The sequence below is a fragment of the Trachypithecus francoisi genome, unplaced genomic scaffold, assembly GCF_009764315.1.
Source record: "Trachypithecus francoisi isolate TF-2019V2 unplaced genomic scaffold, Tfra_2.0 Lachesis_group1, whole genome shotgun sequence".
NCBI classification, from domain to species: Eukaryota; Metazoa; Chordata; class Mammalia; order Primates; family Cercopithecidae; genus Trachypithecus; species Trachypithecus francoisi.
In genome coordinates, this window is record NW_022681454.1 from 36982388 (window position 1) to 37559103 (window position 576716).

A 576716-nucleotide genomic window follows, 5' to 3' on the forward strand; every position below is an offset into this window, starting at 1 on the left:
AAAGACTGGCTTACAACGGATCCTAGGTTTCTTTTGTCCCTTGCTGCGTCTCTGTAAGTAATAAATCTGCTTCATATAACTTGTCACATGTGAGTGTATTCTGTCTCACCAGACTAAGGCAATCGGTAAAACTGTAGCCAGGATGCAGTGGGTGGATGTGTTCAAACTCCTATTCCTGGTAGTTGGCATAGTGATGATCTTTGCTATCCTTTACACAGTGGGAGTCTTCCCTTGGGACTGGTTATTAGTATACCTGCTTCACACAATGCAACAAAAATAAAAGCGAGTTCTTTCCAAACTGCTCAGTATGTGCAACATTTTATAAGCTGCTTCTTTTGTGTTGGTTTGAGTTTTTCAAAATATTATAAAGGTATTAAACATAAAGATATAAAACATAAAGAAATAAACCTAAAATGTATTCCCTTCTCAAATACATTGATTCTTGCATCTTAAAATGAGTTCTAGGTTTTCAAACTGAAAAGCCAGACTCCTTGTTAACATTCTCCGTCTTAAGGCAACTTTTTACATTTTGTTAACTCACTGAATTTATTTTATGTTTTAATCTTCAGTGCAATTCAATGTTACATTCCAATTTGATTTCAATGAAATATTCTAGAATTATTAACCTCTTGCAAAGTTTCTATTTTTAGGTATCTATTATAAACAGGGTGACTATTTTTCACTAAAACTGTTACACACAGCAAGTAAATTTTAGATTACAAAAAGTACAAAATCCTCTAAATAATTCCTCCTTAAAAGATGGTATCAGACTGAGGGCTACCATTAGAAGATGTGTTTCCAAAGAAGCCACCATTATCTCGCTGATTTTTATGGTATCATACTCCCTTGATATTCAGCCAGTAATGTATTGCTTTGTCCTGGGTGGTGTTGGTTTTGCTTTACATAATAACATTTGGTTTCATCTTTCCTTAATCCAGCACCAACCACTTTTACATCCTCACATCTCCTTATGCTGTTGTTAATGTACGTATGTGTGTTAACGGGTACAAGTCATCTCTTTCATATTTCAAGTTACTGTTGAAGGCAAGGTTATCATCTATGTGTCCAAATAGGTAACAAGATCCAAAACCTGGAGACAGGCCCACATTCAGGCTGTTGTAAGGCAGATCCTTCATCTCAAGTTGTCCAATGCCCATCTCCCAATTGTTAGACATTATAACTCTGCCTCTTCCGCTCATGCTGCCTTTGCACAGATTAATTTGCCCCTTTCCTTTTGAGGCTATAGGTCAATCTATTTTCAGTTTCATACAATTGCATAAATAGGCTCTGTTAAAGTGCTTTAATCAGTTAGTGAATTGCTTTTTTTTCTCAGATATGTCTTCTCCACTGCCCCAATTCCACTAACCACTCAATATATTCTTAAATATATCCCGCACAAACGCAAAATATGGAACTATTCAATAGTTTTTATTGTGATTCAAGTGACTCTCCACTCCAGAGCCGATAAATGAAATATAGTGTCCATCTGGGACGCGGTGGTAGTTTGTCTCCCATTAGGTAAAACCTCCATTGCAACTGTTATCACAGAAGTTTTTAAGAAAAGGAGAACATACAATTCTTTCCAGCCTCCCTCTGTAACCTCTCTGGGAGCCCTGAGCTGTGATTGTGACTGGTAAGATTTGCTTACCAATTAGCAAAGCAAACCACACTCTGACATGTGTAAACGATCCTTTAAACTGGGCAGAATGCCCAGAAATAAAGCTTCTCTGACTAGTTATAACTAATGTTATCACCGTTACCTCTTCCCTTCAATTATTTAGGCTTCCCCTACACATGGACTGGACTCCTGCTGACAGGAATGTGGAACTCACTCATTAATCATTTTCTTGTCTCTGGCAGCAGAGGAAGGGAGGGATGCTCACTACCAAAAATAGAATGCCTTCTCTCTCTGATAAATAGGAGAAAACTCTGTAATAAACATGTTATCTTCTCATGGGCAATTTCTCTTGAAATTGTCTTGAGAAAAAGCATATAATATCAGTGCTGTTTATCTATACATCATAGGTATACAATAGTGAAGATGTAACTAGATACTGAACTAAAGTACTTATAAAAAATACAATCCAAACACAAATTCTCAGTTATGCTAATAACCTCAGGGTCATGGAGTTCTAAATTATCTAAACAATAAATGTCTGGCGTACATTTTATGTGAAGACTAAAGTTTGTGTTTTTATCACTTATATACATGAAAAAGGCTGAAAGGCACATAAACCCATTCATGTGTGTGTATATACAGGCACACAGGAAAAAAATTTATCTCCCTGTATGTGTTTGCAAAACGTATCATGTTAGATCACAGCTTTGTGGGGTTTCTAGGAGACTGCCATTTTACACAAATCCAACGGAATGCTAATGCCATAAAGTCTAACTTTGAAAAGAAAAACTGGAATCACTGTTAAAGGCTATCTAGTCCCAAGTCTTCATTACATAAACGAGGAAGCTGAAGCTCAGAAAATTATTATCATAGAGGCCAGAGGTTCTTTCTGACCCACGTTCCCAGTGCGAGTTATTTCAATTTCTTATTCCTTTGTGCCAATTCGTCCATATTTCTATTTTGGCTTAATGTGAGGTCACAGCAAAGATATGTAGCACTCTCTGATCATCCTTCCAAATCCTGATTTACTGTACTTAGGTTTAATGAAAGAGTGTTACTCTCATCTTTCAGTTGTGGAAGCAAAATTAGAAGTTAAGTCAGTTATTCAGATCACCAAGCTAGTTAGAGGCAGAGGAGGTATCGGTGCCCAGGCTGCCTGACCTCTTACATCCCAAAGCGGGCAGTATTATTGGTACTAAGTGCCTCATATTTAGCTCCATAGATTTTCTTTCATTCAGAAAAAAAAAAAAAAAAGTTTTGTTTTTTGTTTTTTTTTTCTTTTTGGTGTATCTGTAAAACTGACTAGATTTGTTTTCACACAGGTATACAATAAATGCTAAAAGGGAACAGGAGAGTCATAGGTCTGGACACACCACGTGGAATACTCTCTCAGACACTCTGCCAGCTATCTCTTTGGATGTCTCTGAGAGCCCTGCTGGGATCTATGCTTAATAGAAGAATAGTACTAGAACCACTTCAATTAACTTTTCATTTCACTGATCACCGTCTCTCATCTCTACAAAATAACACAATCAAAGCAAACAACACTGATGGTTTTCAATATATTGGCCTGTGGATGAAATGCATCAGCTTCTCAATTTAGTTGATATATGCGAAGGGAGAATGGCTTGGGGGTGGTCACTGTCACACTGTGAAGTCAAGGGGGAGGGACTAGACAATCACTTCCTACTTAAAAGGCACCATCTGTTTTGTAAGTTGTTCCCTTTCTTCCTTCTTTCCTCCATCCTTCCTTTCATAGTAGAGCTTTCATGACTTTTCTTTTCCTATACATAGTACTAACTTTCACAAAGCAGAAAAACCCAAATCTATTTTTAATGTAAATTAGCCTATCGTATTGCCTAAATGAATAACTTATCACTGATGAAATGAACTACAGGTTGACAAACATGGGTATACAGAATACGTAGACCTGGGATTGAGTCCTAGTTCTGCCCAAAATAAGAATAAGTTGGGTCACCTTAGGTAAGGCACTTAACCTCTCTGAGCCTATTTCTTCACCTGTGCTGTGAAATTGATGTAATCAACCAGAGTAATTATAAGATATGGGAAAAAAAGACTACATATAAAAGTTCTTAGTACATTGGAAATTTCCATATAAATGTTATTATTTTTAACATTATCTGATTTTGATGAGTTTCAGTCTTGTTTCAGATGACAAGATAAAGTTGATGATCATACCTCTATCTTGTAACTCTTAAGATTTGTATATTCAAATTTGTATATATATACAAAGAATTGTATATTCAAATCCAATATAACTCAGGATAAGAAATTCTGATGAAAGTAGCTTGAGAAATGATTTTAGTATTTGACACCTGAACCAATGTTAATAACATAAATCCCTGCAGTAGGTAGCTCAGTCCACACCTCTGCTGATCAGTTCCACACTGAGCTGCTGTTAGTTTGGAAAGATCTGCTTGCAGAATAGAAGTGAAGATTAGTGGGGAAATGGGTCCAAGAATAAATTGTGTTTGTGAAGTTTGTCTGCCATCAAACTCTATCTAAATTTCAAGTAAAATTTATAGCACTCTAGGTTATACCATGTCATCAGCACTCCAAGCCACATTGAGTATTCTTATCTTTGCATGTCTTATCTGATTGGCCATAGAGCAGATAGTGAAATTATGTTCTACTTCCTGCTGTCCTATCTTTCTGAGCTAAAAGGGTCCAGATAAGTAAGCTAAGACATTTGTCAAAAACATTAGAGTATATTCACTGTGTAGAGGTAAACTGAAGAACTTCTCCTGAATTCATCTTCAAGGAGCTCGTCATCTTTTTCTTTTATTTTATAATATCAACGTTTAGTTTAGATTTCGGGGGTACATGTGCAGGTTTGTTACATAAGTATATTGCATGATTCTCAGGTTGCATGCAAATGATCTTTTGATCAAGAATATCTTGTAATAGCAACATATCAACAAAAGTAAATGGTAGCACACAGTTCTAAGGGAATTATAGATATAAAGCCAAACTTCGCTAAAAGGCAGATTACAGATTCAGATGTAATGGCAGTGTTTGAAAAGGTGGGGTAAGAAAGGTAGTGAAGGTGAAAATAGAGTTTATGAAAAGGAGAAAAATACCTAGAATATTGTTCATGTTAAATGGAGCACCAAAAATGTTTTTTATGTAACTTTCAATGACTCCTCCTTGTCCTCACAACAAAGTCCAACCCCTATGCAAAGCATGATTCATGGAATACCTAGTCTGTGGGAGGCCTTAGCGAACACATGGCTGCTGTAATTGGTCCCATCTACCTTTCCTACATTTTGCCTATATCTAATACAAACCTCATACATCTAAAGTTCACCACAAGCCACTGATGTTTCTACTTCCTTACCTTTGCTCATCCAAGAATGGCCATCTCCTTCCTTTGAAGTTCTTCTTACCCTTCAAGGCTTTTCTCAAAGGCATTGCCTTTGCAAAGCCTTTACTAATCCATGAAGCAAGCCTCCAAAGCATTTTGACAGCCTCTCTAGAATCAATTAATTAATAATCAATTAATAGATAAGTGAATTCATTGGGAAGAATATCATAAGTGGAGAAAAAGTACACTTTGGAGATATATGGAGGATCCCACATTAAGGTGTTCACACGCATACAAAGCATCTTCCCTCTCCTTGCCCTTTCCTCCTAGATGATGGTATCACATGTTTGATCCTAGTGACAGCTGAGTCACCAAAGCCAGTGCCCACAGCACTGCGGACAATTGAGGTAGAGGAACTAGAAAAGTGAAGACAAAATGATGAGACTTCAGTCTTGTTCACAATCTAGTTATAAAGCCAGACATATAACTAAATATTTGTCACCAATAAATAGACATCAATTTCTGAAAGACTTTAAGCAGGTCATTTTTACTGCAGTATATACTGCTTCTTAGAAATAGCACCAGAAAAAAATATTTTAATTTAAAAAAGACATAGCACCAGAGAGGAAGATTTTGGCCAATGGTGGTCAGTGAAATGCATTTCTTTTCTCTTTTTGTGGCCTGAGGGAATCTGTGTCCTGAGCCCTTAGCTCATCATCAGGAATGAACTTAGACTCCAAGGAAAAAACAACCCCCTAAAAAGAGAGAACCACATTTGAGATTCAGATTCAAGGTACATTTTCAGTTTTAACTTGAGAGACATGCATTTTGGAAAAATGAATAATTAAAATTAATATTGCAAGATGTATTCTTAAATCCTGTTGAAAGTCTTTCTCAATTTTCTTCTCTCTTACTTTCTTATAATTTATAAGTGTGCAGCTACTCTGAACCCTGGGAACTGGGAGCATGTGTCATATTTTAAATTCTTATTATTTGCTAGATGTCCTCATAAGAGTTAGTTGGGAGGATTTTTTTTTCACTCATTTTTGTGATTCCCAATTGTAGTGGGACAAGTGCCTACAAATATTGCTGATGAGTCAGAAACTTCACATTCTCTGGTAACATCATTTAGAAGCCAAGTACTGAGTGAACACAACCATTTGCAAAATAATTTCTGTGAAATAAATTCTTTCTGTGAAAGAAATTATTTTGCAAATGGTTGTGTTCACTCAGTACTTGGCTTCTGAGTTCACTCAGTGCTTCGCAAACAATGGCTCTTGGGTTTCGCTTTGCCCTATCCACTTGAAGAAAAATCACTTTTAGTAACAGGCAGGGTATGTCAGCCCAGTTGTAGCCCACTGACAAATTTCACTTTGTCTTTTCCTCTAAGAAGTACATTAGGCATGTTAATAAGCTCTCAGATTCTAGTTTATAATGAAAAGGAGAAAATTTTGTAGAACCTGCAGGCAAGCCTGGGCAAGGGAGAGTCTTCTGAAACCATAGCCTTTAAACTTAATTAGGATTCTCTCACCTCTGACTTCAACCCTGCAATTGCATTCCATCAGAAAATGGAGGTATCAGTCATGGTTCTGAAGGAGTCAACAAAAAGAACCAATTGGTTTAAGCAGAAAACAAATGTACTGAGGACACTAGATAGCTTTTATCATCTCTGGAAGGATGGAGAACCAGGCTTGGAGGTTTTGCGGCCAAATACAACGTCCGCTCTACCTGGAGACATGTCTCCAACAGAAGCCCCACACTGTGTCTGGCATCAGCAATACCGAGCCCTGGACACATCTGCAAAGTCACCTCCTTCACTGCTTCTGGAGGCCACATATCTCTACAGCTGTCCTTGCCATAATGGGTTCCTCTCTGCACTTGCTTCTTCCCATCATTCCCTTCCAAATCTATGAGTTACTTGCAAGCATCTCTGGTTGAAAGTACCTAGATCACGTGCTTATGCTACAATTGCAAAAAGGTTGTAAAAATTAGTTTCTAATATCATTTATTGGGATATACAGACATTTAAAACAGAGAATTCCCAAAGTAGGCACGTTCAAAGGTCCCAGACTGCTGAAAAAAATGGCAAATGTCTACTCCCTTGGTTTCTCAGCAGGGCTGGAGTGCTGGAATACTGGCTGATTCAGAATATTGGCTGACAATCTAGGTCAGGGAGAATAACAGGGTCAGAAGGAAATAGTGCATTTCTCTTTAACTTCTCTACTCTTACTGACCCTCTGCCACTTGTTCTTGATTTATTGGCTGAGTGTCTTTGAGCAAATTACTCAACATCTCTAGTCTAAGCCATCAATCTGCCTGGAGTCTCTCTGATTCCACTATTGCCTGCCAACAGTTCATTGCCACACACCCGCCAGACCCTGCTTTTTATAACATAAAGTTGATAACGTAGTTTCTGGGCCTAAATCTCTCTGATGACTGCCTAAACACCCTACCAGAGCCTGCAGGAAATTGCAAGAATTGGTCTCTACCTGGATTCCCTTTAAGGCATCCAAGACCATCCTTTCCCTCATTAGTCGATTCTTAGTCCTACAGACCCCGCAACATGGGCAAGCTTGTCCCAAATTCAGGCCTCCTGCACTTGCTCTTTTCTCTGCCTGAAATATTCTTCTCTCAAATCACAGCATGAGTGAATCCTTTTCATCATTCAGGTCTCAGCTCAACAGTCACTTCCTCAGAGAGACCTTTCTGACCACCCTCTCTAAATTGGACACTCTGCCCCACAAAAAAAGAGAAAAACTCCTTATACCATCCCTCTTGTTAAAATTATAGTTCTTATTAATATCTAAATTATCTTAATGATCTATTTATTGAAGCTGTTTATTTTTTGTCTGCTCCACTAAACAAGTGAGCTTCATGTTCATCTCTGTGTCTCCAGGGCCTAGAATTGTGCCTAGACAATTAACAAGTCTTTTATATCATGTGCCAAACTCTTGAACTTCTGGCTCAATTCCTTCCACCCTCTGCCTAATTCCAGGCTTCCCCTTGCCCCACTTCCTCACGACCTAATTGAGTTCCCTGTCATGTGTTTGAGCAGATGGGACCTCCCACTTCCCCCGAAACAGATGACATCCTCCATGGCTAGTGTAGGCAGAGTATCAGTAGCCTGGGAGTTGAGCACATGATCGGAGTCTGCAGGGCTGTGGAGTTTGAAAGGAATAGAGAGGGAGAATGAATAAGAAAGAATAAGAAAGGGATATCAGGTAGGCCAGCAGTCATGTGAGCAAAGGTGTGACAAAGGTGGCCATTGGTTGATAACAAAAGCTGGTGGACTTGCCGTCTGTCTAGGGCCTAACCTCAGCTGTCATTTCTTTCTGGATGAGTACAGCAGAGAAAAGCAGACAGGGCCAGGCATGTGTCTCATCAAAGATCTATTTCTTAGAGACACAAAGGCAGCAGGATTAACTAAAACATCCATATGCTTGTTAATACTTCCTGTTAATACAGAGTCCCAAGAGCCAGGCTAATCCAAATGGAAGAGGGGCACATTTGGGCTTCAATTATCCCAGGGAAGTCTGAGTTATCTTTGCTTTCTCAGCTACAGATTTGAAAGAGGATGGCATCATTTTCACCTCAAGTAAAATCCTATTTTAATTGAGTTTCCTCTTGACATTTAGCTAAACTGACTCTACTTCAAGTATACCTTCCAGTGAGCATGTCCTCAAACAGAAAACAGACATCCCCTGAGAATCCCTAATCATAGACCTTGACCTGAATGTTATGATAAGTTTGGTGTTGGTTTTCAGTCCTATCTACTTTCCATTTAATTATGGGAAATATCTAGATAATCACTTGCATTTCACTCTGCTAATGGACATAGAGTTTTGGTATCTGTATTAGCTATAATCCTCTGCAGTTGTGTTAACAGTCATGGTGGATCCTCTGCTGCCCACTCATAGGGAAACTACTCCACTTGTCTTGTTTAGTTTGTGATGTAATGAAGAGCAAAATATCTCTTAATGCACCTAACCCCATACAGAGGTCCAAATCTCCTACCATCTAATCAGAGGACTTACCAGATAATAAATGGGTACACAGGCAGGTGCCCAACCTATCAGTCCTTCCACTCTGCAATCCCTGCTCTGTCACTGAAAGTTTTCCCTTTTGTCCTTCTAATCCATTCTTCCTCTCTCATGAGATTGTTAGACGTTTCTGCCTTTTATCTTCCCTCCCCCAGGGGCAGCATTATCTAATCACTCCACCGTAGGGAAAGGAGAAATGGAATTTCAGGCATGCTTCTTATCTGTAAAATAGGTACAAGACCTCTTTGAATTATTGTTTCTACTTGGTGTGACTGATGGAGGGAAAAATCCCCTTCTGGATCAAGTAAGAGAGAAGAGGGGGAGATAAATACCCAGAAATAACAAAATGATTGCTTGGAGATATAACATTGACATGGTTACAAATAACAGAAACTATATGAGGTACTTAGACAAATATGGGAGACTTCATTACAGAGGAAAAGAGTTTCCCATGGAACGAAAAGGCTGGAACATTTGACCTAGGGGTTTGAGCTCTCTGGATTCTTTTCTGCCTCTTTTCTGCTGCAGCTCTTCTGTGTCTGCTGCATCTCTTTTCCTGTCTCACACTCTTCTTTCCCGCCTTCTAGTTCCTTCTTTCCTTCTGCTGCTTACTATAGCTCTTAACCCCACTCTGACTCTTTGTCTAGACCAGCTTCCTCTACTTCTGTGGTCCACTTGTCAGAAACGACCACTGGTGCTTCCTGGATTTACCTATCACAGGTCCAGTGACCCAAATTCCCCGGGGAAAGGACTTGGAAAAGTCCACTCGAACTATCAATGGGAGAGGTGCTGGATTAATGTTACATGAATACGGCAACTGAAGCCAGTCCTGCAACCATGAGAATGGAAGTCATGGGGTGGGTGAGCAGGGAATGAAAGGTGAACAACATATATACTCACTCTGCTGATAAAGACATACCCATACAGGGAAGAAAAGAGGTTTAATTGGACTTATAGTTCCACTAGGGAGGCCTCAGAATCATGGCAGAAGGTGAAAGGCACTTCTTTCATGGCAGCAGCAAGAGGAAATGAGGAAGAAGCAAAAGCAGAAACCCCTGATAAGCCCATCAGACCTTGTGAGACTTATTCACTATCACGAGAATAGAATGTGAAAGACTGGCCCCCATGATTCAATTACCTCCCCCTGGGTCCCTCCCACAACACGTGGGAATTCTGGGAGATACAATTCAAGTTGAGATTTGGGTGGGGACACAGCCAAACCATATCATACACATAGCTGATATCTATTGTATAATTTACTTACAATTCATGGCAAATTATCTCCCTAATTGGTGAGCATCATACAAGTTGCCTACTGGGTTTCATCTCACTTGAGATCAGAAAAGAGCACTAGATCTATAGAAATAGTTGCAAACCTATCTATCCATAAAATAGAGACCTTACAGAAATCTATATCAGCTATACTTAACTAATTATAGGATCCTGCTCTTATCATTTCAGTTTGAGACATTTCTTGGTACTTTGTGTGCTTGCCCACAGATTAAGTGTTTTATTCTACATTTTGAACAGATGGGGAGCTCACTTCACTTACTATAATTTTCATGTCACTGAGCCAGATGGGAGTAAGAGAATTAAAAAATAAGGATGTATGAAGTAAATATCAATGTTGCTCCTGATTTTTTAAGGACTAAAATTTTAATGTCATTTTTTTCCTCCCTCTGTTTTCCCTCAGTATCCTGCTTCAATATTCTTTATCCTGTGATGACATGTGCACTTCACAGTACAAAGAAGGTAAAAGATGCTCAAGGAATTCTTGCTGAAATAAACTGTATATCCAAACGGTACAAAGCGTCACAGGGCTGATTTTGTCATTTCCCCTCTGACAGAACAAGTAAATAGGGAACAGATCAATGTCTAAGCATACATCAATATGTATCGGAAGTCCTATATGGATATTTCTGGAATATTATTCATTGTTGTCTTTGCAACTCTAGGCTGTATGCTATTTTCTTTTTTCAGAATTAGCAGTAGGTGTGGTTCCCTTAGGGAAGTACTAAAAATATTCTGCTCCACATATGGCTTTCTTGGTGTTACTGCAGGTACATGTGTCATTGCTAGATGCAACAGCCTATCTGCTATTCTGAATGTATTTTGAGATCATTTGCCATAGTGTGGGCAATTCATTGGGGAAGCATTTATTAAGCACCTCCTCTGTGACAAGTAGTGTATAATTTCAGTAAATAAAAAGCTACCATAAATGATTATGGTAAGGAAATGATCTTGCTTTTCACCCCGGAAGACATTCTATATTTTTCCAAATACTGTAACTATTAAAATAGGAAATACAAATTCTAATGTATGATTTGTTTGCTATTCCTGTTTCAAAATCATTTCTATTTTCTATTCCCCTATTCTTTCCATAATCATAAAAGTAGTTTTCAAAAATGAAATCCGCTCCCATATCTCTTAGTTATTTTTTTCTCATTTTAAAATAGCTTAACTAAGATTTACATGTACTAGTGGTAAGTGTTGTGTGTGTATTTTTTCTTTCCTGACTTTTTAATTGAAATTCTTACTGTTCCCTTCTGGTGGGAGAAGAAAAGAAATACTTTTAACTGAGTTTTTTTTAAAAAACTGAAGAATAAAAAAATAAGTAATATTTTTATGAGAATTGGTTAACCATTCTCTCCATGTTTACAGTTGTCTGCAAACCAGGTAGTGGAGATGTGGCCATCATCCAGTTAATTTGATCATTGTAACAACCAGAACTGATAATGGACACATAAAAAGGCTTCTTGAGAGAAAATATATTTTCTGGAAGAACTGAAATTAGTGAAGAGAGATGTCTAACAGGAAGATGAAGGAAACAGAGATTCTGATTTCTGCCAGCAGTAAACTTTTGCTTGAAATCCCCTATACAATGAGTTAGCCATGACTTTAAAGCACTCTCAATCCTCCTGTTAGTTTAACAACCTCTGCATAATTTAAGAATGACTCAAGTGTATGTATAACTCTACCACCTGATAGATTGTTGGAAAGAAGGGGATCTTCTTTGAAACATTCTGTGAAATCACTGAATTCAGCAGAAATAGGATTTACCTCCAGACTGGCTATTAAATCTTTGATATATGCAGTAACTTCCTGATCACAGAGTCCTGTTTTGCTCTCTAATGGATTCTGCCCACAATACTAATAGCATGTTTTATCACAGATCTTTAAGGTGTTATACAGCTACACTTCACAATCTTGATTTGCAAACGAAGGTTCAGAAGGGTGAAGTGATTCCGGATCCTATTCTTTTCCGTCCTCATTAAGTGTGCAGGGCTCTGCCCAAGTCATATCTGGGAAGAAAACAAACCGTGACACAGATAACACCATCCATCTGGGTCACTGCAGCAGTTCTTAGTGATCCATCTGTACTGACACGAGAGATATGGATTGGGAACACCGATTACTCAGTCACTGCTGCTCCAGCTCACCTTGGTCTCCTCTTTTCTGAACTCCTGCAATACTCACCCTTGATTCACACATTGGGCTCTCAATCATTCACTACTGGGCACTGTTGTTTGACTATTTCTCTCATTCATTTGCTTCATTTGCTCACAAGTACGAAACATTTACTGTGGGGAGAGCACTCTTGTAGACTGACATGTATGCTTTTTAAATTTTTTATTTTAAGTCTTAACTCTTTTAAATACCTCCATCTTTTCAAAATGACAAAAAAGGAAAATGAAAAAGAATGAAAGGAAATCTGGTTTTATATTGCAGTGGGGAAACATGGAGGCACTGTTCTCAGGAATTAAAATCTAGAAAAGAAGATAGGACATTGTAGTGTTCATTAGGACTCTCTGCAAATAATTCAGTTCTTTCCTTTCCCCAGGTATATGGTGGAATTGAAATTGTCTGCTCTCTCTGAAGTATGTCACCGTGTGACTTAATTTGGCCAACGAAAATTGACTCGAAGTGATGTGTCTGGCTTCTATGTCAAAGTTGCAAGGGTCAATAGGCAATTTGCCACAATCCTTTTGTTTTATCTTACACAGAATTACATGATAAAGTAGACTTTCCATCAGCCATGGTCTTAAAGTGTCCACTATAAGCAAAACCTTTCTCCCAACCTTCATTGAATACATATCATGAGTGCAAAATAAATTTTTGCTTTATTAAATCACTGTGATTTTTATGAACACAAATTCTCAATTAAAAAATACACTTTTCCTGTCTAAAGTGTACAGCTTGGTGGTTTCGGCATGTTACAAACTTGTATAGCCATCAGCAAAATCTAATTTTAAAATATTTTCATCAGAGCAACATCATTTAGGAGGTTCCATCCACAAGAAATCTTGTATCCATCAGCGGCCATTCCTCATTTCTCTCTCATCCTTCCAGCCATGGGCAATCACTAATTTACTTTCCATCTCTATAAATTTATCTACTGTGGACATTTCACAAAAATTATCTTATTCAATATGTGGTATTTGTGACTGTCTTCTATCACTAAATATAATGTTTTTGAGGTCACCTCTGTTGTAGTATCTGTCAGTAATATATCATACTTCATTGCTAAATACTATTACATTGCAGTATATGTGATTTTAGAAATCCATTCATCATTTGATGGATATTTGCATTATTTTCTCTTTTTGGCATTGGTTAATAATGCTGTTGCAAACATTTGTGAACACCTTTTGTGTGAATGTTTTTCATTTTTCTTGGAATTTCTCTAGGAGTAGAATTCCTGGATCACATGGTAGCTGTGTTTAACAATTTGAGGAACCACCAAACTGTTTTCCAAAGTGACTGTACCATTTTACATTCCCAATGTATAAATGTCACAATGTATGAAATTTCCAATTTCTTCACATTCTCATCAACAATTTTTATCAATTGCTATTGTGTGATTTTTTATTCTAGTCATTCAAGCAGGATGCAGTGGCACCTTACTGTGGTTTTAATTTGCATTTCCCTAATGAGTAATGATGTTGAGTATCCCTTCATGTACTTATTGACAATTTGTAAATCTTTTTTGGAGCAATGTCTATTAAAATTCTTTGATCATTTTATAATTGGATTATTTGTCTTTTGTCTTCTTACTATTGAATTGAAATAGCTCATTACATATTCTAGATACAAGTCCCTTGTCAGGACTTGGGTTTTTCATTCCTTAGGTTGTCTTTTCACTTTATTGATGACAACTTGGCAAGACAAAGGTTTCTAATTTTGGTAAACTCCAATGTTTCACTCTTGTTCTCCAATGTTTCATCACTTGTGCTTGGGATGTATAACTAAGAAATCATTGCCTAACTCAATGTCACAAAGATTTACTCTTATGACTTCTTGTAATAGTTTTATAGTATTTGCTCTTACATTTAGATCTCTGACTTCTTTCCAGTACATGTTTATGTATGGTATGAGGTAGGAGTCCAAATTCATTCTTTTGCATGTTGATATCAGTTGTCCCAGAACCATGGGTTGATAAGATTATTCTTTCTTCCATGGAATTATCTTGGCACCTTTGCCAAAAATCAATCGACCATAAACATAAGACTTACTTCTGGACTTCCAATTTTATTTTTTCAGTCCGATTCTCCCAATGTCTCTTCCTATGCCCATACTACACTGTATTAATTATTGAAGATTTGTAATACATTTTGAAATCTGGTTGTGGAAGTTCCCCCAGCATTGTCATTCTGTTTTCAGGATTGATTTGGCCATTCTAGATTTTTGCATTTTCATAAGAATTATATTGTTTTCAGAAATTATACTGAATTATAATTTCTACCCAAAAAAAAAAAAAAAGCCCAGCCAGAAATTCAGTGGGGGTCTCATTAAATCTGTAAATCAATTTGGCGAATATTGCCATTGTAACAACATATTGAGTCTTCCAACCCATGAACACAGACTACCTTTTCATTTATTTAAAGCTTTAATTTTTTTCCTAAAATGTTTTGTAGATTAAGGTGTACAAGTCTTTCACTTCTTTTGCCAAGATTATTCCTAAGTATTTTGATTTTTTGGATGGTATTGTAAATAAAATTTTATTTTTTGTATTCATTGTTAGTACGTAGAAATGTGATTAATTTTTGTATATTGAGCATGTATCCTGCAACCTTGCTAAACTCATTTACCAGCTCTAGTGGTTTTTCAGTGGAGTCCTTTGAATTTTCTACATAAAAGATCATGTTGACAATTTGGGAGGCCAAGGCAGGCATATCCACTGAAGGTCAGGAGTTTGAGACCAGCCTGACCAACATAGTGACACCCCGTCTCTACTAAAAAAAAAAATACAAAAATTAGCCATACGTGGTGGCACATGCCTGTAATCCCAGCTGCTCAGGAGGCTGAAGCTGAAGAATCACTTGAATCTGGGAGGTGGAGGTTGCAGTGGGCTGAGATCCACCATTGCACTCCAGCCTGTGCAACAGAGCAAGACTTCGTCTCAAAAAAAAAAAAAAAAGATTATGTTGTCTGAAAATAAAGATAGTTTTACTTTTTCTTTTCCAATCTAATGCTTTTTCTTTCTTTTTCATTTCCTGATTGCTCTGGCTAAAACCTAAAGTATAGGCTGGGCGCGGTGGCTCACACCTGTAATCCTAGTACTTTGGGATTAAGCAACTGTTAAGCTAAATCTAAGGCCAAGGCAGGTGGATCACCTGAGGTCAGGGGTTTGAGACCAGCCTGACCAACATGGAGGAACCCCGTCTCTACTAAAAATACAAAATTAGCCAGGTATGGTGGCGCATGCTTGTAATCCCAGCTATTTGGGAGGCTGAGGCAGGAGAATCGCTTGAACTCGGGAGGTGGAGGTTGCGGTGAGCTGAGATGGCGCCATTGAACTCCAGCCTGAGCAGCAAGAGTGAAACTCTATCTTAAAACAAAACAAAACAAACAAACAACAAAAAACAAAAAACCTAAAGTATAATGCTGTAGAGATTTTGAGGTTATATGTTATTGCAGCATAATCTTGCTTACATATCAATAATGCAAATACTTGAAACAAAATAGAGATGGATTCCATTTCATTGGGAAAATCAGGGAAGGCTTTTGGAAAAGGGACTTGGATAGAGAGGATAAGCCTTGAAGAATGGAAGATAACTCTTTCAGTATGAATATGAAGTTCTATACCCTGACTTAGAGTAAACTCTTAAACAAAGACTGGAAGAGAAGACAGGAAATATAAGTTAGGAACAGAATATTTGCAACAGCTGTACTGGGGAAATTGAAAATGGAGACAGAGAGAGGAGGTTCTTGCAAAATCCTAGAGAGGAATAGCAGGCATGAGAGCTAAAAAGTAGTTAGTGCTGCCTATTCCCAGATCCTTCCAGTGTTCACATTTAAAGCCTCAGCGGTACCTACAACTTAACCTGCCCAGACTTCTCCAACCTTTCACTCCAAGCCAGATAATATGGACAAGCTGTTACGCATAAATTTAATGATGAGCCCTGCTCCTGGCTCCATTTGCACCTTGGAACCCAATATGAAGAACAATATTGTTTTTCCACGATCAAATTGCAAGATTGCCTTCAGGGGTCTGTGACGTTCTTTTCTTCTTTGCCAGAGTCCTAGGGACTCAATATGCTTCTCCTGCCTTGTTCATGTGGCTGTAACTTATTTCTTACCTAGATTTTCACATCAATTATACCAACTATGGAGTAGAACTCAATGACTGCAGCTTCTACTGATAATCCTGCAATCCTTGCACACAACCACACAAAAACAAGACACAGGGTCCCAAAATTCCTCAGAAGAAGTTTCTTTGGATTGACTGATCTGTTTGATTTTGTTTGTTATTAGACTTTAAGGATATAAACAAGATAACACACACTACATGAAGTTCTAAAAATCCAACATTGTTTTGTTGCCATCGTCCCCTTTTGAATGAGTAAGTGTGAATCTAGTTCCTTCTAACAGTAATAACACTTGCTAGGTACTAGGCACTGTGCTAGGCACTTTACTAACATGCTTATCATTCACCACAGTGAACTAGGCATCCTGGTGTCCATTTCACAGAGGAGGAAAATGAGGCTTAGGGAAAGAGATTTACTAGGCTGAGGCCATAATTATTAAGTATTCGGGCCAGTATAGAAACAACATTTATTGATTTTCTCCAAAACCCCCAACCTGCCATGAGTGAATAGAGCTCACCAAATCCCTTTTATTCCCCAGTCCTTATAATGTATGTCACAGTGATCTTATACTTACATGCAGCCCTTTTTTCTAGAGTGTCAACTAATGACATTTCTAGTGTATATTTATCTTATTGGTATTACTCGTGTCTAAGAAGCCTCCAAATTGATTGATGGTTGTTTTAGTAGAGTCTTGCCCCACATAAGCACTATCTTTTTGGAGTCCCATACTAGACTGGACCTCCTGGGAAATGGTTTTTTGCTGGGAACATAGAAGTGTTCAACTAATCTTTGATGAATAAATGAACAAATAAATAAAACTGAAGAATATATGAATAGACAAGTTTTCTAATAGGCCATTCTTGCAACTGTCATTTGCACTGTTCCAAGGCAATGTATCCTGTAGTAGAATTTAAAGCATACACTCAGTCATGGAAATAGAATCCCAGCCGCATTGCTTCCAAAGTCTGTGAGTATGGACACATTACTTAACCACTCTATACCTCAGGTTGTTCATATGTACAGTGAGTAACAATTTACTCTGGCATATGGAAGATCATATGAGATCATCAATGTGACGCAAATTGAACATTCACTGAATATTACTTTATGTCTCTTTAAGACAAATGTTGCAACCCAAGTTTTCTTCTAGTTTCCTTGTCTTGAACTAGCTCTCCTTTGCCTGGGTAATTGTATTGGTATCCTATCTAGCATCTAGAGATGGAGTATACCCTAAAGGTTGAAACCCAGATTCTGGAAACAAAGTGTCTGCATTGAAGTCCAGGTCACACCACATCGTAACTGTATGACCTCAGAAAAGTATATTTATGGCACCTGGCCTCAGCCTCCTCCTCATCTGTAATATAGGGATAATTATAGCAGCTTCCTTCATGGGATGAAAGTTTACAATTAAATGACTTAATGTCTCTAAAACACATAGAACCATATTTAGCCTCATGAAAGGCATTCAATGAATGTTTACTTTATTGTTACTACTGCTAGTACTACTACTACTACCAGTACTACCACAACACTACTTTAGGCACTTAAGCAAAATAGTTCTACAATGTTCTCCTTGGAGGTAGGACTCTACTTGAATCTCTGCCTACTGTTGGTTTCCACCTACTTAGTGGGTGTTTACTACTGGATAGCACAAGTGCCATTTGTCCATCTGTCTCAACTATCCAGGTTGTTTGCTGCAGAAAATTGCCCCTAAGTACTTGCAATATACTGAAGTTTACCTTTCTCAACTTCAGGGTCTATTTACCCCTGATCTTTCCCATTTTGAGATTTATAGAGTAGCATCATTTCAATATTAAGTCATCTCTAGATCACTGAATGTGGTGTGTGTGTGTGCACGCGCGCGTGTGCGTGTATGTGTGAATACATATCACTTCTGCTGTCATATGCTTCCTGACTCTTTGCTATGAGCAATGATTTCTCATTTCCAGCAGTGTGTGTGTTAATAGCAGCCCTTCGTCTTCTGGTTTGGTGTCTCTAATCTGCTGTGGTTCTGCCAACTGCGAAAACCCAGTTTGTTTGAATTGTGTGTACAGTAAGTGTAAAGAGAGTCTGACAGAGAGCCTCTGGGAATCTCCCATGAGTCAAGACAGTGAGAGTCATCATGTGAACATTGTAACATAGAGTCTGGCTGCTTAGAAGGTTCTTTTTAGCTAACTTTCTTGCTCTTGGTTGTACAGGAGAGGTAAGCTTTGCCAGGCATCTGAGTCTTGGAGAGGTCGGGCATTATTATTCTAATTTTATTACTAGGAATACAAAAGACATTCAACAAATCTTTTGTTCATGGCATTGAAATGTTCTGAGTCATATATTAATAAGACCAGAGGAAGTATATCATACATTTTCTGGGGAAAGGTGTGTGAGAATTTTGACAATCTAACCTCTAAAACCCCTTCCAGTGTTTAAAAATCCTGCACAGTCTGAATCTTGGTCCAGGACAGATACTCACTCTCCTAGGCTCTCTGGCCCCAGAAGCCAGAGTAAAGAACTGTGTGGGATAATAGGGATGGCAACATCTAGGGCTCAGTGGCAATAATGCCAGTGGTGGTACTGGTGGTAATGGGTACAGTGCAGTATTCAGGATTTGACAGCAGCAACAGCAAGGCTGCCCTACATTATCTGTCTCTGTGATGCTTATTTTGACTGTGGATCCAATCTGTTGACCTCTTCTAGTCCCCTCTCATTTTCCAAGCCTGGTTCTCTAGCTCTCAACATTACCATTACTATCTAATAATTTTCCAGTAAATTGCTTATATGCTTGAGTTAATCAGCACCAGTTCTGTTGTTTTCAGCTAAGAACCTTGTGTAGGACACATGGGTGATTCCTTATTTTTCTATCTAAATCGTATATATAAAAAGCACTTGATTTCAAAGGATGGTTGAGCCATACATTGGATTATGTTCAGTAAACTTTATTATCACATCTTTATTAACACAATTATTCAGAGGAGATGGTGTATTAGTCTGTCCTTACACTGCTAATAAAGGCATACTTGAGATTGGGTAATTTATAAAGAAGAAAAGGTTTAATGGACTCACAGTTCTATGTAGTTGGGAAGACCTCACAATCACAGTGGAAGGCAAAGGAGGAGCAAAGTCACGTCTTACATGGCAGCACACAAAAGGATGTGTGCAGGGGAACTCCCCTTTATAAAGCCATCAGATTTCATGAGACTTATTCATTATCATAAGAACAGCACAGGAAACACCCTCCTGCATGACTCAATTACCTTCCACCAGGTCGCTCTCACCACATGTGGGAATTAAGGGAGCTTCAATTCAAGATGAGATTTGGGTAGGGGACACAGCCAAACCATATCAGGTGGCAAAATTCTATTTTGACTCACTCCTTCCTGCTTAGTTTACACTCCTGAGTATCTTACAACGAGCAAGTAGTGTTTAAATCATTTTCCAAAAATCACTTATTTAAATAAAATGAAAGAATTACAAAATTCTTTCCAGAGAAAGATTAGTTTGGAGGAACAAACCCAATGATGTCGTTGCTAATATGAAGTACAAGTAATTATTTTTTGATCACAGAGAAAAACAAAAGGTAAAATTTGAGTAAAGTTTTTACGCTAGTATTTGCGTTGGGGTATGCTAACCTTCTGGAAGAGTGGAAAGAGCCACAGGCAAACATCAACCCAAAGCCAACACAAGTATGTTTACTAAATTACTTTGCTGTTCACTAGTTCCTGAAAAAGATTTCAAAAAAGAATCAGTCTCTCCATGTGGCTCATGAGTATTACCTATCAAAGAAAGTTATGCGGGGGTATGTGTGTGTGCATGCCTGTGCTCACACAAGAGAAAAAGAGAGATGCAAGGGAAAGAGATGTTCTTGTTGCTTAGAAAGAACCAGAGATGAGATCTGGAAAAACAGTAAAATGATGTCCATTTTTCCCAAGGACATTTCCTATTCCTGGTTCCAATTTGTCTTGAGACTCAATTCTTTGCTGGTCAAGTGTTCTGCATAAACTCTTGTATTCTGAAAAGAAACTTGCTGGTTTTGGTTATTTGCCACGAAAAAATTCTGACTAATGCAGGAATAGATCAAGATCTATAGATCAAATAGGTTAACATCTCTTAAAATGTTATACACAATTATATTTTATAATAAAAATATATGATAAAATTTGTAAATAAAAAGATACATTAATATACATTTTTATAATATAAAAGCTACACTACATTTATTTGGAGAGGAATAATGCCAGTCTCCTAAATTTTAAATTTGTCCTAAATCTTTCAAATGATAGCGGAATGATCTTCCCATACTTATCAAGAAGTGACAGGAGTTAGGAATTTAAAACCTGCTTTTGAATCATTTGATTTGTAAAATGCTTCTCAAGGCTTCAACACAATATAATTGGCTGCCTATCCTCTTCTTTCAACTGAATATAAATGACCTGTCAATTTCTGCATATGGCTTTCTAAATTTAGGTGATAAGATAATTCACATTTACAAGAGGTAACCCAAGAAGATGCATAGTGCAACTGTATAACTAATTCAGGCTAAAGGATTGTGATGGAGACCATTATTTTGTGAAGAAATAAATCCTATTAAATAATAAACATAAAGCATAACTATAAGAATGGTGAGAAAAGGAAGATGGCAAAGTCATAGTAGTTTTTCAGAAAGTAGAATCCAAAGAAACATATTTAGAGAGACTGTTACAGAATCATCATCTATATTCAATTTTTGCAGAAAATATGCAAATTGTAAAAATATGCAAATAAAACACTTTGTACTATTAAAGTATTTTGAAAAGAAAAGCAAATTCAAAATACATTCAAGCTTCATACTATTCTAGCTAAGTACAAGCATTTAAAAAATAAGAAAACAATGATTGACCTGGACAATATATTTAAGATATTTGGGCCATGTCAATACAGAGTACTGTAAAGGGAAGATTTCCTTTTTATTCATGTGGACTTAGTGTTATATGATTAAAAGACTCCATCTAGTATAAGGGTGAGATAAATCTGGTTCACATTCTAGCTTTGCCAACTTATAAGCTCTCTGAATGTGGACAAGTCATTTAGTCTCAGCCTCTTGTACTTATCTACAAAATTGAGTGTTAGCAGAATTAAAAGATGTGGAAGTTAGCTTCTGCTCAATAAAAATATGTCAATGTACATAGGCAAGGTAGCTAACATTGCCATCCAAGTAGTGTTTTATACCCTATATTATTTGGTTTGCCTACCCACCAGTATAAATTTCATAGAGAGGTACAAATGATGTTTAATCAATTCGGCTAAATGGATCTTATTATACGTTGGCAGCCACGTGGTATATTATAAATGATCTACGGCTTTGTGTTCAGAGATCTAGTTTTGACATTGGCTCTGCTATCCAGCAACTGAGTGAACCTAAATATGCCACTAAAATCACTTGAGCTTCATATTAAAAACTGGAGAGGGGAGGGAAAATAGGTTTTGCAGAACCTATTTCAGAAGGTTAGAATAAAAATAAATGAGCTAACATGTATGAAGGCGCTTTGTAAAAAGCAGCTCTCCAAATAAGTGTCAGACGATGAAACACGCAAGAAGAGGGTTTTGGAAGGTACTGTATTTGAGATTGTCATGAAGGAGAAAAAAAAACCTTAGCAATTACAAAATGAAAATATTTAATTTAGAAATACAAAATAATCTACAAACTTTTACTTCAAACTTCGTTAACTTTCTTCTACTTTGTGTGGCATGCATAGTGCTCTGATAGCAATGTGTTTAGAAGGTTGTAAGAGGAAGGCTGCTCAAAAAATACATTACGCAGATTTGGAAGGGGGTGGAGGTAAAGTTAGAATTTCTGAGTCATTAAAACATCAGATAGCACTTTCTGAAAGGTGTAACTTTATTTAAAACCGTGCTGCTGTGAATTCTACCATGCTGCAGACACCTCTGAATCAACAATCTCTGTTGGCAAATTGTTATGCTGACAAATTCTCACACAGACTGAAAATTTCCATTTTGTAAACAAATAAGTGGGTTACTAATGATCTAGCTTACCACCTGGAACTTTGAAAAGTGGGGCGCTGGTTTGAGTGACCCTGAATAATCTATTTCTCACATTAACAGAGCAGACTCAATTATTTATCACCCAAATCAGAGAGCCACTGTATGAATGTAATATTAAATCTGATAGTCTTCTTCAAGCTAGGGAAGCACAAGCAGCACATCACTGACTTCATTGGCTGGAGTCCCTAACATAGTAAGAGGGGCATGATGTGCTAATGTGGTCTTCTTCATACCACTAGGGGCTCTGTTTCACTTCTATCCATAACAGAACAAATTTAGTTCACAGAAGAATGATCCACAGGTTTCCTGACCAGGATATTTGATGTACACACATGGGAATGCACCTGCAGGTAAATACAGGTTGGGTGATGGGCACTCTTTCTCCTGGGTCACAGTCAGTTACAGGGGCTCTAGTTTTGTGCCTTCTGATCACTACCCCCAGCATCTACAAGGAATGAACTGGACATGTGACATAGCCATGCAGCTGGGTGAAAAATCATCAGCCATCACAGTGAAGGGAAGTAGGTGAGATACATGTGCATATCACAGACTTTGGAGCAAGCAAAGTGCACATATGTTACAAAAGGTAAAATGTGCACATAACAAAAGATATACAGGAACAGTAGTGTCCAAGAAGGGATGTCAGACGTAGAGATAGTAGGTGCTGGGCCCAGACCCTGGATGTAGTGCAATTAACTGAGATGCCTATTAAAAGCTTAACACCGGGTCTAGAATATGGGAAATCCTCAAATCTCACTATTATTAGGAATTAATTTTCTTTCCACTCATTTAATAAAATTACAATTTGGGCATCACCTACATATTAAAGGGGGTTTCATTTCATGATCACAAGGCTCTAGCTTAGTGAGTAGAATGAACCTAGTGGTAATTTTACCTTTGGGCAGCCTTGTTTTATAAAGGGCTAGGACCCATTGTTTTATAAGGACAAGGCACTTCTCTAGCTTACCAGTTGGTGGTAGGGTGAGAGGATGGAGAGGGGAATGCTTGTTTTTGATCTCAATTTTGGTCCTAGGCTCATTTCTCATGTACTTTCACCTTCCCAGTTCTTGATGCTTTAAATTCTCCAGCCCATGTCTGGGATGGTACAGATTTACCTGTGGTCTCATGAAGAAAGAGCAGGACCCAAAAGAAACAAGGAATCTGGAAGTTTTGTCATCAGATCAACAACCTAGAAGTTAGAAGAGTTTAGTCCTGTGTGATCATGCAAACAATGATCTTCTTTCCTATCTAGAAAGCAGAAATGATATCCAGCCTTCCATACCTGTGAACACAGGCCTAAGCACCCATTGTCCAGGTTAACAAAGATGTCCTCAAGGGCCAGACCTGAGCAAAATTAGAAAATAGAGGTGGTATGTTACAACAAGCACTGGAACAGAAGCCGTGATACCTGGATCCTGGCTCTGCCATTAACTAGTTATGTGACCTTGAATAAGTCATTTCACTTGTTTTGAGTCTTGGTTTTGAGTCATTTGACTTGGTTTGAGTCATTTCATTTTTTAAGCCTTGGTTTTCTTATATGTAAAATGTTTTACACATAAGAAACGTTATTCCCAGCACTTTGGGAGGCCGAGGCGGGCGGATCACGAGGTCAGGAGATCGAGACTCATCCTGGCTAACACTGTGAAACCCCGTCTCTACTAAAAAATACAAAAAACTAGCTGGGCGAGGTGGCGGGCGCCTGTAGTCCCAGCTACTCGGAGGCTGAGGCAGGAGAATGGCGTGAACCCGGGAGGCGGAGCTTGCAGTGAGCTGAGATCCGGCCACTGCACTCCAGCCTGAGCGACAGAGCGAGACTCCATCTCAAAAAAAAAAAAAAAAAAAAAAAAGAAACGTTATTACATTTTACACATAAGAAAACCAAGGCTCAAAAAAGTGAAATGACTTGTTCAAGGTCACATAATTCATTAATGGTAGAGCCAGGATCCAGGTATCACAGCTTCTGTCATGGTTCAAAAACTCCCAATATTTACGGACAAGAAGAAAACGTTTAGAAAATATTTTAATCAGATATAAAAAAACAAAGTTGTCTTGAAAATGAGGGTCAGCCTTCCACAATTATGTCCTCTCCCTCTCATTTGTTTCTCTGTCTCTGTTATTCTTTTTGATTCCTCAGTTTATAATAAAGTGTTACCACCATAGATGACACCTCCTTTATTGGTATTTGTGTGCTAGGAAATCAAACCTATCTGGTGTTAGGATGTCAGATGCTTGCAAGCCAAAGAATGTGGAGGAAGACTGTTTTTGCATGTGCATGTGCATGCATGCGTGTGTGTGTGTGTGTGTGTGTTGAGGGAGATGAGTAACTGGTATCTTCCTTAGGTAGAATACTCCAAAGACAGTAGCCTCTCTAGCTGAGGCAAGGTTGGTTGTGCAGAGAGCCTTTTACAGCGTGGCCCACAGACAATATGAAATTCTCTCTCCTCTGCAGCCTTGGTCTGCAGTGACACTGGCAGATGCTAAACTTCGGCCTGTCTAGAACAGTTAATTAGGTTATAGAGGCTGCCAAAAATCCCAAAGTCATCCAAAGAAAATGCAACACTTTGTAATCTGAAGCAAAGGTCAGAAGACACAAACACTAATCCTATTTCTAAGAAGAGAGAAACAAAGAAGTAAGGGAAAAAAGAAAGGCAGGAAGTCAGGTCCCTGATAATCTAGCAACTTCTAATTAATCTTTTATAAACAATACTGAGATCAGGCATAAAGTGATCCTAGCTCTTTTCTCCAGTAATAGATACTGTACTTTCATACACGATGATACGCAATAAACACCATGTATTTGTGACCTTTCCACAGCTCTCAGTCCATACCTCTTGAGACAACAGAGGATCCTTCAGGGACCCCCTTCCTGCTGGAGAACATTTCCACTCGAGAATGAGTCCGGAGTGAAGAAACTGATTCAATTAAATAGCTGAGTATGTTCAAGCCTTCTTTATGGGTTGCATCAAATTATCACAAAGTAAGAACTGCTGCTGTCTGCCCCCTGGTTCTCAGCAGTGGAGAGGCAGCCTTACAAACCTAGAGACCCAGTTCTTCCAAAGAGGTTACCCCAGAACGTGTGTGTTGGGGCTGGAGTGGGGTAAAAAAATGAACAGCAGTGCATGGGACTTCACTGCCACCAGCAGGCCCCAGAGGAAGTGCAGGCCCAGAGGAGGCCAGGCTGCTTAGATTAGGAGCATCCAGGCAAGAAGAGAATAAATGCGTCTGAACTGCCTCACCCTGTGCCCGCCCACCCCTTCTTCCCCAATCTCAAAGATTTGGAAAAACTGTTATTCTTCCGTAAAAGACAGGTGTCCCTGCCCAAAAGCCCAGAATAAGTGATTTAGAGACTAAACTGCAATTAAGGCTACAAACACTCCCTTCTCCCAGCGCCCTTAGTCCCCAATACATTTACACTTTATTTTGCGAGGTCTTCGTTCCTGTCCTGGCTTATGCAGTATTTCCATGGGTGCAGTGGAGTGGAAGGGACACGGCGATTTTACATCTGGGTCCCTCTGCGTCTCATGTCACCTAGGACATGGACTGGACCCCTGCGGCCTTGAGCCCGGAACCCGAGGACGGCCGCGCGTCCGCTGTGACCGCCCTGGATCAGCTTCAGGTGGAGCTGACCCACGCGTTGCACCGACTTGGAAAAGCGGCTGAAGTGCACACAAGAAGCTGCTGCCCACAGCCAGCTCTGATTTCTCGCACCCCGGTCCCAATCCACCGCCACCTGCACTTTGCGTAACGTTGCGCAGGGGGGCGCTCCGGAGAACCCACACCCTCCCGCCCGGCCCAGGTGCGCACCAGCCAGCGCGGGGCTCCAGCAACCTGGCGGCCGACGGGCCCGGGAGCCGCCAGGCGAGCATAACAGCCGGTGAGTGCGCCCTGATGGGAGCAGAAAGGCCCCCTAGGAGCCTTAGAGGCCTCAGAGGAGCTACCCGCGGAGATCCGCTCCCGGAAAGGCTCCGGGACCACGCGGCGAGGAGCACGTGAACTGCGCAGCTTGGCTATAAAAACCCCGCTCAGACGCGCGTGGGGAGCAAGCGGAGCGGCAGGACGCTGCCACCTGCGCCAGGAGAGATAGGGATGAAGCGACCCTCCCTCCAGGACGCCAGAGACAATCTGGAGACTTGATGCTTCAAACTCTCCTGGCCTGGCTTGGGGTTGTGTGCGTCTAACTTTGAGACTGGATTCCCTGCACTTGGGCAGAGACGCGCAGCCGCCCGCGCGTGTGGATTCCCGAAAATTCTTAGGGCTCGTGTGACCTTTAGGAGAGTTGGAGGGGGCGTAATAGAAATCTCAGGCTAATTGATTTCTTGTCCTCCACCACGGAGGCAGCCAGGAGCCCTCGGCTGCCCACAGAGGAGCCTGGGAGACCCTTGCGCACTCCCGAGGCCCCCGCGCCCAAGCCCCGGCCGTCCTCTAAGCCGCAGGTTATTTCTGTGCCCGAGAGAGGCGGACTCGGATAAAGTCGGGACGCCTTCTCGTACATAAAGTTTCATCTGCTCTCCTCGCTCGCACGGTCCCTGCCGCCTGGCGGCCCCCTCCTCCCACGGTGGGCGCGGGCGGGGAGATGGCCGCCGGCGCTTCCCGGCGCAAACGGGAGCTGCGCGCGTAGCCGCCGCCACGCTGACCTCCCGCTCCAGCTGGCTGCTGCTCTGAGCCCTGGCAGCGGGCAAAGGCGGAGGCCCAGAGGGGCAAGAGACCTCTGCGACAGGGGCCCGAGGGTCCGTATGGCAGCTCGTCGCCGGCGGGTGCTGTGCGCCACTGAGCTCGCCAGTGGCGCTTCGGGCTCGGAGCGACTCTGAGCCGCGCCGCCTGCAGAGATCGACCCGGCAGTTCCGCGGAGCCGCGGGCAGGAACCCGAGGAGCAGGAGGTGGCGGCGGCGGCAGTGGCTGTTCCTCCCAGAGGGCAATGTGGCCGGCAGGCGCGGGCACCAAGCTGCCCTGTCCCCGAGACTCTGCGCTCCGGCGGGCAGCTTTCTCTGGTAACCTCACAGCCCTGCCCTCTCACCTCGTGCCCGCCGGCCGCAGTGTCCGAGTCTTCATCAGCGCCAACCCTGAAGGTACGTCCCTCGCTCGGGTTTGCCGGTCAGTCCTTCTGTCCGTCCGCGCTGCGGGAGCGGGAGAGTGTGTGTCCGCCCTACAGCCCGGTGCGCCCTGCACTCCCTTTCTCCAGCTAAAGCCGTGGCCGCTCTGAGCGCGTGGGAATTTAATTTGAATCACTTTTCTTCTCCCCTCGCTGGTCGGTTTTGCCTGCTCACTTCTATTAGGACACCCATTCTCCACCCAGGGTTATTCCCCCGGGTCAATCCGAGAAACATGCAAGGCATTAGCCGGCCCTCCTGGAAGCACTATTCTGCCGCCGCCACCACCACCTCCTTTCCCCCGCCCTTTTTTAAGCGGTTTCTTCTCCGAGATGACCGCAAACGCAAACAGTAGCTCTCCTCCCCGAGGCCGGTTCCTGAGTGCGGGGCTCTCTCGTTGGCCAGTTTTTCCAGCTGAGGCTAGGTGAGTTCCTTGAGCCTCTCTTCCTGCAGGTGCGATGGTGCCCTTTGCAGAGGCCAATCAGACTTTTGTGAACCGGAGGTCGAGGGGGACACGCTCTGTGGGTCCCGGAACAGGCTTCGCGGTGGAGCGCGCAGGATGAGCTCATCTTCTCCGATGGGTCACAGGGCTTGGTCTCCTGTATCTAGAACCTAGCCTACTCAGTGATGTTCCTGCTTAAGGCACCTGGTCGGCACTCCCTGAAAACTTGTTGATTTCTTGTTGCATTCACAACCACAGAGGTTGAACGCTGGGCGGTCAAATCCTGGCTCATCGCTACCTTCCAGTCCCTAGTCCTCAACGTTAGATTTCATCTCCAGTAAGTGGGGGGTTGGGGAAGGAAGGATGTATTTGACTGGGGCTGTATAAAACTGCAGGAATTGCTCTTTTCTAGGAAAAAAAAAATGTTTGGCTATGAGTCTATAGGAGACTGACAGAGGTGAGAGGTTTGACAATTATCATTTTCTGCACTCTAACGAGCCTTTGGGTCGAGAAGAGTCAAGGAGAAACGTCCACATTCAAACGATCGTTGGATATAATTCTCATTTGAAAACCCAGGGTTCTGGTTTCTTGAAAAAGCTTTCGGAGAAGACCCACAATAGTAACTTCTTAGAAAATTACCGTTTCGGAAAAAATAGCACTAGCAGAAGTCTGAGGTAAAGCTTACATTATGAGAAGGAGTTGGGGAGAGAATCAAAAAGATAACATGCACTAATTCGTATTAGAAAAACGATATACTTTGGGGGGACGGCACGACTGTCCTTTTATCAGTTTACAGCTCACTTTCAAAGAACTTAAGGAGGCTTTTAGGATGATACAGTACACTCAAAAAAATCATTCTATCTCAAAGATGTCTTCTAGTATTTGTACCTAAATCTGGATTTAAAGGAAAAAAGAAATGGAGATATTCAGCCTATTTAAGGAAATTTGCAACTTAAGTGTTCAGGATTACTTCTTAAAATATTGCTAGAACATTTTTAAGTGAGAGAATTTTGGTAGAAAATGTTTAAATGTTAAACATTTTTAGTTCTGAGCTTTAAAATAAAGTCATATGAAATGTGTTTCAGTCTGCTGCTGACGTGAAGCTAGCTAAATCACTCTTTTCCTTTAAACATGCTGCTTCTAAAATACAATAAAAATTCTGTTAATATGTGTAATTTTTTCTTGCTGTCTAGATTAGCAATTTCTAAGATAAAAACGATAGTGAATGTATACTATCAGCTTAATATTGAGTTAGTACTCAAAGTTAATGTCATTTTTTAAGCCTGTCCATATGATTCTTCAAATTCCCTAGTTTCTTGAAATAAAAGCTTTAGCATAGATTAACCCTAGGAAAGCGAACAGGAGGGAGGAGCCAGTCATGCCCCTTGGCTAAGGTTTGAGCTGGACAGCTTCCACAAGGATCTTAACAAACAAAACAAACATGAAGCTTACCTGGGAAGTTTCAATAGGGGCAGGATATCAGATTTTATCCAAATTGGAGAGCTGATGGCATATTAAATAAAAAGGACAGATGGGCATTTTTAATGATCTGAATGTGAAGCCTTAAAATCTTGGTAAATGCTCTGTCAGAGGCAGCACTTGACCGTGTGATCTTTATGGATGCAATTTAGAAAGCAAATGCTTGTGTTTTGGTACCATACAATATTAGATTCTTGGCCAATACTGAAGAGCCTCTCTACTGTCAAATTAAGACAGAAAACATTATCTCATGCTTTCCTTTACAAGCGGAAATCCAATTTATGTTCTAAATAAAAACTGCTTTGTGTTGAACTCATAGCAATACTCAGAACCCAGCAAGGATTTTGCTTGGAGTATTGTTTTAATAGGTAATGCTGTACAAGGCTTGCATGGAATTTCCCCATCAGTAACGAAGATAATAGAATAGAATAGATAATAGAATGAATAGAATTTTTTTTTTTTTTGAGACGAAGTCTCACTCTTGTCACCCAGGCTGGCGTGCAGTGGCGCAATCTCGGCTCACTGCAACCTCTGCCTCTCGGGTTCAAGCTATTCTCCTGCCTCAGCCTCCTGAGTAGCTGGGATTACAGGTGCCCACCATCACGACCGGCTAATTTTTGTACTTTTAGTAGCAACAGGGTTTCGTCATATTGGCCACGCTGGTCTCGAACTCCTGACCTCAGGTGATCCACCTGCCTCAGCCTCCCAAAGTGCTGGAATTATACAGGCATGAACCACTGCATCCGGCCATAGAATTTCTTTAGAATGAAAAAATTACTTTCCCATGTATTAGTTCATTATATTAATTTTGATTTCTATCCTCAAACAACCCTCTGGGTAGTGGACCAGGGGTGTTCCATCTGTTCTACAGATGAGATTACTGAGGCTGTATCAAATTATACCACTTGCCTGAATTAATATAGCAGAGCAAAACAGAGTAGAGCCTAGAGGACCCTGAAAACACTTCTCTTGATATTATTTTATCCAGCCTAGGCTCTTGACAGATCTCTGTGAAATATCTCACACCACGTGGACAAGACAATCCAGATGGGGGGATAAGCATTGTCCAGCATCTTCTGACTGTCAGAATTAAAGAGTATGAACAGCTGGCAGGGAACATGGCTATGCTGACCCACTTTGCTCCCACAAAGAGGTAGCCCTAGGCATTCAAGGAAATTTCAGAATGTGCTGGATTCCAATTGACACATTATTGTCCAGAAGTGTATCTGCCTCTGACTAGTCCCCACCATGTGGAAGATGCTGGAGAAGGACCCATGTGGGGGAGGTGATAGCATTATCCCAGATTTTCTTAAATGGATGGGCCTTGGACTTCATCTAGTTCCACCTCCCACCCAACATAGAAATTCCATCTGTGACATCTTCATCAATCCTTGGAAGTTTTCTAGTCATTTAGCTACTGTACTTCTGCCAGAACAGCACTTATAGCTCCTTGGAAAGATGATTTTAAAACCCACATAAAATCCTTTACTGTGATTAGCCTAAATAGCCCATGCATATGGAGATGAGAGGAACCTGCCAGATTCTCTCCCTGTTATTAGAGTGTAAAGGTCCTCCTCTTCTCTGTCTTCATTCTTTATCAATTTACAGGAAGGTACAGTCTTAACGCAGAAGGAAAACCAAAATATCACTTTTATTACTGATGAAAATGATGCAGGTCCACAATCCATTATCTGTGATCATCTGGGCCAGATGTGATTTTGGAATCTCTTTTTTCAGATTTTGAGGAAAAATACTTATATACTGTCTAATATGTGGGGCCTGGGGTAACAACCCATGTCGGATATGAATAGGTGTATAAGGAAACATGAGTTCAGTCTAAGCCAGTGTTATACAGAACTTTCTGTGATGCTGGAAATGTCTATCTGATGTGGTAGCACTAGCCACATAGGGCTATTGAGCATTTGAAATGTGGTTAGTATGACTAAGAATATGAATTTTTAATTTTATATAATTTTAATGGATGTAAATTTAAGTAGACTCATGTGGCTGTTGTATCAGATAGCAAAGCTCCAAGTGGAGTGATGTAGATTGTAAGTAGTTTCATGTCAGTCAAGGTCAGGTTTGGCCATCAAGGACTCAGGTCACTTCAGGGTTTGCTACCAGGTGGATTGGCGGAAATCTTTTATTTTCAAAGCTTTGAAGATTTTTGGAATTGCAGGTAAAAGATATGGACTTTTATTGGAGAATATGGTTTTAACTCTGGGCAAGGTACTTTCCCAATATTGAACCCAAGAATTAGACAGGCTTCACCCCCAGTCACTGTTAGCAGTGGGCAGAGCACAGACCACTCTCCCTGGCTCGTGGACAGAGTAGATCCCTTTAAACCTTAACACATGGAGAAGTAGAGGAGAATGACAATTTTACGAGAGAGGAAGCAGAGGCTGGGCTATCGTGGTCAGATTTTCTTTCCAACTGCAGCCATCAGATTAAGATACTTCTCCTCCCCTAAGGAGTAATTGACAGCATCCTACACTAGTGCATTACCCTCTGCATGCAAAAAGATATCTGAAGTGGAGAAAAAGATATTCGAACACTTAATGCATTTTTCTGTCCACTCAGATTTCTATGCTGGTCATTATTGAGAGTCGTGAACTCTTGTCCACAGTGTTGATCAGGTGTTCATACCATTACCACTTGGTTTTCTTTTGTCTGCATGGCTTTGCATCTTCCCAGACTCTTCATGCATTTGGAGTCTCCATAGGAAAGTTTGTTCTCCATTGCAGTGGAAGTGACAGCAAGAAACATGTTTTCCCTTTATGTGTGTACATGGGTTCATTTGCTACAACTAGTGATCAGTTGTTTGAACTTGCTTCCCCACCCAAAAGGCAGAAATATCTGCATTGAGAAATTCACATGAAACCTATCAGTATTCTTCACCATTATTCTTCTTACTTTTCCTACTATCCCGATTATTTCTGTGGCTCCCTTTTTATTGTCATTATGAGTAGTGGAAAAAAAATACTGCAAAAAGCGTATATGTGTGTATATGTACACACACACACACACACATATGCACAGCCATTTTGATACAAGACCATCTTTAAAAACTAAGTTGTCAAGGGGAATATACTGAGTTGCTATATTATGATAAATGCACATAGGACACTTATAGTAAATGAGTTCTAAAATGTTAGTGGTTGTATCTTCTAAGTCCTGAAGCAGACATTATTCAAGCGGAGAAATTATTGGATACAGATATATATAGCTAGACTTGGGAGCCAGGTTTCTTGCATTTAAATCCTCAATCCACTATATAATGCTATGATTTCTTGAGCAAGTTGCTTAACTTCCTTGTTTTCAATTTCCCAATTTGTAGAAGTCAATGACATCCCCTGTCTCACAGAGTTATTGAGTAGATTACAGAAGCTAATAGATGTAAAGCACTTAGGACAGTGCTGGGCATGTAGTAAATATTAAATAAATGTTTGCTATTTTATTATGATCTTTATTACAGTCTACCATGATACAGACACTGTGCAAGTATGTTTAAGCAAATATAAATATGTCCTGCCCTCAAGGAATGCAGTCTATGGAGGCATATAAATTAGAACTCAGTACAGTTATGCATTGCTTAATGACAGGGATATCTTCTGGGAAATGTGTCATTAGTCAATTTTGTCATTGTATGAGCATCGTAGAGTGTACTCACACAAACCTAGATGATACTGTTTACTATACATGTAGGCCATATGGTAAAGCCTTCTGCTTCTAGCCTACAAACCTGTATAGCATGTTATTGTACTGAATACTGAATAGGCAATTGTAACAGAAGGGTATTTGTGTATCTAGACATACCTAAACATAGTAAAGGTACTGTTGCCTGGATACAGTGACTCAAGCCTATAATCCCAGCACTTTGGGAGGCCAAGATGGGCGGATCACTTGAGGTCAGGAATTCGAGACCAGCCTGGCCAGCATGGTGAAACCCCGTCTCTACTAAAAATATAAAAATTAGCTGAGTGTGGTGGTGGGTGCCTGTAATCCCAGTTACTTGGGAGGCTGAGGCAGGAGAAATGCTTGAGCCTGGGGGGCAGAGGCAGCAGTGAGCTGAGATCACACCACTGCACTCCAGCCTAGGTGACAGAGACTCCATCTCAATAAATAAACATAATAAAGGTACTGTAAAAATACGGTATTATAATCTTATGGGACCACTGTTACATACGTGGTTTATTCTTAACTGGAATGTCATTATGTGGCACATGGCTGTAGTAAAATACAAACTACCCCAGATCTTTCATGGAATTAGGTGCTTCCAAAAATCATTATAGGGGTTGGAGGAGCAAAAGTCAGGGGCACCACTGGGTATTTACTTCATATTGTCAAAGCCGCCACCCAGAGGGTAGGAAACTGTAGAAGCCATTGCCGGTATCACAGCTGACCCTGAGTACTGAGTAGCTGCTCAGCCTCTGCAGAAACACATTTGTTGAAACCTGCATGTTAGCCACTATGACTGCTGGTGAAGGAACTTTGTCCTCCAGATCTTATGCAGGTGCATCCCTTTGGTAGAACCAGAATTGCGTTTGGACCCTGGCAACAAGCAAGTCTAGAAACTTCAGGTTTTTAGCCCCTGCAGTACTAAGGAGATAGATAATGGAAGGAAGAGATAATGAATAATCAACACCAAGAGATAGTATCTAGCCAGGGGGGAGCAGACACATTCACTCACTCAAGCAGTACATATTCATGAAGCAACTACTCTATATGGAGTGCTGTTATGGTGCTTAGCATACAGAAAAGTGAACAAAACAGACTAGGTCTCTGCTCTTATGGTATTTCCATAAATAATGTATATGTGACGAGCACTGTGCTAATGATATAAACACAGCATTAAAGGAGCACCAAGGAGGGTTATGTAAACCAACTCGGGGTGTGTAGGGGGTCAGAATGAGGGGTTAGTATGGCTCCCCAGATAATGAATAGAGCCAGGGCATGGAAACTATTCTGCATGATAATCAAATATGAGGCAGAGTAATGATGAGATCTCCACAGGGAATAGAAAGAAATAGTCTTTACCATTCAGCAGAAAGCTTTTATCATTTTGAATAGAAGTGAAACTGATGTCTTGAGGTGATATTGTTTGCCCTTGAAGGTGGCTCATTTAAAATGACATTTGGAAGAAAGGATGACTTGGACTATAAAGATAAACTATACATATGATTTTGCAGTTTAAAAAATCAGCTTATAGATCTTTTAAAATTATTCTGTAAGCAGTGTATATCAGAGCAATCATACCATTTGCTATTCGAAACAGTGTGTGAAGGTTTCTATTTTATTTCTCTTTCAGTTATCTATTGCTATGTATCTACCCACTCAAAACCTGAGTGGCTTAAAACAATAATGATTTCTTTCTCACAATTCTGTGGTTGGTATTTTGGGCAAGGCTTGGCCGGGTGGTTCTTCTGTTCCACGGGGTATTGAATTGAGTCAGTCATTCAGCTGCTTTCAGCTAAGCCTAGACTTGGCCGGGCTGGAAGGTCCCAGTAGGCTTCATTTACATATCTGGTAACCCAGTTCTCCTCCATGAGGGTCTTCTCTCCGTCTCCAGCTTTTCTCTCATCTTTCAGGAGTCCAGCCCAAGAGTCGTTATAGGGGATTGGCTTCCTCAGAGAAAGGAAGTGGAAGCTGTTCATCCTCTTAAGGCCTGGGCTTGGAAGTCCCAGAATGTTTATTTTGCTGCGTTCTGTCATCAGTGCAAGTTATCAGGCTAGTCTAGATTCAAGGTGGGGAGAATTAGACCTCATTTATTAATGTGAGAAGAGGTATGTGCATATGGGGAAGGGAGGAATAAATAGTAGCTGACTTTAAAAATTACCACAACCACCCCTTATGTTTTGCAGTTTCTTTGACCTCCCTTTGTTATAATTAGATTATGTGAGACAAAAAGAGCATAATCCAGTGTCATTGCAAGTATGATAGTAAGTCCTCAACAAGTGTTAATAATTATTGTCATTATTACTATGTGTTATTGAAGACTGAGAATAACTCAGTAAATAGCACCCTTCTTCCCCTCTCAAGTTCTGAACTAACTGAAAATCAGTTTCTGATAAAAAGACTAAAGAGTTTGCAGATAGAAGATCAAAATATCACCATTTTTCCTGATAAAGAGAATGCCTTCATGCATCCTAATACTAAATAGCAGAATTAGATATTCTTCTGGCCACTCATTGGAGATGGTGGGCCTCCAGAGACCTTCCATCCTGTGGCCTGCTCCAGAAAACAAGGAGCCTGGACAAGAGAGTGAAGCCATGCTCCCCGGAACAGGTCAGGTCCCAAGGGGTAGGAGTGAGCAGGTGGGCAGAAATTGCCTGGTTTCTTCTTCCCTTGCTTTCCAGTCTGGGAAGGTTAAATGAGGTAAAGAGAGTCCAGGGGGTCCTCATTACATCACAGCCCATTATCTCATATAAAGAAGACAGTGAGGTACAAGCTACTAAAGATAATAGCAGGAATGATATACATGTATCTGTACACATATTTCAGATACTCAGTACCAGAATACATTTGTAAGGTAAGTTCTTAGCATGGCCTTGGGAAAAGTCACATATTTCTCTATAAATAAGTTATTTAAAGCCACTAAGTTTTGAAGTAGATTGATATGCAGCAATAGATAATTGGCAAATTAAAAAAGTAAAAACACACAAGCACCTTTTAAAATGGCAAATGATGATTCTACAGAGTAACAGGAAGTAATTAGGTTTGATAAAGTAAGCCTAAGGTTCTTCTTTTTTGAATCCATCCTTAGCAAACTAATACAGCAACAGAAAACCAAATACCGCATGTTCTCACTTATAAGTAGGAGCTAAATGATTGGAACACGTGGACACATAGAGGGGAACAACACACACTGGGGCCTTTCGGAGGGTGGAGGCGGGAGGAGGAAGAAGATCAGGAAAAGTAACTAGTGGGTAGTAGGCTTAATAGCTGGGTAATGAAATAATCTGTACAACAAACCCCCCATGACACATGTTTACCTGTAGAACAAGCCTGCACTTGTATCTTGAACTTAAAAGTTTAAAAAAGTCAGGCTGGGCATATCAACATTTGTTGAAATACTAAAAGTTCCATTTTGTTGAGAAATCCCTGGCAATATGTATTTCACTGATACAGTAGGAAAATGTCAAAAAGCGACCCACTTTGAACTCTAAGCATTGATGAATTCCTATCCAAAACAGCTGCAGAAGATCTGTAATGCCAGCATTCAGGCATTAAAGATAATCTGTTTATAAACATAAAGCAACTAATAAACTGGATAGCTTAAAGTTCAACTCAATTTTTTTTAAGTGTTGCTCATAATGGTCATGTTATTTAAATAAATGTGAAACTTGTAGCAGTGGCTCACATCGCTTCTTCAAGGCTTTAGCTTCCATTTCTATTTTTGTTGAAACCAAACAGGATTCATTCAGCACATTGAAGTGTGTTGGCTAATGTATAATTAGAAAAGAGAGTTATATGATAGAAAGTTAATAAAGAAGATGAAAAACTGCAGCTTGGATGCAATTCAAAGAGAATAATACCCCCCTTCTAATGAAATACTTCCTTGAAATCTCGTTTTCAAGCCAAAATATTTCAAAGACTGTGAAATGGCACGCTCAAAACAAAGAGCAGAGCACAGATGTCAGGTGTCTTATTCCTAGAGTATTACAGAATTTCACTCAGATGAAACCGCAAAATTGAAAGCGTATCCTTCATAATATTTAATCTGATCTATTACATACAGTGTCATTCAAAGAGTTTCTTGCTGCAGAATGTCTCCTTCAGGTTTTATTCTTAGCATCAACTGCAGTATTTATTAGATACCCATTGTGCACTAGCAAACACCTAATTGGTTGGTGTGGAGTGTTAGAAAGGGAGTAAAAATAACAGTATGTGCTGCTGTCTTTATTCTTCAGACTCACACATCTAAGAGGCAGGACAAACAACTATAAAAACTACAGACACTGCAGTTGTGAAAGGGATGTTTACATACAAAGGCTGATTGGAATAATTGGAATCAGGTTGTATCTGATATCCCAGTGTGGCATGAGCTGTTCACATTTAGCCAAAAGGGAAAGACTGAGAAGGATCAGACCTAAAAATCACCCATCTACTGTAGAGGGGTGGCCAGTGGGGAACTGGTCCCGCCATGTATAAGAAGAGTGAGTCCAGATCCAAGGGAGAGCATGGTTTTTGAAAGGGAAAGCATTTGATGTCAAGGAGTCTAATAGAATCTGAAGGGTTACCCAGTGAGTGAGCAAAGCCTGGCCTGAAATGTATTTAATTTATCTGAGTGTCAGAAGAGTAAGGTTTATTTAGATAAAAATTGAAGGAGTTTTGGCAGGTACAAAGTCTGAATGTCTTGGGCACAAAGTTCCTTTTCTGAAGTGGGGACTTGTGAAGGAGAATAAGGTAGCAGAAAGTGTCTGGCAAAAACAATAGGATCCCAGCCCCTAATCATAAGGGAGGACTGAGGTCCTGGGACAATGTACAAATCTGCTGTTGGGATTAGAACCCAAGGCCAGAACTGCAGCATGAGTAATCTGACCCTGAGTCCCAGAGGGTTGGGACAGAAATAATACTAAACATTTCCTGGTTAAGGTTACTATTGAACCCAGGGATTGGGACCAGCCCCCACTACAGGTGGCACGAGCTGTGATTCCAGGTATGTCAGAGGATGGATGCAGAAGCCAGGAAGGGTTATTCAGTTAGAACAAGGGATTTTGAACAATATTTGAAAGATGAGAAATACTTAATTGTCATAGTTGGAAAAGAAATGTTCCCGACAGAATAGGACATATCCTGGAAGTCGGGTAAGTCTAATTTCTGAATCAGTAGCAGTGCTTGGAATACTTTAGAGAGAAAGCTGTGGGACCATATTCAGGCTCAGTGGAAAAGAGCAGTGATTAGTAATGTCTGCTTTGGAATGAGGACTGGTCTGTATCCTTATGTGTGCAGTGTCTGTGTGACTGTGGACACTGGGGGTAGAGGAATGGAGCAGTGTAAACAACCAAGAGAAGGCTTTTGTTTTGTTTTATTTGGGCAAAGCAGAGAAGACAAGTCAGAGGAAAATAAGAAAATTTTGCCCAAGAAATAACTGGTGAGAAATTCCCAGATGACAGAACTGGTAAAATCACAGCTTTCTAAAGGGAGAAGAATGTGTTGAAACTGTTAAATAGACTGAAAAATCTACTTACATGAGGTGGAACCTGCATATGAGTTTGTTGCTAAGCAAAGAAGAGTAGCTTCAGAAAAGATTTCACTCAGTTAATGATATTCTAGAAGACTCTAATTAAAATGGAATTCAGAAACTACTGGTCGCCGTGTGATAAGGAAAGTTAACCAAAGTTATCAAGTGCTTTAAAAAAAAAAGAGAATCTGCTATGAACACTGAAAAGAAGACTTGAAGATAACAAATTCCTTTACGAGCCCATTTGTTTTAAAATTCAGAAGTCTAAATCTGTTTACAGAAGCAATTTCAGTAACAATAAGAATATGTAGGAAAAAGAAAGATCCAAAGATCTTTCTCTCCCCTAAGAAGCTACCATTTGGAGGTTTTACCCAAAAAAGGATAAGAGTATTCACAAATTGGGAGATTTCACAATTTAGTGAAATCGCTGCCATACTGGAAATTTAGAGTTTTGCAATGTGGCCCTTGAAATTTGGGACTCTCTTATTAAGAGATGGGGTCTGTGACTTCTTCCCTTGAATCTGGGTTGTGATTTGGCCAACAGAGTATAGGAGAGGTGTCACTGTACCAGATTTGGGGCCCAGGCATTCAGAGATTGGCCACTTCCACTTTCTGTCTTTTGAAACACTGATTTTTAGACCCTCACTGACCCATGGAAGGACCCCTGTGGAAAGGAGGCCACAGCCAGTACCACCTGGCCAACAAGGAGAATGAGCCATCTGGGAGGCAGATCTTCACCCCGGCTGAGCTTCCCCCACTGACTGTGGCCGTGTGGTGTGGAGACCAGCCTTCCCACCTAAACCTGCCCAAGGTGCAGGTGCAAGGGTAAAAAGGAATGACTGTTGTTTTAAGCCACTGATTTGGGTTTGTTATGTAGCAATAAATAAATTAATAAAAGAAAACAAACACTATAATGTGTCCTAAGAATGAATAATTTGAAAGTTAGATTCAGGTTTGAATCCCAAGATTTTCCCAGACTTGGATAAGATATTTAGTCTTCTTAGACTCATTTCTCAACTGAAAAATTGGAGCAATAACACCCACCTCACAAGGCAGTGGTGAGAAAGAAATGAAATACTACACTGATGCATCTAAAACAATGCCTGAAAGATACTAAGGACTTAAAAATGATAGGTCAGAATTTGTTAAAAGCTCTAGAATATAGAGTTATCACAGTTTTCTGGAAATGAGAATTCCTTGAATAACTTCCTTCTTAAAAAATCTATAGCACAAAATGGGTCATTATTCTCAAATCATGCCACCTATATGATCATATATGCTTTTAGCTAGAAGGGACTACATAAAAACACCAGATTTTTAAAAAGATGACTTAATTACATAAACATGAATTCAGCCCAAACTATAACATATTAAGTTAATAAGTTACATCTCTAAATAATAGAGCAGAAACTAGCTGATTTTTCAAAAAGCTACCTACCAGAAAGGACAACTCTCTGAAACCACAAGTCGCCAGCAGAGTTCAATAAAATGACATTCAAAGAATAAAAGGTTTGCACTTCCACCATTTAAAGTTAGATGTGCAAAATTCTTATACTAAAAAATTATAATTTCTTTCAAAGAATTCCTTTAATGTTGCTTTAAACTGACATAAAGGTTCATATATCATTTTTCTGGTCCTTTTAATCTTTTAGACTGTAATGCATAGTTTTCTTAAGTTCAGATTTGCATAGTTTTGCTCATAGTTCCAAAGAGCCTGTGGTACCCACATTTATGTGGGAAAGACCACACTGGATAAAAATGAGCAGTCACTATTCTCTAGCCAGGATTTTGGTACAAATCTCATGCATGATTGAAAGACGATTTAATTCCAAGTAGTTACTATTGTTGAATGACCCAACCAACTTTCACCGTAAGTTGATCATTCTTATTGTGTTCTTGTAATGGTTATTGGAAGTTCACATTATAGCAACTAAAGAGCATTTGTGCTCTTAGAGGTGCAGATGTTTGGAGATGGAGGTGGTTGCTAGAGATGGGTCTTTTGAGTGAGTCAATGAATGGGGCTGGGCATAGGTGGATGATGACTTGAATCTAGAAAGTGTTAATCATTTATTTGTTAATTCAAGCTTGCAGATCTCAGAGTAAAATGGAATGAGGGAGAAGGCCCAGGCATCCAGGAGTTTTGAAACAGAAATGGGTTTTGTGATTAAGGTTGGAATTTGAAAAGGGCTAGAAACTGAGACAGTCCAGCCTCTCCAGGACAGTGAGACAGTCTGAGCGTCAGCAGGTGGAGGGAGGCAAGGAGCCTGCTTTCCTCAATGCAGCCAGTGTGCTTATCTGAAGAAGAGAAAATATAGGGCTCAGCTAAATGCTTTGGTTCTTTTGCTGAGATTTTTAAAATATTAGAAACTCATTCTTTGTCCCTTATGCTTATTGTATAATTGTTTTGTTTTCCCTCACCTTTTTTCTTTTGGAAAATTAGTCTTAACTGTGTCAAGGGAAAACATGAATTTCACTTTTCCTGATATCACAAGTAGGATCAAGGCAGACCCATGCTGTAGAGGCTGCTCCAGTGGGTGGGTAAGCACAAGGGGTGTACTCTTAACGCTCCATGGACCTCAAAATGTGTATGTAAATTTCTTCTCTGCCAGCACCTGCACCTGTAAGGTGGATAGCAGTACAGAGTTCAAGGACATGAGTTTCATTTGATACCAGAGCATGTTAGAATCAGCACCAGAATCTAGATTATGCACCGCCTAGTGTTTATGAGCTGTGTAACCTGGAGCAGGTTCTAGAACCCCGAGTCTCGGTTTTCCCATCTGTTGAAAAGAAATGCAACTCTGTTTTGTATCTTATGCAGTTCTGCAGATTAAATTCTGCTGTAGTAAACATACAGTGAACCCTATATAAAAGCAAAGCATTGCTCTTTGCTTAAAACTTTTCCAAACATGTAAGACTTAAACTGCCTTCTAAGCCAATATTGTGGTATGGTATAATTAGCATTTACCATACAAAATAGGTGCTCAGTAAATACTTGCTGAGGTTTTTTTTCCCCAACTGTTCTTTATTCAAACTGGAAGGTATGAGTAGGGTAAAATAGGCATAAAAGACATCTTCCTCAGGCCTACAAATGAAGAAAGTCCAGAAAGCGTCCCAACCCATGTCTCGGAGGAAGGAGTGCTGTACTGAGAGGCCAAGAAGCATCTGAACAGACAGACCATGCTGGATTTCCCCACTTAGGTTCCCATTAGGTCGTACGCTTTTTGTCCAACCATATTTGTACACGGTTTTTCAGTCTTCATAGAATCTCAGCATAAAAATGGACAGTTGTCACTGTGTCTTTGAGTCTCTTCTTTTTTTTTTTTTTTTTTTGAGACGGAGTCTTGCTCTGTCGCCCAGGCTGGAGTGCAGTGCTGCGATCTCGGCTCACTGAAAGCTCCGCCTCCCGGGTTCATGCCCTTCTCCTGCCTCAGCCTCCCGAGTAGCTGGGACTACAGGTGCCCACCACCATGCCCAGCTAATTTTTTTTTCTTTTTTTTTTTTTGTATTTTTAGTGGAGACGGGATTTCACTGTGTTAGCCAGGATAGTCTTGATCTCCTGACCTCGTGATCCATCCACCTCGGCCTCCCAAAGTGCTGGGATTACAAGGGTGAGCCACCACGCCCAGCCAGTACTTGTTGAGTTTTTAAATACCTAAGAGACAGTGAAGAGGAGGTCATGGCATAAAGTGTCTTCCTCCTGACCTGAGTCTTGGAAATTCCTGCAGGGCCGGGTACAGCAGGGCCCACTCTAGGTCACAGATCTTGTCCCTCTTATGTCCCTGTCCCTGTTGCTACCAGTAGATGTAACCATCTGTCAATATACCAACCACTTTATGCCTGAGGCTACCCTATTACTTTACCCCAGCTTGACAGGGCCTCACCTAGAGGACAGCAGGATCCCCACAGGGATGGTTATAGAGATGCAGCCCTACAGTTCCCACCCCTGGAGGCCAGAGCTCCCAAACAGCTGCAATCCATGGGTGTCGCTCCCCAAGTTCTACCATAGTGCTAGGAGAAAAGGCAGAGAGTGGGAAGAGATGGATGTCTTCCTGCCCTCCAGGGAAGGAGCCACTGAGGGAAGAAGAGAGATGAGATTTCCATGAAACTAGAGAACAGCAGTGAAGTTTTAAATTCCCATGCCTGCCTTGCAGGAACAGTGAGAAATCAAATAGTGCTTGTACTATGGTTTGGCTACATTATGACTTTGGGGACAAGTTAGGAACCTTGCCACCCTCTATAACATTATTTTTATGGGCAGTTTCATTTTGTGTTCCATTTGAATCATGTACCATCAGGCTTGTGTCACAGCCATTTAGAAGGGAGTAATTGGAGCATTTTCACTAGAGAGCGTTCTTGTTTTCGAATAATGTCATGGGTGCATGAGGTGTGACATGCTTGTCCTTGAGACAACATGAGGGGAAGAGGGCATGAAATGGACTGAAACATCTTGGCTTCTGCTTCTGGTTTATACAGTAGCTCTGTGACCATGGGCATTTTCTCTGGGACTCTCATTTTTCTCCTCTGCAGAATTAGGTGGTTGACAGACAGGTTCTCCGGGACCTCTTTGAAAGCTGCAGTATTACGTTATTACATTTCTCTCAAACTCCCCAGCAGTGTTATTTGGGCAGTTTATTTTATGGAAGGAAAATGTGGGATCTTGCTCTTTCTTCCTAACTTTGTGAGTGCATCTACTCCATTGCCTGAAAAATAGTAGTAATACCACCTGTCCTTCCTGTAACAGTTTATCATGATAATGGAGGGGAAAGCAGTTTTGAAACTGCAATGTATTAATACATGTAAACTATTTACTATTTGAATGTGGATAGTATAACAAGGAGTACAACCAAGTTTGTGAGGAATATCTCCAGGATTTAGAAACACCTTCCCAACTGTTCCTTATTCAAACCAGAAGGTATGAGTAGGGTAAAATAGGTATAAAAGACATCTTCCTTAGGCCTACAAATGAGACTATTAGATTGATTTTTTTTAATCATTGAGTTTGGGATAAGGCAGACAGAATGTGAACCCTTGGATAGAAGGGATCTGATCTTCATCCTGAATTGTGTAATAGAATCCATTATGTATGCACATATAACACATGATACAGGGACTTCTGAATAGTAGAGGTTGAAAATTCAAACTGTAGAGTTGGAAGCAGTGGGTTTGAGACCTTGCTGTGTGCCATTTTCTGACTCAGTGACCTTAAACAAGTTACTTAATTTATCCAATCATCAATTTCCTTATTTCTAAAATTGGAAATATCTTAGGATTCATCTGAGGGTAAAGTTTGTAGAGTGTTTAACACATGCTTGGCACAATGAGTTTTCATTAAACATTAACTAGAGCTAATCACCATTATAATTAGTAGCTCCATTTTCTCCTTATCTAGGAGACGCTGAGGACTCAGCTAGTGAAGAAGGACACGTCAGGCATGGCTCAACCAGCTGGCATGCATTAAACAAAGGTTTATCTGCCGGTGGTATCTTTGTTGCCCACTCAATAGAAGAGGGAAGAACGTGTAACATGATGACACAGTTAGGAAACATTTATATTCTGTTTGTTTATGTTAAACCAGAATGTTTATTTCCAACTGTCTGTCAAGGTTGACATCTGAGGAGGCCGTGTTTATAATAAACATTTTAAAAAGTGCTTTTGAAGAATTGCTATCACAAGTAAGTTGTAAGCCACAAAAGTAGGCATGCCTTCTTACTTCACAGACACCTATTTTCCATGAAATTCGCAAGAATCATACAAGCGTTTACTGAGGGACTTCTGCATGCAAGACACTGTTCTAAACCCTGAAGATACAGAATTTAACTATGTTAAGTAACTATGTTTAAATAATTACACTATCAAATAAACATACACATAGCCCCTACTTTCATGGAGCTCACATTCTGATGGGGGGACCATAAAGTAAATATACAAAATCAATTAAAATATTTGTAAAGTTTGTGGAAGGTGGTGATAACTACTGTGAAGAAAAACAAAGCAAGGTAAAGAGAAAGTGTAATGGGCAGTTTCTCTCTCCCAGTTAATGGGTGGTCATAAAAGGTCTACCTGATGAGATATTGTTTGAACAGAAATAGTAACAGTAAAGGGGAGAACCAACCAGATATATGGAGGACAAACATTTCCACCCAACGAAGCATCAAGTGCAAAGGCCCTGTGGCAGAGCATGACTGGGGTGTTCAAGGAAGAGCAAGGTCATTGTACTGGAAAGTAGATAGAGACAAGGGTAATTTTCAAAAAAAAAATTTAATGCCCCTGTGTGGCAGACACCAGCCAACCAACCAACCAGAATAGATGCCATCTACAAATATCCAGGAAACTGTACCTGTGTGTGCCTATGGAGCATCAGCTATGGTAAGAAATAAGATCAGGGGACTCGTAGAAGCTGGATCATGTGGAGCCAGCATGTTATCTCATTGTAATTCATAGAAGCCAACTTTACCCACAAAGCATAAGGATTTTCACTATTCATTTAAAGAACACATTCTGTCATTGAGTCAATTCATTTTAAAAAATGATTCTAAGAGAAAATTCCATAGTGACTGTGTCAATGTACATTCCCACCAACAGTATACAGCTTCTGTTTTCTCCATACCTTCACCAACACTACCTTTTGTCTTTTTGATAATAACCATCCTAAGAGTGGTGAGGTGATATCGCCTTGTAATTTTGATTTGCATTTCCCTGATGATTAGCCAATATTCTTGGGAAAAAAAGTAAGATGGCATTCACTGGGATGTACGTTTTCTAATAGCTGTCTTATATTTGATCTGGGTTTCCCCACCCACTCCAGAAATTCAGCAATTCATTCAGTGTTCTGGGAGGATAGTGAAATGTGGAACCTAAGCCGATCTTCTCAACTACCCAGGTACCTTGGAAATAAAATGGAAATGGATGAGAGACGTTGTATTGGATCTATAGAGGAGCACGTGGCAAAGTGGTCCAACCCTTGAGAATAAGATTCATAATAAGAGGGAAAGGTTTTCTGTTCATATGTGGCCGGGAAGACAGAAAATTCTCTCTAAGGTTGCAGAGGGTAGAGTCCAAATTGGTCTCTGGATGCTAGAACATGATGGCACAGGGTGCTTCTTGATATAGCCCCAGGTGGATTCACTGCGACATCCTCCAACCAAAGCTCCTAGAAAACCTACTAAAAATTATTTGAGAGGGGAAATGAAGGCAACAACCATTTGGGAGCCCATCATAAAGTTCATGGAGCCAGGACCACGAGTCCTACTGTATCTGTCTCAAGGTAGCTATAGCCTCAGCAGAGTCCTAGGTGAATGTCACCTGTGGCATTTTGCAGCTTAGCAGCAGCTATGATGTTACCCCACCAGGGACAACAGGAGCTGCATGGTCCAGCTTTCACAGCTGCTGAGATCCCAGGGCATTTTATGTTGTTAGAACCTGTAGTTGCAGCAGGAAAGTGTAATGGCCCGCAAGGAAGACACATACGCTACATTTTCATAGCAGGTACCCTAGATGATCAAGAATCATACTGACTATTTTTTATTCATTCCAGAAACATTAATGCATGACCAGAACTGTCCATCCCTTTCCCTTGCTCAGTCTGGCTTGGCAACTGAGGGAACATGGGTTATACAAGCTTTCAGTATGTCAACAGTAGCAAGCAGTGTTTGGGTTTTGACTCTGGATTAGAAAGTGCTAGGTGGGGTATCAGGGCTCTGCCACTTTGTAGCAGGGTGACTTCCTCCTTAACCTCTTTAAGCCTTGGTTTCCTCATCTTTGAAATGGGGCTTATAATAGTGTTAGACTTTTAAGGTTTTATGAGAGCTAGTGATATAATGTATTGAAGGCATTGAGCACTGTGCCTGGCACATACCAGACAGATTAATGCTAATTGTTGTTATGATGATTTAGAGTAGGAGTAGAATTATTTAGTAAAGTGAGCATGTGCCAGAAAGAGAAGAGGGAGGGGAGAAGAAGAATATTCAGTACTTATAAATTTTAAGAGAAATTATTTAAATACAAGAGTTACTAATAGACTAGAACTGACCCTGAGTTATTTTTTAAAAAAAGAAATGAAATGATACTTTAGGAATAGAATTTTAGGTGGTCATTGGAAGCAGTTGACTATTGCCTTTATTTCAGATCATTTATTCAATGCCTGTGAACAATGAGATTAAATAATACTTTCTGGGCATCTCTTAAATAAGATGGTAATTAAAGAGAGCACTAGGATAGTATCTGATGCCTGATAAGACAGAGATTTCTGAGAGGGACAACAAGGTAGTTAGTAGCTGCTGCTTTCATTTCAGATTGGACTGACCAACCCATTCAATCCAAGGAGATTGCTGGACCCAGAATCCTTCAGTCTGTCTATCCAATCCCAATTTGAACAGATAACTGTCCGTTTAATTTAGTGCCTGGCTGATTTCAGATGTAATGGGTGGTTTTCTTTTTAATCAGTCCTTTCTGACATAATAGGAAGAAGAATTTGAGTAGGTTAAATGGCTGGAATAAAACTCATATATCCCTAACATTTCAGAAGAGCTTACTTTCCGTTTGGTGGATGTGTGATTTTGGTAATTTCTCTCCTGTAAGTAAAATGATGTTTCTCTACCTCCCTCCTGAAGTTGTTTTGCTCATCTTTTTGATTTTTTCCTAACCAGCTGACCTTTTTCCTAAATAGGTCATTTTGTTGTGCAGCCAGTAAACTGGGTGTTCTGGAGATTTTTTGCCCAAGGAGGTTGAATATATTTATATCTGGTTGTGTCCGTATGTCAAACAGATATTTCAATCTGTATTTGAAAGCTGTTAAGGCAATAGCACTATAAAATTCCCTGCTTCATAAAATCAAAGAAAAACAAATGCTTTTAACATATAACCAGACATTTTCAAAAGTTCAAAAGTAAAATGTAAAAATGAGTCTTTATTCTGTAAGAAAATCAGAAGCAAAACAGAATCTAGCCCTTTTTTATTAATGCAGTTACAGTTAAATTTAATTTCCCATTTTAGTTGTATAAAAAACTGATTATATAAAGGATATGTGTTTTTTAAATATTTTCACAACATAATACCACTGTCTAATAAAAATGACATGTACAAGTTAAAAAGTAAAAGGTAGAGTCTGCTTCTGGCATAACTTTTCTTCCATAACATTTACACTATTAGCATATGCTACAGGGTGCTTACTGCAGAATCTATAGTGTAGAATGAGCCAGGAAACTAATATCCCAGCCATGTAGTGTGCAAATTGACATAAACTGAAACAATAGTAAAATCAGATCAAAAATGTATCTAAAGCTCAACTCCAGCCTATATTGTGACTTGACTGTAAAAAGCTCCCCGAAAAGTGAGGGAGGTGAAAGAAAATAAAGGAACACTTTGTGATATGAATGACAATACTGAATCATTCTTTAAGAAAAAAATAAGGAACTCAAGATCCAGATATAAAATGATATACTTCTAATATTTACTGCAGTAAATTAGAAGATTTAATGGATCTAACTGCATAGTCTCTGTGTAAAGACACACAGAAGTATGAGACATGGGATTGACATTCAGGAGCTTACAATATAGTTACTAACATTGACATCTGAAAAGTTAAAAAGCAAATTAATGAACAAAACCATTTGTATTCGTTTTCTATTGCTTCGATAACAAGTTAGCACAAAGTTATTGTCTTGAGTCTTGGAGGTCAGAAGTTCAAATTCAGTTTCACTGGTCTAAAGTCAAGGTATTGACAAGTCTGCATTCTCTCTGGAGGTACTAGAAGAGAACCTGTCTCCTTGCCTTTTGCATCTTCTAGTCTCTACATGCATTTCTTGGCTAATGGCCCCTTCCTCTATCTTCAGCGCCAGTAGCGTGACATCCCTCCCATCTGTCTCTCTCTCTCTGTGACCTCTGCTTCCAATGCCACATTTCCTTCTCTGATTCTGCTTTCGTGGTTTTATTTCCTCCTCTCATGCTGATCCTTATGCCTCTCTCTTGTAAGGACCCTTGTGATGATATTGGATCCTCCCAGATAATCCAAAATAGTCTCCCTATCTCAAGATCCTTAGCTTAATCCCATCTGCAAAGTCAGTCCCCTTTGCCATATAAGGTAACATTCCAGAGATGGGCTGTGCACATCTGTCAGGGGGTCATTATTTAGCTTACCACAACATTGAAACCGTAAACAAAAAAGAAAAATATTTGCAGGCTAAATTTCAAGATTCTTTAAGAACACTCCAGTCTTCCTCTTTAGCGTCATTCCCTACCAGATGTCTAAATTTCATTCTTTCTGGCTACGTCCTGCCCTTTCCCTACCCTCTGTCTTCGTTGGTGAGTTCTTTTGTAACCTCTTCACTTCTTAGATTCTTACCCCTCCTTCAAGGCCAATCTCAAATGCTATGTTCTCCATTTAATATTTCTGATTTTCCCAAATTAGTCTAGACATTTTGGTTGCAGGTGACAGAAGCCCAACAAAAATACATTTAAGCAAGATCTGGAGCCACTGTTAACTCAAGTAATTGAATTGTTTAAACACAGAGCAGGGGCGGATCTGGCCTTAGAAACAGCTGTGATCAGGAACTTGAACATGATCTGGACTATTTTTACTTCTCTCAGCATGCATACCCAAGTTCTGTCAGATCAACTCTTCTAACTTTGACTGTAGTTGATGTAGCTACAGGTTACTTCAAGCTTACAGTTTTACAACTTTTAGCCAGAAAGAAAGAGACTGTCTCCTTCAGCTAGAGTTTGAAAAAAATTCTGAGAGAAGGACCCTGATTGGCTCGGCTGAGGTCACATGTCCAACACTTAGACCAATCGCTGTGGTGAGATGGTCATATATTGAAGCTAGAGATAGGAAATGTGGAAAATAATCTTTTAACAGGAAGGAATTATTTACTGCCACTACCAACTTAGTGTGACTTCTCAAACCCCATTATATTTTGTTGATGTTTTTCCTAATTTATATCGTTAATTATAGCACTTTTATTTTGTCCTGTTTTTCTTGCTGACATACTGAGTTCTTAAAGCAAGTGATTATATCTTTCTCATTTTCACACCACCCCCTCCCACTCAGCACCTTATTCTATGCAATACTCATAGTAAATGTACAGTAAAAACGTTGAATTGGGGTGAAAATAATACTTTAACACAAGAGATATCTCAAGGCAGCTCAAAGTTAATTAAAATAGGTGCTGAAAATTAAGAGAAATTAAGTGCACTATGGAGTTTAATGACTTGAGGAAATCTTACAGCTTAAACGGGGACTTGAAAGATGAGTCGAATTTAGGTAGGAAAAGGACATATAGCAAAGAGAATAGTGTATTACAAAACTCATGTGGTCATGAAGGGAAAAAGGAAAAACAGAAAACTGTAGTCTAAGTACAAATGATCTTTTGGTGCTGGCACCTGTTCTATGACTGTACTGCCAGAAATAAATAATGTTCATGCTAATTAAAAATTATTGCAGAATAGCAGTTTTTCCATATCTTGCAATGATTCGTTGTCATTTATTCATTTAATTATTTATTAGTGGTTTACTATGATTATTTATGCATATTAAGGCCTGTGACTCATAATAAGGTGCTACTGCTTCAAAAAGGGAGATAAAACAATGAGGGAAGAGAGTGCTGAGGAGGAATTAGAGGAAAACAGGGCCAGCCCTGATCATAGCAACCCCATCAGAGCCCACAGCTTTTAAGAATTTCTAAGAACCCTAGCACATACCGTGAAGGGATGCCTACATCTTAAATGTGCCTCTTTAGCAAATGTAACATCTTTGATAACAGAGCTATGGCCTTTGAATTGAGAAACTCACCCACGGATGCATCTAGTCATAAGCTATGTAGATCTACCGAAAGTTATGGCCTGTAAATTTGAAATAATAGAAATCCTTTGGTGTTTTTTGAAGTACCTCTTGGTCTTAATGTGTTCTTCAAGACAAAATAAAATGTGAGCACTTACTATATGCCAGGAATTAATTACAACATAATTAAACAATAATCGATACAATTACAACAATTAATAATAAGTGGGCTCTGCCTCCAAGGACTTCATGTCTGATGAGGGGGACAAACACAGAAATAGAACATTTGAGAGGTATATGATTAGAACGGTGAAAGCCATTTGACCCCAGTGTTATGGAACCACGGTGTTCTACCTCCAGTACTGATTCCTCATACATTATCCACTTTTCTCATGCTGGTACTATTACCTGCTCCTGTGGCTTGTCTTGCTTCCTATAGGAATCTTCTGTACAAAGAAAATAGATTTGTATTTGGAAGACAATTTTCATACATTCCTTCTCAACATCAAACTACTCTCACCACCTGTGGGATAAAGTCTGCACTCAGGGACCTGATTTGCCAGAAACCTACCTACAAATTTAGGGTCATTCTACTAGCCCATTGATTTCTTCCTTGTATCCTGTTTTTATACATTCCCCCAAATGAAGCCCGTGTATCTTCTCTGTCCTGGAGAGTTATTCTCTTTGTGCACTACTCATCAAAACCTGTGAACTTTTAAGGTTTTAGTTTAAAATCTACCTCCTCCTGGAAGCCATTCTGAATGAACTTCTAGGGAAATTACTGCTTAACTATTAACCTTTAATCATAGATCTTTTACGTTATTCCTTCTCTGTGTCTAATGTCTATACCTTGTTTCCGAAATTCATTTTAATTAATAAAGAAAGAACCAGGACTCTATTGTATTCGTCTACGGATTCTGAGCACCATGGAGAGAGCCTTGCCAGGAAGCATCCAGTGAATATGCAGTATCACAGTACTACTTTGAATGTTGATAAGACAATTATAAATGTAAATTGAAATATAGTACTTTTATGTAGAAAGATCATTCATTGGCATTCGTGATGTCTTTTGTAATTGCTAAGAGCCTTGAAAAAGCTATTTTGTGATAATTAGAGAAAAAAAAGCAGGCTGTTGGCATGAGGAAATCAGTGTTTTAAGAAAATTATTCTGGCAGTTGTATGTATAATAAGTTGATGGGATGGGACTGGAGGCAGGTGGACAAGCTATGAGGCAGGTGTGTTAAATCAAGCATAAGAGGCAAGTGAGTATCTGGGCCAGGATTCTCCCAAACACCCTGCACAGCCCAGTGGCATCTGAAATTATTTAAATATTGCTAAAGGTTATTTGACAAATGGAAATAAATTCCCAGGCTTTATTTCCAGTAATTGATCAAAGTCCATCTTTAGCCAAGTAAGGTCAGTTAGAGGGAACTTCAGATTTCCCACAGCAGTGATTTTTAAGTCTAGTCCTTGAGGAATCCCTTTGTCATTATGAGATTTATTTTTATTGCTATTGCTTATCTCACTGGTTTTGTAGGACTTAAATATGATAGCCTGTTTTATTTACATTAAAGAACACATAATTATGCTATGATCACAAATAAGTGTTTTTAAAATAAAAATGGAACATACGGAAAATGACACCGGTCACCATTGATTCGGGACATCCAGATGTTTGTCTCCTCTCATGCTGCTAAATGGTTAGTTGTACTTTTAATTAGGGAGCAATGAAAAACTGATGTCTAAAATATTAAAGTAAAAAAAATGGAAGCTTAGTTCATAGTCTTACAATCTTTTTATGAGATAAGATTTATATACAATAAAATGCATCTTAAGTGTACAACTTGAGTTTTGACAATGTATTCATTTATGTAACCACACCCTAATAAAGCCAGAGATCCATCCATATGCTCTTCACCTGTCATTCTCCATCCTATAAAAGCACCACTCCTGATTTCTCTCATCACTGATAGTTGTTTGGTTTAGAACTTCGTTGAAATGGAATCATAGGTACCTTTTACATTGGGTCCTGCCACTTAGCATAAGGTTTTGAAGATTTATTATAGTGTGTATCAGTAGTTCATTCTTATCCATAATTTGTTTGTTTTTATTGGTGAGTACTGTGCTGTTCTGTTTTATAAACACACCACACATTGTTACTACATTATCTTTTTTATGGACATTTAGGTTGTTTCCAGTATTTGCTCTCATGAATTACGCTGCTATGAAGAGATTTTTAGAGAATCTCTATATTTTTTCACTTGTTAATTAAATACCTAGGAGTGGAATTTCTAGCTCCAAGGGTAGCTACATGTTTAATTTTATAAACGGTCAGTTTCTGAAACCAGTTGTGCCATTTTACACTCCCATCAGCAATATATGTGGGATTCAGATATTTTATATTTGTTGATGTTGTTGGTCTTCTAGTGAGTATGAAGTGATATCTCATCGAGGCTTTAATTTGCTTCTCTCTGAAGAGTATTGAAATTGGGCATCTTTTTGTGCTTATTTGCTGTTTATGTATCTTTTTTTGAGGTGTAGGTTCAAATCTTTGACTCATTTTTTAAAAATAACCATTCTATATTATAAAATAATAGGGGTTATTTTATACAACTTGAATAAAGTTAACCATGCTCATATCAGGAATAATTATTGGCACAATTCAAGATCACCAAATCAAATAGTATATCCAGACACAGAGGTATTTAAAAATTAATTTTTTAATGAATAACTATATCCTATTTAAACTTCAAATAGTAATAATGTGTTTACAAAGTAGTGAGGCTATTCTCTATTCACAAAAGGCATTTATACTGTATCCCCAAAGGATAACAGTTCAGATTGGTTAGCTTCCCTTTCCAGAGTCAAGTCAGTCTCTTCTCATATCCCAAGATGGCCTACTACAAGCAGCTAGGGTGCATGGCTCTCACGGAGAGGAATGAGAGGAGCAAGCAAATACAGTACCTTAACTGAAACATCCAGGTACTCACACTGGGAATAATCATGACTCATTTTTAATTGGGTCATTTGTCTTTTTTATTGATTGGTAGGATTGTTTATATATTCTGGGTATGAGTCATTTGTCATATATACTAATATTTTCTCACAGTCTGATACATATCCCTTTTATTTCCTAAATGATATCTTTTTTGAGAAGCTGTTTTTAATTTTGGTGACTAATTTATCATTTTTTCAAAATGTAGTGGTTTTTGGTGCAAAGAAATCTTTTCCTATTTCAAAGTAGCAATTATTTTCTTACTTTTTTTTTCTAGAAACTATATAACTTAAGCTGTTAGGCTTAAGTCTTCAATCCAGTTTGAGTGGATTTTTGCATGCGGTATAAGACAAAAGGTTGAGATTCATTTGCTATACATTTATCTGGTTGGCCTTGTGCCATTTGTTAAAAAGACTTTCTTTTCCCCCATCGAATTGTTTTGACAGCTTTGTTGAAAATCAGTTCACTGTATATGTGTGAAATCTATTTCTAGACTCAATCCTGTTCCATTGGTCACTTGGTCTATCCTTACTCCATTACCACACGGCCTTGATTACTGTACCTTTATAGTAAGTCTTGAGATTAGATAGTGTAAGTCCATCAACTCTGTTTTTTCCCACCAGATTCTTTTGGCTATCCAAGATCTTCTAATTGTCTGTGTAAATATTAAAATCTGTCAATTCCTATGAAACAGCCTGCTGGGAGTTTGATTGGGATTCCATTAAATCTGAAGTTGAATTTAGGAATAATTGATATCCAAATAATATTGAGCCTTCTAATACATGAATGTGGATATCTGAACAGTGTATTGTAGATTTCAGGAAAGAAGTCTTGCACATCTTTTGTTAAATTATTTGCTAAGTATTTTAAATTCTGTATGCTATTTTAAGTGGAATTATCTTGTATCAGTTTTTACTTCTAGTATATAAAAATAGGGTTGATGTTTATATTGGCCTTACACGCCTTGTGATTTTCCTAAATTCGCTTGTGAATTCAAATAGTTCTTTTGTAAGTTTTGTAGTATTTCTAGAAACAAAACCATATCATCTAGAATGAGTTTCACTTTTGCCTTTTAGGTCTTTACACATTTTATTTCTGTTTCTTGCTGTATTACATTCACTTATTTTACTCCAAAATAAGTTGTTAAATAAAAGTGGTGGTCAGATATTTTTTCTTGTTTCCAGTCTCTGGGTGAGTTGATCATGCTATTCAGTCCACCCAATAGATTCAAGTCACTGACATGTCAGTTCCTTTTATCTTGAAGGACTCTCTATAGTGTTTGTTATAAGGCAAATCTACTAGTAGCAAATTCTCCAGTTCAGTATTTTACTCTAAGGAATCATGTTAGCTGTAGGTTTTTTGTGGTGCCCATTTATCAGATTGAGAATGTTCCCATATATTCCTAGTTTTTTGAGGACTTTTATTATGAATTGATTTGAATTCTGTTCCTGGTCTTTTCTGTGTGATTGGAGATGATTATATGTTTTTTATTCCTTGATTCTGATACTGCAGTGAATTACACTGTTGATTTTCAAATGTTAAAGCAACCTTTTCTTCTTCAGATAACCTAACTTTGTCATGATGTATTAATATTACCTTTTTATATATTGCTGTGTTTAATTTTCTAATATTTTAAGGATCTTTGTGTTTGTTTTCTCATGAAGGATATGTTCTGTAGTTTTCTTATAATATGTTTGTCTGCATTTGGTATCAGAGTATTGCCAGCCTCATAAAATAGTTGAGAAGTGTTCCTACCACCTCTATTTAAAAAAATAGTTCGTGTAAGATGAATATTATTTCTTCATTAATAGTTGACAAAATATACCACTGAAGCCACCTGGGCTGCAGTTGTCTTTGAGAATTTATAATTCAGTTTCTTTGATATAGTACAATTCAGATTTTCTGTTTTATCTTGTAACAGCTCTGTTATATTCATATTTTTAGGGAAATTGTCTATTTTATTGAAATTGTTGACATTGTTAGCATAAAGTTGTGCATATTCATTTTTAATTTTATTGGTATATATAGGCTACCTAGTGGCATGCCCTCTCTTACTGATACAGGTAAAGATAATTTTTCTCTTCTTTTGTCTTAATCAGTTTTCAAATGATATAAATATTATTTATTAATCTTATTTTAAAACAACCATTTTTTGTTATATTTTCTCTATTATTTGCCTTTTATTTCATTGCTTTCTGTTCTTGTTTCCTGCGTTCTACTTGTGCTGGATTTAATTTGTCCTTCTTTTTCTGTTTCTTACAACAAGAACTTAGATTACTGAGTGTAAACCACCTTTCTAATATAAGCATTTATGGCAGAGCATACGTTATCTCCTGGAGAATGCTCCATGTAAGCTTGAAGAGAAGGCATATTCTCTATACATTAGGTGATGTGCTCTCTAAATGTCAGTTAGGTTGAGTTGGTTGATCATGTTATTCAGTTCACCCAATAAGTTCAAGTTACTGTCATGTCAGTTCATTTTATCCTGAGGGCCTCTCTGTAGTGTTTGTTTTAAGGCTGGTCTACTAGCAGCAAATTCTCTCAGCATTTATCTGTAGAATTTTACTGTCATTGTTTTGTGGGATCCTTTTGCTGGATATAGATATTTTTGGTTTAACATAATTTTTTATTGCCCTCCACATTTTCATTATGTCATTCCACAGCCTTCTAGCCCTCATTGCTTCTGAAAAGAAGTCAGGCATTAATTGTACCAATCCTCTGCAGTGTGGGATGTCTTGCTTTTCTTTGTGTTTAGAGTTTTCTGTCTTTGGCTTTCCACAGTTTTACTATGGCATGTCCAGGTGTGGATCTCTTTGTATTTGTGTCTCATTGAGCTTCTTCAATACAGAAAATAATTTGTCATCAAATTTGGAAAGTTTTAGCTGTTATTTCTTCAAAATATTTTCTATCCCTGCCTTTTTTTCTCTTCTTTTTTCTCCCACATATTTCACTATATTCGATGTCCCACAGGTCCTTGATGCTTGGGTTCATTTGTCTTTATTCTTGGCTCTTCAGACTGAATATTTTCTTTAGTTTCACTGATTTTTTTTTCTTCTGTCATCTTAAGTATGCTATTGTGATTTGGGGGGAATTTTTATTTCAGTTACTGTAATTTTCAACTCTAAATTTAAAAAAATTCAGCTGCGTCTTGATTTCTATTTATTGTTGACATACTTTGCCATCTTAAAAAATTGTTTCCTTTTTTTTAGATTAATAATGCTTCTTTCAAGTCTTTAGTATCAGGGATATTAGAGACAGTTTCTACTGACTACTTTTTTCCCTGAGTATATGTCACACTTTGCTGTTTCTTTGCTTATCTCACAACTTTTTTTGTGAAAATTGGTCATTCTAGTTAACATATTGTAATAGCTCTGTAATTTGATATTTTTCCCTGAAGATTATTGTTTTTTTCTACTTTTTTGTTTATTGTTTAGTAACTTGCCTAAGCTACTTCTATGAAATCTGTCTCCCCTACAGTGTGATTCCACTGATATCTTTGCTCAGTTTGTATATTGACAGAGATGTAAGTATTTTCTTTAATTTTTAGATCTGTTTTCCTAGGGGGTCATCTCATATGTCTGTGTAGTTTGGTGGTGAGAGGTCATATTCAACCACCCTGTGAGTAAGTCTTCTGTCAATGACTGTGTGTATGGGGTGGGTAATGCATTTAAAGCTCAGACTGTTTGAAATTTTGCTCCAACCTTTGTCTGTGCCCTTTAAGGTCTTTATATCCATTTATATAACCTTAGGTTTAGTTAGGAGTGTGTGAATAGCTTGAGTTGGTATTCTGGTGCTCTCTGCATGTGCTCTCAGCCATAATTATGGTTTCTCCAACCATGACTAGAACCTTGGCTGAGAAGAACAATTGGTACTTCCTACTTGTCCACTGTTGAGTTTATCACGTCCATGAAACATGCCACTGGGAATGGACATCATCCACCACTCCAAGTCAGGTGAGCCCCTTTATTTGCACAGATAAAGTGCCAGCATCGTGGCTTACCCTAACCTGGTGGAACCTTCATGTCAGCCATACTGGACAACAGCAATTGTGAGATACCATTAATTGTAAGTTTTCTTCACATTTCCTTCAAATGTGAGAAGATATGTAGCTAGAAATTGATGAAAAGTGGTGCATCAGGAAAGCAGTACTTGAATCAATCTTGAAATACATTGCTGTATTTGTGAGGGTTTTGATCAATCCGCCAGCCCCAGAACCTTCATAGAAACCAGCACCATTTTCTTGGGCCATTTATCAGTGTGATAAACTGGACTAGGCCATAGCCAAAGAGAAATAGGCCATTTCCCAAAACACATACACCTAAAAGGTAAATATTTAACCCAATTTCTGACTTTCCTACCAAAGATTCAACATGTTTTAATCTTCACCCTTTTAACCTCCTTCCTTAAAAGAGAAGGGTACACAGTTTTGCCAAGTGCAGCATACTCAACCCCCTACAGAAGACAGTGCAAAACTGACTTAGTATTATATAAGCATTCACCTCCATTATACTTGATTCTTTAGTATAACATCAAGAATAATGTCCACAAAAGGAAGATAGAATGCAAAGAAAGAATAAAATAAGGTAGAGAAATACACAAGATTGATTAAAAAGCACATACTTTTAAATGGAGAAGACAATTTGCTGTGAAGTTTTTTGGTTTTAGGTCTATCTGTGGCAAGTTCCTTTGTTTATTCACCTTGCTTTATAGATTTCTAGCTCCACATTTCAATTGTTTGCTTTTCTTTTAAATATTAGTCCATTTGGAAGCCAAAATAAACAGATAATGAAGGAGTAGAGCCTTCAATGGAAAATCTTCCTCACCAAATGGAAGGGTTGGTTTTGGAACAACAAAAAAGTATTACGTAACAGTAAGACTAGATCTGTAGGAAAGAAAAAAGTTACCATAGTAATTTACTGTTCATTGCCATAATTCCATAGTGAAATCTCCAGAAACTATATGTAGAGACAGAAGTTCATTGTAAGTGAATATCAGTTGATTTTTCCAAATGTGTTCTGAAGTTACTATAACATCTAGAATGAATTGCAAGAAATATGCAATGAAAAGTATTCAAAAGTAGAAGCATCTCCATTATATCTGCATTATCTTGAAAATATTTTACCTTATGTGTCTTGTTAGTTACATGTTTTTAAGTTTATTCTTCCCTGGCAAAAATCAGTTATGGTATTGCAGAGCAAAATTCCTTTTGAAAAAGATACCACTTTACATACAGATTATATTATCACCTATAGCTAAGCCGAAACATGAACTCTAGAATATAATCAAATGAACTGCCTCTGAAAGGTATAAAACTAAGCCAAAAATAAAAACAAGAAGTAGGAAATTATCCCTAAGTTATGGTAGAGATCTTTTCTCGTAAGAGAATTCCCTAGAGGAGAAGAAGAATGAATAGAGAAGCCTTCCTTTATCATTTAATAATTCACAGAGAGATTGACAAGAGTGAAGGTAAAGTCTTTGTGTCTCAACCTGGCATAAAAGAGAACAAGTGATTGCTAAATGGCTGCAGAGCCAGAGAAAACATGACACTTGTTGTTAGAGTTTTCCCTTTATATATCCAGAGTACAGCAAGTCCTCCCCTAATGTCATCAATAGATTCACAGAAACTGAAGCTTTAAGTGAAAGAACACATAATGAGACTGTTTTACCGTAGGCTAATTGATATAAATAAGAGTTAAGTTCCTATGACATATTTCTGGCTCCAAAAACATCACCAAACTTCTAAATAAAAACCAAAACACTTCTAATATTAAACATTGAAATAAATGTGAGCTATACATGTATTTAATAAGGATTAATAAGATCATTATTTACTCACTTACTCCAGTTCAGGATCTTGGGTGGCCACAACCTATCCTGGCAGCTCAGGGTACAAGGTGGGAACCAGCCCTGCCCTGGAGGTCATCCCATGACCGGGTGACACACACACACTCATTCAGACTGGAACCACATGGACATGCCAGTTCACCTAATGGACACAGCTTTGGGACACAGGATGTCCAGGAGAAAACCCACACAGACATAGGTAGAATGTGCAGACTCCTGCTAGGAATCAATATTTTTTTTTCTCATCAGTGTTATAAGGAAGCAACATTGATTGAAACAACATTATTTAAAGACCTCTGTACTATGTCAGTCAAGGTTCCTGTGGGAAGCAGATGGTACACTCAAGCTAGGTTAATTCTAGAGAGTTTACGAAATAGGACTGTCAGCAAAGCCCTGAGAAGAATAGAAAGAAATTTCAAGGGATAGTACAGCACCCCGGGGCTAACAATAATAGAGTTATTACCACCCCAGGTCCAAAGGACCCAGAAGAAAGTGCATTTACGGAATCAGAGAAAGCCTTCTAAGGGGACATAGCATAGCAAATATGAGCTGTCCCTACAGGTTAAAACCCTGGGGAATAAAGACCATAACCTCCCTCTCCTTTCTCCCTGTGGCCTGGTGTTGTGGCTCACGGTGTCCATACATCACAGGAAGCTGGAGGAGTAGGAAACCCATTGGTATCCTTTGTACAAATCACCCTCCTGGCTGTGGGAGAGGGTAGGTGGAGTGGGTGGGGAGTGGGTCTGGAGGGACAAAAGGAAGAAGGCTAACCCTTGTTGCAAGTTTGGAATGCTGCTTCTGTGGGACAGTCCAAGGGAGGGACATGGTTAAAAGCAACCACAAAAAAGTGAAATATGATCACAAAAGAGGAAAACATATATGTCAATTGCAGGACTCCAATTCAGATTTTCCTAGGAAGGGTCTCCTCCCCTCTCTGATAAACTACCCAGTGGGTGTCCTCGTGTAACAGTTTGTGGTCCCCTCTCTTTTGAACCACGCAAAGTGTTTCTGGGGCCATATGGGGAATTTAGTAGAATTTTACATTTTTTTGAAAACCTGCTAAGTACCAGATATTTTGTCAAAAATAGGTAATATAAAGGTAAGATAAAGACTCAATTCCAGTCCTCATAGCCCTCATAGGATGAAAGGAAAGAGATCCTTAAGCCATGTCTCTATGAACCTATTAAGGAAAACTAGAGAAGACAGACAAGGGAGAGGAGCAGGGGGACTGGGACCCATCTCTCCGCTTTGGTACTATATATGTGTTAAATCATTCTTTCTCTTACTAACCCTATGAGATTCATCCTGTTTGCATCCCCATTTCATGTATGAGAAAAGAAAGGCCAGTAAATTTTAAGTAGCACGCTCAAGGTCACACCATAAGTAAGTCATGGAGATGGTATTTGAGCTAGGTAGTGTGGAGCTTAACGTTATTAAGATAATGATGAGATCAATATAAAGAAATTTCATTTTCTTATATATTTTTATCTAACATTTCAATAATCATGGTTATTATCAAATTATTTTAAACAAATATGTGGACATAACAGTTATAAATAATTTAAACTGTATTCAATACACAAACACAGTAACACTCTAGTATCTAAACTGAGAAAGTATGGCCAAACATAGCTTCATAAAGCCTTCATGGTATTTATGATTCCCTAGGAAGACATAGAAAGATCCATCTCTTCCATACATATACAATCTTCAGGATTTCTCTTCATTATAGTGAGTATAATTTTGCTTATATCAGCCAGTATTTTAGAGCAATTATGCATAGACCTGTAGTGTTCAGTAATATAACTCAATAGCCTCTCAACTTTAAATCACTAGCATATTTCTTGTAAAAAGCAACAGCTCTTTCTATGGAAGGCTATTAAAAATGAAAAGCTCTACAAAAATTAAATACCCCAAGACCTTAAGAATAGGGTGTGCGTTCCACTATTTATATTGAAAAAGAAACTGCTTATAAATTGGTAGCATTATAGCTATATTTTATTCTTAAGGAAGGAAAAAAATGCAGAATAACAATGGTTTTTTTTCCCCTGAGCCTGCTTTACTTCCCAGCCTTGAAGTAATTTAAGTGCTTAGAAAAGCATGTTGAGACTATTAGTCTGCTCTGATACTATTTTTGCACAGTAAATAGAGTTTGTAGGTATAAAAATAGTAAACTGCCTCCCTGTTAAATAAACAGTAATTCAGCAAATCAGATCCATTGACCTTCCAGTCAGTCTGAATCCTTGCACAATTTGAGTTGTAAAAATAGTCAACCACAGTTCCATCACTCATATTCAGTATTTATTTGATGGATATTTAGCTCCAGCTATTATGCTAGGCATGCTCCGAGAACCTATAGAGATAGGTTCTCTTTAGGTTTGGGGGCGTTAGCCTCTCTTTGCTGAGTTCTGCTTATACACATTTACTGAAGATTATGAGTAAAGCTACACCATGAGAATCCTTGGAGAAGTTATTTAACCTCTCAATGCTCCCATTTCCACAATCATCAAAGTTATATTATAGTATTTTATTTTAGCGTTGTTGTGTGAAACAAATCAACTGATAGATGGAAATAATGTAATTATAACAGATACTGTTTGTAACACCCAGGAACTTACATGATTACTATGTAACTTACAGATTATTGGGAAAGTACAATTATTGTCTTACTGGGGACACTGAAGCTTAAAGTTTAGTACTGTCCTCAAGGTTATAGAGTTGGTGTGTTGCCGTACCAGGGACTCACACCCTGTCCCGTCTGACATGAGGCTCTGAGCCACTAGCTGTGGCACATTGCTGTCACCATACCATCATTTCTACTGAACTCTCCTAAATCCAGTATTCGGTAACCAGAGAAAAGCCTTTTCCCAGTAATAATGTGTAAAAGAATTCATACTGGTAATATTTTAATATATAGCAATCTGTTTTATCCAACTATGGAGGAATATAAGAATCAATATATTATGGCTTTAGGAAAAAATTACCCTGAGGACCATCCAACTTTTTTGACAGACACAATAATTTCTGAAAGATAGCACTTATGTTCTCTTTAATGTTGTTTTAATTTTTTAAATTCAGTATGTCTATATATGTTACCTAAGGCTTCTTAATGACACTGGGAAATTTTAGTTCTGTCTTATGATAATTATAGAGGTCAATGTTTCCATAAATTATAAACGTACACTTGTATTATTACAACAGTTTATTAAAATTGTGAACCTCCTGAACTTAGGAGTTTTACATCTTTCTAAAAGCCTTGTACCATTAGTATCAGTGATTTAACTCTTAACAGAATAAGAACCCACAGTGCATAAGTCTTGTATTTCTGAGAAAATGGGACTTACCTTTTATTAAAGAGGATCACATAGAAATATATATGTAGTGGTGGGAGCTCAAATAATTTGACCAAGATTTTTCTTGACTTGATATCTCAGTAGTATCTGAGAGAAAACCAGTGTCTCTGGGAGTATATTTAGGGCCATTCTGTGTGCTGTAGTAGTACATGCTCTTGAGTGAGGTCAGGAAATCTGGATTCTGAGGAATGCTTCCTAAGCTCTTGGGGCTTCAGTTTTCTCATCACTTAAGGAGGTGGCCCTTGGTCTGTTTACTGTATACATTCTATGCAGTTGAAATGCTAAAAGCATTTTACATAAATTCCTTTTTAAAAATATTTGACACTATCCTCTGGAAGGTCATTAGTACTGAATTGTTATAAATCAGTATAGCCCATTTATCTCAGTCAGTTTGGACTGTTAAAACAAAATACCATATATTCGGTGGCTCATAAGCAACACAAATGTATTTCTCACAGTTGCAGAGACTGGGAAATCCAATATCAAGGTGCCAGCAGATTCGGGTTCTGGTGAGAGCTCGCTTTCTAGTTCGTAGGTGACACATGGTAGGTGCATCCTCACATGGTAGGAGGAGCCACAGAACTCTCTCTTTTATAAGGTCACTAATCCCATTCAGTATAACTCTACTTTCATGACTTAATTACTTCCCAAAAGCCTCTCCCTCTATCACCTTGAGGTGAGAGTAATTGAATATATGAATGACAGGATTTGAACATACGAATTTTGCAAGGGCACAAACATTCAGACCATAGAGCTATCCCCAGAGTTCAGAATATTCTATTCGATGAGCCTCAGGACCCCACAGCCCATCTTGAGGGACCCTCATTCCTTGGCTCCACCAGTGCCTGTTGGAGTCTCCCACAGGGCCCTGGACCTCCAGTATCTCCTTCAGCCTGGAGTAACCCCATGTATCTAATGGCTCTTCTACGGCCCATTTGCAGGAGACTTCCTTTTCAGCATGAATCACTTAAAATTAGGGAGTGAAAAGAAGACATTGTTCAATTTGGAAGAGTGGAACAGATGAGGTGCATGTAGTTCTCTCTGTCCAAACACAGTGAGTATCTGCTTCTTGGGATGCTGTGATAGCCCTTGTAGTTGACTTTCCTCCAGAACCAGCCTTCACATTTGTGCCTCTTCAGCTGTGCACTCTCCTTGTGTCCCTTCAGTGGCTAGAGTCCTCTGGTGAGGGGTATCAAAGAAGGCTGATGGCAGAAATGATGGGATGCCTCTGTAGGGTACTTGGCCTCCCTGCCTTTGGGGATGCCACCCAGAGTATTTGTTTTACCCATGAATTGCTTCTTCCAACCATACTTCACAATTAGATATTTACTTCCATGTCTAAGGATAGGTAGGGATGATGTTTTTTAATCTTGAAACTGTAAATGACCGTCAGTAGCATACAATGTTGACATTCCTTTCTGCACCCAGCCCCTTTCACTTCCTACATCCTCATTTTATGTGTGAGGAACTGAAGCCTACATCAAGTCACAGTAATTATTGGCAGAACTCAAATTTAGTTCATATGACTCTTGTGAACTTTCCAACACACTATGTAACTTTTATGGGAATAGTTCTTTTCTTTCATTTTTTTCCTAAATTATCTCTAACATGTGTTCCCTGTCACTCAGTAGCATTTGGTTATTTTTACATAGCTTTGGAATTGTTAGAGAAAACACTAGGGCTGCCAAAATATATTTGTAAATAATCATTCTAAAAATTTCTCCTGCGTTTTAAAGTTGACTGATCTCTAAGGCCTTCTAATAATACACAATATGATAATATATTTATAGTAATATAGAAAAAGACAATAGGGCAGTCCTGGTTGATAATTTTTATAAGTTCCTAGGAATCAACTGAAAAATGATTGGGTATTGTTCTCACAAATTTTATTTTATCAACTGCTGTCCAAATGAAGGATGCTGTTCCTTAACATTTAATTAATTTCTTTGAAAAAGCATATGCACTTTTTGGTTTCATTTGAGCTGGGTAATACTTTCTAAATTATGTTTGGTTAATATATTTTTACTTTATTTAGGGTGCTAATATATGTCTATATATTTTATCTTTCCATTGAACATTTTGTGCAAAAGTGTACAGTAACTTGATTTTTTTAATCAAAAATGTGTATGTAGAAAATTCTGTCGTGTTCATTATATAGGGAGCATCACTATTCCATTCAAACGATTGAAATTTTTAAAAGTTACTTCAGTGTCACTTATACTGAAAAGAATTTCACTCTGATTTTTGAAGACTCGGATATGTGTGAAAATTTTAAAGCAACTTGGTGTTAGAATCATGACATCAACTGACCTTAGGGCATACGTGTGCACCTGAGGCATTTAAAGGTCTTGCCAATGCAGTTCCAAGGAGGACCATTTTCTGTGTTTAGTTGACTGAACAAGTAGGATCTAACATCTCAGAGTATCACTTAAAGAGGCATAATGTTTATTTTCAGATACACTTTTATTGCTATCTTTTTTTTTTTTTTTTTTTTGAGGGGGAGTCTCGCTCTGTCGCCTGGACTGGAGTGCAGTGGCCAGATCTCAGCTCACTGCAAGCTCTGCCTCCCGGGTTGACGCCATTCTCCTGCCTCAGCCTCCCGAATAGCTGGGACTACAGGCGCCCGCCACCTCGCCCGGCTAGTTTTTGTATTTTTAGTAGAGACGGGGTTTCACCGTGTTAGCCAGGATGGTCTCGATCTCCTGATCTCGTGATCCACCCGTCTCGGCCTCCCAAAGTGCTGGGATTACAGGCTTGAGCCACCACGCCCGGCCTATTGCTATCTTTAAAAATAACTTCTAATATGATTGCTTAAGTTAATCATTTTTTATGTGGTGGTGTTTTATCTAGGATCAGCTTTAGAGACTCATCCTTACTTTCTTATCACTTCTGTTAACAGTAACAGTAATGACGCTGAAATTCCCAAAATATCCTAGAGTTGAAATATCATCCAATTTACACTTGTGTTTATTGGGTCAAGTTTTCCTTAATGCCTGCGTTGGCTTGGGGAAGTATGTGAACTCTTTCTTGCCATGCTACATTCCAGGGAAAAGGACCCTTGGAACCCTGAATGGGAAAGTATCTTCACAAGACATTCACTTATATTTTAATCAAATGGAGGTCCAATTTGCATTGAAATATGCATGTGCAAAGATGATTGCATGGGAAAGAGAAAGCAAAAAGTTAAAAATCAGTGTTGGAGTTGGTAGAAAGAACTCAAGCCCTGTAGTGTGTAGCCTGGATTAAGCCATGAACTGACCAGTAGCCAACTTATGTGCACTTGAGCAAGTTACCTAGCAACTGTGAGTTTCCTCATGTGTAAAATAGAGATCATGATACCTTCTTCACAGAGTTTTCATGGGATTTGGTGAACCAGTGTATGGGAAGGTACCTGGAACAGTTCCTAAGGAGGGTCTTAATAAATGTTGAATATGAATTTTTACTGCTTATATTCTCACAAATCTTAACTTAGTTTAATCACACTGAAAAAAAAAAAATCATGGCGCGTGGGGCCAAGATGGCCGACTGGAAACAGTGGCAATCAGAGACTCCCATCTAAAAAAATCGTAACTAGTGTGTGAATCCTTCACTGGCAACCAAGGTATCCAGGTTCTCTCATCAGAACTGACGAAGTAACTGATGTGATCCATGTAGAGGAAGGAAGGAGCAGTGTGGTGCTGTGGCCCACCTGAGAGCCACATGGGTCAGGGGAGCCCCAACCCCCCGCCAAGGGAAGCAGTGAGTAAGTATGCTATCCAGCTGGGGAAACCGTGCTTTTTTCATGGAACTGTACAACGCACGGATCGGAAGATCCCACTCTCAAACCCACGCTACCGGGGCCTAAGGTCCCAACCCTGGAGCCACTCAGATTCTCAACAGCCTCTCAGCTGGAATCTGCCTAAGTCTGCAGAGCTTCCAGGGAAGGGGTAACCGGCACCACAGCTGTGGCTGCCTGCTGCCTAAGCCATTTGAGCTTTTTGGGATGGGGGCAGTGGCTAGCACTGGGACACATAACTGCCTAACATACTAAGCAACCCGGGTTGGGAAAGAGTGGCATCCATCTCTATAGCTCCAGGCTGCACTTCTCTCCTATTGGAGCTGGGGAGGCTGGATGGCTTGGTCCCCAAGAAGTGTTCCTCACAGCCCAACACGGCTGTGGCATACTGTGGCCAGTGCACCCCCTCAGATCTGATCCTGACACATCCTTCCACACTGGGTAGGGCTTCCCTGGTGGAACTCCAGCAACTCTAGCCAGAGGCTCAGGGACAGAGCCCGAATCTCCCTGGACATGAGCCCCTAGCGGGAGGGGTGGCCGCAGTGTCTGCAGACCAGCAGACTTAGCCTTTCCTCCTGGTGGTTCTGAGGAATCTGGGCAGCCCATACAAATGGGTTTCCCCCCAGTGAAGCACACCCCTTCCACCAAGGGACAGTGAAGTGCTTCGTTAATGGGTCCTGTTCCCCATGCCACCCAACTGGGTGAGACCCTCCAACAGGGGTTGTCAGACACCCTATACAGGAGCTATGCTATTGGCATCAGGTTTGTGCCCCTCGAGGTCAGAGATGCCAGAAGGAGCAGGCGCACATCTTGAGTGACATCTCCAGGCGCTGGAGTGAACCAGAAGAACAGGACCTGAAGTGAACCCCCAGCAAACTGCAGCAGCCCTACAGAAGAGGGACCTGACCATTGAAAGAAAAACAGAAAGCAGCAACAGCACCATCAACAACAACAAAAATCCCCACAAAAACCCCATCCAAGGGTCAGCAGCCTCAAAGATCGCAACTAGACAAACTCACAAAGATGAGAATCAATGAAAAAAATGCTGAAAACCCAGAAGGCCAGAGGGCCTCTTCACCTCCAAATGCTTGCAACACCTCTCCAGCAGGAACACAGAACTGGACAGAATTCAGTGGACGAACTGACAGAAGTAGGCTTCAGAAGATGGGTAAGAAAAAGCTCCACTGAGCCAAAGGAGCATGTTCTAATCCAATGCAAAGAAACTAAGAACCTTGATAAAAGGTTAGAGGAGCTGCTAACTAGAATAACCAGTTTAGAGAGGTGCATAAATGACCTGATGGAGCGGAAATACACAGCACGGGAACTTCGTGAAGCATATGTAAGTATCAGTAGCTGAATCGACCAAGGTTATCAGAGTTTGAAGACCACCTTGCTGAAATAAGGCATGCAAACAAGATTAGAGAAAAAAGATTGAAAAGGAAGAAACAAAACCTCCAAGAAATATGGGACATCATAAAAAGACTGAACCTATGATTCATTGGAGTACCTGAAAGAGACAAGGAGGGTGGAAATAAGCTGGAAAATACACTTGGGGATATTATCCAGGAGAGCTTCCCCAACCTAGCAAGACAGGTCAACATGTAAATTCAGGAAATACAGAGAACACCACTAAGATACTCTATGAGAAGATCAACCCCAGGACACATAATCAGATTCCCCAAGGTTGAAATGAGGGAAAAAATGTTAGGGGCAGCCAGAGAGAAAGGCCAGGTCACCTTTACAAAGGGAAGCCCAACAAACTAACAGCAGACCTCTCATCGGAAGCTCTACAAGCCAGAAAAGATTGGGGACCGATATTCAACATTCATAGAGAAAAGAATTTTCAACCCAGAATTTCATATCCAGTCAAACTAAGTTTCATAAGCGAAGGAGAAATAAAATCCTTTCCAGACAAGCAAATGCTGAGGAATTTCATTACCACCATCCCTGCCTTGCCAGAGTTCCTGAAAGAAGCACTAAATGTGGAAAGAAAAAATCAGTACCAGCCACTGCAAAAACACACCAAAATATAAAGACCAATGATACTATGAAGAAACTGCATCAACTAGTATGCAAAATAACCAGGTAGCATCATGATGAAAGGATCGAATTCACACAAACAATACTAACCTTAAATGTAAATGCACTGAATGCCCCAATTAAAAGACACAGACTGCTAATTGGATAAGAGTCATGACCCCTCAATGTGCTACATTCAGGAGACCCATCTCATGTGCAGAGACACACATAGGCTCAAAATAAAGGGAGCAAAATTACCAAGCAAATGGAAAAGAACAACAAAAAATCAGGGCTTGTAATCCTAGTCTCTGACAAAACAGACTTTAAACCAACAAAGACAAGGGCATTACATAATGGTAAAGGAAACAATTCAACGTGAAGAGCTAACTATTCTAAATATATGTGCACCCAATACAGGGGCATCCAGATCCACGAAACAAGTTCTTAGAGTCCTACAAAGATTCTTAGACTCCCAGAAAATAATAATGGAAGACTTTAACTTCCCACTCTCAATGTTAGATCAATGAGACAGAAAATTAACAAGGATATTCAGGACTTGAACTCAGCTCTGGATCGAGTGGACCTAATAGACATTTACAGAGTGCTCTACCCCATTCAAAAGAATATACATTCTTCTCAGTGCCACATGGCACTTATTCTAAAATTGACCACATAATTGGAAGTAAAATACTCCTCAGCAAATACAAAAGAACTGAAATCACAGCAAACTGTCTCTCAGACCACAGTGCAAATTAGAACTCAGGATTAGGAAACTCACTCAAAACCACACAATTACATAGAAATTGAAAAACCTGCTCCTGAATGACTCCTGAGTAAATAATGAAATTAAGGCAAAAATCAAGAAGTTCTTTGAAACCAATGAGAACAAGGAGATAATATACTAGAATCTCTGGGACACAGCTAAAGCAATGTTAAGAGGGAAATTTATAGCAGTAAATGCCCACATTTGAAAGCTAGAAAGATCTCAAATTGACACCCTAACATCGCAATTAAAAGAGCTAGAGAGGCAAGAGCAAACTAATCCAAAACCTAGCAGAAGATGAGAAATAACTAAGATCAGAGCAGAATTGAAGGAGATAGAAACACAAAAAAAAACCTCCAAAAAAAATTAATGAGTCCAGGAGCTGGTTTTTGAAAAAATTAAAATAGACCACTAGCTAGACCAATAAAGAAGAAAAGAGAGAAAAATCAAATAGACACAATAAAAAATGATAAAGGCGGTATTACCACTGACCCCACAAAAATACTCTGACTATCATCAGAGAATGCTATAAACACCTCTACGCAAACAAACTAGAAAATCTAGAAGAAATGAAAAAATTCCTGGACACATACACCCTCCCAAGACTAAACCAGGAAGAAGTTGAATCCCCGAATAGGCCAATAACAAGTTCCAAAATTGGAGCAGTAATTAATAGCCTGCCAACCAAAAAAAGCCCAGGACTAGATGGATTCACAGCCGAATTCTACCAGAGGTACAAAAAGGAGTTAATACCATTTCTTCTGAAACTATTCCAAACAATTGAAGAGGAGGGACTCCTTCCTAACTCGTTATATGAAGCCAACATCATTCTGATACCAAAACTGGGCAGAGAAACAGTAAAAAAAAAAAAAAAAAAAACACTTCAGGCCCGTATCCCTGATGAATTTCGATGTGAAAATCCTCAATAAAATACGGGCAAACCAAACCTAGCAGCACATCAAAATAATTATCCACCATGATCAAGTCGACCTCATCCCTGGGATCCAAGGCTGGTTCAGCATACACAAATCAAAAAATGTAATCCATCACATAAACAGAACCAAAGATAAAAACCATGATTATCTCAATAGATGCAGAAAAGGCCTTTGATAAAATTCAGCACCTCTTCATGTTAAAAACTCTCAATAAACCTGGTATTGATAAAATGTATCTCAAAATAATAAGAGCTGTTTATGACAAACCCACAGTCAATATGATATGGAATGGGCAAAAGCTGGAAGCATTCCCTTTGAAAACAGGTACAAGACAAGGATGCCCTATCTCACCACTCCTATTCAATACAGTATTGGAAGTTCTGGCCATGGCAATCAGGCAAGAGAAAGAATGCATATTCAGATAGGAGGAGAGGAAGTCAAATTGTCTCTGTTTGTAGATACCATGATTTTATATCTGAGCCCCAAAACTCCTTAAGTTGATAAACAACTTCAGCAAAGTCTCAGGATAAAAAAAGTGCAAAGATCACAGTTATTCTTTTACACCAACAATAGACAAGCAAAGAGCCAAATCATGAATGAACTCCCATTCACAATTGCTTTGAAGAGAATAAAATACCTAGGAATACAGCTAACAAGGATGTGAAGGACCTCTTCAAGGACAACTACAAACCACTGCTCAAAGAAATGAGAGGACACAAACAAATGGAAAAACCTTCCATCCTCATGGATAGGAAGAATGAATATCGTGAAAATGGCCATACTGCCAAAGGTACCTTATAGATTCAGTGCTATTCCCATCAAACTACCATTGACATTCTTCACAGAATTAGAAAAAAACTACTTTAATATTCATATGGAATCAAAGAAGACCCCGTATAGCCAAGACAATCCTAAGCAAAAAGAACAAAGCTGGAGGCATCATGCTACCTGACTTCAAACTATACTACAAGGCTACAGTAACCAAAACAAATATGGTACTTGTACAAAACAGACATATAGACCAAAGGAACAGAATAGAGACATCAGATATAACACCACGTATCTACAACCATCTGATCTTCGACAGACATGACAACAACAAGCAATGGGGAAAAGGTCTCCAACTCAATAAATGGTGCTGGGAAATCTGGCTAGCCATATGCAGAAAATAGAAACTGGACCCCTTCCTTACACCTTATACAAAAATTAACTCCAAATATATTAAAGACTTAAATGTAAAATCCAAAACTGTTAGATCCCTAGAAGAAAACCTAGCCAATACCATTCAGGACATAGGCATGGGCAAAGACTTCATGACTAAAACACTGAAAACAATTGCAACAAAAGCTAAAATTTACAAATGGGATCTAATTAAACTAAAGAGTTTCTGCACAGCAAAACAAACTGTCATCAGAGTGAATGGGCAACTTAGAGAATGAGAGAAAATTTTTGCAATCTTCCCATCTGACAAAGGTCTAATATCTAGAATTTAAAAGGAACTTAATTTATAAGAAAAAAATCAAAAAGTGGGCAAAGGATATGAATAGACACTTCTCAAAAGAAAACATTTATGTAGCCAGTAAACATGAAAAAAAGCTCAACATCACTGATTAATAGAGAAATGCAAATCATAACCACAGTGAGAAACTGTTTCCTGTCAGAATGGCGATTATTAAAAAGTCAAGAAACAGTAGATGCTGGCGAGGCTGTAGACAAATAGGAACACTTTTACACTTTTGGTGAGAATGTAAATTAGTTCAAGCATTGTGGGAGACAGTGTGGCAATTTCTGGTTCTAGATCCAGAAATACCATTTGACCCAGCAATCCCATTACTGGGTATATACTCAAAGGAATATTAATCATTCTTCTATGAAGACACATGCACACATATGTTTATTGCAGCGCTATTTACAATAGCAGAGTCATGGAACCAACCCAAAGGCCCATCAGGGATAGACTGGATAAAGACAATGTGGCACATATACACCATGGAATATTACACAGCCATAAAAAGGAATGAGATCATGTCCTTTGCAGGGACATGGATGAAACTGGAAGCCATCATCCTCAGAAAACTAGCACAGGAACAGAAAAGGAAACACCACGTGTTCTCACTGATAAGTGAGAGTTGAGCATCGAGAACACACGGACACAGGGCAGGAAACAACACACCCCAGGGCCTTTTGGGGGTCGAAGGGAGGGAACTTAGAGGATGGGTCAATAGGTTGCAGCAAACCACCACGGCACACATATACCCATGTAACAACCCTCCACGTTCTTCACGTGTATCCCAGAACTTAAAAGTAAAACTTCAAATCAGTACAAAGAAGATAGAGTATTTTCTAGTGTGAAATATTTTATGCGGATCCTTTATGTCAACAAAGATAAAGCCAGGGCAAGGAAAATTAATTTCACACTTTAGCCTTCTGCAAATGCCTCTTGTTCCAAGATTACTTTAGCCAGTATCACTTAACCCCAAGGTGAAAATGAATACAGCAAGAGGGAGAAACAGTTGTTAAATTTATTACAATAGCCAAGCTGTCAAATTGAGCATGTTATTCATAGTGTTTCTAGTTGTCAGCCTAATTTAGGTATTAATATCTCAGGACATCATGTGCAGAAATTTAATCAGCAAACTATTATTTCCATAGAGGTGTAGTGGTTACAGTCTGGGAGAGAATTCAGGCTTCAGAATCTCTTCCGCCTCCTCTGTCAGGGTCCATATGCACAGTGGCAGAATTTGTAGAAAAGTAGAAATTGTTGTTGTGAATTACCCATTTGCATATATTACACAATGCTAAACAATAGATCTGAGTTTGGGGGTAGTTCATTGTTTTTTGTTTTTTGTGTGTTTTTTTTTAAACCAGATCAACTGAACCCAAATCCTTTTAGGAACATAATGGAATGGACATGATTATACTGAATGAATCAGTTGTTATTTAAATAAAATTGAGCTGTAGGGAAACAACAGTTATAAATTGCCTATAACTGACCAGAACTATAAAATATACTAGTAATTGACTTTTAAAATATTTTTAATATACATTTAAAATATTTTATTTACATTTTTAAATTATGTTTATTTTAATTGCACATATGATTTACATCTAGTATTTTAGTTTTATCTTAGTTTCTCTTTAATCCCTAAGATTGTCAGTGACTTCTCATAATGAATCTCTTAACCTCTAATTCAAGCTAGTGCCTAAATATTGTTGGATTTTTTAACAAATACTACCAACATGGTTGTAGTATTCAAATTTTACTACCCCAAATGATAACCTAGTTTGGGATGATATAAATTGGAAATTTTCATATAATTTCTGACTTTTTATAGCTGAAACACTCCCTTGGGACAAGTCAGTACTTAGCTTTTGGATACTAATATGCCCGCAACCACATGAGGCCAACCAACCATTTTTTGGCAACATTTTATGATGAAAACTTTCAAAATTATAGGAATGTTGAAATAATTGTGCAGTAAACACTTATATACCCACCCCAAGATTCTACAATTAACATTTTACATACTTGCCGTATCATGTGTTTATCTCTACATTCATCTTTTATTTTTATTATATATATTTCACAGTAAATGGCAATTATCAGTGCATTCCACTCTTAACACTTTAGCATGCATATTATTAAATATATTTCAGGGCCGGCGCGGTGGCTCAAGCCTGTAATCCAGCACTTTGGGAGGCCGAGACGGGCGGATCACCAGGTCAGGAGATCGAGACCATCCTGGCTAACACGGTGAAACCCCGTCTCTACTAAAAATACAAAAAACTAGCCGGGCGACGTGGCGGGCGCCTGTATCCCAGCTACTCGGGAGGCTGAGGCAGGAGAATGGCGTGAACCCGGGAGGCGGAGCTTGCAGTGAGCTGAGATCCGGCCACTGCACTCCAGCCTGGGCGGCAGAGCGAGACTCCGTCTCAAAAAAAAAAAAAAAAAAAAAAAAAAATATATATATATATATTTCAATATTGTTTACGGTTCTCTTCATTTGTCTTTTGAGGTAAAATTTACACAGTGAAATGTACAAATCCTAAGTGTACTATGAGATTATTTTTGTCAAATGCCTATATCAATATAACCCAAACCTTTAGCTAAATATAGAACATTTTTCTCATCCCCCAAATTTCATTCATATCCCTTCTTGGTGAGTCCCTCTCCTCACCCCTAGAGGCAACCACTGTTATGATTTTCTTCCAACAGATTAGTTTCAGGCAACCAGTTATCAGCAAAGGCTTTTTTTTTTTTTTTCCAGAGTTGTTTGTTAGATTTGACTCTATGCCTAGGTACCCTGCCAGAAGGTCGAATGAACAATCTATTTTTCATTTTCACATCCGTATAACTTTCTGAGGCTATTTGGCTTCTCTTCTGAGGGCTTACTTGCCCTATTGCCTAACAATCCAGCCATCTTCTAAGCCCTTTCTCATAGTTGCAAGTAAGCAAAAGGCAAAGGAGGGCCTCAAGGGTCTTCGCACAGCACTGTCCTTAAAGAAATTAGATATGCACACCATTTCAGAGATAAATTTAGCCAACATTTATTAAAGGGCTTACTCTGTACCAGATTCTAGGATAAACGTAGACAATACCAAGATAGATAAAACATGCAGAAGTATCAGTAATGGAGACTGACACATAAACCAATAACTATTAACCATTAATTATGTTTTTAAAAATGTATTGGGCCACTGCTGTGTGGACAGCCCTGTGCCATGCAGTGGGGATATGGCCCTGAACAAGATAGACAGGGTTCTTGCCGTCAAGAGCTTCAGTCTAGAAGTGAGAGCAATCCTTACTGATTGTAAGTGTGCTGATATCACAGAAATGCAGAGTGTTATGGGAGTGTATTGGGGCAGATATAATTTAGTCCTTCTGGGAAGTTATAGGCAGTCAGGAAAAGTTTCCAAGAGAAACTGCCTTGAAGCAAATTACAAAGGACAAGTAAGAGCATGCATTGGTAAAATGCACATTCAGTAGTTAGGCCACAGACGTGTGTAAACCACCTGAGAAGAAAGGTGGCATGTTGGAAAAATGGAAATGGAATGTAGAGAACAAAGAGGCATACAACAAAAGGTGAAAGCTGAAGAAGGGGATGGGCTCAGTCAGATAGGTTCCTATGACAATTCTCATGAGAGGCTAAGAGCATTTGGCAGGGTGAGCCATCATCATTTTTGCTCTTCACTCCACAGATGAATTACTGACTTTTTAAATTAGTTTCTGAGTTTGACCAGAAGTTGGCTGTATGGTTGTTTCAGCAGGAAGCAGTTCTGAGAGGTGTAGAGTTAAGGAGTCCTAGAATTAAGGAATGATATGGCAAGGTTTTGGTTTAATGGGGCTTCTTAAAGTATGCAGCTCTATGTAGTCTTAAACCCCTGAGAGCAAACCTAAAAGGAATCATAGGGATCCTTTGACCAAAGGTCTGAAGTCAACCTTTTCCTTCGGAAATCTAAAATCAGCCCAGGACATTTGGTGATAACCACACTCACTAACAGGTCATCCCTGAGTAGTTAGTTCAACAGTTTAAAAATAAATGTAACCAACTTCCTACCTTTGTATCTCTTTGATTTTCTTGCATTATTTAATAGTTTGTAATTAAAAATGACTAGCCATAACAAAAATAATAGCCTAATCTAAGGATTGCTGTGGGACTTAACCTCTTTGTTCATCCCAGATAAAAATTTAAAAGGAAAAAATTCTACAGTGACTCAGCTGCTGCATTGAACTGCATGCTATTGCTGATATAATCTCCATTACCTTTTTGTAAATTTAATTTTAATTACATCAGTCTGGTAGGCTCCATACAGATATTTACTTTTAGTATAATGGATTTTTAAGAGAAAATATTCCATGAAAGCATTGAGCATTGAATATTTTATTTGAAAGCAAATGCTAAAAGTATTTTTATAACGTTCAATATTGATACTTTGGGAAAGAGTAAAGTGAAAACGTATTTTAATGGATTAAAAGGAAACCTTTACAGCCTTTACTGTCAGTAGTGTTTAGAAGTTCACACTAATAATGATAATATTAATATATTATTTATAAATGCATTAGAGAGGATAGCTTTCCTAAAATTTCTGTTTTGTTTTTGCTATTTCTGTGTAAAACTGTATCAGTGTTCTTCATATGATATATAACTAAGATAACTCACCCTTTCAATGATAAGACCAGTTATATACATCCATAAATGTATGGTAATCAAAATATTTAAACCTATCCCAAAATATTAAAATTAAGGCACCATCCATTATATACCCTTCATATGGGCCATGCCTTCAATTCTTCTCTGCAATTTGTCATTTTTTGAACATATAAGAAATATTGTCTGAATGTAAGCTGACTCAGATATGGAAGCTCCTGAAGGGAAGATCACTTTGAGTGGGTTAATTATCTGAACAGGGTCACACATCATTACATTTTTTTAGAAAGTTAATAAAACTAGACTTAACAATCCTCACATGTTTTCAAAGGCCTTGCCTCAGTGCATTTCTCCTCTTGGCCCCACTTGTGAGGTGCCTTCCCTGAGGCAATCCATTGTCAGGGCAAACTCCTAGGCGCTCAAAGATCCATGCAGGAAGCTGGGACCAATGAGTTTGCTATGATCTGAATGCAACTTCCCAAAATCTGTATGTTGAAAATGTGATAGTATTAAGAGGTGAGGCTTTGGGGGGTTGATTAAGTCATGAGAACAGAGGCTTCATGAATGGGATTAGTGACCTTATAAAAAAAGGCTGAAGGTGCTCTAGCCCCTAGGTCCCCTTCACATGAGGATGCAGCAGGAGGCACCATCTATGAAGCAGAGAGTGACCTCATCAGATACCACATCTGCAGTGCCTTCATCTTGGACTTCCCGTTTCCAGAACTGTGAGAAATAAGTTTCTATTATTTATAAATTTCCCCACCATAAGATATTGTGTTATAGCAGCCTCAGTGGACTAAGAATTTTACCCAGCTCACCTCCTGCCCCAGGATCTCATTCAAACAGGTATGAAGATATTGTGGAATCCTGACATATGTGGAGATCAAAATTGCATTTTCTAAAGCATTGGTCCCCCCTGGTTTCATGGACAACAACTTTTCCATGGACCGGGGAGTGGCAGGGGGTTGGATTTGGAATGAAACTATTCCACCTCAGATCATCAGGCATTAGGTTCTCATAATGAGTGTGCATCCCAGATCCCGCACATGCCCAGTTCACCATAGGGGTCGCACTTCTGTGAGAATCTAATGCCACCACTGATTTGACAGGAGTTGGAGGTCAGGCCATAATGCTCTCTTGCCCACTGCTCACTCCTGCTGTGCAGCCTGGTTTCTAACAGGCCACGGACCAGTACCAGTTCGTGGCCTAGGGGTTGGGGGCCTCTGCTCTAAAATGCCTATACCTATTAAACTGATTACATCTATTTTTTGAAAATGTCATCCACTGGACAATGTCCAGTCAATTGTAAATGGGCAGGTACTGGGACTAATGTCACCACTTTCTTTTTCAACAAAATGGTTTGTTTGAATAAGCCAATATTTGTTTTTTTCACCCTCAATTTCCACATGGAATCAATTAGTCAAAATCAGTCTCAACCTCTTCATCTTTCTCTTTCTCCATTAAAAAAGACTTAACTTTTAGCACCACGTGCTCTCCTGATTTATAGGTATTTGTGTCATTGTCTATTTGCCAATTAGATGTTAACCTGCTTAGCTGCAGGGGTGGGCAGATTACTCATATCCTCCATATCTCCTAGGATAGTACTTTGCACATGGCAAGTTGCAAAACATATTTGCTAGTAATTTAATTCATTAGTGGTATACAGCAAATCAAAACCATGCTTGTTCCCAAAAGCAGTTATTATGGAAATTATTTTATACCTATTTTGTGTCTTCACAATCTATTGATAAATATCAACTATAACATATGAATGTTTACCACTTTGATATTTTATATGTTGCCAAAATGGTTTAATTAACTTTTTCCCTAGCCACATACAGTATATTAATTTTCTCTTGTAATTAGTTCATACATTTTGGTTTTTATGAAACCAGATGGTGGATGGCATTTGTATTTGGAGGACTGTTGACAGTGTAATGAAAGGAAGTTATACGAAGAAGGAATATATGCATTTACTAACAACGTTAAGGATTTAAAGTGTTTTCTTAATAATGTGGAGTAAGCCTTCAGCTATTGTTATTCCTACCAGCTATTGCAAACTATGTAGTACTGGGTAGTACTTAACAAATGTTAAGCCCAGGACACACTGCATTAAAAAAAAAGAAAAAAGAAAAAAGGCTTGCACTTTAAAATTCAGAGGACACCTATCACCGAACATTCTTCTCTATTCTAAACTAGTAAAAAGCATAATTAAAGCGTTATAGGTAAGGCTCACTATAGGCTATAGTAAGAAGATGGAAGAGAGGTGTTCCACAAATCAAGGAAGTCCCCACCCCCCCCACTGCTTTATGGAGAGGAAGACTTTCTTTGTTGTCAGGGGAGGGAATATAACGGGAGGGAACCACAGAGTTGATGCAATAAGACAAATGTGAGAGCTTCCAGTCTTGCTGTAACAGTCTCTAATATTCCCAAGCCTTCCCTACGCCATTGAAAGAGTACATACACATGGTTCAAGAATTAGAGTTATTGTCTGGACATTTTTATCTTTAGTGTGCCACTAATTGGCAGTTGATTGTAGGTTATTTCAGAGAAATCCTTAGTACCAAAGGCCACAGGTTAGTGTGGAATTCTCAGGAATGTCTGATTTTCTATGCCCCATACCCTCAAGCCCCACCCATGTTCTCACTTTCTGCCCCGTAGGACTACATGCTGATTTGCCAGAGGCCATAGGAGCAGTTCAGAAGGATACATTGCAGACCCCAAATGTCCATCTCACCTCCTGCTTGTTAGTAAGATAGCAGCAGCAACGTAAGGGAAAAGGTGGAAAACATTAACAAAAAAGATGTAGCTTCTGCCTTCTCTATGTTATAGATATTCCAGTGAAATGGGCTGTGGTTTTGTCTGTAACAAAAATTTGTTGGAAAAAAAAACGTTAATTCGATAGGTTTGACCGTTTTTAAGGATAAGGTCAGACTTGCTTCATGATTGATGAAATACACAGAAATCATTTATTAAGACATCAAAGAGTAAGCAAAAATTAGTCATAGAACATTAGAGTGTAAACCAAATGTATCTGAGACGAGTCTCAATCAATTAGGAGTTTATTTTGCCAAGGTAAAGGGCTCATCTGGAAGAAACAAACACAGAACCACAGAAACAGTCTGTGGTCTGCGCCCTTCTCCAAAAATGACTTCAATGTTTGAGGACTTAAATATTTAAAGTGGAATAGTGGCCTAGAGGGAAAGGAGGGAGGGTATGGTCACATTACTGAATCCACATGTTGCAAGAGAAGAGGAGCAGGCAGGGGAATCATTGATTATGTATTCATCTGGTGCTGAGCATAAAATAAGGTGAACATAGAGCAGCTACTTGTGGAGATAATTGACCTTTTCTCTATAGCTCTCTGCTTAAGAACTCAAGGTAAGCAGCTTCTTGCATGACTCAGCTTTCAGCTTAATTTTTTTTTTTTTTTTTTTGTCAGAGTGTGTTGGTGTCCCAAGTTTTTATTTTTATTTTTTCACAAGAATCAGAAAAGTTTTTAAAGATTATCCAATCAAAGTATTCCTTAGATGTTTCAATCTCAGTAAATCGTCCTGTACTTGGTGTTTGAACACCTCCGATAACTGTGAATCCATCTCTTTAAAGGAGCTCTTCTATGTGGAAATATCTTACAGAGTTAACTTTTCTTCATTTTTAGTTGAAGTCATCTCATTGACACCTGTGTATGTGTGTCTTGATGATCTTTGCCAAAACCAAAGCAGGTTTCACTCTGACCCATTCCTGATTCATTAGCCTTGATTCTGTCTGTCTTCCCTATAAGTATTTAATCATCATTTTTCTTATAGGTTAGGCACAAAGTCTGGCTCTTCCTTTGTTCTCGTGGAATCATCCATCTACTAGGTTACCAGTGATTCCCATAACTTCATCTCCTACCCTGACTTGGCCTTCATCAACTCCTGGGTTTCCAAATGTGTCTAAGGCATTTCTGTGACAAGCTTCCCAACCTATAATATCTTAAATAGCATTTTCCCTTTCAGGACAACTCCCTTATCCAACGACCATGATTCATTACTGTACTACCATTTTTCTAGTCTTCACGCTGAAAGTATATTTCCTTAATGTTTTATTTGGATTTACCGTCAATCCCCATTATTCACAGATTCAACATTTGTACATTTGTCCACTTACTAAAATTTATTTGTAACCAAAATCAGTACTCATGGTGCCTTCAGGGTTGTTCACGGACATCCACTGAGCAATGTAAAATTTGAGTCCCCTGAGATGCACACATTCCCAACTGAGTAGAACAAGGCAATGCTTTGCTTCTTGTTTCAGCTCTCATACTACAAACAGGTGCCCTTTCCTAAGTCTATTTCATGCCACATTGTTCATCCTTTTCTGTTTTTTAAAATAGATGTCACCATTTCACATGGCCCCCAAGTTTGGTGCTGAAGTGCTAGTATTCCTAAGGCTATAGGGTGCCTTAGGGAGAAAGTACACATGCTAGATAAGCTCCATTCAGGCATGAGTTATAGTGCTGTTGGCCAAAGTTAATGAATCAACAATATGTATTAAATAAGGTGCCTTTAAACAGAAACACATGTAAAACAAGGTTATGTTATTGAATGCTTGACAAAAATATTGTGATCATGTACATTGATAGCAGCACAGTTCACAGTTATGAAGATTTGGAACCAATCCAAGTGCCCATCAGCTGATGAGTGGATAAAGAAAGCGTACCATATATCCACCATGGAATATCACTCAACCATAAAAAGGAACAAAATAAAATATTTTGCAGCAACTTGGATGGAGCTGGAGGCCACTATTCTAAGTGAAGTAACACAGGAGTGGAAACCCAAAAATCTTATGTTCCCACTTACAGGTGGGAACTAAGCCATGTGTACATAGATATGCAGAGTGATATAATGGACCTTACAGACTCAAGAGCCAGAGTGGATGGGGACCTAGGGATAAAAAAGCCTACATTATTAGGTACAATGTGTACTACTTGGGTGACTTGTGCACCAAAAGTCTCAGAATTCACCACTATATAATTCACCCATGTAACAAAAAACCACTTGTACTCTAAAAGCCATTAAAATAAAAAATAAAGAAACTGTTGTGATCAAAGGCTCACAGGAGCCTAGCCCTGTATTTCTCCCAGGAGTAATGGTTCAGTATTCACAATACAGTGTTCACAGCAACTTCATAGAACTTAAGTTCTGCAAATAATGAAAATCCATTATAATTTGGGATTCACAGAAAAGTTTCCAGAACAGTAAGAAGAATTCCTCTACACTCTTAACCCAGGTTCCCATTTTACCACATTTGCTTTATGCCCCACTCCTCTGTGTGCGTGTGTACCACACACAGTATATATGAATACAGTTATCCCTCTATATCCATGGGGGATTGGTTCCAGGATGCCTCACAGACACCAAAATTTGCACATGCTCAAGTCCCCCTTATATGAGATGGCATAATATTTGAATATAACCTACATATCTCCTTCCATATAATTTAAATCATCTCTAGGTTACTCATACTACCTAATATAATGTAAATGCTATATAAATAGTTATACTGTATTCTTTGTATTATTTTTATTGTTGTATTTTTTCCCAAATATTTTCTATCTGTGATTGGTTGAATCTGTAAATAAGGAACCTGCAGATATGGAAGACTGACTATATGTAATTCTAACATACCTTCGTATCCTTTGCAGCTAAATGCTTCAATGTGTCTTTTCTAAAAATAAGTATATGTTCTTACATACGTAAAATACAAATATCAAAATCAGGAAATGAACATGAATTCAATATTACCATCTATAGATCGTATTTGCAACTACCAGTTATCTCAACAATTCTGGATCATGTATTGCATTCAGCTGTCATGTTCCTCTAACCATTGTAAATTTAATACAGTTCCTCAGTCTGTCTTTTTCTTTCTTGACATTGATGTTTTCAAGGACTATACATCAGTTATTTGTAGAATGTCTTCAGTGTGCTCTGATGTTTGTTTATGATTAGATTTTGATTATGCTGTTTTTGGCAGGAAGATTGCAAGAGTGGTGCTGTGTTCTGAGTACATCATATCAGGAGGAACATGTTGTTGGTTTGTTCCATTTCTAGTAATGCTAACTGAACGCTTACCTAAGAGGGTTTTTTCCAAGATTCTCTACCACAAAATCATTGATGTTCCAGCCAGAGACCCCCAGGAACATCCCCAGGTTGAACAAAGATGGTCTCTTGGCCACTGCAACATGCCACAGGGAACTGGTGGGCATCTCAGTAAGAGATGCTCAGAAAAGAAGTGCTTATTATTGCGTTTAGGCTTATGTGTGATTATTTGGGGGAAGTTTCAAGGAAGTGTGGTTTCATTCTAGATTGGGTGCTATCAGAAAACAGCGACGATTTCATGATTGGTTATATTAATAATTTTTATCTAAGAGGGTCAGAGGAATGGAGCAAAGCTGAGCCCATATCTGGTAAAGAAGCAGCAATCATTCGTGCCATGAGAGGGCACATGTTTGGTCCTTGTTTGTGGTTGGGGCAGTATTCTAAGTCTTTGCCATGTCTGTTTGCTTATGGAGTGGTCTTGCTTTTATTTTATTTCATCAGTATCACAAAATGACTTTCTCTAATATTTGTTCTGTATGCAATTATTTATATTCAGCTAAACGCTATCACCTAACTGCAAGAGCCAGGCCAGCTTCCATTTGATAGCAGTCAGAGACTTCTTTTTGCTTATTAATTGCTGTTTTTTCCTTTGTAATTAATGTAAGCATCTCTACTGAAGTTGGTAGATAGGTAGATATATGGGTAGGGTAGAGAGTTGAGTGGATGAGCAGGTGGATAGGAAAAGAGAGAGCCCTTCATTAGCTAAGTGAAAAATGCAAAAGAAATTTTGGAAACAGAATCATTATTTGACAACCATAATAATTTATTCAGACAAGGATCATCAATGAAAGTTTGGGGAGCAACAGCCTATTTATATAGCTTCAAACTATTTCCTCACAAAATACCTGTTGGTTGCAAGGGAAACAGTTATTTTATAAATTAGAAAACGTTAATCACCCTGTTATGATGATGATGAGAGTGGTAGTACAGCCAAACTTTACTGGAAAGTTATGGGTGAAGTACTGTGTATGAATTTAATCTAGGCGATATAGATTGTATGGCCATTCTCTGAGGTTTGTAATGGCTTGTGAACTAGTTGCGGGGCATACACTTTATATTTAACCAAGACAGTCTTCAGACTCAATTCCTATTACCAGCCATGTTATGGAGTTTCTTTCCTGTGTATCTAATTTATCACTCAATTTCTCTTTAAATCTCTCATTTGCATTCTTCCTTTTCCTACTGCAGTAAAGTTCTGCTCACCACATATATGGATTACTGCAGCTATTTCAAAGCAATCCCCCCATTCCAGTTTCTTCTTTGTCAGATCTGCAATACAAAACGTTTCCCTCTATGCCTTTCTGTAACATCCCTTGTAGCATGGCATCACCCTGCCCTGCCTTGGCATATTCAGACTCCTCATTTTCAAGGCCATCAGTAATTTGATCCCTTTACTTTTTTCCAAGGAAGTTCTGCTCACTGTCGCCAACCCCCTTCTGTAATAAACTCCATGTCTTTTTCTGCATTGAGAAAGCTCTTCTACTATATTCTATATCTGAATTCTACTCATTTTCAAGTAATAACTTCCCTGAAATCTTTCCCAACTTGGGTCTCAAAATCAGTCTTGTATCTAGAATGTGCTCCATCCTGTCTAATATTGAATAGTTTTCTGTTTTCTACAGGTATCTCAGTTTTGACCCTGTCGAAAATGCAAGTTCCCTTGCAATGGGAACCGAGCAATCTTTCCTTTGATTCTCTAACACTTAGCAGAGTGTTGGGTGCAGGGTGGAGCCTCTGTAAGTGGAGGACTTGCTGATTGGTGAATTACTCTAATGTGGGCAGGTGAACCAGGTACAAGTAATCCCCTCTCAGTGAAAGGACAGCTGCATTTCGGACACTTGATGAAAGATGTTTCTCCTGTAAACTGAAATGTATGATGAATTGCTTTTGTTCTGTATGTTCTTCTGTATATATGCTTTCTTTTCCATTTGATTATAAGAAACAATTGCTGTTAAACCCCCAAATTTTCAGCACACAGAGAAACCTCAAAAGACTTGAGACACTGATAGCCTAATTATAATTTAACTCCCATACACTATACTGTAACAAACTGTGCTACTTCCTCAAATACATTGTGTCCCTTTCAAGCCTTCTTCCTTTGTTCATGCTGCTATGTCTTCTAGAAGGTATCTCCTCCTTTGTACCTGGGAAAGTTTTATTTATATATCAAGTCCCAGCTTAATTGTAGTCTTCTCTGAGAAACTCTTCCTGATCATCAGACAAAATTAATTGTTCGTCTCTGTGCCTCAGTAGTGCTTTGCTTATACTCAGTTTCAGACCTTGCTATGCATTATTGGAAACAATGCTGTCTTGCCCCATTATATCATGAGACTAAGGGCAGGGCTGTGCCTTGCGTAACTTTTGTTTTGGAAGCAACACTATAGTAATCAATTAATTTTAACATGGCAAGCCCTTGTTGAGAACTGTGTAAGTGAACTCATGCTAGTGGCGTGTAAATTCCAACTATATATTATTCGAATGAGTATATCTGAAAGGCCTTATATAGATCATACTAGGTTTTCTTTAAATAGACTTTAACATGAAAAGAAAAGAATTACAGACGAATTATGCTAATTTTAAGAGGCTATTTTATTCCCAAAATTAAAAAACCTGAAAACTCTGAAATCACCAATTTTGTAGTAACTTTATTTACTTATAAATTATTTTGTATAAAATATTACCTATTTCAGAAAGAGAAATGTCTCGTTTTGTCATAATAAAGCACAAAAAGTATATAACTTTCTTCAATAGCATGCATGGTTGTAACATTAATATCTAGTTTAATGACTACCCTAGAAATTTTAATAAGCACACCCAACAAAGAATAAAAATACTCAAAATATTATTTTCTGAAAAACATAAGAAATTTAGGAGGTTTTAATTCTCATCACTCCTGATTTACATGCTTAATTTAGAATTTTGTTTCTGTCTTTTTTAACTCCATAAATTAGACATATTTAAGACATAAATTATTATTTTATGCAACTAATACTTAAGCTTAGCTATATATTTACCAGTTTGTTTGCACACTGCCAGTTTTTGCATTTCACACTTTACATTTGAGACAATTTTTCTTCTGCCTTCTAAAGGAAGAGTGCAGTAAACTCACTTTTTGTTTTTCTAAAAAGGTCCTCTTTTGATCTTTTTTTGACACATAATTTTGTTGGTTATTCTAGACAGCAGATTTTTCTCTCAGCATTATGAAGATAATCTATAGTCTTTCTGGCTTCCAATGCTGTTGCAAAGTCAGCTGAAAATATAATTGTCATGTTGTAGGTAATCTGTATATTTTCTCTGGCTGTTTTTAAGATCTGTTGTTTTTAGTAATCTTCATTTTCACTATGAAATGGAATTTTGATATTTAAATGCAGTGCTTTATATTCATTGTGCCTGGAATTTGTTGACTTTCCTGAATCTGAGGACTGGAATCTTTCAACAAACCTGGGAAATACTTAGCCATTATTTCTTCAAATACTGCCTCTACCTTATCTCTCTTGTCCATTTGTTTCTGGAATTCAAAAGATGTGTATTAGATTGTCTCCATATATTATGCCTGTCTCCTATACTCATATTTTTCATTTCTTTCTCTTGGTGTGATAAATTCTGTATAATTTATTCAAATCTGGCTTGCTCTTCACCTATTTTATCAGTGATTTAAGCATTCCATTGAATTTTAATTTTAATGTTTTTTATTTCTAGAGGTTTTATTTGTTTCTTTTTCAAATCTGCATTATTGGCTTTTGTGATTTCTAATTTGTGTTCTTTTATTCAATGCTTATTTTTATTCCTTTAACATATTAAGTACTTATTTTGTTTTTTTTTTTTTTTTTTTTTTTTTTTTTTTTGAGACGGAGTCTTGCTCTGTCGCCCGGTCTGGAGTGCAGTGGCCGATCTCAGCTCACTGCAAGCTCCGCCTCCCGGGTTTACGCCATTCTCCTGCCTCAGCCTCCCGAGTAGCTGGGACCACAGGCGCCCGCCACCTCGCCCGGCTAGTTTTTTGTATTTTTAGTAGAGACGGGGTTTCACCATGTTAGCCAGGATGGTCTCGATCTCCTGACCTCGTGATCCGCCCGTCTCGGCCTCCCAAAGTGCTGGGATTACAGGCTTGAGCCACCGCGCCCGGCCTATTTTGTATTTAAGATAATTTTGTATTTCAGATAATTTTGTATGTGATTCAGCTTGTTCTTTTGTTTGAGCTGGATCTCACATATGTTGTCTTGATTTTTATGTGTGCGCATATGGTTTAAGAGGAACTTTGTTTGCTGGAATAGATTAAGGCATTGTTAGAAAGTACATTGTTAGAAAGTGTAATGACTGAAGGTAATTAGCATATCGCAACACAATTCTTTGTGTTGGGAATATTCAAAATCCTCTCCTACTTGCTTGAAAATATACAATAGGCCGGGTGCGGTGGCTCATGCCTGTAATCCCAGCACTTTGGGAGGCCAAGACGGGCGGATCACGAGGTCAGGAGATCGAGACCATCCTGGCTAACACGGTGAAACCCCGTCTCTACTAAAAAAATACAAAAAAATTAGCCGGGCGCAGTGGCGGGCGCCTGTAGTCCCAGCTATATGGGAGGCTGAGGCAGGAGAATGGCTTGAACCTGGGAGGCGGAGCTTGCAGTGAGTGGAGATGGTACCACTGCACTCCAGCCTGGGCGACAGAGCAAGACTCTGTCTCAAAAAAAAAAAAAAAGAAAATATACAATAAATTATTGTTAACTATAGTCTCCCTAAAGTGCTATAAAACACTCAAAATTATTCTATCTAGCTGTAATTCCATGTTTGTTAACCAACCTCTCTTTATCCCCTCTTACTATCCACTCTTCCTAGAATCTAGTATCCACAATTCTACTCTCTATTTTTATGAGCTCAACTTTTGTGGCTCCCACATGTGAGTGTGAACATGCATTGTTTATCCTTCTGTGCCTCACCTATCTCACTTATTATAATGTCCTCCAGGTTTGCTCATGTTGCCATGAATGACAGAATTTTATTCATTTTGATGGCCGAATAGTATTCTATTGAGTATATATACCATAATTTCTTTATCCATTCATCCGTTGATGGACTCTTGAGTTGATTCCTTATTTTGGGTGTTGGGAATAATGTTTCAGTGAACATGAAAGTGAAGATATCTCTTTGACATTCTGATTTCCTTTTCTTTGGATAAATCCCGATAGTGGGATTGCTGGATTATATGTTCTATTTTTAGTTTTTTTGAGAAACCTCCACACTCTTTTCCATAATGATTATACTAATTTACATTCCCATAAACAATGTACAAGAGTTCCTTTTTCTCTGCATTCTCACCAGCATTTTTTTATTTTTTGTTTCTTTTGATAATAGCCATTTTAACTAGGGTAAGATGAAGGTCTCACTGTAGTTTTGATTTGTATTTCCCTGATGATTAGTGATGTTAAGCATTTTTTATATACCTGTTGACCATTTATGTATCTTCTTTTGAGAAATGTCTATTCAGCTCATTTGCCCATTGTTTAATTGGATTATTTGTTGTTTTGGCTGTTGAGTTCCTTGTATATTCTGAATATTGATCTCTTGTTGGATGAATAGTTTACAAATATTTCACCAATTCTTCAGGTAGCCTCTTTACTCTGTTGATTTATTCTTGTGCTGTGAAGACACTTTATAGTTTAATATTAATCCATTTGTCATTTTTGCTTTGTTACCTGTGCTTTAGAAGTCATATCCACAAAATCTTTGCTTCGATCATTGTCCTTAAGTATTTCCCCTTTGTTTTCTTCTAGTAGTTTTATAGATTCAGGTCTTACATTTTAATCTATCTTGAGTTGATTTTCATATGTAGTGACAGATGTGGGTCTAATTTTTGGTCTTCTGCATGTGGACATCCATTTTTCACAGTACCATTTATTTGAAGGAGGCTGTTCTTTCCCCATTGTATGTTCTGATCACCTTTGTTGAGAAACAGTTGTCTGTAAATACGTGGATTTATTTTTGGGAGCTGAAATTCTGTTACATTGGTCTCCCTGTTTTTATACCAGTACCATGCTGTTTTTGTTACAACAGTTTTGTGGTATATAATTTGAATTCAGGTAGTGTGATGCATCCAGCTTTCCTCTTTTTGCTCAGGGTTGCTTTGGCTATTTGAGATTTTTGTGATGGTTCCATATAAATTTTAGGATCATTTCTTTTATTTCTATGAAGAATGTCATTGGTATTTTGATAGAGATTGCATTGAATCTGTAGATTACTTTAGGTAGTATAGTGATTTTGACAGTCTTCTTCCAATTCAAGAACATGTGATTTTGTTTTCATTTTTGTAAGTCCTCTTCAATTTCCTTCATCATTGTTTTCTAGCTTTCATTGTAGAGATATTGCACATTTTTGGATAAATTCCTAGGTGTTTTATTATTTTTCTTACAACTATAAATGAGACTGATTTCTTGATTTATTTTTCAGCTAGTTTGCTTTGGTGCATAGAAACCCTACTGATTTTTATATGTTGATTTTTTATCCTACAATGTTACCAAATTGGCTTGTCAATTGTAAGAGTTGTTTCATAGAGATTTTTTTTTTGTCCTTTAGTTTTTCTGTATATAACACTATGTATCTGCAAAAAGGGACAGTTTCATTTCCTACTGTCCAATGTGCATGCCTTTTATTTTTTCTCTTGTCTAATGCCTGTGACTAGGACTTTTAGTTCTGTGTTGAATAAGAGTTCTGAAAGTAGGCATCTGTATTAGTCCATTCTTGCATTGCTGGAAAGAACTACCTGAGACTGGGTAATTTATAAAGGAAAAAGTTTTAAGTGGTTCACAGTTCTTCAGGCTGTACAGGAGGCATGGAAGGGAGGCCTCAGGAAACTTACAGCCATGGTGGAAGGTAAAGGGAAAGCAGGCACTTCATACATGGCTGGAAAAGGAAGAAGAGAGAGAGAGAGAGAGAAGTGCTACCTACACACTTTCAAACAACCAAATCTCACGCGAACTCTACCATCAGAATAGCAAGGGGGAAGTTTGCCCCCATTATTCAATCACCTTCCACCAGGCCCCTCCTCCAACACTAGCAATTACAATTTGATGTGAGATTTGGGTGGAGACACAAAGCCAAACCACATCATTCTACCCCTGGTCCTTCCCAAATCTCATGTCCTTCTCACATTGCAAAATACGATCATACTTTCTCCATAGGCCCCCAAGTCTTTACTCATTTCAGCATTAACTCAAATGTCCAAGTACAAACTCTGAGACAAGGCAAGTCCCTTCCACCTATGAGCCTGTAAAATCAAAAACAAGTTAGTCACTTCCAGGATACAGTGGGGGTACAGGCATTGGGTAAATGCTCCCATTCCAACAGGGAGAAATTGGCCAAAACAAAGGGGCTACAGGCCTCTTGCAAGTCTGAAACCCAGTAGGGCAGTCATTAAATCTTAAAGCCCCAAAATAATCCTCTTTGACCCCAGGCCACACTGATGCAAGGGGTGGGCTCCCACGGCCTTGGGCAGCTCCACTGCTGTGGCTCTGCAGGGCTCAGCTCCCATGACTGCTCTCAAGGGCTAGTGTTGACTGTGGCTTTTCCAGGTGCACAGTACAAGCTGTTGGTGGGTCTGGAGGATGGTGGCTGTCTTCTCACAGCTCCACTAGGCTGTGCCCCAGTATGGACACTGTGCGGGAGCTTGAACACCACACTTCCCCTCCTCACTGCTCTAGTAGAGGTTCTTCATGAGGGCCCCACTCCTGCAGCAAACTTCTTCCTGGACATCCAGGAATTTCCATACATCCTCAGAAATCTAGGTGGAGGTTCACAAACCCCAGTTCTTGACTTCTGGGCACTTGCAGGCTCAACACTACACGGAAGTTGCCAATGCTTGGGACTTGCACCCTCTGAAGCCACAGCCCGAGCTCTATGTTGGCCCCTTTTAACCATGGCTGCAGTGGCTGGGACAGAGGGAACCAAGTCCCTAAGCTGCACACAGCATGGGGAACCTGTTTCCAGGCCACGAAACTATTTTTCCCTTCTAGGTCTCCAGGCCTGTGATGGGAAGGGCTGCTGCAAAGGTCCCTGAAATTCCCTGGAGGCATTTTTGCCATTGTCTTGCTATTAACATTCAGCTCCTCTTTACTTATGCAGATTTATGCAACCTTGAATTCCTCCCCAGAAAATAGGTCTTTTTTTTCTACTACATGATCAGGCTGCAAATTTTTTAAACTTTTATTCTCTGTTTCCTCTTTAAATATAACTTTCAGTTTCAGAAAATCTCTTTTTGTTGAAGTACATTCTTTCTGTACCTAATTTATTGAGAGTTTTTATCATAAAGGATGTTGAATTTTAGCAAATGCTTTTTTAGCATGTGGTTTTAGCCTTTCATCTGTTGATGTAACATATCACACGTATTGATAGGCATGTGTTGAAACATCCTTGCATCCTTGGGATAAATCCTAGTTGACTGTGGCATAGAATCTTTTTGATGTGCTGTTTGATTTCGTTTGCTAGTATTTTGTTGGGGATTTTTGAATCTATGTTCATCAGGGGTATTGGTCTATAGTTTTCTTTTTTGGCTGTCTTTGTGCTGTTTTGATATCAGAATAATGCTACCCTTATAGAATTAATAGAATAATTAATAATTAATAGAATTAATGTGGAGGAATTTTTTTCTCTTCAATTTTTTGGAAAAGTTTGAGAAGAATTGGTGTTAGTCCTTTAAAGATTCAGTAGAATTCAGCAGTGAAGCCATTTGGTTCCAGGATTTTCTTTGTTGAAAGACTTCTTATTCCTGATTCAACCTCATCATTTGTTAGTCAGTTCAGGTGTTCTGTTTATTCTTGGTTCAATTTTGGTAAATTATATGTGTCTGTAAATTTATTCATTTTTTGTAGATTTTCCATTTTGTCTGTGTAGAATTATTCATTATTCATAATAGTCTGTAAAGATCCTTTTTATTTCTGTGGTATCAGTTGTAGTTCCTTTTTTGTTTCTGATTTTGAGTCTTATCTTTTTTTTCTTAATACAGCTAATGGTTTCTCAGTATTGTTTACCTTTTCCAAAACCCAACTTTTTCTTTTGCTGATCTTTAGTACTTTGTCTTTGTTTCATTTAGTTCTGATCTCTATTATTTCCTTTATTCTAATTTGGGGTTTGGTTTATTCTTGCTTTTCTAATAGCTTGAGGTACAACATGAGGTTGTTTATTTGAAATATTTCTACTTTTTTGATGTAGGCATTTATTGCTATGAACTTCTCTTAATACTGCCTTTGGTCTATCCCATAGGTTTGGATATTTTTCATTTGCTTGAAGAAACTTTTATTTTTTTCCTAATTTCTTTACCAATTCAGGAGCATGTTAATTTCCATGTATTTGTACAATTTCCAAAGTTTCTCTTGTTGATTTCTAGTTACATATTGTTGTAGTATGAAAAGATACTTGATATGATTTTAGTTTTTTGTTTGTTTGTTTGTTTGTTTGTTTTTTGAGACAGAGTCTCCCTCTGTCGCCCAGGCTGGAGTGCAGTGGCTTGATCTTGGCTCACTGCAAGCTCTACCTCCCGGGTTCATGCCATTCTCCTGCCTCAGCCTCCTGAGTAGCTGGGACTACAGGCTCCCACCACCATGCCTGGCTAATTTTTTCTGTTTTTAGTGGAGACGGGTTTCACTGCATTAGCCAGGATGGTCTTGATCTCCTGACCTCGTGATCCACCCACCTCAGCCTCCCAAAGGGCTGGGATTATAGGTGTGAGCCACCACGCCTGGCCGATTTTAGTTTTTTAAAATTTGTTAAGACTTGTTTTGCAGTCTACCATATGGTCTATCCTAAAGAATGTTCTGGGCCGGTTGCAGTGGGTGATGCCTGTAATCCCAGCACTTTTGGAGGCCAAAGCAGGCAGATCACAAGGTCAGGAGAGTGAGACCATCCTAGCTAACACGGGGAAACCCCATCTCTACTAAAAAATACAAAAAAACTAGCCTGGCACGGTGGTGGGTGCCTGTAGTCCCAGCTACTCGGGAGGCTGAGGCAGGAGAATGGCATGAAACTGGGAGGTGGAGCTTGCAGTGAGCCAAGGTTGCGCCACTGTACTATAGCCCGGGCAACAGAGCAAGACTCTGTTTCAAAAAAAAAAAAAAAATAGCCAGGCGTAGTGGCACATGCCTGTATTCCCAGCTACTCGGAAGGCTGAGGCAGGAGAATCACTTGAACCCGGGAGGTGGAGGTTACAGTGAGCCGAGATCACGCCGCTGCACTCCAGCCTAGGTGACAGAGTGACACTCCATTAAAAAAAAAAAAAGAATGTTCTATGTACTGATGAGAAGAATATGTAATATGTATTCTGTAGCTTTAGGATGAAATGTTCCGTAAATGTGTGTTAGGTCCATTTGGTCTAGGGTATAGTTTAACTCCAATGTTGGCTGCAGTTTGATGATTTTCTTTAATTATTTCTTATTTATGTATCTGCTCTACCAGTGAGATTTCTTCTCTCACATGTTTTTGTGATGGTAGTTATCATTCTTTTGCTTCCAGATACAGGACTCTCATGTATTTCTTGTAGTGTAGGTCTAGTGGTAAATTCCCACAGCTTTGCGTGTCTGGGAAAGACATTGTTCCTCCTTAATTTCTGAAGGATAACTTTGTTGGGTAATGTATCTTGGCTGGCAGGTTTTTTCTTCTTTCAGCACTTTAAATATATCATCCCATTCTCTCCATGCCTGAAAGGTTTCTGCTGAGAAATATGCTATTATTCTGAAGGGGATTTCATTATATGTGACTTGATGCTTTTCTCTTGAAGTTTTTACAATTCCCATTTTCTCTTTGACTTTTGACTACAATATTTCTCAGAGAGAATCTTTGAGGTCGAATCTATCTGGGAACTTTTTAGTTTCCTGCATCTGAATATCTGTATTTCCTCCCAAAACTTGGAAGTTTTTAGCAATTATTTTATTAAATGGGTTTTCTATTCATTTCCCCATCTCTTCCTCTTCTGGAAATTCCATAATGCGAATACTTGTTTACTTAATTATATCCTGTAGGTCTCGTAGGCTTTCTTTATTCATTTTCTTTTTGTCTGACTGGATTTTGTCCAAAGACCTGTCCAAGTTCAGAAATTTTTCCTTCTTATGATCTAGTCTGTTGTTGAAGCTCTTGATTTTTTTAAAAAATGTATTCATTGATTATTTTTTAGTTTCCAGTTTGTTTGGTCGTTTTTTGTGATATCTATGTGTTGAATTTCTCATTCAGATTATGAATTATTTTTCTGATTTTGATGAATCATCTGTCTGTATTCTCTTATATCTTTCTGAGTTCCCTAAGGTCATTATTTTAAATTCCTTTTAAGGTATTGCATCAATTTCCTTTGCCTTGGGATGTATTACTAATAAATTATTTTGATCCTTTTGAGGTGTTAATTTTCCTTGCTTTTTCATGTTTTTTATATCCCTATGTTAATATCTGCACATCTGGCAGAACAGTCACATCTTCTAATTTCATGGCATAGCTTTCATGGGGAAAGACTTTTTCCTGCAGATGTGTTAATTGAATAGAGTGCTTTGACTTTGGTTCTGGGTGGGCACAGTAATGTAGTGTCCATGTGTTTCTTCGCTGTAATCAGTGTCAGTGGTACCTATGAGTGCTTTAGTGGCCTAGGTTGTGAGTGTTTGTGGAGGCAGCTTGGCTGGGGCCTGGAGCTACCAGACAGGCTGGTTTGGGAGCACTTGGAGGGGTATGCTGGTCAGGGCGGCAGTCATTAGTGGCAGCAGCAGGCCCCAGGTAAACCAGACTTTGGGTCCCTGGGGAGCACGCACAGGCACATAGCAATTTCCCAGCTGGAGAATGTGGTTGCTGACAGTGGCAGTCCCTGGGCAGCAGGGTAGTTCGTGGGCCCCTGGGGAGGGGACATGCAGGTCGCCAGTGGCAGCAATTCTCAGGTGAGCCAGTCCTCAGGCCCCTGTTTGAGGGTACAGGTACTCAGTAGCCCTGACACTACAGTGGGCAAAGTCAAAGGCAATGAAAGGCCCCAGCAAGCTGGTCCGCAGGCTTCTAAGGGGAATGCAAGCACACTGTGGCTTCCCCCACTAGACAGGTAGTTTCACTGATGGTATTGGGCCGTAAATGTGCCAGTCCTTAGGCCCCTGATGGGGGCACATGGCAACTCCACTTCTATAGTGGGAAGGGCCATCAGTGGCAGCAGATACCAGATAAGATAGTCCTCAGGCCCTCATATGGGGAATTGCATGAGAGCACAGGAGCTCTGCTGCAGAAGTGTGCAGAGTTGTCAGCATTGGCAGGCCCTTGGTGGGCCAGTCCTGGGGCCCCCATCCTGGGGCAGCCAGTCCTTGAGTCCCTGATAGAGAAGGCCCTGCAGGCAGTGCAGCAGCTCCACCACTATAGGAGTCAGCGTTGCCGGTGACAGTGGCAGCAGGCCCCAGGCAGGCCAGTGCTAGGGCCTTTGGGGAGTACACATGGGCATGTGGCAGTTCTGCTGGTCATTAGACCGTCAGCTGTCAAGTTCTGGGGAGCACATGCTTTGGCTCCCTCTGTCTTGAAGATGGCCTCCCTGATGTACTATATCACCTGTTCCCTGGGTTACAGGCCACTGCATTGCCTCAGGTGCTGAGTTCACAGCTACACCATGGGGTCCAACTGGAATCACAGCCCTGTAGCCTTCTGGATTAAATAATGATAAGGGCTCAGAAATGCAGAGATGCAAGTCCTTTGGGGCTCCTGGACAGGGTACATTTTAGCAGTGGCTCTGTTCTCAAAATGGCAGGATAATGCAGTAGCCTGGGTTCCAGAGAATGGCTGGGAGGAGATGGGAACTCAGCATGAGTTCCCTCCCTACACTAGTCTCAAAGCCTGTGAATACTGTAGGGGTCCCTTGCAGCTAGAATTGCAGGGGTCTGTGGTGGGAATGTGGACTACTAGGGATCTCCTGCCTTTTCTCATGGTGGAGAGTGCCTCTTGGCTTTAAGCCAATCCAAGGGCTCTTCACTTCCTTCTCTACGCTCTCTTCCCAAGTTCCAGTGCCTCAGAGATGCCTCTGTCACTTCTTTACTGTCTTCTATTGTTGTCCCATGTATTCTGTTGTTCTTCCTAGGTGTGCAGTTCACCATGTAGTTATCTACTTATTGGTTTAGCCTTTTTGTGTGGAGGAAGCAGGCCCTTCTACTCAGCTATCTTAATAACATCTTTCAAGTTTTCTAGCTGGCAAAGATTTATTTCTAGTTCACTGCCACACTGAAGATACACCTCTTTGGAGTGATGGCCTTTCGCATGTTTTTCCTGTTAGAAACCTGTTATTATCCCATCCCATGATCATAGTGAGTAGGGCCCTGTACTTTGTCTCCAATCTACCATGTACCCACAAATGACAAAATGATACTTAAAAGTCACTAAGATTTAATACAATATAGTCTAAAGCTGTCTTCAGATCTCTTATTTTCCAAGATTTCTGCTTTCACTGTGCCTTTGGCCTATCTATGTGTTATTTAGTTTTCTTCTAGCTATGTAACACATTTACAAAGATAGATTTTTAAATATTTTATGCAAAATTTCCATTGTTTTTAGTGTGGTGTTTGTGCAAATCTATTTTCCTCAATAATACCAGAAACAGAAATCCACCATTATCTTTTATAACTTACCCCTCTTACCCTAAAATGTGTTCAGGTGTAGAAATAACACAGTGAATTTTTACTGGAAACTTCTAAGGTTTGGATAAATTAACAGGAAAAAAAATTTGTTTTCTTTATTGCACTGACCAGAACCTCTAGTAAAATATTGAATAGAAGTTTTGAGGAGGTGTTCTTAGTTGTAGGTGGAAAACATTGCCTAACATCTTGAAGCATGGTGCTAGCTGTAGGGATTTTTGAAGATGCTATTTATCAAGTTGAGGAAGTTCCTTTCTATTCTTTGTTGATGAGTTTTTGTTTGTTTGTTTGTTGTTTGTTTGTTTCTGAGATGGAGCCTCACTCTGTCGTCCAGGCTAAAGTATAGTGATGCGATCTCAACACACTGCAACCTCTGCCTCCTGGGTTCAAAGTAATTCTGTTGCCTCAGCCTCCTGAGTAGCTGGGATTACAGGCACCTGCCACCATGCCCAGATAATTTTTGTATTTTCAGTAGAGATGGGGTTTCACCATGTTGGCCAGGCTGGTCTCAATCTCCTGACCTCGTGATCCACCCACTTTGGGCTCCCAAAGTACTGAGATTACAGGCGTGAGCCACCGCTCCTGGCTATTGCTGAGTTTTTATCCTGAATATGTATTTGATTTTGTCAAATGCTTTTTCTGCATATATTGAGCAGTCATATGGTTATGTTCTTTATTCTATTAATATGGTATATTCTATTAATTGATTTACAGACATTAAAGTAACATTGCATTAAAAGCATTAAAACAAGCATTAAAAGAAACTAGTTTTGTTAATGCCTAGACTACCAAGTATATATATAATTTTTTTTATTATTTGAGACGGAGTCTCGCTCTGTTGCCCAGGCTGGAGTGCAGTGGCGTGATCTCCACTCGCTGCAAGCTGCGCCTCCGGGGTTCACGCCATTCTCCTGCCTCAGCCTCCCATGTAGCTGGGACTACAGGCGCCTGCCACCATGCTCGGCTAATTTTTTTTTGTATTTTTAGTAGAGACGGGGTTTCACTATGTTAGCCAGGATGGTCTCGATCTCCTGACCTCGTGATCCGCCCATCTCGGCCACCCAAAGTGCTGGGATTACAGGCGTGAACCACCACGCCCGGCCCCAAGTATATTTTTAAAATAATTTCAACTTTCATTTTAGATTCAGGGGACACATGTTCAAGTTTGTTACCTGGGTGTATTTCATGATGCTGAGGTTTGTGGTACTATTTATCCCATCCCCCTAGTACTGATCATAGTACCCAATAGTTTTGCAACTCCCTACCTCCCCCACAGAAGTCCCCAGTTTCTATTGTTGCCATCTTGATATCTATAAGTAACCAGTGTTTAGCACTCACTTATAAGTGAGGTTATGTGCTATTTGGTTTTCTGTTCCTGTGTTAATTCACTTAGAATAATGGCATCTAGCTGTATCCATGTTGCTGCAAAGGACATGATTTCATTATATTTTATAACTGCGTATATTCCATGGTGTATATGTACCACATTTTCTTTATTCAGTCCACCATTGATGAACACCTAGGCTGATTCTATGTCTTTGCTATTGTGAATAGTGCAGTGATGAAAATGCAAGTGCATCTGTATTTTTGGTAGAATGATTTATGTTCTTTTGGATATGTACCTAGTCATGGGATTGCTGGGTCAAATGGTAGCTCTGTTTTACATTTTTTGAGAAATCTCCAAACTGCCTTCCACAGTGAATAAACTAATTCACATTCTCACCAACAGTATGTAAGCATTCTCTTTTCACTGCAACCTTACCAGCATCTGTTGTTTTTTGACTTTTAAATAATAGCCACCCTGACTGGTATGAGATGGCATCTCTTTGTGGTTTTGATTTGCATTTCTTTGTTGACTAGTGATGTGTGGAACAGTTTTTCTTGTTTGACCATTTGTATGTCTTCTTTTGAGAAGTACCTCTTCATGTCTTTTGCCCGTTTTTTACTAGGCTTATTTGTTTATTGCTTGTTGATGTTTAAGCTTCTTAGAGATTCTGGATATTACACATTTGTCAGATGCATAGTTTGTGAATATTTTCTCCCATTCTACAGGTTGTCTCTTTATACTATGGGTAGTTTCTTTTGTTGTGCAGAAGCTCTTTTATTTAATTAGGTCCCAGTTGTCAATTTTTGTTTTTGTTGCAGTTGCTTTTGAGGACTTAAATAAATTCTTTCTCAATGCAAATGTCCAGAATGGTTTTTCTTAGGTTTTCTTTTGTGGTTCTTATAGGTTACGATCTTACATTTAAATATTTAATCTATCATGAGTGAATTTTATATATAGTGAAAGATAGGGGTACAGTTTCATTCTTCTGCATATGGCTAGATAGCTATGCCAGTACCATTTACTGAATAGGGGGTCCTTTCCCACATTGCTTATTTTTGTCAGCTTTGTTGAAGATCACATAGCTGTAGTTGTACAGCTTTATTTCTGCTTTCTAGGTTCTGTTCCGTTGGTCTATGTGTCTGTTTTTGTACCAGTACCATGCTGTTTGGGTTACTGTAGCCTTATAGTATAGTTTGAAGTCGGGTAATGTGATTCCTCCAACTTTGTTGTTTTTGTTTAGGATTGTTTTGGCCGTTCAGGCCCTTTTCTGGTTCTGTAAGAATTTGAGAATAGTTTTTTATAGTTCTGTGACAAGTGACATTGGTAGTTTGATAGGAATAGCATTAAATCTGTAGATTTCTCTGGACAGCATGGGCATTTTAATGATATTGATTCTTGCAATCCATGAGCATGGGGTGTTTTTTCATTTGTTTGTGTCATCTGTGATTTCTTTCAGCAGTGTTCTATAGTTCTCCTTGTAGAGCTCTTTCATCTGATAGGACCTTCTGAGCATGGAAAGCAGTTTGTGTAAGGGCAAAGCTCAGGAGCAAGTAATGGCTGAAAACTCAGACTTTAGAGGGTACATGGTGATCAGCAGTAGAAGATAGAACTTAGCTAGAAGATATATTTACACTTGCTAAGCATTCTAGTCTTTATCTTCTGGACCACCAGATGCCAGCAAGGTCTTTAATAATCAAATTAGTTTTTGTTTTCATTTTGTCTTGGCATTTATTACTGGCAGCTCTGTGAGAGAGGGACAGATAACAGGTCAAGCAAATAGACTTTTTGCTTCTTGGGTTGAGAGAAGGTTAGTGTAAAAATAAAGAGTGGCCAAATTAAAAAAGTGTTTATGACATAAAATTGACAAGATTTGCTCACATTGATATAAGGAAGAGTGTGGGTGGCGAGATGGATACAAAGGAATTATCTGAGGGCCATAGAGAGTAGACAGCCTCTTGAGGAGCTGCCAAACAAGAAATTAACCTAAACACAACCCCAGAAGTCGCACAGGCTGTCCCTGTGAATCATTAACTAAGAGGCTAGGAAAAGAGAAAGAATCCAGGGAAGAGCAAATGTACAGAGACCTTGGAAACCACGCTAACAAGACAATTTTAGCAGAGGATCTATAGTGGATTCTAAGCAGATTTTCTGAGCTGCAAAGAACATGGGAAAAATGAGTTTAGGCTGGACGAGCTGACTCACACCTGTAATCCCAGCACTTTGGGAGGCCAAGGTGGGTGGATCACATGAGGTCAGGAGTTCAAGACCAGCCTGGCCAACATGGTGAAACCCCGTCTCTACTAATAATACAAAAATTAGCCAGGCATGGTGGCACATGCCTGTAATCCCAGCTACTAGGGAGGCTGAGGCATGAGAATTGCTTAAACCTGGGAGGTGGAGGTTGCAGTGAGCCAAGATCGTGCCACTGCACTTTCAGCCTAGGAAACAGTGAAATTGTGTCTCAAAAAAGAAAGAAAAAAATGACTAAACTCCATGCCTTTAGTTTGTTGAAGATAGAGCTGTATAAATAAAATAAAAATTAAAATAAATTATTTTGTAAAATAAAAAAATTTTGTAAAAATAAAAAAATTGGAATTAATCTAAACCCTTATTGAAGTGAACTCAAGATATTATAAGGATAATGGTATTGATTATTAATTCTCCCCCAGCTAATGTACTTCTTGTAGGTGACTCAGACACTGTACAGAGACCTTCATTAACTCTGAAATCACAAAGGAATCATTCAGAAAGCAGCTCCTTTAAATACCTAATAGTTAGTGCTGCCAAAGTGTTAATGCACCTTTTCAAAGCATTAAGGAACTGGGCAGATACAAATAGATGCAATGACTATGTATAAAACATAAATTAAGACATACCTCATATTTGATTTACAGTGTTTAAAAAGGGCCCTTTTTAAGTGTGAGATTCTGTGAGCTAATATTTCCTGTCCACGACATTCTAATTTTTTTAATTGTGAACCATCCGGATTTGCTGTTGGTGTGAATCAAGTTTTTTATTTAATTAAGCCAGCTTGTCTGTTCACTCATCATAATTAATCTATTCCTGTCTTAGTTACTTTTTCATTTTCAGAGCCAATTATATATTTATACAAATACGGAAAAATCTAAGTCAATTTTTAATATAAATAAGAGCACAGAATGCCCATTGGAGATGTGTATATGCTTCCTTCACATATTTAGAAAGGCTCAAAATAACGGAGTTCATATTCTGCCACAAACACAGAAACCAGAGAAAAACATTTCAGTTCATTCATTTACCTCGTGACACCAATTATCTAAATACCACCGTTTCCCAAGATTTCAGAATCTTGCTTTTATTAAACCCATCAAATGATGAATTATAATGTAGGAGACCTTTCTGTTTCTGGAGGCAATTGCAGGGAAACCATGCCTACAGTTCATTTTTGTCACTGGTGCATGTGTGGCTTTTTTCATTCACTCATTTATTAATTGAGCAAGACTGCAATCATTAGAGATGTAGCCGTGAGTGAGACAAAAGAAGGTTTCAACTCCCTTTGAGCTTAAATTTTAGTGAGGGAAGCACACAATAAACAAATAAACAATGATGAGTAATCCGCAAAGAATTAAGGAAGTAGAAGGTGATTCAGTGACTTCTATAGATGGAGTGCTGAGAGAAGGCCTGTCTGAGGAGGTGGCATTAAAGCTGCCAGTTGAATGACAAGAGGTGCCATGAGATGATCACAGGACTAAGCATTCCAGGATGACACCATAGCTAAAGCGAAGGTCTGCGAGTGGGAATATAATCTAAGAATCAAGTGAAAGCCAGTGCTGCTGGAGGGACATAAACAGGAAAAGTGGTAAGAGATGAGCCTGGGGAGAGAGAGAACGTTCATCATAAGGAGTGTACCTTTCATTCAAAGGTCTGTAAAGAGCTGGTGGGGCTTTTAAACAAAGTAGTGATGTGATCTGATTGACATTTTGGAAAAATCAGTCTGGTTGCCCCATGGAAAATGAACCAAACGGGGCAAGTGTGAAAACAGGGAGATGGAATCTGGATGAAAGGCGAGTATGGCTTGCATCTGGTAGCAGAAGGGACAGAAGTAGATTAACTCAGGATTTGTTTAGTGGTAGAGTGAGAGAACTTATTGATGTGTTGGCTCTTGGAGGATGTATTATAGAAAGAAAAGAATCCATCAAGGATAATACAATTGTTTTTTATTTCATAAGCTTTAGGACTTTAACATCACTTAGTCATTTCATGCATTTATTCCATCGGTCATTGCAAAGATTGATTCTTTTCACAGTTGTATATTTCCTTGATTAGAGCAAACTATGGTGTGTGACTTTCTGGGTTCAAATCTGGGTGTTCCAATTTAGTGGCCACATGCTCTTGAGCGAGTTTTCTAACCCCTCTGCCCTTTAGTTTCCTTGCTTAAAAAACATGGTAATAATGTCACCTGTTTCATAGGGTTGTGGTCAGCAGTGACTAAGGAAATGCAAATAGAAGTGTACTTAGCACACTACTGGACCGCAGGAAGCACTCACTAAATGTTAGAAATTAGGTGCTATAGCAAAAGAATCTATTAACAGAGTAAACAGACAACCTACAGAATGGAAGAAAATATTTACAAACTATGCATCCAACAAGGATCGAATATCCAGAATCTGTAACAAACTTAAATAAAGCAAAAACCAAATAACCCCATTACAAATAGACAAAGACGTGAGCAGACACTTCTTAAAAGAAGACATACGAGTGGCCAAAAAGCATGAAAACATGCTCATCATCACTAATCATCAGAGAAATGCGAACCAAAACCACAGTGAGATACAATCTGACACCAGTCAGAATGGCTATTACTAAAAAGTTCAAAAACAACAGGCGCTGGCAAGGCCGCAGAGAGTAGAGAATGCTTATACACCATTGGCGGAATTATAAATTAACTCAGCCACTGTGGAAAAATTCAGAGATTTCTCAAAGAATTTAAAATAGAGCTACCATTTGACCCAGCAATCCCATTACTAGATGTATACCCAAAGAGAAATAGATCATTATACCAAAAAGACACATGCACTTGTGTGCTCATTGCCGCACTGTTCACAATAGCAAAGACATGGAATCAATCTAGGTGCCCATCAGTGGTGAATTAAATAAAGAAAATGTGGCACATATACACCATGGAATACTACACACCAAAAAAAAAAGAGAACGCAATGTCCTTTGCAGCAACATGGATGCAGCTAGAGGCTATACTCCTAAACTAATTAATGCAGGAACAGAAAACCAAATACTGCATGTTCTCACTTGAAAATGGGAGCTAAACGTTGAACACACATAGGCATAAACATGAGAACAATAGACACTGTGGACAGCTAGTGGCGGGAGGAAGGGAGGGGGGTGTGAGTTGAAAAGCCATCAGGTACTATCCTCACTGCCTGGATGCAGCATACCCAGGTAACAGACCTGCACATGTACCTCCTGTGTCTAAAATAAGAGTTGAAATTTCAAAAAAAAATTAGGTACTAAATTTCTCTTATCCTCCTTGCAATTGTGCAGTCAAGTTTCAGCACCTCAAAATGAGTTAACATGTTTTTAAGAAACAATAAATTTCTGTTTCTTATATCATTACATAATTATTTTATGTATAATTTAGATACTCTTTTTCAGAATTTCTTAACCCTTTCGAATATATTTTTACCTTCTATATCTGGCAGTATTTGTCTCTTTTTAAAGTGGCTTTTTTGTTATTTCGGTTTTGAAAATCTGCTGAGGGCTTTTAGATTTATTGAATATTATCAGCTTTATTGTGAAGTTAGCATTTTCAGCTCTTAAATGGAGCAAGGGAGGATGGGCATTCTCATCTCAAGATTATACAAATTATGTGAAAGCTTAATATAACTGCGTCCGTCAGTGCCATAACACCGCATGGGCCCCACTTTAATGTACAGCTCCTCCGATGGGTGTCCTGCTTTTTCTCTTTGGACTTAGAACCATATTGAATCTAAGGCTGGAAAACACCCTATTTGTTTAGATCACAGGACAATCCAGAAGACCTTGTATTTCTCTGAATCTTTGATTTCTATGTAAACACTGGTTCCTGTCACTCTGCCAGGCTGCAGCTGCATTTCAGACTTTCATGATTGGTTATTTGCTTCTCAAAATAGGCTTGAGAACAGTAGGAAAATAGAGTAGGTCAACACGGCATATGGTTAAATTTTCATGGACAGATGTGTTTGAGAATAATAGGGAAATTCTTTTAAACTGTAATCTTTGTTATAAATGTGATATGCGGATGTTTCATAGTTATGACTGGGATAGAGGTACTTTTAGCAAATGGTACTTTTCATAAGATTACACATTAACCTAATTTTTGAAAACTATTTTCATGTTTCACTGAAGGTAGCTGGGCAAGGAATAGCCTCTTTGCTCTTAGAACCTTACAGTGCCATCATTGATGCAGAATTGTTCAGCACAGATGACTTTGGAATTCCTTTCTGTGCAAAACATTCGACATTAAATGCATACATGTTTTGTGATTCTTTGAGTTTCAGGTTCTGTGTTTCTTCTTGTATTTTCTTAATGATAGGAGATAATAAAAATTTTTTTTATTTCAGAAGGTTTACGTAGTATGACATATGTAAAATAGTTTCTATCTACGATATAATGGTAAGTCCCTAAGCCCAGGGTGGGAGACGTTATTTTATTAAACCACTGGCCAATTGAATCTACAGTGGGTGGGATCTGCTATGATAGGTTTTCGTGCTTGTTTCCATACTGTGCTAAATTTTGTAAAATGTCATAATATATCTGAATACTCTAGGTAGCAATGGTATCATCTGGGATGTTTTCAGAAATCAATAAGTAAATTTATCAAAGTGTGTATGTGTGTGTGTGTTTTAAAACTTTTGTTTTGTGGAGCTAAAACCCTGATAACCCTACTGTGTTTCCTTCTGCCCCTTCCAAAGACATTGTGGTTGTAACTATTTAAGAGCTCAACGTGAAGGTCTATGTGGGCATAAAGAATCAACTGTGAATTTTCAGCCCTGCCAGGATACATAGAACCAACCGGTGGTCCATCCCGTGGGCTGCTCGTGCATGCCTGATGGATGGATCTCTGTGGAATTAGGGGACAGGTCTATACCAAGAGACAAATACCCTGTTATTTCACAACCCAGCACCTCAACTTGATTATACTACTGTTAGCATTTATTTTTAGGTTTTCATTTTTTTGCCAGAAATATGTGTGGACATACTCACTTCCTGTGTGTTTGTCTTTTTACTACAGATACGGGAGCAGAAAGACAGGCACTAAGAGAAAATGTATATCCTAAACTGAGAGAATTCTGCAGAGAAAACTATGGATTGGAATTTCAGGTAATTCTAGTGTTAATTTCATCCACAATTATGTCCAGTTAAATAACTAGTGTTTGTTTCTTGGCACAACTTGAGTGTTGTAAAAGACAAGTTTTAGGCCCTGAAAAAAATTATTTCTTTGAGCATGGGTAAAAAGAAACACTGACAAATGGAAAGTATTTAGTCATTTTTGATGGTTCTTTTATGCTGTGCTTCTTGGATCCTTCCTGTTATGGGCTCATCTTTTTCTTTGAACCATATTTGTTTGCTTTTTTGACAGTCTCCACTATTATCAAAGAGATGAGGTTGCTGAGCACCTGAGTTTAAGCTATGGTTTCTAGAAATATTTTGCACTTAAAAATGGGGACCAACTTTTTTCAAACTTATTTCCTTTCATCAGCCTGGACTGGCCTTGCCTTCTATCTTGCCTTTAACTTTTTGTTCACATTGTAGAATATCCTTTTTCCTAATCATTTCAGAGCTATACCATTTACTCCCCCCAAAAAATTATATCAGCCTTTCAAGAGACAGTAATGGCACACGTCATTGCTAACGTTCACGAACATCCTGACATTTTAATACACCTCTGATTTTGCCATCTGAAGGTAAAGTGCTTGACAACATTGAATGTACCTTGGGCATCCAAATGTTGAAAAAAATGGCTCCTGCAACAGATAACATTATTTAGTCAGAATTTTTCAGCCTAATTTATGATGGAAATCCTAACTCTCCAGTGCTATCTAAACTACACATTTACATTGTCAAATGATGAATATGTAATAGAGGTTTGTGGTGCAGAAGTGCAAAATGCACCATCGTTAGTGGAAGAACATTTCACTCTTTGTTTCCTCCCAGATAAATGTTTTATCTTGGTATACTCCTGATGTCTTCTAATATGATGCATAAAGTAACAGTCTCGAAATGGCTTCAATCTCAATGCATAATATCAGTCACCACCAGGCCATGATGACATGCACATTGAATTGTCACTCATAAGTCACCATTTACTTGATAAATTGTGAACCTAAATTAAATTCCTTGTCATGAATTCAGCACTACCTTCTCTGAAGAATCTGGTTTTACTGATAACAGGGTCCCAATTGTTATATAACTTCCAATCTGTCAAGAATCCCAAAGACTTAGACACTCCTTGGGGACTCAGTTGCCATAGAGGAATAAGTGTGTCCAAGCATATAATCCCATCTTTAACTTTGTTTTTGCATCATTTTTGTCAACAGAGGAAGTCAGCAAGCTGTAGAACAGCTTCTATAAACCATGGTATTGACTAGGATTAGCTGAGGGAGAAAGAGGAAAAAAAGTATACTTTCTGAACTAGAGGTAGGCACAGAAGATAGATACAGGCAAAGGAAAACTGTACTAGGCGAGGCCCATAGAATAAATTGACAGGATTACTCTAGGCAGGTGCACTGAATCAGCTGAGGAGATGTTGGACTGCAGAGTAGACCGCAGTGGGCAGGGGAGATGTAGAATTGAGCCCCAGCTCTCTACAGGTACTGGGAGTGACTGAACCTGCCCATCCTTCAGTTCAGTGTCTAAAATAGGAATGGCAACAGCTTACATATCTGAGGTTGTGTTTAGAAGAAAATACAATATGCAAGGTTACATTTGCTTCCAAGCTCTAGGCTTAGCAGGAGTTCATATACATAATAGCTGAGACTTCTGAGACTACACCTTTTAAGTATAGTCTTTTATAGTAGGTTAATTATATCACTCCCTGAGGATATACTTTTTAGAGAGACAGTTCTCTTCTCTCAACTGCAACAAAAAATATGATGCCAGAAGCTTCATGAACAGTCAGTTTACCCCCACAGTATCCCCGATTCCATCTTTGATTGTGCACTGAACCCAGAACCTATGGTTTTCTAGAGTTACTCAAACATACCAATCTACTTCATGCTTGCTTGCCTTTGCTCATGCCATTCTCTTCAACTACAATGCTTTTCAGTCTGGTTCTTCCCCTGCTTCACCTCCTGGATTCTACTCATTCTTAAGACTCTTCCTATCTGAGCTCATGTTGTGCCCCCTTTCTCACTGACCCACAGCCCTGTGGGCCTCTTTTGGATCCCTGAACACCTTAAGCCCATTCATACTTGAGAGTTTTACTCTGGCTGTTTTGTCTTGTGGGAATACTCACTCCCTTTATCTTCACACAGCTGCTTTCTTATTGTCCCTCGGGTCTCCACTGAAATGTCACTCCTAGAGATGCTTTTCTTTTTTTGTTATTATTATACTTTAAGTTCTAGAATACATGTGCAGAACATGCAGGTTTGTTACATAGGTATACATGTACCATGGTGATTTGCTGCACCCATCAACCCGTCATCTACATTAGGTATTTCTCCTAATGCTACCCCTCCCCTAGTCCCCCACCCCCCATCAGGCCCCAGTATGTGATATTCCCCTCCCTGTGTCCATGTGTTCTCATTGTTCAACTCCCACTTATGAGTGAGAGCATGCAGTGTTTGGTTTTCTGTCCTTGCAATAGTTTGCTTAGAATGATGGTTTCCAGCTTCATCCATGCCGCTGCAAAGGACATGAACTCATCCTTTTTTATGTCTGCATAGTATTCTGTGGTGTTTATGTGCCACATTTTCTTTATCCAGTCTATCATTGATGGGCATTTGGGTTGGTTCCAAGTCTTTGCTATTGTGAATAGTGCTGCAATAAACATACATGTGCGTGTGTCTTTATGGCTGAAAATTCCAAAAACCAGAATGCCTCTTTTCCTCTAGAGATGCTCTTCTGGTGACCCAGTCTAAAGTAACCACCTCTCTTTTGCATCATACTGTTTTAGTTCTTTGCATAGCATGTGCCATATTAGATACTTTTTCTTGTTTGTTTGTGCATTAGCCTGCTTATTGTCTTTCTCCCACTAGATTATAAGTTCCATAAAAACAGAGGCTTTTCTGTTTTTATGGAATTTCAAAACAGCTGCATTCCTGGTCCTATAGTCCCTGGCACATTGGAAAGTGCTATGAGAATTTGTTGAATGAATGCTTATGTGAAAAAAAATGAATGAATGAAGACCCAGCCCAGATATAAGTTGTGAAAGAAAGCCTTCTCTGATCCCTCCCACACCTCCCAAGATAGGCCATGTACCCTCCTCTTTGCTTCTCTGAAATTCAATGCATAACTCCCGATAATCCGTCCAATTCATTCAAGAAGTATTTGTTGAGTGCTGACCATATGGCAACCAACATTCTAAGCGCTGGGAATAAAGGAGCAAACTAACCAGACTCTCTTCTGAGGAACTTCTAACATTGTTGGGAGAAGCAGACAATGTAGACTCCAGGAGTAATAAATGCATTTTATTGAATAAATGATTCTACTTTAAAAATCACAGAAAGTAGGGTTAGAGAATGCCAGGTAGTCAGAGAAAGACTCGGTCATAAGGCAATATTTGAGCAGAAATCTGCAGAAAGTTATGGAGCAAGTCATGCAGATGTCTGGAGTTGTGGGGAGGAATCCAGGCATAGGGAACAAGGGAAAGGGTCTGAGGTGGAAGTGTGCTTAGAATATTCTAAGAACAATCACACTACTGTATTCCAGTCTGGACAACAGAGTGAGACCCTGTCTAAAAGAAAAAAAAAAAAAAGGAACAGTAAAGAAGCCAAGTGTGAGTGAAGGAAATAATTACAGATGGCATCAAAGTAAGATTATATGAGACTTCATGGGCCAAGATTAAGAACTTAGAATTTTTATTGAGTTGAAAGGGAAAGAGTGAGGTGATATGACTTACCATGAAGAGGTTTGCTCAGGTTCTATGAATAGAATACAATACAAAGGAATGGTCAAAGCAGGAAAATAGTGCAAACAGGAAGAACCAAAGTAAGCAGTGTAGATAATGAAACATCATCTGGTTAAGTAAACTTTTCATCACCTGCCTGTAAGTGCCAAAAGTTCTTAGGCCTGGAATTGTCTTATTCAACTTATCCCAATGGCCAAATGGCTGCAGATAGTAATCCATTTAGTTAAATCTTTATTCAATTAAATTAATAGAATATGAATAGGATAGAAATTAATAGAATGTCAATTAAATTAATATGCATTATAAGCAAGTCCATATACCTTTTATCTATGTGCCTGTTTGGCAGGCTATTTTGTAGTGTTTTCCTTTTTTTTTTTTTTTTCATTTAAACGAAGATACTTCATGAAAATACACTAGACTCCAGTTATGTAAACTTCAATTAATTCTATATGTGATAATATACGTATATAGGTTGATTACTCAGAGATGGAAACAGTTCAGTGGAAAGAACATCAAGCCCACTTAGCAAAGAACACCCAGGGCATCAGGAAAAGACATGGCATTTAAATAATATGTTATTTGATTTGCAGGTATTTATTAAGGGCCTCCAGCTACAGAGAAGAGGATAGAAAATAAGAACAAGGAGGATTAATTGGAAAAAAGTAAAGACAGACTGGGGAGAAAGCAGGTGGTTGCAAAAGCCAATAAATAAGGAGCTTGTGATTATACTCAGAGATACCATCCACTCCTTCTTTCAGAACTCTTGTCCATCCCCACTGCCGAGGTCCTGGTCTAACCCTCACTGCTTCAAAAATGGGATGAACAAAAAGCATCCTAATTGGTTTATTTTCCTACTTACCCCTAGTAGATTGCAGGTCCTTGAGGAAGAGACTGGTTCTTATTTGTTTTTAAGTCCCCAGGCCTGGAACAGAGTTTGGCGTTTAGTGGGGTTTTAGTAAAAGTGTGTTCAGCAGAACTGCCTTACACCGTCACCCTACTTGAGTTTTTCTGTACAATACCACCAGAGTCATCCTATGTAAATGTCATATTGTGTCAATGAAGGGACGTGGAGCAAGCTGACCAAATAGAAGCTTCCACTGATTGTCCTCATGAAGGAACACCAAACTAAACAGTTATTCATACAAAATAGCATAAGAACCAAAAATCAGATAAGTGATCCCATACCTGGTTTTAACTTCATATCACTGGAAGAGGAACTGAAGAGGGGGGGAAAGACAGTCTTGAATTTCCAGTGCCATCCCTCCCCCAACCCCCAGTAGCAGCTGCTTGGTGCAGAGAAAGAATCTGTGTGCTTGGTGGAGGGAGAGTACAGTGATGGTGGGAGTTTGCATTGGAATTTACTGCCCCTGTCACAGCAGAAAGCACCACTGGGCAGAAATCAGTCAGTGCCCACTGAGGCCCATTGAGACCAGTCCTGGTCAGAGGGGAATCACCCCTTCCAGTGATCAGAAACTGAGTTTCGGCAAGCTGTGCCACTGTGGGCTAAAGTGTTCTGGGATCCCCAATGAACTTGAAAGGCAGTCTAGGCCACAAGGACTCCAACTCCTAGGCAAGCCCTGGTGCTGGGCTGGGCTTGGAACCGGTGCGCTTGGGGTGCATGCAAACTAGCAAGACACCAGCTGGGATGGCCAAGGGACTGCTTGCCCTACCCCTCCCCCAACCCCAGGCAGTGCAGCTCACGGCTCTGGGAGAGACACTCCTTCCTTCCACTTGAGAAATGGAAAGGAAAGAGTAGAGAACTTTGACAGCTTGGACACCAGCTCAGCCACAGTGGGATAAGGCACTAGGCAGAGTCCTGGGTCCCCCATTTCAGGCCCTAACTCCCAGATGACATTTTTATACATACCCTAGGCCAGAAGGTAACCTGCTGCCTTAAAAAATAAAAGGACCCAGTCCTGGCAGGACTCATCACTTGCTGACTAAAGAGCCATGATCTCCCCAGATGAGTACAGTAAGGCACCAAGGACCAATCCTGGGCTCTGAGTAATCAGCAGTAATACCCAAGCATTACTCGCCATGGGGCTTCGGTGACATTCATAGAAGTGCTGGTCACAGGCATGACCCAGCACATTCCCAGCTGTGGTGGCTATAGGGAGAGATTCCGGCTTTAGAAAAGGAGAAGGAAGAATAAAGGGAAATTTATGTGGCAGTTTAGGTACCAGCTTGGCCACAGTGGAGTAGGGTAAAGCACCAAGCGGGCTCTTGGGGTTCCCAGTTCCAGGCCTTGGCTCTCAGATGGTATTTCTGGACCTGCCCTGGGATAGCGGGGAGCCCATTGCCCTGAAGGGAGAGTCCCAGACCTGGCAGCATTCACTACAAGCTGACTGAGGAGCCCTTGGACCTCAAGTGAATCTTGGCAGTAGCCAGGCAGTACTTGCTGTGAGCTTGGGGTAGTGGTGGCTATGGGAAAAGATTCCTCTGCTCATGGAAAAGGGAGGGAAGAGTGGGAAGGACTTTGTCATATGGCTTAGGGACCAGCTCAGCCACAGTAGAATAGAGGATCAGGTAGATTTCTAAGGTTTCCAACTCTAGGCCCTGGCTCATGTAGGGCATCTCTGAACCTCCCAGGGCTGAGGACAACTTGCTGCCCTAAAGGGAAGGACACAAGCCTAGCTGTCATCACCACCTGCTGACTGTAGAGCCCTAGATCCTTGGGTGAACGTAGGCAATAGCTAGGCAGTGGTTACCAAGGGCCTTGATGGGACTCACGGCTGTGATGGCTTCACATCTAACCTAGCATAGTACCAGTGGTGGTGGTCACAAGGATGCTTGTGTCACCCCTCCCCCAGCTCCAGGAAGCTCAGCTCAGAGAGAGGGACTCTGTTTGAGAGAAAGTAAGGGAAGATAATAAGAGTCTCTGCCTGGTAATCCAGAGAATTCTTCTAGATCTTATCCAAGACCACCAAGGCAGAAGAGCCATATGTTACTGGGCTTGGAGTGCTCCCTAATACAGATACAGCTACAGTGACCAAAAACCTAGATCACAAACCCAAGTCCCTTTGAATACCTGAAAAAACCTTCCCAAGAACGACAGGTACTAACAAGCTCAGACTGTGAAGACTGCAATAAATTCCTAACTCTTAAATACCCAGACACCAACAAATATCAAGACCATCCAGGAAAACATGATCTCCCCAAATGAGTTCAGTAAGGCACCAAGGACCAATCCTGGAGAGACAGGGATGTTGTGAACTTTCAGACAGAGAATTAAAAATAGCCATTTTGGGGAAACTCAAAGAAGTTCAAGATAACACAGAAAAAGAATATGAAATCCTATCAGATAAACTTAACAAGTAATTTGATATAATTAAAAAGAATCAAGCAGAAATTCTGGAGTTGAAAAGTGCAATTGACATACTGAATAATGTTATCAGTCTCTTACCAGCAGAATTGATCAAGCAGAAGAAAGAATTAGTGAACTTGAAGACAGGCTACTTGAAAATACACAGAAGAGAAAATAATAAAGAATGAAGCATGCCTATGAGATCTAGAAAATAGCCTCAAAAGGGCAACTTTAAGAATTATTGGCCTCAAAGGGGGAGTGGGGTAGAAAGTGTATTCAAAGGGATAATAACAGAACTTCCCAAACCTATAGAAAGACCAGTATTCAAGTACAAGGTTATAGAACACCAAACAGATTTAACCCATATAGGGCTACCTCAAGACATTCAACAAATGCCATATTGTCAGTTTCTTTGCTTAAAAGTTTTTAATGGCTTCCTGCCGCCTATAAGATCTCTCTTTAATGTAACTCCAGCTTCATTTTCCACTCTTCCCCACATAAATAATCCATGCCAGTCCATCCTCAGCCTGTGCTTGGAGCACATCTTCGTGATTGCTCTTTCCTAACTCTCACATTCTAGTCACTATATCTATTTCAATGCTTGCTTCCTATCAGACATACTCTTTCTTCACCTCTAGCCACCCCACACCCTGTCCTTCACAATCGAGCTGAAGGCCTAGATTTCCCAAGACATCTTTTCTGATTTCTGAATAATCTCCCCCTCTACGCTCTGAACTCATAAATCTGTCCCATGTGGGCCGCTGGTACAGTGAGCCAAGATTGAATCCACTTAGGGCAGGGACCTCTAAAGGGGATGTTTAGCTGATCTGAATACTTAGAACACTTCCATTTCAAAAGAAATTTCCATCTGAGTCCAGCCCCTGAGCTTTATGTCACTCTTTAAGAATACCTTCTGATAGCCACCTTCATTAGTGGGCATCTGGTATTTTACATTCGTCTTAGTCACGAAGTTCATAAACATTTTTCTTTACCTCTGACATCCATTAAATCCCAAAGATCTGCCAATTCTACCTCCCTAAATACTTCTCCAATCTGTTCCTTTTGTTCAGATCTGTATTATTGTTACCTTGACTGTTGCCATGGGTACCCTGACTGTTCCCATTTCCTTCATCTCTGCCTTCTCCTCCTTAATACCAAACTCTTAATTTACTTTACCCATCTGGTCCATCCTCCACAATGTTGCTACAGTGGTATTTTTAAACACCAATCTGACCCTTGTCCACAAGATACAGTCTATGCTTCTTGGCACAATGTGCAAGTTCTTTTTTACCCCTGCCTACTCTCGAGGTCTTATCTGTGACTCCTTCCCACAGGCAGCCTGTTCTAGCCTTTGCGAACTACATTTGGTTCACCAGATGTGTTTCCTTTTCCCCCCTGAATTTTCTCATCCACTGTGCCCTCTGACTGGGGGGTGGGGGGCAGGGGCTTAAATTGCCTCCCAGGCAAATGAAAATTTCTCCTCATTCATTAAAATATAGTGAAGTCCTTCTATGAGATTCCAGAGTACTTTTTTCTAATCTTTACCAGCTTGTCATATTTGTTTTAATGAATTAATTTTAAATGTCCTTCCCCCATGAACTGGGTGCTCTTAGAAGTTAGCAATCACATTATTTATGTCTTCCTATTACTAGAATCTGTTATAGCAGAGGTCCCCAACTCCTGGACTGTGGCCTGCTAGAAACTGAGCCACAGGGCATGAGGTGAGCAGTGAACCAGCATTAGCGCCTAAGCTCCACCTCTTGTCAGATCAGCGGTAGCATTAGATTCTCATAGGAACACGAACCCTGCTGTGAACTGTGCATGCGAGGGATCTAGGTTGTGGACTCCTTATGAGAACCAAACACCTGATGATCTGAGGTGAAACAGTCTCATCCCCAAACCATGCCCCTACCTCACCCCTCTGTCTATGGAAAAATTGTCTTCCACAAAACTGGTCCCTGGTGCCAAAAAGTTTTGGGGGCTGCTTTGTTATAGTACATGGCTCATACTAGATCTATAATGAATGGTGGTTGATTGATTTCAATGTATTGATTAAATGACTAAGACCCAGAAGCTGAGAGTCTATGCCAGCACTATGTCAAAGAAGCATAAGGTGAGTCACAGATGCGAGCCACATGGGTAATGTTAGATTTTCTACTAGCCATGTTCTAAAAAGTAAAATGAAACAGAAAATTTTTTTTGGCCAAATTTTATTTTTTTCCTGCTTATGCTCAAGTCATTTTTTAGCTCTAAGAAGAATATAGTCATCTTAAATGAGCATATTTTGTGAAGGTCATTTCCAAAAATTTCATATTTTCATTATTCTTTATGGTTTTTCTTAGATATTCTTTGTTATTCTTTCTCTGACATGGTTTTTAAAATTTTAATATTTTAAATTTAATATTTTAAGATGATATCTAAAACATCATTTTAACACACGGTCAATATGAAAATTATTAATGAGGCATTTTACATTCTTGTTTTTAACCTGAGTTTTAAAATTCAGTATGTTTTACACTCAGAGCACATTGCAATTTGGACTGGCCACATTTCAGGTGCTTGACCAGCTGCATGTGGCCAGTGACTCCCAGGCTGGACAGCAGAGCTCTAGATGGTAGTGGGGTATGTCTGGGTGGGATCATCCTGATGGGATAATGGTGACAGAAGTCCAGCCGAGAGCCTCTAGCTGGAGGACTTAACTCGAGGAGCCACAGTGTGAATAGAAGTTCATTTGTATGTGTAAAAAAATATTAAAAATCCAGAAAATGATGAAGAAAATTAATTTGGCCAAGCGCGGTAGCTCACGCCTGTAATCCTAACACTCTGGGAGGTGGAGGTGGGTGGATCACGAGGTCAGGAGTTCGAGACCAGCCTGGCCAACATGGTGAAACCCCATCTCTACTAAAAATTCAAAAATTAGCTGGGTGTGGTGGCGGGCACCTGTAATCCCAGCTAGTAGGGAGACTGAGGCAGGAGAATCGCTTGAAACCGGAAAGGCGGAGGTTGCAGTGAGCCAAGATCGCACCACTGCACTCCAGCCTGGACAAAAGAGCGAAACTCCATCTCAAAAAATGAAAATAAAATTTCCACCTGTCAAATGAGTAACTTTTTATTTTATCTCACCATTTCGGGGCATTGTGTTAATAGGGGGTATATAACCTGAAATAAATACTTAATGCCACCAAAACTGCTGTAGAACCAGGACTAAGTGACTATTATACATGAGGCAACAGACTAAAACCTATGGTCAGTGATGCATTTGCCTGCTGTATTAATCTTGAAACTTGATTTGAAATCAAGAGAGGCACATGATGGAAACTCTAACCCCTTTTATTTCCAAATTTTAAATTAACAGTCCTTGTCTTTAGAGAGTGTCATATGTTACCTTTTGTAAAATGTAGCTTTAGAAACAAATTGTCCAAACACGCCTTTGCAATTAAGCGTGACAACGTGGTCTCAGAGTGGGAACTCCCCTCTGTGCTGGTCCCAGCCCTTTTCCTTCACTCTGAGAGGCAAGCGTCGGCTTCCTTGGTGTGTAAGGAAGTGTGAGAAACTTGCAGCTCACCCTAGCAGGAAGATTTTGCCCGCACCTACTTTCTGCCTCAGGATAACAATGGGATGCCACCTGAAGGCACCAAAGGGGTGGATGCTTATCCTGGGCAGAGGTGTCTCCTGCAGCCCCTTTGGTCTGGGGTTTGTCACCTCTTCATTGCTGAGGTTCCATCCCTCCACGTCTCCTTGGGCAGCACAGGTCCATGCCAGTCCACCTGGTTTTCTTCCTCCCTAAACCGCCAATGAGAGTATAACCTTCTCCTTAAGCTGCCTCCTGTACATGAGTAATCTTAGCATCAACATCTCCAACTCTCTCCTCTTCATAGTTGTGTGAGGATAATTCTCCAACTTTTTTTTTGTTTTTGAATGTTAATATGTTTAAAGCAGAACTCATCCTCCTTTTCCCTTTCTGAATTCTCAAGTGCTACTACTTCCTTGTCTTCAAGACTTTCAACTCTTGGCTTAGTCCATTCTTTCATCCTTTAAAACTAGATCCAAGCTGCCACTGTTCCGGTTGACTCATCTGCCACAGTGTTTCTTCGAAGCTTGCCTTTTCTTTCCATTTTGAAAATCTCTGTCTTTGCACAAGCTTTCGTTTCTTAATAGCTGAATGCCTATGGAAATCTTTTTCTGATCTTTATCTGCCTGTGGTGTTTATGTGCTCTGGTCCAAACTATACACAACTGTTCAAACAATATTCCTTGAACGGTACTTACCAGATTTCATTGATTGTAAGATGCACAGATTTTTCCATTTTTTACATGTCAGAGTCAGGATTTTTACCTTACAAATAAATTGTGTGTGATCATGTAATTGGCAGTGCCCCAAACCCAGCCATGACTGCCAATAGGCATCACTGGGGGCTGGCCCAGCCAGCCCAAGAGCTCCATTTTTCCCCTTAGGATATGAGGTTGCTCATATGTCTTCTTAGGGAAAAGAAGCAAAGCAATGAGGAAACCAAGCTTTTTTGAGAGGATCGGCATCTTGATCCAAGAGCAAATGAGCACAAAACAAAGTTCCTTGAAAACTAAAGTTCCTTGAAAACAACAGTTTGAACTCTGGTTTAAATGGAATAGAACTAAAAGTTTACTTTATCCTGCTAACCAGAGGATGAAGAATTGGGCACGAATCGCCAACTAGTTTTAGGCAAATAAAGAAACTAGAAATCTTTAACTTAACCAACACATCAAAGTTGTATGTTAAGTTAAATTTTGTGGGTCTTATATTAGCTTGGCCTTACTAATAATTTCTGAATTGGACAATCACTTACTGTCACACTGCAAGTCTGTTGTCAGTTGTAACACCTTTCTTCCAACATTTCTTCTCTCACTGCAGCTCAACTATTCTGTTGAGCCCAATCTCCTTCTCTGGACATGTGTTTTTGTTTTATTCGCCTCTGTCTCTCAACTGTCTTCCTGCCTGAGAATCTCAAAATGCATCTTGCTCCACGAGTTACCAAAATATGTAACTGGCTTTTATAGTTGACAGGATTTGTTGTGCTACCCTTGGTCTTTTCTCCACATTGTCAAGTAACTAATCATCCCTTTTCCATTTTCTACTAATCAAATGGATGCTGCTTTTGGCAGTGAAATTGTGAAATGCATGTCTCTTTGTTGAATCACACATCATTGCACAGGGCCAGTGCTCCAACCTGTTTAGGTCTCTTCACATTTCAGTCACGTCCATCAAAGCCTGGACCAACCTTACCAAGTTGACATTCCCAGAAGTATTATAAGCATGTTACATCATCCTTCTCCCATCCATGTGAGTGAGGCAGCTTATAAAGATGGGGAAGGGAGACAAAGAGGCAAAAGGAAAGGAAAGTATTATGTTGTAGTTGACTTTCATTGCTCCAATTTAATTGTAAATGTCAACTCACCATTTCTGCTGCCTGGAATTCTCATGCCAGACTTCTCAAGGCAGTATTATTGTTCTTCCTTTGTACTAATAGGCAATCTTCTACCTAATGCTTCTCCTAAGTATACAGCAGTGGCATTGTGGGAGGCTCTAGAATGTACTGGAGCAGCTAAACTTTGCTGAGCATTTATTTCCGCTAAATGGTGGCTGTCTGATTACACCAACACTGAAAATTACCCAAGAGGATTAATCTGGTAATAAACAGAATGAGAGAGTGTTGCCCATTGGCAGGGGACTACGTGTCCCCATTGAGTACAGTCACCGTGAGGCCTTTCTCAAATTCCGAGCACGTGGCAGTTACTTCTTTTTCTTTCTTGGTATAAATGTAGGGGTACAAGTACGGTTTTAATGCATGGATATATTGAGTAGTGGTAAAGTCTGAGCTTTTAGCATAGCCATCGCCCTAATAGTATATATTGTACCCATTAAGTAATTTCTCATTTCTCACCCCCTCTCACCCTCCCACCATCCCACCATTCTGTCTGCGGTGTCTGTTTTCCACAGTCTATATCCACGTGTACCTATTATTTAGCTCCCACTGGTAAGTTAGAAAAAGTGGTATTTGAATTTCTGCTTTTGAGGCCGGGCGCGGTGGCTCAAGCCTGTAATCCCAGCACTTTGGGAGGCCGAGACGGGCGGATCATGAGGTCAGGAGATCGAGACCATCCTGGCTAACACGGTGAAACCCCGTCTCTACTAAAAAATACAAAAAACTAGCCGGGCGACGTGGCGGGCGCCTATAGTCCCAGCTACTCGGGAGGCTGAGGCAGGAGAATGTCGTGAACCCGGAAGGCGGAGCTTGCAGTGAGCTGAGATCCGGCCACTGCACTCCAGCCCGGGCGACAGAGCGAGACTCCGTCTCAAAAAAAAAAAAAAAAAATGAATTTCTGCTTTTGTTTTTGGTTTTCTTTTTTCACTGAAGATAATGGCCTATTTCTTTCCATCCTCATATTTTATTATAGGAGAGAGGGAAACCTTTTGATAAGTCTTCATAAAATAAAAAGAGCACTCATTTAAGAGGTCCCCTTTGTCAATAATTAGATATAGTCCCTTGAAAAAGTAACATACCTCAGTGTTCTTATCTGTAAGTATTTATTCTACCGGATCTTTAAGTTTTCTTTTATGTCTCCACATTTATAATGCTGTGACATTACCAATTCTACATGGGCAGACCATGTCACATTTCTGTCTTTTCAGAACTGTTCTGTGCATCAACAGGCCCACCTAACCTCTCTGAAGGACAGTTCCCACGTACCTGTCCTTCAAGTCCAGATACATGTGTTACCTCCTCATTGACATCTACCCCAGAGCCCCAGGGGCAGATTAAGGTACTTTTTCCCCTGAGCTTCATTTATTATTCAGACATTTATTGAGCCTCTGCTCGGTACCAGGCAGAGTTGTGAGTGCAATGATACCATAATATTGAAAACAGAGTGCCTGCCCTCATGGAGTTTATAGTCTCACAGAGCATACAGTTGTAAACAACAGTGACCAGGGTGGTACTTGAAGCCCAGGAAATACAGGGTGCACTGGGCATGTGTAAAGGTTGGGGAGAAGCTCAGCCCATCTGGAGGTATCAAGAAGGCCTATGGAGGAATTGATGTCTAAGCTGAATCCTCAAGGTTGGGCGGTGGGAGATGGCTAGGTTAAAAGAATATTCTAGGCAGAGAGAACATACTTTCACAGGCAAATTTGGGAGAAAATTCCAACAGTATATAGAAATTACTACTTGCCAGGCACTTACTCTAAGTGCTGTGTATACATTAACTTGCTCAATCCTTGCCATGAGTCTAGGAAATCAATCTTACCTTCTTCATTTTATTAGGTAAGGAAACTTAGAAATACAGAAGTAAATTGCTTCTGACCCTGAAGCAAATAAGTGGCAGGATCAGAATTTGAACCAAGGTAGTTTGGCCTGAGTGTCCAATCCTACTCACTATACCATACAGCCTCTTTCGTTCTCACGTTTTTGGAAATTGATACAGACAGTCCTCAACCAAACAATGGTTTGACTTATGATTTTTTTGACTTTGCAGTCATTCAAACTGAGACACATTCAGTAGAAACTGCACTTCAAGTACAACCATTCTGTTTTTCACTTTCAACACAGTATTCTTTGAATTACATGAGATACTCAACACTTTATTATCAAATAGGCTTTCTGTTAAATGCTTTTTCCCAGCTGTAGTCTAACATAAGTGTTCTGAGCACCTTTAAGGTAGACTAGGCTAAGCTATGATGTTCAGTAGGTTAAGTGTATTACATGAATTTTCAACTTATACTTTCAACTGACAATAGGTTTATCAGGATTAACCCCACTGTAAGTAGAGAAGAATCTATGTCTATATTTGCATAGAGATATAAATATATGTGCATGTGTAAATATATAAGCTATATACTTATACATGTTGTACATGCACACGTGGGTGAGAGTATATATGTATAGCCAGAGCATGAACAATAAAGGAAATATGACATGAAATGAGGTTGAAGTGTTAGGTGGGGACCTGATCACAGAGGAGCTCATAGACCAGGTCATGGATTCTAGACACTATCTTTGGGATGATAGGAAGCTTAAGCAGGGAAGGTGTAAAATAGCATTAAGAACCCAGGTTCAAATTCCACCTCTACTCCTTGTTTCCTGTGTGACTTTGGACAAGTTACTTAACTTCTCTGTTCCTCAGATTTTCATCTGTAAAACAGAATAATATAATAGTTTTACCTATTTCATAAGTTTAAGAAGTAAATAAGTGGCTCTATGTAGCTTCTGACTATGTAACAGGAAATCTTAGCGATGGTAATCAGATTTGGATTTTTAAAAGGATCCATCTGCCTGCAGTGTGGCTCATGGGTGAGAGGGAGCAAGAATTTAAGCAGGGAGATACTTTAGGGAGCTGAAGTCGTAATACAGGTACATGTATACTCAGAGAACACTCAGATATAGTGATTGCCAAAATCCCAGTGACAGGAATAGAACTAACTCTGGGTTTTTTTTTTTTTTTTTTGAGACGGAGTCTCGCTCTGCCGCCCAGGCTGGAGTGCAGTGGCCGGATCTCAGCTCACTGCAAGCTCCGCCTCCTGGGTTTACGCCATTCTCCTGCCTCAGCCTCCCGAGTAGCTGGGACTACAGGCGCCCACCACCTCGCCCGGCTAGTTTTTTGTATTTTTTAGTAGAGACAGGGTTTCACCGTGTTAGCCAGGATGGTCTCGATCTCCTGACCTCGTGATCCACCCGTCTCAGCCTCCCAAAGTGCTGGGATTACAGGCTTGAGCCACCGCGCCCGGCCAACTCTGGGTTTTTCACTCAGGCACTGATATGGTTTGGATGTTTATCCCCTCCAAATCTCATGTTGAAATGTGATCCTCAGTGTTGGGGATGGGGCCTGGTGGGAGGTGTTTGGGTTGCAGAGGCAAATCCTTCATGAATGGCATTGGTGCCCTCCCCATGGTAATGAGTGAGTTTTCACTCTATTAGTTACCAGGAGATCTGGTTATTTAAAGAGGCTGGTACCTCCTCCCTTCTCTCTCTTGCTCCCTCTCTCATTATGTGACTCATTTGCTTCCTCTTGCCTTCCACCATGAGTGAAAGCTTCCCGATGCCCCACCAGAAGCAAAGCAGATGCTGACACCATGCTTATACAGCCTTGTAGAATCATGAGCCAAATAAGCCTCTTTTCTTTATAAACTTCCCAGTCTCAGATATTCCTTTATAGTAACACAGAACAGACTGATAAAGGCATACGGTTTGTGATCAGGTGTCCTGCCACTGAAGGAAGCTGGTCCCCACTGGCAGCCTGGTTCAAGTTCCTTTATGCAGTGAATTTTTCCAACTTATCACAGACACACAACTTCCATCTTGCCACTTCTTCTCTGCCTCTCAAAGCTCCTGGTCCCTTCTCTCTTTCTCCATGTTCGTTAAGCCTTGATAGTTAGAGGTCCTGCCTTGGTTCATGGTCAACGGTTCAGTTCTTCCTTACTATCATGTTATATTAGGAATGTCCAGAGGCTAAATCTCTCAAGACACAGGGGTGTCAGGTCTACACAGTTAGTTGTCTACAGAAGGCTTTGGATGAAGCGTCATCCAACCTCATATTGTTGGTCTCTTTCTTTCTGGTGATCATCTATGACACCAGAGGCCAGTCAGCCCTTTTTGGGCTTGACTGAGGACCTGTTTTTCCCAGAATTGCCTGTTTTAATCATGCCCTCCTGTATATCCATCGTATGTCTCATAATCAAGGGAATAATTGCAAGTGACCTGAACTCAGTAATCACAATAGTTCTAGTGAAATGTAACCATTGAAGATGAGGACCTGGGATTTTCCTTGAGATATTTGCATCTGGAGCAAGTCATTCTACCCAGAGAATGGCTTATACCACATGTGTAAACCATAACTTACCATTGATAAATAGTATCTGACAATGCTAATCTGAGTTTTAAGACTTCTCTGCTTACTACCTTCTGTGAGATAAGCATTCTAGAAATGGGGCATAAATACTAAAACAAAGTATAATGAGTGCTATCTTCACCAATGTATTGACCTTAGAAAGCTATGTCCTTAGTACAACGATCTTCTTGCTGTTCAAAGCTTTCTGAATCTGATCTGTACTCTTGAATATTTTTAGTGGTAACAAATGTTGATCCTTTTATTAATAAGAAAAGATTTTTTTTTTTAAGGAGCTACAGGTCTTTTAAAAGCTATGTGTTATATATGTAAAGGCCAATAAGGCTGGAGAAATACCATTTTTAATCAAAACAAAATTAAAGTACAAAGCGACAAGATTTTTTTGTGGACAAAATGAGATGATTCCTGAAGAGGAAGTCCCCTGAGCAGTGGCAGACTCATTGGAATAAGTATGTAGCCTTCCATTGTAATATCTTTGAAGAATAGCCTTCTTTTCAGTACTGAATTTGTCTTCAAAAATCAGTCATATTATCTCTATAGTTATATTTCCATTTTGCATTGAGATATTAGTCTACGGTGTGGGAAAATTGAGAAAGAAAGTATTTTGGAAGGCATTTAAGTTATTATGTAAGCCTATCTGAATAAATGATAGTGCAAGGCCATTATGAATTCAAATTTGACTCACTGCTTTTAGAAAAAAAAAATTAGGATTATTTGTTTTTTACAGATTGCTTTATTGTTAGGTAATCTTGATATTTAAATGACAGTGTTTGATTTCAAGGGGTAAGATTTGTTAGGGCTTTATTTGCTGGCTTTTTGATTTTAGACCAATTTAGCACATTATAAAAAGCATGATAAATTAGCTTCCCTAAGAAGTTTTTAAAACAAGTGAGATGGTTTTAAGTAAAAAAGGTAATTTCAAACTACTTTCCTAAGGTTTTATGCTTAAATGATGAAATAAATAAAGACACATAAAATGTGCTGTCAACAAGTTAGTATTCCAATAAATAGTAAATTAGATTCTAGACTCTGCAGTGCCTGGACATTAAGCTAAAAGCTAAACTGAATGTTTTAAAGTATGTAATAAATCTTGTCTTGTTGAGCACTTTTATGTTCCAAGTGTTTGTTGCCAGTTATTGATCATGCAGATGGATGGCGTAGCTGTCTGCCCAAAACAGTGTTTTGTATTGCGGGAGTTGGTTGTTTCATTTATTTATTTCCTCAGTGTCTTCCCGGTTGCTTGATTTTTATCTTTTTCATCATTTTCTTCCCATAAACACATATGGGAAAGAACAATTTAAGGGAGAAAAGCTAGAGGCCAGAGAATATTTTTTAACAAAGTTAGAAGTAAGAAGACATGGAGCTATGAAGGCCTGGATGAGGGCAGTACTGGTGGCCAAACTATAAGGAAATAACAGATGCAAAACTATTACAAAAGACTTCCATCAGTGGCAAATAAATGATGCGATACTTTGGCTTTTGAAATAAAGGAAAATAAATAATGAAAGCGCTGTTATGACACTTTTACCCTCATCATTTGGTTCACATGTAGTTAGTTCTTTGTATTTGCAATGCAAATAGATGTGTATGGTATTACTTTTAAAATAGCTTTATTGAGATATAATTCACATGTAAAATTCACTCAGTTGAAGTGTATGATTCAGTGGCTTTTAGTACATTCACAACTGTGTAATAGTTAGAAAAATCTATTTTAGAACATTTTCATAACCCCAAGAAGAAACTCTGTGCCCTTTATGACTCCTCAAACACCCCATTCTCCTCACTAGCCCTAAGCCACTGCTAATCTGCCTTTTGTCTCTATGGATTTGCCTATTCTGTACATTTCATATAAATGGAATCATATAATATGTGGTCTTTTGTGACTGGATTCTTTTACTTAATGCTTTCAAGGTTCATCCATGTGGTAACATGCAATGTATTTCATTGCATTACTTAATTATTCCTCAGTAGTATTCCATTGTATGGATTATGTCATATTTATTTATCTGTTGATCACTTGATGGACATTTGTGTTATTTCTATATTTGGGCTGTTATGAATAATGCTGCTATGAACATTTGTGTACAAGTTTTTATGTAGACATATGTTTTCATTTCTCTTGAGTATATGCCTAGTAGTAGAATTATCAGGTCATGTGGTCACTCTCTGTTTAACCATTCGTGAAACTGCCAGACTGTTTCCAAAATGGCTGAGCCATTTTGTATTCCCATCAGCAATGTATGAGGGTTCCAATGTCTCCACATTCTTGCCAACACTTGTTATTATCAGTCTTTTTTATTATAGCCACTTTGTGAAGTGTTATTGTAGTTTTGATTTGTACTTCCTGATAACTAATAATATTAAGCATCTTTTTATGTTGGAAATTTGTATATATTCTGTGGAGAAATGTCTACTCAGATCGTTTGCCCATTTTTAAGCGAGTTATTTGTCCTTTTATTACTGAGTTGTAGGAGTTCTTTATATATTCTAGACAAAAAATCCATACAAATATGATCTGCAAATGTTTTCTTTCATTTTGTGTTTACTATTTTCACCTTCTTGAAAGTGTCATTTAAATAATAATTTTTTTAAAATTTTGAGTAAGTTCGGTTTATTTTTTATTTGGTTGCTTGTAATCCAGGCTGACAAAGATTTACTCCTGGCCGGGTGCAGTGGCTCCTTCCTGTAATCCCAGCACTTTGGGAGGCCGAGGCAGGTGGATCACCTGAGGTTAGGAGTTTGAGACCAGCATGGCCAACATGGCAAAATCCCATCTCTACTAAAAATACAAAAATTAGCCAGGCATGGTGGTGGGCACCTGTAATCCTAGCTACTTGGGAGGCTGAGGCAGGGAGGCTCACTTGAACCTAGGAGCTGAAATCATGCCACTGCACTCCAGCCTGGGCGACAGAGGGAGACTGTCTCAAAAAAACAAAAACAAAAACAAAACAAAACAAAAAAACCTACTACTCCTGTGTTTTTCACTTAGGAATTTTATGGTTTTGACTCTTAAATTGATGCCTATGATCTCTGTTAACTAATTTTACATGGTATGAAGTAGGGGCTAAGCTTCATTCTTTTGCACGTGAATATCCAGTTGACCCAACGCCAAAGATTATGCATGTGACATTGAATTGTTTCAGTACCCTTGTTGAAAATCAGTTGACCTTATGTGTGAAGATTTATTTCTAGATTCTCTATTTTATTCCATTGATTACTATGTCTCTCCTTATGCCAGCACTATACTGTCTTAATTATTGTAGTTTTGTAGTAAGTTTGAAATCTAGAAGTGTAAGTTTTTCAACTTTATTCTTCTTTTGTGAGATTGTTTTGGTGATTGGATGGAATCTGCAGGTTAATTTGGGGAGTATTGCCATCCTAACAACATTAAGTCTCCCGATCTATGAACATGGATCTTTCATTTATTTATATCTTCTTTAATTTCTTTCAACTTTTTTTGTAGTTTTCAAAGAATAAATCTTGCATTTCTTTTGTTAAATTTATTCCTAAGTTTTCTTAGTGATCTTATAAATGGAATTGTTTCTTTCTGGTGCTCTTTTAAATTGAATTATTTCTTTCTGATGCTCTTTTAAATTGAATTTTATTTAATTTCATCATAGATTTTTTTCGTTGCTAGTGTATAGAAATAGATTTTTGTATATTGATCTTGCATCCTACAACCTTACCCAATTCATTGATTAGTCCATTTATAGTTTACAGCTATAAATTTTCCTCTCAGTACCATTTTAGCTGCATCCCATAAGTTTTAGTATGTTGTACCTTTATTTTCATTCATCTCAAAGGATCCTTTTTATTTCCCTTGTGACTTCTTTCTCATTGACTATTTGGGAGTATATTAGTTTCCACAAATTTGTAAATTTCCTAAATTTTTTGTATGATTGCTTTATAATTTTATTCTACCATATTCAGAGAACATGCTTTGTATAATATAAATTTATGTAGATTTATTGAGGCTTGTTTTATGAACTAATATGTATTCCATCCTGGAGGATGTTCTGTGTGTGCTTGAGAAAAATAAATTCTGCTGTTTCTGGGTAGATTATTTCCTAGACATATGTTCTAGTTTGTTTATACTAATGTCAAGTCTTCTAATTTTATTTCTTTTTACTAGTTGTTCCTCCCTTTATTGAATGTAGGATATTTAAGTCTCCACACATCTACAACCATCTGATCTGTTTACAATTTATACCAATTAAATTATACAATTTATACCACTTTAATATATTAAAATTATACAATTTATACCAATTTAACTTAATAATGCTGTACATCTACAACCATCTGATCTGTTTACAATTTATACCATTTAATTCTAGTGAACTGTAGAAAGATTAGTCCTATATTGCTGTATTTCCTTTTCCTCCCTTTTGTGCTATAATTGTTATCCCTGTTATAGCTAGGTATGTTACAAATTCAGTGGCATACTGTTATAATTGTTACTTTATATAATTGTATGACATTTAAAGAAGATCAGAGAAGAGCAAGTATATATTTATAGCTATTCTTATATTAACCTTCATATTTACCATTTTTTATTTGCTCTAAATAAGACCTTCTTCAACTGCATCCAAACAGTGTCAGCCAAAAGAATCGAGAAAAGATTATGCGTATAGTTCCTGGGTTGTGCATGGTACAACTAAAGGGTCCCATACACATTCTAGTGGATTTGTATATTTATTTTGATGAGTTATTGGCAGATGGTCTTATAATGATTTAATGATTTCAGTATAACAATTATGATTTCAGTATAATGATTTCAGTATGTTATAACAATTTTCTGATAGCTAGAAGTAAAGTGACTAGAGGAAGAAGTGCTTTTTAAAATCATACAAAATGGAGTATGATCCTTAGTGGCAGTCCCATAAGGATCTGAAACTAAGAAGCTGTGTGGTGCTGTGGTCTTAACCCAGTCCGAAGAGAACCAAAAGTAAGAGTAAGTTGGATTCCAGTTGGCTAACTCTAAACAAGCCTAGGTCTTTAATATTCAACTGTTAACAAGTTCGTTAACATTCGACATTTAACAAGTTCGTTAACATACTAATGACCTCAGCCATTTAGTTTTCCCACATAAATCACCTCCTCCACGGACAAGCCATACAAACATCACAGAGAAGAACCTGCCCTGATTATTGCTCTCCTTCTGCCCAGAGGCATGGATCAAAAAACTGGCAGAGAAGACATGAGGTCCTACCACCCTTGGGGACTGACCTTGACATGGTGACCACACCCATGGGTAAAGCCAGGTGAATTCCAGGCCATGACCAACCAGTCAAGCCATCCCTTCTTACACTTGCCAGCTTTTCTTTTTCTTTTTTCTGTTTTCTATTTTTTGTTGTTGTTGAATTTGAAGATACTTGCCTGTGGTTAATTCTATATATATATATACTTTAAGTTCTCACATACATGTGCGGAACATGCAGGTTTGTTACATCGGTATACATGTGCCATGGTGGTTTGCTGCACCCATCAACCCGTCATCTACATTAGGTATTTCTCCCAATGCTACCCCTCCCCTAGTACCTCATCCCCCAACAGGCCCCTGTGTGTGACGTTCCCCTCCCTGTGTGCATGTGTTCTCATTGTTCAGCTCCCACTTATGAGTGAGAACATGCCATGTTTGGTTTTCTGTTCCTGTGTAAGTTTGCTGAGAATGATGGTTTCCAGCTTCATCCATGTCCCTGCAAAGGACATGAACTCATCCTTTTTTATGGCTGCATAGTATTCCATGGTGTATATGTGTCACATTTTCTTTATCCAGTCTATCATTGATGGGCATTTGGGTTGGTTCCAGTGTTTGCTATTGTGAATACTACTGCAATAAACATATATGTGCATGTGTTTTTACAGTAGAATGATTTCTAATCTTTGGGTATATACCCAGTAATGGGATTGCTGGGTCAAACAGTATTTCTGGTTCTAGATCCTTGAGGAATCGCCACACTGTCTTCCACAATGATTGAGCTAATTTACACTCCCACCAACAGCATAAAAGCATTCCAATTTCTCCACATCCTCTCCAGCATCTGTTGTTTCCTGACTTTTTAAAGATCACCATTCTAACTGGCATGAGATGGTATCTCACTGTGGTTTTGATTTGCATTTCGCTAGTGACCAGTGATGATGAGCATTTTTTTTCATGTTTGTTGGCTGCTTAAATGTCTTCTTTTGAAAAGTGTCTGTTCATATCTTTTGCCCGCTTTTTGATTGGGTTGTTTGTTTTTTTCTTGTAAATTTGTTTAAGTTCCTAATAGATGCTGGATATTAGCCCTTTGTCAGATGGATAGACTGCAAAAAGTTTCTCCTATTCTGTAGGTTGCCTGTTCACTCTGATGATAGTTTCTTTTGCTGTACAGAAGCTCTTCAGTTTAATTAGATCCCATTTATCAATTTTGGCTTTTGTTGCCATTGCTTTTGGTGATTTAGTCATGAAGTCTTTGCCTATGCCTATGACCTGAATGGTATTGGCTAGGTTTTATTCTAGAGTTCTTATGGTTTTAGGTCTTACATTTAAGTCTTTAATACATCTTAAGTTAATTTTTGTATAAGGTATAAGGAAGGGATCCAGTTTCAGTTTTCTGCATATGGCTAGCCAGTTTTCCCAACACCATTTATTAAATAGGGAATCCTTTCCCCATTACTTGTTTTTGTCATGTTTGTCAAAGATCAGATGGTTGTAGATGTGTGGCGTTATTTCTGAGGCCTGTTTTCTGTTCCATTGGTCTGTATATCTGTTTTGGTACCAATACCATGCTGTTTTGGTTACTGTAGCCTTGTAGTATAGTTTGAAGTGAGGTAGCACAATGCTTCCAGCTTTGTTCTTTTTGCTTAGGATTATCTTGGCTATATGGGCTCTTTTTTGGTTGCATATGAAATTTAAAGTAGTTTTTTTCTAATTCTGTGAAGAAAGTAAATGATAGCTTGAAGGGGATAGCATTGAATCTATAAATTACTTTGGACAGTATGCCTTTTTTATGATATTGATTCTTCCTGTCCATAAGCATGGGATGTTTTCCATTTGTTTGTGTTCTCTCTTATTTCCTTGAGCAGTGATTTGTAGTTCTCCTTGAAGAGGTCCTTCACATCCCTTGTAAGTTGTATTTTTAGGTATTTTATTCTCTTAGTAGCAATTGTGAATGGGAGTTCACTCATGATTTAGCTCTCTGTTTGTCTGTTACTGGTGTATAGGAATGCTTGTGAGTTTTGCATATTGATTTTGTATCCTGAGGCTTTGCTGAAGTTGCTTATCAGCTTGAGGAGTTTTGGGGCTGAGACAATGAAGTTTTCTAAATATACAATCATGTCTTCTGCAAACAGAGACAATTGGACCTCCTCTCTTCCTATTTGAATACCCTTTATTTCTTTCTCTTGCCTGATTACCCTGTCCAGAACTTCCAATGCTATGTTGAATAGGAGTGATGAGAGTGAGCGTCCTTGTATTGTGCCAGTTTTCGAAGGGAATGTTTCCAGTTTTTGCCCATTCAGTATGATATTGGCTGTGAGTTTGTCATAAATAGCACTTATTATTTTGAGACACATTCAATCAATGCCTAGTTTATTGTGTGTTTTTAGCATAAAGGGGTATTGAATTTTATCAAAGGCCTTTTCTGCATGTATTGAGATAATCATATGGGTTTCAACACTGGTTCTGTTTATGTGATGGATTACATTGACTTGCATATGTTGAACCAGCCTTGCATCCCAGGGATGAAGCCAACTTGATCATGGTGGACAAGCTTTTTGATGTGCTGCTGGATTCGGTTTGCCAGTATTTTATTGATGATTTTTGCATTGATGTTTATCAGGGATATTGGCATGAATTTTTCTTTTTTTTTTGTTGTGACTCTGCCAGATTTTGGTATCAGGATGATGCTGGCCTTATAAAATAAGTTAAGGAGGAGTCCCTCTTTTTCTGTTGTTTGGAATAGTTTCAGAAGGAATAGTACCGGGTCCCCTTTGTACCTCCAGTAGAATCCAGCTGTGAATCCATCTGTTCCTGGACTTCTTTTTTTCTTTGACTCGTAGGCTATTAATTACTGCCTCAATTTCAGAACTGTTATTGGTCTATTGAGGGATTCGACTTCTTCCTGGTTTACACTTGGGAGGCTGTATGTGTCCAGGAATTTATCCATTTCTTCTAGATTTTATAGTTTATTTGCATAGAGGTGTTTATAGTATTCTCTGATGGTAGTTTGTATTTCTGTGGGATCAGTGGTGATATCCCTTTTATCATTTTTTATTGTGTCTGTTTGATTCTTCTCTCTTTTCTTTTTTATTAATCTGGCTAGCAGTCTATCAATTTTGTTAATCTTTTCCAAAAAACAACTCCTGGATTCATTGATTTTTTTAAGAGATTTTCGTGTCTCTATCTCCTTCAGTTCTGCTCTGATCTTAGTTATTTCTTGTCTTCTGCTAGCTTTAGAATTTGTTTGCTCTTCCTTCTCTAGTTCTTTTACCTGTGATGTTAGGGTGTCAATTTTATATCTTTCCTGCTTTCTCCTGTGTACATTTTAATGCTATAAATTTCCCTCTAAACACTGCTTTAGCTGTGTCCCAGAGATTCTGGTACATTGTGTCTTCGTTCTCATTGGTTTCACAGAACATCTTTATTTCTGCCTTCATTTCATTATTTACATAGTAGTCATTCAGGAGTAGTTTGTTCAGTTTCTTTTTTTTTTTTTTTTTTTTTTGAGGCGGAGTCTCGCTCTGTCGCCGGACTGGAGTGCAGTGGCCGGATCTCAGCTCACTGCAAGCTCCGCCTCCCGGGTTCACGCCATTCTCCTGCCTCAGCCTCCCGAGTAGCTGGGACTACAGGCGCCTGCCACTTCGCCCGGCTAGTTTTTGTATTTTTAGTAGAGATGGGGTTTCACCGTGTTAGCCAGGATGAGTCTCGATCTCCTGACCTCGTGATCCGCCCGTCTCGGCCTCCCAAAGTGCTGGGGTTTGTTCAGTTTCTATGTAGTTGTGTGGTTTTGAGTGAGTTTCATAATCTTGAGTTCTAATTTGATTGCACTGTGGTCTGAGAGACTGTTATGATTTCCGTTGTTTTGCATTTTCTGAGGAGTGTTTCGCTTCCAATTATGTGGTCAATTTTAGAATAAGTGCGATGAGGTGCTGAGAAGAATGTATATTCTGTCGATTTGGGGTGAAGAGTTTTGCAAATGTCTATTAAGTCCCCTGGTCCAGAGCTGAGTTCAAGTCCTGAATATCCTTGTTAATTTTCTGTGTTGTTCATCTGTCTAATATTGACAGAGGGATGTTAAAGACTCCTGCTATTATTATGTGGGAGTCTAAGTCTCTTTGTAGGCCTCTAAGAACTTGCTTTATGAATCTGGGTGCTCCTGTATTGGGTGCATATATATTTAGGATAGTTAGCTCTTGTTGCATTGATCCATTTGCCATTATGTAATGCCCTTGTCTATTTTGATTTTTGTTGGTTTAAAGTCTGTTTTATCAGAGACTAGGACTGCTTTTATTTTTTGCTTTCCATTTGCTTGGTAAATATTCCTCCATTCCTTTATTTTGAGCCTATGTGTGTCTTTGCACATGAGATGGGTCTCCTGAATATAGCACACTGATGGGTCTTGACACTTTATCCAATTTGCTAACCTGTGTCTTTTAATTGGGGCATTTAGCCCATTTATCTTTAAGACTAATATCGTTATATGTGAATTTCTTCCTGTCGTTATGATGCCAGCTGGTTATTTTGCCCATTAGTTGATAGATACAGTTTCGTCATGGTGTCGATTGTCTTTACAATTTGGTATGTTTTTGCAGTGGTACTGGTTTTTCCTTTCCATATTTAATGCTTCCTTCAGGGGCTCTTGTAAGGCAGGCCAGGTAGAGACAAAATCTCTCAGCATTTGCTTGTCCATAAAGGATTTTATTTCTCCTTTGCTTATAAAGCTTAGTTTGGCTGGATATGAAATTCTGGGTTGGAAATTCTTTTCTTTAAGAATGTTGAATATTGGCCCCCCACTCTCTTCTGGTTTGTAGGGTTTCTACAGAGACATCTGCTATTATTCTGATGGGCTTCCCTTTCCTGCCCTTTCTCTCTAGCTGCCCCTAACATTTTTTCCTTTGTTTCAACTTTGGTGAATCTTATGATTATGTGTCTTTGGGTTTCTCTTCTCGAGGAGTTTCTGTGTGGTGTTCTCTGTATTTCCTGAATTTGAATATTGGCCTGTCTTACCAGTTGGGGAAGTTCTCCTGGATAATATCCTAAAGAGTGTTTTCCAACTTGGTTCCACCCTCCCCGTCACTTTTCAGATACACCAATCAAACTTAGGTTTGGTCTTTTCACATAGTCCCATATTTCTTGGAGGCTTTGTTAATTTCTTTTCATTCTTTTTTTCTCTAATCTTGTCTTCGTGCTTTATTTCATTAAGTTGATCTTAATCTCTGATATCCTTTCTTCCGCTTAATTGATTCAGCTATTGATACTTGTGTATGCTTCACGAAGTTCTCATGCTGTGTTTTTCAGTTCTGTCAGGTTATTTATGTTCTTCTCTAAACTGGTTATTCTAGTTAGCAGTTCCTGTAACTTTTTATCAAGGTTCTTAGCTTTTTTGCATTAGGTTGGAATATGCTTCTTTAGCTCCGTGGAGTTTGTTATTACTCATCTTCTGAAGCCCAGTTCTGTCAATTCATCAAACTCATTCTCCGTCCAGTTTTGTTCCCTTGCTGGCAAGGAGTTGTGATCCTTTGGAGGAGAAGAGGCATTCCGGTTGTTGGAATTATCAGGTTTTTGCACTGGTTTTTTCCTCATCTTCATGGATTTATCTACCTTTGATCTTTGATGCTGGCAACCTTAGGATGGGGTGTGTGGACATCCTTTTTGTTGATGTTGTTGCTATTCCTTTCTGTTTGTTAGTTTTCCTTCCAACACTCAGGCCCCTCTGCTGCAGGTCTCCTGGAGTTTGCTGGAGGTCCACTCCAAACGCTTTTTGCCTGGGTGTCACCAGCAGAGGCTGCAGAACAGCAAAGATTGCTGCCTGTTCCTTCCTCTGGAAGCTTCTTTGCAGAGGAGCACCAACCAGGTGACAGCCGGAGCTCTCCTGTATGAGATGTCTGTCGACCCCTGCTGGGAGATTTCTCCCAGTCAGGAGGCATGGGGGTCAGGAACCAACCTGAGGAGGCAGCCTGTCCCTTAGCAGAGCTTGAGCTCTGTGGTGCTGGGAGATCCGCTGCTCTCTTCAGAGCTGATAGGCAGGAACATTTAAGTCTGCTGAAGCTGTGCCCACTGCCGCCCCTTCCCCCAGGCACTCTGTCCCAGGGAGTTGGGAGTTTTATCTATAAGTCCCTGACTGGGGCTGCTGCCTTTCTTTCAGAGATACCCTGCCTAGAGAGGAGGACCCTAGAGAGGCAGTCTACTTACCAGCTTTTCTTAACCCATTGTTCAATCAAGGCTATTATTGTCCTTCTCAGGACAGGAGACCAGATTAGCATGTGAAGGGGATTCTGCTTCCACTGAGGGAGACACTTTCTCAGCATTTGCAGCAGCTCTGGGATATCCTTCCCAAGGATGGTGAGGTGGAAAAGTTCATCTTTTGTATTCTAAAACATTAGAAACAAATCCTAGTGTGGCAGGATATTAATTTACCAAAAGGTACTCTGTGGCATAGAAAACACCTACAAAGATTAACAACAGATAAGCCATAAATATTTTCTTTATTTTTTCGTTTTCTGGAAACATGACCCTTTGCAAATTGTGGGCTGTCCAGTATTTAACAAATTAGACTATTTTATAGCCCTGTTTATTCTTTTATTACTAGATAATTTCTGTGCCCTTCTGAAGCTCAGTAATTTACAGCTCTGTCCAGTGGAACTTACTGTGATGTGAAATACTCTGTATCTCCTCTGTCCAACATGAGAACCAGTATGGGGCTACTGAGCACTTGAGGAACTGAATTTTTTAATTTTTACCCATTTATTTTTACTTTTTAAGGAGCCCCAGCTAGAGGCTGTCAAATTGGATAATGAAGTTACCTTCTTTGATGTCCCCTTTCTTCGTACTGTGTGATTAAACTTTGTAAGATAGATTAAAGCATAGAGCCCCCAAAATCAAAATGCTGATATTTTCCTATATGATGGAACCATGGAATGGGCCATGAGAATATTTTTTAAAGAGCTGCCGTTTATCTATCAGCCTTCTTAAACACTCAGATGCACTTAGACAAAGACCTGGAACAATCCAGATCTGTGGGAGCCCGTAGCCAAGAAATGGGAAGCACACAAAGTCCCCAAGATCTGCTGGGGCCACAAGGGAGGACCCATACTCTGAGCTTCCATCTCACCAAATGCCATGCAAGCAGGAGGAAAAGAGTAGGGAGGGTCTTGTTTCCGCTTGTGGGAAGCAAGGAAAGGAAAAGAAATTTTCAAAGCTACAACTGGGAACATTTACTTTATGCAGATAGCAGTTGAGTGAAGGTAATAAAACCCAGGATGCTCTCCATAGCACTTTTCAAAGAGCAAACTTGTAAAAGTTTGTTATAGACTGCCAGAATCTTCCTTAGTAGTCTTTGAAGTAGGGAGACAGAGGATCCTATTATCCTCGCTTTTCTGTAAGGCATACCTTTCATTTTCGCCAGTACATGTTTTTCAGATATATGTTGATGAAAGCCGAACTACTTACAGATAAAACAGACATAAGCAAAATATCTCTCCTCATATGATAAAGTGTGATAATGACAGGGCTTTTTTTTTAAAGAAATGTAGGTGTTTGACTTACAGTCAGTGTATAGTAATATTTGTTATGGTTTTCCTTTCTCATATTAATACTTATGGTAACATTATATACGTATGGTGATTTAATTGTCTCAAGTACTATGGTAACCTCATCCCAGCTGCTTCAAACCTTAAAATTCTGTTTCCATTTCAAGACAACAAAGGCCCATGCTCCAAAACCTTCAACAGTTAGCATTTCATTTCCTCTGGGCCCATGTCAGCAGTGTAATCAGAAACAAAATAAGAAATTATAAGGTTCATTCCCAACTCATCATGGAATGAAAAATCTCTTTAAATGGATCTTAAAAATCACCTCTGCTCTGTAAGAGAAAACATGCTGCAAAGGGAGATGTTAAAAGTCACATTAGCTTGACATTGTAAATAAGAACAAAGCCCACAGGTAAATTAATGTTCTTCATCCATTTGTCCCCAGGTCATAGATCTGTACTGGGGAGTGGAAGAAAATGACTGGGACAGCCCAGAGCTCCAGAAGACCCGCATGAAGCTGCTGGAGGATTGCTTGAAAACTTCTGCAGGTCCATGTTTTGTTGTGGGTATAAAAAAACTAATGCTTTATATTAACTTTTAGATGAATGTGAGAATTATTGCTGATTTGTGATTCATAAGGGGCTTTTTAAATGAAGGGAGAAAAGACTTTTTTATGTCTGTTTAAACATTTTAAGCTGTCTCCTGGCTCTCAATGTGTGAGAACAAAAAGCTTCAACTTTTCTTAAGAAGTGCTGCAAATTAACGGTGAATAATTTGAAATGGTAATCAAAGGGATGACTTGGGTTTGACGATTTCTACAACACCTTGTGATCACCAATAAGGATTACTCTTTCGACCTACAATCTTTATCCTAGGTTTTCTTATCTTATTCTATAATCTATTCCATCATAGTGCTTCTATTTGTTAACACTAGAATTTCTGGCAGTTTTTAACAAAATGACTGAAACGTTGTTAAAGTGAATCAAATATACTGTGTCTCATCTACCAGTAGCAAATGGTGCCCTGTGAAAAAGTTTCTTTCTACAATAATTTTCGGCTACGTCTTCATTATAAGCTAAAGATCAACAGAGAGATTTCAAGTGGAACATTATTATTAATTCATCATTATTTTCTAAAGAATACTCACTCCTCTGTGTAAGCACAGTGGTAGTAAGATAAATAGGCCATACTATGGCAGGTGATTGTGCAAAATCACTGCCTTAATTTAGCTTAAGAAAGACTTAACCTTGAATCCAAGCAGATCCTACCAATCAATAAGGGAAGTTGCCCTTTTGAACATAGGTTGCTCTAAGACTGACAGATGAGTGTTAAAATTACTAGGGAGTGCTATGAAAAAAATACCACATCGTACTGTTAAAAACTAGGTTCGATATATCAGCAAAAGTGTTCTCAATATTTATTTGCATATCCATCTATGTTTGGCTCTACATAAGATCAGAAAGACCTACAGAGATGGTATCACAAATCTGACCAGCTGATGGTAAATTTCTTACCCAGGCTAGTAAAGTGTATAAAGGCTGTATCAGATAATGTTTGTAGTATTCCATATATAGGTAAGTCGTTTACTCAGTAACTACTTGAGTGCTACTGTGTGCCAAGGGCTGCTCTTAAGTGCTGGGGGTATGGTAGGTTGACTCATACAAAATTGTTATTTTGTGGGCCAGTTCCTTATGATTCAACCTTAGAACTGAACTAAGAAGATAAAATTTTTTGCTTTCCTGGAGCTTACATTCTAATGTGGGTGGAAGGGGGAGAGGGCAGGCAAAAACCAAGTAAGTAAGATAAACAGTAAGTCAGATGGTGATAAGTGCTACGGAGAAAAATAGAGAAATGAAAGAAAAGAGAGAATACCAGCAAGGGGAGAGACTTGCTACTTAAGATAAAGCAGTCAGAGAAGGCCTCACTGATAAGGTGACTCTGAAGGGGAGATGGAAAGAGGGGCAGGAAAAAACCAGATGTGGATATTCCAAGTCAGGTATTCCAGGAAGAGGGGTTGGCATGTTCAGGGAACAGCAAGCAGGCCTCTGTGCCTGGAACAAGTCTGAATAGGGAGGAGGGCATGGGATGTGGGGGACATATCATGGGGCCTTGTCATCTTTTATTTTTAAGAGTAAGAAAACTATTGTTATGGCTCAGCATAATTGGGAACCATCGATTTTGGAAAGGTAATTTCAGTAAGACAATTCTATAATCTTCAGGTTGACTTAAGGTTTTACCTTGAGTGACAGGAAAAACTGCAGAAGTGTTCTGAGCAGAGGAATGAGGTGATTTGACTTGTATTTTAAGCATGGCCTTGGCGGCTGGGTGAGGAAGAGGGGACAGAGCAGCCAGACCTTTAGACAGCTACTACAATAAGCCAAATGAGAAAAATACATGGTTTAGGGGATTTGGGGAATGAACACCTGAAAACAGTGTCCTGTGTCCTGAAAAGAATGCAAAAAAGGCCTGAAAGTTGGGTTAAGTATCTGAAGAACAAGCAGTGGAAGAGATATTTTTTCCCTGGGTCATCGGAGGATGGAACGAGGAAGCAGATTTCAGCTTTGGATGAAGAAGTTAAAGGATATAGCTTTCTCTCAGGTTTTTGGATCCAGTTTCCCTGGGTTCTGACCTGACATTTCATATCTGTGCAGCACTGCAGGAGTTGCTTCACTATTCTAAGCCTTAGATTTTTGTCTGTAAAATGGAAATGATAATAGTAGTTATCTTCCTCATTGGGTCATTCTGAGAATCAAATGAAATTACAGGCACTTTTATAGTATTTCACACATAGTAACCCGTTAAAAAGTGTTGATTGTTTCTTATTGTATCGTTATTATCTATCATAGCTGTCTAAAGATGAAATCACCTGGCTCAAACTGTAGTGACGCATCACGAAACAAGTGTTTACCAAAGTGAAGAACACAAACCACTCTGACAGGGGTGCTATAGAACAGACTCAAATATTGGAAGACAGGTTAGGCCAGATTCCGTTATGCTTAGAAAGCCAGATTTGGGAAGCATAACCCGCTATGGGAGTGTCCTGGGAAATCTCAATTACTGTGATCTCCACAGCTTTACCATAATCCAGGCTCGGAAATTCAGGAATGAGAGAGATGTTCTCCCCCTTTCATAACCCTGTCGAGTGCCATCCGTAAGCTAACTAAAATTAGACATGACTCTGAATTCCAGTAATTTGCTGGTAGGAAAATAAATAAAGACTGCAAGTTTATGCAGGTTGTGAGAGCAAAGGTTAGCTGATAGAACGGTAGCAACATCTTGATTGAGCATACACAAATCATTTATCCCTCCTTCTGCTGCCCTGTTACATGTTTAACCTCAGAGAAACCATGACAAAACCCCACAGATAGAGCTAGGATTATTCACCCCAGTGATCCTGAATCACACAAGGCTTATATCTCACTGCTTATAGAAACAAAATAAAAGTACACCTTTTATGGCCTTTCCTGTTGTAACTATGGTAACAACTGGCGTGTGTGTGTTACTTTTTAGCTCGAGTTTCCTCACCCAGTGCTCCCTTGTGGATATTTCTGGAAGTCATGATGACCCCTGTGGGATGCAGAGCTTAGCATAATACTTCCCCTAATGCTGAAGTCTTTGGCAAGGAAATTCACCACTGCCGAATGGAAGAAAAAAAAAATGTTTTTGTATCTTCAAAGGCTTCACAGACTTTAGCCTTTATGTTAGATCCAAATAAATTAAGGACAGGATGAAGCTTTCCTTTTAAACACTCAGGGAATTGAGGTCCAAAGGGAACTTGGTCTTCAGTATTGTTCGTGCTTGGCCTTTTTCGACTTCATCCCCTAAAAGTTGTCATTTAGACAATGACCCGAGGTTCCACTGACATGCAAGCTGTGCGGTAATTCTGGACAGCTGTTTTACACACGTTTTTGACCACAAAGAGATGAGGGTGCTAGAGTGAGGGGGCCTGGAATATGTCTGGTCCTGCTCTCAAAGGACTAGCTTGGGAGACATGTTGTAAAGCATACGTCATCTTACCAAGAAGAACAACATTTGAATACATGTGTAGAGAGAGGCAAGTACAGTGGGAAGAGCCCAGAATTTTGATTTTATAATCAAATAAGAGCCCTGGTTCTCAGGGGACAAGTCACTAACTTAATTGTGCTTTAATGATCACATCTGTAAATATGGGAAAATAATAATAAACTAAAAGCAAATTTTGAATCAATTTCAAAAGGTTGTTGTGGGGACCAAATGTGATGATATATGTATGAATTCTTTGTAAACCCATAAAAGGCTAACAGCCAGTAATTTTAGACCAAATAACTTAAACTGTGACTTACATTATTTTCCAGTGAGAATAAAAAGTTTTCATGTATATTAGGCATTTATGTGCTATTATAATTTTTCCCTCTGAAAACGCCAATAATAATGAAAAAAGTATTAAGGCTTTATTCAGACAGTCAAATGTTAAAAGATTTTAATTCATTCTTATGTGTATATTAATAAAATGTAACATTTGTAAAATACATATGGTACATATTTATTTTATTTTTCTAGATATGAATTTGATCACATTTACTGACTAAAAGCTTTACCTATCCCCAAGGAGGGATTCTGACCAGGGCTGCCCCTAGCAGGGAGACAACTCACAGCTGAGTAACAAAATCATCTTCATCACCTTTTAGATGTAAAAAATTGCTTCAGCCTTTGCAAAATGTGGAAAGTTCAACAGAATCTCCCACACCTACTTGTCGCATTCCCTACTCCATAGAAAATCCTTTTGTAGCAGGAGAGGAGTATGGCCTTTTGGAGACAACAGAGGTCATGTGATGCTAATTCTCTCATTATCTCATCGCCATCCTTCTCCATGGTGCCTATTTATAGGGAAGAGGGGGTTTTCTTCTTGTCATTGCTCCAAATGTGGAGTACCCAAAACAATTGCTTATAGAGTTTGAGCATTGATCCTGGACCCTGAATACAGGCCTGCCTCTTGTCAGAAGTTGACAGAAGTAGGTGACTTCAATCAGAAACAACAAAGGTGACATTACAACCGATCCCACAGAAATACAGAAGATCCTCAGGGACTATTATAAACACACCTATGCACACAAACTAGCAAATCTAGAGGAAATGGACAAATTCCTGGAAACACAATCTCCCAATATTGAACTAGGAATTGAAACCCTAAGCAAACCAATATTGAGGTCCAAAACTGAATCAGTAATAAATCTGCCAACCAAAAAAAGAAAGCCCAGAACCAGATACATTCACAGACAAATTCTACCAGATACACAAAGCAGAGCTGATACCTATTATAGTGAAACTATTCCAAAAACTTAAGGAGAAGGATCTGCTGCCCAGCTCATTCTTAAAAACCAGCATCACCTTGATACCTGGCAAAAGACAAAACCTGGCAAAGACACAATGAAAAAAGAAAACTACAGGCAAATATTCCTGATGAACATAGATGCAAAACTCCTCAACAGAATACTAGTAAACCAGATCCAACAGCACATCAAAAAGTTAAGTCACCATGATCAAGTAGGTTTAATTTCTGGGATGCAAGGTTGGTTCAACATACGCAAACCAATAAATGTGAGAAACCCACATAAACAGAGTTAAAAACAAAAACCATATGATCATCTCCATAGACATGGAAAAAACTTTCAATAAACATTCCTTCATGATAACCCTCAGTAAAAACAAGACATTGAAGGAAAATACCTCAAAATAATAAGAGCCATCTATGACAAACCCACAGCCAACATCATGCTGAATGGGCAAGAACTGGAAGTATTTCCCTTAAGTACTGGAACAATATAAGAATACCCACTCTCACCACTCCTATTCAACACAGTACTGGAAGTGCTAGCTAGAGCAATCAGGCAAGAGAAGAAAATAAAAGGCATCAGAATAGGAAAAGAAGAAGTGAAACTGTCTCTCTTCATGTATGATGTGATTCTATACCTAGGAAATCATAAAGACTCTTCCAAAGGGCTCCCAGAACTGATAAACAATTTCAGTAAAGTTTCAGGATACAAAATCTATGCACAAAAATGAGTAACATTTCTATACACCCATAACGTTCAAGCTGAAAGCCAAATAAATCAAGAATGCAATTCTATTTACTATAACCACAAAAAAAATCAAAATACCTAGGAACACATCTAACCAAGGAAGTGAAAGATCTCTACAAGGAGAACTACAAAACACTACCAAAAGAATTCACAGATGACACAAACAAATGGAAAAACATTCCATACTCTGGATTGGAAGAATCAATTCATTAAAATGTTCATTCTGCCCAAAGCAATCTATATATTTAATGCTATTTCTATCAAACTACCAGTGTCATTTTTCACAGAACTAGAAAAAACTATCCTAAAATTCATATGGAACCAAAAAAGAGTGTGCATAGCCAAAGCAATGATAACCAAAAAGAACAAAGCTGGAGGCATCACATTATCCAACTTCAAACTATGCTGTAAGGCTACAGTAACCCAAACAGCATGGTGCTGGTACAAAAACAGACACATAGATGAATAGAACAAAGTGGAGAACCCAGAAATAAAGCTGCACACCTACAGCCATCTGATCTTTGACAAAGTTGACAAAAATAAACAATGGGGAAAGATTTTCTTTTCAATAAATCATACTGAGATAGCTGTCTAGCCATATGGAGAAGAATGAAATTGGACCCCTATCCTTCACCATATACAAAAATTAACTCAAGATAGATTAAAGGTTTAAATGTAAGACCTCAAACTGTAATAATCCCAGAAGAAAACCTAGGAAATATCATTCTGGACGTCGGCCTTGGGAAATAATTTATTACTGAGTCCTCAAAAACAGCTGCAACACAAACAAAAATTGACAAGTGGTACCTAATAAAACTAAAGAGCTGCTGCGCAGCAAAAGAAACTATTAACAGAGTAACCAGACAATGTACAGGATGGGAGAAAATGTTCAAAAACTATGCATCTGACCAATGTCTAATATCTGGAATCTATAAGGAACTTAAATAATGGAATGACCAAAAAGAAAAGCCCATTAAGAAATAGGCAAAAGATATGAACAGACACTTCTCAAAAGAAGACATACAAGTGGCCCACAAACGTATGAAAAAAATGCTTATCAACACTAATCATCAGAGGAATGCAAATCAAAACCACAATGAGATACCATCTCACACTAGTCAGGATGACTATTATTTAAAACTCAAAAAACAACAGATTCTGGTGAGACTGTAGGGAAAAGGGAATGATTATACATTGTTGGTGGAAATGTAAATTAGTACAGCCACTGTGTGAAAAGTGGTTTGGAGATTTCTGGAAGAACTTAGAACTACCATTCAACCCAGCAATTTCATGATTGGGTATATATCAAAACAAAAAATAATAAGTCTTTCTACCAAAAAGACACATGCACTCACAGGTTCATCACAGCACAATAGCAAAGAATCAATCTAGGTGTCCATGTCTAGTGAATTGGATAAAGAAAATGTGGCACATAAACTCCATGGAATACTACACGGCCATAGGAAAGAATGAAATTATGTTCTTTGTAGCAACATGGATGAAGCTGTAGGCCATTTCCTAAGTGAATCAACTCAGGAACAGAAAACCAATTACCACATGTTCTCACTTATAAGTGGGAACCAAAAGTTGGGTACTCATGGACATAAAGATGGCAACAGTAGAAACTGGGGACCACTCAGCCACACACACATGCTGCCATCAGTGGCACAGGAAATGAGGGAAGGGGCAAGGGTTGAAAAACTACTGGATACTATGCTGAGCACCTGGGTGATGGGATCAGTCATATCCCAAACCTCAGCATCATTCAGTACAGTCAGGTAACCTGCACATGTATGCCCTGAATCTAAAATAAAAGTTGAAATTATATATAAAAAAAGCAAATGGCTGGGCGCAGTGGCTCACAGCACCAAAGTGCTGTAATCCCAGCACTTTGGAATGCTTAGGCAGGTGGATCATGAGGTCAGGAGTTCAAGACCAACCTGGCCAACATGGTGAAATCCCATTTATAGTAGAATACTAAAAATACAAAAAAATTAGCTGGGCATGGTGGCGCGTGCCTGTAATCCCAGCTACTCGTGAGGCTGAGGCAGGAGAATTGCTTGAACCAGGACCCAGGAGGCAGAGGTTGCAGTGAGCCGAGATCACACCACTGCATTCCAGGCTGGGCTACAGAGCGAGACTCTGTCTCAAACACAAACAAACAAAAGTAGACAACTTACACTGTGCTGTCTTGAGCAACTAGAGTTTGAAAACCTTAGTTACACTATTGGAGAATCCATCCCCATCCCACCACGTGTGTGGCATCCCTGGAGGATGCTCATAGCATCTGACTACAGTTCCTCAATCCACAGTGTGGATGAGGTGGAAATTTGCTGTAGGAGAAGCATTGGCAGGTGACCCTAGGAGACCCAAGCCTGATACCATGCATGCAATGAGAGGAGCACCAATTACCACTGATGGAGGCAGGTAAGAGGTTCTTCCTTGACTTCACGTTTAGAGGGGTGTTCCCATGTCTTAGAATCAGGACAAAAGGAATCTTGCCTGCAGTATGCTTTGTCAACTCCCTGAGCTCTCAGTGAGCCGACACTCATATAGCATCCTCATCAGGGCTATAAGATTACACACATATAAACAAACACAATCTATCAGCACTGGGTAAAGAAGCAGCAGAGACCAAAAGAATGTGCATATCACCATTGTTGCTTGAGTGTAAGCATATGTCAAAGCAGACTTCTACCTGCACTTACACACACACACACACACACGGCCATCAGTGGCACAGCTAGCAGGGAACAGAGAACGGGTCATGCTCATACCCACCACAGGCAGCTCCTGGCAGTGGACCCTAAGCCCAGCATGCACAAAGTGAGAAGAAAGAAGCCCAGAGAGCTACATTTTGAACTGGGCCATATTTTAAACCAAAAATATGACAACTTAAGGGACTGAACTGTGAAATCTGTTGTTATTCAGCAAGTTTGTTTTTTCACTAGGCAGAAGAGTAAAGACAAGACAAAGTTTGTAGCTGTAACTGAAAAAGACTAACATTCTATTTTTGCATATCATTGAGTGACACTCAAACTTATAGCATATAGGTCAGTTCCTTCTCACCTTCTCACCACTCTCCTTCAGGTTAAATTATGTCTCCTTACGGTTTAGTTTCTTTAAATAATTTTCAGTAGAAGAAAACTATAGGATAAGATTTCATAAATCATTTGAAATAATTACAGTATTTTTTAAACCACTTGGCTTTGGAAAGTATTTCACATTTATCCATATTCCAGTATGTTTGTTTTATCATTTTAGGTATACAAAACAAAATACACACATGAAAACTTAAAATAAGTACTTAATTTTCATTTGTATTTTAAAGTGTGGGGGGCGGGGGTTGTATCAATTAGTTCTAACCTTTATAAGTACAGTTCTACCAACCAAAATATATTTTAAAATGGGAAAATAGTCATCGATTTGAACTGGAAATTCATCTAAATTAAACAATCTAGCTTAAAAAGATCTTTCTTACAAATTTTATTTAAATAAAAATCTAAAGCCTCAGATTTTCCAGGTATTTTCCTCATATAGTCCAGAGAAACAAAGGTTTCTATACTTATAAAAATGTTTGTCCAGTTGAAATCAACCAGTTATCATAGCTCTGAAATAGGTTTCAATAATTAGTGACGTGATATCACCAAAAGAGTTTTAGAATGGACAAACATGGAAGATTAGCTTTCTTCTCAACAATATTTAATTGTCTGGTGAAAACCAAGAGGGCCGTTGAATTAATTATTGCTAATATATTAAGTATTTCCACAGTAAACTTTTACTAACATATAAGCTATTTCCGTAGCTTAAGCTTAGTTGGTATAAGAAAGCATATTTTTATATGATAAAAAGAATCACAGAGAAAATGTGAATGGGAGAGTACTCAGTCTCTTTATAATTTAATTGGTAAAGAAAAATGTTCACTTTTATAGCTATAGTCCAAAGGACTTCTAAAGTAGGCCAGCAACAACTTTTTAAAAAGGTAAAATGTAAACATCGTATTTTTAAAAAGATAGTAGGGCTGTGGAGACAAACGGGATTAGGCATAGTCAATTTCCAGAAGGAAATGAGTCATTTCTTGGTAAGCTGGCTTTACAGATAGAGGAACCCCAAAATCACTGGGAGTTTTCTCCATGAGATATTTGCAGAGAATTGAGCAACATGGGAGGCTAGGAAGCTGGGATGGAAAGGCAGAATAAAGTCTCCAATAATATCTTTGGGTACTGGAGACGAAGTCCACTAGAATGTAGCACAAATATTTAACTGGTGTTGCCTTTGAGGCATTTTAATTCAAAGCAAACTCAATCTAAAATTGCAACCTAGCCCCAGCCCCATTCAGTTACTAATGGGAATGTGATAAGCCTCTCATTGCCCTATCAGTCTAACATAGGAAAGGAAACCCTAAACAACCATTATTTTAAAAATGAAGTTCAGAATACAGTGAAAATTACAAGACATGCAAAGATTCAAGAAAATATGACTAATTTTGAAAGGAAGACTGAAGAATTGATGAAACAAGTAGAAAGATGACCCAACTATTTTATTCACTGTAAATAATTTAAACCTTCCTATTAAACACAGGTTCAACTGTATGCAGTTTGCAGGAGTTCCCTTTAAAGGAAAGGGCGTAAATCGGTTAAGAGCAAAATCATAAAAGTATATATATATACACACACATATATACTTTTATGTATATATATATGTGTGTATATATATGTGTGTGTGTGTGTGTGTGTTTGTGTGTGCGCCATGGAAAGACTAACCAAAAGAAAATTACATCAACATCATATAGTAGGTTTTAAGTTAAGAAGATAAAGTAGGATGTTTCATAACGATAAAAGGTTCAATTCAACAGAAAAATGTAATATTTCTTTTTTTAGTATTTTTTTAAATTTTTTGTTATACTTTAAGTTCTAGGGTACATGTGCACAATGTGCAGGTTTGTTACATATGTATACATGTGCCATGTTGGTGTGCTGCACCCATTAACTCGTCATTTACATTAGGTATATCTCCTAATGCTATCCCTCCCCTCTCCCCCCACCCCATGACAGGCCCCGGTGTGTGATGTTCCCCTTCCTGTGTCTAAGTGATCTCATTGTTCAGTTCCCACCTATGAGTGAGAACATGTGGTGTTTGGTGTTCTGTTCTTGCGATAGTTTGCTGAGAATGATGGTTTCCAGCTGCATCCATGTCCCTACAAAGGACATGAACTCATCTTTTTTTGGCTGCATAGTATTCCACGGTGTATATGTGCCACATTTTCTTAATCCGTTTTGTCATTGATGGACATTTGGGTTGCTTCCAAGTCTATGCTATTGTGAATAGCGCCGCAATAAACATATGTGTGCATGTGTCTTTATAGCAGCATGATTTATAATCCTTTGGGTATATACCCAGTAATGGGATGGCTGGGATCAAATGGTATTTCTAGTTCTAGATCCTTGAGGAATCGTCACGCTGTCTTCCACAATGGTTGAACTAGTTTACAGTCCCACCAACAGTGTAAAAGTGTTCCTATTTCTCCACATCCTCTCCAGCATCTGCTGTTTCCTGACTTTTTAATGATCGCCAAAATGTAATATTTCTATATTTGTATGCACCTAATAACATGGCTTCAAAATATAAAAATCTTGACTAAAAGGAGAAATAGACAAATCTGCAGTCATAATTGGAGATATTTACAAACATCTTTCAGTATCTAAGAGAAGCAGAAAACAAATCCGTAAGTATGTAGATTTGAATAACATAATTTATAACATGACCTAATTAACATTTATAGAATGCCACATTCAATAACTGCAGAATATACCTTATTTCAGTTCACAGAACATTTGCTAAAGTGCAAAGGATGATCTGTCCATAGGATGGGTAACAACACAAGTCTCAACACACTGCAAAGGGTTGAAATCATGCTACAGTTGTGCTCTGACCTTGGTGGAATTAAAAATTAAAAAATAACTGAAAGATGACTAAACATGTCCAAATACGTGAGAGTTAACACCATTCTAAATAAACTGTGGGTCAAAGTAGAAAAATCACAAGGGAAATCTAAAAATATTTTAACTGCACTAATATGAAAACTATATCAAAACTTGTGGATTCAGCTTATTATACAAATTTCAAAGTATGGATTTCTATTTTTTTAATGCTTAGAAAAAATAGAAATCCATACTTTGAAATTCACATAATTAGAAAAGATGAGAATTTGAAAATTAATGATTTAAGTGTCCATCTGTCAAGAGGATAGGGAAAAAAAGGAGAATTAAACCCAAGGCAATTGGAAGAAAAGGGCAATATTCATCAGAGTATAACAGCTTTTAAAACGCTTCTACAAATTCTCAGTGCTATTTGTTCCTCTAAGGATAAACAGGTGACAGAATTTCAGAGCTGGAAAGAGCCTTAAGATAATCTAGTAACTAAATAGTTAAAAATCCTGATTATACACAGGTAAAATTGAAACCCAAAGAAGTGAAGGGAATTTTTATTTTCTGAATGTCGAAAATACATTAGATACTGTGTTGAGCCCTTTTCCTCTTTTTCTCATACCAACCCATGGGGCCGTTATTTCTCCATTTCTATCAGTGAGAATGCTGAGACTTCGGTGATTTCTGCAATCTGCCTGATGTCTAACTCATAAGGGATAAGAGCCAGGATTTCATTCTAAGTCTCTTTAATTCCAAAGCCAACATTCTTCCTACCAGCGGACCCTAAATGGTTTAATTGGAAGCTATAATGAAGTCTAGAACCCAAGTCCTTTTCTCCCTGTCTGTTCTTTATCTACAAAGAGGGATTGAACTATAATGTCCTGTTCGAGTTTTCATGGTGGCATTTTCTCACATACAGTTGAATGACTCAGATAACATAATCACTAGCCTAGTGTGTGATATACTTCTCTCTGGTAGGGAAGGAAGCTTTGTCGCCGCAGGCTTTACTAGGATTGCTTCAGCCAAAACTTGGACTTTTTCATCTAATTTCCCTGGACTGAGAAACTCTAAGCTGCCAAAATCTGTGCTTGAAAATGCCATAAATGCAAACTGTAAAAACAACAAAGATTTCTTAATTTTTCTCCCTTTGCACTTACCTAGCATCTAATTACAATTCAAGGTCCAGATCTGCTATATCCAACCAACCTAAAGTCTCAATATGCTTCTAGAAATGCATATTTCACATTGTTGTCCAATAAAACACAACAAGCAAGTTTCTATAGTGCCTATCATATATAAGACTGTGCTAAGTTCTCTGAGCTAATGGTAAGTCATATATTACCCTTGACCTCTTAAGCGCCCACTTAAACAGAAAGAAGTGTGTGTGGTTAAATATGATATTGTTTGATAAGTGAGATAATATAATATTAGTTAGCTACTATGGAAGCCAAATGGAGAAACTGATTTGTTCTGATTCTTTGTGTCACAAAAGACCTCCTGAAGAAATGATATTTTCAGTAAGGCTGGAAGGGCTAAGAGCTTTCCATCTCTAAATCTAGGACAGGAGAGGTGAGTGTACCTTGACTGTCCAGAGTCCAGCAGTTCCTGGATGAAGGTAGAATATAGGGTTAGTGGCAGGGCATTGTGGAACATGAGGCAAGAAATGTAATTTGAGGTCAGACCTTCTAAGTTAAATTTCAGCTTAAGCTTGTTAGCAGTGAGGAGGACATCCTGTTGAGATCTGTAACTAAAGGCAGTGAGTTCAAGAGGCTAGAGGCAAGAAACCTAACTAGCAACCCAGCTAATGTCATGATCCAAGTGAAAGATACCCCGATGGGCTAAGAGGATGAAATAGAAAGGTGGGCATAGATTAGAGATACTTCAGAGACAGAATTGGTAAGAAGTTGTTGACTGTTTAAGTGAGGGCTGAGGGAGAAGGCTGAGAAGGCTGAGTCTAAGGTGATTATGCCGATGCCCAGATTATTAGCTCTTCCTTCCATCACACCATTATAGATACTTAAATATACACACTGAAAACACATGTTATGAAGAAACCTATGCTCCAAAATTTATGAAAGGTAATTATTTGGTGAAATAAAATCTATATTAACCAGAAAGCATGAATAATATTTTCTGTTTCTCACAATCTGTGTGGGTTTTTTTTTTTAAATGAATTTAAGGTGTATAAGTGCAGTTTTGTTACATGGATATATTGCCTAATGGTGAAGTCTGGGATTTTAATGTAACCATCACCTGAATAGTGTATGCTGTACTCATTAAATAATTTCTCATCCCTCACCCTTCTCCCACCTCTCCCTTCCTCTATGTCCATGGATACACATTATTTAGCTCTCACTTATAAGTGAGAACACGTGGTATTTGGCTTACATGAGGGTTTTGTATATTTCTTTTCCATCTTAGGTGGTATAGGAGGAGAGTAAAATTGGTAACCGAGAGTGAATAAAGAACAAGTTGAATCATAAAATTAGTGTGGACCATCAAAATTCGATGAACATTTCCTGTATTGGTTTTCACTCTCCTCCTTTAAACAATCAAGGGAGGAGTAATTTTCTAAATGTGTGGTGTAATAGGTCAAATGCAAAGAAAATGCAGAAGGTGGGGGGTCAAAGTAGGTATTCTCTTTCCAGCTTGCAAATACACACAGAAAATACTGAAAGTGGAGGTCAAAGATTCTCTTTGCTGCTTGGAAATATGCAGAGAATGTGCTGAACGTGGGCAGTCAAAGCAGGTCTTCTCCTCCCAGTTTGGAGATATGCACAGATATGGGATGGCCTTGGGGGACTTCTCCATTTTATGGCCCTTTCTGTGTTCTCAGCTGTACATGGCAGCCCCCAAAGCACCAAGAGGTTCCTCACTTCTTTCTGTTCTGTTCTTTAGCATCTGTGCTGGATGTGCAGATGGAATTGTAGGATTATTATTGCTCCTCACTCCTTTCCAGTTTTGTCACAGTTGTGAAACTACCTGCACAACCATTCTGCAGATCTGAACCGAATAATTTGAGGCAACTTAAATATATTATTTTTATCTTGTTTACACATGATATCTCTGATTATGGAAGAAATAATAGTTTTAACTGTTTAATTTTGACTAGAGAATAGGGAATTTCTGCTTATTTCCGCTTAGTTCAGCATTTACACTTGCCTATTGTTGTACAAAAATAGGTATTTATAGCAATGAGTATTTAAGGATTTCCCAACCTATATTTAAGATTAGTATTTCTGGACTAGAATATTTATACGCCACCAGCAGTATTATATATAACTTAAAATGTATCCCTTTACACAAATGAATTGACTGCTGTACATTTCCTTAAGAGTAAAATTATTTTCTTGCCCCAAAATGGCAGCATGTTTGTGGATTTTTACTGAGCCTTGGAATAAGCAGCTGAGTAAGCATTTGGAAGAGGGTTTGAATGATGTTCCTGTGAAAATGGATATTAATTGGTCTCCGGCTTGAATCAGTTATAAATATGGAGGTAACCCTGATTAACCAACAGCAGGGAAGCAATTGTGTCTTAATTGCCTATAGCAGTCTCAGTGAAGTACTGGACTCAACTTTCTCCAAAATGTGTCAGATGAGAAATGCTTTTAAAGAATCTAGATTAGTTGTCGTATCTATCTCTGTAATTCATTTCTTCAAGACAGGAGGAATGATGAGGCTAAAGGTCGATTATAAAATATTAGTGCTAGCCTTAATTTTGCCTCATTTGCTTGCTGATCTGAAAAGAAAAAGCCTACAGACTAAATTTAGTTGGTGTTTGCTTTTTAGCCTGTCTTTCATGTGGGAACTTAAACAGTATAAGCACATCTAGGGGCTTGGTACCCCCACACAGACCACCACAGCTGCTTATATATACCCACACATTAAACCAATCTGGAGTAAACCAGAAGGTTAAACTTACAGAAGGCAAATTATTTGCCAAAGAAGTTCAATTTTTTTTCTTTTTCTTTTTCTTTTTCTTTTTCTTTTTTTTTTTTTTGAGATGGAGTCTCAGTGTGTCACCCAGGCTGGAGTACAGTGGCACAATCTTGGCTCACTGCAACCTCCACCTCCTGGGTTCAAGCAATTCCCCTGCCTCTGCCTCCCAAGTAGCTGGGACTACAGATGTGCACCACCACGCCCAGCTAATTTTGTATTTTTAGTAGAGACAGAGTTCACCATGTTGGCCAGGCTGGTCTCGAACTCCTGACCTCAGATGATCTGCCCTCCTTGGCCTCCCAAAGTGCTGGGATTACAGGCGTGAGCCACCACATCCAGTCAGAAGTTCAATATGTTAAGCAATAAGTACATCTTTCTTATTAATAATAACCAGTTTTCTAATTTGCTTTCCTAGATGGCTAAAACTATTAGTTTCTTTAGTAAAGTTCAGAAAACAAAGCTGTGCCTGCTAATTTTTAGCAATGATATGAAAATGACTTTGCTCTTATTTGGATTAAATATATTGAAGTTTCTCAGGAAATTGAGGCAAGAGGCTTCCTTGTTCTTCCTTCATCGTGTGTAATCAATAATTATTGCTAACACAATTGGCTTTTATTTACCTGAGGGAACCAAGTGTTTCACCCAATTCTCTTTTTTGATATCATAGACCAATGGACTGAACTTAATGTCTTCTACTTTTTTATTCCCCTGGAGAAGATGTTAAAATATGTATTCAGGCTCTATGTAATTTTGCCCTGCAATGCAGAACGCTTTTCCCTCAAAGTTTTCTAATGCAAAGTAATGAACTTTACAATGGCAAACTTTTTGTATTTTAACAATTTTTTTCTAGAGTGAAGCAGAGCTGTATTCATGGTATGAACACTCCTAAAGTGTGAAAAAAGGAATGCAAATAAATTTTAGGAGATCAGGAAGTCATTTCCATTTCTTGAAATATGGTGTATTTAAATAAGGCAATTAGTATCATTTTTATGTAGTATATTGAAAACATGCTATGATGGAGTCTTTAAAACATTGTTAGGTAAAATCAAGTTTTTCCTGAATAATTATAGTACATTTAAGTACCTTTATATTTGCACCTCATTTTACTTGTTTCTACCTCAACACTATATTCAAACTAAACACACTTATTTCTTGAATGGCTGACTTCTTGTACTTGGTGAGTTAAGGATCTATATAAATATATAAAACATAAATGGAATACTTAAACTGTATTCTGAGTACTTTATGTGGATTCATTCATTTATTCTTCCTAGTAATTTATGAGAAAGTTACTATTGTTATAACCATAGTACAAATGAGGTAATAACTGAAAAAAAAAAAAAGATTTCTGATTCTTGCCAGGACACACGGCTAGTACAGTAAGGAGCAAAGTAAGGCACGAACCCAGGTAGTCTGGGGCTAGAATTTACATATTAACTACCCTATACGGTTGCTTTCCAATTTGTCTTCACTCAGCTTTTGTTTTCCCTAAATGCAGATATGTTCATTTCAAACTACAAAGTTATCTGGACCAACAGGTCTCAAATTCCATTTGGAATACTGGCCGCTACTAGTAACTCAGTGTTTTAATATGATTTGTTTTCATATATATCAAGGTCAAAGGATAGCATTCCTGACTTCCACCCTTCCCCCAGTTCCAATCCCTGTTTGTCATTCTTTCCTTTTGGCTCCCAGATCTACTGCCACCTATCTTAAGTCACACCTACATGCCAGTGTGCTGTGCAACATAGAAAGCTCTGTTCATTTGTAGGAATTATTAGTTCATCTTTCTTAGTCTCCTATAAAAGCTCTTATCTCTCTGATCCTTGGGGAGAACGTGAATTAAAGGATACAGACTTATATTGTGAATGCCCTCTGACTGTCCTATGCAATATTGCTTCTCCCAGCTTCATATTGAACTGTGAAGATACCACGTAAAGATAATTCACAATGCTAAAATCAAGACTAAATCTAGGAGGAAATTCAGCTATTTTTAAGATATATGGAGTTAAAATAAGATTCACAAACTGTGGACAATAATAGCAAACATTTACTTTGCATTATGCATGTGCCAGGTGCTATTCTGCCTTTTGCATATAGTAATTCATGTAACCTCACAAGGGCACTCATGACGTGGGAACTAATATTAGTCCCATTTTGCAGATAAGAAAACAGACACTCAGCTAGGATTTGAAGCCAGGCAGACTGACCATGAGGTTAATGTCATAACTACTCTCTCTGTAAATATTTTCCTTGTCACTTGATAAGAGATGCTTCATTCTAACCTCTTTACTATTACCCACCCTTTGCCTAAATATCCAGGCCAGTGTCAAGAAGTACACCAGGCAGGCAACTGTTCGTTGCTGTATATGTACAGCTTTCTAAAAGGGTTGTCAAAGCTCAATCAGTACAAATTCAAGGGCTGTGGATTACCATAAACAAGGAGTGTAATAGAGGTTTAGTAGCTTATTGTAACTTGGCTTGGGTATTACTGATAACCCATTACTGGTTTGTAATACCTTAATAGCACTGCATTATGGGAATTCTAAATATTCATATACCTCATCACTGAAGATGTTTAGAAAATTAGCAACAGTGATGGGTAGAAGACCCAATTCAATCTACTAAATATCTATTAGATGCTGGTTTCTGAATTAGGTGAAAGGACACCAATTTGTTCTCCAGCAACAGATGGAAAAGAGCTGACCAACACCTAAATGGTCAGAGATCAGGACAAAAGGGCAAGCCAGACGTCCTGTGTATTACAAACATCAAGTTTGGATTTTGAAAACTTTTAGAAAATGTTTTACAAATGAAGAAAGATGAACTAAGAAGGTAATGTATCTGAAAATGGTTTGCTATCAGAAACAACAGACTTTAGAAAACATTTTGGTATCTCAGTAGCATGCAGAGGACTTGAGACTGAAAGCCATGTGGAGAGAATAGACCAAAATACAAAGACAGCTAGATGGTAGGGATGGGTGGTGATATAGTTTGGACACTTGTCCCCTCCAAATGATGTTGAAATGTGATCCCCAGTATTGGAGATGGGGCCAGTGGGAGGTGTTTGGGTAAGGGGCTCAGATCCCTCATGAATGACTTGGTGCTTTCCCCATAGTAGTCAGTGAATTCTTGCCCTATTCATGCGAGAGCTGGTTTAAAGAGCCTGGCACGTCTTCCGTCTCTCTTGCTCCCTCTCTCCCCATGTAACAACACACCTGCTCCCCTTTTGTCTTCCACCATGAGTAAAAGTTTCCTGAGGTCCTGACCAGAAGCGAAATGCTGATGCCATGCTTGTTGTACAGCCTGCAGAACAAGGAGCCAGAAAAAGCCCTCTTTACAAATTCCCCAGCCTCGGGTATTCATTTATAGCAATGCAAAACAGACTAATACAGGTGGATTGCAGGGAAGACAAAGAATAGAACTAACATGATAAAAATCAGGTCAGTGATACAGAGAATACACAAATACACATGAGATGGTTTCTTGGTATGCAGAAAGATATGGAAAAAGGAATGAGATGACAGAGAATGGAAATCTAATCCTAGAATTGCAGGTATTTTCAGAGAAGACAGGAAAACATCAAGTTCAAAAGCAAAAATAGTTGGAAGAAAAGTCTGAACAAATGATTTTTACTAGCAAAAACAAAGTTTTCATGAATCTAATGAAATGGAAATATATACAAGCAAATTAGGGATAAAGTTATTTAGCCACAGATATAGAAGTAAGAACAGCAACAATGCTAATATTTAGCACTGACTGCATGCATCTAAGTTACATATATAATATTTTATAAACATTACAAGTAAGAAAACTTTTTAAATTATGGGAAAATACTCTGTAAAACTCTGTGCTGAGAGAGTTTCTGAACTGAATAATATGAATGCATTTCTGAGATATGCTAATTACCAAAGTAGCTTCAAGAAAATCTGGATAAACTGGTAACAAAGTTGTAACAAAATTCATCAAACAAAATTTATCACAGCATAACTTCTGAAAATGAACTTCCTTTTGCTTCCAAAACATAGGCAAGGTGGTTCTACCTGTGTAATCCATTGTGAAGATAGGCAAAGGTGTAAAAGTTATCTTACTCATTTTTTAAACTAGCATAACCCTGACTCCCAAACCTGATATAACCAACTTTGTAATCTTTATAGTCATGCCAAGTGTAATATTAATGTTTACTGGAAGGAATTTGGATGTGCAAGTGATTATAAAGAATATATAACAATCACCTATAATCCCATCATTCATCAATTATCACCATTAATATTTTAACTAATATTTTAAATATGCCAGGCCCTGTACTAAGTGCTTATCTGTATGTTTTTATTTAATTTCATTAAGAATCTTCTGCCATAGACATTATTGTTGTAACTTCTTTTTTCCTGATGAAGAGACTGACACATAGAAAGATTAACTTGCCCAAGGTTGCCAAGCAAGCAGTCACAGGTGAGGTATAAACTTACGGGGTCTTACTCTAGAATTCACTTTTAAACCATTGCATTATACTGTAGCTTTAGAGAACTTGTTTCCAGTATTTTCTCATAAAGTATTTTCCAATGATAATATGCTTTGAAATCATGATTTTAATAAGTGTATGATGTTCTAGCAAATGAATGAACTGTTATGTATTTAAACATTCCCTTTTCTTAGATATGAAGGTCATTGTCAAGTGTTTATTATAAATATTAATGAATTTAACATTTTCATATAAATCAGACTGCCTAATATTTTCTGTGAAGGTAAACTCTGAGATGCAGAATTACTAGGTCAAAGTTATGAATACTTGTGAACCATCCTGATTCTGTACTTGTTTTCTGGAAGGATTTTGCAATATGTGTTTCTACCCAGAGAAAATGAGAATGTCCATCTCACAGCAACATTATCAGTTCTGAATAGTGTCACTACTTAAAACATTTGTAAATTACATTACATAGGTGAAAGAAGGGATATCATATTTATTTCACATTTTTTGGCTACCAATAACACTTTAAAATATTTTTTATATATGTATCAGCCATTGGAATTTTCTATTAATTCCTGCCTCAGAGAAAGCAACAGAGCTAATGGTTAAGAATACAGTCTCTCTTTTTTTGTCAGAGGCTCTAGAGCAAGATTAATGCTTCCAGCTTGTAGGAGGTGGAACATGGTTATATTAGACATTGTTCTCAAAAGCTGACATGGAAAGTTTCAGCCATTCCTAGAAATCTTGGTTAATCCTGATTCTACAAACCTTAATCTCATCGAACCTTCATTTCCTCATCTTTATTGATAATACTACTTGATATTAATACTTCATGTTTATTGTCAGTATTAATATATGCAAAGTGTTTAGTGCACAAATAGCCTAAAACATGGTGACTTTTAAAAATATTAGTCTATGCTTTCATGTCGGTCACAAGGATCTCTGTTTATGCTTATATTAGAGTTTTGCATGAGCTCATCATTCTCCCGCAATACATTGTGAATTCTCAGGAGGAATTTTTATCTTTTTCCTTTGTCCCAAGTACCTAGCATAAAGCCTCATGTATTAGGAATACACGTCTACTGTATTGGGATGAGTATAAAATTACTCAAATTCAAAGAACATTTTGTGATATGAGATGTCATGATTCCATCTAACCTCTGAAACATTTTATCATTTTCCTATTGCAGAATTCTTAGAAATACTCAAATTTGGGTTCTCAAAGGCAGCTTTTAGAGTATTAACTGTTTGCTGACGGCTTTCTTTAGGACAGACTCAGTTATAGGCCAGTGCCATACAGGCCAAACTCAATGACAGATGCAAGAGTAATAACCACCCCAATCGCTACGTGATTTGATGAGCAAAGATGTAGCAACCTCTCAGCATTGCCTCAGCAAATGAAGTGCTCACTCGCTTCTCTTTCCGATGAAAGAGAAGATCATGTTTTTTGAAAATATAACTCAATGTTTAGCTTAGTAAAACAAAAAAAAAAACTGAAATTCACTCATAAGGTTTTATAAAGACCCGCAAATGTCCACATAATTTTTTTCTTATTGTTTTCACTGTCAGACCAAAGTTGTTATAAAAGTTCAGGAGACTGGGCATGGTGGCTCACGCCTCTAATCCCAGCACTTTGGGAGGCCGAGGTGGGTGGATCACCTGAGGTTGGGAGTTTGAGACCAGCCTGACCCACATGGAGAAATCCTGTCTCTACTAAAAATACAAAAAAAATTAGGCAGGCGTGGTGGCGCATGCCTGTAATCCCAGCTACTCAGGAGACTGAGTCAGGAGAATCACTTGAACCCAGGAGGCAGAGGTTGCGGTGAGCCAAGATCACGCCATTGCACTCCAGCCTGGGCAACAAGAGCAAAACTCCATCTCAAAAAAAAAAAGTTCAGGAGGAAAGACATCTTCAAAATAAAATAATTTAAAATAAGTTTACATAACTTAAAAGTATATGTTTAAATAATTTAAACGTATTATAAGTTTAATAAGTTTAAATAACTTAAAATAACTTTAAAACATTTTTTAAATGTTTCACCACAAAAAGTATGTGAAGTGATGGATTTTTTAAATTAGCCTCGTTTAATCATTCTACATTGTAATATAGCAAAACAACATGTTGTATGCTGTAATTGTATACAATTGTTATTAATTAAAAATTAATCATTAAACATTTTAGGTTAGAATTTCTTATAATTAAGAAATAGATTTCTAATCCTAATTTTGATTATGATTAAGAAAATACTCTGTGGTTCTGTATGCCCTTCACCCGTATTCCACCCTTGCCAACTTAAGTTCCTGTGTGTGCTCCACATGCCTGCCACAAGCACTTCAAAAAATATTAACAGTGACTTTGATTTGGAAAACTTTAAGTGTTCTATTTTGCTCCCCTATATTGATGTCTGAATTGAAATAAAAGAAATATGACAGTCATCTTTATGGACAAGTTTAAGTTCAATTTTGTTATCTAAACTTTCTCAAAGAGAACATGAAAAACAGTCCCCCAAAAATCGTCATATTAGAGACTTTTGGTTAAGAAAGTGAACATTGTGACAGGGCATCAGTTGTCCATTTTGGATGATGGACCACAATTTCAAGAAAGGAAGGAACTCCGTTTTCCCATGTAACAATGACACATGCCAGCCAAATTCTAACCTGATTTTGCCAGGATGTTAGGACAATTCCTCAGCTTGTTATACAATCACCATTCTGCTGGTTCTTGTATTTTGCCTTGTTTCCCTGAATTTTTTTTTTTTTTTTAATTTGAGTGACCTTTGAGTCAGAAGGACTTGTAATTTGGTGACTCTTGTGAAAGTGTTTCTTTCAATACACTCCCCCATGTGTCCTCTCTAAATGTAATTTTGTAAAGCATAAAAATAAAAAAATAGGCTTTTTCTTTAATGCTGGGCTCAACAACTGGTTTCTTTAAAAATGGAGAAGTTTAAAGAATTGGGCTTTTTGCTGAAATTCACAAGGACTTATTTGTTGTTTGAAAGCTGCTTTGGGAACAAACATTTGTTTTGATAGTTTTACAATTAGAAACTATAAAACTAATGGAATTGCTCGAATTCATTTGTGTTGAGGTTATAAAGCTTCTTCCAATTTCAGTTCACATTTTATTACAACTTTCAAGCTAATTGTATAAAGGAAATCTGAAACTTGCCAAATCCTTGATAGTCTGGACTCCTCATTTACCCTACTCAACTCCCCCCAAAATCTTTCATTCTAGCGGTCTGGTAATTCAGTGGAAAACCACATGACAGGGTTCATAAATTTATCCAGTGTTACACCTAAGGATAACACTTTCTGGTCTGTTTTGCAGGCTTTTCACAGGAAGAATTGTGATGGTCAGAGCTAATATAGTTGGTCAAATGTAAAACTAAGAATAAATATATCAAACACATCCAACATCATTCTGTTGGAAGGACTTAAGCCATTTAGTTCGTCCAACAGAATGATGAGGATGGTACTGTTGTCTGCACTTTGCAGAACAAACAGAGACACAGAGAGGCTGAATAACTTTCCCAGAGTCACACAGTAACTGGGGAGCTGGAATTCAAACCCCAATAGTCTAGTTTCAGGGTACATTCCCTTTTGTGTCATGCTTTTGTATTTCAAAAAGCACATGACATATGTTTTATTATTTAATCCTCTAAATACCTCCAGGAGGTATTCAGATTTTATAATGCTTTTTGTTGGTGTGAGTTCACTGAGACACAGAATTGTGGAGGAGAACTGACCCAGACCGTACATGAGTAGATAATGATGTAGTCCCAACCCGAGGCCTCCTGACTGCAAGCCTGTGGCCCTCAGGGAGGTTTTGTTTTTGTTTTGCCAAGGAACACTTTGATTAAATAAACATTTCCTCAAACTCTATTACCAATGTAGGCACAACTGTTCTTAGTGAGGGACGGATGGGCGCTTGGACTTCTCTCCTATCTATACCTATTTCCTTTCCACCCCCAGAGGCCCTCAATGGCTCCATGGAATACAACTGGAAGCCTACTGCTTTACCCCATGTTATCTTTCAGATACGTTAATATATTGATATATATATATATATATTTCACATATATATTAGCACTGAAAGAGCAGAAATTACTGGAAACAACAGAAAAGGAAAAGCAAGAAGGAGTTGAACTTGGCTCCACCACTTGTTCTACGTTCATCTCTAAAATGAGAATAAGAATTAATGCATTTCATTGATTGCTTCTAGTGAGTCAAGCACTAAGCATTTTCTCAATCTTTACAGCAACCCTGTGAGTTGCAGGTATTGTTATCCTGATTTACAGATGAAAAATAAACCTTCAGATGAACTTCTTCAGGGCTACTAGGCTACTAGGCTAGAAAATTGTGGTTGGAATTCAAAACCACATCTGTTTGATGATAAAGTCTGGACTCTTAACCTACCTAGGATTGGGGAAATTGTATGAGATACAGCTCCTAATGTGTGCTGCAGTAGACAGTCAATAAATGGCAGATGTTATTTTGGGGGAGACTGTACTATTGAAGAGTATGGACTCTGAAATCAGACCATCAGTATTTACATATCTGTTCTATCAGTCATATAATGTGTGACCTTGAACAAATGTTTTTGTCCCTCTAGGCTTTAATTCTTTCATTTATAAACTTTGAATAATATTAAAACTTACTATACAATTTTTATGAAGATCAAATAGGATATTGTGTTTAGGTTGCTTAGCACAGGGTCTTACCCATAGTATGCCTTAAATAAATGCTAGCTATGCTTATTATTAGGAACTATATGCTAAGGAATCACAAACCAAAAAAAAAAGTGGATTTTGTGAAGAGTCTACATTATCTCATTTTGTTTTACCAAAACTTTTGTGAAGTAAGTACTACATTATTTTCATATTACAAATGCTATTTTGAGAGTTTTTAAAATTTCTTAAGTATTCACAGCTAGCAAGTGACGAAGCTAGAATGTGAGCAGGCGGGTGGAATTTGCAGGCTTCATCCACATTCTGTATTGATTCTGACAAACAATTTTTCTTTTTATTATTATACTTTAAGTTCTAGGGTATATGTGCATAACGTGCAGGTTTGTTACATATGTATACTTCTGCCATGTTGGTGTGCTGCACCCATCAACTCGTCAGCACCCATCAACTTGTCATTTGCATCAGGTATAACTCCCAATGCAATCCTCCCCCTCCCCTTTCCCCCTCCCCATGATAGGCCCCGGTGTGTGATGTTCCCCTTCCCGAGTCCAAGTGATCTCATTGGTCAGTTCCCACCTATGAGTGAGAACATGCGGTGTTTGGTTTTCTGTTCTTGTGATAGTTTGCTAAGAATGATGGTTTCCAGCTGCATCCATGTCCCTACAAAGGACACAAACTCATCCTTTTTTATGGCTGCATAGTATTCCATGGTGTGTATGTGCCACATTTTCTTAATCCAGTCTGTCACAGATGGACATTTGGGTTGATTCCAAGTCTTTGCTATTGTGAATAGTGCCGCAATAAACATACGTGTGCATGTGTCTTTATTAGCAGCATGATTTATGATCCTTTGGGTATATACCCAGTAATGGGATGGCTGGGTCATATGGTACATCTAGTTCTAGATCCTTGAGGAATCGCCATACTGTTTTCCATAATGGTTGAACTAGTTTACAATCCCACTAACAGTGTAAAAGTGTTCCTATTTCTCCACATCCTCTCCAGCACCTGTTGTTTCCTGACTTTTTAATGATTGCCATTCTAACTGGTGTGAGATGGTATCTCATTGTGGTTTTGATTTGCATTTCTCTGATGGCAAGTGATGATGAGCATTTTTTCATGTGTCTGTTGGCTGCGTGAATGTCTTCTTTTGAGAAATGTCTGTTCATATCCTTTGCCCACTTTTTGATGGGGTTGTTTGTTTTTTTCTTGTAAATTTGTTTGAGTTCTTTGTAGATCCTGGATATTAGCCCTTTGTCAGATGAGTAGATTGCAAAAATTTTCTCCCATTCTGTAGGTTGCCTGTTCACTCTGATGGTAGTTTCTTTTGCTGTGCAGAAGCTCTTTAGTTTAATTAGATCCCATTTGTCAATTTTTGCTTTTGCTGCCGTTGCTTTTGGTGTTTTAGACATGAAGTCCTTGCCCATGCCTATGTCCTGCATGGTACTACCCAGGTTTTCTTCTAGGGTTTTTATGGTATTAGGTCTAACATTTAAGTCTCTAATCCATCTTGAATTAATTTTCGTATAAGGAGTAAGGAAAGGATCCAATTTCAGCTTTCTACTTATGACTAGCCAATTTTCCCAGCACCATTTATTAAATAGGGAATCCTTTCCCCATTTCTTGTTTCTCTCAGGTTTGTTAAAGATCAGATGGCTGTAGATGTGTGGTATTATTTCTGAGGACTCTGTTCTGTTCCATTGGTCTATATCTCTGTTTTGGTACCAGTACCATGCTGTTTTGGTTACTGTCGCCTTGTAGTATAGTTTGAAGTCAGGTAGCGTGATGCCTCCAGCTTTGTTCTTTTGACTTAGGATTGTCTTGGCAATGCGGGCTCTTTTTTGGTTCCATATGAACTTTAAAGCAGTTTTTTCCAATTCTGTGAAGAAAGTCATTGGTAGCTTGATGGGGATGGCATTGAATCTATAAATAACCTTGGGCAGTATGGCCATTTTCACGATATTGATTCTTCCTATCCATGAGCATGGTATGTTCTTCCATTTGTTTGTGTCCTCTTTTATTTCACTGAGCAGTGGTTTGTAGTTCTCCTTGAAGAGGTCCTTTACATCCCTTGTAAGTTGGATTCCTAGGTATTTTATTCTCTTTGAAGCAATTTTGAATGGAAGTTCATTCCTGATTTGGCTCTCTGTTTGTCTGTTACTGGTGTATAAGAATGCTTGTGATTTTTGCACATTAATTTTGTATCCTGAGACTTTGCTGAAGTTGCTTATCAGCTTAAGGAGATTTTGGGCTGAGACAATGGGGTTTTCTAAATATACAATCATGTCATCTGCAAACAGGGACAATTTGACTTCTTCTTTTCCTGACTGAATACCCTTGATTTCTTTCTCTTGCCTGATTGCCCTAGCCAGAACTTCCAACACTATGTTGAATAGGAGTGGTGAGAGAGGGCATCCCTGTCTTGTGCCAGATTTCAAAGGGAATTTTTCCAGTTTTTGCCCATTCAGTATAATATTGGCTGTGGGTTTGTCATAAATAGCTCTTATTATTTTGAGGTACGTTCCATCAATACCGAATTTATTGAGTGTTTTTAGCATGAAGGGCTGTTGAATTTTGTCAAAGGCCTTTTCTGCATCTATTGAGATAATCATGTGGTTCTTGTCTTTGGTTCTGTTTATATGCTGGATTACGTTTATTGATTTGCAAATGTTGAACCAGCCTTGCATCCCAGGATGAAGCCCACTTGATCATGGTGGATAAGCTTTTTGATGTGCTGCTGGATCCAGTTTGCCAGTATTTTATTGAGGATTTTTGCATCGATGTTCATCAGGGATATTGGTCTAAAATTCTCTTTTTTTGTTGTGTCTCTGCCAGTCTTTGGTATCAGGATGATGTTGGCCTCATAAAATGAGTTAGGGAGGATTCCCTCTTTTTCTATTGATTGGAATAGTTTCAGAAGGAATGGTACCAGCTCCTCCTTGTACCTCTGGTAGAATTCAGCTGTGAATCCATCTGGTCCTGGACTTTTTTTGGTGGGTAGGCTATTAATTATTGCCTCAATTTCAGAGCCTGCTATTGGTCTATTCAGGGATTCAACTTCTTCCTGGTTTAGTCTTGGAAGAGTGTAAGTTATCCATTTCTTCTAGATTTTCTAGAAGGAAATTATCCATTTCTTCTAGATTTTCTAGTTGATTTGCGTAGAGGTGTTTATAGTATTCTCTGATGGTAGTTTGTATTTCTGTGGGGTCGGTGGTTATATCCCCTTTATCATTTTTTATTGCATCTATTTGATTCTTCTCTCTTTTCTTCTTTATTAGTCATGCTAGTGGTCTGTCAATTTTGTTGATCTTTTCAAAAAACCAACTCCTGGATACATTGATTTTTTGGAGGGTTTTTTGTGTCTTTATCTCCTTCAGTTCTGCTCTGATCTTAGTTATTTCTTGCCTTCTGCTAGCCTTTGAATGTATTTGCTCTTGCTTCTCTAGTTCTTTTAATTGTGATGTTAGAGTGTCAGTTTTAGATCTTTCCAGCTTTTTCTTGTGGGCATTTAGTGCTATAAATTTCCCTCTACACACTGCTTTAAATGTGTCCCAGAGATTCTGGTATGTTGTATCTTTGTTCTCATTGGTTTCAAAGAACATCTTTTTTTCTGCCTTCATTTCGTTATGTACCCAGTAGTCATTCAGGAGCAGGTTGTTCAGTTTCCATGTAGTTGAGCGGTTTTGATTGAGTTTCTTAGTCCTGAGTTCTAGTTTGATTGCACTGTGGTCTGAGAGACAGTTTGTTATAATTTCTGTTCTTGTACATTTGCTGAGGAGTGCTTTACTTCCAATTATGTGGTCAATTTTGGAATAAGTGTGATGTGGTGCTGAGAAGAATGTATATTCTGTTGATTTGGGGTGGAGAGTTCTATAGATGTCTATTAGGTCTGCTTGCTGCAGAGATGAGTTCAATTCCTGGATATCCTTGTTAACTTTCTGTCTCATTGATGTGTCTAATGTTGACAGTGGAGTGTTGAAGTCTCCCATTATTATTGTATGGGAGTCTAAGTCTCTTTGTAAGTCTCTAAGGACTTGCTTTATGAATCTGGGTGCTCCTGTATTGGGTGCATATATATTTAGGAGAGTTAGCTCTTCCTGTTGAATTGATCCCTTTACCATGATGTAATGGCCTTCTTTGTCTCTTTTGATCTTTGATGGTTTAAAGTCTGTTTTATCAGAGACTAGGATTGCAACCCCTGCTTTTTTTTGTTCTCCATTTGCTTGGTAGATCTTTCTCCATCCCTTTATTTTGAGCCTATGTATGTCTCTGCATGTGAGATGGGTCTCCTGAATACAGCAGACTGATGGAGTCTTGATCCAGTTTTCCAGTCTGTGTCTTTTAATTGGAGCATTTAGTCCATTTACATTTAAGGTTAATATTGTTATGTGTGAACTTGATCCTGCCATTATGATATTAACTGGTTATTTTGCTCATTAGTTGATGCAGTTTCTTCCTAGCCTCGATGGTCTTTACATTTTGGCATGTTTTTGCAATGGCTGGTACCGGTCGTTCCTTTCCATGTTTAGTGCTTCCTTCAGGGTCTCTTGTAAGGCAGGCCTGGTGGTGACAAAATCTCTAAGCATTTGCTTATCTGTAAAAGATTTTATTTCTCCTTCACTTATGAAACTTAGTTTGGCTGGATATGAAATTCTGTGTTTAAAATTCTTTTCTTTAAGAATGTTGAATATTGGCCCCTACTCTCATCCAGCTTGTAGAGTTTCTGCTGAGAGATCTGCTGTTAGTCTGATGGGCTTCCCTTTGTGGGTAACCTGACCTTTCTCTCTGGCTGCCCTTAAGATTTTTTCCTTCATTTCAACTTCGGTGAATCTGGCAATTATGTGTCTTGGAGTTGCTCTTCTGGAGGAGTATCTTTGTGGCGTTCTCTGTATTTCCTGAATTTGAATGTTGGCCTGCCCTACTAGGTTGGGGAACTTCTCCTGGATGCTATCCTGAAGAGTGTTTTCCAACTTGGTTCCATTTTCTCCCTCACTTTCAGGCACCCCAATCAGACGTAGATTTGGTCTTTTTACATAATCCCATACTTCTTGCAGGCTTTGTTCATTTCTTTTTCTTCTTTTTTCTTTTGGTTTCTCTTCTCGCTTCATTTCATTCATTTGATCCTCAATCGCTGCTACTCTTTCTTCCAGTTGATCGAGTCAGTTACTGAAGCATGTGCATTTGTCACGTATTTCTCGTGTCATGGTTTTCATCTCTGTCATTTCGTTTATGACCTTCTCTGCATTAATTATTCTAGCCATCAATTCTTCCACTCTTTTTTCAAGATTTTTAGTTTCTTTGCGCTGGGTACGTAATTCCTCCTTTAGCTCTGAGAAGTTTGATGGACTGAAGCCTTCTTCTCTCATCTCGTCAAAGTCATTCTCCGTCCAGCTTTGATCTGTTGCTGGTGATGGGCTGCGCTCCTTTGCAGGGGGAGATGCGCTCTTATTTTTTGAATTTCCAGCTTTTCTGCCCTGCTTTTTCCCCATCTTTGTGGTTTTATCTGCCTCTGTTCTTTGATGATGGTGACGTACTGATGGGGTTTTGGTGTAGGTGTCCTTCCTCTTTGATAGTTTTCCTTCTAACAGTCAGGACCCTCAGCTGTAGGTCTGTTGGAGATTGCTTGAGGTCCACTCCAGACTCTGTTTGCCTGGGTATCAGCAGCAGAGGCTCAGTTGAAAATGCAGAAATCACCGGTCTTCTGTGTCACTCACGCTGGGAGTTGGAGACTGGAGCTGTTCCTATTCGGCCATCTTGCCCCTCTGATTCTGACAAACTATTTAAGATAAACGTTCCCCCCAGTCTTGATGAAGTCCAAGATTTAGGGACTTAGCCAATCAGGAAATGCTCTTTCTCCTGTTTAAATTCAGAACCAGTTGAAAGGTGGTTCCAGGAATCAGGTAGATGGAGATTAAAATCTCACCTTTTTTATGATAAAGCTATTGAAGGAAATGACTTAGATCCCAATGTCAAGCAAAAGTATTTAATCTTTCAGGAGACAGAATGAACCACCCACTGGTGATCCTAACACTTCAACCCTCCTGCCAAGCCCTAGCCCCACCCCAAGAAGCCTGAAGTGTGCCCTGTGGAGGATTTGAGCTCAACTGCCAACACAGCTAGCCTGGATTTGAGCAGACAGAGCCCAGAGTGAGGTAGAGAGAGCTGAGTCCCTCATATCCCACTTCCTCTCCCCACATCACCATCAGTAACGCCTGCTCTCCTGGGTGGAGTGAGTGAAGGTGGATAAAAACCATGGGTGTTAATCTAATGGAGCTCCTCCAAATAGAAACAGCTGGAGTGGGATATCGAATCCCATTTAACATCCCCAGATTTTTTGTGTTCTCTCAGTGTCACTGGGATCAGCCACTGAGACTCTGGGTTATCCCTCTGTATGGCTGCCACCTGGAGTGCAAGATTAACATCTGTCAGGCAGGACTGCCTCCAACTCCATGAGGCCACTCCCTCAGAGCCCACTACTGCTGCTTTGGGCATCCTCCCTTGGCTGTGTTTATTTTATCTGCTGAAAGCTCCAAACATGACAGAAATACACAATTATGAAACTAATACCAAAGCTACTCTGTATCTAAAGTCAATCTGTTTTCTATTTCCCATCCCCATTTACCTGTAACCACATTTCCAACTTCAGAGGTTCTGTAACAAACTGAAATGACAGCCCATCTGTTGCAGAAGTGAAATGATAATACTATAAACAGTTCTATATTTGAATATAAATCTCATTACAAAGGGAGAAATTAAAGTTTAAAAATTAATGTTCCGAAGAATTAAACTACGAAGTAGTTAAGTCACATTTCAAAATAATTGATGTTGAAGAGAAAATTCTCTTGCTTTTGTGGGATAACATTTTTTTGAATTTCAAAATTGATCTCAATATTTTATCTGTTCAGTCTAATTCAGAGGCATTTGTAACACTGTGGGCAAGCTTGGACTGTCCTCCTGGATGCGTGTCACTGCTCCAGCATCTCACAAATAAAATTTTAAGTTTCTCAAGAGATAAGAAAACACAGCAAGCACCCATGAAATGTAGAAAACAAGTTAGCCCCAGGCTCTAAAGAAGTTAGTCCAGGCATCCGTGTGTTTCCCAAATCCACACTTTGTGTTGCCAAAAACCATAGCAGAGATTTCAACGGTAGCAAGTGAAAGACAGTGATCAGGAAAGTCCCGGTTTCCACCTTGCCAGGATGCCAGTTGGTCTGCGTCTGCACTCCCGTGAACCTAGATTATTTAGGTTCACTACACCTGCACTCCAGTGAACCTAGATTTATTTAAGAGAATGCTGCCATCAAGAGATTGATTGAACACTATTTACCTTCATATGGCACTCTGTTTACCATATTAAGGAGGACGTTTTTCCCTAGGTGTACTGTCTTCCATCAGAAGACATGACATTGACACATTCCTGCCTTGCAAATTTCAACATTTGGAATGGTGGCAACCTCAGGATCAAGTTCTATTTGAGAGTTTCCTCAGTGGTAATGTTCCATACTTCTCTCTCCCGTTTTCCCCTGTGAGCCCAGGTTTCTAGCACCCCAGTACTGCAGTGAGGAATGATTTTCACTGAATCCACAAATTTGTTCCAGCTGGAGAATTGCTTGAAATTTTATTTTTATTTTTTATTTATTTATTTTTTGAGGCAGGCTCTGGCTCTGTCGCCCAGGCTGGAGTGCAGTGGTGTGATCTCGGCTCACTGCACCCTCCACCCACCTGCATTAAACAATTCTTGTGCCTCAGCCTCCCAAGTAGCTGGGATTACAGGCCCATGCCACCAGGCCTGGCTAATCTTTGGATTTTTTTTTTAGTGGAGATGGGGTTTCACCATGTTGCCAAGGCTGGTCTCAAACTCTGAAGCTCAGGCAGTCAGCCCATCTCGGCCTCCCAAAGTGCTGGGGTTACAGACATGAGCCACCGCACCCGGCAGCCTGAAGAAAACTCCTGAGCTGAAAGTGCTGCTGTTGTCTCGAGAACCTGCTGACAACCATTTCTTCTGCTGTGTTCTCCTTAAAACACTATCTTCCCTCAGACTTTGATTGTTTGAAGCCTAAGGTGCATTTTACTGTGTAATCTTTCTCTGCAATAGCAGTCTTTTAGGAAGACCCAGGAATTTCTGACAATTTAACCTTAACTTGGTTTCTTCCCTTATCTAATACATATGGGACTAGCCCTGTTTACTGAATTTGAGGGCCTTCTCCCTCTCCTGCTTTGATTTACTGCCAAAATGACTTGATTTTCTAAGATATCTCTTTAGATTTCATCATGTGGACTCTCCTGTGGTGAAAAATGTGAAATTATGTTCTTGATATGCCAGAGACGCCTACTTTTCAAATAAATTGTGCCTTTCTCTAGATTGGAGAATACCACCTGGGTAATATTCTCCTATCACGTAAGCATAGAACCTAAACCTGAACTGCTCTATTATTAGCCTGTCTGTTCACATAGAATATGTCTCATCTTGTCTCTGTCTTCCCTTTGAGTTCTGATCTCGTAAGTTTCTCAAGCAAGTCCCTCAGGGCATAGAAAACACCTGCATGCCCCCTACGCTGGCTCTATCACCTGAAAACTCACCTAGGAATTCTTTGAGTATTTTATGCTGCTTTCCACAGCCTTTCCATATCACACCTGCCCACATAGGTAACTACTTTGTACACTGACCCAGTCATCAGGATGTGAGTCCCCCATGGCTCTTACTGTGGACTCTGAACGTTTTTAGTAAGTTTGCAAAAGTTTTCTGGGTTTTTGCACCCTCTAGAGGAGTAATTCCAAGTTGTCTTCTGAAATCCTGCCTTCTGTCTTTTGGGTTTCCCTGGGCCCTGGTCACCCTTTCTGATTTAGTAACAGATTAAAGATCTCTCCACTTTTCTTATTCACCCCTTTTTTATTTTGTTATTTAATTTATTTATAATTAAATAAAAACCTGCAGGACGTGCAGGTTTGTTACATAGGTAAACATGTCTCATGGTAGTTTGCTGCATCTACAAACCCATCACCTAGGTATTAAGCCTCACATGCATTAGCTGTTTATCCTGATGCTCTCCCTCCCCCTTTATAGGAGCAGACAGACTTAGGCACATCTTCTGGCTTTTAAAGAGTTTATATCTATCTCACCTGTCTTCTATCTCACCTGTCTTTCCCTCAGGGAAAATCTTTCTTTTCTTTAGCTTTTAATCAGTTTGCCTTCTTTATTTTGTTTCCAACCTTCCACTGCTCCTGATACCATTGTCAAACTGAAGCACATTCTTCAAAGCATTTGTATTCTTCCTTCATTTCCTGGTTCCTAGGGATAAGCCCTTGGGTTTGTAATAATTTTATTGAGTTGTTCTCTACCTCAACCCAAGAAGATGGCATATTCTGTTTATTTTGAATATACAATACTACTTTTCCTAGGTGACTTTCAGAGACTTTGGCATGCTGCATAATGACAAAAAAGCCATATTCCCTCTTTTGTCCCGGAAGGTAGTTCATGGATTCTGAGACAGCCAAAATAATGCTGCCTCCTTGGGCCTGGCGCTAGTCATTTAATGCTAGAACTATCGGTGTTCGCAGTGCACACAGAGCTCAGCTATGTCTTCTCTTGGCAAGTTCTGGCCAACAGGCAGAGCTGAGAAACAGGAGCACAAGGTCATTCAGCCTCCAGATACATCTAAAAGAGTTTTACTCCAAAGAACTTTCCATATTTTGGCCTCCATTCTGACTGCTTTCCAAGGCTGGCAACTACAGCCCTACCTACATAAAAATATCTTCTTGCCTGTTTAAAAATAGCCATTCACCTGTGGATAAAGCCACCCTAAGTCAGGGTTGGAATCCTACAGGGCCCACACTTACCAAAGCCTGAAGTCTTCTGCTCGGCCACACCAGTTAAAAGCCAATGGTAATTAGCACATGTTGCTGATTACCTGATTTGATCATTACACAATGTATATATGTATCAATACATCATATTGTACCCCATAACCACGTACAATTATTATGTCAATTTAAAATAAAACTTAAAAAGCCAGTGGCAGAACCCAGCTGCATGGAATGATGTAGACACCTGCCAGCTACCAAGATTAAAACACATGACCGATCCCAGCTGACCCCAGAGCCCCAACTGCCTTGACTGCAGGAGAAGCCTCTCTACTCTTGGTTTTTCAAGTTTCCAACTGAATAACAGATATTGGGAATTTAGGGGATCAGTAAATATGACATCTTTCTTTCCCCTGCTTAAATTCTGAACCAGCTGAGAAGCATAGGAGTCAGACAGGTGACAATTTAAAAACTCATCTTTTCTGTGAATCTAGCTGTTGGAAATCATCAAGTAAGTGGGTTGGCTAAAATTTCACAACCCTGACATACCCTTCTATAGCTGGACTCCCACAAAGGGTCCTGATCCTGTGAAACTTGCTGCTCAAGAGGAACAGAGCAGTGTTCTCTCTGCCCACAGGTAGATACTAAAAAGAGATGCCTATTTACATCTCCCAGAGCCTCCTGAGAATCGTTCCCCAACTGTGTGGGGACTGATTGAAGAGGGGTGAAAAACCGGAAAGTGTTACTACAGTGAGGGTCCCCTCACACAGAAACATCAGGAGCACAACAAAAGTTCCACCTTAACACCAGGCTGAGGTGCATGTCCACCAGGAAAGCATAAGCTACCTCATGAGAACAAGGATGGGAAACACAGAAACTGGTTGGACAAGATGTTATTAATGATATATACATCCCTATTAGTGTGATAGAAATTAACTGGGAGGGAGGATGGATTTGGGGTGTTATCAATAATAATAATGTCTACCAAGTGCTCACCACATGCCAGGAATTCTAAATACATCCATTAGCTCACATGTACCTGACCACAGAGTTTGAGCTCTTAGCTGTGTTACCATTCTTTGTTGTCTAAGAGTTCTATAAAGAAATACTTAATTTGGAGATTAAAGTTTTCTACATCTCTGAAAATGTGTCCTTTCCTCAGCACATCACACTACCAAGGCGGTTGCCACAGAGCTGTTATCATGTGAGGGCTCAAGAGGCTTTATTTCTTCCCTTGATTTTGGGCATTTAGGGATTTTGTGAGATTTATCTGTGTTACTTGTTCATCATACTGAGTTTTGTTATTTCTCTATAAAGGAAGATTTCCAGGGATTTCTACAGCTAAACTCTGCTAATGTTGTCTAGAGGAATAAAAACGCAATCCTAAGTGTGTATTGAAAAAAACAATACACACACACACACACACACACACAAACACACATAAATTCCAAACAAAATTAAATTGACATGAAACCATCATGAATTTATAGGTCTTTTCCTAGCTTGAAAATTGAACATAGAAGTGTAGCGTGGTTTCTCAACTTTCTGGCATCCTTTTTCTACCCAAGCCCTAAATGTTGGAGTGTCCCAGGGTAGGTTCTGGGTGCTTACTGTACTCTGCAAATACAGGCTCTTCAGAAGTTCTCCTGTATCCTAACTCAGCATTCAGGATCAACTGCACGCCCTGAATATGCAGTCCCAGCTCTGACCTCTGCTCTGAGCTCTGGGCTCCCTATATCTGCTTGGATGTCTCACAAGCATCTCAAAGTCTGTAGGTCCAGAGCAGAATTTTTTATATTTATTTGTAAACCCTCTTTTTTCCTACTTATGTAGTTTGCATATTTGTCCCCTCCAAATCTCATGGTGAAATGTGATCACCAATATTGGACCTAGTGGGAGGTGTTCATGGGGTGGGTCTCTCATGAATGAGTTGGTGCCCTTCCCGCAGTAATGGATTAGCACAATCTGGATCTGGTTGTGAAAGAGATTGGAACCTGCCTCCTCTCTCTCTGTCCCTCTCTTGCCATGTGGCACATCTGTTCCCTCTTCAGCTTTTGCTAGAATGGAAAGCTTCCTGAGACCTCACCAGAAGCAGATGCTGGTGCCATTCTTCTTGTACAGCCTGCAGAATTATGAGCCAAGTAAACCTCTTTATAAATTACTCAGCTTCAGGTATTCCTTGATAGCAATGCAAAATGGAGCAACAAACCTACCCACCCTATCTTTATCAGTTTGGTAAATGAATTACCGTTAACCACATTATTCAAACAATAAACCAGGACATTATCCTAGGTCATCATCATCCAGTGGAAATTAATATGAGCCACATATGTCATCCTGAAATGTGACTACTAGAAAATGTTTTCTAAGCTTCCTTGTTCATTCCTCAAATCAACTCCATCAGCATATCATGTTGTCACCCTCTCTTAAATATATATATGAGCCATCTGTTTGTATCCTCCATATCTTTACCATCTATCACCTTCTACTGTAGCCTCCTCTACACATCCCTCATAGCTCCTCTCACCCCCACAGCCTGTTCTCCACCCAGCAGCCAGAGTAACCACTCTGAAATATTTATTTATTTTTATTTTTATTTTTTGAGATGGAGTCTCACTCTGTAACCCAGGCTGAAGTGCAATGGCACAATCTCGGCTCACTGTAACCTCTGTCTCCCAGGTTCAGGTGATTCTCCTGCCTCAGCCTCCTGAGTAGCTGGGATGACAGGCACCCACCATCATGCCTGGCTAATTTTTGTATTTTTGTATAGATGGGGTTTCACCATGTTGGCCAGGCTGGTCTTGAGCTCCTGACCTCGGGTGATCCACCCACCTCAGCCTTGAAGTATTTATTCTTATAACAACTATTTATTAAATGATTATGGGCCGGGTTCAAATCCTACCTCTGGTACTTATGAGCTGAATGACCTTGGGCAACTTGCTGAACCAATCTGTGCTTTAGTTTCCTCATCTGTATAATGGAAGCAATAATAGCATCTGATTGATATTATTAATAATCATACCATATGGGCTTGTGATGAGGATTCACTTAATAGATGTAAAGTGCTTGCTACATAGTAAGTAGTCAGCATAGTGTTTGTTTGTTTGTTTGTTTGTTTTTGAGACAGAGTCTCTATTGTCCAGACTGGAGTGGAACGGTGTGATCTCAACTCCCTGCAACCTTCCCTTCCCAGGTTCAAGCTATCCTCCTGCCTCAGCCTCCTGAGTAGCTAGGACTACAGGCATAAGCCACCACGCCTGGCTAATTTTTGTATTTTTAGTAGAGATGGGGTTTCACCATGTTGGCCAGGCTGGTCTCAAACTCCTGACCTCAGGTGATCTGCCCACCTCAGCATCCCAAAGTGCTGGGATTACAGGTATGAGCCAACACACCAAGTTGACAGCTATAGTTTTTAAGTTGCTTTGCTGGTTTGAATTTGGATACTGACTTCTTTAAGTGATTTTGACTTCTATTGTGGAAAATAAATATTTATGTTATACATATAACATAAAACTTGTCATTTTAATCATGGTACAAGTCAGTGGCATTAATTACATTCACAGTGTTGCATAACCATCACCACAAAAACAGTTGTTTCAAAAACATTTCCATTACCCCAGACAGTATGTACATGTTAAGCAATAACTTCTCCAAGTGCCCCCTCCTCCAGTCCCTGATATGGGTTACTGACTTTTTAACCCCTGTAATGGTGTCTACGTCTAGTTGCAGAAACACAGAGAGTTGATAAATAAAAAGGAATTTATAATGTCTGCTAATACTAAAAGGTGGTGAAAAAAATAAAGCCACGAGAAGGGATGGAGGATGGGGCTGCAATGACAGATGATCATCAAGAAACACCCCTCTGTTATTGATGGACATTTGGGTTGCTTCCAAGCCTTTGCTATTGTGAATAGTGCCGCAGTAAACATACGTGTGCATGTGTCTTTCTAGCAGCATGATTTATAATCCTTTGGGTGTATACCCAGTAATGGGATGGCACATATACACCATGGAATACTGTGCAGCCATAAAAAAGAATGAGTTCATGTCCTTTGTAGGGACATGTATGAAGCTGGAAACCATCGTTCTCAGTAAACTATCGCAAGAACAGAAAACCAAACACTGCGTGTTCTCACTCATAGGTGGGAATTGAACAGAGAACACTTGGACACAGGAAGGGGAACATCACACACCGGGGCCTGTCGTGGAGTGGAGGGAGCAGGGTGGGATAGCATTAGGAGATATACCTAATGTAAATGAGGAGTTAACGGGTGCAGCACACCAACATGGCACATGTATACATATGTAACAGACCTGCACGTTGTGCACATGTACCCTAGAACTTAAAGTATAAAAAAAAAAAAAGAAAGAAAAACACCCCTCTGAGGAGAAGACATTTGCCCAAAGGGAGGAATGAAGCAAAGGAGTTAGCGGTGCAAAAGCCCCGCCGTGTGCTCTTCATGCTGGGAACCCTTTGAATAAAACCAAAGTTCATTCCTTGGCCCCAGGGGCCTCTCATCAGAGAGGCGTCAGGCTACTCTGTTTCTCCTCACAGTGCTGGTAATTTTCCTTTTCTTTGAATGTACACACTTTGAAGCCTGGATTCATGGGAAAGAAAAAATAATCCAGTGTGCTCCTCTTTTGTACAGGTTTAATGTGTATTCATATTACAAACTTTCAGTCTTTTACAGTTTATCAGAGCGAGAAGCAAGAGCCCAACAGGTTTGGAGTTAAATTCTGCCTCTGCCTCTTTGTCACTTTTCGAATCCATCCTTCCCCTCTGCTGGCTCCACAGTGACAGTGACTGCAGTTGACTGAGAGTTTTTCATGTTAGTCTTTCTGGCTTTCGGTTTCCTCAGCTGGAAAAGGAGTCTAATGCCTACCTCACAGGTGGTAATGTAGTGGTGAATGTGTCAGAGTGAATACCCACATAGACGGGATCTCACCCTTCATCAGCATCAGCCGCTGTGAATATAACTTTCATTTTTCTAACAGCTATGCTCCTTTATTATAAATAACCTTGGATGTAAAATTAATATTAAACCGTATCTTTTTTTTTTTTTTTTGGACACAACGGAGTCTTGCCCTGTCACCCAGGCTGGAGTGCAGTGGCACAATCTCGGCTCACTGCAACCTCCACCTCCCGGGTTCAAGAGATTCTCCTGCCTCAGCCTCCAGAGTAGCTGGGATTACAGTCCCCACCACCATGCCTGGCTAGTTTTTGTATTTTTAGTAGAGATGAGGTTTCACCATGTTGGCCATGGTTGGCCAGGCTGGTCTCAAACTCCTGACCTCAGGTGATCTGCCTGCCCCCGGCCTCCCAAAGTGCTGGGATTTCAGGCGCCTGAGCCACCGCACCCTGCCAAATCATATGCGTTTTGTTTTAATTTTGCTCTGTAGAGTTCAGTCTGAAGGTGCACTTTCCATTCTTTAAATGCGAGAGTTCCATCTAGTGGCCAAATTGGCTAGGGCAGTGTTTTTTTGATCTGTATGGGTCATGAAATTTAAATATGTGTACATATATATGAATAAAATGCAGTAGAAAATATCAAAGTGCATATAAACTGTTTTATAAAATTTTACAGCTACATTTCATGAAATGATTTTACTGAAATATTAAACTACATTGATGTGCGTTTGCTTGGGCATAATCTGAAATGTTCTTTTTGACAGTGAGTTATTTTTAAAATATTCAGAAAGTCACTGGTCTAAGAAATTTGGTTTCTAGTAAATCAGGGGTGAATACTGGAATTATCTGGGGAGCTATGAAAATACCATTGCTTTGTCCCCCCTCCAGAGGTTCTGATTTATTTGGTCTCTAGTGTCACCTGGGCATCATGATGTTTAAAACATACTCAGGCCATTATCTGTGCAGCTGAAGTTGAGACTTACTGCCTTAAATCCATCAAAAATGAGAGCCAGGAAACACCTTTGAGATGATGATCGACTCTCTTAGTTTTGTGCATGAGAGAACTGAGATCCAGAGAGCTTAAATGACTTACCAAAAGTCATGCTGTTAATTAGCAGAGAAGCTTCGTGAAGAACCTTGACAGATATTTTGGAGCCTGGAAGACATTCAGTAAATATTTTATTTCATTTTTGGAAGACTTTTAGAAAGGAAAAGGGAGACAAAATGGAGAATATCTAATGTCTGTCTAGTTTGTTCACCAAATCGTTATCATTTGCTTTTTATATTTCAAAAAAGTTGCAGAGTTTATCTGTTAAATGTTCATTTAGAGTTCATTAAAATTAGATTCTGTGTCTCAACATAATCTACCTCACTGATTGTTTTGTTTTTCACCAACATCCAGTTTGGGAGCATTTACCACCTGTATCTCAGAGTACAGTTCAATTATTTTACTTTTCCATTTATTTTCCACTCAGAAAATGTGTTTGTGGGTTGGTGATTCCTTGTCTCTTGCCAATAATTAGGAAAGCACTTGTGACTGTCCATCAAAAATTCCACACCTTGTAAAGTATGATGATTAATTAAATGACATAGTGCTCATTCTCAACTCTGTTATCTGCTGAGAGAGAAGACACATATAGATTTTTAGGATAGAAAGGACATAAGAAACAGATCAGGCAGAATATAATCATATGTGTTACACGTAGACGTGCCTGCAGGCAGCTGGCTGGTCAGATAATGCTCATGTATGAACGGGAGGAAGCAGTGGGTGTATTTTGGTCGGCAGAAGCTTCCAAAAGATGCTTTTTGAGTGAGGAGAAAGCGGGGGGATTTAAAGATAAGTAAAGGCTTGAAGATATAAGGTTAATGGCCGAGGGGGGTGGATCACAAGGTCAGGAGATCGAGACCATCCTGGCTAACACGGTGAAACCCCATCTCTACTAAAAATACAAAAAAATTAGCAGGATGTGGTGGTGGGCACCTGTAGTCCCAGCTACTCGGGAGGCTGAGGCAGGAGCATGAACCCAGGAGGCGGAGCTTGCAGTGAGCCGAGGTCACGCCACTGCACTCCAGCCTGGGTGACTGAGCAAGACTCCGTGTCAGAAAATAAAAATAAAAATAAAAAATAATTGCCTTGTTTAAATTAGAGTAAAAACCTTTTATCATGGAAAATGAGAATCTTTGAGAAGATATGCTGGTATGTGGGGAAAGAGAGAGAAATATTTGGTCAAGACGTATGCATGGGTGAAATGGGTATGTGGGTTTCTCTTACTAGGAGTTTTTAATGATACAATGTCAGAGTCCCAAAAGACCTTCCACGTAAAGCCATCTTCATCGTCATCCAGATGAGGAAGCTGAGACATGGAGACCTCGCCGGGTGACCCCATCGGCCCCTACAAGTCCTGCGCCCTCCTACTCCAGTGTCTTCCCCCAGCTATAAAAGGCTGTTACCAAATTTAAGAGATAATGAAAATCACTATATTCTGCAAACATTTTCATCAGCTTAAGTATGTTCGTTTAATAAATTAAAACAGACTGGGCACAGTGGCTCATGCCTGTCATCCCAGCACTTTGGGAGGCTGAGGGTCAACTACTTGAGATCAGGAGTTCGAGACCAGCCTGGCCAACATGGTAAAACCCTGTCTCTACTAAAAACACAAAAAATCAGCTGGGTGTGGTGGTGCACCTGTAATCCCAGATACTTGGGAGGCCGAGGTGGGAGAATTGCTTGAACCTGGGAGGCAGAGGTTGCAGTGAGCCAAGATCACACCACTGCACTCCAGCCTGGGCAACAGAATGAGACCCTGTCTCAAAAAACAATTAATTAATTAAAACATGAATAAAGGTAAAAGCAAATTCTTAAATCCATACACCTAAGAGTATATTACAGAGGCTTGAGCCTAATAAGCGCCCATCAAAACTGAAGACTAGAACATAGATGATAAAACATGATCACTAAATAGCTTAAAGTAGACCATTTAGATCCGGGTTTCCCAGCCTCAGCTATACCGACACCTCAGGCTGGATAATTCTCTGTGGCGGGGGCTGCTGTGCACATTGTTCGATATTTAACAGCATCTCATGGTGTCTAACCACTAGATACCAATAGCAACCCCTCTACCACCACCCCAAACTGTGACAGCCCAAAATGTCTCCTGGGGAGCAAATTTCTCCTCCAACCTCTATTGAGAATCACTGGTGTAGATGATGTAAGGATATTTTGGAGTACAGTTAGCGAAACTAGGATCAAATGAGTGCAAGTGGGCAGGGAGTCACCAGCCGTGGACCTCACTGAACTGTGTTACTCATTTTGCTAGCTTGAGCTTAGCCTTTGCTAATTGCTCCTACAGATCTCTGCACACCACAGGGCACTCAATAAATGCCTCTGAGTGAAGACTGACTCAGCAGTTGGCAATTTATTCAATTTAACGTTGTCTCCACCAGTCCCAGTTTTCTGACCCTTCTAGAGTCATCTTAAAACTAGAGGAGCTGATCTCTCTTTTGGAGAATTTCCAAGGACCATGGCAGTCTCTTATTCACCCTGGATGTCTGTGAATGTTGTGGACGCTTCAGAAATTCTCGTGACCCAAATCTCAGTCTGACATAAAATCATTTCCAGCCACACTCAAGTGAACAGTGCCTGGGAGCAGGCTGTCATTTGGTTCCCCTCTCTGAATGCATTGGCTCTGACCCATGGCGCCTCAGGAAGTGAAAGGCAGCAGGCAGTGAGGCCAAGCCATGAATGTTGGGCCCTTTTCTTAGAAAACAAAGGGTTCACTTTAGGCTAGCAGGAAACGTCCGGGGGTTGTGGGGGAAACTCTGACCTTAATCAGAATCAAGTAAAAGATGGGATTCAGAGAAAACTGTCTTTCATGCTATGAATAATCATTATTTTATGAGGCCTTTTATATATTTTCTCTGTCAGAAATTTTACAACAAATGATTGACCCTTAAGATTTTGGAAGGGATTCTCAAGAAGTTTTAGTAGTTTTAATTTTCTTAATCAAGACCTTTTGTTATTTCCTACGCTATGTGTTGCTATGGGAAGAAATGTCAAAACATGTGATAAGGAATGGAGAAAATCCATAATTACTCAATATAAGTACAACTGGAAAGTTTCCAAAGAAGATGGTCCAGACATACTAAGAAATGCAAAATGGATGCAACTACGTTCCACAGACTCCTTAATGGGCTGTTACGTCTCATAGTAGGGACCACTGTTTTAATCTTTCTTTCCAAATACATTGAAAAGCTGAATTCTCCGCAGCAGCAAGCACTCTGTTGGCTTGAATTTGGGGTTACTGGCTTCCTAACTTCCCTTCCGCTATATATATTCTTCACAGCTCCTGATGTAACACGGACTTCTGTGGATTTCCTGTTAACTTAACATCCCTCTCACCTCTCAGAACTTTCTGCTTCTTAAGGCTCAGCTCCATTGGGCCACTTGAATTGGTCTAATTCCTTTACTCCTTAGGCTGGGAGTACAAGGCTATCCTTGGAAAGGTAATTCTTGACTTTGGCATACAATTGTGAAAAGAATGGTTCTCCAATGGCAAAGATGGACCTGCAAACATGAGTGTTAATTCTTTCAGACATCCTCTAAGAAAGATAGAAAATTAAATGGGGAAGAGAAACCTGCAGTGGGAATGTGGAAATCTTCGTGGCTGTCATCTGCCTAATATTTTCCATCCCTTAAGATAACCACACTAAGCACTTAAGCAGACGTATAATCTCACCTCATTGTTATCTGTCTAGCATCTGTTTTCATCGTAAGATTCTTCTTTGCCATATTTTCTTTATATTTTCATCTGTGTAAACTAGAAGTCTCCATAGAGTGAGACCAAGATTTTGCAAGGGAGATAATGAAATTAGTTCATGCCAGGACGGCTCAGAGCAGATGTTAGACATAAATAACAGTTATTAATTAATACAAACTGAAAAATCAACTCTATTGCTTTGTATAGTATCTAGCACAATAAATGACAGTGATCCCCAGAAACAGGCATTTAAGTACTTACAGATAAGACTCACAAATTACAATAATAAAGGGAGAGGAGTAGATTGCCCCCTGACATTAATTAAAAGAAGGGCTATGTATAAGCCATAGTACTAGTGTTATATGTGTTCTGCAGCATCATTAATTTATTTTTTATTTAGCTTACCTGAAAGCTAGTCTAACCCTAGAGGAACAGGAAAGTTACTAACTACTGTTTGTAGTAGAGATGTATCCATGTATATAGGAAATTTCTGTTTCTCCCTGATCGTCTCATTTACTCAGAATATTATACAAATTGGCCTATTTGCCTCTATAGGGAACCTTTATGATTATTCTTTTCTTTCTTTCTTTCTTTCTTTCTTTTTTTTTTTTTTTTTGAGACAGAGCCTCCCTCCACTGCCCAGGCTGGAGTGTGCAGTGGCGCAATCTTGGCTCACTGCAACCTCCACCTCCTGGGTTCAAGTGATTCTCCTGCCTCAGCCTCCCAGTAGCTGGGATTACAGGTGCACACCACCATGCCCAGCTAATTTTTTTCTAGTAGAGATGGGGTTTCACCATGTTGGCCAGACTGGTCTCAAACTCCTGACCTCAAGTGATCCACCTGCCCCCCAATCCTGGGCTTACAAGTGTGAGCCAGTGTGCCTGGCCCCTTTATGTTAATTCTTAACTGAGACCTCACCCTCCTCCTAGCCCTCAGTTGACAGGCAGATAGTGCCCTGACATGTGGAGGGCCACACAGCCTTCCAAAGTGTATGATAAATCAGAACAACGGTGACACATGCTAGACTCAGATGGAGCTAAGTCCTCGTAAATTTATACAACCAGTGTACTGAAGGCGCTGAGCTCAACTGAGGACATATAGGAGAAAGAACAGAGAACTTGGGGTTTATTTTGTTTTGTTTTTTGCATCACTGCCTATAAATGTGCTTTGCTGGATTCCTTCCCACTGGGGAAGGAATTTATCTCAGACAGATGCTATCAAGACCCACTTTCAAGTACTAAGTCCAACCAAGTCCAAATCAAAGTGTCTGTACCACATCCCACATCCAGTTTAAAGAGTCCGCCTCTCCCAGAGGTTGCAGTGAGCCGAGATCGCATCATTGCACTCTAGCCTGGGCAACAAAAGCAAAACTCCATCTCAAAAAAAAAAAAAAAACAGAGAGTCTGCCTCTCCTTGGTTCAATTTCTTAGATCCATAATGGAGAGGGGGCCTGGTCAGTTCTCAGATCAGCCCTCTTTGTTCTTCTTCCTTCATCCCACTCCCAGCCTTCTGGACCTCAAAGTACTATTTCTCGGTTTTGCAGGTCAATCAAAGGGAAGGGGAAATAGAAGACAAGGAGCAAAAACTAAGGGAAATATGGCCAACCCTGCGTGCCATCTTGCACGCCATCATGACTGGTGCACAAATACGGGGAGCTCTCTCATGGAGTTCATTTGTGAGGAGGCTTTTAGTGGAACTCTCCATCCTGACACAAATAATATTATCTGCTTGTCTTCTTGGGACTTCCATCCCAGTTCCACTCCTACCCCAGCAATCCACCTTATTTCTTCTTACTGGTGGAGTCCTCGCGCTGGCATGTAGCCCTGTTGGATGAAGTCCCTTTAAGATAGTTGGAGCCTGGCTCCGTCATGCCTACTAATTCACCCACAGGAAACTCACACTCCTTACCCCAGGGCCGTGCCCATCTCTGGCAGCACAGCCTGCCTTATCCTGACTTCATGGGCAGCTCTCAATAGTTTGTTGCCGTCACTATTCTTTAAAGCCACATCTCAGGTTCTCTAAAGAAATCTCTAAGTGTGTTCCACCTGCTGTGTTCACTGGAGAGGATTCTGTAAACTTCTTCAGCTCAACAGGTCTCAGTCAGGGAGTCAAATGTGACCTGCCCAGTCTCTACAGATGGAACTTCCCTCCCTTGATGAGAGAAGTGGAACTCAATCTGAGTAAAGTAAAAAGCAAAGCAAGACTGGGCAGGGTGGTTCACCCTTGTAATCCCGGCACTTTGGGAGGGCGAGGCAGGTGGATCACCTGAGGTCAGGAGTTTGAGACCTGCCTGGCCAACATGGTGAAACCCCATCTCTACTAAAAATACAAAAATTAGCTGGGCATGGTGGTGGATGCCTGTAATCCCAGCTACTCGGGAGGCTGAAGCGGGAGAATTGCTTGAACCCAGGAGGAGGAGGTTGCAGTGAGCCGAGATCATGCCATAGCACTCCAGCCTGGGTGACAAGAGTGAAACTCCGCCTCAAAAAAAAAAAAAAAAAAAAAAAGCAAAGCGACTCCTCCAGTTTCCTGGAATGAATCCCTTTCCAGTCTCCAGTCTTCATTGAGGAAGCCTGGAAGCTGGTGATAGGGATGAGCGTCTCAGGAATAGGGTGGCCACTTTTTAGTCAGCCCAGCAGATGTGTCTAGGAGCTTCTCGTTACAGTGTTGCAATAGCCTTTTGCCCTTCCTTCGGGTTTTAATGAAAATCCTGAGGTTTAGGGAAAACCCTTGTGAGGGTTTTATGTGTCAAATTCACCGGGCCAGAGTACCCAGGTATTTGGTCAAATACCAGTCCGTATTTTTCTGTGAAGGTACTTTTTTAGGTGAGATTGACATTTTAATCAGTAGACTCTGAGTAAAGCAGATTACCCTCCATCATGTGGATGGGTCTCATTCAGTCAGTTGAAGCGGGCTTGAGAGAAAAAGACTGAGGTCCCTCAGGAAGAAGGAATTCCACCTGCATATTACCTTCAGGCTTGAGCTGCAACCCCATAATCTCATCTTGGTCTCTAGCCGCCAGCCTGCCTGGCAGAGTCAGACTTGCCAGCCCCCAAAAAGGAGCTCGTTCTGGAGTGAAGGTGACTTCAGAGCCCTTATTACCAATTCCCCAACGTTCTCAGGTTCATTGTAAGTACAGAGCCTTTTCATTAGTCGTTGTTGAAGGAAATTGCTTGAACAAGGAAATTTCTCGCCAGCACCCCTTGCCAAATGTTTGTCCCTAGCAACTTGTTACCCTGGGAACAGCCTCTCTCTCTCTCTCTTTCTCTTTCTCTCTCTGTCTCTCTCTCTCCCTCCCTCCTCTACTGCATCTTTCTGTTATTCTGTCTGTCCACTGCCTTTGGGTTCTGCATGGGCCATGCTATGGCTATAGAAGGGTGTCATTGTGAGCACTCATTTGGTGGAAGCCTATCTTCCCAATCAACTCTAAATTGAAAACAGATCCCTCATTGTCCAGAAATATGCATTGGCATTGAAGCAGCACCATTTAACTCCCCAACCAAGTGAGTTGCACAGTTTCATCACCACTGCTTTTAATTAAAATAGATAACATTTAACAAATACTTACCATGGGCAGGCATTGTTCAAAGCACTCTATTCAAAACATCAGTTAATCCTCACTGGATTCTTTGGAGGCTGGTACTTCCGTTAAGGCCATTTTACCAAGGCCCAAGGCCTAGAGGGGTTAAATAACTTGTCCAGAGTCATAAAGAAAATGTGGCACATAAACATGGTGGAATACTATGCAGCCATAAAAAAGAATGAGTTCGTGTCCTTTGCAGGGACATGGATGCAGCTGGAAACCATCATCCTCAGCAAACTATTGCAAGAACAGAAAACCAAATATCGCATGTTCTCACTCATAGGTGGGAATTGAACAATGAGATCACTTGGACACAGGAAGGGGAACATCACACACCGAGTCCTATTGTGGGGAGGGGGGAGGGGGGAGGGATAGCATTAGGGAGATATACCTACTGTAAATGATGAGTTAATGGGTGCAGCACACCAACATGGCACATGTATACATATGTAACAAACCTGCACGTTGTGCACATGTACCCTAGAACTTAAAGTATAATAAAAAAAAAAATGAGTTCGTGTCCTTTGCAGGGACATGGATGAAGCTGGAAACCATCATCCTCAGCAAACTAACACAGGAACAGAAAACCAAACACCGCATGTTCTCAGTCGTAAGTGGGAGCTGAACAATGAGAACACATGGACACAGGGAGGGGAACATCATACACTGGGGCCTGCCGGGGGGGGGGGGGGGGGGAGAAAGCGGGGAGAGCATTAAGACAAATACCTAATGCATGCAGAGCTTAAAACCTACATGCCAGGTTGATAGGTGCAGCAAGCCATGTCACCTGTATACCTATGTAACCTGCACATTCAGCACGTGTATCCCAGAACTGAAAGTAACATTTTTTTACAAATAGATAACTTATCCAGGATCACCAACCGATATGGCAGGGACAGGTTTCAAATTCCAGAAGTCTGCATTCAAAGCCTATGGTCTTTGCCACAACCTTTGGCCCCTAAAAAGGACATCCTGCCTTAGGGTCAGCCCTATCTTTATAAAAACACTCTTACATGCTTTGCAAATATTTGTGACTAAACAGGGTCATATTTTTTTAATTCATTATATGTAATCATATCTATACCAAAAAGAATTTGACAGAAACTTATATTAAAAAAAAAAGTAAGTTTTTGGTTTTGCCTTTGCTTTTTTTTTTTTCCACATTAAAAGAGACAAAAATGAATGCTGACTAAGAAGTAAGGAGCTAGGGAGAAGCAACTATATCAGAAATGCCTTCAAGGGAAAATGCCAGGTGTGAACAGAAGACGTAACGTGCGATTTCCTGGCTGCCATGATAAAAAGTGGAACATAGTAAATTTCACATTTTTCATCATATGATAAAAAGGAAGCATGACAGTTTGTCAAGAAAGGTACACATTTTATAATACTGAATTGTGAAAGGAACATATTTAATACTTTTTAAATGGTGGCTTGTGTCTTTAATTGTGCATTTAGAGACATTGCAGATGAAGTCCACATATGAAAGTCAATGCTTATGGCTTTGTAATGTTCCCACCCAACTCCCTCAAGAAAAATCTAGCCGGGCGCGGTGGCTCAAGCCTGTAATCCCAGCACTTTGGGAGGCCGAGACGGGCGGATCACGAGGTCAGGAGATCGAGACCATCCTGGCTAACCCGGTGAAACCCCGTCTCTACTAAAAAATACAAAAAACTAGCCAGGCGAGGTGGCGGGCGCCTGTAGTCCCAGCTACTCGGGAGGCTGAGGCAGGAGAATGGCGTGAACCCGGGAGGTGGAGCTTGCAGTGAGCTGAGATCCGGCCACTGCACTCCAGCCTGGGCGACAAAGCGAGACCCCGTCTCAAAAAAAAAAGAGAAAAATCTAGATAAGGAGTTTGTCACACCAGCAAGACCAATCACATTTTCATTTCATGGGTGACTGAGGCAGAGGACCTCACTTATTAAGCCTTTCTGGCCATCTTCTGGCTCCAAAAATATAGTAGGAACAGGCCTGGATTCAACTTAACCCCAGTTTATATTATTTTTAATTTCAAACATCTTGGTTAAGATAAGTATTTTTAAAAGAATTTTTGACTTCTTTCAAATGCACTTATTTTAGTAGCTACATATCTTAAAGTTACTACTTTTGAATTAAAATAATGAAGGATTTCTCTTTGAGATCACTCAGTTGAAAAATCCCTTGTTTCACCTGGTGGCCCAATATTTCCCTTATTCCTGGCTTTAAAAAAGCTCTGTTTCCCACTTAAGACCTCTTTCTCCAATTCTTCCTATTGTTGATGTGAAGTGACCGCTGACTCAATCTTTTGGGGTAGAAAACATGGTTTTCCTTTTTATCCTCTTTCTCCAGAACAAACTTAATTTCTGTAAGTCTTTCTTTAAGGCCTAAACTCTATGCTTTTACTTGGGATTGTAACTTTATGCTGCTTCTTCAGATATAGTCCCATACCAGTGGCATCTATATCACCTAGGAGTTGCTTAGAAATGCAGATTTCCTGGCCCCATCCCAGAACTAAAGAATCAAAAATTCTAGGGAGAGGCCCGGTGTTTTAACAAGCTCACCAGGTGATTCTGATGCATGCTCAGGTTTGAGTATCACTAGACCGGGTTTTCCTTTCTGAAACTTTTGGACACTTCTTTTCTGTCTCCCATATTTTCTAAATCAGTAAGTAGCAGGTAACTGGATTAAGATTATAGACTGTATCCCCAACCATCTCAAAACTGGAAGCTTCAGCAACTTTGGAAATCAACAGACTCTAAACAGATACACATGAGTAAACTGCCTCTTTTAAAATCTCTTACCATTAGTTTGCCTTCCCATCCGTTCTAATATTCCTAGTATTAGTCTCCAAGTGTGTTGCTATCTGTCCTGTATATCTTAAGTAATGAAGAAGCTCAGAGCTAACAGATCAATTTCTCCAGCAGTTCTTCCAGTGGGAAAATAAAGAGAAATTCCCTTTGTGAGTTGTGTTTGAGGGCATCAGGCTCATTCAGCATGGATTTTTCCATTTGCCTGTGGCTGTTAACCAGCCTGCAGTGAAGAAGACTTGCCCATCTGTAGTCAGAAAACTGGAGTGGTGACATATGTTTCCTCCCTTGAATGACACAGAGTTCCCCCTCATCATCAATTCACTTAGAAGGACCATTTTCAATATAAAAATGTACCTGATTCTTGCCCATGTTCAGAAAGCCAGCTAAGAATTCTCAAACATTTCATTTCATTTCAACTTTGTAACTAATTTCCCTATGTTCCTGTTCTTGATGAGTAACTGACAAATAGGCATTTTATGGAAGCTGTGATGGGGAATTTTGCTTTTATTTTGACTATTAATGCATTACAAACAAAATGGAAAGTGTGTGTGTTTCATGTCAATCAATTTGCATTTCTTGAAATGAGAATTGGAAAAGCCAGATGGTCTTTCCTTAAAGAACAATAGCTATATTGTTTTGTTGTGGTTCTTACAGTTATGCTTAAACGTCAACTGAAACAGACTTTACTTGATATCTTAATCAATTTGTGTTACAATAAAGGAATACCTTTCAACACAAGACATGGGAGGGCCAAAGAAACCATATCCAAACCACAGCACTTGGAAAGCAGGATCATTGAGGATTCTTCAGTGACCTGTGCTATTTATTGAAGTTGTATAGTCATTTTGTACAAGACATTTTGTACAAACAGAACAAGTGATCCTAACACTTATTTTTAAAAACAGATATCGGTAATGTAAGTATCGGTAAACTACTTGTTAAATTAAGGGCCATGTCTCCTAGAACAGCTTATAATGTCAATTTTGTATAGCTGTTTTTCACTTATCCAGTCCCTAAACTTATCTGTGCTCTCTTTCCTCCTTGGCCAGAGATCTTATTTCCCTCTTATTGAGAAACAGAGGACAGCCTCCATGAGCCCCCTGGGTGTGCCTACCCATCTCCACCTGAGAAGATCTCCTACCTCCATGTGGCCCAGTTTGCCAACTGGCTTAACAAGAAAAACTGCTCTCCAGAGATACCACCTTGATCTTCACTGCCCCAGGATCTTCCCTGCCAGTTAACTCTTTCTCTTGTACTTTTGATTCCTCCCTGTCCCTATTTGGTTTACAGACTCACACATTGTCTTCCACCTATGACTCTATTCCATTGCTTTGGGTACTTCCCAGGTTCAGAACCTCATCTTCTCTTACCTGGGCTGCTCATTGATCCCTCCAGCTGCAGCTGCTTTCTTCCCAGAATTTTATGCCAGAATTATTTTATTAAAAGACATGTGTGATTATGTTAGTCCCCTACCCAAAAACTCAGTGATCTCCAAAAAGAATTAGAAAAAAAAATTAATATAAGCCTGAAGGTCTTCTACCGTCCACCTTGAGGCGTTCTATTTTATTTTCTGGAACAAGTATCTTCTGCACACCTTTCTGGTTCTTTGAACATCCATGCCTTTCTTCAGACCTCTGAACTTCTGCCCTTGCTATTTTCCCATCTGCAGTGTGTTTTCTCCTCCTGTTGAAATTGTCCTCAATGAAAAACCTTCCTCTGTGTTCCAGTGCAGATCAATGATACCCACTTCTGTGTACCTGCTATGGTTTGAGTGGACCCTCCAAAATTCATGCTGAAATTTAATTGCCATCGTGATGATATTAAGAGCTGGGACTTTTAAGAGGTGATTAATTCATTAATCATAAATTGATTAGCACCGTTACCTTGGGAGTGGATTTGTTATTTCAGGAGTGGATTCCCAATAAAAAGGACAAGTTCAGCCTCAGTTTCTCTCTCTGTTCTCTGTGCTAACTTGCCCTTATGCCATGTTATGACACAGCAAGAAGGGTCACACCAGGTACTGAGGAGATGCTGCTGTCATGTCCTTGGACTTCTCAGCCTCCAGAACTGTGAGAAATAAATTTATTTTCTTTATAAATTGCTCAGTCTCAGATATTCTTTTATAACAGCACAAAACCCACTAGAATAGTACCTATTTTACACTTTCATTATAGCACTGCCTTCCGTTGTGGTTAGTTCTATGTGTCTGAGATCAGGAACAGTGTCTTTTTCCTTTTCTTTTTATCTTCCCCAGCAACAAACATGGTGATTTATGAAAATTAGATGTTGAAGCACTGAATTACATTGTGTGGTGTTAACCAAATGGATAATCACAGAGGTATTATAGGGAAGAAGACAATGTTGATTCATTTTCATCAGACATTGTTTTCTGTAACATTTTTTAAATGCAATGTACTTCCCCCATATCTAGAATTTTTATCTATTGGTGAATTGAATTCTTATTTTGAATTTCTCATATGAAGAAGGCGTTTATGTGTGTAAAGTAGAAAGATCAGGCTGGGATTAGAAATGCTAATAAGTTCTAACCCTGGCTGTTCACAAACTTAGCGGCATGGGTTCTGTGATGTCATTTAACCCTTTGGGAAGACTCAATTTCCTCATCTCTGAAATGAGGAAACTACATTCTCCGTAAAGTCTCTACCAAGTCTAAGATTTTGTTATTTTGACTATCACTATTGTCTTTTGTCAGCTTTTGTTATATAAAATCTAGTTTTTATGTTTGATGCACCATTTTTCATAGCATAGACAACCATACTTTGAATGCTTCAAGGATTTATTGATAACTAAGAGATCCCAACCCTAGTAATTAAGTCCCTGAGAGAGACTTAGAGGGCTCACTTCTTCCAAATCTTTTTGTGGAGTCACCAAGAACAAAGTCTACTAGAAGAAAAAGTATGGAGAAAATTTCTAAGCCCACCGCATGCCACTCTCACGAGCTGCCCTCTCTTCATCTAACAAATATTTATTGTGCCCTTATTATGTACCAGGTACTGTTCTAGGCATGAGAATACAGTGATGAGTGAGACAGACAAGGACTCTTCATTCTGGTAGTTTATAGTAGAAAAGGAAAGAAACATGATAAATAAGAAAACAAATTTTAAAAAGGTCATTTTTACCTAGCGATATGGGTCAAGGGAACAATAAGAGAGAGTGTTGTAATAGGTTTTTGAATACCTAATTTAGCTCAGGTGAACATGAGGGTTCAGAATAATTAAAGCAGCCAAATATGCAAAGATCTAGGGGCCCCAGGGAAACTACCCAACTATAAGAGCATTGGTGCTCCTAGTACAGAGGAAACAAACTCCTAGGAGTCAGATCCAGTTCCCCCAGTGGAGATGATTTCTGAGGAGTGGGTTCCAGACAAAAAAAAAAAATGAGTTTTGCCTGCATTTTTCTTTCTCCCATGCTCACTTGCATGAAGCATCATTAGACCTGATTTAAAACTCAAATCCTCTCTAGGACAAAGCTATAATTCATAGATCATCTTTGATAGCCGAGAGCAGCGACTCTACTTATTTCTGCAAAACATACACTGCAAAAATGGGGTTCACATTTGTGAAACATTTCTGTGGGCAGACTTAGCTGTTTTTATAGTCTATGGCATAAAAGAGATAGGCTTCAAGTCATGTGCAGTTTGTGGGATTTGAAGCACTTTTAGATTCAGTTCAGGAATGTACATTAAAATGAAAGCTCATAAGAATGATACTCATAGTAGCCCTAATTAAATTTTCACTGACAAACTTTAGTACTTCCTTTTCAAAACAATTGGTATCTTGTAGCTCATCAAGATCATAAGAATGAGAGACCTATAGAATTAGGTCCACATTCCTCAGCCAGTCCCTACTTGAGCCACTCTTCCCTTAAATACCATTACACACCAGTACATGCTGGTTCTTAACATGACCTTCATCCCAGTTATGCTATAGAGAATAATGGACAGGATTTTGAACTTCAAAGTTATGCAAACCTGTGCTTACATCTCCATTTTGCCATATACTTGCTGTGTGACCAATTAGACTTTCTCAACACTGGGAATAACGAATGGTATCTAACTTATAATGTCATAGGAAGTACTCAGTAAGTGATATGATTATTGATTTTTAAAAAAATGAAAGCTCTGTTGTTATTATTGCTGGGCTTCTAATTGTCTCTGAAAAGCACCCCTCCCTGTTAATAATTATGAGCATTTGCCTAGCTGCATATCCCATCTAGAAGGTCCTTTCCTACCCTCATCCCAGTATACCCAGTGAAATCCTTTTTATCCAGTGGAGACCAGTTCAAATTTTGCTTTCTTCTCCATCCATAGTCAACCTTCTGATTAGTTCCATCTTCTCTGAAGTCTGTGAGCCCTTACAGACATTAACCATGCTCTTTGTTCCTTCACCACTGCTTGCCTGTCCCATATCCCTCTTTCTGATCCAGCCTATAACCTCAGGAAGGGCAGTGTATTAGTCAGTTTTCTCACAGCTATAAATAAATACCTGAGACTGGATAATTTATGAAGAAAAGAGGTTAATTGGCTCATGGTTCCACAGGCTCTACAGGAAGCATGGCAACATCCACTCAGCTTCTAGAGAGGCCTCAGGGAACTTACAATCATGGCAGAAGGTGAAGGAGGAGCAAGACATCTTACAAGGTGGAACAGTAGCAATAGAGAGAGGGGAAGATGCTACACACTTTTAAACAACCAGATCTTGTGAGAACTCGCTATCATGACAACAGCACCAAAGGGGATAGTATAAAACCATTCATTAGAGAGTGCCTTTCTGATCCAATCACCTCCCACCAGGCCCCATCTCCAATACTGGGGATTACAACTGAACATGAGATTTGTGCAGGGACACAGATCCGAACCATATCAGGCAATAATCTTGTCTTCCAATTATCGTACCTTCCTCTTCACTGAAATGATGAATCAATGAACAAAGAAATGAATATCCTCAGTGTAAAGATTTTCCTGTAGTTCAAATCAATGTCACCCACCTCTGGGAACCCATTTTATACCTTTATGACAGCATTATCTTGACTTTGTAGGTAATCATGTGTGAGATCAGGGGCACTTGCCTGCAGGGAGACAAATTATAAGAATGCAGCAATCTTCTGGAGAGCGACTCTAGAACCATGTAAGGGAAGAGGTTTTCTTGGGAGGATTATACATTTTTAAAATGTGGGTTGCAGTCTAATAGTAGATCAATAAATCATTCTATCTAGTAGGTTGCCATCAGCAATTTTTTAGTGGAATAGAATAGAATAGAAAAGAAAACATCAGGGTGAATTGCATGTAATAAAGTTAACAATTATTTAGTGAAACAGATTACTGAATCCACTCCCAGAATTTCTGATTCTATAGGTCTGGAGTGACAACTGAGACTTTCCATTTTTAACATGTCTTAATATAAAATGTGTTCCTTGCTGTAGCTCTCAGTCAAAAAATGTTTAAGATAAACATTGCTCTACTTCATAAAGAGTCAGGTCTAAGGGACACATTTTTATAATTTCACCCAGAGTGCTCTGACATATGTTATCTTGGAACATTTTAACATCCTTACCAGGTAGGTAGGAATATGTGATATTACAGTCATTGTAGAGAAAGGGGGACTAAGGGATTTAGATGTGCTTAACAGATCTTTGTTGATCACGCAGTTTGGCTTAGCATAGCCACACAGGTAGACAGCAATTGATTTAGAACCAGAACCCAGAATTGAAACTGTTAAATTGTAATTTCTTCACTAATTAAATAAGTGGTTTCTAAACTGTTCAGGGTTTATCATAAGGGTTATGAAAAAATTCTCTAAAGATTTTTTAAAGTTCATAAACAAGAAGTCACGTTGTCATGCCACTTTTAACTCTGAACATGGAGGTTGTCATAGTCCTAAAATAAGCAACAGCAGCTGCAAAAAAAAAAGATAGAAAATGATTAATACATGCAGAGTAAATGATATTAGAAAATCATTGTCTTGCAATCCCAAAGGAAAGAATGGATCTAGACAGTCAGTGAAACAGACCAACACATCCCAAGCATTGGCCTGTCGCAGCATTTCTAACAGTGAGTCACACAGATCTTATGTGCTTCATAATTGATACAGTGGGAAGGACAGCACCATCTGTGAAGAATTCTTGCCTTAAAAAAAGGATCTAGAACCAGAAATGCCATTTGACCCAGTAAACCCATTACTGGGTATACACCCAAAGGATTATAAATCATTCTACTATAAAGCCACATGCACGTGTATGTTTATTGCAGCATTATTTACAAAAGCAAAGACTTGGAACCAACCCAAATGCCATGAATGACAGAATGGATAAAGAGAATGTGGCACATATACACTATGGAATACTATGCAGCCATAAAAAAAATGAGGGCGGTGGCTCATGCCTATAATCCAAGCACTTTGGGAGGCCAAGGTCGGTGGATCACCTGAGGTCGGGAGTTTGAGACCAGCCTGACCAACGTGGAGAAACTCTGTCTGTACTAAAAATACAAAATTAGCCAGGCGTGGTGGCGCATATTTATAATCCCAGCTACTTGGGAGGCTGAGGCAGGAGAATCGCTAGAACCCAGACGGCAGGGGTTGCAGTGAGGCAAGATCACACCACTGCACTCCAGCCTGGGCAACAAGAGTAAAACTCCATCTCAAAGAAAAAAAGAAAAAATGAGTTCATGTCCTTTGCAGGGACATGGATGAAGTTGGAAACCATCATTCTCAGCAAATTAACACAGGAACAGAAAACCAAACACCGCATGTTCTCACTCATAAGTTGGAGTTGAACAATGAGAACACATGGACACAAGGAGGGGAACATTACACACTGGGGCCTGTCAGCAGGGTTGGGGGCTAGGGGAAGGAGAGCATTAGAACAAATACCTAATGCATGCAGGACTTAAAACCTAGATAATGGGTTGATAAGTGCAGCAAACCACCATGGCACATGTATACCTATGTAACCTGCACATTCTGCACATGTATCCCAGAGCTTAAAAAAAAAATGAACCTGAATATAATTAAGGCTCTAAATCTAACTACCAGATTACAGGGAAGCTAATTGAAGAAGGCAAATGACAACAGGAGGAGTGGCACCCAGCTAAATCTACACTGTGAGGTATTCAACAGCGTTAGTACCCAAGGAGGAGATCTTGGAGGGCTTGTTAAATGGAAATGTCTTAGGCCCTACTCCCAAATTTGTGATTCTATGGGACAATATTTGCATTTCTGGAAAGTTCCCAGGAGACACTGATGTCACTGATGCAGGGGCCACACTTTGAAAACCACTGGTGGACAGGATAAACAATCTGCTTATCCAACCAATCAGTGATGTGAGAGGGAGTGGGGATACTATAGAATAAAATGCCTTCTAACAGCCTACAAACTTAAGACAATATATGGACTTCATCTGGATCTTAATTCAAGGCAGCTGCAAAAAGAAATTTTGAAGCAACTGGGAAAATCTGAATGTGGACCAAGTGTGGAGATAATTAAGAAATTATCCTTGATAGGGCAAGATGGTGGAATACGAACAGCTCCAGTCTGCAGCTCCCAGTGAGATCAACACAGAAGGCATGTGATTTCTGCCATTTCCAACTGAGGTACCTGGTTCATCTCATTGGGACTGGTTGGGCAGTGGGTGCAGCCCACAGAGGGTAAGCAGAAGCAGATTGAGGTGTCGCCTCACCTGGGAAGTGCAAGGGGTCAGGGAATTTTCTCCCCTACCCAAGGGAAGCTGTGAGGAACTGAGCCTGAGGAACTCCAGCACAGATACTGCACTTGTCCCATGGTCTTCACAACCTGCAAATCAGGAGATTCCCTCTGGTGTCTACTGCACCAGGGCCCTGGGTTTGAAGCACAAAACTGGGTGGCCATCTGGGTAGACACTTAACTAGCTGCAGGAGTTCTTTTTATCCACACCCCAGTGGTGCCTGGATTGCCAGCAAGACAGAACCGTTAACCTCCCTGGAAAGGGGTGCTGAAGCCAGGGAGCCAAGTGGTCTGGCTCAGCGGGTCCCACCCCCACGGAGCCAAGCAAACTAAGATCCACTGGCTTGAAATTCGCTACCAGCACAGCAGCAGTCAGAGACTGACTTGGGACACTCAAACTTGGTTGGGGGAGGGGCGTCCACCATTGCCGAGGCTTGAGTAGGCGGTTTTACGCTCACAGTGTTAACAAAGCTGCTGGGAAGTTCAAACTGGGTGGAGCCCACTGCAGCTCAGCAAGGCTGCTGTGGCCAGACTGCCAGATTTTTCTTCTCTGGGCAGGGCATCTCTGAAAAAAAGGCAGAAGCCCCAGTGAGGGACTTATAGATAAAACCCCCATCTCCCTGGGACAGAGCACCTGGGGAAAGGCCCAGCTGTGGGCACAGCTTCAACAGACTTAAACATCCCTACCTGATGTCTCTGAAGAGAGCAGCAGACCTCCCAGCACAGCGTTGGAGCTCTGCTAAGGTTCAGACTGCCTCCTCAAGTGGGTCTCTGACCCCTGTGTATCCTGATTGGGAGACATCTCCCAGTAGAGGCTGACAGACACCTCATACAGGAGAGCTCTGGCTGGCATCTGGCAGGTGCCCCTCTGGGACAAAGCTTCCAGAGGAAAGAACAGGCAGCAATCTTTGCTGTTCTGCAGCCTCCGCTGATGATACCCAGGCAAACAGGGTCTGGAGTGGACCTCCAGCAAACACCAGTAGACCGGCAGCAGAGGGGCCTGACTGTCAGAAGGAAAACTAACAAACAGGAATAGCACATCCACTCAAAGACCCCATCCAAAGGTCACCAACGTCAAAGACCCAAGGTAGATAAATCCACAAAGATGGGGAGAAATGAGAGCAGAAAGGCTGAAAATTCCAAAAAACAGAATGCCTCTTCTCCTCCAATGGATCACAACTCCTTACCAGCAAGGGAACAGAACTGGATAGAGAATGAGTTTGACAAGTTGATAGAAGTAGACTTCAGAAGGTGAGTAATAACAAACTCCACCAAGCTAAAGGAGCATGTTCTAACCCATCACAAGGAAGCTAAAAACCTTGAAAAAAAGGTTAGAAGAATGGCTAACTAGAATAACCAGTTTAGAGAAGAACACAAATGACCTGATGGAGCAGAAAAACACAGCACGAGAACTTCATGAGGCATACACAAGTATCAATAGCCAAATCGATCAAGCAGAAGAAAGGATATCAGAGATTAAAAATCAACTTAATGAAATAAAGCATGAAGACAAGATTGTGGAAAAAAGAATAAAAAGGAATGAACAAAGCCTTCAAGAAATATGGAACTATGTGGAAAGACCAGGTCTACGTTTGATTGGTGTGCCTGAAAGTGACCAGGAGAATGGAACCAAGTTGGAAAACACTCTTCGGGATATTATCCAGGAAAACTTCCCCAACCTAGCAAGGCAGGGCAACATTCAAATTCAGGAAATACAGAGAACACCACAAAGATACTCCTCAAGAAGAGCACCCCAAGACACATAATCCTTAGATTCACCAAGGTTGAAATGAAGGAAAAAATGTTAAGGGCAGCCAGAGAGAAAGGCCAGGCTACCCACAAAGGGAAGCCCATCAGACCAACAGCAGATCTCTCTGCAGAAATCCTACAAGCCAGAAGAGAGTGGGGGCCAATATTCAACATTCTTAAAGAAAAGAATTTTCAACCCAGAATTTCATATCCAGCCAAACTAAGCTTCATAAGAAAAGGAGAAATAAAATCCGTTACAGACAAGCAAATGCTGAGAGATTTTGTCACCACCAGGCCTGCCTTACAAGAGCTCCTGAAGGAAGCACTAAACATGGAAAGGAACAGCTGGTACCAGCCACTGCAAAAACATACCAAATTGTAAAGAACATTGACACTATGAAGAAACTGCATCAACTAATGGGCAAAACAACCAGCTAGCATCATAATGACAGGATCAAATTCACACATAACAATATTACCCTTAAATGTAAATGGGCTAAATATCCCAAATAGAAGACACAGACTGGCAAACTGGATAAAGAGTCAAGATCCATCAGTGTGCTGTATTCAGGAGACCCATCTCACATGCAAAAACACACAGGCTCAAAATAAAGGGATGGAGGAATATTTACCTAGCAAATGGAAAGCAAAAAAAAAGCAGGAGTTGCAATCCTAATCTCTGATAAAACAGACTTTAAGCCAACAAAAATCAAAAGAGACAAGGCCATTACATAATGGTAAAGGGATTAATGCAGCAAGAAGAGCTAACTATCCTAAATATATATGCACCCAACACAGGAGCACCAGATTCATAAAGCAAGTTCTTAGAGACCTACAAAGAGACTTAGAGCCCCCACACAATGATAGTGGGAGATTTTGACACCCCACTGCCAATATTAGATCAACAAGGCAGAAAATTAAAAAGGATATTCAGGACGTGAACTCAGTTCTGGACCAAGCGGAACTAATAGACATCTACAGAACTCTCCACCCCAAATCAACAGAATATGCATTCTTCTCAGCACCTTATCACACTTATTCTAAAATTGACCACATAATTGGAAGTAAAACACTCCTCAGCAAATGCAAAAGAATGGAAATCAGAACAAACAGTCTCTCAGACCACAGTGTAATCAAATTAGAACTCAGGATTACAGAACTCACTCAGAACCACACAACTACATAGAAACTGAACAAACTGCTCCTGAATGACAACTGGGCAAATAATGAAATCAAGGCAGAAATAAAGGTGTTCTTTGAAATCGATGAGAATGAACACACAATATACCAGAATCTCTGGGACACATATTTAAAGCAGTGTGTACAGGAAAATTTGCAGCACTAAATGCCCACAAGAGAAAGCAGAAAATACCTAAAACTGACACCCTAACATCAAAATTAAAAGAACTAGAGAAGCAACAGCAAACAAATTCAAAAGCTAGCAGAGGACAACAAATAACTAAGATCAGAGCAGAACTGAAGGAGATAGAGGCACAAGAAAACCTTCAAAAAATTAACGAATCCAGGAGCTGGTTTTTTGAAAAGATCAACAAAATAGATGGCTAGCCAGACTAATGAAGCAGGAAAGAGAAAAGAATCAAATAGATGCAATAAAAAAATGATATAGGGGATATCACCACAGATCCCACAGAAATACAAACTACTATCAGAGAATACTATAAACACCTCTATGCAAATAAACTAGAAAATCTAGAAGAAATTGATAAATTTCTGAACACATATACCCTCCCAAGTCTAAACCAGGAAGAAGTCAAATCCATGAATAAACCAATAAAAAGTTCTGGAATCGAGGCAGTAATTAATAGCCTACCAATCAAAAAAAGTCCAGGACCAGACAGATTTACAGCTAAATTCTACCAGAGGTGCAAAGAGGAGCTGGTAACATTCCTTCTGAAACTATTCCAAACAAAAGAAAAAGAGGGAATCCTCCTTAACTCATTTTATGAGGCCAGCATCATCCTGATACCAAAACCTGGCAGAGACACAACAAAGAAAGAAAATTTAGGGCCAGTATCTCTGATGAACATCGATGCAAAAATCCTCAATAAAATACTGGCAAACCAAATCCAGCAGCACATCAAAAAGCTTATCCACCACAATCAAGTCGGCTTCATACCTGGGATGCAAGGCTGGTTCAACATATGCAACTCAATAAACATAATCCATCATATAAACAGAACAAATGACAAAAACCACATGATTATCTCAGTTGATTCAAAAAAGGCGTTCAACAAAATTCAACACCCATTCATGCTAAAAACTCTCAATAAACTAGTATTGATGGAATATATCTCAAAATAGTAAGAGCTATTTATGACAAACCCACAGCCAATATCATACCGAATGGGAAGCATTCCCTTTGAAAATGGGCACAAAACAAGTATGCCCTCTCTCACCACTCCTATTCAACATAGTATTGGAAGTTCTGGCCAGGGCAATCAGGCAACAGAAAGAAATAAAGGGTATTCAAATAGGAACAGAGGAAGTCAAATTGTCTCTGTTTGCAGATGACATGATTGTATATTTAGAAAACCCCATTGTCTCAGCCCAAAATCTCCTTAAGCCAATAAGCAACTTCAGCAAAGTCTCAGGATATAAAATTGATGTGCAAAAATCACAAACATTCCTATACACCAATAACAAACAGCCAAATCATGAGTGAACTCCCATTCACAATTGCTACAAAGATAGTAAAATACCTACAAATACAACTTACAAAGGATGTGAAGGACCTCTTTCAGGAGAACTATAAACCACTGCTCAAGGAAATAAGAGAGGATACAAACAAATGGAAAAACATTCCATGCTCATAGGTAGGAAGAATCAGTATCATGAAAATGGCCATACTGCCCAAAGTAATTTATAGATACAGTGCTATCCCCATCAAGCTACCACTGGCTTTCTTCACAGCATTGAAAAAACTACTTTAAACTTCATGTGGAACCAAAATAGAGGCCATATAGCCAAGACAATCCTGGGGAAGAAGAACAAAGCTGGAGGCATCATGCTACCTGACTTCAAAATATACTACAAGGCTACAGTAACCAAAACAGCATGGTACTGGTACCAAAACAGATATATAGACCAGTAGAACAGAACAGAGGCCTCAGAAATAACACCACACGTCTACAACAATCTGATCTTTGACAAACCTGACACAAACAAGCAATGGGGAAAAGATCTCCCTATTTAATGAATAGTGTTGGGAAAACTGGCTAGCCATATGCAGAAAACTGAAACTGGACCTCTTCCTTACACCTTATAAAAAAATGGATCAAAGACTTAAATGTAAGACCTAGGACCATAAAAATCCTAGAAGAAAACCTGGGCAATACCATTCAGGACACAGGCATGGGCAGATACTTCATGTCTAAAACACCAAAAGCAATGGCAACAAAAGCCAAAATTGACAAATGGGATCTAATGAAATTAAAGAGCTTCTGTACAGCAAAAGAAACTGTTATCAGAGTGAACAGGCAGCCTACAGAATGGGAGAAAATTTTTGCAATCTATCCATCTGACAAAGAGCTAATATCCAGAATCTACAAAGAACTTAAACAAATGTACAAGAAAGAAGCAAACAACCCCATCAAAAAGTAGGCAAAGGATGTGAACAGACACTTCTCAAAAGAAGACATTTATGCAGCCAACAGACATATGAAAAAATGCTTATCATCACTGGTCATTAGAGAAATGCAAATCAAAACCACAATGAGATACTGTCTCACACCAGTTAGAACTGTGATCATTAAAAGTCAGAAAACAACAGGTGCTGGAGAGGATGTGGAGAAATAGGAATGCTTTTATACTGTTTGTGAGAGTGTAAATTAGTTCAATTATTGTGGAAGACAGTGTGGCGATTCCTCAAGGACCTAGAACTAGAAATACCATTTGACCCAGCAATCCCATTACTGGTTATATATCCAAAGGATTATAAATCATTCTACTATAAAGACACATGCATACATATGTTTATTGTGGTAGTATTCACAATAGCAAAGACTTGGAACCAACCCAAATACCCATCAATGATTAACTGGATAAAGAAAATGTGCACATATACACCATGGAATACTATGCAGTCATAAAAAAGGATGAGTTCATGTCCTTTGCAGAGACATGGATGAAGCTGGAAACCATCATTCTCAGCAAACTATCACAAGAACAGAAAACCAAACACTGCATGTTCTCACTCATAAGTGGGAATTGAACAATGAGAACATATGGACTCAAAGAAGGGAACATCACACACCGTGGCCTGTCAGGGGGTGGGTTGCTAGGGGAGGGATAGCATTAGGAGAAATACCTATGTAGGTGACGGGTGGATGGGTGTGGCAAACCACCATGGCACGTGTATACCTATGTAACAAAACTGCACGTTCTGCACATGTACCCTAGAACTTAAAGTATAATAAAAAAAAAGAAAAAAAGAAATTATCCTTAATTCTGCTGAATGTAATAGTGTCGTTAGGATTACATTAAAACTTTTATTTTAAAAATTCATGATGAAGGAATTTTTGTGATCAAATGATAGGATTCTGAAAGAGGATTATCAAAGTGTTGATAGTTGGTAAAACTAGGTAATAGGTATCCGGGGGCTTGTTATGCTATTATCTGTACTTTTGAGCATGTGTAAAAGTTTTCACAATAAGCTCTTTTTAAAAATCACAACCGCCTACACTAGACTTCTTCACATCATAGAGAAGTACACCCTCTTCATCTAGAGATCAGCTTTAATTGGCCTCAGCCAGCCCTGAAAAAAAAAAAAAGAAAGAAAACCCAACACCCAGAAACAAAGATAAATTACCTTTTTGTTCCAGAAGTCGCTGTAACAAGACTCTGCTAAAGCCATGAATCTTACCTTGTTGAATATCATTCAGACTTACTTAACGTACACTTCTATAAAAGCTGGCTTGCCTAGTTTCTCATTCCACGTTTGATCTAGTAAAGGAAGACTGCTGGAAGTGGGTACAGTGGCAGCAGGAAAAATTGCGTCTTATAGCCTGACTTTTGGAGAACCAAAAAAGTATAAAAGAATTGGATCAACACATTATACAGGGATGGATTATTGATTAATTCATCAATAATAACAGTGTTAGCCTTTATAGAGCATTTATGTGTCAGTTACCGTTCCGATTTCTTTACTTATATTAATGTCGTTAATCCACGGGGAAATCCACTGAAATTGACATTGTTGGATTCTATATTTCACAGATAACAGAGCACCATGGAGCACAGAGGGCTGAAGTAACTTGACTGAGGTCACAGAGCAGAGAGCTTCTGCTCTGACCCACTGTTGGTGCCTCCATATTAATAAAAGTTAAACTACATTCAATGTCCTTTATTTAAGACATATATTGGGATAAAATGAAAGTATAAAAGACAATTTAGGTATTTGTTTTCAACTGAAATTTGTTTTAAAGAGTTTAAAGGGATAAAGGGGCTATTTGGAAATCTCCCTGAAGAAAGCATGTATGGGAGAAATAGCATAAACTTAGAAGTTTGAGGAAACCTGGGATCAGATTCCTCTGCAAGTTACTTGACCTCTCTCACTCTCAGATCTCTTTGCTTTAAAGTGGAGGTAGTGCATCACAATGTGGTTCTAACGATCAAATGAGTGAGTCTAGAATTCGCTCATATTCCCCCTTCTCATGTGGAGAAGCTGGTGATGCCAGGTAGATAAATCATTACTTTAAAATAGGCAAAACAGTCTGGGCGCGGTGGCTCACGCCTGTAAATCCCAGCACTTTGAGAGGTGAAGGCGGGCGGATCAAGAGGTCAGGAAATGGAGACCATCCTGGCTAACACGGTGAAACCCCGTCTCTACTAAAAATAAAAAAAAAAAGCCGGGAATGGTGGCAGGCACCTGTAGTCCCAGCCACTGGGGAGGCTGGGGCAGGAGAATGGTGTGAACCTGGGAGGCAGAACTTGCAGTGAGCCGAGATCGCGCCACTGCACTCCAGTGACAGAGCGAGACTCCGTCTCAAAAAGCAAACAAACAAAAAAAAAAGGGCAAAAGATACTCAATATTCAGAATTTATAAATGTGAAAGTCCAATTAAGGATTAGGCATATACTGAACAGAAGACTTCATAAACCCAAGCCTTCATAATTGATACCCGTTAATGACGCTGGTGTCACCATTTAAACAACACTTACTGAGCCAGCTTTCCCTCCATCAACTTCCCAGGCCCATGGTGCACAGGCCAACCTTCCTCCCAGGCCTGTCTGCTGTGTCCTCAGTTAAAAAGAAGAAACTTCCCTTGAAACACCGGATCAGCACGATGTTATGAGCAACTCAGCTTTTCTGTAAGGCTTTCCAAGCATGGCTGAAAGGCCTCAGCAGGATCTGTACACACACAGGCAGCCTTGAAGAACCCTTAGACACACTGACTAGGGCTGGCCCCCAACAAGGCAGCAGAAGAAGTGAGAACCTGTTGTGGGCCAGGCACTGTGCAGTGTATCCAGGCCGGCCTAGGGACCGAGCCAGCTGGACAGCAGCTGCCAGAACTAGGATCCACAGGTGCCGAAACAGGACTGGAGTCCAGGCTTTTAAGTATGGAGTGAGAAATCAGGTCTGAGCATGGAACTTATATATATTTTTAAAATAAAAATATTTATATGCCTTTATATATGTACATAAAATACATAAATATAAATTGATGTCATTTCCACTCATGTAATGCCCTTAATATTTGCTGGCTTTAAGAATGGCCATAATCAAAAAACCAAAAAATAATAGATGTTGGTGTGGATGTGGTCAAAAGGGAACACTTTTACACTGCTGGTGGGAATGTAAACTAGTACAACCACTATGGAAAACAGTGTGGAGATTCCCTAAGGAACTAAAAGTAGATCCACCATTTGACCCAGCAATCCCACTCTTGGGTATCTACCCGAGGAAAAGAAGACATTATTCAAAGAAGATACTCGCACACACATGTTTATAGCAGCACAATTTGCAATTGCAAAAATATGGAATGAGGCCAAATGCCCATCAATCAACAAGTGGATAAAAATGTGAGATATATATATAGAATACTACTCAGCCATAAAAAGGAAGGAAATAATGGAATTTGCAGCCACCTGGGTGGAGTTGGAGACCAGTATCATAAGTGGTCTCCATAAGTGAAGTAACTCAGAAATGGAAAACCAAACATCATATGTTCTCATAAGTGGGAGCTAAGCTATGAGGATGCAAAGGCATAAGAATGATACAATGGGCTTGAGGAACTCGGGGGAAAGGGTGGGAGGGGGATGAAGGATAAAAGTCCACACATTGGGTACAGTGTACACTGCTCAGGTGATGAAGTGCAGAAATTTCAGAAATCACCACTAAAGAACTTATTCAATACCAATACTAGAATTTAGCCAAACCACCTCTTCCCCAAAAACCTATTGAAATAAAAAATAAATAAAATTTAGAATATATTTCTCTTAAATTTTTTTAAAAGGAAAAAAAAATTGCTGGCTTAATGATGGGATCATTAGTATGGTAATATTTATAAAAGCAAAAAAGACATTGGGAGAATCTAAATATTCATCAGTAAAAAAAAATTGATGGCAAAAATATGGAACATTCTTGGGATGAAATATCACAGTTATACAAAAGAATAGATTGGATTTAAACTTATCAACATAGAACCACTGCAAAAAAATGAATTTTAAAGGTACAGAATATGTCTCTCATAAAGTATGTAAATTTTAAAATAAAAACATATAGCATATATTTGTTTATATGGAATTTGCTAGTAGACTAATGGAGTATATAACAAATGTATAAAAATAGTTGCATCTTGGGAAGGAGGAGAGGAATCAGCCTGGATTTGTGGTCAAAAGGGAATTCAACTTTACGTTATATTTCCTTTATTTTAAAAAGATCTATTGGAAATAAGGGAGTCTGGAGGCCTGAAGGCAAAAGGAACTGTAAATAAATACAGTACTCTTGTTGATTAAATCATTTCCCACAAAGAGGAGACTAACAATTCTCATATGACTATACATGTATCCTGGAATTGAACAATCAAGTAATTGGCAGATGGCAGGATTCAGATTTCTCACTGGTGGGGTTGAATGTACAGATCAGCAACAGGAGGAGGCTAGAATGAGCCATGGTAATGAGTCAAAGTTTGAGATGTTTGCTTATGAGAACTCATGATTAACTTAATATAGATTAAGATTAATAATTTAATAACAGCAGAGATAGAAATATTTATGGATATATGTATATACACAGGTTAGTATACACAAATATAATTCTTTGCTCTGTCAATAGAGAAGACCTAAAAGAAATGACAGCAAAGTAGCAACAACATCTAGCACCCAGATCTTTATTTCTAATAACATTCTCTAATAAAAAGAATAAGGGTTCCTTAGAGAAATGGATTATTCTGGGACTGGAGTATCTTGTAGTACCAAGAAGTAAGGAGTTGTTTAAAAAAAGGATGGAAGGGTGGTAAGTCAAATGGCCCAGGAACCCAACGAAAGAGCTCCCAATGGCCAAAGCTGGAAAACCTTGAGCAAGAAAATAAAGTAGTATTGGATTATAACCCAAAATATAAATAAATATCAATAAGTCCATACTAATATAAACTATTGAATAAATTAATACATAAGGAAGAAGAAACAAGTCTTCTATGCAGAATAATTTCAAATTATGTAGATTATGTAATGATATAGATAATCTCCCCTAAAAGAGGGGAGCATAACTCTCACTCCTTAAATGTGGGCTACACATAATGATTTCCTTCTAATGAGTACAGTATGAAAATGAAGGGAGAGGAATAACTTGAAACTGGAGAAACCCAACACTGTGTTAGCCAGGTGCTCAAGGTCAGTGTCAACACTCATAAACTATGTTGATGGTAAATACCCTTGATATCATGAAAATGGCACTTAAATTCTGTGATCTTTCTCCCAAAAATCCATAATTCCAGTTTAATAATGAGAAAAGTATCAGGTAAATTCCAGTAGCGATGTATCCTACATAATATGTGACCACACTGTTCTTTATGGTCAAGGTCATCAAAAGCAACTACAGCCTGAGAAAATGTCACAGCCAAAGGGAACCTCAGGATAAATCAAAAGTAGTGTAATATGGTACCCTAGAGGGAATCCTGAAGCAGGAAAAAGATAGTAAGTATAAATTAAGGAATTCTGAATAAACTATGGGCTTTAGTTCATCAAAATGTACCAATACCGGTTCATTGATTGTAACAAATATACCATACTAATGTAAGATGCTAAAAATAGGGAAAACTAGAGTGTACTCTCCACTTAATTTTGACTGTACTATCCACTCAATTTTTCTTTAAGTCTAAAACTGTTCCCAAAAAATAGTCTATATATATATATATATACACTTTAACTTCTGGAGTACATGTGCAGAACATGCTGCAGGTTTGTTACATAGGTATATACATGCCATGGTGGTTTGCTACACCTATCAACCAGTCATCTACATTACATACTTCTTCTAATGCTATCCCTCCCCTAGTCCCCCACCCCCTGACAGGCCCAAGTGTGTGATGTTCCCTTCCCTGTGTCCATGTGTTCTCACTGTTCAACTCCCACTTATGAGTGAGAACATGCGGTGTTTGGTTTTCTGTTCCTGTGTTAGTTTGCTGAGAATGATGGTTTCCAGCTTCATCCATGTCCCTGCAAAGGACATGAACTCATCCTTTTTTTACGGCTGCATAGTATTCCATGGTGTATATGTGCCACATTTTCTTTATCCAGTCTATCATTGATGGGCGTTTGGGTTGGTTCCAGGTCTTTGCTATTTTGAACAGTGCCGCAATAAACATACTTGTGCATGTGTCTTTATAGTAGAATGATTTATGACCCTTTGGGTTATAAATCCCTGTAATGGGATTGCTGGGTCAAATATTTCTGGTTCTAGATCCTTGAGGAATTGTCACACTGTCTTCCACAATGATTGAGCTAATTTACATTCCCACCAACAGTGTAAAAGTGTTCCCATTTCTCCACATTCTCTCCAGCATCTGTTGTTTTCTGACTTTTTAATGATCACAATTCTAACTGGTGTGAGACAGTAACTCATTGTGGTTTTGATTTGCATTTCTCTAATGACCAGTGATGATGAGCTATTTATCATGTTTATTGGCTGCATAAGTAGAAAGCTGGAGGCATCATGCTACCTGACTTCAAACTATACTACAAGGCTACAGTAACCAAAACAGCATGGTACTGGTACCAAAACAGATATATAGACCAACAGAACAGAACAGAGGCCAGAAATAACACCACACATCTACAACCATCTGATCTGTGACAAATCTGACAAAAAGAAGCAGTGGATAAAGTATTCCCTATTTAATAAATGGTGTTGGGAAAACTGACTAGCCATATGCAGAAACTGAAACTGGACCTGTTCCTTACATCTTATACAAAATTTAACTCAAGATGGATTAAAGACTTAAACATAAGACCCGGGACCTTAAAAATCCTGGAAGAAAACCCAGGCAATACCATTCAGGACATAGGCATGGGCAAAGACTTAACATCTAAAACACCAAGAGCAATGGCAACAAAAGTCAAAATTGACAAATAGGATCTAATTAAACTAAAGTGCTTCTACACAGCACTCTGTTCATCAGAGTGAACAACCTACAGAATGGGAGGAAAGTTTTGCAATCTATCCATCTGACAAAGGGCTAATATCCAGAATCTACAAAGAACTTGAACAAATGTACAAGAAAAAAACAACCCCATCAAAAAGTGGGCAAAGGATATAAACAGACACTTCTCAATAGTCTACTAATTTTTTAAAAACCACTTGAAAATATGACAAAATGTTGAGCTGTCAGACTGGGTTGTTTATTCTTTGTTTCTCTGTTTTTTAGTTTCTCAGAATTAGAAAAATGAAAACTTAAAGCAGACTCATGTGCCACGCATTCCGGGAATTCATCATCTTGGGAAATTTTACTGTCAGTTTTCTTGTTTATATTAACACTGGTAAATCAAACATCTCTTACAGAATAAGGACAAAACATAAGCTAAAAATTGTTGAACTTCTTTGCACACAAATATTTCTGCAAATAGGATGAATTTCTAAAAGTGAAATTTTATATCTACTGCCAAACTATGTCTTCAAAATGTTATATTCATTTTTATTGGCTCTCTGTCTGAGAGTGCGTGTTTCCTAGTTGCCTAGAAACCATAGGTGTGCTCATTGTTTTCCTCTATCAGTTGAATAAGCAAAAAGATCTTATCACATTTGCGCTTTCATTTGCAGTTCTATGGTTGTTAATAGGGTGAGCATTATTATTTTTCATAGTTACATTTATCTTTTTGCATATATGAATTACCTATTCGTGTCCTTTGTCCATTGTTCCATTGCTCTATAACAGCTCCGTATAAATGTTTTGAGTATTATTCTCTTCTCTGATGACTTCAGTGACACTTTTCCATTCTTCCTCCCTCTGCTTCTGTGGCCACGCTAAAGGTTGGTGATCCTCAGCTCCACCCTCTTTCCACTCTGTAATTGCCCCCTCAAACTATCTAATCCATACAGGTATCTGATTGCTCTCCTAGAACAAAGGCACAGGCTGGGCACAATGGCTCACACCTATAATCTCAGCACTTTGGGAGGCTGAGATGGGTGGATCACGAGGTCAAGAGATCAAGACCATCCTGGCCAACATGGTGAAACCCTGTCTCTACTAAAAATACAAAAATTAGCTGATGTGGTGGCACGCACCTGTAGTCCCAGCAACTCGGGCAGCTGAGGCAGGAGAATCACTTGAACCCAGAAGGTGGAGGTTGCAGTGAGCTGAGATCGTGCCACTGCCAGTCCAGCCTGGTGACAGAACTAGACTCTGTCTCAGAAACAAAAAAAACAAAAAAACAAAAAAAAAAAGAAAGAAAAAAGACACAAAAGGAGCAGGAACCATGACTGTCTTAGCATGACCAACTGTCCTGGCTTATTTGGGACTGGGGTGGAGGCCATTCCTGGGACTTTGAGTGTTCAAACTAGGACAGTCCTGAGCACACAGAAAGAGCTGATCACCCTAAAAGGTTAAGTATTCAATAAGTATTGGCTGAATGAATCCTTGATAACTGCCAGGACTACTATTTCAGCCAGCTTAATCTTTTGGCCCACAGATCCACATCTCTCATTCTTCATGGACAGCACCACTTGAATAACACAGACATGTCCCTTTTATTTTTTTTTTTTTTTCTTCTTTGGAGACAGAGTCTCTCTCTGGCACCCAGGCTGGAGTACACTAGTGGGATCTCATCTCATTGCAACCTCCGCCTCCCAGGCTCAAGGAATTCCCCTGCCTCAGCCTCCCGAGTAGCTGGGATTATAGGTGCATACCACCATGCCCGGCTAATTTGACATCGCATTTTTAATATGTCCCAAACTCTGTCTCCACTACCCCTCTGAAAACTCGGCTCCATTTGTATTCATTTTCCCAATGAATTCTTTCTCTAGCATTTTAGAATTCCAGTAATCCTTACACATTTCACAGTTCTCAATTTTCTAAGGCAACTGCCAGGGTTAGGATTGTAACCTGTACTTTGGAAGTAATGTAAGTTAACAGCAAACTCCAGAATGGCTCCATTCCATGTGGCTCTGTTAGGCAGCTCTTTCACCTTTATGACTGTTCCCTTTGTTCTAATATTTCTAAAGAATAATGGTTGTGTTCAGTGTTTTCCAAGTAATGAAACTTCCTTGCAGGCAAAAGCATCTTGCAATAAGTAAAAAGTAGCAGAATTATTATTAATATAAGGAGTTCAGCAGTGAGTTTATGTGTGTAAATTTAATAACTATAATTAAACCACAAATGTAGGTTTCAAGAAAGGTGAAACTGTAATGTGATTTTGAGAAAGCTGAGAATTGTTAGCTCTCAAAGAAACATGATTGAAGCATCAGTTTAGTTATTCTGCTATATGTTAGATGAAATTGGTAAATTACCTAATCTATGACTTGATTGCCTCATTTTATGATCAGTGCCAAACACAGCAGACCTTATGTTGACAATATCACATTCATTTTGTTCATCTGTATGCTTGTATTAGTCAGTTCAGGTGGCAAGGACAAAATACTGTAGACTGCGTAGATTAAACAACAAAAATATTTTTTTCACAGTCTAACTGGAAGTTTAAGATAAGGGTGCCAGCATGGTCAGGTTCCAGTGAGGGCTGTCTGTTTCAGACTAGAATAGGGGCCATCTTCTCTGTGTCCTCACTTGGCAGAGAGAGCTCTGGTGTCTCTCTTCCAGTAAAGGCACCAGTTCTGTTAGTTTAGGGCTCTATTCTTATGACCTTATTTAACCTTTATCACCTCCTTAAAAGCCCCATGTTCAACACAGTGACATGGGTAGTTAGGGCTTCAACATACGAATTTTGAGGAGACACAAGTTAGTCCGTAGCAATGCTGGCCTTCCTTTATAGAGAAACCGAATTTAAGTAACTCAATTCCTGCAAAGATAGCTACGAACACACTGATTATAATACAAACAGCTTCATTTTTGTAAACTTCTGTTTTACATGTGGATTGCCGCCTGCCCTTAAAATACTGCCTGTATTCTCTATAAAGGTGACTCTGTACATCTGTTGCTGGGGTTCCAACTAGTTAGTGCAGTTAACCCAGCATAATTATTTTAAAGCTCTTTTTCTCCACCCCTGGAACATTGATAAGTTTGTACTTATCTGACCACACATTTTCTTACCTTCATGCTACCTGTAAGCAACTACTTGTGCATTTTTTCCTCCCTTCTGGCCTCTGTCTTTCCAATCAAGAATACTTCATTCTTCTATCTATCCAGCTGTACCTCTCAGCATTTGTTTCTGTTCTGTGTATATATGTATCAGTATGCCATATATACGTGTTTCTCTATAAACTGTATTTCAATAATGATACTTTATGTATTGCCAAGTGCTTTACATTTAGAGTGCTTTCACCCTCACCTGTTTGACTCTCATGATGCACCAGAAGAGGTATGTGGCCAGATAAATATACAAAGGAACAGTTTTATCTCTGTTAAATATGAAAGCTGAAACTCAGAGAGACAAAACAATCTGCTTACGTCACTCCTAATGCCTTGCCTTCTACTAACCTCAAAATATTCTTTCTTTATCTGCAGATTAGATTAAGTATTTGTACCCATGAATGTATCCCTTTGTTGATATATCCTATTTCAGAGACTCATATTTGTAATATGTGAAACACAGGCTCACTGTATACACATTGTGGGAAATTGATTTTTTTTTTTGCCCATAGAGAAATGCCAGTAAATATCAAATTATTATCGACCATCAGAACCATCATGGATATCTGGATAATTGAATGTTTTGGAATGAAAAATGCTTAATGTGCTAGATATATCTGCTAACATTCATTCTTGGCAACCCTGCATACAAGCGTGTATCTGTAATAACTGAGAAATGAACAGTTTTCCAAAAATATTACCCTCATGTCTGTTGGTGCCAAAAATATGACCTTTTTTATCTAGATTACCTTTAATATGGACATTATTTTAACAGGGAATGTTTTAGTCACTTGTCATTATTATTTTGCAATTTATTATCATTTTCCCATCTCCGCCTGTGTTAGAGTTCTCCAGAGAAACAAAGCCAATCGAATATATGTAGATGATTTATTATAAGGCATTGGCTCATGCAACTGTGGAGCCTGACAAGCCTCACGACCTGCCATCTGCAGACTGGAGACCTAGGGAAGCTGGTGGTATAAATTCCAGTCCAACTGCAAAGGCCAAAGAAACAGCAGTGCCAATGGAATAAGTCCCAGTCCAAGAGTCGAAGATCAATATCTCAGCTCAACAGTCAGGCAGAGAGAACAAATTCTCCTTTACTCTGTCTTTTGGTTCTCTTCAGGCCCTCAATGGATTGGATGATACATACACAGTTGGGGAGGGCCATCTAATTCAATTCAAGTGCTAATCTCATCCAGAAACAACATCACATACCCAACTAGAAATCATGTTAAGTGAAATATCTGGGCATCCTGTGGTCCAGTCCTGTCGACACACAGAATTAACCATCACATCTCCATTTCTCCATTTCCTCTTTCTACTTGTGACATGAGAAACTTAAAGTTTGAGTAATTGAGTTGTAATTTACTTCTAAATAAAGTATCCTATGTTTGTGTTACACATTTAAATAGATGTATAGGTGCTTCTTGACTTCTAAATCATTGAGAAAATAATGTTAAATTGTGAATAAGGTGTTATTGACTCTTTGGCGGGGTTCAGGTGGTCTCACTCTACAGTAGAGTTCTTAACACTGACCATGAGCTCCAGGGAAGACATCACAACCACCATTGTCCTCTCACCCAAAAGAATAAATCAGGTAGAAAGAATACCAACACCCAGGGCTATAACACTGAACGTGCCATAGCCCTTGTGCACAGTGCCCCCTGGAGTTGTACAGTGCACAGCCTGCACATTCATACATGGTAGCCCTGCCAGGGGTACTGGCTACAAGAGGTATCACAGTCAAATGAGCTACTCTAAGATACTCTCAAAAGGGGAAGTAGTACAATAACTTGATGAAGTAGAAAGAATGGGGATATTGACTTTAAAGCCCCATATTCAAATGCTGGTACTACCATGTCTTCTGGGAAACATGACCTTGGGCAAGCCTGCTGAGGTCTGGGAGCCTTGGTGTCTCTCCCTACTTCACAGATTCTTGAGTGTCAAATGAGATCATATATGAAGGAAAATTGTGCATAAAATCATAAAATTTTATTGTAATAAATAGAAGCTTATAGAAAGAGAGAAACAGGCCCACCTGCCTTGCTCCAGTGACTGGGTTGTGGGAACAGGGCATTTAAAGAGTGTGTGCTTCAGCTTGTTACAGCACCAGTTTGTGGAGGAGGATGAGTGAAGATCTCTTTTCCTTTACAACTCTCCCATGAGCAATGGCTCATAAGCAGCAGTCCAGGGAGCAGCTGCCTCATGCCCAGCAAAGCATGGCATCCATAACCCCAAATACTCTATCCTCACCTGTCTTTCCTGACATCCCACCACAGAGTAAAGTCAAGGACACACTGAGCTCATCAACACCTTCAAGAATACTTATTCCTGTATTCTGTTTGGTACAATACAAACTGCATGCCGTAGACTCAGACCCCAAAGATTCTCAGTTGCAAGCCCAGGCAGAGCTAACTGCACATGATGAGCAGAGTGGAGAGAAATCAATATTTGCCCAATGGAAAAGAAAAAAAATCAATTGAGAGGAGGGAAAATGTTATCTCTAAGCCTTTGAAAGCAGTGACTTAGATGTAGCTATATCAGCATGTAAAGAAGGAAAATGAGATTTTAAGAAGTAGAGAGTCTTTTTACATTTAAGTTCCTAGTTCTAAAGAGTTCAATAGTTCAGAAAGTATTTTTAATTGTGGTGAAATTCACACAACATAAAATTAACCATTTTAAAGTGAACAATTCAGTGACATTTACTACATTTACAGTGTTGTACAAACACCACCTCTATCCAGTTCCAAAACATCAGGAAGTGTTTGTTAAGTCTGAGAAATTTTTCTTAGATTTTTTCAGCCTTTTGGACTTAACTCCCCAGATTGTATTTGAGTGTTGTACTGTTGCTTTCTGCCTAGCTGATATTATGTGTCTTCAGTGTTTAAGAATAGGCCAATTTAAATGTGTTTCCACATTTGGTAAGGTGGATGGGAGAGAGGTGACTATAGATTTCTACAGACAGACAAAATCCCATATGTTTATTTCCACATATGTATTGACAGAATGTTTAAACTATTCAATAAAAAATAGAAAATTATTTCAGTCATATGCATTTCTTCTGTCTAGGGTCATAGGCAGATGGATCAATATTGTAACTCATAAAAATGGACTTCAATGCAAAATTGAATGTAGTCTCTCATCTCTGCACCAAGTTTTTCCCTACAAACTGGCAAAGTTGGTTTAACTAAGCAAAAAGCAAGCTTTTTGAGAATTGGGGTCAGAAGGATGTGGAAAATCTGTTTCTCTTTCAGTGACTGGAATGAATACTCTATTGCCAGTGAACAGAGAAGGATGCCTTCTTGTTCAGAGCTGCTGTGGCTGCCCTAAAGTCATTCATGGATACTCCCCATGGCTGCAGAGCTAAGGAATAGTCTAATTGGGAAACAAAACAGTGGAATCCATCTTTCTGCCTAGAGTTTAACTGCTAGCCTCTTGAACTTGGTCTTCCATCTCCACCTCTGCTCTGATCCATTGACCATATGAGCTGGACTTTGCAACTGAGTTGGACTTCCCCCTTCTGTAAATTGACTCTGGTCCTGGTTAAATATTTGTGTGTTGCCTTATTTGTAAATATTTGTGTGTTATTTTAGAACTGTAACTACACACACACACACACAAACCAAAATATCTTACTGAAAAATGTGGAAGCAAAATTCACTTTCGCTGTTTGTCAAATAGCAAGATAAGACTGAGGTAGAATCCTGTCTTAGACTCCTAAAAATTAACTGATTCATGATTTATGAGCATTCCACCTAAAGGAAGAATCAATAGAGAGAAGGAAAAGAGTAAGGGAGAACAATCCAATAAGTAACTTGAAGCCTGTAGCACATTATTACTTTTCTGAAGTTCTATATTACCACTTTATATATAGTAGGCGCTCAATATATATTTGTTATTTGAATGGGATTAGGATATTTTTTCTTTAGTAATCTTTAAGGAACATTTTGCCTTACTATATTTATTACATAATTACAGTATTTGGTACCAGGTGCTCAACTGAAAGAAATGATTATTTTTAAATAGCCCTTGATTTTTGAAATGATCCACTGTGGTCCAGGCTCTGCCCCTTCAGTACTTGCTAACCATTCCTCATGAGACCACATTTGCACTGCCCATAGCAATGGCTCTCAAATTCTGAATTCCTTTGGAACCTCATTTTAAAATGCAGTTTCCTTGGACTCTTCACTCACAATGGTCTTTCCATCTGAAAATGGACCTAGCAACCTACATTTTAGCAAGTACCCTGGGTGATCCAGATGTAGATGATCTGTGGAGCATATTTTAGAAACCAATCCATAGATTTGACTGAACCCTAGTCTCTAGGACCAGCCTTGTTTAGAGCAGAAAGAAGTTGAAGAACCAATAGTACATTGCTGTGCAATCATGATGGTGCTTTCCAGGGACAAGATCTTGTTTCTGTACTCTCTATTTTGTCCTCTTCCCTGCTTCATGCCCAAAACCCAGCTGGTCTTGCCTTGGATTGTAGTAACTAGTCCATGATATTCCAAGACTGAATTGGCTACTAGATGGAGTGTTGTCAATTACTAAATCCCGTATTTAATGTGCTGTCTGTCTACCTGGTCCTCCACCAATGACCAAACTCCATCTGTATACTTTTTTGAATTCTACCAATGTCTACTGCTTAGACATTCTCTTATTCCCTATTTCGCCCATGTGGGTCTGTTTGATGGCACATCCCAGCATTAAAACCTCATTCTTAGTGGCATACAGCCCCAACTAAGAGTACTGACTGTCCAGAATTAGGCAAGATAATGGGATAATCACCAGGTTGGTTACCCTAAAAAAGATAATGTTCCTCTGTATATGTGGTAAAATGAAAGGCCATACCTATTTGTTTAGCATAAGAGATTTTGGAAGAGGGAACCATTAGAGAAGTTTGGGAAACAACTTGAGATACATCATTTTTGTTATATAAACCTGTTATCAAGATTGGCCCAATGTAGATTAAATAGAAGTGCTCTTAATTGGCCTTCAGGCAAATACAGTGGTTTGGGATTAGCACACCCTCTGTAGAACCCTCATATATCATGCTGAAATAATGGATACCAATAATGTGGCATCCCTCCATTCTAGCCCCTTCCAAAGCGACTTTTGCAGCCAAAAAGAACTGCTAGATTAGATCTACTTCCTTTTTGGTCATTGAGATTAGTACTGAGGAGGCTTGAGCTTGAGGCAGTGAATTCAGGTGCTCATAGTCACCTTAGTAAACCAGTTATATGAGATGGCTTATGTGCTAAGGAGAGAGAGAGGGCATGGTCCAACCAGAGATATGTTTATACAGTACCTGCTTAAGGAATATGGCTGAAATGAGTATTGCTCACAAAACTGGTACCTTCCCAAATTGTTACTCCACCTATTGAGAGCTGAACTATTTTACTTGACTACAGAGAGAAGCTTCAGAGAAGAGCAGAACAAACTTTAATGATTTCTTTCTCTGTCTTGGTTCATTCATTTAGTCAACAACTGTGTGTTTTAATCCTTTCTATAGCTAGGAATAAACAGCTCTGGCCTCTCCCTCAGAGAGCTTACTAGTGTGTTGTAGAGTTTGGGTCATGCATTTATGTTGCCACAGATCTACCAAGGACTTCTCTTACTCTTTCAGCTGCCTGTATCTGATGAAAAGGACACCGTGAATACTGGATAGGCAGGAGAAGTAGTCAGAAGTGCCCCCTAGGGAAACCAAACCTGAAATTCACCTTCCAGTGGATAAACACAGCTTGATGTTTATGCTAAAATGCTAATCAACAAGAGGAAAGAACAAAAGTGCCCCCAGATTGAACAGAAAGTGTCTCATGGATACAATAAAGCAGACAAATTGCTTTGGTTGCTGTAGGCTTATGTAAGAGGTCCTTTGTGTTCCCTCCTTCTTTCTACTAGGTAAGATGAAGATTAATTGAAATGCCAAGTGCTATCTAAGCTAATAGTTTTATTAGCTTAAACCGGAAGTTCAGCCACCTGGAGGACTTGCTAAAACATAGATTGCTCAGCTCTGTAACCAGAGTTTATTTTTAGTAGCTCTGGGATGGGGCTTGAGAATTCACATGTTCCCAGGTGTTGTGGATGCTGCTGGTTCCAGGTCCACACTGTGAGAACCACTGGCTTAAGCAGACAGTTTCAGCAACCTTGAAAGTATTGTTCCACAAAGCAAATCGGCAGTACTACTAATTTCTTTTAAAGATGGAGTCTCGCTATGTTGCCCAGGCTGGAGTGCAACGGCACGATCTCTGCTCACTGCAACTTCCGCCTTCCAGGTTGAAGCGATTCTCCTGCCTCAGCCTCCCTAGTAGCTGGGATTACTAGCATGCACCTGGCTAGTTTTTGTATTTTTAGTAGAGACAGGGTTTAACCATTTTGGCCAGGCTGATCTCAAACTCCTGACCTAAGGTGATCCTCCCACCTTGGCCTCCCAAAGTGCTGGAATCACAAGTGTGAGCCACCATGTGCGGCCTACACCACTAAATTTAAAATGTTTAAATACCTGCTGTTTTTCTCACTACAAAATAATATATATGTATACCAAAAAAAAGGTTTTTAATAAAAAATAATAAACTTATTTAATGACCTATGTAAATTTGAAACCATGCAAAGATAGCCATTAATAACCTTGTTTTACCTTTTTATAAAATGTTTCTTATGTATGTTTGTGTATGCATATATACGTGATATTCTCTCTAACATGTACATAATATTCTCTCTCTTCTCTCTATATATAAATATCAAAATCACTGGAATCATCTTTTATTTTTTTGAGACAGAGTCTCATTCTGTTTACCAGGCTGGAGTGCAGTGGTGCATTCATGGCTCACTGCAACCTTCTTCTCCCGGGTTCAAGCGATTCTTGTGCCTCAGCCTCCCAAGTAGCTGAGATTACAGTCACATGCCACCACGCCTGGCTAATTTTTGTATTTTTCAGTAGAGATAGGGTTTCATCATGTTGGACAGGCTGGTCTTGAGCTCCCGGCTTCAAGTGACCCACCTGCCCCAGCCTCCGAAAGTACTGGGATTACAGGCGAGAGCCATCGCACTCAGCCTGGAATCTTCTTGTGTATACCATTCTATAACTTACACTTTTCATTTAATATGTATTTGTAAACATCTTTCTAAGTCAATATACTTGTATGATACAATTTAATACATCTTTTGAATGAACATTTAGGTTATTAGGCAATTATTTCAAAGAAACCAATTCAGCATAAGTATTTTTGGAAGTATTTGCATCCTTAATTATTTCCTAAAGACAAATTCTCAGAAGAAAAAAATGCAAAGTAAAAAGTTATATAGATTTTTAGGGCTCTAAATACATATTGCCTGATTAGGCTTCTAATGCTAGATCATTTTACAGGCCCATCAGCACTCTATGGTTATTTTCTCTCACCTTGACATAAGGCTGAGTACATATTTGTCCATCGTTTTTCTGCGAGAGGTTTCTTTTGCCAATTTAATAGAGAGAAAATGCTCTCTTGTTTACATTTTGATTTTTTTTTTTTAGTTACCAGTGGGGTTACTAATACTATCACATTCAGTGATATCATACTTCTTTTTATTGTAGGGGTGTGAATCTGAAGCTTAGGATTATGCTATCAATTCTTGACAGAGCAGTTATTTGGTTTGAGGCTTTACGTGTTTGACATTTTTAAGGTCTAGCACATCATTTTTCTTTGATATGAACAAACAAATCTCAGAGTAGATCAGCTTTTGTTGTATTACGTAAACTTTGAGAAAGTAAATTGGCTGCAAAAATTCTTTATTTTGAATTGATCTGATGTGATATGGAGTCTCATTTCTCAGCCTATGAATAATTTGTTGTAATATAATTGATCTAATTTTACTTAGGAAATCAACTATCCACTGTGACCAAAAGAGAAAACTGATGGAGCAATGTATCTTGTTATCTATTGATTAATATTTATTCAGTGACCATGTGATGTGAATACTAAAATGAACTTTCTTGGTGATACAATAAATTGAAGTTTCTTGTTGATACACTAAATTGAACTTTCTTGTTGATACACAGGGACTATTAGGTGAAAAATATGGGAATATCCGAATCCCTGGAGAAGTTGAAGCCTCAGAGTTTGAAATGATTTTGGATGCCGCCATAGAGGCAAAGCTGGAGACCAAGTTGCTGGAGGAGTGGTACTGTCGAGATGAGAACTCGGTGCCAGCAGCCTATTACCTCAGACCCAAGGCAGAAATGCTGAAAAGCAATAGAAATGCAGTAAGCTGCCTTTCCCTCCAGCCTATGGATCTGTCCATTACTACATTTATTACCGTTTACGTCATCCAGGGGTGGTTCTGCACAGAAAAGACAGAGTAGATAGAAAGTTACTCTGCCCTAGACCCCAAGTTTTCCTTTTCTTTTCTTTTCTTTTTTTTTTTTTTTTGAGACGGAGTCTCGCTCTGTCGCCCAGGCTGGAGTGCAGTGGCCGGATCTCAGCTCACTGCAAGCTCCGCCTCCCGGGTTTACGCCATTCTCCTGCCTCAGCCTACCGGGTAGCTGGGACTACAGGTGCCCGCCACCTCGCCTGGCTAGTTTTTTGTATTTTTTTAGTAGAGACGGGGTTTCATCATGTTAGCCAGGATGGTCTCGATCTCCTGACCTCGTGATCCGCCCGTCTCGGCCTCCCAATGTGCTGGGATTACAGGCTTGAGCCACCGCGCCCGGCCCAAGTTTTCCTTTTAAAACTAAATCCACATTGATCCTTAGGGAAACACAAATGAAAGCCACAATGCCAAGTCACTTTACATCTGTCAGGATGGCCATCAAAAAGTCAAAAGATAGTAGGCGTTAGAGAGGATGTGAAGAAAAAGGAACCCTGGTACACTGTTGGTGGGACTGTACATTGGGGCAGCCTCTATGGGAAACAGTATAGCAGTTCCTCAAAAAATTAAAAATAGGACTACCCACTTCTGGGTATATATCCAAAGGCAATAAAATCACTGTCTTGAAGATATATCCGTACTCCCAGGTTCATTGCAGAATTGTTCACAATAGCCAAGATATGGAAACAGTCTTAAGTGTCTGTCAGCAAATGAAAAGATAAAGACAATGTAGAAGGAAATTAAGGAACATTTATATACACACATACTGTGATATTATTCAGTCTTTTTAAAAGAAAGCAATCCTACCATTTACAGCAACATGGATGAACCTGGAGGACATTATGCTAAGTGAATTAAGCCAGGCCCAGAAAGACAAATACCGTATGATCTCACTTATATGTGGAATCTAAAAATGTTGAGTTCATGGTAATGGAGAGTAGAAGTGTGTTTACAAAGGTCTGGGATTTAGAGGAAATGGAGAGATGTTGGTCAAAGGGCACAAACTTTCATGGTGACTATAGTTAATTATAAACCTGAAATTGGCTGACAGAGTAGATCTCAAGTGTTCTTACCACCCACCAAAACAAAGGTAATTATGTGAGGTGGTGGATTTGTTAGTTAACTTGATTGTGGTAACCATTTCACAGTATATACATGTATCGAAACATCACATTGTGCACCTTTAAAAATTGAATGAAAAAAATCTAAATCCAAAACTAAGAAACTATAAATTGTCACTCACCTTTCCATTTAGCATCTCTGACTTTCCTTCTAGTCTAATTTTCCTTCTTCCTGAAGTATATCCTTTATAAGTTCCATCAAAGAAGGTTTACTAATGATACTGATTTTTACTTATTAATATTGGTATTATTAAATAATTAATAATTTAATGAAATAAGTGATCACTAATTCTTAATAGTAATTGGTTAAATTTCCATTAATGAAGCTCCCTTTGTTTACTTATCTGAAAAGTTATTGTTTTGCCCACTTTTCTATAATGTGTCCATTTATTCTGATTGGTATATGTCATGCTTCCTGTATCTGCGAATTCATATAGTCTCTTAATTCTAGAAAATTCTCAGTCATCATCTCATCAAACAATGCCTCTCCTCTATTACCTCTGCTCTTTCTTTGTGCTACTTAATTATGTTTGCCTTCGGCCATCTCAGTCTGTCCTCTACAGCTTCTAATTCTCTTTCACATAATCAATGAAAAAGGATCGTTTCACATGATCAGTTAGGTTTACCCCAATATTCCCACCCAGAGAAACAATATTCTTACAGATAATTACTTTGAATAATACATGTGAGGGTGAAGAAGAAAAAAATTAAGAAAATTGATCATGTGAAACTGATCATAATCATATCATCATAATCATGATCAGTTTCACATAATCAATTTTCTTATCTCTGTGCTGCTTTCCAGAAGATAACTTCAGATTATTTTTCCAGTTCACCAATTTTTTCTTCAGCTGTGTTCACTCTGTCTGTACATTGAGTTTTCAAGTCCCAGTTACAGTTTTTATGTTGTGAAAGGTTCGTGTGTGCATTTGTTTTCTGTGGGAGGAAGGCCTTTGTAAAATCTACCTAGCTATTATTTATAGTCTCTTTTTAAATTTTAACTTAATATTTTTTCTTTAACATTTTAAACAGTCCATTTATATTCATGCATCTTATGGAGAGTGATGAAGTGATTCATGCTTGAGCATGATGGAAACATTGTTTTCTACTTTCCAACTTGGCTCCCAAGTTTATGATATGTCCCTTAAAAGCAAATGAAAGAGGAAGAGAGGAAGGGTGAACCTGTTCACTGAGTAGAATATTTAGGGAGATTGCAAAGAAGGCATAGATATCCAACCCTCTGCCAAAGAGAATGTCCTTGATTCAGTCAGCACCCACGCAGTTCCAAGAGGACAGCTGTGGGTTACCCACAGTTCTCCACTTCAGGATCTGTGTATTTGTCATTCTGGTATCCAACATAACACATTTTCTCTGTACAATAGGAAATCAGATCAGAATCCTTGATTTTTCTTCTTTGCCCTCACATGTATTATTCAAAGTAATTATACGTAACAATATTGTTTCTCTGGGTGGGAATATTGGGGTAAACCCAAACCATTTCCCAGTTAAAGATGCCATGAGTAAATATACATAGTAAAGAACCTGATACTCCAAGAAACCAGTTTATACCATGATCTAGGGGATTTTCTCATGTTACTATTTAATTTGCTTTAATTGTTTCTTCATTTATTTTTATGATCCACTAGGGAAATTGAGATTATTCCTAAAACTCCACATGATATTTCTGCACAAATTATTATTGAATAAATGAATATATTAATAAGATTATCATCAAGACTATGTAAATGTTACTTTATTGGTAGGCATTCCTCCCATTTTATCTCCTAGTGGACCATCAAAACAAATGAAGCTAAAACAAATAAAGACAATTAGATATAACATAAGAGCACCTCCCCTTTAACTTTCTCTCCAGAGATTATTTTCTTATGGCATTTGTATCAAAACTCAAATGGGAAAAGCATGGTATATAAGAAAGTCCAACAAACACACCCTATTTGGGCGACACCCTTGTGTAATTTGGTCAAGTTCGCATGAAACATGGAAATAATTTCTAACTTTCAGGGTTATCAAGGGGATTAAATTAGACACTGTCTGTAAAGCACCTATCATAGTATTGGCACATAGTGGGCCTTCAAATAATATAAATTTTCTTGTTCTTAAATATTATTTTTCTTTGACGATTATAAGACTAATTTCTCCCTTTTACCTCTCAATAGATGCAGCCTCCTGCCAATGCTGAAAATGAGAAGACATGGCAAGAGGTATCAGATGAGATCAAGAAGATATTTAAGGCTGCTGTAAAGCTGTTACACGAAAAGGGTAAAATGAAACACAGCCAGGCTAGGAGGTACCTGTTCTCAGGTAATTTTCCCACACCTTCCGTAAAATAAGAAATAGATCATTAATAGGTACATCTACTGCTTCCCTTTAATGCCCTGCAAATTTAATCTCATTTACTACCTGATGAAATTTAATTTTTCTAAATGTTCCTATGTTCTAGAGAAGCAAATGTTCTTTTGTTTTAATTCATAGAAAAGTCTTCCCTTAACTCGAAGGCTTCTCTAGAAAATGTGATTTTAAAAGAAGACAAAGGTGGCTCCGGATATAACTGACCACATTCTGCCATGATTTCTCCATTGAGCTGTTCATTCATCATTCACCCGCTTATCCAGCAAATATTAATGAACCTGTTGGGTTCCTATGTGCCAAGCACTGGGGAGACAACGCTGAGTAAAAAGACAGGGTCTCAGGCCTCCTGCAACTTACTGTTTTAGAGGGAGGAAAATGTTCATAAGTGATAGCCAAGTAATCAAATAAATGAACGAGATCATATCAAAAGTGATTGATAAGTATTGTGAATAAAATAAAGCACAGTCATAGGATAATAGTGACTGATAAAGGATGTGGGGGTCCAGATTTAGATAAGGTGGGCAAAAAGGAGTTGACTTTGGACCTGAATTACAGAAGAAAATCAGAGCTGACAGTGCCCTATGTATCTAAGGTAGAGAATGCCCAGCAGAGGGAGCAACAGGTTCAAGACCTCTGAGACAGGAATGTGCTTAGCTAATTCCAGGAACAGGAAAAAGAAAAGGTAGCTTTGCTGCTTGTTTGTTTGTTTGTTTGAACTTTTACAAGGAGGGAGAGATGAGGATAGAACTTGAGTACAGGCCATAATGGGACCCTTATGTTTTATTCTGGGTGAGATGGAGCCATTGGACGGTGTGACACAAGGGATTTGGTAGACTCAAATTTAACATTAAAATAAAAACCTACCCAGTTATTCAGGTATATTTCAGTCTATACCGTACCATGCATTCTGTGTACAGAGGCTCACCTGTTGGCCTTTCTCAGACATGGAAAGGAAGCTTTATCATTAGAAGTTGCTCAGGAAACTACAGAACTGAAGGAATATGTCAGGCATAGTTTCTAGGGAACAAATACAAGTAGGTAAAAGTAGTCAGATTTGTAAGCATTTATTTTGAAAGTTGATAGTGAAAATTTATAAAGGGAAAAATTATAATAGCTGCTTCTTCAGATTGGTGTTGGAATGGTGCAGCAAAGCTTTCGTGAAAACCTAAAAGGCACTCAGTAATCATTCTCACTGAATACATGTGTGTGAAGCTCAGAGACGATACAAATCGTTTTGACAAATTTAAAAATTAGGGCTTATTTAAAGTCTTCCTGAAAATACCACAATCGTCAGGAATAAGTACTATATTTAAATATATAGATTAGTGTTTATCCTTGTTCCTTTGGAAACTTTAGATCCATCTTTGAGGCTCGGGCTCTTCACCTTAATCAAAGACAGAACACCCCTGTTCCTTTAAGAGCTGTCTTAGTAAAAAGTACCTAGAGTGAAGCTTTCCTATTATTTATGTAAAAGACACCAGTTTGGGGGAGTTATCCTCTTATTTACAATCACACAGCTCCAATGTTTCCTTATTTCACTGGCAAACACTTGTCCAGATTGCTGGCATCTTCCCTTATCTACTTTATAGCAAGTTCTTACTCTTCCTTAAAAAGGATAGTAGACATATGTTTATAAGCTCCTTTAACTGGCTTCCTTAACCAGCGTGCTCAATTAAAACCCTTTGTAAAATGTACCGATGCTCATGACACAGCTTACTAGACACTGGCAGCTACGAAAATATCTTTTTCGGCCGGGCGCGGTGGCTCAAGCTTGTAATCCCAGCATTTTGGGAGGCCGAGACGGGCGGATCACGAGGTCAGGAGATCGAGACCATCCTGGCTAACCCGGTTAGCTTCACTAGCTTTCCCCATAGTGAAGAACTCTGTCCACATGGATAGCCATGTGAAGATGAGAAATTTCACATGAGCTACTGCAAGTGGGCTGTTTCCTGCTTGGGGTTATATCTCCTGAATATATACATGCTCATGACAATGTTGTTTATTTTACGTTCAAACTCCTTTTAAGATCATGTCTGCACAATCAAAATTGCTGACGTGCCAACTCTTTCAAATGGATCTAGTATACATTATATTTTTAGAAACCTTGAAATAATACTGGATAGAACCTGTTAAAGGTGTATTATGTATGTTAGAATGTAATTTTTCACGCTTCTTGTTTCACCTTTTTAAACAACAGGAGAGGAAGAGAAATAAATTAAGACTATAAAATGGTGCCCTTCTGAGAACATCCAAACTCAGTGGCCTTGGGAATCGTAAAGAAATCAGTTTCTCATGGATAATAGTTACCAGGACTGGAAACCTATTTCTACCATTACCTTCAGTGGGTACTATCACTGGTTAAATTTCAGGACATTAAGGAACATGCAAAAACAGAAAATAAATATAACATTCTAATAATGCCCTAAAATTCTCAAATTGATAATATTTATAGATAGGCATCAGAAATTATGAATAAAAGTCCCCTAAAATCATAAGCATGCACTTTGCCTCTAAAAATAACTCTGTAGAGTCACCTTTGTATCATAGCTCTCATTTATTTAGGTATATTTAAGTCTATATCATACCAGGCATTCTGTGTACAGCATGTTTCCCCCCTGAGCCAAGCTTAGATGGGCTCTGCCAAATTGGTTTATCTGTATTTCTTTTTTTTGCTCCATTTATGATCCACACTTCTGCTTGATACGCTCTTTCCATAAATGTGATAACAACGTCAGGTTAGAGTTGAGTTGTTTCCTGGGAGTCAAACGTGGCAGAGCATATCTCTGATTATAATGCATTATATATAGATACTACAGTTTAACCACTTCCTTTCTCTTCATGATGCTCTCAGAATGTAGCAAGCTGCTAATCCAACCTGCTAGCATTTTACACAGATGACTAGAAAAGAGATGGATCCAAGGTTGCTAGTAGCTCATGATGTCCAGATTGCTGGCATCTTCCCTTATCTACTTTATAGCAAGTTCTTACTCTTCCTTAAAAAGGATAGTAGACATATGTTTATAAGCTCCTTTAACTGGCTTCCTTAACCAGCGTGCTCAATTAAAACCCTTTGTAAAATGTACCGATGCTCATGACACAGCTTACTAGACACTGGCAGCTACGAAAATATCTTTTTCGGCCGGGCGCGGTGGCTCAAGCTTGTAATCCCAGCATTTTGGGAGGCTGAGACGGGCGGATCACGAGGTCAGGAGATCGAGACCATCCTGGCTAACCCGGTGAAACCCCGTCTCTACTAAAAAATACAAAAAACTAGCCGGGCGAGATGGCGGGCGCCTGTAGTCCCAACTTGGGAGGCTGAGGCAGGAAAATGGCGTAAACCCGGGAGGCGGAGCTTGCAGTGAGCTGAGATGGTGCCACTGCACTCCAGCCTGGGCGACAGAGCGAGACTCCGTCTCAAAAAAAAAAAGAAAGAAGGAAAGAAAATATCTTTTTCATTTGAGTTGAAAATTTCCATTGACAGGCTGTCATTACTGAAAAAATATTATCACAAGAGTCCCACTGAAAGGCATCATTTTAAAATAAAATTCTCACCCTTCTTAATAGTTACATTATAGAATATATGTATATATATTCTAGATTTTGCTTGACATTGGAGTTATGGCCAGCATAACTTTTTTTCAATTAATGGCCAGACCAGCCCTGTGTATTCAGAGACTCCCTGACAGAAATTTCACAATCTGAGCTCAAAGCACTTGCAGATTCTGTGTCTGAAGAGGGCCAACTTCCCACTCCATGTGGCTTTCTTCTTGCTGTGTCCTCATAGGGCGGGAGAGGCAAGGGAACTCTCTGAGATCTCTTTTATATATGAACATGACTCATTCATAAAGGCTCTGCCCTCATGAACGAATCACCCAAACACCCCACCTCCTAATGCTATCACACTGGGGATTAGGTTTCAACATATACATTTCTGGGAGACATAAACATTCAGTTTATAGCACTCCATAATGGATTATTTTTCTCAATGTTCTGTTTTCTCTCAGCATTGTATCCTAAGCAGCTGTCATCACGCCTGTAATATAAAAAGTGTTCAATGAAGAGCAATTAGATGAAGGAAAGGGATGGGGAAGGAGGAAGAAAGGAAGAGCAGCCAATTTTAAGACTGCTTGCTTTGTAGTTCATTTCCATTAGTTTATTTTATACATTTTTTACACATTTAACTACTGATCCAGTTTAAATTTTTCTTATGAGGACACAAATTATTATAATGTATATTTACTTATGTGCAAGTATATGTATTATAAGCCATAATATGTTATATTTTAGAAGAAATGAAGTTATATACTAAGTCACTTTTTCTGTATTTGTTCCGATGGATATTATAACAGTGACATAGATCATCCAGATTAATCGGTCATCAGAATATGATTATATTTTGCCTTAAAATGTGCTTTTGGGCTGGGCGCAGTGGCTTATGCCTGTAATCCTAGCACTTTGGGAGGCCGAGGCGGGTGGATCACGAGGTCAGGAGATCAAGACCATCCTGGCTAACACAGTGAAACCCCATCTCTACTAAAAATACAAAAAATTAGCCAGGCTTGGTGGCAGGCTCCTGTAGTCCCAGCTACTCAGGAGGCTGAGGCAGGATAATGGTGTGAACCCACGAGGCAGAGTTTGCAGTGAGCCGAGATCGCACCACTGCACTCCAGCCTGGGCGACAGAATGAGACTCTGTCTCAAAAAAAAAAAAAAAATGTGCATTTGTATTGATATTTGGTCATATCTGACTAGGACTCAATACACCTCAAACAAAATGGTGAGGTCACTTTGTTAAGGAAAGGCTGACAAGGAACGGTTAACTAGCTACATCCTTCAGCCTCCTCCTCTTTCTTTCCTGGCCCAAATGGGTCCCTGCTGTTCCCTCTTAGAACCTCTGAAGTCTGAGAGGGAAACTGAGCAGCAATTAGAAATAGTGAATATTAGAAATATCCACTATAAATTTGATATGCTTTCTTTATTATGCTTATGTCCAACCTCTTCCAAAACTTGGGGAGAAAATTAGATAATTTTATGTAAAACCTGTTCTCCTGGGTTGCTGGCTGGTTAGGAAAAGACAAATAAGAAATCAGGAAATTATTCTAAAGATTACTTTGCTATAAACCATAAGCAAAATAATTTACCACTAATGACTAAGCATTGACTATTGAGAATGTGGGTGTATTGCTCCTTTGTTCTAAGCAATAAACTCCTTGTTATATTTTCTTTCAGCTATAGAGGATGAGTTTGACTTTGCTCTGGGAAAACAAACTCCAGCATTTCTAAAGAAGTGTGTTTGCTACATTAGGAAAATTGCTAACATTGAGCGCTTTGTGAAAATCCCAGAGATGGGAAAATATATGGATATAACTGGAACAGAACCGAGGATTATTCGGGACCCAGAAGCCCAAGAGAAGCTGATAAAACTCAGGGATGAATTTATTCCTACTATTGTTGCGTCATCTAATCTGAGAGTGTACACATCTGTTACTCATTGTGACATGAAACTAGGCTACTCCCAAGAAATAGAAAATCATTACATCGAAGGACTTGGTAAACAATTTTATGAGGACATGATTGATATAATTCAGGCAACGGTACAACAGAATTTTGACACTGAAACTGATACACTCTATGACGAAATCCTTCAACATTCATCATTATGTAAAACATACGCCTCCTTCTATGAGTACAAATGTGAATCTCTAAACATAGTGCATAACTACATTCTTCCAAGCAAAACTGGACACATCAACCCTCTTATTATATATGGTGGGCCATGCACTGGGAAGACCCTTCTGCTAGCTGAAGTAGCAAAGAAGGTAAAAGCCTATTCTTTCCCATGTATATTTGTAAAAACTTGTACTTTTGGAAAATGGTAAATTAATCAAATTCATTTCTACTTTCTGCATTTCCTACGTGAATTAGAGTTGATCTTTTAGGAGTGAATACTTCAGTGCTTCTTCTTTGCTGGTGTAACAGTTATATTGAGAGAGCAAAACTCATGGAATACAACTGGAAAGCAAGTTTATTTTTTTCTTTCACTGTTCAGACTCATGTTGTGGGCTAGTTCCCGCCCATCACCCCATTTGGATGAAAACCCAGGCCAAGCTCAATAACTGTTCTCATCCCTTTCAGACAAAGACAAGCCCTCTGGCCACTCCTGTCTGGTAAATCAGTCTCAGTTCAGTAATGAGTATGTCCAGTCTAAGGTAAAAATGAAAACATCAGTCTACACTTTTCTTCCCCATCTGGGGCCTCTCATAAACAAGGCACCTGCAATGGGAAATGGGGATCTTCTTTCTTTTTCCATGTGGCACTTCTTTCTCTTCTTTCCTAATCCCAATGACATTTATGATTCCTATAAAGTTACAATTTAGGGTATATAGGAAAGGTAAGGTGGCCAGAAAGTTCTTACATAACCAGTACTGTTCTGAACTGGGCTGTGAACTCTCTGTTCTTAGCACACGTTTAAAGCTGCCTCCCATCTCTTTGGAGGCCTTTTCATGGCTTCCTGGAGGTCCTTCCCCTCCCGTACCTCTGCCCTGTCTTCCCTGAGCATCTCTTACCTACAGTTGCCTAGACACAAGGGAATGCATCTTTTTTCTAGCTGGTTACTTCCTCAGCTCCTAGACATCCAGCAATGTGCTTCCAGTACCTTTCTGCTAAGATCCTCTCTACAGCCCAGCACACTCCTTAGATAGGACCTGGGAAAAACAAAACAAACAGAAACGCTTGTCCGCTCATTGCAGCCTGCTGTCCACATGTAGCACATGGGAAACATTCAGGTATTGTGTTGCTCTGAGGAACTCTAGACCTCCGGGCCAGTCCCAGCCCTGCAGCTCTGTCTCACTTCTCCATCACAGCAGCTAGGCAGCCTCAGCCACTCAGCCTTCATGGTTTCCAGATGTCACTAGGTACCAGATGCCTGTATCCCCAAGCTATAGGGGGCATTCCATAGGTGGTCCACTAAAGTCCCTTCCTCTTGGCTAGAAGTCAAGGACAGGCATCTCTCTGACCTCCTTGAGGGAGGGGGAGGTGAGAGAAATAACCCACAGCACTCTGATCCCCACCATTGTTCCCTGCCTCTCCAGGCTTCTTTTTCAGGCTAGCAGTTGGTAATCTATTAACAGTAGCAAAACTGGTTTTCAGAACCTCCCTTTCAAGTCCTGCATGATGGTCTGGAACCTCACTCTGGAATGTGGTATCTGCTGAGTTGGCTCTTCAGACTAAACAGGATGAAACTAGTTCCATTATTTTTAACCTCCTCTTCCCTTAGTGTCAAAGTGTGATGGTTTATTTTATTATGGTGTTAATTCTGAAGCTCTGCGTTGTTCTTCCTATGGTGATGCTCTTAAGAACAGAACTTTCTTTAAGTTCATGAATATTCTCATAACCTGTCATGTGCTACATAATCTCAAATTGGTCCTCTTGAGGACAAGAACAGAGACAGTTGCATTGCACTGTATGTGAGGATTAGGTTCCAAAGTAAGCCCATAGGTGAAACCAGGTATATTCCACTTACCTTTGAAAAGTCCATAGGAAGTCTAATTTGCTTTTTCTTAATATATCAAGCCCAGCTGGGTTTTCTGCTTGTGTTAGAAGATATAGCTTTTTCTTTAATTAAGCACTAGATGAAGTAGCAGGTTTGTATTTAGGGTCCACATTGCATCACACAAATTGTGTATGCATATGTTTGTGTGCCTTTGAATACGAATTTGTATCTTCAAACTTTAGAATTATTCCAAATAAGCAAGATAGTAACATCACGAGGGGCACAAGAGAACTGAAACCAAATGAGTAAACATTCACATATGCCATTTGGTACTCACCCTAGGGCCCTTTTCTCTGTGGAGGAAAGGAGCAGACAGGCGGTTGGAGGAAACAAATATTGTTCAATTTGACTAAGTTAAAGGTTCATGTGATGCGTCTCCACATGCTCTAGCACAAGAGGTCAAGACTTACGTGGGACGTGCTGATTCCCTGCACAGATAAGCAGTCCCAGCGAGGCAGAGTGTGGTAACTGTCCAGAGTTGGTCAGTTTAAGGAATGGCTTTCTGAGCTCTTGCTCTTCTGGATATTTTGTCCAATAGCCTGAGTCTGTCTATCCAGGAGTCGGATCCTCCAAGAAACTGTGCCGCTTTTTACGTCCCCTGCCTGCGCTTCATTTACCTTTCTCCTGGGGAATGTCTGACTCACCGTCAACAACAACCTGTACTGTCCTGTGACCTCATGTCCCTTTGAGGATGCAGATAAATATCTCATTTTTATCTCATGTGTCACCCAGCATTTCCATGAGCATGAACTCGTGATGGTAGGGCTGCTGTCTACAGACATCACATGTTCAGCAACATGTGACTGGGAGGAGGATGCCTATAGCTATCATAAGCAATTAATGTAGAAACAAACAGGTGCTTTCAGATTTACCACCAAAGGATAGTTGTTGAATGACAAGATTATCTTCCTTGAAATCAGCTTCAAAGGTTGAGGCTCAACAACAGCAACAGAGGGTTTATTTTCCTTAATAGCACCTTATAAAACTGTCCTCCATAAATCTTTCTAATCTTACTCATGGCTTAACCTGAACTATCTTTCTTGAGGAACCAAAGTTCACAAACTTCCCTCCTAATGTGTAAAATCACTCTGCCTTATCTAAGGCATATCGTTTGTAAATTCCAAGGATAACTGAAAGACTTTATTTTCCTAAAAATACTCATTGGAGTATTTTATGCCTTGGGGGCATATTTCTTCTTATCCTGACCTTTCAAAACAGAAAGACTGAACTTAGTGGGTTCCTCACATATTTTATCCTTTAATGCCACAGAGTTTTTAAGAAATGAAAGAATGAAAAGTCAGGTATGACTTCTACTCCGGTTTTGTCTCTTGGTGACCATTTAACTCTGAGAAGTCATTTATCCAGCTTGGGCCTCAGTTTCCTCTCCTATTGAATGACACTGTAAGCTCATCCACCCTTCAGAGAGACAATGTGAGGACTGATGGCTGCATGTATATAAAATCAACTATCTGTTACAAAGCACAACATTTAACAAATCTCTTTTAACCACTGTTATGTGGATTTTATAACAGATAAATAATCATCAAAATTATGATCCTATAACACCATAAAATTATCTCTAAATTATAAAAGATTATATTCAGAGTAATTTCAGCACTGAATATTTTTATTGCTTTCTAATTAATTGGAAATTTGGTTAGCCATATGTGACATTATATGCTCTCAATTAATGCATATATTTAACTTAATATACAAAATCATTACTTAATCCATTCATTAAACACTTACAAAGGACCTACTGTGTGCCAACAGCTACACCAGGAAATGGGTATTCATTCAGTGATACAAAGCTGACCATACTAGATATTTATATTTATAATTCATGAAACACCTCTTATCTTTTGGAATACAAGCTGAATGTTACCTAATGAGTGAAAAATACTATTATCACTACTTTAGTACCCTCAGTAAGGGTAATCCTGAGGGTCTCATCTGTAGATTTTGGTACACAAGCTTCGTGGCAGTTCTTTGGCCTTCTTAAAAGGTTTTTCCAGTTTCGGGTCCTAGGCTATTTTCTGCACGGTAGGGGTGACCAGAAGTCTGAGCTCTGGAGAGAGGCAATGTTATCACATATGACCATGTGAATACATATTACCATTCTAAACTCCACTTTTGTGTTTCAGGCTTATGGCTGGCTACATGAGGACACAGGACCAGAATCTGACCCAGTAGTCATCGTGAGATTTCTAGGAATGACAGACATGAGTTCTGACCTTAGGACTCTCCTTCTAAGTGTTTGTGAACAATTGGCAGTTAACTACCGGTGTCTGGTTCAAAGCTACCCTAAGAAGATCCATGACCTCTGTGACTTATTTATAAATCTTTTGAATGAGTCTTCATTGCAGAGACCTCTAGTCATAATATTCGATGCACTAGAGCAGCTCTCAGAGAATGATGACGCCAGAAAGCTTTGGTGGCTCCCAGCTCACCTGCCCCGCTTTGTCCGGATAGTCCTTTCCACACTGCCCAACAAACACGGGATCCTGCAGAAACTAAGGTGCCTTATCCATGAAGAAGACAACTACATCGAGCTGATTCCCCGAGACAGGAAGATGTGCAGCCAGGTTCTCAAACACCAGCTGCTGCGCGTCAAAAGGAAGGTCACATCAGGCCAGCAGATTTACGTGAACAATGCATTCTCCAAGTGCACACTGCCAATGTTTGTGAACCTGACCTTCAGGGAGGTGAGACACTGGAGATCTCACAAAGATGTCGATGAATCCTCCCTCTCTGTCACCGTTCATGAAAGTATAGAGCAGTTATTCTGGTCCTTGGAGAAGAAGTGTGGTCAGAAACTGGTCTCTAGGGCTCTTGGCTACATCACCATGGCCAAAATGGGTCTGAGTGAAATGGAATTGGAGGATGTGTTAGCCCTAGACAACAGTGTAATGAGTGAGCTCAATGAAAACACCAGACCCAGCAATCCCCTGAGAGTACCTTATTTGTACATTGCAAGGCTCAAGGAGGGTCTCAGTGGATACCTAATAGAAAGACATGTGAAAAATGTCACACTCCTAGTCTGGGCCAACAGACACCTGCATCTTATAGCCCAGAAGCTATATCTGCAGGATGACAATGACCTGCGTGAAATGCACACCATCCTAGCAGATTATTTTCTGGGGGTTTGGTCAGGGGGCAGGAGGAAGGCCTTCTGCCTTGAGGATCCCTACTTGAATGGCTGCCTTGACTTGGAGAGCAGAAGCTTGCTGGAGGAAGAAAAGCATTTCATGGAACAGGCTTCCTTTGACAGGCAGGCTCCAGACCAACCCTGGGTTTTCCAATGTAATCCCCTGGAACCTGACATCTTTTTCGTCAATCATCGGAAAATGTCTGAGCTTTTGTACCACTTGACAAGGTGTGGAAAAACCGATGACCTGCTTTATGGCATCATCATGAACTTCAGCTGGCTTTATACCATGATCAAAATTGGCCAGTTTGACAAAGTGCTTTCAGACATTGAGCTGGCTTACAACTACTCGCAAGAGAAGGAGCTGAAGTTCCTGGCCAGCACCCTCCGCAGCATCAAAAACAAGGTCATTGCATTTCCCGGCTCCCTTTCAGCAGAGCTTCAGCAAAGACTGCTGCCTGTTGTCAGCTCCCTGCCCAAACTTAGACATCTTCTTTTAGAGTGTGACAAAGACGGGCCCAAATATTGCTCCATTGTACCACTGCATTCATCCATGGATGTGACATACAGCCCAGAGCGTCTTCCCTTAGCATCCAGTCACCTGCATGTCACAGAGATCCTGCCTACCTGTAACCCCAGCACTGTCCTCACAGCTTTAGAAAATGGTTCCATCAGCACCTGGGATGTAGAGACTCGACAGCTACTCAGGCAGATCACCACAGCCCAGTCTGTCATCCTGGGCATGAAACTCACCAGTGATGAAAAGTACCTTGTGGTGGCTACAACAAATAACACCTTGTTGATTTATGACAATGTCAATTCTTGTCTCCTGTCTGAAGTAGAAATCAAGGGGACTAAGCATGGAAGCAGCGCCACCTACATCAATGGATTTACACTGTCTGCCAACCACGCCCTTGCATGGCTCGAAGCCAGCAAAGACGTCACTGTCATTGATCTGCTGTATGGATGGCCACTTTACCAGTTCCACTGCTGGTATGAAGTGACGTGTGTCCAGTGCTCCCTGGATGGTCTGTATGCTTTCTGTGGCCAATACCTGAACACAACCACCATCTTTCATTTAGGGAGTGGAGAAAAGTTATGTACAGTGTCATCAGAATTTTCAGGTGGATTTGTGAAGTTTCTTCTTATATTGGACACAGCTCAGGAAATGGTCACGGTAGACAGTGAAGGAAGTCTTTCTGTTTGGAATACCGAGGACATTTCCAGCCCCCAGCTGACTGATGACTTTGATTGCCGAAGAGAAGACAGCGAGGTGGTCAGCATTGAGCTTTCAGAAGACCAAAGTGCAGTTCTGATCTGTAAAGCCCTCAGCATTGAGCTCTTAGATACTGGTCTGTGGAAGGTGGCTGAAAAGTTCAGAGCCAAGCACAACGAACGCTTTATATCTGCCGTGCTGTCTAAAAATGGAGATTGCATCATCGCCACCATGGAAAATACCTCAGCTGTGTTTTTTTGGAGGCGGGACACGGGACAGTGTATGGCAAGTTTGCGGGAAATCTCAGGTTCCATTGTTAAGTTAGTGAAATCCAGTCACCACAATATGCTACTGTCTTTATCAACCAGTGGTGTTCTTTCCATCTGGGATATAGATATAATCACAGCTATGTCCAACATAGATAAGACTGGAAAACCCATCCGAAGTCTATTGTTGCCTGCTAGAGGGGAAATCATTTACTCCCTGGATGGATCCGATTGTGTTCATAAGTGGAACTTCAGCAGTGGCTTCATCGAAGCAGTGTTCAAGCATGAAGGAATAGTTGAACACTGTGTTTTAACATCCACTGGAGATGTAATGGTGACATCAGATGACAAAAGTAGCCAGTACGTCTGGCACACCAGCAGTGGTGAAAACCTTTTTCGAATTAACGGGCAGAGAATATCTCAGCTGCTGATTACACACAATGACCAATTTGTGGTCTCGCTCTGCGAGGAAAATGCCTCCAGGGTTTGGAGGCTTGCCACAGGCCACAGGGTCTGCAACATTCTGACCACTTTGCAGAATGCCTTTATTACCTCTGCAAATACCTTCGTGGTGGGAATGACTAAAAGCAAAGTGTTGGCAGTCAGTCTTTGGACTGGAAGTATCACCAAGAAATTTTGCTGTGAAGATGGGACCACCATCGTGAATTTTAAATTAATCCCTGACTGTCCTGATATCGTCGTGTTTATCACATCGGCCGAGACTGTGAACATCTGGAGTCTGACAGATGAAGTGATCTGTCGGCGCGTGCAACTTCCAAACAACTTCTTGAAAAATCTGGAGGATTTTGAAATTTCTCCCAATGGAAAGCTAGGCATTATATCCAGGGGAGATGAAAACATCAACGTGCTAGATTTACACAGTGGTAAATTGCGGGTGGTTCACGCCTCTGGGATCATCTGGCGGCAGAGGTTGTCTCGGGATGGTCGCTACCTGGTATACATTTGTTTCCGAAATGGGGAGGAGGAGGATGAAAATAGTGCGATATTCAGTTTAATTGTAATGAGACTGGCAGATGGCAAAAATATCGGTGCTTGTTCCCTTTACAAAACACCAACTTTCCTTGCACTCTCTCAGAGGCACCTGAACATCATTGTGGGCTTTGATGATGGGAGTATAGGGATATACACGGTAGTAGACCGTGTAGATGCTGCACTGAAAATCAAAATTGCCACTTCAAATAGCAGACAAATTTTCAACAATGCAACACACACCTCCAGGCCAAAGTGTAACAGTTATTGTTTTAAAATATCTGTGGATTGCTTATGGAGAGAGTCCACTGAGGTCTTTGCAAGAGACAGCCCCATCACAGTTAGCGACTCTACTGAGTCCAATGAAGCAACACCCTCCAAGAAACACAACTCTTGTTATGAGCGGGTGTGCTCGGCCCTAGAAGCCAGGGGCCACAGCTATGCCCCTGATAACTGACAGAATGTTTTCCAGCTAAGCAGAAATATGTGATCCACGTACAGAAGAAAAAAAAAATGTGCCCCAAATGATAAACGATTCATTTCTTAAAAGACAGGAGCAATGCTGGAATTCCAGTGTTTTATGAAGATGTTCATGAAATGGACAAATAGGAGGTTGGTCTTGGGTGCAGTCCTTTTGTCAACGTGTATCCAGGAATGTCAGAATTTGTAGTAGTAGTATTTAAATGGTGACTTCATCTGAAAGGCAGAGGCTAAAAGTTTTTAAATTAGCTGTGTGGTGAGGCAGCATAATTCATCCCATTGGTTAAGATGAGAGAGGCTAGAGTTATATACAGATCATTTGGATGGGAAATAATTCTACAAAAATCAGCTGAAATCATGAAGACAAAGAGATGCTTGACTTCAAATGATTGTGTGATACGTAAACATAGCCTTAATCTCTCTTTACATTTTACAGTCCTGACAACTGTGTACACCTAGTCTGCAATGAATGGTCTAAAGGTGCAAAATAATGTAACAAAAATACCTAAGTGTATTCCCAGTTTCCCAAGAGATATGACCTGAAATGCGAGACTGTGGACTGGACTGGGACAAGAGCTGACTACCACTATCATAGGGCTACTGAACATGGAGAGTCAGTCTTTATTAAAATACAGTTGCAACAATTGCATGCAAGGGTTTCTGTATAACAGAATATATGATTTTTAAACTATTTACTGGGTTGCAAAAGAACACGTTTAATAAGAAACAACAATCTTTTCACATCTTTTTGAAATGCATATTTGTGCTGGTGTAAAGAAGAATTACAGGAAGGGCATTACAAATCTGGTCAAAACACCTGTCCATTTACATCATTGTACTAACAGAAGTCTGTACTATTTGGTCAGTTGTATGGAAGCATAAATATTCCCTAAATTCCTGCAGTGAATAGGAAGCAAGCTTTCTCAACATGCCATCTCTGAGATACTGATGACGTTTGCCTTACTCACATTCCTTCTCTTTCCTGTGTAAAATGCAGATAGATGACCAAATACTCTGGGACAAACTGAATATGCCTGTCTTTGTGCTAAAATATTCCATAAATCTTAAGGGTGTCCAAAGGTTCTTTATTGTCCTTGTTTGTAATCACTTTCTCACGCCATCTGTATGCTTCTTTATCTGTTACTCTTTCTGATTGAGGACTCTTCTGAGCCTTTTATAGTCTTATCCATTTCAAAGCAGAAGCTGTGGAATGGTATTAAATATTTTTTAAAACTACTTCACCTGTTTAAAAGAAAACATTACATCTCAAAAGGTGAAGATGATTGTTCTTTCTTCCATATCCTCCTCACAGCATGTCCTTGGATAACTTTTCAAAAGGTATCCACGCTTTTGGTTTAGTTTTCTTAGAAAGTGGAGAAGTAACAATTTACTAGAATAATGAACTAGGAACTGATTTGCTGTAGGTCCAGCTCTGCCATAAATTCATTGTATATTCCTAGACAGGCCTTTAACCTCATCAGTGTGTTGTTTTTGTGGAGTGCAAAATAAAGGTAGTGATAGTTTCTGCTGTAGCCCTCATAGGGACATTGGGAAGCAGTATAAGAAAAACTTCAGCAACAGCATGATTATTGATGCTAATGGGGAAAATAAATTCATGTAACCCATAGAGAATCCAAGTCAACTGTATTTCCCTTTGGAAAGCATTTTAACATGTAAGCTTTCAAAGATGTAATTCAGATAAAAATACCCAGCTCCATAGTGAAAGACTTTTTTCAGTATGTTACTTCTGGTTTAGCTACTAGCCAGGGAGGTGGTAGCCCAGAGAAGGCAATCCACATACAGATCACCTGGAGTTGATTATATGCGTCTACGCTTTTGAGCTCTTTAGGCAACACATTCTCATTCCTGTCATTATCAGTTGAACCTCCATGCCACACATTTCCAAGAATTAAATGCCTAGATGGATTAAATGTAGTATGTGAATGTTCTACGTAAAAGCCAATAGAGTATACAAGTGACTTGAATGATTTTTCCTAACTTGTTTGCAACTGATAGCTCATATTGAATGTTTTTATGTAAACTTTGTATCGTTGGGAAGAATTACCCAATCAGAGATTTATATTTTCATAAATGTTACATTTAGTTAAATTTTGTTACAGAGTTGTTACACTAGAAAATTATTTCAGTCTTCAAACAATATACAGTCTTGTGTATGTATTATTTGTATGAATAAAAGATAAACTACTTAGATTGGCGTGCTGTTTTTCTCCCCCATTTTTGGCAGATGTGATTAGAGACCTCCAGTAATTATAACTGTTCATGCTTACTGAGCGCTTACGTTGCACCAGGCACTGTACTTGGAGCTTTGCATGTACTAAGCCATTTAATCTTCACAACAGCCCTGTGAAGCAGGTCCTGTTAGTATTCCAAATTTATAGGTAAGGAAACCTAGAAACAGGGGTCCAGGGAGAATAGCTGAACAAGACTTCAGTACAGTCTCAGTGTCTTTTCCCTTAACTTTCTCAAGGTACATCAAAATAGAGCATTTAGTATTTAGTAGGCACTTAGAGACCAATAATGACCTACAAGATGTTTTCTAACTTGCAGATAGGAGACTGGGCTAGCTCTGAAGATCACTGAAGGTTGCTGCAAACTCTCAGGTTTTTCAGGTATACAGAAATAGTTGATGAATTCATTAATAGAAGGATGGGGAGGAAGGAGAAGAAGGATGATGGCTGAGGAGTCATCTCTCTCATAAATTCCCTTTGGGTGAACAAGCAGGACGAAGGGAAGCCTTCCCACATGCCCTTTCTTCCATCTCTTGCCTCTTGGATCTGAGAATCCACACACGCACCAAAAAATATTTTTTACAAACAGAAACAGAGCAGTATTGGTGAGCTTAAGTGATAATACATAGGAAATATCTGAAATCTTGTATCTAGTTGTCATGAAATAATTGTTCTCAGAGAAACTTTAAGATGTTAAGAAAATAAGAAAGTATTCTGGTTTATTGCCTACACGTGGCTGAGACTAACGAGTTCAAAATTTACCACCATTGAAAATGATTCCATTACTTACAAAGGGTAATATCCTTTAGGTTGAAAAGGTTAAGCCCCTCTCCTTTTAGTTCTCAAAGAAAATGTAGAGAAGTTAATAAATATTTGCAAAAAAACACTTCAAATAAATAGAGTTTGTTTAAATATCTTCTTTCCTAGGGTCAAGAACATAACAGGCAACAATGTATGCTTGCTCTGCCCAAGGCATTATGCTATATCCTGGAATGATTTGAAAAGTCATGCATGACTCCTGCCATCCAGAACCCTACAGTCTAGAAGAGACAGCTAAACCAGATGAGACTGATTTCAAAGCTAGTAAGAGTGAGAGCCAGGTGCTGAGGATACACTACAGAGGAGCAATTAACGTTACCTGAGAATCAAAAAGGTTGACCCAGAGGAGATAGGGCCGGGCGCGGTGGCTCAAGCCTGTAATCCCAGCACTTTGGGAGGCCGAGACGGGCGGATCACGAGGTCAGGAGATCGAGACCATCCTGGCTAATACGGTGAAACCCTGTCTCTACTTAAAAATACAAAAAACTAGCCGGGCGACGAGGCGGGCGCCTGTAGTCCCAGCTACTCCGGAGGCTGAGGCAGGAGAATGGCGTAAACCCGGGAGGCGGAGCTTGCAGTGAGCTGAGATCCGGCCACTGCACTCCAGCCTGGGTGGCAGAGCAAGACTCCGTCTCAAAAAAAAAAAAAAAAAAAAAAAAATAATTAGGACTTGTCAATGTCAGAGAGACATTTCAGGTAAAGGAAGCTGCATGAGCAAAAATGGGAGTTGAAGCATATTTCAGGTGACTTCAAATGCTGTCAGGATTTTAGACTTTATTCAGTAGTCAACAGTGTTACTGAAAGCCAGGGACCCAGCCTAGGTCCAGTTGCTCGCTACCCAGAAAGCCAATCACTAAGGCAATGAGTATTATCAGGGAAGAAGGCTTTATTATGGGTGATATCAGCCAGAGAGACAGGAGACAAGACTCAAATCTGAATCTCCCCTGGCTAAAGCTGGGGTTTATATGGGGGGAGAAAACAGGCAGGGCAAGGAAGAGGAGCTGCTCAATAGGCAGCAGGTGTCTAGCATCTCACTGTAACCTCCTATAGGAAAATAGGAATTAGGGAGAATTAAGGAAGAGGAATTGGTTAACAGGCAGCAGGTTTAAATTGCTCAAGCTACAGTGCTATGGGGATTTGGCTTGTTGGAAAATTGTGCTGGTTTCAACAGGGAGCTGGGAAAAAAAGTTGGGGGAAGGGAAGTTACTTTGTCAGATGGCTTTGAGATGGAAGAGACGAGAAGCTGGGAGACCAGTAAAGACCATGGCAATGATCTCAGTTAGAAAGTGTTAGAACCTGATCTTAGAACCTGCTTAGAGTAGGGGCAATTCAAGATTTATTTCAGGGCTTAATGGATAGAGGTGTTTGATGAAGGAGAGGGGAAACTCAAATAATTTCAGTTCCAATTGAAATTGAGTAGATAGAATTACAAACGTAAAGTGCACAGGAGATGAAAGTGGGGGAAAATCATAAAATAAACTTGGACCTAGAGAGTTTAAGAGTAAGACACCATCTAGCCCATTAGAAATCTGCTATGTATCCCATGGAGAAATCTCCACTCAGTTCTTTCTTCCTCAGAAGCCCATACTACAATGCTTAATATGGTGTGGGGAGTTTTTTGGGTTATAACATAAACTGATACCGTAATTTTTTAAATGTTGTTTCTTTTTTAGAACTCTTTCACAAATTTGGAACCATGTTGATAAATCCACTCAAATAAACTAGCTTTCCTATCTTTCATGACTCATTGGCTGGGAACAATTTACATGTCAATGAAAACATGGGCACACCTAAAAAATGAAGTGAATCATGGTGTTTTCACCCTGGTGCGCATTAAGAAACCATAGGTTTTTCTTCCATATGTTTTACAAGGGCCCCCTCAGATTTCAATCTGGCATTCCAAGAGATCTGCAAGAAGTACAGATTACCCATTGTACGGACACATGGCGGGTTCAGTTTCAGTGTATCAACATGACAAATTACAGAATACTGGTAATTTAGGGAATACCAATAAAAGCAGCACCTCTAGTTTTATAGAGTGCCAGCCCTTACTGTTTCATAGATGAGGGGAACTTTGCCAGCTACTTGTGCATATTCAGAGCAACAGTTCGCAAACTAGAGTAGGTATCACTTGCTAAAACACAGATTTCTTCACCCTCTCTCCCCAGCTATTTCTGAATCAATACGTCTGGCGTGGGGCCCAGGAATCTGCATTTTTACTACATTCTCTCAGATTATGTCGATGCTATTAGTCTAGGAACTGCACTTTAAAACCCAAGACAGGCTGGGTGCGGTGGCTTAGTTTGCAATCCCAGCACTTTCGGAGGCCGAGGCGGGCGGATTGCTTGAGCTCAGGAGTTCAAGACCAGCCTGGGCAAGCTAAGGAGAGCCCACCCCCACCCTCCTCTTCACACACACACAAAAATAATAATAATAATAATACAAAAATTAGCCGAGCATGGTAGCATGCGCCTGTTGTCCCAGGCACTCCAGAGGCTGAGGTGGGAGGATCCCTTTATCCCTGGAAAAGGAGGTTGCAGTAAGCCGAGATCCCGCCACACTCCAGCCTGCACAACAGCCAGACCCTGTCTCAAATAATAATAATAATAATAATAATAATAATAATAATAAATAAACAAATAAATAAAATGAAACCCAATACAAATACCAAAGCCTTTTTGGACAGATAATCTACCTGATAAATGTATCAATATCCTGCAGACAATTAAGTGTCGACTGTAAGTTGGACGTGAGTGCCGTTCATTGTTATAAAGGATGTAAATCACATATAACTTCCTGCAAAAATCTACCACTTTACAGCGTGCAATCCCAGCACTGCAAAATTAGGATTCAAAAAATTGAGTCTTCAAATTTTCAAAAGCCTGGCAAATATCATGTGAATGGGGCTAGAATCATTAAAGCAGATACATTGAAACCCCAAGGACATCACGTCCATCCTTAGATAATACTCTGTCCAGATGCCTCTGCAATACCCTGTTTTATTCTCTTGCTGGATGAGTTGAAAAGAAGAGAAAAGAGGGTAAGCTAGGTGGCGCAGTTGCTTAACACATTTTTTTTGGCAAGCCCAGCGTTTGCTTTGGGGCACAGGTGAAAAGAATGTCCAGTCCTTAAGCAGAGTCAGTTCTCCACCCACCTTAGGTATACGGAGTGTTACCAGCCACGAACGTGGAGCTCAGTGGATTGGATGCAGTGTTGTGGCCAAGGTCATGAGACCTCAGGAAAAGAAAGGGATGGTGGGGGAGTGGGTGAGGAGGGGACGAGGAACCAGGAGTTCATTGAACTCTCACTGTGGCCTTTAGCGTGCAGGCGAGGGTGTGCAACTTCCCTGGTTTTTATCGTGGTGGTGGCGCCCCCGCTATTTCTAGGTTCGTGTAGCTCATACAGGGCTGGCCATGGAGCTCACAGCAGGTCTAGGCGGCGAATGCCAGAAATGAGGAGGAAACCGAAAAATGCAAGTTCGCGGGGTTTGGGAGTACACATGTATTTGCCAGGGGGTGCATTTCTTTATCCCCGTACTCCAGTCCCTTGGTTATAGGAAACTCCCCTTCTCTCCAGCGCAACACTGGAGTAGGCATCACGGAGTTTCCAGGGATGGCAAGCGGTTGGCACGGTCGTTTGTGCTCAGAGAACAACAAGCGCGTGGATTTTCTGCTTCAGTGTGCCCGGGACAGCAGCCCCGGCCCCGGGGATGTCGGACGTCGGACTCCAGGGGTTCGAGCCCTAGCCCCGCCGCATCCTCGGGGCGTGCAGGTAAAGGGTTACGCGTGTCGGGTAGGCTCACCCGCAGCCCGGGCCACGTGACGCGCGGGCCCAATGACAGCGCCGGGGCGGCCGCTGCGAGCTCGGCGGGCTCCAAGGGCAGCGCGGAGCCGCTAGCGTTTCCCGGCGCGGCCGCCCGAGGCCGGCGAAGCCATGGGCGCCGCCACCCCGCCGCAGCCGCCGCAGCCGCCACCGCCGCCACCGCCGCCACCGCCGTCCGGTCCCAGGTAGGGACAATCCCCCGCCCCGCGCGCGCGAGGAGGGCTTGAGTCCTGTGGAACTTGGCTTTGGGGCGCGCTTTCCCCCACTTCACTCCGAGGCGCCTACTTTTAATTTTAATTTCTTGATTTGCTTTTGCCCTGGAAAAGAAAAAAATTAGAGACGCAATTCGAAGTTTGACGACTTCGGGAAAAGTAACGTAATTCAACAAAGGGGCTCTAAAAGGGGCAAAACTGGGGTGAGGGAAGGCGGACTTTTACAGATTCCCAAAGCTAAAGACCAAGGTGTTTGTAAAGCTTGGCGACTAATTGGTTGTGTGAAACATTTTTGCTTTTAAATCCCTAATTAATGAACTTTCAATGGTGCATGCGAACTTGAAAACACTGCCAGAGATTTTTCCCTTAGATCTGTGCCCTCCTCCCCCATTTAAAGTATGTTTTTTAATAAAAAGGAAATGGAATGTGACCTCTGCTGTTTCTTTGAAATGTCCTTGGGTCCCCGGTATTTGCCCCCCAGGGGTGCTGGCGGCCTGGACGGTGGGCAGGGGTCAGGGAAGAGGTCATGGTGCCAGGAGGCCTCACGTAGTGAAAAGAGGGTGCCAGGTGCAAACAGTTAAATAGTCACAAACTGTTTGCTAAATATTTAATAATTAGGCAAGCATCTCCCAGGTTGGTTACTTAGGTTGCATTGACCTTGGCAGCCCTGATGAGGCGAGATTTTCACAAAGTACTGGTCAAGAATTTTTCCAGTGATAAAAGGCAAGAATCAATGCTTTTTACCCCAGCATGGCAATTGACCTTAAAAACAAAATTAAAACCCCCTCTGATGACTTAGTACATTTTAAGTTACTTTCCATGGCGGCATAGATACCTGCCATGATAGATATTTGTTCTGTGAATTGAGAGGAAGTCTGTGTTCCAGAAGTGGTACAGATCATTGAAGAATAGGGCGTTTATTTTCTTCCTGCCACTACTTATGGGAAAGAATTACTGATGGTCCTTCTTGCCCTGGTTTGTGGATGTCCTTGGTGGTTGCAATCAAGCAAGCTCTTATGAGGAATAATATCTGGAGAAAAGACGAGAAGCATTTGAGAGCTGAATGAGAAAGAAATGGATAAGGTTACTGCTTTTAAACATAATAGAGTCTGTATTTGCTGCCCAACCCTCCCCCTTCCCCATTTAATCCTTCAGTTAATACTATTTTAGGAAGGATAAGACAGATGTTAAAGATCGTACCACCTTACTGGTCCCAGCTGTGAAACACTGTCAGGAGGCAGATAATTGAAACAAGGTACATAATTGAAACAATTTGAAGCTCAAAGGTAAAGTTAGGTTCCGGAATTATTTGTATTTCCCTAAAGTGTGAAGAGTCAGCTAACAGCAAGCTGCCTGGGTCACTGAGCAGAAATGGAACAGATGCTGAGACAGGAAGGGAAGGTGTGGCTGACTTCTCTTCTTGGCCCATTCTGTGTCTATCTGATCCTGCTCCATGCATTTATTCAGCACATATAATCCTGGTCCTGAATGGCTCCAGAGATTTAGATATATAATGATACCTAAAGAGAAATAGGGCCAATCTTTGCTGTGCTTCAAAGAGCGTTTTGGATATCTGGGATTGAAGACAAAAACTTGCATACCAACTCAACATGTTCCATTATCCTAAACGTGGAATGATTCCCTTGACTTCCCACCCAAACCCTCTCTGAGCCTGGAAATACAACCTGGCTAAGCTCCGGCCAGCATCCAGTTGCAGCCCAAGGGCAGAGCCCAGGTAGGGCCGGCCCCTTTCCTCCTAGAACAGCCCGCTCTTGGTGCCCAGAAGCCCATTCACTGTGCTTCTTGGAATGGACGCCAGTTTCCAAATAATTGAATACCAGCCTCCCATTAGCTGGGTTTCCTCTCCCTGGACTGTGTTTCACATTCCCCTAGTTACACAATTTTTCTGATAACCCTGAATCTTGGGATCTTTTAGAGTCTTGATTAAAGAGTAACTAGTACCTATGTCCTGCTTTTCTTTCTTGGTCATTAGACAGATTTTCTTTCTGGTTGTTCTTTTTAGTCATTAGATTACATGCTTACAGAGAGACTTTGTAGGTGTGTAGAAAAGAGTTGGGAAAAGTTAAAGGAGTCATCCTAGGGGAAGCAGACTTGGAGTCTTCACCTATGTGCAGGTCAGATGGGTCACTCATTTGTAGCCTTTCTCGAGTGCCTGCTCTTAACCACTGAGCCATCCTGTGTCTCTAGTTGTAGCCTTTGTTACTCTGACTGCTATTTAAGAGAATATACTGAGAATGAAATCATTCATCTACTTGTACCCTTTTCACCCAAGAATATCATAGTCCCACAGAGGTTAGTTAAAATCTTCAGGACTGTAGATTATCAAATAATCCTTTCCTAAAACATATGTAAAACACCAAGCCAATGAATATGTGTCCTGAAGCAAAAAATTAAAACTCTGACTCGGTGTTGTTGGGCATTGTAGAAAAGATGTTCCTGAGCTGCAGTGAATATTAACAAATGACAAAAGGAATATTGTATCTCAAACTTTATCACAAGTGGTGAACTCTGTTCTGTTCAGTGTACAAGTGGTTCTCCAAACTTTAATAAAACCCTGACCTGACCTTGGAGACATCATGTGTGTAGACCCAGAGACACCAGATAGTTGATGAGTTTTGGGGACACAGTCCTTGTCTTCAGAGATCCTAATATCTTGGGAGAAACCATTGAAGGATCTTAAGCAGAGCGTATCTTTATTTTAGAGAGTTCATGCAGGCTGCAATGAGAATGAAACAGTAAAGATAACAAACAAGACCAAAGGCAGCTGCAGTAAAAATTTACATTAGAGGAGAGAGAGAAGTGAATTGATTCAAAAGATAGTTAAAGAAGCACTGGTATTTAAGGTTTTAACTGTAAGAACCCACTAGGTAACTTGAATCTCTGACGTCAATTTACATGTCATTTCAAAATACATTTTCTCCAGGTAGGTAAATGTAAGCCACGTTTCATTGCAATGTTCTTCATGTGGATTCTAGTTCCTCTAGAGCTCCTCATGGTTTTTAATCACAGAAAAAAAGTTTCTGATAAATAGCCAATTGTATTTCACATTTTCAACAACCTAGTGTTTCTTTCTCCAGACTTCAATATCTACATCTGAAGGCAAAGCTAAAGTAAACTGTTGCCCTCATATTATATACACATTCTCTGATTTAGCTTAACTCCTTCTGGGAGTAAAAACACCCTGACATTTGATTGTTTAACTTTAGTGGAAATGGACAGTAGAACAGCCTTTCTTTTTTATTGTTTTCAGTTGACCACAACATGGCCAGCTATATGTCACAGAGAGGACTGTATTATATTTGTAAGAGTATTAGTAACATGTGAGAGGCCTCTGAGTGAACAAAAGTCACCTTGGTTATTGACTCAGTGCCACATGCATAGCTTGTTAATACAATGTGTATTTGGATATATTTTAAATTTATTAATTCACTTGATCACTAGTTGTAGAGTAGATGTCTACACTCAGGAGTTTTGAAATTTGATTTTGGTGTTAATTCTTTTCCCTCATTTGATAACTGAGTATCATACATATCTTGGTTCCTAACATGCAACAAATACAGAGATTTGATTCTATATAGCTGTAAAATAGTATCGCTTTTATTTGGTCTGATTGTCAACAACCTTAGTCCTCCAGAATATGTATTGTAATCTAGAAATGCATAAAAGAAGTCCCCTGCACCTTCAAATTCTTATTAAGAGCGATGTACTTAAGATTCCCACTAGAACTTATTTGGCATTATTTCATTTCTGATTCCTAATGAGCTTGGCTACCTGGGTTCGTGGTCCACAGCAAGGAGATATACTTTGTAGTTTTAATGTACAGCTCTTATGGTAAGTGTGAAATGTGGTTACAGCAAATGCTAGGCAGCAAAGACAATACAGTGAAGGAGGTCTGTGATTAAACCCTACGTCTACAAGCAAAATGTTAAATCGTGTTCAAAACTATCTGTTAGAAAGGAATAAGTACTGCATTTTGGTAAAAGGGACCCTTGATCCTTTTTAGAGCTGGGAAATAACCTTAAAAGTTACTTGGTCTAACCACCTTAATTTACAGATGAGGAAACTGAGTCTCAAAGAGGTTAAATGATTTGTCCAAAGTCATACAGCTGCCCATTGGGAAAGCTGCTAGGACCAGAATCTCAGAGTCCCAATTCCTAGTTTAGTCATCTTCCTACTTCTGACTAAAAAGCACAAATGTTAGTATTATAAAAACTCATTCTATATTAAGTATAATATTGTCCAAAACATAGCCACTGTTTATTGAGAAATTACTTATATATTCAGTATCAGTGATCTATTGCTGTGTAACAAATCACCCCAAACATAATGGCTTAAAATAACCACCATTTATTGAGCTTGTACTTCTGTAGATAAGCAGTTTGGGTGGGCTTGGGTGAGCAAATTACTGTCTTTTCCAGGTTCCTTCATGCATCTGTGGTCACCAAGGCAGCTCTGCCGCTGAGTATTGGCGGACCATCAGCCATGTCACATGGGGAGCAGCTGAGCCTCACATCTTTCATGATTTAGCAGGCTAGCCTGGGTTCATCACATGTTGGCTCAACTTGGTTGCAAGAGAGAATGGAAACAAGGCCCCTTGAGGCCTAGGTTCAAGCTGACACAGCTCACTTCTACTCCAGTCTATTTCAAAAGCAACTCAAGAAGCCAGTTCAAGGGCTGGCTTCAAGGGCTGGAAAAAGACCCCACTTTTTAATGGGAGGAACTGCAGAGTTACATTCGAAAATGGCATGGATTCAGGGAGGGATGGAGAATCATGGCCTTTTTTCACAATTTATAATGTACACCTTGTACCTTATGTAACTTGTCTAGCTTAATTCTCACAATAGCACTAAAGGTTAGGCAGAATTCCTATTTTACAGGTGAAGAAACTGAGAACCAGACATGTTAGTCTGGATTAGGCAGGACAGATGGTGAGTGATGAATCCAACACTAGGACTTGGGTGTGTCTGACTCCAAAGCCTGTGCTCAGAACCACGACGGAGCCCTGCCTCCCTGCATTATGGTACGGTGACGGGTGGTGGTATTACTAAGTATCATACAGCTCAAGAGTTTTGCATGAAAAAAAAATCAAACTTTAGTAAAACTTTTTATTGATTTATATGCTAAGAGAAATAATAAATAATATCAAACATGCTTATGCCCTCAAAGAACATATGGTCTCATTTATATGTAGTTGCATGTGCACACATGTTATTTAAGCAATAAAATTCCAAGTAAAGAGAAATAAGACTGGATAATCAGAGAAGCTTAATAGAGGATAAGTGATGAGTTCAGGGGAGCCAAGAGAAAGCCCTATTTGGAATAGTATCTGTTAATATCAAAAGATCCTCAAATCATTTATATAAAATAAGTAATATTCCCTTTATACAAGGGAAGTTATTTGCCCTAAGTCATACAGCTAAAACCTAATCAAGATGACATTTAAACCCATGTCCATGTATCTCAAAAAACTATTTCCCTTCCATTTTTTTTCCACTAAGCCAGTAAGCTTTGGTCCTCGAAGTGAGGTCCATGGACCAGCAGCATCGTAACCACCTGGGAGCTTGTTGGAAATGCAGAGTCCTGACTTCACCTCCAGTCTACTGAATCAGAACTGCATTTTAACAGAATCTCCCAGATGATTGCATAACCACAGTGAAGGCTGAGTCCTGCCCTAAAGGGAGCTCGGAGAAATGAGTTGTATTAAGATAGGTGAAGGAGGGTGGAAGCCTTTTCTTTCTTTTTTTGCTTGTTTATTTTTTTTACTTTAATTTCAAGTTCCAGGATACATATGTAGAACATGCAGGTTTGTTACATAGGTAAATATGTGCCATGGTGGTTTGCTGCACCTGTCCACTCATCACCTAGATATTCAGCCCTGCATGCATTAGCTATTTATCCTGATGCTCTCCCTCCCCCTACCCTCCCTACAGGCCCTGGTGTGTGATGTTCCCTTCCCTGTGTCCATGTGTTCTCATTGTTCAACTCCCACTTATGAGTGAGAACATGTGGTGTTAGGTTTTCTGCTCCTGTGTTAGTTTGCTGAGGATGATGGCTTCCAGCATTATCCATGTCCCTGCAGAAGACATGATCATGCTCCTTTTTTTTGGCTGTATTATATTCTATGGCATATATGTACCACATTTTCTTTATCTAGTCTGTCATTGATGGGCACTTGGGTTGATTCTGTATCTTTGCTATTGTGAATAGTGCTGCAATAAATATACACGTGCATGTATCTTTATAATAGAATGATTTCTATTTCTTTGGGTATATACCCAATAATGAGATTGCTGGGTTGAATGGCATTTCTGGTTCTAGATCCTTGAGGGATTGCCACACTGTCTTCCACAATGGTTGAACTAATTTACATTCCCACCACCAGTGTAAAAGCATTCCTGTTTCTCCACAGCCTCGCCAGCATCTATTGTTTCTTAACGTTTTAATAATCACCATTCTCACTGGTGTGAGATGGTATCTCATTGTGGTTTTGATTTGCATTTCTCTAATGATCAGTGATGATGAGCTTTTTTTAAACATGTTTGTGGGCCGCATAAATCTCCTCTTTTGAGAAGTGTCTGTTCATGTCCTTTGCCTACTTTTTGATGGGATTGTTTGGTTTTTTCTTGTAAATCTGTTTAAGTTCCTTATAAATTCTGGAAATTAGACCTTTGTCAGGTGGGTAGATTGCAAACATTTTGCTCTATTCTATAGGTTGCCTATTTGATCTGATGATAGTTTCTTTTGCTGTGCAGAAGCTCTTTAGTTTAATTAGATCCCATTTGTCAATTTTGGTTTTTGTTGCAATTATTTTTGGCAATTTCATCATAAAATCTTTGTCCATGCCTATGTCCTGAATGGTATTGCCTAGATTCTCTTCTGGGGTTTTTATGGTTTTGGGTTTTACATTTAAGTCTTTAATCCATCTTGAGTTAATTTTTGTGTATGGTTTAAGGAAGGGGTCCAGTTTCAGTTTTCTGCATATGGCTAGCCAGTTTTCCCAGCACCACATATTAAATAGGGAATTCTTTCCCCATTGCTTGTTTTTGTCAGGTTTGTCGAAGATTAGATGGTTGTAGATATGTGGTCTTATTTCTGAGGTCTCTGTATCTGTTTTGGTACCAGTACCATGCTGTTTTGGTTACTATAGTCTTGTCGTATATTTGAAGTCAGGTAGAGTGAATGCCTCCACCTTTGTTCTTTTTGCTTAGGATTGTCTTGGCTATATGGACTCTTTTTTGGTTCCATATTAATTTTAAATTAGTTTTTTTCTAATTTTGTGAATAATGTCAATGGTAGTTTGATGGGAATAGCACTGAATCTATAAATTACTTTGGGCAGTATGACTATTTTCAAGATATTGATCCTTCCTATCCACAAGGATGGAATGTTTTTCCGTTTGTTTGTGTCCTGTCTTATTTACTTAAGCAGTGGTTTGTAGTTCTCCTTGAAGAGGTCCTTCACATGAGGGTGGAGGAGCTTTCTAGACAGGGAGAACAGTGACAGCTTGGACCCTGAGGCTGGAATCAATGCCACAGGTATGAGAGCAAGTGGAGGGATTGCTGGACTAGAGTAGGGGTGGGTTTTTGGCAGTAGAAGGAAGTCATGTGAGACTGATGGAATCGCTGTGGAGCCTGATGAAGTCTGCTTGTTAGAAAGGTTAATCGGGCAGTACTGAGGCTGGCCTGGCAGCAGTGACCCTGGTGGTTCTTAGGCTTTGCTGTCATTTAGCTGTGTTGTGAAGAGAGCTCAGACCAAGGTAAAGACGGAGGAAACAGAGGAGAAGGACACAATCTGGGAGGCATTTCAAAGCACCTCCCATGGGACTCAATGCCAGATTTTCTAAGGGAATAAAGAGAAAATGTGAAGATGATTCTGGACTGTCAAGTTCTGAACTGTGCTTCCCAACCTTCAGGCTGGGGTGTTATCTTTGCAATTCTTTGCTACTGTAAAAGAAGGATACTTTTTAGTGATTGTGGTTTTGTTGTTTGTTTAAAGGCAGCTTCCCCCATTCCTTTTAATTATAGCAGTTTTTCAACTTTTGCTAAGAGGTAATTCAAACATTAAAATTCCAAATCTCTATGCCCATGTAAATAGTGGGGAATTTTTTTTTTTTTTGGCAGGCAATTATTTGTTCTTTATGTAGTTCTGTTTATTAGGCCTTCCCAACTACTCTGTGATATCTATGTAGGTAGGATTATGATGATCATTTCACAGTCAAGGACACAGACTTGGAGATGTGATTCAGCCAAAACTTGAACTCAGGTCTGCTGGCTCCAAGCACAATTCTCTATCTGTCCAACTAAAGCACTTTGAGGTTTTCTACTTGGTCTTTGGAGGAGATTATCAAACTGATCAGTCTTTAGTTTACTTTGGTTTGACTTTTTTCATATACACTGTGCCAAATTCAGAAAGATGCTTCAAAGTTTATAGTGGTGGTTTTGAAGTAACTATTTCATGGGAAATTGAAAATGCTTCATTAAAAACTGATTTCCTCCCCTGCCTGATTTTCTTATTTCATTGAATCCATATGTTGATCCCAATGGCAACAAACCACACTTCAAATTTCAAACGATGTGAGCAATTTTGCAGTCCTTTCCTTTGTTTGTTTAAAAGATGAAAACATTTTGATTTTTTTTCAATTCAGTTTTTAAGTCTATTTCTTAAGCAACAAAGCTGAGGCTTTAAAAGTGTCTGTAGATGAGGTCAGGAGATCGAGACCATCCTGGCTAACCCAACACGGTTAAACCCCGTCTCTACTAAAAAAATACAAAAAATCAGCCGGGGGTGGTGGTGGGCGCCTGTAGTCCCAGCTACTCCGGAGGCTGAGGCAGGAGAATGGCATGAACCCGGGAGGTGGGGCTTGCAGTGAGCCGAGATCGCACCACGCACTCCAGCCTGGGCGACAGAGCGAGACTCCCTCTCAAAAAAAAAAATGTTCGTAGATGACAGAATCATGACCTGGAAGGGGTCTTCAGTGGTCCAGACCCCTCATTTTATGGATAATAAAACTGAGGCCTAAAGAGAGAAAGGGACCTCTTCAAGGATACCCCATAAGTTGGAGGTTGTTGTAGGGCTGGGACCCATGTCTCTAACCCTCCTGTCCTGTGCTTTTTCACTCAACTACTTCAAAGCTGTTCCTATCCCTGTGGCAGCATCTTCCAGTCACTGGTGAGCAGTGTGGGGAAGCTGAAAGAGTTCACATTTTAAAGCCGCCATTACTTGAGTTTGAATCCTGGTTTGCTGGCTAACTGGCATGTGACAAATGCATTTAATGCTATAGTCATTTCCAAAGAGAATCATAAAACAGGGTTAACTGGCTAGACCATCAAGATGGGATTTACAGTTTATCTGCATTCTCTTTTAAACTTGACAAGACAAGTTTTATGATGCTCACCAGGATTTGGTTTTGGCGAAGGAAGCCAAGTGTTCTAGGGGTGGACATAGTAAAAACAGCAGAGGTCCACTGCAACCCAGGCAGAGGCCCCACCCAGCCTGATCCACCTGCTGTAAAATGAGTTCAGGCACTACTGTTGATGCCATGTTTTCTCTGTTCGAAGATAAAACACAAGTATTTCCTGGTGCTGCAGCACAGGGCTAAGTTGTGGCGCTGGGGAGGTGAGCCTGAAAACAAAGGCAGATAGAGAAGTCACAACTCACTGGTGAGGGAGCTAGAGAGTTGTTTTATTAATATCCTCTGCCTTTGAATCTGCCTAGATTCAAAGATTTAATGGGGCAAAAGGAGTGTTACTTTTATGTAACCAAAAAATAAGTAAATAAAATAAAATAGCTTTAGAGAATAAAATTACTGAAACTGCAACCCTTGACAGGCAATTGTCTTTTAAGAGTTAACTAGACAAACAAGCAAAACAAGCTAACAAACAAAAACTGGAGCACATCGCAGGTCCCCTAATGGCAGGTATGACTAGGCGAGGCACAAGTACACCCATGCCCATAAGTCAGAAATTATCAGATTCATCCTCCCAAACACAGATGACAGCATCATATGCACATTTGTTTGCGTTAAATCAGTACTCATCTCTGCAGCTGCTTACCCTCTATTCAGTTTGTGTGAGCCCCTTGGAAAGAAACTGGGTGTGGGGGTTGTATTTTCTTCCATCACTAAGCCATTTGGTCCACTGTACTTCTTGAGTAAGTCTCAAAAGAGGAGAAGCTGTGGCCCACTTGGAGTCAGGCTGTCCCAGAAGAGACTGTAATGAGAGCTGGACTCCCATCAGGTTTGAATCTTGGCTCTGCCATTTGTTGTGGGACCTCAGGAATTTTACTTAATCTTCCTGGATTTCAGTTTCCTCATCTGTAAAATTGGGACGCTAATTACTTCCTCTAATTTGCATCTACCTAGCACAGTCCGCCCTTAGTAAATGTTTAAATAATCTGAGTCTCAGCCTCTGTGGCTTCCCATTTTCTCAAATGTAAAATACATCTGGACTAGAGCAGGATAGGAGGTACAGGATGGAAAGAAAGAATGAGGCAGGGCCTCAAACTACACACACCTTCTCCCAGCTCCCCTCGTCTTGACCTTAGATAAAAGCCACACGAAATAGCAGGAAACTTTCAAGCTTAAACTCTTGGGATTTCCCCTGAATTTCTAACTAGAGATGTAAATTTCCTCACTATGAAATTGTCTACTTATATATCTGTCCGGGACAGTTTTAAATGTTTCTGAATATAATTATACCCCAAGCATGTAAAGAACTTTAGGGTAAAACGTATAATCGATTCCATGTTTGTATAGTGTGAGGCAGAGAGGATGCCAAGGACTGAATTTGAGGAAAGGAAGCAACAATGGAGTTCACAGAGAAAGCAGAACTTGTTTAAATGCTGAAATGATCATGGTATAAGTAGGGAGACTAAAGAAAACTGTAAAATATGAAGAAATTAAAGCTCAAGAACGTGACCTTTTCTTATTCTCAGTTCCATGAAGAGTTTTCAAAATAACAAAGGTGGCATTCCTGGCATTTAAAAGGGAGGGCTTTGGCCTCACTTTTCATATTTAGTATATGCTCCATTCTTCATTTTGTGAATTGGAGTTTTGAAAAAATATTATTGTAAAATGTTCTTATACTGGAGTGTCCATTCCAATTAGTGAACCTAGTGCCACAAAAAGCTTTTTTTTTTTTTCTATCAATGTGTAGAATAAAACCTAAATGCCCTATTATTGAACAAGTATCTGTGGAGGCCAAGCACTGTGCCAGGTGGTGAGGATACAAAGGTGAACAAAATGAACCTGGACACAATCTCAGTGGGAGACAGGTATCGATGCAATAACCATGCTAGTGTGGACGGCTTCCCTGAGGAAGGGATGAGCAGCTGGGATCCACAGGCTAAGTAGACTCTCACCTGGCAAAGGGAGCCCCAGAGAGGGGAGGGCGAAGGGCATGCTGAAATGCCCCAGGGGGATGGTGTTCTGAGAAATGTCTTGAGCACAAGGAGTACCAAGAGAGGTAGACAGTAGCCCCATCCTGCAGGCCTTGCAGGCCACATGCTAAAAACCAACTTCAGCTAACCTGGTCCTTCATATCTACCAGGTTCCTCTCAGTGGATGTTAAAACCTCCAGAATTTGGAGGTGGGTGAGGATAAAGGAACCATCCTCATAGCCTCAACATGTGGTCTCAGGTTCGATTCACCCTCACAATCCAAGTTTGATTAGTAAGCAGGAATAAAGACAATCGTACATCCTGTCCTGTAAGCTTGGTGAAGCCCCTTCTATTCTTTTGGTTTCTCCAACTGTATCTTCATGGAAAGTTTATGAAAGACAAATGTGACACTCTTCTGGCAGGAGAGTTGAGGTCACCTAAGAGCTTAATTTAAGCAGCAAGAATCCTTTGAACCAGCCACTGAATGAGCCATTTCTCAGAAACAAGCACTAGGAACATTAGGAAGGGTAAAAGATACTGGATTGCTATAATCTACATTGTTGATGCAAGAGTGGAAATGCCTCTCATAACACTATTACTAGCCAGTCTACACTCATATAAAACTGATTTCACCAAGGAAAAATAACTTCTAACATCCATTTTGCAAATGCATAAAGTCCTTTGTGTTGAGTGGAAATAATGAAACTAGTGTACCTGTACAAGCCATCTCTGCCTTCTGATAACATTTTTACTAACCATTTCTGAATATATCTTACTGTTGGGGCAACTCATTTAACCTACAACCTAAAGCACAGATTAAAAACACACTCACAAATTCCAAACTGTCTTTGCTGACATATCATAAAGCAAGTTGCAGACAATACAACCTTATAGTTGATGGTCTTTATCTTAAGAACAGTGAGAAGCTATTGAAGGTTTTAAACTGAGGAGTAATAACATTTGCATCCCTGGGTGCACTGTGGGAAGTAAGAAGGCAAGACTTGGGGAGAAGGGATCAATTAAGGGACTATCGCAGAAGAAGATGTTGACTCTCCTCTTGAATAAAGTAGAAGCAATTATAGAGTGAGAAGTGGAAGGGTTCCTAGGATAGTCGATGAGATCACCAGTACCTGGTAATGGATAGGAAATGGGAAGTGAGGGAAGAGGTATCAAGATTGAATATTAGGACTTGGGTATGCAAGTTTTCTTGCAGTACTATTTGTGATGAAAAAAAATCCATATATTATCAATATATACAATATGTAGGCTGAGCACAGTGGCTCATGCCTGTAATCCCAGCACTTTGGGAGGCCAAGGTGGGCAGATCACCTGAGTTCAGAAGTTCAAGACCAGCCTGGTCAACATGATGAAACCTCATCTCTACTAAAAATACAAAAATTAGCTGGGCATGGTCGTGGGCACCTGTAATCCCAGCTACTCGGGAGGCTGAGGCAGGAGAATTGCTTGAGCCCAGGAGGCGGAGGTTGCAGTGAGCCAAGATCATGCCATTGCACTTCAGCCTGGGTGACACAGTGAGACTCCGTCTCAAAAAAAGAAGTACAATATGTAGATACAGTGCAGTACTCTGCACTGATTTAAAAATGAGATATATGTGTGATGACATGACAGAAGATTCAGGATATAGTCTTAAGTTTTTAAAAATTTGTTGAAGAAAAATGCACTTAGTGTTTCATTTTAATAAAATAGTAATGATTATAATTAGCTCTTAACAGAAAATAGCTAGAAGAATAAATTTTAAACAAATAACAGTGAAGATTATGGGGCATTTACAAACTATATTTGACATTTCTGTACTCTGGATTTTTTGCAGCTCTCATGTTTACTTTTGTAGTCGGAGAAAGCAGACTTTGCAGAAGAGCAAACTGCCCGTCTTCTAACATGGAATCTTCTGATCCTCTGTTCTAAAATGATTGCTCCCTCTTCCGAATATCTTCTAGGCTGTTAGAGCCAAAAATGACTTTAGAGATCATTTAGTTCTACGTCCTTATTTCACACATGAGGAAACTGAGGTCTAGAAAGACTAATGGTGTGGCCAAAGTCACATAACCCTAAGTTAAGAGCAAGACCAAGACTAGAACCCAGGGATATACTGACTTGTAGTCTAGAATTCTTTCTCCTGCAAGCAAAGTCTCCTCTAGCATTCACTGTATCTGTGAATAATTTGACTTTACTTGGAATGCTTCATAAATAAATTTGTCTTTCTCCTCCAGTAAATTTGTGCTTGAAACTCAGAGAGTCAGTGTCCAGTATCACATTCATGCATTGTGAAGCATGCATTACAACAACTGACAGGCTTCAGTTATATTTCAGATCCGAGGCAACACTAAAATTCGAGGAAAAGAAAGATTCCCATCTGTGGTTTGTACTTACACAGCACTCTCAGGAGCTCGCTCATGTTCTCTCTCTGTCTTTCATACATACAGTAGGAATAAGTTAGTTGCCTAATTGGTTATGCGGGGGAAATGGACTTTGGATTGAGGACGCATCAGTAGGTACCTTCCCACTTGCAACAAAATACCAATATCCTGAACTTCCGGAAGGAAATGGCATCGCTATTAAAGGCATACTTTAATCTGTTGATAATGTCAGTAGTTTCCCACAACTGTATTGAACACTTTCTCATCCTACAATTCTCATAGGCCCTTTTCACAGAGTGTGTCTCAGGGACTATTTAATATCTCACAGAGACACAACGAACCCTGGCCTGACTATGGGCCCGGAGCAGTGTTTCACATTGTCAACCCCTCGTGTTGCGGGATTCAACCAGATGGAGACTTATGAATCAGTGTTCAGTGATGCAAACCTCCTCCTTTGACTGAAATGAGAAATCATGGCTACTTTGTTCCTTGCCTTGTAGCTCACCAGGGGCAATTAGGGAGTTGCCCCAGCCTGCAAAGAGCTGTGTTTGCAGCTGCAAAGTAGGCTCTCTCACCTCTGGCACCTCCTCCTTTTCTTCTCCTCCCCTGAAGCTAATCATGACACTTTTGTCTCTACTGAGCTCCACTTGGCATCTGGTGTTCATCATCTAAATGAGCTGCTATCTCTAGGAAACTATTCTGTTCTCTGCTTCCCGTTTTGCAAATTTGATGTGTCTGTTTCCAGTGTTTTATTAATTTATTTCAACTGACCATTTTCCATATCGTAAACATTTCCATTCTTTACATTACCATCTGCTTGATGTTTTAGACTCTGTATACCCCCACACACACATGTTTGTGTAAGATTCAGTTCTAAAGTCTTTCAAACCAGTTTTCTTTTCCTATAGTTAATTCTGTGTGGGTTCACAATGCCTTAATTATTTAAGTATCCATGTAATGTATTTATACTTTTTATCTTAAAATTCGGAGAAAACAGTTAAGCCTCATAACTGTGATATTCCTTTAAATTGTATTAAACTAGGATTTTGATATACAGTCATGTGCCTCATAACAACATTTGGGTTATACACCTCTTATACAATGTTGGTCCCTTAAGATTATAATATCATATTTTTACTGTACATTTACTATGTTTAGATATGTTTACAATTGCCTACAGTATTCAGTAGTATAGTCACATGCTGTACATATTTGTAGCCTGGAAGCAACAGGCTGTACCATCTAGCCTAGCTGTGTAGTAGGCTCTACCATCTAGGTTTGTATAAGTACACTCTGATGTTTGCACAACAAAATCACCTAGCGACACATTTCTTGGAACATATTCCCATTATTAAGCGATGAATGACTAAATGATATAGGGAGAAATCTAAAGCACTAATTATTTTCTCCTCAGTCAGCTATAAGTCTGCCTTTCAGTAAGCTTACCTTGTTCTTTTCACAAATGCAGAAATTTATTTCTCAATAAGCTTCTTGAATACCAACTTCACATAGAGATTGTGTAGTAGTAATCAAGGAGAGAAAGCACAGAAGAGCAGCCAGTAGACCCTCATTGCAAGTAGAACAGGAAGGAATGTGACTGAACCACACCCCAGTGGATCTTAGAATCAGAAAATTACAAGATGACACATAGAAAATTCGAAGATGACAAGATTGTTGTGCCCTGGAGGGTTATTAAAAGAGCTGGTATTATCTCTATATAACCCACACCTGGACTGTATATGTGCACCCTCAGAAGTACCTAGAAAATTTTTTGTTTCTCACTTCATTCAGCTATGCCCAGACCAAGCAATAATCTATCAGACTTCCAGTATTCTTGGTATGACATATAGTTACTGAATTTTCTAATAAAATGCAAAATATGTTGGATGGACAACCGGATGAGCTATTTGAGTCAGTCTGCCCTGAAACTCAGATTGACGTTCTCCATAACTTGACCCTTCTATATCTGCACCTAGACCCATTATCTGCTTTGCCACAAGAACGTTGATCATATTCTCTTCCAAATGGATAAGGCAAAGCATTTTTATGCCAATACTATGACACTTTGGGAGATATAGATTGTATGCATAAACACTGGGACATTTTGATAATGGAGATAAACACTGGGACATTTTGATATTCACTGATTCAGTGATAAATTATTATTGACTCAACATATATGTCTTGAACATCTCCCAAATTAAAACTGCCATGAAGGAGTTAGAACGTAGCGTCTATAGATATTATTAAGAGCTAAAACCAGGGAACTTGTTTTTGTTTCTTAATATCCACAAACAACAAATTAGTACTTTCTAGCCATTTGTTTTTTGATTCATAAAGTTTTGAGAGTAAAGAAATGTGAGAAGGAAAATCAATTACCTCACAATCAACTGAGACTGTTTTCCTGCTGGAAATTCCCAGTTGGGACTGCTTAAGAAATGTGTGTTTCTGATAAAGGTACAGGTGGAGCCAAAGGATAAAAGGGTGCTGTGTCTTTAAATTTAAAGATATTTTATAATTGTCCTTGAAGCTTCTATTTTCATTTGTTTGCTTTGGGTGGGACATGGAAAAATATTTGCCTACTGTATGGTACTAATCTTCATGCATGTGTTTGCAAATTACCTTCCTTGTGAAAAGGGTATAGGCATTTCATTGATGATGCCTTTTCTTATTAAATATTGCAAATGCATAAATTTTCTGCACCAAAAATTGGTGAGTTCATTTTATATCTGAAAGTCAGCTTTAAGAGATGTCTCAGAAGCTTTAAAAGTGTGAAACCTTAGGAATTAAACATTGGGTTCTCTAGTTACAAATTATCACAGGAGCTACCTTAGTTATATGTTTAGTATTTTCATTGTAAACCAGTTATTTTCAAAGTTTTGGTGAACCCTAATATTTATTATAAATTACATTGTTTGAATAATCTTACTTTGCCTAAGAAGTTTTTTTTAAGATGTAGAAAATATCTTTAAATTGAGTGGCTGTGTGTGGTTTTCTTCCATAAATTAAAATTTCAATCGTTCAGAAATTATTATTCACTCAACAAATATGTATTGAACATCTCCCATATACTAGAAAGAAAGTATGTCAGCCTTCCTGAAAGCCCACAGCATATTTTTCACAAATAGAGAACTTTAATTTGCAAATAAAATTATTGAATTCTCTACTCCCACACCATGTACCTGATGTTTCTAAAAGAAAAACATTAACTAAATTTCACAGAGTTTATTCGAGCAAAGAACCATTCATGAATTGGGTAGCACTCAGAACCAAAAGAGATTCCAAGTTCTGCTCTGCAGTGAGCAGTGAGCTTACCTTGGCTAAAGTTGGAAGTAAAATACAGAAATAACTAGATTGGTTACAGCTAGGTATTTGCCATAGTTGAATGTGGTCTGATCAGTTGGCTGCATGTGATTGGCTGAAACCCACCTATTTGTTACAAAAAATATTCCAAGTTTTTGTCTGTTTACATACTAAATTAAGTTACAGTTTGTTATATAGGAATTCAAAGCACAGAGACAGCCTCAGCCTTTTGACCCCCTGCTTATTTTACTTTAACAGTATGTAAATGTATTCTATAATGAATATAATTTAATATATAAATGTAATTTTATTGAGCACTAACTACAAGCTAGGCATTATACTCTGGGATGATCAGGATACAGAAGTGAACAGAATCCCTATAATATCTACTGGGAAAGAGGAACATGAAATAATCCTTAAATAAAAATAGAATTTAAATTGTGGAACAACAAAGGAAAGATCAAAGAGGTATATAATATCCTTAAATGGGATCCTATTTAAATGATTTAAATAGAAGAGGGGAGGGGAGGGAGAAGGTAAGGAAGGCTTTTCAGAGAAAGTGAAGTGCTAAAAGTAGAAGAATGAAGAAAAGTTGGCCAGGGGAAAGGGTGGAGAAAAATGGCTCTATATATGTAATTTTTAAAAATAAAGGGAGACTTCATTCTGGGGACTAGAAACCTGGTTTCTAGCTTAAGAGATGCTAGCAACTGCCCTTGAGCCTATCTTAACCTCTGGCCTCATTTTCTTTGAGAAATCTGAGTTGGATAGAAGGATCTAGGATTTCTTCTCTTCTTTGATCTGTAATTAATATGAATGGCAACCTTATGGGGAAGCTCTCCAGTGGCTCCCTCTGGGCTGGTTCCTGGAGCTGTCATCATCTTAGTCCACATGCTGTCGGTTCCTGGAAATGGGGAAGCTGCATACCGCCTGCGCCCCTGCCAGACATTGGCTAGGATTTGCGACATTCATGCAGCTAGGCTTGAGCGACTGCAGCCTCCTGCCCCACCCATATCCACAAATTGATCTACGTGTGCATCAATCCTTTCCTCATTCTCTCCATTCTCAGAGGATAAGGTGTTCCTTTTCCTGTTCAAGGCCAACTTTTTCGTGTGGATTTAACTTTTATCTTCCATCCTCTGGGATATTGCTTCACCAATTAATTCTGTCTTTGTCCTGAATCTATCAACTCTAACCAAATAAAAGTGGGGGTAAGGGGTGTTGAAAAAATTTATTTCTTACAAGATAAATATGTCTTCCTTTGAGTCTGTTGGCCACTGCCCCATCTCTCTGTTTCCCTTATTTAAATATAAAATAATATAAAATAAAATGTCCTAAAGAGTTCTTGAGTAATTGCTGCCTTTAACTGCAATTCCCAATTCCTTACTTCCAGTTCACTCAACATATTGCTATTTGGTTTTAGTCCACGTCGTGACATGAAATCATCAGTGATCAATTCTAATGGTCATATTTCACCATTTTAATTTATAAACCTCCTTGCTACATTTCAAACTTGATCTTGAGGATGTCTTCCTTTTTGAAATTCTGCCTTTCCTTGGATGCTATTATGCAATTAAATTTCTTACTCCTGATTCTTCTCCTATTTCTATGACCAGTCCTATTGACCAGTTATCAAGTTTGACCCTGAGGTTTTCATGATGCAGAATCCAGTTGCATGTTCTGGACTGTCTATGAGTTATGTCTGCAAGGAAGAATGTACAAATAATTCTGAGTAGGATTAAACAGTAATCAGATTCATTGATTCAGGTCAACTGGCAAGGTAATCTGTGGAAGGTTACAGAATCAAAGATGACTTGAGAATTAGATAACAAGTAATATAAATCTTGGGGACTTAGATGAGAAGACTGAACCTTTTGTAAGATATAGAGTCTTCATTAAAGCAAATATACATAGGGAAAATTAGATCCTAAATCCCAGGCTAACTTGCTAGTGAAAATGCACTAAGAAGGTAACCCCAAATTTTGGGGAAAAAGCAAAATTATTTCCTTATAATACAGTGTTCTAACTGTGGGAAAACTTAAAATTTAAGTGTAAATATGATGGACTAAATAAAATCCAAAATATTTATACTTTTATATAAGTTTGGGGGAAAGTATTTAATATTTTATTCATTATGTTTTAGATAATGTGTTAATATGATTAGCCTTGTGATATCTAATATAAAATATGTCATTTATGATTGAATTAGATTTTGTATTTTTAAGTTAAAAATATTAAGATAATTTTGCTGTATTTAATGCTATATTGAAATGTTTAATGTCTGTGACGTTAACCAAGTTAAAATATCAGTCTTAAGAAGACTGACAGAGTTTAGACAATTTTAAATAGAATATAAGATTTATAATTGATCTCAATTCAAGAAAAACACATTTTTAGATTTGTTATTTTAATCGTTTAAAAACCGAAGTGCCTGCAAATAATGTTTTTGAAGGTTGTAGGGGACACCCAGAAATCTTCTTTGCTATCTCCCACTCCCAAGCAGTAGTGTGTCCCTGGTCTCCTTTCTCCCCACACAGTTCTTCCCCGCCTTCTAGGCTCCCTGACCAACCTCTGGCAGTGTCAGAACATATGCACCACTCATAGCTCACACACACATAATGTCTAAATGCCTTTCTCCAGCCCTGCCCTCCCACACAGCTACAGATCCATTAAAAACTACTTCCTGTAGGGCAGATCTGCTTGCATATCCCCAGACCCCATCCAACTCAACTCACCTGAAATGCAGTCTATCAGTGCTCCACCTTCAAGCCCACTGATGTGCTCTCCTTTTTGCTGTTATCCCAGCTGATGACATCATCAAGTGCTCTTTCCTCTCTAGGGCAAAGATTGGCTTGGACATTGCTATGGTTTGAATGTGTCCCCCAAAGTTCGTGTGTTTGAAATTTAATCCTCAATGCAACAGTTTTGAGAGGTGGGATCCTAAAGAGGTGATTAGGTGACAAGTGTCCTGCCATCATGAATGGATTAATGCCATTACCTTGGGAGTGGGTTCCTGATAAAAGGAAGGGTTCTGGCCCCCTTCCCTTCTTTCTTTCTCATGGGTTCTCTCTTGCCTTTCTACCTTCTGCCATGGGATGTTGCAGCAAGAAGGCCCTCATATAAAATAAAAGTCCTGCTGACCTTAAACTTTCCAACCTCCAGAACTGTAATAAATAAATTTCTGTTATTTATAAATTACTCAGTCTCAGGTATTCTGTTATAGCAGCACAAAGCAGACTAAGACACCTGTCAAGGTTGCCTCTCTTTGACCCCCCAGTGCCTACTACCTGGCAAAAGTAGGTACTCAAAAACTCAGCTGATAAATATGAAGCCCAAATAAAATAGGGAATGTCATGGATACCTGCTTTAGGATGAGTGGAAAGGGAAGACTCCATTATCATTTTGGTATTAGCTCATGGTTTCTTTGTCAAAAGGGTAGGAATAGCTAACATTCATTGAGCACCTACTAAGCACCAGGTACTTTAGGTGATTTGTGCACATTAGCTGAAAGGGTTGGGCTCAGAGAGGTTAAGCAAGTCATTCAGGATGACAAAGCTAGTAAGTGACAGAGATGGTACTTAGTGAAGGTCTATGTAACTCCAGAACCTCTTCAGTGTTCCCACCTCTCCTCAGAGTAGCTATTCTCACATTAAATTAGATTTCCTCTGACTGACATTTTTATGCAGTGGTATTACTGATATAACTATGAAGATCAAGTGGCATGTATGCAAAAACTCAGAATTTAGCATGTTTATTAAAAATTAGTCGATTTTTTTTCATTTGATTATAAAAGACTTCACATTTTCAGTCACAATACCAAGGCTTAATCATTTCAAAGATGAATACTGTCAGTTATGGAAGGTACATCAGCAGAATCAGCTCTGCTAACTTTCTTGCTTGACTTACTGATGATTTAGGAAAAGACTTCCTGAGTTTTCCAGATACTGTTAGACCAAGAAGGATGCATTTTAATCAAACTGAACACAAAAGGTTGGGTTTGGAGGAAATGCAACCACACGAGTGCCTTTTAAGAAATAAAATTGAGAAATCATCCTTCTAACACTTCCTCCTTCCCTTCCCTTTACACAGTTCATAGAAACAATGCTCCTTTTTCTTGTGGAGCACTTCAACCCCAGCACAAAATTAATAAGAGTGGTAAAACTGGAACTGCAATTTTATTTCTTACCCCACCCCATCACCATGGAGAATAAACCCTTTAAATACAGGCTGCCAGGTACAAGCTAAAGATTGAGATAATGATCCTTTGCTTCAAAATAAACATTTTTAAAAAATAAGTATTCTAGTCTATATATCTCGTTTATGAATTAACTCTGTCACACTTAAAACTACCCTGTTTCTTTTAAGATTTGTAATGTTACAGGAACTTTTGCCTAGTTTCTCTTCGGGAAATTATAAAATTATACCACTTTTAGCAACATTTATGAATTATTTAGAATATCAGTTCTCTTGAGCTATTTTGTTTAAGTCACATATACAAATTTGAAAATTGGAAATATCCTAGATAAACATGTAAGAATTATATATGGAGTATTACAGAATAGATTTCTAGAAAGGGGTTCTAGCAAGCAGTAGCTTTTGATTAATGAGTTTAACTAGGGCATAAGGAATTTGAATTCCCAGAACTGCTTTTTACTGTGGCCAAAATTCAAAATAATTTTTATTTTTGTGAAATAATTTTTCTTCAACTACAAGGAAGAAAAGAAAGGAAAAAAACTAAAATATGTATTTTATTTTAAAATACATTATTTAAAATAATTATTTTACAATATATTAATTTAAAATATATTATTTAAAATAATTATTTTATTTTAAAATACATTATTTTAATAACAGAAACTAAAATAATGTATCTGGCTCTATTGTGATTTTGCTAAAATCACAAAAACTAAAATAATTTATCTGGCTCCATCAGGAGAATATGATCCATCATTCAAGAGAAACTGGTCTCGTTCTTGCAAGTGTAAGGACCAAAAGGTAAATATATTTAGCACATGGTTTGGTTCTACTTATCATCACTAATGTTCTCATTTTTCCAAATGGAAGGATAAAAACAATAATTTACCCAAAGCAGTAAAGCAGATGTGGGACTGTTTAATCTCAGCTCTTCTTTTAAATTGCTCTATAGTCACAGAAATCACTTCTCTGTTCTTTAGTCTTTAACAGATAACATCTTGCTATTGCCGTAATCCAAAGCCATATCCCTTCAGCATCTTTATAATCATTACTAGATGCTTTAAATCCATATATTTCAAATACCTTCATTCTCCCATCTTACCTGCTCATGTTTAGGCAGGCACCTAGTAGCCATTGAAACAGGATAACACTGCGGCTAAAAGCACAGTGTTATCTGTGGGTTAAAACCCCTGGGTTCAAATCCCAGCCCTAGAACTTCTTAACCTCTGTGAGCCTCCATTTCTTTGTCTGTAAAACGGGAGTAATCATTGTACTGACACATAGATGGGATCGTTGTTGGTTTAGAAGCTAGGAATCAAATCAGTACATATATGTGAAGAAAGTTTGTATGTTAACCTCTATGACTTAGACCATCCTGGCTAATACAGTGAAACCCCGTCTCTACTACAAAAAAAATACAAAAAATCTAGCCGGGCGAGGTGGCGGGCGCCTGTAGCCCCAGCTACTCGAGAGGCTGAGGCAGGAGAATGGCGTGAACCCGGGAGGCGGAGCTTGCAGTGAGCCGAGATCGCGCCACTGCACTCCAGCCTGGGCGACAGAGCGAGACTCCGTCTCAAAAAAAAAAAAAGTTTTTAATAAAACATGTTAAAAATAATGAATTTTTGAAAATTACCTTGCCTACAGCAGGTACCACAGCAGGAGTACCACTTCATGTTGGCCACCCACTGGGTTGGCTGTAATCAGACAGATGGACAATAACAAGTGTTGGCAAGGAAGTGGAGAAACTGCAACCCTCATACACTGTTGGTGGGAATGTAATATGGTGCATCCATGTTGGGAAACAGTCTTGCAATTCCTTAAAATTTAAACACAGAATTGCAGTATTCATCAGTTCTCCTAGGTATATATCCAAGAAAAAAAAAGTATGTTTGTGTCACAGAAAGACTCATACACAAACGTTTACAGCAGCATTATTCATAACATCACAAAAGTAGAAACAACCTAAAGTTCACTGACTGATGTGTAGATAATAATACGTGATACATCCATAGAGTAGACTATCGTTCAGCCGTAAAAAGGAACAGAGTACTGATAACATGCTACAACATGAATGAACCTTGGAAACATCATTTTAAGGAAAAGCAACCAGACACAAAAGGCTACATATTGTATGATTCCATTTATATGCAAGGTCAAGATTAGACAAATACAGAGACAGAAAGTAGATTGGCGATTGCCTACGGCTGGGGAGAACAAGGGAATTGGGAAAGATGGCTAAAGTTGATGGTTATGGGATATCTTTTGGCAGTGATAAAAATGTGCTAAAATTTTTGTGGTAATGGTGGCACAACTCTGAATATGCAAAAAATATTGAAATACTTAAACAGGTAAATTATAAGGCATATGAATTATATCTCAATATAGCTGTTAAAAATAATAATAAAGTGGTAGACTTCTAAGGAATTTCAGTAACTTCTAAACTTAAAAGTTTTTAGACAAGAGATCAATAGACATCTGTTAATTACCCCATCACAGATATGCCAACCAATCCCTAGGCTTTGACTTCCCAGTAGCTTTTGTCTGGGAATTTACCTTGCCTACAGTAGCAATCTTCCTGTGGGTAAAAACAAGAAACTTCAACCCTGGTCTTTAATAGTTAGGTTTTTTCCTAATTCTCAAATATGTACAGATTGGGAAAAACCCAGAAAAATATGAGTTCAAAGCATAAATCAAAAACATAAATAATCCTGTGATCTGAGAGCAGTATCCCTCCCTGGCTCCTTTCCAGGTTGGAAAATCTGATTTTGGAACTCAGGTTTGAGAGAACCGAGTTCTTACACCAAGTACATATAGAAACTGCATCTTTACAAAATCGTCTCTAAAATGATCACTTGGACCTGAAGAGCTCATCTTTCCAAAGGTGATTTCCAGTCTTATATGGGTTGGAGAATGCCCAAATGTAGTAATTTTTTAATTTTTATTTTAAAAACACCCCCACACTTACTTTGTGCTGCCATTAGTGATCTCCCCCACCCTGCCCCACAATTTACCCAATGTTTTTCTTCCTATATTATTACCTTTGGACCAGGTTGTGGTCTTCTTTATTATTTATCTAGTTCCAATTTCCCTAGCCTAGACAAAGCCCTCTGAAAAGAATGGCTGATAAGAGAAATGCTGCCCAGATCTCCAGGCCTGGAGCCAGTTCACTGGGAATCATACTCTCCCAAGGCTCTTAATGTAGGTTTGACTTGATGTGACAAGTGAATATAGTAGCCTATTCTTTGTTAGAAAAAAAACTGGATTAATTATTTGGCTGAAGTCCGCCAAACAGAGGTTGGCCCTTAAAGGAACAAATACTTCCCGTTGTTTTAGATCGTACTTCAAGCAAGGAACTAAAATAATGTAAATATAACTCAGATAAAGAGACTCTTTACGCTTCTGTTTGTTCACAGGGAAAATGCTTATTTACAATTTGCCTCTCAAAATTATTTTCCTGAGTTGGTCTTTTGGTCAAGGAAATTAATTGATAACAAGACGTGCTGTTGTCTATAGGGAATGCATTTCTACAAAGACGAGTAACTAGAAGCAGTCTCATCCCATGAACTCTGTGGCCACATTCTGCCTCCCCCTCTCTCAATATTTGTCACTTTTTTTTATCACTGGTTATTTTTTCATGTGAAGGTGTCTTCTTTTCTCAAATGGCTATACATTTTTAAGTATGTCCCATAAACCTCTTGCCATTCCCCACAGTACCTTATTTAAAGTCAAGTCTTAAATATATCTTGGTTAATTACCTGCCAATAGGCATAGGTAGCCTTTCTTCCTTCAGAATTGGCATTAGTAGTCTAATTACTTAGTCTTATGGCTTTCTGAAGGTAAAATCAGAATTACACTGTCTACAGTGAAGCAGAAAAGGTCAGCATTTTCAGAGCAAAACATTAAACAGGCTGACTCATGGGATATGCCTGTTCATGGTACTAGTCTTTCAAGTCTTTTCTGGGTTTGAAAATTTTCAAAATCAAAAGTTTTTTAAGAAATTAAACATCTAATTTCATCTCCAGAACTTAGATGCAATACTAATATCTCTTCTATATTCAGCTTCTCAGATGGGTGCTTTATTTCAAAGGATGCCTATTTATAGCAAATAACTACATGTTCCTAAGGACCCCAAACCTTTCTTCTTTACTCTTGCTCATTTTATTTTTTTGTAAACATTTTTCACACTGTGTTTCAGATATGCCCTCCCCAAACTTTCATAGATTAATGAGTATTCTACAGACTTGGAGTTTTTAGTCTAGAAGAGTTAGATTTAGGAGTTAACTAAATAATCACACAAACGCAAATTTTCAGTAGTAACAAGTATAGTATGAATCAGTAGTAGAAAGATTTGATCCAATAAGGAAAGTAAAGGAAGATTTATCTGAGGGAGGCAGCGGTCACTAACCAGACAGGAGGCACAGTATGTGCAAAGGCTCGGTGGCAGGCAGCAGCAACACAGTGTGAAGTTGATTACATGAAGACCTGTGAATTTGGAGCCCAAAGACGAAAATAGTTCAAGATGAGCTTGAAGGAATGGGTAGGATTTTTTTCTTCTCATCCTGGAGGCAAAGGGAATCTACTGAAATATCTTTAAAAACAAGAAGCTGGTATAGTCAGACCGGTACTTCAACAGGATTTCTTCATTTTTGCTGTGGAGAACTCATTGGAAAGCATCCAATGGGCAGACCAGTCAGAAAGGTTTTGCAGTAGACTAAGCAAGAGACATAGGGAATTTGGTCATTTTGGTAGAAAGAAGTGAATTCATGAAGTATTTATAAAATAAAAGTGTTAGGCAATGTTATATTTCAAGTTGCAGTGGGGATTCAGATAGAACTGAACGAATTCAAGGAATATTTAAAAGAGAAAGTCATCAGAAATTGGCAGTGAATTAGAAATGGAAAGTAAGAGGAAAGGGAGGTTGTAAGAGTTAAAGAGGAAAGAAACACGAAACTCAGCTGGCAAAGACAGGTTTTCTTTAGTTAAAACCTGAGAGGAGGACAGTTGCTGTGGCTTCCACCTGTAATCCCAGCACTTTGGGAGGCCGAGGCGGATGGATCACTTGAGATCAGGAGTTCGAGACCAGCCTGACCAACATAGTGAAACTTTGTCTCTACTAAAAATGCAAATATTAGCCGGGTTTGCTGGCACGTGCCTGTAATCCCAGCTACTTGGGAGACTGAGGCAGGAGAATTGCTTGAACCCAGGAGGCGGAGATTGCAGTCGTCTGAGATCGCGCCACTGCACTCCAGCCTGAGCGGAGAAGCGAGACTCCACTAAAAAAAAAAAAAAATACTGAAAGGGGCTCCTGGCCGACGTGGTCAGGAGCGCTTTCTCTTACAGACTAAGAATATATATTGGTTTTAGGGTGAGAGGACTTGTCACAAGTTTGGAATGTTTATGTTTGTGGAGAAGTTCATGGCGGGGTTGGAATCTCTGGGCGGAGGGTTATTTTGGGCAAACATCTTTCCGGCCCAGAGGTGAGTTATCTTGGGCTAACATCTTCCCGCCCCAAGGGGGCTTTATCTCGGGGCTAGAATGTCTCTGGGGAAAGGAGGAGTTTGGAATGTTTCTGGTTGGAAATGTTATTTGTGGTTTACCTTCATGCTGACCTTAGCCATTAGCCTGATACCTTTTGGATTTAGGCAGTTTTTTATTAAGGTGAACTTTAGAATAAGAGGCTTATCCAAGATGCTGATGCTCCTGCTCTGTCAGAGGTGTCAAGGATGACACCGATCATATAAATCATGCTAATAATATGCACATCAGCATATTAAAGGCTCCGAGGAGTCCTACAGCAAAGTAACCTGGCTAGCTATCTAATCCAGTATTTCCCCAAATTATTTGAACCTAGATTACCCTTTTCTCTTTCTGGCAACAATTACTAACTTCCTCAAAACGTACATGAGACAACTGAATTAGCCTAAGATGGGCTTTTTTATTTAAAACAATTTCAAATTTTTTCACATTTTTGTTTGAAACCCTGTGTTAGTCTGCCAGGGCTGGGCGGATCGTGAGGTCAAGAGATCAAGATCATCCTGGCCAACATTGTGAAACCCTGTCTGTAAAGAAAAAAAAAAACACTTAGCTGGGCACGATGGCGCACACCTGTAGTCCCAGCTATTCGGTAGGCTGAGGCAGGAGAATCTCTTGAACCCGGGAGGTCTCCACCCAGGTTGCAGTGACCTAAGATCGGGCCACTGTGCTCCAGCCTGGGCAACAGAGAGAGACCTGTCTCCAAGAAAAAAAAAAGTCCAAGATCAAGGTATCAGCAGGTTTGGATTCTCCTGAGGCCTCTCTCCTTGGCTTGCAGATGGCCACCCTTTTGCCGACTCTTCACATCGTTATCCCTCATACTGTGTGTTGTCTGCATGTTCTAATCTCTTTTTATAAAGATATCAGTTTGGTTTAAGACCTACGTAATGGCCTTGTTTTACTTTCATTTCCTCTTTGAAGTCTCTATCCTCAAATACAGTTACTTTCTGAGGAACTGCAGATTAGGACTGTGATATGGTTTAGCTGTGTCCCTACCCAAATGTCGTCTTGAATTGTTCCCATAATCCCCACGTGTCATGGGGACCCGGTGGCAGGTAATTTAATCATGGGGGTAGTTTCCCTTATTCTGTTCTCATGATAGTGAGTACGTTCTCATGAGATCTGATGGTTTTATAAGGGGTTTCCCCCTTTGCTTGGTTCTCATTCTCCTTCCTTCTGCCAAGTGAAGAAGGAAATGTTTACTTTCCTTTCTGCCATGATTGTAAGTTTCCTGAGACTTCCCCAGTCAAACTGAACTGTGAGTACATTAAACCTCTTTCTCTTTATAAATTACCCATCTTTAGTATGTCTTTATTAGCAATGTTAGAGCAGACTAATACAGCAAATTGATACGGGGTAGTGAGGTACTGCTGTAAAGATACTAAAAAATGTGGAAGCAACTTTGGAATTGGGTAGCAGGCAGAGGTTGAAACAGTTTGGAGGGCTCAGGAGAAGACAGAAAAATGTGGGAAAGTTGGGAACTTCCTAGAGACTTGTTGGCTAAATGCTGTTAGACTTTGGCTAAAATGCTGTTAATGATATGGATAATAAAGTCCAGGCTTAGGTGGTGTACCACAGAGATGAGGAACTTGTTAGGAACTGGAGTAAAGGTCACTCTTGCTATGCAAAGAGACTGGTTGCATTTTGCCCCTGCCCTGGAGACCTGTGGAACTTTGAACTTGAAAGAGATAATTTAGAGTATCTGGCAGAAGAAAATTCTAAGCAGCAAAGCATTCAAGAGAAAGCAGAGCATAAAAGTTTGGAAAATTTGCAGCCTGGTGATGCAATAGAAAAGAAAACCCCATTTTCTGGGGAGAAATTCAAGCCAGCTGCAGAAATTTGCATAAATAATAAGGAGCCAAATGTTAATCACCAATACAATGAGGAAAATGTCTGCAGGCCATGTCAGAGACCTTAATGGCAGCCCCTCCCATCATAGGCCTGGAGGTGTAGGAGGGAAAATTGTTTTTATGGGCTAGGCCTGGGCCCAGGTTCCCCTGCTCTGTGCAGCCTCAGGACATGGTGCCCTGTATCTCAGCTGCTTAGTTCCAGCCATGGCTAAAAGGGGCCAACATATAGCTCGGACTGTTGCTTCAGCTGGAATGAGTTAAGACTTTCAGGAACTGTTGGAAAGGCCTGATTGTGTTTTGAAATATGAGAACGTGAGATTTGGGAGGGGCCAGGGGAAGAATGATACGGTTTTGCTGTGTCCCCACCCAAATCTCATCTTGAATTGTAGTTCCCATAATCCCCACATGTCAAGGGAGGGGCCCCGTGGGAGGTAATTGAATCATGGGGGCAGTTTGCACCATGCTATTGTTGTGATAGTGAGTACCTTCTCATGAGATCTGTTGGTTTTTATAAGGGGCTTCCCCATTCACTTGGCTCTCATTCTTCTTCCTGCCACCATGTGAAGAAGGACATGTTTGCTTCCCCTTCTTCCATGATTGTAAGTTTCCTGAGGCCTTCCCAGAAATGCTGAACTGTGAGTCAATTAAACCTCTTTTTTTTATAAATTACCCAGTCTCGGGTCTGTCTTTATTAGCAGCGTGACAATGGACTAATAAAGGCTGCAACGTATGAATTTTGTGGGGACAATTCAGCCCATCACCACCCTAGAGGCATAAACCTCTTTTCTACAGCCAGTGCCATCTTTATTCCTCCACACCCTACACCATAGGCAAGGTCTGGTGGTCCAGTGTCATGAAGAGTCATCCTATGTCTCCATCCTCAGCACTCTTCATGGTGAGTCCCAATACATGCTATGGCAAGATTTCTATTACTTAGATTCACTATTAGTAAACCTGTAACATACCAACAAGGATAAGGAAGAAGGAGCCAACAGTATTCCTGATCACCCCTATACCCAGATATCAAAGATGGAGGTGTTAGTGGAAGAGAGATAGTGCTTCTGGATTTTTTTTCCTAATATGAGACCAGCATTTCACCTTGAAGGAGAAGAGCACCTACGTCCAGGTGAACACCACTCTGCTCTGCTTCCCTGTGCCAGCAGATCAGAAGTCCAGCATCCACAGAGCCAGGTCTCATCTATGTGGGCTGGAGGTGAGCAGTTTGTGAGATGCATAGGAACTAAAGTTCAAATTCTTACACCACTCTCCACTCAGAATGTTAGTCATTTGACTTTTCTCTGTTTCTTTTCCTTGGAGGATGGCTGAGAGAATTATGTGGAGGGATCATTCTGCCTTTAAAAACAAAAACGAAACACTCTGCTCATGTAAAAGTAAAATCATCACTCATCCCATTATCAGCTGACTAGTAAAGCAATGGTATGGTCTGAATGTCTGTGTCTCCCCGAAATTCATATTTTGAAATCCTAGCCCACAAGATGATGATAGTGGTAGTGTATTAGTTCATTTACATGCTGCTGATAAAGATATACTTGAGACTGGGTAAGTTATAAAGAAAAAGAGGTTTCATGGACTCACCGTTTCACGTGGCTGTGGTTCCACAATCATGACAGAAGGTGAAAGGCACATCTCACGTGGCAGCAAAGAGAGAGAATGGGAACCAAGCAAAAAGGGAGACCCTTTATAAAACCATCAGATCTCATGAGAATTACTCACCACCACGAGAACAGTATGGGGGAAACCGTCCCCATGATTCAGTTACCTCCCACCAGCTTCCTTCCACAACATGTGGGAATTATGGGAGCTACAATTCAAGATGAGATTTGTGTGAGGACACAGCCAAACCATATCAAGGAGATAGGGCCTTTGTGGGGAGGATGTCGTGATATGCCAGCTCCCTTTTGCCTTCCCTTATGATTGTCAGCTTCCTGAGGCCCTCCCCAGAAGCAGATGCTGGAACCATGTTTCTAACAGCCTGCAGAACCATGAGCTAATCACATTTCTTTTATTTATAAATTACCCAGACTCCAGTATTTCTTTATAGCAATGCAAAAATGGCCTCATAAAAGAGACCCCAGGGAGCTAGCTAGCCCCTTCCACCATGTGAGGACACAATGAGAAGGCACCATCTGTAAACCAGAGAGTAAGAGCTCACCAGACATCAAATCTGCTGATACTTTCATCTTGGACTTCCCAGCCTCCATAACTGTGAGGAATAAATTTGTCTTGTTCATCAGCCACCCAGTTTATGGTATTTTGTTAAAGTACCCTGAACAGATTAAGAAAAATGGTTAGAGAGTCAAAACAGTATGGATGTATTGTATCCACAACTCATCAATTCCATCTAAGAAGTGAATATTTTATTATGTTGCATGCTATTTTATATTCTGTATTCTCCACCAGCCCCAAAGTCACTGGAACTTTGACTTCAGGTTTCCTATGTTTCTAGTTTCAGCTAGTCTTTTAAATGTCATCACATGATCTTTATTGGAATTAAGTCCCAAATGAGTAACAAACCAATGAAAACTTCCTGCTTATTTTCTGATTCGGTATTGTTTATGTTAAGGAAGGTGCTTGCATGTGTCCCCTAAAGTTCATGAGTTAGACACTTAATCCCCAGAGCCACAGTGTTGAGAGGTGGGACTTTTAGGAAGTGATTAGGTCATGAAAGCTCTGCCCTCATGAATGGATTAATGCGATTATTTTGGGAGTGGGTTCATTATCCTGGGATTTCTGATAAAAGGATGAGTTTGGCTCCCTTCCCTTCTCTGTCACGGGTGCTCTCCTGCCCTTCCATCTTACTCCATGGGATGACACAGCAAGAAAGCCCTCATCAGATGGGGGCCCCTTGACCTTGACTTCCCAGCCTCCAGAACTGTAAGAAATACATCTCTGGTCTTTATAAATTACCCCGTCTCAGGTATTCTGTTGTAGCAGCACAAACAAACACAGAAAGAGCCAGAATTTTTTTGTTTTCCTCTTAAATCCTGTTAAGCCTCAGAATCTGCCTACAGATTTTTGGAACCTGAATGTCACCAACTGAGTCATTTTATGAAATGTATCCACTGTCTTATTCCAACATAATTGTCAAAAGACGCTTAGTTTGCATGTCAGTCAGCTACTTCCCAAGAGGAGATTGTTTGACCTAGCTTTTCTAAAAGCCCATCATCCTGTCCTAATAGCAGGACAGGGATCCATGAAAATAGAAGCAACTGAGCAGATTTCCCTGAACTTGTTAGACATGGGTTATTACAGCTAGTCTAGCTCTGGCAGGTTCCCCCTGTACAAAGCCAATAGGCACTGTTTCATGAATCAGGTTTGAATTGCCTCTATTCATAACACAGAATAAGTTAATTCAAGACGGATATGTCTTTGTTCAAGGTAGACTTATTGCCTTATTTTTTCCTAGTAGATGTTTACAGAACTCATATATTCTTTCTGGTGCCGCCACATCTACACCATTGCTCCTGAAATCTCAGTTCAAATCCAACTTCTGCCACTTTAGCACCTTGTCATTTGATCCATCTAAGGTGAAATTCAAAGCCTCTAACTCCTCCTCTTAGGTGAAGATTTTTTTTCCCGATCTCTTCTCACATGTGAGACTTTTTGGGTATCAGGAGCCATGGGGACTAGGCAGCCTGGTAATTCCATTGTTTACTTCCTAGTTTCACACAAAACCAAGTCAATCCTGGGCCTGCCACCAAGCAGCCTTTAGGGAAATATATTTCAAAATGTTTCACTGAAACCACTTATTTATTGACATTCAGAGACATTTAATCATTCTGCCGAGCAAGAAATACTTAGACCAAACAAGAAACAGCCTAATCTTTCAAACACGGAGCCTTTGTCAAAGGTTTTTAAGAAAAGAAAGGCACAAAAGAACCGGCATTGCCAAACTCAGGCAGCCATTGTCACCCCTTTGCCAAGTGATAGTATCATATGGCATCAGACATGAGCTTAAGAGAGAAAAAAGGAGGAAGGAATAAGGTTTCTTTCCATATATAAATCAGATTGAAGTTACTATTCCTTTTTGGGACTTTTAGTGTTTATCCTCTTTCTAGATAAATTTTCCTTCTTCTTGCTTAAGCTCACCATCCCCAAAACATACACATGCACACACAGGCACATTGTCCCATACCTTTATAGTATATTTGAATGATACATTCTGCTAAAAATACTGTGAAAGACAGGCCAGGCGCGGTGGCTCAAGCCTGTAATCCCAGCACTTTGGGAGGCTGAGACGGGCAGATCACGAGGTCAGGAGATCGAGACCATCCTGGCTAACATGGTGAAACCCCGTCTCTACTAAAAAATACAAAAAACTAGTCGGACGAGGTGGCGGGCGCCTGTAGTCCCAGCTACTCGGGAGGCTGAGGCAGGAGAATGGCGTAAACCCGGGAGGCGGAGCTTGCAGTGAGCCGAGATCTGGACACTGCACTCCAGCCTGGGTGGCAAAGCGAGACTGCATCTCAAAAAAAAAAAAAAAAAAAAAAAAATACTGTGAAAGACATTATCTTCCTCTTGGATACCTGTTTGTTCTAGTTTCTGGCTGCCTGGAAGTTCTGAAAACGTGACTCAGCCTAGAGCTTTTTGTTAAACCATAAGGAAAGCTACTAATTTCTCTACACAGAGATAGCATGTATAAAGTAATCACCACTGTGATCCAGAAAAGGTGATGTCTACAGTGGGAGTGATTGATGGTGGTTATTACTGGGGTGGAGATAGTATAAATGACATCTTAAGATCCATTTATTAAAACGGGCCAAGAACCACATGAAATGCTTTGCTTGTTTTGAAGTAGCTTTCTTTGCCTAAAGGTTAAAGAAATACTTCAAAAAGGCAAAAAGAGGTTGACCCCCACATACTCTCCTTTTTTCTGTATGAACATTTTCAAGCTACAGAAAAATTGAAAGAATTGTACATGAACTACACTCACCACCTGGAATCTACAATTAACATTTTTCATATTTGCTTGATCACCTATGTAACCATCTAACCATCCCTCTATCCAGTAATCCATCTTTTCATTTAACTGCATTTCAGAGCAAGTTGCAGACATCAGTTCATTTCACCCCAGCACCTCAATATGCATTGCATTAACTAAAAGGTTTTTTTATGTTTATCTTCTTTTTTTTTTTCCAAAGCATTTTACTTTTTATTAAAATCAAGTATATTAATGAAGAAATAAAGCTTTAAAAATGCTAAAATATTTTGGGAGAAAGTTACACATAGGAAAAAAGTGCACAGCCTGTCTTAGAAAGGGTGTACATGGCCAGTCTGGAACTTGTAATTTGTATTTTTCTTTTGTTTGAAAGTTTTTATTTTAAACATTTTAATGGACTGATGATTCACATGCCATTAAAATTTACACTTTTCACAATACATGTTTAAATAGGCTACCATTTTTTTGCTCCCTTTCCTTCCCCAAAGCCACCTCTGGTGCTGGACTGTGTTGTGGAAAGGAAAGACCAGAGAGACTGGAATAAGTCCCCAACATGGTAGAGCAGCACAGCACCCACCTGCACAGAGGTATACCAGAATGAGGTGTGCAAGGTCCCGCAGGTGGTCCTAAGTCAAAAACAGGGAGTTAGTGACAGAACCCACAACACTGACAGCCAGAACAGCACTATGTGCATTTATGCCAAGTCAGTTTCCTCCTTTCTCTCTTAAACATTTCAACCTACCAATCCAAATGTCAATGTAAGATAAATATAATAACCTGCAAAAATACTTAAAATCAGATCAAATTAGAGTATGCTTATTGAGGATCTAGTATATTCAGAAGGGTCTGATTCATATTGTATACATATAGATATTTATTTTTTTTTTTATTATACTTTAAGTTCTAGGGTACATGTGCATGACGTTTATATCATGTATAACTCCCCAATGCAATCCCTCCCTCCTCCCCCCTCCCCATGATAGGCCCCAGTGTGTGATGTTCCCCTTCCCGAGTCCAAGTGATCTCATTGTTCAGTTCCCACCTATGAGTGAGAACATGCGGTGTTTGGTTTTCTCTTCTTGTGATAGTTTGCTAAGAATGATGGTTTCCAGCTGTATCCATGTCCCTACAAAGGACGCAAACTCATCCTTTTTGATGGCTGCATAGTATTCCATGGTGTATATGTGCCACATTTTCTTAATCCAGTCTGTCACAGATGGACATTTGGGTTGATTCCAAGTCTTTGCTATTGTGAATAGTGCCACAATAAACATACGTGTGCATGTGTCTTTGTAGTAGAGTAATTTATAATCCTTTGGGTATATACCCAGTAGTGGGATGGCTGGGTCATATGGTACATCTAGTTCTAGATCCTTGAGGAATCGCCATACTGTTTTCCATAATGGTTGAACTAGTTTACAATCCCACCAACAGTGTAAAAGTGTTCCTATTTCTCCACATCCTCTCCAACACCTGTTGTTTCCTGACTTCTTAATGATTGCCATTCTAACTGGTGTGAGATGGTATCTCATTGTGGTTTTGATTTGCATTTCTCTGATGGCCAGTGATGATGAGCATTTTTTCATGTGTCTGTTGGCGGTATGGATGTCTTCTTTTGAGAAATGTCTGTTCATATCCTTTCCCCACTTTTTGATGGGGTTGTTTGTTTTTTTCTTGTATATTTGTTTGAGTTCTTTGTAGATTCTGGATATTAGCCCTTTGTCAGATGAGTAGGTTGCAAAAATTTTCTCCCATTCTGTAGGTTGCCTGTTCACTCTGATGGTAGTTTCTTTAGCTGTGCAAAAGCTCTTTAGTTTAATTAGATCCCATGTGTCAATTTTTGCTTTTGCTGCCGTTGCTTTTGGTGTTTTAGACATGAAGTCCTTGCACATGCCTATGTCCTGAATGGTACTACCTAGATTTTCTTCTAGGGTTTTTATGGTATTAGGTCTAACATTTAAGTCTCTAATCCATCTTGAATTAATTTTCGTATAAGGGGTAAGGAAAGGATCCAGTTTCAGCTTTCTACTTATGGCTAGCCAATTTTCCCAGCACCATTGATTAAATAGGGAATCCTTTCCCCATTTCTTGTTTCTCTCAGGTTTGTCAAAGATCAGATGGCTGTAGATGTGTGGTATTATTTCTGAGGACTCTGTTCTGTTCCATTGGTCTATATCTCTGTTGTGGTACCAGTACCATGCTGTTTTGGTTACTGTCGCCTTGTAGTATAGTTTGAAGTCAGGTAGCGTGACGCCTCCAGCTTTGTCCTTTTGACTTAGGATGGTCTTGGCAATGCGGGCTCTTTTTTGGTTCCATATGAACTTTAAAGCCGTTTTTTCCAATTCTATGAAGAAAGTCATTGGTAGCTTGATGGGGATGGCATTGAATCTATAAATCACCTTGGGCAGTATGGCCATTTTCACGATATTGGTTCTTCCTATCCATGAGCATGGTATGTTCTTCCATTTGTTTGTGTCCTCTTTGATTTCACTGAGCAGTGGTTTGTAGTTCTCCTTGAAGAGGTCCTTTACATCCCTTGTAAGCTGGATTCCTAGGTATTTTATTCTCTTTGAAGCAATTGTGAATGGAAGTTGATTCCTGATTTGGCTCTCTGCTTGTCTGTTACTGGTGTATAAGAATGCTTGTGATTTTTGCACATTAATTTTGTATCCTGAGACTTTGCTGAAGTTGCTTATCAGCTTAAGGAGATTTTGGGCTGAGACAATGGGGTTTTCTAAATATACAATCATGTCATCTGCAAACAGGGACAATTTGACTTCTTCTTTTCCTAACTGGTTACCCTTGATTTCTTTCTCTTGCCTGATTGCCCTAGCCAGAACTTCCAACACTATGTTGAATAGGAGTGGTGAGAGAGGGCATCCCTGTCTTGTGCCAGTTTTCAAAGGGAATTTTTCCAGTTTTTGCCCATTCAGTATGATATTAGCTGTGGGTTTGTCATAAATAGCTCTTATTATTTTGAGGTACATTCCATCAATACCGAATTTATTGAGCGTTTTTAGCATAAAGGGCTGTTGAATTTTGTCAAAAGCCTTTTCTGCATCTATTGAGATAATCATGTGGTTCTTGTCCTTGGTTCTGTTTATATGCTGGATGACGTTTATTGATTTGCGAATGTTGAACCAGCCTTGCATCCCAGGGATGAAGCCTACTTGATCATGGTGGATAAGCTTTTTGATGTGCTGCTGAATCCGGTTTGCCAGTATTTTATTGAGGATTTTTGCATCGATGTTCATCAGGGATATTGGTCTAAAATTCTCTTTTTTTGTTGTGTCTCTGCCAGGCTTTGGTATCAGGATGATGTTGGCCTCATAAAATGAGTTAGGGAGGATTCCCTCTTTTTCTATTGATTGAAATAGTTTCAGAAGGAATGGTACCAGCTCTACCGCTGGTAGAATTCAGCTGTGAATCCATCTGGTCCTGGACTTTTTTTGGTGGGTAGGCTATTAATTGTTGCCTCAATTTCAGAGCCTGCTATTGGTCTATTCAGGGATTCAACTTCTTCCTGGTTTAGTCTTGGGAGAGTGTAAGTGTCCAGGAAATTATCCATTTCTTCTAGATTTTCTAGTTGATTTGCGTAGAGGCATTTATGGTATTCTCTGATGGTTGTTTGTATTTCTGTGGGGTCGGTGGTGATATCCCCTTTATCATTTTTTATTGCGTCTATTTGATTCCTCTCTCTTTTCTTCTTTATTAGTCTAGCTAGCGGTCTGTCAGTTGTGTTGATCTTTTCAAAAAACCAACTCCTGGATTCATTGATTTTTTGGAGGGTTTTTTGTGTCTCTATCTCCTTCAGTTCTGCTCTGATCTTAGTTATTTCTTGCCTTCTGCTAGCTTTTGAATGTGTTTGCTCTTGCCTCTCTAGTTCTTTTAATTGTGATGTTAGAGTGTCAATTTTAGATCTCTCCTGCTTTCTCTTGTGGGCATTTAGTGCTATAAATTTCCCTCTACACACTGCTTTAAATGTGTCCAGAGATTCTGGTATGTTGTATCTTTGTTCTCATTGGTTTCAAAGAACATCTTTATTCTGCTTTCATTTCATTATGTACCCAGTAGTCATTCAGGAGCAGGTTGTTCAGTTTCCATGTAGTTGAGCGGTTTTGATTGAGTTTCTTTGTCCTGAGTTCTAGTTTGATTGCACTGTGGTCTGAGAGACAGTTTGTAATAATTTCTGTTCTTGTACATTTGCTGAGGAGTGCTTTACTTCCAATTATGTGGTCAATTTTGGAATAAGTGTGATGTGGTGCTGAGAAGAATGTATATTCTGTTGATTTGGGGTGGAGAGTTCTATAGATGTCTATTAGGTCCGCTTGGTGCAGAGATGAGTTCAATTCCTGGATATCCTTGTTAACTTTCTGTCTCGTTGATCTGTCTAATGTTGACAGTGGAGTGTTGAAGTCTCCCATTATTATTGTATGGGAGTCTAAGTCTCTTTGTAGGTCTCTAAGGACTTGCTTTATGAATCTGGGTGCTCCTGTATTGGGTGCATAGATATTTAGGAGAGTTAGCTCTTCCTGTTGAATTGATCCCTTTACCATGATGTAATGGCCTTCTTTGTCTCTTTTGATCTTTGATGGTTTAAAGTCTGTTTTATCAGAGACTAGGATTGCAACCCCTGCTTTTTTTTGTTCTCCATTTGCTTGGTAGATCTTCCTCCATCCCTTTATTTTGAGCCTATGTATGTCTCTGCATGTGAGATGGGTCTCCTGAATACAGCAGAGTGATGGGTCTTGACTCTTTATCCAGTTTGCCAGTCTGTGTCTTTTAATTGGAGCATTTAGTCCATTGACATTTAAGGTTAATATTGTTATGTGTGAACTTGATCCTGTCATTATGATATTAACTGGTTATTTTGCTCGTTAGTTGATGCAGTTTCTTCCTAGCCTCGATGGTCTTTACATTTTGGCATGTTTTTGCAATGGCTGGTACCGGTTGCTCCTTTCCATGTTTAGGGCTTCCTTCAGGGTCTCTTGTAAGGCAGGCCTGGTGGTGACAAAATCTCTAAGCATTTGCTTATCTGTAAAGGATTTTATTTCTCCTTCACTGATGAAGCTTAGTTTGGCTGGATATGAAATTCTGGGTTTAAAATTCTTTTCTTTAAGAACGTTGAATATTGGCCCCCACTCTCTTCTGGCTTGTAGAGTTTCTGCCGAGAGATCTGCTGTTATTCTGATGGGCTTCCCTTTGTGGGTAACCCGACCTTTCTCTCTGGCTGCCCTTAAGATTTTTTCCTTCATTTCAACTTTGGTGAATCTGGCAATTATGTGTCTTGGAGTTGCTCTTCTGGAGGAGTAACTTTGTGGCGTTCTCTGTATTTCCTGAATTTGAATGTTGGCCTGCCCTACTAGGTTGGGGAAGTTCTCCTGGATGCTATCCTGAAGAGTGTTTTCCAACTTGGTTCCATTTCCCCCTCACTTTCAGGCACCCCAATCAGACGTAGATTTGGTCTTTTTACATAATCCCACTTCTTGCAGGCTTTGTTCATTTCTTTTTCTTCTTTTTTCTTTTGGTTTCTCTTCTCGCTTCATTTCATTCATTTGATCCTCAATTGCTGATACTCTTTCTTCCAGTTGATCGAGTCGGTTACTGAAGCTTGTGCATTTGTCACGTATTTCTCGTGTCATGGTTTTCATCTCTGTCATTTCGTTTATGATCTTCTCTGCATTAATTAGTCTAGCTGTCAATTCTTCCACTTTTTTTTCAAGATTTTTAGTTTCTTTGCGCTGGGTACGTAATTCCTTCTTTAGCTCTGAGAGGTTTGATGGACTGAAGCCTTCTTCTCTCATCTCGTCAAAGTCATTCTCTGACCAGCTTTGATCCGTTGCTGGCGATGGGCTGCGCTCCTTTGCAGGGGGAGATGCGCTCTTATTTTTTGAATTTCCAGCTTTTCTGCCCTGCTTCTTCCCCATCTTTGTGGTTTTATCTGTCTCTGGTCTTTGATGATGGTGACGTACTGATGGGGTTTTGGTATAGGTGTCCTTCCTGTTTGATAGTTTTCCGTCTGACAGTCAGAAGGACTGTCTGTTGGTCTGTTGGAGATTGCTTGAGGTCCACTCCAGACCCTGTTTGCCTGGGTATCAGCAGCAGAGGTTGCCGAAGATAGAATATTGCTGAACAGCGAGTGTACCTGTCTGATTCTTTCTTTGGAAATTTCCTCTCAGGGGTGACTCCACTCTGTGAGGTGTGGGGTGTCAGACTGCCCCTAGTGGGGGATGTCTCCCATCTAGGCTACTCAGGGGTCAGGGACCCACCTGAGCAGGCAGTCTGTCCGTTCTCAGATCTCAACCTCCGCGTTAGGAGATCCACGGCTCTCCCCAAAGCTGTCAGACAGAGTCGTTCGCGTCTGCACCGGCCCGGCTCTTTCCCCTGTTGGACTGCAGCTGTGCGCTGTCCGCAGATGTAGAGTCTACAGAGACAGGCAGGCTTCCTTGAGCTGCTGTGAGCTCCACCCAGTTGGAGCTTCCCAGCGGCTTTGTTTACCTACTTAAGCCTCAGCAATGGCGGGCGTCCCTCCCCCAGCCTCGCTGCTGCCTTGCGGATAGATCGCTGCAGAGGGCTGTGTTAGCAGTGAGGGAGGCTCCGTGGGCATGGGACCCTCCCGGCCAGGTGTGGGATATATTCTCCTGGTGTGCCTGTTTCCTTAAAGCGCAGTATTGGGGTGGGAGTTACCCGATTTTCCAGGTGTTGTGTGTCTCAGTTCCCCTGGCTAGGAAAAGGGATTCCCTTCCCCCTTGCGCTTCCAGGTGAGGCGATGCCTCGCCCTGCTTCAGCTCACCTGGTCAGGCTGCAGCAGCTGACCAGCACCGATTGTCCGGCACTCCCTAGAGAGATGACCCCAGTACCTCAGTTGAAAATGCAGAAATCACCGGTCTTCTGTGTCGCTCGCGCTGGGAGTTGGAGACTGGAGCTGTTCCTATTCGGCCATCTTGCTCCGCCCCCTCCATGTTTATCTTCTTTTCCTTCTTCACCCTACCCTGATATAATTTACATACAGTGAAATATACAAACTGTATTATTTGGTGAGTTTTAACTGTATCACCCAAATTTCCATCAAGATATATAGAGAATATTATCATTACCCAGGAAAACCCTCTTGCTGTTTCCAATAATCAATCCTTGTCCCCAGCCCCATGGAGTCAATCACTGTTCTAATATTTTAAAATCACCATAAATTAACTTAGCCTCTTCAAAACTTCATATTCATGAATCACACATTTGTATCATGCATTTGTGTGGTTACATATATACATATGTTCTCCTTTGTGTAAGGCTTCTTTTACTCAGCCTGTTTTTGTGTTTCATTGATGTTGCGTGTTTTTCTTTTTTATTGCTCAGTAGTATAATATTTTATTGCTCATTCATTTTTATTGCTTAGTAGTATTTCATTGTGTGACTATACCACAGTGTTTTTTACTATTGTTGGACATTTGGATTATTTCTAGTTTGCGGCTATTATGGATAAAGCTAATATCAAGACACCTGTACCAGCCTTCATGTGCACTTTTGTATAAATATCTAGGAGTGGAAAATTGCTAAGTCATAGGGTTGCTCCATAGCCTTCACATCCAGGCCTGTTGGACTTAAATTTTCTTAGAAGAGTAATTTCCAAATCCATTCAAGTCCAGAATATTTTTTTCACATAACGATAGCAAAACAGGACAATAATAGTTAATTTTTAGGTCCTAAATGTATTTATTTTCCATATGCTTAAAGGCAGTGTACTTCCTAAAAGGCTAGTTTTCAAACCAGTGTATTAAGACACATTGGCATATGGATTAGTGGCAGAATCAAGATTTGAAACATTGTAGGCAACTTGAGCTTGTCACATGATAGCTGGTGTCCCCACAGTCATGCCATGTGATAAATCCGTGTAGACAACAACAACAACAACAAACCCAAACAGCCGGCATTCTGCCTCTTGACATCCACAAAGCACTTGGATATTGGAACACTGCTAACAAAAACCTGTGGGTCTACACAGGCTTGCCAACAGAAGCAGCAGAAGTAGCCAGAGTACAACCTGTGCCTTACTTCCTTCCACCTTTCTCTTCTTGCATTCCACTGTCTGAATCTAAGTCAGTGTGGGAACTCTCCTGCCAGAGCACCTGGGAAATCTGGATGAAGACACTAGCATCAGCTACCTTATTCCTCACCTATCTCTTCTCCCAGGCTCACAAATCCTGTTCCATCACCTCTGGCCTGCTATGATAGACCTTCTTCAAGTGATTATCTCGCCCCTTTCCTCGATCTTTAACCTCTCCCTTGTCTTCCATCTCTTATCAACATAACCAAACAGCTTGACTCTTCCAGTGTAAACCTCCCTTAGTCCTACAGTTGACCTTGAACAACACAGGTTCAAACTGCATGGGTCCACTTATAGTGGATTTTTTCAACCAAACCCATTTAAAAAACACAATATTCTTGGGATGTGAAACCCACGTATATACCAAAGGCCAGCTTTTCCTAAGCGTGGTTCCTCAGGCCACCTGTGATCATTGAATATGCATGGATTTTGGTATATGCAGAGGTCCTGGAAGATTGCCGGGGCTTAGGGGAAGAAGGGAATGGGGATTGCTGTTCAATGGGTATAAAGTTTCAATTATGCAAGATGAATAAGTTCTAGAAATCTGCGGTATAACATAATGTCTGTAGTTAACAGTATAGAAATCTGCTGTATAACATGATGTCTGTGGTTAACAGTACTGTGTTGTGCACTTAAAATTTAAGAATGTAGATCTCCTGTTAAGTGTTCTTACTATAATGAAATAAAAGTCATGTATAAAAAATTCTACAATTTTTCATACACTAAATTCTTATGTATACTATGATCTCATTTTGGGGGAAGGAGAGAAATATTTGCTCTATATCATTGTTGTCTCTGTTTTTTTACCTTAGCTTTTGGGGAGATTTTAGACATAAATAGCTCACCATCCTAAAATAGCACATTCCTAGGATGATAGTCTTCTTAATTAATTTTTCAAATGTAAATTATACATACAATAGTATTATATAACATTCCATTTCATATAGTTGTTTAATTATAAAAGTTTTAGCATAAACACAAAAATTAGAAAAATAAGGCTACATTTTTGGGTGAGAGAGTTATGAGTGACTCTGAGGTATGCTTCTGCAACTTATGTAAGGAGCACACCAATATATTTGTCTGTCTTTAATGCAAAAAATATTTATTAAGCACCTTCTCTGTGTGCCAGTTGTTGAAGACTTGGGATGACAAAAAATAAATAAGTTTCCCAAAATCAATGATTAGAGTCCTTGACTTGACACTAGCAGGGTTTTTCCAGCACAGATAAATCTAGCAAGCAAAGGAAAGCTTTAGTGTCGATCCAAAATGTTAGTGCAAATGAATGTAACCTGAGATTATCCCAAATGGGATTGCTGTAGCCAATGCATAATATGTTCTTTGACCTTCTGAGACTGACTGAACCAAATTTGTTGTGGGAAATTGCCTTCTCTTAGATTTCTTATTCTTAACACGAGATTATGTAACTTAAAAAGGAAAGAAAAGAAAGAGGATAGAAAAACAGTGTGTCATGAATCAATCTCAGATTCTTGTGAATCAAATTATATTCTTTGAATCTATTTTTAGAGAAGGTAATCAAAACTCAATTTTCAGCTCTGTAATCTCAGTTTTCCTTGCTATCATGTATGTTAATACATAATTCTCATAACAACCATATGGAGTAGGTATTAATATCCCCCAATTTATGGGTAAGGAACCATAGGAATAGAGATTGACTTACACAAAGCCACAAAGTTAGTAACAGGAGGTTTGAACCCAGCAATCTTCATTTTTCTCTTAAATGTAGAGCCCACTTCCCCTACTTTCATATTGGTATTGTTAAAAGACTAGACTCATGTTCTTCCTCTTCATGTACTAGAAACGTGTAGAAGTGACTTGGCCCATGCTACCAAGATGAGCGTTGACTTTAATGCAAACCTCTACCCATGTTTGTAGTAGTTTCCTTTCTTTGTCCCCTGCCAAGTTCTCAAGCAGAGCTTAACTCATGGAGATTGGTAAATATTAACTTTTAGGTCAGTATCACCATACGTCACAGACCAGAGTCTAAACAGAAGGGTACTTTGGTCTCTCCTGGCTTCTCCTCACCTGGATAGAGGAAGACAGAAATGGCAGCCTCCGTTGTTTCTCTAAAAATCAGGAGACGGCTTTGCCACCTTCATTTGATGGGATCAGATTGGGTTTTTGCGTGTGTGTGTATAATACATATCAAATTTTAATGATCAAAATAATCAGGGGATTCTACTCCCAGTTACCAGATTTCTGTGTGTTTGTGTTCAAAAGTACAGACACATTTACAAAGAAATACAAGAAACAAATGTGGAGTTCAAGGGACATTAGAAATTATCTAGTACAATTCTATTTATCAAAAGGGGAAGGGAGTATCTAATCACATAGATTCTATTTCGATAAAGTCTTTACTTTTTAGCTCTATTTATACTATTACACTTTAAATCATTTTTTTTAATTTTATCAAAGTTATATACTAGAATGTAAAGAGCCTACAGATTTCATAAGGTTTCTTAAGAAAAAGAGCAGTCCTCAGCCAGCCAGCCCACTTCCAATCCACCTTCCTCAAAGAAACCACTTTCCACTCTGCCTGGTATTTACTTCCTGACACCTTAATGTCAAGTGTTTCTCCTAATTTTTTTACTTGGGGCATTGTACATTGACTTTCCCCTATGGAATATGTTGACTTAGCTCTTTATTCTCTCTGTCCACACCGCAGGCAGTTAATTCCCATCCTCATGTTATAATAATATCTCGATTTTGATTGGAAAAATAATTCGATTTACATTATTCACATTATTATGACTGTATATGATATTCAGAAATAGAGCATATGCTCAACTATATTTTTGTGGGAATACAATATCCCTGGAGTTAATTTTTTTTTACTTGTTTGTATGGTTTTATCTGTTTTTCCTGTGCATTTTTTAATGTACTTACTTTTCATTAGTAACAAAGTATTTGCCAGTTGTTAATATTCTTTCAAGATGTTCAGTGAGTCCAACAGTTTCCTATCAGATATCTTATCAATTCTTGTCAGGTATTTTATCCTATGTTGTAAAATTTCACAGTAATATCCTTTGGTGTGCATTTATTTTCATCTAGTGGGCACTCAGTGGTCCTTTGAATCTAGAAAATCTACCCTCCAGTTTGAGGGAATTTTCTTGAATTATTTTGTTGATGTTTTCTTCTGTGGATTTTTGTTTTGTTTTGTTTCACTTTCTAGATCTTCTAGAATTCTTGGATTATCTGCCTTTATCTGTCCTCTTATCTATTTATTTGTTTTTTCACTCTAATTTCTTCCATTTTAATTTACATTCCTTTGATGAAGGTTTTTATATAATGCTATCCTGTTTCTCCTTTCTAAGAGGTCCTTTTTTATTCTCTGAATGGCCTTTTTGTAGAAGCATTATTTTCTTGCTTCATTAAGTAAATATGGACACAGGTCTATATTTTTATCTTTGTGAATTTTTTTCTTTTCTTTTTTTTTCTTTTCTTTAGGTGGATTCTTGCTCTGTCTACCAGGCTGGAATTCAGTGGTGAGATCTTGGCTCACTACAACCTCCACCTCCTGGGTTTAAGCAATTCTTCTACCTCAGCCTCCCAAGTAGCTAGGATTTATAGACGTGTGCCACTACTGAATTTTTTAACAATAATCTTTAAATTGTTCTTTTTCCTCCATAGTTTCTGGTCCCTCCAGATTGTTTTTGGCTTTCCCCAGCTACCTGATAGTCATTGGCATTCTGTTCATATGTAAGAGCAGGGGACTAAAACTGAAATTCTGAACATCTGCTGAGACAGGAGCATGGGATCTGGTCAGAGGAGGTGCTCAGCCTCATTGATAGTGATTCTCACTGGAATGATCTGGCTGAGCCAGTTGTTAGGGAGCTTCCAATGTCAGTGTCTTCAGGTACTTCTGCATGGTTGGTTGGATCCTGTAACAAAGCTCTTCCAAACACTTGCCTGGAATGTATGGACCTTGCTGCCAGGAGTTGAAGAATGAAGGTGAAAAGGAGACTTGGGTAATCTCCCTATGCTATGGGCATGTTTACTTAATCCTCCTATCTTATATAGTATCCCATCTTGGATATGCCTGGTACATCTCCCAATTCAGAGACCCTCTGGTTTGGCCCCCACCAAAGGATAAACTTCCAGACTTCTGCTGAGGTAGAGCAGGTGTACTCCCCAAGGTGACTGGCAGTAAGGGAAGACTAACCATGTCAGTTGCTTCTTAAACACAATTCAGCCACTCCTCATTTTGGCCTCAGCCTCCTCCTCTGCCTGAGGTACCCGCTGCTGCCACCGATCCTAGTGCCTTTTGAGGACCCTCTGCTGTAAATTTGTGCCACTGCCAGCCCTGGTTCAGCTTTCTCAGGTCCACTGTGACCACTCATCAACCTACTTCCTAGCTTCCAGAATGCTGTTACTATCATCTCTCCTAGTTGTTGACATGTGTGTGCATATGTGTGTATGTACATGTGTATAGATATATATGTATATATGTATTTATGTGTGTGTATATATATGTATATATACATCTATTACATCTGTAATTATTCTACTTTTAATAAGATTCGGGAAGAAGCCAAACTTGCTGAGTGTGTTCAATCCACTGTCTTTACCTGGTGTTCCACCAAGTCACGTTTAAATAAAGACAGTATTTACTAGCATATCTACACAGAGGTCCAATGACATGTAATTATCTGTTCTCATTCATGGTGAATTACAGTATTTAATAATATTTTTAAAATTATCTTTAAAAAGCTAATTCATTTGTGAACACAAATATTTCTTAATTGCCACTTCATAGAGTATTAGTTTTATGATCATATTAGGCTTACTCCACAAACATTTATTGGTATCTGCTTTATCCATGGAATCACAGCAGGTGATAGAGGATTTGTAACCCTCTCCCCTTTCCCTGCCACTCTACTAAGAAGCAGATATCATGGCATGAATGATTAAATAGAAGACTATATTTTGTTTATAAAATGGCTTAGAAACCATTACAGATGAAAGAAACTATCCTTGAAACTACCAATAATATCAGGAAAGTGAATACTAGGTCTTATTTATTCTTTCGAACGATTGTTTCATAGCCTTTAACCATTCTCACCCCCACTTCCCCATCCTCCATGGCCCCACTACCCTTCCCAGCCTCTGGTAACCGTCCTTCTACTCTCTGTGTCCATGAGGTGTTTAGATTTTTAGCTCCCACAAATAGGTGAGAACATGTGAAGTCTGTCTTTCTGTGCTTGGCTTGTTTCACTTAACATAATGATCTCCAGTTCCATCCCTGTTGTTGCAAATGACAGGATCTCATTCTTTTATGGCTGAATAGTATTCCATTATGTTTATGTACCACATTTTCTTTATCCATTCATCTGCTGATGGAAACTTAGGTCGCTTCCAAATCATAGCTATTGTGAACAGTGCTGCAATAAACATGGGAATTTAGATATCTCTTTGATATCCTAATTTCCTTTCTTTGGGGGTATGTAACTAGCAGTGGGATTGCTGGATTCCATGGTAGCTGTATTTTTAGGTTTGTTTGTTTAACTTTTATTTTAAGTACATGTAGAGGTTTGTTATATGCAGGTAAAGTGGTGTCATGGGGGTTTGCTGTACAAATTATTTTGTCGCCCAGGTATTAAGCCTGGTACCCATTAGTTATTTTTCCTGATCCTCCCTTCTACCCTGCACCCTCCAGTAGGCCTCCATGTCTGTTGTTGCTCTCTATGTATCCATGCATTCTCATCATTTAGCTCCCACTTAAAAGTGATAACATGCAATATTTGGTTCTCTATTCCTGTGTTAGTTTGCCAAGGGTGATGCCCTCCAGCTCCATGTTCCTACAAAGGACATGATATTGTTCTTTTTTACACTTGCATAATATTCCATAGTGTATATGTACCACATTTTCTTTATCCAGTCTGCCATTGATGGGCATTTAGGTTGATTCCATGTCTTTGCTATTATGAACCATGCTGCAGTGAACATATGTGTGCCTATGTCTTTATGATAGAACAATTTATATTCCTTTGGGTATGTACCCAGTAACGGGACTGCTGGGTCGAATGGTAGTTCTGTTTTTAGGTCTTTGAGGAATTGCCACACTGTTTTCCACAATGGCTGAACTAATTTACACTCCTATCAACAGTGTGTAAGTGTTCCCTTTTCTCTGCAACCTCACCAGCACCTGTCATTTTTTTGACTTTTTCATAATAGCCATTCTGACTGGTGCAAGATGGTATCTCACTATGGTTTGGATTTGCATTTCTCTAATGATCAGTAATATTGGGCTTTTTTTCATATGTTTGTTGGGTGAACATATGTCTTCTTTGAAAAGTGTCTTGTTTGGCAACCTACAGAAAGGGAGAAAATTTTTACAATCTATCAGTCTGACAAAAGGCTAATATCCAGAATCTACAGGGAGCTTAAATTTACAAGAAAAAAACAACCCCATCAAAAAGTGGGTGAAGGATATGAACAGACACTTCTCAAAAGAAGACATTTATGCGGCCAACAAACATATGAAAAAAAGCTCATCATCACCAGTCATTAGAGAAAAGCAAACCAAAATCACAATGAGATACCATCTCACACCAGTTAGAATGGCGATCATTCTTAAAAAGTCAGGAAACAACAAATGCTGGAGAGGGTGTGGAGAAATAGGAACGCTTTTACACTGTTGGTGGGAGTGTAAATTAGTTCAACCATTGTAGAAGACAGTGTGGAGATTCCTCAAGGATCTAGAACCAGAAATACCATTTGACCCAGCAATCCCATTACTAGGTACATACCCAAAGGATTATAAATCATTCTATAAAGACACATGCACACATATGTTTATTGCAGCACTGACTTGGAACCAATCCAAAGATCCATCAGTGATAGACTGGATAAAAAAATATAGCACAGATACACCATGGAATACTATGCAGCCCTGAAAAAAGATGAGTTCATGTCCTTTGCAGGGACATGGATGAAGCTGGAAACCATCATTCTCAGCAAACTAACACAGGAACAGAAAACCAAACACAACTCATAAGTGGGAGTTGAACAGTGAGAACACATGGACACAGGGAGGGGAACATCACACAGCGGGGCCTGTCTGGGGGTGGGGGGCAAGGAGAGGGATAGCATTAGAAGAAATACCTAATGTAGATGATGGGTTGATGGGTGCAGCAAACCACCATGGCAAGTGTATACCTATGTAACAAACCTGCACATTCTGCACCTGTATCCCAGAACTTAAAGTATAATTTTTTAAAAAAAGAAAAAGTGTTCATGTCCTTTGCCAGGTTTTTGATGGGGTTATTTTTCTTTTTTTCTTGTAGATTTAAGTTCCTTATAGATGCTGAATGTTAGACGTTTGTCAGATGGCATAGTTGGCAGAAAAAATTTTTTTACCTGGTGTTCTATAGACAATCCATAACCTATAGGCAACCATTCCATAGGTTGTCTGCTTACTCTGCTAATAGTTTCTTTAGCTGTGCAGAAGTTCTTTTGTTTAATTAGATTTCATTTGTCAACCTTTGCTTTTGTTGTGATTACTTTTGGCATCTTTGTTATAAAATCTTTGCGTGTTCCAAGTCCAAAATGGTATTGCCTAGGTTGTCTTCTGGGTTTTATAGTTTTGAGTTTTACATTTAAGTCTTCAATCCAGTTTGAGTTGATTTTTGTATGTGGCATAAGGAATTTTCAGCATATGGCTAGCCAGTTTTCCCATCACCATTTATTGACTAGGGGATCCTTTCCCCATTGCATGTTTTTGTTAGCTTTATCAAAGATCATATGGTTGTAGGTGGATGACCTTATTTCTGGGCTGTGTACTGTGTTCCATTGGTCTGTGTGTCTGCTTTTGTGCCAGTACCATGCTGTTTTGGTTATTGTAGCCCTGTAGTAGAGTTTGACGTTGGGTAGCGTGATTCCTCCAGCTTTGTTCTTTTTGCATAGGATTGCCTTGGCCATTTGGGCTCTTTTTGGGTTCCACATGAATTTTAAAATAGTATTTTCTAGTTCTGTGAAGAATGTTTTTGGTAGTTTGACAGGAATAGCATTGAATCTATGAATTGCTTTGGACGGTATGGCCATTTTTCTTCCTGTCCATGAGCATGGAATGGTTTTCAATTTGTTTGTGTCATCTCTGATTTCTCTGAGCAGTTTTTTATAGTTCTCATTGTTGAGATATTTCACCTCCTTGATCATCTGTATTCCTGGGTATTTTATTCTTTTTGTGGCAATTGTGAATGGGAGTTCATTTCTGATTTGGCTCTCGGCTTGATGGTTGTTGGTGTATAGGAATGCTAGTGATTTTTGTTGTTTGTTTTTTGTTGTTGTTGTTATTGTTGTTGTTTTTGAGACAGAGTCTTGCTTTGTCGCCCAGGCTGGAGTGCAGCAGTGCGATCTCGGCTCACTGCAAGCTCTGTCTCCCAGGTTCACACCATTCTCCTGCCTCAGCCTCCCAAGTAGCTGGTACTACAGGCACCCACCACCACACTTGGCTAATTTTTTTTGTATTCTTTAGTAGAGACGTGGTGATTTTTGTTTTTTATTTTTTTATTTTTTATTTTTCCATAAGTTATTGGGGTACAAGTGGTATTTTGTTACATGAGTAAATTCTTTAGTGGTGATTTGTGAGATCCTGGTGCACTCATTACCTGAGCAGTATACTCTGCACCATAAATGTTATCTTTTATCCCTCACCCCCTCCCACTCTTCCCCCCAAGTCGCCAGAGTCCATTGTATCATTCTTATGCCTTTATGTCCTCATAGCTTAGCTCCCACATATCACTGAGGACATACGATGTTTAGTTTTTCATTCTTGAGTTACTTCACTTAGAATAATAGTCTCCAATCTCATCCAGGTCATCACAAATGCTGTTAATTTATTCCTTTTTATGACTGAGTAGTATTCCATCATATATATATATATATATATATATATATATATATATATATACCACAGTTTCTTTATCCACTAGTTGATTGATGGGCATTTGGGTTGGTTCTACGATTTTGCAATTGTGAACTGTGCTGCTATAAACATGTGAAAGTATCTTTTTCGAATAATGACTTCTTTTCCTCTGGGTAGATACCCAGTAGTGGGATTGCTGGATCAAATGATAGTTCTACTTTTAGTTCTTTAAGGAATCTCCACACTGTTTTCCATAGCGGCTGTACTAGTTTACATTCCCACCAGCAGTGTAGAAGTGTTCCCTGGTCGTTGCATCCACGCCAACATCTACTGTTTTTGATTTTTTTATTATAGCCATTCTTGCAGGAGTAAGGTGGTATCACATCGTGGTTTTGATTTGCATTTCCCTGATCATTAGTGATGTTGAGCATTTTTTCATATGTTTGTTGGCCATTTGTGTATCTTCTTTTGAGAATTGTCTGTTCATGTCCTTAGCCCATTTTTTGATGGGATTGTTTGTTTTTTCTTACTGATTTGTTTGAGTTCACTGTAGATTCTGGATATTAGTCATTTTCAGATGTATAGATTGGGAAGATTTTCTCCCACTCTGTGGGTTGTCTGTTTACTCTGCTGACTGTTCCTTTTGCCATGCAAAAGTTCTTTAGTGTAATTAGGTCACAGCTGTTTATCTTTGTTGTTATTGCATTTGCTTTGGGTTTTTGGTCATGAAATCCTTGCTTAAGCCAATGTCTAGAAGGGTTTTTCCAGTGTTATGCTCTAGAATTTTTATAGTTTCAGGTCTTAGGTTTAAGTCCTTCATCCATCTTGACTTGATTTTTGTATAAGGTGAGAGGTGAGGATCCACTGTCATCCTCCTACATGTGGCTAGCCAATTATCCCAGCACCATTTGTTGAAAGGGTGTCCTTTCCCCATTTTATGTTTTTGTTTGCTTTGTAAAAGATCAGTTGGCTGTAAGTATTTGGGTTTATTTCTGAGTTCTCTATTCTGTTCCATTGGTCTATGTGCCAATTTTTATACCAGTACCACAATGTTTTGGTGACTATGACCTTATAGTTTGAAATGAAGTAGTGTAATGCCTCCAGATTTGTTATTTTTGCTTAGTTTTGTTTGGCTGTGCAGGCTCTCTTTTGGTTCCATATGAATTTTAGAATTGTTTTTTCTAACTCTGTGAAGAATGATGGTGGTATTTTGGTGGGGATTGCATTGAATTTGTAGATTGCTTTTGGCAGTATGGTGCCATGCTCATGGTCCCATAAACTAGGCATTGAAGGAGCATACCTCAAAATAATAAGAGTCATTTATGACAAATCCACAAGCAACATTGTACCGAATGGGCAAAAATATTCTCATAATATTGATCCTACCCATCCACGAGCATGGGATGTGTTTCCATTTGTTTGTGTTGTCTATGATTTCTTTCAGCAGTGTTTTGTAGTTTTCCTTGTAAATGTCTTTTGACTCCTTTGTTAGTTATGTTCCTAAATATTTTATTGTGTGCAGCTATTGTATGTTTATTTTGTATCCTGACACTTTGCTGAAGTTGTTTATCAGCTTAAGGAGCTTTTGGACTGAGACGGTGGGATTTCCTAGATATAGAAGCATGCCGTTTGCAAACAGGGATAGTTTGACTTTCTTCCTATTTGGATACTCTTTATTTCTCTCTTGCCTGATTGCTGTGGCCAGGACTTCCAATATTATGTTGAATACGAGTGCTGAGAGAAGACATCCTTGTCTTGTGCCAGTTTCCAAGGGGAATGCTTCCAGCTTTTGCCCGTTTGGTACAATGTTGGTTGTGGATTTGTCATAAATGGCTCTTATTATTTTGAGGTATGCTCCTTCAATGCCTAGTTTATTGAGAGATTTTAAAATGAAGGGGCTTTGAATTTTATCAAAAGCCATTTCAGCATCTATTGAGATGATCATGTGGTTTTTATCTTTAGTTCAGTTTATGTGATGAATCACATTTATTGAATTGCATATGTTGAACCAACCTTGCACCCCAGGGATAAAGCCTGCTTGATCATGGTGGATAAGCTTTTTGATATGCTGCTGGATTGGGTTTGCCAGTATTTTGTTGATGATTTTTACACAAGTGTTTACCGACGATATTGGCCTGAAGTTTTTTTGTTGAGCCTCTGCCAGCTTTTGGTAGCAGGATGATGCTGGCCTTATAGAATGAATTAGGGTGGAGTCCCTTTGGAATAGTTTCAGGAGGAATGCCACCAGCTCTTCTTTGTACATATGGTAAAATTCAGTTGTGAATCTGTCTGGTCCTGGACTTTTTCTCATTGGTAGGCTATATATTACTGATTCAATTTTGGAGCTCATTATTAGCCTGTTAAGGGATTCAATTTCTTCCTGGTTCAGTTTTGAGAGGCTGTATGTGTCCAGGAATTTATCAATTTCTTTTAGATTTTCTAGTTCGTGTACATAGAGGTGTTCATAATATTCTCTGACGGTTATTTGTATTTCTGTATGGTCAGTGGTAATATCCCATTGTCATTTCTATTTATATCATTTGGGTCTTCTCTCTTTTTTTCATTTTTAGTCTAGCTAGAGTGGTCTGTGTATTTTATTAATTTTTTTCAAAAAGACACACTTCTAGATTCATTGATATTTTGAATGGTTTTTCATGTCTCAGTCTTCAGTTCAGCTTTGATTTTGGTTATTTCTTGTCTTCTGCTGGCTTTGAGGTTACTTTGCTCTTGGCTTTTTGGTTCTTTCAGTTGTGATGTTAAGTTGTTAAACTGAGGTCTTTCTAACTTTTCAATGTAAGTGTTTAGTGCTATAAATTTCCCTCTTAACACTGCCTTAGCTATGTGCCAGATTCTGGTACATGTATCTTTGTTCTCATTAGTTTCAAAGAGCTTCTTGATTTCTGCCTTAGTTTCATTACTTACCCAAAAATCCTTCAGGAGCAGGTTATTCAGTTTCCATGTAATTGTATGATTTTGAGTGACTTTCTCAGTCTTGAGCTCTAATTTTACTGTGTTGTGGTCTCAGAGAGTAGTTGTATGATTTCAGTTATTTTGCACTTGCTGCAGGGTGTTTCATGTCTGATTTCATGATTGATTTTAGAGTATGTGCCATGTGGCAATGAGAAGAATGTATATTCTGTTGTTTGGTGGTGGAGAGTTCTGTAGATATTTATCAGGCTCATTTGATCCAGTGCTGAGTTCAGGTCCTGAATTATCTTTGTTAATTTTCTGCCTCGATGGTCTGTCTAATACTGTGGGGTATTGAAGTCTCCCAGTATTATTGTGTGGGAATCTAAGTCTATTTGAATGCCCTTAAGAACTTGCTTTATGAATCTCCTATGTTGGGTGTCTATATATTTAGGATAGTTTCTTGTTGAGTTGAACCCTTTACCATTATGTAATGCCCTTCCCTCTTTGTCTCTTTAAATCTTTCTTGTTTTAAAATCTGTTTTGTCTGAAATTAGGATCACAACCCCTTATTTTTTTCTGTTTTCCATTTGTTTGGTAGATGTTTCTCCATCCCTTTATTTTGAGCCTATGAGTGTCATTGCATGTCAGATGGGTCTCTTGAAGACAGTATAACACTGGGTCTTGCTTCCTTCTCCAGCTTGCCACTCTGTGCCTTTTAATTGGGGCATTTAGCCCATTTACATTCAAGATTAGTATTCATATGTGAGGATTTGATCCTGTCATCATGATGTCAGCCAGTTATTATGCGACTTGTTTGTGTGGTTGCTTTACAGCAGAGGTTCCCAACCCGCAGGCCATGGACCGGTACTGGTCCATGGCCTGTTAGGAACCAGGCCACACAGCAGGAAGTAAGTGGTGGGTGGGCAGGCGAGCGAGCATTACCACCTGAGCTCTACCTTCTGTCAGATCAGCAGGGGCATCAGATTCTCATAAGAGTGTGAACATTATTGTGAACTACACGTGCAAGGAATCTAGGTTGTGTGCTCCTTATGAGAACCAAACTAATGCCTGATAATGTGACGTGGAACAGTTTCATCCCAAAATCATCCCTCATCCCTGGTTGTGGAAAATTTGTCTTCCACAAAAACAGTCCTTTGTGCCAAAAAGGTTGGGGTTTTATAGTGTCACTGGTCTGTGTACTTAAGTGTGTTTTTGTAGTAGCTGGTAATGGTCTTTCCTTTACATAGTTAGTACTTCCTTCAGGAGCTCTTATAAGGCAGGGCTAGTGGTAACAAATTCCCTCAGCATTGCTTGTCTGAAAAAGGTTTCAATGTACTCCTGCATCTCAATGATCTTCATTCTTATCCACATCCTGAATTCTATTTGTGTCATTTCAGCCATCTCAGCCCAGTTCAGAATCCTTGCTGGAGAGGTAATGTGGTCGTTTGGAGGATAGAAGGCACTCCGGTTTTTTGAGTTGTCAGAGTTCTTGCACTGGTTCTTTCTCATCTTTGTGGACTGGTGTTCCAAGCTTTGAAGTGGCTGTTTTTGATTACCTTGAGGGTTTGACTGTGGTATTAGGTAGATTTAGTCAATTGGCTTCATTTCTGGAAGTTTTTAGGAGGCCAACACTCAGCTCCCATCTCCTGGACTGCATGCTCTAAGGGATTCGTATCAGACCCCAGCTTTGTTCTCTGGTTCCTCGACATTAGGAAACCACTGGGCTGAGGGAGCCAAGGTGTGCTTGGACCACTTGTCACTACACTTTGATGGGTGGTGCCAGCCAAAGCCCTTCACAGGGTGATGGCAGCAGGCTCCATCCTCATTCACACATGCTAGCAGCAGTGCAGTGGAGTGCATGCCCGTCGGCTATGGCAGGGTGCAAATGGGTGCCAGGGGGCCTGCCTCCATGCAAGTGTTCACAGCGGTGGCAGAGGCAGCATGGCTCAGGAAGGTGGAGGCCCCCCAGTTGGCTACTGTGCACACAGTTGTGCTGGTGGTAGTGGTAGCACGTTGGTGGGGTGCTGGTGGATGCAGGTCTGTATGTGCCCTCTGCGGCCACTCAGAGTGGGGAAGTCTCCAGTATTCTCCATGTCTAGTTTCACTCTGGTGGTGGTGTTGGTGCAGGCACAGGGTGCTGGTGGGGGTGGGAGTGGCAGGCCCTGTGCTCACCAAGGCTCTAACTGAAATGGCAATACAGCAGGGGAGGGGTGGCAGAGTGCACTCCTGCCAGCAACAGAGGCGGCACAGGGTGCATGTGCACATGGGTGCTGGCAGGGCAAGAAAGGAAGGCAAAATCTATCCTCATGTTCACATGCTGACACAACAATGTAATGGGGCTATGGACCAGGGAGATACTGCAGCTGTGAGAGAGAGTGGGCAGGCTGGTGTGTGGTCACGGGGGCTTCCTTGCTGGAGCTCTCTACCAGTCAGGAATGGTCCACCAACACAGGAGCTATGATGTGGCACCCTAGGGCACCCAGGGCTATATTGCAAGCAGTTATGGCCAGGGTGGGACCCCAAGAGAGACCAGGAGACCAAGGGTTGCTGAGGTCAGACCAGCCCTGTCTGATGGGCAAGACCACCCTAAGGAGTTCAGGTCCAACAGTTTCCCTAGGGCTAAAGTCTCCTATGGAAGCAAGTCGAGCCTCGGAGATGGGCGTCCCTGGTCATACTCCACTACAGATGCTCCTACACCAAACACTCTGGGCTCTGCATAGCTGGTGTGCTGTCCCTACCACTTCTCTTAGCAGCTCTCCCTGCCAACTCTAGTATCTGTGATGGCCAAGGGGTCTCCTCCTGCCAGGATTCCAGAAGCCCATTGTGAGAGCAGATTGCTCCTTGCCAGTTCAACTCACTCATTCCCCCAGAGTCACTGGAAGCCAGGAAGGAGTCATGGTGAGCAGTTAACCTGGGCAGAACTCCCAGCTTCCTCCCTCTTCAGCTTAGCTTCAGTGCCTTCCTTCCATGCACCCTCAGTGCCTTCCCTCTGAAGCTCTGTTAGGAGTGTGCCCATCATCCCAGTCCCTCAGTGACAGCTGTTCCACCTGACTGCGTCTAGTCAGCCATCTCACCCTAAGCCAGCACTGCCGCCCCACCATCTGCCAGGTTATCCTCAGATTCTGGGAGCAACACACATAACCTATTTTTAGTTTGTTGAAGAACTTCCAAACTGTTCCTCATAGTGGTTGTACTAGTTTACATTCCTACCAACAGTGTACTGATCTCCACATCCTCACCAGTATTTGTTATTGCCTCTCTTTCTGATGAAAGCCATTCCAACTGGGGTGAGATGATATCTTATTATGTTTTTGATTTGCATTTCTCTGATGATCAGTGATGTTGAGCACCTTTTCATGTATCTGTTTCTCATTTATATGTCTTCTTTTGAGAAATGTTTGAGATCTTTTGCCTATTTTTTAATAGAATTCTTAGATTTATTTTTTTCGTTTGGAATTGTTTCAGCTCCTTATAGTTTCTGGTCATTAATCCCTTGCCAGATGGGGTAGGTTGCAAATATGTTATTCTATTCTGTGGGTTGTGTCTTCCCTTTGTTGATTATTTCCTTTGCTGTGCAAAAGCTTTTTAACTTAATGTGATCCCATTTGTCCATTTTTGCTTTGCTTGCCTGTGCTTCTGAGGTATTACTCAACAGATCCAATGTCCAATGTCCAATGTCCTGGAGAGTTTCTCCAATGTTTTCTTATAGTAGTTTCAGTTTGATGTCATAGATTTAAGGCTTTGATCCATTTTGATTTGATTTTTGTATATGGCAAGAGATAGGGGTCTTGTTTCATTCTTTTGCATATGGCTGTCCAGTTTTCCAAGTACCATTCATTGCCAAGATATATTCTTGACAACTTTATCAAAAATGAGTTCACTGTAGATGTATGGATTTATTTCTGGGTTCTCTATTCTGATCCATTGGTCTATGTGTTTCATTTTATGCCACTATCATGCTGTTTTGATTACTATAGCTCTATAGCATAATTTGAAGTTAGGGAATGTGATTCCTCCAGTTTTGTTCTTTTTTGCTCAGGATAGCCTTGGCTATTCTAGGTCTTTTGTGGTCCCATATAAATTAAAAAAATTTTTTTTCCATTTCTGTGAAGAATATCATAGGTATTTTGATAAGGATTGCATTGAATCTGTAGATTGTATTGGGTATTATGGACATTTTAACAATATTGATTCAATCCATGAACATGGAATATCTTTCCATTTTTTGTGTGTCCGTTTCCATTTCTTTCACCAGTGTTTTAAAGTTTTCATTGTAGAGCTCTTTCACTTCTTTGGTTAATTCCTAGGTATTGTATTTTATTTGTAGCTGTTGTAAATGGGATTACTTTCTTAATTTCTTTTTCAGATTGTTCACTGTTGGCACACAGAAATACTACTGATTTTTTATGTTGATTTTGTATCCTGTAAATTTACTGAATTTATCAGATCTTAATAGTTTTTGGTAGATTCTTTAAATTTTTCCAAATATAAGATCGTATTATCTTCAACAAGGAAAATTTGACTTCTTCCTTTCAAATTTGGATGCCCTTTATTTCTTTACCTTGCCTAATTTCTCTGGCTAGAACTTGCAGTACTATGTTGAACAATAGTGGTGAAAGTGGGCATCCTTGTCATGTTCCAGATCTTAGAGGAAAGGCTTTTAGTTTTTCCCCCTTCAGTATGATACTAGCTGTAGGTCTGTTGTATATGGCTTTATTATGCTGAGGTACATTCCTTCAATACCCAGTTGCGTAAGGGTTTTCATCATTAAGGGATGTTGAATTTTATCAAATGCTTTTTTGGCACCAATTGAAATGATTACATCTGTCCTTCATTAGGTTGATATGATTTATCACATTGATTTATTTGCCCATTTTAAACCATCCTTGCATCCCTGGAATATATCACACTTGGTCATGATGAATGATCTTTTCAATATGTTGCTGAATTTGGTTTGCTAGTATTTTGCTGAGAATTTTTGCACCAATATTTATCAGTGATATGGGCCTGTCACTTTTTTTTTTGTTTTTTGTTTTTGATGTGTCTTTGTCTGGTTTTGGTATCAGAGTAATACTGCCCTTGTAGAATGAGTTTGGAAGTTGTATTAGTCCATTTTCATGCTGTTGATAAAGACATACCAGAGACTGGGCAATTTACAAAAGAAACAGGTTTAATCGGGCTCACAATTCCACATGGCTGGGGAGGCCTCACAATCACGGTGGAAGGCAAGGAGGAGCAAGTCACGTCTTACATGGATGGTGGGAGGCAAAGAGAGAGCTTGTTCGGGGAAACTCCCCCTTATACTACCATCAGATCTCATGAGACTTATTCACTGTCATGAGAACAGCATGGGAAAGACCTGCCCCCATGATTCAATTATCTCCCACTGGGTCCCTTCCACAACACATGGGAATTAAAGATGAGATTTGGGTGGGAACACAGCCAAACCACATCAGAAGTATTCCCTCCTCCACTATTTTTTGGAATAGTTTGAGTAGGATTGTTATTAGTTCTTCTTTAAATGTTTGGTAGAATTACAGTAGTTAAAGCCATCAAGTCTATGGCTTTTCTGCCCTGGGAGACTTTTTATTACAACTTTGATATCATTAATTGTTATTGGTCTGTTCAGGTTTTAGATTTCTTCATGTCTTAATCTTGGTAGATTGTGTGAGTCTAGGAATTTATCCATATCTTCTAGATTTTTTAATTGATTGGCATATGGTTGCTCATAGTAGTCACTAATAATCCTTTGAATTTCTGCAGTAACAGTTGTAATGTCTCCTTTTTCATATTTAATTTTATTTATTTGGGTCTTCTCCCTGCTTTTCTTAGTTAGTCTGGCTAAAGGTTTGTTGATTTTGTTTAACTTTTCAAAAATCAACTTTTTGTTTTGTTTTTTTTTTTTTTTGTATTTTTTTATTCCAACTTCATTTATTTCTGCTCTGATCTTTATTAATTCTTCTACTAATTTTGGGGTGGTTTGCTCTTGCTTCTCTAGTTCTTTAAGACGCATTGTTAGGTTATTTATTCGACGTTTTTCTTTTTTGTTGATATAGGCACTCATAACTATCAACTTTCCTCAAAGTATTGCTTTCATTATATCCTATAGTTTTTGGTCTGTTGTGTTTCCATTGTCATTTGTTTCAGGAAGTTTTTCAATTTTTTTTCTGTGAATTACTTCATTGAAACACTGGTCATTCAGGATTGTACTGTTGAATTTCCATGTGTTTGTATGGTTTCCAAAATTCCTTTTTTTTTTTTTTTTTTTTACCTATTTCTAATTTTATTTAATTGTGTTTAAGGAAGATGCTTGATATTATTTCCATTATTTAGAATGTTTTAAGACCTGTTTTGTCAGCTAACATATGGTTTATCCTTGAGAATGATCCTTGTGCTAAGGAAAAGAATGTATATTCTGCAGCCATTCAATGACACATTCTGTAAATATCTATTGTTTCCATTTGGTCTATAGTACAGATAAAGCCTGATGTTTCTTTATTGATTTTCTATGTGGAAGATCTGTCCAATGCTGAAAGTGGGTGGTTGAAGTCTCCAGTTATTATTGTATTGGAGTCTATCCCTCTCTTTAGCTCTAATAATATTTGCTTTCTATATCTGGGTTCTTCAGTTCTGGGTTCATATATATTTATAATTATTGTATCCTCTTGCTGAATCATCATCTCCTTTATCATTACATAATGACCTTCCTTGTCTCTTCTTATCATTTTTGCCTTGAGATCTATTTTGTCTGCTATGACTACAACTACTCTGGCTATTTTTTTGTTTCCATTAACATGGAATATCTTTTTCCATTCCTTTAGTTTCAGTCTATGTGTGTCTTTTTAAAAGAATTGTATTTCTTGTAGGCAACAGATAATTGGATCTTGGTTTTTATCCATTCAGCCAGTCAATGTCTTTTGATTGGAGAGTTTAGTTCATTGATATCCCATGTTATTATTGATAAGTAAGGACTTACTTTTGCCATTTTGTTGTTTTCTGGTTGTTTGATGGCCTGCTCTTTCTTCTTTTCTTCCTTCCTGTCTTCCATTTAGTGAAGCTGATTTTCTCTGGTGGTATTATTTCCTGATTTTTATTTTTTGTGTATCCATTGTATGTTTTTTGACTTTAGGTTACCATCTGGTTTGCAAATACTATATTATAACCCATTATTTTAAGCTGATAACAACCCTAGCATAAACAAACTAGCAAAAAGAAAACTAACCCTAACTCTATACTTTAACTTTGTTCCCCATTTTTTAACTTTTCATTTTTTTCTAGTTATATCTTATTGTACAGTCTGTAGCTTGAATAGTTGTTGCAGTTACTATTTTTGATTGGTTCATCTTTTAGTCTTTCTATCTAAAAAACATACTTTATACACCACAGTTACAGTTTTATAATATTATGTATTTTTCTGTGTGCTTATGGTTACCAATGAGTTCTGTACCTTCAGATGATTTATTGTTGCTCATTAGCATCCTTTTCTTACTGATTGACATACCCCCTTTAGCATTTCTTGTTGAACAGGTCTGGTATTCATGAAATCCCTCAGCTTTTGTTTTTCTGGGAAAGTAATTTTATTTCTTCCTCATGTTTGAAGGATATTTTTGCTGGATATACTATTCCAGCATAAAACTTTTATTCCTTGAGCACTTTAAACATGTCATGCCACTCTCTCCTAGCCTGTGAAGTTTCCTCTGAAAAGTCTACTGCTAGATGTATTGAAGCACCTTTGTACGTTATTTGTTTCTGTTTCTTTTCTCTTGCTGCTTTCAGGATCCGTTTTTTATCCTTGACTTTTGGGAAGGACCTTCCCAAAGATCCTTTAAGAGTTTGATTATTAAATGCCTTGAGGTAGTATTCTTTGGGGTAAGTCTGCTTGGCATTCTGTAACCTTCTTATACTTGGATATTGATAAGTATCTCTAGGTTTAGGAAGTTACCTTATTATCCTTTGAATAACTCTTCTCCCCCATCTCTTTCTCTACCTCCTCTTTAAGATCAATAACTTTTAGATTTGCCCTTTTGAGGCTATTTTCTAGATCTCGTAGGCATGTTTCATTCTTTTTTTTTCTTTTGTCTCCTCTGACTCCGTATTTTCAAATAGCATGTCTTCAAGCTCACTAATTCTTTTGTCTGTTTGATCAATTCTGCTGTTAAAAGACCATGATGCATTCTTCAGTATGTTGGTTGCATTTTTCAACTACAGAATTTACACTTGATTCTTTTTAATTATTTTAATTTCTTTGTTAAATTTATCTGATAGAATTCTGAATTCCTTCTCTGCATTATCTTGAATTTCTTTCAGTTTCCTTAAAACAGCTATTTTTAATTCTCTGTGTGAATGGCCACATATCTCTATCTCTCCAGGATTGGTTCCTTGTTCGTTATCTAGTTTGGTGAGGTCATATCTTCCTGGATGGTCTTGATATTTCTGGAAGTTCATTGGTGTCTGGACATGGAAGAGTTAAGTATTTATTATAGTCTTTGCTATATGGGCTTTTTTGTACCCATCCTCCTTGGGAAGGCTTTATAGGTATTTAGAAAGACTTGGGTGCCGTGACCTAAGCCATATCTGCATTAAGGGGCACTCCAAGCCCAGGATCACTGTGGTTCTTCCAAACTCGTCCTGGTACCACCTTGGTGGCCCTAAATAAGATCCAGAAGAATTCTCCACATTTCCAAGCAGAGACTCTTGTTCACTCCCCTACTTTCTCACAAACAAATGGAGTCTTTTTCTCTCTCTGCTGAACCATGTGGAGCTGGAGATGGTGTGACACAGTGCCCCCTGTGGCCACTGCCACTAGGACTGCACTGGGTGTGACCGGAAGCCAGCAAAGCCCTGATTCTCACCCAAGGCCTGCTGTAACCACTACAAGGCTACTATGTGCTCAAGGCCCTAGGGCTCTACAATCAACAGGTGATGAAACCAGCTGGTCCTTCTTTTCAGGGTGGCAAGTTCCCCCAGACACAATGTGGATCCAGAGATACCATCTGGGAGCCTGGGACTGGAGTCAAAAACCTAGAGATCTACTTGGTATTCTATTCTACTGTGGCTGGGCTGTCACTGAAACCAGGTCACACAGTCATTCCCATTCTTCCGTCTCCTTTCACAAGCAGAAGAGCCTCACCCCATTGCCACCACCACCACAGACCCACAGGGAGTACTGCCAGACTACCACCAATATTCAGTTAAGGTCAAAGGGCTCTTCAGTCAGCTTGTGGTGAGTGCTGCCAAGCCTGGGACTCACGCTTCAGGGCAGTGGACTTTTCTCTCTCCCAGGGCAGGTCCAAGAATGCCATTCAAGAGCCAAGGCCGGCGGGGAGGGATTGCATTGGGAGTTATACCTGATGTAAATGACGAGTTGATGGATGCTGACGAGTTGATGGGTGCAGCACACCAACATGGCACAAGTGTACATATGTAACAAACCTGCATGTTATGCACATGTACCCTAGAATTTAAAGTATAATAAAAAATAAAAAATAAAAAGCGCCAAGGTCTGGAATCAGGGGCCCTAAGAGCCCACTTGATATTCCACCCCACTGTGGCAAAGATGGTACCTAAGGTGACAAAGTCCACTTTTCTTTTCCCTCTGCTTTTCTCAAGTAGAAGGAGTCTCTCCCCAAAGCCACCACAGCTGGGAATGTGCTGCATTACACCTGACACCAGTGTGTCTGAGTCTCACCCAAGGCCTGCAGCATGCTACCTGGGTATCACTGCTGGTTCTTCAAGGCCTAAGAGCTCTTTAGTCAGTAGGTGGTGGATCCTGCCTAAACTGGGTCCTTCCCTTCTAGGTAGTGGGTTCCCTTCTGGCCCAGGGTATGTCTAGAAATTTCATCCAAGGGCTAGGTCCCGGAATGGGAGCCTCACAACTCTGACCAGTAGCCTATCGTACTGTGGCTGAGCTGCTATCCAAGATGCAAGACAGAGTTGTCCATGCTCTTCCCTCTCTTCTCCTCAAGCAGAAATAAAGGGTCTCTTTTGAACATGCAAGCTATGCTGCCTGGGGTTGGTGGGAGGGCATGATGTAAGCACTCCCTTAGCCACCCTGGCTAGTGTCTAGTAGGCCACATGCCACCCAAGTGCACTGGCTCTGAGCCCAGCTCAGCACTAGTAAGATAGGGTACTGGTCAGAGTCGTGAGGACCCTATTTCACTTGCAGTCGTTCTGGCCTAGACTGTTCCTCAAGGTCACTTAGGGCCCGAGCGCACTCCCAGCCACAGTAACAAGACTTGCTGGAACTCACGTTCTGACCACTGGGATTCACAATTCCCCTCTGGCTAGGGGCAGTCCAAATGTTTCCTCTGTAGCCGGGCATCAGCTGAGTACAGCCTGATTTTGATTTCCACTCTGACAGAGCAGCACCGAGTTCAATGCAAAGCCCCACAATCACTGTGCTCTCCCTCTTTCAAGTGCACAGATTCTTGGTACCATGTGGCCACTACTGAAGGATGGGGGAATGGTGGTGTCAGCAATTCAAGACTGTCATTCCTACCCTGTTCACTGCCTCTTTCGGAGATATGAAGTCAAAACCAGGCACAGTGCTAATCTAATATTTGATTACTATGATGGTGTTCCCTTTGTGTAGATAGTTGTCAAACTTGGTGTACCTGCAGGAGACAACCAGGGGAACCCTGTATTCATCCGTCTTGCTCCAGCACTCCCCAAGCATTACAGTTTGATTAGCACATAAGCATTAAATGGCATTAGTGTCCTCCTGTCACTGAGATACTAAAAATTAAGTCCCATCCCACATTTCCAAATGTTTCCTATGGGACAGTAGCTGCCTTACCCAGAAAGTGCTGATTTCTTTTTGTTTTTGTTTTTGTTTTTGTTTTAGACGGAGTCTCACTCTGCTGTCGCCAGCTTGGAGTGCAGTGGCATGATCTTGGTGCACTGCAAACTCTGCCTCCTGGGTTCAAGCAATTCTCCTTTCTCAATCTCCTGAGTCACTGGGACTACAGGCGCCCACCACTACGCCCAGCTAATTTTTTTGTATTTTCAGTAGAGACGGTGTTTCTCCATGTTGGCCAGGATAGTCTCAATCTCCTGATCTCGTGATCCACCTGCCTTGGTCTTCCAAAGTGCTGGGATTACAGGCATGAGCCAGCGCTCCTGGCCAAAGGTGCTGATTTCTAACACAGCACTTTGTATTAGAAATCTCATTTCCTGCTGGGCGTGGTGGCTCATGCCTATAATCCCAGCACTTTAGGAGGCCAGCCGAAGCGGGCAGATTACCTGAGGTCAGGAGTTCAAGACCAGCCTGACCATCATGGAAAAACCCCATGTCTGCTAAAAATACAAAATTAGCTGGGTGTGGTGGCACATGCCTGTAATCCCAGCTATTCAGGAGGCTGGGGTAGGAGAATCGCTTGAACCTGGGAGGCGGAGGTTTTGGTGACCTGAGGTCACGCCAATTGCACTCCAGCCTGGGCAACAAGAGTGAAACACTGTCTCAAAAAAAAAGAAAGAAAAGAAATCTCATTTCCATTTTACAACAAAGATCACAGAGACTCTAAGTATTAAACTCACTCCTTATGCTTACTATTGGTCACACTGATTTCAAAATTAAGTCTAATTCCAAAGCCTGCTCTACTTAGCTGCTCCTAGGTACTGAAAGAATTTAAGGAGGTTATGTAGTCAGCTAGAGGTGCCAACACAGAATACCACAGACTGAGTGGCTTAAACAACAGGAATATATTTTCTTAGTGTTCTGGAAGGTGAGAAGACCAAGACTCAGGTTCTGACATCGTTTAGTTTCTAGTGAGAGTTCTCTTCCTGGCTTGTATTTGGCATATTCTACTGTGTCTTCACATGGTCTTTCCCTGCTATGTGCATCTGATGTTTCTTCCTGTTAAGGACATTAATCCTATCAGATTGGGGATCCACCCTTGTGACCTCATTTAACCTTAATTATCTCCATAAAATGCCCATCTCCAAATACAGCCATACTGGGTGTTAGGGCTGCAACATAAGAACTTTAGAGGGACATAAACATTCAGTCCATAATAAAAGTTGAGGACAGACAACAAGTCATTAGATTTGGTGATTGAAATCATCGACTCTGTACAAACAGTTTTGATATAATGGTAGGGTCAGAAATTGTATGGAGACTAAATAAGGAGTGATACTTGAGGAAAATGTCGTGATGATTCATATCTGTAGGGAGTAAAGGATAGAGGGAGGTGGGAGAGTCCATTTAACAACCATTCAGAATTGAGAACCTCATAATCGAAAAATGGGATATTGCGCAGCTAAAGTCAGCACATCCTTGTAAACAGAATGTTTCTGTCTTTATTTTGTGCTGCTGTGACAGAACACCCTGAGACTGCACAATTTATAATGAACAGAAATTTATTGGCTTATGGTTTAGGAGGCTGGAAAGTCAAAACTTACATTGAATTCTTTCAGCTGCACCTGGGAGCAGCTAAGTAGAGAAGGCTTTGGAATTAGACTTAATTTTGAAATCAGGTGCTAGCACTGACCAGCTAATGGTGAGCATAAGATGCTAATGTCATCTCTCAGAATCTCTGTGACCTTTGTTGTAAAATAGAAATTAGATTTTGTAACAGCACCAGTCCTGCCCATATGATGGAGCACTCCTGGCCCAATCACCTCTTAAAGGCCCACCTCTTAATACTGTTACAATGTCAGTTACATTTCAACATGAGTTTCGGAGAGGACAAACATTCAAACCATAGCAGTTTCTAACTAAAGATATCTACTTTAACTCAAGGTATTTATTTTAAGATGATCTGTCTTAAGATTTAAGATTATCTATAGTGGCAGAGTAGCATTCACTGGATCTGGATAAAAGAACAATTCTGAAATCTTCTCTTTCCACAATTTTCCCAATGCCATCCTTTGACTGAGACCTACAAATTAAAAGAAATACATTTTATATCAACACTGTAAGTACACACACATACACCCCCCACAGACACCTGAAACAAAATGTATAAAATTATATGGTACGATTTCTATTGCTGCATACTAAGCCAGCCCAAAACTTGGTTGCTTGAAAATGAAACAAAAATTGCTCACAAATGTGCAATTCAGGCAGGACTTAGAGGTGGTAGGGATAGGACGTCTGATCTCTCCTACGTCACTTGGCATTAGCTGAGGCAGCTCAGCAGGGACTGGAGGATCCAGCCTCAAGATAGCTGATCTGCACTGCTGGCAGTTTAATGTTGGCTATCATTTGGTAGCTAAGCCAGGGCTGTGGGTCAAGGTCCTCTCCATGGACTTCTTGGTTTCAAAAGCAAACCTTCTAAGAAGAGAAGGTGGAAGTATGGGCATTTTTTACGATCCAACCTAAGAAAACACTTCATGTCACTTTTGCCATTGTTATGGACTGCTTGTTTATGTGTCTCCAACATTTGTATGTGGAAATCCTAACCCTTAATATGATGGTCTTAGGAGGTAGGACCTTAGGGAGGCCATTAGGTCATGAGAGTAAAACCCTCATGAATGGCAACAGTGCTCTTAGAAAAAGGATTCCAGAGAGCTTTCTCACTCTCTTTCTGCCATATAAAGATATAACAAGACAGTAGTCTGAAACCTGGACTTGGGTTTCAGAACCCAACCATGCTGGCACCCTGACCTCAGACTTCCAACCTCCAGAATTGTGAGAAATGCATTTCTGTTGTTTATAAGCTACCCAATCTCTGGTACTTTATTACAGCAGCCCATGTCAGCCATATTCTATTGGTTGAAGTAGCCACAAAGGTCTACCCAGGTTTACAGGGAAGAGACAAAGACCCCACCACTCAATAGGTGGAGCATCAGCATCACATCGCAAGAAGAATACATCAAATAGGAGAAATTATCTTGGGTGTTCATAGAAAACTTTATCTGCTTACCTTGCACCATACTAGACTATACCACACTGGTACTATACTATAGGACAGCAGTATATTCTGGTATATTGTAGTCCACTGTTTTCTATGCTGATGATTACTGATGATTACCACTGAACTGTGTTAACAGTCTAGTGGCTCACCATCCTCAGTTTGAAAAACACCGTCCTGTACAATTGTAAGTTGAGACAGTAGTAAAAAAATATCCCTTCTACACTGGCAAAATGCTTTAAGAAAATAAATACAGGAATTACTGAAATATATCAGAAAGATTTTTTAAAAATTGAGCCAAATGAAGTTCGCTACTTTTACTCTCTAATACCTATTTATGAGAGCAATGTTTGGCAATCTCAGATGAGTTCATTTTATAACTGAGTCAAAATCTTAACACATCATTGCTTAGGCCAAAATAAAACCTCTAATTATTACGACAAACCATAATACCTCTATAAATTTTTACGTAAAATGTCTTTTTCAAGTCAATTGTAGAAAATGTGCATAACCAAGTGATTGTAGCACAATCCTTTAACTTGATTGATTCTTTACTGATTCATACAAACTATTTAGGTATGGAATTTAATAGTCGCTTGAAGTCATCATCCTTGTGACAAGATCTCTAAGCAAGCAAGCACCTGGCACTGTAGAGGCTAAAGGAAGTGTGATCTAAATCTTGTTCCTCTCATTCAGAGGCCTGTGGACCCATAGCCGGGGTATCACTTGAGAGCCTGAGAAAAGATAGACTTTAATGCCACCCTACTCCTGACAAGTCAGAATCTGCATTTTAACAAGATACCCCAGGAGATTCCTGAACCCATTCAAGTTTGAATAGTACTGACCGAAATCGATGTTTTCCAAAATGTTTAGTTTGTGCAACCTATGAGTAAAAAATGTGGCATGAGTATATGTCTATGTGTATGTTTGCATAATACACATACACTGCTATAATGCTTTATAAACAATATGATGCATCAAATAGAAATTTTTAACAGATGAGGTAAACAGATATCAGTAGAAGTTCTAGTACTTCTCTCTCAATCCTCACTGTTTCATCTTAATAACTTCCAGAGGTACAAGCACCCTGTTTTGGGGCCCACTGACCTAAATCACACCACGAGCTCAATAGCTTTCTCTTGACTAAGTCACATTGCCCAGAAACACATGAATGCTCTCATGACACGCTGCAGTAAAATGAACAATTTATAAAGTTCCATGCATTTAAAATTCTTTCCCCTCTTTAAAGCAAATATTTGTTGATATACTTAACAGATCATTAAATTTTGGCTTCTGAGAAATTAATTGCTTATTTTAAGGAACTCTGATCCCCAGTGTTACTTACAGGAAATGAGTAAACATATATTTGCATGTGAGAAGATACACTGGCATAAACTTTCAATGGCACACTTTAAAAGTGATCCAAGGTTTCTAAGAATTATAATCTAGTCATTAAAAATTATAAAGTAGGCCAAGCGTGGTGGCTCACGCCTGTAATCTCTGCACTTTGGGAGGTGGGTAGATCACCTGAGGTCAGGAGTTCAAGACCAACCTGCCAACATGGAGAAACCCTGTCTCTACTAAAAATACAAAAAATTAGCCGAGCTTGGTGGCAGGCACCTGTAATCCCAGCTACTCAGGAGGCTGAGGCAGGAGAATCACTTGAACCCAGGAGGTGGAGGTTGCAGTGAGCCGAGATCATGCCACTGCACTTCAGCATGGGCAGCAAGAGCAAAACTCTGCCTCAAAAAAATATATATGTATATAAAAAATATATAATATATTTATATATAATAAATATAATATATAATAAATATAATATATAATAAATAAATAAAATATATATATAGTGCCTGTGTATATTTTTGGCACAGAAAATATGGTCTATTTTTAAGTGAAATCTAAATAAAGGCTAGTGGTAACCACAGGTTAATGGGGACTGTGTTTCAATGGTTCTCATTATGTTTTTGTTTTATTTGTATTTTCTAATTCTTCTGCAATTACCATGTATTATTTGTGTAATGAATTAGTCACTAACGATGACATCACTGGCATGCCCTGAACCTGGGGTACCTAATGGGTTGAATCAATTCTTCACGTAGTTATTGAAGTCTGCCAGTCAGTTTTCTTTTCATTTTTTAAGTGTTTTTAATTTTTTGTGGGTACAGATATTTGTGGGGTACATGAGATGTTGCGATACTGGCATGTAATGTGAAAGAAGCACATCATGGAGAATGGGGTATCCATGCCCTCAAGCATTTATCCTTTGAGTTACAAACAATCCAATTACATTTTTAAAATTATTTGAAAATGTACAATTAAGTTATTATTGACTGTAGTCACCCTCTTGGGCTATCAAATATTGGGTCTTATTCATATTTTTAATTTTTTTGTACCCATTAACAATCCCCATCTCTCGCTCACACTCCATCCCCAACTACCCTTCCCAGCCTCTGATAACCATCCTTCTACTCTCTGTCTGTGAGTTCAATTGTTTTGATTTTTTTAGATCCCACAAATAAGTGAGAACATGTGATGTCTGTCTTTCTGTGCCTGGCTTATTTCACTTAAGGATCTCCAGTTCCATCTAAGTTGTTACAAATTACCGCATCTCATTCTTTTATGGCTGAATAGCATTCCATTGTGTATATGTACCACATTTTCTTCATTCATCTGTTGACACTTAGGTAGATGGCCACTTAGGTTGCTTCCAAATATTAGTTATTGTAAACAGTGCTGCAACAAACAGGGGTGCAGATAACTCTTCAATATACTGATTTACTTTCTTTTGGATATGTACCCAGCAGTGGGATTGCTAGATCATATGGTAGCTCAACTTGTAGTTCATTGAGGAACCTCCAAACCATTGTCTGTAGTGGTTGTACTAATTTACATCCCCGCCAACAGTGTATGCAGGTTCCCTTTTGTCAGCATCCTCACCAGCATTTCTTATTGCCTGTCTTTTGGATACAAGCCATTTTAACTGGGGTGAGGTGGTATCTCATTGTAGTTTTGATTTGCATTTCTCTGATGAACAATGATGTTAAGCACCTCTTCATATGCCTATTTGCCATTTGTATGTCTTCTTTTGAGAAATGTCTATTCAAATCTTTTGCCCAGTTTTTGATCAGATTATTATATTTTTTCTTATAGAATTGTTTGAGGTCCTTATATATTCTGATTATTAATCCTTGTCAAATGGGTAGTTTGCAAATATTTTCTCCCATTCTGTGGGTTGTGTCTTCACTTTGTTCATTGTTTCCTTTGCTGTACAGAGCTTTTTAACTTGATGTGATCCAATTTGTCCATTTTTGTGTTGGTTGCCTGTGCTTAGGAGTATTGCTCAAGACATTTTTGCCCAGACCAATGTGCTGAAAATTTTCCCCAATATTTTCTTGTAGCAGTTTCATAGTTTGAGGTCTTTGATTTAAGTCCTTAATCCATTTTGATGTGATTTTTGTATATGGCAAGAGATAAGGATTTAGTTTCACTCTTCTGCATATGGATATCCAGTCTTTCCAGGATCATTTATTGAAGGGACTGTCTTTGCCCCAGTGTATGTTCTTGGCACGTTTGTCAAAAATGAGTTTGCTGTAGGTGTGTGGATTTGTTTCTGGGTTCTCTATTCTGATGTATTATTGGTCTATGTGTCTGTTTTTATGCCGGTGTCATGTTTTGGTTACTATGGCTCTATAGTGTAACCTGGAGACAGGGAATATGATTTCTCCAGTTTTGTTCTTTTTGCTTAGGATAGCTCTCACTATTCTGGGTCTTTTGTGGTTCCATGTAAATTTTTAGGATTGTTTTTTCTGTTTCTGTGAAGAATGTCATTGGTATTTTGATATGGATTACACTGAATCTGTAGATTGCTTTGGGTAGTATGGACATTTTAATAATATTGAGTCTTCCAAGCCACGAATATGGAATATCTTTCCTTTTTATATGTACTCTTCAATTTCTTTCACCAATGTTTTATAGTTTTCATTTGAGAGATCTTTCACTTCTTTGGTTAAGCTAATCCCTAGGTATTTACTTGTATTTGTAGTTATTGTAAATAGTATTACTTCTTGATTTCTTTCTCAGATTGTTCACTGTTGGCATATGAAAATGCTACTAATTTTTGTATGCTGATTTTGTATCCTGCTGCAACTTTACTGAATTTGTTTATCAGTTCTGTTAGTTTTCTTGTGGAGTCCTTAGGTTTTTCTAAATATAATATCACAACATCTGCAAACAAGGATAATTTGACTTCTTACATTCCAGTTTGGATGCCCTTTATATCTTTCTCTTATTTAATGGCTCTAGTTAGGACTTCCAGTACTTTTTTGAGTAAGTGGTGAAAGTGGGCACCTTGTTGTATTCCAGTTCTTAGAAGAAAGACTTTCACTTTTCCCCATTCAGTATGATACTAGCTGCTGGTCTGTCTTATATGGCTTTTATTATGTTGAGGTATAATCCTTCTACCCCAGTATTTTTAGGGATTTTCATCATTAAGGGATGTTGAATTTCATCAAATGCTTTTGCAGCATCAATTGACGTGATCATATAGTCTTTATCCTTCATTCTGTTGATGTGATGTATCGCATTGATGGATTTGCATATGTTGAACCATCCTTACATCCCAGGGATAAATTCCATGTGATCATGATGAATGATCTTTCTAAGGTATTGTTGAATTCAGTTTGCTAATATTTTGTTGAGGATTTTTGCCTCAGTATTTATCAGGGATATTGGCTTGTAGTTTTCTTTTTATTGATGTGTCTTTGTCTGGTTTTGGTATCAAGGTAATACTGGCCTCATAGGATGAGTTTGGAAGTATTCCCTCCTGTATTTTTTTTGGAATAGTTTGAGTAGTATTGGTATTAGTTCTTCTTTAAATGTTTGGTAGAATTACAGTAGTAGAGCCATCAAGTCCCAGGCTTTTCTTTCCTGGGAGACTTTTTATTACAACTTTGATCTCGTTACTTGATATTGGTCTGTTCAGGTTTTGGATTTCTTCGTGGTTCGGTCTTGGTAGATTGTATATATGTGTCCAGGAATTTATCTGTTTCTTATAAATTTTCCAATTGATTGACATATAGGTGCTCATAGTAGCCACTAATGATCCTTTGAATTTTTACAGTATCAGTTGTAACATCTTATTTATTTATTTATGTATGTGTTTTTTGTTTTGTTTTGTTTTGTTTGTTGCCTTGAGACGGAGTCTCGCTCTTTCACCAGGCTGGAGTGCAGTGGCATGATCTCGGCTCACTGCAAGCTCCGCCTCCTGGGCTCAAGCCATTCTCCTGCCTCAGCCTCCCTAGTAGCTGGGACTACAGGTGCCTGCCACCATGCCCGGCTAAGTTTTTGTATTTTTAGTAGGGACAGGGTTTCACCAGGTTAACTCGATCACCTGACCTCGTGATCCACCCACCTCAGCCTCCCAAAGTGCTGGGATTACAGGCGTGAGCCACCGCACCTGGCCGTTTTTTCTCTTTTATTTTATTTATTTGGGTATTCTCTTTTTTATAGTTAGTCTGGCTAAAGGTTTGCAAATTTTGTTTAACTTTTCAAAAACCCAACTTTGTGTTTTTTCGATATTTTGTATTTTTTTATTTCAATTTCATTTTTTTCTCCTCTGATCTTTATTATTTATTTTCTTCTACTAATTTTGGATTTGGTTTGCTCTTGCTTTTCTAGTTCTTTAAGATGTATCATTAGATTATTTATTTGAAGTTTCTTCTTTTTTTGATGTAGGGACTTATAGCTATAAACGTCCCTCTTAGTACTGCTTTTGCTGCATCCCATAGGTTTTTGTCTCTTGTGGTCTAGGTGCCACCTCAGCCACAGTGTGGTAGAACACCAGGTAGATGTCTAAGGCTTTTGATTCTAGTCCTTAACTCCCAGATGGCACCTTTGAACCCACCCAGGGCCTGGGAGACCTCGCTGCCCTTCCATTATCATTTGTTTCAAGGAAATTTTTAATATTCTTCTGAATCACTTCATTGACCCACTGGTCATTCAGGAACATGTTGTTTAATTTCCATGTATCTGTATAGTTTCCAAAATTGCTCTTGTTGTTCATTTCTATAGCTTTATTCCATTGTGGTCACAGAAGGCTTGATATTATTTCAGTTTTTTAAATGTTTTAAGACTTGTTTTGTGACCTAACATGTGGTCTATCCTTGAGAATGATCCATGTGCTGATGAAAAGAATGTGTATTCTGAAGCTGTTGGATGAAATGTTCTGTAAATATCTGTTAGATCCATTTGGTCTAGGGTGCAGAATCAGTCTGATATTTCTTTATTGATTTTCTGTCTAAAAGATCTTTCCAATGCTGAAAGTGGGATGTTGAAGTCTCCAGCTATTATGGTATTGGGGCCTATTCTTCTCTTTAGCACTAATAAAATTCGTTTTATAGATCTGGATACCCCAGTGTTGGGTGCATATATATTTAAAATCGTTATATCCTGTTACCAAATTGACCCCTTTATCATTATATAGTGATCTTCTTTGTCTCTTCTTATAGTTTGTGTCTTAAACTCTGTTTTGTTTGATATAAGTATAGTGACTCCTGCTTTTCTTGGATTCCATTGGTATCTCACCCCAAGATTCCATTGGGTCTCACCCAAGGCCTGTTGCCTTGGCTCCTGCATATGTTCACTCAAGGCCTTGGAGCTCTACAATCAGCCAGTGGCAAAGCCAGTCAGGCCAGTGTCCTTATGTTCAGGGCAGCAAGGTCTTCCAGGCCCTGGGTGGGTTCAAAGGTGCCATCTGGGAGTTAAGGACTAGGGTCAAAAGTCTTAGATGTCTACCTGGTATTCTATTGTACTGTGGCTGAGGTGGCACCTAGACCACAAGATTTGGTTCTTCCCACCCTTCCCTCACCTTTCCAAAGGCAGAGGAGCCTCACCCCATAGCCACCACCATCTCAGACCACAAAGAGTACTGCGAGACCACCGCCCATGTTTCCTTAAGACCCAAGGGCTCTTAAGTCAACTTGCAGTGAATGCTACCTGGCCTGGAATTCACCCTTAGGGAAAGTGGACCCTGATATGGCCCAGGGCAAGTCCTGGAATCTGGGACCCCAAGAGCCTCCTAAGTACTCTACCCTCTATAGCCATGCTAGTACCCGAAACGGGCAAATCTCAGAGGCTCACCCAAGGCCCTCAACATAGTACCTGGGTATCATGACTGATTACTCAGGGGCCAGGGGCTCTTCAGTTAGGAGGTGATGAATGCTGCCAAGACTGAGTGGGTCCTTTCCTTCAAGTCAGCAGTTTCCCTTCTGACCTGGGTGTCTCTAGAAATGTCATCTGGGAGCAAGGACCTGGAACAGGGGCCTCAGGACTCTGACAGCTACCCTCTGATGCTGTGGCTGAGCTGGTTTCCAAAATCCAAAACTAAGTCCTTTCCACCTTTCTCTCTCCTCTCCTCAAGCAGAAGGAAAGGGTCTGTTTTGGAACTAGGAGCCATGCAGCCTGTAGTTAGGGGAGGGGTAATGCCAGCACTCCCTCAGCCACCCCAGCAAGTGTCTCAGTATGTCAGGTGCCCTCCAAGCCCTCCGTCTCTAATTCAGCATTAGGAGTTGCCTAAGAGTCGCAGCCCTTATGGCCTAGCCTGCCTTTCAAGTTTACTGGGAGACACAGATCACTTTGACCCTCAGTGGCAAGGTTTATGGAAACTCAAGTTCTGACCACAGGGGTTGGTAATTCCCCTCTGCTAGGGCTGGTTTAAATGCTCCCTTTGTGGGTAAAAACGATCAGCTGAGTTTGGTCCTGTTTTCCTTTCTGCCCTAACAGGACAGCACTGAGTTCAGTGACCCACAATTTCTGTGTTCTCCCTCCCCCAGTGCCCACAGACGCTCTCTGCACCACGCTGCCATTGCTGTGGAGAGTGAGAGAAGGGTGGTGTTGGTGATTCAGGACTTTTTTTTATTTTTCCTGTTTCTTCAGTGCCTCTTTCAGCAATGGAAGTTAAAACCAGGTACTATGAGGGTGCAATGATTTTTGGATCTGATGGTGTTTTTTCTGTGTAAATAGTTGTTAAATTGGTGTCCTTGTAGGGAGGGACAATTGGTGGAGCCTCCTATTTTGCCATCTTGCTCCACTACCAGTTTGCCAGTCAGTTTTCATATAAACCAAAGGGAGGGTTATACGCTGTCTGTTTTTTCCTCTGTAAGTAATCAGAAATTACACAGTCTGTATGTTATATACACATATACATAACATTCCTGTCTTAGTGTGTTCAGTCTGCTATAGCAAGTTACCATAGACTAGGTCGCTTAGACCACAAATACTCATTTTTCACAGTTCTGGAGACTGGAAATCCAAGATCAGGGTATGGGCCCTCTTCCCAGTTATATCCACATGTGGCCTTCCTTGGTGGTTCATACAAGCAGAGCAGAAATGATCTTGTGTCTCTTCTTATTTTTATAAGGGTGTTAACCCATCATGGGAACTTCATCTCATGACCTAATCCTCTCCAAGGCTTCAGCTCCTGATACCATTACATTGGGGGTAGGGTTTCAACGTATGAATTGGAGAGATACAAACTTGTCCATAGTATTTCTTTCACAGCTGAATTGGCGTTTACATTTTCGGAAGAGAAAGTGTCCAAGAGTAACAATTGAAATACAAAGTGGGTTCTTTCTTTTAAACACTTTGTGTTATGTCATCTCCATCATGAGGCCATTTAAGAACAGGAACTGTATTCTCAGAGTATTAGTTATCTATTGCTGTATAATAAGTTACCCCAAAACTCAGTGATTTAAAACAATAGTAAGCATGTATCAGCATTGATAGTTTGCATGGATCAGGAATTTGGGAGTGCCCTGGTCGGGCCTTAGTGGCTTGGGGCCTCTCACAAGGTTCCAGTCAGATTAGACTGTGGCCTTAGTCATGGAGGCTTGCCTAGGGCTGAGGATATACTTCCAAGGTGACTCAAGTTGGATGCTCCCCACCAGGGCCTCACCACAGGGCTCCTCATGCATCTCCACAGCACGGCAGCTGGCTTCCCCCAGGGGGAGCAACAGGAGAGACCTTTAACAGAAGCTGCAATGCCTTTCCTAGCCTGCCTTGACAATCTCACCCCATTTATCTGCTATATTCTATTCGTCTCACCACAACCCTGATTCACTATGGGAAGGGGATTACACAGGGATCTGATACGAGAGGGCAGGAATTATTGGCCCATTTGGGGTACCTAATAACCACTCTGTGATAGTTTCTTATGGTGTACTGCTTAAGAAAGACAGGGCTTTTAAAATGAAGTATAGGTTAAATAGATACCCTCATCCTAAGTGCATCTAAAGCAAGTAACTGAGGTGATGTTGAGAAAGGTCAAAGTAGTACTAGGAAAGGGAAGGGAAGGGAGGGGAAAAAACAAAGGATTTCAGCTACTCTGATGATTCAGGGTGTCCAGATTTAAGATGGAGTTATTATAGGCACTGAATTGACAATTCAAAATTTCCGCAGTCCGAAGAAACTAACATTGAAGAGGAGAGAGAAAGCAGTTCTTTATTTCAATCCTGCAAATGTGTATGTTTCCTCTGGGATAGAAAAAGGACGTCAATGGGACAGTCATGCAGAGGAGGAAAACTAACAATGAAGGCATGGCTACCTGGGCTATGTACATAATTGTTTTTCATTTGTATAGCAACCCGGTAAGTAGGTGTTGTTATCCTTATTTAGTGTGGAAAAATTGAACCTGAAGGATTTACGTTCAGCCACATAGCCAATATGTGAGGGCCAAAATTGCACTTAACTTCAAAATAAGTCTTTACACCGTTTGAAAATCAAACTAAATTGGATCGAGTGTAGATAACAGTAGCTACAGGGAAGCGTGAGGTGGGTGAGAATTAGCCATTCTCCAACATAGTCCCTGCCAGGATATAATGAAAGCAAGCTTCAGACTAAATTCTCCGTACATATACATTTATTAGCAAGGAGGCCTAAAGCAATTCATCGATCTGTTCTATAAACATTCATGAAGTCTCAAGTCTTTATTCTTTTAGGTTGTTCTACCACCACTCTTCAGAAAAGATATTGCAGTCAGCTTAACTATATTCCACAATAGGATTCTATTACCCTTAAATTCAGCGTCAGGCACCAGAAATCATATAATCCACCAGGAAGACACAGGACCAATCCAGCCTCAGGCAGCACACCAAAGGATGTAGACTACAGGCTTCACTCGATGACTATTCCCTGTTCATACAGGGTCAGGGAAGCCTACTTATACCTTGAATCTCATAAGTAGTGTCTATTTTTAGAATTTATTTTTCTGATCAATAAGCCATTAATTTCACCAATGAAAACTCATTTCTACCATTCATGAATTCATATCTTAATCAATGGACAGTGGAGTTGCATTTATTAACCAGTGCTATGTTTGACCTTCCTGATTAGATACTAGTTGGTCACTCCTGAAGTGTACATTTCTGACTACCCCTAGGGTTTCATAAATAAAAATCTACATTTGTATCATACTGTTTATGATGTAGTAAATTACAGATGTCAAAGCAAAGGAGACAAGCAAATCCTTAGCCCAGATACTTGATGTTACGGGAGCTCAGCTGCAGACTGAATTACTATCGCACTAGAATTCAGCACCATGTTGTTTTGCGCTTTAGTTATTAAATTGCTTCTTGTGTTGGATTTGGCTTCTTTTTTTTTTTTTTTTTTTTTTTTGAGACAGAGTCTCACTCTGTCGCCCAGGCTGGAGTGCAGTGGCCTAATCTGGGCTCACTGCAAGCTCCGCCTCCCGGGTTCACGCCATTCTCCTGCCTCAGCCTCCGGAGTAGCTGGGATGACAGGCACCCACCACCACGCCTGGCTAATTTTTGTATTTTTAGTAGAGATGGGGTTTCACCGTGTTAGCCAGGATGATCTCAATCTCCTGACCTCGTGATCCGCCTGCCTCAGCCTCCCAAAGTGCTGGGATTACAGGTGTGAGCCACTGCGCCCGGTTTGGATTTGGCTTCTTAATCAGATTATGAAATTCTTGGAAAAAGTGAGTTATATACTTGTTTATTCTTCTACAATAGCTAGCACAGTGCTAGATACATATAGGTCTAGAATCAATCATTTTTAATTATTAAAATTTATAGTAATATCTTACAAACACCTGGTCCTTAGGACTCCATAGTTGCTTTGAGATTCTAAAGTACCTCAATGGACTACAAACCTTAAAAAAATTGCCTGACTGACTTGAGTAATGGAAATGGTATATTTTGTGTAGATTTTCTAATATCAATTCACAGCTTTGTTCTAACAAGTATTAAACTTCATCAGGATAAGCATAAAGTGTGAACCATAATAAACAATCATGCACCACATAATGATGTTTTGGTCAGCTATGAACTGTATATATGACAGGGATCTCATAAAATTATACTGGAGCTGAGAAATTACCACTGCCTAATGACATCGTAGCACAACACCTTACTCACATGTTTGTGATGATGCTGTTGTAAACATACCTGCCGCACTTCTGGTCTTATAAGAGTATAGCACAATCATGTACAGTACATACTTGACAATGATCATAAATGACTGTGTTACAGGTTTATGTATTTACTATGCGATACTTTTTATCATTATTTGAGAGAGTACATTTTCCACTTATTTAAAAAAAAAAAAAGTTGGTTGTAAAAGAGCCTCAGGCAGGCCCTTCAGGAGGTGTTCCAGAAGAAGACATTGTTATAGAAGATGATAGTTCCATGCATGTTATTGAACCTGAAACCCTTGCAATAGAACAAGATGTGGAGGTGGGAGACAGTGATACTGACAATCCTGGCCCTGCATAGGCCTAAGCTAATGTGTGTGTTTATGTCTTACCTTTTAACAAAAAGATTTTTTAATTAAAAAAACTTAATTAAAAAAGGAAAAAGTATATAGAATAAGGCTATAAAGAAAGAAAATCATTTTACACAGCTGCACAATGTATTTTAAGCTAAGTGTTACTATGAAAGAGTCAAAAAGTTTTAGTAATTAAAAAGTTTATAAAGTAAAAAAGTTAGAGTCAGCTAAGGTTAATTTGCTATCGAAGAAAGAAAAATATTTTAAAATAAATGTAGTGTAGTCTAAGTGTGCAGTGTTTATAAAATCTCAAGTAGTGTCCAGGAATAGCCTAGGCTTCACATTCACTCACTGACTCCCCCAGAGCAACTTCAGTCCTGTAAGCTCCATTCATGATAAGTGCCCTATCTAGGCGAACCATCTGTTAACTTTTATACCGCATTTTTACTGTACCTTTTCTCTATTTATGTTTAGATACATAAATACTTTTATGTTAACAATTGCCTACAGTATTCAGCACAGTAACACACCATACAGATGTGTCGCCTAGGGGCAACAGTCTATACCAGGCAGTCTAGGTGTGTGGTAGGCTACACCATCTAGATTTGGTTAGTACACTCTGTAATGTTCACACGAAAAACTCACCTTATGATGCCTTTCTCAGAATGTGTCTTTGTAGTGTGACCATACAAACATAAATGCTGACATCTGGCTTCATTTCAGACTTTTTAAAATTGAGTTTGTCCATTTCCACCGAATTTAATTATTTCGAGCACCAACTCCAGGAGCAGGAAGTTAGCACTGGGCTTGTTTTTATTCTGAGTGCTGCTTGAATACTAATGGTTGAAAAGCATTGTAATATTTGACCCTGAAGAGCTTTGACTCAGGGATTTTATGTTGTCATTCATGTCCTCGGCAAGGAAAGGTATCCAGCTCCTAGTATTTAATATGTAATCACGACATCTAGTGCTCACTGTTTGGTTTTGTTAAGCAATAGCTATGAGCCACACAGCCAACCTGTAGCCACATCTCACCCAAGCAGGCCCAGGGCTGCATTTTCAGTTTTGCTTTTAATTATTGCATAACTGTGTGAAGTTCTAAGACACTGTTAGGATTTTAGCCTTGGGATGGCAAGCCTTTGGGGCACCTCTTTGGGGTAAAGAAAGAAAAACTAACAGAAAAGCTTCAGTGTACGTCTGATGAGGACAAAGGCCTGGCACTAGGTGGGTTTTAAAAATCCTTAAAAATTTTTTTTTTAATTTTTAAAAAGCCAGTTCTTTTGCAATTGCCCAGAGAGAGGAGGACACCCATACTGATTGATTCATTGTTCTCCTAGGCAGGAATCGTCCCACTACAGTCTGGGGTAGCAAGAGTTCAAGGGTTAAAGTAGAAAGACTGATCCCATAAATGTAATTTGCATTCCTTCCAAATTCACATACAATTGTATAGCAACCAACATGGCACAAGTATATATATGTAACAAACCTGCATGTAATGCACATGTACCCTAGAACTTAAAGTATAATAATAATTTTTAAAAAATTTAAAAATACAATAGTTAAAGGAACTTTTCTCATGAACAGTTCTACTCCTAGTGTACATTGTGTAAACTTTACTATCAGAGAAAAAAGTCCTACTTTGTTCTAGTTTAAGCTTGGTACATATACACAAACCCATACTATCACTTTTAAAAATTCTACTTAGGTAATCTGGTTCAATACTCATGGTTAGAGATTTTAACTTTGACAACTTAACAATATTTGGTTTGTAATATTTGTGCTTTTATTTCAAGGTAGAATGTTTTCCAGCCAGAAATCTAGCTTTAAGTTTTATAAAGCATGACACAGCAGCTAGAACTCAGATCTCTAAATGGAATTATGCTAAATTTAACAATACGTTACCTAAAGTCCTTATGCCTTAAGGTTTCTAAGCTAAATTCTGTAATTTCCCTGGAAACATATTGAATTGTCTTCAATAATCGTTGCATAAATATATTTATCTTACATCTGGGTACTTTATAAGCCAGTAAATCTTGTAATATTGCTAGCTTTAAGACTCATATGTATTTCTTCCTTTGTGTTTTCTCCCCAATCATATGATTATGTGCTATTGATGCTATAAATATCTTATATTTTAAGGTTAGGCTAATTCCCGGTGGCTCTATTATCCCACCTGTGCTTGCAACTCTCAGTATTTGATGAAATTGTCCATGACCTATCAATTAACCCTTGGTGTCCCTAGAGTCCAAAATAAAGAATAAATGTATATAAAAGGATAATTGGGGACTTAGACTCCCTTACTTCCTCAAGACTTGATCTGGTTAATGGCTATCACAGGTGGGCTGTTCTTTTTATTCTTGGAAGAACATACCATATTCCGGAGGGGAAAATATTGAATCAGTTCAGCCTGCTACCTGCTCCCGTAGAAGACTGGGAAAGCTGGCTCCTTCATCGGTGTTTTTCTCTGTAGCTGCTCCCTTCCCCAACCTTGAGTTGATTTAAAAGGAGGGAAGAAAGTACCGTGCTACCTACAACGCTGTCATTTGGTGTTCACCCCAGGCAGTGTGCTAGACACATTCCTGGATTAATCCTTTATTTCCTTCAAGACAACAAACCTATAAGATGGGTATTATTATCTCAATTTTACATATTAAAAAAAGTAAGCCTTTTTGTATTTGCATTGTTTTGCTTTGTTCTTTAAATATCTGCTTTAAAAAAAAGAAGTAGGGTAGGTAAAGGATTGAAAAAGGCCTGGAATCTCAAAAGAAATGATAAATGTTCTAAAAGCTCTTTAAAATATTTTATCTTCCATCTAAGCAGGATGCATCTGTTACCCATGCTAATTACACAGAAGGCATCTGAGTCTTCCTAACTTCTAGCACGTAATAAACAACCTGTGATTCCTACATAAAACATTTACTGTTGGAATTTACCCATTGGGTCTTCTCTGATATAAATTTATCTTCACTTTTTTGTTGTTGTTGTTGTTTTTCCAAGAAGAGGTGAAAATAGCAATGCTGGTTGGTCGTAGTGGCTCATACCTGTAATCTCAGGACTTTGGGAGGCCAAGGCGGGCAGATCACTTGAGGTCAGGAGTTTGTGACCAGCCTGGCCAATATGGTGAAACCCCATCTCTACCAAAAAAATACAAAAATGAGCCGGGCATGGTGGCACATGCCTGTAGTCCCAGGTACTTGTGAGACTGAGGCACAAGAATTGCTTGATCCCAGAAGACAGAGGTTGCAGTGAGCTGAGATCATGCCACTGCACTCCAGCCTGGGTGACAAAGTGAGACCATGTCTCAAGAAAAAAAAAAAAAAAATGCTCGGGAGCCAGGTAATACTCAAAGAAGAATGACTGCCACTGGGCTTTTCTCAAACCCACTCATCTGTCAGTCACGTTTGAAAATTGTTTCTCAGGCCGGATACGGTGGCTCATGCCTGTAATCCCAGCACTTTGGGAGGCCTTGGCAAGTGGTTCACTTGAGGTCAGGAATTCAAGACCAGCCTGGTCAACATGATGAAGCCCCCTATCTCTACTAAAAATACAAAAAATTAGCCAAGTATAGTGGTAGGCACCTGTAATCTCAGCTACTTGGGAGGCTGAGGCAGGGGAATGGTTTGAACCCAGGAGGCAGAGGTTTCAGTGAGCTGAGAGAGTGTCACTGCTCTCCAGCCTGGGCGACAGAATGAGACTCTGTCTCAAAAAAAGAGAGAGAGAGAGAAAAGCAAAGGGAAAAGAAAACTGTTTCTCTGTTAAAGGAAAGGAAGTAGCTCACCTGACCAACATATATATGTCCAAAAATGAAATCTTTACAGTGACCTGTTACTGTCTTAATCATAAACATTGAATCTTGAGCATCTACCTTATCTGAGTCATTATCCTAGGAACTTTACATGCATTGTCTGTAATCCTTATAGCATCCCTTGGAACTATATTCTTCCCCTTCTACATCCTTCCTTCTCAGGTAAGAACACTGAGGATTGCCTCAAAGTCACATGACTGTGCTAAAGTCATTTTTCCCCACATGCTTTTTACTAAATGTTATTACTCACTGGAAACTTCATACCAGACATCCCATACTCTTTGTACTGATTAGCTCATAGCAGGGGAACTTGGGCCTTAGGGGCACTCTTTTTTTTTTTTTTTTTTTTTTTTTTTTTTGAGACGGAGTCTCGCTCTGTCGCCCAGGCTGGAGTGCAGTGGCCGGATCTCAGCTCACTGCAAGCTCCACCTCCCGGGTTTACGCCATTCTCTCGCCTCAGCCTCCCGAGTAGCTGGGACTACAGGCGCCCGCCATCTCGCCCGGCTAATTTTTTGTATTTTTTTAGTAGAGACGGGGTTTCACCGTGTTAGCCAGGATGGTCTCGATCTCCTGACCTCGTGATCCGCCCGTCTCGGCCTCCCAAAGTGCTGGGATTACAGGCTTGAGCCACCGCGCCCGGCCAGGGGCACTCTTAATTGGAGGTTAGTGGTATGTGGCTGAGAGAAAATTGCCTGGGAAATGCATTTGCCCTTCCAGCTCAGAACCCAGAAAGCTTTTGTCAGAGCCAGCCAGGACTGGCTGCAGGATTTTGGAATTTCAGAAATTTTGTGAGATTTTTATAATATAAAAAATTAAAATATATTAAAGTATGATGAAATAAATCAGATTAAGAATGAAGTAAATAAATACTCAATGCTCATCACTTCCTAAATATTTTACTATTGTCCATGCTTCTGAGGTAATTGACATCTATTATATCTGTGTAGTGGAAATATTATGTAATGGGGTGCTGCCATACATTATTTCCAACTTTATGTTCAGTGACTTAACATTGCTAGCTTGAAATTAGCTGTGGCAGGAGCATTTACACCATGGAAATAAGCAAATACGATAAATCAGTGCTTGATTTATCACTTTGTTGCTTGTTTACAATTAAGAATGAAGAAATTGTTAATGAAAATTAAACTTAAAATTGTGTTAAGTCTACAGCTGCTACATGGGAAAAAGGAAATTTTTCTTCCAATATTCAAAAACCATTATCTGATTCACCAAAGAATTTGCTCATGTCATTAACAAATGAGTGTAGTTCCAACATATATGTTCATTATTTTACTTTCTTCTAAATTGTTAAACAAAAATATGAACCAACATTCATGTGGGAACTATACCCGCTCATCAGTTGAAACTATAGGTTGACTATGGATAGAAGAGGCTGGCAAAACTCATTGAAAGTGTTCTGTGAAATCAATCATCTAAGTGGAATTTATTATTTTTAAACTTACTGTACTATTATTTGTAAACTATGTGATACACATCCTTTATTTGCAGTAGTCATTTTTTTTTTTTCCTGTAGAACCAGTTGTAAAACATTTGCCAGACCACTAGCTATAAGGTACAACTGGTCTACAAACTTTGCACCTGCCAGAACCACAGAGTAAAAATCATGCCTTCCCCAAAAACAAAGGCACCATTTTGAACGTAGTTGAAATAGGAACATAGCTTTTAATCCTGTTGTTTGAAGGAAGCTAAAAAGTATGCTGACAGCTTTTAATATTGAATTTTTCCCATTCGTCCACTAGCAGGAGTGAACACTGTCAAGAAGTCTTCAAACTACCTACCCAAAAGCAAGTTAGAGATAAGCTTCTATGAAATGTCATACATTTTTGTAGTGCGTATATGTACCATGTTTTGCTAATGAAGATTATAGAATCCATCTCCTGGGCTTTGAGGACTTTGGGGGAAGAGTGGGAAGGGGGTGAGGGAGAAAAGACTACAAATGGGGTGCAGTGTATACTGCTTGGATGATGGGTGCACCAAAAATCTCACAAATCATCACTAAAGAACTTATGTAACCAAATGCCACCTGTACCCCCAATAACTTATGGAAAAATAAAATAGAAATTTAAAAATTTAAAAATTAATAAAATATGTGTAATTATAAAAAGAATAGAATCTATTTCCAACTATCTTTGGCTTAAGCAGTAGGATTTTCTTCCCCAAAGCACAGTAAGTTATACTTTACATGTTAATATTTCCAGCCAAGGAAGCATTAAGGATTGAAAATTAGGAATTTCAACTGGTCTCATATTTATTTAGTTGAGTGAATTAAAAGGGGGTTAAGAGCTTATCAGTTTCTGGTGTTCTTTTACTTTTACCCTGTACCGCTCTCTAGAAATACTCTTGTGATCCGTGAATTGTCACGCATATCTTTATATGCTCAGTTACTTAAATCTACTTTAATTGGTTTTGGATTATTTCCACAAACTCTGTTTCCGCATTACATTCCACATTGCAGAAGGTGGGGCTGTTCTGTTGAGTTTCGCTTATAAATAAGCAAACATTCTTTGACCTGCAAAATTCCAAGAACAGCCCTCCTTCCTACCTGACCCTTATAGATATCTAATACTTGGTAATAGAAACATTGAATGAATGAATGAATGAATGAATGATGAATGAATGAATGAAGAAAGAAAAAACAACAACTAAAGATCCTTCCAATATTTTCTGGAAAATTGATTTCCTTTTGTGGGAGTGGGAGTGCCTAAATGGAAGAGATAAAAATAATACCTGAGCCAGGTATATTTGACTCAAATTTGAACAGTCATCTAATGGAAGACAAATCTATGTTTGCAAAGTCTTTATTTCCGTTAGGGAAGTAAGTGGATTGCCAAATAATGGCGGGAAATGCCTACAGTGCACATTTTCCTTGTGATTATCAGGCAGAATTTTTTTCTGGTTTTGGGATTCAAAATACGCCAGGTTCTTTATTTTCTTAGGATGTCCATTTTACCTAGTTCATTGTAAATGACACTGAAAGGAAACCCCGATCAAAGTTTTTGGCTTCCTGGAATTTTGCTGTTGCTTGGGGGAAAAGCAATGCTCTTTTTCTGTTTGGAGTTTTCAGTGACATTTAAGGAAGAAAGATGAAACAGGTAATCCATACAGAAATAATCATCTTGTTTTTTCTTTTTGAAAATCACTGGTCCAAGAAAGATACAATTTAAATCCAAGGTCATTGGCATTGACCAGAATAGATAGCTAATACTTTTCCTGAAAGATGAACCATAATATTTTAGCATCATGAAGCCCAGGAATTTGAGCCACAAGAACCTGGGTCCAGGAAAGTCATGCAAATCCATTCTGGCTTGGTCACAGCTGGGGCCTTGACTGGAATCAGCGTTTTCTTAACCTTAAAGCCACTCCTTGGACTCTGTTTCCCTTAATCTGACCAGACTGTCTTGAATCTAATAGTGTGAGGCCATGTATTTAGAGTCACTTAGCTGATTATTGAGTACCCACTGTGTGCTTGGGACTGGATTAAACATGATAGCTTCCTTATGGAATTTACATTTGTCTTAGTCCTTTTGGGTTGCTATAACAAAATACCTTAGACTGGCCAATTTATAAATAATAGAAATTTATTTCACATAGTTTTGGATGCTGGTATGTACAAGATCAAGGCATCACAGATTTGGTGTCTGGTGAAGGCTTGCTCTCTCCCATAAAGGGTGCCTTGTGACTGTGTCCTTACAGGGCGGAAGGGGAGGGCAGCTCCCTTCAACCTCTTTTGTAAGGACACTAATCCCATCCGTGAGGTCAGAGCCCTTGTGATGTAATCAACTCCTAAGGGCCTCACCTCTTAACACTTCCATACTTGGGTTTATGTTTCAACATAAACTGGAGGGACGCCAGTGTTCAAGCCATAGCAACAATTAGCATAGAACAGCCTAGAAATGGGTGAAAATTATTTCCTTTATTCAACTAGAATTGATCAAATGCCTATCATATACTAGGTGCTCTTCTACATACTGAGGATTCAAATGCAAAATATTCCAACTATTATTTAAGAGGTGCAAGAGAGTACCACGAGAGTTCAGAACTGAGAAAACTAATCCAGCTAGAGGCATCCAGGGTACTTTGTGGAAGAGGCCAACACTGAGTGGGAAGTCAGAGTCAGCCAGATGCTATAAGGAGAGCTTTCCAGGGAGAAGGCTGTACATGCACACAGCCAGTAAAAACTCCCAAAGTGTGACAGTATGATGTGTTTTTGAAAGAATCGAGGGCTGTGCGTGGTGGCTCATACTTGTAATCCCAGTGCTTTGGTAGGCCAAGGCAGGAGAATTGCTTTAAAGCAAGGAGTTCAGGGTTACAGTGAGCTGTGGTCCCACCACTGCACTGCAAACTGGGTGACAGAGTGAGACCCTGTTTCAAAAACCAGAATATTTTTTTCTCTATATCCAAACCTTGTTGAATATGTCCACAAATTGTTTTGGGGCCATTTACAGATGGAGTTGGGGGCCACACTGATCCCAAAAGCCAGAGAGGGAGGGGCAGGAAGTGGGAAAGGGGTTTAAGTAGACAGGTATCAGAGCCCCACCTCACTCCACCTCTACCTGGATTTCTGATCATTCAGGTCTCCCACAACCAAGAGGTGTCTGGTGAGAAGATCAGTACATCATCTCATTTTGATTCCACATTTACAAAGAACTAAAAATCACTATTTCAAGACCTGTGCTTTTCCTCGCAGTAACCCTGAGAGATTGGAAGGGGCATTATCACCACCACATTATGGATGAGGAAATTGACATCCTCAGCATGAGCAGCGTTGCTGGGTCCACAGTTCAACATGGCAGCACTGGGACTGGAGCTGTGTTTCCTGGGCCTTGGGGCCCAGGCAGTAGAGTATAGGTTTAAATCTTGGCTCTACCAGTTGCTAGCTACAGGATATAAAGCAAGTTCCTTAACCTGTTTAACATTGCTTCCTCCTCTGTTAAATGAGCTTCAAAATAGTACCTCCTAAGTGGTTGTGAGGATTAAATGAGATCATGCACATAAAGTCCTTGGCACATAGTAAGCACTCAATAAATATTTATTCCATTAATAGTATTGAATCAGATTCTGTGGTTATAAAACTAAGTGTGACACGAGTACAAAACAGAGACAGACAACTACATAACTGGTCATACAGCCAGGGGATAGGTTCGGAGTAAACACTTAGCACAGCACTTTGATTGTTCCATTTGGGATAGGGGCACAGCGGGCCAAAAGCTTTCACAGAGAAGATCTTTTTAGGACTTTGACCCAGGAAGTAGAATTTCACTCACTTGAAAAGGCAAGTCCAACTAAAGAGATGCAATTGTATTAATTACCTATTGCTGTATAACAAATTACCCCAATATTTAGCAGCTTAAAACAACAAACTTTTTTTTTATCTGACAGTTTCTGTAGGCCAGGAATCTGGGCGCAGGATAATGGGGGTGCCTCTGGTTTAAGGTCTGTCAGTCAAGATGTCAGTCAGGGCTGCGGTGATCTCCAGGCTGGACTGGGGCATGGAGAATCTGCTTTCAAGCTCACTCAGGTGCCTCTTGGCAGGTCTGAAAAGGTCCACTTCCAAGCTCACTCATGTGACTGCTGGCATGCCTAGGTTCCTCATCAGGTACTGTCTTTATCCTGTAGAGCTGGAGTCAGCAAACTTTTTATGTAGAGAACCAGATAGTAAATATTTTGGACTTTGCCAGTTACGATATCTGTTGCAACTACTCGACTCTGCTGTGTAGCTCAAAAGCAGCCACAGACAATGCATAAACAAATGCACCTAGTTGTGTTCCAATAGCCATTTATTTGTTCAATATCCATTTATTTGTTCTCTCTGTTGCTCCCTACTAAAACTGATAGCTTAACCAGGGTATCAAAATACTTTACAAACCTCATGTAGCATGGGAAAGATTTAGGGGATGACAACTTAATTGACAGTTCAGGTTCTTTTTGGTAATACATGTAGTCTTAGTCACTGGTGGCATGGCTGCACAGCTTTATGGCAGAGTGAAGGACTCATGGCAGCAGGGCCCTTGCCTCCCATAAGAAAAGACAGACAGGGAAGCTTGAGGACTAGTGGCATCCTAATCACATCTTCCCAGTAATTGATTGCTTGCCCTGTGCCAGTATAACATATGCAACCCATAAGATTGTTCGTAAGGCTCATAAGATACAGATACTTAAGGGCTCACGAAGAGTGCAATGTCTACACAGGTACATTCTGCCCTCCAGAATTTCCCTTAAATAATTGCACAGAAATCTGTCCCTAGTATTTCCTTTTGCATTACATGTATGGTGTACATAGAATCTGGCTTTTCTAAAACAACTAGAACATCAGCAAGGTGTCTCAGAGGTTCAAAAGAGGCCTGGATGACTCTTTGTGCTTGTGTTTGAGGCTGTCAGTATGTTAAAGTAGTAAAATAATGACAAAGCAGCATTATAAAAATCGAAGAATATTTTAAATGCTTACATGTACAAATTTGCAATGTTACACACATGCATAAAAGTGGTAGAATTTTCCTAGTCTAGAAATAACATAAGGAACAGCAAGTGATTTGTTATAGAAAAAAAATGAGGCTGAGGTTTAAAGATACATGATGAACATTACCTTTCTTCAGTCCTGTCAGTGTGGCTCTGGGCATGTATTTGGAGATAGTGTCAGGAGCCTACATTTGAGTCCTCTCATTGACAGGAAGCCCAAGTTAATTAACCTCCTGCATCTCACATTCCCTGCCTAGCTCTGCAGTGATAGGGTTTGTCGCATGCATCTGCTCATACTGAAGACTGCATGATATATAATAAATGAAGAAGCTTAAACTCTGAATTCTTTCTCCAACATGTACTAGTTGTGTAACCTTATGCAAGTTAATTAAGGTTGCTAAACCAATTTCCATTATCGTAAAACGAAGTTAGGACACTGGAATGCTTATTTCACAGAGTTGCTGGCAAGAGAACAAGATAGTGAGTATAAAGTATCAAACACATAGTGAATGCTCAAGTGTCAGATACCATCACCATCTTCACCGTCATCACCACCACGACCACTTCCACCATCACCACCACCATTCCCACCACAACCCTGTCACACACACACACACTCATGCATCAGAACCAGAGCCTCAAATCTTGGTTTTGAAAATCTGTTGAGTGTAACAACTGGGCCTGGACCCAGTGAAGAGTCTTGAGGTTATAACCTCCCTGAGCCCTCCTGCATGTGTGAACTGATAGCGCCACAGCTGCAGTGACTTGGCCCTGGGTTCTGCCTCATTCCACCCTCACCTGCTCTTGGTAAATAAACATATATGTGCAAGACAGTTTATACATCTGAAACAGATCTCTTCTGCCACATGTGTGAAAAAATTGAGAGAATAAGGACTTTATAACTAGAAAACATAAAATCCAAAGGACATTGGGGTACCTGCAGATTTACAGAGTGACTGTCATCATCATCCTTGGGCCCCTGATGCTACAAGAGACACACCTTGCCATCTCCACCTGGGAAGAACTTGTGCTACAAAGAGAGAGAACATGATGAACTTAATAGGAGTTGAGAATTTGGCTCTGATTCCCTGGAGTCTGCCAGGTGGGGTCTTTAGCTGTTTGGAAAAGGAGGGTTTCTGCCTGGGACAGGTTATTGCTGGACGGACTTTCCTGCCACTTTCCCTGGAGGTGTGAATTTGATAGCAGTGATGCCTTGTAGATTTGCGTTTCCTGGTTTGTGATGGAGGAACTTAATCTCCTGTTTAAGTTTCTAACTGCCAGGTCCCATAGGTCACCTTTACTTCACAACAGAAAAATAGAAAAGAATGGAAAGATAAAGAAAATCAAAATCATCTCACACATTAAAATCACGGCCTGTTATAGTTAGCACTGTAGACACTGAACTTGGAAGCTGCAAGGAGGGTGATTTTACCAAAAATGTTAAGTTCCAAAAATGTTAAACTCTAGAGAAGAATGGTTAATTGTCAGGGGTCGCTGTGGGGGAGATGCACGTCACAATGATAACCTATGCATACCCTAAGAATGACCCCACATAGCACTCACACCTGAATGTGTGTTTGGAGTTCCAAGCTAAGGAATCTGGGGGTGGCCAACCCAGAGATTCATTCCTTATCTATGAGAAACATCTGAGCCCCCAACCAATCCTGTGAAAAACAGACCATACATGGGATTAAGGCCCTTCCTTCTCAGTTAAATGAAGGTTAAGTGGAAGCTGTTAAAGGGAGGATGTTACATGAAAAATGCTATATAAACGACATGCTTCTCATGAATGACTGTGGTTTTCGTGTTCTGCTGCCCCTGGTCCCGTGGTTCTCCTATTCAGCCTGCTGCCACTGGTCTGTCCCAATATGTAAGTTCCCCTCTAAACCCTGTGGCAGCCGGGCGCAGTGGCTCACACCTGTAATCCCAGCACTTTGGGAGGCCAAGGTGGGCGAACCACCTGAGGTCAGGAGTTCGAGGCCAGCCTGGCCAACATGGCTAAACCCCATCTCTAATAAAAATACAAAAATTAGCCAGACATGGTGGCGCACGCCTGTAATCCCAGCTACTTGGGAGACTGAAGCAGGAGAATGACTTGAACCTGGGAGGCAGAGGTTGCATTGAGCTGAGATTGCTCCACTGCACTCCAGCCTGGGCGACAGAGCAAGACTCCATCTCAAAATAAAAATAAAAATAAAAATAAACCCTGTTACATTCCCTGGCTCCAGGTCTCTTCTTCAGCTTCTTGGACCTGCTGCCATCCTCACTGGAATTAATGGGGGTTTGGCATGACAGTCACTCTTGGAATAATTTGCAAGAATTTAAAACAATTATTGTGAATATTATGTATAGTCACGGAAAAGGCCAGAGACGTGATGCCAAGTGAAAAAAACTAGACATGTTGTATAATGATCAAAACAGGGTATTTAGCATATGCATCACCTCACGCATTTATCATTTCTTTATCATGAGAACATTCAAAAGCCTCTCTTCTACATATTTTATAAGATACTATACCTTACTGTTACTAAATGTGAAAAAAATAAAAATTAAAAACCACACAAGAAAAAGAAGTGGGACACGAAGTTGTTTGTATTTTGTGTAGAATTTGTATGCAGATGGACATAAACCCTTGAAAAAATTTGCACACATAACACACGGTTCAGTTGCTCTGATTACAGTTGACCTTTTTTCTGCTCTTTTTCCAAGTTTTGTGTGGTTATATGTATTTGCGCATGCATGCATAATTACCTATGTTTTAATGTATGTTGTGTATAAATCACATTATGTATATGCAAATATATACAACATGTTTAATGAACAAAGCTCTTTAAGCGTTTGGAAAAGACCACATCTGAGCAGAGCAAGTGCAAAAAGAAAGTTTTTGTACTTTAAAAAATACTTAGAATTTGGCATAAACTAAGGACTAAACTTGGACGTTAATCAATAAACGAGTGAATCTTACATTCTATCCCGCAGATGATTGTGCTTTAGTGAAGTAACTAGGATTTTTCTTTTTTCTGTGGAGATTCTAGATATAAATCACGGTTTTGTTTCCTTGGTTTAAATTACATTCCTCTTTGATCGTTACTTCACACAATGAGAAGATATTTCCTTGTGCAAAGTAGTGGTTAACTTCTCATAACCTCTGACAACAAAGAGCCTCTGTGTAAGGACACAGGAATTCCTCTTGGGATACAGGGAAGGCCCCCAGCTGAATCGTATCCAAGGAAGATGTTGCAAAGCTTGCAAAGCTTGTTCAGAAAAAGGAGCCCAGCTTGAGATCTTTGCTTTCTATTCAGATATTGGCCCCATGAAGAGGTGGGGGTGGGAGTGGGGGAAACCTATCAAAGAAAAATGGAAAACAAACCTGACTGCATTTACAGATGACAAGGAAAAGTTAATTCTTGCAACCAGTGTTAGAGCCAACTCAGGCTTATATTATATTTGGAATCTAACTCTACTTGGGAAAAAAAAAAAAACTTTTTTTTTTCCTTTCATGGAAGTTAAAGAAGGTAACACAAATAGCCTGTCCACTCTGGGGTGTAAACTCTGAAGTAAAAATCACCTGTCTGCAGAGAAGTCCCAGGCTGGCTGAGCCCTCCTTGACTGTTCTTCCCCACCAATGAGTCCAGCATGTTCCCACCAGTTATGATCATGAACTGAGATCTCTCAGAGTCAGGCATTTGGTATGGTATTCACGGCCTCTCCCCACCTAACCCCAGCCCATCCTAGTGGATTTATCTCCCACCATGCTTCCTTTTCCACCACCCACAAACCTTCCCTTCCTCCCATGCTTTAACTCCCCACAACCTTGTTGGGAGGACTTAGAGAACAATATAAAGCACCCACAAGTGTGTCTGGCATGTCCTGGTTTTCAGTAAATGCTGGTGCCCTTTTCCTTTCTTATCTTTCCCTTTGCACAGAAAGTCTTCCTGTTAGAGGTACTTAAGTCTTGGGGCAATGATAGACCCTTTAACAGGGTGGTGATGAGCAGAAATGAGCTGGGAGGAGAGTCTGCTCTCTCCGCCCTCTGCCAGCCCCTCTTAGGGGCCCTGCTCTACCAGCCTACTCATCAAATGCTGCATATTAACAACAATTAGCCACAAGGCCGCTGCCACTTTTGTGCTTCTGACCCCAGCTTACCCTGATTCATGCATTGTGTGTACACCTCATGTGAAGGAACAAAGGAACCTCGGAGAGGTTGCCAGATTTTCTCAAGGCCACACAGCTTGTAAGTAGTGGAGCCGATTCAGATTCAGGAGTTTCTGGCTCTAGAGCTCACCCCTCTTTTCCACTTGTGCTGAACTCCTATTAACGTCAATAGGGAAGGCACCAGGTTCAAGAGGTCGAAAAAGACATCTAGAGCCAGCAAATGAGACATGGGGCTTATTTGGGGCCTACATACAGGGGAGAGAGTCCAGTGAGGGCAGGCTGGACAACATAACCATAGTGCCCAGTGGTAGCGGACCAGGCCACTTGCAAACTGCATGCATGCACTCTATACGGCATTTTCACTTACCCTCGCCTTAATAACCTCCACCTGGCAACCTTTGCTTAACCCAAAACTCAGGCCTCAATCCCCTGTGCAGCACATCTTCCATGGGACAGGCCGGGTCTCAGATGTTTATCAGAGATAAGGAAGGAATCTCTGAGTTGGTCACTCCTGGATTCCCTAGCTCAGAATACACATTCAGGTGCATCTGTCATACAGGGTCATTCTAAGGGCATACTTAAATTATTGCCACCAGGTGCATTTATCCTGCACCACTATGCAAAAGTGCCTTCCCAAAGACTCACCGACTTTTGGTCACCCGCAGCATTTGTCCCCAACACCTGTGGGTGGTCAAACAGTATCAGGAGAAGAAATACCCCCTCCTAGTTCAGGGGTGGCTCCACTTGAAAACTAACATCCTACAAAGTAAAAATTCCATTCCATGTACAGATAAGTTACCTGGATAAATATCAATCAAGAATCTATATGCTAACAGACCATGGAATGTTATCCTTCAGGAGTTTAATGTTGTACTTGAATATGCTGTAAAAAACACCATTTAAGAACATGTAAGAAGCACTATCCAATAGAACTTGCTGTGATGAGGAACATGTTCTGTGTCTATAGTGTACAATACAGTAGCCACTAGCCACATGTGGCTTTTGAGCCCTTGAAGTATGGCTCGTTAGTGTAACCAAGGAGCTGAAATTTTAATGTATTTCATTTTAAGCAATTTAAGTAGCCATATGTGGTTAGTGTTTAACATTTTGACTGTGCAGCTCCAGAATATTCGGAAAGATTGGTTGTAGGACACCACCCCCACTCCATTTTCATGGTGTTTTGCCTAGAATCTTTATTATATCATTGCATCTAATTGTTTAGGTGCGCCCACCCCGCTAAATTACAAGCTTGATGTCTTATTTATCTGGGCTGTGATCCCTACTAGCATATGGTCTAGCCCACAGCACAAGATGTTTAATAATTAATGTAAGTTGAATAAATGGATGTGAGCTGGCTCTTTCGGAAGCCAGATTGCTACTGCTTGCTAACATCTAATTCACTCTTTCTCATAACTTTCTCTTACAACTAGACTGGTCCCCAAATCTCCAGGTCAAGCCCAGTCTGCTCACCTGTAAGCACATTTTTCTTTTCTCAAATGAAATCGCTCTTTTAAGTGATTGTTTTGGTATTTGCCTCTTCTCTCTAAATGCACACTTCTATTACGATTTCTTTGGTAGGTTTTTTTCCAGTAATAGGCATCATCTTCCACAGTGGAAGAAGCTACCAGCTCCAGCCCCACCATACATAAGGAATGCTACCATTCTTCACTGAACCCCCCCCCCACCTTTAATTTGGGTTAGAGGAATTTTATACTATTGAAATCTGAGCCAGGGAGTGGATTGCCATTATATTTCCTTTGCTGTACAGCATTTTTCTGGAGGTAGCAAAGGGCTTGTTTCTCGTTTACTGAATGTTCTGTATACCTACCACTAATTCAACCTCAAATTATTTCCATGTTATATAAATCTTTCCCTTTGGGACACTTTAGTTATTCTGTCCATTTCATCTCTTAAAAGGCTACCAGAGCCTTCTTAGCTTCTCCAATCTGAATAGGCTGTGCCTTCTCTTGTACATACTGGAGGCATTCTGGGATCTCCCATCACCATCATCCTTGGTAATACTTTTGCCTCTCTTCTGTGTTTAATGCCCTGTTTTCTCTATCCCTCGTCATTGCCTCTTGGTTTACTCCCTCACTTGTTTTTTTATATCTTCCAGTAGCTTCTCATAGCCTGAGAAAAGATATATGGATAATAAATGTTTTGAGACCTTTCACATCTGAAAATGTCTTTATCCTACCCTCTCACTGAATTGGTAGTTTGGCCAGATTTAGAATTATTTGTGAGTATGTATGTTTGAGAAGTCCAGAATCATGCTGATGCCAAGCTCTTTGTATATCGTTGGGTTTGTTTTTGTTTTTTTCCTGGAAGGCTACTGGATCTTCACTTTTATCCTACTTCTGAAATATCTCAGTGATGTATCTTGGTTTTGATTCTTTTTTAAAACATTATATTGGGCAATTGCTGCATCCTTTCAATCCAGAAACTCATGTCCTTCAATTATGTAAAATTTTCTCAAATTATTTTGTGACAAATTCCTTCCCTTCTTTTGTTTGTTCTCCCTTCCTGCAACTCCTATTATTTGGATACTGGACCTCCTGATTGGTCTTCTAATTTTTCTTTTATCTTTTTTATTCAATTTTAAATGACTTTATCTATTTTGCTAATTTATGTGAGATTTCTTCACCTTTTTCTTCTAGATTCTCTATTTAAATAATTATTTGTGCTGTCTTGTTTTAATTTCAAGGAGCTTCTCTTTGTTCTCTGATTTAAAAAAAAAACACAGCTTTGTGTTTGGGGGAACAAGTAACATGATGAGGATGTTATTGTCAGTGGTTTGGGGTCTGGTTTGGGGGCTGGCTTTTTGTTTGTTTGTTGTTTGGGGTTTTCTTTTTTCTGTTCTTTGTTTCCTCCAAGTGCTTTTTGTTGGTGGCTTGGTTGTTTTTTTGTGTGTTTTTTTGTTTTTGTTTTTGTTTTTTTGAGATGGAGTTTTGCTCTTGTTGCCTAGGCTGGAGTGCGATGGTGCAATCTCAGGGGCGCAACCTCTGCCCCTCAGGTTCAAGTGATTCTCCTGCCTCAGCTTCCCAAGTAGCTGGAATTATAGGCATGTGCCACCACACCTGGCCAGTTTTTGTATTTTCAGTAGAGATGGGGTTTCTCCATGTTGGTCTGGCTGGTCTCAAACTCCTGACCTCAGGTGAGCCACCTGCCTCGGCCTCCCAAAGTGCTGGGATTACAGGCATTAGCCACCGCACCTGACCAGGTTGCTTGGTTTTAATCTCTATCTTTATGGTAGAGACTTTTGTTGGATGTCTGGAGGACAACTAGGGGGCAGCTGCCAGGCATTCTCACAGAACCAAGGAGGGGAGCAGGCTGCAGTCCCCAACATTCCCTGTGCACATGTTCACTTAATCTTCCTGTTTTTGGTATGAAACCCCTGCCCTCCACTGTGTCCTCTACTGTTGTTTCCAGTCCAGAAACCCTGTTTCACCATTTCCCGACACTCAACCTGTATTCTTTGGCTGAGATGGAAAGTAGAGACCACTCTAAGGAGTGCAGGAAGGGATTTGGTAACCTGACTTCTTCTTAAAAACCTTCCAAACTATTCTTATTTTAGTCCTTCATAATTCACTCTTACTTTCCTTGGGACTTTAAGGATTCTACCATCTAAATTGGGCTAATCCTTTGTTTTCCAGAGTGCTGATTTATGAGGTCAGTGACTTTGCTTTCTGTTTTTACCTCCTCTACTGCTCTCCCTTTGGGTTTCTGCCTTTGTTTCAATGGGAGGTAGTCAGACGCATTTGTCCCGTCCACCACCTTTCTGTTGTCATCCCCCTATTCGTCGTTTCAGCTCAGTAGGTTAACTGCTGACTTCAGGATCTCTGAAGCTCTGCATATTGTCCTCCTGCCAACTGTCTCGTTTATGGAACCACCGCTCTTCCATTCTGTCAGCCTCCAAAAATATGGATAATTCTAATAATTCCTTCTTTTGTCATACAAATTCCTTCTTCCATGGAAATCTGGATTTTTTTTCCCTTAAAATATAGTACATATTTACAGAAGCCCTACTTTGTATTTCTTTTTGAAGAAGTAAAGATAATGAGATCTGATCCTTAGATTCAAGGAGCTTCCATTGTAGTGGCAGGGAGAAAAACTGAAAACTAATAGGTAATGAGGAGGAGGATGGGGATGATGACAATAACAGTGATGAATCAAGAAACAGCCAACACTGTTGAAATTACTTTGTACCAACTACTGTGCTCCATACTGTGTTCTTTCACTTAATCCTAACTACTGTCTGAAAAAGGTACTATTATCATTGTCATTTTATGCATAAGGAAAGAGCTAGTGAGGCTACGTAACTCTTGTATAATACTATGTGTAATAAACATATAAACCAATGTGCTAAGAGAAACCAGAGGCAGTAGAAATTAATTCAAAAATCCAAGAAATCTTGAAAAAAATCACTTCCGAATTTGCTCCTTCCTCTGGATTCCCTTTGATACCACCACATGCCAGGCTCTTTTTATCTCATCATTAAATTCAAAGGGTAAACTCTTAGCAAGTCTTTCTGTACCCAACCCTTTTCATTTTCTCTGCTTACTACTGGTAGGTCATGCTTTCTGATATATTGCTTTCATCCTGTCATTCGCCACTTCAGAACATAATTTGTTTGCCAATCACGTCATATTTGGTCTTCTGGACCTACTTTCAAGGGCCCCAATAACCTGGCCACATAAGCCATATCCATCTTGTAACAACAGAGTCTCGCTCTGTTGCCTAGGCTGGAGTGCAGTGGCGCGATCTCCGCGCACCGCAAGCTCCATCTCCTGGGTTCGCACCATTCTCCTGCCTCAGCCTCCTGAGTAGCTACGACTACAGGCGCCCGCCACCATGCCTGGCTAATTTTTTGTCTTTTTAGTAGAGACGGGGTTTCACCGTATTAGCCAGGATGGTCTCCATCTCCTGACCTTGTAATCCGCCTGTCTCGGCCTCCCAAAGTGCTGGGATTACAGGCGTGAGCCGCAGCGCCCGGCCTCTGCCTAATTCATTTCTACCCATCTCCCATGGCCTCATTTTTCTGTAAAGCCTTTCCTGGCAGCTTTGTTGCAGTGTGATTCCTTCTTCTCCCAAACTCCCACAATGCTTAGTGCTGATTGGCTGTACCAGGCATCAGGTCTTCCCCATGTACAAGCCAGTGTCATGCCAGTGCTAGCTAGCCCAACAAATGAGTTATTTATACTTGTTTCTATGTATGGAAACACATATTTTCCAGGCACCAGCAGTATACCAAAAAATATTTATTTTTGAAAAGATTTATTATTTCAAAAAGTCATTCTGGGAAAAATTAGAACTTCTTTGATGCATTTTATTTCATGGCTATTGTTATTTCAACACCTGATCTTTATGGTTCTTGGAGCTCATAAAATTCTTACTTCATCCCTGGATATTGTTAGTTTCATCTTAGAAGGACTTCTTTGTATAACTGTACACAGAGTAGATACTTGTTCAATATAGGGTATTGTTTGTGAAATTTTTGCATAATATATTGCTGAAATAAACTATAGAATTAAATGCCACATTTCATTAAATATTAGATGCCATCAATTGTAACATGTACCATTATCTTATATAGCACAAAGATAGAAAATGCTGCCAATGTAACCATGATATGCCAATGATTGTGAGATACATTCCAATTCCAGATATGTTAAAAGGTAAATGAATACATGTACATCTTAGAATCATTAAAATATTAGCATTGTTGTGTTATAATATTATACATTGGTATTAGGCATCTTTAAATTGCCAATGACATTTTTAAGTCAAATTTTTTAGAAACATGCAAGGTACCACCTATATACAAGTCACTGTGCCAGGAGACACAATGTGCAGATAAACATTGTTGAAACCATGGCCTTATCTACTGAGGGTTTATAGTCTGATAGAGGAACATTGTATGAATGCATGACGTACTATAATCCAAGGCGGAAAGTGATCAGAGCTGTCCACCTTGGTAGAGTGATATAGTTTGGCTGTGTCCCCACCCAAATCTCATCTTGAATTGTAGGTATCATAATCCCCACGTGTTGTGGGAGGGACCCAGTGGGAGGTAATTGAATCATAGGGTTGGGTTTTTCCCATGGTATTCTCATGATGGTGAATAAATCTCATGGGATATGATGGTTTTATAAAGGGCAGTTCCCTTGCACATGCTGCCCTACCTCCTGACATGTAAGATGTGCCTTTGCTTCTGCTTCACCATCTGCCATGATTGTGAGGCCTCCCCGGTCATGTGAATGGTGAGTCCATTAAACCTCCTTTTCTTTATAAATTACCCAGTCTCAGGAATTTATTCATAGCAGTATGAAAATGGACTAATACAAAGAGCTTAAAGATCCTTTAGAAATATTTATTTATTTATTTAGAGACGAAGTCTCGCTCTGTCACCCAAGCTGGAGTGCAGTGATGCAATCTTAGCTCACTGCAACCTCCGCCTCCTGCTTCAAGCGATTCTCCTCCTCAGTCTCCCAAGTAGCTGGGACTACAGGCATGTGCCACCACGCCCGGCTAATTTTTGTACTTTTAGTAGAGATAAGGTTTCACCATGTTGGTCAGGCTGGTCTCGAACTTCTGACCTCAGGTGATCCACCTCTGCCAAAGTGCTGGGATTACAGGCATGAGCCACCACACCAGGCCTAGAAATATTTTAAATAGAGTAATGATGTTTACTTTGGAATTTTTTTAAGTCTTCCTGGAGAAAGTGGTGTGTGAAATGAGTTTTGAAGGATGAATAGAATTTTGCAAAATATTGATTGGTAATGAGGTATGCCAACTGGGGGAAATAATATGTGCAAACACACAGAAGCATTGGCATTAAAGAATAATGAAAAGTCTAGTTTGGCTGGAAATAGAAAGTAGCTAGAGGAGTTCCCCGGATACACTAGGAAGGCCATGGATGTCGTATTGTAGAAGGTCTTGAATGCATAGCTGAGGATATTTAAGATTTGGTAGGCAATACAGAACCACTTAAGCTTTTTTAACAATGCAGTGGTTTAATGAGAGCTTTTCATTGCATAACTGGCTCCATCTCATGTTTTAGATTCCAGTTTAAATGCTACCCTCTCAAAGGGTCCAGCCCTCACTCTAAGTAGATTCTCAGCTGTAACTCCAAATTGCCACATCCAGTTGGTTTCCTAGGAAGCACTTACCACTGGTTTTGATCTGTCTGCCAACCACCTGGTCAGCTGCATGGTAGGGCAAGTAGGGTGTTCTATTCCCCTTTTCTACTGTCAGTGCTTAGCACTCCACATGGTACACCTTAGGCACTCAGTAACAGCTCACTAAATGTAGAGACATCTGAGAGTAGCTTCTAACAGACAGCTGGGTACTTTGTTCAAAACAAAAACAAGAATTATGTGATGTTTTCAATTCATAGAGGACACTCTGAGACAGGAGGCCAGGAAACAAGTCCTGGCTCCTCCCCACCGTTCCTTGCATGGCCCTGGATATGTCACTAAGATTCATGCCCTCTGGTTTCTTTATCTTTCCAAAAATGGTTGTGGAGGAACTGACTGCTAAGGTCTTCTCTTCAGAAATGCTGCATCACCCACATGGAAAATATGGGTCTGGTGCTTAGGAGACAAAGGGTGTGGCTTGAGAGGTGGATTTTGGATTTGTTCTACAGGGAATACAGTATAATCAAAGTCAAGATAAAGATCCAGTTTTTTTTTTTTTTTGAGACGGAGTCTTGCTCTTTCGCCCGGGCTGGAGTGCAGTGGCCGGATCTCAGCTCACTGCAAGCTCCGCCTCCCGGGTTTTACGCCATTCTCCTGCCTCAGCCTCCGGAGTAGCTGGGACTACAGGCGCCCGCCACCTCGCCCGGCTAGTTTTTTGTATTTTTAATAGAGACGGGGTTTCACCGTGTTAGCCAGGATGGTCTCGATCTCCTGACCTCGTGATCCGCCCGTCTCGGCCTCCCAAAGTGCTGGGATTACAGGCTTGAGCCACCGCGCCCGGCCAAAGATCCAGTTTTAAAAATGGTCTCGATCCTCTGCACAGCGTTTGATGCTGTTGGGCTGGTAGCTGTTCTCTTCAGCTGAGGCACTGTAGAGCCCTGTACCTCAAACCTTTTCTACTGCGGCTTGTCTGTTTCTTTCACCCAGAACCCTTCAGCCCATAGATGTAGATGTTCAAATCCTATAGTTCTGCCTTCTTCCCTCTTCACATCTCACTCCCTGGAGTGACTCCTAATACTCTATGGAAATCCTTGTTCCCCCTGAGTCTCCTCCTTAAACATCAAGCAATCCAGAATATTTACTGTTCCCATCAGGCTGTCATTCTGTAGGACACACCACCTGGCATCCCACCCTATTCTTTCCACGTTTCATTAAATTTTTAAACAATCTTTCACTGCAGTTTTTGTTACCTAAAGCCTGCAGTTTCCTGTACATAGCATAGGGCTTGTCACACAGTAGGAGTTCAGAATTCTTCGTTGACTAAATAATACTCCATTCTTTCTGCCTCATCTCTGTCACATTCCCCTTGCCTAAAAGACCCTCTCGACACACCTGGTCACTATTAGTTTTTCTTTTTTCTTTTCTCTTTTTTTATGTTTTTGTTTTTGTTTTTGTTTGCAACAGAGTTTCACTCTTGTTGCCCAGGCTAGAGTGCAGTGGCGCCATCTTGGCTCACTGCTACCTGTCCCCGGGGTTCAAGCGATTCTCCTGCCTCAGCCTCCTCTGTAGCTGGGATTATAGGCGTCCGCCACTACGCCAGGTTAATTTGTTGTATTTTTAGTAGAGACGGGGTTTCACCATGTTGACCAGGCTGGCCTCGAACTCCTGACCTCAGGCGATCCGCCTGCCTCAGCCCCACTACGTGCTGGGATTATAGGTGTGAGCCACCACACCCAGCCCCTCTATTAGTTTTTCATCTGATATGATTGCTGTCTGTTTCAGTGCCTGGCTCAGGTGCTGTCAGCTTCTCGAAACCGCCCAGTTAGAGAGTGTACTCTTCCCTATCTGAATGGCCTCAGGATTTTGTTGATGTCCCTTTGATGGCATTGTTTGTACCCTGAATGATATTGTAGTTGGTTGTAAGCTCTTCTCACCTCCTTGCTCTCCACTGCTACAGGGTTATCTCCCTGCAGGCATGAACTTGCCTTTCTCCTGTCTTCCTTATCAAGTAATATTTAAATTGAATTGTCAGTGCTATGATAAAAAATAAGAATAATAGAATAATTGTGTGACATTTGAGCAATGTATTAGCTCTTAAGGAGTTATTGAACAATTTTAAAAAATAATAACCAAGTGAAAAGATTTCGCTGACAAGAATATAAAATTAAATCACCAAAAGGATGTAAAACCATTCCAATATCATAAGACAGAGCTCATTATCTCGATATATAGTCTACTTGGGAGTGGAATAAGAGCCTTTCTTGAAAATGATGTGTCCATATGTAGTAAATTATTCTAATAATCATGGAGAATTGGATAAAAATCTGAACACTTGTTTTACTTTCTTAAGTTCTATACATCGTAAACAAAGATATTTTCTAAATCGTGTATTTTATTGAAATACCACACATTTATTCATTAAACTTTGCTGGTTTTTGTTGTTGTTTTGTTTTTTGTGGGATTTTTCACTTAGTCAAAACTTTGTCCATCAGAGAAGAGGCACATTGTCATGTAATGTTTATCAACAGTAATAACAACTAGCATGTTTTAGTTCATTCGGACTGCTTTAAGAAAATACCAGAAAGCGGGTGGTTTATAAACAACAGAAATTTCTCAGAGTTGTGGAAGCTGGAAAGTTCAAGATCAAGGTGCCAGCCGATTTGGCATCTGGTGAGGACCTTCTACATAGACAACCATCTTTCACTATAACTTGATAAGGCAGAAGGGGCAAGGCAGCTCTCTGGGATCTCTTTTATAATGGCACTAATTGTATCCCCAGAGGGCGGCGCCTCCTAATACCATCACACTGGGGATTGATTTCAACATATGAATTTGCAGGGACACAGACATTCAGTCCATAGTAGGTGGCTTTCGGTTATTGGGCAACTCCAACATTTCCAGTGTGTGATCAACAGTTTGTATGATGTTCCATTTAAATCTCACTGTAATACTATTTTACATACTTAAATTGCGGTTAACTGTGAGTTGATTTCTGAGTGTCAGGAGCTGGGCTGCAAACCCCAGCCTGATAAATGTGAAACCCCTTGCCTTCCTGGGCAAACTGTTCCAAGCCAGGAACTCCTTCCCCACATTACTGTCCAGTGCCCTTTAGGAAATGCTTCCTTCAGTCACACTCACAATAATATCTGGCTGTAAAAAGGAGGCAACCCACAGATCTCAATGTTCAACTTCTTGTTGTTGCAGGAAGAGAAGTTAAACTTCGAGAGAAACCTAACAGACAATCTCCACACAGGTAAGCTATCTTATTTTATCTTTCCATGCTTTGGTGGGAAAATCTAGTCTCTTCCCTTTCCATTAAATTTTCTATCATTCGGTCTTCTGCTACAGTTTTTATTACCTAAAACCTTAAAGCCAGTAGACAGAGCAGTCCCCATAGTCTCTTTCTTTCTGGCTCACTCAAGTTCGAGTAGAATTGCTGTTTCCTTTTTATGTTTGTTTTTCAGAGATGCAATTCTAAAACGAGTGTGATAATGCATGGTTCAACAAAGTCTCCACACTGCAAGATTTCCAGTTAATCTATCCCCCCATCCCCAGGCAGTTTCAAGCTTCTCCAGTTAATGTCCATGCCTCAGAACAGTGGCTCTCAGCGTGTGCTCCCAGGACCTTATGGCATCAGCCTCACCTGGGAACTTGCTAGAAATTCAGTTTCTCAGGCCCCATCTCAGACCCACTAAATCAGAGGCTCCGGGATAATGACTAGCCCTCAAGATGATTCCAGTATACTCTCCTGTTTAGGACCCAGGTACTGTGAATACAGACCTTCCTCCTCTTTATTTCTCTCTGAGTCTCCCTCCCAAGCCCTTTACCATTTCCATCTTTAGCCAAACTTGTAATATAATCTTCTATATATTTCACTCCAGTGGAACCAGCCTGGTCCCCTCACTCTGTGTCTCCTGAAAGTGGTGCATGGATTATTCTTGTTCCCCTTTGCAAATTCTAGATAGTCAAGCGGCCTCCGATCTGCATACCTTATCTTCCTTTGAGGTTCATGCCATTGGCCTATTCTGTCCTTTTCCCTACTTGTTGCCATCATCTGGGGACTTCCCAGCTGCTCCAGATCATTCAATACCATAGGCCCAAAGCCCTTCTGACTTCCTGCACTCTAGTCATCCTCACTTCCACTACATTTCACTTTCCATGGCCACATCCTGGACCATGTCCTTCATTGTAGACACTAATGTGCCAATGCCACCATCTCTTATGGCTCCAAATTCCTCATGCTTAAGGATGCCAAGTCACCGGTCTTGCTTTTGTTCCCCCTAACCTCATTAGGATCCTCACCCACAGGACTCTTTCTTCTTCCTTAGCCAACCTCTTGGCCACACAGCCCTACCCATTTAGTGCAGGCTCCAGGTCCATTGCTTCAACCATGCTTGCCAGCACTCTCGAGACCCAAGCCCTGTTGCCTTATACCTCAACCTGGGACGAGGGTAGTAACCCACATTCTACGGGCCTTTACCTGGATTGCTGGGCACTGCTGGGAGAGGGAAAGAATTCCAGAACTACGTGCATTGGCATCACTCAGATTTTTGGTGGCCAGCTGAGGCCAACCCTCAGCACTGCTCAGCTGCCTTTCAGTGGTTGCTCTTCCCCTCCACCACACACCATTCCAAACCTTGTCACTTTGAGCTTTCACATCTAGTCCTTCCAGCAGACACCTTGCCCCCTACATCAAGAACTCACAGCTTATAGTCCTCCAGCTTCCCACCCTGCATCTAGAAATGTCTCCACTTAAAATCACCCTTGCCTCTTTCCCTCTAGGCTCCAAGGGAAAAGTGTATATCTTTCCATCTTTCTAAGTTGTATTTCTTCACTAGTGATCTTGACTTGATCCTGGTTTTTCCCCCATTCTTTCTACTATTCTCAATTTCTTTCAACTATTTTTTTCCTCCTTGGTTTAGAAAATGTATTTATCTTTCACCTGCTACAAAACCATCCTGTAATCCTGTATCCTTGTCCACTGTGACTGTTCCCTTCATCTTTTCCATCCCAGCCAAGCTCCATAAGAGTTCTCTCTCCTCCTTTTCATATGCCCCATGCATTCCTCAGCCTGCTGCACCCCAGCATGCACCTCTACTGTTCTACAACCTTCCTGCATTTCCCACCAACACCCTCCTTGATAGGAAATTCAGGTGAAATTCACTGTTCCATCCTTTCCTTATCTCTGAGGCATCTGACACCGTTTGATGGAAGACTCTCTCCTCTCCTGCTTCTTGATAATAAAGCCTGATTGCCTCCTCCCTCTCTGAGCATTTTTCCCAATCCTCTTCATATGCTCATCCTCCTCTGCCTGAGAGCAAACAAGCAGAGTTAAGACTTGCAAGCGACTTGCTGGCTCTGCCCTCATGCGTTGAATAGTTGAGAAGGCAGGAAAGACGTCAAAAAATGAATGAAATAAAACTGTAAGTTGCGCTAAGAATGTAAAGTGAAAGGTGACATGAGGTGGAATAACAGGGTTTTAAACTGGCTGGTTTAGATGGGGTGGGGTGAGAAGGCAAAGGAAATAGTCTATGACAAGGTCCTTGAGATCAGGAACAAAACATCAACTTTAAAGACTTAAAAGAAGGCCAATGTGGCCAGGGAAAGAAAGGGGGGACAACGCACCAGAAAGCTGTGTATGTGATAGAAAAGACTTCATCTATTATTGTATACGTTTCTTATTAATTTTAAGTGAGTTACTGCAGTCGATAATCATAATTCACTGGGGTTATGTTCTCTAAAGTCACTTCAAACAAGGAGTTAGTGAGCACTGCACCATTGCTCTCAAGGGAAATATGGGGTTAGGTTCCTACAAGCCTCTAGTCACAATATTTTCATCAACTGATCAATATATAACCTTGTTTTATGTATGTTTCAGTTGTTAAAGCACTTTATTTGCATATGTATTGTTAATTCATTAACATTGAACTCGGGCTAACAGCACTATGACTCATTTCTAAACAAAGCTTGTCTAACACACACATTTTCTCTGTGAGACATATCACAGCATTCTTGCACCTAGGACCAGTAGACAACACATCAGCACTATGCCTGGGGCCATTTTTAACAGTGACATCACCAACAAAAATCACAAAATGCAAGCAATGGGGCCATGAGAAGATACCCATTTACAGTATGGCACAGTGCCATCTTATTTGAGCTCAGCTAGAAACATAAGCATCTAATGACTCAAAATATTTTGCCATTCTGCATATACCCAGGAACAGCCACAGAAGCACAATGAGTATTGAAATTAATGTTAGTAAGCCGGTGAATTCACAAATATAGAATCCACAAATAATGAGAACCAAGTGTATATGTAAAGCATATTGATGAACACCAGGTACGTAAGAAGGACTATGTACATTTGATATTTTAATCATCTTCATTATTGCATGCTACTAAATATCCTAACAGCATGAGATACCTCTGAAAAATTTTAGGCAGGGGAAGTGATAATGATCCAGATTCATGGCCTAAAAAGATCATGACTCCTTTGTGGCAAATATATTAGCCAGAGATACTGGCAAGTATAGGTGATAGTAAGGTGATGTTGTAGTCAGTAATCCAGGTATGAAAGAGATGATGCTGTTTGAGAACGGGGCAGTGGGAGTGCACATTTTTCTCCTGGAATGTGCTCTGGAATCTACCAGAACCACTGTCTGCCCACCTTTGCCCACAAGCCTTTTCTAATCTTCCTATGGTTACTCTGGAGCTCCTTGTCCTAGATAGCATGTTATATGACATATTTGAATCTAGTACTTAAGGCACTATATTAGTCATCTATCTATATACCTGTCTCCTTTCCTGGACAGTAAACTCTTTCTACATCCCTGGAATCAAGTTCGGTACTTGACACATAATAGGTGCTCAGGAAACATCTGTTGCCTGAATAGTTGGTGAGTCATTTAACAAACAGCAGAGATCTTCTACCTCTCAGTGTCTTAGCAATTAGCAGAGTGTCTTACCCCTAGTAGGGGTGTTTAAGGCCTCTAAACCATGCTCAGTCTTTCCAAGTGCAAAACCTATTTTTACTCTACTTTAAAGGAACATTGGGTTCCAACTCTGCACACGTAGGTTCATCTACAAGTAGGGGACAAATTGAGAGTTTTTTCTTGTCTTCCGACCACTTCTTGCTTCCAGTCTTGAGTCTGGAAGCACATTCATAAAATAAAATAGTTGGGTGGGATGACTTCTAAGATTCTTTCAAATCACAGCCCTATCAGAGTAGTCTGCTAAGGCTACCATAACAAAATACTCTAGACTGGGTGGCTTACACAAAATAAATTTATTTTCTCAGAGTCCCGAAGGCCAGGAGGTCCAAGATCAAGGTGTCGGCAAATTCAATTCCTGGGAGAGTTCTTTCCGGCTTGCAGATGCTGCCTGCTCACTGTGTCCTCACACGGCCTCTCCTCAGTGTGCTCTGGACTCACCAGCACCATTCACTTTCACTCACAAGCCTTTTTGAATCTTCCTGAGGTTGCTCAGGAGGAAGTGCTCTCTCTCCTCTTCTCATAAGGCCACCAATCCTCTTAGATTAGGACCCCACCCTGATGACCTCATTTAACTTTAATTACCTCCAGAAAGCCCTATCTCTTATTACACTCACAATGAGTTAGGGTTTCAACATGTGAATTTGGGGGAAGACACAATTCAGTCCACAGCGGATACTGTAAGATTCTGGGAATTGCCCTGAACTAGTTTATTCCAAGCAGGTGGCTCTGAGCTGTGCTTCCTTTTAAATCTATTTGCAGCCTTACGAGACTATATTATATAAACTCCTCTCCACATGGCCACCTCTAAAACTTCCTCAGCATTTTTAGAACTTAACTTTGTCCAAATGCTTCAAGTTTCTTCCAGACGTCTGCCGTCTCCCTGATACGGCTACTTAGCAAAATCAGAGACATTCCCTGTGATGGAGACACACCTCAGTTCCCATGTGGTTCCAGGGAAGATTTGGTCAAAACATTGCCCATTTCTACACAGTGTCTAAAAGGAACTAGCACCCAATGGTTAAAGAATATTCTCAGCCAGGGACGGTGGCTCACCTCTGTAATCCCAGCGCTTTGGGAGGCCAGGACGGGTGGATCACCTAAGATCAGGAGGTCAAGACCAGCCTGGCCAACAAAGTGAAACCACCCTATCTCTACTAAAAATACAGAAACTTAGCCAGGCGTGGTGGTAGGTGCCTGTAATCCCAGCTATTCAGGAGGCTGAGGCAGGAGAATCACTTGGACCCGGGAGGTGGAGGTTGCAGTGAGCTGAGATCGCACCACTGCACTCCAGCCAGGGTGACAAGAGTGAGACCCTGTCTCAAAAAAAAAGAAAAAAAAAGAATATTCTCACAGACAATTGCCATGAACACGCAAGCAGCCAACATTTCCTAAGAACCTGCTATTTGCCAGATACACATCGCCAGGCCTGTCACATGTTTAAGTCATGTGATCTTCATAGGACCCTGACCAGTAGTTCTGGTAATGCAGCCATAAAAATGAAAGTGTCCATGCACTGATGCTGGGGGTGTCTGACTTTTTTCTTTTTCTTTTTTTTTTTAGACAGAGTCTTGCTGTTATCGCCCAGGCTGCAATGCAGTGGCGCCATCTTGGCTCACTGCAACCTCCGCCTCCTGGATTCAAGTGATTCTCCTGCCTCAGTTTCCCATGTAGCTGTGATTACAGGTGTCTGCCACCACACCCAGCTAATTTTTGTATTTTTAGTGGAGACAGGGTTTCACCAGGTCAGCCAGGCTGGACTCGAACTCTTGACCTCAGGTGATCCACCCGCCTCGGCCTCCCAAAGTGCTGGGATTATAGGTGTGAGCCACTGCGCCCAGCCCAGTGTCTGACATTTTTAAGCGGATCCCTTAGTAATGATTGATGCTGAGCTTGTTAGAAACACAGGCTGTCAGGCCCCACTCAGAGCCAGGTGGATTCCTCACGACCCAGTGCCCTGTGCTCCTATCTGTCTACAGGATTCCACCCCGTACATACACACACACACACACACACACACCCTAGACTTTATTCATTAATGAACTACATCTTGTCTACTCCAAACAGGAGCTTACTTCCAGGAATTTACAGTCCAGAGAATAGGGACATAGCTTCTCAAACTTTTTCCTTAAACTGTCCCCATAAGGGTATAGGAGGATCTGGGAGGCTGGGGAGTGTGGAGAGGATGACCACAAGCTACTGGCAGAACTTGACATCTCTGTGTGCCTTCTAGTCATTCACGCAAATGTTACCTTTTCACCCATGATATTCTGAGTTAATTTTAGATAACAAACAATGGGCTTCTCCCCACAAAACCTTTGCATGGGGCCATATTTATTTTGTGGCTTACCTTTCCCTCCCAGCTCATGACCATGTACCCTCATGTAGAAGGGGGTGCTCTGAGGTTGGCTTACACCACGGGCAGCCCCTGGATCTGGGAGAAGTGCAAGGTCAGCTACGGAGGAGGAGCAGCACCAGGTCTAACCTGGGGGAAGGAACTGGACCCCCTGGGCTCCACGGACACCTTCCTCCCCCAGGCTTTTCCACAGAGTTACTGTCCAAATGTACAGTGGGCAGAGACCAACCCAGATGGAGTTGTGATGTGCAGTCATTGTGTGAAGAGGCCTCTGTAGAATTTTGGGAGCCTTTTGACCCCACCATTGCTTGGCCAGACCAGAATAAACCCCATGTCCAGCCAGTGCTAGAGAAAGCCCTGGCCTCATCAGGCTTAAAGGTGACAGTAACTGTGATGGTTAATATTGAGTGTCAACTTGATGGGATTGAAGGATGCAAAATATTGTTCCTGGGTGTGTGTGTGTGAGAGGGTGTTGCCAAAGGAGATTAACATTTGAGTCAGTGGACTGGGGAAGGCAGACCCACCCTCAATCTGGGTGGGCACCAGCTAACCAGCTGCCAGCGAATATAAAGCAGGCAGAAAAACGTGAAAAGGCGAGACTAGCCTAGCCTCCCAGCCTACATCTCTCTCCTGTGCTGGATGCTTCCTGCCCTTGAACATCACACTCCAAGTTCTTCAGTTTTGGGACTTGGACTGGCTCTCCCTGCTTCTCAGTTTGCAGATGGGCTATTGTGGGACCTTGTGATCATGTGAGTTAATACTTAATAAACTCCCCTTTACATATGTATCTATCCTATTAGTTCTGTCCCTCTGGAGAACCCTGACTAATACCGTAACCATCTAAAACACCACATTACCTACTCTGTAACCTTGCCGCATAGCAAAGTACCCATGCTACTTGGGCCATAATTCTTGTTTCTTTTTTTGTTCTTGTTTTGTTCTGTTTTTTGGTTTTTGAGACATAGTCTTACTCTATCACCCAGGCTAGAGTGCAGTGGCCCGATCTTGGTTCACTGCCACCTCCAACTCCTGGGTTCAAGCAATTCTCTCGCCTCAGCTTCCTGAGTAGCTGGGATTACAGGCGCACACCACCACACGTGACTAATTTTTGTATTTTCAGAAGAGACAAGGTGTCACCATGTTGGCTAGGCTGGTCTCAAACTCCCAACCTCAAGTGACCAACCCACCTTCGCCTCCCAAAATGCTGGGATTATAGGCATGAGCCACCATGCCAGCCCATAATTCTTGTGAGGCTTTTGTTGTTATTATTATTATTATTTTTGAGACAGAGCCTTGCTCTGTTGGCCAGCCTGGAGTGCAATGGCACAATCTTGGCTCACTGCAACCTCCGCCTCCCGGGTTCAAGCAATTCTCCTGCCTCAGCCTCCCAAGTAGTTGGGACTACAGGTGCACCACCACACCCAGCTAATATTTGCAATTTTAGTAGAGATAGGGTTCCACCATGTTGGCCAGGCTGCTCTAGAACTCATGACCTCAAGTGTCCACCCGCCTTGGCCTTCCAAAGTGCTGGGATTACAGTTGTGAGCCACCGCGCCTGGTCCTGAGACCTTGTACCAAGTCCTTCTCTTGAGATGAGTAAAATAACCGCTATATCCTGCCATCTGCTGGTGAATTGATGCAACTGCACCTATAAAATTCAGCCCAAATCTAGAGAATCCAGTTCTCTCTTGCAAAAGCTATTAGAGCACAAACTGCTTCCTGCATAATCCAGCGGACTCAAAAAAATAAAATAAATGAAAAACTTACTAGAATGATGCTAGAAATATTATAATAATAAAAACAATAGCAACTTTAATAATACCTTCACTATCCTACTTTCAACTTTTACAACCTTGGGCAAGCAAGTTATATAACCTCCCATTTAGTTATCTATAAAATACTGGTTCCCACCTTAAAGTGTTGTTTTAAAGTTGAAATGAGTTAATACATGAAAGATTAAAGTCCCCAAAACAGTCCTTGGCACATAGTAAACCCTCGGTGGTTAACTGATTTTTGTGATTAAGTACTGGCTGTATGCCAGACATTATAGCAAGCGCTATCATCCTTATTTCATTTAATGTTCAGAACAATCCTCATAAACTGTAACTATCATCATTCGCATTTTGCAGATTAGGCCACTGAAACTCACAGAGGGGAAGAAACTTGCCTACAAGTCACAAAGCTAGTGAGCGATGGAAGTGGAATTGTTGACTACTCTGATCCTAAGTCACTGGCTTAACCACTCTGCTGAACTCCTGGTGTGGTGTGATCCGTCTTCCTGAATGTTCATCTAAATGCCATCTGGCTTCACCAGGATTGATCGATCTCTCTCTCTCTCTCTCTCTCTCTGTCTCTCTCACACACACACACGCACACATACACACGACTATATGCTCTCCCAAGGAGCACCTGGGTGCCATTGTATCCCCAGAACCTAACACTGTGCCTGGTTCATACTAAGACGCAGTGGAGCCATTGTGAAGTCAGTGATGCTGCACACAGCTGTGAGCATTCATCACACACCTGTCTTAAGGATAGTAGGCTAATTATTAGAGAGGGGAAAAAAATAGTATGAGATCCTGAATAGAGGAAAGGGCCACATGAAATGTTTTTCAATCCATGAAAATGACTGTGATATGCTATTGTAAAGACCACAGGAGGGAAAAAGGAAGTGATATTATCACTATGTTGTAATAACAACAACAAAAAACCACGTTGAATGTGTTTCCACATTCAACATGGATATCAAAGATCTTGTGAATCCAGCAGCAAAATAGTCCCGGGACCAGGCCCTGGCCTGTTCCTCAGCATTCCTACAGTGGAAGCACCTCTCAGGTGCACAGAGCTAGTGAGGCCAGCCTTGGTAAAGGCTAGAGAGGCAGACCTTCTAATGTGATTCCAGAGGGTTCAGGGCCACCTGTCACTGAGAAACACCAATTTCAACCCAGACATTCCACCCTCAGAGGCTGATTTCTTTGGCTGCTGGAAACCTATTTTTTTACATAGTTTTCTTTAAAATGCAGGTACACCAGGAGGCCCAGGGTTGCTGCCAGTGCTCTGAAAACCACTGTGCCTTCCTGCCTGGCAGCACGCACCTCTCCCAACCCATTCCCAGTGGAGAAGGGGGTCACTTCCTCTACCATCAGGAGTCTCCCTGGTCTGAGACCCTTGTCCCTCTCAGGGACTTTGCTGTTACACACATTCTGTCCCCGTCTCCCAGTTCCTCCTGGCAGAGGCTGAAGAGGCATTTCCCAAAGAGCTGCAGAGCTGAGGGAATAAGACAGAGAATTTGGCCTTTTATCATTCAGTCAAGATCATGGCCTGGGGTGAGTGTGGACATAGGACCCAGAGGGCTGTATTGCAAAGAGATAGTTCACAAGCCGCTGGGTGTGGCACCCCACGTGCAGTACGGATGTATGGAAGCCTGCCTTCAGCATGATTCTCAGGATTCCATACGATAACAAGGAAATCAAGTCAATGAGTGGAAGTTCTCCTACTTTCCCACTTTATCATTTAGATTGTTAGATTTGAAAGAGCGCTTTGATTCACAAACTCGTTTTACAGATAAAGAAACTGAGGACTCAAGAGATTACAGCCTGGGCAACATGACAAAGTCTCATCTCTACAAAAAATATAAATAAATAAAAAATAGTCAGATGTGGTGGCTTGTGCCTGTAGTTGCAGCTACTCAGGAGGCTGAGGTGGGAGGATTGCTTGAGCCTGGGAGGCAGAGGTTGCAGTGAGCCAAGATGATGCCACTGCACTCCAGTCTGGGTGACAGAGTGAGACCCTGTCTCAAAAAAAAAAAAAAAAAAAAAGGTTGGGAGGGAGATTAAACAGCTTCACCACGTCCATGCCATTGGTGATGGCATTATGGCTAGGAGGTGAATTTCTTCTTCTTCTTTTTTTTTTTTTTTTTTGAGATGGAGTTTTGCTTTTGTTGCCCAGGCTGGAGTGCGATGGCACAATCTTGGCTCACTGCAACCTCCGCCTCCAGGGTTCAAGCAATTCTCCTGCCTCAGCCTCCCGAGTCACTGGGATTACAGGCGCCCACCACCACGCCCAGATAATTTTTTGTATTTTTAATACAGAGGGGATTTCACTATGTTAGCCAGGGTGGTCTTGAACTCCTGACCTCAGGTGATCTGCCTGCCTCGGCCTCCCAAAGCGGTGGGATTACAGGCATGAACCACCGCGCCTGGCCCCAAGGAGGTGGATTTCTTACACCTGGGCACAGACTTTGCCTGGCTAAGTTCACCCAAATGCTGTAGAGCATAATTAGTTTGGGGAGTAAAACTCCAGTGATGATTAGGACTCTTATTTTGATAGTAGATTTTTCAGAAGTATTCCACAAAACATGAGATCCGTTGGTTGTTAATAAGTTTGTTATGAGAAAAAAAGTTCTGTAGCCCAATAATGTAGGAAAATAATTGGGTTAAACAGAGTGAAACAGTTCCTTCTCATAACCGTGAATTTGTTCATCTTTAATTTCTGTTGTTCCCAAACCTATTTTGACCAGGAAGCCCTTTCTAGGGAGAAAACCTATGAGCACTTCCCTGCACACAAATCTCCCATCAAACCCAGCTCTAGGCCGTACGAACACTTCTATCCTAGCACACTGGCTACTGAGAATGCATGAAATGGACTATTTGATGGTGCTGATAACAAAAGTCTGCATATAATCTTTCAAGTGCTCCAAAATAACAGAAGCTTAGCCTCTAGGAGAAAAGTAAATACATCAGAAAAATTTGTCCCATGAGTTTTCAAAGCCTGCCCATGAAAGTAGGAAATGGTTCTGCCAAAAAAAAAAAAATAGATTGAGCTGTCAAAGAGTTTATCTTCTAGTCCTTTTTCAACTATAGATTCATCACTGTCTGTAATGTTGGGCAAGCAGTCTCTAGTTTCTTCTATAAAGGCAGCACAGCTCCTGGTAGTTATTTTTATTCATCTCTCTTGGGTCAGGACCTCAGTCCCTAGTAGCAGCTCACTAAATATTTGTCTGCTTCGCCTTCTGGCCAGGTTATGTGAAATCTCAAGCTATGTTTTCTAAACATTAGCAAATTGTTGGAAATTTACATGTTCCATTCTATTGTATCTCCCTTCCAAGTACTCCAACTTCTATAAACGCAAACCACCTCCCAGCAGCCACTTTAAAAGTTTGTTGAATAGAACTCTTAGAGCAGGATGTCCTTGACCCTTGGAATTGCAGGATAGAGGTTTTGCTGTTTCCCAAGCTGGGAAGGGGGAACCACAGTTGCTCCCATCTCTCTGAGCTCCTGCCTCTGGCTTGTAGTTTGGACCACTGGGTAGTATGAGATTTGATTGTGGAAAAGGGTATGACCCTCTATTAGAATAATTTATAATATCTCATACCCATCATGCCTTCATTCCCACCTGTCATTCACCAGCTGTTCCTTCATTTGAATAATAAGAATGAAGTGCACCATGCAAGCTGGATGCTGGTTGGATTAAGCATTGCGTGTGAGGCACTCATGTGTAGTAGAGAAGGCAGACAGCCAACAAGCACCAAAGCTCTGGAGTATGAGTCCCCCTCTAAGATGCAGCAACAGCCTGCGGACAGGAACCATACCCTTTATTTGCCTCTAGAGTTCTCATCTTGGGACTGTATATGGTCTTCAGTACATATACAGGATGATGTGTAGGTTGGTAGACTTTTGATGAGTTGCTTTCCAAGATCTCTGTCCATGGTCTAATTTATAGAGACTATTATCCTTTTTTTTTTGGAAACGGAGTCTCACTCTATCACCCAGACTGGAGTGCAGTGGCATGATCTTGGCTCACTGCAACCTCCACCTCCTGGGTACAAACGATTCTCCTGCCTCAGCCTCCTGAGTAGCTGGGATTACAGGTGCCTGCCACCATGCCCAGATAATTTTTGTATTTTTATTTTTATTTTTTGAGACAGAGTCTCACTCTGTCGCCCAGGCTAGAGTGCAGTGGCACCATCTCAGCTCACTGCAAGCTCTGCCTCCCGGTTCACACCATTCTCCTGCCTCAGCCTCCTGAGTAGCTGGGACTACAGGCGCCCACCACTACACCTGGCTAATTTTTTGTATTTTTAGTAGAGATAGGGTTTCACTGTGTTAGCCAGGATGGTATCGATCTCCTGACCTCGTGATTTGCCCGCCTTGGCCTCCCAATTTTTGCATTTTTAGTAGAAATGGGGTTTCACCATGTTGGCCAGACTGGTCTCAAACTCCTGACCTCAAGTGATCCTCCCACCTCGGCCTCCCAAAGTGCTGGGATTACCAGTGTGAGCCGCCACACATGGCCATATAGGGAATCTTTTCATCCTTTCACAAACGCTAAGAAGTAGCATTATCCCCCAGCAATGATTTCCTGGAGGTGTTAGGTCCCAGCCCAGGTTGTTAAAAGCAGAGTTTAAGAACTGACCTTGGATTCACACTTTTGTTTTTAACCTCACACCTTTTTAAAACATTTTATTTTGACATTATTTCAGACTAACAGAAAAGTTGCAAGAAAAGTGCAAAGAATCCCCATAAATCCTCTACCCAGAATCCCTAAACATGAACATCTACCACATTTGCTTTGTTGTTCTATCTTTATACACACACAATGTTTTTTTCTGAATTATTTTAAGAAGTTAGAACAGAAGTATTTTAGATTTTGGATTTTTTTTTATTTTGGAATATTTGCATATACATTATGAAATATTTGTATATACATCATGAAATATCTTGGGAATGGGAGCTGAGTCTAAATATGCCATTCAAAAGTTTCATATATACCTTTTACACATACCTGAAGGTAATTTTATATAATATTTTTAATAATTTGTACATGAAACAGAATTTTTACTTCGTTTTCACTGTGGCCTGTCACATGAGATCAAGTGTGGCATCACGTAAGTGCTCCAAAAGTTTCAGGTTTGGGAGCATTTTGGACTTTGGATTTTTGGATTTTGGATGCTCAGCTTTTACTTTACTGTGTATTTCCTAAAAACAAGGGCATTCTCTTTTTTTCTGCCTTCTCCCCAACATTGTATTGTGTTTTCAAATATATAACAAAGTTGGAAGAATTTTGTAGTAAACTTCTGTGTACCCACCACCAACCCATCTTATATTTTGAGACATTTCAAAGTAAGTTGTGGACATCGTATAGTTCCCTTCTCTGCTTTCACTTGAGCGTGTATATCATTAATTAGAATTCTATATGTGTTTACATTTTTTGAAATAACTTTTGTTACAAAAGTAATGTGTTCACTGTAGAAAATTGGTCATTGCAGATTTAAAAATCTACATATCTATCAATTAGTATTCATTTGTACCAGATATTGTGCTATGTACTTTTTCAACATCATCTCTTTTCATCCTTTAACAAACCCTAAGAAGTAGCATTATCCCCATTTTACAGATAAGGACTCTGTGAGCAAGTTGCCGCAGTTCCCACAGTGGCAGAGTCAGGATATGTGTCCAAGTCTGTCCCATCTCCTGACTCTCAACTACATGCCATCCTGCTAGCCTTGTGTCCAAACCACCCCACTCTGAGATAACCACTGTTAACCTCTGTCTCAACCCACAAAACTTTGTCTCAACCACAAAACTGTGATTATATTATACATGTCATTTTGTCACTGGCTTTTTTGCACATATGCAAACCTCTTTCTCCAGCACCTTGTTAATGGCTACAGGGTATACTGTTGAGTAAAGATACCATATTTAAGAGCTACCTTATTGTTATTTGTTTTTCAAGTTTTCACTAATACCAAATCTTCTTGCATACTACTAATTTTATCCTTAGGGACACAAGTAGAATTGCTGAGTCAGAGATTATGCATAGTTTCCACTGTTAATACAGATTCTCAAATTGCTTTCAATGTCTCCTACCAGTAGTGTATGACTAGCAGGTTTCCCTACATCCTACACTGACACCAAGTATACATTTTAACAACTCGTTTATGGCTGGGTGCCTGTAATCCCAGCACTTTGGGAGGCCGAGGCGGATGGATCACGATTTCAAGAGCTCAAGACCAGCCTGGCCAAGATGGTGAAACCCCATCTCTACTTAGCTGGATGTGGTGGCACATGCCCATAATCCCAGCTACTTAGGAAGCTGAGACAGGAGAATCTCTTGAACTCACGAGGCGGAGGTAGCAGTGAGCCAAGATCACGCCACTGTACTCCAGCCTGGGTGACAGAGCAAGACTCCATCTCAGAAAAAAAAAAAAAAAAAAAACAACTCATTTCTAGTTAGATAAGCAAAAACATGTATGTTTTGTTTAGCATACCTTTGATTGTTAATCAAGTTGAACGTATTTTCACATATAAGGCTTTCCCTTTCAGATACTACTTGTTCAGGTTCACACAGTTCTTTTTTAAGTTGGTCTCTTGAATAATTCCAACCCATTTCACATTAAAGTCAATGTTATGACTGATATTTCATTTTTCAAGTAGATTTTACTTCATTTATTTTTATTTTAAATGTTTAAAATCATTTTTAATTTTTGTGGGTACATCATAGGTGTATATATTTATGGGGTACATGAAATGTTTCAATATGGGCATGCAATGCATAATAATCATATCCGGGTAAATGGAGCACCCACTGCCTCAAGCATTTATCCTTTGTGTTATAAACAAACAAGTTATATTCTTTAATTATTTTTACATGTTCAAATAAATAATTATTGACTATAGTCACCTGTTAAGCTATCAAATACTAAGCCTTATTCTTTCTTTCTAACTTTTGTTTTGCACCCATTAGCCATCCCCACTTCTCTTTCACCCCCTCCTCCAACTACCCTTACCAACTGTCTTTAATCAGTCCAATGTCCTGGAGATTTTCCCGTGCCTTCTTGTAGTAGTTTCATAGTGTGAGGTCTTAGATCTATGTCTTTAATCCATTTTGATTTGATTTTTATATATGACGAGAGAGGGATCCAGTTTCATTCTTCTGCATATGAATATCCAGTTTTCCCAGCACCATTTACTGAGGAAACTGTCCTTTCCCCCAGTGTGTGTTCTTGGCACCTTTGTTGAAAATGAGATCTCTATAAATGTATTGATTTGTTTCTGAGTTCTCTCTTCTATTGGTCTATGTGTCTATGTTTTTATGCCAAAACCATGCTGTATTGATTACTGTATCTCTGTAGTGTAATTTAAAGTCAGGTAATGTGATTCCTCCATTTGTTTTTTGTTTTTTGGTTTTTGGTTTTTGGTTTTTTTTCGCTCAGTATGGCTTTGACTAGTCTAGGTCATTTGTGGTTCCACATACATTTTAGGATTGTTTTTTCTATTTCTTTGAAGAAATGTTGATAGAGGTTGCATGGGATCTACAGATTGCATTGGGTAGTATGGACATTTTAACAACATTGATTCTTCCAGTCCATAATCATGGAATATCTTTCTAATTTTTGTGTCCTTTTCAATTTCTATCACTAACATTTTGTAGTCTTCATTGTAGAGATCTTTCACTTTTTTATTAATTCCTAGGTATTTAATTTTATTTGTATCTATTCGAAATGTGATTTCTTTTTTGGATTGTTTGCTCTTGGCATATAGAAAATACTAAGATTTTTGTATGTTGATTTTGTATCCTGTGACTTTACTTAATTTGCTTATCAGTCCTAATAGTTCTTTGGTGGAATCTTTAGATTTTCCCAAATATAAGTTTATATTATCGGCAGACAAAGGTAATTTGACTTCGTCCTTTCTTATTTCTTTATGTTGTCTGATTGCTCTAGCTTTCAAGTACTATGTTGGGTAACTGTGATGAAAGTTGGCATCCTAATCATGTTCTAGATTTAGAGAAAAGTCTTTCAGTTTTTCCCCATTCAGTATGATACTAGCTATGGGTCTGTCATATACGGCTTTTATTATGTTGAGGTATGTTCCTACTATACCCAATGTTTTTAGGGTTTTTATCATGAAGGGATGTTGAACTTTATCAAATGCCTTTTCAGCATCAGTTGAAATGATCATATGGTTTTTGTTCTTCATTCTGTTGATATGATGTATCACATTGATTTGCATATGTTGAACCATCCTTCCATTCCTAGGATAAATCCCACTTGGTCAACTTGGTCATAATGAATCTTTTTAATGTGTTGTTGAATTTGGTTTGCTAGTATTTTTTTTAGGATTGTTGCATTGACACTCATCAGGGATATTGGCCTGTGGTTTTCTTTTTTTTGATGTGTCTTTGTCTGGTTTTGGTATCAGGGTAATACTAGCTTCATAGAATGAGTTTGAAAATGTTCCCTCCTCCTCTATTTTTCAGAAGAGTTTGAGTAGGATTGGTATCAGTTCTTCTTTAAATATTTGGTAGAATTCAGCAGTGAAGCCGTCAGGTCCCAAGTTTTTCTTTGCTGGGAGACTTTTTTACAACTTTGATCTTGTTATTGGTCAGTTCAAGTTTTGGGTTTCTTCATCTTCAATCTTGGCAGGTGGTATGTGTCTAGGAATTTATCCCTGTCTTCTAGATTTTCCAACTTATTGGCATATAATTTTTCATAGTAGCCACTAATGATTCATTGAATTTCTGCCGTATCAGTCGTAATGTCTTCCTTTTCATCTGATTTTATTTATTTGGATCTTCTCTCTTTTTTCTTAGTCTGGCTAAAGGTTTGCCAATTTTGTTATCTTTTCAAAAAAACCAATCTCTTGTTGATCTTTTGTATTGTTTTTTTCATTTCAACTTCATTTCTGCTCTGACCTTTATTATTTCTTTTCTTCTACTAATTCTGGGTTTTGTTTACTGTTGCTTCTCTAATTCTTTAAAATGCATTTTAGGTTATTTATTCCAAGTTTTTCTTTGTTTATGTAGGCATGTATGTAAACTTCCCTCTAAGAACTGCTTTTCCTGGATCCCATAGGTTTTGGTCTCCTGTGTTTCCATGATCATTTGTTTCAAGAATTTTTTCAGTTTCCTTCTGAATCTCTTCATTGACCCAGTGTTTATTTAAGAGCTTATTGTTGAATTTCCATGTGTTCATATAGTTTCTACAATTCCTCTTGGTATTGATTTATAGTTTTATGCCATTGTGGTCAGAGAAGATACTTGATATCATTTCAATGTTTTGAATGTTTTAAGACTTGTTTTGTGACCTAACATATGGTCTGTCCTTGAGAATGGTCCATGTGCTGAGGAAAAGAATGTACATTCCACAGCAGTTGGATGAAATGTTCTGTAAATATCTATTAGTTCCGTTTGATCTACAGTACAGATAAGTGCAATGTTTCTTTGTTGATATTCTGTGTGGAAGATCTGTCCATTGCTGAAAGTGGGGTGTTGAAGTCTCCAGCTATTGTTGTATTGGGGTCTATCCCTCTCTTTAGCTCCAATAATATTTGCTTTATATATCTGAATGCTCCTGTGTTGGGTGCATATATATTTACAGTTGTTATATCCTTTTGCTGAATTGAACCCTTCATCATTATGTAATGACCTTCTTTGTCTCATCTTAAAGTTTTTGTCATGCAATCTATTTTGTGTGATATAAGCATAGTTATTCCTGCTCTTTTTTGGTTTCCATTGGCATGGAGCATCTTTTTCTATCTCTTTATTTTCAGTCTATATGTGTCTTTATAGGTGGAGTGTGTTTCTAATAGGCAACAGATCATTAGGTCTTTTTAAAAATCCATTCAGCCACTCTATGTCTTTTGAGCAGACAGCTTAGTCCATTTACATTTGATCTTATGATTAATAAGTAAGGACTTACCCCTACCATTTTATTTGTTTTCTGGTTGTTTCGTGGTCTTCCTTTCCTTCATTTCTTCTTTTCTGTCTTCCTTTTAGTGTAGGTGATATTCTCTGGTAATATAATTTAATTTCTTGATTTTAATATTTTTGTGTATTCATTGTATGTTTTTTGATTTGAGGTTGCCATGAGGCCTGCAAGTACTATCTTAAAACCCATTATTCTAGCCAGGTGCAGTGACTCATGCCTGTAATCCCAGCTCTTTGGGAGGCAGAGGGAGGTAGATCACCTGAGGTCAGGAGTTTGAGATCAGCCTGACCAACATGGTGAAACCCCGTCTCTACTAAATACAAAAAAATTAGCCAGGCATGGTGGTGCACACCTGTAATGCCAGCTACTTGGGAGGCTGAGGCAGGAGAATTGCTTGAACCTGGGAGGCAGAAGTTGCAGTGGGCCAAGAGTGCACCACTGTACTCCAGCCTGGGCAACAGAGCAAAACTCTGTCTCAAAAAATGAATAAATAACCATTATTTTAAGTTGATAACAACTTAGCACTGCTTGCATAAACAAACCAACAAGAAAAAAAACAAACAAAACAAAAACAAAGACTCTAACTTCATCCCCTCACTTTTTAACTTTTTGTTGTATCTATTTACATATTATCGTACAGTCTATGTCTTGAAAATTTTTCGTTATTATTTATGATTGGTTCATTTTTTAGTCTTTCTATTCAAGAGAAGTTTACACACCACAGTTACAATGTTATAATATTCTGTGTTTATCTGTTTGCTTATGATTACCAGCAAGTTTTGTACCTTCACATGATTTCTCATTGCTCATTAACATCCTTTCCTTTCTGATTGAAGTACTCCCTTTAGCAATTTTGTAAGATAGAACTGGTGTTGATGAAATCTCTGAGCTTTTGTTTGTCTAGGAAATGTACTTCTTCGTGTTTGAAGAATATTTTTGCCACAAACACTATTCCACTGTAGAAGTTGTTTTCCTTCAGCACTTTAAATATGTTATGCCACTGACATGTCATGTCTCTCCTGGACTGTAAGATTTCCACTGAAAAGTCTGCTGTCCGATGTACTGGAGCTTCATTGTATGTTATTTGTTTCTTTTCTCTGCTGCTTTCAGGATCCTTTCTTTATCCTTGACCTTTGGGAGTTCGATTACTAATTGCCTTGAGTAGTCTTCTTTGGGTTAAATCTGCTTGGTGTTTTATAGCCTTCTTGTACTTTGATATTGATATATTTCTCTAGGTTTGGGAAGTTCTCTCTTATTATCTCTTTGAATAAGCTTTCTACCCCTATTTCTTTTTCTGCTTCTCCTTATGGCCAGTAACTCTTAGATTTGCCCTTTTGAGGCTATTTTCTAGATCTTGTAGGCGTGTATCATTGTTTTTTCTTCTTTTTTTCTTCTGTGTCCTCTGAATATATTTTTAAATAGCATGTCTTCAAGTTCACTAATTCTTTATTCTGCTTGATTAATTCTACTGTTAAGAGACTGTGATGCATTCTTCAGTACGTCACTTGTATTTTTCAACTCCAGAATTTCTGCTTGATTCTTTTCGTTTCAATCTCTTTGTTAAATTTATCTGATAGAATTTTGAATTCCTTCTCTGTGGTATCTTGAATATCTTTGAGTTTCCTCAACACAACTATTTTGAGTTCTCTGTCAGAAAAGTCATATATCTCTGTTTCTCCAGGATTGGTCCCTGGAGCTTTATTTAGTTCTTTTGGTGAGGTAATTTTTTTTTTTTTTTTTTGGATGGTCTTCATGTTTGTGGATGCTCATTGGTATCTGGGCATTGAACAAGTAGGTATTCCTCATAGTCTTTCCAGTTTGGGCTTATTTGTACCTGTTCTTGGAAAGGCTTTTCAGGTATTCGAAGGGACTTGTGTGTTATGATCTAAGCCATATCTACATTAGAGGCACCCCAAGCCCAGTAATGCTATGGTTCTTGCCAACTCAGAGGTATCACCTTGGTGGTCTTGGATAAGGTCTGGAAGAATTCTCTGGATTACCAGGCAGAGACTCTTGTTCCCCAAACAAAAGTTTCTCTCTCTGTGCTGAGCCACCTGAAGCTGGGGGTGGGGTGACACAAGCACCCTTGTGGCCATGATCACTAGGACTGTGCTGAGTCAGACCTGAAACCAGTACAGCACTGGATCTTACCCAAGTTCCGCTGTAACCACTATCTAGCTAGCTCCTATGTTTGTTCAAGGCCCTAAGGCTCTACAATCAACAGGGGGCAAAGCCAGCCAGGCTTGTGTCTTTCCATTCAGGGCAACAAGATACCCCAGGCCCTAGGTGGGAGATAGGGACTGAAGTCAAAATCCTTAGAGATCTACCTGGTGCTCTATTCTACTGGGGCTGAGCTGTCACTCAAACCATAAGACAAGGCCATTGCCATTCTTCCCTCCCCTTTTCCCAGGAAAAGGATTCTCTCCCTATCACCATTACTGCCACAGACCCACACGGAGTATTGCCAGGCTACTGCCAATGTTCACTTAAGGCCCAAGAGCTCTTCAGACAGTTTGTGGTAAGTGTTGCCAGGCCTAGGACACATCCTTCAGGGCCTGGCAACACTAGGACACATCCTTCAGTCCAGAAATGCCATCCAAGAGCCAAGGCCTTGAATTAGGGACTCCAAGAGCTCGCCTGGTGCTCTACCCCACTGTGGCCGAGCTGTTACCTAAGGTGCAAGACAAAGTCCACTTGACTCTTCCCTCTGCTTTTCTCAAGTAGAAGTAGTCTCTCCCTATAGCCACCACAGCTAGGAATGTGCTGGGTCTCACCTAAAGCCAGCATGTCTCAGAGTCTCACCCAAGGCCCACAGCATACTACCTGGGTATTCCTGCTGGTTATTCAGGGCCCAAGGGCTCTCTACTCAGCAGGTGATGGGTCTTGCCAGGACTTGATCCTTCCTTTCAAGGAAGGTACAGTCCCTTCCGGCCCAGGGTGTGTCTATTAATGTCATCTAGGAGCTAGAGCCTGGAATGGGGCCCTCATGACTCTGCCTGGTGCCCCATCCTAATGTGGCTGAGCTGGTATCCTATGGTGTAAGACAAAGTCCTCTTTACTCTTCCCTCTCTTTTCCTCAAGCACAAGGAAGGGGTCACTTTCATTGCTGTGAGCTGTGCTGCCTGGGTTTTTGGGACACATGACACAGGTTCTCCCTTAGCCACTCTTGTGTCTCAGCAGATCAGGTGCCCCCCAGGTCCCCTGGCTCTGGCCCCAGCGCAGCACTGATGCCTTGCCTAAGAACCACAGTTCTTTGGCCTAGACTACCCTTCAAGTTTATTAGGATTTAGTCCAAGTCCTTGGCTGAGGCTTGCCAAAACTCAAGTTCCAACAGCTGGAACGTATAATTTCCCTCTGGCTAGAGCTGGTTCAAATGCTCCATCTGTGTGTGGGTAGACTGTAGGGTCGTGGCTTAGCTGATTTCAGCCTGGTTTTGCTTTCTGCTCTGATAGGGCAGCCCTGAGTTCAAATGCAAAGTCCCACAATCACTGCACTCTCCCTCCCCCAAACACACAGATTCTCTCTCCACGTCATGCAGCCACTGCCAAGGAATAGGTATCAGCAGTTCAAGATTGTCTTTCCTACCCTCTTTAGTGCCTCTTTCAGCAATATGAAGTTAAAACCAGGTACTGTGATTGCGTATCTGATTTTTGGTTTTTGTAAAGGTGCTTGTTTTTGCAGATGATGGTTGTTAAATTTGGTGTTCCTGTGGGACAGTGAAGCAAAGATCAGTGGAGGCTTCTATTTGGCCATCTTGTTCTGCCCTTCCCCAAGAGCATCCTCTTATATAACCCCAGGACAATGTTCAAAAGCAAGTAATTCACATCAATTTAATACCATTACTTAATCTACAGACATTATTCAGATTTTACCAATTATGTCAATAACGACCTTTTAGCAAGAAGGACATGCAGTACATCGGTTGTCATGTCTCTTAAATCTCCTCGAATTTGGAAGCATTCTTCTGTCTTTCTTTGCTTTTTCATAACATTACATTATTTTAAAAGTACAGGCCAGTTGCTTTGCAGAATATCCCTCATGTTTCAACTCAGAGTATGCTCTTTTGTCAGAAAATCTCAGAAGTGAGGCTAAGTTCTCAGTGCCTCCTATCAGAAGCCACATGCCATTGATTTGTCTCCTTGTGGCACTATTACCTTTGACTACTTGGTTGAGGCCCTGTATGCCAGGTTTCTCCAGCGTAAGAATACTATTTTATCCTTAATCATATGGGGAGGGCTACTTTGAGACTAAATGTCCTATCCTCCTCAAAATTTCACCCACTAGTCCTACCATCCATTGATACTTCTTACTGACATCAGTTATTATGATGATGGCTATCAAATGGTGATTTTTCTAGTTCCAGTATTTCTCATATGTTTGTTAGCTGGTTTCCTACTTGTAAGGTAGAGTGTTCCCTTTCCCTTTATGTATCTTAATGTGGACTCATAAGTCCTTGTTTTATTCAATGGGCTATAATGCTGTATATTAGTAATTATTTTAATACTCCAGTTGTTCCACTTTGGCCAGTAAAACCTCTACAAGTGGATTCCTGTGTCCTTTTAGAATGTCCCTGTCATTCTTCAAAGCTATCACTATTTTAAGGGAGCTCTTTCCAGATGGGTTGAGTCTTTTTCTATATGTCCTTGACTTCCTGATGAATACTCAGTTAATTTCTCTGCCTGTTAGAAAACTCGTTGGCTTCTCTGGACTTCCCCCTTCCCCGACCTCCATTGCTACCCTCCCAGCAAGGAGGCTTCACCAATGACTGACATGGCATTAGCATGACCTTCTTTAAACACTGAACAGAGTCAGCCCCCAACACAAGGCCGCAGGAGCAGGCAGCAGCAGCAATGGGTGGACACACCATCCTAATGGTGTTTGTTTTTCCCCTATGTAAACCCAGCAGCGGTTGTGAAGGATTTGCCCTTCGTTGCCTGTTGCTTTTTTGTACGCCAAAGAGAAAGCAAATCTTGATTTTGCTCTGTAATAAAGGGTAACCAACAACTGAATTCTTACCTTTAAGCCAGCTGTTGCCAAAAGGGAGGCAAGGAAGAAAGCTAACAGACTGCTCATTTTGAACCCAATCTTACATCAAAAGAGCATATTTTTTTCATTGCTGTGTATCGCATGCTAGACCTGGAGTATTTCCTTGTTGCCCCTGGACTAAGGAGAAGTCCTTGCTAAACGCAAGATGTAGAAGTGGGAGTGACATATGAAAAAAGAAATGAATTAAACTTTATATGACACATCATATAAGGAAGAATAATTGTAGACACAGGCATGCAGGGGTTGGGCATGAGTACATTAGTCCCCACCCTTTTCGTCAGCCGTCACCAGTCACACAACCTTGGACATTAGAGCCTATCCATCTGATCTAGAGAAGGAATGTTGCTGGGGAAGGAAAACTCAGGGCGAGGTGAGAGGACAGAACCTCTAACCAGGAAGAGCTGTCCCTGCCAAGCTCCGGAGAGGCGCAGAAGCATGACCCTCAGGTATGGGACCAGGTCTACAGGAAACCCATGTGGTGTGCCCTAATGGGAGGCAAGCGGGGGAGGAACCAAACTGGAAACCTGATTCTGAAAGAGGAAAACCACCACAACATCCTTTGTAATTGCACAGCTTGGAAGAACAGTATAGATCCTGTGGTTTTCCTGGGGAAGGAGGGGAGCCTAAAAGCCACAGATGATGTCTATTTCCTTCAGAAGCAGGGAAGGGGCAGTTCTCGAGTGCAGCTGTTAAATCTCTGCAGTCACTTCATTCGGTGCAGCCTGCTCCTGTGGTCTTGGCTATAGCAGCAGAAGGCGAGGATGGAGGGTGCCCCAGGGTCAGTCTTGATCAGCCTCTGAGGAGCTGGGAGTGCAAGGTGTCACTCTGGATGTGTCTGCCTGTTTTTCCTCACCTTCTTGCCTTCCTTCGTCTTTCCTCCCTCCTTTCTTTCCTCCTTTCTTTTGCCTTCCCCTGTACACCTTTTGGATTCACCATCATAAAGTTGACCTGAGATTTTTCAATGAGTAATGTTTTATGATTGCTTCAGTTACATTATTACAATCCAGTCTGCCTTGCTTGTTTTTCAAACACTTCTAAGCTCTTTTCTCCTTTTCTTTGACCTTTTTTTGTTTTGTTTTTACTACCTATCCTCCTGAGCAGTTGTCATTGTTTGTTGGTTTGTTTACTTTTAAGGAGTCCGAGATAAACAAAGTATTGCAGGCATGAAAAGGATCAAGATTTCAGAGTGAATTGTGGGGGGGAGGGTCAGGAGGGGAGAGGAGAGGTGTTGAGGGAGGGGAGGGGACAGGAGAGGAGTGGAGGGAGAGGAGGGGAGAGGAGAGGTGTTGGGGGGAGGGGAGAGGAGAAGTGTGGAGGGAGAAGAGGAGGTGCATGTGCTGCTTCTCGCCTGTCCTATTTATCCAGTTCATCTATGAATTATCAGCAGAAAAGGAAGGTAAAGGAGGAGTAGAGGCTGGGGACAAAATCCTGGGCTTTGAAATGGGGTAATTTAAGAGTATTCTGAAAGGTACAGTGTTACACACGTGTGCACAGTTCCACAGAGAGAGTGATGTTTCTCTCTATGGGACTATTGTTGTAATTGGGGTTTTCTTTCTTTCAAGTGTTGTCACAGCTGATAGAAATATACCATTTAGCCCTTATTCCAGAAACAAGTCCTACTTGACGTTGTTAATACTCTTGTTTGTATGCATAGGTTCTGGCAACTAGATTATATCTTTCTTGGATACTAGACCTCCATCTTTTTCTTTTGGCGGGGGTGGGGAGTGTTTTAACATGCTGTATCCAAACAGGGTTGGGTAAGACACCCCTGGTCTGTGTTTATTATGAATGTTTGCTCATATGATCCCCAACAACACCATATAGTAGAAATATTATTATCCCCATTTACAGATCAAGTGACTGAGACCCAAAGTCCCATAGTAGCAGGGTTTTCTGTCTCCTGAGCCCACCCTTGTAACACCTGGGTGATGTGGCTGGCACAAACTGGAAATGTCTTGATTGGTTGCAGACACACAACAGGTTCACTGATAGTGCTCTCATTTTTAATCTGTAGCCATTAAATCATTCATTCATTCCACATTTATTGACTGCCTGCTGTGTGCCAGGTGCTACCCTAAGTGCTGAGGGTTAGGCTTGAAGAAGGGTGGAAAAGGTGGGTCACAAACAAATCTATGACAGAATGTCCAGTGGTGACACATGCTAGGAAGAAAACTGAAGCACAGTGAGGAAAGAAAGGGTGGCAAGAGATGCAGGGCTGGCCCGAGGGACTCTTCTGCGTTCCATGAGTCCTCCCAGGCAGAGTTAGAAGGACAAGGGGGGTTTGGTCCTCAAGCATGAAGTGATTTGGGGATGTTACTAGTTTTCTGTGCTGCTGCAGCAAATTACTACAAACTGAGGGGTTTAAAACAATGGAAGCGGCCGGGTGCGATGGCTCACACCTGTAATCCCAACACTTTAGGAGGCCGAGGTCGGTGGATCACCTGAGGTCAGGAGTTCAAGACCAGCCTGGCCAACATGGTGAAATCCCATCTCTACTAAAAATACAAAAATTAGCTGAGCATGGTGGCGGGCACCTGTAATCCCAGCTACTTGGGGGGCTGAGGCAGGAGAATCACTTGAACCCAGGAGGCAGAGGTTGCAGCGAGCCGAGATCGTGCCATTGCACTCCAGCCTAGGTGACAGAGTGAGACTCTGTCTCAAAAAAACAAACAAAATAAAACAAAACAAAACAAAAACAATGGAAGCATATTCTCTCCCGGTTCTAGAGACCAGAAGTCTGAAATTGGTATCAGTGGGCTTGATCCAGGGCTGGGTATCAGGGATCAAGGTGTCACCAGGACCACACTCTTTCCAGAGGCTCCAGGGGTAAATCTGTTCCTTGCCTCTTCCAACTTGGGGGGCTGCCAGTGCTCCTTGATTTGTGACCTCCTTGCTCTGATCTCTGCCTTTTTGGTCACATTGCCTCTTCCTCTTCCTCTTCTGTCTATAATCAAATGTCCCTCCGCCTCCCTCTCATAAGCATTTATTTAATTGTATTTAGAGTCCACCCAGATAAACTAGGCAGATTGTACCATCTCAAAATCCTACACTTCATCACATCTGCAAATACCTTTAATTTGGGGACTCAGGTGACATATGAGGTATTATTTACAGGTTTCAGGAATTAGGATGTGGCTATTTGGAGGCCATTTTTCAGCCTACCATAGGGAGTTATTTGTGGATTTTATTTTTTTAATGTAAATCTAGTCCCTTTTAACTGATCAAGCCATCTATACTTCTTAAAAAGCACCAATCATGTTCACTGTGGGCAAAAGCTTATGGAGCAGCATCCCTGGAAATTCATCCATGATTGAAAGAAGGAAGGAGGGACAACGGGGGAGACAGAGACACAGCCAGCAATGAATGGTCTCTCTTTCTGGTGCCTGTGTTTCATGGAGACAGGGGACTGGGGATGCAGATTCTCTTCTGGCTTGTCTTTTTAAAGGCTGTAGGCCCGGCACAGTGGCTCATGCCTGTAATCCCAAACCTTTGGGAGGCCAAGACAACCAGATCACTTGAGATCAGGAATTTGAGACCAGCGTGGACAACATGGCAAAACCCTGTCTCTACTAGAAATACAAAGATTAGCCAGGCATGGTGGCACCCACCTGTAAAGCCAGCTACTTGGGAGGCCGAGGCAGGAGAAACACCTGAACCTGGGAGGCAGAGGTTGCGCCACTGCACTCCAGCTTAGGCGACAGAGTGAGACTGTGTCTCAAAAAAATAATAACAATAAAGGTTGTAGATATTAGAAATGAAAAGTAACTTAGAGATGCTTCCATATTCACTTTTAGGATATTCTGAGGAAGGAAGAGGCCAACATGGTCAGTCTTATATGAAGAGAAGATTTTGTTCCAAAGGAAATGATCGGGAAAAGCCCAGCTTGGGGAGGGGCCAGGGAACAGTGGGCAGGTGGGAAATGAGTCCACCTTCTGCCAGGAAGCCTAAGGGGGCTTGTCTTTGAGCTAAAAAGAACAGGTCCACGAGTCATAGTTGAGATGTTGAGATTGACCGAGCGGCGGGAAAAGCAACACAGGATAAATTTAGTGTGGTTGAAGCTTGTGCAATGACTCAGGCTGTCACGCTCCTCAGTGTCTGAATCATGGGACACAATAGATCCACCAGCTTATTCCAGCATCCTTTAACCCTTGAGAAGCAAATGCCCTGGCAAGGAGCCCGCTCAGAATCCCCTCCCCCTCCTGCTGCTGCTGCACAGTGGGCTGTGCCATGGTGAGGTTCCTGTGTCCTCTGTAGAAGGTAACAGATTAGGAAATGGCAGAAGTCCCTTCTCTGTCTAGCATCCTTCCACCTTCTTCTCCTCATCTGTAAAATGGGGATGAAACACGTAACCCCAGGGTTGGGAGAAAGGTCTGATACAGAGGCAAGTGTCAGTGAACGTCTGAGAACTCTGAAGCAGTGATGGAAATGGGGTGTTCCTGGTAACCAGCGCCCTCTCTGACCCATGTAGTAGTTACCCTTTTGCCAAAATGTGTGACTATTAATACATTTTGAGTCTCTAGGAAAAAAAAAAAAGGCAAACTTAATTCCTACTAATAGATCACTCACTGTTTTCTCTGCCTTTTATGCTTTCTTTTCCAGGTGGTAACAGAAAACAATCCAGATGGGGTGCAGGTGCTGTAAAATAATACAAAGGTAAAGCTGGAGAAATACTACTTCTAAATGGAGGAATTTGTGATGAGCGTGGAGTCACTTTTAAAGACCATGCATGTATTCAGTGCATTTATCCAGCTTAGGGCATGGTCAACATTGCTAACACGTTAAGAGTTTGGAACTGTTATCATATCATTTAAAAGAACATGTGTCCTAGATTTTTTTAACTTTTTTTGCTCACTTCTCAAAGCATGTCGGGAACACCATCATTTTCTGAGGCTGAATTTGGTCTGGGTTTCTGAGGATGCCTGAAATGGCATCGCTGAAAATAAATCACCCCAATCACATATGTGCTTTTAATTTTGTCCACACTGCATTTCATAAAACTGTGAGAAATATGAACATAAACTTCTAACTAAGACAAAGGGAAGAAAAGTAACTGATGATCTTGCTTTCTTAACAAATATACTGTCTTTTTAATTGTAGCTCTATTCTAGACCCATACATAAATAAGCTTTATTCCACTGTAATCATAATGTGATGTTTGGCTTTTTTCAAAAAATATGTATTATAAGTATCATTCCTGTGACTGCAGACTTCATATTTATCATTTTAATGACTGCATAATATTCCACTGAGAGGTTGTACTCCTTATGGCCCTATTAGTGGACACTTGTTTTATTTATTGTTTTTTATTTTAAAATTCTATGAACCACTTTGTATTTTACTTTACCCCTACCCCTCCTTCCTCCTTTTGGCTCTCTTCTTAAGATGTATTTCCAGCAGAACCTTGTTTTTGTTTTTCAAGACTGTCCTGCTCTGTCATCCAGGTTGGAATGCAGGGGCGTGATCTCAGCTCACTGCAGCCTCCGCCTCCCAGGTTCAAGCGATTCTCCTACCTCAGCCTCCCGAGTAGCTGGGATTACAGGCACCCACCACCATGCCCAGCTAACTTTTGTACTTTTAGTAAAGATGGGGTTTCACCATGTCAGTCAGGCTGGTCTCGAACTCCTGACCTCAAGTGATCCACCCGCCTTGGCCACCCAAATTGCTGAGATTACAGGTGTGAGCCACCAAACATTTTTATACCAACTATATCTATTTGATTTAGACACACTTATCTAGGTTGAAAAGAGTAATCACAGAAATTAAATTAGCAGGTTTCGTAGAAAGAAGCAGGGCCTGTGGTAAAAATCTTTAATGATGGAGCAGACCTGACTGGTTTTTCATTGTCCTCCCTGCAGCTATCTCTTTGATCCAGTTCAAGTGTCCTCTCCTGGCTATGTCAATGAAGTCAACAGCTGCAAGCTAGATGAAGACGACACTGATAAACTGAAAGGCAAATGGAACAGTGAAGTCCTGGTGCAGAAAAATGACTCTCAGAGGCAGGGCTCAAAAAAGACTGAGAGCAGCAGCAGGACAGCTAATCCACGGGAGCCCTGCTGGCCTCACCAAGGGCCGCTCCCGCAGGGGGATGCTGGAGGGGAACACCATGCCTGCGGCATCAATGGCATCGGCCCTGCTGCCGCTCCACAGCCCACTGGGAATCCCAGCCCTGCCCAGGATGACAGGGGCTCCTGGACCAGTACTGAAAATACTGGAGTTCCCCCAACTCAACCCTTCCTGGAAGGAGGGGGCACCAGGAAACAGGACTGTGTGCTACTGGCCTCAGAAGGAACCCAAGTCATGAGAAATGGAGACTCCAGAGCTCCTTCTGAGGCAGAAGGTTTTGCCTTGGAAGTACAAGACCATGTCTTCCAGATACCAGCCCCAGATTACCTTCAGCATTGGGGCCCAGCTGGAGACAACATTGACCATAATGAAAAGGACTGTGTTTTCAAGAACCATACTGAGGATGAGTCCCTTGAGGGAATTCAGCCCACAGTAGGGGAGCGTGGTTTGAATACACCCTTCTCTGGGAGGAGAAGCTGGGATTCATTGAATGAGGATGTGGAAACAGAAGTTCTAAGCATCTGCTTTAATGAGAAGGGTCCTGCTCATGCCATGCCTGTGGTTGACTCAGGAAACAGGCAGGAGGATGCCCATGGCTCCAATGGAGACGGAGATGGAGAGATTGTGGACGAGGATGCAGCGGTGGCAGAGGCCCTTGCAGCTTTAGAAGCTGCTACTGCAGGAGAAGATTTGGATGAGGCTGATTAGGGGAGGGGATTTGCACAGGGAGGTAAGCTGGTGTCATGCTGAGCATGCAGATGCATTTGCTCCCTGGATGCAGAGCAGGTGATTCTCCCAGCATGCACCAGTGCAGCCTTACCAGTTGTTTACATCCAGCATCTGTTCTGATTGTCAGCATCTGTCCCATGCTGCTTGTCACATATCTGGAGTTTCACTCTGTGTCGATGAGCTGTTATTCAGGACACTAGGAGAAAAATCTGAGTGGGTCATTGTGCCCATGTCCACAGAAAGTGCAGAAATTGAACAGCTTGCTTGACAACCTCAAACATCTTTGAGCACCTGGTACAGATGTTTATGAGAATACTCTTAAGATCTCAACCCTTGATCCCAAAGGCACACAATCACAGAGGATTCCTTTTGACTATAAACTGTTTACCTTGCTTTTGAGAGCCAAACATTGTACCCAACCTGGAAAAAGTAACTACCCTAATTAAAGTGCCTCATGAGTCCCCAGAGCATGGCTTAACTTCAGGGACAATTCTCCCAGGGAACTAAGAACTAACCAGTTGTTCAACAGCGGGTTAAGCTCAGCAGTTTTCACAGTAGAGCAGAAGTCCTCAGGAAACAAAAGGTTAGTCATTAGCTGAGATGTGATTTTAAAACACCTTGACCTTAACTTTTTTACATTATTACTTTTAAATCTCCTTTGGGATTGGGGAGGCTTGGCCAACATAGTCTTAAAACTGCTTGTGTCATATTTGGGTTTTAAGTTCATGACTTTCAGAACAGCAAAGCCATATATGAATGTTTTTATGCCATTAAATGTCTGATTCTAATTAAAATATAACAACGTATGTCCCTTTCTGTCTTAACTCAAAGGTGGTTCTAATTTTCTCAGAATATCAGTGACCCTGGATGTTACTTTCAATGTAAAGAGCTAATCTAGATGGCCGGGCACGGTGGCTCACGCCTGTAATCCCAGCACTTTGGGAGGCCGAGGTGGGTGGATCATGAGGTCAGGAGTTCGAGACCAGCCTGGCCAACATAGTGAAACCCCATCTCTACTAAAAATACAAAAAATTAGCCGGGCGTGGTGGTGGGCGCCTGTAATCCCAGCTACTTGGGAGGCTGAGGCAAGAAGAATTGCTTGAACCCAGGAGGTGGAGGTTGCAGTGAGCCAAGATCGCGCCACTGCACTCCAGCCTGGGCGGCAGTACGAGATCCCGTCTCAAAAAAAAAAAAAAAAAAAAAAAAAGAGCTAAGCTAAGCACAGTGGCTCATGTCTGTAATCTCAGCACTTTGGAAGACTGACGTGAGAGGACTGCCAAGGCCAGGAATTCAAGACCAACCTAGGTAATTTAACGAGACCCCATCTCTATGAAAAAAAAAAAAAAAAGAGCTAGACTACAAAATTATACTCAAGGAAGGGACCAAGTTGGTTTGCAGAGCCATGACTTTGGCTTTCTCTCTCTCAAGTTAAACTTAATGCCATAACTAAGTGTCTTGATCTTACCACAAAGATGAACAAGCCCTCTCTGGATTTCAGCCTTCTAATTCACGGAAACAAGGTCAACCATTCTAACATAACTCAATGGAGAATTTAAAGGCATTAAGGATGCTCGAAACTATTTAGAAAAAAAAATCAACATGGAAGATGCTTTAGTTTGATGTTTTGTAACACAGAATTGAAATCTCACTGAACTTCGTTTGATTTCCAGCTTTGCCATGTGACTTTGGGCAAGTTATGTATCCCTTCTCTTTACCCATCTGGGAAGTGAGAATAATAAGAGTATGTGCTTGTAAAGATTAAATGAAATGATGTGTTTAGCACAGTGCTTGGGACACTAGGCACTCAAAAATGATGTCTTACCAGTTGAAAACAATTCCTTTAACAAACATTTTTACATCCTCACAACTGAAAACTCTAATACTGGGAGGTGTATATAATGTCATTATTTGATTTTGATAATTATTTAGTATAAAACATGATTTCTGAGCCTTCCAGCACCTTCAAGGATGGCACCCTTACAAATGCTTAATGAACATATGTTACCCTGGGTTTGTTTGGTATTGTAATGACAAGCCATCGCAAGTGACCTCTATATACAGGGTCACTCAGAGTCCTTAAAAAGATAAACTCTTGGCGTTGTTAATTGCATTAGAGGTATGTCTCCTTTTGTATTTAGTATACCAAATACTTAATATTTCAGAATGCTTATTCCTTCATTGACTTCCTAAGTGTATCAGTTGGGATTATGTTCAGTTGTATGGGATGAATGTTTTATACAAATAGAGCTTTATTTACCTCCTATGTAAAAGAAGTCTGGAGTTAGTGATCCAGGGTGGCAGATACAGGGTATCACTGACCCGTGTCTCAGTGACTCACGTATCAATGGCCCATGTGTCAATGACCGGCGTATGAATGACCTATGCTTCTTCAGTCATGTTGGTTTCCTTCTCAACGTCACTTTGTAGTTCAAAATGACTGCTGTGGCTTCAGTCATTACATTTACATTCCACGTTGGAAAAAGAATAGGTCAAAAACCTCACTCCCACTCTATTAAGGACCTCACAGAAGTATAATTCATCCCTTCCACGTATACTCCCTTTGGTCAAAATCTGTTCACTTGGCCACATCTAGCTGCAAAAGAGACTAGGAAAGTTGTCTTTCTAGGGGTGTGCATGGCTTTGCGAAATAAACTCAGAATGCAGTTACTGAGAAGGAGAAATGGACAACGCGTTTCGAGGCAGTCAGTTTACAGTCTCTGCCACAGGAGGCCTCAAAACCCAAGTGCCTGGGATACAGCTGGTTTCAAAAGATTAGAAGATTGTGTGTACATTCAGTGTGGCACCAAAGGGGCTTCCACCTTTGGTCCAGGGGAAGGAGGACTGGACAGCTACTGCTGCTCCAACTTCCCATTGATATCTCCAAACCTGACGAAAGAAGAAATTCAGACAAGGAACAGGTAGGGTAAGGTATCAGGGCAGACAAGTCTCTTTCTCTTACCCAGACACACACTTTTGCATTTACATATGTATATATTTTACATCTTAGAACAGCTGCAGAGTTCACCATAACTGACAGCTCTCTAGTTTTAAAGATTCTCTTTTATGAATAACTGCTTCAAAAAGGTCGACAGATGGCCAATACTTTCAAGAGTTATTTAAAAGTAATTCTGGCCCCTTTCATCTTTACTCCAATATCCAGGCTACCCCAAAGGAAATCAGAGGAAAGTAAAAAATCTTTAGGCTGAAAAGTAATTCCAGCTTTAAGCCTTATCTACCAGGTTGTCTAACAGCGAGCTGTCTGAGCACACTTATGTGTGTAGTATCTTCTTGCTGCAGCTTAGTGCCACCTCTTGTCAGAAAAGTGATGTTGAAAATAGCCAACCTTTTCAAACATTGTGGACAATTTGAAAGCACAATGCACTCTGATAGGAAGGCACTAACTGTGATTGGGGCGGTCTTCACAGTTCTCCGTGAACCTTAAGCAATTGCATCACATGCATATTTACCATGTTAAATCCTGATTTTGAATTAAGATTATTTTATGTACATATTACACATAGGTTTCTTGAGCTAAGAAGTTAGATTTAACTTTTTACTGAGGGAAAATGAACTATCATATAAATATGAAATGAAATTTTTTCCCCTCATTGCCAAAGCTGATGTAGTGAATAGTTATAACTGGAAAAACCAGATACCCAAAAGAATGAAGAGAATTTTAGGTTTTTTTTTTTTTTTTTTGAGATGGAGTCTTGCTCTGTCACCCAGGCTGGAGTGCAGTGGCGCAATCTCGGCTCACTGCAAGCTCCACCTCCCGGGTTTACGCCATTCTCCTGCCTCAGCCTCCCAAGTAGCTGGGACTACAGGCGCCCGCCATCTCGCCCGGCTAGTTTTTTGTGTGTTTTTTTGTATTTTTTAGTAGAAACGGGGTTTCACCGTGTAGGCCAGGATGGTCTCGATCTCCTGACCTCGTGATCCACCTGTCTCGGCCTCCCAAAGTGCTGGGATTACAGGCTTGAGCCACCGCGCCCGGCCTAGAATTTTAGGTCTCTTACATAGCGCATGCCCAACTGTCTATGCTCAGTAAGTGCTGGCCATTCGTCATTTTCCTCCCTCTGCCCCACTGTCTCTCTGATTCTCTTCTCTTCCTACCTCTCCCATCTGTACCTCCAAGCAGGAGGCCTTAGAAAGAATGAATGAGACACCAGATGCAAGTACAAGCGCAAAGATCTCCTGACTTCCCCGGTTTGGTCATCTGTGTGCAACCATGCAGCAGACAGAGCACAGTCACTACTGCAGCACAGGATGTAGCCTCCTTTCCTGGACTTGGACTTGACTCTTCATCAAGGGCACTGCTTTTCACACAACCAGTCTTTATGACGAAAATGTAGAAATTGTTGCTTTCTAGGTTTGTTTCATTGTTTTTTTCTCTAGATTAAACCTCATGCATTTTAAAATCCTCTATTTTGGAGTTGGTGACAAACACAGACAAGCTGACATCTGTTTTTCATGGTAAATTCTTTCCCTGTTAACTAATAGAACAATAAGTTGTTCATTTATGTATTTACTAAATTTGTAAGTTTCTCTCGTATGTATCAGGTTATAGAAAACACACTTAAGTGGTCTGCTAACTTCTGAAGCACTCCCAGGTACTTTAAGAAACATTTTATGCAAGTCAATATGTTGATCATAGATGATGCTTACCTGCACATTTAGTCACTTGGAGTCAACTATTAGCAATTTTTTTCAACGGAAATAACTGTCCTAAACAAATGCCTTTGGCCTGAGATCTAAGTTAGTGTACGGCACAAGGGGGGAACTTAGTACATATTTGTTGATTGAAAGAATAAAATCTTTTCCCCGTCTGGTTGGGGAGACATCATGCAGCTAGCCAGGACTGTGCTGGATTGTGACATGGTATAATAAAGGTATACATGGTGTATGTAATAAAAGATGTGGGAGCACAAATCCATAGGAATTTGAGAGGTTAGGAATTGTATTATTATTCAGGCCCTTCACTCTCAGCCTACCCTGCTCTATTTGAATAATGAGGCTTGTGGTGGTCTGTGGAAAAGTGGACAGAGTAGAATTTGGGCAGCTGCTGAAGGTTTGGTCTCTAGAATAAGTCCACGTTACCCTAAGGACAGTAATCCCAAATTGAGACCAAAACTTGAAGAAAACCAATGTTTGGGGCCAAGCAATGGGCAGCCTGGCCGACTTCATTTTTTAGTCATTTTGAACTCAATATTTAAAATCCTGGAGGAGAAGGAAAAAAAGGGTGTATATTAATGTAATGACACCCACATCTCACTGTTCTCTTGGCTCCTGGTGATGGGGGGAAAAAAGGTGCACCCAGGGTTGACTCTTCAGTTACACCGGCAGCCATGCGTCATGACCTCCAGGTCTTCAGAGGCCCTGCCCATGTGGCACGTGCCTGGTACTTCCCACACATGTGCCTCTGTAATCCTAATAAACCTGGGGTGAAATCTGGCTGTGCCTCTTGCTCACTTTCGACTTTAAGTTTCAAAAGTGACCTTTTGACTTTAAGTTTCTTAAAGTTTCTGAGCCTCACTTTTCTTATCTGTGAAATGGGGATCATTCCTATTTCTAAGAACTGAAAGCACACATTCTCAAACTTCAGGGTGCCCCTGAGGCATGTGATGTGCTTGTTTAAAAGGCAGATTTCAGCTGGGCGCAGTGGCTCAAGCCTGTAATCCCAGCACTTTGGGAGGCCGAGACGGGCGGATCACGAGGTCAGGAGATCGAGACCATCCTGGCTAACACGGTGAAACCCCGTCTCTACTAAAAATACAAAAACTAGCCGGGCGAGGTGGCGGGCGCCTGTAGTCCCAGCTACTTGGGAGGCTGAGGCAGGAGAATGGCGTAAACCCGGGAGGTGGAGCTTGCAGTGAGCTGAGATCCGGCCACTGCACTCCAGTCCAGGCGACAAAGCAAGACTCTGCCTCAAAAAAAAAATAAAATAAAATAAAAGGCAGATTTCTGGACCTACCTCTAGCGATTCAGACTTAGTAGGTATTGAGTGGGGCCCTGGCATCTACTTTGTTTATGTAAGTAATTCTCCACACTTAAAGAAACACTTAAGACTCTAGCAGGGATTGCCACACCTTTTTTTATCTTGCACCAGTTATCAATAAAAAGTACTGCACACACCCTTAATATAAACACTTTTACAACCATACTATCTTCTAATATGTTATTTGCTTTATAGTATTTAGCAGTACTAAGATGAAGTAAAAACATATCAGAGCATTAATTGTTTTTTTCACACCCCTGGGGTATGTGAAACCTACTTTGGAAACCACTGGTTTAGAAGATCAGATGAACTAGTACATATAAAAGCTCTCTGTAAATAGACAAAACTGGGCATATATATGTATATGTGTGTGTGTGTGTATATATATATATATATTTTTTTTTTTTTTTTTTTTTTGACACGGAGTTTTGCTCTTGTTGCCCAGGCTGGAGTGCAATGGCACGGTCTTGTCTCACCGCAACCTCTGCCTCCTGCCTCCAAGCAATTCTCCTGCTTCACCCTCCCGAGTAGCTGGGATTACAGGCATGTGCCACCACGCTAATTCTGTATTTTTACTACAGACAGGGTTTCTCCATGTTGGTCAGGCTGGTCTCGAACTCCCTACCTCAGCTCATCCACCCACCTCGGCCTCCTAAAGTGCTGGCATTACAGGCGTGAGCCACCGCACCCAGCCCGGGCCAATATTTTTGAAAGCACATAGAGCATCCACATGAGTGTGAAGCACACACTTACAGTAGAAGCCCACCTGCAAATGCACTCAGCACCACTGACCTGCAACTCTTCCTCCTCACCTGTGCTGCCCTCTGAGCCTTGTTCCTAGGAGACTTCTGTATTTACTGCCTTTAAGCATTTTGGAATAGTTAATATAGAACTAAGGTAGAATATGACCTAGAGACCAAAAGGTAGGCAAAGAATTTTACTTATCTCCCTAATCAAAACTACACATTCCAAACTAAAATGAGTGAGGCCATTGAGGAACAGGCTAATTAGAATACTTGTTTAGTCAGAATCTGGCTACTTTGAAAGCACAACAATGCAATTTCTCTTGACATAAATGACCAACTTAAAAAAAATCCCAGAAAAATAATTCCATTTCTAAGTCCAACTAATTCTTTTCCATTCTCCAAAATATTCCTAAAGCTATGAAGAATGGTAAACCTCAGAATTTACAAAAATCGGGAAGAGTTCACAGGCCACAGAAGGTCCATAACCTCTACTCATCGGCCGATGTGCTGCTCTTTCTGTCTTAGATGTTGATGCTTAGAAAGGAAAAAAAAGCTTTACCAATTTCTGAATACACAAGATCTAGGGTCTAAGGTTTTCATGGCATCAGCCGTAAGCCGGGTGACAAACCATCAAGGACTGTTGTGGTTTTTAAATTAAAATTTATAGGGGCTGGGTACGGTGGGTCACGCCTGTAATCCCAGCACTTTGGGAGGCCGAGGCAGGCGGATCACTTGAAGTCAGGAGTTCAAGACCAGCCAGGCCAACATGGTGAAACCCTGTCTCTACTAAAAATACAAAAATTAGCCGGGGCTGGTAGTGCTCGCCTGTAATCCCAGCTACTTGGGAGGCTGAGGCAGGAGAATTGCTTGAACCCAGGAGTCAGAGGTTGCCGTGAGCCGAGATCATGCCGGTGCACTCCAGCCTATATATATATAATATATAGTACAGATTATTATATATATATATATCTCCTCCTACAGCTACTTTTCTGCAAATAACTCATGAGTTCTTTTTGTTGGTTTGGTTGGTTGACTGCAAATGACGGAAACCCAAACTAGATAACAAAAGAATATCCTTGAATGTTCTGTTCTAGGAAATAAAGTGAAACTCTGTCTCAAAAAAAAACAAAAAAGTTTATAGGAAAAAAATGTATAGAGAAAAAAATCTGCAAAGACACTACTTCAAAATAATTTGCCATATTAACATAGAAATTGTATTCAGTAATTAATTTCTGGGAGCCATCAAGTTATGGGTTTCGGTATTTTGTTGTTGTTTTTAGTATTTTTATAGGTATGACTATAGCTTAACATTTTCAATACTGCTATGTGTTAAACACCAAGTGCAGCCAGCCTCGTTCTAAGTCCTGCACGGGAATCACCTCACTGAAGTCTACCGTGATGCCATGAGCTGTAGGTATGACTGTCCCCATTTCACACATGGTAAAATGGAGGCTCAAACAGCTAAATAACTCATCCAGAATCACACAACCAGACAGTGGCAGAATCTCAACTGAACCCAGATTGAACAACAAACCGGTGCCTTTATTTATTTATTTATTTATTTTTGAGATGGAGTCTCGCTCTGTCACCCAGGCTGGAGCGCACTGGTGTGATCTCAGCTCACTATAACCTCTGCCTCCCAGCTTCAAGCGATTCTCCTGTCTCAGCCTCCCGAGTAGCTGGGATTGCAAGCGGTGCCACCATGCCCAGCTAATTTTTTTGTATTTTGGTAGAGACAAGGTTTCCCCATGTTGCCCAGGCTGGTCTCGAACTCCTGAGCTCAGGCAATCCACCCGCCTCGGCCTCCCAAGGTGCTAGGATTACAGGCGTGAGTCATCGCGCCTGGCCCAAACCAGTACTTTTAAAGATGACGTAATACGCCTCTCTGTGGCAACATCTGTGTTGCCCTTAGACAAAGACAAGGGCTGAAGCAAAATGTGAGACAACCCAATTTTGTATAAGTAAAATTATAATAAAATATGTAAAATTTTGTATATGTAAAATTATATGTCAATTGGGAATAAAGGGGGCTTTTGTTCTGGTTCTAAGGAAGATTGTAATAAAGAATAGAAAAGTTAGTCCAGGCCTTGTAACCATAATAGGTCTGTGGCCCAATGTGCAGCAAGTCAATAGCTGCGACGCAGGGCTGCAGCAGAGCGAGAGGTTTAGTGGGAGGGCCACTGAGCGAGGAGATGGAAGGAAACCTCAGTCCGACTCCCTGAGGAGTTTGGGGCTAGGCATTTTAAAGGGTTTGGAGTAAACCTAAGTGTGGTGATAGTTGATGGGTGGAAGAGTGCAGGGTGACGTCACGGGACAGGATGATGAAGAAACTGTATTCTCATGCTGATCCCATTTGTCTGGGTGGTCTTCAAATCGGTTGGCTGTCAGCTATTTCACTGGAATTTGGGGGGAAACACCGTTAGCAATTCTAACAGAAGCTTTATGATTCTAATGTCAGAAATCCTATCTATAGCAACAATGGAGGTGCGGACGGCCAGGATCTAGTGCTGCTACAGGACTTTTGGTGACAAGGAAGTGGGCCAAAGTACAGCCTGATTAATGCTTAATCCAGAATTCTCGTTAACCCTGTGAGGACAGCTTCAGCTTTGTCTGTAAAATCTCTGAGACTGTCTACTGTCAATGGTATTTTTACGGCAATCCTAGGACCATGAATTTCCTTTCCCTACAAAGGATGAGGCAGATCCAGGGGCCATATGTCTATGTCCCCACCCGTGAATCACTCCTACGTAGCTTAAGATTCCTTTCCTCAGTTTCATCATCTGTATAGTGGAGCTGGTGGCTATGCCTCTCTCGGGGCCATAATGAGATTTAAATGAGATAAAAAGTGTTTAGCACGCACCCAGACAAATAAACAGTAAGTGTCAGATGTAATTTTGTCCGAGTACCGTGGCTCACGTCTGTAAACCCAGCACTCTGGGAGGCCGAGGCGGGCGCATCACTTGTTGTCAGGAATTCAAGACCAGCCTGGCCAACATGGCAAAACCCCATCTCTACTAAAAATATAAAAATTAGCCAGGCGTGGTGGCAGGCACTTGTAATCCCAGCTACTCTGGAGGCTGAGGCAGGAGAATTGCTTGAACCCAGGGGGTGGAGGTTGCAGTGAACTGAGGTCGCACCACTGCACTCCAGCCTGGGTGACAGAGCGAGACTCCATCTCAAAAAAGAAAAAAAAGTTACATGTCATTTTATTATCCAGCGAAGGTCATTGGCCCACTTTTATGAGTAACACTCAATGCTTTTTTAAATAACTAGATCTTTGTTGCTACCCACCAAAGCTGTATGAATCACTTCTAATAATACTAATTTCTAAACTGGGTAAGTTCTGTTCTACCTACATCATTAATAATCATCTAAAGGCAAACATGCATCTTGGGGGCACTTCAATTTTAGTGTATTTTTATTCTCATTATCTTCATCATTTAACAATTGTAGAACACACGGGAATTTATCCTTTCAATTTTAAGTCACATTGCATTTGAAGTGAATATTTATAGCATTAATATTGACCCTTTCTTTTATCTTTCCTCTTGCCCCAAATAAGATTTTATAAAATAAAATGCATTTTTAATACAAAACAGAAACCGCGGAAGATTTGGCAGGGTTGATTGGTTATTTTGGAGAGGTTGTGTCTGGCTTGGTTTTTATTTAGTATGGGGGTTTTGTGTGTGTGTGTGTGTGCGTGTGTGTGTGTGCGTGCGTGCGTGTGTGTGTGTGTGTAGTTTTTGTTTGATTTGGTCAACATTAAGATACTCATCTGTAATAAGTAAACCCATTTATTTTTTCAATTTGGGAGTAATGTTATGATTTCAAGAATATTTTGTCTATGCTTTCTCATCTAGATTAACTTGGGAATGAAAATAAATTGAGTTACTGGTCGATCTGGGTTCACTCAACATCAGTCAAGGCAAGAAAGTTGGCCAGGCACGGTGGCTCACGCCTGTAATCCCCACACTCTGGGAGGCCGAGTTGGGTGGATCACGAGGTCAGCAGATCGAGACCATCCTGGCTATCATGGTGAAACCCCGTCTCTACTAAAAATACAAAAAAATTAGCCGGGCGTGGTGGCGGGCGCCTGTAGTCCCAGCTACTCAAGAGGCTGAGGCAGGAGAATGGCGTGAACCTGTGAGGCGGAGCTTGCAGTGAGCTGAGATCACGCCACTGCACTCCAGCCTGGGCGATAGAGAGAGACTCCCTCTCAACGAAAAAGAAAAGAAAAAAGGGAAGAAAGTCATCTGCTCCAATAAGGCAGTTGACCTGCCATCAGGAGAACTTTAGGCCCCGTAGGCTTTGCAGTTACATCTTGTACCTGGTTCCTTCCCCAGCCCACCTTCAAATGTTATAAACAATATGACTATGGTAGAAACATGAAAAACTAACTCTCAAAAGGCAAAATCCCCATCATTTATTCCACTACAGAGGGTTGGAACTTGGCATCTCTGCGGCCAGTAGATTGTTCTATTTCGTCTCAGAGACCACTGAGTGAGCACTGACTGTCCCTAGCCCTGTACTAAGTGCATTACACGTCTGAGCTCATATGATCCTCACAACCACCCTTAAAGGCACATATTATCTTCATTCTATAGTTAGAAGACAGGGTCCAAAGAGTTTAAGGTCACAGATGGCCAAAGGCATCTGAATCCCAAATCTGTGCTCTTATCGGGAGCTGTAAGAATGAGCCCTATGCCAATCCAGGAAAGATGGTGAACGAAAACTCTCCTGAAGCAATAAGAGGAAGAGGGTTTGCAAACCAGTTTCACAACAGAAACCGCACCATGGCCAGGCCTTCTGGCGATGGATTCAAGGCAGCTCTAGGAAGTCTCAGCTGCAGGGCTGGATGCCAGAGCTTCACTTTCCATGTGGCTCTGTAACTCCTCCTACAGCTACGTTCCTGCAAATAACTGCATTAGTCATGAGTTCTTTTTGTTGGTTTGGTTGGTTGGCCGCAAATGACAGAAACCCAAACTAGATAACAAAAGAATTTCCTTGAAATGTTCTTGAAGTTCAGAAGGGCGACTAGGCCTTGGGGACAACTGAATCTGAGGCTTGAAAGCAACCAGACTAGTCACAGTGGCTCATGCCTGTAGTTCCAGCACTTTGGGAGGCCAAGGTGGGCAGATCGCTTGAGCTCAGGAGTTCGAGACCAGCCTGGGCAACGTGAAAAAAACCCGTCTCTTCGAAAAATACAAAAAAAAAAGTAGCCGAACATGATGGCCCGCGCCTGCAGTCCCAGCTACTTGGGAGGCTCAGACGGGAGGATTGCTTGAGCCTGGGAGTTCGAGGCTCTGGTGAGCCATGATTATACCACTGCATTCAAGCATAGGTGACAGACTGAGACTCTGTCTCAAACCAATAAAAAAAAAAAAAGAAAGCAACCTGCACTGCCTGTCTTCCCTCTGCACATTCCCCACCTTTCCTCACACCAGGAAAGAAGACTACACAGCAGGAAATATGGTCTCCACCAGCCCCCTAGCCTACAGCTTTAGCCACCAGAGCAATAAACCATTTTTTTCCAGCCCGTTTGTTGGAGAAAATGGTTTATTGCTCTGGTGGCTAATGCTGTAGCTTTAGCCATGGGAACCCTTATGGGTTCCCCCACGGGGCTATGGAACTCTGTGGCTCAGTTCCACAGCAAGTAACTTGCCGGCTCAGCTCTACTCAAAGTTGAGTGTGCTGGGCCATCCACAACCACTCTGATCGGCTGTGGGGGATGGATGCATGTACAGCCCTTTACAGCAGTCGCGCCCTCGGCAGGGGTGGATGAGAAGACAGTGAATTTGCAGGCATTTTTCTGATCCTTAAAACTCCTGTGAGACAGGTCATTTTACAGATGGCACTGAGGCTCAGAAAGATAAGATACCTTTCTCAATATCACACAGTGGTGAGTGGCAGAGCTGGGGCTCAAACGCAACAGCAAAGGTCGTACCTACTTCTCTGAGACCACACCACTTCCATGACAGCATTCAGCGCACGGGATTCCCTCCAAAGTGGAACCCAATCGTTCTCACCAGTATCCGGGTAACACCTGCAGGGACACAAGCCCCCAGGTGAGAAACTGGAGGGTCCGATGAGAAAAACAATAAAGACAACCTAGCAGCGCCAGAAAATGGATTAGAAAAAAAACTAGACTTGAACCTTTACTCTCATAAAATAGCTAATGGTAGTCTTTCGTTTTTAAAGGTGGGCTTTTGCTTATTTATTCGTTCAGCAAAAAATCACGAGTGCTTTCTGCGCACCAGGGCCGGAGGGAAGATACAGCACCAACCCCCAACGGCCGTGCAGTTCTCCTATTCGGCCAGCAGAGGGGGCGAAGGGCCAGTTCTGTGAGAAGACCTGCAGGGCTGGACACCGGCTGAACCTCGCGGCAGCCACACCACCACCTGGCCAAGCCACAAAATGCCCAAGACAAAGAAGTCCCACGTGTCCTTTAGGTGTTTAGAGCTACAGTGAGGGTCCCTGGGGAGATCTGGGAACAGTCCTGCACCATGGTCCTGGGAAGATGAGGAGAGAAGGAGGGAATCCTTGGGTAGAACTAACATGCCCCACCCAGACAAAAGGGTGGGAGGATCTAAGAACTGGCAAGTCAAACCTCAGATACAAAACATAGTCCTCTTTGACCACACAACAAGCCCTCAGTGATACTACATACTGAATCGCGCGACCCCGTTTCCAAGCCCCCAACTCTACTATCCTCAGTGAGACGAAAGGAAGGGTTCCCCACCTTTTCACTAGAGCCGACTGGGGTGGAGGAAGCCTGGATGTAAAGATAGATTTGAAAAAGAAGTGCAGGAGCATTCAAGGCCATGGACAGGCCCCCTGGCAAATTCACCTAGGAGCTGCCAGGGTGGGGAGATTGCTGAACCAATTGTTCAGGGCCAGCGTTGCAAAGCTAGCGTCTGTCATCATGGGGAACAGAAGGGTCATATGTGCCACATTGCCAGCTTCCCACTACTCCCCTAATGAGCCAAGAAAGACATGAAAGCCAGTTAGTGACCAAACGTCCCCATTCTGCATTGCACATGTACTAGAGGGGATACCCAAAAGGCCAATTAATCAAAAACTAAGCTCATCACCCCAAGTGACCCCTTTCAACTATATAACAGGTTGTTGGGGGGGAATTTCTAATGTCCATCCTAATGCACACATTCTGAGTTTCTTGTTCTCATGTTGTGTGACTTGGTCACAAATGACCAAGTCAACCTTTCTACTTCCTCAGCATAAGCTGTTATTGATCATCTTGTTTTCAAGGAGACACGTGCACACACACACACACGCACACTCCAAATCACAATCCTATGAGGTATCACACAGAGTGAAGTTTGCTGTATATACTTTTTTTTTTTTTTTTGAGACGGAGTCTCACTCTGTCGCCCAGGTTGGAGTACAGTGGCACTATCTCGGCTCACTGCAAGCTCCGCCTCCCAGGTTCACGCCATTCTCCTGCCTCAGCCTCCCTAGTAGCTGGGACTATAGGTGCCCACCACCACGCCCGGCTAATTTTCTGTATTTTTAGTAGAGATGGGGTTTCACCGTGTTAGCCAGGATGGTCTCGATCTCCTGACCTCGTGATCTGCCCGCCTCGGTCTCCCAAAGTGCTGAGATTACAGGCATGAGCCACTGCACCCAGCCTGCTGTATATACATTTTAAAAATTTCAACCAGGATATGAAGGAGAGATAGAATGCAGATGGTGACAAATGACTCTGTGTTACAAATGAGTCACATTACCATGCAGAAGGGGATGGGAAACAAAGGAGCTGACCTAAGTAACTTTGGCAAATACAGTTTTGACTAAATACTGTAAGGCTAAAAACAAGAACCGTACACACACACACACATACACACACACACACTACTTCAGTTGGCAAATGTGTTTCTCACAGTAATATATTTTCAAACTACTTAATATGTATGCTAGCATTGAATAAACATGTAAAAATATCATAGATAATAAGAGCCGGGTTTCCTCTCTGTAGGAAAAGAAAGTTACAAATAAGGAAAGCAGGAAGGTTAGAAGGAGTACTACGGAGCAAGACTGGAGTCAGAGGTAGCAGTGTGGACCCATGCTTTTGTTTTACAGATATATACAAAAATACATAAAGATGTGTGTATCCATATGTGTTGGTGTGTGTATGTATATATGTGTGTACAGGGGGCCTAGTAGCTGTGACATTTCAGCATCAATGAGGACACCTAGTGCTCTTTATTTCTAAACATCATTGTACAATAAAAGGAACCAGGGCTCCTTGGGTTAGTGGTTAATTTCAGGTCTGGGGCAAGGAAAATACAAGATAAGATGAACCTGGAGCATCTTGTGGTGCCAGGAAGTAATACAGGGCTTTCAAAAAAGAAAGGACCTCTAATCCTAGCACTTTGGGAGGCTGAGGTGGGTGGATCACTTGAGGCCAGGAGTTCGAGACCAGCTTGGCCAATATGGTGAAACCCCCTCTCTACTAAAAATACAAAATTTAGCCAGGTGTGGTGGTGTATGCTTGTAATCCCAGCTACTCAGGAGGCCAAAGCAGAAGACTCGCTTGAAGCTGGAAGGCCAAGGTTGCAGTGAGTCAAGGTTATACCACTGCACTTTGGCCTGGGTGACAGAGTGAGAGTTTGAAATAAAAAAGAAAGAAAGAAAGAAGAAGAAGAAAGAAAGAAGAGAAAGAAAGAAAGAAAGAAAGAAAAAGAAAGAAAGGAAGAAAGGAAGAAAGGAGAAAAGAAAGAAAGAAAGAGAGAGGGAGGGAGGGAAAGAAAGAGAAAGAAAGGGAGGGAGGGAGGGAGGGAGGGAGGAAGGAAGGAAGGAAGGAAGGAAGGGTAATAGGTGGAGGAGGGAAGGAGAAAAGTAAAGTAAATGATGGAACCACATCAAAGGACATGGGCACCCACCTGAAAGGGTTCTCTGCAAATGTAATCAAGTTACAATGAAGTCATACTGGATTAGGGTGGACCCTAAACCCAATGCCTGTTGTCCTTATAAGAGGACACAGGGAAGAAAGCACGGAATGGCCAGAATTGACAGCACCCACCAGAAGTTAGCAGGGAGGCATGGGCCAGATTACACCCCAGAGATATCAGAAAGAATCCCCCTGCATATACCTTGACTTCAGGTTCTGGCCTTCTAGACGGTGAAAGAATACATTTCTGTGTTCTGGGCCAGCCAGGTTTCGGTAATTTGTTATGGTAGCCCTAGAAAAGTCATACAGATGGTAAAATTAATGTGTGCAAGTTTAAGCAGAAATAAGATATTCGCCTAATCTCTAAGTATCTTCCCTCTAATATTTATTAATTACAAAGGGAAAATAGTAACTTTACCAAAATGAAACCTGACAGACACCACCTTGGGCAATGACGAAGGCTGACATCACTGGTAATACGTACCGTCATGTTCCCAACACGATGTAATGGGAAGGGCGCATCACCTGTATGGTGTCCCTTCCCTTATGCAAAACCTGTCTAATCACAAGAATCAGCTGGAACATCTAGGTTGAGGGACATTCTACAAAAGAACTGATTAGTACATTCAAGTGTCAAGATCACGAAACACAAGAAAAGACTAAAGGCAGCCAACGATCAAAGGAGACAGGATCCAACAACGAAATGCAGTGGGAGATCCCGGAACAGCAGGGGACATCAGTGAGACAACGGATGCAATTAAAAGAACATTGTGATTTAATGAATGGTACCGTACCACTGTTAATTTTTTTAGTTGTGATCACTTTTTTATAGTTAAGATGGTAACATACGGGGAAATGGAGGGAAGGGTTCACATGAACTCTGTACTGCTTTTGCAACTCTGCTATAAGTCCAAAATTATCTTCAAATGTAAAAAGTAGTAACTGGCATACTCATTTTATTGCACTTTGCTGTAGTGTGCTTTGCAGATATTGCAGGGCTTTCTTGTTTTTGTTTTGTTTTTTAATAAACTGTAGGTGTGTGGCAACTCTGCAAGGTGAACAGATCCATCAGCACCACCACTTTTTTTTTTTTTTTTTTTGAGATGGATTCTCTGTCGCCCAGGCTGGAGTGCAGTGGGGCAATCTTGGCTCAATGCAACCTCTTCCTCCTGGGTTCAAGCAATTCCCCTGCCTCAACCTCCTGAGTAGCTGGGAATACAGGTGCGCACCACCACACCCCGCTAATGTTCTGTTTGTTTTTGTATTTTTAGTAAAGACGAGGTTTCACCATGGTGGCCGGGATGGTCTCGATCTCCTGACCTCGTGATCCACCCGCCTTGGCCTCCCAAAGTGCAGAGATTACAGCCGTGAGCCACCGCGCCCGGCCATCAGCACCACTTCTCCAACAGCACATACTCACTCGTGTCCCTGTGTCACATATGGGTAATTCTTGAAATATTTCAAACGTTTCCATTATTATTAAATCTATTATGGTGATCTGTGATTTCTGATGTTATTATCGTAATTGTTTTGGGATGACATGAACTGTGCCCACATAAAATGACGAACTTAATCTGTAAATGCCATGTATGTGTGTTCCCACTGCTCTACCAACCAGTCATTCCCTTGTCTCTCTCCCTCTCCTCAGGCCTCCCTATTCCCTGAGACAAAATATTAAAATTAGGCCAATCAGTAACCCTAGAATGGCTTCTCACTGCTCAAGTGAAAGGAAGGGTCACACGCATTTCACCTGAAATCAAAAGCTAGAAATGATTAAGCTAAGTGACGAAGGCACGTCAAAAGTCGAGACAGGCAGAAAACTAGGTCTCCTGTACCAAATAGTTAAGTTGTGAATGCAAAGCAAAAGTTCTGAAGAAAATTAAAAATGCTACTCTAGCAAATACACGAATGATAAGAAAGTGCAACAGCCTTATTGCTGATATGGAGACAGATTCAGTGGCCTGGAAAAATCAAACCAGCCACAACATTCCCTTAAGCCAAAGCCTAATACAGAGCAAGGTCCTAACTTAGTTGATAAAGCAGCATCAGAGTTTGAGATGATTGACTTTAATTTTGAAAGATGTTCTACTGTGATAAAATGCTATCAAACAGTACTGCATGCTATAGAGAAAACGTTCATGAAAGGTGGGGTCAATCAGTGCAGCAAACTTTATCACTGTGTTATTTTAAGAAATTGCCACAGCCACCCCAACCTTCAGTAACCACCACCCTGGTCAGTAGCCTTCCACATTAAGGCAAGATCCTCCAGTAGCAAAAAGATTACGACTTGCTGAAGCCTCAGATTATCATATTTTTTTTTAGAAATAAAGTATTTTAAATTAAGGTATGTACGTTTTTTGACAGAATATTATTGCACATACTTAATAGGCTATAGTATAAACATGACTTTTTTATATGCAGCGGGAAACCAGAAAGCTCATGTGGCTGGCTTGCTTGCAATATTTTCTTTCTTTTTTTTTTTTTTTTTTTTGAGACGGAATCTCGCTCTATCGCCCAGGCTGGAGTGCAGTGGCCGGATCTCAGCTCACTGCAAGCTCCGCCTCCCAGGTTTACACCATTCTCCTGCCTCAGCCTCCCGAGTAGCTGGGACTACAGGCGCCCGCCACCTCGCCCGGCTAGTTTTTTGTAGTTTTTAGTAGAGACGGGGTTTCATGGTGTTAGCCAGGATGGTCTCGATCTCCTGACCTCATGATCCACCCGTCTCGGCCTCCCAAAGTGCTGGGATTACAGGCTTGAGCCACTGCGCCCAGCCGCAATATTTTCTTTATTGCAGTAGACCGGGGCTAAACCCACAGTATCTGCAAGGTATGCCTGTGTTAGGGGAAGGGATAAGGATACTGCAGGATGGGAAATCCCATGAGGAAAGTCAGCCAAGTGATCACTTGATATTTCAAGACACAAGAAACTCAGCACTGTAAAAAATTAAGCTCAATAATTAGACTGCCACGACTGAACTTCCAGTGTACAAGGCGCTAATAATTGGATCGCTCACAAGACAACACACTGCGTTTAACATTTTTATTTTTAACTCTGCTTTGGTAGTACAAAAGTCATAAAAGTACAAACCAGACAGTTAAAAATACACTTGACACTCGAAATGGTGAAAAATTTCCTTTACAAATTTTTACATCAGGGTAGTAGCCAACTCATTTATGACACCAAAAAGTTGTCCATCATTAGTGTTTTCTAGAGAAAGTCTGCTGTGGATTCCCTCATCCTTAGAAAGAAGGAGAAGAAACACAAGACCTGTAAACATCAGTAGCTTTGGGAACACTTAGGAATTCTCAGAGAGTTCAGTATAAACCAGTAAAAAGCGTATGTGTTGAAAATATTGAACACTTAACTTTTGGCAAATTTGGGAGCCTGCCAGACAAAAACTGCTCAAGTATTAGAAAATATTTAAAACATACTCTTGGTATAAATACAATTTTAAATATTTTTGAGTATTCTCTTGCCTGTTGTATTGCTATTTTAAAAGAAAAAAAGTGCTCTGACTTGCATAAGATGGAAAAATAATTAAAGCTAAAGAATATCTTACATTTTATCCCCCACCATTTTGAGGGCATATTTTTAAAGCAAAAAAGTATGCTTGTTTGTTTTTAATTAAAACAATTAGCCTAGGCTGCACATATATTATTTACACTAATACATACCACCAGAAGTCCTATATTGCTACTTTCTGGATCTCAGCGAAATTTATTTCCATACTGACTTTCTCCGGTCCACAGTGTATATGAATGTATACACACACAGTGTTTATTAGTTGTCAGTAAAAATTCTCATGGAACTGAATTCCCCATTTACTTAAAAGGTTAGACATGTTTAGTTTGATGCTGGAAATAGAATCGCTTAAGTCTATGTACAGTAAATACTGTGAAGTATATTTTTATGGAAATCACCTTTTGGGACACAAACGAAAGATGTGCTTTTTCTATGTGAAATAAAAGAAGTGCCCAAGGCACCACCAACGCTGACATGGAGGCAGGTCGTGGAGGCCTCATAACTGGCCTCCCCCACAGCTCACCCCAGAGCCACCATAAATCACATACTACTATTTATGCCTCTGGGTCCTTTCAGGTGTTTTGTAAAATGTACAGTTAAAAGAAAAAGAAAAAGAAAAAGAAAAAGAAAAGTTTGTCAGGCCTAAAGGGAAAGTAACTGGAGTATTTTAAATAAGGAGCATTAGTTACAAGAGGAAAAACAGGAAATACACAAAGGAAAACATGCCAGAGGTAGGTGCAGGCCCATCTTGTATGAGAAGCAGGGTTCTTTTGGCTTGGCCTTGGGTTGTCCAAACAAATGTGTGTGTGTGTGTGTGTGTGTGTGTGTGTGTGTGTGTGTGTGTGACTTTAAACCATTTTCTCCTTTATTCTATGGATTGACCAAGAATTGCTCAGCTAAAGGTTAAAAAAAAAAAAAAAAGACCGGGTGCAGTGGCCCACGCCTATAATCCTAACACCTTGGGAGGCCAAGGCAGGTAGATCACTTGAGGAGGTCAGGAGTTCAAGACCAGCCTGACCAATATAGTGAAACCCCGTCTCTGCTAAAAATACAAAAATTAGCCAAGTTTGGTGGTGCATGCCTGTAATCCCAGCTACTCGGGAGGCTGAGGCAGGAGAATCGCTTGAACCTGGGGAGGTGGAGATTGCAGTGAGCCGAGATTATGCCACTGCACTCCAGCCTAGGTGACAGAGCGAGACTCCATCTCAAAAAAAACCTTCTCAAAATGTGTAAGTGCTGTAGGAGTGACATGGTAGTGGCAGGAGTTAATGCTGAATTTGTAGTCAAGGAATCCAAAGTCCAGCATCTGGTCCCATCTGACTCCATGGTCCCTTGGGGAATCAACTCCTCAGGGCTAGACTAGATTATTTCCACTGAGCTTTTACCACTGAAGAGGCATCTTTTATCTTTCGTAACGGCTAACCTGTATGTATAAAGATCTTCTTACAACCAGTGTCAAAACAGGATGTAGGAACTGGAAAAAGAGAAACACACGCTCACGTGCACGCATGTATACACACGTACACACACAGCCCTGAGCATGAGCTCAGACTGTACGTGAATAGTATCACTGCACATACTGATCATAATGGGAAAACTACAGTGTGTACACCAAGGCCTGGGATTAGGGGCTGGGAAGGGTGGAGGCGGGGGTGGTTAAGAAGATAAAAACAGCTCTTTCCTTCCCCGGAAGTATAATACATTTTTCAAGACCCTTTCAACCAAAACCTGTTTCAAAGCAAACTGAATTTTGTATACGGCACAGCAATAACATTCCCTTTTAGGTTTTATTCACATGCCTGCTGCCTCCATGACAGAAATTGTATAAAATATATAAAAAATTCCCGAGGCAACTTCATATCTTGTAAGTTTTCAGTCTCTTAGAGTTCTTCAAGTCAAGTCATTGCTGCAAGAGAAAACAAAAAAAGGAGATCTTTAACCAAGGGTAAGCATCATATCACATGTTAATCTGCCTGAGTATTGAAAAACACAGAAGAATTATAATCTATTCTTACCCTGTCCCGTCCCATCCCACCCCATTCCTTCCACCATTACACAATGTTTTTCTAGAATTCAGTCTAAAGAAATTAAAGTAAAATATAATTAATTTCAAGAGTTCTCTCGAGATCTGGCTGTTTAAACGGACGTACCCCTCCGCCTTTCTCTCTCTTGCTCCTGCTTTTCCCATGTGATGTGCCTTCCATAGGTGGAGGTCTCTGCTGACCATCCAGGACAGACAGTTGGGATTTCAAGTAAGAATACAATGATTAAACATTCCATCTTAGGTCTTTATTGCACCTTCAGGGTTCTGGATTGTATTTTTAAGTCATTCTAACAACCAACCCTTGTCAATGTCTACATTTACATTACAAACAAAGCCCTATACTTGTAAAATAGCTCCCTGCTTTTTAAATGACTTTTTATAACTATCTCATGTAATGAACAGCTCTGTGACTTTTTACTTTCCTGTTTTACAGACTGGGATAACCCAGGACAGGACTAAAATTACAGAGCTCCCCGTGTATGCTAAAACACATATACCATGCAGGTGAAACCACACGAGGTTTAGGAACAAAACGTTCTCCTATCTGCCAAAATCCTGTGTACCCTATAAATGCTAAACAAAACCAGAGATAGACCCAGCTTGCAGAAATATGAAGAAATAGCATGAAGTTGGTAGAAGTGTTTTGAAGAACATACTTTTTACTTATTTTACAGATGTCCTTCAAGATGTGTCCCTTATTATTATCTATGTTATCCTCTTCTGTCATTTGGTCATCCATAATATTCAGTGGTTATAAGAGAATAGAGACAGATCACAAGCGGAAGAATGAGGGAGAGAGACAGAAAGAAAGAGATTTATTTCCCAAATGAGATGATGAGCAAAGGACCTTTATCCCCTTAGCTAAAAAGGCAATGAAACATTGTCCAATAAAACAGCAAGGATCAAGTTTTTAATTCTAATGAAATAAGTAATACCCTGCACTGAATTGCCAAAACTGTTCAAGAACTGCAGATTTTTACTGTGAAACTGAACAAAGTCAAGTCTGGAACTACTTTCAGGTAAGAGTCAATTCATAGAAACATTCTAGCAGAGAGTAGAAAGGTAGAAAGGCCAGAGGTAGAGAAATATAAAAATGGCCCTAAAAAAAAAAAGGAAAAAATGAGAGGGAATTTTCCAGGCAAAACCTTAAACTAGGCCATTATCTAGAAAACAGGTATGGTATTCCACTATTTTTATGTCTCCTCTTCATGTGCTCCCTTAGAACTAGACATTTTTGCATCAAGGAAAATAACAAAGTGACAGGTGGGGGATGTCAGGCCTAGAAAGCAATGTTTCATCACAGTAACAGTTTTCACTGCAACCTAGAAACACTCCTCATTTTGAGTGTTTTGCACAGATTTGACCGGCTTTAAGAACGGGGCATGCAAGAATACAGGCTAGGCTAAGAAGGAGGGGCCTGGATTCAAATCCAGACCCCCACTGCCAGCTGTGGAACCATGGCTGTCTCTGTAGCATTCTCTCACAGGGTTACTGGGGATTTGACATGAGATGATCCTATGCACAACGCTTAATACGAGGAAAAGCGATCAGTGTGCTCCGAAAGGTTAACTATTCTGGTCATGACCATCATCCAATTCTCTGCTTTCAACAATCACATTAGCTTTCTTCAACAGCTGCCTTCCGCAGCTGATAAAAACTGCACTGTCTGCAATATCTTCGAGAGAGGAAGTAAAAAATACAAACTGCTGCTTAAAGTCCTCACTGCCAATACCAGAAACTAAGCAGAAAAGAGAAAACTCATCTTATTAAAACCCTTGCAGTTCTGGTCTCTCCTTACAAACACACATTTATTAGAAGGTAGCACACTACTGGCACAACACTATGACCTTCCAGGTATTTCTTTAACCCAGAACAACAATAAGTATTACAAGGTACCTTCCATATTGTCCTGCAGCAGTCAGAAATCATGTGGGGGTGGGCACAGATACAGCAGAAGGCTAACAGGAGTGGGTGGGAGAGGAAAGCAACAGCCACTCACTCACTGTTCCCAGCTGCCATCACATGGGACCACACCACACTGAGCAAGCCTGACCTCTCTCTTCAGGAGAAATTTGGTGATTGCAATTTACACGAGTGACTACTCAAGCTGGAAACAATCAAGCAAAGTTCCATTACATGGAAAACACAATTCAGAAATCTCAAAGTGTAACCATTTTGCTTATAAAAGAAGACTGACAGATAAAAATTAAGAACCACCTGGCCAGGCGGTAGCCCACGTCTGTAATCCCAGCACTTTGGGAGGCCAAGGCGGGCGGATCACGAGGTCAGGCGATTGAGACCATCCTGGCTAACACGGTGAAACCCTGTCTCTACTAAAAATACAAAAAACTAGCTGGACGTGGTGGCAGGTACCTGTAGTCCCAGCTACTCGGGAAGCTGAGGCAGGAGAATGGCATGAACCCGGGAGGCGGAGTTTGCAATGAGCTGAGATTGCGCCACTGCACTCCAGCCTGGGCAACAGAGCAAGACTCCGTCTCAAAAAAATAAAAAAAAAAGAACCACCCAGAAGATTTATCTGGAACAAAGGAAGAGGTTGTCTTTTTCTTTAGAGTTTATTGGTTATGACATAATCTTATAAAGATAAAGCCATAATCCTATCATTATATTATGGTTCCACTGAAGCTGCCATATGTCTCTGATTAGGATACACATATAAATATCTATGCCTTGTTAAAAAGCATTCTCTAGAAAAAAAAGAAACTGATCCCTTTAAAAATTAGAAACAAGTTATAAGAATCTAGGAGCCTAAGCGGATTAATGAACAGTAAACGCTAAAATCTCTAAGTGTAGGGTGTTAAGGAAGGAAAAGTCTATCTGATTAATAGTAACAGCACTGGCATTTGCAGAGCACTTTCTCTGTGCCAGGTACTGTCATGCTAAGCACTCTAGGGTCATTAACTCCATCTTCCTGATGATTCCAGGAGTCAATCAATGATGATTCCCATTTTCATAGGAGGAAACTGAGGCTTCCAGGATCAATAATTTACCAAAGGCCACACAATTAGTAATGGGAAAGTAGGAAATCCATCCCAGGCAGTCAGACCTGGAAGACCACAAAGCTACCTCCACAATGCATTGCTATCCGGTCACCCCAGAGACACCTACAGCATCACTGAGATCCTCTGGTACCCTCGCTTCTCTGCTCCCCACCTATGTGGTGGGCAACAGAAAGGAAATGCAGAAACTAGAAATGCTGTCAGGGTCTCTCTCAGGGGAAATCACTGTGGTTACATGAACAGTTAAATGATGCTAAAAACTTGTACTTTAAAGGGGCCCAGTCCCTGGGAAGATCAGAAGTACACTTACACAACACTGAATTCCCCTCTCATTCTAAGACAAGGCTATGGAATCACACAGTCGGATTCATAATTTTCTTGAACACTTTTAAATAAAATAAATAGAGAATGTTGTTTATAGAAAGAGTTACATGACAGCAATATTAACACTGAAGTCCTGGAGCTACATTTAAGTGATCGTTCACTAATAACCTGTGCTCCTTTAAGGCTCACACATCTTAGTTAGAGATTTTTCTTGTTCCAGGCTCTACTGACCATTCTGCAGTTACACGCTTGCAGGTTATGATCGCTGTGCATGTGACACCATGGTCCTGCAACGGTACTGCCTGTGTAGATTGGCATCTTGGCAGATAGAGATTAATGGGATCACATCACAATGGATTCAGTGCTTATAGTCCTTTAAATCTTGCTCTGGTCTAAACTGTGTGTTAAATTTTATAAATTAACATGAATACCTTCTTATTTTAATAAATGCTCTTGTTCATTTAACAAACCCAATAGATTCATGGTAATCTAGGCTAATCCATGCAATCTTTTAAAATCAGTGTTTCCCAGAGTGATCAGCAGAACCTGCTTTAGAATTGGCTTAAATACTACCAAAAACTGCAGATTCCTTGGGCCCCTCCCTGAGACCTACTAAATCAGAGTCTATGGGGTTGCAGTCCAGGACTCTGCTTTCCTATAAGGTGCTTCATTGATTCTAATGCACGTATGAAGGTCTAAGCGTAAAGACTCAGTACTAATGTTTGTCAACTGATTAAAAACAGCAAGAATTAAATCCACTTCCAAAGGGTAAACTCTGCAAACACAACACTATAAAGTCAGTGGAGGTCAAAAAATATATCTCAGAAAAGGGGGAGAAAACAAATATGACAAAATCATTTACAGACTGGAATATTAATTAAAATTTCAGTAACTCAGCCGGGCATGATGGCTCATGCCTATAATCCCAGAACTTTGGTAGGCTGAGAAGGGTGGATCACCTGAGGTCAAGAGTTCGAGACCAGCCTGGCCAACATGGTGAAACCACGTCTCTACTAAAAGCACAAAAATTAGCTGGGCATGATGGCACATGCCTATAGTCCCAGCTACTTGGGAGGCTGAGGCAGGAGAATCGCTTGAACCTGGGAAGCAGAGGTTGCAGTGAGCCGAGATTGCGCCACTGTACTCCAGCCTGTGTGACAGAGTGAAACTCCGTCTCAAAAAAAAAAATCAGTAACTCTATTTGAACTGCAAAATTTTAAAACTACAGAATCATTTTTTAAATGTATTTCAAAGTAGTTGGGAATTAGAATTCGACTCATCTGCAGAGGACTCTTGATGATGAGATGAATGCCGTATTATCACACCTGTTAAGCAATCACTGGGGGCCAATTATGTACAAGGTGCCACCTGAAGTCTCGGCAAAGGATGAGAAGACACCCTCCAAAGGCACTGCCCAAGCCCTGAAGGAGCTTAGAGTATGCAGGGAGGAAGCTTAAAGAATCAACTTCGACCCAAGAAAAATGAGACATGCTGCGTATCATTTTTAAACACAACTGGAATATTTTATAACTCGTTTTTGAAATCTAATAATATATAGTAGATGCTCTGTGTCTGTACATATAACACTACTTCAATCTTTTTTTTTCTTAAGAGACAGGGTCTCACTCTGTTGCCCAGGCTGGATGTACAGTGGCACAATCATGGCTTACTGGAACCTCGAACTCCTGGGCTTAAATCATGGAGTTAAAGCCACGACTTTAGCCTCCCATGTAGCTGGGACTACAGGTGCATGCCACCATGCCTAGCTAATTAAAAAACAAATTTTTTTTTTAAAGTAGAGATAGGGTCGCTGTGTTGCCCAGGCTGATCTCAAACTTCTGGCTTAAAGCAATCCTCCAGCCGCAGCCTCCCAAACTGCTGGGATTACAGGTGTGAGCTATCACACCCAGCATCTACTTCAATCTTTGGCATTTGCAGGCCATTATGAAATGTATAAGGCACAATTCACTTACTTAATCCCTCATTGATCGACATTTAAAGATGCTTCCAGTTACTTGCTACTATAAACAATGCTGAAGTGAACAACTTTGAACATTATCTTTGCATTTATGCAATGATATCTATTAATTGGAATAATTTGGTCAAAGAGTACATATTTAAGTTTTTATAGTTCCAGATTGCCACCACAAAGGTCGAGACCATTGTAGACTCCCTGCTTCGGTGTGGGATAATGTCCATCTCCCTGCACCGAGGGAGTTTGTTTGTTTGGTTTTTTTTTTTGGTTTTTTTTTTTTTAAGACGGAGTTTTGCTGTCATTGCCCAGGCTGGAGTGCAATGGTGCGATCTCAGCTCACTGCAACCTCCGCCTCCCAGGTTCAAGTGATTCTCCTACCTCAGCTTCACGAGTAGGTGGGATTACAGGCTTGCACCACCACCCCCAGCTATTTTTGTATTTTTAGTAGAGACGGGGTTTCTCCATGTTAGTCAGGCTGGTCTTGAACTCCCAACCTCAGGTGATCTGCCTGCCTCAGCCTCCCAAAGTGCTGGGATTACAGGCTTGAGCCACCGCACCCAGCCTCCTGTACCCCATTTTTTTTTTTTTTTTTTAGGAAAAGTCTCGCTCTGTCACCCAGGCTGCAGTGCAGTAGCATAATCTCGGCTCACTGCAACCTCCGCCTCCCAGGTTTGAGCAATTCTCCTGCCTCAGCCTCCCGAGTAACTGGGACTACAGGCATGTGGCATTACACCTGGCTAATTTTTTTGTTTTTAGTTCGCCATGTTGGTCAGGCTGGTCTTGAACTCCTGACCTCGTGATCCACCTGCCTCAGCCTCCCAAAGTGCTGGGATTACAGGCGTGAGACACCACGCCAGGCCCCTGCACCCTTTTATCCAAGGTGACCACATGAACCAGTTTGCCCGGGAGATCTGGTTTACCCAGAATCATTATTCAGTGTCCCTTTTACTCTCTGTAGAGTCTCTCTCTGTCACCCAGGCAGGAATGCAGTGGCACCATCCTGACTCACTACAGCCTCCAACACCTGAGCTCAAGAAATCCTTCCACCTTAGCCTCCCAAGTAGCTGGGACTACAGGTGTATGCCACATGCCCAGCTAATTTTTTAATTTTTAATTTGTAGAGACAGGATCTCACTATGTTGCCCAAGCTGGTCTCAAACTCCTGGCCTCAAGCCATCCTCCCACCTCAGCCTCCCAAAGCACTGGGATTACAGGTGTAAGCTACCTCCTCATTTTGGATGTGAGTTGTATGGTCATGCTAGTGTTAACATTCATCTTTGCCACCAGAGAAGCAAAAAGTGATCTCAGTTTGGATTATTTCATTGTTAGTAAAGTTGGGCATTTTTTATGTTTATCGACTACTACATATTCCATGAGTTGAATATTATAACCCCCAATTTGAGAAGGGGGCTTAATAACGAAAACCTTAATTTTTTAATATAAATAGTGAGAAGCTTTCTACGTATGTGGGTCAATTCAGGAAAAACAATGTTTCTAGGTGTTTTTCTCCATTCAAAATAGAAATCACTTTTTTAAACTAGCAGAGACAGAAATGTATATTCCTGCAAATTACATTATCTTCTTTGTTGAATAATACCAATGAGAAATTCTGCACTCCTTACAGTTTTGAATCTTCTGACATTAGATTTAGATCTCACTGAAGTCTGAAGGTTGTTCTTTACTGGGTTATATTCTCATAACAATTTCAACGTACTTATATATTTAGCAACAATGGGTTTCCCAAGCGACAGCAACTGAACACTTGTGATTTACCAGCCTTTGAGATGGTAGAATCAGAGCACCTTATTCCAAGTAAAATGTAAGTGACATCAAAAGTTATTCTGTACCTGGAAAAAGAAGGATTCAACTGGAAATTATTTAAACGCAATTCAGCAGTTTCCTACTAGTCTCAACACACTTCTGATTTAATGTCTACATTAAGCTACAGGCAGAATAACTTATTACTCTGAATAGTACCATCTCTTTCTAATAAGGAAAATGGAACAAGTTAGATATTGCCTCTCTACTGGCTTGTGAGCTAGACAGAGTTCAGCTAACTGGCCTTCAGTAAGCCTCCACTTGAGTATCAAATGGACAATACTGCTTTACCTTATAGGTGATGTCCAACCTGGCCTCTCTGAGCTTCAAGAGAATCAAGAAATATTAATACTTTTACTGGCCACAAGTTTAAACAGGGCTCATCTGATATAGTAATTTAACACCTAACCTATTTTGCACTTACTTAGAGCAAAGGAACAGTATCCCTACGAAGTAGTAGGAGTACCATTATCTGCACTTAACAGATGGAGAAGCTGGGGCATCAGAGGCTAAGTAATTTGCCCAAAGCTAGATAAGCTAAAAAGTGACAGCCAAGATCTTGAGCCCAAGAATTCTGATTCTAGAACCTCTATGGTAGAACCACTACAGTATCCTATGTCCTGTTACTCACAGAAAATAGGTTCTGTTTTAACTTAAGCTATTTAATGTTAGTAGTACTCAAGGTCTCAAGGTACAAATTAAGAAAAATAAAAATCAGCTGGGCGCAGTGCCGCATGACTGTAATCTCAGCACTTTGGGAGGCTGAGGCAGGCAGATCACAAGGTCAGGAGGTCGAGACCATCCTGGCTAACACAGTGAAACCTCATCTCTACTAAAAATACAAAAAATTAGCCAGGCGCGGTGGCGGGCACCTGTAGTCCCTGCTACTCAGGAGGCAGCGGCAGGAGAATGGGGTGAACCTGGGAGGTGGAGCTTGCAGTGAGCCAAGATTGCGCCACTGCACTCCAGCTTGGGTGACAGAGCAAGACTCCATCTCAAAAAATAGTAATAGTAAAATAAAGAAAAATTAAAATCCTGATTATAACTATTAATTCAATTTTCTTTCTAATTATAGGTAAAAATGTCTCTGAAAGCATTTCATTTTCCACTTCCCTCATGCCCTCTTGAGTCTGTCTTTAGGCCCTCCAAAGTCCCTAGCCTCCAACATTGCTGAATTTTTACAGTGAAAAGAGCAGACGTCAAACAGCTGATAGGGATAAAGAGGAAGAACAGAGAAGCTCTAGCTCAGTGGGTCAACCTCTAGTCAACAACAGGAAGGGGCCCTGGGGCAGGCCCCTGCCCAGGGAGATATGTGCTAGGAGCAGATGGCTTGCTTTGGTGGCAATTGAAAGCAAAACAAATCAAAACCCCCTGGTCCCCCATGTTGCCTAAACTCTGGGAATACTGATAAATATGTTTTAGTATCTCCTGTGCACAGAACAAGGCCATGGAAGAATAACTTAGAAACATCATAGTTGATGACAGCAAAGTATGTTTTTAGGTCCGCTCAAAACTCCCAGATCATGGCCATAAACGTACTGAAGCCACTCCCAACAACTGAGGACAAACAGGGCATATAGCTTTTTAACTGTGGCCACCATTTTCACTCCTTATGGCTCAGTCAATGTGGGAGAGTAAAAGCTGGTTCTTCCTCAGTCATCTGTGAGTAAGACAAAAACTCAACAGTCAGGGAACCACAGAACCTAAAAATCACCAACTTCAATCAAAAGCAAGGTACCAACAAGTATAGTATCCATGCTCTCATGTGTAGAAAGGCAAAAGGAGGGGCTTTATATACACTGACATACTGCATAAGCACATACGTGAATAGCATAATCCTGAAAGAACATAGAGAACACTGATCACAGTGGTGTCCTCTTGAGAAAAGGTTTCAGAGATGATATACGCAAAGGAGTTAGGGGGATAAAGATGGAGCAAAGATTTATTTTTGGGATTTATTTTTCACCCTGCAGATTTTTAGGCTGTTTAAATATTTTATCCCATGCATTCTATTTCAGTTCTTTTGTCCCATGCATTATATTTCAGTTCTCTTAAAAAAATTCCATTTCAAACACTTGTAATATCCAATACATTGGAGACAGTAAAGGAATGAGCTATAAGGAAGCCCAGGTCCTGGCTCTGTAATGAATTCTCAGCATGATCTTGAACAACACATGTAACAACACGCACTAAACAAGGGGCCTGGGAGGTGCAGGGGAGAAAAGTCTGCTGTAAGTACTAGGAGAGTAGCTCTGTAAGAGTACGGTCTTCACTGTCTGTCTGACACACTGCCACATCCCTAAACACAGCCAACTGCCTGGCATACAGTAGGGGCTCAAGTCATGCTTTTTTTTTTTTTTTTTTTTTTTTTTTTGAGACAGAGTCTTGCTCTTGTCACCCAGGCTGAAGTGCAATGGCATGATCTCGGCTCACTGCAACCTCTGCCTCCCGGGTTCAAGTGACTCTCCTGCCTCAGCCTCCCAAGTAGCTGGGACTACAGGTGCCTGCCACCATGCCCAGCTAATTTTTGTATTTTTAGTAGAGATGGGGTTTCGCCATGTTGGCCAGGCTGGTCTCGAACTCCTGACCTCATGATCCGCCCACCTTGGCCTCCCAAAAGTGCTGGAATTACAGGTGTGAGCCACCATGCCCGGCCAAGAGATACTTTTTAAAGATATAATTGTACCTCCACTGATCTGAACTAGCAATCACAGCTGTTCTGAAGTCTACAAGTCTATGACCTTCATCTACCTGGAAGAAAACTGAATGGCTCACAGACATGGACCTGATCCAGGCAGAGCCTAAAGTCCATCAGCTGCTCATCAGATGATCCCATCGGAGGCCAAAGGAGGCCATCCCAAGGCTGGAATGATCAGTTCTGTGAGCTATTGAGCTATGTGAAGAAAGCGCGGCTGGTTTGCTTTCTTGCCAAGAAAAGCAAAGCTCCCTCACGCTCCACGGCCACTGAGCATGTGAGCTCCCAAGTATAAATTTCTTCCCATCCAAGCCCTCTCACTACCTAGCCCTGAGGTTTGGGGAACATTAATCCCTCTAGGCCTGGCTCTTCATCTGTAAAATAGGATATGATTACCTACAACTCCTAAAACTGCTTCTAAAGTCCCATCCCTCACTCAGCTTTTCTCTTCGACTGGCCGGTTCTACCTACCTAGTCTTCACAGAGCAGGTACGGGGCAGATGCCAACCTCCCTCCACCTCCACATTTAAGATGGACTCAGTGGGCTTAGTCTTCCAGACAGGAGTAGGGCAGGCGTCATCGCAGTGCTTTTACCTTTGAGAAATGCGTTTAGCCACAGAAAACCAAGCCAGGTGGCCTAATCCATGCCTACTTTAGGTGCAGTTTCTTTTTGTATTCCGTTGCCCCATAAGACCAGTGGATCAAGTTTAAGAGCTCCCATCAAATCTGAGATCCTTTTGCTTTTTAAAAAAGATGCATTTTTCCTGAAAAATTACAGCGAGAGAGAAAAAAATAAACTAACTAGTAGTACCTGCAGTTTCTCATCATTACCTGCTTCCTGGAGAATTAATAAAAGAAAAGCAATTGAGGGGACTGCAAATCAAGCAGTACAACTTTCAAGAGGGTCCCCAAGGAGCTTCTACTCTAAGTTCTATCACAGAGGCCAAAAAAAGGAGCCAAGGAGCCTTTCCTCACTGTTAGAGGAAAACATGAAGGCGGCCGAAGATCAGAAGAGCCACCTTGTGACCAGCCACGGATGCTCAGGAGGGTGTTTGAGCCATGAAAGAGTCTTGACAAAGAGGAGACTTTTATTCCAAAGCGGAGCACCAGCACGGCAGTCACACTTAAGCTGAAAACGTCTCAGTCCAGCATTTCAATTTATTCCACCCTCTGATCTTTATAATGAAAAGAACTTGTCAGTAAAACTTTTCCATCGCCTTGTTACTAATTTTAATTCCACCTCTTGGAAGAAGGAAATGGTTCTTTCTTTCTTTTTTGTTTTTTTTTCTTTTTTTGAGATGGAGTCACTCTGTCGCCCAGGCTGGAGGGCAGTGGTGCAATCTCGGCTCACTGCAACCTCCACCTCTCAGGCTCACGTCATTCTCCTGCCTCAGCCTCCAGAGTAGCTGGGACTACAGGCGCCCGCCACCACACCCGGCTAATTTTTTTTGTATTTTTTAGTAGATACGGGGTTTCACCATGTTAGCCAGGATAGTCTAGATCTCCTGACCTCGTGATCCGCCTGCCTCAGCCTCCCACAGTGCTGGGATTACAGGCGTGAGCCACCGCACCTGGCTGGGAATGGTTATTTCTAAGGTCTCCTTAATGCAAACAAGAAAATGGCCCAAATTCCTAAGGGACTTGACAAATACTATCTATTTCTGAGATGTCCTGAGAGGCCAAAGCTGTAATGTTCTTAAGATGCAAAAAGGAATTCACAGTACCAAAAGTTGATGCTTGATAAATGACCTAGTAAATCATTAAGACCACCAGGCATGACAACTGTTAACAGCAGTGAATGTTTAGCAGATACTCCGTGCCAAGGATTGATTTATGAACTACATATACATCATATCATGTATGTCCAGCAACAATCTCATTTTAAAGATGAAAAAACCAGGGCTTGAAAACATTAAGTAACTTCCCCAAAACCATTGGGGGTTAAGTAGCACAATTAAAAGTAAGGAGTTTAAAACCAAGCTTTTAATCACTAAAATAAAATACTAAAATAAAAATCAATACAATAGTCTGAATAATAAAACAAAAATAAAAAGAGATGTCTAATATTATTAATTTTTGTTTTGATAAGAGTAACGCTAACTGTAATACTACTAGAAAAATATATAGGTGGGAAGTTCCATGACACTAATCTGGCCAATGATTTTTTGATAAGACCCCAAAAGCATAGGCAACAAAAATGGACACATGGGATTTTATCAAACTAAAAAGCTTCTGCACAGCAAAGCAAACAATGAACAGAGTGAAGAGATAACTTATCAAATGGGAGAAAATATTTGCAAACCATACATCTTATAAAGGGTTACTATCCAAAATATACAAGAAGCAAACAACTCAAAAGCAAGAAAACAAATAACCCAATTTAAAAAGGGGGCAAAACAGGAAGGGAGCGTTGGGGAGATGTTGGTCAAAGGATATAAAATTTCAGTTAGACAGTGGCGACGTGCCACTGCACTCCAGCCTGGGCAAGAGTGAGACCCTGTCTCATGAAAAAAAATAAAATAAAATAAAAATAGAACTACCATATGATCCAACAATCCCACTTCTTGGTACATATCCAGAGGTATTGAAACCAGTATGTCAAAGAGATATCTGTACTGCCATGTGCACTGCTGCATAATCCCAATAGCCAAGATACGGAATCTTCCTAAGAGTCCCTGAACAGATGAACAAATAAAATGTAGTATAGATACACAATGAAACACTGTTTAGCCAGAAAAAAAGAAGGAAAGCCTGTCTTTGAAGATAAAATGGATAAATCTGGAGCACATTACGTTGAGTGAAATAAGCCAGGCACAGAACAACAAATACCACATCATCTCACTTACACGTGGCATCTAAAAAAGTTGAACTCATAGAAGCAGAGAGAAGAAAGGTGGTTAGAGGTAGGGGCGGGGGAAGGGGTTGCTCAAAAGACACAAAATTTTAGTTAGAGGGGATAATTTCAAGAGATCTGTTGTACAACATGGTGAACTGCAGTTAATAACAATATATTCATTCTTAACAATTGCTAAGAGTAGATTTGGAGTGTTCTCACCACAAAAAAAATTATAAGTATGTGTGGCAATGCATATGTTCATTAGCTCAATTTAGCCATTGCAACGTGTACATATTTGAAAACATTACATTGTACATGATAAATATATGCAACATGTGTCCATTAAAATCTGATTAATTTTAAATAAAAAAATTTAAAATATGGTTATGTAAACTTACTAAATCAATGGTTCCAACAGGACACTATCAGCAAATGGAAAAAAGAGTGCAGATTTCAGAAACATGCGACATGGAATGCTTAGGACAGGATCATTTTTAAAAAGCCAAAGACCAGTGACAATGAAGACAAGGCAGTGGCATTTGGAGGCTGAAAGCAATTCGATTTATTTAACTTTGAAGAACAAAAGCTTATTCTTCTCAGGAGAAACCAAAACACATTTTCTGTAGAAAAAAGACACCATTTTAACCGCATTGCCAAAATAAATCAGGCGGAGGGCAAGAGGGCAAGTTAGATGTAGCCACAAAAAAGAACGCAGCCCAACAAAGCAGGGTGAGAAGAACAGGGGAGGCCATGCCCAACATCAGATTTGGGGTTTGTAAAGGGAGAAGGAGCCAGAAGAGGGAGAGAGAAATCCTGCCCCAGTCTTGATAACATTCTATTTAGAATATTAAGTCTAGTTTCTGGTAACAACCACCTCAAACAACAGAAAGAAAAAAAGAAACCTAACCAATAAGTGGATATGCATTTGCCTTTGAATATTTGAGACTGTTCTACAGTAAAACAAAATACTGCAGTAACATTGTTTGGCTAAAAATCCAAATTTGAGCAAAAATCTCTTTCAGGAAAAAACACAACTCTAAAGACTGTATCAGATTGTAGAAAAGACACACAGCACTCCTCTCCTGCTTCACCAGCTGCATTCCAGTGCAGATCTGGCTTCGTCTAGAACCAGAAAGAACCAGAGGGTCTGGCCCAGAAGGAAACTTTTCAGGATTTTTCTAGCTGGAAAATCAAGTCATGTTAAATGTTCCAAACATATTTTTGGTGGGGGATGAGATTTGAGAAGAAAACAAAACTGCAAGAAAAATTTTAATGAATACATAATTTTTAAAACACCAATGAATATTCTCTTCCTTCCTTTTTCAGGGCCTATACTTCATTGGGGTAATCAGATATGGCCACCCAGCGGGTCTCAATTTGAGCAGGCTCTACTCATGGGAACTGCTTGTCCTGGACCCAGTTGAATGAAGTCTGTGACACCTAAAGCAAGGCTGCCCAGGTTCAAGTCTAACTCTATCACATTCTTGCTGATATCTCTAAAAAAGTTGTTTCAACTCTCTGTGCTTAAGACCTTCATCTGCAAAATGGGGTACTAACTAGCACCTACTGACTGCTGTCGTGAGGATTAAAGAAATTAGTTAATACACGGAATGTGCCTTTCAAAGCATGCCAAGCACAGAGTACTCAAAAAACTGTAGGTATTATAATTAATTTACTCGGGATCATGGACATCCATGATATTATTCTAACTTTTGAGTTTAAAATTTTCCATAATAAAATATTAATTTTTAATTTGAAAATCAATTAAAACAAGTTGGAGGCTCGGAAAACACATACCCTTTGAAGGTCACTCCTGCTCATTGTGCTTTGAGCAGTACGATACAATATGACTACCTTCTACTGACAGCCAACTATATCCCACACTTTCTCTTGGCTCTTGGATTAAAACAATGAATTTAATACCTTATTTCATGTTCAAGGAAACCAGGGGTAGAGCAGTTAAATACAACGTCCAAATTGTGAAGCTCAGATTTACACCCATGTCTTCTAATCAAATCCAGTCCTCGTTTATATAATCCTGCTGAATGACAGCGTGCTGTGCAGAGAATATCTCACTGTAAATCAGTTAAATGTGGTCAGGACTTCAGATGCTTGGACCAAATTTCTATAGTCAGAATCAGACAGATTCGGGCCAAAAAACCCAGCTGAGCAATCCTAATTCTTTTCACCTTCCCAGATCTAGAGTGCCGCTCTCTGGGCCGTGGTGGCCAAAATCACCCATGGCACTAGTTAGTCAAGCTTTAATCAGAGGTGAGTCTGATGAGAGGATCATCTTGCAGTTCCTAACCGAGGGCAAGCCAGGTCTTCTGGTGCAATCAGCTCCATCTCTCAACTCACTGCCCAGTTGATGACTCATACGCAGCCTGTTCTTATGACCCATACTTTCTTTGCAGCTAAGCTGGCTGGGCCTTCCTTACCTAAGACTTGAATAGCCACATGCTTCTCTTCCCACACAGCCAAGTCCTTCACTGACCTTAATCAGAATGCTCCTCTTTCCAGCTATATGACCTTCAACATGTAACTCACCTTTCCCATTCATCAGTTTCCTCATCTGTAAAACTACAATCATAGTACTAACTCCATTCAGAGAGGTCTATAATGATGACATGTGAGATATACATCAGTACCATGCCTAGAAGACTAGAATATTGAATTAACTTTAGCTGTTGTTATTACTCATCTTCATTGTCCTCTTCTTAAATTCCTCTTGGTTCCCTTCCCCAAGGTCACCAGTAACTGGCTGAGAAGCCAACGGTAGACTTTTCTATATTGTTTCTCTCTTTAAGAAGGTTCCTATTTTGTTCCTAAACTCAGGAACAGATGCCAGATCTCCCCACAGGCAAAACCGCAAGGGCTAACTAGCACTAGAACATGATCAGAGTCCCTATGTCTCAGAAAATGTAGATGCACAGAGTTGTTCCAGATTACTTCCAGAGCACTTCCAGAGCACCTTCAACCCTCTGAGCCCGGCGGATTATCAGAGAAGCTTCACCCAAAAGCCACATCTCTTCACCACTCAGCCACACCGACCAAAAATGAATTGATTGCGTGATAATAATCAGTAGCATTGATGGAGCATTTCACATGTGCAACTTCATGGAAATCTCACTCCCGCCCCTGAGGCAAGGAGCATCACTTCCAATTTCCAGTGAGGCGTAGAAAGCTCAAGTATCTTGCCTAGGTCCCAGGGTTAGTGAGTGGCACACTGGAGCTTGAACCTGGCAGTCTGACCCCAGGGTTCATGTCAGTTTTGCTATGTCCCTGTACCTTCAAGGACCCTGGCTGACCTCTCCCCTACTGGCCGTCCTCCCCTCCCTATGTAAGTGTAAACTCTTCTGTCTTCATGTTCAGGCTCTGATGGTTCCATGGAGCATTTAGGGCATGATCCCTCCCAAATTGTCACCCTTGCCCTTTTACAAGGGATAAGAAACATGGAAAGGATAAATACCACTCAAGCCGGAACAGAAATAAAGGAGTTAAGATGAAAGTTAAGCCACTATCAATTTATCACAGGGTTTTGGTGCGTGTGTGTGTGTGTGGTTTTTTTGTTTTCGTTTTTGTTTTGCTTTTTTTTAGATGGAGTCTCACTCTGTCACCCAGCCTGGAGTGCAGTGGCACATATCGGCTCACTGCAAGCTCCGCCTCCTGGGTTCACGCCATTCTCCTGCCTCACCCTCCTGAGTAGCTGGGACTACAGGCGCCCGCCACCACGCCCAGCTAATTTTTTGTATTTTTTAGTAGAGACGGGGTTTCACCATGTTAGCCAGGATGGTCTCGATCTCCTGACCTCGTGATCCATCCGCCTCGGCCTCCCAAAGTGCTGGGATTACATGAGATTACAGGCGTGAGCCACTGTGCCCGGCTGCGTGTATTTTTGTTTTTTGTTTTTTAAGCAGTGTCTTGCAAAATTAAAATTGCCAAATCAAGAAATAAATCACTGTGGCTTTTCAATTGCCTCAAAATATTTGGTGGGAAGAGAAATATTCGTATTGAGGTTTCAGAACTGTGACACAAAGAAAACTGGTTTCCAACAGAATAAAAGGAAAAAGGATTGGTTGTTTGCTCCAGACTTTTTCAAGTCACAGTTTACCTGGAAATGGTGACAAGATTACACGTCATTTGGCCTGCATGATTGTTTAAAAAAAAAAAAAAAAAAAATGTAAGCTGCCAATATCAAAAATCGGTGACTTTACATTTTAAAAGTCTGGATTTTGTCTTTTTTTACGTAAGAAGATGCAGCAACACTAGGCGCTTTCTGCCTCGTGGTAACGCAAGCCCTATATGGTGGGTGATGTGAGTTCTAGTTTGCCACAATCCTCACTATGCCACATTGCCTCACAAGTAATCCTCTATCCCCATTACCACACAGGCCAAGCCCCTGGAGGCACCACGTTTGTGACTTCTTTACAAGAAGCTCTGGGCAGATAAGTAATCATGTTCAGTCCCCCTCAGCCTTCCTGGGTCCAGGAAAGCTCTCCCATTTCCCTGCCAAATGCCATTCCTATGCTGCCACAGCACCTGGGAAGCTCCCAGTACCTTCTCCTCACCCTGTGCCACCCTGCCCCCAATGTCACCAAAACCACGGCTCACCTGCTACTCTGTGCCACTCCGTTCTCTCTTCACAGGTGGTGCCGGCACCTCCCCATTGACAGTTTCAGCCCCACTAACAGACATCAGGCTTCTCCGTTCCTTCTGGTTTGACTTGTGTTCCACTTTTGTAACTCTAAACCTGAGGGGGGAACGGGGAGAGGTGATGGGGTTTGCTTTTCTAATAAACAAGAATTGTGAATAAAGCAAAAATCATCCACCCAGAGGATCTCAAATGAACTCAGCCAAAATTTAGGACACAAATGAAAAACAACATATTCAAGAGGAGGAGCATGCATTCCTATCCGGCACATTCCCCTGGCCCCTGCGCAACCTTCCAGCTGATTTCTACTCAACCACATCACAGACTAAGCCGGATATTTCACAGAGCGTGCAAAAGGCATTTAAAAACTCAGGTATTGGCCAGGCATGGTGGCTTATGCCTGTAATCCCAGCAGCACTTTGGAAGGCTGAGGTGGGTGGATTGCTTGAGCCCAAGAGTTTGAGACCAGCCAGGGTATATAGCAAAACTCTGTCTCTATGAAAGTTACAAAAATTAGCCAGGCATGGTGGTGTGCACCTGTAGTCCCAGCTACTCGGGAGGCTGAAGCAGGAGAACCATTGGAGCCCAGGAGGAGGGGGCTGCAGTGAGCAGAGATCAGGTCACTGCACTCCAGCCTGGGCAACAGAGCTAGGCCCTGTCTCAATAAGAAAAAAAAAAAAAACCCTCAGGGACTCAAATATTAAATAGCCTCAGAGTTGTGGTTTCTAACAATGATCAGGTTTTGTTTGTTTGTTTGTTTGTTTGTTTTTGAGAAGGAGTTTCCCTCTTGTTGACCAGACTGGAGTGTGGTGGTGCAATCTCGGCTCACTACAACCTCCAACTCCGGAGTTTAAGCGATTCTCTTGCCTTAGCCTCTTCAAGTAGTTGGGATTACAGGCTTGTACCACCATGACTGGCTAATTTTGTATTTTTAGAAGAGATGGGGGTTTCACCTTGTTGGCCAGACCAGTCTCAAACTCCTGACCTCAGGTGATCCACCTACCTCGGCCTCCCAAAGTTCTGGAATTACAGGCGTAAGCCACCACACCTGGCCTATGCCAGTTTTTTTTAACCACAGAAACCTGGTTAAATGCTCAACTGGTTTACAAATTAGACTGACATAACCAGAATGTTTATCAGATGATGACGAACTTCTGAAAATATGCAACTGTCTGGCAGTCCTATCTCAACACACACACACACACACACACACACACACACTCTCTCTCTCTCTCTCTCTCACACACACATATGCAGAAAATCAGAAGAGCCCTAGCAACACATTTTATCAGCATTAGGGTTTGAGTTTGTCTTTTAAAAAAAAACAATGTGTTAATTTTCATTACAGATTAAGGAAAGACTAAAGGAAGTTAAGGAAGAGATTTTCATTAAGAATTAAGAGTTAAATAAATGTATTCAGTTTAACTGTTTTTTCTAGTATATCATCACCAAATCCTAGAGCTTTTCATAACAGTTTCTTTCTAGTTCTGGTCTTAATTTTTCCCTTAAAAACTATCTGAAATAAATCCTCCTTCTGTGTCCAGAATAAGATCACCAACCCTGAGGAGAAGGCTCTGCAGTCGTGAAAGAATGAACAGGGAAATTGTAAACACAAATCTATTCTGTCAAACTCTAAGACTCTCTTAAGTAATATATGCTGAAAAACAGCCTGGAATCATTAAGTGTTTCTAGTATCCAATATCCAAGAAAGAGAGTTGGATTTGGGGCATTTTAAAAAGCCACACTTGGCCAGACCCGGTGGCTCACACCTGCAATCCCAACACTTTGGGAGGTCAAGACGGGTGGATCACTTGAGGTCAGGAGTTCAAGACCACCCTGGCCAACTTGGTGAAACCCCATCTCTCCTAAAAATACAAAAATTAGCCAGTCATGGTGGTGGGCATCTGTAGTCCCAGCTATTCGGGAGGCTGAGGCATGACAATCGTTTGAGCCCAGGAAGCGGAGGTTGCAGTGACCTGAGTTCACACCACTGCACTCCAGCTTGGGTGACAGAGTGAGACTCCATCTCAAAAAAAAAAAAAAAAAAAAAAAAAAAAAGCTGTGTTGAATCTGAGTTGAAAATTTCAGCAGATTTTTTTTTAAGACCAACAAAACATGCTTTGTCCAAACAAGCTACAGGTTCTCATTGCTTTGCATTCATAAATTCCCATGACTCTGCTTCTTAATAAAATAGTGTGGTCATGAGTTGTGCTGTTTTGCTGTAAGTGGCAAACAGCCCGGCAGTCTTCTCCGTGATGCTTGTGCAACACAATGATGAAACTCAACTGAATTAAAATAAAAATAATAACTGGCCAACATTTCTTGAGTGTGTAAGTACCCAAAGCTGGTTTAAGACCTTTATGTGAGTCACCTCATTTAGTCTACACAGCAACTCTATGAGGTGAGTGTGACTGTCCTTCTCACTTTACAGAGGGGGAAACTGAGGCACAGAGCAACGTAACAGTTTGTAAGTAGTGGTGCCAGGACTCGAAGGAGTTGAAGCAATGAGTTCAAGCTACTCTTCCCAGGGAGTTGTCAGTAGACAGAGAAGGATCATGTAAGTAGTAGCACTGTCGACTTTTGCTCAGTGCTCACCCAGCCTCACTCCAGCACGTGTGTTCCTTACCAGTACTCCCCACTGTCTTTCCAAATGCAACATCGGCAATGCAGTTCCTGCATGGGACTCAGCATCGAACAGCAGAACTGCAAAAGCATCCCACTGCAAAGATGTTTCAGGTAAGGGCTGATGGATTCATCACTTGAACTGCAGGATCTCCACCTCACATATGGGTCACAAGTGAAAGGCACTAGGACCCGGAAAGCCAAGACACAGTGGAAAGCCCGCCCACTAAAAGCAAGCAGTCAAAGGAATTCACATGGAACTTACAAGACAGAGACTGGAGGGCTGTGGACCAGATCCACAGCTTCTCCCCACCCTTGCACATGGCTCGATGGATATTTCTCAGTTCCCTGAACATTAGCTTGGCTGGGTGATCGAGTTCCACCCAGTGGAGTGTGAGTCAAAATGATGCGGGCCACTCTCAGGCCTAGTAGCTCTTTCAAAACCCCGCGTGAACAACCTTCCCTGGACCTGCTCCTCTGGCTGGCAAACCTGGCAGAGCCACAAATGAAGGGGGCCTGTAACCCTGGATAAGTACTTGAAGAGCCACCCGCTGATATCTCAATACCTGCCCTGGATTCCATAAGTGATATATAAATGTCTATTCTGTATACAGTTGAAAATCTGGGCTTTATCTGTTAGAGCAGGTAGGCATTTATCTTAATACATTTCCCGTCTGACCTAGCAATAGCTGCCTTTTAGGATTCTTCTGTTGTTGGAAAAATCTAGGACTCACACCAGAAAACATCTAAAAAGCCCAGGGATATAACCTGAGCCAGGCACGGAGAACATATTCTACATCTGACAGGTAAGCACAAGTCCACACACCAGAGCACCCATGTCACACATAAACCAAAAGCATCCGAAGAGATCTTACCTGCCAACAGAAAGGACTGTGACCTCGCCTTGGCGCCGTGGTCTGCTCTCTCTGGACTTGTTGGTGGGCTTTATAAAGTGCCACCGCTTGTGCCTACACCGATGACACACGTCCCTCTCGACAACACCGCCCACTGTGTGCAGATGATGGCCACAGACGTGCTTCCCCGGGGTCCCCCCTGGTGACAAAGGCCCAGGACTCATGGGTGGGCTCCCTGGTGTGCTGGGGGTCACGGGGCTAAGGTGGGGAGGAAAATAAAAAGTGCAACTGGTTACTTAAAGGAAATACCAGCGAAGGCGATCTCTCTCCCTGTGATGATAGAAGCAGTTTAAATTGAAAGAAAAAACCAAAGCATCTTCCAATTGTACAAATGGACTTTGTGAATGGGCCTCAGACAGCAGGTACTCAGCTCTCATGACCGTGCGATGACAGCTTATCTTAAGCAATAATAATATGATTCATGGCCAGGCGTAACAGCTCATGCCTATAATCTCAGCATTCTGGGAGGCCAAGGTGGGAGGATTGCTTGAGGCCAGCCTGAGCAACACAGAGAGACCTTGTCTCTGAAATAAAATAAAAAAACTAGCCGGGCATGACAACACATGCCTGTAGTCTCAGCTACTCAGGAGGCTGTGGTGGGAGGACCGCTTGAGCCCAGGAGCTCAAGGTTGCAGTAGCTATGATTATACCCCTGAACTCCAGCCTCGATGACAGAGTGAGACCCTGTCATTAGAAGAAAAAAAAAAAAAAGTGATTTATCACTTCTAGAATGGAATTTATTAGCTGGGAATAAACCACTGCTTGTAACAGTGACACACTGGCTTTAAAGTATTAGGTTTCTTTCTAAAACACTGATCTTTTTTCTCATGCAATTATCCTAATTTCTCACATACCAGAGTGTCTGCCCATCACTCTACACAAAGAGATTCCCAAAGCATCTATGCCCTGGAAAAGGGAAGAACTCAAATTCCATCAAATTATCACATAACTTAGAGAAAAGATTTCATCAAATCTCCATTATATCAAAGGAGGAAAGCTTTTAGGCAAAGATATCAAAAGTGATGTTCAAAACAGATGTTGATGGTGTTGTTAACAGTCACAATAAAATAGCTAACAATATTCTAAGCATTTTATATGTATATGTTAATGGAATTCTTTTAAAATCTTATGATGTAGGTATTATTAATTTCTTCATTTTAACAATGAGGATAATGAGGCAGGGAGAAGTGAGGTAACTGGCCTCACACTGGCAACAAGATCACACTTGCAAATAAGTGCTGGATCTGAGATTCAAACCTAGAAAGCTGAATTCCACAAACCATGCAATTAATCACCTTGCTATACACTATACTGCTTCAGAAACAGCAGAGACCACTTTGATAATCTGGAACAAATTTAGCTAGACCATCCAAAATATAAAAAGCAGAAATATATAGGCCAGAAATGAGCTATTTTCAAAAGGCATGTGTGAAGGCTCTCGCCTGGCAGAAAAGGAGGAATTCGAACCTAGCAGAGCCAAACTGAGCAAAAATCAGCCCTCCGGCACAGGTGGGAGTAGTGGGGATGGCATGACACACACAGCCTGACACCTGGACTGTGGCAAGAGCCCCAGAGACACACAGGAGGCTGTGATGGCAGAAACCAGCCTTTTCGATGATGCAAATTGGCCACCTGCACACTTAAAAAAAAGAAGTAGAGGGGCGGAGCAAGATGGCCGAATAGGAACAGCTCCAGTCTCCAACTCCCAGTGCGAGCGACACAGAAGACCGGTGATTTCTGCATTTTCAACTGAGGTACTGGGGTCATCTCACTGGGGAGTGTCGGACAATTGGTGCTGGTCAGCTGCTGCAGCCCAACCAGCGAGAGCTGAAGCAGGGCAAGGAATTGCCTCACCTGGGAAGCGGAAGGGGGAAGGGAATCCCTTTTCCTAGCCAGGGGAACTGAGACACACAACACCTGGAAAATCAGGTAATTCCCACCCCAATACTGCGCTTTAAGCAAACAGTCACACCAGGAGATTATACTCACACCTGGCCGGGAGGGTCCCACGCCCACGGAGCCTCCCTCATTGCTAGCACAGCAGTCTGCGATCTAACCGAAAGGGCAGCAGCCAGGCTGGGGGAGGGGCGCCCGCCATTGCTGAGGCTTAAGTAGGTAAACAAAGCCACTGGGAAGCTCGAACTGGGTGGAGCTCACAGCAGCTCAAGGAAACCTGCCTGTCTCTGTAGACTCCACCTCTGGGGACAGGGCACAGCTAAACAACAAAAGGGGAAGCAGCAGAGGCCTGGGCAGACGCGAAGGACTCTGTCTGACAGCTTTGAAGAGAGCAGTGGATCTCCCAACACAGAGGTTGAGATCTGAGAACAGACAGACTGCCTGCTCAAGTGGGTCCCTGACCCCTGAGTAGCCTAACTGGGAGACATCCCCCACTAGGGGCAGTCTGACACCCCACACCTCACACGGTGGAGTACACCCCTGAGAGGAAGCTTCCATGTAAGAGTCAGACAGCTATACTCGCTGTTTAGCAATATTCTATCTTCTGCAACCTCTGCTGCTGATACCCAGGCAAACAGGGTCTGGAGTGGACCTCAAGCAATCTCTAACAGACCTACAGCTGAGGGTCCTGACTGTTAGAAGGAAAACTATCAAACAGGAAGAACACCTATACCAAAACCCCATCAGTACGTCACCATCGTCAAAGACCAGAGGCAGATAAAACCATGAAGATGGGGAAGAAGCAGGGCAGAAAAGCTGGAAATTCAAGAAATAAGAGCGCATCTCCCGCTGTAAAGGAGCGCAGCTCATCGCCAGCAACAGATCAAAGCTGGTCAGAGAATGACTTTGACGAAATGAGAGAAAAAGGCTTCAGTCCATCAAAATTCTCAGAGCTAAAGGAGGAATTGCGTACCTAGCGCAAAGAAACTAAAAATCTTGAAAAAAGAGTGGAAGAATTGATAGCTAGAATAATTAATGCAGAGAAAGTCATAAATGAAATGACAGAGATGAAAACCATGTCACGAGAAATACGTGACAAATCCACAAGCTTCAGTAACCGACTCAATCAACTGGAAGAAAGAGTATCAGCGATTGAGGATCAAATGAATGAAATGAAGCGAGAAGAGAAACCAAAAGAAAAAAGTAGAAAAAGAAATGAACAAAGCCTGCAAAAAGTATGGGATTATGTAAAAAGACCAAATCTACGTCTGATTGGGGTGCCTGAAAGTGAGGGGGAAAATGGAACCAAGTTGGAAAACACTCTTCAGGATAGCATCCAGGAGAACTTCCCCAACCTAGTAGGGCAGGCCAACATTCAAATTCAGGAAATACAGAGAACGCCACAAAGATACTCCTCCAGAAGAGCAACTCCAAGACACATAATTGCCAGATTCACCAAAGTTGAAATGAAGGAAAAAATCTTAAGGGCAGCCAGAGAGAAAGGTCGGGTTACCCACAAAGGGAAGCCCATCAGACTAACAGCAGATCTCTCGGTAGAAACTCTACAAGCCAGAAGAGAGTGGGGGCCAATATTCAACGTTCTTAAAGAAAAGAATTTTAAACCCAGAATTTCATATCCAGCCAAACTAAGTTTCATAAGTGAAGGAGAAATAAAATCCATTACAGATAAGCAAATGCTTAGAGATTTTGTCACCACCAGGCCTGCCTTACAAGAGACCCTGAAGGAAGCCCTAAACATGCAAAGGAACAACCGGTACCAGCCATTGCAAAAACATGCCAAAATGTAAAGACCATCGAGGCTAGGAAGAAACTGCATCAACTAACGAGCAAAATAACCAGTTAATATCATAATGGCAGGATCAAGTTCACACATAGCAATATTAACCTTAAATGTTAATGGACTAAATGCTCCAATTAAAAGACAGACTGGCAAACTGGATAAAGAGTCAAGACCCAGCCGGGCACGGTGGCTCAAGCCTGTAATCCCAGCACTTTGGGAGGCCGATACGGGCGGATCACAAGGTCAGGAGATCGAGACCATCCTGGCTAACATGGTGAAACCCCGTCTCTACTAAAAAATACAAAAAAAAAAAAATTAGCCGGGCGAGATGGCGGGCGCCTGTAGTCCAGCTACTTGGAGGCTGAGGCGAGAGAATGGCGTAAACCGGGAGGCGGAGCTTGCAGTGAGCTGAGATCCAGCCACTGCACTCCAGCCTGGGCGACAGAGCAAGACTCTGTCTCAAAAAAAAAAAAAGTCAAGACCCATCAGTCTGCTGTATTCAGGAGACCCATCTCACATGCAGAGACATACATAGGCTCAAAATAAAGGGATGGAGAAAGATCTACCAAGCAAATGGAGAACAAAAAAAAAAGCAGGGGTTGCAATCCTAGTCTCTGATAAAATAGACTTTAAACCATCAAAGATCAAAAGAGACAAAGAAGGCCATTACACAATGGTAAAGGGATCAATTCAACAGGAAGAGCTAACTCTCCTAAATATATATGTACCCAATACAGGAGCACCCAGATTCATAAAGCAAGTCCTTAGAGACTTACAAAGAGACTTAGACTCCCATACAATAATAATGGGAGACTTCAACACTCCACTGTCAACATTAGACAGATCAACGAGACAGAAAGTTAACAAGGATATCCAGGAATTGAACTCATCTCTGCACCAAGTGGACCTAATAGACATCTATAGAACTCTCCACCCCAAATCAAAGAATATACATTCTTCTCAGCACATCACACTTATTCCAAAATTGACCACATAATTGGAAGTAAAGCACTCCTTAGCAAATGCAAAAGAACAGAAATTGTAACAAACTGTCTCTCAGACCACAGTGCAATCAAACTAGAACTCAGGACTAAGAAACTCAATCAAAACCGCTCAACTACATGGAAACTGAACAACCTGCTCCTGAATGACTACTGGGTACAACGAAATGAAGGCAGAAATAAAGATGAAACCAATGAGAACAAAGATACAACATACCAGAATCTCTGGGACACATTTAAAGCAGTGTGTACAGGGAAATTTATAGCACTAAATGCCCACAAGAGAAAGCAGCAAAGATCTAAAATTGACACTCTAACAATACAATTAAAAGAACTGGAGAAGCAAGAGCAAACACATTCAAAAGCTAGCAGAAGGCAAGAAATAACTAAGATCAGAGCAGAATGAAGGAGATAGAGACACAAAAAACCCTCCAAAAAATCAATGAATCCAGGAGTTGGTTTTCTGAAAAGATCACAAAATTGACAGACCGCTAGCAAGACTAATAAAGAAGAAAAGAGAGAAGAATCAAATAGATGCAATAAAAAATGATAAAGGGGATATCACCCTGACCCCACAGAAATACAAACTACCATCAGAAAATACTATAACACCTCTACGCAAATCAACTAGAAAATCTAGAAGAAATGGATAATTTCCTGGACACTTACACTTCCAAGACTAAACCAGGAAGAAGTTGAATCCCTGAATAGACCAATAGCAGGCTCTGAAATTGAGGCAATAATTAATAGCCTACCAACCAAAAAAAGTCCAGGACCAGATGGATTCACAGCTGAATTCTACCAGAGGTACAAGGAGGAGCTGGTACCATTCCTTCTGAAAGTATTCCAATCAATAGAAAAAGAGGGAATCCTCCCTAACTCATTTTATGAGGCCAACATCATCCTGATACCAAAGCCTGGCAGAGACACAACAAAAAAAGAGAATTTTAGACCAATATCCCTGATGAACATCGATGCAAAAATCCTCAATAAAATACTGGCAAACCGGATTCAGCAGCACATCAAAAAGCTTATCCACCATGATCAAGTGGGCTTCATCCCTGGGATGCAAGGCTGGTTCAACATTCGCAAATCAATAAACGTCATCCAGCATATAAACAGAACCAAAGACAAGAACCACATGATTATCTCAATAGATGCAGAAAAGGCTTTTGACAAAATTCAACAGCCCTTCGTGCTAAAAACGCTCAATAAATTCGGTATTGATGGAACGTACCTCAAAATAATCAGAGCTATTTATGACAAACCCACAGCTAATATCATACTGAATGGGCAAAAACTGGAAAATTCCCTTTGAAAACTGGCACAAGACAGGGATCCCTATCTCACCACTCCTATTCAACATAGTGTTGGAAGTTCTGGCTAGGGCAATCAGGCAAGAGAAAGAAATCAAGGGTATCCAGTTAGGAAAAGAAGAAGTCAAATTGTCCCTGTTTGCAGATGACATGATTGTATATTTAGAAAACCCCATTGTCTCAGCCCAAAATCTCCTTAAGCTGATAAGCAACTTCAGCAAAGCCTCAGGATACAAAATTAATGTGCAAAAATCACAAGCATTCTTACACACCAGTAACAGACAAACAGAGAGCCAAATCATGAATGAACTTCCATTCACAATTGCTTCAAAGAGAATAAAATACCTAGGAATCCAACTTACAAGGGATGTAAAGGACCTCTTCAAGGAGAACTACAAACCACTGCTCAGTGAAATCAAAGAGGACACTAACAAATGGAAGAGCATACCATGCTCATGGATAGGAAGAATCAATATCGTGAAAATGGTCATACTGCCCAAGGTTATTTATAGATTCAATGCCATTCCATCAAGCTACCAATGAGTTTCTTCACAGAATTGGAAAAAACTGCTTTAAAGTTCATATGGAACCAAAAAAAGAGCCCGCATTGCCAAGACAATCCTATGTCATAAGAACAAAGCTGGAGGCATCATGCTACCTGACTTCAAACTATACTACAAGGCTACAGTAACCAAAACAGCATGGTACTGGTACCAAAACAGAGATATAGACCAATGGAACAGAACAGAGTCCTCAGAAATAATACCACACATCTACAGCCATCTGATTTGACAAATCTGAGAGAAACAAGAAACGGGGAAAGGATTCCCTATTTAATAAATGGTGCTGGGAAAATTGGCTAGTCATAAGTAGAAAGCTGAAACTGAATCCTTTCCTTACTCCTTATACGAAAATTAATTCAAGATGGATTACAGACTTAAATGTTAGACCTAATACCATAAAAACCCTAGAAGAAAACCTGGGTAGTACCATGCAGGACATAGGCATGGGCAAGGACTTCATGTCTAAAACACCAAAAGCAACGGCAGCAAAAGCCAAAACTGACAAATGGGATCTCATTAAACTAAAGAGCTTCTGCACAGCAAAAGAAACTACCATCAGAGTGAACAGGCAACCTACAGAATGGGAGAAAATTTTTGCAATCTACTCATCTGACAAAGGGCTAATATCCAGAATCTACAAAGAACTCAAACAAATTTACAAGAAAAAAACAAACAACCCCATCAAAAAGTGGGCAAAGGATATGAACAGACATTTCTCAAAAGAAGACATTCATAGAGGCAACAGACACATGAAAAAATGTTCATCATCACTCACCATCAGAGAGATGCAAATCAAAACCACAATGAGATACCATCTCACACCAGTTAGAATGGCAATCATTAAAAAATCAGGAAACAACAGGTGCTGGAGAGGATGTGGAGAAATAGGAACACTTTACACTGTTGGTGGGATTGTAAACTAGTTCAACCATTATGGAAAACAGTATGGCGATTCCTCAAGGATCTAGAACTAGATGTACATATGACCCAGCCATCCCACTACTGGGTATATACCCAAAGGATTATAAATCATGCTGCTATAAGACACATGCACACGTATGTTTATTGCAGCACTATTCACAATAGCAAAGACTTGGAATCAACCCAAATGTCCATCTGTGACAGACTGGATTAAGAAAATGTGGCATGTATACACCATGGAATATTATGCAGCCATAAAAGGGGATGAGTTTGCGTCCTTTGTAGGGACATGGATGCAGCTGGAAACCATCATTCTTAGCAAACTATCACAAGAACAGAAAACCAAACACCGCATGTTCTCACTCATAGGTGGGAACTGAACAATGACATCACTTGGACTCGGGAAGGGGAACATCACACATCGGGGCCTATCAGGGGGGGGGGAGGGATTGCATTGGGAGTTATACCTGATATAAATGACGAATTGATGGGTGCTGACGAGTTGATGGGTGCAGCATACCAACATGGCACAAGTATACATATGTAACAAACCTGCACGTTATGCACATGTACCCTAAAACTTAAAGTATAAAAAAAAAAAAAAAGAAGTAGAGCCTACAGTTGAGGAGACCGCCTCAAACATGACTGACAGACAAAAGTCTTCTGATGCTCTTTAGGGATGCCTTCCTAATTGTTAAAATAAAAACACACAGCAGTATCTTCCTGGAGTAAAATAATGTCAACTTAGCACCACATATTAGAAAGCTGAATGCAAGAGTTTAACAACATTCACTCAACAAGCATTTCTCAAGTACCAGTTGTGTACAAAACCCACTGATGGGCACTACAGGATGCCCAAAGATGATTGCGACAAAGACACCATGAGCTAAGATGGTCAGAACACCAACTGTCTGTGGCCAGGACTGGAATGTGGGAGAAATCAGAGCTCTTCTGTCTCTATGACTCTACGTCTCTCCTAAACTCAACTCCTTACATTCTGAGTTACCTTTCCAAAACACACATCCAACGTAGCCAGTTTGACAAACACCTCTTAAACATCTAAGGTGTGCTGAGTGCACAACCCACATAGGAAGCGGAGAAAGATCCAACCCTTTTGCCATGTCACTTGGCCTGGCCACCCTGGACCGAACCCTTCACAGGTTGAGTCCCAGGCTATCATGATGTGGTGACTTTTCTTCTGGCCCTTCTTATTCCTACAGCCAACCCTGACTCTCGTCTCCACCTCCTGCACACCTGGTTCAGATGGCACCTCTTCCATGAACCTTCCTGAACTTCCAGTGGGCCCCTAGGGTCCCCTAGAGCCTTCAATCTCCACCAGTCCTACAGCACTTGCAGGCTCTCCACCACAAGGCCTCACACACACGTCTCCACTCCCCACTGACTGTGTTCCTCCATGGCAAGGGTCTGTGGATGTCCAGCTCCAGAGCAGCACCCAGCACACAGCAGGCGTCCAATAAATGCTCCTTGCTGAAGAAATAATACTTATATGGAAATACAGTTCTCTGTAATTAATTATGAAGGAATATGCTGCTCAACAACCATAACCTAAAACAGTAATACAAAAAACAGAACATAGCAGGTAGCTCCAAACCAGCTTGTTCATTTAATCATCATTGTTCATGGAGGTCTTTCAATGCTTAAGGTATGCTATATTCCTTATAACAACCCTATAAAGCTGGTAATCTCCATTTTATAGACGATGGAACTTAAACTCAGGGTGGTCAGTTAACTTCCTCAAGAATAGACAGTTAATATTGTGGTGCAGGCAGGACTCAATCACATCTCCCAATTCCTAGGCTATGTTTTTGCCCTTAACCTCTATGCCTTACTTCTTCCCATCACTATTCTCTAACACAACAGTTCTCAACCAGGAGTGATCATCCCGGCTACGGGACATTGACAATGTGTGGAGACATTATGGGCTGTCACACCTTGGGAGGGTGGGGACAGGGGGCGCTCTAGCATCTTGTGAGTGGAGGCCAGGGATGCTGTCAAACATCCTACAATACACGGGACGGCTCTGCACGGCAAAGAACTACCTGGCCCAAAATAACTATAGTGCCAAAGTTGGGAAACCTGCTCTAGCAGAAGAGCACTTCAGATGGCGCCATATCTGAGCAAGTAACTGAAAAGATGTTGCACTAAGGAAGAGGGGAGGAGCACTCACCTTTCAGGATCATACAAGCTGTTATCTGCTACCATTGCCTTTAAGACATCAGCATTCGCTAAGGAATAAAAATAAAATTAAAGAATTAAAATAGAATGAATAAGATGAGTAACCACATCAGAAAAGCTGTTGAAAACACATCTAATTCCATTCTTTCAGTTCATAGATGAGGTCCTGGGGGCCTAAAGAAGGGAGGGTCTCCCCCAACATAACTGCATAACATGGCACCATCTGTCAATAACTTTCACCCAGCAGGAACTTAGTAAGAGTGACAGAGAATCTACGGCAAGGAGAGCAGATCTACTACAAAGCATTGCTTCCTACACATCAATAGCAATATAAAGTAGAAACTACCCCCCTACCCCCCGCCAACTCCAACAAACTAAAGGACCATTTATATGCTGCTGCTCTATTGCAGTTAACTCATTTTGATAAACATACTTTGAAAAATATTGATAGTGAAATGTATTTCATAAGTGACCTGTAGTCTAATAACTTGTATGTGCCAAAATAATTAGCTCTAAACTCTGCATCCTCCTGTAGCATCAATTCTATCCCACATCGAATCAGGGATGAGAGAAGGTTAATTTTCCAGATGAGCTTCAGGATCATATAAGCCCTTGACTGGCCAGATATCTTAAAATTTCAAGTACTGATCACAACATATAAGTTATGCAATATATGCTAACTTAAATTAGACTTCCAAAAAAAAATCCAAATTTGTAGGTGGGAGGCTAGGCTGTCAACAAAAGCAAAAAGCAAAAAAAAAAAAACAAAAAAAAAACGAATCTAAGTCTCTTAGTTTCTTAGAGTCCCCCAACCCACACCCACATCCACACGCCATGTGTTTTCTGCCTCCTGTAGAGTGGTCATGCTCTCCAGGATAAAAGACTGAAGTGAATGTTCAAGTTTCCCTTGGCTATTTAATTGGCAAGGCCAAATGTTATTACTGGCTCATAACCTTTTCAATTGATTTCTGAAGCACTATTCTCATGACTAACCACAACAAGTCTCTAAGAGAGGAAAGAACAAATAAAAATCACTATTTACCACGTAAGCCAACACCAACCTTTAACATTTAACATTCAAATGCCTTTTCTAGAGGAGGAACATTAATTCTAGTTCCAACTGCTGCTGTAAGTGTTAAGAGTTAAGGGCTTACAATGCAGGGTTTCTCAACCTGACTTTTGTTATTGCCCCACCCAAGAGCTTTGTTCAACTATTTTTCCCTAATGACTCTCTCATTAAAGTACAGTATGGCAGATACATTTCATATTTGCTTATGTACTATACACATCTGTGCTTTACATATAAGAGAGTGAGGTATTTGTTTGTTTGTTTTTTTGGCCCCGATCCAATTTTTAACTTTTTAGGGGACACATCACCCCATTGCAACCCTTGAGAACACACGGGTTTTTGCTTTTTTCTTTTGAGAAATATTAATGTGACACTTAATCTTTTGTCAAAAGAAATTCTTTACTCTTCACAACTATCTGTGAGGATGTCCAAATGCATTACCAAACACAAATTTTGATCTACATAAGACCTCCTGTCATTACAAAAACATTATGAAAATGGATCCATAGTAATTTCTCCTGCACAATAAAGAAGACAGTTCCCTCTGTAAAACACATTTAAGTATAATCCAGTAATGTCAGTTAATTTCCTGTTTGACTAATAAATGAGGATTCAAAAAAAACGTTTCAGATACTAAGTTTGGATATACAATCCCATATACAATTTTGTATTTTATTATATACAAAATACAGTTGTCCTCAGTATCCATGCAGGAATGTTCCCCAGATCTGTGCAGATATAAAAATCCACAGATGCTCAGGTTCCTGATATAAAACATATCTACTCCACCCCCGTACACTTTAAATCATCCTTAGGTTACTTATAGTACCTAATACAGTGGAAATCCTATGTAAATAGTTGTTATGCTGTTTTATTTGGGAAATAATGACAAGAAACAAGTCTGCACATGTCCAGAAAGATGCAACCATCCAGTTTTTTTTTTTTCCTATTTTTTTTTTATCCTTGATTGGTTAAATCTATAGGTGCAGATCTCATGGATATGGAGGACTGATTATATAAAGTAATTTGCTGTCCATACTTACTCTGCCAACATTTATCAAACTTCAAAACTATAAACATAAACAAGAGGGAGAACACCACCAAAAGGTATTAAAACAGGGACAGCACTAACAGCACATACAGAGGAGTGAGCTTTTTAAAATCAAACGTTTAAATCACTGCCTGAGAAAATCAATCACCTGTAAAATGATGACTACCTAAAAAATGAAACATCAAATTACAAAATAATTCCAGGAAGGTATGCTATATTAAAATCAGTATTACAGCTTGCTTTTTATAGACGTGTTTCTCAGGTATTCATGAATTCCTGTAACTCATCTTTCTCTCCCAGGAATAATTAGTAAACATTCCTTTGGTTTGCTAAGTGAGTCTCCAGGACTCACCCTGTGGCATGTGAGACACACACGCGCATGCACGCACATGCACGCGTGTACAGGTACATACCCGCATGTACACACATGCATCCCTGTCTCTGAGCTAACCTCCAGGGAGTCAGCTTCAGTAATCTGTCTCTTGGGAACATTTTTGGTTTCCAGTGACAGGAAGGTTTTCTAATACAACACCACCGTTAGGACTGAAACGCATGCCTTAATGTGGTTGTGAAGTTACCATAAAAGAGCAATAGTCTGAGTTCTGTTGAAGGTGTATCTCCTCCTTGCATATTACTCACAGCTCCACTAAGCCATAGGTGGCTTTCTCCACACTTGCCAGGATTTTATCAACTAGGCTTCCTTTCACAGCCTTCCCCAAAATGGGAGGAGCTAGGCACAGGGCAAGGAAACTCCCTCAAGAAAAGGGAAGGGCGGTATTTTCCAGAAAAGACCTCTTTTTCTCCCCGAATCCCTGCCTGATAATATGCATGAAACAGCCAAAACCAGGCAAAAAAATGTCTGGTTGTCTCTGCCATCACTACTCTCTTCAAAGTTTTCCTCACACCTAAGGCAAATTTCTCAAGCAAAAACTAACATTGCCATCACCAAAATGTAAGGGCCGGCACGTGCCAGTCGCTGCCTGAAAGCTTTACAGATCTTACATGTTGGACACTTCTGATGCCCTTAACAGTAGGTAGAATTATCACCCCCATTTTACAAGTATACAGACTGAGACCTAAAGATCGTAACTGACTGGCCGGAGTCACACAGCTAGAGAGTGACAGGCTTAGACACAAACCCTGGTCTGACTGACTCCAGGGTGGGTGCATTTAACCCTGACACCCTCCTTCCTACCCTTCAATGTCCAAGTCCCCACCCAAAGGGACACAGATTGAATAATGGTTCACGGCATGTTTGCATAAACAGAGGAAGTTTCAGAACCCACTCCGTACTCAGTCATTTATAAAGGAATCTTTTCTGCCAAAATATAAATGGAGCCTGAAGGCAAAAACTTCACAAAGGCATCTCTTGCCTAGGGATCAGAAGTACTAATCACTAATCAGAAGCACTTGAGGAATATCTGTAGTACTACCTGCAATTTTTACTAAGCAGCCAGTTTAAGGGCCTAGCAGAGAAACTCAGCTACAGACTCCCAGACACTTTCCAAACATCCATACAATGCAAGAAAACTCCAGCAACTACCCAGACATGATTCAGTTCGGCTCTATTTAGAAAGATGAATTAAAAGCTAGCACTGCGGTACATCCAACCCTTTGGATTAGGAAAAGAGTCAGTGTGCAGGTGTGGCAGAATATGCAATAGATTTAGTCATTGTCCTGGGTTCCTGTCACAGAGTTCCTAAAGGCCTCGGAATTTCCTGAGAGGAGTGTCTTTTGCTACTCATAATGGGCATCTTTTGATCACACCTGAGTTTATACTAACGCGGTGACTGGGGTGGGGCCCCTAGACAGTCTCAGGGTGGGGCCAGTCATCATTAAGACCAAGCGATTAGAGGGCTGGAACTTTCAGCCCTACCCAGGGACCTCGGGAAAGTCAGAGCAGGGGAGGATAGGGCAGGGTTCTGGAAATTAAACTCGACAAAAAAACTTTTTTTTTTTTTTTTTTTTTTGAGACGGAGTCTTGCTCTGCCACCCAGGCTGGAGTGCAGTGGCCGGATCTCAGCTCACTGCAAGCTCCGCCTCCCGGGTTTACGCCATTCTCCTGCCTCAGCCTCCCGAGTAGCTGGGACTACAGGCGCCCGCCTCGTCGCCCGGCTAGTTTTTTGTATTTTTAAGTAGAGACAGGGTTTCACCGTATTAGCCAGGATGGTCTCGATCTCCTGACCTTGTGATCCGCCCGTCTCGGCCAACTTTTTTTTTTTTTTTGGTTTTTTGTTTTTGAGATAGAGTCTCCCTCTGTCGCCCAGGCTGGAGTACAGTGGCACATCTCAGCTCACTGCAACCTCCGTCTCCCAGGTTCACAACTATCTCCTGCCTCAGCCTCCCAAGTAGCTGGGACTACAGGTGCCTGCCACCACACCTGGCTAATATTTTTGTATTTTTAGTAGAGACGAGGTGTCACCATGTTAGCCAGGATGGTCTCGATCTCCTGACCTCTTGATCCGCCCAGCTTGGCCTTCCAAAGTGCTGGGATTACAGGCGTGAGCCACCGCGCCTGGCCAACAAAAAAACTCTTGACTGACAACATTTGATAGCTTCCAGGTGGCTGAACAGGTGCAGGTGCCGGGAAGGTGGCGCACCCAGAGAGAGCAGGGAAGCTTTGTATCCCACCCCCAATACTATGCATCTCTTCTATTTTGTTGTTCGTGAGTTGCATCCTCTGTAACAAGCCAGTATATGTAATAAAGTGTTTCCCTGAGTTCTGTAACCCATTCTAGGAAAATATCGAACCGGAGGAGGGGATTATGGATCTCTCATCCCAGCCATTTACAGACTATAGGTCGGAATACCAGAGCCCGGCTTCCAACTGGCATCCCAAGTAGGGGAAGTCTTTTGGAATCTAATGCTAACTCCAGGTAGACAGAGTCAGAACTGTATGAAATTGCAGGCTTCAGAGATTTGGAGAACTGCAAAGTATGGAAAAAACCCACACATCTGTGTCAGAAGTGTTGGGTGAGGATGGAGACAAACAAACAAAGTGTGTTTGCCCAGCAGGTCAGCTGATAATCCATCCTTCAAGAGAGATTTATCTAAACTAAAACTGATTTCCATCATTAAAGACATAATGTGTTTAAACCATAAACAAGAACATTACCATGAGTACAGGTCAAATATCACCTCATTTGCCAAACTTAAAATGCGAAGCAGAAACCATTCGTACATCACGATTGCAAATGTTTACAGATGCATGAATCTAGGAAAAGAAAACCTAAACACATGTGGGAAAAGGGTAATGGACTGATGGTGCTTAATTTTATTCCTTTCTTAATGTAAAGGAAAAGTTGTGATATGATTATCACTTTTAAAACTAGAAAGTGAAATTAATATTAATTCCAATTTATCAAAGACAGAAAATATCAACAGGGAAGTCCAAGTTGGTACTAAGTTCAAAGTTATGTTAATCACTGAGACAAAAATATTTTTAAAATGCATTTGGTCCACAAAATAGTGGATTTTAGTCTCAAAGCCAAACTCAAACATGCTAGGTTATAAACTGCTAAGAGATCAAGGCTGCACCTTATCACCAGCCTGTGGTTTTGGTGCAGGCTGGAAGCTGAAGAGGCCACAGCTGGAAAGGGGCGTGCAGCAACATTAGCTATTACTTGGGAGTCCAGGAAGGGAACCATGGGCTGCACAAAGGATTGGAGTCACCAGCTGTCCTCACAAGCCCCTGGAGAAACCACAGGTACAAAGATGAAGGCGTGGACAGGAGAAGAGGGGACCTGGGGTTGAGAATAAGATAGAAAGCAAAGAGAACTGGGGAGCAGAGGAGAAAGGAGAAAAATGGCACCTCAGGTATTGACTGCTCAGTGGTACCTACCGGTACGAAGCACAGTAAAAACACAAAGGCTACTTTCCAAAAGGAAAACAACATCATTTAAAAAGAAAAACAAAACAGCCCTATTTGCACATTAGTGTGGGAAGTGAGGACATTATCTAATATGCCTCCTCCAAGGACCCCAAACACGTTCTCTGCTGTAATTAAGAGAGGTGCCTACTGCCGGCACCACCCTGCCATACCTGCTTGTGTGACTTTGAACAAGTGTCTTAGCCTCTGGGTCTCTGTTTCCTAATCTACAAAACAGGGGATAAAAGGGCCTACGTCATCTAGCACTTTTATTTTTATTTTTCTATTTATTTATTTATTTATTTATTTATTTATTTGGAGACAGAGTCTCATTCTGTCGCCCAGGCTGGAGTGTGGTGACTGTGCCATCTTGGCTCACTGCAGCCTCTGCCTCCTGGGTTCAAGTGATTCTCCTGCCTCAGCCTCCCAAGTAGCTGGAATTACAGACATGCACCACCACGCCCAGCTAATTTTTACATTTTTAGTAGAGATGGGGTTTCACCATGTTGGCCAGGCTGGTCTCAAACTCCTGACTTCAAGTGATCCTCCCGCCTCAGCCTCCCAAAGTGCTGGGATTACAGGCATGAGCCACTATGCCCAGTTGGTACTTTTAAGAATTTATTGAGTTAATGCTTAAGATTTCTACAAACTAACCCAGCTATATACTGATCCTCTTTGAAAGGAGTTAAGTTTTCCATCCCTCTTTCATGCCACCTGGACAGAGGTACCACAGTAACTGGTTAAAATAACAGACTATGGAATCAGAACACCTCAGTTCCAATCCCAGCTCCGCCACTTTCCAGTGGTGCAACATTGGCAAGTTAGTTAAGTATGGAGGGCTTCAATTTGTAACATGGGAAGAAAATGTAGAGATCCTAGAGTCCCTGGAAAGCCCCCAGAACAGGCCCAGCATACAGCAAACCCTCAGGAGTACTATGACGTCGATACATGAGAACTTCAGCCCTTGGCAAGGTTCTCACAGTTTACTTATTTCGACTGATTCAACTGTCAGTAACCCATTTCATGCATCATCACAAATTTGGCAACTGTTCCAGCTTTCAGAAGCCCAGGTCCCAAAGGCCTGCAAGCTCTCCACAGCCAAGAAATGCAGTCTGGAATGTGAAGGCACAGAGGCAGTGAGGGGGTCATCCATGCCTTACGCTGCACACTTCCAGAATGGGTACATTTTCCTATGCCAAGGACATATTCATGCATTGCTTGGGCAAATTAAAAAGCACCTTTTTTCATGTAAAAGAAACATCCATGATTGAGTACTCAACAACAGTATCACCAATTATTATGCCCTGAAGGAAGGTCTCTGGAAGACAGAGATCAAAATCCAAGTATTCCGGTCTGTTTTGTTATTTTAAACATCATCTGAATAAGTTTGGTTGTCTGATTTTATAGACTATAGAAATTGACAACTGCACATTAGAAGAGAGGAGCGACAATACTGTGTGGTTGAAAAGAATGCTGAATTTGAAACCAGACACAGAGCTGGGCTGCTCACTAACCATGTAAGTTTAACTACTTGGAACCTTCTTTCTTCATCTGTAAAATGGGTGTAACCTAACCAACTTCATAAGGATGCTTTGAGGATTAAATGAGATTACGTATATAAAGCACCCAGATCTATGCCAAAAGCATAAAGCACATTCTGAAAACAGCAATGAAAATTATGCTCAACCATACAAAACTGCTGTTTCTCTAAGTCAAAAACAGTTGAAGAGAGTCAAACTGACAGACAGGCTGGGCAGGCAGATGCTCTTGTAGAGTAGTGAGGATCTGGGAGTGTGGGGTGCCCGGGGCAGGGCCTGAGGGCAGAGGAGCAGGTATTTACTGATGAGTGTGGTGTATTTCAACGTTTAGAAAAATGGCTCAGCTCTATCATCAGTGCACAGTCCACGAGTCCATGCTGACTAAAGCAAAGACAAAGCCCAGGGGAAACGTTTGCTTTTCAACTGTCATGAGAATTCAAAGGGTGAGAATCCACAGCTATTGAGCAAGTGGGCAAGGAATCCCACACACCTTAAATATCACGGTGTGATATCATGGTGTGCTGTGGAGGGAATAACCAGTGCTCAGAACAATGACCCCAAAGTTTCTTCACTCAAGATTAAATTAATCTTCCACTTAAGATGACAATTTAGAATACATTTCAGGGTGAAAAAATACTCAATTTCATAAAAGTTCAACTTTGTAACAAAGTGTTAAGGCAGGAGAAAGGATGCCATAGAACAGACAAACAGAAGCACAGCAGCAGCTGCCAGTGGACAGGGGAGGAGGGAGTGGCTACCTAACGGATCCAGAGCTTCAGTTTGGGATGATAGAAAGTTGTGGAACTAGACAGTGGAGATGCATGTTCAACACCGTGAACTTAATCCCACTGAAGTGTGTACTTTAAAATGGTAACAGAACTAAATTTTACGTTATGTGTATTTTACCACAATTTTTTTAAGCACACACAAAAAACCCAGACAATATTTGAGTGCTTTCTATACTGAGCCCTCTATGTATACTATGTACCAAAAATGCTATGAAGTAAATATTATTATTACTATTTCTTTTCTTAGAGTCTCCCTCTGTTACTCAGGCTGGAGTGCAGTGGTGTGATCACAGCTCACTGCAGCTTTGAAATCCTGAGCTCGAGTGATCCTCCCATCTCAGCCTCCCAAGTAGCTGGGAACACAGGCATATGCCACCATGCCTCGCTAATTTTGTTTTACCTTTTTTTTTTGAGATGGAGTTTTGCTCTGTCACCCAGGCTGGAGGGCAATGGCATGATCTCGACTCACTGCAACCTTTGCCTCCCAGGTTCAAGTGATTCCCCTGCCTCAGCCTCCAAGTAGGTGGGATTACAGGCACCTGCCACCAAGTCTGGCTAGTTTTTTATATTTTTAGTAGAGATGGGGTTTCACCATGTTGCCCAGGCTGGTCTCGAACTCCTGACCTCAGATGAGCCACCTGCCTTGGCCTCCCAAAGTGCTGGGATTAAAGGCATGAGCTACCATGCCTGGCCTTTTTTTTTTTTTTTTGAAGAGATGGGGTCTCACTATGTTGCCCAGGCTGGTCTTGAACTCCTGGCCTCAAGGAATCCTCCCACCTCAGCCTTCCAAAGTGCTGGGATTACAGATGTGAGCCACCGTGTCAGGCTGAGGTAAATATTATTATCCTCATTTTACAGGAAGAAACTGTACCTCATGAAACAAGGCAATGTAGTTTCCCCAAACTGCACACAACCAGTAAGCAGCGAGGCCAGGATTTGAACACCAGCTGACAGAGTTCCAAGGCTGGGTCTCTGCAACGCTTAGACCAACTCATGCTTAGAAAACTCACTTATGTGAAACTTGCGTAGCTGAATAATGCTGGCAGCTGAGGTGTTAGAAAGCTTAGGTGAAGTCAATAAGAGAGTCTACATAAATCTTGACTCTTCGAAGCAGGTTTTTAATAAAGGATGGGAATACTGAATTGTTTTGGAACACTAAAAGGTCCACACCTTCATTTTTCATGATGTAGTGGACGATTTGCCCAACAGTGTCACTGTTTTCATTCATACTGTCGTTCAATTCTGAAAGAGAAAAGAGGAGGGGAGAACAGGTTACAAGTGGTCACCAGCATCAAGTCAATCAGTCTTAGAACCCAAGACTTCACTGAACAGTTTCCAGGAGCCTCAGGAGATCACCCAAGGTGCTACGATTCTAGGCTTTCTCCCTCCAGCCCCAAACTTCCTCATGCGCAACAAGCATCAAGAGAAAGTATCAGAGCTGTCCGTCTATCTCTTCTGAAGCTCAAATGCTCACTCACTTTCCAGACAATAATTTGAAAATGCATTTGTACCAGTCCTCATTATTATTTCTCTCTCATCATTTCCTTAAAGCCTTAGGAGAAATGGGAAGAAGAAAGCTCATTTAAAAAGAAAAAATTCTCCTTGGATTTTATTTTAATTGCAGACTTACTATATCAATTTACAATATTAATTTCCTTTTTAAATTGGATCATAATTCATCCATGTTCATCAGACTGTCCTATCCTCTGAAATACACTTTCAAATTACCTACATTCCAGGCTTGGTTATTTGTCCACAAACTCAGTTTACTTTGGGGACTCTGTACCAGGAGTGTACATGATGGTCTTTGGGAAAAAAAGCAAACCACTCTGAAACCAATCTGCAAAATTTGTTTCAGTAAGACAAGGAGAACAAGGGAGGGTTGAAACACTCCGTCCTAGTTCACAGAGAATACATCAAGGTGTGCAATGTCCTACTCATTTACAAGGAAAATGTCTTCTCCATCCAAAGGTCAGCTTTCCCCCACGTGAACATGCATGTTTGGTTAGACAGCTCAGAAGCTGGCTGCTAAGCCAACCTACAGAGCATCTGGGAAGGAGGAGAGGGGGAGGGTCCACTTGCTGTTGACAAACACTTGGCTGCAGTTTGCTCACAGGCTCATACATGACTCATCATGCAATCCTATTCCTTCTCAGCCTCAAAGGTCAGTGGGGGTGGGAAAAACCAACAGTCCAGCAAGCTGGCAAGGAACGTTCCAGAAACCTCCCCCCAGCCAGCCCTGCTTTGCCTGAAGGGTGACCTACTCCAATGTCACCTCTCTGCATAAACTGCCCTTAGTGGGGCTGAAAGAAATGGGGGGAGTCACCTACTACCTCTCAAGGCCCAAGTCAGGAAACATCCCTAAAGATGATGGGAAAGAAACAACAGCGGAGAAAACAGGATTTCGTCTCCCAGGTTTTTCTAAACACTACCTTACGACTCCACGTTAGGAGAAAAAGATGAGATAGCCTGAAGTTAGTACTAAGGCACCAGTTCTTGCCATAACTTTTTCTGCACTGTACACATGATCGTTTACTTAATGAACACAAATTCCAATCACAAATATTTAAGATAGAACTCCCCCAGCAAAAGTAACATCACAAACATGGTGAGACCTATTTTAATTTTTCCTTCACTCTTATTCAAATCTGATTCCATAATAATAGTAAGGATTAATATTTAATGAGTGGTCATATATTCCAAATACCAAATGCATCTTTCCTCTAAATTTCACAGAAACCCCAAAAGGTGAGGATTGTTTTCCTCGTTGAAATTAAATTAAAATGTCAAATGAATAAGATTAAATTAATTAAAAATACATTTAAGTGAAATTATACATAGCAGAGTCAGAGCACACAATAACTTGTCTAAGGCCACTGGGTAAGAATGGGTGCCCTGCCTGGCAGGTATTCAGTAATGAAAGCAAGTTTTCAAACTAGGTATAATTACTGCGCATCTGCACTTACACTACACTGCACCACCTGCCGCTAAAATGGATCATTCTGCCTCAGAGAGATGGAAAGCATATATCACTGGTTTCATATTTTAAAACTGTCTCCTCACCCCCAATAAAAAGAACCCTGGTTATTTACCTATCTTTTCAACCTTCTCTTCTTCAATATCTTGCTCTGCTTCTGTCGTACAACGATAGCCTTTCTTCTTAAGCAGGTGGCAAATGAGGACGCCGAAGAGACCCATGATAAAGAACACAGGGACAAGCGCATATGCAATATATTCTGGGTGTCCATTCCCAGTATCATTGCTGGGCGACGGGGTCGTCTCTGTTCTGGAGTGCAATGTGCGGCTGCTCCCATTGTCTACAGAAAGAAACATGCATGCTGCATTAGATATCTGTCCAGGGAAGAAAAACCTAATGACTCTCAGGTAATGTTCAGAGTAAATCAGGGTCTGCTCCCAAAACCACAGGCCATGGAGACTGGTGGGTCTGGCTTCAGAGGCACAAGACAGCCCAGGTCTGGGCTCAAACAGTCTGAGTTTAACTCTGTTACTCATGAACCAGGTCCCACGCTGGGTCATTTTTTAAAAAACCCTTTGAAGACAGCTGCTTCTTCATTGTGGAATGAGTATACAGGGTTGTAGTGAAGGGTCCAGCACAGAACAAACACATAAACATTACATGTTAACATTACAAGCACAGAATGAACACATAAACATTACATGTAACATTACAAACATTACATAAACATTACATTATAGCACGGTTCTTAGTGATTAAGAGAATGGCCTCAGGACACTCAAGTTCAATGCCCAGCTCCACCATTTAGCAGCTCTGTGACAAAGGATAAGAACTTAATTAACATCTTGATGCTTTGGTTTCTCATGAAATGGGCATACTAATACTACCTACCCACCCTTCCAGGATTGTTATGAAGATGAAATAAATTATTACATGTAAACTAGCAAGCAACATAGCAAATAGTCACCCACATGCCAGGCACCATTCTAGGCATTTGTGATGCAAGCACATCACACTGAGCAAAACAGGCAGAAATTGTTATCCTCATGCAGCTTACATTCTAGGAGGACTGAGTAAACTAGCAGATCTAGAGTATGAAGAAGAGGGAAAAGTCAGGGATAGCATCAAGATCTTGGCCTGGGGCGCAAACATAAAAATGGCAGTGAGTGCACTTGTTTATCTGTTCACTAATCCCCATAAACACTGAACGCATGCCAGTTATGTGACAAGCACCACACTAGGTGGGAACTGGACAGAGTGATGAACAATGTAACGCAGCCCCTGCCATCTTGAGGCTTGTAGGATGGCATCAGAAATAGCCATTAAACAAGTATGCACGGGCCGATCATGACAGATTGTGAGAAATGCTGTGGAACACACAGGGTACTAGAAGAGAAAAGAACAGTGAAGATCCACTTTATGACTTCAAGAATAGGGAAGCTGTGAAGTGGGTATCTTTTGGAGAAAAGGGGAAGTTGTTGCCTTTAGACATGTCAAAGTATCATATGAATATATATATGACAGGAAGTTTGATATCTTAGCCTGCAGGGGTGCCACATGGACTCCGGAAAGCAGTGAGCCTGGAGCACACAATTATACAATGTGGCCAATTGAGACAGCAGGAAGAACACACTGGACTGGGCACGGTGGCTCACACCTGTAATCACAGCACCTTGGGAGGCTGAGAGGGGGGCGAATCACTTGAGGTCAGGAGTTTGAGACCAGCCTGGACAACATGGTGAAACCCCGTCTCCACGAAAAATGCAAAAATTAGCTGGGCATTGTGGTACACAACTGTGGTCCCAGCTACTTGGGAAGCTGAGGTGAGAGGATCGCTTGAGCCTGGGAGGCAGAGGTTGCAGTGAGCCAAGATTGCACCACCGCACTTCAGCCTGGGTGACAGAGCAAGGCTGTCTCAAAAAAAAAAAAAAAATTAAATTAAATAAAAAATTATTAAAAAGTTAGCCTTATATATGTTCCCGTCACACAGTAAGCACTATAAATGTGTCAGCTACCACTATTAGTATTTAGGCTGGGCATGGTGGCTCACATCTGTAATCCCAACACTTTGGGAGGCCAAGGCAGGCAGATCACTTGACGCTGGAGTTCAGGAAGAATACACTGTGTAGCAAAAGAATCAGCAGAGCACCATGCCATGGAAAAATGAGGAAAGAAGTACAAAATGAAGGTGGGGGAGTCAGGTAGAAGAGAACCAAAGAAAACTGCAGGGTTTGACTGAAACGAAGCTTCGGTATTTAGAATATCCTCACTGTGAAGGGATAAAATGAGGTTTTCCTCATCAAGGGAGGTTCACACACACTGCTCAAGAAACCCAGAAATTGGAAAACTAGAGACATTTAAATATAAGCTTTCTTAAGAGAATTTTGGTGAGAAAAGAATCCGTATTGTAAGTGAGAGCGGCAGGAGGCAGCCAAATGCCCAGGCAGACAGGGGCGGGTCCCTGGTGAAACCCCACCTCCATGCTGAAGACAGTTTAAAGCCTGAAAGCCAAGTTACAAGTTAAATCCTCCCACCAGATGGAGGACTTGTCTTCCCGTTTGGTGCACTTTCCTCACAAACCAATCAACACACCCCCCCCCACCCCGTTCTGAGTCCATAAAAGGCCCCAGACCCAGCCACGCGGGAGGAACTTCAAGTAGGGAACCATTCCCCAGAACCCCACATTGCCTCACTGCTGAAAGCCGTTTTCATTCCTCAATAAAATTATTCTCTGCCCTCCTCACCCTTCAATGTGTCGTGTATCTTATTCTTCTTGGGTGCACTACAAGAGCTTGGGAACTGCTGAAAGCGGGTACAAGCTATACCACAGGCGAGAGCTGAAGCACGCCAGCATGGCCGAGCGAGGCCTGGGCAGGGCTTCGCCAGCCGGGAGGTCCCCAGTTTACAAGTGACCCCAGTTACAAACTCCTGCATCATAATGGGAACAAATACCTGGTATGAAATGAGCACAGTTCATCACAGCAGCAAACAATATCAAACAGAACTTTATTTGCAAACCAGAGGCCACAGAACAAAGGCTACCTCTCTTTCACATGGAAATATCCATTATCTTTGAACATGAAAGGAAATAATTGGTTTCTTAAGTTTGTAAGAGGTTGCATTCATTACTTTATCAGACAACCTCCAGAATTTGAAATAGTCTGTGTTTTCTGATTTCTCCCTGAAGAATCAATATAATAAATAAATCCCTAAATATACACAATATACCATCTAAATTAGGGTTTAACCTCATGGCTTATTTTCAATAAAAACCAGAAACATTTATTTAACTCCTTTTATGGTCCTAAAATAGTAAGTTTTATTAATTCCTTTATATAACACATATTCCATGCAACAAGAATAGGTGAAGTAAGCAGCACGCTGAGATCAAGGAGCTTTCCTCAGAATCACCGTCTGTTTCAATCTGGGGGTGATAATAAATGCTTTTTGGGGAGACAATGGGAAACCGATGAAAGCAGAGGGGCTCAGAATTGGAGTCAAACACCTCCCTCTGACTCAGGTGATTGAGAAGGTGTCTTTAAGGGAGGAGACCACCCCTCATATTGTCTTATGCCCAGTTTCTGCCTCCAAAGAAAGAAGAAGTAAAAACTAAAAGGTAGAAATGAAATCCACAGGCAGACAGCCCCGCGTCGCACCCTGGGCCTGGTAGTTAAAGATCGACTCCTGACCTAATTGGTTCTGTTATCTGTAGATTACAGACATTGTATAGAAATGCACTGTGAAAATCCCTATCTTGTTTTGTTCCCATCTAATTACCGGTGCATGCAGCCCCCAGTCACGTACCCTCTGCTTGCTCAATCAGTCACCACCCTCTCACACACACCCCCTTAGAGTTGTGAGCCCTTAAAAGGGACAGGAATTGAAAAGGGGCAGGAATTGCTCACTCGGGGAGCTCGGCTCTTGAGACAGAAGTCTTGCCGAGGCCCCTGGCCGAATAAACCCCTTTCTTCTTTATTTCGGTGTCTGAGGAGTTTTGTCTGCGGCTCGTCCTGTTACATCTTCATGGTGAATTTGACATGCGGCAAACCCTTACAAACACTACGTATCTACAGAGCTCTGTGACTTACAAACGTGTCATTCACTTAATTTCATAATTATCGTGCCATGAAAAAAACTGAAGATACGAATCTAAATTAGTGAAGCATACAAATTATAGGGAGATGCAATATAGCACTTTTTCGGCCTCTGAGCCAAAGCTAAGCCATCATATCCCCTGTGACCTGCGCATACATGGCCGTTTCCTGCCTTAACTAACGACATTCCACCACAAAAGAAGTGAAAATGGCCTGTTCCTGCCCTAACTGATGACATTACCTTGTGAAATTCCTTTTCCTGGCTCATCCTGGCTCAAAAGCTCCCCTACTAAGCACCTTGTGACCCCCTACCCCTGCCCGCCAGAGAACAACCCCCTTTGACTGTAATTTTCCTTTACCTACCCAAATCCTACAAAACAGCCCCACCTCTATCTCCCTTCATGGACTCTCTTTTCAGACTCAGCCCGCCTGCACCCAGGTGATTAAAAAGCTTTATTGCTCACACAAAGTCTGTTTGGTGGTCTCTTCACACAGAGCGCATGACAGTACTCAGATTAAAAGCTCAGACCTGGCAGAAATAACAGACAAGTTATCTGGCCACATACTAGACATGTCATCTTAGGCGAGCAATTTTAACTGTTCTGTACTCTGTTTCCTCTCATAGAAAGGATCAAAATCAACGTGACTAATCTGTGATAATTTTAAAGGATGGCCCTGTGAAATAAAAATCTAATCTTGGACCCCAATTTACTATGCCAAAAGGAAAAAATTAAGCTGAAAGCTGAGTCATTCAAGAAACTGCCTTTCCTTTTGTTCTTAGGCAGATAGCTACCGATAAAAGGTTAAGTATCTGCACAGGTAGCTAGCTACTCCATGCTCACCTTATCTTAGGTAAAGTGTTGACTGACCGACATAATTGACTATTACTCTGCCCACTCCTTTTCCCTTGCAACAGGTAGATTCAGTCATGTGACCATCTGCTCCCTCTTTCCCCTTTAAATATTGAAACCCTCAAAATCTTCTTTGGAAAATGCCATGAACCACAGATTGTTCCAGTGAATTTGAGATCCTTTTCTCTGGGCATGTCCTTAACCTTTGCAAAATAAACTTCTAAATTGATTTGAGACCTGTCTCAGATACTTTTTGGTTTCCAGCTTCAAAATTATTTGATACTGCTTCTCCTGAGAGATGAGGTCTGTATCTCCTTCCCTTACATTTATACTCTTCTCTCCCTGACCCACAGAAGGTGTTGGGAGTGATGCATTATCACTTTCCAGCCTCAGGCAACAAGAAACTGATAACTTCTACTTTCTGTTTCCTGGGGCACTTGCTCCTGGAACCCAGCCACCATGCTGTGAGGAAGCCTAAGCGTCCCTGCAGAGAGAAAATAGCAGGCATCAACTTATCAGCCAGTAATAGCCATAATAAAAGTAGATCCTATAGTCCCAACTGATGCTGCATGGGGCAAAGATGAGCTGTCTGTGATGAACCCTGTCCAAATTGTATAACAGATCCTTAAACACAAGAAATGATTGCTGTTTTCAGCCGCTAAGCTTTGGGGTTGTTTGTTATACAGCAGAAGTAACTGGAAGCCTGCTGCATGGTGTCATTGTGAAGATTAAACTATGTTAATAGGTAAAGCATTCAGAAGAGTGTCTACAAAAAGGTGGGCACTGCATTTTAGTCATAATCATAAAAGATCTGCATTATTTAGTAAGATAGCTGCTAGCCACATGTAGCTATTTAAATGTAAATTTAAGCCAAATGAATTTAAATAAAGTTAAAAATTCAGTTCCTCAGTTGCATTAGCCACACCTCAAGCGCCCAGTGGCCATGTGTGGCTAACTGCTACCATACTGGACAGGCCAGATAAAGAACATTTCCACCATCCCAGAAAGTTTTTTTGGACAGCGCTGTTGAGTGTTACAAAGAATAGCCAACCAGAAAGATGCAGGGTGGAGAATATATTGTGATCTACCTTAACAATCCAGTGAAAAATAGCTTTCAAATAACAAAGCAACTATTCATACATAATGTCTAAAACATTTATAAACTTCAGTAGGTGTCAGGCCTCTGAGCCAAAGCTAAGCCATCATATCCCCTGTGACCTGCACGTACACATCCAGATGGCAGTTCCTGCCGTAACTGATGACATTACCTTGTGAAATTCCTTTTCCTGGCTCATCCTGGCTCAAAAGCTCCCCCAATGAGCACCTTGTGACCCCCTACCCCTGCCCACCAGAGAACAACCCCCTTTGACTGTAATTTTCCTTTACCTACCCAAATCCTATAAAATGGCCCCACCCCATCTCCCTTCGCTGACTCTCTTTTCAGACTCAGCCAGCCTGCACCCAGGTGAAATAAACAGCCTTGTTGCTCATGCAGAGCTGTCTGGTGGTCTCTTCACACGGACGCACATGACAGTAGGTTTAATTTTCCTTCAATTTACACTAATAATTTGCTGAGAAACACTGTATCCCTCCTTCTTCTTCACCCCTAGCTGAATCATGTCTGAATCACGAACAAATTATTTAGTCCAAATAGCAAAGGTTGTTGCATTATTTATAAAAGTCAAAAAACAGCAACACCTGCATATTTGCAATGAGATAATAAGAACATATCTAAGTCACTGTGTTTCATTTGATGAAATAACATGCACTATTTAAAGATCTACGAAATTTTTTGTGAATATATGGGAAAACACTATGACCCAATGTTGAATTTCAAAAGCTGGACTCAAAATCTTACATGCACTACAATCCAACTAGTTTTTTTAAAAAAGAAAAACACAGGAAGATATAAAGCCAAAACCAAAATACTAAGTGATTCTGGGTGCCAAAATAATGAAGTTAATTTAATTTTATCTTTATACTTTTGCATAACTTTCTAAAATGAGTATGTACTACTTTTGTACCAAGATGGTAGACACTTTAAAAAGTATGTAGAGCAGAGGCTGTCAGTCATTTGAGAGTCACAGACCCCTTTGTGAGGTCTGAGGGATGCTAGGTTTCCTATTTCAAAATTTTGCCTCTCGGTTCTGTGAGTTCTTGAACCCAAATTAATATAAGGGCAAGTGATGTAATAAGAACGACATCCAAGTTTCTGCTTGAGCAACATAGTGGACATGGTCCCATTCATTGTGATGGGAAATATCTGAAAATAAAACAAGTTTGCTTGGTGTTACGATTTGAATTTTGTCACCCCCTCCTAAATTTATATGTTGAACTCCTAACCCCCAATACCTCAGAATGTATTTGGAGATAGGAGAATGTACTTTACATAGGTCATCTAGTTAAAATGAAGTCATCGGGATGGACCCTAGTCCCATATGATTGGTATCCTTCTGAAAAGGGGGAATGTGCAGATACACACAGGGAAAACACCGTGTGAAGAAAAAGGCAGAGATCTGGATGATGCTTCTTTTACAAGCCAAGGGACACCAAAGATTGCCAGCAAATCACCAGAACCCAGGAGAGAGGCATGAAACAGATTCTCTCATAGCCCTCAGAAGGAGGCAACCTTGCTGACACATTCCTCTTGGACTTCTCTGTTGTTGAAGCCACCCTGTCTGTGGTACATTGTTAGGCAGCTCTAGCAAACAAATTCACTTGGCCTCTCGAGGACAACATCACAGTTCAGTTTTGAACATGCAGAGATAGAGGTAAGCAGGGGACATCCAGATGGAAATACACATTGAGCAACTGGATCTGTTCCACTCAGAAGCTCAGGAAGAACTGCCAGAGCTCCACTCTAGGATGAACAGCCAGAGCTCTACTTTAGGACAGAGAGGAAGGAGTTTCCAAGAGAGGTAAGTAGTCAGCTGGATTCGATGCTATAAGACAGTGCAACTAAAATACAAAGGAAAATGGTGCCACTACTATGTTAGATAGTATTAAGGCTTCTCAAAAGGTTAAAAATATAACTACTATGTGATCTAGAAATCCCACTTCTGGGTACATATCCAAAAAAAGGATTGAAATCAGGATCTTGAGGGCACTCCCATGTTCTCTGCAGCATTAGTTACAAAAGCCAAGATGTGGAAGCCACCAAAATGCCCATCGATAGACAAAGGGATAAAGAAATTGTGGCATATGAAAATGGAGTATTATTCAGCTTTATAAAGAAGAAAATCCTGCCAAATGTGACAACATGGGCAAACCCTGAGGACATTATGCTAAATGAAATAAGCCAAACACCAAAGGACAAATACTAGATAATTCTGCTTATATGAGGTATCTAAAATAGTCAAACTCATAGAAACCAGAGAGTAGAATGGTGTTTGCCAGAGGCTGGGCAGGCAGGAGAAAAGGGATAGTTGCAGATCAACAGGCATAAAATATAAAATTTCAGTTACACGAGATGAGTAAGTTCTAGAGATCTGACAATACTATATTGTGCACTTAAAAATTTGTTCAGAGAGTAGACCTCATGTTAAATGTTCTTACCATAATTTTTTTTTTTTTTTTTTTTGAGACGGAGTCTCGCTCTGTGGCCCAGGCTGGAGTGCAGTGGCCGGATCTCAGCTCACTGCAAGCTCTGCCTCCCGGGTTTACGTCATTCTCCTGCCTCAGCCTCCCGAGTAGCTGGGACTACAGGCGCCCGCCACCTCGCCCCGCTAGTTTTTTGTATTTTGTAGTAGAGACGGGGTTTCACCGTGTTAGCCAGGATGGTCTTGATCTCCTGACCTCGTGATCTGCCCGTCTCAGCCTCCCAAAGTGCTGGGATTACAGGCTTGGGCCACCGCACCCGGCCCCTTACCACAATTTTTAAAATGAGAGAGAAAGAAAGAAACAGATAACCTGCTAAAGTTTGAATATGATCTGTCCCCTCCAAAACACATGTTGAAATGTGGTCCCCAGTGTAGCAGTGTTGAGCTGTAGTAGGACCTTTAAGAAGTGCTTGGGTCTTGGGGATTCCATGCTCATGAAGGAGTTCATGCTCTTCTCACAGAAGTGAGTAAGTTCTCATGGGAGGGGGTTAGTTACTGGGAGTGTAGACTGTTATAAAAGCGAGTTCAGCTTCCTCGGCACTTTCCTGCTTCCTCTCTCACCATGTGATTTCTTCCATTTTGTCACTGATGTCATGAAGCAGCAAGAGGCCCTTACCAGATATGGCTATCCAATCTTGGACTTCCCATCTTCCAGAACTGTGAGCTAAATAAACCTCTTTTCTTTACAAATTACGCAGTCTTGGGTATTCCGTTATAGCAACAGAAAACAAACAAAGACACAACCCAAGAGAAATCTTTAGAAAGAGGCTGGAGAAAAACTGAGATAAATCAGGCCACATAGAAATTCCTAAGAATACATGGGAAACTTTCAGTTTCTAATTTAGGAGCAGCTTGGGATTTTTTAACTTCCCTCTTGTTGGATTTTACTCCCTGTTTGTCTGTAGTTTCTTGAAGTAAACGTTCTTTAAAAATGCTAAAGATAAAGTAAAACAAAAAATGAAATAAATAGGCAAAAATAAAATAGAAAGAAAAACAATCCACAGAAGATCTTTGGTGGCCTTGCTGGAGCAGTTTTCCAATGAACTGGATGGCAAGATGCAAGCTGGATTCCCTGGGTTCAGGAACAGAGACACTGAGCTCACTGTGCTCCTTCTAGAAGCCCAGTCTGAGCAAGCAAGGAGGGTAGGGTAGTTCACCCTCAGGGTGAAGGGAAGAAATTTGTGTTTGGAATTTTTTTTTTTTTTTTTAGGCGGAGTCTCGCTCTGTCGCCCGGACTGGAGTGTGGTGGCCGGATCTCAGCTCACTGCAAGCTCCGCCTCCTGGGTTCACGCCATTCTCCTGCCTCAGCCTCCCGAGTAGCTGGGACTACAGGCGCCCGCCACCTCGCCCAGCTAGTTTTTTGTATTTTTTTTTTGGTAGAGACGGGGTTTCACCGTGTTAGCCAGGATGGTCTCGATCTCCTGACCTCGTGATCCACCTGTCTCGGCCTCCCAATGGAATTTATTTTTTAAGTGGATGAAACCAAAGTAATTTATATGTAGAAAGGAAGGAGCAAAAAGGAGAGACAGAGAGGGAGTATGAAGCAATGGCCTTGAGATGATTTCCATATGAAGGAAGGGAGTTAAATATCGGAATAGAAAAGGATACACTTTTTCCTGAGGCCTTCCTTTATAGTGGGTGGAAGAAAGTTGAGGGAACACGTGCCTCTGTTGTCTTTTAACATAAAAAGCAAGGCCTGCTGTGGTGGCTTACGCCTGAAATCCCAGGATTTTGGGAGGGCAAGGAGAGATTACAGGTTTTGTGAAACCTCATCTCTACAAAAAAATCCCCCCAAAAATAAGATAGCTAGGAGTGCTTGTGCGTACGTACCTGTAGTCCTAGCTACTTGGGTGGTGGCTGAGATGGGAGGATCAAATGAGGCCAGGAGGTGGAGGCTGCAGTGGGCCATGATTATGCCACTGTACTGGGAGGGTGGGTTAGCCTGGGGGGGTGAGACCCTGTCTCACACACACACACACAAAAAAAAAAAAAAAAAACAGAAAAAGCAATGGTAAGCCAGTGTAAAATGCACCTGCAGTCCCAACAACTGGGGAGGCTTCGGTAGGAGGATTACTTGAGCCCAGGAGTTCAAAGCCAGCCTAAGGAACAGCCAGGGAGGAAGCAATGACATCTGTTGGTAACTAGGAAGGTGAGGACAGAAGAGGGGACTTCAGCAGACAGTAGGCTCAGCAGAGAGACCGAAGGGAGGTGTCAGGGAAAATAATGCACAATGGCATTCAGGACACAGCTGAGATGTGCACCCCAAATCTCTAACTGTACGAGCCCACTCAGGGAGTGCCATGCAGGCTAGAAGCCAAGCAGAATAACAAATCAGGATCAGAATGGAAAGCAGACAGAGCTAGAGTACAAAAGAGAACAGTTTAGGGTGAGATGGTTCCAGAATCGATGATGTCTGATTCACACTAGTTTATTACAGCACTATCAATACTAACAACAGCCACCACCACAACTGTGGAGCATTTATGAGCCAACATTAAGCTAAGCATTGAATCTTCACAGTAAACCTATAAAATGGTTACCAGTGTTATCCTCACATTACAGATGGGGAAACAGAAGCACAGAAAGGTCAGGCAATATTCCCAAGGTCAAGGTCACATGGCTACCAAGTGGCAGTGCCTGGATTCAAACCAGGCAGTGTGGATCCTGCGTGCTCAAACACGCTTTCTCTTACTCTCAGTGTCTGCATACTTAAAACACGACTTCGGAGAGAGTGCTGTCCATCTACCAATGCCTAAAGTACATTTTCATTATTTTTCTTTCAATAATATTTCATCATTTAGCCACTTTTCTGTTAAAATGCTAAATGATGGCCTATTCTCTCCTACTTCACAACTTGGTTTAGAATAAAGCCTCCTCTAACTTCAAAACTATGGATTCCAATGAGCACAGCAAGAAGCAGGATATGTTTTGAAAATGCTCCCACCAGGCTCTAAAGCAGTTTTACCAGATGAACAACTGAAAAACTCTACTATTTTCCCTTATCATCAATCAATCACCCTCCTAACTCCCAAATCACAGCTCACCTTACGCAGGTCCTAACCTGAGATCCCTACAGCCTTGCTGCCTCTCCAAAAACAAGCCCACCACTTCATTTTGAGAATCTTCTGCACACAGCAAGAGCCACTGAAACAGGCAGAGCTTGGTTCTAGCTGACAAGTGTGATTCTCTTCCACAGCACCACAAATAAAAAATGTACAACACAAAGGCCAGTGCTTAGCCTTTGGGTTTTTCCTGGGCCCAGTGCACTTTGGTAAGTTTGCTGTATTCTGAGGACCCACTAGGTATGCGTGTTTTGCCAAGATCCTGTTGAGATTACAACAGGGAACTGAGGAGGAGACATGAAGCATGGCTGGAAGTCAACCTAAAAAGTCAAAAGCAATTTTCTAGCTTGTTTCCAAGTAACACTTGCATTTCTAACTGACCCCAGTGGTCAGAGGAGCTGAGACAGAACGGCGGGGAAATGGCATTCCTCACACCCAGTGGGCATAGCTTGAGGGTTGCTAACATTTTTTGGTCTAGATTATCAAGATGGCTAAATGTCTAAATGTTCATTTCTCAAAAGGGGTTTTTCTTCATTCACCATTGCCACCAGCTCCCTCTATGATACTGAACAACTCACTTCACCTCCCTGGACCTCAGTTTCCTCATCGGAAAAATTACAAGCAGGAGCTGATGTCCTTCGTGCTTCTCAGAATTCCACTGTTCCCCAACCTTCTGCAGCCTCATTCACAATGCACTCAGGGCTGACACTGCTGGAGATGAAGACACAAGTCCATCCTCCATGTCCACAAGGCCAAATCCAAACAGCTCTCAAATCCAACCAGAGACTCCAGACAAGGCAGCCATTGTAACCTCTCCCAAGCAGCTTTGTGCCGACCAAGATCAAGATCAAGAATGGTTCAGATAACAATTCTTCCTCTCCTTACCAGGAAAGGGTGCACATTCTCAGAAGCTAGGGTTTCCTAGCAAACCGAACCAACAAACTCTTGATGGGAAAGGGAGTTGGTTGATAAGTGGGTAACCCACATCAAGGTTAGCTGGAATATAGCTTTTAAGCACACACACACACACACACCCTTTTTTTTTTTTTAAGCAAACATTCAAATCACAGTATCTGAGAAGGGCCTATTTTTTGGTGTAGATTACCAAGATGGCTAAATGTCTAAATGTTCATTTCTCTAAAGGCGTTTTTCTTCATTCACCATTGCCACCAGCTACCTCTGTGATACTGAACAAGTCACTTCACCTCTCTGGGCCTCAGTTTCCTCATCTGAAAAATTACAAGCAGGAGGTGATGCTCTTCATGGTTCTCAGAATTGCACTATTGCCCAACCTCCTGCAGCCTCATCCACAATTCACTCTAGGCTGACACTGCTGGAGATGAAGACACAAGTCCATCCTCCATGTCCACAAGGCCAAATCCCAACAGCTCTCAAATCCAATTGTTTCATAACCCTTTTCACAGCAACATCAAATCTGACAAACTCATCTGGTAGCAAACACTGCACTGACCTGATGTGAGGCTATTTACAATCTCCATTCCCCTTAGTTTGCTGCATAAACATTAATGGATTTGATTAGACCCCTCCGAGGGAGTCACATCATTTAGAGTTTAGACTACCAGCCCCAAGGGTTTCCGACTGTCACAACACTAAGAGTAAGGAGATTGCTGAGGGTACTGCACTTGCTCAAGGTCACATAGTTAAAAACTGGTAAGAGCCTGGGACAAAAATCCTGTTTCAGGACAGAATCTGTAACTACTCCACCTACTGCCTCTCAGTCCTACTTTGGTAGAGCTAGGACCTATTATCTAGTCAGTAGCTAGCAGCTTACTACTAGTGCAAAACAACCTCTTTTAAGTTAATTCTGTTTGTTTTTTGAGACAAAGTCACTCTGTCACCCAAGCTGGAGTGCAGTAGCAGGATCTCAGCTCACTGCAACCTCTGCCTCCCAGGTTCAAGCAATTCTCCTGCCTCAGCCTCCCGAGTAGCTGGGATTACAGGCGCCCACCGCGAGGCCAGGCTAATTTTTTGTATATTAGCAGAGACAGAGTTTCACCATGTTGCCCAGGCTGGTCTCGAATTCCTGAGCTCAGGCAATCCACCCTCCTTGGCCTTTCAAAGTGCTAGGATTATAGGCATGAGCCACCACACCCAGCCAAGTTAATTCTTTAAATACAGTTTAAATAACTGCCCACAATAATAAAAGAAGAGAATCCAAAGCGAGTTCTACAAAATAAAATCATCCCCAAATTATTCCTATTTGGTTACAGAAATAACTAAAGTCAGAGTCTCTAACACCATCTACCCACAGTAGCAATCATAAAGACACAGCATGTGCCCAAGCTCAAGAATATGTTGTAGAGAGAACAAATGGGCTTAAACGGAATTGGAGAACACTGTTGTTAGTATACAAATAAGTGCTGAACTCTGTAGTGAAACTTGAAGCAGCTACCAGTTTCCAATCAATTCCTAGACAAACAGCTGCTACAGCGCCACCTTTCCCCAAAAAGGCAGCTGTGACTGGGCAGGGATGGGTCTCCCAGATGACACCCACCTGCCAAAGTCCAGCCACCCATGAAACAAAATCCCACCCAACCCCAGCTGCATACAGTCCCTCAATTACCTGTATTTTGTTAAAATTCCTGAAATGCTACCATGAGACATGAGCACTGGAGTCTGATTCTAGGTTACAAAGACCACTCTGGGAACAGATGGAAGCCCAGACAACTTCCCCAATAAAACGCGCAGAAGTCAGCAATGCCTAGCTATAAAAACATTTTCAGATGCATTTGGCTAACGGGTGCCTTGAAAAATTATCATTACTAATGATAATTATCATTTTTAACGGGAAAATGCATTTCAACCTACAATCTAATTACTTAAATGTAGTATTTGGGGCATAACCTATCCTTAAGCTGGGGCTTCCTTCTTAAATGTCACATAGGTTGAGAAGGGAAGTAAGAAAGATGATCCAGAAAGAAAAAGGACTTTATGCTAACCCTCAACAGAATAACTGAATTTGGCTGGATAAAAAGGGAACAGGACACTCGAGAGAGGCAGAAGGCTGGGGCACTCAGAGCATTCCTGAACCCCAGGTTGCTACCAGAACAAAGGACTGAAACTCGAGTGATGTCAATATAAAGAAACATCTTAAAAAAAAAAAAAAAGAAGAAGAAGAAACCTAAATATTTACCATCCCTGGCTTCAATTTGAACTGAAGGAAGAAAAATAACTTGGCAGAGTCAGAGAAAGTCCCTAGCCTACTCCACACGGTCTCAAGTTTACCATTTGAAGTTATTTCTTAAAGCCACAGAACTCCAACACAGATGACAGCTACAGCCCCCCATCCTCCCCCACCTTCCACCTCACCCAAAGCTCCATCTTGGGAGGAAATTAACTCTAGGATCTCAGTGTCTTGAGAGGCCAAGGACCTCAACTTCTGGACTCTTCCAGAGTATCTCAAACAATGGTTTGCATTCAGGATACAAGAGAAGGCCCATCTGACCTGGCCTCACCCCAGACTGGAACAAGGTCAGCTCTCCAGTTATTTGCTTTGAGACACAGGCCAGGAAGCCACCAACTGTGCCTCTAAGACAGAAGACTGAGGAGATTCCCACAGACCCTTGCTGATGGCGGCACCCATCAATGGGGTCCTCAGAGAGGGGTGTGAGGAAAAGCAATACCCATGGGGCTCAAGGACTGGGAGGGCTCCCTGCGGACTCTCTCCCCATCTTCTTTTCCTGTTCTCCAGCCCCTCCCTCCCTCTTTTGCTGTCCCTCCTCCTTTCGCTATTTTTGGTGCTGTCCATTTGCGGACTTTTCCAAAGTCTTTATTTACTGATAGCACTGCCTGTCTCCCGGGAAGGGGCTGGGTGGCTGCACAACAGGAATGGAGAGAGACTCTGACTAACGGCCCTTGCGAACCTTTAAAATTACACATTATGTCCACTCAAGAAAGAAATGGAATTATTTAGAAGCCATTTGTTTGAAGCGACCTTAAAGCAACAGGGCTTCAGAAATCTAATATTGCTTCAGATTATTTCTGAAAGGTGGTACGTCATAAAGAATGAGTTGCTACTTTAAAATAATTGTCAACCGCAGCATTCATGGGGTGTTGGCGGTGTCAGGCACTGTTCTGGATGCTTCCTGGGCAATCTCATTCCACCCTCGCAGCATCTGTAAGGAAGTGTCTCTCATTACCCCCATTCGCAGACGAGGAAAATGAGGCACACATGTTCAATAACAAGCCTCGGTGTGTAGGAGGACAGGATCCAACCCAGACAACGGAATCCCGGAGTCCACACTCTCAGCCATGCTGCTTAACAGTGTATGTAAGTGGCGGTGGCCTTGGGTTTTACCTAGTGACCCACGCCTTTAGGTGGCTTTGTTAAATTATCACCGATGAAGCACACAGCTGGGTTGCATACAGGTCAACATTCACCCACCCAAGCCCCTTAAACACTAAGAAGCTGCCTCTCTCCAACGACACTACGGTATATGATGAACACTGGAACATGCACATACCTTCTTGTGGTGTAAAAATCATCTTCATTAAAAAAAAAGATTGAAGTCAGCTGTAAGTGAATGAAATTTGTGCTGACTTCATTTTTTAAAAATCTTGATAGCACAAAATTTCCCAATATTAATTTTAACTGCAAAAAACAAAAGATTGACTGGGCACAGTGGCTCAAGCCTGTAATCTCAGCACTTTGGGAGGCCGAGGTGGGTGGATCACAAGGTCAAGAGATCAAGACCATCCTGGCCAACATGGTGAAACCCCATCTCTACTAAAAATACAAAAATTAGCTGGGCATGATGGCACGTGCCTGTAGTCCCAGCTACTCAGGAGGCTGAGGCAGGTGAATTGCTTGAACCTAGGGTTGAACCCAGGAGACGGAGCGTGCAGTGAGCAGAGATCGTGCCACTGTGACACAGCGAGACTCCGTCTCAAAGAAAAAAAAAATCACTCATGTATAAACTACTTCATCTCCCTCTATACCTATCATAAAGGTAAAAAACCTTTCTCTAGCTATTGAAAAGCACCTTATTCACAGATGTATGTGTTCACATTATTGCTCAAAAACTATTATTCAATGGTTGCCACAAACATAATTTGTACCAGCAATGTTAATTACATGGCACCTAAAAATCTTTCAGAAAAAATATTTAAAAAGAAAGGAAAGGAATAAAGAAAATTTTCAATCATACACATGAAATAGGGACACACAGTACAAGATATAAAAGTTCTCACCCAAATAACACGCTTTTCAATGCACTTTCACGTTCATTCTTTTATTTGAAATCCCTAATCCCAAGAAGTTTGGTAATATGATCATTCTGTAAATAAATCAGTGGCCTACATGATATCACTGGGTGGAGGCAGAGAAATGAGCCAAGCAGAAGAACCAAAGCTTAGGAGGACATTTTCCCCACCCACTACAACAGCGCACCACTCAGACATACCACAGTCAAAGGCAGGAATCCCAACAGGATGCAGAACCCGCCGGAAAACCCTGACTGAAGTCAAACACCTCTTTCCCCTAGTGGACGTGGGGAAGTGAAGGTTTGTAACTCTGATCCCTAACACAGTTCCTGCAACACAGTAGGAGTGCCTGAGACATCTGCTCCAGCGGACATGTGAAAGCAAATTCTCTCACTGCAGAAGGGCTGCCGGGTAATCAAGCCCCCGAGTTCACTGTAACTTTATAAGCAGTTTTGTTAAGACCCTATTTGGTAGAACAGAATGTCCACTGTACTTACACCCCATTTGCCAAATGCCCACAGCTTTTACAAACATAAATAAGTAGATTCTTTTCAGCGCTGGACAACTGATACACCCCACAGCTTCACACCCTTGTTGGGTAAGTCCTTTCTGAAGGATGTAAATATACCACCATGCTCCTGGATTCATCAAAATCAACAGAAGGTTCCAGTTTGCAAAGATTCAAAAGAAAGGCTATAAATAGCAGCACATTCCTAAACCCAGCATGGGGAGCTAGCTCTCAAATGGATTTTCACAGGACTCCAATTCATCCCCAACTGCCAGATCCATAAGAGGACGCTAAATCCAAGCTTACACAACCTCACCAAAGGCTACTGCCCAATTTCCAAATGGCTGCGATTCCTAATAGATCTGTTCATGTACATTCCTTGCAAGAGGGCAACCAAGAACTAAGTTAGAAATTATTTAAACTATGGGAGGAAGGCTAAGTAGCAAGGGCCAGAAAAAAACCATCAAATAGGAGGAAACACACCATCTCAGCCTGTCTCCAGCAGCAACGGGAAGAACTGGGGTCAAGGGGGTGATCCTTTAGAACATCAGTGAATTCCTTGGAGCTTACAGAGAGCTGGTGCAGGAAACCAATCCTTGGGGAGCTAGATCCCTGGTTTCGGGCACAACTGGCACCTCTCAGGGTTAGAAGTCCAGCCAAGTCATTTCCACCCTGCAGAATAGGACACAAACTAATCACATGGGGAAAAAATGGGTGGTGCTGAGCCGGCTGGAGGGAAGCAAGAGTGTCAGAAAGGAAGACTGACCCAGCTCCCGAACAGGCAGAGGGAGAGAGGAAGATGGTGACTGATACCCCAGTGGAGTGTTGGGGGTTTATGAGTTTCATATCCAGGGCCTCTAGGATGCTCAACCACTTCACCACCAACTGCTAACAGCAACTAACCTTTACTGGAATTTTTACTTACATTATCTTTTCTTATCTCCACAACTCTGAGATAGGTGTTATTATTAAACCCATCTTAGAAATGGAGACGATCAAGAACAAAGTATTGAAGTTGAAGTCACTCATCTAGGGAATGGCTGGGCCAACATTTGAACCAAGGTCTGTTGCAGGCAGGGCCCAAACTCTGAAGTAAGACTACTCCCTAGGAAGCAAGGAAGCAAAAGCAGAAACTGGCTTTTTTCTTGGCTGTACTGTGTTCAATTTGTTTCCTAGCTGTGAGGCCCCAGGCAAGGTCAATTAGCATCTCTGTGCCTCAGTTTCCTCATCCATAAAATAATAATAGTTTCTCAGCCTTATATGAGATTACTAGGGTTTATCCAAGTTAAGTACTCGATAAATGCTAGCCATTATTGCTGTGATTATTATTATCTGTGGTAATATGAACAAAGCAGTTGCTATCCTCACCAAGCTCACAGTTCAGCTGGGGATATAAACTAAAACATCCAGAAAAGGACGAGGAATCACATGAGCTGGACTGCATGGGGCAGTGTTAAATGTGGGGTGCAGAAAAGATAAGCCCTGGGGTGAGTGAGCAGCGACCACACAGCACTGCTCAGGTGGCACCACAAGGCCAGTCAGACACCCACATCCCCGCATGCAAGCCAGTGTTTCTCTTCCTTCCAGGAACAGGAAGCAGATAATGACTAAACAGAGAACTACAAAAGTCCTAAACGGAGGGTTTTCCAATTAGTCACAAGTTAGGTCGGGCAATGTTCCTGCAAGACAGGCACGTGGGCTGGCTTCTGAGAACATAGGAACTGGAAAAGGAGGATGAGTGAATGTGGAGCTCCAAGGATATGTCCCAGCTGAAGTCCCCTGGTGCAAAGTCCCCGCTACTGCTGTTAGAGAAAGGGCAAGGTAAAGGAGGCAGTGGGAGAGAAAAGAAAGGTCACTTCAGGAAAGGCAAACGAAGTAACGACTAAACAGAAGTAATCAGGAAAATCCTAGACATAGGGAAGTCGATGTTAAGGAGGAGAAATGAATGTCACTAGCATGAAAACCAAATAAGAATTCTGAAAACCAGCAGCAACCAGTGAGACACATAGAAAAAAAATACTATTAATAATAGTCACATATTGATGCATAATGTGTATACACAGTTACAATTTCAAGCACTTTTCAGATATTAACTCATTTAATCCTTACAATAACTCTATGGGGTAGGTTCTATTATTTCCAACCCCACTTAGAGATGTAAAACTACAGAACAGAGAGGTTAAGTAACCTATGCCAGGTCACACAGGTAGCAAGTATCAAAGGTGACTTTAATCCAGGCAGCCTGGCTCCAGAACTCCACATTCTGCTCCATTACTGCTGAAATGTGACAGCTCACAGTTTCAATATTCAGTAAAATTCCATGGAATGGGATTCTCCATAGCTCATCTCTATTCTAGATACTACAGTGTTCACGTAGTAGAGTTAAAGAAGGTAGAAAACCTTCAGATAATCATCATCCATCTAACCCAGCAATAAATCTAGAATGACAGAATGGTATTTCCAAGTGAGTCAGTTACTAGGAAGAAAAGGTACATTTAAAAGTTACATTCTTTCCAAGTCAATTTATCTTTTTTTTAATCAAGTGCTAATTGCTAAAAAGTAATTCTGCTGAATTAAAATGCTATCCTGATCTACATATAACACTGATGAAACAGTTGGTTACTTCTCAGATATCCTAAACTTCCTTTTGACTCCTAAAACAATAGAAACACTTTGTATGAAGGGATCAGATTTGTCATCACCCACTTTGTCCAAAATGATCTCAATTATGAATTTAAAATGTTAAGTGAAAAAAGAAAAACACATACAAAGCAGTATTTAGAGCTTAAATGGTCCCAGTTTTTATTAAAAAAAAAAAAGACATCAAAATGTTATCAAAGTGGTAAGATTATAAACCATTTTTTTTTCTTTTTAGTGTTTTGTGTCTTAGCATTCCCCACAATTTCTTTTATTTTAATTATTCACAGTTCAATCACAAAATGTTTTTGAAAAATGGGAGGAGGTGTGCATAGAAAAGAAGAAACCTGTTAAAAAATACCTCCCAAGTATAGTTAACATTTATGTTTTCTTGCTGGAACTCTGGGGTATTTTTTTCTTTTTCTACTTTTTGCAGTTTCTAAAATGTCCTGATCGTAATCAATTGGTTTCTTTTTTTTTAACTGTAAGTAATAGACAATAAAGAGCCATCACTACTATAAGGTTGAACCATATGAAATTGTCTCTGTAGTGTCAGAGTAATATTAATATTGTAGATAGCAGCAAACCTGAATACTGGAAATCCCTTAGTAAAGAGACTACTAAACCTACAGTCCATCATATTGACATTTTAGATGTTTCCATTGGCTGAAAGCTGAGACAGTGCTATGAAATATTTGGTCAAAACCACAGGAAACAACAGTCAAAGAAAACCGTATAACTTCTACTTTATTACACTATAAAACACCATGTAAACACATAAATAGTAAGAAACAGCCTGACAATTTTTTTTCTTTCCCACTAAATCTTTTTTTTTTTTTTTTTTGAGATGGAGTCTCGCTCTGTCACCCAGGCTGGAGTGCAGTGTCATGATCTCTGCCCACTGCAAACTCTGCCTCCCAGGTTCAAGCAATTCTCCTGCCTCAGCCTCCCAAGTAGCTGTGTCTACAGGCGCCCGCCACCAGCTAATTTTTTTTATTTTTTTAGCAGAGACGGGGTTTCACCATGTTGGCCAGGATGGTCTCGATCTCCTGACCTCGTGATCCGCCTGCCTTGGCCTCCCGAAGTGCTGAGATAACAGGCGTGAGCCACCGGGCCAGGCCACCCCACTAAATATTTTTAAAACACTTTTGAGCGTTTATCTTCTAAATAGTAAACTATGCAATTTCAGAGAGATTATTCCAGCCACAATGTTTTCATATTATGAGTTAGTTTTTCCCAATAGGAAAGATTTGTCTGTTCCATTTTTCCAAAACCCAGTTCTCCAACACCAACTGGGTGTCCCACAACTCAATTAAATTCTGACACCACCTGGCATTTAGTGCAGACTCCACAGGTTAAACGCTCAGTCCCACAAGACTAACCCCACTTCAGATGCCAGCTGCAAATGGGGTCCCCAGGCTAACTGCACTTCTGCCTAGGGACTACAAATTGGGGGCTTTCCAGGACCCCCATCAATAAGTTTGGCATTTTGCTAGAATTATCAGAGGCATTCGAACCAGAGTGACTCCATCTTGAATAGGGGCTGGGTAAAATGAGGCTGAGACCTACTGAGCTGCATTCCAGGAGGTCAGGCATTCTAAGTCACAGGATGAGATAGGAGATCAGCATAAGATACAAGTCACAAAAACCTTGCTGAAAAACGGGTGCAGTAAAGAAGCCAGTGAAAACCCACCAAAATCAAGATGCCAGTGAAAGTGATCTCTGGTTATCCTCACTGCTCATTATATGCTAATTATAATACATTGACATGCTAAGAAACACTCCCACCAGCACGAGTCAGTTTACAGACGCCAGGGCAATGTTGGGAAGTTATCCTATATGGTCTAAAAAAAGTCGGAAGCCTCAGTTCTGAGAACTGCTCACCCCTTTCCTGGAAATCTCATGAATAATCCACCCCTTGTTCAGCACATAATCAAGAAATAACCATAAAAATAGCCAACCAGCAGCCCTCGGGGCTGCTCTGCCTGTGGAATAGCCATTCTTTATTCCTTTACTTTCCAATAACCTTGATTTCACTTTACTCTTTGGACTTGCCCGGAAGCCTTCCTTGCGCAAGGTCCAAGAACCCGCTTTTGGGGTCTAGATCGGGACTCCTTTGGGTAACATGACTCACAGAATTCAGAAAATCCCTACACTTATGTTTTATTTTGAGGTTTTATTTATGTTTTTATTTTTATTATGAAGTTTTATGTTTTATTATGAAGTTTTTATTATGAAGCATACAGTTTTATTATGAAGCATACAGCTCAGATACAGCCAAATGGTAGAGATTGATAGGGCAAGGTATGGCTGGGGAACAGTCATGAAAACAGAACTTCCAAGCCCCCTCCAGGCACACCATCCTCCCAACACATCCATATGTCACCAACCCAGAAGCTCCTAGCCTCCTTGCTGCAGAGTTTTAACCAAGTTTTTACTACACAGGTTTGACTGATGAAATTGTTGGCTGTTGTTGAGTAAACCCAATCTCCAGCCCCTTTCCCTTCCCAGAGATCAGGGATTGCAGCTGAAAGTTCTAAACCTGTAATCACATGGCTGGTTCCCCTGGCAACTAGCCCCCATCCCGAAGCTACCTGGGGGCCCACCAAGAGTCCAAGGATCACATTAGCACAAACTCAGGTATGGTCTAAAGGAGCTCATTATGAGTAACAAACAATGTTCCTATCACTCAAGAAATCCCAGGGGTTATTTTTAGGAGTCCCAGGAATCAGGGACAAGATCAAATATATCATTTTTATTATGCCACACTGACTCAAAGTCAAGAGTCTTTACTCATTAATATATCAAGATGACACACTGAACCAGTGTGGAAAAGATCAACCTTCTCAATCACAAGTTTGTGGCGGCAGCAGATCAACTACCATATGGTTCAAGCAAAATAATTCTCTTTCCCTCCTTCAAGTCTTCTCCCATCCCTATCCCTCCCACCCACCCAGGAACTAAGATCCACCAGATCTACTTAGTTTGTGTAACTACTGTTTCCATAATATGTCGGCATTGGATGTACACTGAATTACTTTGAAGCTGGTTAGTTTTCCTCCCCCAAAATCTATTTCATCACATCATAAGAAATTAAGAGACTGAGAAAACTCACCAGAAGTGACAGAGATGGAGCCCTTAGCCAAGCAGGACTTACAAATCATCCCAGTGCTGATACGCATAGTTTATTTAGAGATTGCCTTAACACTGACCGCTCTCCAGCCTGGGAAAGAGAAGTAAACAAGGACAAGACCCACCAGAGGGCCAAAAAATGAAAATACACCAACATACTTCCAAAAAATAAATGTTTAATGGTTGAGAATTCAATAGTCTGGACCATGTGTAGTGGCTCGTGCCTGTAATCAAGAATTCAACAGACAAGCTGATGTGTATAATTTCAAGGTGTTTACTCTAACTTAAGAAAAATACATAATTAGTGAATTTTAACCATTAATGAACATTTCTTGGCTTTCACACCATCAAGCCATCAAGACTATATACTTTTTTTTTCGTTGAGACAGGGTCTCACTCTGTAGCCCAGGCTGGAGTGCAGTGGCACCATCACAGCTCACTGCAGCCTTGAACCTTTGGGCTTAAGCGATCCTCCTGCCTCAACCTCCTGAGTAGCTGGGATGAAAGGCACATGCCACCATGCCCAGCTAATTTTTGTTCTATTTTTGTAGAGACAGGATCTTGCTATGGTTTTCGAGCTGGTCCTGAACTCCTGGCCTCAAGCGATCCTCCTGCCTCAGCATCCGAAAGTGCTGGGATTACAGGTGTGAGCCACGACGCTAGGCCAAAACTATACCTGAGCACTTATTTCATGATTCTCATTTCTGAGCACTCCTTAAACTTTGAAAAACTGTTTCTATCTGCATATCATATGGATTGCATTAAATCTATTCTGCTGCATAGATCCTATTTGTGTTACTTACAAAGGACTGCATTATTTGTTTGATGGCTCGCCCTCTGCCTTCCTACCACCTACACTTCTGCAGATAAGGAAATGGGAACAGCTATCTCAACCGCCCTGCTGACAGCACAGGGCCCTGTCCCCTTCAGCTCAGCCTCTAGGGCTCTTCTATCACATGGCAATGCCTGGGGGCCTCTTCTTGTCCCCTATCCTCCACAACTACACATTAAAGTGCAGTTTCAGTAGCTCTGTCACCTAGCCTCAGTCTCTCCTCTGCAGCCTCATCTCGTGTGACTTCCTCTGAGGAGTCTCTGCCACACCCAGTCTGCACTAACTTCTCTATTCCTACCTCTATGCCTTTGCACACAGGCTGTTCCTTTGCTCAGTACATCATTCCATACACTCCCTTTTAAGGTCCACTGAAAATGCCAAGTTTCAGGCCATGAATGAGGTCTTTTCCATCCCCCTTATCAGAAAGAAAGTCTCCCTCCCTTTGATCCCACACAGCACTTTGTCTGTAGTTCTCTGATTACACCAAACACATTCTCTACTATACTATAATGATTTGTATTCATAGCTTATCTCCCCCTTCTCAATCACAAGTTTGTGGAGAACAAAAACGAAGTTTGTTATTCATTTTACATACCTACACAGCACCTAACGATATCTCAAGTAAGCGAAACCTCATTTTTAAATTAACTGCACACTGTAAAGAATAATCTATAAGTTTTATCTGCAATGACTATTAAAAAGGGCTGAGTTGACAATCATGCCTGTGAAATGAGTTTCACCTTCAAAACCCAGCTTCTCGGCTCTATCACATAGCTTTAAACAATGTCCAATGCTTCCCTTTTTCTTTTGGTGGTTGTTCTGTGTTTTGCCTTTAGTAGAGGGAAAGGAGGATGGAAAGAACTGAGGAAGCAGCAAAAGCATTCAGGCCATACAAGCATATGGCACGAACTTGCAAAGAAAAATGAAGGAATGCCTGTTCATTAGCCATCTGCCACTTCACCAATGCCAGGAAATTCCGGGCTGCTGTTTTTTATAAACTGGATAATTCACATGATTGTGTTGGGGACTTCCAGCTATGAAGAACGGTTAGAACATTTGAAAATTAGTGTTCCCAAGTTATACTGTGATAGAAAAGCCCAGTGAATTCTTCAAACTTCCACCTCTTACAGGAATCTGAGACAGCCAGATTATGTTTACATCTATGCATGGGGAAGGAAGGCTTGGCAGATTACTGGTATCGAAAGGAATTCTTTTTAGTCAGTTTTTAACCCTACCTGTCTTGTGAATATGTAATGTACAGGCTCTTCGTAAGTCTTCTACCACTCAGCTAAATCCATCCAGCCACTCAAAGACTGGTAATGGCATAATTGTCTAACGTGTGTCTTTTCAGGAAATTGAAATTGATATTTCCTATCTCCCTCATGCCAAAATTTGATAAAAATCATTTCTAAACCTAATGACATGTAAATTGAATTACCCCCTCCAAATATTTACTCCAAAAGCAAGCAGACAATGTCTGTAGAATTCCTAAGATAATCATTTCCTGCTAAAAACAAAATCTACATTCAATGTATAAGATGCCTTTGTTTCTCTTTAAGAAGATGAGCCTATAGTGAAAAAGCTCAAAAACAAATTAAATATAAAACTTTCCTTCTACTAGTGGTGCTGGGCACAGAATACCTGCAATTTCACATAATGCAAAGCGCATTTGAGAACAATGAACATACACCTCACATTGACTTCCCCTCCTCTGACTTGAGCAAGGAATTCCCCTTCTCTTCTTCCTGGTTATTCCCTGTAAGTCTCCGTTTCCACATCTCCATAGAACATGGAATAACATGCAACCTGCTCCTCATAGCAGTTGCAAGAATTAAATTTGATCAGGCAAATGTTTTGTACACATTTCATGTGCTCAGCCACCTCAAGAAGCTCTAGACAAAACAAACATGGTGGAAACAATTGCATGTAACTGAGGGCTAAACAACATGGAAAAGATGCAACATGTATCCACTGACTTGTGGACAGTATATTCACAGGAGGCAATAAAGGCAGTGAGAATACCTAGGAAATGTTTCCTGGAAATCCTATCCTTGATCTCAGCTTGAAGGATGGGCAGAGGACAGGATACGTATAGCCCCAAGAAGAGGGGAGGGGATTCCACCTACTCTTATCTCTTACTTTCCTGCTCACAGTTGATACTTAGCCAGCATCACCTGGAAACGTGAGAGGAAAAGTCTCCAGACCCATCCCAGTCCTATGGACTCAGCACTCTCGGGTGGGGCTCAGGAATCTGTTTTAACCAGCCCTCCAGCTGGACTTCTGAACATTCAAGTTTGGGAACCACTGCTGTTGCTTTGCTTGATCTTACCTCCTCTTCTCTCTTCGGTGACCACAAGTTCTTTCCACCTGACCAGCTCCTGCAGTTTTGCAGTTGTAAATTTCACTTTCATTTCCTCCAGAGAGCATGCCCAACCTGCACTGGAGTCTAGTTTGTCCATGCATGTCCCACTCCTAGCCCCAGGTTAGGTACTCTGGCCCTGTGTCATACTTTCCTTGACAAGGACTCAGGGACACATCATTTTGCTTGTTTAATTAACTCTCTTCCTGATAACCTACTAGCTCCATAAAGGCAGGTACTGAGTCTATTTTGTTCACATCACTTCATTCTCGGTGCCTTGCACACTCTAAGGCACTTTGTTAATATCTGTTGGATAAATAAGCAAATCAAAGCAGCCATGAAATAATTGGTTTTGAATGGTATAAAGTATTATAACATCAGGAATATGATACTACAATTCATAGATGCATTTGAAGTAGTGGTTGTAGAAACACAACTGAGTTTCGTTTGTCTTTGAGAAAAGTTTCATGAAGAGATTTAGGTTTTGAAAATCTTTGCATTGAAAATGCTACCAATGTCACACCCTATCACCTGATAAGGTAGTGTTGACTGTTTGTTATTATCATTCTTGGTTGTATTGCTTGTTTGTTATTATCATTGATTTTTCCTCCATGACCAGATTTTTCTGCCTTTGAGCAATCTGGCCCATAGAGGCTGGGAGACAAAACAGCCTCTCACCACTGCAGGGGAAGGGCTATGGGGAGGCTTACATCTAAGATTTGTGGGTGAATATTGAAAACAGTAACTCTTCACTTTATTATAAAGAAAAGGCTTTGGACCAAGAGGCCTAACACCTGCTTTCTAGCTTTGGCTTCCTTCCTTCATTCAAATATTTAAATATTTACTCTATTCTCAGGCCCTGTGCTTGGATCCAAGCCTACAATGGTGAACAAGACATACACATAGTTCCTCCCTCACCAAACCCAAAGGTCTGCTCGTCTGCTATGGGCTACAGCCACTCCTGACTCCCACAGGACACTGAACCTTTTTGGGTTAGTTTCCCCATCTGCCAAGACAGGGTGTTAATTACAAGATGACCATCAAGGTCCCTTCTGAATCTAAAATATGACTAAGAATAACACAATTACTCCCATGAGTTAGGTAGCCAAAGTTCTTCCTGGTTCTCCTCATCCCACATCCAAGGAGCTGAGAAACCAGACCCCTGAGCATGAGGATCAAGGGCATATATAAACCAAGGAAATTTGCCATAGGCAGCAAGGCTGGATCCGCTTCCATAGACAGCCTAACAGAATGGGAAGAGTCCCAGAATGAGGAAAGACACCCACTTAAGTCCTGGCTGTACCAACTCAGTTTCCTCATCTGCTAAATAAAAGCTTGGAGGACACAGTCAAGGTCCCTTCCAGCCCTAATACTACAGGACTCTGCTTCCTCATCCTAAGAGTCTCCTTCATCGAAAAACTCACCACAGAGCCATGAGAAGATGAACAATAAGCAGTCAGACCCTGGATAATCACAAAGCACGTCAGTGTGACAATTACATCAAATACTGAAGAAAAACTGTCACAATTTTGTGACTACACCTATGGATCAGCTGTCTAAGAATAAACCAATTAGTGAATCTTCCAAAGTTCTTCCAAAAGAAAACGTCATGTTCTACCCTTATGTATTAGGCCATTCTTGCACTGCTATAAAGAAATACCTGAGGCTGGGCACGGTGGCTCATGCCTGTAATCCCAACACTATGGGAGCCCGAGGCAGGTGGATCACCTGAGGTCAGGAGTTCCAGACCAGCCTAGCCAACATGGTGAAACCCAGTCTCTACTTAAAAATACAAAAATTAGCTGGGCATGGTGGCGGGCGCCTCTAATCCCAGCTACCTAGGAGGCTGAGGCAGGAGAATCGCTTGAACCCAGGAGGCAGAGGTTGCAGTGAGCCGAGATCACACCATTGCTCTCCAGCAGCCTGAGCGATAGAACAAGACCTTGTCCCCCCAAAAAAGAAACACCTGAGGCTGAGTAATTAATTTTTCAAAAAAAGAGGTTTAATTGGCTCACGGCTCTGCAGGCTGTATAGGAAGCATAGTGGCATCTGCTTCTGGGGAGGTCTAAGGAAACTTCCAATCATGGCAGAAGGCAACAGAGGAGCAGGCACATCACATGGTGAAAGCAGGAGCAAGAGAGAGTTGCAGGGAGGTACCACACACTTTTAAACAAACAGATCTCTTGTGAACTCATTCACTATTGTGAGGACAGCACTTCTCATGATGGTGCTAAATCATTCATGAGAAATAAACCCCCATGATCCAATCACCTTCCACCAGGCCCCACCTCCAATACTGGGGATTACCATTCGAAATGAAATTTAGGCAGGGACAAATATACAGACTATATCACCTTATAAAGGTAATGCTTTCCTTTCTTCTTTGCTTAGTTTTGGTGGCTAATGGCTCTGCCCCACAAAACCCCTGCCTCCCAAGAGAACTCTGCCAAGCCCATCGGATCCTACTCCTTCGGACAATGCCCAACACCCCCTCCTCAAAGCCCCCTCTTTTACACAACCAGCACCAGCACCCAGGGCTCAGGAAGAACAGGTGACAGGAAACCCCTCCAGTAACGGCAGAGGCCCAAAAAGGAAAATTCTGGAGCGGTTAGGAACTTTGTCTCATTCTTTAGCTGTGATAGGTGAGTATTTAGTTTAGGGTAGGCAATAATAATACACTTTTTCATCACTTACTATGTATGTGCCAAGCACTCACTAGTTTTATCTCATATAACTGACAAAACAATGCCGTAAGGCAGCTCAGCCATATTCTCTCTATAATACAGATAAGGAAAGTAAAGATTTTTTTCTCTCTGTACAGCAGGCACTTTTATTAGTGGCTGGAATGCAGTTATTCACAAGAGTGCACAAACAAAATGGGAGAGGGGGATCAAGTAGGGCTGGCAGCTGGCACGGGAAATGGGAGACACCTGGCTCGGGGGTTGTCTCTGTTTGAGATCCTGGGACAGTGCTATCGAGTGAAGAAAAGAAGCCAGGGGCCTTGGGGTATTGCAGGTGGGAATGGAAAACCAGGTCCTCTGAGTTCAACAAGTTTGGCAAAAGGATCCTCAAGGTAAGATGTCTGGCCCCTCTTCCCATCCATCCTCCAGAAAGTCCCTTGGGCAGATTCAGTTTCTCTTACAAAGAGAAATGTGTTAGTAACTGGCAGAAGCAAGCAGAGGAGAAATTGGCCCAAACTCTCCATCTAGCCAACGAGTTTCCATTCTAATTGGCACCCATTCATAAAGTCACTTGGAATAAACAAAACCTTAGTTTTTTCAGGTATCCTTATTTTCTCAGATTTCACACTAGAATACCAAAATTGTACTTCTTTTTCTGAAGTGCCACTCATTTAAGGACTTATTTTCTCCATTGGAAATTTTGCTCCTTTGAGCAGCTTTATATATTTATTTCCCAACAGACACAAACAGATGAGTCACAGAAGAGAAAACGCAGGACCATAATCTTTATCTGAAAACTTGGAGGTCAGATGTGCTTCGAAGTTCAGATCTTGTGATTTTAGGAAGGTAATGCAATGCATTTAGCACACATCCTGTAACACTCAAATCAAATTAATATTATTCAGCAAAACATGCAAATAGTCAAGACAGAATAATATATACTATAGAACCTCACATTAGGCTGGGTGCGGTGGCGCATCCCTGTAATCCCAGCACTTTGGGAGGCCGAGGCAGGTGGATCACATGAGGTCAAGAGTTTCAGACCAGCCTGGCCAACATGGTTAAACCCCATCGCTACTAAAAGTACAAAAATTAGCCAGGCATGGTGGTGCATGCCTGTAATCCCAGCTACTCGGGAGGCTGAGGCAAAAGAATCACTTGAACCCGCGAGGCAGAGCTTGCAGTGAGCCGAGATCGCACCACTGCACTCCAGCCTGGGTGACAGACAGAGACTCCATCTCAAAAAAAAAAAAACACCTCACATTAGTTCAAGTTAAGTTTTATGACCTACAGAGTGTATCAAAAGCCTACAAGAAAAACTTGTTTTCAGAGCTTTTCACATTTCAGAGTTGTCCATAAAGGATTACACACTTACAAATGGCTCAAAAACTAGAAGAAAACAAAACCTGTTACCAACAATGTACAAATTAAAACAATCAAGGTACCAATTTTTGCCTAACAAATTAGTGAATATGTTTTTCAGGGAAAATAACAAGAATATAAAATTGAGTCTTTTCGGCTATTGCTGTGAGAATGTAACCTGGGATGACCTTCAGATCAACAATGGTGTCATCAATTGCTTCAAAAATGTGAACATCTTTGACCCTCAAAGTGCCTATTCAGGAACCCATTTTCTGTGGAAGTCCTCTGATATTTGGGCAAAGTTTCATGCACAGAGGCGTTCGCTGAAACAATGAGTTTTAAAACTCACTTAAAAATAAGTAGCAACTGAAATCTCCCAAATAGGTACACAGTAAAGTAAAATACAGTGAATCCACATAGTGGAACAGTAGGCAGCTCTTTTTTGGGTGTGTAGGGAAATAGAGAAACATTTCTGGGTAACATAAACTGAAAACTTCATGATACAAAGTTATATTGCATTATGAACCTATCGGAGTTAAAAATGCAATTAGAGGGCCGGGTGCGCTGGCTCACGCCTGTAATCCCAGCACTTTGGGAGGCCAAGGCGGGCGGGTCATGAGGTCAGAAGATAGAGACCATCCTGGCTAACACAGTGAAACCCCGTCTCTACTAAAAATACAAAAACAAAACTAGCCGGGCGAGGTGGCGGGCGCCTGTAGTCCCAGCTATTCAGGAGGCTGAGGCAGGAGAATGGCGTCAACCCGGGAGGCGGAGCTTGCAGTGAGCTGAGATCCGGCCACTGCACTCCAGCCTGGGCGACAGAGCGAGACTCCGTCTCAAAAAAAAAAAAAAAAAAAAAGGCCGGGCGCGGTGGCTCAAGCCTGTAATCCCAGCACTTTGGGAGGCCGAGACGGGCGGATCCCGAGGTCAGGAGATCGAGACCATCCTGGCTAACACGGTGAAACCCAGTCTCTACTAAAAATACAAAAACTAGCCGGGCGAGGTGGCGGGTGCCTGTAGTCCCAGCTACTCGGGAGGCTGAGGCAGGAGAATGGCGTAAACCCGGGAGGCGGAGCCTGCAGTGAGTCGAGATCCGGCCACTGCACTCCAGTCTGGGCGACAGAGCGAGACTCCGTCTCAAAAAAAAAAAAAAAAAGAATTTTCTTCCGCAAAAAAATAGTTTAGTAATAATAAGCATGGACTTCAAAATCAAACAGATGACTCAATGGACTCCATGCCAAAATCCAGCCTACACGAGTGACTTTTTCAACTTCTCTGAGGCTCAATTTCCTCATCTACAAACACAGGAATAAAATTACGTATATAACTGACAGGAAATTCATTGTAAGAATGAAATGATCTAGGCATTTAGACTACCGCCTGCCACAAAACAGGTAATAATAAAAATTGAATTCCTTTTTCCCAAAAGAGTAAAGTGTCTACAGTGTACTAACACCAAATTCTGATTTTAGTTTTTATAAGCCACACCAGATTAATATATTAATGCTATTAATATAATAATTATATTAGTTCTAATAATTATTAATATATCTGCTTTCAGCAGCACACCAAATCTTTACAACCACTGAAGTGTCCTAAATTATTAGGAACCACTCAACCTAATAGTTTATACCAATCAATTTAATTTATTCTTTTTGTCAGCTTCAAATCATTTCTCTATTGTTTCAATAAGTCATTACACTTCAACATTAGGGCCAAAGAGTTATTTTTAAAGAAACAATAAAATTTGTTGTTTGTTCACTTGGGGCTTTGGTCTCTTACATTCAAATTCAACTATTCAAACTTCCAAAATTTCATTTCTTTTTTTAGAGGGGATAGGGGCAGGGAATTGACAGAGTCTTCTCACATTTTTTGTTTCCTTTTTAAATTAAATGTAGATGTGGAATCCGAAGCTCCAAGGTATGCTTTTTCAAAACTTTCCAAACACTGTATATTAAGTGGATGTAGTACAGCTTTGCAGCTACCTGGCTAAGGGAGAACCCAGAATTTAATAAAGCTTATCTTTAGCAACTAAAAGGGAGTCAGAATGCTGGAGGGAAGCCCACAGCCCAAGGACAATGCATTTCTCCTCTTATCAGCCCCAGGACCTCTTCCACCCACTCCTTACTCCAGGGCTATGCCCACTGTATGAGAGAGAAACTAATAAGCCTGAAGGTTGAGTAACCAGAGAACTTAAGGACATAAATAAGCCAAGATGTGGAAAATCATCCCTTTGGGTGCTTGTGGTATGTAGTTTCGAATGCTGCTGCTAAGAGACAAGTTTAATGAGATTCTTCTACTAGGAAGGAAGTGAAAAAGGCACTGCCACTACCCACCGTGAAGCTATCTGCCCTTCTTTTCTCTGCTTAACAACTTGCGATAACCACATGCTTACAATTTTATGATGTTCTAAACTATCTTAGAATCTCAGCAAGACTGCAGAGGTTGACTCATATTCTATTTTTCTCTGCAGAGCAGTGGGGTACAGTGGAAAGGGAATGAACTTTGGAATCAAGCAGGCTGGGTTATCCCAGATAAAGATACATATAAAGGTACACACATACACAGACACCTCCCAGTGGTTCTGCTTCTCTGACTGCTGACTGGCACAGTCCCTATGTGATGTTCAGCCAGTTGTTTAACCTCTCTTGCCTCAGTTGCCTTACTGGAAGTAAGTACTTCATCCAGTTATGAGCGAAGAGTTTAAAAATGCATATGAAGGCTGTGCTCAGTGGCTCACACCTGTAATCCCTGCACTTTGGGAGGTCGAGGAGGGCAGATCACTCGAGGTCAGGAGTTAGAGATCAGCATAGCCAACATGGTGAAGCCCCAATTCTACTAAAAAATACAAAAATTAGCCAGGCATGGTGGCGGGCACCTATAATCCCAGCTACTTGGGAGGCTAAGGCAGAAGAATTGCTTGAGCCCGGAAGGCAGAGGTTGCAGTGAGCCGAGATCACACCACTGCACCTCAGCCTGGTAAACAGAGCAAGACTCTGTCTCAAAAAAAAAATTTAAAAATAAAAACAAACAAATAAATAAAAATGCAGCCGGGCACGGTGGCTCACACCTGTAACCCCAGCATTTGCATTTGAGAGGCCGAGGTGGATCACGAGGTCAGGAGATTGAGACCATCCTGGCTAACACGGTGAAATCCCATGTCTAGTGAAAATAGAAAAAAATTAGCCAGGCATGGTGGCAGGCGCCTATAGTCCCAGCTACTTGGGAGGCTGAAGCAGGAGAATGACATGAACCAACCCAGGAGGCGGAGCTTGCAGTGAGCCAAGATCACACCACTGCACTCCAGCCTGGGTGACAGAGGGAGACTCCATCTCAAAAAGAAAAAAATAAATAAAAATAAAAATGCATACAAATACTCAACCCAAAGCCTGGCACACAGCTGGCAGTCAACAGTATTTCCCATTTCTTTCCCTCTACTTCCCTATGCTTAACGTACAAACATTAACACCATCTTCGGTTCCAAGGGGATCAGATGTTGGCTGGTCAGAGCATTTTCTCTTTACACAGGCCTCAAGATACTGGCAAATTTGTGCTCTGTATCCTTTCCTTTTTAGACACCTGTTTCTTCTTTTCTCAAAAAGAAAAAATAAACAAAGGCTGTCATGCAATTAGATGAGAGCTTTCATCAGTAACATTCCAGTCCTGAGACCTGGGTGTTGCTCAGAGGTCAAACAAAACACACACCCACTCTAGGGATGGATTTCTCCTGCTGATGATGGCTAATTACATGCATCATGTGCTGATGTTTTTATAATTTTACTCCCAGATTAAACTCTTCCCCAAATTCTGGAGCAACTGACTCCAACCCTCTAAGGAATGTCTCCAACCTCACATCCAAGTGGAACCTGATTATGCACCTATGTGTCTCAGCAATGAAATGCAGGATGAAAATCAAAATGAACCAGCAGGGCATAGTGGCTCATGCCTGTAATCCCAGCACTTTGGGAGGCCGAGGCAGGAGGATCACTTGAGGGCAGGAGTTCAAGACCAGCCTGGCCAATATGGCAAAACACGTCTCTACTAAAAATACGAAAATATAGCCGGGCATGGTGGCACATGCCTGTAATCCCAGCTGCTCAGGAGGCTTAGGCAGGAGAATCCCTTGAACCAGAGAACTGGAGGTTGCAGTGAGCCGACATGGTGCCACTGCACTCCAGCCTGGGTGACAGAGTGAGACCCTATATCAAAAAAAGAAAAAGAAAAAAAATTGTCCCATCCAATAACACATGTCACTAGCTGCCATTTCCCCAGGTGGATGGCTAATGGAAATACGGGCCTGCTAAAAATACTCAGGAGACAATACTACCTATCTCGGTCCCTTCCAAACCTGCTCTGGTTTCTATGAAAAAGTGAAGGCCAAACTGCTAAGTCAGTGTAAAAGTTTTAAGCGACCGAAATGTTCTCAGGAGGAAGAGTTTATGGATGTTTACGGAGGAGACAGTCACTGTTGAAAGGCTTCCAGTTGCTTATTATTTGGACCTGAAGAGGAGCCACCCCTGAAATCAAGCTTGGAGGAGCTTGCTGACGTCAGACTCCAATCTGTAGTAACCCCAAATGGCCAAGCAGGTATGCGGATTTTTTTGTTTTTTTTTAACTGAGGCTGTTAGGTGGCAATTAAGAGGGGAAGCGGTGGTAAGGAATCCCTAGTGTCTGCAATTATAAAAGCAAGGATATGACATAGGACTTCCATAAAACTTATACCTCCTCTTAAGATTGATTTCAATTAAAAACTGCTTCATCGTTGGTGACACTTTAGCATCTCTGCTGGTGGCTTCCTGCCCTGACCACACAAGGTTCCTTTTGTGACGACAGGAATCAACACAAAGAAGAAAAATATTTAAGTTTACCAACGCGCCTTCCCTTTTTTCGAGCCTGATTTCTACAGGATATGTGGGAAGAAATGTGAACTCCTTGACCTGTTATAAGAATCCATCAACCACCAAATTAAATGGAAACTTGGAAAGAGATTCAAGTCCTCTAGGTTTTAGGATATTTTAAGGTATTTAAAAGGGAGAAGGAGGCGCCGACCGCGCACCCGGTGCTCTGTGTCACGATCTTCCGCTCGCGGCGCCTTTGAGGACAAGGGCGGTGGGAAAGGGGTCCGCGGGGTTCTGAGGCGCGCGGCCGTGGAGGAAGCGCCCCCGAAGAAACCCTGGTCCCTACGCCCCGCACAGCTCAGGGCTGGGGGACACAGACCCCCGGAGGAGGCCCCGGGGAGGGAAGGCGGGAGCGGGGCCGGCGGGAGGGGAGGGACCAGAGCCGTTGCCACGCACCGCGCCCTGCCCGGACCGCCCCGGGACAGCCAGGATCCCGAGGCTGTGCTAAAAAGCGGGCTCCTCGGAGCGCCGCAGGGCTGCCTTCCCGACCCCCTCGCTTCCTTCCGCGCTCCCGGGACCCGGCTCAGCACCCGGCGCCCCGGCTCCTACCGGACACTCACCCGGAGCCACCAGCGGCGAACCCACGGCGCCTCCCACGAAGACAGCAGCGGCTAGGACAGCGGACCCCGGGAGTGCCCGGGGAGCCATCGCCGCGTCGCTTCGCCCTCCTCCCCCAGAGCGCCGCGTCCCGCGCTCGGGAAGGCAGAGCCGCTCCGGAGCCGGCGGGCTGATCGAGTGGCTGAGCTCGGCCCCAAGGAGCGGAGAACCCCGCCCCGCCATGGCCCCGCCCAGGCCCCGCCCACCATGGGCCCGCCCCCCCTACACCACACCCGCCTCTGCTCGGTCCCGCCTCTTCCCGCGCGCCCGGGGCTCCACCTAAGACTGCACGAGGCCCACTCATGGCTCCGCCCCCGACTCCCCGCCCACCTCAGCCTGATCCCGCCTCTCCCTGCCAATCCCGCTTCCTTTCCAAACCAGGCGGCAGCCTCTGCGGCGCAGCTAGGCCATGAACACGCCCCGTTTCTCCACCCACCTCGACTTGGCCCCGCCTCTCCTTGCCGCGCCCCGGACTCCACCTAAGAAGGCACGTGTTCCATCCATGGCCCCGCCCATCTCCCCGCCCACAGCTCAGCCTGACCCCTCCTCTCCCTACCACTCCTGCTTCCTTCCCAAACCTAGCCGCAGCCCGGGCGGTGCAGTTAGGCTATAGCCCCGCCCTAGTGCCCCGCCCACCGTGGCCCGGCCCTGCTTCTACTTGCTACGCCTGCTTCCTTTCCAAGCCCGGCTGTGATCATGCGGGAGCCCAGGGCTGGGGAAGGGTCGCCTGGTTGCAACCTTTCTCCAGAGCTGAGACTAGGCGGGCATGGGAAGAGAAAGACGGAGCTCGCCCCAAGAAGCACTGGATAGCCAGAAGCGGCCAGCACTGGAGAGAGCCCAGTCTTTTCTCACTGTTGACATGTCTATCCAGCTGGAATTCCCCTCGGTTGCAGGTCTAGGGAGTGATGCTGTGCTGGACGTCACGTTCTGTTGTTTGAAAACTAACAGAAAAGATAAATAACTTAAATTTCTTCCTCTGTTTGTTTGCATTTAAGCTGCTCCTATGGGGAAAATACCTCTATGCATTTTCACGAGCAACGCCTTTGTTTAAAATCGTGTGCCTGTATTGCACCTTGCGCATACTCCTGCAAAGTAGATCTTTAAGTGCCCAGGCACTTATTATCTCCTCACATCCTCACATCAGCTCTGCGAGGTGACTATTAGAGGCCAGGGAGTAAACCCACGATGTCTGGGCCACCATGATAAATTGTAATTATCTCATTGTCATTGTGTTTGCTCGCTGCTGTGCCCTCAGCGCCTGGATGGAGGACAGACAGCACACGCTAAGAGGTCAGAAGTGTTTTTTGAAGTTGAATCATCTTCACAAGCATTGATAGGACTCAGAGGCTCTCTCTGAATAGTTCCTCTTTACTGCCCTGTAGGGACTGTTGTTACTGGGCCATCAAGCATTTGCTTGAAGGAAATGAGGGCAGGACTTGAGCAAATAGTCAACACCAGCAAGAAGAGGGGGTGCATGGGGACTGTGGGTTTTCACAGGATGGGTCTCATCCTTGAGGTGACTGATAGCGTCTAGTTTTCAAAGGACTATTTATTCTCTCTCTGAGTCCTCCACGCAGTCTGCGAGACTAATATTACAAACATTGCGTTGATATGGAAATTGCCGGTGACGGAAGCTCAGGCCACTACAGTACAGATGGCTGAGGCTGAAGGATGGAGCCCCTGACCTTTGAAGCCCAAGGGGGGCACTGCGCGTCCTGAGCTCAGTTGGCTGCGCATCCTGCAGTCTGGCAGGCTTAGCAGGCAGCCTTTGCTAGTTTTATATCAACATAAACACTGAGAATGGATGCAGAGGTAAAGCAATCCATGTGGATTTCTAACTAGAAAAGGAGAGAATCCCGGACCTAGAAATTAAACTATAAATTAGAAGTTGTAGCCAGAACGAGCTGCAAAATTTGCAGAGCACAATGCAAAATGAAAAGGCAGGGCCTTTTGCTCAAAAATCATTAAGAATTTCAAGATGGCAACAACACAGCATTAAATCAGTTGTGGAGCCCTCCTAAACACACAGTTGCACAGGTCACACACTTATAAAGCCAGCTCTGGTTTTGTAAGTTAGAATGTAACAAAATGCTTGAATCAAGAAATCTATTCAAAATGTAAAATGTCATTTCAAAATTGAATCATGTTTCACTCTTTTCCCACAGATTGAACTTACTATTAAAAAGACGGGATCGTTTTTGGCTGGGCGCGGTGGCTCACGCCTGTAATCCCAGCACTTTGGGAGGCTGAAGTGGGTGAATCACGAGGTCAGGAGATCCAGACCATCCTGGCTAACACGGTGAAACCCCCTCTGTACTAAAAATACAAAAAAGTAGCCGGGCGTGGTGGCAGGCGCCTGTAGTCCCAGCTACTCGGGAGGCTGAGGCAGGAGAATGATGTGAACCCGGGAGGCGGAGTTTGCAGTGAGCCGAGATTGCCCAACTGCACTCCAGCCTGGGTGACAGAATGAGAGTCCGTCTCAAAAAAAAAAAAAAAAAAAAAGGGATCATTTTTAGCAACACATTTGAATTGTATGTCTGTTATGGCTCTTCAAATATAAAAATACAATCTAGTACTTAAGCCTTACCCATTATCTACCAGGCCCTTTGTTTTACAGATGAGAGATGGTTAAGTGATCTGCCTGACATCTTATATCTACTATAAGCCAGGGTTGAAACCCAGGGCTCTGAAATTTCTCTTCCTAAACTTTCCATAATACCTGCTTGACACACTCTCTATAAATGTCTTACTTTCACATACCCCATATACATGCATTTGTATGTCTTGTTAAAGGAATGAAGGAAGGGTAGGAGGAAGGGGGGGGAGGGAGGGAGGAAAGTGAAGAGGGGAAGGAGAGAGGAAAGAAAGAAAATCCAGCTTAAATTATTTTCCATATCCTTAACCCTACAGATTTATTCATACAATTTAAATAGCTTCTACATATGTATATCTAAAAATCCAGTTTTATTTTAAAAGTAAGAACTCCAATGTAATGGAACTTTTATTCTCTATTATGAAGAGGATGTCATATTTCTTCTGAGAACATAAAATGGAAATTTTAAAACTAAGTTATATTTCATTTTTTCAGAAACAAAAGTAAAGTTTTAATAATTCTTAATAACAATAACTGTCATTAATTAAAAACAATAATCCTCCTTCAGCCCTCAGATTTAGCCCAATCCTATGATGAGTACTCTTTTTGTATTCTTTGATCAATTCCTCACAACGATTTTATATTTAGGGAATCATTGTTAACAATCCTCACTTCAAAGCTGAGGGATTAGGGCATCTACCTGAGTCACATGGCCTCTCCCTGGCACCGCCAGGATGCAAATCCAGGATCAGCTCCCTCAGGCCCATACTTGCACCCTCCTCTTACACTATTCTGCCTCTGAAATGAAGAACTCTAGTCAACCAGCTCCTCTTTTGCAGTCTGAAGTATTGTTCTGATATTCCTTCATTGCATGTTTAACCTAGCCTTTTTGAACTCCATTTCAACAATTGCTTACATATTTTTCCTCAATGAGAATAATTTGTTGATTAATGGGAATGGATTATAAGTCAGAGTGTATAGGATCAAATTTACAAACATATACAATGTGATGTCCTTTCTGATTTTCGTTGTTGTTTTTCAGTTTCTCTGTAAGGATTCAGTTAATCATTCCCCTTAGTAGAGACCTTTCCTGTTTTCCTCTGAACTGCTAGCTGGTGATTTTCATCACCATCATTTAAATAAATAAGCCTCACTTGGCTGGTGTTTACTCTAATTAATGTTGAACATGCTTCCACAGAAGGTCTCTGTAGTATTTCTTCTGTGATTAAAAGTAAGCATCTCTCCTTTTAAGAGGTTATATCCAGGAGATAGGCTTACATTTCTTTTTAAAAAATATGTCTGCAGGGGAATAAAATATTTTACACAATCTGGGACTATTTTGATATGACAACAAATATATGCTGTGTTTCTAGTACTGGGCTGAGGGTGAAGGGATGGAGGGGAGAGTCACTACAAGCTGAAGAAAAAGATTCTAACTTTGCTTTTAAAGTTTTAAACCTACCTGGGAGGAAGGGAACAGCTGCATAAGTGAACAGAAATGGCCAATGGCCCAGGAGTCAAGGGACACAACCCTGCCAAAGATTCACTCTACTCTGTGAATCCCCGCAGCTTCTTTTGGGTTGGTCTTCCAACCTATAAAATACGAGGGTGATAGGATGATTTCTAAAGGTTCCCATCCAGCCCTCAGATTCTATACCATAATGAGCAATCAAATGATAGGGGATGCTAAGTCAGGCTACACTGCAGGGTTTCTCAACACTATGGACATTGTTGGTCCAATAATTCTTTGTTGTGCGGGACTGTTGTGTGCACTGTAAGATGTGTAGCTACAATCCTTGACCTTTACTGACTAAATGCCAGCAGCTCCCACCCCAGCTGTGACAACCAAACATGTCTCCAGATATTACCAAATGACTCTAGGGACAAAATCATTCCCAGTTGATAACCACTGGGCTGGAGGAATCCCAAGAAGATCAAAAGGATTGTAACTAGAAGCTCTTGAGCAAGGTTTCAGGGAAGAGGTGCATCTTGTGCTGGGTTTAAAGGACTGGGATTGATGGAGAGATGAGGAATGTATATGAATGTATGTACAGTAAAAGAATGTGCATGATACAGACTGCACAGTCATACATATGCATGAGGAAAAGAGAAGGATAGGTCAGCAATAACTGTGGGTCACAGCTGAGCATAATAGTCAACAAAAGGAGAATGGAGAGCTTCAAATGCTCAGGAATTTGTCATACTTTAGAATAAATAATTTTATCACCAAAGTAGATTTTTTTAAGGGAAGATGAGAATAATTGCCATTGTTCAATTAGCTATATTCCATCATACATTAAGAAGCCTCAGCCAGGTGCAGTGGCTCACTCCTGTAATCCCAGCGTTTTGGAAGTCCAAGGCAGGAGGACATCTTAAGGCCAGGAGTCCGAAACCAGCCTGGACAACATAGCAAGACCCTATCTAAAAAAAAAAAAAGGAAGCTTCAAAAAAGTAAAATTCAGAGGAATCTAATCAGTAGCAATGGTGTCCCTAATCTCTGTCCAGTTACCTAGATCACCAAATTGAGTTATGTTTCATGGGCACATGGTCTCCCCAAAATTGCAAATAAGTGATTCAGACCATTTGCAACCAGATCCTCAAAATCAGGTGGATACAACAACGATATAGTTGTTCTCAGTAAAGAGCAAGCGAGAATTACAGTAAGAAACTGTGTGGTTCGAGACCAGTGAAACCCACAAACGTACATTTCAGAGGATAAACTCTAAAGTGCATGGTGTTTATCTTAGACAAGCCTCCTTTTGATCATAACCAACAGAAACTTTAACAGTAAATGTAGTATAAGGATAAAGCACTCTTACAGATATAAAGAAGGCCAGGCCTGAAACCCTCAAGCCAAGACTTCCCATGGCTGCCTTAACACACACCCTACTCAGCATGACCTCCACAAACTGGCTATAGATCGGTTTCCCTCAACTTAGGAGAGCATGGGGCTGCCCAACCAGGGACTCTGAGTGTAACTCTTCATCCTAAACAAGGATGTTGGACATGGTCCTCCCACTGACTGATAGGTTCTATATAGTAAAGTATCATGGAAGCCAGTAGAATCTATCAAGAGTTTTCTGGGGAAAGAAGTGATCATCAATGTCAGATGTACTGAGGAGTGTTGCAGGAAGTCAGGGACCCCTAACGGAGGGACCGGCTGAAGCCGCGGCAGAAGAACATAAATTGTGAAGATTTCATGGACATTTATTAGTTCCCCAGATTAATACTTTTATAATTTCTTATGCCTGTATTTACTGCAATCTCTGAACATAAATTGTGAAGATTTCATGGACACTTACCACTTCCCCAGTCAATATCCTTGTGATTTCCTATGCCTGTCTTTACTTTAATCTCTTAATCCCGTCATCTTCTTCGTAAACTGAGGAGAATGAATGTTGCTTCAGGACCCTGTGATGGTGTCAGCTGCACAAATGGTTTGTAGAGCGTGTGTGTTTGAATAATATGAAATCTGGGCATCTTAAAAAAAAGAACAGGATAACAGCGATGTTCAGGGAACAAGAGAGATAACTTTGAACTGGCCACTGGTGAGCCGGATGGAACAGAGCTATATTTCTCCTCTTTCATAAGCAAATAGGAGAAATATCGCTGAATTCTTTTTCTCAGCAAGGAACATCCCTGAGAAAGAGAATGCGCCCTGAAGGTAGGCCTATAGACAGCCCCTTTTAAGGCATGCCATCTTTTTTTTTTTTTTTTTTCTGAGACGGAGTCTCCCTCTGTCGCCCAGGCTGGAGTGCAGTGGCCGGATCTCAGCTCACTGCAAGCTCCGCCTCCCGGGTTCCCGCCATTCTCCTGCCTCAGCCTCCCAAGTAGCTGGGACTACAGGCGCCTGCCACCTCGCCCGGCTAATTTTTTGTATTTTTACTAGAGACGGGGTTTCACCGTGTTAGCCAGGATGGTCTCGATCTCCTGACCTCGTGATCCACCCGTCTCGGCCTCCCAAAGTGCTGGGATTACAGGCTTGAGCCACCGCGCCCGGCCTAGGCGTGCCATCTTTTATGGTCGAAGCGGAAGGGATGAAATAAGCCCCGGTCTCCTGTAGCGCTCCCAGGCTTATTAGGAGGAGGAAAATTCCCCGCCTAACAAATTTTGGTCAGACAGGTTACCTGCTCTCAAACCCTGTTTCCTGATAAGATGTTATCAATGACAATGTGTGTGTGCCTGAAACTTCATTAGCAATTTTAATTTCTCCTCATCCGGTGGTCCTGTGATCTTGCCCTGCCTCCATTTGTTTTGTGATATTTTATTACCTTGTGAAGTGTGTCATCTCTGTCACCCACACCCTATTCGTTCACTCCCTCCCCTTTTGAAAATCGCTAATAAAATCTTGCTGGTTTTACGGCTCGGGGAACATCATGGATCCTGCCGACATGTGATGTCTCCCCCTGATACCCAGCTTTAAATTTCTCTCTCTTGTGCTCTTTCCTTTTATTTCTCAACCCAGCCGAGACACTTAGGAAGTAGAAAAGAACCCACGTTAAACATCAGGAGCGGGTTCTCCCCATAGAGGAGTTTAGTAAAATAAGGACCAAAAAGTTACCCAGCAAATCAGGCAATGTGGAGGTACTTGAAGACCCTTGTGAAAGAACATTAAGCTGAGTGATAGAGATGGAGCCCAGAGTGTAGTGGGTGAAGAGTGAAAACAGTAATAGAGTTTTCTTGGGCCAACCACGGTGGCTCACATCTGTAATCCCAGCTCTCTGGAAGGCCAAGGTGGGAGGATCACTTGAGCCCAGGAGTCTGAGACCACCCTGGGCAACATGGTGAAACCTCATCTCTACAAAAAGTACAAAAATTAGCTGGCTGTCGTGGTGTACACCTGTATTCCCAGCTACTCAGGAGGCTGAGGTGGGAGGATTGCCTGAGTCCAGGGAGGTCGAGGCTGCAGTGAGCCACGCTTATGCCACTGCACTCCAGCCTGGGTGACAGAGTGAGATCTTCTCTCAAAAAAAAAAAAAAGAAAAAAGAGAAAAAAAGAGAGAATTCTCTTTTCAGATTGGCTGAAAGAGAACAGAAAAAAAGCTGTAAGGACTTGGCAGTCAAGAGAAGGTTTTTGTGGATTGAAATCGATTTTCTGGGACAACTGGAAGGCACATGGAGAGAAATATGTGAAGAAATCAGAGCAAGGAGAATAACTAATATAGTGAGATCCAGAGGAACTTGATGATAGCATCAAGAGCATAGTAGTTGTTGACCTCACAAAGACAAACACTTGATACTCTGAAATGGAAGCGAGAGGCAAGAGAAGGGCACCGAGGTATATAGATTTGCAGGTGGGAAACAGAAAGTTGAGAAAGTTCACATTAATAGAGGCAAAGCCATTGCTATGATTTGAATGTCCCAGCCCAAAATTTATGTTAAAATTGAATTGCCATTGTGATAGTATTAAGAAGTGGGACCATTAAGAGGTGATTAGGTTGTGAGGGCTCTGCCCTTAATAATAGATTAAGGCCTTTATCTCAGGAGTGGGTTAGTTATTGAGGGAGTGGGTTCCAGATAAAAAGGATGAATTCTGCCCAATTTCCACTCTGTCTCCTGTGCTCACTTACCTTCTGCCTTCCGCCATGGGATAATGCAACACAAAGGCCCTCACCAGATGCTGGCGCCATACTCTTGGACTTCCCAGTCTCCAGAACTGTGAGCTAAATAAACTTCTATTGTTTAGAAATCACCCAGTCTATGGTATTCTGTTATAGAAGCCAAAAATGGACTAAGGCAGCCATCCTCTGACAATGGAATAGACGGGAATGGTGCGAGGGTTTTGAGGAGACTATGTTAAGGCTCCCAGTAAAGGTGTCTGGGTTGTGTACTGCACAAGGGCACCATATATTAACTTATCCCAGAATGTGAAGGCCAGAGATTCTGGCCTTCTGATCAAGTCACGGAAAAGCAGAAAATATACTCCTCCTGAATATAATCCCACAATATACATAAGACCATGCATATACTTGGAAAAAGAGTTTGCATTGTACACTGTCACCGACACACTCAGACACATGCATGGCTGTGTCCTGTGTGAGTCACGCTCCGAGCATCCCCTGAAGTTACTCCCCCCACCCTCGGAGGTCTGACTCATTAATCTACCAGACTCCAACCTTGCTTCTTTTCGCCTGTGGCAGGAGGGTACAGATAGCACAGAATATATAAGCTACTGACACTGTGGAAACCAAACAGTGGGGAGTGGGGCAGGTTGTTACAATGTGGGCACAGAACGTGTGTAAGAATGTGTGTGCAGCCAAGGAAGCTTCCCACGGGGACCCTTCCCCCATTTCCCCCTACCCCAAGGTCAGAGCTGTCCAGATTGAGCCGTAATACCGTAATAAACTAACTGGTGGAAGGGGCACTTTTTGCCAATCCTCAGGGCTCCTGAGAGTTGTAAGGATTTGAACGATTACTGAAAGGAATGAGAGAGCTGTCCAGCGTGTGCACTGCTGTGCATTGCGGAGGGTACAGCTGGGACTGCAGCCCATGAATTTTTCATGGACCAATCTGCAGGATTGAGTGATCCTCTGTACGTGTACCTGGAAACTCAGAGGTAGAAATGGAGAAGGCAGTTTAGGAAATAGATCCATGGTTAGGGTTTTTCCAGGAAGGAGCCTGATATTCTAGCGGCTTTTCAAGGATTTTGTGGTTTTGGAGGATAAGGGGTTCAGATGATGAGCTTCAGGATAGGCTGGTTAGGACATAAAAGGACTGATTTACTGAGAGAATTTGGAGGGTCTGGTAGTCTATGAGCTGTGAGATAGAGATAGTGGGAAGGAAGGTATGAGAGAGCTGAACCTTTCTCAACCTAGTCCTTGCTGCCAATGTCTTTGGAAATCTTGAGAATCTCATAGGAGCCATTCTGTTGCCAAGGCACAGGTTAACAACACAAATTCTCCTTTTCTTCCTTTCAGCATTGCCAACAAGTTAGTCTATTTGGATAGCTTCTCAGTTCCTGCTACTACAAAATCTGTCCCTTTACAGGGGATAATCTTCTCATTCCAGCTTGGGTTTAGCATGGACCGTCACATCCCCACAGTTCCCACTTCTATGACACTAGGAGGACAACATATGGGCCCATTTTCTATTAAAGGATTTCCCAAAAACCAGAGAGAAAATAAGGAAAGAGGGAACATGCAGAAGATTGCAGAAGCTTACAAAGTGTTTGTATAGTCTAAGCCAGATTATAACTATAGGAGTTATGTGAGTTAATGGCATGAGTTATGTCTAGGTGAAATAACTACATGTTATTTCTACAAATAGGAATATAATGCCAACCATATAAGTAGTTCTGAATTTTCTGGTGACCACATTAAAAAATAAGAACAGGTGAAATTAGTTATAATAATAGATTTCATTGAATCCTATATATCCAAAATATCATTTCAATCTGTGTATTAGTCCATTTGCATGCTGCTGACAAAGACATACCCAAGACTGGGCAATTTACAAAAGAAAAAGGTTTAATTGGACTTACAGTTCCACGTGGCTGGGGAAGGTCTCACAACCATGGTGGAGGGCAAAAAGCACTTCTTACATGGCAGCAGCAAGAGAGAATAAAGAAGCAGCAAAAGCGGAAACCCCTGATAAACCCATCAGATCTCATGAGACTTATTCACTATCATGAGCCTAGCACGGGAAAGACCAGTCCCCATGATTCAATTACCACCCTCTGGATCCCTCCCACAACACGTGGGAATTCTGGGTGATATAATTCAAGCTGAGATTTGGGTGGGGGCACAGCCAAACCATGTCAACATGTAATCAAAATATTAAAATTACTAATGAGATATTTATCATTCTTTTTACCATACTATGTCTCTACCTGTGACTGTCCCATCTTATCCCACAACCATGGCAGAATGCTCCTTCTATGATCTTACTTAGAGTAGACACTCCTTTGCTACATCCTCCCTGGTCCTAGCCCTTGGTTGCCTACAGGATCACATTCACCTATTTAGCTAGAGGTAACCTCAGTGTCTAGCCACTGGGTAGCTCCTATCCATGCAAGATCCAGCTTTTCCCTTTCAGGCAACAGACGCTTGCCTCTAACATATTTGGGTTGAAGAAGGTTGGTCTTTTGGCCACCATGACTCAGCCCACACTGTCAGCTGTTTATTCATAGTCAACTGGCTCCTAACTGCTCTCTGGATGTAGTTCTCCGGTAGCCACTCTGGCCTCACATGGGTGGGTGCACTTCTCTTTGTTGCCCCTCCCCAAACACGTACAGTTGCCCTCTTCTTTCCCCCTTACAACATACTGACAAAAAGGAGCTGCGTGTAACAGACTTTTCCTGATGATTTGGCCAATATCATCTATAGATCCCTGGTCTTAACTTATCTGTTTACTGTAGCCCTGCTTCCCTCTCTCTCTCTCTCTCTCTCTCTCTCTTCTCCCCTTTTTCTTTCTCTCTCTCTCTCTCTTAGAATTCTAAGACCTTCATCGTGTCTCACCATCAGCCCACCTTCCCCAAAAAAAGACCCTGAAAATTGTTATTACTTTATTATGTTGTAGAAGATCAGCTGAGCCTATTCCAGATTGCAAAAGTTTTAACCTGGAGTCCATGGACTCCCAGGGAGTTTGCAAATTGAATTTGGGGGGTTGTAGACTTGAGTAGAAAAAAAAATCACCCCTTTATTTTTAATAACTTCAACGTGAAGTTTGGCATTTCCTTTAACTATGAATGTAGGCAACAACCTCAGTAACATTAGCAGTATCGATGACACTAATATATGTAGCTAGGACTATAGGTATGCGCCACCACACGCAGCTATTTTTTTGTTTGTTTGTTTGTTTTTGTTTTTTTTTTTTAGAAACAGGGTCTCATTTTATTACCTAGGCTGGTCTTGAACTCCTGGGCTCAAGCAATGTGCCCGCCTTAGCCTCCCAAAGTGCTGAGATTAGAAGCATGAGCCACTGTACTCAGCTGACATTATTTAAATATAATTGGTTTTCTTTGTGATACTATGTATTTTATTTTATGCATAGGAAAACATGATTCAGAGATGAGCTTCCATAGGCTATACTGACTGCCAAAGGGATCCGAGGCACATGCATGCACACACACACACACACACACACACACGTTTAGAACCACTGGTCTAGGCCTCCCTTTGCATAATCACACCCCTTGTAGAATTTTCTTATGCAAAGGTAACCTTCCCAGATGCTGCTTCTCTGGAAACTGCTGCAATTGTAACTAAGTCTTGAGGAATGTAAGTAACTTTATCTAGCTAGCTATTTAGCAACACAGACCTATATATATATTCAGTGGGGATATTTCTTTCCTTGTTCATAGATGAAGTTTAGAGCAAATCCCTTAATTTTCCTGGTAATAAATCTTTAAGGTAATAAAACTACTCTGGATGCTAATTGAAAACCAAGTTCCCTGCAATACTTTAAAACTCTCTCTCTCTCCCCACTGCTTGTGTCCCAGCACACAGTGTAGTGGATGCCGTTGTGCACAGCCCACAGGGATGTCCCAGTCATCCCCCAGCCGCTGAGATTGGCCCTGATGGTTCTCAGTTGAGTGGCTCTCTGGAAATTGTCCTTAGTAAAAGAAAATGCCTCAGCCAAGGTCATGCCTCTTCCCCAGGGACAGCCCTCATCCAATGACTGGTTAACGGGGTGAGGAAGTGTTGAGCACCCTCTTAAGGTCAGACAACTTAAGAAGGGCCACCCCGCTGCAGAACTCTCTCATAGGAAAGGCTGAGGCCTCTGTTACAACTGCATTCCAGTTCACTGTCTCTTCTACCCAATCCTACTCCGTCCGCCCCAACACACAGGTGTCAATCCACCAGGCACGCCCTAACGAATCTATAAATCTTCTCACCGTCTTTATCCTGAAGAAATCGGCCTTTTTTTCTCCTTTTCTGCCAGGTTTATCTTCTCCTCATTCCCCATCTTGCTAACTAGTTTTGGTTTTGATATTGTTTGTTTGTTTTACCTCCACAGGCTTGGGTTATGGGAGAAAGATAAAGAAAAAGAGCAAGAAAGTTCTACTTTGGTACCCTCATCAGAGCTAAATGGTATTGGAATGTGTTAAAAGCAGACTTTTTTTTTTTTTTTTTGAGACAGAGTCTCACTCTGTTGCCCAGGCCAGAGTGCAATGGCGCAATCTCGACTCACTGCAGCCTCCACCTGCCGGATTCAAGCGATTCTCATGCCTCAGCCTCCCAAGCAGCTGGGATTACAGGTGCCTGCCACCACACCTGGCTATTTTTTGTATTTTTTAGTAGAGATAGGTTTTCACCATGTTGGCCAGGCTGGCCTCGAACTCCTGACCTCAAATGATCCTCCCACCTTGGCCTCCCAGGTTACAGGCACGAGCCATTGCGCCAAGCCAAAAGCAGACTTTTTTTCTCCTGAGAATTCTCATGGTTTTTTGGAGACATCTCTAGATCTTCCCTGCCCTCCCCTCCCCCAGCCCACTGCCCCTCCATCCCTGGAAATCTACCTTCCTCTATTCTCTTTTAAGAGAAGGAATAGGCTGGGCATGGTGGCTCACACCTGTAATCTCAGCACTTTGGGAGGCCTAGATGGGTGGATCACAAGGTCAGGAGTTGGAGACCAGCCTGGCCAATATGGTGAAACCCCGTCTCTACCAAAAATACAAAAATTAGCCGGGCGTGGTGGCGTACCTGTAGTCCCAGCTACTCGGGAGGCTGAGGCAGAAGAATCGCTTGAACCCGGGAGGTGGAGGTTGCAGTGAGCAGAGATAGCACCACTTGCCTCCAGCACAGGCGATGGAGCAAGACTCCGTCTCAAAACAAACAAACAAACAAGAGAAGGAACATCTGCTCTGGCTGACTCTTCACATCTTCTACAGGCTGTGGACACCCAGTGCTACCTCCAGCTTCTTTCTCCCAAGGACTGCTTGCCCCTTCAGGCAGCCTCAAAGATAAGCCCTTCCATGCTTGCACCACAGGAAACATTCTTTGCTCCAAAAATCTCTGGAATGGGCTTCGGAGAGATGACCCTGAGGGAGGAAAACATGTGGGTTGGCGTGGTAGGCAGCATAGTGGCCCCAAAGATGCCCAAGTTCTAATCTCCGGAACCTATGAATGTGTTAGCCTGGGTGAAAGAGTGAGACTCTGTCTCAAAAAAAAAAAAAAAAAGAAAAGAGGGAGGCACAACAGTAAAGTCAGTCAAAGGAGCATGTGGATATGAAAGAAAGACACAGAGATGTTATGCTGCTGACTTCAAAGATGAAGGGAAGGGACCATGAGTCCAAGAAGACAGAAGGTCTCTGCAAACTGTAAGGACAAGAAATTGGATTTTCTCCTAGAGCTTCCGGATGGGAGAGTACCCTGGCAATGCTTTGATTTTAGCCCAGGGAGACTCGTTTTAGGCTTCTATCCTACAGAAATGTAAGATGATACATTTGTGTTAAGATGCTATATTGTGGTAATTTGTTAAAGCAGCAATACAGAACCAGTGCAGCAGGGTAACTCAGCCTCTACACAATGGTTCTTGGAGGGTTAGTAAAAGAAAGCTAGTTCTTGAAGGGTTATTGAAGAGGGCATAAGACTGCAAACCTCTTGAATCCAGCCCTACGGGCCCTACATTAGACGTAAAGTCTGGGCACGTATGCATGAATTCACAGCTATATATTAATATAACCTTTGAGCAACACCAGTGTGATACTTAGAGTCTAGATCAGCCATGGATCTCAGGAGTCCTGGAAAAGCATCTCCAACTTTCAAAAGGTCCAGTCATCATCACTACTGCAGGGACCAAGATACAGAACAGGTGCATCGACCAGACCGTGTCTCCTCTCTTCTCTTTCTCCCTAGGGATAAAAAGTCCCAGTATCGTGTCAGCCTATTGATTGGAGAAACATCATAAGCCTACAAATATTGAAGCTGTTTATATCTGTCACTGTGTTCCTGGTATTGAACACAGTGCTATGCACTCACTACGCACTCAATAAAAGTGTGGACTTTTTTCTTTTTTCTTTCTTTTTTTTTTTTCTTGTAAGACTAGTTAAGTGCAGTAGTGAGAAGGGAGGAAAGAGTAGAACAAGGAGTGCAATCGTAACCAACTGTGACCAGCTGAGATAACTCGCTACCTTCAGACCAGCCTCAGTAAATGTGTTGACATAGTGTGTTAGACTTCCTTTGTGATATGAATAAGTTTAACAGTCCTGCGATGAGCCATGTGAATTTAAATGGCAATCTAAGCCAAGATCATTATGGCAAGTCTCGGGGCAGTAAAGAACAAACAAATGGTGCCTCTTTCTCTAATAAGCCTTAACTTAATTTCTCAGTTGGGAGCATAATGATAGGGAAACTCCGATTTTCCCGGCAAAGCCATGTATTCAAAATTGACGTCTGCAGACTTAGTGCAGTTTGTTTTAATTCTTGCTCCTGTAGCTGAGGACTGTTAGAGGTGAGAAGGAGTTTGGTCCTGGCCATGAAGGAACAAAACAGCAGATGAAAACACCACTTGGGGAAATCTGTTCCTGGACCTTTCTTAAGCAGTTGGTACCTAAATTGTGGGAAAATGCAGAATATTGTGAAATGCATCAAACACTGTCTCCACAGGGAGATTCAAATGAAAACTTTAAGTTATTTGATCATCTAATGACCCAAAGATGACTTGGCAGGCTCTCAATGGATGGTAAGGGCCCTTTGTCTGGTCTATGACACTTTCCAAGCAGCCTAACAGATGCTCCAAGGCAAGATGATTTTTAGGATTGTGACAGGGGTTTGCCTTCATCAGGGTGTTGGACAACACTGCAAAAGGGATAAAATTTGCTTTTAGTGCTTTTTCGTATTGTTTAACTCACTTTCTTCCAGTCCTTTCCCTGCCTACCCTCAAGAAGTGTCCCCATCTCTCACCCCTCCACACTTCTCCTCCACTGCATAAAATTGTGCCTTCTCCGGCTCTGCTGCCCAAAAGTCAGTGCTGCTGGTCTCAACCAGATGAAATGTGCTTCACTGATCGACTGTCACTCTTCCTCTTAAGTATTCTAATTTTCACTAGGAATTTAACATTTAAATTCACCTTTAATTAAAATTATTCTCAACTGACTATGAGACCCAGTAGATAACTACAAAGCATCCATGTATGTAATACAGTCACAGAAAAGAAGGTTAAGCAAAATTGTGTAGTTTGATATATTACAATAGCTAACACTTAAGTACTTATACATGAACCTATTTAATTTGTCTTCATATAAACCCAGTTTTATATGTGTATGTACATTAAAATATATCTAAAATGCAGAGTATGTCACTGACCATCAGAGAAATGCAAATCAAAACCATAATGAGATACCATCTCACACCAGTTAGAATGGTGATCATTAAAAAGTCAGGAAACAACAGGTGCTGGAGAGGCTGTGGAGAGATAGGAATGCTTTTACACTGTTGGTGGGACTATAAACTAGTTTAACAATTGTGGAAGACAGTGTGACAATTCCTCAAGGATCTAGAACTAGAAATACCTTTTGACCCAGCCCTTTGGGTATATGTAAATATACCCAAAGGATTGTAAATCATGCTGCTATAAAGACACATGCACACATATGTTTATTGCAGCATTATTCACAATAGCAAAGACTTGGAACCAACCCAAATTTCCACCAATGATAGACTGGATTAAGAAAATGTGGCACATATACACCGTGGAATACTATGCAGCCATAAAAAAGGATGAGTTCATGTCCTTTGTAGGGACATGGATGAAGCTGGAAACCATCATTCTGAGCAAACTATCACAAGGACAGAAAACCAAACACCACATGTTCTCACTCATAAGTGGGAATTGAACAATGAGAACATTTGGACACAGGAAGGGGAACATCACACACCAGGGCCTGTCGTGGGGTTGGGGGAGGGGGAAGGGATAGCATTAGGAGATATACTTAATGTAAATGATGAGTTAATGGGTGGAGCACAGCAACATGGCACATGTATACATATGTAACAAACCTGCACGTTGTGCACGTGTACCCTAGAACTTAAGGTATAATAATAATAATTAATTAATTAATAATAAAATAAAATGCAAAGTGTGTGAGATTAGAGCTCATTTATAAAATTACTGTAATTTCAGTTCAGCTGATTCATCTGCACAATGATAGGTAAGTACTGTCTGAATGTTAGGAAAAGGCTTGAAAAAGTGAAAAAGCAGATTGTCCAAAATCACCTGTAAAAAAGTTAAGATAGCAATTTTAAAATAATCAAAATTAAGTACAGAAAATGACTTTTTAAATAACTTGATGCTTTTTAATGCAATAAAGCTGTGAGGTTTTGACCTAGCTTGCTTTTTATGCCCTGACATGTTGATTTCTCTGCGTTTGAACCTAGTTCCTTACTGCAGTCTGCAGATGGCCTGGTATGTTAATATTGGCTTTAGTATCACCTTCTTCAACAGCTCCAGTCCACAGACTTATTTTCTGAATCACACTTCATGGAAACTGCTAGCCAACCAAGTGCTGTTTATTTATTTTTATTTTTATTTTTATTTTTTTTGAGACAGAGTTTCACTCTTCTTGCCCAGGCTGGAGTGCAATGGTGCCATCTTGGCTCACTGCAACCTCCACCTCCTGGGTTCAAGCAATTCTTCTGCCTCAGCCTCCCAGGTAGCTGCAATTACAAGCATGTGCCACCATGCCTGGCTAATTTTTTGTATTTAATAGAGACGGGGTTTCACCATGTTGGTCAGGCTGATCTGGAACTCCTGACCTCAGGTGATCCACTCGCCTTGGCCTCCCAAAGTGCTGGGATTACAGGTGTGCGCCACTGCACCCAGTCCCAAGTGCTTTTAATGCCACCAACCTTTCAGTTATCCATTAAAACAGAAAAGGAAGCCCCCCAGTGATCTGTTTTGTGCTTTGGATTTTACTTATCTATCCACTCCAAACCTCAAATATGTACATTTAAAAAAATATTTTTCCTCTGTTAACTAAATAATACAAGTTATTTTAAAAATTATGGAAAAATGGAAAAATCACCACTAGTTAATTGCTAAAAGATTACCATGTTGAGTATATTTTGGTATCCTATTGTGTCTGTGGGTTTTTTTTGAACTAATATTATAGCATTAGCACTTCCTTATATCATTAAATGGCCTCCAAAAACATGACTTTAATGACTGTAAAACATGAACCATTCTTTTAGAGCAGACATCAATATTAAGTGTAATACTAATGCCAAGAGAAACAGCCTTGTTCATTAACTACATACCTACATTTTAAAAGATGTATTTCTAGAAGTCGTCTTAAATACTCTTAGTGCTCCCCTAGACAGAAATGGGAATAAAAGAAAATCCATTTCAATCAAAACTTAAACGAGGGTGCGTCCTAGCTCTTTCTACTAGCTTGACCTTTAAAGCTGTTCTGTGCTTAAGAACTCTTTGTGATGATAAAATGTTCCTTATCTACACTAATATGTAGCCACCAGCCATGTGTGGCGATTGAACATTTGAAATGTGACTCATGAGAATGAGGAACTGAATGCTACATTTTATTTAGTTTTAATTAATATAAATCTAAATGTAAATAACTACATGCGGCTAGTGGCTGTCATACAGAACAGCACAATGGAAAACAGCAGAATGTATCTGAGGCTGGGCACTGTGGCTCAGGCCTGTAATCCCAGCACTTTAGGAGGCCGAGGCAGGTAGATCACTTGAACCCAGGAGTTCGAGACCAACCTGGGCAACATGGTGAAACCCCATCTCTACTAAAAATACAAAAAGTTGGCCAGGTGTGGTGTTGAGCACCTGTAGTCCCAGTTAATCAGGAGGCTGAGGTGGGAGAATTGCTTGAGCCTGGTAAATTGAGAGTACAGTAAGCCTCTGTACTCCAGCCTGGGTGATGGATTGATACCCTGGGTCCAAAAAAAAAAAAAAAAAAAAAAGCAAGAAGAAAGAAAGAAAAAAAAGAAAAAAGAATATATTTGGTTGTACCTAGGGTTTACCAAGTAATATTTTTAAAAGCATTTTTGCTTTAAGTGCAAAATCTATACTCTCTCTAATAATGGCAATTGCAACTTTAATTTTTTATTTTTTTACATTTTTTAGCTATATCACCTACCTATTATTTAGCTTAATGATAGGCTTTGTTGAATGGCAATATACAAAATGGTATCCAACAACCTAGACATCTTATACATTTTCAGAAGTTGCAGTGATTTTAATTACCACAAAGGATCTAAAGACTCTTAAGAAATTATGTTTGACAAAGACTAATTATGTTATTCAGATTTTGTGAAGTAGTTTCAGGCATAATGAAAATATGGCACTCAGAACACCAAAGAGATTTGGAAGACTCATTACCCCAGAATATTCCTAAGTGTTCCACATTCTGGGGGGCGGGTGAGGGGTGGAAGTACAAAAGCAGCCTACTTTGTGGTTCTTAGTTCACATCTATCAAGTAGTTAAATGGGATTTTGGTTCACGTTTGGGAAGAAACTCACAAGTTGTGCATTTTCAGGAAAAAAATCTGTCTCTGAGCTGTGATCTTACCTAACTCACATTCAGTTCAGATCCCATCACCAACTCCTTCACTGCTGAGTCAGCCAACATCAGCAAAGGCCGCAGAAGCATCTTACATTCTCCCATTTGGAAGGCGCTCCCGGCCTCCTGCCTCCCTTGTCTTCAACAGAATGATATTTACCCATCTTCCAACTCCCTGAAGAAAGGTCACTTCCCCTGACTAATGCTCTCCTCTCTCACACAGACCTGCAGCTGTGGGCAAGGGAGGTAAGGCAAGGAAAGTTTTCATACTCATTGTGGTCGGGGAAAGTAAGGATCAGAAACAATACATTTGCTCAGGGTCATTCTTGGCTCACTGCAACTTCTGCCTCCTGGGTTCAAGCGATTTTCCTGCCTCAGCCTCTCAAGTAGCTGGGATTACAGGCTCATGCCACCACACCCGGCTGATTTTTGTATTTTTAGTAGAGACAGGGTTTCACTATGTTGGCCAGGCTGGTCTCGAACTCCTGTCCTCAAGTGATCCACCTGCCTCGGCTTCCCAAAATGCTGGGATTATGGGCGTGAGCCACCATACCCAGCCTGAACCCAGTTCTTTTGACTGCAAGTCCAGTACTCTTTTCATTACATGAGAGTTGCCCCTTTATTTTTCTTCTCTAGGCAGGCATTGAACATTCCTCTCTATGTCCTTAGCCTAAGCTCTTCTCAGCTAAATTCATCCCTACAAGTTCTGCCTTCCACTCAACTGCAGAACCAATTCAGATGGATTTTCGGCTACTTTATAAGAAGGATCACCTTTCCTCCAGTATCTAATAACATCTTCATTTCCTTCTAAGGTCTTACCAGAAGCATATTTAACATTCATATTTCCACCCACCATTTCTTCAAGGGGATGTAGGTTTCCTTTTCATGAAGAATCTCAAAATTCTTGAGACCTCTACCAATTACCCAATTCTAAAGCCACTTCCACATTTGTATGTATTTGTTACAGAAGCACTCCAGTTGCCAGTACCAAAATCTGTTTTATTTTATTTTATTTTTTGAGATGGAGTTTCGTTCTTGCCACTCAAGCTGGTGTGCAATGGTGCGATCATGGTTCACTGCAACCTCCACCTCCCAGGTTCAAGTGATTCTCGTGCCTCAGCCTCCCGAGTAGCTGGGATTATAGGCGCCCGCCACCATGCCCAGCTAATTTTTGTAGTTTTTTTTTAGTAGAAATGAGGTTTCCATGCCCGGCTAATTTTTGTATTTTTTTAGTGGAGATGAGGTTTCACCATGTTGGCTAGGCTGGTCTCGAACTCCTGCCTCACGTGATCTGTCTGCCTCGGCCTCCCAAAGTGCTGGGATTACAGGCGTGAGGCACCATGCCCTGTCCAAAATCAGTTTTAGTTTCTTAGAGTTACTATAACAACAACAACAAAAAAACACAAACTGGGTAGCTTAAAACAAAAGAAATTTATTATATCAGAGTTCTGGAGGATAGAAATCTAAAATCAAGGTCTTGGCAGGGTCATGCTCCCTCTGAATCCTCTAGGAGAATCTTCCTTGCTTCTTCCAGGTTCTGGCAGCCTCAGGTGTTCCTTGGCTTGGGGTGGTGTAACTCCACTCTGCCTCCATCTTCATGTGACTGTATTCCTTGTGTGTCAGTGTCTACTCTTCTCTTTTCATAAAGATGACAGATCAAATTGAATTTAGGGTCCACCCTACTCCAGTGTGATCTGATCTCAATTAATTATATCTCCAATGATCTCGTTTCTAAACAAAGTCACATTCTAAGGCTCTAGGGGTTAGGGCTTGAACATTTCTTTTTGAGCAACACAGTTGAACCCATGACAATATGTGTATCCAAAAATGCATGCTTATGTACACGGCTCAAACTCAAAATGAACACGGCTATGGAACCAACACCCAGATCAAGAAATAGAACATGTCTAGCACCCCAAAGTCCTTTCCTTCTTTCTTCCAGTCACCCAGCTCCACCATCATCAATAACCACTATCTTATCTTTTAACTGAATAGATTAGCTTTTTCTTTTAAGTATAATTCACAAACCATAAATCTTTAAAGTATACAATTCAGTGGTTTTTAGCATATTCACAAAACTGTGCAACCCTCACTACTATCTGATTCCAGAACTTTTGCATCACCCCAAAAAGAAAGTCTGCATTCATTAGCATTTATTCCCATTATCACCCACCCCTCAGCACCTGGAAATCACTAATCGACTTTCTATTACTATTGGTTTGACTATTCTGGACATTCACTTCATATAAATGGAATCAAACAATGTGTGGCCTTTTGGTCTGGCTTCTTTTCACTCTGCACAATGTTTTCAAGGTTCTTCCGTGCTGCAGCATGTATCAGTACTTCGTTTCTTTTTATGACTGAACAGACATACCATGTTTTGTGTGTCTGTTCATCAGTTGACGAACATTTATGTTGTTTCCATATTTTAGCTATTATGAATAATGTTGCTATGAACATTTGTGTACAAGTTTCTGTGCGGACATATGTTTTAAATTAGCTTGGGTATGTACTTATGTGCGCTTTTACCCTAATTATCCAGTAGAGTCCAAGGCTTAGGATAGCTACCAATCGATAAATTGCAAGTTAAAAGGAACTCTAACCTGGCCGGGTGCAGTGGCTCACGCCTGTAATCCCAGCACTTTGGGAGGCCGAGGCAGGCAGATCATGAGGTCAGGAGATCGAAACCATCCTGGCTAACAAGGTGAAACCCTGTCTCTACTAAAAATACAAAAATTAGCTGGGCATGGTGGTGGGTGCCTGTACTCCCAGCTACTCCGGAGGCTGAGGCAGGAGAATGGCCTGAACCCCGGAGGCAGAGCTTGCAGTGAGCTGAAATTGCACCACTGCACTCCAGCCTCGGTGACAGAGTGAGACTCCGTCTCAAAAAAAAAAAAAAAAAAAACCCTAACCTCTGAAAAAGCTGGACTCTCCTACCTCAGGAAGTAACCTGAACACTTGGGAGAGTTGTAGCTCTCCTGTGTGTGATACACATAGTCTCTCTACATTCATCCTCCCAGCTGGTAAATGATTACCCATTTTTCCACATCGGTGTCAATACGGGAAGCAGCACACTACTCATGTGCTCAGAAAGCATCATACAGAGTCACAATAAAAGGTCATGTGCTTAAAACGATTTTAGAAACTTGATTTTGAGGGGAAAAGAACCACAGCAGGACACAAAGCACGTGCCTATGATTATTCTCTGGTGAGAATATCAAAGAAATAGAGAGTTAGCAAGATCCTCAGGAGTCTGCCCTATATACTTGACAGCAATGATGAGGACACAGTAACAGAGATATGCTTCCGTCTCTCTCTCTCTTTGCTTTTAAAAAATATTTCAAAAGCATACATCTTCAGACAGATAAACAGATTCTTCGGAATGGATATGTAGCATATAAAAGATAAAGAATAATAAAATGAATATACATGTACCTACTAACCCAGCCGAAGAAGCAGAATGTTTCCAAACCTTTTTAAAAAAAATAGAGACAGGGTCTCACTATGTTGGCCAGGCTGGCCTCCAACTGCTGGCCTCAAGCACTCCTCCTGACTTAGCCTCCCAAAGTGCTGGGATTACAGGCATGAGCCACTGCATCCAGCCCACCAAAACTTTTGGAGTCTCTCTATCTTCTCCCAATGTATCCACCACACTGAATTTTGTGATACTATTTTTGTTATAATTTTACTACATTTGCATGTATTTGTAAATGATACATTTTGTACCGTTTGAACTTTATGTAGATAGCATCCTACTGCTTGTGTTCTTCTGCCACTTGCTTTTTCACTCAACATTGTTTGTAAGATTAATCCATGTTGAAACATTTTTCTTTTGTTTATTCACCTTCACTCTTCCATTTTACGTAACTACTACAGATTATTTGTCCTTCATGATATGAGACACATGGATTGTGTGCAGTTTTTGCTTTTATAAACAGTGTTGTTATGAACAGTTGTATGGGAGGTACACCTGACAGCAATAACTTAAGCACACCCTATATGGCAGATGTGCCTGACAGTGATAGTTTAGCTGAAGAAGTGGGGGTTGCCACGTGGAGGTTGCTGGCAGGGAGGATGCTAAGGTGCTTTATAAACTGCATGCTTTTACAAGTGGTTGCAGTTCTGTCTAGCACACTGCCCCTGGACCATCCGTATATGTTAAGTTCCCCCTAATAAAACCCTATGTCTAGATGCTTCATTAGCACAGTAGGCAGTGTGTCAGTCTCGTAAAACTCTATGTCTTGTTCACTGGCTCTGCGTCTCTTCCTCAGCCTCTTAAAACTGGTGCCATCCCTACTGAAATCAATAGGAGTCCAGCACAACTACGCTCATATATAGATATAGATATAGATATAGATATATAGATAGATATGGAATATGCATTTTTAAAGATACACATGTGCCCACACACACAGAGAGCAATAAAACTGCTAGGCCATGAGGTGTTTTGATCTTCTAAGGTAGTGAATGGTAACTTCTTTTCCTAAGTGGTTCTGTCAGTTTGCACTACTAGTGTGTTAGGAGTTTGCTTTACGTCTTCACTGACTCTTGGCATTGTCAGACTTCTTAATTTTGCCAGTCTAGTGGGTGTAAAATAGTATCTGTATCAGTTAGTCACTGTTACATATTAACTACCCCACAACTTAGTGGCTTAAACAACCATTTAACATTTCTCATTAGCCTGGGGTGTAATGCATGGTTCTGCTCATCTGGGCCAGGCTCTGCTGATCTCACCTGAGCCGCTCATGGCTTACAGAGAGCTGTCAGGTTAGCAATGGGCTGGCTGGTCTAGGATGACCTCACGTTTCAGCTCTGTTCTATGGGTCTCTCATTCTCCAGTAGGACAGACAGTACAGGTTTGTTCTCATTCTAAGGCAGAAGAGCAAAAGAAAGAGCAGAAACACATAAAGTACTTGTACAAGCTCTGCTTGCAATAAGTTTGCAATTGTCATGTTGGATTTGGTCAAGTCTAGAGTTGGTGAAGGAAGGAACTACCAGAGTTTAGGCACAGGGAGGTATGAAAAGTTGGAACCATTCGTACAGTCAATTCACCAACATGGTTTTAAATTGTATTTCCTTGGTTACTATTGAGGTTGAGTATCTTTTCACATGTTTACTGGCCATATACATTTCTTCTTCTGAAATGCCTCTTCAAGTCTTTGGTCCATTTTATTTTATTTTATTTTATTTTATTGAGAAAGAGTCTCACTCTGTCACCCAGGCTGAGTGCAGTGACGTGATCTCAGCTCACTGAGACCTCCGCTCACTGAGACCTCTGCCTCCCGGGTTCAAGCTATTCTCCTGTTTCAGCCTCCCAAGTAGTTGGGATTACAGGCACGTGCCACCATGTTCAGCTAATTTTTTGGTATTTTTTGTAGAGACAGGATTTTGTCATGTTGGCCAGGCTGGTCTCGAACTGCTGGCCTCAGGCGATCTGCCCACCTCGGCCTCCCAAAGTGCTAGGATTACAGGAGTGAGCCATCGTGCCCGACCGAAGAAAAATTTTATACTATAATCAATTCATGATTTTTTCTTGTGTTTTTGATGTGTGTTTTTTGTATCTTATTTACATACCTTATTTTGTATCTAATTTACATTTTTCCTATTCTAAATTATTAAGATACTTTCTTATATTCTCTTCTAATTTTTTTTAAATTTTACTTTTCACAGTTTGGTCTCTAATGTATCAGGAACCGATTTTGTGTTTGTTATGATATAGAGATTCAATTTTCACTTTTTCCCACATGAAAAAACAGTTATCCCATTGAAAAACCAATTGTACCATTGATGAAATACTTTTGCCCACTGATCTGTCTTCCTTGTTACAACAGCCACATACCAAGTTTCCATGTTTGTGTTGTCTGTACTCAAGCTTTCTATTCTGTTCCACTGATCTCTTCTGTGCCAGCACCACATGCTTGTATAACTGTAGCTTTATAAGTTTTCATATCTATGATAGCAATTTTCCACACTTTTTATTCTTCCAAAGTATCTTGATTATTCATGGAAATTTGTTTATTCATTTAAATTTTAGGATCAGGTTACCAATGTCCGTAAAAAGCCTGTAGGAATTTTGATTGGAATTGGAGCTTCACACAGATCAAATGTGGGGAAATCTGAAATCTTTACAGTATTATACCTTCCGTTCTACAAATATTATAAATCTCTCATTTACTTAGGTCTTCTTTTATGTTTTTTGAATCCGTTTTTATAGTTTTTATCTCTAAGGGATTTGCTCAGCTTTGTTAGATTTATTCATAAGTTCCTTAATTTTCTTTCTGTGGCTATTATAAATTCTTTTTTAAAATGTATTTTAGGCCAGGCGCAGTGGCTCAAGCCCGTAATCCCAGCACTTTGGGAGGCCGAGGCAGGCAGATCACGAGGTCAGGAGATCGAGACCATCCTGGCTAACACAGTGACCTCATCTCTACTAAAAATACAAAAAAATTAGCCGGGCGTGGTGGCGGGCACCTGTAGTCCCAGCTACTCGGGAGGCAGAGGCAAGAGAATGGCGTGAACCCGGGAGGTGGAGATTGCAGTGAGCCAAGATCATGCCACTGCACTCCAGCCTGGGCAACAGAGTAAAACTCTGTCTCAAAAAATAAATAAATAAATAAAATAAGTATTTTTACTATTTTTTAAACTGTCCCTGGAATAGAAATAGAATTTATTTTTATGCTGTCATTTGTATTTCTATAAAGTTAATCATGTTGTTTGCAAATAATTATAGTTTTATTTTTTCTTTTCCAATCCTTATAGCTTGCCTGTTTTTGTTGTGTTGTTATGCCTTTTATCACTAGTACAATGTTGAGTAGATCAAAAGTAGTGATAGTGGCATCTTTATTTCGATTCTGATTTTAAGGAGAATGCTTCTCACATTTTACTCCCTTATCTTTCTTCTTTTCTTCATTACATCACTGCTCCGATTAGTTGGCTCAGACTCCTGAAAAATGTGCAGGAACCTAAACTGTATGATGTTTCTATTTAACAACTTGCTAATTTTTTAGTGTCTTCATAATTGAAAAGCACACTTCTTTTTTAATCTGCATTGTTTTCATTCTGTTTTAGGTGATTCTCTCCTCATTTAAGAGTGTAATGCTCTTTTCTCCTATGATTTTTGCCTCATTAATTGTCTTACACTTCAAGGTTCAATTGTTTGCAGAGCTTTTGTCTTTTCCAGACAACCAACTTTTGTAATATTCTTACACTTCTTTTTATCTATTTGGTTAAGTAGTGTGACAATAGTGTCTTTCAAACATTTAAATTTTTAACTAAGGAGATTAATCAAAAGGAAAAAGAGATGTAATATTTGTTACTTTCTATACATGCTTTACATACATTATTTCCATCTTAATCTACACAAGAATAATCTCTTAAGGTAATTATTGTTCTATGTTTTATAGACTCTAGGATACACATTTGTTTATATTTTAACACTTCTGATTTAAGAATCTCTTACAACCTACCTGATAAGAAAGCATATTATCATAGTTTAGCCACTTTTTCTTCTTCATGGTGCATAAAATAACGGTGTGTCTTATAACTAATGGTGTACTTGATTTGATGAAATGTAGCATTGACCAATTTACAGTTGAGAAATCTGGGACTCTGTTATGCCAGAAAATTTGCTCAATATACACAGCTAGCAAATAGCACAGTTGAAATCTGAACCCATGTCTGTCTCACCCCAAAACCTATGTTGTCTTTCAAAAGAGCACACATTATATAGCAATTAGCACATATTCATGAATTGTAGTTCCAACAATAGTAATTGCCAACTACCTGTTGATGAAGAGTAAACTCTGTAAAATATTTGAAGAAATTTATTCTGAGCCAATTGTGAGGACCATGACACAGCCCCAGGAGGTGCAGAAAACATGTACCCAAGGTGGTCTGGCTACAGTTTGGTTTTATACCTTTTTTAGGGAGACATACAATTAATCAATACATATAAGATGTGCATTGGTTCAGGCCAGAAAGGTGGGACAGCTTGAAGTGGTGGCAGATTGGGGGTAGGGGAATCCAGGTCATAGATGGATTCAAAGGTTTTTCTGATTGGCAATTGACTGAAAGAGTTATTATCGAAAGACCTGTACTCAGTAGAAAGAAGTGTCTGCGTTAAGATAAGGAGTTGTGGAGACCAAGGTTTTATCATGTAGATGAAGCCTCCAGGTAACAGGCTTCAGAGCTCTCATCAGACCTAAAAGGTGCCAGAATCCCCTTCCCTTTCCAGGTCTTTTCCCTGATCCAGGAGAGAAGTAGTGTGAAATAGTATCTTTCAAACATTTAAATCTATAGATATAGATACAGATATAGATTTTCCCTGTAAGAGACAGCTTTGCAGGACCATTTCAAAGTATGTCAAATAAATATGTGTGGGGGGAAAATATTTCTTTCAGAGCCTGCTATCTGTCATGTGATGCTCTGCTAGAGTCAGGTTGGAATTTGGTGTCTTATTGCTACAAAGGTCTGTTTTGTAGTCTTAAGATCTCTGTTTCAAGGGTAATTCAGGTGGTCAGTTGTGCTTGAATTCCAAAGGGAGGTGAGTATAATGGGGCATGTCTGATTCCCCTTCCTACCATGACCTCAACTCATTTTTCAGGTTTACTTTGGAATGCCCTTGGCCAAGAGAAGAGTCCATTAGTTGGTTGAGGGGCTTAGAATTTTATATTTGGTTTTCATATCTTGCTAATAGCTTTTGTACATATTACCTAGTCTAATGACACACATTGTCTTTGATAAACACACATCTTTATCAGGCTTCTTTATTAAGAAGCTCAGTTTAATGAATTACATCAAATGGGTTGCTAGTGTACCATCTAAAAATTACTCTTTTATTAAAATTCATTCATTCATATATTTTAAACATGTACTGGCCTTTTGTTCTGGGAACTGGGCTATCATAGCTATGAAGAAGATGAACACGTTTCTTGCTGTCGTGGAGCTGACAGTCAAACTGATTAAATAATTCTGGCAACATTTCTTCACGATTGGGAAAAATTAAATTAAGTGTTATGAAACATTTGGCTAGCTGTGTAAGCCAAGGCAACCCAGACAGAACAGCCTATATCAGAAGACATCAGCTTACCAACCTGACCTGTCCCAATGCCAAGCACAAGAATTGGTAGGACATTTGCTCAGTCCATTCAGTTCACATATTAGCTGGCAGGAACAACCCCTGGACTACTTAATTAGGACTAAACGCATACTATGGAATAAAAATTACATATCATTTACTAAGCCCTAATTTAAGTAGACACAGAGGCAACTGGTTTAATTGGGGAGGTTATCCCAAGAAACGCTGGTAGGGGAGTAGGGAAGTGACATAGGAAACCAATAAATGACTACTTCCAAGCAAGTTGCCTCTATGTCTAACTGGAGATGAATCCTGCAGGGATCTATGGGGGACAGTGAAGAACACATCTGAGTTTCCTAGTGAGAGGCAAGGGAACTAGAATACATATCCGCTACCTCCTACCAGCCATTGGTTGGAGGCTACTGGACAATGTGTAGTTAGTGTAGTAGAGAGGTGGTGGGGCAGTGATGGTTGCAGTGAATTCTCTAGCACCTTTGCACGTCCAAGAAAGCCCTTAGGGCTTAGGCAAAAGGATTGCAAGTTCTGGCAATTGCAAGTCTGGCAGGAAATAAGTGCTCAGAGGGGATATTAACGGAACTACATGTATATCCACCATAACTACCATACTGCCCAGTTCTGATGTTTATTCCAAGTTTTCCACACTAATGAATGGAAAAAAATCTTTCACCTGATGTGGTCCAAAGCTTATCTTCATGCCCCTTTAAACAAATGCTTTGGCGTACATCATTTGCTATTGCCTTTTCAGCTTCCGTTGCCATTCAGGTTCCAGCTTGTTAGCCTTGGTGTGGTAACACCCTTGTATCATGGTTTTTAATGTTTTTGTGTAGAATTTCTCTCCATCTGAAGTATCTCAACATCTTCACTGACTGAATGCCTAAGGAGAATTGCTATCCTCCAATGAAAAACAATCCTTGTGAAATGCTTGCACCACTACCACTTTTCCCACAATTGCTTTACTGGATTTGCTCTTGCAGTGTCAGCAGGAGGAAATTTATTACACCTACCCTGATTTGGGGCAGGGAAAGAGCATCTTCTGGATTGGAAGAAATTTGGAACTGGCTTTTCTCTCTTTGTAGAAGTGATTGATTCTCCAATCCTTCCTCTCTGACACTAAGAACCATCCATCCTCCCCAGCTCTAGACATGAGGGGTTTTTTCCTATTTAACTCTTTCAGCCATGAGTAAGCCATCTCTAGGCTTACTTTTAATATCAGTGTTAGCATTTAATCCTATATTTTATGGAGAGATGGTGTAACATAAGATTCCAAGGGTAGGCTCTGGCATCCAATTCCACTGGTTGAAATTCTGGATCCCCACATCTCTGTGGTCTTCATTTTCCATATCCATAGAATATGGGAAATTATCATATCTATCACACGGAGCTGTCATGAGAATTGAATGGGCTAATACTGATAGCCGTTAGAAAAGTGCCTGGCACATAGCACTCAATAACTATGAGCCACTTTTCAATTTGGCCTTGATTAGAGCTGATACTTTCTTTTGATGTCAGGAACTTTTCAAGTTTGCCATTCAGCAACTAGAGAGTAAATACAATAATTGTATTATGTTGTCACTTTAAGTAAATCAAGAAGCCAAAATAGCTTATTTGCCTCGTCGTATGTCATAACTAACTCAGGACAGAAATTTTTCTGAACTGCCAAAGGCAATCAAATTGTAAAACTCCCCCCTACTTCTCACCTCTTATCTATATTAACAAAAAGACCTGTAAAATGAACCAGCAGTCCTGAGTTGCGTCTTCCCTTTTCTAATGAGTCATTTAACTTAAATTACCTAGCTGTTGATGTGAGGAAAGGAACAGCTGCAAAAAGTTGGCAGGCTTCCAAATGCCTGGCAATGCAATTGAGATAAAAATATAGGTGTTTATGGATGATTACATTATTTGGACCACAAAGTTTTCCTAATCTATGCTCTGGCTAGCAAATGGCTCTGTTCTCCATGCTATCTGTTGACCTGCCTCCTGGCAGGGCTGTGATGTTTTTAGCAAGGTGAAAGAAGCATTATTACAGTCATGCCCTTGGAGTTGACTTCTGCCCATTGGCTCATTTTATCCTCACAACAACCTGGTGGAGTACTGGAACAGGAAGTTTTATACTCTTACAGTCACACTAATAGTTATGCTTAAAACTGTGTAGCTATTTATACTCAATACTAAAAATGGAACCCACTTTTAGGGCCATTTAGACTATAACCAAGAGTTCCCTTTTTCTTACCCTATATTTCTGTGTGGAGACCAAAAAACAGTAACAACAACAATAGCAACATTGCAAAACAAAAACCCTTTGAGTTTGTACCTAGTTTAAGTCATCTAAGAAGTATCTAAGAAGCTGCCGTCTCTTTTATGGCTTCTTACATGGTCATCTAGAAAACTGAAAGGGTTTGTTTTTCATCAGGTATTTGTTCCAGAGGAGTGGAAGGAAAATATAGACAGACAAACAGGCTTCCAGAGGGAAAATCAGCTCTGAGATGGTCCCAGGGATGCCAGGCCTCATAGGAATAGGTCCAATAGGAATTGGGGTTCACTCTAAGTGTTAAAAAGCCAACAGAGTCAGGGTGCAGTGAGAGGAAAAAACACAGACTTTGGAGTCAGGCTTGATCAAGTGTTTAATTTCTCTGTGCTTCAATTTCCTCTTCTAGAAAAACTAAGACCTATAATACCAAGAGTACCTACCTTACAGGATGATGAGGATTAAGTATGATAATACAACTTTAAGATAGGTGGAGCTTTCTTAAACAGCATACGCAAAGAACTAACTGCAAAAGAAAGATTAATAATTTGAACTTCATTAAAATTAAGAACTTTTATTAACTATAAAATATAATTAGCTGTGTGAAAAGAAAGCCTGATATATTTTCCAAAGATGGTTGTGACAATATTTCCTATCCATATACTCATTCAAAACCTTGCCACTGCCTGATTTGAAAAAGGTGCAGTTTGGCCGGGCGTGGTGGCTCACACCTGTAATCCCAGCACTTTGGGAGGCCAAGGTGGGTGGATCACGAGGTCAGGAGATCAAGACCATCCTGGCTAACACAGTGAAACCCCGTCTCTACTAAAAATACAAAAAATTAGCCAGTCATGGTGGTGGGCACCTGTAGTCTCAGCTACTCAGGAGGCTGAGGCAGGAGAATGGCGTGGACCTGGGAGGCGGAGCTTGCAGTGAGCTGAGATGGCACCACTGCACTCCAGCTGGGTGACAGAGTGAGACTCTGTCTCAAAAAAAAAAAAAAAGAAAAAGGTACAGTTTCTGTCCCTCCCTTGAACCTAGATGGATCTCTGTGACTATTTTGGCTAATAAAGTGTGGCAGACATGATTCTATGTGACTTCCAGGGCTAGATAATAAAAGATCATAGTTTACCTCTCTTGGGACATTCGCCCTGGAACCAAACCACAATAATGGGAGGAAAGATAAGCCATATGGAGAAGTCCATGTGGATAGGAATGGCAACCTCCATCGCTCTACCAAGCTGACAGTGAGCTCCAACTTTCTAGCCATGTGAGTGAGTCATCTTGGAAGCAACTCTTTCTCCCCTTAGTTGAGTCACCCCTGCTAATGCCATATGGGAGAGAAAAAAGCCTTCTCTGTTAAGTCTTACTCAAAATGCAGATGTATAAGTAAACTATATGAATGTTATTATTTTAAACTACAACATGAGGAGGGGGATAGTGTGTTATTCAGCAATGAAGAACCAGGAAATCTGGCACATAGAAGTAGGGTGTGCCATAACAAGACCTAAAATATGTGACAGTGGCTTAGGGATGTGGAGTTGGGTAGAAGCTGAATGAGCCTAGAAACTGTTATAGAAGCCTAAAGAGTCTTGAGTATGCTGTTGGCAAAAGCTTGTAAGAAGCAAGGAAAATGTTTTGGACAGTTGGAGGAAAGGAGTCTGTTATTATGCAGTGATGCAAAGTTTAGTAACACTCTCACCTGTGGTTCCATTGAAAATAGAAAATAATGAACTAGGTATTATAGCTAAGGACATTTCCAGGCAGAGTGTTGTAGGTACTACCTGGCTTCTTCTTGCTGTATATAGTAAAACAGGTGAGGAGAAAAAAAAACTAAATAAAGAGAAAGACAAACTCTCAAGTATAAGGGAGCTGGGACTTGTTGGGCTCAAAAATAAAATTGCTCCTTATTTCCAGCCTCTCCAGATGGCAAACAGTGCTAAAATTAAGAAATGGCTTCAGGTAGAGATCAAATCCAGGGCATGATAATGAAAACAGTCTTAAGATGAAACTGAGGGTGGCCAGTAAAATCCTTTGTTAAGACCTCAGAGTAGTTTTTCATAGTAGTGTTTGCCTTTCAAACTAAGAAATAGCCCTCTAAAGATCTTAAGACTGTGTCTCTTAGATCCCCTCTATTAAGAAATAAGGATTCTCAGAATCTTAGTTTCCCTATAAAGAGTTCAGTTTTATAGGGAGCCTAGGCATTACATCAACCTTACAGGAAGCCCACAATAGAGAAGAGCTTGTCTCAAAATAATTGGAAGGTTTTGAGTTGTTGGGATTTTTGTTGTTGTTGTTGTTGTTGTCATTTTGGCATAATGTAGTGGATTCTAAATTAACCTGTAAGAAATTCATAGTTTTTTTTTTTAAAGGAATTGTGACAGCTTGGACTAAAATGGACAAATACACAGCGAAAAGAAGTTTGGGGGCTTTCAAACATCTGTGGACAGAAAGAAGGTTGAGAAAACTACTTAGCCTCAAACACTTGCTGCATTAATTAGAATGATAATCCAGAAGAAGGAAAAAAGAGCCCAGAGGATAGAACCCAAAACCACAGAGAATCATTCCTGGGAATTAGAACTGAGCCCTACATGTGCTCAGCTAGATTTCAGACCAGTGACTACTGTGTATCTCCACCTTCCCCCCATTTTAAACAGGAGTTCTTATTGCAATCAGTCTATGACTGTTTCATCATTGTACTTTAGGAATGTGTGGGGCAGACAACTTTAGTTCAGAGGTTCTCAGATGGAGGAGAGTGGTATTCAAGGAGGTGTACTGAGGAGCCTTATCCACATCTGGACTAGATTTAGACAATGAGATCTTGAGTTACTGTCATAACAAGATGAGACATTGAGATGTCTTTGAGAAGGAGGTAACCATATCTTGCATATGAGAGGAATGTGAATTGGTGTGGGTAGAGAACATACTGTAGTATATTTTCAAAAAATGGCCACAACAATATGTCTAGTCCCACATGGTCTTCCAAATAGTTTCTACTCCTACATCAAGAGGTAAAGTCTATGTTTTTCTCTCTTAAAACTGGGAGGGCCTTTGTGACTGCCTTGGCTAATATTGAATGGTGTAAGTGATGCTACGTGACTTCTGAGGCTAAATTATAAAAGTTTATTCCACCTGGATCACTCTCTTGGGATATGTGCCTTTTGGAACCCTTACGATACCACGAAAGAAGCCCAGCTTCCCTGATACTCAATGCTAGAGACACCACGAGGGCAAGACTACATTGAGTTAGAGAGACTCCTTAGGAGCACCAGCTCTTCTAGTCTCCAACTGTTCAAGCCCAAGTATCAGACATGGGAATAACTGAGATTTCAAAAAATGTGGCCGGGTGTGGTGGCTCACACCTGCAATCCCAGCACTTTGGGAGGCTGAGGCGGGCGGATCACAAGGTCAGGAGATTGAGACCATCCTGGCTAACACGGTGAAACCCCATCTCTACTAAAAAAAATACATATATACAAAAAAAAAAAAAAAAAGAAAAGAATTAGCCAGCCTTGGTGGCGGGCGCTTGTAGTCCCAGCTACTCTGGAGGCTGAGGCAGGAGAATGGTATGAACCTGGGAGGTGGAGCGTGCAGTGAGCCAAGATTGTGCCACTGCACTCCAGCCTGGGCAACAGAGCTAGACTCCATCTCAAAAAAAAAACCAAAAGACATGTAAATCCCAGTCACCATCTGACTGCAATCTAATAAGAGACCCAAAGTGAGAACTACCCAGCTGAGCCCAATAAACCCTTGGATTCATTAGAGACAATAAAATGTGATTGTTGTTGTTTTCAGCCACTAAATCTTGGGATGATTCATCACACATCAATAAATTATTGACATTGCAAGCCAGCATTCCTATAAATAAGAAAAAGACAACATTTTTAAAAACTTAAAGCAGAGAACTTAAAACAGAATTACCATTTGACCCAGCAAACCCATTATAGAGTTTATGCCCAAAGGAATACAAATCGCTCTGCCTTAAAGACACATGCGTGAGTATGTTCATCATAGCACTATTCACAATAGCAAATACATAGAATCAACCTAAATGCTCATCAATGGTAGGCTAAAGAAAATGTGGTACATACACACCATGGAATGCTATGCAACCATAAAAAAGAATTAGATCATGTCCTTTGCAGCAACATGAACAGAGCTGGAGGCCAATATCCTGAGCAAACTCGCACAGGAACAGAGAACCAAATATGACATGTTCTTACTTAAGTACACATGGACACAAAGAAGAAATAGCAGATATCAGGGCCTACTTGAGGCTGGAGAATGGGAGGAGGGTGAGGATCAAGAAACTATGTATCAGGTACTATGTTTATTACCTGGAGGATGAGATAATCTGTACGCTGAACCCCTGTGAGACGCAGTTTACCTGTATAACAAACCTGCACATGTACTCCTGAACCTAAAATAAAAGTTTAAAAAAGAAAAATATCAGCAAAAAGACTCTCTACAAAAAAGAATTTCCAAATGGCCAATAAGTATATAAAAAGGTGCTTAACATTATTAGTCATTGTGAAAACTAAAACTGCAAGACACAACCACACATACCCCAGAATGACTAGAATTAAACATTGATAATATCAAGCATTGGTAATAATGTGGAACAACTGGAATTATCTTGGAAGCTGCTAGTAAATATGTAAATCGGTAAAACCACTTTGGAGAACTGCTTTTAAGTATCTACTATTGTACACTAAACCCACACCTATTCTGTGATATAATAATTCCATCCCTAGGTATCAGATTGGTACAAAAGTATTTGTAGTTTTTGCAAAAATTAGCCAGGCATGGTGGCATACACCTATCGTCCCAGCAATTCGGGAGGCCGAGGCAAGAGAATAGCTTGAGCCCAGGAGGTCAAGACTACAGTGAGCCATGATTGCGCCAGTGCACTCTAGCCTAGGTGACAGAGTGAGACCCTGTCTCAAAAAAAAGAAAAAAAGTTTTTATTGTGGGGAGTTAAGGATATTGTCTGGGAAATGGGAATAAGGGAGGCTTATTGGGTGTTGAAAATGTGCTATATCATGATCTGGGTGGAGTTTACAAAGGGCATAGATATATAAAAATTCATTGAGATTTATAATGGACTATAAAGATTTATGTACCTTTCTGCATGTTATACCTCAATAAAATGTTTTCAGCCAGGTGTGGTGGCTCATGCCTGTAATCTCAGCACTTTGGAAGGCCGAGGTGGTTGGATTACCAAGTTAGGAGTTCAAGACTGACTTGGCCAAGATGGTGAAACCCCGTCTCTACTAAAAATACAGAAATTAGCCAGGCATGGTGGCGGGTGACTGTAATCCCAGCTACTTGGGAGGCTGAGGCAGAGAATTGCTTGAACCCTGGAGGCAGAGTTTGCAGCAAGCCAAGATCTCGCCATTGCACTCCAGCCTGGGCAACAGAGCGAGACTCTGTTTTTTAAAAAAGTGTTTTCAATGCATGTATATCACTTAGCACAGTGCCTGACATATAGTAAATGTGCAGTAAATGTTTGCTATCATGAACTCAGCTGTTCATTAAAGCTAAAGAGAGTCAATTAGTGTCAAAATGTAGCAAAGGACCCATTGCCCTTGCATTTCCTGAGAGTTTGAAAACCTCTATGAGCTGTTACATAGCTGGAGAAGGAGAAACATGGAAAAAGCAACCTGTCCACTTTGTCTTCTCAGGTCCAGGTTTGGTAAAGCTGCCAAGCAGGTCTGTCTTATTCCCAAATGAACTATTAGCTAGAGGCCCCAGTAAGAGTAAATACGCAAGAGTTCTGTTTTATCACCTCAATACCAGGGCTGGGATTGAGGTGATAAAAAAAAATAACAGGCCATAATAAATGTGGTCTCTTTTAATCTGGTGCCTTCTCCAGGGTTACCCTTCCTCAGAAAATAAACCAAACTACCTGAGATGGTGCCTTTTACAGGGAATGCCTAGACAGATAATCTCCAAACAGAATTGACTAGACAAAGCCACAAACACAGATGGACTGGTTTAAGAGTTTCTTGATCACAGCTCAGAAGCAAAGCACCCCTTCACAACAAAAAGGAACTCATGGCCACATAGACCAGAGGAAGCTTATCAGTTCCTAGAGTGAGAATTGGATGAGGGTCATTGACATGTTGCCAACCAGCAATTTCTGCAGGGACTGTTTTTGGTTAACTTATATATTTATCCTTCCCTGTCAACCACCCTCACCAAAGCTCCGGTGTCCTCAGCACAGTGATCAGCAGCTGCACCTGACCGTAGTCAAACTCTCCCTAGGAAATTTATCCAGTAAGTTTTCAAGACAAAAACAGTCTACCAAAAATTCTAATGTCAAACAGACCTGAAAAGATGAACACAAAATTTTCATAGAGATAAGTTTGATCTCTCCAAATGGTCTTTCTTCACTCTTCTTTGAAAACGCTATTTGCCCATTTCTTATATTCAAACCATCCCTGAGTCCTAAATATGCCTGGCATTCACCCTCTTCTCTCTGAACCCTTCTCCGTAGTCCAAGCTACCTTCATTTCTAACCTGGTTCACTGTAATGATCTGGTCTGACTGGTCCGATACTTTTATCTACTCCCTCACTTACCTCTACTCTACACTACCACCAGAGTGATCTGATTAAAAATACAAATCTGATCACTTAGCCACCCTCCTCATCCACCAGTAGACTTTGATGATTTCCCATTGCTTTGCAGATAAATACCAATTCTTAGCATGGCTAAAAGGCCTTGCGTGACTTGGCCCCTATCTACCTCTCCAGTGTCATTTTGAACCGTGGTCCCCACCAACCACATTCAGGTCATACCTGGCATTCTCCTACTACAGGGCCTTTGAACATGCAGTTGCCATTGTCTGCTACCCTTCTCTTCACCTGGCCAAAGTCCATCCTTTCTTCAGGATTCATCTTCATCACCACTTACCCAGAGAAGGCTCTTAGCATTTACCACAGTTAAATGTTTCCACTTATTTGCATAATTATTTGATTAATGGCCAACCTCACAGCCAGCAAGCTCTTTGAGGTCAGAGATGTAGGTTTTTGCTCTTCATTGTATCACTGATGCCTGCCTTAGTGACTGGCACATGAAGGTGCTCAATAAATACTTGTTGAATTAATAAATGCATTAATTACCCAATGAGATTTCAAAGTCACACTGTCAATCACGATTTTCCTTTTTTCACACTGTGAGCCAGATCTTAGCCTTCTCCAATGCTATGTTGGAGGTAAGGCTGAACTGAGGAAGATACACACACCTCATGACTCATGACCCAAATGCGGTGACCCTGTCCATATTCTGAAAAGCCCTCACCGAAACTCATGTTGGAGCAGTTCATCCAGTAAAGCAGTGCCCCATGAGAAACAAGACTGCTAGAATGCAAACAGTGCCATGCAATTAAAATACCCACTAATGACACCCTGTGCTGTTCTGCATCTGGGCAAGCGTGGCTTATCCTGGATGGACTTACGACCTGCTGCCATCTTCCTAACCTGGCAGTAAACATGGAAGAGTTCTGTTTTCCTAACCTTCCAGTAAACATGGACAACAAGCATGGTGGCATACGCCTGTAGTAGCAGCACTTCGGGAGGCTACAGCAAGGGGATCACTTGAGCCCAAGAGGTTGAAACTCCAGTGAGCCATGATTGCACCACTGCACTCCAGTCTGGGTGACAGAGCGAGACCCTGTCTCAAAAAAGAAAAAGAAAAAGAAAAAAAGTTTTTATTGTGTGGTGGTAAGGGTATTTTCTGGGAATTAATAAATGCATTCATTACCGAATGACATTTTGTTGTAATGGTAACAGAATCAGGATGCTCAGTGAACATACCCAATAAGCAGCCTTTAGTGTCTAAAACAGGAGAGTGGTCTACGGGAAAATAAAAACCAATAATCTATTTCAGAGGTGACATCTGGGAAAAGAAGAGAGAAAGATCTTGATATAAAGTCAGAGAAGACTAAGCTAATTATGTAAAGAAAGAATATTTTTCCATGGCTCTAGCATAGCATAGTTCAAGGAAAGTAGGGAGGGGTTGGTTATAATGGTTAAGATTACTTGACTATGGTGGCAGGCGCCTATAATCCCAGCTACTTGGGAGGCTGAGGCAGGAGAATCGCTTGAACCCTGGAGGCAGAGGTTGCAGTGAGCTGAGATTGCACCATTGCACTCCAGCCTGGGCAACAAGAGCAAAACTCCATCCTAAAAAATAAAAAAGATTACTTGCATGGATTAAGATTATAGTACACTGGGTACTCTGCCATCAAAAATTAGCCTTTGCTGCCAGTTTCTGAGGTAGCAGGGACCTTGTGTTTGAAGTGCATCTGAAATCGTGGTGATGTACTGGTAATAAGATTACTCACTCGCATGACCTCCGGAGTAAAGGTCTCTCCAGCTCCCACGACAGATTGCTCTTGTTATTTCTGCTTGTCAACTCTGAAAAGTTAGAAGCCATTTCATTTCACTGGGAAATAAGCTTTATGTCTCAGAGAAAGGCTCATATGAAAGGTCAGAGATTTTTAGTATAGGTCACACCCATTCTCAAGACTCAAAACTCTGAAGTCACCAACTTTCAGCCACAATCTGAAACTCTAGTTATAAGAGAGCCTCAGTGTGTGGAATGTGGACTCATAGTATGAGTGAATGGTTCTAATTCAACAAGGAGTGCATTCCCTCACCAATCTAAATCAGTGACAGAGCGTAATTAGGGTCATTGTTCAGCCCTACCATCCTTACATCAGGCCTGACTAGCATTGATGTCACTCTGCCTATGAATCAGTGAAAGTTATTACAGGGTAAGTAGGCTGAGTATGGCACAGTGCCCACCAGGTGCTGGTGCTTGTTTCACTCATAACCTATTCTCAGAATGCACGCTCCATAGGCCAGGTGTGGTGGCTCAGGCCTGTAATTCCAGCACTTTGGGAGGCCAAGGCCGGTGGATCGCCTGAGGTCAGGAGTTCAAGACCAGCCTGGGCAATATGGCGAAACCCCGTCTCTACTAAAAATACAAAAATTAGCCAGGTGTGGTGCTGGGCACCTGTAATCCCAGCTACTCAGGAGGCTGAGCCAGGAGAATCACTTGAACCCAAGAGGCAGAGGTTGCAGTGAGCCCAGATCATGCCACTGCACTCCAGCCTAGGCAACAGAGCAAGACTCCATCTCAAAAAAAAAAAAAAAAAAAAATCACGCTCCTTAAAAATGTACTATTCAAATGTTACCAAGGAGACCTTTGATGCCTCGGGTGGTGTAGTAGTTCCTGGTTCCAATATCAGCAACTCTACCATAACATTGGTAGAATTTGATATGAAAGGCCTTTGGGAGCAAAGTCACACTAATGGAGAGAATGCCATCGATGATGAAGGGGAAATGCCGACCTACTGAATGTACTCTACTTGAGTCAAAAAAGGACACATGATTCAAATTTGCACTTGGCAGTTCTCCACAATGCCTGGTTGTAGGCACTTTACAAGGTTATTAATAAAAATATGCTTATGTGCTCCAAAAATGTGCATTATTTCAGGTTAGGCACAAAACTAGGCCTCCACAAAAATCTGTAAACGCTATGATCACAACATACATTTAATATTGTAGAAATGTAGTGACTCACTTCTAAGTTTTACAAAATAAGGAAAATTACAATGTTAATGCTTACTGGAGACCTGTTCAGAACCAGATGAATCTGTTTGAATATTATTATCTCAAATTAAACAATATGTGGAAATTATTTTTACCCAATTATACTCTAGTTTTCCATGGTAAATTCTAATATAAATTATTTAACTTGGTAAAACAAAGATTTCCCAGGGATTTGGAAAGTAACAACAAATATAATTATCATCGAGCAAAAAATAGTATTATCAAGAATTCAATGAATAATTCTTAGTTTTTTGCTATATAATAAATGGAAATCTAGTTTCATCTATTTTTAAAATGGCAAGATTATAAGGAATTTTAAAATATTAGTACAAATGTCTTTGTTGGAGATATTTATTAATATATTTCAACCTAGACACAACGAGGATCTTTGATTACACTGTCCTAACCTCAAATAAATTGATATATTTTTCAACAAATAAATGTAGTCATGCACTAGAAGCCAGAAAAATATTTTTTAATCACTCCTTCCATTTGCATTTGTTTCGACCATTTCCCTGTGAAAGTTCACACATTATACTGCACATGGGGTCAGTATGTGTTGATTGGTTGTCTCTGAGTAATCACTTTACACTGATGTGGACATTCTGCATACCATATCTAGACATCTGCTTATTGAACCAGAAGCTGGTGCTTCTTGGGCCTCATCCCAGTTTTTGTACTTTCTGCTTAGCCCTGGATGATTCACTGCTGATCCCCAGAGCCACATTTTTCAGTCTATCAAATAGAATGAAAATCTGCCAGCCTTTCCATCTTCTGTTCTATGTAGCTCTTAGTGCCAGGCAAAAATACTGTCTCCAAGGATTCTTATGCGGTTTAAATAGATAATGTCTAAGCTTCTCATAAGAAAGATGCTGTATCAATAGATGTAAGTTACTTACAGTGATGTAATTGAAGGTCCTTATAAAATATTGCAAATCAGATAGAATATGTAATTGCCTAGATAAAGTTTGAATGTTCAGCACAGCCTCACTTTTATGACTGTGGAAATAATACATGTTGGGTTTGGAAAAGACAAAAAAAATAGAAAGTCATGCCTACAGTATCTTCACACAAAGACAAGTGAAAATTTAATAAACATTTAAGATTGTCTGTCCCTTTTCTCCCCGTGAGAATAATATTCAGAATAATACACTGGCTGTCAAACAGGCACCTTTGTTGAATTAAATGCATCAATATAAATATTCATAGTATTGTCTTAGCTGTATCTCTAAGAAATGCACCAAGTCCGCTGTAAGAATATTGCTTTAGTTACTGGTGTTGCTATGCATACATGTATTGCACAGTCTCTCTCTCTCACACACACACACACACACACATACACACATAAACCAAATTCCAGAGGCTTTGCAAGTCTTAGATCCATCTAGAGTCTTTGACTTGCCATTTGGATCTCTACCTTTCTTTCATTTTTCTCCTATTATCACTTTGTCAAGGTGAGACACTTGTTTTGGGATGAAACCTCTTCTGGCCTCTAGTACTTTGTTCATATTGTTCTCTCCACCTTCAAGGATCTCTGCATCTCTGTATGTTTGAAGCCAAACCATAAGGGTATGGCGGCAAAGAGCATGGACTTTGGAACCAGACAGGTTAGGATCAAATTCTGAACCTGCTGCTGGCTCTGTGACCTAAGCAAGTCATTTAACTTTTGCCTCTGTTCCATTTGCCACTGTTTCCTCATACAAATATAAAGATAATAACAGTTCTTACCTCCTAAATGTGTTATGATGATTAAATACATTAAAATGTGTAAAGAACTTCCACACCAGACTCACAGAATGTACTCTGGAAAAGTTATATAACACTATCCTATTTTACCAATTTTATCACTGTGCATACATATTTATTTTTCACATTTGAACCTCACTGAGATCAGAATGCTTCAAAACATCAGTGGTGTCTTAAAATTGTATCTAACTTAGATGACAGTTGTGTTGGGGTTGTGTGAGAGCCTCACAATGACAATTTCTGATAGAAATGCCCGCATGAAAGAGTTATAGTTTCCACAACACACGGATATCTACTTGTGTAAAATAGTTGAGGGCAAGGATTCTAAAATCACCTGCCTGGTTCTGACGCTTCCTGTGCCCTTGGGCAAGTTGCTTAACCTCTCAAAGTCTCTCTTTGTCCATCTGTAAACTAGTAGTAATAATGGTCTCTACCTCACAAAGCTGTGTCATCATTGAAATCCATAATGAATGGAAAGCACTTAGCCTGTTACATAGTAAATGCTAAATAATAATAACCATAAACACTTTTTAGCGCTTACTAGGTACGAGTAACTACATGTAGTAATTGTGTTCTAAAGACTTCATGTGACTACATTTATTTAACACTTCCTCAAATCCTACAACAGGATGCTAGAATTGTCTGTATTTTATAGGTGATGAAACTGAGGCACAAAAGGGTAACAATTTGTCAAGGTCACACTGCTGTTAAAAGGCAGAGCCAAACTTCAGAATCCATGCTCTTCTAGGCTCTGCTGCCACTCCCCTGGAAAGAACAACCTGAAAGGAACAACTTGAAAAACAACACTTGGATACATGTTTTTTGTTGTTGTTGTTTTTTTTTTAGACAGAGTTTTGCTCCTGTGCCCCAGGATGGAGCACAGTGGCACGACCTCGGCTCACTGCAACCTCCGCCTCCTGGGTTCAAGCAATTCTCCTGTCTCAGCCTCCCAAGTAGCTGGGATTACAGGCACCCACCATCACCCCCAGATGATTTTTATATTTTTGGTAGAGACAGGGTTTCACCATCTTGGCCAGGCTGGTTTCGAACTCCTGACCTCAGGTGATCCACCCACCTTGGCCTCCCAAAGTGCTGGGATTACAGGCCTGAGCCACCGCGCCTGGCCCAGATGCATGTCTTAAGAGCCTTGAAGAGAAAATGTACTGAGGGAGTTGGGGAGGGAGCAGAGGCGGGGGAGGTGTCCATCTGCTTCATTGTAACATCCAGGAGCCTTACCTCTTCCTCTAAGGAAATGTTCAACAAATGATTGAACAAAGTACCCACTATTTAGTCCCACCTGGGCTGTCTTTGTGGCGCTCAGCCAAATCTCTGCAAGGACCCATAATTGCAGAGTTTTCAAAAACTGGACCCTGTGGACTGGGCTGCACACTGGGGTCTTTATCCATGAGCAAACAATGCTGAAGAGAGAGCCCTCTTGCTCCAGGCAATGGAATGCTCACAGTGAAGAAATGTGAAACAGTTTCTCTTTGTGGTGAAACTCTAGCTACCCAGCCATGCCCACAACCTACACTCTGCTGTCAGGAGGTCAATAGGGAGAACGGGGTATGGAAATTTGCAGATAAAGAACTGGAAAGCCAGCTTCTGTTAATGGCCCTCAGCTGACCGCTGGCAAAAGTCTGTTTCCCTGAAGTAGGCTGAGTTTCTTTCTGTTCTTCCCCGGTATCCCTTCAAGCTGCACTGGAAAAACAGCACAAGGGTGACTCTAAGATGTAAGGAGCACTCTGAGGTTGAGATACTGATCTCAGGGGAGTTTTTCCTCTTCTTGGGTGGGATCTAGAGCTGACATAGTTTGCTCTGGAACTGCACCAAGTGTTCTACACAGTAGTGGCTTGACTTTGGGGTATGTGAGTTGTCATCCTGACAGAGCAGGAGATGGGGAGGGGATACAGGATAGCCTGGCAGGAGAGGCAGGCCAAGGCTGTCAGGATGCTTCAAAGGCAGGGCTGAGCCTTACAGTGGCTGATGTATCTAGGTCACTGCTTTTTAAATACAGAAGCCAATCTTGAGTTCTTGTTAATATATAATTATCTTTATAAGACATTTCTTAACTTCTTTCATCGTCCTAAGCATAAAATAAGTCATGAAACTTCAGGGAAATGTTGGGTATACTTTTAATTAGGTGAAAAAACAAAATACTTTTCTTGATCTCCTTCTCACCACTTATAATTCAAAGTGTTGGTTCTAAAATAACAGGAACCTTGGCTTTTTCTTCATTGTCTTCTTAGCACCTAGCACATAGTAGGTATTTAATACAAATTTTTTTTGAATCAATGTAGAATAAAATGACTATCCAAGAATAAGTAGGTTCAACTCTGGTTTTGCACACAAACACCTTTGCTACAGTAGCAATCCATCTATCCCTGAGCTTCCAATGGCACTTAGTCTCTCTCTATCCATTTTGAGGCCACATTTAGCATTTTGACACATCTCTCCTTGTACCTTCTGGCCAGATGTGTAACTTGAAAGGCAAAGCTATAGCTATGAAAAAAAAGAGCAGTGGTTTCTAAGATTCGGGAGTGGAAGGTTGAAGAAATGAAGCACAGGGTTTTCTAGGGCAGTGAAATTATTCTGTATAATACTGTTATGGTAGATACATGACAATATGCATTTGTCAAAACTGATAGAACTTTACGGCACAAAGAGTAAACCTTCTGCATGCAAATTTTTAAAGAATCATTTAAGAGGATGGGGGATCCTCAGATGGAATGCAGATTGCAAAAAAACCACCTAACTACATTACAAAAGGGTGAAACAATTTCACTGCAGGGGGTGGGGGAGAAAAATGCTGACACAAGTAACTTTGGATGTGAGCAGAGTCCGTAACACCAAGGACAAAGGAAACTGTACATAAGCACTATACTCTAGTTGAAAAAGTTATTTTCCCATAGGTACAGGTTAACAATACAGATATATGTAACAATATACTATACATGTAAACTGAAATTAAACAATTTAGGAAATGGATAATTTCTCATGGTTACAGTGGGAATTTACAGGTAATCAAGGGAAGGAGGCTACAGTCATCTATGTGCTAATAGTTCAGAGTTCAAGAGAGCAAGTATAAACTATGTTTAGCTTAATATAGATATAGATGGTGTCTTAGTTTGTTTTATGTTGCTACAACAGAATATCTGAGGCTGGGAGATTTATAATGCACAGATATTTATCGACTCACGGTTCTGGAGGCTGCGAAGTCCAATATCAAGGTGCTGGCATCTGGCAAGGGCCTTCTTGCTGCATCATCACATGGAGGAAGGTGACAGGGCAAAGAATAAGGGCAAGAGAGGGTGGAATTCACCCTTTTATAATGGTATCAATCCCATCCATAATGGTAGAGCCCTTGTGGCCTAATCACCTCTTAAAGGTCTCACCTCTTAATACTGTTACAATGGCAATTAAATTTCAGTGTGAGTTTTGGGGGGGACAAACATTCCAATTATAGCAGATGGTTATACATAGGAGTATTTATATATGTGTGTGCATATACAGGTTACTATAAATATATCCTTTATCTGTCAGCTGAAAGGGCCTAGAAGCAATGACACCCTTGTAGCAATGAGCACACCTAGCAACCAGATTGTGGTTTCTAATATCATTCTCCAGTAAAGACCTCAGGGCTTCTTGGAAAAATGGCTGATTCCAGGACAGGAGCAGGAAATATACAAATTGATCCTGGAGCATCTTGTAGTGCCAGAGACAGAAAGTGTTAAACACACACATGCAATTAGGGGGTGTTCACAGTCAAATGGACACAGGAGCCAAATGAAAGGGTGCCCAAGAGCCAAAGCTGGAGAAGTTTGATCAATAAGGCAATATTGGATTATAACCCAAAGTATAAAATAAATATCTGAGTTTATACTGGCATAAATAAATGACAGAATAAATAGAAAAATGGGGGAGAATAGATAAATCTCCTGTGTAGAATCAGAGTAATTTATACAGGTATTCCACTCTCAAGTAGGTGGAACCTAGCTCCCCATTCCTAAGTGTGGACTGCACATTGTGACTTTCTCTCAAAGAGGACAGTATGGAAAGGGGGTCTAAAAATCACTTTACAGTGGAGAAACCTGTCAAACAAGCAATCAGGGTCAACTTCCACAGTAATGAGTCATGTTGACATAGATATCTTTCATATAATGTGATGAGAATGTCACTTTACCTTTGTAATTTTCCTCACACAAACCAACAACTCCAGTCTAAAAATGCAAAAACATCAGACAAATCCCACCTGAGGGACATCCCACAAAATACCTGATCAGTACTCCTAAAACTGTCAAGGTCATCAAAAAGAAGGGAAGTCATAGCCAAAAGAATCCCAAAGACACATGACAACTGGTATCCTGGGCTGGGTGTGGTGGCTCAGGCCCATAATCCTTGCACTTTCGGAGGCCGAGGCAAGTGGACAACTTGAGGCAGGAGCTCAAGACCAGCCTGGCCAACATGGTGAAACCCCATCTCTACTTAAAAATATAAAAATTAGCTAGGTGTGGTGGCATGCATCTGTAATCCCAGCTACTCGGGAGGCTGAGGCACAAGGATCGCTTGAACTAGGGAGGCGGAGGTTGCAGTGAGCCGAGATCGTGTCATTGCACTCCAGCCTGGGCAACAGAATGAGACTTCATCTCCAGATAAATAAACATAAAGTGATACCCTGGATTGGATTCTTAAACAGAGAAAAGACACACACACACACATATACACACACATACACACACACACACCCCTCTAAGAAATCTAAATGAAGTAGGGACTTTGGTTGATGACGATGTATTAATATTGGTTCATTAACTGTGACTAATTGTAAGATGTTGCTAATAGGGGAAATAGGATGTGTATGGAAACTCTCTGTGCTGTGTTCACAATGTTTCTTTAAGCCTAAAACTGCTCTAAAAAGAAAAGGTTATTTTGTTTACAAATTTAACTATAGATTTTATGGGTTTATGGGGAGGTTAAAGAGAAGGTAACCTCCCAGCTCCTCCAGCTAGGCTTACATACTCCTACTCCACCATTCATTCTGTGCTCTGTCTGGTCTCTCCCTTCTGTGTCCTCCCATGCAGGTCTCTGGTCTCTATTTTGACTGTCTCTCAATCCTCCATTTCTACTCCAACACATACAGCTTCTAAAAATCTCCAAGCAATTCAGTATTTGTCCTCAGCCTGCATAGTCCACTCAACAGAACAAATTCCTATACTTAGCTGAGCAGCAATCAACTTTGTTCTTCAAGCATGCCCCCTTGGATGGATTAGCTCTCTTACCATAGCCAACTTAGGGAGATGTTCTCAAATGCTTTCATTCTGACTCAGTGCGTGGTTTCCAGATAAATTTCAAACAACTCCTAAAGTAAAAAAATTTATGTGGAAGAAGCTCCTAGCAATCCAACCTTAAACAGAGAGATAATGTCTGGAAGTCCACAAGATTGAGGGAGTAGAATTTATGAAGCTCAATTATAACTGTCATAAAAATTACAAAGCATAAAACACAGGGCACAAAGTGCAGGTGCTTAACAAGCTGAAAGGCAAAATTGATGCATGCCAACAGAATATAAAAAAGCAAAATTAAGGGGAAAGTTTCCTATTGAACTCTAGGCTCCCGACAGCCAAATTAGTCTCTCCAGCAAGGTGCTAAGTTACATGGGGGCTGAGTTCGTCCTCAGGTGTCATGATAGTTTCCACAGACCCACTCTGTCTCCTGATTTCTTTGGGTAAACAACAAATAGTCATCTGAGAAAGAACCAGGAGTGGCAAAGGTGATCAGAGGCAGCAGTGTCAAACATCCGTGACCTTGGCCACATTCCCATTATCCTCTACCCTCACTGAGTCCAATAGGCCAACAGGGAGATACCGTAACCCTTTGTAACCCTTTGAAGTTATGGGATCTTTTAATAAACCACAGCAGGAACACCCTAGCTAGCTAACTAGCTAGTGGTAAGAAAGAAATATTTGCCAAAAAGAAGAAAAACAATGGTGTGAATGACAGTCTCTTTTTTTTCTTTACCTTTATTATTATATTTTTAGAGATGTGGAATCCCTATGTTGCCCAGGCTGGTCTTGAACTCCTGGGCTGTAGCAATGCTCCCACCTCGGCCTCAGCCTCCCAAAGTGCTGGGATTACAGGCATGAGCCACGGCACTCAGCCTGATATTTCTTCTTAAGAGAACCATTATATATAATGTGTATGTGAGTATGTACATGTAAGAGGATAGCACTTTACTTTTAGAGTCTTCAGTGTCTTCAGGATATTTTCAAGAAACAAATACACAATTAATTTATTTCTTTCCTCTTCTCCTCTCCTTTCCTTTCTTTTCTTTTCTTTCTTGACGGAGTCTTGCTCTGTTACCCAGGCTGGAGTGCAGCGGCACCACCTCAGCTCACTACAACCTCCAACTCCCGAGTTCAAGCGTTTCTCCTGCCTCAACCTTCCAAATAGCTGGGATTACAGGCACCCGCCACCACATCTGGCTCATTTTTATATTTTTAGTAGAGACAGGGTTTCACCATGTTGGCCAGGCTGGTCTCGAATGCCTGACCACAAGTGATCCACCCACCTCAGCCTCTCAAAGTGCAGGGATTACAGCTGTGAGCCACTGTGCCCGGCCAACAAATATGCAATTTCATTTGATCCTAACACTATAGCAAATGCTGAGCAGTCCGTACTTCATCATGGTGCTCTGCATGCACACACAAATCTTTATAGCTTACCTATGCGTTCTGACTTCTCAATATTATAGCCTCAGAAGGAAACAAATGGCCTGGACTGAAGACAGAGAAGGAGTCAAAGAAGTAGTCGGATCAGGTTTGTGGATCAGGAACTCAGAGAACAAACTGGGGCAGGAGTGGCTCGTCAATGGTTGTCTTGGCTGGAGCAAGGGCAGAAACAGGAGCTACATGATATGATGAAGGAAGCAGAGGTTGAAATAGACCAACCCAAGAATCATTATGAACTAAGAATAACAGGGACCCAGAACTAAAATCTTCAAATGCCTACCTCACACACTGCTCATCTCAAGGAAGCCTGATATTTTATTCTACTACCCCTCTTACTACTGCATTATTCATGTAGTATGGCAGACTTTGAGAGGTTTTATAGTCTTCATGCATTCCCTCCTTCAAAGACTCCTTGATGAAAGGAGTGTCAAGAATTTTTAGCTTTTTTTTTTTTTTTTTTGAGACAGGGTCTCATTTTGTTGCCCAGGCTGGAGTGCAGTGGCACAAGCATTGCTCACTCCAGCCTCAACCTCCTAGGCTCATGTGATCCTCTCACCTCAGCCTCCTGAGTAGCTGGGGAGTAGTTGCCACTACACACTACATCCGGCTAATTTTTAAATTTTTTGTAGAGATGGGGTCTTGCTATGTTGTCCAGGCTGGTTTAAAACTCCAGCATTCAGCAACCCTCCTACTTTGGCCTCCCAAAGTGCTGGTTCCCAAAGAGCCTCCAGGCCCAGCCTGGGCCATGTTTTAAAACGGCCATGGGAGTTTTTGACATTAACTGGCAGCTGCTGCCAGTAAGTAGTTTGACTACCTTAAGGTTGCCAGATTCTAAGGAAGCCCCAAGCTACATGGAGAGCCTGCATGTAACCTTTCCAGTCAACAGTCCTAGCTGGGCCCATCCTTTAGCCATCCCAACCCAGGCATCAGATGAGTGATTAAAGAAGCCGATTTGGAAGTGGATCTTCTAACCCCAGATATTCCAGCCCTCAGCCATTTAAGTTGCACCAAATGAGACTCCAGACATCAAGGAGAAGAGAAGGGTTGTTCCTCCTGTGCCATTTTGGAATTCCTGATCCACAGAATCCATAAGCATAGTTAAAAGCTTGTTGTTTTACACCTTGAAGTTTTGGAGTGGTTTGTTGCTCAGCAATCAATACCAATGGCAGCTGCTGTTTGTTAAGCACTTATTCTGTACCAGCACTCGACACATGTTCTCTGCTCCGTACAACAATCATATCAGGTGGGTGGTATTAGATAGATGAGGAAACTGAGTCTCAAGGAAGTCAAAGAACTTATTAGAGATCACAACTGTAGGAAGTTATGGTGGTAAAGTTAAATCCCACGCTCATTCAAATGTGACCTGAAGCTCTTAACCCTTCCAGGGGCCATGGGAAATCTCTCTAATCAAGACAGAGATAAAGAAGAATGGTGTCCTCACCTTCCTCCCAAATGGGTATTGATTTCTCCACATTACTATGTTAACATGAAGCGCTTCATTCCCTTGGCCATTTCTCTTCTTAGTTTTAAAGCTTCCCAGAGATGACCCATGCTTCTCCGCTAAGACGTGTCTCTGTCGTTCTTCCTAATTTGGAGGGGGAGAAGGGTTGCCTTTTCAAGTAATTTTTGAAGTTGCTTTCTTTGCTTGCTTGAGGTTATAAAATGACCCAACTGGGCTGCCGACTGGATTTTTGTTGGTGATCCGTATGGGACACACACACTCTTTCTCTCCCTCTCTCTCTTTTTTTTTTTTAACATCCTGAACTATTTGAGGTTTCTGGGAGAGTGACTTTGCAACTTCAAGGGGGAGATGTGTCACATGGTCCATTGGGCTAAATTCAGTTCATACATCACTTAATCCTTCTAGCTACTCCCCAAAGTTTGCAACAGCTACCCATCCCGATTGCTTTTTAAATTTTTCATTTCTTTGTCTTTAAATATTCTAATGTCTCCCTGCTGAGTTGTAAAGCCCTGGGTATCATTTACTTATTCATATACTCTCTAAGTTCATATGACTCATAGATATTAAAATAATATTCAATTTAATTCTGGTAATCTCTCATGGCTTTGTCAGACTACTTGGTGACATCATTCAGGATCATTCTAATGACACTGAGCTGTACAAAGACTCCTATTTTAGGAATCAGGAGACCAAGACTCAGAGATGTTAAGTCACTTGCCTAAGGTGACATAGCTTGTAAGTACCAGCAACAAAAATTGAACCCATGTCTTCTTTTTAATTTATTTTATTTATTTATTTTTTTTCTTGAGACAGAGTCTTGCTTTGTCATCCAGGCTGGAGTGCAGTGGCATGGTCTCAGTTCACTGTAACCTCTACCTCCTGGGTTCAAGCAATTCTCATGTGTCAGCCTCCTAAGTAGCTGGGAATACAGGCACACACCACCACACCTGGCTAATTTTTGTATTTTTTGTAGAGAGGTGGTCTCGTCATGTTGGCCAGGCTGGTCTCGAACTCCTGGCCTCAAGTGATCCTCCCACCTCAGCCTGCCAAAGTGCTGGGATTACAGGCGCGAGCCAGTGTATCTGACCTCTTTTTTAATTTTATTTCCTTTTTTTGGTAAAAAATGTAAAGATCTAATTGTGGTTTTTGTTTGTTTGTTTTTTGAGGCAGGGTCTGGCTCTGTCACCCAGGCTGGAGTGCAGTGGTACAATCTCTGCTCACTGTAGCCTTCCCCTCCTGGGCTCAAGTGATCCTCCCACCTCAGCCTCCTGAGTAGCTGGGACTACAGGCGTGCACCACCACACCCGGCTAATTTTTGTATTTTTTGTAGAGATGGAGTCTCTCCATGTTGGCCAGGCTGGTCTCGAACTCCTGACCTCAAGTGATCAGCCCACCTCGGCATCCCAAAGTGCTGGGATTACAGGCGTGAGCCATTGCGCCTGGCCTGAACCCACGTCTTCTAACACTGAGTTTTTCTTTCGACTTAGTACACTATGATAAATCTGTGGTATACAAATTATAAATTATCAATTCTTAAAATAGTGCATTTTAAAATAGAGTATTTGAAGAAAACTCCAAATTATTTAGTGGGATTTAGTTGGTACTGTACAGTTATGAGAAACCTAGCCTCCATAGAAATCTTTTTTTTTTTTTTTTTTTTGAGACAAAGTCTTGCTCTGTCACCTAGGCTAGAGCGCAGTGGAGCAATTTCCCTCTTGAAGCAACCTCCACCTCCTAGGTTCAAGCCATTCTCCTGCCTCAGCCTCCCAAGTAACTGGGACTACGGGCACATGCCACCATGCCCGGCTAATTTTTTGTATTTTTAGTAGAGACAGGGTTTCACCGTGTTAGCCAGAATGGTCTTGATCTCCTGACCTCATGATCCACCCTCCCCGGCCTCCCAAAGTGCTGGGATTACAGGTGTGAGCCACGCCGCCCGGCCACCTCCACTGAAAATCTTATTACCACAATGTTTTCCTAGGATATTCCAGGCATAACTTGGCAGGATGCTGAGGGTTACTCTTCTCACTTTCAGTTTAAAATCTGGTTGCTTCAATTTAATAATTTATCTATTAGTAATAACAAGCATGTCTATTCCTAATTTAGGAAATTCAAACAAAATTTAGAATTTGAATTCTAAATCTGTCAACAACTACTGGTGTGACTTTGATCATTCATTTTCTCTTGGCCTCCATTTTTCTGAGATTCTCTTAAATATGAAAATATTTCTAATTATAAGCACAATCTCAATATATGCTTATCTTCTTGCAATAAACTAAACGTTTATGTCTCCCCAATATTCATATGTTGAAATTCTAATCCTGATGTGATGGTATTTGGAGGTGGGAGATTTAAGCGGTAACTGGGTCATGAGAGGAGAGCCCTCAGGAATGGGATTAATGGCCTTGGAAGAAGAGGCCGGCCGGAGAGCTAACTGGATCTCTTTCTGCCCTCCGAGGACACAGCTGTAGGATGGCAATCTGCAGTCCAGAAGAGGGCCTTCACCGGAACCCAGCCATGCTGGCCCCCTGATCTTGCATTTCTGGCTGCCAGAACTGTGAGAAATCAATTTCTGTTGTTGACAAGCCACCCAGTCTATGGTACTTTATTACAGCACTCCAAGCTGACTAAGACATCTCTTTTGAATTTCCATTAGAAATTTATAGGCTTCTGGTTGGGCATCGTGGTTCATGCCTGTAATCTCAACATTTAGCTGAGTCCGTAAGTCTCTGCATGAGGAGGCTTCCATTTGGGCCTTAGGAGGGATTTTTCTCCAATACAACTTCACCTGCATTTCAGGATATTGAGTCACCCAAGCATTACATAAAACCAGTATGTCGGCTTCATTTGGACCTTGACAATCCTCTATATTCGAGGGGAAGAGGGATGATTTTTAGGCAGTAACCCTCCAATAGTCAGGAGCAGGGCAACCTCTACCTCTGGTGAATAACTAAGGTACCAAGATATTGGACAAACTCTATCTGAAGGTCTAGTAGATCTAGGGCCCTCCCTTGCACCCAGATGCAATAACTGAACTTACTTAAACATACAGGTAAATTTTTTAAAAGTCTTGGTTTTGTACTGACACAGCCATTATTAACTCACTGAAACTGAGAATTTAAAATACACAATGTTCCCGTAACGCATGGCAAAGTCAGGGTATTGCCACCAGGGAAAAAGGGAAGTGGCCTCCCAAGAGGATGGCAGCTACCATGCTGGTGCCTTCACCATAGCCTGGAGAGTGGATCTCAATTGTGCAGGCTCAAAACCCTGATCAGTAACAACCAGAGAAGCAGATTCATGATTCTAGCAGGCCCAGAAGGCATGAAGTAAAAGTGCCAGGGCATCAATTTACAAGGAGAAATGACTATCCTAGGCATCCGAGTGTTCACTATTTACTAAGGTATATTTGTTTCCTTCAAAAATTCATATGTTGAAACCTGTGTTGAAGGCAGAGCCCTCATGAATATGAATAGCGCCCATGTAAAAGAAGCCCAGTGGGGCTTGATTCCCTCTTCCACTCGTGAGGACACTGCCAGAAGGTGCCATCTGTGAACCAGGAAATGAGCCCTCACCATGCACTAAATCTGCTGACGCCTTAATCTTGGACTTCCAGCTTCCAGAACTATGAGGAATAAATTCTCTTGTTCATAAGCTGAGCAGTGTATGGCATTCTTTTGCAGCTGTGCAGTTAGCAGAGCCCCACGGGAAGTTCAGTCTGCACCAGATAGTAGTGCTAAGCATAAAATCAGAACATGAGCCGAATCTTCAAAGCATTGAGCAAGACCCTCTGATATGAGTCAGGATTTTCTGGGGCCTGTCATTGTAAACCCCCTTTTCCCCGGCCAGTACTTACACATGAGGGACAAGGGACTTCACGGCCAACAAATGGCACTCTTCCCTTCTCTCCACTTCCCCAAAACAACTACCATACCTGTTGTTTTGGGGAGGGTGAACAAGTTCCCTTTTGAAGTCTGTTTGTCTTTTCCATCTCGCTTCCTGGCCTAGGCCCATTCTTTCTCCTTGGATCTGCATTACTGCCTGGTGGCTTGGTCTATCTCAGTGCTTCTGAAACTATCTGTGATGAGGGACTATTTCTTTTTCTTTTTTGGTTTCCCATCAATCTCAAACTGATACTTTCATAAAGTACAAAAAAAAAAGAATTTGTTGACAAAACAATAACGTATATATAAATTAAAATATAAAATTAAATATATAAATATAAAAACATAAAAATTAAAATAAATAATGCAAGTCCCAATTCATATGAGTCAACAGACCTAAAACTTATTAGCCAAATTGCTGTAAAAACTTAACAATGCTTACTTTTAATTTCAGTGCTTTGCATACTACAGACCAGTAACAAACAGCTCACTGAACACTTTGGTTGTAGATTATCACCAGGAATTTGCAGATAAAACCGTAGTGAGATACCATTACACCCCTAGCAGCATGGCTAATATTAGAAAGACGGTCAATACCAAGAATTTGAGAGGTGGTAGAGCACCTAGACTCTCACATATATTGCTGTTAAAACTGGAAATTGGTACATTGTTTTGAAAAACTCCTTGGCAGTATCTATTAAACAAAAGTTTATTAAATACAGAAGTATCCAGTGATCCAAGGATCCCACTCCTGGAAATACACCCATAAGAAATGAATGCTATGTCAATCAAAAAATATATACAAGAATGCTTATGGTAGCACTATTTTTAATAAACCCCCAAAAGAAATAACTAGATATTCATTGATAGTAGACTAGATAAATAAATAGTAATATATTCACATGATGGAATACTAAACAGTAATGAAAAAGAGTAAACTACTGCTGTGCACACAACTGGGTGAACCTCACAACCACAATGCTCAGTGAAAGAAGCCAGATCCTCCAAAAAGAAACTGTGCAGTTCCATTCATATGAAGATCAGAAACAAGCAGAAGTGATCTATACTCACAGAGGAAATCTTTCTAAATCTCAGGTTTGAGGAATCACTCTTCTATAGTTTCCAAGTACTGACTCATTCACTACAAAAGTAGTTTTGGGGCCAAGCACAGTGGCTCACACCTATAATCCCAGCACTTTAGAAGGTCAATGCAGGCAGATCACTTGAGTCCAGGAGTTCCAGACCAGGCTGGGCAACATAACGAAACCCTGTCTCTACTAAAAATACAAAAATTAGCCAGGTGTGGTGGCTCACGCCTATAATCCCAGCTACTCTGGAGGCTGAGGTGATCCTCTCACCTGGGAGGTCAAACCTGCAGTGAGCTGTGATTGTACCATTGCACTCCAGCCTAGCCGCTAGAATGAGATTCTGGTCGATAGATAGATAGATAGATAGATAGATAGAGACATAGACATAGACATAGATATAGATATAGATGTATATATATTTTTTATTTTGATGAACATATATAATTTTTTTAATTGTCACTTTTCAAATAAATAGTATTTATTTACTCTGGAAGCCTCTGGACTTGGTTCAAAAATGTAAAACAAAGTTTTTGGTCAATCAGCTAGCAAATAGGGTATGTTTCATTGAATTTCAAACAACATGTAGTGTGCCCATTAAGTCAGTGCTTCTCAAACAGTATGTGGTGTAGAACAAGCGTTTTGTTTGTTTGCTCGGTTTGTTTTCAATTTGTCACGGATACTTTTAGAAATTCAATAAAAATAAAGTATGAGATAAAATTTAAAGTGGCCTACAAAATAAAAATCCTGTTTTTATTATTAGAGGCAGCAGAAAAAATTATAGTTTAATAACATGGCTAGAAGAAACATAGTATGGGAAAAAGAAAATTATAAAAATTGTGCACATTGCTCATTGGAAGCATACATGCAGCCATTTAATATGGAAAATTGCTATTCAATTATAATTTTTGTTCTGCAGTCATAACCAAAAAATTATGTTATAAAGAAAATAATCATGTTATACGTCTATATGCAAATGAACATTTTCAGCAAACACCTATATGCATATCAATATTAAAACGTGTGTGCGTGTGTGTGGTTTTTTTTTTTTTTTTTTAGACAGAGTCTTGCTCTGTTGCCAGGCTGGGGTGCAGTGGTGCGATCTTGGCTCACTGCAATCTCCATCTCCCGGGTTCAAGCGATTCTCCTGCCTCAGCCTCCCGAGTAACTGGGATTACAGGCGTGCACCACCACACTCAGCTAATTTTTGTATTTTTAGTAGAGATGGGTTTCACCATGTTGGCCAGGATGGTCTTGATCTCCTGACCTCTTGGCCTCCCAAAGTACTGAGATTACAGGCATGAGCCACTGCACCCGGCCCCCTTTTTTTTTTCTGAAACGCCCTGTTGCCTAGGCTAGGGTGCAGTGGCGTGCTCTCAGTTCACTGCAGCCTCTGCCTCCTGGGTTCAAGCGATTCTCCTGCTTCAGCCTTCCAAGTAGCTGGAACTCAGGCAGGCACTACCACACTGGACCAATTTTTGTATTTTTTAGCAGAGACAGGGTTTCACTATGTTGGCCAGGCTGGTCTCAAACTCCTGACCTCAAGTAATCTGCACGTCTCAGCCTCCCAAAGTGCTGGGATTACAGGTGTGAGCCACTGCACCCAGCCTAAATATTAAAATATTTAATGTGAAAAATGAACTTATTTCTTGCTTGTTAATTTTGCTAATATAGGTTGGATTGGTGACAGCATTACTTATAGAGGATAATTCTAAACTGCTTCTATATAAAACTTGCTAGTAAAACTGTTTTACTAACATTCATAACTGAGAAGAGTGTCACAGAGGTACACTGAAAGAAATAGAAAAGAGATGTTAAGTAGTAATTTTGGAAAGTTCAGGATATTCGTTAGCTATTATCCAAGATAACTTATCTTCAATCCTTCGTTAGTGATCAGTTTTAACAATTGTTTTGTATTTAATAATGTTTTTGCTAACCTTCCATGAAAGAAATAGATTCTAGGCTGGGGGAAGTGGCTTATGCCTATAATCCCAGTACTTTGGGAGGCTGAGGCTGAGGCTGATGGACTGCTTGAATCCAGGAGTTTGAGACCAGCATTGGCAATGTGGCAAAACCTCATCTCTACAAAACATACAAAAATTAGCTGGGCATGGTGATGTGTGCCTGTGGTCCCAGCTGCTCAGGAGGCTGAGTTGAAAAGATCATTTGAACCCAGGAGCTGGAGGCTGCAGTGAGCCTTGAGTGCACCACCACACTCCAGCCTGGGTGACAGAGCGAGATCCTGTCTTGAATTAAAGAAAAAAAAAAAGAAGAAGAAGAAGAAGAAGAAATAGATTCTAGATCCAAAACTTTCTTATACTGTATGTGGAAAAATCAAAGTCAAAATGCACTGTCAAATTCATACATTGTCTGATGATAACTTTCCACAGGCATGAAATATCTGTTTATCACCTACTTTGTTGGTAGTGTTACTTTAAGATCATAAAGATTTATAGAAACAGTGTCATTCCAGAGTCAGATTTCTAACTTCTATTTTTGCCCTTTCCTATGTTTCTGTCATTAAAAGACAATGTTGCTTCCCTTCCTTTCATGGAGTATTAATTTTATTAAAAATGCGAAGGTATCAGACAATAACAAAATCTGGATGTCCTTTTTTATATCTTTTAAAAGTTGGGAAACTGGTTTTTTATCTTTCAGAAATACCAAAAGTTCATTTTACAATTTAAACATTCTCAACAGAATTTTCCCCTCAGTAACAATCACATCTCAGTATGCATTAAGGGTTGTTTGTGATTGGTTTTTATATTACAAAACAATAAAGAAAATCACTGAATTTAACACATTACCCTCTACATCATTCACAATATTTCTTCCCTCACTAAGCACACTGTTTAGTACAGCTGACACATTTTCTTCATGCAAGACTTTCTTGATGAAGGTAATACAGTGCACTCTTAATTAGAGCAACTACTGCAAAATGGTGTCCCGTCATTGTCATCAGGACATTCTTGCACACAAAATTTAAACCAAAAGCCATACCTGTTAACATCAATGATATGCTTGGATTCCATGGAGCAATTTCCATTGCGTTGCTCTGAAAGTTTCTGCTTGCTTCCTCTCAATTTCTGTCCCAGCAAATAGGTAACAGTTCACAGATCAGCACTGTGCAGACAACAGTGTGAGCAGCGCCCCCTCGAAGCAGTTAACCAAACTCAGATCATCTGCAAGGGAAAGCGTGCATTAATAAGTTAATTTCAATGATCGCCACCACTCCCTGCAGTTAATGAAATCTGAAGTGACAACACGGAACAGCATTTGGCACAGTGTGCCACACGGAAATATACCGGGAATACGCTGGTCTCTGAAAATGTTTCTTTGTGCTGTAGTTATTGATAAGGTCTTGGCTTGTTAGATCATCTAGCTATTGTTAAGTAGCATAACAGTAGATTCTAAACTATGATGCAGCAGGCAAGAACCTGTCTTTAAAATGACATGACTCTTTCTTACCAAGTAATGGTGTCTGCAGTATTCTCCAGAATTAATGTATTTTTGAAAAATAGAGTTGCTTCTCAACTATCAGCTGTTATGTATCTCCTTTCCTGCTTTCCCTTGCTCTTAGTTTTAGCCACATTGGCTCCCTTTTTATTTCTTTTGTTTGTATGTTTTTTTATATTAAGAGATAGGGTCTTGCTATGTTGCCCACGCTGACCTCAAACTTCTGAGCTCAAGCCATCCTCCCACCTCAGCCTCCCAAGTCGCTGGGACTATAGGCACACACCCACCATGCCCCGCCTCCCCTTTCTATTTCTTGAGCTCTTCAGGCTCACTGGCATCCTAGGTCTATGCACTTGCTGTTCTCTCCATCTGGAACTCTCTGCCTCCAGTTCTTGAAGAAGTTGCTTCCTTCTCATCCTCAGAGTCCATGTAAATGTCCTTCAAGGCGGGACTATATTCAACATCCAGTTCAAAGGAGTCACTCAGTCCCTTTCAGATCTTTCTTTAAGTCTCTGCAAAGCATTTCTCATTACGTATGTTTTCAGTGTCCATCTTCATCCACTAGAGTGGGGCTACATCAAAAAGTGCCTTGGTTTTCTTGTCCACTGCTATATTCCGCATACCTAGGATAGGTCCTGTCCCAGGGTTGGTATTTGACAGTTACCGAGTGAATGAAAGGCTGAAGGTCACAACATGAATCCAGGGTTCATTCCTTATGCACAAGTTGGGCTCCTATACTCAGTGCCGTAGGAGACACAGATGTGTGACATGGTCCCTACTCACTGGTTTACAGTCTATATTGCAGGAATGATACATATACATACCGCTATGGATCAGATCAAATCATTGTAAGGTTGGAGCCACAAGAAAGCTATAAATTAGTCTCATGGTTCAGAGGAGAAAGAAGTAACTTTACGCTTAACAGAGAGGGTGATGTTGTGATATTTACACCGGGCTGTGGTTGATGAGCACAGTTTGGATGAGGGGATATTTTTAAGGGCAGGGCAAAAATGCCAGTACATCCCTAACATTTGCCTCCAAATCCTATGGGGAGCCCAGCTCAGGGTCTCACATAACGCAGGAACTTAGATGTCTGTAGAATAAAGCAGCAACCTGAACTCTCAGTTTCAATTTGTCTGAGACTGTTTTAGAACTACATATATGTGCATCAGAACTATGTGAAGATAAATAATGAAAATACAGTTGCTCAGCTAATTTCTGAGCAGTCGTTCCTGGCCATGACTAATATAAACAGTGTGTGGAATGTGGAGTTTCGGTCACTCAGACAGCCTGTGCCCAAATGCCAGCCCGATTACCTACCAGCAGATGTCCTTGGGCAATTTATATCATTTTTCTAAAGCCTATTTCCTTTGTTATAAATGGGAATAATACCTTCTTTAAACTATTTTAAATGCTTTAAAATAAGGATTAAAAGAGTTAATTCAAATAAAATATCTGGCATAAACTAAGCTCTCAACTAAAACAAATACATAGATATACTCTCAATTTGGGCATTCGTAACACTTCTGATTGTTCTTTTTTGTTTTTTTTTTTTCTTTTTTCTTTTTTTTTTTTTAATGAGACAGGGTCTCACTCTGTCGCCCATGCTGGAGTGCTCAAGTACATTGATGCAATCATGACTCACTGCAGCCTCAACCTCCCAGGCTCAAGTGATCCTCCTGACTCAGCCTCCTGAGTAGGTGAGACTACAGGTGCACACCACCACACCTGGCTATTTTTTTTTTTTAGAGATGGGGTCTCACTATGTTGCCCAGGTTGATCTTGAAGTCCTGGGCTCAAGCAATTCTCTCACTTCAGCCTCTGAAAATGTTGGGATTATAGGCATAAGTCACAGTACCTGGCCTATGATTGTTCTTTAAAGTCTGATAACATCCAAATAGACATGAACTTATTAACACTAGATAAAATGTCAGCTATACAAAAATATTTCTCCAAGTGTTTTAAATAATAAAGGGTTTATTTAACAAATATTTGTTGAGCATCTATCATGTGCCAGGCACTATTCTAGGAACTGGGGACAGAGCTGTGAATGAAAAAGACAAATTCCTGCCTTTGTGGATATAGTGGGTGAAGTAGATAATAAAAATACAAATCTGTAAAGCATATAGTAGATGAGATGATGGTACATGTTAAGGAGAAAAGTAAAGCAGTAGAGCAGTGGGGAGGTGAAGGAAGGGAGGGTAAAAGGTATGTAGATATCCAGGGAAAAGTATCCCAGGAAAATGCATGGAGTAAAAAGCCCTGAGATGGGATTATTCCTGCCTTGCCCCCGGAGCTACAAGAAGACCAGTGTGGCTGCCTTGGAATGAGCCGGGAAATGGGATGGGTGATAGAGGTTGGAGGATGGGGGTGCTGCCCCAGAAGCCAGGCGGAGTTCGGGTTTAAGAGGCAGAGAGTAGCAACCATCAAGTGCTGCTGACAGGTTACGTTAGGATGGGACTCGGAGTTGTCCATCAGATTTGGCCACAAGTGGAAGTCACTGGTGACCTAGACAGGAGCAGATTTGATGGCATGGTGGGATGAAGGCCTGATTTCAGTGGGTTTAAGAGTCAGTAACTGGACACCTTCACTACTAAAATTGCTTTAATGGAAAGGAGAGTTGCCAAGCATGGCAGCTTGTGCCTGGAATCCAGCTACCGAGTTGGTTGAAGCAGGTGGATTGCTTGAGCACAAAAGTTCAACACCATCCTAGGCCACATGGCAAGACCCTGTCTCTAACATAATTAAAAATTAGCTGGGAATGGTATCACATGCCTGTGGTCCCAGCTACTTGGGAGACTGAGGAAGGAGGATTGCTTGAGCCCAGGAATTTGAGGCTGCAGTGAGCCACGATCTTGTCACTGCACTCCAGCCTGGGCAATAGAGTGAGACCCCATCTCTAAAGATAAAATTAAATTAAATTAAATTAAACAAAAAACAAAGAGAAGGAAAAAAATAGGTCAGTACCTGGAGAGGAAGTGGGGTCAAAAAGGACTGGGTTCTTTTTCATATTTAAGATGAGAAATAGCATTATGTTTGTATATGCATGGGCTCAATGGATTTGGGGAGAACTTTTGCCAATACAGGAGAGTAAAAGAAGAATTCCTAGAATAAAGTCCTTAAGTAGAAGAGAAGGGATGGGGAATAGCAGACAAATGACAGGTTGGCCTTGCTGAGAAACACAGGTGTTCCTTGCTGCAACAGGAGAGCAGGTGGAGTGAATGGGCACAGACAGGTGTGCTGACTGACACGCAGCAAGTTCTCTTCAGGTGGCTTCTAATTTCTTAGTGATTTAGAAAGCCAGTTCCAGAGATGCAGCCTAGAGTGAGGAGCTTTTGGAGGAGACAGCAGGTACAAATAGTCATCTGGAGGGGCAGAGGCACACTAACGGGTTCCCTTACAGTCAAATGTCATCATTTACAGTGAGATCCATCAATGAGATGATGTGTGTTTCCCTTCCCCATTCAGCTGCACTAAAGGATACTTAAAAGAAAGAGGTGTCAGGCCAGGCACAGTGGCTCATGCCTGTAATCCTAGCACTTTAGGAGACCAAGGCGGGTGGATCACCTGAGGTCAGGAGTTCAAGACCAGCCTGACCAACATGGTGAAACCCATCTCTACTAAAAATACAAAACATTAGCCTGGTGTGGTGGTGGGCGCCTGTAATCCCAGCTACTCGGGAGGCTGAGGCAGGAGAATCACTTGAACCCAGGAGGCAGAGGTTGCAGTAAGCCAAGATGGCACCATTGCACTCCAGCCTGGGCAACAAGAGCAAAACTCCATCTCTAAAAAAAAGAGGTGTCATTGAAGAAAGAGTAGATACTTGAATTTGATGTAAAAAAGAAATGACAAGGTTCCCAAGAAAAACAATTGGTTTTGAGAGAGATGCTTTCTAATGTTAATGAGCTATCATAATCAGCAAAAACTGGAGGTGAAAGATGAGATCGTCATAGTTTGGAAGTTTTATTAAAAATTCAGTGGGAGAAATGTTCCTCTGATTAAGTAAGAAATGTTAAGTATTCATATCACCTGCTAATAGAAAAATTTTAACTAAAGTTTTAAGTGTATGAACTCCACTTAAATAATTTAAATACTTTCATTAATCACTAACATACATTTGATGGATTTCTTTTTCCAAATAATATACATGCTAACCTCACGCAGAAACTGAGAAGTACTTTTCCGGCATCATTTGCTGTGTAAAATTACCCCATATGGGAGGTAGCTAAATCAGAAATTATCTTATGTTTAGAGAAATAAATACAAAATCCTTTAGCAGCCAAGTTACCAGTTGAGGGTCACAGGGCTATTTAGTTTCAGATCTGGAATTTGAAACTGATTCAAAAGAGTCATCTCTCAATCTCCTATAGATGCAGCTATTGTGAGGGAAATGAACATTAGAATACAGAAGTCATAGAATACTTAGACACCACAAAATTAGAAAATTTGCGTCTGGCAATCCATGAATCTCCTACCAGTTGCCCACCAGCCCCACTGGCTTTTCTCTGCTGTATTAGTTTATTCTTGCATTGCTGGGTAATTTATAAAGAAAAGAGGTTTAACTGGTTCATAATGCTACACGTTTTACAGGAAGCATAATGCTGGCATCTGCTTGGCTTCTGGGAAGGTCTCAGGAAACTTAAATTCATGGCAGAAGATGAAGGGGATGCAGTCCACCTTACACGGCCAGAGCAGGAGGGAGAGAGCGAGAGGAGGGAGGTGCTACACACTTTCAAACAACCAGATCTCACAATTATTTACTCACTCACTATTGCCACACCACCACCAAGGGGAATGGTGTTAAACCATAAGAAACTGCCCTTATGATCCAACCACCTCCCACCAGGCCTCACCTTCAACATTGGGGATTATAATTCAGCATGAGATTTGGGTGGGGACACTGATCCAAACCATATCATCTGCTGTGCCAGTTCTTATGGTGCTTCAACATCAGGCAGTGGCTGGACCCATTATAGCCAGAGGCCCAGGCCCAGGGAAACAAGCTTCAAACCTCAGGATCTCATCTGGACCTCAGTATTCACTCTCCTTTATTCCTTACTACTTGAAATGCTGCCTTGGATTTTGGCATGTGGCTTCCTGGAGAATAACAATTACATTTCTGCACCTCCTTGCATCCAGGTGAGTCAATATTACTAAGTGCTGGCCAATGAGATATAAGCAGAGAGGCATGGAAACTTTCAGGAAGCCTCCTCAAAAGTCAGCTGCATCTCCCTTGGCCCTTTCTCAATTCTGCTTGGGAAGATACTGTGACTGGTGGTGCTATTGTTATCATCTTGGACCCTGAGGCTGAGGGGCCACACACTAGGGATGATAGGATGATGAACTGAAAGTCTCTTGGCAGGTCCTTAGCAACTTTGTGGAGCTACCATCCCAGCCCTGGATTATTTATCTCTGGACCTTGTTTTCAAGTAAGAGAAACAAACTTCAATTTTGTATAAGCCATTGCTTTTTTATTTTCTTTTTCACGTATAAAACCAACTAGCAAATATGCCAACTCTTAAATAAGAGCTGGGATTAGAGTCACTGGTAGCAAGCACAGAAAATCTGGGAAGAAGAGGGAGAACACGCCTATTGTACCATTGTTGTGCGTTCCTTATCTCGTCATCTCACTGGTTTCTCACTTCTTCACAGTCTGTGAACACCACATTAATAAACTATTGCAGGCCTATTTTGGAGATCTAAAATTAATAAGGAATTAATTAATTAATTAATTTTCTATCTTTGCTACTGAGCCCTAAGTTAGTATTCTCAAAGTCCGATCCATTAACTACCTGCAGGAGAATCTCCTGGGGAGGTTGTTAAATCTCTACAGCCTCATGCCCAAACACAGACCTATCATGGCAGAATGCCTCCAGTGTTAGGAATCTGTATGTTTAGCATGACCTCCATCTGATTCTTAAGCCCCCTTAAGTTGAAGGCTACTCCTGCAGTCTCCCTTTGTGTGTCACTCATGGGTTTGCCTTCAAAAATAAGTTGCTTTGGCCAGGCACGGTGGCTTATGCCTGTAATCCCAGCAATTTTTGGAAGCCAGTGTAGATGGATCACCTGAGGTCAGGAGTTCGAAACCAGTCTGGCCAACATGGTGAAACCCCATCTCTACTAAAAATACAAAATTAGCCAGGTGTGGTGGCACATGCCTGTAATCCCAGCTACTTAGGAGGCTGAGGCAGGAGAATCGCTTGAACTTGTGAGGCAGAAGTTGCAATGAGCCAAGATCATGCCATTGCACTCCAGCCTGGGCAACAAGAGCGAAACTCCATCTCAAAAAAATAAATAAATAAGTTGCCTCTGTTTATCACCTCTATATTCCTCAGTGCTTTACCCTGGTGGGCCATAAATGTGCCGATAAATAAACAAATTCTATATTTGTATTTGTGAGTTTTCATGTATAAGTTTTTGTCATCTACACTACTTCAGTCAATTCTTATATCAATTCTTTGGGGTAGCAGGGAAAGGGTTATTGCTGTTGTTTCGCAGAGACCAAAATAGAGCTGAGATCGTAAGTGGTCTTTTTTACTATTTTAGAGTTTAAAAAACTGGGATTCAAACTGAGATCTCACTCAGAGGTCAAGCCTCTTTCCTCCACGCCTGCTGATCCTGGGTGATCTAGAATATGCATTTATCTGAAGAGCTAAAAATGCTTTATTCTGAATATCTCATTCATCCTCATAATATAACTATGCATTTGATATACATTCATAATCAACCATCTATATATGTATTAGTTTGTTCTCACACTGCTATACAGACATACCTGAGACTGGGTAATTTATAAAGGAAAAAGGTTTAATTGGCTCATGTTTCTGTGAGCTGTACAGGCCTCTGCTTCTGGGAGGCCTCGGGAAACTTACAATCACGGTGGAAGGCAAAGGGGAAGGAAGCAGGCACATTTTCACACGGCTGGCAGGAGAGAGAGAGAAAAGGGGGAAATGCTACACATTTTTAAACCATCAAACCTCATGAGAACTCACTCGCTATCACAAGAACAGCAAGGGGGAAGTCCGTCCCTATGATCAAGTCACCTCCCACCAGGCCCCTCCTTCAACACTGGGAATTACAATTCGACATGAGATTTGGGTGGGGACACAGAGCCAAACTATGTCAAAATATAACAAGCAATTCACCATCTTTGCAACCAGTGTCATACTGAGTGAAAATCTTGTTATTGATATCACATGGAGATACAACCATTGCAAGTTTCTAACCTTGCGAGATACGATTCAACATTTCAGTTCAAGTCAACACAAATTAATTGAACTTCTACAAAGTGCTAGATGTTGTATTAGATACTGAGACACAAAAACAAAATGAGCAAATATAGCTTCTACTGTTAAGGATGGAAAGTTCTGGCTGTTGAGAACAGAAGACTACTTTAGGCGTAATGCCAAGGTTTTGACCAACGTGTCAGAGTCCTCAAAGTGGGAGATTTTAAAGATTAGCTTGTGGAAGGATCTGCAGTATTGGCAGTGCTGGTATCTAGCTGTTACCCTGGTGATTATACTCTTGTAATTTTAACTGTGGACCCATAGGGATCATTATTAATGTGCTTCAAATGCATAAGCTTTGAAAATATACATCTAACTTCAGAGGCAGATGTTGTTTAGAATTGGGTTTTCAAAACTTGCTGTATAGAAGCATTTATGATAGATGAATCCCCCACTGCCAAAGAAACCACACAGGAAGTCACAGACAGATGGCAATGACAGAAGCTCTAGAGAGCACATAATGATATTCCATATGGCATATTGTGTGTGGCTCATAAAAGTGGCTCTAACATCCAGAAATGAATTAACCAGAAATCACATAGGAAATAAATCTTCTTTTGTGACCTTCATTACAGTTCAGGAGTCCCCTGCAAATCAGCACACATTGCAGCAAGAATAAGTATGACAGAGGTAGGGAGAAAAAACACAAATTTAATTGAAAATGAAATGCAAATTAAACAATCAGCAATAATTTATATACAATTGCAAAGCTTCAGTGGGCTAGTAGAGCTAGATTATGGTCCTAACTATTGGTTGGAGGAATGTCAAGATTTTATACAAACAGTGAGAATTTTAACATGGGAGTAATATTCTAAGGGGTGAGCACACCAAAACCCATAACCCAAATAGGATCTGCTGCCTGTTTTTGTACAGCCTGTAAGCTGAGCATGGATTCTACATTTCCAAAGGGTTGGGGAAAAGCAAAAGAAAAGTAATAGTTCATGACACACAAAAATTAGATGAGGCTGGGCATAGTAGCTCATACCTGTAATCACAATGATTTGAGAGGCTGAGGAAGGAGGATCGCTTGAGCACAGGAATTTGAGCCCAGACTGGGCAGCACAGTGAGACTCCATCTCTACAAAAACTTTTTAAAAATTAGCCAGGTATGGAGACACACACCTGTAGTCCCAACTATTTAAGAGGCTGAGATGGAGGATTGCTCATGCCCGGGAGGTAGGGGCTGCAGTGAGCTGGCATTGTGCCACTGTGCTCCAGCCTGGGCAACAGAGTGAGATCACATCTTTAAAAAATTTACATCAAATTCAAGTTTCTATTGGGACTCCCAATAGACTTCTAAAACTTCCAATAAAGTTTTATTGGAAAACAACCAGGCTCACTTGTTTCTCTGCTGACTACAGCTGCTTTTGTGCTGCAACAACAGAGTTCAGTCATTATGACAGAGACAGTCATAATATGCAAAGCTAAACTGAAATATTCACTGTCTGCCTTTTACAGAAAACATTTGCTGGTCCTTATTCTAGCTCAACTTCAACAATTTAAAAATGAGAAACTGAGGCCTGCTATGTTAGGTCATGAGGAGAGAGCCCTCATGGATTTATAAGGGATTAGGACCTTCATAAAAGGGCTTGAGGGAGTGGATCTTCTCCCCTCCATCCCTTCCACCAAGTGAGGATACAGTGTTTGCTCCATTCAGAAGATGCAGCAACAGGGAGCCATCCTGGAAACAGAGCAGGCTTCACCAGACACCAAACCTGCTAGTGCCTTGATTTTGGACTTCTCATCCCCTGGAACTGTGAGAAATAAATTTCTATTCTTTACAAATTACCCAGTCTGTGGCATTTTGTTATGGCAGCACAAATGGACTCAGACACAGTTTAATGTAGTTTTCTGTACTAATAGATAATGGCTTGACATGGTACCAAGTTAGAAATGGATAAAAAGGTGTATGGTAGAAAGCAAGTCTCCTTCTTACCCAATCTCCCAACCATACAATTCCCTCTTCCAAAGACAAATACAGCTACTGAGTGAGTTCTTGTGTCTTCTTCCATAGGTATTCCATAAAGAAATAAGCATACATCTATTCTTTATTTTATCCAACATTAGAATATCATATATACTACTCTGTACCTTGTTTTATCACTGAGAGTACATTTCAGAGCTTATTTTATACCAAAATACTGGGTCACAGTTAAATCTAAAAACATTCGGAATGTTTTTTAAAAGACAGCTTACTGACACATAATATATGATGAAATAATATGTTTCCAGACCCTACTACCAGGTAGTATAACGCATGGGGATAAAAATCTTTGATGCTTAAATTTCCCTCAGTAGCCTCCTTTTTTCTCTATTATTCAGTCCTCCTCTAGCACCTGTGCCTCTCTGCTTCTGGTCCTGGATGAAACACCATACACCACAGATATAGGTCCCAGCTTCCCATGTGCTTCTAAGGGGCATAACTGGAAAGTGTGAATCTTGACCAATTGGGAACAGGACGTACCAGGAGTCCCTCCTCTCTCTCTCACATGGACAACTTCCAGATGCCTCAGAGATACTTGTAACTCTTTGGCTGAGTGCAATGCTGCTATCTCTTTATAATCCATTGACCTTGTCTGCATGGTAATTCACTGCATTGCACCTTCTCTTAGCTCACTTCCCTTTTGCCTCACCCTCACTACCCTAGGCTTGTACCTTCCAAATACTCTTAGTTTTGCCTGCTAGAGAACCTGATCTTGGCCAGTATAGATCTGCCTAATTCTTTTAATAGCTGCATATTTTAACTTATGGATGTAAATTATGGATGTATTCAACCAGTCCTCTCCTGGTGAACATTTAGGTGATCATCAATTTTTTTTTTGCAGGCATGAATATTTAAAATATTAATTGATTTGGGGCTGCTATCCTTTTATATCATCTCTGATGATGTCACTTTGCTAAAGAATTATTATTTTATCCTAAAAAATAAAAGCTAAACATTTTAACGAAGATCTGGCACTTGCTTTTCTAGAGGGATTCATTTTCTGCCTCTCATTTTTAAATCTCGCAAGCTGGCAATTCTGAACTACATTCCCAGTGCTCTCTTGAACCTCTCCCTGCCTTTGCACAGACTGTCCTCTCTGCCTGGAATGTTCCCCCACAGACTATCTGCCGGGCAAACTTCTATTACTCTTTAAGCCACTGTCTATGTGAATCTTTCCATGAATCCTTGTCCAGTATCCTTCTGGGTAGGGACTTCTTTTTTCATGATTTAACTCTACCCTGAACCTGTCACCATTGTAGCAGTTATGTCACAAATTAATCATTGGTTTGCATTTTTGTTTCTTCACTGGTTCATAAGTTATCTGTGGACAGGAATAATATTTTTTACTTTGTAACTCCAAAACTGTAAAAAATCAACAACAGTTATTCACAAAAGCTACACCACACTTGCCTCTAGGGACATCAACTATGATCCAGCTAAAGTGGATTTGGTGCCCTTTTCAATGAACATCTAAAGCTTCTGTCAGAGCAACTCCATCTTGAATAGCAGCTGGGTAAAATAAGGCTGAGAGCTACTGGGCTGCATTCCCAGGAGGTTAGGCATTCTTATCTTTTTTTTTTAAGACCAAGTCTCGCTGTCACCCAAGCTGGAGTGCAGTGAGGAGATCTCAGTTCACTGCAATCTCCGCCTCCTGGGTTCAGGCAATTCTCCTGTCTCAGCCTCCTGATTAGCTGGCCATGTTGGCCAGGCTGGTCTCAAACTCCTGACTTCAGTGGATTTGCTCACCTCGGCCTCCCAAAGTGCTGGGATTACAGGCATGAGCCACCGTGCCCGGCCTGGTTATGCGTTCTTAGTCACGGGATGAGATAGGAGGTCAGGGCAAGATACAGGTCACAAAGATCCTGCTGATAAAACAGAATATGGTAAAAGAAGTGGGTCAAAACCCACCAAAACCAAGATGGCGACAAAAGTGACCTCTGGTCATCCTCATGGCTTATTTTGTGCTAATTATAATGCATTAATGCTAACAGACACTCCCACCAGTGCCATGGCAGTTTACAATTGCCATGTCCAGAGGTTACCCTATATAGTCTAAAATGGGGAGGAACCCTCAGTTCTGGGGAAATCCCCACCCCTTTTCCAGAAAACTCATGAATAATTTACCCTTTGTTTAGCATATAATCAAGAAGTAACTGTAAGTACACTCAGTCAAGCGGCCCATATCACTGCTCTGCCTATGGAGTAGCCATTCTTTTGTTTCTCTACGTGTCTGATAAACTTGCCTTCAGGATACTTTGTGGACTCACCCTGGATTCTTCCTTGCATGAGGTTCAAGAACCCTCTCTTTGGGTCTGGATAGGGACCTTTTCTGATAACACTTCTACCCATATAACAAATATTTTGCCCCATATATCTGTCCAAAAAAAAAAAGAGAGCGTGTGTTCTTAAGGAAGACATGGCTCCGTTAAGTGAGTTAGCTGCTGCTAACTAACTTGTTATCTTATGTAAGTCACTCCCATTTTGTAAGTTTCAATTTCCTCACTGGTCAATTGCCTGTAATAATACTTACCTTGTGGGGTTGGCTATCAGGATTAAATGTAACAACACATGCGTGTATATTGTCTTTCCTGCACCTGGAATAAGGAGGATGCTCAAAAAGTGTTAGCATTTCTCTCCATTGTTTTCTCTTTAGGGTTATATTTTTGTGTAAATTGTGCAGTCTCTTTATTTTAAAAATGTTTTGAGATCTATAACAACAACACAATCACACAAGCAGTATTTTATTTATTTTACTGACATTGGCTTAGTTACCAAAATTGATTAGAGTTTTCTGTTGGGAGTGTTACCCTTTGATGGTCTGGATTAACTCTCCAAGTGTTGAAATAATAAACTATTTTTTAAAACATTACCTTCAGTTCCAGTGATCACATGAGAAGCTAGAGATCCCCCATGAATGGATGAGCAGTGTAGTTTTACACAAAATAGAGACTAATACTTCAGGGCATTGGAAAAGTCTCAATCACCAAAAAAAAAAAAAAAAAATTTGAAAATTGATACTACTTAAATAAAATCATTGTTGAAGTGGGTGGCAGTCATGGGGAAAACTTGGGTAGTTATTGGTTGGACTTTGTTTTTATTTGCAATTACTTGGGGCAGGGTGGAAGAGAGAAAGAGTGATACCAAAATCTGTTCAGTGCCTCGAAGTTCTAGTGGGGTTAACCGGCCCTGCCCGTTGCCATCCACAGGAATTTCTTGAACAGAATTTGAAGATGAAGAACTGAGAATGAATCTCAGGCAAGGCCTTCCACCCAGAACCTGGAAGATTCCTTAAGGATATTATAGGAAACATGTATTTCTGATGTGGTACTAGCAGCCTCAACCAGAGCTGTTGTGATAGGCATAACTAGAGCTCCTTTCTTGCAAAACTAAGAAGCTTGTGGTCTCCTAAATCCTGTTCCTCCCCTTCTTCCTCCTTGCAGCCATTTCATTGCTTGCTTGCTGCAGACAGTTCATTGGCTACCCAACAACCAGCCATCCCACTTCTTTCCTGCTAACAGAATGTCAATCAGTAGAAATCCATTCACCTGAGGGAGGGAGGCATTCACTCCTGCAGCAGGCGATTAATCATGTTTGGTCTTAAATCTTCATGTTGTTCCATTCTCTTTGACAGTGTTGTGTTAGAGGTCAGCATGTGAGCCTGTTCTGACCAAAGAGATACAGGAAGAAGTTGGCTGGGGAAATACCCTACTCAGATAAATGACAGAACCTCAGAGGGATAAAGTCCTTATGTAGTAATGTAGTACTCCTGCTTCTTCATTTTACCTTGGAAAGCTGATGTGAAGGCAAAATACCTAAGGCTACAGCAGCTATCTTGTGACCGTGAGGCAATGAGACTAAGAATAGAAGGGCAGGGATCCTTGGTGACACTGTGGAGCCTCAGAACAAACCCCAGAGCCTCCCCCTGGCTTCTTGTTCAGCAAACTTAAATGCTCTTTGAGTTTAGCTGCCACTAACTGGTTTTGCTGCTAATTTAGTCAAAAACCTTTCTAACCAATGCATTTTCTTCCCTAGAGAACTTTCCATGTTGTTATTTGTAAAAAATGGAAGGTCGGGAACATTAGGATGTGAGATTTTTAAGAATTTTTTTATCATTTTTCCCCCTTCATTTGCCCTGTTACATGGATAAGAAAAAGCTGTGATGTGCCAGGTGTGGTGGCTCATGCCTATAATCCCAACAGTTTGAGAGGCCGAGGCAGGTAGATCATTTGAAGTCAGAAGTTCAAAACCAGTCTTACTAACATGGTGAAACCCCATGTCTACCAAAAATACAAAAATTAGCTGGGCGGTAGTGGCATGGGCCTATAATCCCAGCTACTTGGGAGGCTGAGGCAGGAGAATCGTTTGAGCCCAGGAGGCGGAGGCTGCAGTGAGTTGAGATCGTACCACTGCACTCTAGCCTGGCTGACAGACCGAGACTCAGTCTCAAAAAACAAAACAAAACAAAAAACACAAAAGAAAAAGCTGTGATGATTTTATAAAAACCTTTAGAACTCATAATTCAGCTTTCTAACTCTCTTTGCTGTCACAAGTTTTAGTTTTCAATGTCTATTCTAAACATTTTTTCCCAAAAGATAGCCAAAGCTATGGGAACAGGAGTTTTCTTAAAAGAAAAAGAAAAAAATGGAAGCACCTTTCTTTTGGAGCTAAAATGTCTCACATCTCAGCTTTTCTCAGTTCTCTGGAAACCACCTTCCTCTGTGCTCTGATGGTTCCTGCTCCTTTCAAATTCTGACTTGTATATGGCATTGAATTACCATGTTGCCGATTCCACCTCTTTCTTTATTTTTTTGAGGGGGGATCGGCGTCTTGCTCTGTTGCCCAGGCTGGAGTGCAATGGCATGATCTCAGCTCACTGCAACCTCCACCTCCTGGGGTCAAGTGATTCTCCTTGCCTCAGTCGCTGGAATAGCTGGGATGACACGCGTATGCCACCACACCCAGCTAATTTTTATATTTTTAGTGGAGACGGGGTTTTGCCACGTCAGCCAGGCTAGTCTCGAACTCCCGACCTCAAATGATCCACCCACTTTGGCCTTTCAAAGTGCTGGTATTACAGGTGTGAGCCACCGCACCCAGCCTCCAGTTCTAATTCTATTAGATTGGTGCAAAAGTAATTGCAGTTTTTGCCATTAAAACTTTTTGCAGCAAAACTGGATAGGTAAGAGGTACGGATAACTGTCGTTAGTTATTGCTGCACTCTAGAGACAAGCTTTACCTCAAGTTCTTATGAAAATTTCTAAAGAAGTGCTCACAAGCCAATTCATGGCCTCCCCAGGGGTCAGGGTCTACCCGTGGTCCAGTTGACTGTGACTATTCAGAAGATCACACGTCGCATACGAGGGTGCCTAAGCCCATCACTTCAACAGACAGCAGGGAAGGAATCTATTAGTTAGACAACTAATAAAAGAAATACCAGGAATAGGTATCATTTAGCTGTTTTCATGCTAATAAAACATGAATAAGATTCTCATGTATTTGTAAGACATCAGCTGACATAAACCTGCAATTACGTTTTGTGTCCTGATCAGAGGGAAAAGTTATGAGGGTGTGAGAGGCCTCCCAGAGATGTCCACCTCTCAATGTCCAGCACCTGTGAACATGTCACCTTACATGATGATATGGTTTGGTTATGTGTTCCCACCCAAATCTCATCTCAAATTGTAATCCCCGTAATCCTCACGCATCCAGGGAGAGACCTGGTGGGAGCTGATTGGATGACGGGGTGGTTTTCGCCATGCCGTTCTTGTGATAGTGAGTGAGTTCTCATGAGATCTGATGGTGCCATAAGGCAGTTTTCCCTGCTCTTGCTCGCTTTCTCTCTCACCTGCCACCATGTAAAATGTGCCTCCCTCCCCTTCTGCCATGATTATAAGTTTCCTGAGGCCTCCCCAGCCACGTGGAACTTTGAGTCAATTAAACCTCTATTCTTTATAAATTACCCAGACTTGGGTATGTCTTTATAGCAATGTGAGAATGAACTAATACACATGGCAAAGGGAAATGAAGGTAGTAAACAGAATGACAGTTGCAAATCAGCTATTTTGCAACAGGAAGTTTCTCTTGGATTGTCTGGAGGGGCCCAATATAATCCCAAGGGTCCTTCAATGTGGAAGAGGGAGGCTCGGGGTAATGGAGTGACGGAATGTGAGATAGGCTACAGTCCATGGTGACTTTGAAGATGGGAGGGGGCCCTAAACCACGGAATGCGGGTGGCCTCCAGAAGCTGGAAAAGGCAGGAATGCAGACCTTCCCCTAGAGCCTCCAGAAAGGGAGGCAGTCCTGCCCACACCTGGATTTTAGCCCAGTGAAACCCATTTTGAATTTTTTGCCTCCAGAACTGTAAGATAATAAACTTGTATTGTTTTAAGTCACTAATTTTGCAGTAATTTGTTATGGCAGCAATAGAAAACTAATACAAGGGATAAGATGGGTACAATTATATGCTGTAAATATATTCTCCTTCAGCCCAGACAACACAACTATGAGTTAGCATTATTATCTCTCTCTTCCTAATAAGGAAATGTAAGCTAAGGGATCAAACAGGTAGTAAGCAGCAGAACTGTTTGGTTCTTTAATTCTTTCAAGCAAACCATAAGTACCTCTTCAGAAGACAGTCTTTGGAGCAGTGGTTCCAAAATGTAGCTGTACATTTAAATCATTTGGAATCTTTAAAATATTCTGATGCCGGGTTTGCATGCCCAGGCATTGCCATTTAATTGGCAGGGGATGCAACCAGGCCATCAGGAATTCAAAAGTTCCGCAGGTGATTCTAATGTGCAGAAAAGTTGGGCAACCTATATTCTGGAGGAAGGTATATAGGGCCTTGATGCTAAATGGAGACATTACAGTTTCTTTCCCTGCTTGAAGTGGCTTCTTTTTCTGTGGTTCCCACCTGGGCTGCCCAATTCAATCATCTTGAGGCTTCTAGAACATACTTATGTTGGCTTCTCCCTTATAGATTCTGATCCAATGATCTAAATTTGGACCAGGATGTAGTTTTAAAGCTCCCCAGATGATTCTAAAATTTAATCAGAGTTGAAACCCCCTATATAAGGAGGACACAATGGAATCCTACCTGTTTTGTAAGTTATTTTGAAAACTCTGGGTATTGGAGGAAAGGAAAGGAGGTTTGCAAAGCAAAGCTAAGTGTTTCCAGCTGCCCCTGACAGGAAGTGTTGACACATATTTGCAGAACTTCTCTATCAGCGTTGAGCAAGTTTGTGCTGTTTTTGAAGAACAGCCAAATAGCCAAATGAACACTTGTAACCTAGGATTCATAAGAAATACAAAAAACAAAGTGTGTTGAAGGTATTTTAGAAAGAGTGCTATGAAGCTGTCTTGAGTTGCCCTTGAGCACGCAAGATGGATAAAGTTGTTGTCCTTAAGGACTCAGCCATTCAGTGAGAAATTGCTGCAGACAAGGATATGTGTATGGTGCAACATTATCTCCCCCACAGGTTTCTAATTGCAAAGGGAAAAAAATACCATTTCTGCAAAGAGGAAAAAATTAAATTTCAATGGAAAGTTCTGGCAGTTACCAGCCACATCAATGGACGGTTTCAGTCTGAATCTCAGCATTATGTTTCCCGAGTTATTTCAATGGCTTTCCTCACGGCCATCTGAGGAAATGGGTCACCCTCTGGACACCAGCTAGAGTTGCCTGATCCCCTATTGCAAGTGGCTGATACCTTACTTTTGTCAGATACATAGGTAAAAGACAAAGTAATATGTGTGAACATAGTGTGATCTGATTGAGTTTTTTAATTGCATATTGTAATTTATGTATCCAAATGTTGTCTTCAAAAGCCTTGCACAACACAGGTTTGGAAATCTGCGTTTTAGAATCACCTGAAGAATTACATTCTTCTTCACTGGTCACACACCTTTGTGTTTTAAGGGCTTATCTGATTTGTGTGAACAGCTAACTATCACTGAGGGTCACATGTGCTAAATAAAGTAAGCAAACACAGGAATGCCCCTTCTGGCCAAACACAAAGTATGATTGTGCATGGAATATTTATTTTCTTTTTTTTTTTTTTTTGAGACGGAGTCTCGCTCTGTCGCCCAGGCTGGAGTGCAGTGGCCGGATCTCAGCTCACTGCAAGCTCCGCCTCCCGGGTTCACGCCATTCTCCTGCCTCAGCCTCCCGAGCAGCTGGGACTACAGGCGCCCACCACCACGCCCGGCTAGTTTTTTGTATTTTTTAGTAGAGACGGGGTTTCGCTGTGTTAGCCAGGATGGTCTCGATCTCCTGACCTCGTGATCCGCCCGTCTCGGCCTCCCAAAGTGCTGGGATTACAGGCTTGAGCCACCGCGCCCGGCCAGGAATATTTATTTTCTAAAATAAACTGGTTCTGATAATAATACGTTTAAAATACAATTCAAAATGTTTTAGACAATGTTAGTGACATTTGTAAAACATTATAAGGGCAGTGCTTTGGATGGTGCATTGCTCCCTTTGATGCCTAAGTTTGAATACTAGGCTGGGCACAGTGGCTCATGCCTGTAATCCTAGCCTGAGGCGGATGGATCCCTTGAACCGATGAGTTCAAGACCAGCCTGGGCAACATGGCAAAACCTTGTCTCTAAAAAAGATACAAAAATTAGCCGGGTGTAGTGGTGTGTGCCTGGAGTCCCAGCTGCTTGGGGAACTGGGGTGGAAGGATCACATTAACCTGGGAGGTCGAGGTTGCAATGAACTGAAATTGCACCACTACACTCCAGCACAGGTAACAGAGTGAGACCCTATTTCAAAAAAAAAGAAAAGAAAAGAAAAGAAAAACTGTAAGTTTGAATCCTGACTGTAATCACTAGCCAAGAAACCTTTATGAAACTCAGTTTTCTAATCTATAAAACAGGAGTAACATGCCTACCTGAAACAGTTACAAAGTCTCAATAAGTTAATACATGCAAAGCACTTAAAAGAGTGCCTAGCATCTAGTAAGCCTCAATAAATGTTATCTACTCTTATAAGTATTATTACTACTATTTATCAGACATTCCTTGAGTAAGATGGTCCTTTCCACTGCCAATGAAAGAAAGCTAATTTGAAACAACTTTACTCAAAAGTGGAAATAAGAGGTTCATCCGGCTGGGAAATCCAAATGCAGAGATAGCTTCAGGTATGGCTAGATTTAGGATGAAGACAATGACATTAAGGCCCTCTCACTCTTCTCCATTGCTCAGCTCTACTTTTTCTCTAGTGTTGGGTAATGCAGCCTCTCTCCACGAGGTGGGCAAATTGTCCACTGGCAGTTAGGTGACACCCTGAGCATAGTTCCTAAACATGACCTTCAGAAATTTGCTTAACCTCTTTAAGTCTTATCTCATTGCCTGTAATGTAGTGGTTTTAATAAGACATTACCTCACGGGACTTTTATGAGAGTAAAATGGTCAGAACATGAAGAACAAGGGCCCTGTGGTCAGATTCCCTTAGGTCCAAATTCTGGCTCTGTCACTAAGGAGTATGGCTTTGGGCATGTTTCTAAGTCGTCTGAACCTCAGTGTTCTCAACTGGGGATGACAATCAAACACTATTATCCACAATTGCAGAGAAAGAGGCCCTGTTTTCTCCAGCAGACACACATCATTATTCAAAGGTGACTCCAAGTGGTCCTCTTGGGTCCTTGCCCACTCCTGAGCAAATTGCTGTGCTCAGAGATGGAGTACTAAGATCGGCTAGTGTGGGTCTCGAGGTTACTCCTGAGGCAGGGGTGTAAGAGTTACTCCAGGAGTCCATGGAGTGGAGGAGCAGGAGAGTTACCAAAAGGAGTCATGCGGACAAAGACACGTCTGCTCTCTCAGGACGGAACATCCTGCTTCAGTTCATTTCACATCCATTTATGTATCATTTGTATTTGATCATATGTATCACCTGATAGTTACCATTTTTTGATCAGTTACTGTGTGTCAGGAACTACTGTAGGAGCTGTACATAAAAGCTAACTGTAATAATATCTAAACCTGAATGAATAGTTAATACATGCCAGATTCTAAAATATGTATTCTAAATGTATCCTTATTTAATCTCCCCAATAACACCATGAGGTAAACCTATTATCCCCAGTTGAGGACACTGAGGCTCAGAGGACTTAGGAACATGCCCAAAGCCATACTCCTTAGTGACAGAGCCAGAATTTGGACCTAAGGGAATCTGACCACAGGGCCCTTGTTCTTCATGTTCTGACCATTTTACTCTCATAAAAATCCCGTGAGGTAATGTCTTATTAAAACCACTACATTACAGGCAATGAGATAAGACTTAAAGAGGTTAAGTAAATTTCTCAAGGTCATGTTCAGGCACTATGCTACGCAACTGGGAGCCAGAGATGAAGACATAGCCCCTGACAAGGCTATTGTGTGTGGTTGCCCAGCTTGAGCCCTGCACAAAATTGCCTCATCCATTACAGGGGGCAAAGGAGGATGAGGCTTGAAATTTAGCCCGAGTTCTGCTCACAAACCTTGGCCCTGACCCTGGCTACATTGCACAAATTCTACAAGCCAAGATGTGTCTGTGAAGCCAAAGCTAACCAGAGTGGGAAGAGCATTACAAATTGAACGAAGCTCCGAGATGATGGGTTAATAGCAGTCCTGGCCCCGGGCCTTCAAAAGCAGCCTGAAAAGCAGATGACAACAATGGAACATGGTAAGTACTGAGCAAGAGACTTCCCCAGAGAGCTAAGTGACCCAGGACAGGGGCATGTGGCTGCTCACCCTGCCACATCCAGACTTAAACAGGTCCAGTGGGCCACCTAGTTTGGTCACAGGACACTCAGGACTGCCTAACAGAAGGCTCCCCACGTGAATGGGAGTACTGGGCCCATTCAGAGCCTGCCCTCTGAATTCACTCTGAGCAGAGCAAGCCTAAGTGGACATTCTAGACAGGACAATTGCAATCCCAAGACAACTGTAAAATGTCAGATACACATTCACGAGTGTGGGGACAGATAGCTACTCATTAATTCTTGTTTTGTTTTTGAGATGGAGTCTCACTCTGTTGCCCAGGTTGGAGTGCAGTGGCACTATCTCGGCTCACTGCAATCTCCACCTCCTGGGTTCAAGCGATTCTCCTGCCTCAGCCACCCGAGAAGCTGGGATTACAGGCACATGCCTGGCTAATTTTTGCATTTTTAGTAGAGACAGGATTTTGCCATGTTGCCAGGCTAGTACTCCTGACTTCAGATGATCTGCCCTCCTTGACCTCCCAAAATGTTGGGATTACAGGCATGAGCCACTGTGCCCAGCCATTCATTTGGATATAAAAAGATAAAGTGGGCTAAAACCACTTGAGGGAACTGCTAGTTGCCTATCCCATACTCATTCCCCCTATTCCTTGCTATCAGAGCCCTAATGTTCCGTACTATTGGGCACCCACATGTTACATGAGTTTCTTCCCAGCTCCAGGAAGTGGAAGCGGGGAGTAAATCTTGATTAATCTAAGCTGACTATCATAATTTGGGTTCCTTCTTGAGTAAAGTCAAATACAAAGTGTTGCTTCAAGTAGTTTATTTGGGAGGTGATCCCAGGAAACTGCCTAAAAACACAGTGTCAGAGATGAAAGAAAATGTCCATAAAGCATCAAGCACAAAGCACTGATCACAGCAGGCAAGGATGTATGTCTAATTATTACTTTGGAATAATTCCCTCCCGGTTTAGCATGGAGGTATCTGGGGCTGCGTAGGATTTGTCACATGTGTGGCAGAATTAATGGTATCCTGATGTCTAATCATGTGATGGTGGGCTCATTTTCAACATTTCTAGGATATGCAGCCCCTGGGGCCAACCTGAGTGTTTGAAATGCATGGCAACGATGAATCAGTGCTCTAAGGAAGAAGGAAGTTAATGGCAAGACTGCACTTGCCCTGTAAGTGATGGGGCAATCCCCTCTTTCAGGGAGCGAGGGTGGGGGAGAAGGGGAAAGGCATGACATTCTACTCTGTGTTGAGTTGTCTCACTGTGTTTAATGGAACTTTTAAAATATAACACATCTCTGGAAAAGGGTGGGAGACAATGGGAATGAACTCCTGTGGAGCATTTAAAATCCACATCATAAATTACTCTGCCACAATCTTTTCTTACTTTCTCTCATGTTTCACTTAAGCACAGGACTGCCAGCCAGAAACTATATTTCCCAGCATCCCTTGCAGTTTGATATGGCCATGTGACCACATTCTCATTAATACAGGGTGAGTGTGCCACATCCACCTCTTTTGTTCAAAAGAAATTGCTTTTCCACTTTCTGGAAGCTCTTGATGTAGCTTTGGGCATACAGAAGAGGGCTGGTTTATTCTAAGTATTGGGAACCCCTTCCTAAGTTCAAACTCTGAGGTTTAGGATGTCAAAGCATAGGCTTACCAAAAAAGCTTCTGATCACACACACACACACACCATTAATGCAACACTGACTTCATTTAACAAGGCAAGTAGGGAGAGAGATGATAGTGGGAGAGATCTGGCTGGTTGGTCTTTCTCTGCCTCCTTTGCTGCTGACCCCAGGCAGTGTGTCTATGACCTCAGCTAGCAAGAGTATTTTCTCTCGTCCATAGAAGGAAGTTGGACTCTCCTCCATACTGCATGTCACAAACTGTAAAACTCCGGTTAGCATTCTTCAAAAAGATATATGAGATCAATGCTCTGTGCTCAGTAACAGCAGAGCAGTGCAGTCTGGACTTTTATGCAAAACTTTTCCTTAGGGAACTGGAGGTTACAGCAGCAAGGAGTATTAGCTTAGATACACATTGGTGCCTCCACAGACTTTCTTTCCAATGCAAACAACTTGTTTACACTGCTTGCTTTTTGAGTATAAACATTAAAAAACTTATCTGTCTTTTCTTTCTTCTTTTTCTTTTTCTTTTTCTTTTTCTTTTTCTTTTTCTTTTTTTTTTTTTTTTTTTTTGAGACAGGATCACAGGATCTCAGGATCTCACTCTGTTGCCCAGGTTGGAGTACAATGATATGATCTCAGCTTATTGCAATCTCTGCCTCCCAGGCTCAAGTGATCCTCCTACCTCAGCCTCCCGAGTAGGTGGGACTACAGGTACATGCCACTGTACCCGGCTAATTTTTGTATTTTTTGTAGAGACTGAGTTTTGCCATGTTGCCCAGGCTGGTCTTGAACTCCTGAGCTCAGGTGATCCACCTGCCTTGGTCTCCCAAAGTGCTGGGATTACAGGCATGAACAACTGCACCCAGCCTAAAAAACTTTTCTAAAAGACAACATATTCAAAAATAAATTTCATAGGGACATTTTAATAACATTTCTTAAGATGCTTCTGATTTGTCAAAGTGAAGTATAAACACTGTCAAAGTGTAAACACTCTCAAAGCGTGTCGGAGAACACAGGTCCTCTTATGTGGAAAGGAGTAGTGAGGTGGCCTTTAAACACTTATACAAACCACAAGCATAACAAGGACATAGTCTATGGGACGGAGGGGCAACGGGATCCCTGAATGAACAGGTGTAGCCAAGATGCCCTGCCAACGTGGACTTCCTGGACTGTGACTGGAAAGAGCAAAGGCTTCTTTCTTTCTTAAGCCACTGCATTTTTAAATTTCTTTCTTATAGCTGCCTAACCTTTATCCTGACAAATACACTGAGTAAAACAGAAGTAGACAATCAACATTTGCTGAATTAATGAATAAATGTATGAGCGATGTGTTAGTGGATACAAATTTCCTCATACATCTAGGACAATGTAGCATCCTGTATTGTTTTATTTGTTTCTGGGACAGTGTCTCCAAAGATAGCTCCAACCTGAACAGGGTCACACTGAGTCACATTGTGCCTGGGTTGGAGTGCCAGCTGCAGAGGGGGGTGATGGGTCCGCCTCTGCGTCATGCAGCTGCTAGTGCGACACTGAGAAATTAGGGTAGGAACTCTGGCCTCCAAGTGTTCTGAGAAATACAGACAGCGGCATCACCTACTACCCCCATCACAAATGTTTATGTGTCAGAGATTTTTAAGAGAAAAATTAAGCAGGTGGTAAAATAAAGACTTGATTAAATGTGATGTCTCTGCTTTGTCTTGTATGCACATTACACTTTTTGTGTGCAATCAACATGTATGCCATTTCTTATGGATAATGAGCTCATTTTGCCAGCTCCATTTACAGCTAATAACAATCAACAATTACAATTATTGACATTCTCTTAGTTGGCACCTTCTATCACAATGAACATTTATTGTCAACTCTAATAGACAGAGAAAACCGTTGCAGAGAGCTACTGAATTAAGTCTCAAGGTAAAAATAGTCCTTTTTTGACTGTAGACATTTTGATCCAACCACGATAAGAAAAACATTGGAGTGGTGGATTTCTCAGAAGAATACAGTGATTATTAGAATGAAGGGGGAAAGTGAGCCGGGAGCCAGTAGGATATGTGGGATGTATGATATAACGGAACTGTTCACAGGTTCTAGATGTATTACAGCCCAGGTTGTGTCTCAATATTATCTTAAGTTTGAGGCCAGGCATGGTGTCTCACACCTGTAATCCCAGCACTTTGTGAGGCCAAGGCGGGTGGATCATTTTAAGTCAGGAGTTAGAGACCAGTTTGGCCAACATGGTGATATCCTATCTCTACTAAAAATACAAAAATTAGCTGGGTGTGGTGGCACGCGCCTGTAATCCCAGCTATTAGGGAGGCTGAGGCAGGAGAAACGTTTGAACCCGGGAGGTGGAGGTTGCAATGAGCCAAGATTACGCCACTGCACTCCCACCTTAGTAACAAAGAAATAAAATAATAATATAATGAAAAAATAAAAATAAAGTAAAATGAAGTTTATAGATCATGTAAATGAGCCTCATTTTCTGTGCACGGCTAAATAACTAGCATGTGAATACTTTAACTAGGGAATGCACAGGTTACCTTATTGGAAAGACAGTCTCAGGGTGGAAGTTCTAACTTGTCTGTCCCAAAACAGTTACCAGTGGTCATAAATTCTAAGTGTCTACCTTCTTGAAACCACTACAGTTTTAGATTTCTTTGTTTGAACAGTTTAGCTTTTCTCTGAACAAATACACTCAGCAATACAAATTAAGCTCTTAAGCAAATATATGTTGAAGCATGCATCAATGTAAGCTTAGTTCCCAGGTGAATTTGCTGCTATCATGAGGGGATCAGTGAGGATGAGGTACCACAGAGGATATTTCTAAACTCGCAGAGGACATGTAGGATAAAAGGAGGCTTGGGGCCTGGGACTGGAAGAAGAAAGAGAACTGAGGACTCTATTCCCTCCCAGTAATTGAATTTGCAACTCTAGTAAGCATAAAATTAACTCACCTCCATGTGGTACCTGCTGTGACTAGGAACCATTCTGTCTTGTATGTGGGTTAAATTGTTGCTTCTTCCATCACAAGAATCTTTGATTTTTATTGTTGTTGTTTGTTTGTTTTTGTTTCTTCTATGAGATAGAGTCTCGCGCTGTTGCCCAGGCTGGAATGCAGTGGCACGATCTCGGTTTACTGCAACCTCCACCTCCTGGGTCCAGGTGATTCTCCAGCCTCAGCCTCCCAAGGAGCTGGGATTACAGGTACCTGCCACCACGCCAGGCTAATTTTTGTATTTTTTTTTTTTTTTTAGTAGACGAGGGATTTCACCATGTTGGCCAGGCTGGTCTCCAACTCCTGACCTCAAGTGATCTGCCTGCCTCGGCCTCCCAAAGTGCTGGGATTATGGGCATGAGCCACCGTGCCTGGCCCTTACAAGAACCTTTGAGATAGGTATAATGGTTCACCCCAATTTATAGAAGGAACCCAAGTCACAGGGGAAGTGAAGTCAGTTGACTAAGGTCAGACAGCAGTAAATGGTTCTCTGACCGTAACTCCACTGCCTCCCTCTCATAAAAACACTGGGTGATTACAGTGGGCCCAAACGGACAAGTCAAGCTATTCTCTCTATCTCAAGAACCTTCATTTAATCATCCTTTTTACCGTATAAGATAACATCCTCAAAGGTTCTGAGGATGAGAATGTTGACATCTTTGGGTGGTCATTATTCAGCCTGTAACAGGTATCCAGGGAAGGAAAAAGGAATTTCCAAAAAGGAAAAACATGAAAATTGGGAAGGCTAATTACAGATGGTGACTACTGAAGGGTTAGTCAGAAGCATAATGGAGGCAGTGATGAGATGACAGCACAGATGCATGACCCTAGTCCCAGCAACTCCTAAAAGGTGAAGAAATGCCTCCTACCACCCTCACCTTCTTTGGGGTGTCCTTATAAAAGAGAGGCAGTAAAGTAGGAGCAGAGGTTGTAAGAACAGAAGCAGAGGTCAGTAAGCTGTGATTCGAACCCAGAGTCAAGGCTCTTGCCCCTCTGCGGTGCTGCCGAAGTCCAGGCAGGTGGGGACTGACATGCAACTCAGGTACTGTGTGGCAGGCTTTGTGCTTTGGTATGAAACTATGCCTGCCCACAGGAAGGGGCACCGTTTTCTCATTAGCTCAAAGAGCCTTCCGCTGGCCAGTTCCTGTCTTCTCAAGATTACAGCTCTCCAGAGACAACACTGTTCTCTATTCTCCTGTAAGTGAGGCAGAGCCTGGCATGCCATGGCTCACTAGTACAGGTTAGCACTCAGGGTTGCCCACTGGTGTGTGTCTCAGGGGCTGGTGTGCGAGCCCGTGCAGGTACAACCTGTTGTGATACATTTTACTCCCACTCCTACTAATTACAGGTTGTGTGTCCTTCAGTCATCCACTTCCCTTCACGTGACCAGCCAAGCAGAAATGAACGACCAGGAACATGAGCTCAGAGCCATGGGCTGGCCACCTGCCAAGCACCTCTGAATGGAAAGAGCAGAATTTTGCATTGCCTGCCATGCCACGTGGAGCAGGCCCTGGGCGGCTCTTTAGGGGATGGGTGTGGACTCCCACAACAAAATCAAGGGCCATAGTCTAAGTTAAAAGCTCTGCCATAGATGGTATTTGTTGAGGCTGTGTGTGGTAGCTCGTGCATGTATGCCCACCACTTTAGGAGGCTGAGGTGGGAAGATCACTTTAGGCTAGGAGTTCAAGTCTAGCCTGGGCAAGATAGCAAGACTCCGTCTCTAAAAAAAATAAAATATTAGCTGGGCATTGTGGACATGCCTGTAGTCCCAACTACTCAGGAGGCTGAGGCAGGAGGATGGCTTGAGTCCAGGAGTTTGAGGCTGTAGTGAGCTGTGATTGCACCTTTGGACCCTAGGCTGGGTGACAGAAAAAGACCTTTATTTCTTAAAAAAAAAAAAAAAAGATATTTACTGCAGTTGCTTTATAAGAAAAAAGTAAACAAATGTTCTGACTGTTCAACTTTTGAAAATAAGTAGCAAGAAATTAGAATTGTATCTTTTAGCAATGAAATGTAGACTGTGGTTCTGTGGTTCTATTTCACAGCCAGGCATGGAGTCAGACGTCTCAGACCAGAATCACAGCTCTGCCACCTCCTGTGACATGGATTTGTTAAGTTACCTTGACTCTCTGGAGCTGACTATGCCCATCAATAACAGGAAATAAATAAATCCGTCCTATAAGGTTGTCAGGAGAAACAAATGAGGCACTATATGTGGAAGTTCCTGGAATAGCAACCGGCACAGAAGACGTCTCAAAGAAAGATTTGCTGAACCCCAAAAGACAAGAGGACTGGAGGAACAAGAAAGAGACAGAAAAGCTAGCATTGATTGGAGCCAAGTATTTTCTCAAAGAGTTATCTCACATTATATCTTGCAAAAGCCATTGAGGAAATTGGCATTACGCCTATTCTAATAAATAAGGTATTTCAAGTGCAGAGGTTAAGTGATTAGACCAAGGTCGTGAAGTGTGGGAGTGACTGAGCCAAAATTTTAAAATCAGGTCCACATAACAGCAAAGTCTCATGACAAAGTCTCATAAATCAGGTCTCATGATAGCTTCTTGACACAGAGGGGAAGAGGGGAAAAGTGGTAGAAGGATAGACACAAAAAGAGGTGAGAGTAGGAATTGAGAAACGCTCTGAAGAAGGTGAGGGTGGCCGGAGGCAGTCAGTCAAATAAACCCACTCCTTTTCCTCTCAGGAGTCGCTGGGACTGCACTATGGTCATGCATCTGTGCTGTCATCTCATCACTGCCCTCATTCTATTTCTAATTATTCAGTAGTCACCATTTGCAATTAGCCTTTCCAATTTTCAAGTGTTTCCTTCTTGGAAATTTCCTTTTTCCTTCCCTGGGTACCTGTGATAGGTGGAATAATGGCTGCCCAAAGATGTCGACATCCTAATCCTCAGACCCCGTAAAGATGTTACCTTATATGGCAAAAGGACTTTGCCAGAAATGGTTAAGGTTCTTGAGATGGAGAAAATAGCTTGAATTCTCCAGGTGAGCCCACTGTAATCACACACATCCTTTTAAGAAGAGGCGGTAGAATTAGGGTCAGAGAGAAGTTGTAAGCACAAAGCCGAGGTCAGAAAGAAGAGAAGATGCTCTGATGCTGGCTTTGAAGATGAATGGGGGAGGTAGTGAACAAAGGAATAGAGTCGGACTCTAGAAGCAGGAAAAGGCCAGGGAACAGATTCTACCCTAGAGTCTCCAGAAGGTGCCAGCCCTGCGACACCTTGTCTTTAGCCCAGTGAAATGGGATTCATATCTCTGACCTCCAGAACTGTAGGAACATATGTCTGTGTTGTTTCTGGTAATATGTTACAGCAGCAATAGGGAAATAATACACTACCTCACCTTTACCCGCTGTGTGTTTTTGCCTCTACAGCTTGGTACTGTTAGGCATTAGCCTAACAAAAATAATAACAGCCACTTGCATAGAGCTTCAAGATGTGCCAAGAGAATCTAACACCTGAGAGCTTACCCTGTGCCAGGCATTGTGCAAACACTGTATGCATTGACCACTGGTTCCCACAAATATCCCATTACTTGCCCATGGTCGCATTGAGCCAAGATTCAAACCCACATGTGTCTAACTTCACAACCCCTACTCTCAACTGCCTTTCATTTTATATTATACATTTGATATCTCATTTGATTCTTATGTCAAGTCTTGTAAGATAATTTATTTTTTTAAAAATCTTTCATTTATAGATGAGAAAGCTGAAGCTCAGAGAGTGTAAGTGATTTTGCCAAGACCATTCATCCTGTAAGAGTCAAAGCCAGCCCTCAAACAAATCAAACGTTTTATTCTCTTTGACCTATTCATGAGAAATAATTATTTCTCCCTTGAATTCTTCCAGGTCTTTGTAAATGCCTCTATTACCACAATGCATTTCAATTATGCATGCATATAATACAAGCTGTTAGAATGCCAACCCCTTGTGGCTCAGTCTTAATATGATGTCATGATTAAAGAGGCACAGGCAGCCAAAACCATTCAAAAAGGAAACTTTCTTCTTAGTCTTTTTAAAAAAGGAGGGAAGATCCAATTCCAAGTCTCTAGTCACACATTTCTATCCCCTTTCCCTTTTCCCCTGTCTTCTCCGCTGCACTCCATAACCTCATGTTCACCACCCACCCTCCAGATCCTCTCTCTTTCCTTCTTCCCCGGCCCCAAGTGACATTGTTCCTCTCCCTTTCTCATCTCCTCTCTCTAAATCCCCATTATTAGATCTCCTTAGCTTCTCCTCTACATATTTTATCTCCTCTCATCAGCTTTTTAAAACTCTGCACTGCAATTTTTTGCCTCACTTCAGAGAGTGTTTCACACCAGAGGCAGTCCACTGGTGAGCCGGTAAGGAAGGGGTCTCTTCATCTCCAGCAGTGGCAGGTGGGGGAAAGGGGCAGTCTGGAGAGAGTTACCATCAGCCATCTTTCACCCTGTCACACGAGTGATGACAGCAAACCTTTGTGAGAATACCACTTTTATTTCTGATGCTGCTCCGGTCTGCTTTTCTTTTTTTTTTTTTTTTTTGAGACGGAGTCTCGCTCTGTCTCCCAGGCTGGAGTGCAGTGGCCGGATCTCAGCTCACTGCAAGCTCCGCCTCCCGGGTTTACGCCATTCTCCTGCCTCAGCCTCCCGAGCAGCTGGGACCACAGGCGCCCGCCACCTCGCCCGGCTAGTTTTTTTTTGTATTTTTTAGTGGAGACGGGGTTTCACCGTGTTAGCCCGGATGGTCTCGATCTCCCGACCTCGTGATCCACCCGTCTCGGCCTCCCAAGGTGCTGGGATTACTGGCTTGAGCCACCGCGCCCCGCCGCTTTTCTTTTTTAGAGACAAGGTTTCACTGTGTTGCCCAGGCTGGAGTGCAGTGGCATGATCATGCTTCACTGCAGCCTTGACCTCCCAGGTTCAAGCAATCCTCCCACCCCAGCCTCTTGAGTAGCTGGGATGCACCACCATGCCCAGCTAATTTATTTTATTCTATTTTTTATTTTTGTAGAGATGGGGGTTTTGCTATGTTTCCTAGACTGGTTTTGCACTCCTGGGCTCAAGTGATCCTCACAACTCAGCCTCCCAAAGTGCTGATCTATGCCCTTTCTAATCTTCCCCATAACCCTGAGAATTAGGTACTTAAAGAAATCAATGTAGAGTTATGTGGCTCCACAGGCTTTCCCCTCACACCCTCTTCCTTTCCTCATCCCACACTACCTCTCACCATATCTTCTAGCTAAACTATGAGTTCCTCAATGCCAGGTGCCACGTCTTACTCATCATTTTAATCCTGGAGCCTAATCACAGAACTAGGTATGTAAGAAGTATTTGAACAAAAAGTAACACTCTCGGCTGGGTGTGGTGGCTCACACCTGTAATCCCAGCACTTTGGGAGGCTGAGGCAGGTGGATCACGAGGTTGGGAGATCGAGATCAGCCTGGCCAACATGGTGAAATCCCCGTCCCTACAAAAAATACAAAAATTAGCTGGGCCTGGTGCCAGGCTCCTGTGGAAGGTGGAGGCAGAAGAATCGCTGGAAACCGGTAGGTGGAGGTTGCAGTGAGCCAAGATCTCAGCATTGCCCTCCAGCCTGGGCAACAAGAGTGAAACTCCATCTCAAAGAAGAAAGCAATGCTCTCATCACACCTTCAGCACAACTCCAGAGGAAGTCAACACTGGTACCACCCCACCCCACCTGTGACAGTCATGATCTTTCTGGCCCTCCGTTACCGAAACCACAATGTTCATACCTATCTGGGTTCTTAGAATTCTCACACAGAGAGCTGGCTGGGCTGTTGTACACATCTAGTCTAAACCCTTACTTTATTCATGAGGAAACGGGGCCTAGAGAGGTCAGCCATCTGGCCAATGACCTTGTCCAGTGCTTGGTTCATTATATTCCATGGCTTCTCCTTGCTAAAGAGGAGTTGCAAACACAAAGCAGGAAGTTGGCACTGACATTCTTCAGGTGCTTTTTTTTAGGTGCCAGCCTGGACCTAGTCCCAGCAAGCCATATGGCTTACTGATTATCTTTACACAATTTTCCAGTAAGTTTTATGCTTTATCGCTGAACTCAGAATGGATTGAGCCCAAATTCTTCTTCAATTCAGGGACGGCCATTTGACCTCCAAATGCTTTTCTTTACCCATCAAAAAAAGGAAAGAGCAGTGACCCTGGGAATAAAGAAGAAGATCTGGGTTCTGGTTCTGACTCTGATATTTGGTCTCAGGCAATTTCCCAAACATCTGACAGCCAACTTTGAGTCAATGGCTCCCTGATGGTCTTCCCTGGACTGCATCAAGAATTTGTCTACCCAACCTTCCCTTTCTCCCCTTTGCTCATGGGCTGATGACTCCCCACCTCTTGCCTGGATCCCCACCCCGCCGCCTTGTGCCAGGTGCTTCCGTTAATAAAACCCTTGCATATTTAATCCCATCTTGTCCTCTGCTTCTCAGAGGACCCAAATTAACGACCTACTTTTTCAGACATATTTTTTCATTATTCACATTGGTCTCATTAGAGTCCCTCAATCATGCAGCCATGTCCCTTTGGGCCCAGAATTCATTTTCATCCAACCCATATTTACCAGTCTGCTCATCTTGTGCCAGGCACCGTGCTAGGTGCTAATAGTCACAGTGGTGAACAAGCCAGAACTGGTTTCCTGGAATCTACATTCTGGTGCAATGTTCCTCTGCCTTTTCCCCTTCTTATCAGTCCTACTTCTTCTTCAAGAGCCCCACTGACTTCCTCCTAACTCTACTCAAGTCATCGCAGCCCAGAATCACATGGCGTCTGCAGAACTTCCCTAGCTCTCATCGTTTGTATTGCTCTTTTGGTACTTATAATTCTTTATGTTATATTTTGTGTTTATGTGTTACCTAAGCAGCTTGATTTTTAAATGTTTGAGAATAGGAGCAGTCTTTTATATTTTTGTGTGCTAAAGCAAATTGGCGTGCAATAAAAATGATATTTATCGTGTATTGGTTGCTTATTATTTTCCAGGGAAAGAAATTTTCAAAACCATGGGAGTAGGTAAGCATATTAATCTTGTCTTTTATTTGCTATATTTGGATGCTTTGACATCTCGGGTTTTGCTGACCCTGGAGGAACTTCTCCCAGAGATAACCAATCCCTAGAGGTGGTAAACAACTTGCTCTGTAGTGTGTTCTTCAAATACAAACCAAGACAGAGCCCGCACCCCAACCATCTGCTTAATGGGGCTGTCATACTCCATTATCTATTAATCACCACAGGAGCAGGTATTGGGTAACCACAGACACTCCCTATGCCTCCTATGCCTCAGAGCCTGCTGAAGTTATTCAAATTATCCAATCCTAAGACTGCCCCCACCACCTCGCCCATGCATTGCCCACAGTTATTCCCTTTCCCTCTGCCTCCCGACCAACCCTGAGGCTTCCCTGTGTGCCCCACCCCTACCGCATGCTATGGTGTGCCCCCTCTCCTGGTAACCATGAGAAACAAACTATCTCTTCAATGGCAGTCACCTCCTGATCTATCCGTCTTAACTGTACCGCAAGTTTTCTATGAATACACTGTAATTTAAAGCAGTCAGGAAGTTATCAGATTTTTTTAAGGGGGAAGTTGCATGGAAAAACTTAAATAAAATTGTTTTATATTTGGAAAAAATAGCCAATTGTTCTGAAACATCAAATAAAGTAAAATCTGGCTTCCTTTTCCTGGTAGGTAGAATATCTGATTCTGCCATGATTCTCTTCCAAGGTCAGCAGTGGAGGAAATACGTGATGAGGAAGAAAAGAGACTTTTGTGTTGGGCTGAAGGGAGCCATATTAGTTAGGATAGGACTAGGATGTTATAACAAAGGTATATTAGTCCTTTCTTGCATTGCTTTAAAGAAATACCTGAGGCTGGGTAATTTCTAAAGAAAAGAGGTTTAATTGGCTCACAGTTCTGTAGGCTGTACAGGAGGCGTGGTGCTGGCATCTGCTTCTGATGAGGGCCTCAGGAAGCTTTCAAGCATGGCAGAAGGCAATTGTGAACCAGAACGTCACATGGCCAGAGAGGGAGCAAGAGAGGGGGTAGGGAGAGGGCCACACTCTGTTAAACAACCAGATCTCATGTGAACTGAATGGAAATTCACGCATCACTAAGGGGATACCACTAAGTCATTAATTAGGGATCTGCCCCCATGATCCCAACACCTCCCACCAGGCCCCACCTCCAATACTGAGGGTTACATTTCAACATGAGATTTAGAGGGGACAACCCTCCAAACTGTGTCAAAAGGAGTACAACAATTAACCTGGACCTTAAAAAAGCTAGTTCATTGCTTTCCCATGTAACAGTGGGAGGTGAGTAGTCAAGGTTGTTAAGGAGCCCTGCTCCATACAATCATTGAGGCCTTTGGGGCCTTCCACTCATCTGCATGACTGAGTCTGGGCACCATTGGTTCTAGCCAGGCAAGGGGAAAGAGCATAGAGGAGACACATCCAGTGTCATAGCCAGTAGCTCAAAATGGCCTACATAGTGTTCACTCACATTCTATTGGTAAGAACTTAGTCCCAGGGCCACATACAACTGCAAGACAGCTACCCTTCAGTTACCATGGAAGGAGAGAAAACTGACTTGGAGGAGAGTAGCACTCTGTTACAGCACCATAGGCTGCAAAAGCCTGAGAAATACAGTCTTGCACGCATCTTACGAGGTTTTATTATTTTCATTTGACAGCTGGGGACACTGAAGCTCAGACTGGTAAAGTAATTAATTAATCCAAGGTCATACCTGTAGTTCAAAGTGGAACTGGAATCTGAAGTCAAGACTACAGGATTTTAAAGCATCTTTTCCTTGTATTTTCTTAAATAGTACTCTGCATTCCTTTCTGTTCTTACTAACATTCTTCAGTTTAAACATTTCTTATCTCTTTTAGTTTGAGTCATGTGTTTATTTTGTTCTTTTTCCTTCTTAAACCTACAGTTTACAAAATGTGCCCATCTATATTGATTGCGCTTTCTTTCAGCTTACATCTCCCTTTATTTAACTTCCCTCATGTTCATTTTTCTTGCATTTGGTCACTCTTCTTTCACATCTATATTATCATAATTCAAACATTGTTTTTCTGATCTATTCAGTGTTTATGTCATCGTTTGTTTTCCTTTCCTCACCTTTTTAATAACTATTCCTGTGGAAATATGAATACTTTTGGTCTGAGTTAGCCTATCTTGATGTCAATCAATTAATAAAGTTCAGGAAATAATAGTTACCTTGAGTTTCCAAAACATGTTTGCATGTGAAATACCAAGCCATTTTATTAAATACACTTGAAGTATTGTATTAACTCTTTTTAAGTTCAGTGTACAAAACAAGATGTTATATAGTAAGGTTGCTGATAATCACAAAGTAAGTACCTAGAAACAGCTAAATTCTAAGCCATGACGTCATTGTTCCCAAGTAATAAGGGAAAAAGGTAACTTGAAAGTGCAGGAGCCAACATGATAAATAGTAACATTATTTCCTGGTTTTTACTATGTAAATTTCAATATACTTGGGCTTTAGCCTGGAAGGTGTTTATAGAAATTAATTATATCAGATTAACAAAGGGAAAATCAATTAGATTTCTAAATTACTAATTTCAAGAGAACATTCCAAATAATAAGAGAAATTAAAAATTAATTTTTCTCTTACAAGTAGATCTCTGCAGCTACTGTCCTAAAACTTCAAAAGTTTGTGTAGTCAGAAGAAAGAAATTAAATACTATTTAATGCCCCAATAGAGCAAATATTTTCTTGCATCTTTTGTCTATAGTTCTAGTAGTCATGGAAAATGGAGGATGCATTTTCTTTAAAAAAAAAAAAAAAGTCATAGCAAACCTAATAGATGAATGACACTCATCAAAGCATCAATTAGGAAGCAAATGTGGATGAGCTCTATAGCCAGAGGGAGTGTGAAATCCAGCTGTGTTCTTCAGAGGAGGCTAACTGCTGTGACAATCAGCCCCAGCACTCCAGTGTTCATTTTTCATTCGTGAAATAGCACAATGTGAGTGTTCCTGGACAGGTAGCCCTTCTGTATGGCTCTTTCCAAGCAATGACTCGGAACCCAGGCTCCTTCAATCTTGTATTTCCGCCATCACCTAGGGCATCAGAGTACTCTGACTTCCAGCTTCGCAGATAACAAGGAAACAAGAGTGGAGGATTTGGGAGGAAGATAGTCAACAGACCAACACCCAGGGGCAAGACTGGGAAACTGACTCTGGTTCTACCTCCTGGAAGAAAAGGAAACAGGATAGTAATTACTGCCATGCCAGCATCTCTCCTCCAACACAATACAAAGCAACTCATTTTCAAAGTAGCTCCATTTATACCCATTTTTGTAGGGGAGTGCAATGGTTAATTTTGCATCAACTTGACTGGGCTAAGGGATGCCCAGATAACTGGTGAAACATTATTTCGGTGTGTATCTGGAAGAGATTAGCATTTGAATTGGTGACTGAGAAAAGAAGATCACCCTCACCAAAGTGGGTAGGTGTCATCCAATCCATTGAGGGCCTGAATAGAACAAAAAGGGAGAAGAAGGGGGAACTTGCTCTCTCTGTCTGAGCTGAGACATCCATCTTCTTCTGCCTTCAGACATGGAAGCTCCTGGTTCTCAGGCTTTTGGACTCAGACTGTGACTTATATCATCAGCACCCGTGGCTCTAAGGCTTTCAGATTCAGAGTAAATTATACCTCCAGCTTCCCTGGTTCTCACAGCACTTCTTGGCCTCCATAACGGCACGTGCCAATTCTTTTATATACATATAAAATGAGAATTGTTACTCCAAAGGAAGATTATCTTGTGTGGGCCTAATCAGGTGAGACCATTAAAAGAGGGCCTAAGAGTCAGAGACAGAACTCAGAGAGATTTGAAGTAGCAAAAGACACTCTCTGTTGTCCTTGAAGACATGTTGTTTTGAATATTTCAAATATTTCAAATCCCTTCATAAATGTACATAATTGTCTATGACATTTATAAACAAAGTGTAGCTTTCCAATTTATTTCGTACAGATGGAAGGATCAACAACTAATTCAATGCTGCACAGGTAGCCACATTTCATCATCTGTGTATTTGCAGATGTGTCCAGGTGGCAGCTTGACAGCTCCATTGTCCCCTGTAGCTGCTGCTGCTGCTGCTTTTTTTTTTTTTTTTTTTTTTTTGAGAGGGAGTCTTGCTCTGTCGCCTAGAGGGGAGCTCACTGCAACCTCCACCTCCTGAGTCCAAGTAGCTCTAGTGCCTCAGCCTCCTGAATAGCTGGGACTAAAGGTGTGCACCACCACACCCAGCTAATTTTTGTATTCTTAATAGAGAGGGGGTTTCACCATGTTGGCCAGGCTGATCTCAAACTCCTGACCTCAAGTGATCCACCTGCCTCAACCTCCCAAAGTGCTGGGATTACAGGCGTGAGCCACCACGCCCACTCCCCACCCTCCCCGTAGCTCTTCTCAGGGTTTTCACACCAGCATGGCTACCTAGCAATAAAGTCTGACCATTAGGATTCTGTGGTTTGCAGCACAGATACCATTCCTTCCACGCAGTATTCTAAAACATGAAGAACCATTTAACATGGAATCTTTTGAAATCCCAAAGCCACAGTGATCTTTTAAATTCACAAATCTGATCATGTCACTTACCTGCTTAAAATTACCCAAAGACACACCATTGTCTACACCATGACGCTCAATCAATGCCCTGACATTCTAGCCCCTGCGTCCCTGTCTAGCTTCATCTCTGGCCCCTCTCCATACACAGGCTCTTGAATCTACTTGTTGTGTTATCTCCTACCTGAGTGCCTCAGCTACTCTGGCCTTCCTCTTCTTTGAACTAACTTCTATTTGTCCTTGAGAAATTCAACTGCCATCTCTTTTTGCATTCATTATTTGTTCCCATTATTTGACTCTTATACGAGTATCACTCAATTCCAAATTATTCAGTTTCTGAGGTTGAATGGTGAAGGCTTAGATAGTGAGTTTGGGTAGCAAGGGATACTTATATTATCTAAATATATTTGGTTCCCGAGTTTCAAATAGCAAGTATTAAGTGTGTGGATAGTGAGGACCCTGAGCAGTATGTTAATATAAATAAATGCACACACATAGACACACACACACACACACACATCTAATCAGTTCCTGATATTGGATAGCAAGGCTACCTGATTATAGTTTTATTTCACAACTTACTTTTTGTGTATATACATGGTATACAGAGGCAGCATAGTCTATAGGGTTAATGGCATAGAGTCTTCAGCATGACTGCCCAGGTTGAAATCCCACCTCTACTGTTTACCAGCCTACCTCTCTTCCTCACTTTCCATAGTTGTAAAATGGAAAAATAATAGGGCCAATCTCATTAACTTGAGAGGATTAAATGAGTTAATACATATAAAATATTTACAATTGTACATGGCTCATGGAAAACACTCCCTAAGTATTGGCTATTAGCGGTAGTCATAGTAATTGTTTTGCTATTTATGCCTTGGTTTGTTCCAAAAAGAATGTAAGGTAGTGTGTGTAAATGTGTGTGTGTGTGCGTGTGCATTTTACTCCTCAATTAGCTTGCATGCTCCCTAGGGGCAGCAGCAGTGGCCTATAATTTCTTTGTGTATTTTTAAAATGGCTAGCACAGTGCCAAGTATATGGTGAGTGCCCAATAAATATTAATTCCTCCTCCTCCTTTCTCCTTAAAATACACACTATGCTAGTCTCTGTTTTCTCCCTCTATGCTGAGCACCATGCTTGGCTCAATGGTATACGTGTGTTGCTTGGTTGGACTGTTGTTGATTGCCACAGGTTGTCAAGCCCTACAGAAGTGCCTCAGCCTTGGATGGATATTCACTGACCCATTCAACAATCTTGTCCACCATTTTTTCTGCAGATTGAGTGTGCAGTGTTAATGAGCTTTGACAAGACAGAAGAGAACAGGTTCACAATAACAACTGAAAATTTAACCCTTTTGATATGGTTGGGATATTTGTTCCCTCCAAATCTCATGTTGAAATGTGATTTCCCAATGTTGGAGATGAGGCCTAGTGGGAGGTGTTGGGCCATGGACGTGGATCCCTCATGAATGACTTGGTGCTTTCCCCAAGGTAGTCAGTGGTAAGAAGTTCAGCTGAGATCTTGATGCATAAAAAAGTGTGGCATCCCTCCCTCCATTCTCTTGTGCCCTCTGTCTCCACATGACACACTTGCTTTCCCTTCATCTTCCTCCAGGAGTAAAAGCTTCCTGAGGCCTACCCTGAACCAGAGCAGATGCTGATGCCATGCTTCTACAGCCTGCAGGCCATGAGACAAATAAACTTCAAAAAACAAATTACCCAGTCTCTGGTATTCTTTTATAGCAACACAAAATGGACTAACACACTCTCTATTCTTAATGGGGAGAAAAGCTAGAATTGTAGTGAAATGAAATGTTTGTAAAGAAGATCATGACTGACTTCCATTTAAAAATGTTTTTTACATTTAAAAATATGTGAAGTTCAGCTGGCCACGGTGGCTCATGCCTGTAATCCCAGCACTTTGGGAGGCTAAGACAGGCGGTTACCTGAGGTCAAGAGTTCAAGTACAGCCTGATCAACATGGCGAAACCCCCTCTCTATTAAAAATACAAAAATCAGCTGGGCATGGTGGTGTGTGACTGTAATCTCAGCTACTCAAGAGGCTGAGGCAGGAGAATTGCTTGAACCCAGGAGGCAGAGGCTGCAATGAGCCAAGATCATGCCGCTGCACTCCAGCCTGGGTGACAGAGAAAGACTCTGTCTCAAAAAACTAAAATATAAAAAAACAAAAATGTGAAATTCAGTATGCCTGATGATGCTGCCAGAAAACAGAAAGCTAGCCTGAGTAGACCTTCAGTTCTACCTTTTCTTAAAGTATGTCCTATGGAAGCTTAATGCTGAATTAAAGTCTCCTAGAAACCTTATTATTAGGGGATTTGGGTCAGAGACAACAGTTGTTCTTCACGACCTTCTTTTGTAACCTCCTAAAGAATGCTGTCTATCATCTCACAAGTTTTACAAGGCCTGTTTTGTCCTTTATAGTATCTCCCATGGCCCATTCAAGGGAAAAGGAAGCTCTTGCTCAAAGAAAGTTTGTGCACTGTGCAAATGCAGTGATATCATTTTTCATCAGGCTGAACTAAACAGCACACAACAAAACCAAGAACCTACACCACTGCTTATGCACTTACGTGCTAATATAAACTCTATAGATTTATAGTCCCTGATGTGTACAACATCCCTTATGTATTAGTTTGTTCTCATGCTGCTAATAAAGATATACCTGAGACTGGGTAATTTATAAAGGAAAGAGGTTTAATGGACTCACAGTTCCGCAGGGCTCGGGAGGCCTCAGGAAACTTACAGTCATGGCAGAAGGGGAAGCAAACGTGTCCTTCTTCACATGGCGGCAGCAAGGAGAAGTACAGAGTAAATGGGGGAAAACATCCTACAAACCATCAGATCTCGTGAGAACTCACTCACTATAATGTGAACAGCATGGAGATAACCACCCCCATGATTCAATTACCTCCCACCGAGTCCCTTCCACAACACATTGGGATTATGGGATCTACAATTCAAGAGGAGATTTCGGTGGGGACACAGCCAAACCATATCACCTTACATGTGTGAATTATCCTGTTTGCTTCTAAAGAGAACAGTCGTAACTACAATCTCTCCACTATTTTACATCTAGGTGGATCTTAAGGTGACAAGATTTTACTCCTCTTCACAATTTGTATGATGGGACAATAAGCAGGAGAGGAGAAGAAGGCAAAGGAGCATATAAAAATAAATGACCTGTTTTTTACTATGTCCCCTTTCTCAGTGGAATATGGAAACTTCCTGTGTGGGTCTTTTTATTGCTGCTTCTAGACGTTCAAAGCTGTCCCAGCCAAGTCACAGGCAAAGAGAAGAAAGAGGCTGGACTGAAAACCACAGCAATTTCCTGGGGAGAGAGTGCCCCCGGATGGGCCATTGATCTTCATTGTTCCTGCTAGACAAATAGACTTCTCAACATCAAATAAAATTTTACTTGATGAAGATTTGTTTGGAAGGATGCTTTGTTTATGTTTCTTTGCCCTTTTAGATATTACCTACAATTTCTGAGCACATGTGCCAAGATAAAAGAACTTAACAAACAAACAAAAAGGGCGTTTTGTTCTGTAGGGAGAGGTTCTGAAAAATCCGAGAACGTAAGACAGGTTTGTATACTGGCCAAACAACATGGAGTGGCTACACTGGTTGTGTTTCTAAATTCTTTGAAACAGGCAGAGTTACTAATTTGTCTTATCAGACGCTCAGCATGAGAAATCTAAACCAAATTATCCTATCACATGAAGTACTCTTCCCTTAAGAATCAATTAAGCATTGGAAAAATGAGAATTCTTACCTCTGCAGAAATGCTACTGTGTGGTTAGCTAAAACTAGGACTATGTAAGCAAAACACAGAGTGTATTAGGACTATGATTTGTGTACAAATCACAAAACTGATCATTCCAAAGAGAATGATAGAACAAAGGTGGCCTGGAAGTTTCTGAACTAGCATTGTAACCCAATGAGTCAGTTGGTGTATCCCTCAATTCAGCTGTATTAATTTATCTCCAATACTGTCACCCTACTAGTTCCTGTCTTGCAGTGAAAAATAGCAGATCTGTGAGTCCAGGAGCTGGCTCAGGTTGGGGTTCACTGCTAGAATCACCGAGGCTGCTTTTGATAATAAACTCTATCTTGAGGCTGCGAAGCAGGTCATAGGAGAACAAGTGAATTGAATATTGTTCATGAACTTTTATCATTTAATAGGGCTTCACTATAGAAAAAGTAAAAAATACAAATAAGAATAAAGTAAAATTTTTTACTTTTAAAAACTTTCCATTGCCAAGAAGAAATCCTCTCCACTTTTTAATATGTATTATATCCATCTGGATTTTTCTTTATAGTGTAAATATGGTGAAAGTATGTGACTCAAGCCTTGATTCCAAAGTCAGCTAATGTATTAGACCATTTTCATGCTGCTGATGTAGACATACCCAAGACTGGGTAATTTATAAAGAAAAAGAGGTTTGGCCGGGCGTGAAGGCTCACACCTGTAATCCCAGTAATTTGGGAGGCAGAGGCAGGTGGATCACCTGAGTTCAGCAGTTCGAGACCAGCCTGACCAACATGGAGAAACCCCATCTCTACCATAAATACAAAATTAGCTGGGTGTGGTGGCGCATGCCTGTAATCCCACCTACTCAGGAGGCTGAGGCAGGAGAATTGCTTGAACGCAGGAGGTGGAGGTTGCGGTGAGCCAAGATCGCACCATTGCACACCAGCCTGGGCAACAAGCGCAAAACTCCGTCTCAAAAAAAAAAAAAAAAAGGTTTAATGAACTCACGGATCCATGTGGCTGGGGAGGTTTTACAATCATGGCAGAAAGGCACATGTACAGAGTAAAGGGGGGAAAAAGTTTTACATGGCCGTAGGCAAAAAAAGAATGAGAGCCAAGGCCAGGCGCGACGATTCACGCCTGTAATCCCAGCACTTTGGGAGGCCGAGGCAGGCAGATGACGAGGTCAGGAGATCAAGACCATCCTGGCTAACACGGTGAAACCCTGTCTCTACTAAAAAAAATACAAAAAATTAGCCTGGCATGTTGGCGGGCGCCTGTAGTCCCAGCTACTCAGGAAGCTGAGGAGGGAGAATGGTGTGAACCCGGGAGGCGGAGCTTGCAGTAGAGCCGAGATATCGCACCACTGCTCTCCAGCCTGGGCAACAGAGCCAGACTACGTCTCAAAAAAAAAAAAAAAAGAGAGAGCCAAGTGAAAGGGGTTTTCCCTTACAAAACCATCAGATCTCATGAGACTTATTCACTATGACAAGAACTATGTATGGGGGAAACTACCCCCATTATTCAACTATCTCCTACCAGGTCCCTCCCACAATACATGGTAATTACAGGAGCTATAAATCAAGAGGGGATTTGGGTGGGGACACAGCCAAACCACATCAGCTAATAAGGAGGGGAAACTTACAAATTATCACTGAACTGCCCTTAAATCACTCATAAGATTCAGTATACACAGTTTTGTGTTTATAACCCTGGAGAGTGCTTCTTATATATAAAAAGTTTTGAGAATTGCTCAACTAGACTAAACGAAGAAACAAAAGTAATTATCTTAAAATAACCTGGGAGGCAGGGAAAACTCCAAGTAGTTCTGCTTCCTGGTAGTATTTAATCTGTCACGTTTTAATATTAAGCAGCTATAACCTTAATACCTATTAATGATGTGTTTAATGGATGGATTAAACAAGATAATGATGTCACACCTTACTTGAATTAAATTCTAAAGTTGGTGCCTAAGAAACACCTAGGGTGAAATTCCTATCTCATTCTCTTCTTTCTCTGTGTGCGTGTGTCAGCGGCAGCGCACGTGCACACGCATGTGCGCACACACACACGTGTAAAACTCAAATCATACATGCTGTTTTGGAGGCCACTTTTTCCACTTAGCAAGATATTTAGCCATTTTTCCACAACATTGAGATATTCTAAAACACATTTTCTAAGTATGGTTACTGTTCAAAATTGCTTTCACATAATTACATTTTTGTTGCTTGTTTTGGAGAATGTGACTTATCTATATGAACTTTGCAAATAATGTGCACCATAAATTACTGGATGGGCCCTCTTTGGGACCTGAAAATCCAAAGAAACTACATGCCGGGGACCTGAGGCTGAAGGGCCTGTGTTTTTGTAGTGAGCTCTCAGAAGCAAAGGAGGGGACATCACAACCCAAGCCTTACAATGACTAATTCTTTTTTTTAACTTTTAAGTTCAAGGGTACATGTGCAGGATGTGCAGGTCTATTACACAGGTAAACATGTGTCATGCAATGGGGCGAGGGGGGCAGTTTGTTGTACAGATTATGTCATCACCTGGGTGTTAAGCCTAGTACCCGTTAGTTATTGTTCCTGATGCTCTCCCTCTTACCACCTTCCACCTTCCACTTTCCTATAGGCCCCAGTGTGTGTTGTTCCCTTCTATGTGTTCTCATCATTTAGCTCCCACTTATAAGTGACAACATGCTGTATTTGGTTTTCTCTTCCTGCATTAGTTTGCTCAAGATAATGGCCTCCAGGTCTATCCATGATGTTGATTAATTCTGTTGTTAATTTCTCACCATGGTCCAAGACATTTCATTTTCCAGCCATTTATTAATTATACTGTTTCTCCATGAAAGTGATTTTGCAGCCTTTAAAGTACAGGGTAATTGCTAGAAAAAAACAAGCTAAATGAGACTGGACTAGAAGGAGAAAAGTTGAAGGCAGACAGACAAGACATCTGTAGAAATTTCAGGAATGGCAAGGGAGACATTAGTGATAGGGGCGGGTGCAGAGAAATTCTAGGCAAACAGGCAGGTCCCCAGCAAAACCCCATCCTCATGCTAAAAAGTCTGCACCTGTGGCCCAAAGTGAGAACTTTTATCCCTGTTTTCCCACTCAAATGTTGCCTTTTTCTAAACTACCCATGGCCCCACCCCACCCCATCCTGTGCCTATAAAAACCCCAGACTCAGCCAGTATGCAGGAACTGTGGCTGGATATTGGAGAGAAGGGGCTTGACTTCAGAGAGAGAACTTGATGGTGTAACTTCAGAGAAGAATCTGGCCAGAGACAGCCAGACCTCAGGGGAAGATTACCTTCCCACACCAGCCCCTTTTTAGTCTTCCTTCCTGCTAAGAGTCACTTTCATTGGCAGTAAAATCTCCCTGCATTTACCATCCTTCGATTCGTTCATGCAACTTCATTTTTCCTAGATGCCAGATAAGACCTTGGGAGACACAGCGTGGAGACAAAAGGCTGTCACACTGGCCCTTTGCTTTCACTGGTGGAGGGCAGCTGCCTCACATGAAAAGGCAAAGGGCCCAATGAGCTGTTAACATTTAAGCCATCCAAAGATGGCAGAGCTAAAAGAGCACTGTAACACTCCCTCTGAGGCTTTGGGGGTTGCAGACACGCCTCCCTGGATGCTGCTGTGGGGCTTTCATGGAGTTTGCTCCTGCTGGTGTTAAAGCATCCTGCCAGTTCCTGCACCTTCTCATCTGTTTGCTCCCTCCTGCAAGGGCTGGAATGCAGCAGGTCTAAGTGAGTGGAGTGTGATCCCACCAGCACCGAAGCAGCTGACTGATTCCAGCAATCATCTACTCCAGTTGCCACACTTGTTTGATCATGTGCTCCCTCCCATGAGGAGGTGAGAGTGGTAGGATGAGTAAATGAAGCACCCCTGTCACAAGTCCTTCGAAAGGGTCAGGGAAATATCCTGCTTAATTAGTAGTGATGTTAAAGAAAGGACTGTGTGAAAGTGTCAAATTTGAAGACTGTAGGAGAGGAAGAATTATCAGGGGTTGGTGATTAACTAAAGATCAGTAGAATCTGGACATCAGCCATGAAATGTCAGTGTCATGACATGTCCCATCCTTCCAATCCACGGTCTGTGGAAGTCAAAAGCTCACACCTGGATTCTGTCCATTCTCAAGAGCTGCATTCCCCTGGCCTCTTCTCCTCTGTGACCTTTTTTTCTCATGAGCTGCATCTGTTCACACCAGACAAACTCCCAGTGGATAACTCATTGCTCTCTTTGATTTCCCAAACTAGCTCCCATGCAGCCCACATTTATGAATTCCATAAATATGGCAGATGTTATAGGCTTGGTTGATCCAGCACCATGCCTTCTCCCTTGCCTGCATCTATTAAAGAAGATGTAAAAGCTAAATTATTTCCTTTCATCCCTTGTATTCAAGGAGGTCATGTGATGCAAGTAGAAACTTGGTAAGGATGTTTCTGGGAAAGACCTAACTATCTTTAAGCTAGTTAATTCTTAAGGAAGAACATGGCCATTGTTGGTACCTTTTTCCTCACTTTCCTTCTCCCTGCCTTGAAATATAAACTTAATATTGATTTGTTTTTCTAAGACCACCAGAGCGAGCACAAAAGAACCA

The 576716-nt window shown here is 40.8% G+C and overlaps 3 protein-coding genes and 1 long non-coding RNA gene across 6 annotated transcripts; 2 read left to right on the forward strand and 2 right to left on the reverse strand.

Moving 5' to 3' along the window:
* The first annotated feature begins 27347 nt into the window (after positions 1–27347).
* Positions 27348–236342, forward strand: NWD2 (NACHT and WD repeat domain containing 2). Its single transcript, XM_033213947.1, has 7 exons — positions 27348–27671; positions 104759–104847; positions 134949–135065; positions 216682–216885; positions 220288–220432; positions 225709–226298; positions 230176–236342. Exons 1-7 carry the CDS (start codon positions 27521–27523, stop codon positions 234106–234108), a joined length of 5229 nt encoding a protein of 1742 aa, XP_033069838.1. The 5' UTR covers positions 27348–27520; the 3' UTR covers positions 234109–236342.
* Positions 74744–107035, reverse strand: LOC117085260. Its single transcript, XR_004437898.1, has 3 exons — positions 106982–107035; positions 79114–79265; positions 74744–75531 (listed from the first exon to the last, which is right to left on the reverse strand). It is a non-coding gene; the product is annotated as an uncharacterized LOC117085260 (long non-coding RNA).
* Positions 236343–241064: 4722 nt separating the features above from the next.
* On the forward strand, positions 241065–377339 carry CUNH4orf19 (chromosome unknown C4orf19 homolog). Of its 3 annotated transcripts, XM_033213949.1 has the most exons (5): positions 241065–241206; positions 345150–345198; positions 345410–345708; positions 372649–372702; positions 373905–375635. In XM_033213949.1, exons 4-5 carry the CDS (start codon positions 372671–372673, stop codon positions 374818–374820), a joined length of 948 nt encoding a protein of 315 aa, XP_033069840.1. In that variant the 5' UTR covers positions 241065–241206; positions 345150–345198; positions 345410–345708; positions 372649–372670; the 3' UTR covers positions 374821–375635. The 3 variants fall into 3 exon arrangements, with proteins under 3 accessions (XP_033069840.1, XP_033069839.1, XP_033069841.1); XM_033213948.1 differs by lacking the exon at positions 345410–345708 and having other exon boundaries at positions 373905–377339; XM_033213950.1 differs by lacking the exons at positions 241065–241206; positions 345150–345198; positions 345410–345708 and adding an exon at positions 368135–368495 and having other exon boundaries at positions 373905–377339.
* Positions 377340–395777: 18438 nt separating this feature from the next.
* On the reverse strand, positions 395778–473893 carry RELL1 (RELT like 1). The gene is made up of 7 exons (XM_033213951.1): positions 473689–473893; positions 438006–438230; positions 436084–436155; positions 426592–426649; positions 416867–417103; positions 413330–413468; positions 395778–395915 (listed from the first exon to the last, which is right to left on the reverse strand). Exons 1-6 carry the CDS (start codon positions 473774–473776, stop codon positions 413333–413335), a joined length of 816 nt encoding a protein of 271 aa, XP_033069842.1. The 5' UTR covers positions 473777–473893; the 3' UTR covers positions 395778–395915; positions 413330–413332.
* Between the last annotated feature and the right edge of the window lie 102823 nt (positions 473894–576716).

What these genes read in the sequence shown, in the direction of transcription:
- NWD2 (XM_033213947.1), top strand. Translation starts at nt 27,521, where the DNA reads ATGTGGCCGGCAGGCGCGGGCACCAAGCTGCCCTGTCCCCGAGACTCT. An exon ending in ACTATGGATTGGAATTTCAG is followed by an intron (nt 104,848 to 134,948) that starts GTAATTCTAGTG and finishes ATTTGTCCCCAG; the next exon opens with GTCATAGATCTGTACTGGGG. An exon ending in TAGGAGGTACCTGTTCTCAG is followed by an intron (nt 220,433 to 225,708) that starts GTAATTTTCCCA and finishes ATTTTCTTTCAG; the next exon opens with CTATAGAGGATGAGTTTGAC.
- RELL1 (XM_033213951.1), bottom strand. Translation starts at nt 473,776, where the DNA reads ATGGCTCCCCGGGCACTCCCGGGGTCCGCTGTCCTAGCCGCTGCTGTC. An exon ending in TTCGCCGCTGGTGGCTCCGG is followed by an intron (nt 438,231 to 473,688) that starts GTGAGTGTCCGG and finishes TTCTTTCTGTAG; the next exon opens with ACAATGGGAGCAGCCGCACA. An exon ending in ACAGTCCTTTCTGTTGGCAG is followed by an intron (nt 413,469 to 416,866) that starts GTAAGATCTCTT and finishes TTCCCCCCTCAG; the next exon opens with GTTTAGAGTTACAAAAGTGG.
- CUNH4orf19 (XM_033213948.1), top strand. Translation starts at nt 372,671, where the DNA reads ATGGGGTGCAGGTGCTGTAAAATAATACAAAG. An exon ending in TGCTGTAAAATAATACAAAG is followed by an intron (nt 372,703 to 373,904) that starts GTAAAGCTGGAG and finishes TCCTCCCTGCAG; the next exon opens with CTATCTCTTTGATCCAGTTC.